Genomic DNA, 486,469 nt, shown 5'->3' with positions numbered 1-486,469 from the left:
CCATTCTAATTGATGTTTCAAACCCAGTTAATATTACTGATTTTTCAAATCAGGAGCAAGATGATTATCAGACAGTCAGCTATTTAAAATTGTTTTCTGAATGTAGGTCAAGTGTTACATTTTCCTGGCATGCATTTGTTATCACTGCTGTTGTCGAGTAGACAACAACACCTATGCAGAGATTTAACGGCTCTTGTCTGGTGCAATCTCCTTTAATTTCAGAGTGAGGGTGTTTCTAATTAACCTGTTTCCAACAGGTTTGCTTTGAAGTCCCTGAAATACCTTGGGACAGTCCAAGAACGCAGAAATGTCGGATGTGTTCTAAATCCTGCTTCCTCCTCCATCAGGCTTAGTGGTGTTTTTTGTTTTTGTTTTTTTTTTTGCTGTATGACATTATCAATTGCAACAATTGGGTTATGTATGGTATGATGGAAAGGGAACTCGTTCAGTTGAACCTTGCACTAGACTTGTACATGCTTTTGGGGTTTCATCAGTAATTAGGATAATGGACTTGGTCTTGATTTTCAGAAGAAAACAACCATAATGCCTTAATGTTTTCTATGGCAGCATTCTGGGCAACATATATTTTAGCTTTCACATCTAAATGATGTTTGTTTTGTGGTCTTGACCTGCCTGTATAGATTAGGTAGCATCCCATTTAAGAGGAGGTTGGGTGGGAGGGAGACAATTTATTATCAATACATTAAATAGCCTCCTCAGTTTATTAATAGCTGTATCCATTACAGAAATGTTTCTAAAGTCTTTCCTGCAATACTGGCATTACTGCTAGCTAAACTATGACAATTTTTCCTGCTATCATTAATCTAGTGAGCTCACCTTTAAAATGTCCATCTTTTTGGTTTTATTCTCCCCTTTGGCATTTTGCCAGTAACTTTTTGCTCTTTTAGCCTTTTTTTTTAAAGCTACCTAAGTGGATGAAGTAGGACATGCACAAGTCTTCAGATTCACGTTAAGTGGTTTTCAGAAAGCAAGGAGCAGGAGCAGAAATGTGAATTTCATAATGAAAAAAGGAAGGCTCCAGGCTCCAGAATGTATCTGTAATCATTTACGCCCCAGTGGTAGTATGTTTTGGATATGGAGCTAAAAATTGCTGGTCCACTGCAAAAAAATGATACTAATAATTCATTTGAAAGTGTTATATACAATAATACCCAGCCCAGGCATAATTTCTCACCAATTGTTCAAGGCTTTCATACAATTCTGTAGCAGCTAAAAGGTATGGCTGAATAGGACATATTTACGGAGTTCAGAAACTTACGTGTTCCTATTTCTCCCTGTTACTTACACTAACCTAAAGAATGGGGTTGATGGAGAACTAAAAACATGGCTGCCAGTTTCACTAGATCTTCTTGTAGCAAATGGTGCTGAAGTTGAAATTATTTCCCATATAAAAACTGTTTGAAGTAGATGTTGTTCTTTGATTTTTACTGATTTATTATTTAAAATAAATATTGCCTTTTTTTCACAGGAAGCTATCTTATATTGGGCCAGAACATTGGTCCATCTAGTTCTCTATTTTCTGCACTGACTGACAGCAGCTCTCTAGGCGGGAGTCTACCTGAAGACACCAGGGATTGAATCTGGAACCTTTGGCATGCAAATCAGGTTCTCTACTACTGAGCCATACCTCTTCCCTTTGCAAAGCTGATGTTTTCTCTTTAGAATAAGAAGGAGCTATGGTGCAGTCCAGATTATGCTTGGGCCAGGGAGGGACTATGTTATGATGGTGGGCGAAGCAAGGATGTCTTTAAGGGGAACAGTGGCAGAGGACGTCTCTCTGGCACTCAGTGTGGGGTGCTGAGGGGTGGGGCAAACCACCCAGCTGCGCACATGCAGCACCCATACGGATGGCGCTTGGACAGCACATGCGGCGCCCATACATGGCATCCATTCCAACGGTGCACAAGCGGCGCCCGTACCGACAGCACACATGCACCCTTGGCCGTCCTACAGCTGGGGGGGAGGCAGCGGGCAGACAGCGCAGGGCCTGCGGGCACCCGAGAAGCATGGCTTGGGCGCGCTGCAGGCCCTGCGGTGAGTGCCACGCACCATTGTGTCACTCCCCCCTCAGGGTGACATCTGGGGTGGCCTGCACCCCCATCCTCCTTTGTACGCCCCTGAAGGGCCCCTGAAGACCCTCAAGGGAACTCCTAGCGGATGGTGGGAGTAGACTTCACTAAGCACCACTGTTACACCATTTCTCCATTTCAGTAAGATTTGTATGGAATGCCCATTTCTTAAAAGCCTTTACCGTGTGCTTAGAGTTATATATGTTACAGCACTAGTTCATAGCAGGATTTCATCCCCTATATCATCATTAAAGCAATTATTTCAGAAACAGTAGTCTTCAGTATGCTTGTAGTAGCCAGGATCATATATTGCCAAGTTTTATTTCTGCCTTGTCTATATAAATATATAGGAGCATTAGAGAGCTGCTTTGGCTGCAGATGTAATAGATTTATTTAACTAGCCCATCAGTATGACAGGTTTTATTTATTTTCATTTTCCTATTGTAATGATAATATAAATCAGCAGCAAGCCTCAGCAACCAGGATTCAAACGGGTGAAGGAAGCAGAGGAGCGAGTGCTGAAGAGGCTACAGTGTCATGGACTGGTTGGACACAAAGGAATGGTGGGAGAAACCAGTTGGGGAACCCCCAAGGGAAGAAGGCTCAGAGCCCGCCTGGGAAAGTGGTGGGACAATGATGACTGGTCAGAGGGAGAAGACTGGGAGAAGGAGGCAGAGCCATTGCTACGGAGCGGGGGCCTAGCTGGGGTTTTTGTCCCGAGTGAAGCCTCCAGAGGGGTACCATTGAGGCTCCCAGTCTGTGCGTACACAAATGTGTGTGTGTGTGCGCGCATGTGCCAAACTGGGTCTTTGGGTAAAATAAAGCCTAGTTTCGGTGCTTAGGGCTTAGTGATCTAGGAGAGTCTGTGGCTAAGAGAAGTCCAGAATCTGAGAAAGAAGCTGAAGAAGGAAGGTGGGAGGAGGTGAGTGAGGCTGGTGCAGAGTCACAGATTTCTCCCCCTCCTGCTGCGACAAACTCCCCTACTTTCATCTCTCCCAGAACCAGAAGAGGCATGAAAAGGGCAAAGGAGAGATTGGTGACATGCAGACACAGTCTCTAATTGCTTGGGGGGGGGAACCTGGATAGGAGGACTTAGGCAGCTGTGGGGAGGCAGGGGACCTTCAGTCTCAGCAACTGCTTCTTGGGGGCAAGACCTACCGGAGATGAGTTGCTATGCTCATTAGCACTCCTATGCAGATTGTGGTCTTCTTAATAAAGAGGTAACTCCCAACTTGCAGTTTTATTTACTGCTGGCTCACTCCTGACACAGTCCTGGAGAACTGTACACTGACCCAAGTGGGTTGCAGCAGTCACACTGACCCAATGGCTAACAAGTGGCTTAATAGGACAGGCAAACAGGGAGATTTTCAGCCATCCAGGGCTGAAAGCCCCAGGTTGGGGTGGCCGATCTAGTGAGCAGAACGTAATAATTGCATTCAAAATGCAACTTGTATAACTGATCGGCTATAGACAGAGAAGAATGTGGCATTGTGTTAAAGAACTGATAACAAGGGCTCCAAATTGGGATCCTTCTTTCAGGTGTATTTATTATTTATTTCAAAAACTTATATCCCGCTTTACAACCTCAAGAGGTTCTCAAAGCAGCTGTACAAAAAAAAATGCATAATACAATCATATTCAAGACCAGTATTAGGGACATGGGTGTCCGTATGGTGCCAGGTTTATACAGGCAGCATGTCCTATCCTCATCATTAGTCTTCCCTGGTGTTACTCTTGGGCTAGGTCAGCCTTCACCAGCCTGTGTCTTCCAGATATTTTGGAGTACAACTCCCATCAGCCATAGCCAGCACAGCCGCAGCAAAGACTTTTAGTCCAAAACATGTTGAGGTCACCACCAAGTTGAACATCTGGCTAGGCAACAGGCCCTGCTGAGGACCTCTCAGGTAAATCAGTGAGGCAGATTTGCTCAGCTGAATTTGCTCAGCCCATGATGGAAGCAAATATTCATTTCCGAGCAGTGTGTCAGAAGTTGAGGCAATGAGTTATGCAGCTGAAAACCATTTCATCTTTGAGACTGCAATCCTACACTCTTACCTGGCAGTAAGTCCCATTGGAACTTACTTCTGAATAGACATGCCAATCACTACTGCTATTTTAGCATTAAGAAGGTGAAATAAATTAGCTTTAAGCCTGAGACAACTCACATTGGTTCACTGATTTGTTTACTGACATTGCCCTTCTTAAAACTTAGGGAGGGGGGATCAAAACAATACAATGACACATCATTAGTGTTAGATTTCACTGGTGAAATTACAATGATTCTGAAGTGAAAGGAATGACCATTTGGTCATTACTTTCAAAGTAATGGTTATCACTTTAAACTGTACTATGCAAATCACTAACACATAGATTTCACCTTGAGGGTCAGAGTTCATTTTAGGCCACCTATTTTGACATTAAGTTTGAACTGTATATCAGTTATTCATGACTGCAATTCCACCCCTACCCCCCCTCCGCAAATTGGACAAGTCATTTTCACATCTGCAATAACCACTAATGGTAATTATTAAATCAGCCTTTGGTATGCATATTGTGTCCTTTTCTTCTCCTGCTTGATACCTACACTTGTGTAGATTTGAACTTTCATATCCTTTCTGTATTATGCAATAGACGAGGGGTCACACATGTTTCTCTGCTTTGAATAATACATCTCTATGAAGTCTTGGTATATTAACTGTTGGAAAATTTGTTTCTGTCGTTTAAATATTTTATCATTTTTTGTCCTAAGTCGATGACCTTAACTGGTTGCAGTTCATTTCATTTCTTTTCTGCTTAAATATTTTAAAGGCTCTGAAGTACAAATATCAATCAAATTGGGTGTTAAGAAAAATGCCAAACTTGAGATTTGGGTTATTTAATTGCAATTGTCAAGCTGTATTTAAATTCTTTTCTTTTCCTTTTCCTTTTCCCCTGCACAGTTTTTGCTCTCTCTTCCCATGTAGTTTTCAGCCATACTACCTATTTTCACTGAAAAATACAGAAAGAGACAGGGAAGAAAAGGGACCAATCCAGCAGGTAAGTTCATTTATTTATTTAGCACCATCAGTGTGCACAGCAGTTGCAGGATATAAAAGGATTTGTCCCTGTTCTGAGGAGCTTACTAAGGACATGGTTCCATCTTAGATGGGCCACAGGGCCGTCTTACCCATAGGCGCTAGGGGTGCAGGGCACCCAGGCACCGGGCTCTCAGGGGCGCCAGGGAAGAGCGTGCTCGTCAGTCAGAGCACCACGGTGGGCTCTTCTGCGAGTTTGGGGGCGACTGAGCCAGCGAGACGCTGAGGCGGCTGGCTGGCTCCGCCCTCCTGCGTACCTGGGACTGGGCAACTAGGGGGGGCGCCGGGCGGATCTTTGCACCCAGGCGCCACATATGCTTAAGATAGCCCTGATGGGCCACCCCCCCTTCCTCCTGCCTTCTGCCACCTCTTCCCTCCTGTCACCGGCTCCTCCCCATCCTCCCTGGCCTGTTGCTCTCATACTGTGCTCTGAGAAAGTGTCCCCTCATCAGAGGGAAACATTGTGGATGAAGTGACTGCACAGATCGTCCGTGCCATTGCTGCTTTGCTGCAACATTCACAAAGCCTGCTTAAAATTTAACAGCCCACATCAATCAAAATGCCTCACTCTCAGGAAGGATCCTTTCCTCAGAGTGAGTTGTGGTGGGCCTGGAGAACTTGGTTGGAGTGCCAGTGACGGCTTTTGTCATGGTAGAGGTGCTGCATTCCTTGTGAGTGGGCAGGAGGCAGCTACTGCAGCAACAAATTTACCCACAAGTCTTAGCTGCAGGGGGTGGGGGTGGGGTGTGGTCGCAGTATGACAGCAGCAGGAAGCTCTATGGGTTGTTGGGGTGGGGCTGTTAAATTCACTACACATCCTAATCTTCTGCTTGTGAGCGAGTGCCTCATACAGGCTCACAGAGCTCAGAAGCTTACCGTGTAATATTTGACACAAGGGAAACAACAGAGAAAAGGCAGGGTAGTGGGTGCAGGGGAAACAGTGCTTGTTTCATTTGTACATTGCTTAGGCTTAGATACATGCTAAGAGTCCATCCTAACAGCAGATGCCCAGTATCAGGACGAAATGCAGGCTAAAGATTACATCCAACTAAGTTATACTTGGAATGAAGCCATTCAAGTTAATGGGCTTAAGTTCGTCAGGTCTATAAATTTCCATAGGTTTACTCTGGGTATAACATAGGCTGCATATACACCATACTTTTAAAGCACATGACTTCACACACCCCCCCAAAAAAAAATATTGTTAACAGTCATTTGTTAAGGCTGCAGGGAATTGTAGCTCTGTGAGTGGTTGAACTACAGTTTCCATCATTCTCTGGGGGAAATTATGGGCTTTAAATGTATAGTGCGTATTCAGCCTTAGTTGGATACAGCTCTTAAGAGTTGAATACCACCTTGTGGCATAAGCATTTTGGCTTCATTTATCCTTGGGACTCTCTGCAAGGAACACTGAAAGCTAGGCAGGGAGAAATGGCCAAACACTTGGAAATGCATGCCATGATGGTGTCACGGAAAGGCAGGAGACAAGAGTTCCTTCATCATGGCATTTCACACTGGAAAATCCCCCACCCCCCATAGAGACCCACAAGAAATAACTCTATGCAATGTCTGCTGGTGGGTGAAAATACCTTTGTATAGAAAAGCTTCCCAGCTGCTGATAATAGGTGGGAACTGGCGTTATTCAAAGCTGCTGCTGTTCTTGTTGCAGTGATGGTCTTCTGTAAGCTCACGGGAAGTAACCTGGTTAAGCGGGGAACACAATGAGAGAGATTCTTTGAAGCTCATTTAATTTATTACATCTTTGGAATGACAAATATGGAGATGATCCAGATTCATACAGCTTGTTTTCTGAGCTTCAATTTGTTAACTGTAATATTTTTAATGAAACAAACAATTGGAATAGCTTACAATTTGTTGCCTTTTTCACTCTTTTGCTTGATTTAATGCTGCGGAACAGCATAGCCTATTCTTTCCCTGTCAAAGACAACAGAAGAAGCACTATTTCTTAAACCAGTATTTTTATTCTGTCCTCCCTATTCACCCACTTTCAAATGTAAATAATTCCATAATCATATCAAACTCAGAATAAATATTTGTACTATCAATGTTTTTCAAATAAGGCTTAAACAATCCTTTTGGTGTTTGCACACTACTCAGAAATGGCTTTCAACATGCCTAGCAATATCTCCTGTGTTCTGGAAATAGAAATACAGACCACCTTGTACTGTGTGGCTCCCTTTATTTATTTATTTATTTATTATTATTTTGTAGCTTTCCTCCTCCTAAATGCATGGTGCATGCAACAATGTCAAAGTCATAAAACCTATTAGGATGATTAAAACTGCTTTCATTCCTCCATCCCTCCCAAATCCTTAGCTACTAAAAGTGGTTTCAAATAACCTCTTGAGCAGCCCTTCAGAAAGTGCTAGGTTCTGAATACAGTCGTACTTTGGTTGTCAAACACCTTGGTACTTGTACATTTTGGCTCCTGAATGATCAAAATCCGGAAGTGAGTGTTCTGGTTTTTGAATGTTTTTTTGGAAGCTGAATGACTGATGCAGCTTCCGCTATTGTTTCCGGCGTGCCTGCGCAATCGGAAGCCAATCGGAAGCTATGCCTTGTTTCTGAACGTTTCGGAAGTCGAATGGACTTCTGGAATGCATTCTGTTCAAAAACCAAGGTACAACTGTATCTATCCTACAGCTGAGTGGCAACCATATGAAAGAGCTAGATAAGGTGTAGAAAAGAGCATCAGAGGACCAGCTCAGCTTCCAGATGAGGAAAGTCTACAACAAGGGTGGGGAACCAGTGGCCCTCTAGGTGTTGCACAGTTCTCATTGACTATGCTGGCTAGTGTGGATAGGAGTTGAAATCTACCAACATCTGTAGGTTTTCTATCCCTGGTCTACCATTTTGGGGTGGGTGCGCAGTAGAACATGATGCAGACAATAAGGCTTTGTGCAGACCAATCTATAACTCAAATTGCCATGCTGGAGGAGGGTTGGACGAGGCAGAAGTGTCTCTTCACCCAGCTCTGCCAGTGGAGAACCTTCACTATCACTAAGATCTCCACCCAACCCTTCAGAATGGAAGCTAACACTAGATGTATCTTTACTGTGGGTAGTCAGCCTAAACCTATGAAATGGGGTTTTGAGGGGGAGCAAGCAAGGCCAAGCCAGCCTAGGATCCACTGGATCCTAAGCCAGTCCAGCTATGGGCAAGTTGTGCTGAGGCTTGTTTTCTGAGCCAGCCTGAAGCTGAAGCAGTAAACATAAAGACTTTTCCTGCCCCCCCCCCTATTCTGGTGTAAGACCAGTTCCAGGGGTGAAGCTGGGGCATCTAGACATGACTTTTAAATCAGCTTTCCAAGTGATGCCCTTGGGATGTTGAGGAAAGAGGTAAGGAGTCTCAGAAAGAGGTATACCCTAATCAGTATTAGGGAAAGCAGGATTAAAATTGTGCTTTAAAATTGTGCTGAGTATGAGTCTGGAGACCTCAGTTCACATCTCACCGTGTGACTTTAGTTTGGGCAAGTTTACAAACAATGACCAGGAATCAGTGTAGTCTACCCATTCAAGAAGTATTACTCAATTAATTATATGAGCTTTAATGTATAAGTTAATGACTGAAATTTGTATATTAATAAAACAATCATTGTGAAGAGGAAATGCATGTCCTCAGATGTCTGCCTTATGAGTCACAGCACACACTTTCTTAGAAGCAGCATAATTTCTTGCGTGCGATAAGAGGAACACTTCTTCTGAGATCAGGGGTTGTGTCCAATGATACATGCGTACAGTTCCATTCACAAAGCTGGGCTTTTCCTTCCTCTCCTTGTGTACCTCTGGAGCAGATATTGAGGTGGGGGGCTGCAGAGGAGAGGAAGGGAGAATTAAGCTGCAGAGTTCAGTAAAACCCAATACCTGTCCTCCTTAACTTTCTAACGTGTTACAAATACAGATAATCTGCTGCTTGATTAATTAGAGTTTTTGATCAATTAGAAGTTTTAAAATGGGATAATCTGACCAATTAATCCTCACATTGTTACAACCCTAGTGAGAACCAAACATAATGTGTGTAAAATGCATAAAGAATTAGAAATGTGCTCTACGCATGCTTGGTATTATGATCGGCAAAGGAGAATTGCAAGTTGATACTGAGGAGGTGTGAGTTACCCCCCTTTTCAGAGAACTCAGCCAATCAAAAAAACAGGTGTAAAGTACTTTTGCCTGGTCTGGTGTCTGTTATTTTTCAGATGTCTGCCCCACCCTTGACCTTAAATTGTTTCTGAGTTATCTTTCTGCAGCCTGGCACATGTAATCATGATTGCTGTGGACACCTGCTAGTCATTGATTAATGGGGCTGGGAAAGAATCTTATTCAGGCAGGCCTGAAATGACTTTTGGACTTCAGAGGTGAAAGAAGGTTGTCTTCTTAGAGAAGCCCATCTAGGGACCTTTGGATTTTTTCCAGTAGTGGGAAGAATGCTTTTAACGCTGCATGTTTCTGCATCTGTTGACATTCTGGAATTAGATCAGCCACATAACAGAGGATAGAAGAGGGCACTACAGTCCCTAGATTATTTTCTACAAGGGTGTTCACACCTTTGCACGTCCCATTCAATATGTACAATCTGTGTACACAATAGTTGAGCAGTACAAATCCACTCACACAAATGCTTGTACATAGGTAGAAGCAGCTTGTACCTGTGTTCAGTGCAGCGTGTGAGCAAGCCTTATAAAAGTTAGGATAGGGTTTTATCAACAAAGCTATAAGGCCTCTCTGCCTGCTAGGCGGTGATACAGGGAGAAATGAGTGTGATCTCTACAAGCCGTGGGACACCTTCCTATGAGCTACAGGCACAGCTATCAACACAGCTGCATGCATTGGGCACAGAAAAGTATATTTGCTTCTTAATTAAACATATCTAATGTCCACATATTGGAATTTTAAGAATTTTAAGAAATATTACAAGCAATTATGTTGTTTTAGACCATGCATTCAAACCACTATGATACCATATTAAATCGTCATGGCTTCACCCATGTAATTTTGGGAGCTGAAGTTTTTTAACAGTGCTGAGAGTGGCTAGGAGGCCCCTATTCCCCTCACAGAACTACAAGTCCCAGAGTGGTTTAACAGTCAATTCCTCTTCACTGAGAACTATGAACTATCATTTTGCCTGAGAGTGTGTTGCCTGCTGCACTGAGCACAGAAGAAGTCCCTTCCCAGAGAGAGGATGTCATCCAGCACAACATTTGTTGTTGGAAAAACAAAATACAAATATTATATCAAATCAAACGCTGGGAATTGTAGCTTGGGGAGGGGAATAGGGATCTTCCTACTGCTCTCAGCACCTTTATGAAACTACAGCTTGCAGAATTCTTTGAGAGAAGCCACAACTGTTTAAAGTGCTTTAAATGTATGGTCCGAATGTGGCCTTAGTCTCCTTTGGTGATCTCGGTGGACAAAGAGAGAGCCACTAGTTATGAAATGAAACCCCAGCATTCAGCTGAAGGTCTGAATGAAGGTCCAGCTGACTGGGAACAATGGCATCTGTATACACAGCCACGGATCATTACAGAAGGACGAGTCAATTAGCCTTTGGCGACACTACATCATGAGCCTGCGAAGTAATTTTTGAATACTTTAGGGGCTGTTGTCAAAAGGACAGTACAAGGAGGGCAATAACGGGGGGGGGGGACGGGGGGAACCAACCACCGTATAAACACTCCAGTGTTCGGAACTCTATCTGATGGCTTACTGTCAAGTAAAAAGGGTTTCGTTTGTTTTTTTAACGAAAAGTATAACAATTAACCTTTACTTACTACACACCATGAAAAAGCAATAGAAGGTGGTCCAAGGCTACATGTCTCATTTGGCCTGTCCGCTGATGCCTATAGCAGGACGCATTATGTACAGAGTGCAGAGGGCAACCCTCCAGGCCTGTGGGATGCAAACATCTTGCTGAAAAGGTCTTGATCTTCCCCAAGTGTGACAAATAAGTTGTTTCAACTTAGTATGTGGTGCATCACAATTAGTCAGATAATAAGGCACCGCCTTTTAATCCCATAGCAGCCTTATTTTTACTTACTTATTGTATTGTCAAAGCAACCGTGTGGGAGGATTGATTTGGATTGGAGCGGCAGTACTGGGGAGGAAGTGTTTAATATTTCCCCCCACTTACCATTATTCCCGTTTAGAGCAAACCCACCCACTCAAAGCTGCTATTAGCCCCACTTGAGAAAGAAATGTGCAAATACGAAAGGTACCTGTATTTCCTTCACAGAGAGGCTAATAGCAGTTTGGGGGTGATTGAGACTGGGAAAATGGCACAGAGGGAAAGGGTTACATTTTCCGTGTTCCAGAACTGCTGCTTCCCCAGAAAAACTTTCAAGTTAAAAAATAATAATTAAACCCAACAGTAGGAGATCTGATAACATATATCCTATAGCTTATCTGTTTTGAACCCTAGTAAAGGTAAAGGGACCCCTGACCATTAGGTCCAGTCGTGGCCGACTCTGGGGTTGTGGCGCTCATCTTATTGGCCAAGGGAGCCGGTGTACAGCTTCTGGGTCATGTGGCAAGCATGACTAAGCCGCTTCTGGCGAACCAGAGCAGCACACGGAAACGCGGTTTAACTTCCCGCCAGAGCGGTACCTATTTATCTACTTACACTTTGACGTGCTTTCGAACTGCTAGGTTGGCAGGAGCAGGGACCGAGCAATGGGAGCTCACCCCGTCGCGGGGATTGAAACCGCCAACCTTCTGATCGGCAAGTCCTAGGCTCTGTGGTTTAACCCAAAGCGCCACCTGCGTCCCCAGCGCCACCCGCGTCCCCGTTTTGAACCCTAGTTAACACCAAAATAACATGTAGAATCTCTGGTATACATATGTATTCCTAGTAGAGGGACTGACACACTGGGGGGTGAATTCTCTCACAATAAGAGACCCTCAGTCTAAAGCACCTACATCCCAGGTGAGCAGCTGTGTGACTACTAGGGATTGGCTCTCTCAGTTCCTCATTTTCTCCAATCTTAAATTCAGTTCTCCACATTTCTGCAGCAATTTGGGGGTTGTGGTTGTTGTTGCTTTAAAAAAAATCTTCATGAAACTTCATCAGTATGTTAGTGAGAATTTCTCCGAATTTTGGCATGCAGTTTTGGCTACGCACTTTTGCAAGACCTTCCTCCTAAATAGTACGTTTTTGTATTCTGTCCACCCTATTACTTTGTATATTGGCCAATCAGAAAAGGCTGTGTCATGAAGTATAGGACTGTGATGCACAGAAATAGAAAAAGAACATCACACTAAGCATGCTATGTTCTCAAGGTGCACGAAAATTTGGACGTGATTTGAAGAGTCTCTCCGCAAAGTTTCACAGTTTGCATTTCCCATGTGAGGAAAAGGAATCCTTGAACATTTACTATGTAGAAGTAATTGCAGAAAATAACTGGTAATGGATTGGGAAGTATTGGTTCTGGTTGCTAGAATGGAGTAAAGTACACTTTGGATATTCCAAGGACTAAACACATGCAGGAAATAAAAGTCCATTAAATTGGAGGGAGAAATGGCAACACTTTAGGATTCATATCTATTGGCTGGTGTCCAAACAACTCACTCATCAATTGTAGCCCTCACTTCATTCACTGGTTAAAACCTCATTGGTTAAAAAGGTGGGAGCAGACAGCCAGGCTGGCTCATCTCACAGGAATCACGTTTTGCTTCCCTTTCATAGCAGGTAGAAACTCGCATTATTATTTTTGAAATGAAAGCTGAGTGTCTGGGCATTAGTTGCGAAGTTTGGTGGACCCCTCAGTGTCCACCCCCCACCTACCCGCCAGGGCCTGCAGCCCCCTGCTATAGGACAACAATCTAACAAAGGAGGTACTGAATCAGAATCTTGGGATTAAGCTCCAATATCTCAACTTTAGTGATGGCTCTCAGATATTTGATATTGAATCACGGGGCAGTGGAGACAACACACACATACCCTTCTGAAGTCCTGCTCTGATTAAGTTTTAGAAGTTGTAGAGTTGTTGGTGACCTGTAAGTTAATCAAGCCACTATGACAGAGGACACTGGACACTTGCTTCACATATCATGCATTTTAAAATACTTCAAGTATACCATTGCTGCTGCTTTGCCCTCTACCAGAAACTTTGGTCAAGTATTTCAGTGAGAAACTTTAGCAGAAGGCAAACCAAAGACTGAAAGGAATATATGTTCTCAGGCATATAGACCCATATAAAGCTGTTAATAGAGAGGTGGAAATCAAGAGACCTTTCTGGGCTAGGCTGAGTCAGCTTTATTCAGCAACCAACAGGACTGTTTCAAGTTTATCCCCCTCTCCAGACGGAAAAACCAACTACCTCATTTAGAACATATAAATTCCAGGTTGGACTGGGTGGGGGGACAATGCTTGAAGCCTCCAAGATAGTCTCATACGACTGCCCTATTTATGTAATTTTTTTGCCACATAGTGTTTAGTTCCAACCGCATAGATACTCCTTGTCCTGAAATACTCTTTGTGTGGTGGCCAGGCGGACATTTCCCCCACCCAGAATTGTGTGATCTTGGTCTTTTTTAAAAAAATTAATAAATACCCCCCATTGAGCATGTATGGATGATGTTGATGGCATCTGTCTCTCTCGGGATACAATGGAAGAGTGCACCATTGGGGGTAAAATCAAACCTTTGGAGAATTACAGCACCTGCTGTGGCTGTAGAGACCGATATGGGAGGGTTGTTTTTTTGTAGGTGGGGCAGATGAAGGAGGCCAGTTTTGCTACGATGCACAATGGCATTTATTTTCTCTATGCACCTCCCAGTGGTCATTCCTCCTCTGGTCACTGCTGTGAATACGCAAGCTAACTGATTGTCTCCAGGCACTGCCATCATCTGCAAGGGATTCCCACATGGCTGGTTTGATGTTCCTAGCCTTCATGTCTTGTTTGCAGACATCCTTGTAATGCAGAGTTGGTTTGCCAATGGGCCTAGTGCCTGAAGCCAGCTCCCCGTATGGATGTACCAACACATTTTCCAATAGGTTTGTGCAGCGTGCAAAAAGCTGAAAGGGAGATGGAAGCCTGAGGCAACGTCTGGAAACATCTTAATTTCCAGGACCAAAGAATAACTGGATCGTAAGTGTCTGGAGTTTTAGCTTATGGATTATGCTCATTCATAATTGAACATAGTCCTACACATACAGCTACTCATACACATGTGAGCAATTAGCTATGGAAATACTTCAGTCATGCAGTTATATTAGGCTACAGCTCTCAGCTGTTGTTCCTTCTAAATTAAAAATAAATAAATTTAAGCCATGACCCGATTATGTGAACTTCAGAGTCCAAAACCAAACGGGAATTCAATTTAGAGCTGTGCCAAGCCATTATATCTTTGTACCAGGGAGCTTATGTGGCATCAGAATTCTTTTTAGGATATTTAACTAAATCTGCTCCTGGTCCTGCCTTCTTTTGGTTGGTGCCATATTTTGAGAAATACATCATCTTCCAAGTGCTCTGTTCCAGTAATGCAGAGGCAATACATCTGTTGTTGCAATAATATACTGGTGCAATCTATTATCAGACTGAGACATACCAGTGATATATTACTCGAGAGGTGGTACTATTCTGAAAGGAAAGTCACCATGAAAGTATTCAGCTATTGAGCAACAGCCAAGCATAGCATACTTGAAGCCACTTTATTCCGAAATCTCAATATTATAGTCTGCTTAGTACTGTAGCTCTAGACTTTAAAATCTTCAGTTCATATGTCTCTTTTAAACCTTTATAAACATACTAAGAGCAACTACCATTAACCTTAAGGTCACTGTAAAACTGACTGCATACCATTGCATTATTTCTACTTTATAGCAGGACAATTCTTACTTACTCATAACCATTTGGAACCAAGTAACATTGACCCCTAGATGGTCAGAAGAGCACACTGTATCTCATTATAATAATCTCAGCTCCATTCTTTACTCAACATTAATTATTTTCCATTCTAAAACATTTTGTGCTGCATGACAGCAAAACTTTAGCCTGTCGTTATCTGCGGGTCACTTTACCCTAACCTCCTTATTCCCCATTTCGAAGCATTTATTTCTTAAAGCTCAGAACAGAGTTGGTCTAGTTTACATTTCCCCCCTGTGAATGATGCAGATTAAATATTTCTAACACCTTCAAAGCATCTTCATAGCACAGGAAGATGCCATGAGCTTTTCTTCCATCCATTTCATGCAAACACTGCAGATTAAATAGGCTTTCGTTACCAGGGTTCAAGCTGATATCTCTCCTGTCCCAAGTAAATTTGGAACCAAATTTCACATAAAAACAAATTTTTAGGGTCTTGCTTCAACAGGAGACGTTTCAAGGGAAACAGGGTTAATTTGGATAAGCTACTGCAAGACAAGCGGGAAAAGCCATAGCTCGGTGGCAGACCACAGGACCCAGGAGAGAGGGTGCAGTGGGTACATTGTATCCCTGCCTGGGGTCAAAAGTGGGGGCACGGGGGCCAGAAATTTCCTGGGACCTCAGAAAACATATGCATATATTGCGTGAAGATTAGCATTTACACAAAATGCCATGGCACTTCTTCCTCTGCCCGCTTCCTCTTCTGCCAGTGTGCCCCCACCTACTTCTCCCATGCAATCCAGAGAGGCAGCAAAATTTAATGTAAGTGGGCAAGGCAAGAAAGCAAGCTCGCTTTGCCTCTCCTGCAGGTGATGTACTTCACCTTCTGAGGGGACTGCTGTCTGCCGGTGAAGCGTGTCAGTGCTGACAGTGGCCCACCTTCAAGCAGAGGAATCGGAACAACAACAAGCAACACGTTGGCAAATAATATACTGATAATATTTTTATAACACTATACTGTATCAAAATTCATAAATAGAAGACATGTAATATGTGCATGGAGTCACAAACTAATAAGAATCAGATAAACGTTCCATAACCAGGAATGGTAGGATTGGTAAGTCACTGTCAAGGATCCCTGAAACAGAGGCAGAATGCCTTTCCACAGTCAATATCCTATCCAAAATATAGTTGGAAGTAAGTTGGAGCACGGTGGTTCTACGGGCACAACACTACCAACGTGAGATGATGGGTGCTCCAAACGTTGCAATAGGGTGCTCCGAGCACAGCAGCAGACAGAACAGTTCTTCCAGGATAATGAACAAATTAATCGTCCCCAAAGGTACATCAAATGGCTGTGGATCAGCTATCACTCAAAAGTGTGGTAAGAGGAAGGCAAAGCAGAGGATGGCAAAGCAGCTCATTGCCACTGTTACCATCATGAACAGATGAAGAACTCACTACATCTGGAAAAATGATCTTTTCCAGACAACTGTCCTAAGAATCAGGAGATAGTTAGTAACATGAAAAAGGTCATAGTCACAGAGAACATTACCTAGCTTGGCGAACTAGAAATGTTCCTGCAGTCTGGGACAGGAGTTCACATCATCTTACAAGCATCCATCAAAACTGAAGTACAACCTGTTAAATTGCATCACCAATGTTGCACTCTTCTTGGGAGAAAATGGTTTAGCAATTACTAATTCATCCCATCAAATTGGTGATTCAAACAATGGAAACTTTTTAGGACTCATTGAACTGCTCTCCAGGTGGGATCCCCATCCTTCAGGAACATGTGCTAAGTGCAGAGGAGTCACAGAAAAGGCGTGAGCAGCCTCAAGTTCATTATTTGTCCCCTGCCTCACAAAATGAATATATTACAGAATGCTTGAATCTTGTGAAGCGACACTTTTTGCTTGAGAGGCAATCTGCAAATGCTTTGCAGAAATAGTAGACTCTACGCTAGATTCTTCCAATGTTGAACAAACAACATTTCTTTGGAGATGTACTTTTAAAAGAAATGCAGTATGAGATTCAAGAAAGATTTCTGAATTTTTTAGATTGTAGCAACAAAAGAGGGAAAGAAATGGCTCAGATGATAACGAATGCATTGGAAGTACATGCTATTCCTCTCAGCGAATGTACAGCACAAGCCTATGATAATGGGACAAATGTGGCATGAAAATACAATGGTGCACAAGCCAGGGGTGAACAAAGCATGAACGGTACCCGGGGCAGGGGGGCAGGGCAAACTGACCGTACAGTGCATGCACGGTGCTGCTACATATGGCGCATGCTCTGCTCATTCCCTCTGCCTCATGCACCCAGCCTTTTGCCCCACTCCATCAGAAGAAGAAGAGTTTGGATTTGATATCCCGCTTTATCACTACCCAAATGAGTCTCAAAGCGGCTTACATTCTCCTTTCCCTTCCTCCCCCACAACAAACACTCTGTGAGGTGAGTGGGGCTGAGAGACTTCAGAGAAGTGTGACTAGCCCAAGGTCACCCAGCAGCTGCATGCGGAGGAGCGGGGAAGCGAACCCGGTTCACCAGATTACGAGTCTACTGCTCTTAACCACTACACCACACTGGCTCTCCAGAGTCAGATGTCGGGTGTGCACACGAGAGAGAACCAGGCTGGTCACTCTCTCTTTCCCTCTCTCCGCCCACACGCGCCTCCCCCACCCACCCCATTCCGCCAGAGACAGCGGAGGTGACTCTGAGGTGGTGGCAGTTAGAGCAAGAGCAGACGCGACCGGGGATGGTGTGCCTCAGGGAGGCGGTGGCCTTTGCCGCTGCTGCTGCCACTGCTGCTGCGCCAGCTGCTGCTACTGCTCCTCCTGCCGCCCCTCTGTCCTTGCTGTGGGGGTGAAGTGGTGGCAGCGGAGGGTGTAGTTGCGAGCAGAGGATCCTTTGCACGTGGCTGCGGCAGCGCATTGGCACCCCGTGGGGTGCCCTCTTGTCACCCTGCCAGAGATGGTGCCGGGGGCGGTGTGCTCCCTCTGCCCCCCCTCTTTCATACGCCACTGGAACAAGCAAAAATACAAGAAAAATACTCAAAAGCAATTTTTTTCACCTTGTGGTTGTCACATACTCAACTTATGTGGAAATGCTGCTGCTGAATGCATACCTGGAGCAATAACCTTTTTTGGGGAACAATTAAAACTGTGTCCCACCTGTTCAGTTCCAGTCCTAAGTGGTAGGAAATACTACAAAAACTATATTGGTTGTTCTTTTCATAGTATGTCTGAAACAAGATGCTCAGATGCTGTTGAATGTTGAATTTTGCAGATCACTTGCCTGGTATTAAATTAGCACTGAAAGACCTCCTAGTACTAAATTTGATGGCCAAAACAAGAAATGAAGTCCATGGAGTTTTATTATATGTGACATCTTTTGCCTGTGTGTTATAGTGTCAGCCATGTGGTACAAAACATTAGCTGGCATAGATATTTGAAACAAGGTCTTTCAAGCTAGAGATGCCACACTGGATGTTGATGTAACAGAGCTGGCAAAACTCCAAAAGAAGCGGAAATGCCTATGGAATGAAGCCAGATTGGTTGCATCAAACCTAAATATAGAAATAAAACTCTGTCCCATGTATGTAATTAAGTTAGGTGCAAGAGGACAAGGTCACATGACAACAGCACACCTGATGCTAACTTGGAAGAAATGAATGACACAGATGATACTCCAGAAGAGCCCTACTTCAGAAAGTATGTGTTTTAGGTTTTGGTAGACAATGTTATATCAGGGTTAACTGTCCACTTCAATGCTGTTAAGCAATTTGCAAAAAAAATGCTTTCTTGTGGAAATATCTCACCATGTCTGAAAGTGAAGTGGAGAGAAAATCTTTATCTTTATCATAGCAATATCCTGCTGATTTTAATTGGTGATGATTTCGGAAAAGAAATGCAACATTTAGCCTCAGTACACGAAGCGGATTTTGTAAATGTACAGTTAAAGCCATTAGGTCTGTTGAACTTGTTAAGAAAGTACAGACTTGGTGACCTGTTTCCAAATGTGTGTGCTAGCTTAAGAGTACTATTAACAATTCCAGCAACAGTAGCTTCTGGAGAGAGGTCACTCAGCAAACTTCAGCTGATTAATAATTATTTAAGGTCTACAATGTCTCAGAAACGTCTTGAGCCAGGCTAAGTATTGAATCAAACATTGCCATAACAATTAATTTTCATGCTATGATTTGAAATTTTTCACAAAAGTCCAGAAAAGCTATTTTTTAAAAGCGTATAGTAAGTTTATCTTCCTTCCTTTACTAACACTAATGTCTTCTGGTGATCTGATCTGCATTGCAATATAAAGGGATGTTTCAATGTGAATTATTTTGCCTTATCTGTATTGTAGCATAATCAAAGATGTTCCAATCAAATGTGCTTTCTTATCTCTGATCCTCTTTTATTTTATTTATATTTATCTTGGAGGGAATATAAGAGCATAAGGCCTTACATGCAGAATAATAACAGAGTGCTCCACTCAGCCCATCTATTGTCTTCCATACCCTTTTTGACCTTACAGTATAACCAATGGAGAAGGTAAGGGGACCAAAAGAGACATTTCTTGATAAAATTCCTCTTGGAGGCCCTGGTAGAGCATGCAGAAGGTCCCAAGATCAATCCCTGACATCTCCAGGTAGGGCTGGGAAAGACTCCTGCCTGAAACCCTGGAAAACCACTACCAGTCAGTGTAGCCCAGCCAGGGAGAAACTGTGGCCTTCCAGAAGTTGTGGGACTCCAACTCCCAACAACTCCAGCCAGCATTAGCAATTGGCTAGGATGATGGGAGTTACCATCTAAGAGCATCTAAAGCACCACTGCTTGCAAGCAAAAGCCCCTCTTCACACCTTCCCTGCTCAACATGGGAAGAACAGAGACTGAGTGGGCAGAGCCAACATGCACAACAACTGTGCCTCCTACACATGCTTGAATAGGCCTAGAGAAGACAATGGTTCTTATAGAGGACAATAAGAATGGAAGAAGTGTCCTGCTGGATGTGGCCCATCTAGGCCAGCATCCTGTTCTCAAGGTGGCCAGCCAGAGGCCTATGGGAAGCCTGAAAGCACAAGCCTGAGCACAATAACATGCTCCCCACTTGTGAGTCCCAGCAACTGGTGCCTACAGTGGAGGCTTTCCTACTTCTAATGGGGAGTCATGATGGAGAAAGTGTTCCCTCAGAAACCTCTGGCCCAGATCACCAAATAAGCTGAGGCCTACCTAACTTAAATGAAGTCAATGCCTATGACAGTCAACTCTGATTAAGCAAGTAAAGTACTGGCTCAATTCCCTTGGCAACGTGCTATATTTTTACTCCAGAAGACCAAGGGGGCCCTATTTGTTTGATTTAGCCCTTTAGACGTTCTCTGTTTTTGAAGCAAAATGCTTCCTTTTGCATAGAATAAAATGGAGTACTCTTTGTTATGTATTTAGACTCAGTTAACAAATAAAAATTCCAGCCAGGAAACAGCAATTAATATCACCACATGCCAAAACTGTTTCGTTCTCCTAACCAAAGAAAACTTATTTTTATTCTATTCAGGGATTAATCTGAGCCAAGGCTCAGCAATGGAACCTCTTTTTAATGCCAGCACTTGGCCCTTGAACATCTGAAGCAAAAACAAACCACGGATGTGTAGAATGCTTTTCCTCATCACTGTGGGAGAGTAACCACAATAGCCTACATACCTAGAATTAGATATTTCCAGGCAGTCTCATCTCCCGGCATCTGTCCACTTCAAAAATTAAAACACTGACTGTCTGTTTCCATCCCCCGCCTGCCCTTTAATTAATAGCACTCTCTACACGGGAACTAGAAAAAGAGTCAAATCCTTTCTGGAGGGTGCCTGAGAAATTCAAGTTTTAGGAGAGAATTCTCCTCTTGAGAATTCTGTTGTGCACACAGTGCAGGAAAATGTATGAGCTGCTTCATCTTGGCTGTGTTGCCAAGGACCGATTTGGGAGCCATGCATTTTTCCACACAGTTGAGACTCAGACTCAGCAGTTTAGCAAGATGCCTCTCTGGACTAAAGACATAAACCGATGCAAGGAGGCACCCTCTGCCCCCTCGGAACCAACCACAGACCATTCTAAACTTAATACACTGACTTGAAGAAGCATGCCAAGGAGAGAAATGGTGACACAGACACACGGCTGGGATTGTCAGAGGAATGCTGCCAACACCCCCTCAGCTGACCACTCTTAAAGGGAAAACACATGAGTCTTCCGTATGCCTGCCAGCACTCTGCTAACAGTCATTTATGGGCTTTGGCTCCTCCTGATCAGAGCAAAGTTAAAGAAATCTTACCTAACCAACAAGCTAAAAGGCGTACAGTATTTACAAGAGAAGAAGATTTTCTTTTCTCTGCAAACAGCTTTCAGAACTGAATTTACAACCTTCAAACCACTCTGTGAATTCAAGTAAATTCAGTTTCTGGAAAGTCCTATTATAGCAGGGTGAGGCAAAATGCAGTAACTACCGTATATGTTTTTGTTCTAATAAAGATATCTCTAAATTTAGTGTAAGAAAAGATGGTGCCCTAAAACTAATAGTAGCGTGTTTCCCAAATTAATATTTGAGTTTTGGTGACATAAGAACAGTAGTGCCTTTTCTTTTAATGCCTTACAATGCTTACTCGGAATGCCTACTTACTTGGAAGTCAGTCTTACTGAATAAAGTGGGGCTTACCTCTGAGTAAATATGCACAGGAGACTTAGAACTGTGAGTTGCTCCTCACACACAAGCACCAGCCTGAAAATAGTAAAAAGTAATATGCTGGAGACATGTTAATCCTTTCAGTCTTTCTTCCATAGCCCTGCCCTCTCCGTCAGAAAGGATATATGGAGAAAGTGGCAGTACATTGGGCGGGGGGGAGGGTTAAGCTTCAGCCAGGCTGCTTAATTGGCTCCAGGTGTCCGATGAGCCAAACCAAACCAAACCAGGAGGTTTCAGCAGCAGCTGGGCAAGAATGTGCCACAAATAAAAACGGGCTGCGGTTGTGTAGTAAAAGAAAATGGATGTCTATGCCCAGTTTTTCCTAGGAGAAGAATAGGGTTGGAACAGCAATGCCACGAGTATTACTCTCTTGCCGACGAACAGAATGAGCTATAGCTCAGTAGGCACATAGTGACAGGGTTGTCAACTTTTTGACAGACCAGTGTAGCAGCTTGTTGTGCATACTTTAGCCGTTGGCAACCTTTAGGTTCACATGGTGAAATAAAGCTACAATTATACGGGAGGAGTAGGGAACAGACTTGTGTTGCTTTTTCTGATCAGTTGGCAATCATAAAAACTTATTTCTTTATTTAAATATTTGCAAACTGCACTTTTGTAAAACTACAGCAAGGCAATGCACAACATACAAAAGTTACAACAACAATAAAATATCAGAGCAGGGATGGACATCTATAAATATGGGTTGGTTAAAAAATAATTTGCATTTCAAAGTCTCATCTGAATAACCCTATTTTTAGGTGACATAAAGAAGGCAGGGATGATTCCTGCTGAACTTCTGCTGGCAAGGACTTCCACAGGGCAAGTGTTAAATATATAAGTTTAATACACATAAATTGTAATGTTTGTATGCACTGAGGTAAAAAAAAAAAAAAGGTTATGTAGAACTCAGGGTCCTAGTCAGTCCTTGGAGTCAACAGCAGTAGAAGCTCAGCTCAGCGATGATGAACAAGCAAGATGATTGCATAGGATTGCTCTTTGGGGCCAGGGAGAGCAAAGTTTCTTAAACTGTACAGTGGTACCTTGGGTTAAGTACTTAATTCATTCTGGAGGTCCGTTCTTAACCTGAAACTGTTCTTAACCTGAAGCACCACTTTAGCTAATGGGGCCTCCTGTTGCTGCCGTGCCGTGCTGTTCTCATCCTGAAGCGAAGTTCTTAACCCGAGGTACTATTTCAGGGTTAGCAGAGTCTGTAACCTGAAGCGTCTGTAACCTGAAGTTGTAGCACCCTGCTTGTGGTTAACGCTTAGCTGGAATGAAATATTCAACGCAGCAATAGAGAAATTAAAATAATAATTTATTTGTCAGACAAATAAATGAGAGGCACAGTGGTATATGGTTACCAAGCACTGGCCTGCCCTCCTGCCATTCTGGCCAGCACTTATATTTCCTTAATCCAGCCCCCCTGCTCCTCCTGTGGCTGCCTCTGTCCAATCAGCCTGGTTGAAATTCCTATTGGCTGTTTGCTAGAACCAATCACAAAAGATACACCCATTTCCTTTTGCCCTTTTATGGGAAACAAAAAGCTATATATTCTTCTATCTATAAATGACAAATAAGTAGTAATATATCTTACATGTGTCTCAACAAGGAACCTTAATTACCAGCTCACCTCGCCCTATTGCCCTCCAAAACAAATGGTTAATCTTAAATTTTTATCTTAAACAGATGTCAAGGATCTTGAGTTCACATCATCATTGAAAGATCTCCTTCTCTTGGAGGTCTTTAAACAAAGGCCTGACAACCATATGTGTGCTCTAATGATGTTTCCTGCTTGGCAGGGGGGCTGGGCTGATGGCTGATGGCCCCTGTGATCTCTTCCAACTATATGAAATAAGAATCTAGCATAAGGATTTAACATTTCTTTCTTTCTAAATCCTTTGCATAATTACATTTAAGCCAATATATTTAATACATAACATAGATAGCTTTTTAGAAGAATAAACCTTTTCAAAGTAAAAAAGGAAGGAACAGTTTCCAGCCTCAAAATAAGATAGGAAAAAACCTATCTTCTCCAGCCAATCCAGTTGCCTTTTTCACTGCTCTTGACCTTTCAACCTTAGGAAAATATGGCTCAAGTTTAATGGGAGGCACATGGTTTTATTTTACTATTTATCAACTCTTAATTATGTTTATCTCTTTTTTATCTTCTGTAATATGTAGGGTCAGTGTAACCTTGGCTGTCAGCCTGTAATTCCCTTTTTACGACTTTGAGAATTGTTTTCTGCTATAAATCAGGGGGGCCCCTTGTCCAGGAGAATAAACATCTTGCCAAGGTTCTTAGGCAGCTGGTCTTCTGCCTGGCATAAACATTTGAAAATCTTTAAGCTCATTTTAAAATACAGGCCTTAATCAAAAATATAAGCTTTGATAAAAATGCAGGCTTATGATTAGATGCCTCAAAGTGTCTATAACCTGAGGTACCACTGTATTAAGGACTAGAAAGACAAGCTATCTGTTACTTTGTATTTTTGCAATGTTTTATTTTGTAAGTAGTTTAAGGCAGTTTTGCAGTAGTAAAACCTTTTGGAATACATTCTTGTGGTGGAGCTCATTCATTTCTGCTCTGCATAAGGTCCAGCTCAGGCATTCCGCTTGCAGCAACTCAAACAGCAAGCCCTGCCACACTAAAGGCTCAGTCCCTAATAAAGGCTGACCAAACCTCAGGGGTGTGCGGAACCACAAAAGTGCCCCATCAGAGAATCTCAGTGAACAAGGTGAAGCATAAAGGATCAGGCAATTTTCAAGGTGCTTTGAGACCAAGTTGTTTAAGGATTTGTGAATTAATTCAAGAACTATGAGCTGAGTCCAGCAGCAAACTGGCAAAAATAGTTTTTAAAGTTGTTTAGCCTTTGAGTTTTTAAAGCTGGGATTGCCAGCTGATAAGAAGTTGAAAAAGCTTTTTAGTAGAGCTATGATATGCATAAACAAACAAGCAATGCTTTTTAAACTTCGGAAATAAATATTATCGTTGATTAGTTGCTTCAGTTCCTATTGCTGTTAATCAACTGTTCCCCTGTCTCCAGTTCTTCAGTGCACAGGGTTAAGAAGAGACTTGTCTTTTTAAAAAGAATTACAATAAACATGTGGCAAAACAATAACATATTTTGTGTTATCCAAATATCACTCAAAAATCATGTTACATAAAAATGAAATAAGAAAGCCTTGTCGATTTTACCTCTAATATTTTGAAAGTACAAATGAAATGGACAAAGGCCTTAACCACACAGAAGTTTAATGTAGATTTGAAACTGCATTTGATTTTTGGATGTTGCCCACATGATGTTTTCACTATTCAACTGGTATGCTTTAGTATTTCAACAATATACTTGGATTTTCCCTATCTGGAAAAAATCTGAACGGGAATTAAATCCCAAATAAAATCACCTGGTACCCAACTGCAGACATGCAGGAGTGCATTGTCTAGATGGGTTCTGGTGATTTTTGTTTTGTTTCTGTCAGCTAAAAAAACCTTGCTGCTTTTCCCTTTTTAAAAAAGCTTTGCAGCCTTCTAACCTGTTTCTGGCCCATTAGAGTGTTTTTTTTAAACTAGCCTCCTGTGAGGAACTTGTCGTAGGCTTTTTGAAAGGCCATATAAATTATGTTGTTCAGTTCCCCTTTTGTTGACCACTTTGGTCATATTTTCCATTTGTAACAGAAGAATGAATTTCCCTTTACAGAACCTTTCCCAGTTTTCTGCCATCTCTTCCTAGACATGCCCAAACCTTATTTTCCACCCTCCCTATAGCTATCTACTGTGTAACATAAAATGCCATACACAAAGCTGTCGTTTTTGACTAGGAATAACTAGTTCCTGCTCTAGGGCTTATGTGAAAAGTGGTCAGGGTGGCTGGGGGTGGAGTGAGGGGCAAGGATAAGCAAGCTGGATTTTTAGCATCTCTGGTACCAACTGGTTAAATTTAAAGTAGACTCGAATCTTTGTTAGGCTTTCTCCACTCAAGCAATTACAGTCATGGAGAGAGCAGGTTCACACTTGCCGCCACTGTTGCACCCTGATGCCCTCACACAGAAGCTCCCCATGCAATTTATAGTGTGGCATGAACAGGATTCTAAACTGTAGGCATGAGCCTATAGGCATGCAGCAGGCTTGCTGCTTTCGTCCTTCCAATGTATAGATGGTGGCAGGGAAGTGAGCAAGGATTGACAGAAGGGGCAGGGGCAGGAAATGCAGGTGGCCATGCTTCTTCCCCTCACACCAACATGTAACTCAGTATTTGGGGATTTTTCCTTTTTGTACAATCTTGTACAATGGGACTTTGGGACATTTTTCGTCATTGTACAGTCTTGTGTGATAAATAAGGATGGGGGAGGAATATCAGTTCACATTTAATGGGAAACCAGGTTAACATGCACTTTCTGAAACAATACACCTACCAAAACACAGCCATTCTTCTAAATTTACTCTTCTCTGAATTTTGCAGTGCAGTTCTCTCACCAAGTAAACCATGCAATGTGTTACAAAAATGCTTATACTAGGGCAAAGTGTGCAAATCACTGCATATTTTAGTGATCAGAAGTTAATGATGTATTTGGGGAAATATATTCAGGGAAACTGCTTTGCAAAAATGTGAATATCTGACAAATTGCATTTAAAAAGTAAGTGTGTGTGTGTGTGTGTGTGTGTGTGTGTGTGGAGAAATTCATGGATGAATTTTCATGAGGGCTTTTTTATTTTAAAAAAGTTGCAAACTGATGTGGAAATATGGAGAACTGACCTTGAAGATGAGAAAAATGAGAAATTGAGAGAAACCAAAATTGACAGATTTCCCCATCCCTAGTGATAAATTAGACAAAAAGCAATATAAGCTCGAGATGCTACAACTATATTATAACTACTGAGATAAGGTAGATGAGCACTCTGTTTCTAGAGGAAAATGCTTTTAATTTCCGTTCATTTATCCTCAGGTTTCTGCAAGAGACCATGTGTGTCATAGTTCCTGTAAGTTAGCCTTTGGGTAGTTGAACCCGTCATAGGGTTGTCAGTAAAATCACAGGCTGTGACAACTGCTTTGGCCTTCGTAACACAGTACCATCCACCCATATTAGACTCTGAACCAGTGAATGTATCTGTATAGTCAGAGGAGCCTGTGCGGTGTCGTGGTCTGAATGTCAGCATAGGGCCGAGGAGACCCAAGTTCAAATGCCCACTTAGCTGTTCAGTTCACTGAATGACCTTGTGCTAGTAACAGCCTGTGGTGGTCATTTATGCATTGCCAAGGAAAGATGAAGTGCATCGTTGAAAAAGAGAACAAAAGAGGGTGCAGATTTGCATAAAATTTACATGTGTTAATTTATGGTGTAGAGGTGCGAATTTAGACAGAATTGCTCTAATTTTAATAGAAATACATCTCACCATCATGGATAAGAAAGTGACCAGGTGATCCATGTGTGTGGTGTGTTGAGCAACTTCATGGATGCTGCTCTCTCGCCCTTCCTCTGGTTCTTTAGCTTTAAACTGGACGCGGACCAGACAGCCTTTTCTGAAAGAAGATTCATTTGAATAAAACGTTGTCTTCACAATTTCTTCAAAGAGAAATTGCAAAGGCAGCTTGTAGTTCCCCTTCATATCCCTAATATTATCTAAATACTACAGTTTATTTCTTTTCTAATATTTGCTAACAGACTTTGGTAACCCAGCTATAATAATATTTTACCTCATATTTACCTCATTTTACCTCTCAGCTTCTATAAGAATGAATGAACAATGAATGAATGAATGGTTAAAATCCAGGCCAGGAAACAGTCACCAGGTGGCATGGCTAAAATCTGGGTAAAACCTGGTCAACCTAGCAAAATGGCCACTCATCTGCTTATATTTGTCTTTTAAAGAAAATATGTGTAGCAGGCTTCATCTGAAACAGCATGAGACAAAATGGGGAATGTGGCATTTAAGGTTAGGGTGTGCAGGTAAAAAAAGAGAACAGTGTTCCTGCACCTTTGATAGTTGTGTATTAAGTGAATCTTAGCAGCTGTAGGTGCAGAAATTTCTTCTTCCTCATGTCTACTACAGATGCAGGAATCCTTTCTTCTTCTTCTTCCTCCTCCTCCTCTTCTTCTTCTTCTTCTTCTTCTTCTTCTTCTTCTTCTTCTTCTTCACCTGCTCACCATACTTAAGGTTTTCTTGTCACCTGCACATTTTATAATACTTATATTATTATTAATAATTATTATTATAGGCTGAATCCAACACTACATGCAAGGAGTTACTATTGTGCAGCAGGTCTTCTCCTTCTTCTCTTCTCTGCATGTGCCCTCAGATCTGCTCAGTAGGGTTATCTAACCCCTTGCAGCAGATTTTGAGGATGCATAGGGAGCTGCAGGAAAAAAGAGGGGACATTCCATTCCACAAGCCGAAGTCTGCCACACTAGCGGAACAGCAGTGTTGGATCTGACCCTTTGTAAAAATCTGCTGTCTTGTTGCCTCTTTAGTAAATTAAGAAAGCCTTTAATTTATTAATCTAACCAATTAATTGATTAAACATTGCAGTCTTGCATCCTACGTACAATATGAGCAAATTTTTAATACTGGCTTATTTTGCATTACAACTGTTTTGCAGGTTCAAGGGCCTTGAATTAATTCTCAAAGCCCTGAACAACTTAGGTCCAGGATACCTTAGGGACTGTCTAAATCCCAGTGCAATCACTGAGATCATCTGAAGGAATGTTGCTGGGCACCCCCTGAATTGGTGAGGCTCATTTGACATCAACATGAAACAGAGCCTTTAGTGTGACCTGTGAGTCCTGTGGAATGAAATGCTAATTCAGAGATTTTCAGAGCAATTCCACAGACTTTAAGCATGAAGCTTATGCAGACAATTAAGAAAATATATTTCCATAATTGTTAAATGATTGTCTTCAATTTAAACTTTGTATGTGTTTTATTAGATATAGATATCACTGTAAATTGCTTTGATATTTTTTATGATATAGCAGTATATAAACATTTTAATAAATAGATACTGTATCTGGCTTTTCTTTGGGCAGAATTTGCCAAGAGTTGCTTTGGTATAAAATTGTGTGTGAGAGAGAGATACACGCGTGTGTACACTAAAATAAATGAGTTCTGAGTCCATTGACCAACTGAGTCCATGAGTTATTGGGATAGTAACAAATAATGACAATACTACTACTACTACTACTACTACTACTACTACTTACAAAACAGTTAATAGAATGGTCCCTGTAGAAATCGGTTAATTTCTAGTTCCTTACCCTAGGACCTAAGGTCATGTTTTGGACAGAGCTTTCAAATTCTTACAGCCCAAAAATAGTTATGGAAACCTAGTTTTAAATACAGTCAGTGATTAATAATTACCTTTCATGGAAGTTCAGAAAGGTTGTACAAAATGGGGTTTTATACTTTATAGGCTTGTTTTAATTTTTTAAAAAACAAATCTCTATTTACTGTGGCAGAACACTTCACTCAGATATGCTGTGTACTGCACACCACTAATTCCCATCTTACTCTTCCATGGGTCTTCCTTTTTCAAGGAAGCTATGACATTGTCCTATGGTGTCTTTGACAGTTTCTACCACCAAAAGTCCTAAAGGAGGTTTCAAATGGTGGAAAGGAAACCAGTGTGCTGTAAACAAGTACCAACAGTGTCAGCATTAATTTATTACAGAAATCTGTGGGGAGTTGAAGGGAGAATAACGTTACAGAAAGCAGAAGTCCTCCTGGTAAAAAATTCTCCTGAACCACACAGGGTTGGGTCCCCCCCACCCCAGAGTCTTCCTCAGGATCTAGAAGTAATATACTGGTGACAACTTCATATCCCTGAATGAATCCAGTTACTCTTAAGTTGCCCTTGTTGGAGGGAAGGTGACAATATTTGCACCTAGTGGCAGAATGAACTCTGAAAACATGTAGTTCGGTTAAACAAATTCAGTATGAGGTTGCTAATAATACAATGTGCAGGGGTGGTTTCATGCTTGATGGGGAAAGCACTCTTGGGTGGGCTTCCTTGTACATCTGTGGGCCTCCCTAGTAGACTTATTAGGCAGCAGTGCTGTGCCACCATTTTAGTTTCCTAGAATGACCCCAATGTGGCATCACAGTGGATGATGAATGTGAACTTTGTGGGAGTCTCAGAGTCATGGGAGAAACTCATTTAAATTCCCACAACGCTCGAGAATGAGGCTACATTGGAGACACACACATGTAAATTTCTTCCTGTTTTTAATTTATTTTTGTTTCTAACTTTTTATCATTTTATTTATTATTTTATTGTTTGGAAATAAGAAAGAAAGAAAGAAAGAAAGAAAGAAAGAAAGAAAGAAAGAAAGAAAGAAAGAAAGAAGAAAGAAAGAAAGGAAGGAAGGAAGGAAGAAAGAAAGAAAATATATTCTTGCCCAGAGGATCCTATTAATTACTAAAAGTTAGGAATAGCTGGGTAAGATTTTCCCCCTCTTCAGTTGACTAGATTGCCTACACATGAGTAGTTTTCAAGTGCTGGCTGAACTAGCTATATATAACATTGGTATATTAATTCTCAATCCCCTTACTAGTACACTGCAAGTGTTAAATTTCTACATGTGATGGGGAAGGAATATGCAGTCATTATGTTGTATTGACTTCAGCAGGGTTACGTACAGAACTTAAGGTAGTTCATGGCTTGAGGTCAGTGGCAGTCCTTGGCGACTAATATTTCAGTGGTGCCCTTTGCATTGCTAAAATCCAGTGTGCGTCCCCCTGCCTCTCACCTTCCATTGGATGTCATAGTTGTGGCACCCCCTGCAGCACCCCAGAAGCTTCATGCACTCCCCTAGATCCACCTTTGCTTTAGGTAAGCAACTCCACATAAGCCTCAGTCCCATTCCCCAACCCCTTCTGCAATATAAATAATACTGGCTTACCTGGCAGGGTTGTCGTAAGGGCTACATCTAAAGAATGTTCACAAAGCACTCTGAACACTTGAAAGTACTATACATGATAATGATAATGAAGGCAAATATTCATCAGGCTTTTTTCGCTCCATATCTGTAACCAGCATGGGATGACACAAGAATATCAACTGGGTCACCGATGTTCTAATTGCAGTTCCCTTGCTGTGTTGCACTTACTGATCAGAAGCCTTGGTATCCCATTATTTATGTAGTGGGGTATCAAAGTGGCATCTCCCAATGTGTTTCCCACTTCAGAGTATACTTTCCTGTCTGGCTTAAACTTGATCCATCACCCCTTGTGATAGCTGTCTCTAATTAAAAGGACAATCAAGGAGATAGAAGCTTCCTTATTCAGAATGTCCAAAATATGACATAGCTCTATACGCAGAACTAGTTCGCACATGACTTTCACATCCAAAGATAATCTTGTGCAGGGAAGTATACTGTTACTCTGTTAAATGTCATGCAAATGTTACTTTTTGCTATGAATATACAGGTAAGAGCCTCTGAACCTGTGAAACTGAAGTGAAACAAATTGTTTTGTCCTTCACCTGTAGTGCTGCACAAGATCTTCTTTTCACAAAGATACTTTGCAAATATAATCTGAAAAATGGCTATTACAGGAAGGTAGCCTGCCTGCCTTGTATAGTGTGATGTGCATCATTATCACAATCTAGATTTGGATATTTCCAGGGCTCTGACAGTGCATGGTGTGTGAGTTACTAGAGATGGACTCAGTCACTCCTACCCCTTTTGCAAAGGAGCATCTTATGTGCAATGCCTGTTCCATGTTTTGGAAGCCTTTGTGCAAGATCCCCTCAGCAGCCAGCTCCCTGAGTGCACCCATTTTCCCCTCCTTACCACTCTTGCCGTTGTCCACTTGCTTGCCCTGCTCTCTCTGTGCCCAAGAAGCCATATTGGAACAACACATGTAAAACATAATGATAGTTCTTTAAATGGTTTCCCCCTCACAGAGCTACAATTCCGGAGTGGTTTAACAATCAATCCCTCTTCCCAGTGAACTCTGAAAATTGTCACTCTGTGAGGGGAACTCTCACAGCACCCCTAGCAAACTACAATTCCCAACATTTTCCCAGCATGACTGTTAAAGTGGTATAATGGTGCTTTAAATGTATGGTGCAGCTGAAAGGGTGGACAAGGTGTAGGGCAATTACAGATCATTATCACTTTTCTCTCACTGTTGTCATTACAAAGGACAGATGGACATCTTTCAACCGCCTCCAGTTTTTGCTATCCTCCTTTCTTCAACATGTTGATTGACAATGTCCTGTCTGTAAGGACTGATACTATTAAAACAAGAGCTCTTTGGTGTTTATAAACACACAACCAGCAGAACAAGGTAGCAAAGGCCTTCTGTTAGCATGGACTGTCCCATGGCACAGGTATCCTCTATGAATGAGGTGGGGAACTAGCTCTTCAGGGAGAGAGGTTTGCCATTCTTGGTCCTGATGTTTTACAAACAACATGAGGGAGCATTCAAAAATGAAGATTCCCCTGTTGTCTAGAATAACAGTCCACTGTTAACAAAAATTCATTGTGTAGTATATTATAATGCTATCTTTTTAAAACCAGACATGCAGAGCCAGATTAGAGAATGACTTCCAAATTCCTTTGCCTCAGGGAGGACTCTTTTAGTTCTAAGGGGAGACTGTGAAGAGGCAGCCATTTTGTATTGTATCCTAAATAAATTATCACAGCCAACAGCAGCCTTCCCATGTCAGATGCCCTGCAGATAATTTGAACTACGATGCTCTTCAGCCCTAGCTAAAGAAACTAGCAGTCAGAGAGGATGGGAGTTGTCATCCAAAACATCTGAATGGCAGAAAGACAGGGAAGGCTGGCCTAAAGTATCCTATCTCAGAGCCATCTTTGATGGTGTGCCCTCCATGCCACATGACACTCACTCTGCTGCATGTTTTAGGCCTTGCAAGTAAAGGCCTAAAAGCTAAAGGGCAGTTTCACACACTACAATTGAAAATACATTATTGAGACTGTCTCCTGCTCATTTAAAAATGATTTTATTATTTTCCTCCAAGGGAATCAAGATGGCATTCATGCATGGATTTCCTTCCCCAGTCTTATTTTCACAACAAGACCAACAACTGTCCTATGCAGAAAATAAGGCTGTAAAGAAACGACTAGCCCAAGACCACCCAAATAACTTTGGCTGAACTGAGAAACTGAGGGCCTAAAAAATATGAGGGCCAGCATAAGGGTTTATCCTTAATAGCTACCTGGGCCCTTGATCAACAATGCTGAATCTTACATTGGGCCTTCCTATGTGTGGATGTGCTTGACAGAAAATGGAAAGGACAGGGCAGTAGTAAGTTCCTACATGCTGTGGAATTCAGGAAAATCATGTTTTTAAAAATGTGCACACATTAAAAAATATAAAACTAAAGAGAGCCAAGGGCATGTCAGACCCTCCAAGTGTCCCTATTTTTCAGGGAAATCCTTGCTTTAGAAAAGCTGTCCTGGTTTTTGATTTGATCCCGGAATATCCTGCTTTTCCTTAGGATGTCCCTATTTTCATTGGATAAATGTTGGAGGGTATGGAGTTATCCAACCCACAAGCTGTCTGAAGCAATCCTGCATAGGGAAGGTTGTTTTTTTTTAATGTTTAATGTTCTATTATATTTTTATATGTGTTGGAAGCTGCCCAGAGTGGCTGGGGCAACCTAGTAAGATGTGTGGGGGTATAAATAGTGAAATAGAATCATAGAATCATAGAATAGAATCATAGAATCATAGAGTTGGAAGAGACCACAAGGGCCATTGAGTCCAACCCCCTGCCAAGCAGGAAACACCATCAGAGCACTCCTGACATATGGTTGTCAAGCCTCTGCTTAAAGACCTCCAAAGAAGGAGACTCCACCACACTCCTTGGCAGCAAATTCCACTGTCGAACAGCTCTTACTGTCAGGAAGTTCTTCCTAATGTTTAGGTGGAATCTTCTTTCTTGTAGTTTGCTCCATGTCCGCATCTCTGGAGTAGCAGAAAACAACCTTTCTCCCTCCTCTATGTGACATCCTTTTATATATTTGAACATGGCTATCATATCACCCCTTAACCTCCTCTTCTCCAGGCTAAACATGCCCAGCTCCCTTAGTCGTTCCTCATAAGGCATCGTTTCCAGGCCTTTGACCATTTTGTTTGCCCTCCTCTGGACACGTTCCAGTTTGTCAGTGTCCTTCTTGAACTGTGGTGCCCAGAACTGGACACAGTACTCCAGGTGAGGTCTGACCAGAGCAGAATACAGTGGCACTATTACTTCCCTTGATCTAGATGCTATACTCCTATTGATGCAGTCCAGAATTGCATTGGCTTTTTTAGCTGCCGCGTCACACTGTTGGCTCATGTCAAGTTTGTGGTCAACCAAGACTCCTAGTTCCTAGAAATGATCATTATGGAATGAGACGTCCCTATTTTCATCGGAGAAATGTTGGAGGGTATGGCATGTGCACTGCTCTTGTGCTACGTCTGAATATTGGCAATAGAGACTACTGTGCAGATAAAAGTGCTCATAGTTAGGCTGAAACAAGAAGCTTGCATAGGCTTACAGGGAAGGGGAAGTAAAAGGTTCCTCTGAGCCCAAGTTCTCAGATTAAAGGATGGGCGGGGGGTCTATGAAAAAAAATGCACCTCCTCAATTGCACGTCCTTTGAGACCAGTTCTTCTACTCTGGGAGATCTACAGCCTCCAACGATTGCTCCACGCCCAGATCCTCTCAGGTTGAGCAGAGGAGCAGCAGCAGCTGCCAAGAGACCAGTCACAGTCATCTTCTCAATCCACATATTTTTTTGAAAACTAAGCACCCCAATCCAGCTAAGGATATCCTCCCGAATAAGCAGACTTCTGTATGTGCATCACTTGCTGCTGGATCAGAAACCATTAATATGCATGAGATGCAACTGAGTACAGATGTTTTATCCACATTGTACTGACTTTTAACATACAAAGGCAACTAAACACAATTCACTGGGGATTGAGCGTGTGCATGCGGGTGTGCATCTGATTTCTACCTGTCGTTCCTGATCCAATTTTGGAATTGCATTGATTTACACCTGTGGTTCCTGATTTATACCTGTGGTTCTAGCAAGTGACACGTGCAGCAGGAAAGCTTGTTTCTGCATGCAGATCGTTGCATAGAGGTAAGGAAGCCTGGGCAAGATGAGTGATACAATAAAAGGAAGAAAAGTTTCCTGTTCTCTATCCTCCCCTGCCCTGAATGTTTGAGTGTATTGGACACTTTTCTATATTAAGAAATGTGCATGTTTATAGTTGTTGTTTTTTAAGACCGCCAAAAGTGAAATTCTACTAAACAGAAAGTTTTTAACGTGTCCACTTTTGTAAAAGGAATCAAAAGGAATCATTTATCATATATGCAGGAGCAGATGGCTGCCAAGAATGCACCAGTACAATCTCTTATTTCAGAAACAATTCCCATTGAACTATCAGCAAATCGTGTCCTCCCTTAAAGAGGGTACATGTTGCGGTGAGACCTGGAAACTGATCCCCTGTGTTGTGGGTGGGTAAGATTGGTCAGCCACAACACCCGAATGGTAGGTCCCTTGATGCTGGGTTTAATCTGGTCAATGGGGCGCAGTCCAAATGGATCGAGGGACCTATATATGCCCATGCAGGTGACCCAGAACTTCCTCTTTCGGCGTGTGCATTCAAAACACCTGCCCACCTCTCCCTACTTTTAGGGCTTTTGTGTTTGACCTTGCTATGCCGTCGTGTGTCGTCTCTCGTTGGGACAGGGGCACGGCAGGAATTTCCCCCACTTGGCTGATTGGCTCTTGCCATTTGGGTTTCGCCTGCCGCGTAGCAAATTGCCACAACTTGTAAGGTTGTGGATAGGCTCTGGTTCAGGTGATAAGGATGGGAGAACGCTCTCGCCATCCCTACGTGAAGGGTATTCCGTTAAAGGAATCCAGCGACTCAAATGGTTTGGTCAACCCCTGAGAGGGGGTTGTGCCCGTGCCAGAGTCCAAGGGGACATCTGGGTGGTGGACATAGTCTGTTCCCGACTTTTTGCTTATCCAGGTTTCACTCTTCGCTGACCTATGCTGGAACCCTGGGTTAGCGCTACCTGCATGGCAGGGAGCTAGTCGAACCAGAGCCTATGCAACCACTCACTTTCTGTAATCAATAAAATTGTGGCCTAAATTCTGCCAAAAACCAAAACTAAAATTTGAGCCAAGTGTTAATTTATTTAGGGGGAGGTTTCTGGATCTGAACACGCAACAAAAAGTATTTGCCCAGAAGCAAGTCCCACTGATTTTTTTTAAAAAAAATTCTTCTAAGCATGATGCAGGCATAGAAGTGCAATGTCCGTATAAAATAAAAACTGCACTTCTGCGCAACACTTCAGTTTATCTCTCTGCCTCATTCCATTCTATCCTCATTTGTACATCCAATACTTTCTGCTAGGTTTTAGTACAGATTGGCTTCTGCGTGAGGTTGTTGAACTGAGATGTACTCTGAGGGCTTCACTACACAAATAACTAGTACAATGCTTTTTTTTTCTAGAAGAAAAGTGGTATATAAACATTTAAATTACTCAAATGCTGTTGAAACCTATTTCTGAGGAATCCCTATAGGCCATGGGACTCAAAGTATATTTATTCACTGCTAGAAGTGGCTGAAGCAGAAGTGATAGTAAGCAGCCTAAGAGAATTCTGATGGCTATTTAGAGGGCTTAAGCATGTTGGGCTTGCTTGTGCTTAGGTACCAGTAGAGCTATGACACCACAAATCACACCACTATCTCCCCTACCAGTTATATGATAACCTTAGTAGAGACACCACATGGGGGAAAAGGGTGGTGAAACTTGTTTCCTCAAAGGCATCCAGAAAACCTGGATAAATTCTGTTATCTTTATCCTTTCAGATAACCTTCCTCCATTGCAATCCCACCATGCAATGGTTGTAAAAAACTAAATAAATTTTGGGAGAGGGAAGACTGCCCGCTGAGGAGCGGGAGGGCTGGCTAGGTCCCCAACATTTAGAGGCCCTAGGCTTCAGCCTCCTTAGCCTTTACATAAATCCAGCACTGTAATCGGGTGCCTGCAAATGTGGGGAAAAAATGTGTGCAGGATTGTCCATATAGTGTGACATGATGATAAATTACATGAAGTACTAGCTAAATGTCTATTTGTTATGATAGGTAGCATATGGATAAAGAAGGTGAATACTATAACAACTTGGGGGCAACAGACAGGGTCTTACAGAAGGTGCAGAGACCACCTTATACTGTCCTGTAGGATTCCAGGCAGCAAAAGCTAAGCCCCCACAAGGTCTGTTGTTGCTGTTGTTGTTGTTGTTTAGGGCTCTTAAACAAACGTGTACCATGTACAGTATTAACTTATATGAACCCATTCACTTATATGTGAGAGTGCAAAGGGGGAACGATTAGGTATACCATTAGGATGGCTAAGACTAATTGCTGCCTCTGGTGATACCAGCAATTGAGGACTGGACCATCTCCTATATTCATGCCCCCATCCTGTTTCTTTGTCACACTGGAGTTTCCATGGAATACTGAGCTTTTGCATCCTTGTGGGTGTATAAAAAGTCTTTGTGTACGTTATAAGTTTATTGTTTGAGAAATATTTGCTTCTGTTACACTTGAAGAGCATACAAACTTCCAAGTACCTGTTCATGCTTAATTTAACTAAACTTGGGTCTCCCCAAGATGGCATTTCCCACACAGATGGCATTTCTGCGTAGGAATAAAAAGCAGGTAATCTGCTTATGGAGGGTCATGTTTGATGATAGCACTCACACAGTAGAAACCAGTTTTGGCTTGGGCCTCCCAGTGAATGGATACACTATGTACATTTGGTGCTAGACATGTGAAATAATCAATTTTTGACCTGTCTGAAGCTGTCCTTAATATGGACTGCTGGTGTGTATCTGTCAATCTCTTTAATGCATACTCTCATTGTTCTCCCTTTAAAATAAAACAAGTGCTTCATGGCCAGCAATAATAAATATAAAGTACTAAAATGAGTACCGTAATATTGCCAATAGCAAGCAAACAAAAAAGAGGAACACATAGCGTAATAATACATTGAAAATAGTTATTTTTCTTCTGAGTCATAATTCATGTTACATCTTCTACTAAGTTCAAAGATTTTGTTCTTCTTCTCGCACAAAGCAAAAGCTCTGTGAAACAACTGTGCTTCAAATCATTTCACTCCAATTGTACTAACAGGTTTTAAGAGTTTAAATCGCGAGCCACCTCTGAGTGAACCTTTATCCAAATGACTGCAAGTCGCACACAAAAAGAGCACTTCTCTTTCACGGAGTACCTTTTGTGCTTTTGAGCCCCCGTCTCTTTTCTCTCTCTTTCCCCCCCCCCCCTTCATGTTTATCTTTGAAGAAAGATGTGTGCTTTTGTGCAGTAATGAAAGCAGGTATCAGTTAATGACAACCGCAACCCTGGCTTCATAATGTACCTTGGAAATGCTTATAGATAAAGCTTCCCATACCTGCATTTATGTAGGAATAAAGTACAAATTCATAAGTCAGGATGACTGTGAGCCCTGTAGGGGCATCATGTAGCAGTTAAAACCAACTATTAGGGGTGACCTAGTCTTGCTTCCCCCCTTCCCCTTCCCATTCTCCAGATCAAGGAGTTATGATTTTCATGCTGATCCTCTCCCTCGCCCCTCAAACCCGGTTTTAAGCTGTCCTAAAGCGTTCCACATTTGGATAGCACACTGTCCATAATTCAAGTCAGCTACTCACCACTTTATTATTATTATTTTTTAAAAAAATCATTTCACCCTCTAGTTTAATCAACGGGAGGGGCGCGGGGGGGGGGAGAAGAGTTCCTCTTTAAACTCCCAAATAATATGCATTATTATTTTTTAATGCCGTTACTAAGGTCATCTCAACCTACCCATAAAAAACCACTCTCAATCGCGCCAACTTGACCTTTAGTATTAATTTTAAGAATACCCTGTTTTATTTTAACAATCAACGCGGCTAATGTGGAGAACTCCAAACTTCCCCTGCCCACCCCCTCCGTCTTTGAGAGGAAAATGGGGCTGCATCCTGCTGGGGCTGCCCCCTTCGCTTGCCTTTGTCCCCCCTTGAACCTCGCTACGAGGAGCGCTCGCGATTCGGTGTGTGCGTAAAGTACAGCCTAGGAGCCTGGGGGCACCTTCCTCTTTGCTCTGCCTTGTGTGCATGTGTGTGTGCGTGTGTGTCTCGTCTCCTCTCTCTGCCTCTCTGCCTCTCTCTCCTTCTCCAGCCTGTGTGTGAGCTGTGAGCACTGCTGCCGCCGCCGCTGCCCTTTGATCCCTGCATTAGTGTTAGTTAGGGGCTTGGAGACACACAGGGAGCAGCCATAGACACCGCCGCACCAGCCCTCATTATTGACACCGCATATGAGCACACACTCTCCCTCGCCCATTAGATCCATTTCTATTGAAGAATATTGCGACCGGGGACAAGCCAGGTGCACGACCGGGGGAGGGGAGGGGAGGGGGGAGAGAAGAAGAGAGAGAGAGAAAAGGTGGGGGAGGAAGGGCAAGAAAAAGGGGAGAGAGGCGAGGCGGGGGGGGGGCTCTTCTCCTTGGCTCCAGGAAAAGCAGCTTCTCAACCCCCCCACCCCCATTGCCCAGGAGAAGAAAACCAGCCCTTGCTGGGCAGCCACCCTTTGCCCCTGCTTTGTGCCTGCCTCTGCCCCACTTTTGGGCTTTTTAAAAAATATATATATTTGATCCCCCATTAAACCAAGGAGGAGAATGTGAAAAGGGGGGAAAATGCCCAGGAGGAAGCAGGAGCAACCCAAGCGCCTCTCTTCACGTAAGTGCTCCTTTTTTTTCTCTCCCTCTCTCCCTCCCCCCCATTTCCCCCTTCTCTCCCTCGCCCCCTCTCTCTTTCTCTCTCCCCCCACCCCACCCCCCGGTCTCTGCCTGCCTCCTTCCCCTCCGCAGCCTCCTCCGTTGTTTTGTGCATTAGTTTAGGGTTACAGAGGTGAAACTGACAAAGACACAGCCTGGGTTATTCCTCTTTTAGGTCTGAGCTAAGGCAGCCATGTTGGTGATGAACAGCCTTGTGCCCTTTTAATTTTTTTCCTCTTTCCCCCTCCATGTGTGCGCGCGTGTGTATGTGTGTGTGCGAGGGAGAGAGCGAGCCGGAGAGAGCGAGTGTGTGTGTGTGTGTCCCCTCTCCCTCCCTCCCCTCTCTTTCTTCGCTCTATTCGTCCTCTCTTCCCTCCCCTTTCTTGTGATTGTGCATTTGTGTGTGAATGGATTTCTCTCTTTATGGCTGGGGTGTGTGTGTGTGTGTGTGTATGTGTTGGGGGGGGGGAGAAGGAAGAGTCTTCTTTTTATTATTATTACTGTTATTCTTACTGGGGTGGGGAGTTGCACAATTGGAAACGAAAGCGGTTCGCTGGCGCCTTGCGCGGAATCAATCGCGAGGTCCGTCTCCGGCTAAAGGTTGCGGCTGGGCTCGCCGGCCCCGGAGCCGGGGAGGAGGAGGCGAAGAGCGGCGGGGGAGGGCGAGGGAGGGAGGGAGCGGCGCGGGTGGCGGCGGCGGCGGCGTTGGGGGGGGGACACACACGAGAGAGACACACACGAGAGAATCCGGGGCTGCTGCTTCGCTGCCGCCGAAGAGAAGCGAGCATGATATTGGGGGGTGGGGGACGGGGACGGCACGGGAGGCAGATCGTGGCATGCGAGGTCCCTGCAGAGCGGCGGCGGCGGCGGCAAGCGAGCTCGGGGCTTCTCCTGGCGGCTGCAATAAAATGCAGGGTCAGATGGAGCCTGGGCGAGTCGGAGGCTTCAGCGCCGCCGCTGCCCCAGACCAGAGCAGCAGAGCGCAGGAAGGACTCGGAAAAGTGCCCTCCTCCTCCTCCTCCTCCTCCTCCTCCTCCTCCTCCTCCTCCCACAGCCTGCAGGCAATGCACACACCACACATTGACACAGCCGCTCACCCCGCGCTCTCCCTCCTTTCCCACCCCGCTTCTTCCTCTTCCACCTCCAACCCGCCGCTCCCCCCCCCGATTTCTCCTCCTCCTCAATTCTTTGCAAAGCAGTTAACTTTTTCTTCTGGTTCCCTGTGGTAGCAAGAAGCGATCGGGCGCTCTTGGAAGGAGGAGGAAATAAAAGTGTGTTTTGTGTGTGGGGGCACACACATACGAATAATATGTCTTGTCTTAAAAAAAAAAAAAGAGCCTTCGCGTTGGCTTGGTGTCTCTAAAGAAAGGAGGAAGGAAGGGGGCGGCGGAGGGGGCGGCGTGGGCGGATTTAGGGGTCATTTTCCTGCGCTCTGCCTCCGGCACTTCTGCTCGCCGCCTGCTCGCCCGGCCCCTCCCTGGCTCTGCCCCCGGGTTCAGTGTCGGCGGGGCTGAACTGCTTATGTGTCAAAGCCATGGTCGGTCACCTGAAGTTCACTAGGGAGGGAGAGGGAGAGAGGGCTAAGGTTGTCGCGGATGGCGTGTGTGCCCTGCGCGTGTTTTTGTGTGCGGGGGGGGGGCTGCCCGCCGCCTTTCCTCTCGCCTCAGACAAAAGAGCGCGATCGATTACTTCCCTCTCTCCACAGATACATAATTTTCCGATAGTTTATGAGGGGAAGGGTCTTGGAGAGAGGACTGACCTCCCCCTCCCACTTTTCTTCCCGCCCTCTCATTCTTTCTCTCTGCCTTCTTCCCTCCCCTCCCCTCCCAAGCACACACTAGCAGCCTGCCACGCATGAACCGTAGCAGAGGTGGGGACACCAATGGCACCGGAGGGATCGCGCGCACCAATGTTGCTCCTTTCTCTTGCCGCGCAAAGCCGAGGGAGAAGGGCGCCCTATTGGGCCCCTCCCGGCACTGTTCTAAGCACACCCCCCCCCGCATCACCGTCTAATCGCCCTCACGTTAGTGGATTCGGTTTTGGAATATTGAGGTTTCCCTATCCTAAAAAGCTAGTTCAGAGAGGTTGCGCAATTGAGTTTCCTGAATGTCTAAAGGGGCTACAATTGCGTCCACTGCTACTCCTTTTCTTTGGGTCACTTGCTTCAAAAAAAGGGGGGAGCGGTGGGGTGGGGGCAAGGTCAGTAACCTTTCAGTTTTAAATTATGTATTTTCATATGTATAAATCTCGGAGGGCTTCTGATTGAAAGTTCGCCCAGCCCTAAAATACAATAAAGTGCAATATAAGAGCAAATGGGCATTTTCAAAGCACGCAGAGAGTTTTGTGGAGGCTTCTTTTTTAAAAAAAAAACCAACGGAAGAGCCTGTTGTGTATGTGTGCATTGAAAGTCTGAACTAAGAGTTTTGGGAAGCGTGTTGTCTATGCGGTTGAAGACAGCTATGCAAGCAGCTGCAGACTGCCCCGCTAGTGACCTTGACCTAGACCTGGTGCTGCTGCCCTTTCTGTCTGTTTCTCTAGGGCAGAGATGAAATTCTGTCTCCATTTTAACTCGCTAGGGAAGAATCTCCCTTGCTGCTTGTGTGGCTATACTTGGGTTGGCTTGGTGTGTCTCTCTTCCCCTCTCCCCTCCAAATGATTGCAAGTTTTATTACCCATTCGCTGTAGCTGTTTGTGGGGGAAGTTAGTGTTTATTATATTACAAGGTGCTATGGCCTGTCAGGGAAGAGGGCTGTGAAAATCCCAGCTTTTAAAATGTGGTGCCCTATTTCTTAAGCGTTGGTGCTTAGTTTTAAAGTATTTTTAGGATTTTCTGATTGATGTGTAAGGCTTGGAGGGGAAGGGTGTGTGTGTACCACTACACCACTGTAAATGGATGGTGCTTTAGGCCTTGTGTGTACTTTTGATCAAAGAAAAGCAAACCTGCTATTAAAGACTATGAGACGTTTAAATAAAAATACATGTATTTGACACCAAGCATTTGTGATGCTGTTTGTGTCGGGTGGAGACTACAAGGGTACAAGGCATTGTATCACCTCTAAGAGAACGTAATCCTTCTGTAGTTCAGTATGAAAAGTGTAGGGCATTATAGTGTTAGGATGATAAGGTGTCAACATTAATTCTGTCCCTCCTCCCTTCCATGCAGCTATACAGGAAAGTCCTTACATGTTCTCTTATTAATTCTTAATAACATGTTAACGGAGTATACAGCAGCACACACCACATCTTGTAGCACTGTCATACTAGAATTGGTTCACTGTGTAAGCAAGATCTTTTTTCTGAAGAGAGCCTTGTATATTTTGGCATTCTTTCATAACAAGTAACAGCCTTGCTGTAAGAAAACGGGGTGCTAATGTAGTAGCTACACATGTCCTGAGCTTGTTATGAAGGCCACAATCCTAAACTTGCTTACCTAAAAGTAAGCCTCAGTAAACTTGGCAGGACTTGTTTCTGAGTAAATATGTCTGGGATTGGGCTGCACCTCCCAACTTTGCCCATGTGCTTCTATGTGATTACTTTTAAGTTCAACCCTGAGCATTTCACTGTGATAATTATATGACTTTACTCACAAGTAGTTTTATAACAGTCCCTTTTCCACTGTTCCACTGTTTGGGCTTTTGTTAACTTCTTAGTCACCTTATTCTTCTTGAGTGTTTTACCTCAGAAAAGTTGTAATACTTCAGAGCAATAAAAATAGTATTGTCTACCTTACTGATTGTGGTTGCCACCTGCAAATGACAAAAGTTAATTTCAGCAGGCCCATTTGCTTGTTGGGAACTTGGGGAAAAACAGGGATATAGAATCTGATTTTTAACTACATTCATTGAGAGAAAAGTTATATACAGGATAAACTTGACAGTTATGATAGTTAAAATAATCTAATTATAGGAAAAGAGGAGACTGTAGTATGTAAAAAGGGACTTAATAACAAGAATATAATTACTGTAGAAATAGCTTCAAGAATGTGGTAAAGGCCGCAGGACCCAAAGACCCAGTTAGGTTTGTGTAAGCACTTTCCTATGTACATCAGGGCTATCCTGAGAACAGGTGAGGTGCAGTGCTTGGAGTGTTGAACTATGATCATGGAGACCTGGGTTCAAATCCCCACACTGCCATGAGGTCCACTATCATACTGGTGCAAACAGTTGTGGCTTCCCCCAAAGAATCCTGGGAATTGTAGTTTGTTAAAGGTGCTGAGAGAAGACCCCTTTCCTCTCACAGCGCTACAATTCTCAGAGTGGTCTGACAGCCGACACCTCTACTGTGAGGGGAATAGGGGCCTCATAACAACTCTCAGCGCTCATAACAAACTACAGTACCCAGGATTCTTTGTGGGAAGCCACAACTGTTTAAAGTGGTGTGGTAGTGCTTTAAATGCAGAGTGCAAATGGGGCCTGGTGGCCTTGTCACTTCCTCCCACTTCCTCCCTCCCTCACAGAGTTATTGTGAAAGAAAAATGGGGCTGGTGGTAGAGAACAATGCTCCTTATGGGAAAGAAAAGATATCAAGGCCAGAGAGCATCTTGGCTGTGAGTCCTGGAAGACCTGCTCCCTGCCTTGCTGTCCTTTCCTAGGGGGCCTGGGAGGGTGGGGCCCTGACTGACTCCAGCTATAAAAGCTGATGCTGTGGAACAGATTCTGGCTTGTTTTCAGCCAGAACTCACCACAGCTCAGTTCTGGAAACTCTCAGGTGGGCACCATTGTTGTGGTAAGAGAACAAGGAAGGCGTTTGTGGTGAGTTCCGGCACCTCTTTTTCTAGAAAAATAGCACTGGGTTGAGGCATAGTTTTGAGGGTTTTGTTGCTGTTGTTGATGCTGTTTATTTTTTTGTACCTTTATTTTTAGATCTTTCAATTTATGTGGAAATTGTTTCATTTGGTTGTGTATGTTTTGTTCATTGTTTGTGACTACTATTGTTATGTTTGTAATTATGTTTTACATGTTGCAAGCTGCCTGGAAAGGCGTGGGCATGGCCAGGATTTATGTTAGGCAGGCAGGCTTTTGTTAGGGGAGGCCGAACCTCAGTTAGTGAAGTATTATTGTTTTTATTGATGGGGGGAGCTGCCCCCCCCCGCTACCTCCATGGCAGCATACAAATAAAATATGGCGCTATCTATCTATCTATCTATCTATCTATCTATCTATCTATAGTTATGGTGCTGACTGGCAGTAACTGAGGGGATGGGGAGCCACTTTCAGAAGCCTCAAAAGTTCCTCAGCCCATAATAGTCACCTGCACCTCCAACTTTGATCAATACACAGCAGTGGTACAGTTAAGATTGTACATGTTGCCATGCCTGTCATTTATTAGGGGAGTTCACCGTTCAGTTCTACAAAATCTCTACAGTATTTTAATTCTGTCTTCTACATTCTTTTAAAGAAATAGGACAATTGATAATGCTATTTTTTTTTGGGGGGGGGGATTTCACCAACATACCAGAACACTACGCCTATGTGTCATTAAAAAAAAAAAAAAGCTCTGTTCACATGCTCTTTTTTAACCACTGTTGGTTTCTAAATATAAATTTACATCTTAAAAGTGTCCAAAAATGGAAAAATGTTTTTAGAAAATAATAGTTGACATTTATAGTGTGCTTTGTATATAGCACAATAACCATTACAATAACCTTGTAAGGTAGGTCAGTATCATTATCCCTGTATTGAAGATGAGGCAGGTGCTGAGGTTCAGAGACAAACATTATCCAAAGATCAGATAGTGAATAACGGGTAAAATTTGAAACGGCCTTCCTGCTTTACAACTATGCTACACTTGTTTTGGAAAAATTCCTGAGTTGTTGCTTGGGATCATTGCTTTATCAGCTGATCCGCCTTAGAGAAGTTTTGTAGTATTTTGTCAGAAATCCTTATGAGAACGTTTGTATGCTTTTTTGTGTTTCTAGAAGATGCACCACAAGAGGTAGATAAGGAAGTGAAATAATAATAGAAAATCCTTTCTTATTCTTTTCTTGCCCTACTTTGTTGGAAAATCTGTTTGATATTATACCAGGATCTCAAGCTAGGAATGGGCCCCAATGGGCTCCCAAAATATGGGGAGCCAGTAGTAGAAGAGAATATAAATAATTTTGCATACTTTATCAGTAATAGGTCTATCAACTGCCAAGTCTCCATCCCCCCCCCAGTAGGTTGTTCCCATGGAATGGTTGAAAGGGAACAAAGGGGTCACAGGTGCCTGATTTCTATGGACCAATTTGCCCTAGTTGGAGATGAAGTGGTACAGGTGTACATAGGATCCATATAGGGACATATGACTTGTGTGAGTGATAGAAATAATATGTGGGGAGTATATACATAAATGCTAGGCAGGAAGATAATAAATAGTGAAGAGGATAAAGGAAGTAAATAAGCATGCTCAATTAAATTTTTAGGCTGAATACCTTGGAAGGTCTAATAAAATTAGGAGATGGCATTTTCAGAAAGTTTGAAAATCACATCCCCAAACATATAATGTATGCACGCTCCTGGATGAGCACTCTAAGCTCTAGATTGGAAGCCAGAAGTTCCATGTTTGTACTCTCATACCTGCCACAAATGATAGTGGAAATGCAAATAGGGAAACCCACAAATCACTTGAGTAGACAAGTAGGGTTCATTTCATGAAAGCAGAAAATCTTAAAAGGGATTTGATGATCACAGCCTGCATTGTTAGAGTGCCAACCGAGGCGCTTTTCAAGTATCTCTAGTTCAGACCACTCAAATCCTATTTTCTAAGTCAAAGGTAGCAATCTTACACCAACCTGTTAGTGAAGAAGACCTACTGTAGTCAGTGGAGTCTCAGAGAGATTTTGGAAACAATTTTGAAAAGACTTTTGTATACAGTTGGGCCATGCCACTATCGTAAGAACCCTGCAGGATCTGACCAAAGAGCCACGGAGCCCAACATTCTCTTACCACAGGGAGTAACCAGATGCGTATGGGAAGCCTATTGGCAGGACATGAGCTCAGTAGTCCTCTCCCTCTTTCTCTCAGACTCTTCTTATGTTCTATATTGATTGTGTATCTAGAGCAGGCATGGGAAACCTGTGGCTCTCCAGATGTATACTTGCTGTTATCCCTGACCATAAGAAATGCTGGTTGGGGCTGATGGAAGTTGAAACACAACAACTTATGGAGGACCACAGGTTCCTTACCCCTGCTTTAAAATATAACGCTAATTCTTATGTATACACTTGCCTATTATTCTATTTAGCTGTATTACCATTTCCTTATGTTGAACCCCAGCATGTGATATAAGAACACTGGGCAGCATGTTAAATGTGTGTTCCCAAGAGTATGTGGAAGATGTTTGGGGGAATGGAGATGGAGACTACAAAGTACATAGTTTTGATGGAATGGCAGCTAGGCAGAGAGTAAAAACCTACTCAGAAGAAGGAAGGAAAATTGTAAGGAGGTTTTTATTACGGTAATGACTTCAACAATAGGACACTCAGTTTAAGGATGCAATACTATGAATACTTAATTAGGAGTAAGTCTCATTGGTTTATGGGACTTAACGCTGAATAAACCTACATCATGCTGCAAAAACGATAGAATGGAAATTCTGAAATATTGTCATAATGAATCTAGTCAGTGTCCACACAGAGTGCATCATATACAGTGGTACCTCAGGTTACATACGCTTCAGGTTACAGACTCCGCTAACTCTGAAATATTACCTTGGGTTAAGAACTTTGCTTCAGGATGAGAACAGAAATCGTGCTGCGGCAGTGCGGCGGCAGCGGGAGGCCCCATTAGCTAAAGTGGTGCTTCAGGTTAAGAACGGACCTCTGGAATGAATTACGGTAAGTTTCAGGTTAAGAACGAATCTCTGGAACGAATTAAGTACTTAACCCGAGGTACCACTGTATTTGTAATTTACCACAGCAGAACATGGTTGCTACCAGGTCAAATTCACAAAATCCATTTATCTGACATTTCAGGGGATTTGGGGATGATGAATTGGTCTTGTGATTCATGTTGAGATTACAGTTACCATGTCCTTAGGAACACTAGAAAAATTGGGCCAAAGCAGCAAATGCTACATTATTCTCTCACCATGACTCAGAACATTCAGAAGGCTAGTTCATGAAACCAAAATCTTGCTCCACCCTCCCATCAGTTTTGGGACTTCATAATATAAAAAGATGATCTTAACCATGTGGCCTCAATCTTAGCCAAAGGAGGAGCCTGGCCACATGGGGGTTATGTACTGTGCATTTAATTGTTCAGTTGTTCAGCTGTGGACAAGGTCACCACAGGTGTAACAAGATGAAATAGAGTATAATGTGAAATTATTGCCTTAGGGACAAACCATTTGCAATTGAGTCCTAAGTCAAGAAGGCAACTCTTTGGTGTTTTATGTGTGGAAATTCCAAGGCTTAATCTCTAGTTGGGAAAGGAGCTCAGGTAGTAGTGCTGAAAAAGACCTTGATCTGAGACCATGGAGAGCTCAGAGTAGACAGTACTTAGTTTGATAGGCCATTTTTTCTGCCTCAGAATAGGAATCTTATGTTCCTCTTTGATATTCATCTCTCTGTGATAGTATCCATACTGAAGGTGTCAGTTTGTGTTCTGATGGCTCAGTAATTAAAAGAACAAGTTTTGAAATTGAAGATCTTACTTTGTTTCTCAGCCATTAACTCACAGGCTAACCTTCAACAAGCCATGATATTTCTGTGTTAGTCCCCATCAGTAAATTTGGAACTGTTTGTTTACTTAATAAATGTATAAACTTCTTTTCAGGTAAAAAACTCTTCACAATGCAGTGTACAGGTATAAAAATCACCACCACCAAATACTGCTTACATGTTAAAAACTTTTAAAACATCCAAAATTCAAAATACTTAAAATCTGTAAAAGCCTGCACAAAAACTGAAAGAGACCAGCATAGAATTCAACACACATCATAAAGCAGCCATATCATTTTTGCAGCCTAGCTGTGTGTTAAGAATATAGAGAAAATTATAATAATTGAATCTAATACAAAGGCAAATTGAGTAGCTGCGAGTTATAAACGGGCCTAAAATTGTTTGGGTCCCAGATTTCATTACGTGCATATGCTTATGGCACCAGGATTCAGTACTGTACTTTTCAATTCTTCAGTACTGTACTTTCAATTCTCTCTCTCTCTCTCTCTCTCTCTCTCTCTCTCTCTCTCTCTCTTTCTCTCTCTCTGAGTGGTTCAGAGGTAGGGAAAGCATATGAGTGCTGTATGAATGGTATCCTTTACTACTGCAAAGGGTTTATCACTCATGTATAATTATTTGTAACCATTATAATTACTGTAGGATATCAAGAACATGTACCGGTAAGTGAAATTAGGGCGCTCACAAAGCAAACCTGTAGCAAGACTACCCCCTGTAATCGACAATAGTCAAAGGAGGGAAACAAATATATCAATCCAAAGGAATGTGTGTAATTATTTTTAAAAGCATATAATTAGTATAAAGAGTCAGTGCGTGTCTCACTAATATATATAAAATTGTTATATAGAAGATTGAGCACAAGAAATAAACTGGGGTTCCAAAAAATAAAGGGCTTCTAATGTACTTGAAAGATTTTCCTGTTTTGATTAATGGTGCGTACAAAGCCCCAGCAGTGAGGCAACAATGCCGTACAAACACTATATCATCAATTAGAGATGAAATTTCAGAAATAATTAGATGATAGATTTATGGTGTTGCCCATGATGGAATTGCTGTGGAACTGAGGCCTTCTAGTTCTGTTGGGATCCTTGACACAAGTCCCAAACCTTCCTTGATGTCTTAGTCTGCATCACACACGCACACAGAAGCCTTGTGTACACGGCGTGATAATATCATTATACCATGTTGATGCAGGAGGCTGCTGGGCAAAAACATTACAACCTACAATGACAAAGCCTCTGGGGAACCCCTGGATTCTTGTACATCATCCCAGAAACCAGGAGGGAATTGAGCTTGCATTTTTGACACTTTTATTTTTGGATTAATACATACTGCATACTATTGAAATATAATACAAGTGGGGCCTGCAGCCCACCCCCTTTAGGGTACACCTTTATATTGGTGCAGGAAGAGGAGTTTTTGACGATTTTTAAATTTTTTTTATTGAGCTAGATCTTCAAGATAGCCTGCAAAAGAGAACCATAAAACAGATCGAAACAGTTCAAGTTTTTCACTTGCACTCCAGTATGACCCCTACAGGCTGTTAATGGGCTTGAGCAAACGAATCCCCTCCTCTCCCTAACCCCTTCTTAGGTAGTTTTGATTTCTTTTAAAAACGGGTTTCTTCCTTGTAATTTACAAACTTCTATACTTCTGTTTGCCTAGAGATTCCCACCCGAAGCACGTAGAAACCACTACCTCCTTTTTGGGAAGCCCCATCTTTCTTTCAAACAAATTTGCTTATTGGGAATTTCCTAAAGACTCCTTATGTCAGCTGAGTCTTCATCCACAACCACAAAGTTACTTTCATTTGCCCCAAGTTTAGCTTGTGCCAGTTCTTAATAGTTTTGAGAACCTTGCTGAGAGGTATGAAGGTGTACAAGGGGAATGTCTGTATGTTATTTTCACTGTTTAACTGTTGTAGTAAGTCATGATACAGTTAATTTCTGATAAGAAGATGCATGCAGAGAAAATTGTTAGTCTAAGTGTGATTGAGTTAATAATTCCATTACTATCGCAGTCACTGAATGAGTTTGGTGAATTTCTCTCCTCCCCCTTTTTAGTGCGAACAGTGGATGTTGTGCGTTAAATTACCTAAAGCTATTGACCCTTATTTTCTCAAACTTCAACTTCCTTTTGATTATTGTGGCTACATAAATAAAGTACTTTGAGGTAGCTCAAACCCATATCTTCCACTCTTCTCTTGTTAAAAATTATATGTCTGTCCAAAGCTATATAGTCATTTCTGATTAACAAGGGCTTGGTAATGTAAAATGCCCATTGATTTCAAATACACACCCATTTTCCTTTGAATGGCGTTTGGGATATGGTAGAGATGCAAATTGAGGTAAAGTTCAAGTGCTGACTCTATAAACAACCCCAATAAGAGGAACAACTGTGTCCAGGGAAACAGAACAGAATGTATTCTTTCAATGAATGACAAAATCATCACCAATTTGTAAATGTAGTTCCCTCCCTGGCATGTCAAAGGCAGGAGTGGGAGAAGGGATTAAGAACAGATATAAAACAGAAGGGTTAGGAAGAGCTGGTCAGTTCGGAATAAACTATTAGTAATTTTCTGTAATTGAATCAAAACAGATCCCAGAACTAGATAATGAGAGCATGACCTACAAATGAGGACTTTTTGGAAGGCAAAAGGGCTTGTAGCATAAGGCTTTGTAAAGCCATGTGATGTCAAACTCTTCACTTACTTTGTAAATAATGATGCTGGGTCTGGTTTCCAGTGTGACCATTTTCTCTTGCATGGTTTGTTGAGCAAGATACTGTAAATCAAGTGCTGTAGCTGTAATTTATTTTTTTTAAAGGAAAAAGATTGTACAGTATAGACAGTATATAAGAAAATAGTGCGCGCACACAGATTTCAAACATTACATGATGCGTGACAGTTGGGCATTTTCTCTCTCTGAAATATAGATTTGTATTTTCATCCTCGGATTGTGAATTAGATTTTAATGATGATGGGGAAACATCCATAGCTCAATACTAGAGTACATGCAACTGGGGTGCCAACTTGAATAAAATTTTGTGGGGAGGCAGGTAAGCCCTGCCCCGCATAATCAATGACAGGATGTAGTACACACACCATTTTAATGTTTTATTGGGGGTGGGCAAAGGAACCTCGGCTCCTAGGAGTTGGTTCCTATGCATGCATACACGTGTAAAAGGTCCAAACTACATGGCAGCTCCAGGTAGGGCTGGGAAAATTTTCCAGTCTCAAATCTTGGTGAGCTTCTGCCGGTTGGACCAAAGTTCTAACTTGGGCCACATTCACAGCCATACATTTAAAGCAGTATGATACCATTTTAAAAGGTCATGACTTGACCCAAAGAATTCGGGAAGTTGTAGTTTAAGGGTGTTGAAGGAGACCCCAGTCCCCTCCCTGAGCTACAATTGCATGTTCCTTGTGAAGAGATATTGATTGTTAAACCACTCTGAGAATTATAGCTCTGGAAAAGGAATTAGGGTCTCCTAACAATTCTCATCATCCATAATGAGCTACATCTCTTAGAATTCTTTGGAGGAAGCCATGACTGTTTATAAAGTGGTATCATAGTGCTTTGAATTTATTGTGTGAATATGGCCTTGGTATAAGACCAAGGTACCAAGGCCTTTTTATACCAAGGTATAAGACCTTGGTATAAGACCTCTGTGTTCTCTATTTCAAAGTACTGCAGACATTCAGAATCTAAATGGAATGGTTCTGTGCAGATGATACTGCTAGTCTGTAAAGATTTGAATTAGGTTTTGCTGCCTCATGACCATTTAAATATTGATATAAAACTTTTAGGCTTGGTTCTTTTAAAGAAAAGTTGTGTAGTATATGATGCTGTTTTCCCATTCTTCATGTTGTTTGCCACAGATGGAGATAAAGAGGACAACCATCTAATTTTGCTAGGATCCTGTTGTCCAGCACTCTGAAGCCAGATATGGGCTTAGATTTATTTATAGGTTTTATAGAAGCTGCCCAATAACATTAATCTTGGTGGCTTGCAAACATAAAATAGTAGATGCAGTATTAAATTAGAATATCATAAAACAACAATCACAGCATAAAAGCAGAAGTAGACAGTTGAAACCAGACCTAGTAATGCTTCAAGTAGACCCAAGAAATCAATGGGCCAAAAGTTATGTTTTATGGCTGTTCAATTTCAATAGGTTTACTCTAAGTCTGTCCAACTATGAATGAACCAGGTTTCACCATTTAAAATGAACATTTAAAAAATAATTATAATGAACACTCCCAGGAGCACTTTTTGTTCTGACGTCATATACATGGATTTATATTGGAGCCAGGGTGGAGCCACAAGCTGCCATATTCAATGCAAATTTGGGATCAGTGTCTTCCAACCAAGGCTCCTTGCTGTACATTGGTACATCAGTAGTGTGTAGGTATAATCAGGGCTGGAAGCAGGTGCTGAAGGCCCTTCAGTGTTAGTTTGTTTCTGTACCTGTCCTGGTGGGTGCTGGCACTCACAGTGACATGTAGTTATGAAATAACTTGATTTCATGGATAACAGGGAAATTTGCAGCTACCTCCAGGGGGTGGCATGCAATAATTTGGTTAAATGTGCAGCAGCCCAGGCTGCTGTGTAGCCATCTAACAGCAGACTTGCCTTTTTTCAAGGGCCTTTCATACCGAGTCACTTTATCTAGCAACAATTTCCTTCTAAGAATCTTCTCCACCTCATGAGTCCCCATTGGTGCTTCATCAGCCCTCTCAGACACACTCCTAGGCTGTTGTTCCTTTTCTGTTTCTGTCTGCCTCTTGCCGTCCCTTTTCCAGCAAGTCAACCCTTCTTAGGTCAGAGCTACAGGTGTTCCCAATGCTCCACAGTCCCATTACATTACATTACCCACCCTTTTGGGAGGTGGGGAGTCTAATTCTTACATCCAGCTAATCCAAACGATAGTCCTCAACTCAGCAGGGTGCTCTGTGCTCTTGCTCAATTGTCTAGTGTTATTTGTCTTGGGGCCCTAAAGAGTCCTGAACCAGTTGCTTATTCTCCTGCATTGATGGTGCTACTTCAGATGTAGCTGTATGCTCCCATCTATGGAACTCACTCCCTTGATTCATTGACTTTGCAAGGTATTGTGTCGTCTTCTGAATCTGTGCCATCTATAAAGTTTGTGCATGACAAACTTCTTAATTGATGTCTTAACTTCTTTGCATCTCTGAGAACTGGTTTTGTCAGTGAGAAAAAATTATTTGGCCGGTACATTGATTTTGTGGCAAGCTGTTGACCTGTTGTTCTGCAGGATCAGGGCCCTGGTATGGTTTGAGTCCATTTTAGTACAAGACAAAGCTATGCCCACCTAGAACTGGCAATGGTTGACACTCTGCTAAACCTTTGTGTATGAACCTCTGTATTTTTGCTGCAATGTAACAGTTAGACACTCCCTCACTTGCTATGCATGATTATAGTGCTCCTTTTGCCTCTGTGTGACTTTATGCTGATGGAGCTTCACTGCTGGGCTTACAGTGCTAAAAATATCAACTAATTCAGTAAATATGCGTAGGGTTTGTATATTTTACCGGTACATCTGCTCCATTCAACAATTCTATGGGGAAAGTAGTCTCATTTCCAAACATTACTATATATGGTATGTGGCACGTGGATGACTGCACAATAGATCTGTAGGCCATCATGACATAGGGGAGCATTCTGTCCCAGTTCTGCACAAAGGATAACAAATAGCTGTCAGTGAGAGATTCAAGTGTTCCGGTAGCCCATCTGAATGGTAGGGCATGGTGCAGGTTTTTCTTATCTCAAGTACATTGCAGTTCTTGTGGAATACTCATGATTAAAAATTTCACCCTTGATTAGTGAGACAGGAGTAAGGAGAAGATGAACCGCGTTCACCTAGATTCAGGTAGGTAGCTGTGTTGGTCTGACGCAGTCGAAATACATAAAAATAAAAAATTGTCCAGTAGCACCTTAGAGACCAACTAAGTTTGTTCTGGGTATAAGCTTTCGTGTTCATGCACACTTCTTCAGATACACTGAAACAGAAGTCACCAGACCCTTCTATATAGTGGGAGGGTAGGGTGGGGTCTTCTCAGATTTTTGGCGTCTGCGCATGCGCAGACGCGATTTCTGGTGCCACGGAAGCGTGTCCCCACTCCGCGCTGCACCTGTTTAGCACAGTGAGTGGGGGCTCGCCGAGTGGGTGGCTTGGTTCAGGGGCGGCTCGTGGGCTGTTTAAATGACCCTCATGGGCTACAGGTTGCCGACCCCTGCTCCAGAGGATTACCATAGTGGCAAACCAACAGTTCTACAAATACTTTAGAGAGTGTTTGAGCTTCTTGGTCAGGCAGAAAGTGTGTCTCTGCCCACTTAGACAATGATCTGCTAGCCCAGAATATTTATTGAGACTTGCTCTAGAGGACTACTTGCTTGTTTGATCACTGTGGGAGCTATGGCTATAACAGAAGTACAGTGGTACCTCAGGTTACAGACTCCGCTAACTCTGAAATATTACCTCGGGTTAAGAACTGTGCTTCAGGATGAGAACACAAATCATGTGGCGGCAGTGGGAGGCCCCATTAACTAAAGTGGTACCTCAGGTTAAGAACAGTTTCAGGTTAAGAACAGACCTCCAGAACGAATTAAGTTCTTAACTCAAGGTACCACTGTAGTTTCGTGATTACAAGGATTGCATGTATTTTATGATTTCACCCCATCCTTAACAGTTGTGGACCATCCAGGCTAGTAGAGTTTGTTTGTGGGAGTCCTGTCTTCCCATCCAGAGCAGCCATATCCTGGAAGAGGAAAACACCTACCTCAGCTCCCAGCCTCTGTTCCCCTTGTCTCAACTCCCACCATGTCATCCTTCTGTTCTCCTCCTTTGTCTGACTCAGCTTGCCACTGCATACCTGAGCCCAGCAGTGCTTAAGGAGTCAGTCATGACACTAGATACAAGACTTGGACTTCTTTGAAGGTGGTAGTTCTAGCAAGATTCCTGCTTCATTTTCAGCAGTGGTTCCTTCTAGTGTCAGAGTTATGATTAAATTATCAACATGTTATCTCTCAGCCTCAGAGTTCTTGTTGGGATTATCAATGCCTGACAGAGCATCAGAATTTGTGTGTTGTTTTCCTGGGTGATGTGCAATCTGGTACTGGAACTGGAACAGAGCCAGGTGCTCAAGCCAGCACAGCAACTGTCCCTGTGGCCCGTAGAAGTTATGAAGCCATCAAAGTGAATTGCGAACTGCCCTTAGCAGGCATTATTTTACCAAGAGGAAACGAAAATGCTTAGTAAATATCACTACAACTAGCGGGTCTTTCTTTGTAGTGAGGTAGTTCCTTTCCACTTTGATGGGCAGCTTCCTAGCATATGCAACCACTCCCTTCATATCAGCATCGTACTGTGCTAGTTGGACCACAGCAATACCTGACACTGGCGTCTGTATCCAGGATAAATGTTAGCTGGAGGTCTGGGTAAGCCAGAATTGGTGCAGACATGAGCCTTTGCTTTAACTCTAGGAACAATTCTTGGCTGGTTGTGGTCCCCTGGAACTTTTGCCCCTTGTCCGACAATTTGTGTAATGGCTGGGCAACAGTGCCAAAGTTAGCAATAAATCTTCTATAGTATGCAAGTAGATCAGCAAAACTCTGTTTCTCAGCAACTGAGTGTGATGTTGGCTGAGACTGGGTTGCTTCTAGTTGCTTTGTCAGAGTCCGTTCCTATTGCATCTTGGTCTAGGTGCTTCATCACAGAACAAATTATATTTTGCTGGTTTCACCTTTAAGTTAGCTTGACAAAGATTCTCTAGTATTGCTGTCATTTTCTGCAGATGTTCTTCAAAAGATATTCCAATGACAATTATGTCATCAAGGTAAACCAGACGATATGTGCCCTGTAGGTCTGCCAAGACAACTTCCATCAATCTTTGAAACATAACTGGAGCACTGCAGAGTCCAAAGGGCAAAGCATTAAATTGTGCTTCATGGGTCTTGGGTCGGTCATTAGGATGTACCTCTGTTTGCCAGTCGCCATTGGCCAAATCCAGGGTAGAGAAGAAACAGGCACTTCCAAGCAGGTCTAGAGTGTGATCCAATCCAATAAAACACATCACAGCGGGTCAGAGTGCCACCCACAAATGCATGGAATATAAGAATAACTTTGCTGGAGTCAGATCAAAATTCTGTCTGGTTCAGCACTTCACTGATTAGGTTGATAATGGTTTATTTGTGTGTTTTTAATTTATTACATTGGTCAGTTGCTTTATCTTGCCCAGGGCAACCCAAAGCGACTTACAACCAAATAAATGCCACATCTATACATTAAAACCAGGAGGAAAGAAATGCATTAAAAACATCCCATTCCAGACCTTCCACAGGGCAATCATTGGGAGAGGATAGGCCTCTTTCACAGTAATATCGCTTAGCTGTTGAAAATCCATACATATATTTGAATTCTCCCATCTTTGTTCCTTACCAAGACTTCTGCTGCAGCTCGGGGACTTAATGGATGTTTCTTGGTTCCATCATCATCTGCAGTTGCTGACTGAAATCTGCCTGATAATATACTTGTATCCTCTACTAGCCCAGTCTCACAGGTCTTGTATCTCCTGCCTTGATCAGGCATTTGTCAACCCAGTACATCCCAGGTCATCATCCCTTTTGGAAAAACTATCACTGTAATCTTTCAACAGCTCCTCTCACTGCTTGCTATTGTTTTTATGACACACTCTCTTATTTCAGCCTCAGCCCCTGCACAAAGTGTACTATGTGCTACCTGTTCTTTGTCTTCCTATGAGGGTTATCTTGGTGTTCCTGCCTTGGCGTGATAGCAGTGTCTGGCTGTACTGCCAATACCTCAAGGGCCTAATATGCATAAACCACCACGTCCATATGAAATGATCACAGATTCATGTCTTGATACACACTTGAGGCTCTTGTCACATTGGCCACTTGCACTGGGACTCAGACTAACTGATTCTTGGCTGTGGTTCACACAGTCAGAATCTCATGTTGGCCTAGCAATATGGGGTCTGGCATGTCTTCCCTTCCTTCTCTGAGGTTTTCTTTCATCCTAAGTATAAGCGGTTCACTTCATGGGGACAGTGTCACTGTCTTCTCCACAGAAACTTCATCATCTCTGCTTTACCCTCATTGTTGTAGTGACAGACATTCTATCCTTTATAATGTAGAGGCCTTGTCTAAAGCATCATATGTTTAAAGGAATTTGTCTCCACTAGGGCTTCCCGGATGGGTCTTCTGTGACTGAACTTCCACAAGGTAGACAACGTGTGCCCATGATGAGGGTAACTCTGATATTTCTATGATGCTGAGCTTGGTCTGGTTTAGAACTTGAAGGCTTCCATTTCTGCCACCATCCTTTAGTTGTCCTTTTCCAGAATTGTGAATGTACAAGGATAGCTTGTGCTCCAGAAGCAATCAAAATATTACATGGAAGTCCATCCATTTTTGTAACAACGTAGTATTTTGGCCTGCTCTCACTGGCCTGTAAGATACATTGTGGGGGTACTGATTTCTAGGTGGGAGTTTAGCCCATAGTTCCCACCCTGGAAAGTTTCCTGGCATCTTTCAATTATGTTGCTGTGGGCACTCATGTTTAAAATGACTTGTTCTGCCACAGTTCCAACATGGCTGCCACTGTAATTCTTTCCTGCTTGTAGTGGCACATGCTTTATCCTAGTGGCCTTGTCTCGCTCGTTCTGGTTCCCTTGCTGCTTTCAGTTCACTGATGTCACACAGCATTGCTGTCATGCCTTCAAAGAGTTCTTTGAGATTTGAGCCCTATGTCTTCCATGTACATGAACAACATCTGTTTTGGTCTCACACACTTCTCTTGTTGGAGCTGTGCTGTTGTCAGTTGCTTCTGTGGCTTGTTCTAACTTTGTATCTTCTTGTAACCCCTTTAGTTTCTTCTTAAGTAGAACTATTCTGAGTTCCTTCTCAGACCTATGAGCCACAATTTGATCTCAGGCCAGCAGGTTCCTCATGCTGCCATCTTAGCCAGGGCATATCCAAAACCTTGGACAGATTTCTTTTCCTCCTTTCCTCTTACCAAAAACTATTCAATTCCACTCAGGTTCTGTTGTTCTGTCCTGTGATTGATATAAAGCATTCCTGACAGAAGTGTAGGTTCCCAGACCCCTTATGTTAGTCCTTCAAATATCTCCTGGGCTTTGCCTTGTAGTAGAAGGCCAAGGAAATCAAATTTGGTGGCATCGTTCCAGTTATTTATGTGTGCAGCTCATTCAAAGTGATTGATCCAGTTGGCCCAGCTTGGGCTATTTCCAGTATATGCCTCTGGCATCAGAATAGGTTGTTGCAACAGCTTGTCTCCATTGCCCTGTTCAGTTTCACCAGCAGAACTTTGGGGTATGTTCAGTTAGTGGTCCATTTCCACATATAATACAGCCCTTGCCCGGCTATATGTCTGAAATTGCATCACTATCACAACTGTAAGAAATTTACAAATCATTGGCAATAGGTACGGCCAGCATTGAAGGTGATTGCTGAAGCTATTTCATTGTTAGTAATCTCTGTACTAACCCTGGTGGGTGCCAGGGATCACAGTTGATTAAGTGGGTCATGTGAACAGAGAAACTTGCAGCCACATAGGGACCATGAGAATCATAGAACTGGAAGGGACCACAAGTGTCATCTCGTCCAACTCCTTGCAACGTAGGAATCTTTTTGCTCAAACCCATGACTCTGAGATTAAGATTCTCATGCTCAACCAATTGGCAGATAAAAGAACTGTTACAAGTGCAACAGTCCAGACTTTTACATTTTATCAGTTCAGCAATAGGCCTGGAGCAGTGTCAGCACAATTTGATGCCTTCCTTCATTTCAAGGGCCTTTTTCACAGTCTATCAACTATCCAAGGGCTACTTTTCTTTCCAAACGGCCAGCATAAATCTCTGTCTTTGAGTCCATTGGTGCTTCACATGTCAGGCATGATGGGACTTGTTGTCCAACAATATCTGGAGGACCACATGTTTCCCATTCCTGCTTTAGAAGTTACATCCATAATGTTTTACTGTTATTTAGTTTAACTGCTCCATTTCTGTAGTATGTTAGATTTGCTTCATCTAAGAGGGAGCAATTGATTATAGGCCTAAACAATCAAGAAGCACCTAAATAAACCTGTTTTGCTGCATGCCGTGGATTGAAAAAACCGGGATTATCAAAGCAGGTCCTACATATAATATTGGTTGATGGGCTGGATTCATGGGACACAAATCATGCAGATCTGATACAACACAAAATGTATACTTTTTCTAGGTAGGAAGCCTGGTTGGAATCTCATGATTCTTCAAAGACTAACATTTATTATGGCTAAATATGTTCTATCTCTAGAAGGCCACAGAAACTAATGGATTCTTTCAGTTTTGCAATATACTGCAGAGAAATTGTATTGTGAAATAGGAGTTCCTCTATGTCAGTTTTTAGATACGCTCTCAAAATCTCAATTTTCTCATGCCTTTCATGGTTTCAAAAAAGTGGGGGGAGGTTCAGGAAGGCCTCTTATTCAACCTCCATACGTTGATTATATGACCTTTGACTCTGTCATGGGTCATAAGCTGGGGCAGTGCCTTGAAAGGACATGTCTAAGAGTGAGCAATGCCTATTCCACATGGAGTGTTCTGTTTTAGTGCATTAGCCTAGAAGTACTAGTAGCTTCCTAATCCTCTCTTGTTTGACTCTGCTTGTTAACCCCAAGCAATCCTCTCAGGGGCTGAGAAAGCAGCTGTCTTTGGTGAAGAAAACACAGCCCAGCAAAACAAAAATCTCAAACCTTCCCTTTTGACTTTGCATCATCATACCTTTTGGGGGAAGTATTGCTAATACAGTGAAATATAAGTTGTGATATGGCCATCAGAATTATTAAAAGGTAGATTTCTCTGACATTTATGGGAATAGGAGTATGCTTGCAAACTAAAGGCAGAAAGACAACTGGAAACCTTTTCCCTGAACCCCTGGGAACAGTGCCATATTTGAAGTACATCGAGTGAGCAGGAGAGAGAGATCTCACATATGCATTGTAAGTGGTCAATCAGGTGCGCAGTGCATACTAAATATAGCAGTGAACATTACAACTCACAAAACTAGGCACAAAGCAATTGAAAGCAACAATAAATCAGCTTTGTTAGATCTGCTGTGCCTGTGCTCTTATGTCACCTGTTAATGTTTGAGTACTGCCGACACATAAGTGAAATCATATATTTTTTTTCTGCCTGACCTCTGATGTAAGCACTGTAAACATCATTAAGAATTGTGAAACAGCTTGGACAAAAGTTTTGCCCTATCGTAAGTTTTTCTTCTCCTTATGACACCATGGTTGTCGTTCACAGCTCTTGGAATGGAGTGAGGTATAAATTGAATGAATGAACAGCTAAGCATAAACTTTAAAACTTTTTTTTGTTTTTAGATATGTTCAGTAGTTTCATATAACATACTTAATTTCTTACTTTTTTTACAATCAAAAGACCTGTCTATTTTGTCATTGATCAGGACTATCCATTTTAGGAAAGCAATTGAAAATAAAACTGCCGGGGTCATAATGCTATTATACCACTGCCTAGTCTCAACAAGAATATTGCTGATCTAGAAACAGGACAGAAAAGGGGGAGCAAGATTATCAGGGATCGCAGAAGGGAAAGATTACAATGTTTTGGAGCTTCTTAATTTGGGGGGGGAGGGAGGTGAATAAGGGGGCACCAATGTTTATATAATTATGTATACATGGTGTGGGGAAAGTGAATAGAGAAGTTTCTCCCTCTCTCATAAAACTAGAATCAGGAAGCATCCAGTGAAGGCAGAAGGAAAGACTTCTTCACAAAGTGCATAGTTATGGAATTTGCTAGATGTAGTAATAGCACCAACTTAGATTAAAAAAGGATGAGACAAGTTCATAGTGGATCAGGCTATCAGTGACTGCTAGTCATGATGGTATAAAGGTATAAAGTCTATTTCCAAGTTCAGCAGCAGAATGCCTCTGAATACAAATGGTTGAGAAATAACATAAGGAGAAAGCTGTTGTCTTCGCATCCTGCTTTTGGCTTCCCAGAGACAACTAAGTTGGCCACTTTGTGGAAGAAGGCAGTGCTAATGGTCAACAATGGTCAACACAATTTCACTGTTCTACATAGTTGTTTGATGATAAATCGTTTTCTCATTTTGTACTTTTCTGTTGTGAACTGCCTTGGGATCGTCGGATGAAGGGCGGTATACAGATTTAATAAATAATAAAAACTTGGAACCCAGTGAAGATGCAGTACCAACACAGGTTCTCTGAACACGAGTACATTCAGCAATGAATAGGTTGCTATATGCTCATTCCTATGACCAGTTACTCAACATGACCTCTTCACAGAACTAATGTCTTCTACATCTGCTGCCATTACCTTGATGGTACACAACCAAATCCTAACAGTTGTGAGCCACTGATTTGTAGTCCAGGATGGGTGAGTTAGTGGTCCGCAGGCTCATGCATACCAGATGTGTGCCTGCAACAGACATTTTTTCCTAGCTGCTTCCTGTTTGGCATATCCTTTGCCAAAACCCAAAATCCACTTTTAAATTTCCTTGAGTTTAAAAATTGCCTTGTGGTTTGCTGTTAGCTGCAGAAAAGGAAATGTCCAGAAAGCTTTTAGTGTGGGTGTACCTTACCTCATTGGAACATGGCCAGAGGGCCTAGAACTGTGACCTAAATATTACTAATAATCCAAATTCTGCAATAGGAAGACATTTTGCAAAAAAAATATGCATAAGCCTAATCAGTTATATTACAGTGGTACCTCGGGTTAAGTACTTAATTCGTTCCAGAGGTCCGTACTTAACCTGAAACTGTTCTTAACCTGAAGCACCACTTTAGCTAATGGGTCCTCCTGCTGCTGCCACGCCACCGGAGCACAATTTCTGAAGCAAAGCAAAGTTCTTAACCTGAAGCACTATTTCTCCACTATTTAGTGGAGTCTGTAACCTGAAGCGTATGTAACCCGAGGTACCACTGTATTGTACTGCAGAGTGTATGTGAACAGCATTGCAGAATTTGAAAAGTATTCTTTCCCTTTGTTTCTGGGATTGAAGAAGTAACATTGAAACTCACAGAACAGTTTGGAGCAATTGGTGGGCAAAACAAGAGAGTCCAGGGCAGGGGGGTGGCTGAGGGCAGAAAAAAATGCAGAAGCGATATCCTGACTCCTAAAACTCCCTTTATTACTTCTGCCTTTATCTGATGTCTAAGCCTTTAATAGAAGCTGCCAACACTCCACATGTTTGTGTTTTTGAAAGTGATAGCTAGGGTACTTTAAATTGCTTTTACTGATGCCTGCAAGGAAAGGAAACCATATTGGTTCCCCAGCTTCCAAAATGTGGACACTGTAGTATTCACAGGACTTGCAACAGAATGTTGCAGTTTAGAAGACTCTTGTTCAAGCCATGTCTTTTTCCAGAATTCCCCCATTCCTTTCCTTACCACCTACTGCAGTGTTCTCTTTCTTTGCCTTAAAAGTCAGTCTTGCATTATTTGGCCACTGAAGCCCTTTCTCATTTGGCAGTTTTGTTTTTTCTCTTTGATTTCCACTTCCCCCCCAAAAAGGTGTGTGTGTGCTCTTGCAAACCTTTGGATATCTCTGAGCCTACTGAGCCTCTTGTGCATGGAAAGGGCCATTTGGGTGACATAAGCATCTACACTCAGAGAATGAGCTCACTATTATTACATATGTAGGAATGTTAAAATCAATTCAGAGCCCCTTCCTGATTGCATTGACTTCTTTTGAGTGCTGGTTCTATCTTAGAAGCATGCTTTATAGTTTATCCTCATTTTAATAGAGCTTTCTATTCGATAGACCCATGAAAACAAGAGCTTCAGTATCCAAAGAAGCATGGTAAAGCATTTTTATTTGTGCTGGCAAAACAACAAAAAGTGTGGGCTCCAGGAAGAGCAGTATTTACCCAAAGACAGGCAACCCAGTTATCCTTGGATTGCAGACCACAGCCAGACATTACAGGCGGAATACAAGCTGCTGCAAGGTGTGGCCCCTTTGCATTGCAGGAATCTTTTTGCTCACCATGGGGCTTGATTCCACAACCCTGCGATTGAGAGTCTCATGCTCTGTCACCTGAGCTATGGGGAGCCATAAATCATTACTCAGTACCTTTTGCCTCTTCTTTTCAAAACCAGTTCTAGTTCTATGCATTTCATAGTAAGTTGCATGGATTTTAGAGGCAAAACAGTCTTAAGATAAAATAAGAATGATGTTGGCACAACATAATGGTGCCTAACTAGAGACCATAAACAACTGTTTAGTACATACTAGTGGTTTTTTATGTTGATTTTTATTTTATTTTCCCCAATGAAAAGTTTTGCCGGCTTCATGACAAAATGAAATTATTCTAAAACACATCAAAAAAATTTAAAAAGAGAGGTATACTTTTTTGGGTGGAAGATCAATATTCTTTTAGTTCAAGTGATCAGGTAATCAAACCTTGCAACACTGTGCTCCAGTTTCACTGCCCACCCATAAAACAGATATAAACTTGAAAGGATACATTCTTGGAGATAAAGCTAGAACATATGGATTCTAGACATTTTCCCAAGAGGGGGCAAATATTTATTTTTCTTTGAAGTTGAGACTCATGTGATTTTAGATATGCCAAAGAGAACTCAAGCTGTTTCGTGGTATTTTCTGTCTCCTTGAGGACATACTGTAGTGGTATGTCCATTCCTATAAGTTGCCTGTACATAATTAGTGCTGATGAAGGCAAGGCCACACACAACTCGGAGTATGATTCCATCCCTTAAGTTTTGTTGGCTGGGCATGGCACCAACTTGTGCTAATGGATCCCCTACATGCGTACAGCTAGCTCCCTCTTCCAACCTTCACCAAACATACTGAGTTAGGGACTGAGAGTGTAGGATGTACAATGTCACAAGCAGGGCTTTCCACTTCCCTTTATTCACACATTAACATTTCATGTGACCAACACGTGACTAGGGCTTTGCTCTGCAGTCAGCCATGACATACCACTAGAAGTATGTAACCCCATGAAGGGACAGCATGGGTCTTATCAGAGGGCTTTCCTCATTCTGCCCCCCACATCTAAAGAACTAGAAGCATGAAAGTGGGTGCTTTGGTGGTGTGGGCATGTGGGCTACTGTGAACAAAGGAACCTTTTTGTGCAATCAGTGACTACTCAGCAGTTGGGGAAAACAGAGACACATCACAAGATGATTTAAAGAAGAAAGTATTCAACAGGTGCCAAAGAGACAATAGAAGTAGTGCCTGACTGATATGCAACAGGAATGACTTCTAAAAAGTAGGTGCTCCTGCCACAGATTCTGGCACAGTGTAAAAGAGACCTCCTGATAAGATGGTACCTGGAGGATGATGCCCTTTCTTGCAGAGAGCAGTGATCAGTTGGTTATACAAGGGATGCGATTTAGCAAATAACTGGGTGCTGGTGTAGCAATCCTGTTATCCAGCAGGTTGTAGAGTTGCCACATGTTCTACTTTGCAGAGGACAGCCCTCTCTTTGAAGGAATCCTCTGTTTGAAGGGCTGCCTGGTCTGTGTCCAACTTAAAGATAATGAAACAGAAAAGGGGAGATCAGGAACCTTGAAGTTGCTCATCAACAGTTGGCAGCACTTTGCCACACATTCTTCCCTGCTATGGTGAAATGCACTGTTATTTCTATTTAGAGCACAGTCCTTTAAAATGTGAATTTCTGCATATTAATTGGCAGCTGCAAATTTTATGCACATCTGCTGCACCTTTTTTTGTCCTCTTCTTTGGCGATGCACATTGTCAAAAAATTAGAAATGCAGGTGCCCACACTCAAAGGTTGTAGAAGTATTCCCCATTGAGGGAAAGTCAGGAAAGTATTCACTGTGTAGAAAGGGAGCATAGTATAGGTGTGCAGTGATGTGATGGGTGGATGGCAGTGCATTGTCCAAGGACACAGCCAAAGTGTAACGAGTGTTAGTTTTCGTTTCTGCAACTACAGTTTCTGCAACTGCAGTTCTTATGATTACATTGGCAATGGCAACCTGGTGTACCAGGGCTATAGAATAATATCAACTACTTACAGACTCCCTACAAAACAACAGCATTCTTCTGGTAATGGAAAATAAATTTCTTATGAGTAAGCGTTCTAATATAAAGGTACAGATTTATTTTTATAATGCTTTTCCTAATAAGCCAATTGTAATTGCATTGAGCCTGTCCTGGTAATTTAAGACTGTCTTGATAATTTAAAACGATATCTTCTTGTAATAGGTATTGATAATGTACAGATAAAAAACAGAAGACAAATAAAATTCTGGGAAGCAGATAATTGGCTGATCTATCAGCCTTAGAAGTGTGTGTGTGTGTGTGTGTGAGAGAGAGAGAGAGAGAGAGAGAGAGAGACCGACCAATAATATGTTGGCTATGTGAAAGAGAGAGAGAGAGAGACCAATAATATGTTGGCTATGTGAAAGAGAGAGAGAGAGAAAGAGAAAGAGAGACCAATAATATGTTGGCTATGTGAAAGTTAGCTTGGATTGCTAAAGGAGATAGTGGTATATATCAAGTAGAAAGGCATCCTTTCGGATGAAGAAATGAACCAAGCTGTTGGCCTGTGTTTCTTTAGAGACTTCCTTGTTTATTTTTGCAAGTATTCTTGGAACTGATTTGCTAATAATGATTGCCCAGAAAGGAATGTGGCCCTTGGGCTGAATAGGGCTCCCCATCCTTGAGATAAAAGATCTTAGGACTAGGGCTGAGGAAGGCCTCTGCCTGAAGCCTTGGTGACCTACAGTCAGTAGACAATGCTGGGCAATACGGACCAATGATCTAGTGGTGCATAAGGCAGCTTCACATGCTGTGCTGTGCAGTCTAGGCCATTGTGCATATGCAGAGAACAGGCGCATACAAAAATGGCCACAGAACCAACTGCTCCAGTTTGCAAGCCAACCAGTCCTCTGACTTTCATCCCCCAGGTGCATTTTAAACAAGCAAAATAGGCTTCCCTCATCTTGTATTTAACTAGGTATGGGTTTGCCTCTCACGCAGATTGCGCAGTAACTCTTCAACTTTGCTGAATATTGCTGGTGCATGATGGAACACGCTTGCGCACTCTTCTTACAAGTCAGTGCTCTCTGCACCTTCTTTCTCCCCTGGAAGAGAGACTGCAATCTGGTTGCCTTGGCGACCTTGGCAGGTTTAAATGAGTAGCTGCACTAAAAAAAAAAATGTTGCTTGCATCCAAGTGCATTGATGTTTTAATCTGAGTGGCCTTTAAAAAAAATTATAAAGGGCATTGTATTCTTCATGGCTCAACATTATTATGAGGTTGAAGTACTCTTGTGTCCATTCTGAGGGCCCACAAAGGTTTTCAATACAGTTCTGAGGAGGAGGAGACTCTTCGTTGGGCTGGGGAGACGAGGTGGTGTTTTAAGAAGCTGATTAGAGGATGAGGTCAGGTCTGGTTCTAGCTTCAAAACTGATTACAGGCTGTTGAATGTACTTGTCAGGGAACTGCCATCGGAGAGTCAGGTGGTGGAAGGGCTCCAGGAGGCTAGGAGACCCTCGGATGCTGAGGAAGGAACCAGCAGGGGGAGAGAGAGAGTTCCTGCAGAAACTCAGTCGGAGGGAGGGCTCCAAGATACTTCCAGTGAGAACAGCGGAGAAGTCTCAGGACCTCCGTTGGGGACGCCTATTCCGCGCAGGAAACTGTCACGCAGAGAATCCAGAAGGAGAGTTTCCGTTAAGGAACTCTTATGTTGGCGTAAATTCCGGAAGCGCCCACTGACGGATTCTGCCAGCGATTGAGGTAGCCATGCACCCATGGCTCCGTGGTCTGGGAGAGTTTTAGAAACTGATTGCATGAGTTGAGAACTCAACCATTTACGCACAAGCAGCCCCTTAACCCATAACAGTACTGAACCAGGGAACAGCTAGTTTTTCTTTATTATTTATTGGAGTGAGTACAAAGTTAAAGAGAAGCTTTCATCTCGGGGTTCACCTGTCCTTGTTAAAGGCGGTGGTTTTGCCTTTAAAAAATTGTAACCTTCAAAAAACAATGTTTCCCAAACGAACAATTGCTCCTTACACTAGCCTGTGTGCTTATTCAAGGTGGGGTATGTGGATGGTTTTTATTTTATTTTATTACACTATACTGCACTTCCATTCATCATGGAACCCAAAGCATCATAGACATGGTTCCCATCTATGCAGTGACCCAACCCAGACCTTCAGTAAGGTGTTGGCCTCACATGGCAGTAGATCATATCTTGAGCCTCATATACCTCCAGGTTATATCTTGGACTGTCAGTTATGAGAAGAAGTAGGGTTTGTCCATAACTCCTATGAAGCTGCCTCATACCAGGTTGGGCTATGTATCTGCCTAATCTAGAACTGCAGAGGTCTTTCACATCACGTGCTACCTGATCCTTTTAATTGGCAATGCCAGTGTTTGAGCCTTGGACCTTCTGCATGCAGAGCACATCGTCTACTACAGGATGGTGATTCCTCTCTCCTCTTTGCCCTGTCCCCATCCATAACAGGCAGCGTCTTTCCTGTGGACCCACCCTTCTTGTCCATTGGTTCCAGAGGGCTTCCAGATCCAGTATTGTATCAAATGTTAATCCTAGGAAGAGTAGACCCAGTAAAACTAACAGGCATGACTAATATAGGTCTGCTAATTTCAGTGGGTCTACTCGTGAGTATAATTTAGTTGGATACAACCCACAGATTAGAACTTGGGACACTTCATACTACTTGAAACAAAATTTTTCCCTGCCACACTTTAGCAACAACTAACTGGATCTCTCATAGCATTTAAATTGCAATTCAGCAAACGTCTAAATGGGACATGTCTTGTTATTTTGCTGTTCTTCAGAGTTCTGCTTTTTATTAATTGATCCTGTTAATTGTCTGATACAGATTTATGTTTTGTATGTTTGGTGGAAGTATAAATGGGCTCAGTTAATAATTCTGTATCCAGGTATTCGGCCATTAATGTTACCAGAGTGATTTTTTAAACCACTTTTATTTACTGTATCATCACAGTATTCATGTCATTAGATTCTACCTTCCCCCAAATATTCTTGGTGACTCATGGTAGTATAGTATTTCCATGACTCTTTTTATTGTATGAGGTGTTCTCTTCTTAAAGCAATCCTGCTATTAAAGATATCTGGCAAGAAGAGATAGCATCCATTTAATTTTAATGTTACTATTGTTCTTTACTGCATTTTGATTGGCCAGCCTGGTGCACAAAAAAGTCCTTGGTCATATCTGTGTCTCTCTGAATGCCTATTGTGAGCAAGAGCAATCCAGGGTCACTGCCCTTTAAACACTGCCAGTCAGTTCTTGGGAGGGAGAAGATATGTTAGAACTGCCAGTGATGAGAAAATGTGGTTAAAGAAGCAAACAATTTTCAATTGAAAAATGACAGTTCTATTGGAAGTGCTCTTCATTTTAACTCCCCCCCCCCCCTTTAGACTACAATCTTATGAAACAGCTAGTTTCTTTCTCTTCCAAGGAAGAACTGACTTGCTTTTTTATTTTAAACTGGGGGCAGGGAGAGATGAATCCATGTTCTTGGAGCCTGATATAATGATTTAGAAATAAACATCACATAGTCATAAATCTTAATATTTAGCAGTTAAGTGGCATTATGCCGGATTGAGCTATGTACAATTTCTGGGTGGGGTCCAAAATATTTCATGTCATGTCTGAATATAAGTAAAGAAAGAGGTCCCTGGGAAGTGGGATTAATTATGAAATCTGAGAATTGTAGCTTTGTGAGTGGAATGGGGTTCCTAACAACTCTCAGCACCCTTAACAAACTACAGCTCCCAGAATGTTTTTTTGGGGGGGAGCTGCGACTGTTTAAAGTGGCATAATACTACTTCAAATGCATAGTGCTGATGGGGCTATAATGGCTAACTGTGATAGTCATATTGCAAATACATTTGCTTGTCCTTATTTCTCAAGTCAAGCATACAAATGGTTACATCAAAACCCTAAAGGATGAGTGTTCTCTGCTTTTTCCTAAATCACAAAAGTGTTCTCTGCTTTTTCCTAAATCACATACTGAAAATTTTCTCTTGTGCAATATCTAAAGCAGCATGTAAAAATAGTAAAACACATTACAGTAAGCCCCACAACTTACATGGGGGCTATGTTCCAAAGATTGTGCCTAAAGCCAAAGTCACATATAGCCGGAACATACTGGGTTCAATTGGAGGTGGGATTGCCAACGTCTTTCTTTCCTGGATGCTTACCCCCTTTCTGCCCCCTTTTTATTTTTTTATTTTTTTGCCAAGCATGTAAACCTGAATTTGCATGAGTTAATTGTGTAACTCATGAGGTTTCTGTATGAAACAATCTACAATTGAAGTACCAATATTTAGTGCAATACACTGTGGTTGGCGATATATGCCAAATCAGTATCAATGGTATTGGAATCTCTGGGTGAGGAAATAGGTTTTAAACATATGCTGAAAACGTAACATAGTTGGTGCTAAAGTTGTATCAAACTAATGTTTATTGAGAATCTTTTTGTTAACTTTATAGGACCTCATTGAGTCCTATAGATACACTTAAATTGGACAGAACTTGAAATGAAAGTGATTCCCTTTGATTCTCCACAGATGGTACCCGGCAGGAAGAAGCTGAAGGTGAGCTTAGTGAAGAAGATCACTGGTTTGGAAACTCTTCAGAAACCCCATCAGAAGCATCCTATGGAGAAGTCCAGGAGAACTTCAAATTATCCTTTGAGGATAGGATCCAAGAACAGTCCACATCTCCAGACACTTCCCTGGGGAGTGCAACTCCTAGCAGCAACACCCTGGAGCTAGCAGCTGTTGAGAACGAGGCTCTGAGGGACGTGTTACAGAATAAAGAACACCTTTCCCCCGGTGTGTCTTCTGCATGTGAAGATGACACTCCTGGCCCCAATAAGCCACTGAGTAGTAACCTGAGACGTCTGCTGGAGGCTGGTTCTCTCAAGCTAGACACTAGTGTTGCAGTTAACGGCAGGGTTGAGTCCCCTGTAAATCTTGGCTCAAACATCTCCTTTTCTCCACCTACGCATCATGCTCAGCAGCTAAGTGTCCTTGCTAGAAAGCTGGCTGAAAAACAGGAACATAATGACCAATATGGCGCCAACAACCGGTTTATATGGAATCAAGGCAAGTGGCTGCCCAACTCGGCACCATCTTGCGGTTTGTCTCCGGACTCAGCCATCCTAAAGTTGAAAGCAGCTGCCAATGCAGTCCTTCAGGACAAGTCGCTTTCTCGAACTGAAGATCCTATCAGGTTTGAAACCTTTTCTTCGCCATTTAGTTCCCAGTCTGCAAGCTCCACCTTAGCCGCGCTATCAAAGAAAGTCAGTGAGAGAAGCATGACTCCTGGTCAGGACCACCCACCGCCAGCTAGCTCTTTTCTTTCTCTCGCCTCAATGACTTCTTCAGCAGCCCTTCTCAAGGAGGTCGCTGCAAGAGCTGCAGGCAGTCTTTTGGCTGAGAAGAAAAAGTCACTGGTTGCAGAAGATCCCCTGCAGCTTTCGGATATGAAGCAAGAGAAAGTAACTCCACCGCAGTCTTTGGAATTATTGTTACTCCCAGCCCCTAAAGGAAGAAGTTCTAAAACCTCTAATCCAGGTATGAGCTGTCATTCTGCTGAGAGTTAAAGCATCGTACGCATTTTCAGTTCTGCATTGTTTCAGTGCATTAAGGAAACACAATGAAGCAGAAGGCAGTTAAAATAATGTATGTGACGGATCAGAGTCCTTAGCCTCCTGCATGTTTGAAAGGAAACTGGTGTTTAATACAGTTCTCTCTGAAATCTGGGCTCATTATCCAAACCAAAGTGAATGTATGCTTTTTTTTACTTAAAAGAGGCTAGGATGCATTTTAATAGCAGCCAAATGCCATACGACATCTCCCTCACCTTGTCAGCTTCTCATCCTGTTCAGTTGTTTGTGTATAGTAAATAGAAAAGCAAGGTTCCTCCAGCCATGGAAGGGACCGTGCTTGCATACACTTTAGGCCAAGGATGGGGGAACCTGTGACCCTCCAGATGTTGCTGAACCAACTCCCATCAGCCCCAACCAGCATGGTCAGTGTTTAGGGATAATGGGAGTTGTACGTCTCACAACATCTGGATGGCTTCAGGTTCTCCACCTTTCCTTTAGGCTCTTTTCACAGCTTCAGATGCATGTATGTTTGTCAGGCATAAGGTGCCATCTCCCTTCTTGATGAAACAAGGATTCCAAATGGCTGAACAGGGTTACAGCCTATTTGCAAAGCAAGGGGTTTAAAGCCCGTATAGGTTGTTCTCTTCTTCCTTTGAGGACGGAGTGCCTGCAGGTGCTACAAATGCTACAAAAATCACATTTAACTGTTACAAATGAGGTTAACCATATCACTAGGCAGAAGAAAATGAACAGGTTTTTCCTAATTATGCTCCATAGAATCTATCTATCCTTATTTTTATCACTTTACTGCTTTAGTCCGAAAGGGCAGAATTCAGTTGTTTGCCCGAAGATACTTCTGTTAGCAAAAAACAGATAAACATTTTAAATCATAGATGAAAGTTAATGAGATATATATGAATTCTAATTTATTCTTTAGTATACGCATCCCATATTTTTGTTTCCATGGAAATATTGTTGTAGTTCAAAGAAAGTTAACATTTAATCATTTAATATTGTTAGCATGCTTTTTAAAAAACAACAACAAAGAAAACTTATAAGTAACCATGACTTTTTGGAGTAGCAAGCAGCAATGCTCAATGAGAGCAGTGGAACTAGATTGCCACAGGCTTTCAGATCCTGGGTAAACTTTGCAGAGAACATTCATGACACTGTAGAGAACATGGTCTAGTGGCTTGTAGTAAAGTTTGATTCTCCACCAAGCCTAGACTAGTCGGTAGAGTAATAATAATGATAATGATTAATAAAACCATCCAAATGGAGTACCATCCATAGCATGCAATGAATGTTCATTACATAGGTTTTAGTATTTTTAAGCTGATCTGCATCTCCCCAAACAGAAAAGTGGGGTAAAAATAATAAAACCAAATCAAACTTTGTGGGGAACAAGTAAAAAAGGAGAAACAAACAAAATATAACTTGCTGGGTGGCAATGGGAGACTTCTAGTCCCACTAACATAACTTCAAGAGTCAAGATAGCTTTTGAGCCTCTCCAAGAGAACCCATTTTCCTTTGTATAAGTCCATGTTTTCCGGAATCTCAGGTCCAGTTGTTACATTCTTAAGGTCACACACAGCCTGTTGTGTATTAACAGGCCATTTATGAAGCTCTAGGTAAAAATCAAATAAGTTTACAATACATATTTTTGGTGTTGCTTTGGAAACATCTTACACAGACTTGACTGTTTGTTGGACACTTAATAGGAGCCTAACGGCCTGCTGGATCAGGCCAATGGCCCATCTACTCCAGCATCCTGTTCCTCCAGGGGCTAGCCGGGTGCAAGCAGGACCTGAGCACAAGCAGGACCTGAGCACAAGGGCATTCTCCCCTCCTGCCATTTCCAGCAACTGATCTTCAGAAGTATTACTTTGCTTCCTTGTTTGACTTGAAAATAGTTAACTAGATGATAATCAGACGAATAATAATCCTTTACCTTTTTCTTCTTTGTTTTTAAAGAGGAGTTGGGCTGTTTTTTAGGCACACGGTACTCTGCAGTGTTTGTCACTGCTGCAAAAATGGTACCGCTTGCAGAAAGAGGTCACCGTTAATACATGTTTTGGGAAGAAGAAAATTTTGAGCAATTGAGCTGAGTGTAGAAACAGAGTATAATCACAGTGGAAATAAACCTCATGCATTCCTTTGATTCTTTTCATAACCATAGTTTTATGGCATTCTGTATATTTATGGCATACACAGTATATTTCATTTTTTGAAGCTTTGTTATTTTTGCAGACCACCTGCTCATATAGCCATGAGTCCTGTCCAGTTGCCATTAAGATAAATGTGATTTCCCTCAAGGATTATATCGGCAGCATTTCTCATTTACTATATGGCCGGGTAAAGAATGTCTCAAACAGATTAAGAATTTGCTTCTTTTCATCACCATTGGCATTTGCAGTCTGATGGTTGTAGAATCCCGAAGAAGCAGCAAGAGAGGAAGCGTCACTCACACTTCCTCTCCCTCTGCTTCCATGTCTGTGGAATAGATACTGAGTCAGATACAGGAACGTGGTTCAGCACTATTGAACCATCAGCACAGCCAGATATGGTATTGTTCTAATAGGGTGTCATTATAATTATTTCATTTATGCATTGCTACACATAAAGTATCCCAAAGGGATTTACAATTCTATAAAACAATTTAAACAATTGCATATATAAAAACAATTTTATAAAATCACAAGTATTTATATAAAGCAGTTTAAAAGAACAACATAAATAAAATCAATTCAAATCCAATACAGAGGCTAACTGGAATGAAGATCTCCACTTAGAAGGCTCGTTGAAAGGAGAATGCCTTCAATAGGTGCCAAAAGGAAAATAGTGAAGGCACCTGCCTGAAATGTAACGGGAGGAAGTTCCAAAGGGCACACTAAAAACCCAATTCCAACATTGTGCAAGGTGGACCTCATGGTAGGATGACAACAACAGCAACAATTTGATTATTTATATTCTGCCCATCCGACTGGGCCATCCGCTGAAAGCTGCCTTCAAATGTCTTCTAAGATGTCTTCATATAGTTGCTTATCCGTTTGACATTTGATGAAAGGGCGTTCCACAGGGTGGGCACAGCTACTGAGAAGGCCTTCTGCCTAGTATCCATAGGATGCCCTGTGCTGAAGAATGCAGTGGTCGGTTGGGCATGTAGGGGGTGAGATGATCTTTTAGATATCCTTGTCTTAAGCTTTATCGTTAAGTAGACTGAGCTTGAATCCTGTCAAGGTGGAGGCACAATGGGCAAACGCTTCCTGTGTCTGAGAAAGTGATTAATTGCCTGCACCAATAGGGTTTTAAGGCCCCTGAAGGAGCAGGGATGCAGTCTGAGGTGCTTCTGGATCCAGCTTTGTCACTAGAGGTCCAGGTAGCCTCAAGGGCTAGTAGTACCTTTTACCATTTGTGATTAGTGTGACAGCTGCAACTATTCCTGGACTGGGAGAACTTGACCACAGTAGTCCAAGCAGGTTGGATTACTACAACACATTCTTAGCACCTACACTTTGCAGCTCCCTGCCTGTTGACATTAGGCAGGTGCCTCTGCTTGTACCCTTTCCAGCGCCTGCTTAAAATGTTTGTATCCAGATATGTAGATGTTAATGTGTTTTCATCTGCCTTTAATTGTCTGTTATGGATAATTTTAATGGGTTGTGAGGTTTTTGTAGACTGGTTTGAGGTTTTATTGCAATCAAATGGTATGTAAATATGGACTGGGAAGCAAGGGAATGGAGAAAGTGGAGTTCACCGAAACTTTTGTGTTGAAAGGGTAGCAGTCATTTGGAAAATTCATGTAAGTACGTATATCTGGCAGATCAGTAACTATACCATGTAAAGCTGCCTCACTGTAGTTGTTGTTTATTAGATTTCTTGCCCTTTACCAAAAAGTCCTGGGGAGATTTGCAACCATGTAAAAATGCAGTATTGAAATGGACAAAACAATCAGTAGACTGTTCAGTAGAATTCTGTTTTAAAATATTGAAAAGATTCCATCGTTTAAAATATGGAAGGAATGTAACGGATAAGGAATATGTCCTGCTATCCAAAGGCTTTGTGCTCTGTGAATCCTGTCTAGACTTTTTTTTTTTGAAAAATAGTGGTTTCTCTACAGCAGCCTTTGCCAACTTTGTGCCCTCCAGATTTTCTGGAGTACAGCTCCCATCAGCCACAGCCCCATGCTGTGGTCCAAAACATTTTGAGGGCACCAGCTTTGGCAAAAGCTATTCTACAATATCCACATCCTTTCTAAACTTTTAGTAGGATAAGTTTGGTTTTGAATCTTGTAATGCCATGTTCCCAGAATCATTGATCTGATTGATTCAGTGGGATCACTTCTGAACATATGTGAACATAAATATTCCATGCTCTTTCTCGTGAGCGAAGCAATGCCTTTGGATACTCCCAACGTTTTTATAGAGCTGAACTGAAATATTAGGGGAAATTTGTCTTGTAGGCCACTTGCAAGTAATGGGATGGAAACTTCTATTGGCAAGCATGCTGTGTTTCTTCAGCATTTACATTATTTGCTTATGAGGGAAGCAGCATTTTAATCACATTTAGAAAGCTGGAAATGGTTAAGAGAAAGTGGTGCCAGTTCCTATATGATCAGTTATGTTTCTGCCATCTGGAAATATCTGGTACAGGCTTCCTCAAACTCAGCCCTCCAGATGTTTTGAGACTACAGTTCCCATCATCCCTGACCACTGGTCCTGCTAGCTAGGGATCATGGGAGTTGTAGGCCAAAAACATCCGGAGGGCCGAGTTTGAGGAAGCTTTATCTGGTACATGTACTTTCTAAAGTGGATGGTTAGAATAAAATACACCTAAAAACATTAACTCTGCTGCTTACAGAGCAGGTTGTGGCTATTCAGCTGGATCCAATGCATGTTTACTCAGTAGTAATTCCCAATGAGTTCAGTGGGACCTTCTCTTAAGAAAGAGTTCCTAGGATTGCAAACACACTTATTAAGGGATAAGCTCCAATGGGAACACAATGGGACGTACTTCAAAGTGAACACGTATAGGATTTGAAGAGGCACACAATCCAACTCCAGTCTGAAGGTGAACTGGATTTACACTGGCGTAGGAAGGAAGAAGTGGGCTGAACAGGTGGGCTTTGCTTACCGGTATATTTTATCTCTTACTTTTTGGTAGCAATGGTTGCACTAGCTGGAGATGATAGGAGTTGTAGGCTAAAACATCTGCAGGGGATCAGGTTGGGGAACACTGATCAACATTGCCAGGCAGACTGTTTCAGGTGGAAAAAATAAGTAGAAAATTCACTGATATCACAACTACTATTACTGCTGCTGTTGCTGCTACCGTTGCGCATTGATTTTTAGAACCAGCAGTGTGGGTCTGGCATTGCCCAGTGTGTGGGTGTATATACACACGCCATCCCACATCAAATAGTTCACAGTCTATTGAACAAGGATTAAATGGTCATGAATTTGCATCTGAAAAGTTGGAATTGGTTGTGAATAGTCAGATAGCAGCTGTGGCAAAGTGAGGATCAGGTGATTCAGGAAAGGCATAAAATTTTGAGGAAAGACTTAAAAGTAGGAAAGAGCAGTGTCCTGATTAACAGAGTGAGTGGGATGGCAATTCCAGCATATCTGGAACAGTATGACAGGACGCAAGGAAAAGAAGTTTTACTTAACCTACCATTTTATGGAGAATTTGTTAGTGAGAAAGCAACAATTCTGGCATTGTTTTCAAAATTCTGGCAGTTTTGAAATTCTCAGTGCCATGATGGAAAAATTGTATCATACATGATGTGAAATGTGAGAGAACTTTGCATTTTTTGGAAAAGCTCGTGAACACAAAAGTGCATTTTTTTCTCACATGCTTGTTTTATTAAACTAATAAGATGGATTGCTTATATACTTAAATTGCACATACGCACAGTATATTCAGCACTGAACATAGAATTTAGCATCCTGAGAATCTCTGGAAGCTTTGATATTTTATAGACAAAACCAAAGTTTCTAGTCTTTTGGGATTTGAAGACGTGTAGGCAACATCTGGTGAAATCTTAGAAACTGGCGATTAAGCAGGCTTTCTGATGTTTGAAGGCAGGGTTTCAATGCTTTCTGTTGTAGCTTTTCTGTTTCTCATCTCCCCCACCTAACCCAAGTTGCAGAATAAATTAAATAAGGAAGCAGATTTGCATGTATTTCCTTAATTTGCATCACTTATGCAGGTTACTGATTTCACCTGTTTCAGCACAGGACACTTGAGTGCTGTATTTAATTATTTATTTGCTGAAACAGATTCAGAGTACACATGAACAATCCAGTAGGGCTCTAGCAAACTCAGCTGAATTATATCTTTACAAGAAAGTCTGCAGCAGGAAATGACAAGTTCATGCAGGTTTTATCACTGCATTCCAAGTCATAGAAAGTATTGACATTTGAGTTCTCAAAGATGAAAAACAGCTGATGAATGCATTAGGGAGTGAGCTGTAATATTCTGGACATAATTCCTAAATATCACAAGAAAAAAGCCACTAATTTTTGCAGTTTTGAAAATAATCAGATATCCTTTCGGCAGTCACAGAAATATCTCCTGTTTCCAAGGTAACACTGTAAACTTTCTCATAACAGGACTAGGAATTTGCAGTGTAATGTCAGATGGTTGATTATGTCAACTCAGTGGGCAGAATCCTCTCTTCCTCTTAGCATTTTTAACAAGTTGCAAAATCTTTACCTTGCCTTGATAGCACCCACTATCAGTAATGACTGATGGCCACATTTATAAAAGAAGCACTTAATTTTTGAGGTGCTGGGACATAAGCCTGTTTATAAATTATATCTTTTGACTCAGTGGCCTGATTCAGAAGTTATGACAAACAGTGGTTTCTTTTTATAAGAATGAACAAATGTGAGCCTTGGACTGACTCACTCCTCCTCCTTTAACTTGTGAGGGGAGGAAATTTAAAGCTTCCAGTCATGCTTGTAACAAACCACAGTTTCCCATTTACTCCGCTTGCATGTAAAGGAAGAGGAAAGGAAATGAGCAGTGTGTGAGTCCAAGTCTCGTACTTGCTCATTCTTCTAACAACAAGCCATCGTCCGTTGGGCTCATCTTTTAACATTATGCATAAGTAGTGGCTTTGTGGTTGATTGCTCTGTGTATATGTTCAAATGCGCTTTTCTCTCTAGCTTAACCAGCAGGTGTGAAGAGCAGCATTCAGATATAATATATGATACTTAAAAGAAAAAGAAAAAAGGATTCCAGGGATTAATATGGGGGAGTTGTAATGAAATGCTAAAGTGAATTCTTGATGCAAAAGTCAAGTCTTCTATGAAAAGTCTTGTGACTATTCAAGCATAGCCATGGTCCCTTAGGTGAGGACCAGCTTGAAGAATAAGTCAATTGTTTTATATCTAAGTAGAATATGTATGGTCCTTTACTTCCCCTGGAAGGAATCTTCTTTGGCTCCCAGTACGTTTCCGAGCACAATTCAAAGTGTTGGTGCTGACCTTTAAATCCCTAAACAGCCTCGGTCCTGTATACCTGAAGGAGCGTCTCCACCCCCATCGTTCAGCCTGGACACTGAGATCCAGCGCTGAGGGCCTTGTGGCGGTTCCCTCATTGCGAGAAGTGAGGTTACAGGGAATCAGACAGAGGGCCTTCTTAATGGTGGCGGCCACCTTGTGAAACGCCCTCCCTTCAGATGTGAAGGAAATAAGCAGCTATCTTCTTTTTAAAAGACATCTGAAGGCAGCCCTGTTTAGAGAAGTTTTTAATATTTAATGCTGTATTGTTTTTAACACTTGATTGGAAGCTGCCCAGAGTGGCTGGGGAAACTCAGCCAGATGGGCGGGGTATAAATAATAAAATATTATTATTATTATTATTATTATTATTATTATTATTATTATTATTATTATTCCGACTGAAAGATTCCTTCAACCAAATGCAGAAACACCTTTAGTTCCATCCCTCATATGTCCATGAGAAAGGAGCAGCAGTTTGGGAAGGGAATTAGCCATAGAAGTTGTACTGAAATCAACGGTTTGTAATTTTTTTATCTGGTTGCTCACAATGAAAGCAGATTCTAGGGCTCAAATTAAGTTCTAGACATAATGTGTAGGTAAAACTGAGTAATGAATTAAATAATGACCTCAGAGTTGCCTCTGAATCCTGAAGTGGCATCAGTGGTCTTCTTGAGCCAGAATGAAATTGCGCATCAGCAGGGGCTCTGAAATTTCGCAGCATCAGTATTGCAAATGCAGTATGTCATGCTCAGTATTGCTTTCATTCAGGAGGTGTGGATTACTGTGTAATTTAATCACTTCCCTTTTCTTTGAATACTTCAGTGAAAGAAAGTGAAAGAAAGAAAGAGCCGAGTACTTTCTCTGTATTACATAGGTCAAAAGCAAAAAAAAAATTAGCTGCAGGATTATATTCACGAGGCTAGGTAAAGCACAGTAGCATCCTCTGCTGGTTGACCAAAGTATGATTGGGACACTTGTCCTCTATTGCCAGCATCACTTTCATTGGAGCCATAGGATCCCCATTCCAGGGAAATGATTATTCAACGTTCTAAAAGTTCTGTACCCAGAGATGAATGAAACCATTAAGGAAAAGCATCCAAGAGGTATTTCCAAAAACTGTATTTAGACAGAGGCAGAGACGTTCACTACAATTTAATGATGTTTTCTTTCTTTTTTATTGCTCCTTATCCTAAGCCTCAGAAGAAGAAGGTGGGAAACCTTTCCAGTGTCCGATCTGTGGCCTAGTGATAAAAAGGAAGAGCTACTGGAAGCGACACATGGTTATACATACAGGCTTAAAAAGCCATCAATGCCCTTTGTGTCCATTTCGCTGTGCACGCAAGGACAATCTAAAATCGCACATGAAGGTAAGGTCAGTGGATACTAGTAATTGAAGAAATCCAGTCTATGAGGTCATTGCAGTTCTTTAAAAACCCACTCGCTATAAAATCCAGCATGGTGGTGGGGTTTTTTTGGTTTTTTTTCTAGTGCCATTTTAATGGATTCATTTTCTCGAGCATAGGGGTTGGGCAGGGAAAGCAGTAGCCTTCTTGCTATCTATAACAAATACTTGCCAACGTTTGGCCACCATCCAGGAAACCCATTTGCTTGCATGCAAGGGATTGTATACATGCAGCTAAGCTTTGCAATAATTTTTCAGAGAGGTCCCCTGTGAGATGTTTGTGCCTAAACGAACACAAAATATCAGTCTGTGCCAAGCTTTTCTTGATAAGAGCCTTGGTCTAGTACATACAGCTACACATCACTTATAACATTATAAGGGCAAAAATGTAATTATCCATGAGATGGGAAACCCATGGCCTTCCAAATGCTGTTGGATTCCAACCTCTATGAGCCCAGCCAGAATGGCCAATAGTCAGCCCATCAAAGAGTCAGATTTATTTGCTAAAAACCATTGATCATCACACTACAGTCAAGTTGAGAGATACATTTTTAACATAGATCAACTCCAGCATGTTGGACCCCGTTTTGTGTGACAAATTTTTGTCTGATCCATTGAGCCACTAGAATAAACATAGAAACTTTATGTAGAATCATGGAATTGTAGAGTTGGAAGGGACCACAAGGGTCATTCAGTCCAATGCAGGAATCTTTCACCCAACATGGTGCTCAAACATATTACCCTGAGATTTAAAAGCCTCATTCTCTATTGACTGAGCTCAGATTATCCCTATCAATCAGTAAATAACCAATCCCCCCTACTGTTTAAAAAAGGAAAGTGTCTGAAGAATCTCTTTCAAAAACCTGTCCTTAGGGAAATTATAGTGGAACAATAGAATACTTAGTGATATCTCACTGGCCACTAATACATAAACAACAATTTACAGATACAGTAGTACCTCGGGTTACATACACTTCAGGTTACATACGCTTCAGGTTACACACTCCACTAACCCAGAAATAGTACCTCGGGTTAAGAACTTTGCTTCAGGATGAGAACAGAAATCGCGCAGCAGCAGTGGCGCGGCTGCAGCGGGAGACCCCATTAGCTAAAGTGGTGCTCATGTTAAGATCAGTTTCAGGTTAAGAACGGACCTCTGGAATGAATTAAGTATGTAACCAGAGGTACCACTGTATTCTAACTTATCTCCCCTCTAAATATACTGTGGACATAGTTTGGAATCTTAGTGCAGTTAATGCTTTCTCAATTGTACCAACAGATAATTCAGAGAAGTAATCTGGAAGATGATGATCAGATTAAAAACAACAACAAAATGATGAAAATTGCGTAGCTTGAAGATAACATGTAGTTAATAAAAGGTCCCACTTTCTAAATTTGTTTTTAATAGTGTTTTGCAGCTATAGGAATAGAAACCTTAAGGATCTCAGGAATCCATCCATATTTGGATATAAATATGATGTTCAGGGATGATGGGAGTTGTAGTCCAACAACATCTGATGGGCCACAGGTTTCCCATCCCTGAATATAGTGCCAAGTACAGAGCAGGTATGATGAAGGTGCATCATTGCAAAGATGCCTGTAATACAAGGCATAGATTAACTAAACTGCTATCAGAAACCCAAATATGTAAGGCATGTTCTACATGTGAAGACCTAAGATTTCAGTATCTCCATGCATTCTCCCTTTGGGTATGTGAGTGTAGCTGTGTGTGTGTGTGTGTGTGTGTGTGTGTGTGTGTGTGTGTGATGTCCAATTGTGGTAGTGATTTATTAAACCATGAACAAGCAATCAGTTTGCAGTTATGAACTTTGCAAACCACTTCAAATGCAGTTAGCTACCTAGTGGCCAGAGCAGATGTTGCATTGGCATGGGTTGGCAAAGATGCCAGCCCTGCTGTGTTCCTCCTCCTCCTCCTCCATCAACATGATTTAGATGCTGGCTGCCATCAACTGGAAAGGCAGCAGCAATAGGACTCATGAACTGGGGATACAGATACACTAAAGTCAATGGAATTTATTCACAAGTAAATGTGACCAAGGATGGAGTTCTTAGAGTTTTATACACTGTAGGGAATAAAGGCTAGGTCATAAGGACTGATTCCTTGGAACTCTCTCTCTCTCTTTCCAGTGAATCAGTCCTTATGACCTAGTCTTTATTCCCTACAGTGTGTAAACACACACACAAACACACACTTATATACACACAGAGATAGATAGATAGATAGATATAGATATATTACAGGACATAATTGCTTTTGGAACTAATCTGAGAAGCAATGTGCTTTGCAGCTTGCTCTTGAATAATTCTGTGACTTTTAACCCGTGACCTCTGAACAAAGATGTGTACTGTGAAATATTCATCATTAAATTGTCACATATAGACAGGAGAGTCAATCTCAGCTCATCATGCTGACCTCCTTTGTTAAGGTCTTTTGAGATGTGCAAATAAAATATACTGAGCTCTATAAGCACTAAGGAGGCAGGAAGGCAGCCAGTAGGAGATATGCACAGTATTGGTCTGAAATAAGTTTCTGCTATTTGTCTGAGAGATGTTGTTGCTGTTGTTGTCACTGTTACTTAATCATCAACCGCTTAATCAGGTTCACCAACATCAAGACCGGGGAGAGACATTTCAGTGCCAGCTATGCCCATTTACCTCCTCTCGCCACTTCAGCCTCAAACTCCACATGCGCTGCCACCAGCACTTCCTGAGGACAGAAGCCAAAGTGAAGGAAGAGATCCCAGAAATGGATGTCAAGGGGTCGCCATTGCTAAGTGACAACTCCAGAATGGGGCAACAGATGGATGGGGCAACAGACCACGCAGGGACTGCGGCCACCTCTAAAACTCCTGAGGTGACTGGATCTACTGTCCCACCTCTGCTAATAAAAGAAGAGCCCAAAGATGACAGCAGCACCTCCACCCCAACCTTTGCTCTCAGTGTTGTTGACAGAATCACCAACAACACAAAGCTAAAAGACTCCATTGACTTTGTGACCAATACAGCGTCGGCACTTTTCAGCCAGGACATCTCTGTCAAGATGGCATCAGATTTTCTCATGAAGCTCTCGGGTAAGGATGACAAAACTCTCTGCTTCTGGTCTGCATCCCTTTTTTCATGTTTTTACTCACTATGCCACCCTGTTAAATTCTTACAAAGTATGTATTTAAACACAAGTTTTAAGACATATTTAACTCATATTTTTCTCTCAGAATAAGTTCTAAATGTTACCGGGAACTAGAGTCACAGAGACTCCAAGGTCAATAGAATTGAGTCCCAAGTAAATATGCCCATGATTGGAATTCTTATGCATTATTTGCATTATGTTGTAGCACACTCTGGGATTATATTTAACAGAGAGCAGGTTGGAAATATTCCGAATAAATTTATAATAAAAACTGAGAACTGTCTTGCAATATTCAGAGAAGTGAATATTTAAGTTTCAGTTAGCACATGAATCTAAGGTTACTTCATATAGTGAGTGGCAAAGATTGAATTCTTCAAGCATCTCTACTCTTAAGTATTTGAGATGTGGGCTGAAGTTCCTCAACTCATATAAGACACCTCAGTTTTATGTCCCTGTTTTATATTTTGAGGCGATGGATCTCAGGTGTCTCCCCACCTTGCATTTGCATTAATAGTGCAACAACAACAAGGAATCCTGGAGCACTTTCAAGGCTAACTAATTTATGTATTTATTTCAGGTGCTTTTATTTCAGCTGAAAAGGTTTTCAGAGCCTTACAAGGATCAGTAATAAAACAGTCCCTGCCTTTAGGCTTACAATCCAATGATGCAACACAAAAGGAAAAAGAATTGGGAGTCAGGAGAGAAAAAGCAAATTCAAGCATTTATAGGGGCAGAGCAATCCAAATTATAGGAAGCCAGTGTAATTCACAGGATAAAATATTCCAGTGAAATTTATCCCTATTCCAAACTTAGCTCTGGAGTGGGACTACTGCCAGCTAAGTTGGCCTGAGCCCAGCAGAGGGAAAACGCCTTTAAAATAGACAGCACCCTTTTTCCAGTGCAATTTCCAAGATCATGTGACTGACCTGAAAGGAATTGGGCTTAGTGGTAAGTCTCCCCTGCTTCATCACCCCTTGCCACACCCTTTTTAAGGACTTCCTCAGCTGAGCCCCTGCTAAGTGTATCTCCACCTGAACCAGGATTCCAATCTGCCTCATCCCATTGGATCTTGGTTGGGATTACTCCTTTGGTTACGAAGTTCTTATAATAACCAGCTGTAATGGAAAGAGTTTAAGGAGAAGAGGAGCCAAAAGTTGCTACTATCTCAGCTGAGCTGATGAAGTGGTCTCTTTTCCCTTCTCCCTGCCCCACTGCAACCTGACAGGAATGGCTGTTACAAGTTGATAGTTGGAATGGGAAAACGGGAAAGAGCAGATTTCTCAAGAGAGCTGATGGTGTGCCTCTCCTTCTCCTTTCTCCCTCACTGCAGCTTGATGGAACGGCTATTGCCAGATAACAGGAATGGATCAGACTTCTCAGCAGAGCTGATGAAGTGGCCCTACTTCTCTGTTGTCCCTCTCTGCTGAAATTTGGCTCTTAATCAATGAAAGCTCACGCCATGATTAATTTGCTAGTTTTTAAAGTGCTATATGGCTAACATGGTTGCTTTTGCTGCAGAACAGACTAATGCAGCACATCCCTCTGCAAATTAATAATGTGATTTCAGTTTTTGTATCTGAGCATTCAAAAGAACATAATCATTTTCCCTAAATTGTTATGCATTAGCTATGCAGCTGCACTGATGCCCAAATGTCTTGTGGGACCACGACAGCAGGCAGTTAAATCACTGGTGTGATCACATAACTAAAGTGTTGACCAGTTTGGCAGGGTGCCAGCACTGGGATATCACTAATCATGATGCTCTTGCTGAGTGATGTGCAGAATATTTTGCAACTCTGCTTCTTGCCATGTTGGGGGTCTGTCATTCTGACTGTCTTCACTTACAGGTTTGTGTTCAAAAAAGAGTGTAAAACTCTGAAACTTCCCTTCTGTTACAGTATGTGTTTGAACTGATGTGCATGTCCAGCACTCACATATTCATACACACACCATAACGAGAAATTTAGGATCTTTTCTGGAGTTATAACATTGCATCCGTTTATGAATATGTGATGGCCCTCAACCCCATGCCCATAAGAAGTTCTTACACAAAAAGAATAAAGAAAGCTTGGTTTATTATATGAAATGAAAATGACAGAATATATAAATGCTGCTTTAGACAGAAGAATTACAATATAAGCAGGCTGTAAACCCTACAACACCTACACACCTAAAGAGTGGGGAAATCGCTGAGTATTCTCAAAGCCTACAAAAGTGAGCGTGACAATTTGGGCCAGCAGGACTCACCCTAATAGTAAGTTAAGAAATGCGGGGGGGGGGGGAGTATTCCTGTCCTTAAGCGAAATGGATTTGTGCTGATTCCTTGGGAGCATTGTGTGAGTTGCTTTCAATGGAACTGGGAGAACCCAACTAAAACCTGAAAATCCAGGTGTTTTATAATATTTCTTGCTAATGCATCTTAGTGGGGGAGGGGGCCTTGAGATGAGCAATTCCTGCAGTTCTTATTGTCTTATTGTGTCTCCCTCCCATTTCTTACCTCACCCATGTTGCAAATTAGTTTGAAAGGATATTATCCTAGTGCATGATGTCTAAACTGGTCACCCTTTGTTTGCCCCTTGCCTTCAAATTATCTTGATGGCCCCCATTCAGGTGGTAAATAGGCTGTACTGGCAACTGAATTTACATGTGTTGACCTTTATGCCAGGTCTGAGGGATCTGAATTTCTTGAATGCCCTCCAGGAGATGAGGCTGCAATCAGACTTGTACCAAGGTCACCAGAGTTCATCATGGAGGGTCTCCTGTCCTTTTAGAGTTATGTCAGTTTTCTTACCTATGCCATGATTTACAGTAATAAACCACAGAATAGGTTCAGATTGACACATACACCTATTCATGCTTCTTTCCCAAATGTTTTGCGCCCCCCCCCCCCCCCCGCAAATCGTAACAATTTATATTGTTCCTAGTGGATCCATGAGGATCTGGGAAAAATAATTTTCATTTTCTTTTTTGTTGCTGATGCAATGGAATATGCAGATATGCCATTTATTATGACTATTGCTAGTACTTCAATCTTTTTCTGAAAAACCTCACTTGGTGAAGGGAAAGGGGAAAGCCTCTCTGGGGAGAGCATTCCATAACAGGTGTGTCAACACTGAAAAGTTCCTTCACCGAAGAGCCATCTGCTGCACTGAAGACAGGGAGGAATGTAGAGAAGGGTGGGCTTGCAGAAAGGGTAGCCAATATGGTGTCATCGAGGCTTCCATAATCCCTGCCCATTGGCCATGCTGACTTAGGCTGATGGTGGCCACAATGCCCACCCATGCTTCATTGTCTTGATTTGTCCTAAATGTTGGATTTCTGGGGTTACAAAAACTGCTATTGGCAAACGTAGGATGGGGAGAAGATTTGTAAAGACGAATTGACAATTAAAGATGCTTAACAAATGTAGTTTGATATGCTAAGAGCAAGCAACTTCTACTAGATTTCTAAGAGGTACACTTCCTAGGGAGTAAGTGCAGTATTGGGATTTACTTCCAAGTAAACATGCATTGAAGGGACACAGGTGGTGCTGTGGGTTAAACCCTGTGACGGGGTGAGCTCCCGTTGTTCGGTCCCTGCTTCTGCCAACCTAGTAGTTTGAAAGCACGTCAAAGTGCAAGTAGATAAATAGGTACCGCTCCGGCGGGAAAGTAAATGGCGTTTCCGTGCGCTGCTCTGGTTCGCCAGAAGTGTCTTAAGTCATGTTGGCCACATGACCCAGAAGCTGTACGCCGGCTCCCTCGGCCAATAAAGCGAGATCAGCGCCTTAACCCCAGAGTCAGCCACGACTGGACCTAATGGTCAGGGGTCCCTTTACCTTTACCTTTTAAACATGCATTGGATTATACTGACATAAAATTATGAGGAACTGATAGGTGTTTAGAATTAGGAACACACTGATATCCCTCCCCCCTTTTTCAAACCCAAATCCAAAGGTTTGTAACCAATTTGTGCTACTGCTCTGGCATTTTAGAATAACACTGCTTAAATATATGCCATGCGTTCAGTAACTTTCAACCTTACTCTACTGACTTGGTGATAGCAGAGCCTGTTTTGGCTGAAAGAAAGGCAACAAGAAACATTTTAGGGGGAGGAGAACAGAATACAGACAGAATACAGTCTCACTCTTCATGTTTTTTTATTTAGAAATTGATCTTTAGTGTTCAACAGACAGGAATAGTAAAGGCCCCCAATGTGCATTTTTCATGCAAAAAAAGGCCCATGAGCTCATTTTATAGTGTCTTAACGAAAGGTCCTGAAACCTGACTTGTGTGCACTGTTACCTAGCAACATGTTATAAAGTCACTGAAGGAATGGAATATATCTGAAAGATGAAAATGTAAACTTGGTAGATATGTCAATGCCACACAAGGGGAAAGATGTTATGCTAAAGGAAGAAATTAAACCCATTGATCAGAGCAATGTGTATCCAAAATAGTGTGTGGAATTGTACATTTGACCAGCACTGTGATACTTAACAGAGTTCCAGCTCATAAAACAGCAGGCGATGATGTTTTATTTAGTGGGCTTGCGAAATTTACTAGCAATGTTTTAGGAGAGTATTTCCATTTATTATAATATGAACAACGGCAAAAACTTAGATGGAGCCTGAGGATAGTTCCCTGTCAGCCTTTTCTGCAAAATTGAACTTTATCCCCAGCCACCCAGATTGCTTTGGCCCAGATCGATGCGTTGCAGGCTTCTCTGCAAATGAGCAAAATAGAAAGGGTGCAATTAAAGAAAGGAAAAAGTGCCAGGGCTAGACAGCTATATGTCTGATTGGAGCAAGCTGCATATCCTGCCACTGCAGGCATTATTTGAGGAATCCTATGGGCTTGGGGGCTGGGGAGCTCCCTCTGTTTTTCTGTGAGACACTTATCTCCATTGTCCCAAAACCTGACAAAGGTTTTTTTTTAATGATGTAGCGCTGCTTCATGGATGCAACAGAACTCCAATGGCAGCTTGAAGCATTACTGCCTAGTGAGGATCCTAACTTTTTGGAATTCCAATAGATTAACCAGTGGGATGAATTAGTGCTTCTTCCCCCAGACTGCATCAGAAAGTATATTCTAGGACTGGCATTCAGAAGGCATCAGCTGTCTGGTTGCCTTTTGTGTAGGATTTTGTGTAGCAATTTATCAGTACTTGTTGCCTCTTGAAGCCTGCCCAATTTGGTTTTCTGTGTGGATTTCCCTGCCCTGCACCATCATCCCAAACTGTTCCCCATGACTCTTGTGAACTTGCTGTCTTCTGATTATACATTTACGCACTTCACTGAACCCTTTCCTCCCCTTCTGTTAACAGCTGCAAATCAAAAAGAACCCTTGCCTCCTACATTTAAAGTGAAAGATGAACCGAAAGATGAGGAAAATGCAAGTTCCACTTTTCCTAAATCTACTTACGTTTTTAGTCCTGAGCCTGAAACATCTTCCGCAAGCCTTCCCGAGGAGAATCTCAAGCCACAAGAAGTGCCAGCGAATGCATTGCAGCAGGACATGTCTGTCAAAGCAGCATCCGAACTTCTTATGAAGCTATCAGGTACCAGATTGATTTTTAAAATATTCAGCTTTCTTTTTTTAGTTGTGAAGTTGCCTCGTTTTAGTTACAACAAAGAGGGCTTTAATAGCTAATTACTGTGATGTACTTTCTAACAACCACTATCAAATTATTGCAAAATATTTCTGGTTCCTCTTTGTGAGCTTTTTACAGTTCCATACTTGGAACGGCTACAGCTTTGGGATAACCTAGAGCATGGGTAGGCAAACTAAGGCCTGGGGGCCGGATCCGGCCCAATTGCCTTCTAAATCCGGTCCAGGAATCAGCGTGTTTTTACATGAGTAGAATGTGTCCTTTTATTTAAAATGCATCTCTGGGCTATTTGTGGGGCATTCCCCCCCAAAAAAAAATATAGTGCAGCCCCCCAAAGGGTCTGAGGGACAGTCGACCGGCCTCCTGCTGAAAAAGTTTGCTGACCCCTGCCCTAGAGGATGCTGCAATTCAGAATGTAGGGACATCATATAGGCTTCATGTATCAAGTGTTGTGCTCTAAGCCTGCATCTGCCCTCAGGTGAGTGGGCTTGCTACTAGCCTCCCATATGTAGAACTGGGTAAAGAACTGTTGCTCTCCAAGTGTGGATTGTATGGTACACAGCATCATCCATGCACAAGAATGTGGTATCAGCAGGCATGAGAAAGCCTCAAACATGGGATGGGGATTCCTAAAGCAGGAGTAGGGAAACCTCTGGGCTATGAGCTAATCTTGCCCCCCATCCCAGGATTTCCATTTTCCACCTGTCACAACAGCTGGTGTCACTTGTGATGAGGGGTGGCTGGGGTTCAATTCTGCCTTGGCTGCACAAACAAGTGCTTATAGCCAAAACAGGATTTAGCCATCCACTTCTCAGCTGATGAGGGTTTGCTAAATCCTTCTTATTTTGGCTGCACCAAACTCCCCATTACTCTTTTGGATTGAAAAAGCTAGCTTCTCCAATTTTATCATTTTCCTAGAGGCAAATTTCCCAATTCATTAGCATTCTTCCGATTCTGCATGTTTAAACTTTTAGCTGCTTTTAATAAGTAATAAATATGGCTGCAATCCTAACCATGTTTACTCTGAAGTAAGTCCCACAGATTTTAGTGGGGCTTACTCCCAAGTAAGTGGGGTTAAATTTGCAGACTAAGTTATTTTTCAGTCTCCAATCTAAAAACAAAATATTTATTTACAAAACATTATATACCATTTAAGCGGTTTATGAAGTAACTATCATGGAATCTTCACCTTCATTAATCTTACTTAGTGTTAATCTCCAAAATATCTGTATTACTGGTGCATTCTAAATACAGTGGTACCTCTGGTTATGAACTTAATTCATTCCAGAGGTCCGTTCTTAAACTGAAACCATTCTTAACCTGAGGTACCACTTTAGCTAATGGGGCCTCCTGCTGCCGCTGCCGGTGTGAGATTTCTTGTTCTCATCCTGTGGTAAAGTTCTTAACCCGAGGTACTACTTCCGGGTTAGTGGAGTCTGTAACCTGAAGTGTTTGTAACCCGAGGTACCACTGTATGTAGCATATCTGCTTTCGGGCATTTACATCTCCAACATGTTGTCTTTTCTTTTAATCTCTTTCTTTTAATTATTTCTGGATATTTTAAGGTGGGTCTATTCATTTTCTGGCTTTCTTTCTATTTCTGTCTATCCACTCCGGCTTCCCCCATTTATCCAGAACATGTTGTTTGGATGTACTGTGTATTCTAGGTAGACCTATTATACGAAAACATTTGTAAACAGCGTGCTTGTCTTGGTAAGCTACTGATGACTGGGCAAGTCTGGATGTCTCTCAGGCTATTCCGAAAAATGAGGTTGTACCCTGCATAAAATATTCAGTATGCAATTATACTTAATAGAGATTTTGAGAAAATTTCCAACAGCATACCTGGTGATATGAGGTTTATTTTTCATTCACAAAGCACAAGTATTTGTGGGTAATGTTTGAATACAAATATAGGAATAAGTTGTTGAGAAGAAGGAAAAAGCATGCCCACTTTCTGCTTTCATGAATAATAAGTGTGAGTTTCTGGAGAGGGAGATTTTATTATTAATAATTCAGTTATAAAGAAATAAAATGTCTTATTTAGCATCCTGATGATATGATTAATTTTTATCACCAGTGATTAGAAATTTAATTCTTGTGACTATTGGGGAAAGCCTCAGGTATACACCATTGGAGGATTTAAAACAACAACAACAAAACGCCTTTCAAAATGGTATGAGGCTACCCTTGTACACAGCATTAGAGGATGGGTTGCTACACTCATACATATACTGGTTGTTGTTCTTTCTTTGTAAAAATCGCCAAGCAAGGAACCTGTTGAGAGGGGAGCATGAAAGCTTCACCTTGTTGGCTTATAGACAAGTGGTTTGCTCCCAAGTCCTGCCAAGATTTGTGGGCTCTGCTACGAATGCAGAGCATAATTTGTTGCTAGTTTTATATTAATATGGGTTGTAATGATTTTCTTCGAAATATATGCTTGTGCATTATGATGGCCTATCGGTCCATTTGTAGTTTAAATGAAAATGTTCAGAAGACACATATTAAATCTCCATTCCTTTTTGAGTTTTGAACTCACTGTATTGAAATAATGTATGTTAGAAATACATTAGCAAACCATTTGTCTTGTGTGTGTGCTTTAAGTAATTCTGTAAAAAAAATGCTGATGGTAGTGGTGTTTGATATCCAACTCATCAATAAGCTGGAAAGGGAGCAATTAATAGGGGCTTTCTTACAGAAACCACAGCTGATCTTTCTTTGCAGGCTGACTGGTGGGCTTATATTAACCTTCAGATTGAAATATTAGATTGTTTATGACTATCTATTTTCAATATAAAAACTTTTTTGACTTGTTTGAAATGTTCTAGACCAGAAAAATGGTGAATCATACCTTCTGAGTGAGGCTTTCCTTAGTTATATTCCATATAATGTCTTTGTTCCCAGAGATTTTGAACTAGAGCTCATTTTTGGACAGCTATTTTAAATATTCACAGGTGTGCTGCTCATTTTTTTACAAAATCAGGACTTTGCTTACAGGTATATATTCAGAAGTAAACTATGCTGGTGTTGGATGTTTCCTGTGCAATTGCCTTAACAGAACAAATGCTCAGGCTTAAAAAGCCTTGTTGTTAATGATTTGCACTTCAAATTGCTGACAGGTCAGCCTGGTGGGGTGTTTTTTGTTTTTTTTTTTAAGTGCCCCAGTTTCTACGTTTCTCCTGACAATGTCTGCAAGTGCTTCTGCAATCTTAGCAGCAGCTGTCTCATAACTGTAGATGTCTTCTGTGGTTCAGAAAGTCCTTCCTTTCATCTTTATCCGATTGAGCTGAATCTATCAGGACAACAGGCCTCCAACGGATTTGCCATTTCTAAGGATGGCTGCTGAGCCAGCGGCATTCCATGGCCTGGTGATGTCACAAGGCCCAGCCTAGTGATGTCATATGGTTACCAACTCTTGCGGGTGGAGGAAATCTGATACCAGAGCAGAATCCCAGTGGTAAAAGAAGAAAAATGAAAAATGTCAGGGGATAAATGGAAATGTAGGGGGAAATTGAAAAGCCCTTTGTGCAAATTTTTTTATAACATTTAAAAATAATATTGTAACAGTTATCTTGCTGCAGAATTCTGAGAACCAAGTTTTGATGCTAGCAGTATCCCTGTGTAGTATAAATCAGGGTTGCCCACTTATGCGTTGCCGAAACAGAGGACGTGCATCATTCAAAAAAGAGGACAATAATTTGCATAAAAATCACATATGATATATTATACAAACAGTCACAAATTTAGAAACAAAATAACAAAATGATACATACACTTCACCATACTGCGGAAGACTTGTGTGCCTGTTGACTATACTGACCAGGTTCTGCTAACTGTTGATAGACAGTTTCAAGGACCCTGCTCTCCCTTTTTATGGTCCACTGTCTTTAAAGCAGATTTGGACTGGACATTCAAAACAGAGGACTTTCCTCTAATGTATGATATGTTGCCATCCTAGTATAAGCAGGCTTGTTGTGGAATGACATTGTAGCATCAGGCTCTTTCTCAACCTACACACATCTGTTTGAATGTCTGAAGATGGCCAACCCACACATACACTCTCTTCTGATGTTCAGATGAATGTGTGTAGTTGTCTACCAGTTGGGAAGACAGTGGCCTTGCTTGGTGGTGGTGGTGGTGGTTTGACAACTGGCAGAAAAACAGGAAAGGCTGCCCCTCCCTCCTCTGCTCCAAAAAAAGCTGGATTCCTTTGTACTGAGCACCATCTCTAGGTCACCAAAAATGACAAGGGTTTTGCCCCATGCTTGCTTACTTCAAGAGCTGGGAACTGTGGCCATTCCTCACTTGAATACCAAGACTAGAACCTTCATCAAGCCCAGCTGCCTTTTCAAAGTGATCTTATACCACAATATGTGTGTGTGTAAATATATTGTTTGTGTGTATGTATTCACATAGTAGGAAGTGAAAAAGGAGATGGGGAGACAGCTTTTGAATTTATGTTTGAGGGAGTAATATTCAAGTATACACCTTGATACATAAGTCACATTTACAGCAGTATTGTAACTGTCTGTAAGATTTGTCGAATATATATACTTGTGTGGTAAAGATTCAAACAGCAACATTATATAAGTTTGGAAGGTTATTTCACCTGTTTACCAGACCAGAAAAGAAATAAAAATATACAATGTGCATCAGTATTTATTCAACAGTGTTTGGATTTCATCATCTCTGTTTAGATGTATAACACAACCACGTGTTTCTGTTATTGTATTTATGCAAGCAGAGTAGCATGTGCTATTGAAACATTTTTTCCATCTTGAATAATTTGAACTAGCAAACTGTCCTTCCTACAATCCAGTCCAATAAAACAACAGAGGCAACACCTTCCCCCAAAACAGATGCTCCTCAGCTTGTTTACATCAAGGATGGGGAAACTCAGGCTCAGTGGCCAAAGGGGGCCTGCTAGGCTTGTCTATCTGGCCTTCAGAATTTCCCCTGGGCTGCACCCCTTAATGCCCCACCTTTGCACCCCAAGTGCTTTTGCTTGGTTGGAATTTGTCCTTGAAATTTGACAGCGCCTCTTGCTTGTCAGGATGGTGGATACAGTGTGTGTGTGTGTGTGTGTGTGTGTGTGTGTGTGTAAGTGTGTAAACAAGCCCACTGTACAATGTTAAAATATACATTCATTGCTCTACCCACTGTTGTCTCTGGCTTCTGACATGTGGTCCTCAGAAAGTTGCCCAGAAGGAAATGCAGCTCTTGGGCTGAAAAAAGCCTCCCACCTCTGGTCTACATGGATCATTCTTGCCTTGCATGTACTCAGCTGCATGAAGTACATCTAATCAAGCATTGGGGACGGGGACACATTCTCCTAAAAGAAAGTGCCTTGTTTATTTTTTTGGAGAGGAGGGTTGAAACAGGAGTGAAATAAGTATTGTTTATGAATCTAGTACATTTCATAATACCCAGAACATATTAAGAAACATTTTCCTGAATATCTTTATCGACCTTGCAGGCCAAATTTGACAGGGGGTTAGGATCCCCCATATAAACCCCTTCCTGGAGAATGCTGAGCTAGATTTAAACCCTGCTTATCCACTGGTGTTTTCAAGAGGTTTACAAATAACCTACGTTTTGTTTTAAAGGTCACTTTAGGCTCTCACTTAGATTCAGGGTCTCTTTACCTCTGGTTTTAATTCTTAAATAGCTAGAGTTACTGTTTCAAGTTTTTAAAGGTCAAATCCACATCCTGCAAAGTTTACACTTTAATATATGTTATTTTATATATGTGTGGGTCTTATAGCACAGCAGGTTCATTGAGTCATTTCCTCTTCAGATACTCTTTGATGACAATAACACTTTGACCTTTGCTTTAAATGCATTGCAGAATGCAAAGATAGAAAGCTTAAGGTTTTTTTTTTAAAGAGAATAACTGTTTTCCTACAATAAGAGCTTTTTCTTACAATATTGTTGAATTGAAACATTCACCTCAGTGTCTCTATTATCTTCTAAGGAGGGTTGGGGAAAAGAGCATGGGAGATCTTTCAATTTTTAGCCATAATAAAACTTCCTAAGTAAAGCACTGTTCAAAACTCCCCAAGGTAGTGAAGGATTGATTTGTACATAGTTTTGAAAGATGGTATAATCCTCACTTTATCATCTATGTTTCTCAGAGAGGCATTTATCTGAAGTTGGCCCTATGTGAAAATGGAGGAACAGTATACCAGGAAAACAAGCTTTCATTCTGATGTAGAAAGGACTGCCATGTCAAGAAGGTGTAGGATTGCCAGGTCTTCTGAACCCTAAGAGCGTTCTTGTGTTCTTTAGAGTTCTTCAGAGACTCTTCTGTCTGCAGAGATAATAAGAATGCTGAACACTTGTATGACACTTTCAAGTGTCTGAAGTGCTTCATGTCATTATCTAGTTGTAAACCTTACAACAACCCTGTAAGACAAAGTCAGTATTATTATCTCCCCGTGTTGTTGAAGATGGAACTCAAACCAATAAAGTGTGGTTTGCCCAAGGTCATCAAGTGAGTTCATGGCAAGAGTAAGATACAAATCAGCGATCTTCTGATTCATAGCTCCATCTCTCAGCCAGTACACTATACCAGGTCTCCAAGGCAAATGGAGCAACCCTGGTCTATGGTCCTGATGAGACCAGGTTCCTGGTGCAATCCCCAGCATTTCCAGGTTGGGCTGAGAATTTCTCCTATCTGAAACCCTGGGAAACCTCTGCCAATCAGTATTGACAATACTAAGGTTGCTGGACAATTAATCTGACTCAGTACAAGGTAGCTATTTATGCCCCTTTATGGTTGTGATTGCAGATAGATGATTGTCCCTCTATGGGACACTAAGGTGGTTTAGTCCCTGTGTGAGTATCTTTAAACAACAGGAATTGCCAGGGAATGTGTTAAAAGACAGAACATGTCAGTCAAATCAGCATCTGAGGTTCTTAGCTGGCAGATAGTTGATTCATTTACCACATCACAAACTTATGCATCCATCATTGCAAAGACCAAAGCCCTCTTGGTGTGTTCACTCCTGGCAAGTCCTGTCCCCTCTGGCACTTCACCTTGCCCATCTTTACAGCCAACGGCTTTCTTTGGAAGCAAGGAGGCTCTTCTAGTTATGGGGGACCACAGCAAGATTCAGATCAGGGTTCTTAATTGCTTGGGGAGCCTTAGTGAGGAGGTTCCCTGCTTCAGATGAATACCTTTCAGCTCAGAAGGGGCTGTGCTAGCAAATGTGTTGCATCCTACACTCAAAAAAGGCTGTGATCCCAAGAGTATCTGGCACTGTGAAACAGTGTAAAAGAAGGCATACCCACTCACATTGCATATACTGGAGAGACGCAGTTTGGCACATCACCTCCTGGTTTTGATCATTGATCACTGGCAGAGTGAGACGGCTGCCCCAGGCAGCAAGTACCAAGGGCATCGAGCAGGCAGAACTATGTGTATCACATGACCTGCCTGCAACACTCTAAGCTAGTCTAGTGCCCTCAGGTGCAGTGGAGATTGGTGTCCCACTGTCAATATTGAAGTAAGAGTCAGTCTAAGGCTGTGTATACACCATACCTTTAAATGATTCTGGAAACTGAACTACAGTTCTCAGCAGTGCTTTATCCCTAGAAAAATAGGTGCTGGTACTCACCATGAAGTTGTTACAGTAAGTGCCATACTTTTTGACAACAAAAAAGAGATGCCAGTACTGCGTACCTTTGAGTACCCCCCCGGGGGGGGGGAGCACTCATCGTCTTCTTTTTATTTATGTGCTGCCTTTCCACAGTTAAAACAATGCTCAAGGCGGCTTACAATATGAAAAGGTTTACATAATTACAAATCTAGCAAAGTAGTCATAAAATTATAAAAAACACATTAAAAACTACGTAACCAAACTGAACAATTTCCACATAAAAATAAAGATACAAAAAGGTAATATCCGGTAATATCAGTAACGACAGCAAAAACTCCCAACAAAACTTCCCCCCAAATACCCCAGTCCTTGCTGGGCAGCACTGGTTCTCAGCCCCCTTAAGAAACTACAATACCCATGATTCTTTAGGGGTGTGTGCTTTAAATGTATGGTGAATACACAGCCTAATTGGCTTCTATATGTGAAATGGAGGAAGGGGTTGCCATCATGTTATTTGCCTCAGGCAGCAAAATGCCTTGGGCCGGCTCTGTCTCAGTGAAAATATGGTGCAGTGGGTAAGAAACTGCAGATTCTGCTATTCCTTTTTTCCGTACATCATTGCTGTGTTACATTAATTTACATCTAATCTGTATGCTCGCAGATTCCCCCCCCCCCGAGGGGAGCCATGACGCTAACAATGTGTACCTTCCATTGTAAGGCACTTGAAATCTAATAATAAATTATGGTGAATTCAGTTTATTATGTAAATTCCATAGTGTGCTGACTAGAAGCAGTTTGAATCATTTTATGGTGGATATTTTCATAGGGAGTTGCTTATGACTGGATGAGATCATCCTTTGGAGAGAGATCACATGGATTCTAAAAATTAAAAAATAATGTTGGCTTTTCTACTCAGAGTGCAATTGCTAAAAACTAGCTCCCAATATTTTTGGCACACTAAATGACTGTGCTGAAATGTATTGCAAGGCAGTAGAAGAAATGTGCTGATTTGATAAATGAAGAATATTGCTTTGAGTGTTCCAAGAATATTACATTAGGCAACTCAGCTGATCTCAAATAAACGTTGTAGATGATGCACTGTTGTTACCATTTAATCCGTATACAGTAGTCAGTACTCAACTAACCCTATTTGGGCATGAGCTCCTCAAGTTAAGCAGATGCTGAACTTAATCTGAGTGCGTCCTAAAATACATGACTTTGGCTGGATTGTGTCCATTGTTTTCATGTTTAGGTTTCCTTAAAAAGGGGAGGAAACCTGAAGAGGAGCACAGAATATTGTGTAGTGCTCCTGAGGAAGATTCTGTTCTGAACACATTGGGCCAATAAGCAGTACCTTGTGCATCTAGATGCTTCCTCCCTTTTCCTTTCTAGATTGGGGCCTCTTTCCCTTTTCCTGTTAGCCCTTCCAACAGAACATTTCCACTGAACCACTTTCCCCTTCAATGCATTTGATGTACCTTTGGCAATTTTAATAATAAATTGGGGAGGCAATATGCATAGTAAATGTTTGCTTACTGATGTAATCTGCTTAACACAGTGCCTTGTTTTTGGAGGATTTTAAAACCAGAATGGACCATTTGCTTTAAGTAATAAATGAGGTGGGATGCCTCTTCCTACACTTGACTATTTATCTCTTTAAAAAAAACAAATTCTCTTGAGATTCTTGTTCCATTATGGCCCAAATGATTTTACAGTGTGGTCTTCATGACTAAACACTGTTTGCTACAGCATAAGCCTCTATGCATGTAGGCTGTCCTCTTTACCTGGAACTCTAAGCATGCTGGATTCAAGCTTACAGGGACCACCACTTCTGCATGTTTGGCAGCCTGTGCATCCCTTCAGAGACCACCTATGTGCCCTTTCAAACCTTCCCTCTACACATAGACAGCATCAGGAAGGGGCCAAGAAAACCACAGAACATCATGTTTAGTGCTAAGGGTGCAACACTCTTTCAACAAGATTTGCCCCTTCACATGAGTAACACAAAAAGGGAGCGTCAGGTGTGTTTGGATGAAAGGAACTTGTTAAAATACAAAGCTCTTTATTATTGTTTTATTGTCCCACCTTGTAAGGAAATCAGGCTGGGCACATATGGAGACCTGAGGCAGTTAGTGACCACAAATGCCAGCTGTTTATTAATAATACAGTCAAAAGGGGCCTGTGAGTTACACTGAAGACATTTGTCAAAAATGTGTTTGCTAACTTGCCTCAACTGACTGGTAGGCAGTAGCTGGTACTGCTTGCGCCACTGTGCTTCTTAGGGAGGATGTGAGCTGCGTCTGGAACTATTTGGCTTTTTAAATAACATGACTCCACTGGGGGAAAGTATATTAGTTCAGGGCACCTACAAATTTAGCATGTACTTATCCATATAGTATGCTTTGAGACTGCAATCCATGACTGTAACTGGATTAATTTCACTGTACGGCAGATGTCCTGACCCCTACCAGATAAATCTATGTCTTCAGGGCAGCTTGACTTCCTCATGTAGGGTTGATTCATCACATCACTTTTATTTCTTCTTAGTTCAGTAGTGTATTTCATGGTGCTCCTGAAATATACTAAATATTACTTCATAAATGCAATCAAGTTAATTAATAGAGTTTGATTATCTTGAAAATTACTTTGAAACTTGTTTTTCCAGTTTCCTGCCAAACTGATATATTTTGCAGCTTTCAGCTCAATTCAGTTCATGCTGCTTCAGGCTACCAGAATAAGTCCCAAAGTGTTTTCCAGGGAGAATAGTATACAAAACATAATATACAATAAAATATACATTAAAACAAAAATACATAGTACAGTGGTGCCCCGCAAGACGAACGCCTTGCAAGACGGAAAACCCGCTAGACGAAAGGGTTTTCCGTTTTGAAGGCGCTTGCAAAACGAATTTCCCTATGGGCTTGCTTCACAAGACGAAATGTCTTGCAAGTTCCTGCGGGTTTCCCCCCCTTCCCCCCCCTTTTCCTAAGCCGCTAAGCTGCTTATCAGCTGTTCCGCTGATAAGCCGCTTAACAGCTGATCGCTAAAAGCCCCTAAACCACTAATAGCGCTAATCTGCTAAGCTGTCAATGGGCTTGCTTCGCAAGACGAAAAAACCGCTATACGAAGAGCCTAACGGAACGGATTAATTTCGTCTTGCGAGGCACCACTGTAAAAGCCTTCATCCACATAACAGCCATCCAACAACATAAAAGGACCACTACACTGACATAAGAATGAACACAACAAAGAAATGACCCAAAGCAAGACCATTGGCACTGCCCAGATGCCCAGGAGAAACAAGAGCATCTTCTCCTGGCTTTGTCAGAAGGATGACAAAGTCAGTGCCAGGCAGGCTTCCCTGGGGAGAACACAGCTGTTGGTTCTTGCTCCTTAGGATTCTCAAAGCGAGTCCCAGTGAGAAGATGGGACAAGCAGCCAACCAGGGTGAACAGGCCACATACATGCATGTTTCAGGGACTCCAGAAAAACGAAACATTTATCAAAATACAATACTGCAGACTGGTCTGTGACACTAACCGAATAAGAGAGTCATAGAGGGCATACATGTATGGCTCATAAAGCTGTCCACATCATATTGAAGAGAATCAGGGTTGGAGGAGCCATTGACAAAGTGCTGTCTGATGGACCACCACCTTTCCCCCACCCCAGCACAGGGTTGTCTGGTATCTTCCTCCTTGATGAGTTCTCCAAAGGGAAAGGAGGAGGAAGCTGACAGGATGTGTTACCTATTATATGAAGTAAATTTTACTCTGACTTACTAATTGCCACCCATTCACCCATCCTTTATATCTTTGTACAGGTGTTGTTTTTTAAAAAAAGAAAATACAATGTGCTTAGAAATTCTGATCATTAAACAGTATATAAATACCTGAAATAAATAAAATAAGTATCCAAGCAGGAAGATATTCGCAAGCAGGAATTAACTGTTGAATGACATACACATTCATTGTTACACGGAGGCGGCTTTCTAATCTACCACCTGACCACCTTTGCATTTGTGCCAGATGCAACCTGTCTAGCATCTACAGAAGGCTTTTCCGTTTGCCATAAATTTTAACAACTTGGGGGCAATGGAAACATGATTAAGCAAAGAGTTGTCCAGAATTTCAGGCATGTTAAAGGAAAAACAAAATAGCATTTCAATTAACTGCTATTCTAATGCTGAAGAGGTGGCAAACTGGAAATTAACATTTGGCTGGCTCCAATTTGAAAAAAATTATTCAGAGTAGGGTGAGTCATTAAAGTAATCAATCCAAACTCCTTCCTTATCAACTAAATAATTCATTTGCAGGTGAACTGACCTGCCACTCCTAGGAAGGAAATGGATATTTGCATAAATGGTAAACTCTGAGATTTGCTAGTGACAGTTTGTGGTTAGGGAGCAGAGAGCTTAACCGTGATTCCCTAGTCTGGAAGACATGCTAAGCCAAACCTGTGTGGTTTTGTAAAGCTAAGGTTTGGCTTAGCATGTTGTGCTGATGGTGATGTGGCTGAGATGAAGCTCAGAGAGAGTTCCAAGAAACGTTAGGGGAAAGGTCAAAACTTTTCCAAAGTGCAATCGTCATCAAAGGATAGATGCAACCTTTATGTTAATGCAGTTTTCACACTGAAGATGGATACAAAAGTTATGCCATTATACTGGCACTGGCATAAGCATGTGACACTCCTATAAAGAATGACCTGCTTTTGACCTTTCCTTGTTAAGCTCCAGGAACCACTGAAGATTTTGCATGGGGGGGGGGAGAGATCCTATTAAAAATAGAAACATAACAATGCAGTAGAAGAATATAAAAATAAAATACAGGCTTCATTAGTTATCTTGTTATATCGCTGCTGACATCTGGTGACAATTAAGCAGTGTTGTAGACCATATCCTGTTTTCCCAGTTACTTACAGATATTTAATTAACCTGTTGGTGAGATACGTCTAATAAGGATTGTGCCAATTTTGGAGGGTTTTCGGTTTATTACTGGTGAAGGCATGCTACAGAAAGTTTATTTCAGGCAGTTCATTTAACAGCTTTTTCTATAACAGTCACAGAAACCCAAAATAACATGAGTACCAATATGAGCCAAAAGAGCAAAAAACCAGCATTGAACTTGGACCAGGGAAACCTTCATTCAAAGATTTGTTCAGCCATAAAACTTACTGGGTAATATTGTGTGAACTGCTGTGACAATAAAACGTGGAGAGGGACCTGTGTTTGTCTTCCCCGCGTTGGATGAAAGGTGGAATACATTTGCAAAAATTAAAAGTAGTAGTACTGATTGTGTAGATCAGCTAATGTAACTAATTTGGTTTAGAACCGTGAATCAACTATCTAAGTGCTGAGAATACCAACCATTTATTTATTTTGGATATTTGTATATCACTTTTAAATAGTAAGTTCTTAAGTGGTTTACATAGTAAATTCTTATTACATAGTTACAGATAAAAACAAGAACTACTAAAAACACAGAAAAAATAATAATAAAAAGCAATTAAACTTGATAGAATATATATATATTCTGTGGGGATTATGTCATGTTAACTATGCATGCCTATGAAATACACAAAGCACACAACTACTTAAACAATAACAATGATGGGGAAATTGGTTTTTAGGGTCACTGCTCGCTACTTAAAAGACTTGGAGCACAGACCTGTGGTACAAATTTACATGGGATATGTATATGCTAATTTATTTGAAAAAATGCAGATTTAGATCAACTTTCAGAGTGGGGCTAAAAACAGATTCTGACTCCTGCTGTTAGGACTTCATTGGCTCCTGGTCTTCTTAAGATAGTGAGTGGTTGGCTTTGACCAATACTGCATTCTGCAGAATGCCCAGATAAACTGTCAGCAGAGTCAAAATAAAGATATAACCAAGTGTTTTAAAAAGAGGCGAAGGGATAAGAGATCTTGGAACTAGCAGAAAGTATGTATGCCCCCCCCCACCTGGTCAGGCAATCTCTTACCAACATCCTTACTAGGTTTTCGTCTAGGATGGTTAGAGGTCTCTAAACCATCTAAAAGAGATTAGGATTAGCCAATGTTGATAGGCATGAAAGGAGCTGGTTTACAGGTATGGAGATGAGTTGTGTTGACATTAGTATCCAGTTCTTTAAATAATTACAAGTCACCCATCCCAACAAGGATACTGTGATATGTTTGTTAATTTGCTGATAAATGTGCGTTTTAGTTTTTGCCTTCTGTTTAGAGTGAATCAGAAGGGGAAACAAGCATTTTCAACCCAGCCCTGTAAAACTGTAGCTAGTTCTCTATTTGGCAAATGGACTCCCCCCCCCCCCCCCAAGCCTGAGTGTTTTTCCTCATTAAATATCCTGAAAGGCTGTTGTTAGTGGGAAATGTTCATATTCATACAGAGGTAGCATATTAATCACAATGCAATGTACTTTAAAGTTTATTAGATTCTGGTGGATAATCTGCCTTCAAATAGCATTGAGATTACATCAAATATTTCAAATGACCTTCTACCTCTTTTATGCATGTGTATCTAATGAAAAAACATGTTAATTTGAAAGATGAGATCATTTGAAATAATGTTAAAGGGCAATGGTTTAAAATGTACTCAGCAAACTTCCAATGAGAACTTTAAACTAAAAGCAGTGACCCAGTACACAGTGCTTTGTGTTACAGCTCTTTACTTATTCAGCCTGTAAAGGCCTTCAGAGCTCTGGAAATGTCTAGACCTGAGTCTTCCGGGTGTGAAACAGACTGTTTTACATCACACCACACACTTCCTGGAAAGGTATTTTTAGTTTGGGCGGTTAATATTGCCATGGTGTGCCGCCTTATGCCAGACTTGTTTGGGGCCATATGCAAAATGGTGGACACTGGATCCAGAACCTCTTAGGCTCCTCTTTTCACCCACCGTACTGAGCTCTGTGCGTTGTTGAAGTCCAAAGGGTACTCTTTCACATGGTGCTCTATAAAAGGACACTACCCTTTCCCCCTAGCTGCCTTGGATGCTTCAAACTACTTCCCAGAAACCTGAGTGACCTCTTCCCCCCACCCCTGCTGAGGCCCTTCTGCACCACCCCTGAAGCCCATTGTCTGTGGGGAGGCAGGGGGTGGCCTTTTTCATTATGGCATTTCTCTGGCAACTCACTCCATGGAGAAGCTCACCTGATGCAGTTTCTGTTACTTTTTGGCATCAATGGAAGACTTTTTTTAAAAAAGGATAGCCTGTTTTTAAACGCTTATCTGCTGAGATATTATTCTGTTGTATTGTATAAGTGTTTGCTGATATGGTATAATGGTTTATATATAATGTTGATATAATATAATGGTAAATTTAGAAAGGCAAGGTCACTTCATGATAGTCAGAACCATGCCCCCTCATAGGTAAAGGTAAAGGTACCCCTGCCCGTACGGGCCAGTCTTGCCAGACTCTGGGGTTGTGCGCCCATCTCACTTAAGAGGCCAGGGGCCAGCGCTGTCCGGAGACACTTCCGGGTCACGTGGCCAGCGTGACATCGCTGCTCTGGTGAGCCAGAGCCGCACATGGAAACGCCGTTTACCTTCCCGCTGGTAAGCGGTCCCTATTTATCTACTTGTACCCGGAGGTGCTTTCGAACTGCTAGGTTGGCAGGCGCTGGGACCGAGCAGCGGGAGCACACCCCGCCGCAGGGATTCGAACCGCCCCCTCATAGCCATGCCCTATTTAATATTGTACAGCCTTCTAAGATTATACAATAGTAAGTATACAACAACAATAATTAGGGATGTATTGAACAATTACTGCAGATTGCCATGTTTTATTTAAGTTGTTAAATGTTTGCATCTAGGTAGATTGAACAATTAGCATTTTAAATGCCCACTTCATTCTTCTGAGGGCTTTTGATGAGTCAATGCAGCATGTGCAGTTACTCAGTTCCATCTAGTTGATAGTCAAAAAGCAAAGTGGCAGTTTCAGTTTATTAAACAGCAAAGAAAAATCCCTCCACCTCCAAAAGTTGGGACCCCAATGGGTCCCAATGGGAAAAGACACAACTTAAGAACTATCGTCCCATCTCCCTTCTAAATGTGGATTACAAAATTTTCGCAGACATTTTAGCAAGCAGATTTTTAAAAGTCCTAAATGAAGTAATTCATAAGGACCAGGCAGGCTTTCTCCCAGGCAGACATTTGTTTGCTAATACAAGGAACATTATTGACATTTTGGAACTTCTGCAAACAAATATTAATACAAAAGCTGTGTTAATTTTTATAGATGCGGAGAAGGCCTTTGACAATATCTCTTGGAAATTCATGAAGAAAAATTTGGAAGGGATGGGAGTGGGACGGGGATTTGAAAATGGGATAGATGCAATCTATTCAGAACAAAAGGCTAAACTGATAGTTAACAATGTGGTGACAGAAGAGTTTAAAATTGAAAAAGGAACACGTCAAGGCTGCCCTATCTCCCCTTTGTTATTTATTTCTGTCCTGGAGGTGCTCTTGAACATGATTAGAGGAGACCGGTTGGTTGAAGGAATATGGGTCGGAGCGAAACAGTACAAACTTAAAGCTTTTGCAGATGACTTGGTTTTGACATTACAGGAGCCAGAATCTAGTACGAAAAGAGTGTTACAATTGATTCAAGAATTTGGCCGGGTGGCGGGATTTAAATTAAATAAGCAAAAAACTAAGGTATTGGAAAAAAACTTGACAGTTATAGAGTCAGAAAGGTTTCAGAAAGAGACAGAGTTAAATGTGGTTAAAAAAGTAAAATACCTAGGGGTAAATATAATAGCAAAAAATCTGAGTATATTTAAGGACAACTATGAGAAATGTTGGTCAGAAATTAAGAGAGACCTAGAAAGCTGGACAAGATTGAAACTTTCCTTGTTAGGCCGAATCGCCGCTATAAAGATGAATGTATTGCCAAAAATGCTGTTTTTGTTTCAAACTTTGCAAATTGTGGACAAAACAGAGTGCTTTCGGAAGTGCCAGAGAGATATTTCTAAATTTGTCTGGCAGGGCAAAAAGCCCAGAATTAAGTTTAAGATATTAACTGATGCGAAAGAAAGAGGGGGCTTTGCCCTGCCAGACTTAAGGTTGTACTATGAAGCCGCAGCTTTCTGCTGGCTAAAAGATTGGCTGCTTCTCGAAGACACTGATGTATTAGATTTGGAAGGTTTTAATAATGCTTTTGGTTGGCATGCATATTTATGGTATGACAAGGTTAAGATCAATAAGACTTTCAAGAACCATATTGTCAGAAAAGCAGTGTTTAATGTCTGGACAAAATACAAAGACTTATTGGAAAACAAAACTCCAAGGTGGCTTTCACCATTGGAAGCTGAGGCCCGGAAAAGACTCAATATGGAGGCCAAATGGCCGAAGTATTGGGAAATATTAGAAAAAGATGGAGATAATTGGAAATTGCAGAGTCAGGAGAAAATGAAAGACAAAGTGCGAGATTGGTTACACTACGCTCAGATTAAAGAAGTTTTCAAACTTGATAAAAAGTTAGGATTCCAGGTGGAAAAATCGAAGCTAGAAACGGAACTGTTAGAGCCTAAGACTAAGGTACTTTCAAAAATGTATAACTTGCTGTTGAAGTGGAATACACAAGATGAAACGGTTAAATCGGCCATGATAAAGTGGTCACAGGACATTGGATACAACATTATGTTTGAGGACTGGGAGAGGTTGTGGACTACTGGGCTGAATTTTACTGCATGTAATGCTTTGAAAGAAAATGTTATGAAAATGATATATAGATGGTACATGACCCCAGTCAAACTTGCAAAAATATACCACTTGTCTGATAACAAATGTTGGAAATGTAAAGAAAATGAAGGAACATTCTTTCACCTCTGGTGGACTTGCCCTAGAGTGAAGGCTTTCTGGGAAATGATATATAATGAGCTGGAAAAGGTATTTAAGTATACCTTCCCTAAGAAACCAGAGGCCTTCCTTTTGGGTATTGTCGGCCAGAACGTGCTAAAGAAGGACTGAACATTTTTTATGTACGCAACAACAGCAGCAGCAAGGATACTTGTCGCTAGGCATTGGAAAACCCAAGATCTACCCACACTGGAAGAATGGCAGATGCAACTGATGGACTATATGGAACTGGCTGAGATGACTGGCAGAATCCGAGACCTGGGAGAAGAGACGGTGGAAGAAGATTGGAAGAAATTCAAGAATTATCTACAAAAATATTGTAAATTGTATGAATGTTAAGAAGGATGCGAGAGTATAAACAACTTGGCACCATTAAGCTAGATGAAGTGAATTATGAAGATAAGCTAAATTTAAGAAAGGTTAAAAAATTTGGAAGTTGTAGGTTATATTTAAATTCTTTAAGATTTGAATAAAGGATAGTTAAAATCAGAGATATAACATTGGAAAACTAGATAATAAGAATAGAAATAAGGGGATAAATTTGCTGGAAAAAATTTCATAAACAGGAACGCAGGAGCGGGAGATGTGAGGGAGTCCAAAGAAGTGAAGAGATCTATGTCAAGAGATGTTATATTGTATTGTTTATTGGCATTGTAATTTAAACAAAATTGTTAATAAAAATTATTTAAAAAAATAAATAAATTTTTTTTGTTATAACTGAGAGATAGGATGGTATGAAACCTAAATGTCAACTGCTGGAAAAAAAATCAAAACAATTTGAACCTAATTTTGTTTCAGTTTGTTTTTACTTCAGTATTAGAAACTAGTGCAATGTTTATAAGATTAATAATAGAAGTTCAAAAGCATAGTGTAAATAAATATCCTTTACAAATAATTTGTAAATATTGTTTATGCTGTGACATAGGCGTGATCTTGAACTTGCTGCACTGATTTAAAAAATACCAACTTAAGTTGGTACAGGTTAGGCTAGTGTGAAAATTTAATGAGGTGAAAATTGGGCAGTATGGGGCTATAAATGTAAAATGTACTATTATTACACTGAAAGACTAGCTAATTTGGGTTTGCATACACACAGTGTAATGTCACACTACAGTCTAATTTTATTTTAAAGCTCAAAGATCCTGAACACTTTCTTTTCTACCCTTTCAAAACAACAGCATGGATGTTTCTTAGCAGATCCTTTTGTCTGCTTGCAGAGGAAATCCTTTCAGGAAGCCCAGGACAAGGCAGAAATGGAGCAAGCGGAAACCTGGGGGGAATGGGAAGGAAATAATAAGGTTTTATTTTTGCATGCAAGGACGTCAGAAGCAGAGCAGTGATTCAGGAGTCAAAACCAAGAGGATCTGGAGTAGGGGAAACTGCTATAATGTGAGCTCATTATAAAGCATTGTTTATCACACATAAATACCGTAATACTATTTTACCTTCTTTTGCCTATATGATTTCAGGATAGCATAGCCTCAGCAATCCATGCTCTTATATTCTCCAGGTTAGATGATTGTAATGTGCTCTACGCCACCAGTCTTTAGCTGGTGGATCAGGGCCCACTAGGTGGTCATGGCCTGATCTGAGGTGGGTCACAGCAGGAGCCGTGCCACCATGCAAATATATGATCAGAGATTAAGAAATGGGTCCCCAAAGGCTTGTTTGGGTTAAGAATGGGCCCTAGGTCTGAAAAGGTTGAAGAATAGTGTTCTACACTATTTTGAAATTGCATCTAGTTCAGAATACAGAAGGTAGACTATTAGATGTTACTAGTTGTTATGATCATTATACCAGTGCTACACCAGGAGTTGTGCTGATTTCATTCTTGGGCCCAAGCCAAAGTGCTAGTTTGGATCTTTTTGGTTTAGGATCAAGTGGCCTTCTATGCCTACCCATAACATTAAGATTTCTGTTGATGGTATTTGGCAGGTGCCCCTGGCATCTAAAAGGGGAGTGGGTGGCTTCTAGGGTCTTCTTAGTGATAGTGCCCAAATTATGCAATGCTCTCTGCAGAGAGTTTGATTAAGTTCACAGAGCAAATGTTCCCCATCCCTTACTTCCTACTGCAGTCAGTTACACACTGTCTGAAAAGCCTCTCTATAGCGGGGAGGGGCTCCTGAGTAATGTGGAATGCAGTATAGTTGCTGGGATCAGGGAAGGTGGAGGCAGCCCGGAAGCTGCATTTTAGAGCCCCTGCACCACCATCATATGGGGACTTCCATCAGCTCCTGAAGCCAGCCAGAGCCAAGTGCTCTGGGCTGCTGAGACTGCCGCTGCTGCGTTTCCCGGGGACATTCTGGGGATGGAATTTGTCCAGGGACTTATTGAAATGGGGACATCTGGTAGCCCTAGTATAGGAGGACTGCTGGGGCTGAGATGCAGGAAACTCCCCTTCCATGAACTTATTTATCTTGGAAGTCTTTCTTGATTTGGGGTAATTCTCCTCACATCTTCCTGCTTCCCATTGTTCTGGAAGACCCTCAGCTTAAGGCTTTTTGTGGGGTACAGTAGCTGCAGGGGACAGGAAGGGATAGGAATCTCTCCTTCTTTGAACTTTCCTAAGGATAATATCTTAGGATCCCAGACATCAGCTGTTCCTATGAATGGGGTTGTAAGAACAATGTACAGCTCATTATTATTGACCTTCTATCACAAAATTGGAACCTGACTTGAAGACCACAGGGGTAAGCGTGGCCTGGGGCATGTATATGCGAGGATGCCTATACATGGAATTGCTAGACTTTTGAAATCTATCCAGGCTATTGTAATTTACCAAATAAGTTAATATTTTCATAGTTGGATTTTGTAGGTAAAAATGGAACAACTGGGATGTCAGGCACTACGAAAATGGTTCCACTGGTGCTCACTAACTCTAGTTTGGTGATCTGTGCCCATAAAGTCTTAAGACCTGGGCCTCCACTCTGAGATGGCAGCAGCTCAGCCTTCTTGAAAGCTGTTGCCTCTGCCAAAGAAGGAAAATGACGACTGAGTCTGGGTCACTACAGTCAAGGCTCCCTCATTGCATGCCACCATTTGCCAAGTCATTCACTATTGCCTGCTTCACATCTCCCCACATGCTCCAAGGCACAGCCTGTCAAGAAAGCACCAGTATTCTTGCCAGATTAACTGTCTTAATGCCTTCTTGATGATGAAAAAGAATGGGCACTTAATTAGAATTTATTGTGAAATAGCGGACACTTCACTTTGAAGAGGCCCTCTTTTCTTCTTCTTTTCTTCTTTTCTTTCTTTCTTTCTTTCTTTCTTTCTTTCTTTCTTTCTTGTGAGGTAACTAAAGATTTGCACATGTTTACCTTTCTGACTAAAACTTGTACAGTACTTGACAAGTTGTTGAAATGGCAAAAAGAAATGAGGCCTGTTCTAAACAAAGCTGCCCTGGGGCATTTGCTGCCTGAGGCAAAACTACAAAAGACACCATTACCCTGGCGCCATCAAGTTATATAGTGCCCAAGACTGACCAAGTAATTTTGCCACCTGAGGCAGAAACTCTGGCAAGCATCCTTTCCTGAGGTAAAAAGTCAATAACAATGAATTCAATAACAATTTGTGTATTTTCATTACACTTAAAATCAGTTGCCTGAAGCAGGCACTCCACTCTGCCTAATAGTAGGGCTGACTCTGTGTGTTCACTATGATGGTGTGCCCTGAGGTGTCCAACTGGGCAGTATAATTTTAAAACTGCATCTCACTTGCAGTGTGGGTTTTACAGTCCACTTTTGTTACCTCAGGATTTTACCAGTTCGTTTCCATCTCATTCTGCTGCATGTGAAGATCAAGTTTTAAATGTATAGAAGCGTTTCCTGCAGGTGAAAATCTGGAACAGTCAATGAGTAAAGGAATATACGGTGTCATTACACGTTTTCCATACCTCGGTCATGCCCATGTGTGCTAGCCAGAAGTGTTTGCAGAGCAGAGGATTAAACTGTGCACGGAGCAGAAACAGAAATAGAAAGAATGTTTCGAAAGATAGGCCGAGCAACGAAGGTCATCTTGACTCTTGCACCTAAATTTGGAGTCCAGTGCCGGAACTCTAGAGGTCAGACATCTGAAGAACACATTTGTTCTCTCTGTTATCTGAGATTTTCATAGATAAAGATACCCAGTGCATACCTCTGAAGAGCCAAGTTCATTCTTAACGCACAGCGTTTGGGAGGTTTACCCTTCACCCTCAGTCCTGCTGAGAGACAATCATAGGGAAGGAAATAGCAATACAGTAGCTGGGGGGAAGGGGGACCTGCATTACTTTACTTACTTGAGAATTCAAAAGAAAAGCCTATTTAAGTTTGCAATAAATAAATGAGCTTCAAAATATTGGCGGTTTCATCAATATCCATGCAGTATTTTAAAGTCAACTACTGTCAAAACAAAGGACAGGCAGAACACCAGTTTGTGTGTTTTTGTTTTGTTTTTCTAGTATCTGCTGTTTTTGGTACTAAGTACAGTAAATGCGTTGTTTTGGTTGTTTTAAAAAAAATAGAATCTCAAAATACAGTAAATATCCTTCCCCATTCCCACATGAACACCAAAGCAAACTAGAAATTGATTTTTTTAAGGGGCTAGAACATAAGGCCAAATGCCCATCTAGTCCAGCATCTTGTTCTCACAGTGACCAACCATAAACAGGACTTGAGTGCATTTGTGATTCACAGTAACTGACAACTAAAAGGCTGCAATCCTGTACAAGTGAGTTCCATTGAACTCAGTGGGATTGTTGGCAGCTGTAGGATCAGACTGCACATCATTTGGAGTTGTTACTTTTATCATTAGGCTTAAGATAGTTCCTTTCTGAACTTGATTCCATTATGTAGGAAAATGCAGTATTCCCCCACCCCCCTGAAGCTAAATGCAAAGGCTGTGTAGTTAAGGGGATGCTGTGCCATTTATCTCAAGTCATGTTCCTAAACATCACATCTTTCATAACAAACTGTGTGCCTTAGTTTGACATTTAGCAGGTGGGTGAGAATAAAAATGGAAATGAATGAAAGTAGCAAATAACCATGTTACTGGCTTCATTGGGGCAGAGGTGGAGTGATGGTGAACCTCATCTCAGAGAAAACAGTAGGGTCCCAAAACTGTACAGTGCCTTATTATTTCAAATACAGGATTAAGAGCTATGCCACACATCACCATTTCCCTCACTGGTACCTCTGCTATATACAAAATCCATGTATACTGGGAGGGGTAACTAGATTTCATGGACTGGCTGGACACAGAGGAGCGGTGGGAGGCATCAGCTGGGGAACCCCCAAAGGAAAAAGGCTCAGAGCTAGGGAATTGGTGGTGGGACAACAATGCGTGGTCTGAGGGAGAAGAAAGAGCAGACTGGGAGGAGGTGGTGTTGGAAGCTGAAGAGGCAACAGGGTTTAGTGAGCAAGAAGAGGCTGTGACAGAGGGCAATCCAGGCTCAGAGACAGAAAAGGAGGGGGGGCAAGAGGCAGGCTGCCCTCCTTCTGTGACCAGCTCCCCTCCTCCCTGGTCTCCCAGAACACGCAAAGAAATGAAGAGGGTGGAGCAACAAGATACAAGGCCACAATTTAAGAAGGATGTTGACAAGCTGGAAACCAAGCCTTATGGAGGAGGGAGTTGGGTATGTTTAGTCTGGAAAAGAGAAGACTGGGAGCCTTCTTCAAGTATCTAAAGGGCTGTCACATGGAAAATGGAGCAAGCTTGTTTTTTCCTTCTCCTGAGGTAGGACCAAACCAATGGCTTCAAGTTATAAGAAAGGAGGTTCCAACTAAACATCAGGAACACCTTTCTAACAGTAAGAGCTGCTCAGCAGTGGCATGGACTCCCTAGGGAGGTTATGCACTCTCCTTCCTTGGAGGTTTTTAAGCAGAAGTTGGATGACCATCCTTCGTGGATGCTTTAGTTGAGATTCCTGCATTGCCGGGGGTTGGACTAGATAGCCCTTGAGATCCCTTCCAACTGTACAGTTTTATGATTCTAAGGGAATGTTGTGCTTGGGCTGAAGAAGGTTCCCCACACCTACCTACATGGAAGAAGCTTCTGTTTAGGAAATGGCCATGTGTGAAGCAACCCTAACTAGGCCTCATTTATAAGAGTGATCTCCCTTGCCCAGGAGGAAGAGCTTAGTGAACTTATAATACCTCAATTATCAATGAACGTTTACACTAATTCATATGCTGCTCCCCAAATTAAAACCTACACAGAATCCCTCTGCTTCATGCATCTGGTTGTGTGATGAATTCATGCAGTTGGAAACAAAAAATTAAGGCTTCAGCTGTGGAAGGCAAACTGAGAATTTCACTGACTGAAGTTTCATTCAGAGAATTTCCACATATCAATGCTGTTGGGTAACAGATACAAAGGAAAAGAAAAACCTTCCCTCTCTAGTTGTCAAAATCATGACTTAAAAGATGGCAAGTGTGTGTGTGCACCATCCAGTTAAATTCCTCAGTCTTGCCAGTAGCAGGGCAACCAATTCTCCTTCATTGTGCTTATAACATTGAGATTCCCAACAGCTAGTTGAGTCCTATTCTGCACCTTTCTATTGCAACAAATAATATGTGCAGCCTTCCCCCTTTCGTTTTCTGCATACTTCATCTTTCTCTAGGAGGAAGATAGGAGGAGGTGACGCAAACAGCAACTGTCTCTTCTGCTTGAAGCCTGTGAGATTAATTGGCTATCCTACAGCCTATCACCTGTTCTCAAGCAGGAGAAGGACAGCAAACTGATCTGTTAGCGTTTGACCCCTTCCAGTCAGCCTTGAAACCAGGTCACAACATTGTAAAGCATTGGTAACATGGATGGACAATTTCATGGCACACAGCAACAGTAAAACAAATGATGGTGCTATTTCATCTGTCAACTGCTTTTGACATAATGGAGTACGAGTGACTCCCCAAGCTGAAATAATGATTCTTTCCCCAGCATTTCTTAAAAAGAGTCATGACAGCCAGTTCCTCCTCCTCCTCCTCTAAACTGCTGGCATTTACATTTCTGCGGGCAAATCCTTCACCATTGTTTCTTCACAACTTTGTAGAACGATCAGGGAGCATCGTGACATAGCACAAGTTACCCTGCCTGCATACAATGGTTTGAGAGACTGAGCATAAGCAGGCTGGTTCCACAGCTATTTCACCGGGCACAAGAGATTGGCGACCAAAACTGTAATTCTAACACCTGCTCCATGCAGGTGGAACAGGTGTTTCGTGCACAGGTGTGGGGCTCCACATCCATGGAACCCCCAGCTGGGAGAGCCAAATAAACTGTGGTGTAGCCAGGATAAAACTTCAAAACAGGGTGTTACGAGGCAGAGCAGGGTTGCATCTACTGGATTCTAAGCTGACCTGTCCCCTATTAAGGGTCCCAGTTTTTGCCCCTCAGCTGGCACAACAAAAAACCTAAACACACATACACACACCCCTTACGCTGGTGCAAGTAGCAAGACTTTGGATGCAGTGGTGGATCTGCTACTTCCCAGCCAAGTTTGTATTGTTGTGCCCAAAGAATAAAGAACTGACAGATTTACTGATGGAAGCTCTTTGGCAAGGGTGAAGAACCTTAAGGCCAGGACCCAAATGTAGCCTTCCAATCATCTCTGACTAGCTCTCAGGACTCTCCCCTTGCCACACTCCTCTGCCTCACCCCTCACCAGCTTTGCTTCACATCCTCTTGAGTGTTTTTACCTAGCTAGAATGTGTCCTTGAACTCTGATAAGTCCTTTGGCTTGTCTGGATGGAGGATCAGAGGTGTCTTGCTGTACCCACTTTTTCCTCTGGTTCTGTATTCCAGTGGCTTGTGGTCACCCGGGAGGTTGCCCAGAAGAAAATATGACCACTAGGCTTGAAGAGCCTGATTCCCATTCCTGCAAGCGCCTTCCTCTTGTCCTTCCATACTTTCATCTTCCTTTTTACCTCTTCCACCCTCCTCGGTTTCTTTATAATTATTTTTAATTGACAGTGTCCACAGGAATCCTGAGCCAGATCCTTGCTGAGGGTTTCAAAAGCAGAGTTGCGTCTCAGAGCAGACCACCTGCCTTTCAAGGTGGCGCCTTTTGCTTTTCTTTTTTGTCTCCTGGTCAAGTTCTCTTGAAGTTCAACCTTTGACATCTCTTTGAAGTGAAGGACAGCGAATACTTCAAAAGGAAACGGTCACTTCACCTGCACTCAAAACCAAAGCATTTTTCAGCCACAGAGAGCAGTCCAAGAACTGCAGCAGGAGTGAAAAAGTGGTTCTTTCCTTGAATGAAGAAGAGGACTTCAAAACACTGAGGGGGAAACAGTTGAGGGGAGGGAATCAAATTCTGATGGGATCCAAGATGCATTATGCACGATAGCTATAATTTAAACAAATTTCATTCCTATCTATTGAATGAGTTGGTGGGGGTGACAAAAGAGATTTGCTCATGTTTCCTTTTATTATTTGTACAACACATCAATCTACCTTGTACTTTGCCAGTGGCAGACTTTGGGCTTTCACATTTCAGCATCACCCTGTGCAATGCTAAATTCCACCCCCACCCCTTGCTTCTCTCACTCTGTTCTACATTGTTGTGGTGCCCCATGTAGCATGGTGCCCAGTGTGGCCAAACCGGTCGCGCTACCCTAAAACCACCTTTGACTTTACAGGACATCCTTTACTGAACTTATTAATACAAGCGAGAGAGAGATTCTTGGCTATTATTAGTAACAAGAATGAAATCCAAATTGAGTACTGTGCCTGGAAATCAGCAAATAAGTTTGGTAAATAAATACATTTTAGTTGTGAGAGGCCTATGACACTGAATGAATGAACTGAGTTTTAAACAGAAGTTATGTATGGTTAGTGTAACTTTGTAAAACAATGAATCCTAATGGTTGCCAGTTTCTGTTATGAAAGCATTTCTTCTTTTAGAGTTTCCAAGTTCTCAAAGTTTTCATTTTTACCAAAAGATGCAGGATGTTTTTTAAAAACAAACAGTAAATATTTTTGTCACTGCATACTTACAGTACAAGCAAACAAATAGCTGCTGTAGTTCTTTGATTTACCTGAGTCATTCTTTTAACACTTGGTAATATGTGAAGTTAGTAGTGATGCATGGTACTGTTGTTCTTGCAAAATAATGTGTAAGACTTGTATAGCCTAACCTTACATTTTAAATGCTAAATAGATGAATAATAAGCAACCTTGTGGTGCTTTGTTTTGTTTTCTTCTATTTGCAGCGGAAAGTTGCAAGGAATCTCAAATAATAAAGATCAAAGAAGAGCCCATGGAAGTTGATATTCATGATTCCCAAGCCTCAGTTTCACCTAGCCAAAACATCAGTTATAGCACTTTACTCAGGCAAGAGATAACTGAACACATACAAAAGATACCAGAAGGCCGAGTGCTCCCTGAGAGAAACCTCTTCAGCCAAGATATATCAGTGAAGATGGCTTCAGAGCTACTTTTTCAGTTGTCAGGTAAATAAAGTAGTTGGATACCTACAGTCTACTTTCCTCGTTTTTGTTAAATTCTGAATTTGAATGTGTTGAACTGAGGCTGAAGTCCTTACTAGGACCTTAAGGCTACAATTCTGTACACCACGGGCAGCCAATATGGTGACCACCAGATATTGTTGGTCTTCTACTGCCTACTGCTGCAGCCGGCATGACCAATGGAAACATGGAGGGTGCCATATTGCCTACCTCAGTTATACGCAATTACCTAAGAACTTAGTCCCATTGAATTCATTGGACATAATTCTGAGTAGATGTGTGTAAGATGGTACTATAAGTCCTTTTAAATGCAGTGTGGCTTTTTTATGAGTAAATGTGCTTCTGATAAAGCTTTCCTATCTAGAAAAATAGCTTTGTAAGTACTGCAGTAGCAAAAAGTAAAAAATACTGTTGCAGATTAACTGGAGACTTACCGTGCAATCCTAAAAGCATCCTGGAAAGAAAGTCCTACAAGCAACTCCCCGTTTACTCAGGGGCTATGTTCCAAGGCACTGTTCACATCAGTGAAATTGCTTATATTTGAAACACTATTTAAAAGGTCTGCAAACACCCCGCCCGTCCCCCATTTTGTGACATTTTTATGATGATTTTGGTTCACTTCTCGATTCGGCACGATGTGCATATGTGCGGTCACACACATATTGAACGTGCGTAAATGGGGGTTGCCTTTATTGTATTTAGGCTGTAAATTTGTTTTGCTTTTTAATTTTAGTTTATTTATTATTACATTTATATCCCACCTTTCCTCCAAGAAGCTCAAGGTGGCATACATGATTCTCATGCTCCCCATTTTATCCTCACAATAACCCTATGAGGTAGTTTAGGCCAAGAGATGGTGACTGCCCAAGGTCACCCAGTGAGCTTCATGGCCCAGTGTGGATTTCAGCTCTCAGGTTCTAGGTCTAACACTCTAACCACTAAACCATATAGGCTCACTGCATTACAGATAAACACAATTTTACTGCCAGTATCTGTGTGGTGCCACTTCTTTTCATGCGCCATTGTTCCTGTTCTTAAAGGTTCAGCAGCATATCCTGTGGTCCTTTCTGCCCTGTTGAACCTGTGGCACTCAGTGGAAATCCATGGGCACAGAACTTCTTTCCTTTTGAACAATAAAGTTATGAGTCACAGCAAGATTGCAACATTTGAACTGGATGTGGAGAGTTTAAATTTGTGTTCTAGGAAGATTACGAAATAGTTTCTGCCATCAGTTGAATATGCTTAATGACAAACTAGAAGGGAGTTCCATTCCAAAAAAGCAGTTAATTACCTGGGCAAAAACCTATTCCTACATTGCCTAGAGGAAAAATTAAGCATGCATGACTTTTGATTTTTCTTTCCCCACCTCTGTATGTGTGACATGAGACATATATCTTACTTACAATGGGTGCCATAAGCCACAGATAACTTCTTCTTTCCAGGTCTCTAAATAATACAGGAATAGTTTCCTTGCAGTCATTTGTTCTTACATCAAGGCACCTTGTTTTCCTTTTGCCAATTTATTTGTTTCCCATAGTATTCAAGCAAATTTATAATATCAAAGGAAAGCACATAAATTGAATAGGGGAATTTTTCAGCAAGGGAACACTGATGCATGTTTTACAATGTAAATGAGAGGTTGGAGAGGAGATTTGGATAATAAGTTGATAAATCCATACAAATAAGATTTTCCTCAGCTGAAAATGGCCAGAACTAGAACTTTTAAAGGAAATACTTTTGTTCATTTTGACTAATTAAAAATAATAATTTATATCTTTGCAGAAAAAGTGAGCAAAGAGCACAATCACTCTAAGGATAACACCATCACAGCTACAACTAGGTAAGCAGCATAATTGTTGGAGCATGATAAGTTGATGTATAAGGGCTTTTATGCATGCAGAGAAAAAGGTCAAAGGGTTTAGTACCTGCACCTAGTTAAACATGAGAGTGTGTCAGCAAGCATGTGAGGGTGACTCAGCACAAGCATAAATACACTTGTGGTTGAAGCAAGTTTGCTCTTGGCCAAAGTCTATTCTGTTTGGGGCACTGCAAGGTGACTGTATGCTGCTGGAAGGACGGTACAGTGGTAGCTCTGGATACGAATGGGATCCGTTCCGGAGCCCCGTTCACACCCTGAAGTAAACGCAACCAGCATCTGCGCGGGTCGCGATTTGCCACTTCCGCGCATGCGCGTGACATCATTTTGACTGTCTGCACATGCGCAAGCAGCAAAACCCGGAAGTAATGCATTCTGTTACTTCCTGGTCGCCATGGAGCACAACCTGAAAGCGCTCAACCTGAAGCAACTTCAACCCAAGGTATGACTGTACAGTATATTACAATGGAATGTAACTTAAAAGCTGTGGAACTGCGTTATTCTGTCAGTAAAGGAACTGACCCTACCTAGAACTATCTGGTGTTTTTCTGTTCCATTGGCCTACTTCACTGGCGTGTTGAATGGGCACTCTGCAAAGGCCATACAGATAAAGCATCCTGTAACATGGCAGGTACTTGGCATTGGTGTAGTGGAAGTGTTATTTCAGATTTTGAAATGCTGCAGTGTATCAGATGGAGAATCGTACATGGTGTTATCAAACCAAAGTTATGCCCTTTTAAATCTCATTGATCTCATGAGCTCATACCTAAATATTTCCCACAAAAATCAGGGGAATTTTTTTTTTTTAATGCTTAAGTTTGGCATGATCATGCCCATGCTATCTATGCGATAAGCTGATATATTTCTGTTTGACATGTGATTAAAAATTAATTCAATCAATAAGCTCATAGTATTAGGGCAGCTAAGGCAATAAATCAGCAGCAGCAGCAGCGTTGATACATTTCTGATGTGCTTATAAATCATAGGATTGTTAACTACAGTAGGAAGGAAAAAAATATGTTCTCTGTACCTACTTCCTGTAATAGAGACTCACATTGGATATGAAACCTCACTCTCTCGGTCCCTCTTCACCTCTGGCCTCTGTCATGCTTGATTATTGCAGAGTTGTTCCAAAGTGCAGTGATTTCTCTCGTCTCTAGTCTTTCCTTGAGATCTCACTTCAGTTCATCGGTGCCTCTTCTAGATTCAGCAAAACATGGAAAAGGAAAAAGCAGCTGCCCATGCCATTGCCTCTGCTTATTCTTATTTAGCAGAACAAGGCAGGACTGTAGTTTCCCAGGTGTCCTGGCAAGTCTTGTTAATCAAGGCTGTGTCTCCTCTAGGTCATGTGGGTGGTTGTGTCTGTTGGGCCTTTGTGGGAATACACATGAGCACCTTAGATTTTTTGCCTCCAAAATATATCCCGATGTTTCCTATCTGCACTAGCAGGCGGAGCTTGATGAGACGTTTCTTGCTGTGTGTTATTTTCTCCACCCCTCAATTAGTGCTTCTGTACCCACCATAAATTCTGGAAACCTGGAGTCTGTTGTGAGCAGGTATTTGTTTACCTGTGTGTATCTGTGTGCAGATACACCAGATTTGCACAAAAAAGCAGTTTTTAAAAAGTGTGTGAGGGTGTCTGTCTGTCCAAGTCAAGTCAGGATTTGGATCCCTTTCATGAAAGGCTACCACTTGCTTTCCTCCTGCTTTCCACCTCATCTATCTGCAAGGGCAATTTTTATTTTTAATAGAGCTGTTTCGTGCAAGAGCAGTTCTGCACAAAAGGCAGGCTGCGTCCTTTCCTGTGGGCTGATAGAAACAAAGTGGAAATGGATGGCTGGCAGATGACAACACCCAGAGAAACCTCAGCATATGTGTAAACAAACAGGCAAACAGTGAGCCTCAGAGCACCCATGCTCAAGTAACATGCGATATTATATGGGACTTGATTGTCCTCAAAAGTAGCATGCAGGTAGACCCCCAATCATGAGCAGAAATCCATCTGTTGAACACCCCAAACACTTGGGTACAGTATACCAAAAAGAATTATCCATTCTTTCTCAACCATTTATCTAGTCTTTTATTTTTATTTAATTTTTTATTACATTTATATCTCACCTTTCCTCCAACGAGCATAAAGTTGTGTATGTGATCCTTTTCCTCCCTATCAAATCCTCACAATAACCCTGTGAGGTAGGTTAGGCTGAGAGAATGTGGTTGTCCCAAGGTAACCCAGTGAGCTGGATGCGGGGGGGGGGGGGGGGTTGATTCCTGGTTTCATAGGTCCTAGTCCAACACTCTAACCACTACACCACTGTCTCTTCCATTGTGAAATCCTGTCCATCATTTTAGTCCATCATTCCAGGTATAGCTCGGGTCAATTTATCCACACAAAAACTTTTGCATGCAGGAGCCAAGTTTTACTTGTTGGGTTGAACATGAACTGATTTTCCCTCTGTCAGTAAATAAGTTGTGTAAAAAGGCACACGGCTTCTCAGTTTGTAGTCCTAGAGCTCCGAGGTCTTCCTGTCACAACCTAAACCACTTCCTTGCATAGGAAACAGAATATATTGGCTCAGCCAGAGATGAGGGGAATAACTGTAAGGAGAATGCTTAGCTTCATTTAGGCTCCTCCAGTGATACAGACATTTTCCTGAGAAAATCAGTCTCCCACTAAGGGCCACTCAGGACAGGGAGAAGCACTGTCCTCCCTATAGAAGAATATTCAGACAGGATGTGTCAGTCTTCATACTGACATTTACTGTATCCACACCAGCTGGATTAACTTGGCTTGGACATGTTGCTGGAACTTATGTCTGAACTGTGAGCTCTTTGCAATGTGGCACTCCATAAAACCTGATATACTGTGCCATGTCCTGAAATTCCTTTGCACAAACATCACTGGGCTTCAGGAACATGCATGTCTCCTTAAAATGTCTCCGCTAATGCTGCTTTTCTAATGCGAACCATAGCCAGCGAAAGATGGTGGTTCTTCATTAAGGAATAGCTGGGAAAACATAGAGGCCATGCATCAAAATTACATTATTGGCATTGAGGGCTTTTGATTTTTAACTTCAGGGGAGGCCCATGTGGTGGTTGTGGGCCACCCACCTGCCCCTGGGGTCACTGCATCTTACCTGGATGGTGATGGGATGGCAGCAAGGTCGGGGTTGGGCAGATGCAGTGGTATGGTCAATCTAGCACTTCCACTGGTGCCCCCCCCCCAGCCTACATTGCCCTGCACCAACCAGTAAGCAGAAGTGATTCCAATATCAGGAGAGCAGCTCTGTCTCACCTCAAAAGCCACTACCATTTGTCTCTTTCTCCCAAGTATTTCTACAAAAAGCTCCGGTTTTTTCGGTTTTGATACATGGTATGCTGCGTAGATAACAATACAGAATTCAGTAGGGAGTGATGATCAAATCATTTTGTAAAACAACTGAATTTTTTTTCCAAAGGTTAGTCTTTATTTGAGTTTCAAAAGCAATTTTCATTGTGACATTGTAATCAGAACGTATTTAATTGTGCATTACTGTGATTTTTTTTCTCTGATTAGTATTATGTCAGCTTAAAAGAAAACAAATCGTTCTTTTCCTTAGCCCTTTTTTCCCTGAAGATACATTTAGACAATCGCCATTCACTTCCAACTCAAAAGATCTCCTGTCTAATGAGACTGCTGTTCATGGAAGGACAACAGTACCAGGTATGGGACATTATGTTTTTAGTAACAGTAAAGTTCAGATATTGTGATTGAAAAGTCCTAGTTGTGTTCAGATACATCAAGTGGAAGCATCACAAATCCTGAAACAAAATATATCAGAAGTCATCGGCTTTGAAAATATAAGACACCAGTCATAGGCCTTGAAAATATAATTGGCTAAATAAAATGTATTTAACTTAGCATGAATTAATGCTAATTAGAATTAACTGGGATTGGATTCTTCAGCTAGAAAAAAAACATTAATTATTATTTCCAAGAATTGAAGAACATTGCAGTGCACATTGACGTAGGCTGACATCCAATGGTGACTGCATGCAAGCAGAAGAGACTTCCACTCATGCAACGTTGGATTTTACCCATAGTCTTTTATGGTCCACGTCACAAAGCCTAGAAAACTGCTATGAAAAGGGATGTTGATTAGAAATTCCTCAGCACATAGAGTTCTGGAAACATTTACTTTATCCCAGACTCATTGGGTTGCTTTTCTACCTACACAAATTCAGCTGCAGTTGTGTCATGATAGGATAAATATTGCTTGCTACTATGACAAGTAAACTTTTAGGTATTAGGTCACTCTGGGGCTGTTGGGGCTTAGGCAGAGTGGAGTGAAGGAGAGGTTAGCATATATAATTGCCCTTACAATTACCAGAAACACAAGATCATGTACAAAACATTATGTATTTTCAGCTTTTCAATTGAAGTTCTGCCACATCCCAACAATATCTCAAAATATTTCCATAGTGGCTAACAAACTGAAAGGAACTGGAACTGGACTTTCTGCTTTTAATTTTCTGTCTGTATAAATAAGCACTTTGATATTTCTGTCAACCTGTACATTTGAAATCATTTCATCCCTTTAGAAACCCTCTCAAAAGGGCTTTGCTACTGAAATATTTATTTTATTTATTTCATTGTTGCATACCAGCCAGCTCTTTCTAACTTTTAAGGAGGCAGGATGTGAGCGCCATCTGTAATTTACCTAGCAAGAAAAGAGCATTGGCTGCCTGCCAGGATATCTTAATGTTGCTGTAACCTGACATTAACTTCAGCTGAAAATGTGGTAGGGCAAATTCCAGACTCCTGTGTATGTGGCACAATTGTCCAAAAATCTTGCATGGGATCCAGAGAAGAAACTTTGGGTTTTTGGAAGAGGACACACATGCAGCCGGTGGTTTTCTTGCTGTTTTTGACAAGAGACATATGTAAAACTAAATACTGACTTCAGCATGCTCTGAGCTGGTGGGGGAGCGGGGCAGGTAGCGAAAGCAAAGCTCTGGCAGAGAGCACAGTTATTTTCTGCCTGCTAATACAAATAAATAAAGGGGTGCTGGCATCAGCTGCAGTGGATGCTCTGGACATTCAGTGTTTGCCCAGCTCTGCCACATGCTGATGTAAAGCCTTGGCATACATGCAAAACTTGAGTTCCTGTCCCCTCTCTTCTGCTTTCCATGTGCATAAGTGGTATTATTAGCCAGCGGGTTAAATCCATGTTCCTTGCAAATGTGGAAGGTTAATATATGATATGTGAGCCCGTCAAAATGCATTAACCAAGTGTTACAGTATTACCAAAGGAAGATCAAATTAAGCTCACCGGGTGAGGTCATAGCTTGATATCAACCAAACTGCAAGAGCTCAAGCTTTTGTCTGGTTGTCAAATGTGTTTTTTGTTTTTTAGGATGCTATAGACATGAAAACTTTCACTATCTTTATTTGTAAAATTAGGAAAGAATCATTTGCATTGGGTAAAATAAATCCTATCACAGTTCCATAAATTTGCTGCAAGGATACTAAACCAGTTTTCATTAAGGCTGAGTGGTGTACTTGGCATACACCACACGTTTCATTATGTCTCAGGGGTTCTCAGAGAATAAGCTAGTAAATTCCTATGCCCTCAAAAAGGCTGCCATAAAGAGACATCACGGGTGGTGACGGGACCAGGGAAGGGAGACTAAGATACCTTTATTCTGTCTACTCTCCCTGCCTTCCCTCAGGTGTATTCATTATGTATGGGGGGGGAGTGTAGCTCAGTGCTACAACATATTCTTTGCATGCCAAAAGGTTCTAGGTTCAATCCTAAGCATCTCCAAGTGAGGCTGGAAAAGACTTCTGTCCTGTCTGAAATCCTGGAGAGCCACTGCTAGTCACCATTGACATCTACTGAGGTAGCTAGGTAAATGGTCTGATTTGGAATAAGACAGCTTCTTGATTCTATGAGTTTTCCTTGAATGAGAAGCACCAAAGGACCTACAAGGGCTCAGCTGAAAGGCGGGAAAAAGGTTCCAAAGTGAAGAGGACCCTCAGGAGAAGAATCTGTTCCTGGAATAAGTCTCGCAGGGGCAGCATCCCAGATCATTAACACTCCCAACAGTAGCCAACTAGACACTGTAGCCAAGTTCACAGGAAGGGCATGATACACAATCTGCATCATCTAGGAAACTTTGTTTATGAAAATTTTAGTTAGTAGCCATTGCTAGTGTTATGGTCTATATACTACCCCAGTCCTGTGACAATGAGTTTCATAGGTTGGTTATATGTTGGAATAAGAAATACTTCCTTTCGTTTGTCCTAAAGCTGCTGCTTATCAACAGCATTAGATGAGGGTTTGTTGCTCTTGCATATTAGTATTAGTAGTATTGTTCTTACGTTCTTAGACCACTTTTCAGACAAATATTGTCTCCCAAAGTGGCTCACATCAGTTTAAAAAACAAACCCTGAGGCTTCTGCCATCAGGCTTACAAAAGAAAAGTCAGGACACACGAACTGAGGGGAAAGGTAGAAGAAGTATGTCAGTTTGACAATGCCAGAACAAGGTGTTGAGTCACAACCAGGCATTTATATCCACTTAGAGTCAGGCGGATCTTCCTATGTGGGTGGCCTTGCCTGGATTAAGGTGCTGTGACTGGCCCAGCTGCTCTTGCTCCTCTGACTGATGGCAAAGGCCAGAGTGTTCTTCCCGTCACATCTGCAGGGCAACTGGCAGTTAGAGATTTCTTTCTGGCAGGAAACTCCCTGTAGCAGTGATAGATGAAACTGGTCTGGTCTTTCCCTTGCTATGATGTTCCTAGGAGACAGAAGGTTGAACCAGTGGATGGTAGAGACCAGAGTAAACTTCCCTTTGGCTCTCTGGCCCAAGGGTGACTGACAGTTGGAGTCAAGTGCTATTTCACACAGAGGGAAGAAGCAAGCTCCCTTCAGCTCCTCCTCCTTTGGCTGATAAATGGAGCCAGACTTGCCTTCTCTTATTCTTTCTGGGAGACATAGGGTGTAGCCTTCCAGGGGCCTGTGTTCCCCAGCAGACAACAGAGGCTAGAGTGTGCATCTCTTCTCGTCTGTGGACCCTCAGCATGGGATACAGAATATATTCTTGATTTTGAGACTGCCTGGGGGTGCTGGAATCTTGTGTGGCTACCCCATGTGGTAAACAAGTGAACCGTAGGAGGCAGTCTTCTTGGTGAAGAAGCTTCTGGATTGACTGCACCTACTCAGGTTGGATCCTGCTGTGCAGGAAGAAGTTTAAAGAGATTCCTTTTCTAGTGGAGCCTCATTTTAGCAGCAAGGGGTTCTCAAGCTCTCATGTATGTTATGTCTCTGGTCATGCATTGTGGTTTGACCTCTATTCCTGATTTCACAGCTCCTTTTTCCCGGTTCCTGGCTCACCTCATAATACTTCCCATAGTTCAGTTCCCAATGAATAATTCTTTTCCAATTCCCTCTTTCTAGCCATTCGCAATTTTTACAAACTCCTATTTTGTTGCTCACTCAGTGATCCTTTTTATTTGCTAAAAAGCATCTCTGTCTTTTAAACTCTGCCTCAGAAGTTATTTATTAATTTTTATCCAGTCTTACACTCAAGAAGAAAAATCACACATCACCTTAATTGTTTTGTCCCTTTCCAGCCTTCCTATCACTTTTTCTGAGTTGAGGCAATAAGAATTTCATACAGTATTCTCTCTGTGGATATTCTGTAGGCCTTTATTGGAAACATCATAACTTGCTGTTTAATCGTTTTAATTCCTAACAGTGAGGGCATTTTTACTGCCACAATACACCGAGTTGACATTTTCAGTGAACCATTTAGAAGAACTACCCTTTTAAAATAAAATGAATTCATAGTAGAAACTGAGACTAGTATCAAAAGTCCCAAGCATCTCAGGAGCCTTCCACACATGTGTGTATAGAGCATGTCTAGAAAACGTCTCTAGCAGTCAATGTGAAATATAGCTGATCTCAACCCAGTAATAGATCTACTACTGACAGCACCACAACAGCTGAGAAGAAGAGCAAGTAACTGCATGCAAACAGAGACTGAAGTACCCTTTCACTCTTATGAGACATCATCTTGAGGACAGCACTGAGGAAGCTGTCAGTGCCAATAGACATATAATGCCTAACATCCTGTGAGTGATAGCATACGTGCTTCTTTACTTTTAAAGACAGCTGCTGATCTGTGTAGCTGAGAGTCCTGCCAGCATTTCCTGCTTGGTTAGCTGGATGTGTAGATTGGCTAGAGTTCTCCAGCAGAACTAAGAATAGTAAGATGGGAAGGAGAAAGTTCACCTGAGCTAGGGTCTGACCAGCAAAAAATTGGCTAGGCTTGGACATGCTGGAATTCAGTGCTAGTCCAATGATGCGTTGCAAATTCCAGAAATACTGATGGAGGGATCGCCTATGTTAGGAAATGTTACCTTTCCAGCTTTTGTTTGAGAATCTTTCTAGTTTTCACTGTGGCAGAGAAAATCTTTAAATATCACTACATTGTTTGCCTCTGTCTCTCTCCATTACCTGTCTCTGAAGATTAGTACACCTGCTATATTCCTACTCCTCTGTGTTCTTTTGTTGCTCTCCCTCCTCTCTCTGGCTTCTCAGACATTTACCTGTTCCCCTGCATACGTATCTGCCTCATGTGCTTCTAAATTCTCTTCTAATAGTATCTCTGTTATTGAGCATCTGTTTCTCAGGCTCCGGGAAGGTCTTATTTGTCATTCACAAAATAAAGAAGTCCAACATCTGGGGTGCAGGAAAAATCTACAACCACATTAATAAAGGTGTTGAAAGAGTGGGTACACATGTCATAATCTTCAAACATTATTACATACATGGTGAGGAACCACAGCTTATCAGACCAGAGCAGAGAGACGTCATTTGCATGCAGCTTCAGTGCTTGGCATCTCGAGTTAAGGGGGTCAGGTAGCAGGTGATTGGGAAAATCTGTGCCTCAGATGCAGGAGAGCTGCTGCCAATCAGAGTTGACAATACTGGGTTGGCTGGACAAGTAGGCTGACTTGGTATAAAGCAGCTTTCTATGTTCCTAGCAATCATGTTGGCTTAGTTTTGTTTAAGCTTCTCTCATATCAGCGGTGATTCATAGAATTGCCATATCCTACTAGCTATGCTGAATAGCTAGGAAGTGCTTGCCAGCTGGAGGCATATTGCAATTTGCAATACAGTCTTAATATTATTTGTTAAATTTATATGCTGCCCTTCATCTGAAAATCTCAGGGTGGTTCACAAGATAAAAGTACAGGATAAAAGCTCAAATTGGTTATTTAGAACAAAAATAAAACAATACTCCCTCCCAACACATTTAAAAGGCCGTAGAATATTAATCAGCCCAAAGCCGGGTTGAAGAGGAATGTTTCACCTGGCACCTAAAGATGTATAATGAAGGAAAAGGAGCAGTGTTGGCTGCTTCTCTAAATTTACCTTATGGCCCAGTCTCCCTGTTAATTTTAAGACACAAAGTTCATGATGTATATAATGTCTTAATTCTTGTCTTATACGCTGTTCTATAGTTGGTGGAACAGTAAATCTCTTGCGATCGCAAGGAACTGGGAAAATCTCGGCATGGGCTGATTTACCCAAGAAACAGGTGCCACTGTGAAGCACAAGCAACCTTTAATGAAAGAACAATAAGAGAATTAAACACAGCAAAGAGTAAGAGTCAGGAGGTTTGAACAGAAATGGAATAAGGAAGAAAAAGTTAAAAGAATTGCTTTGAAAAACAAAGGTCAGCAGTAACACCACAACAGCCCAATATTGGCCAGGAAACCCATGAAATATGATTGAATTGTTAACGGCTTCCTGAAATGAATCCATGGATTTGAAAGTCAAAAGGATGACTCTCAGCTTCTAGCGTGGATACTGCAACCCAAGCATATTGTTAGTTTGTGCTGAGGTCTTATATATTAAGCTGAAGGAGAAAAGAATCATATATTTGTGTTAAACACACACAGTGCCACTACACAGATGCTCTACATTATCATCAACGCAAAAGTTTGATGTTAAGAGGCTGTTTCCATTCATGCTCTGTTACATTAGCCCTTTCCCCTCACATTGCTTTCTGGATTCTGTGGTTATAATATAACTATTGCTAAAAACAAATGATTACTTCAGTTGGCCTACAACTATTTTTTTTAAAAAAAGAGAAATAGGTTTATGCAAACTGAGCAAGCTTGGAGAAATTTTTACTACAGGCTCTTTATATCTACCTATGTCAAGAGGTAAAGCACAGTTATGGGTTTGCATTGTTCGTGGTCTAAATGTGTCAGTGGATTAAACATTTGCCTGTCAGTTGGCTTTCTTGGCTCTGTGCCAACCTTTAATCCTTTTTAAAAGTTCTCTACTACCTTTTCTGTCACATCTTGTAACTCAAAACTAAACTCTTGATACCTAGATAAGTGGATTCCTTTGTTTAACCTTTCCTTCCACTTCAGCAATGTGTCCAGATAAGTTTTCAACTACTGTCAGACTCAGACTCCCTTTATCTCTATAAATTCTGTTTCTTAGGGCAATAAAATATATATTATTTTCCTAATTTGTTCACTGCAGCTCAAGCATAACGAGTTGGCTTTTCCTCCCTTTGGAACTAATGTGTCCTATGTCCTCCTATTTCCCTTCCTACTTCAAGAAGCAGAGTTTTAAGGCAGTGCAACATTATTCTTGGCAATTCTGGCTACAAGAAATTAAGACTCTTAAGGCCAATAAATTGCCCTGCTTGAGGGTTTCCCACAGGCATCAGGGTGGCCACTGGGAGAACATGCTGGACTAGATGGGACAGTGGCCTGATCCAGCAAGCTCTTCTTACGTTCTTAAGACTGAACAATGGATGGACCATTTCTGCCCTGATTTATTATGACTTCTATTGGAGCAGCCAGCAATGGTGTCTTGTGTCCATTCAGAAACAGTTCTCAAACAATCTAGAATTTTTTCTAGGACAAACAGCCAGCGTGATTATTGTGACACACTAAGTGAGGCTTTTCAAGTGTATGGCAATTGTTTCTTCTTTTGGGGCTAATGTTTTGGACCTTAGGATGGCCTTGGGAGCAACACCTTCCCTCCCCACAAAAGTTTCAAATTCCAGTGTAACATTTAACATTCATTAAATAACTTTTTGAAGCAACAACCTTGTTTGTCATGAATGACTCTGAAGGTCATCTGAGTGACTTCAAGATGCACAGCATGGGTAAGGTAAAGGTAAAGGGACCCCTGACCATTAGGTCCAGTCGTGGCCGACTCTGGGGTTGCGGCGCTCATCTCGCTTTATTGGCCAAGAGAGCCGGCGTACAGCTTCCAGGTCATGTGGCCAGCATGACTAAACCACTTCTGGCGAACCAGAGCAGTGCACAGAAACACCGTTTACCTTCCCGCTGGAGCGGTACCTATTTATCTACTTGCACTTTGACGTGCTTTCGAACTGCTAGATTGGCAGGAGCAGGGACCGAGCAACGGGAGCCCGTCATGGGGATTTGAACTGCCAACCTTCTGATCAGCAAGTCCTAGGCTCTGTGGTTTAACCCACACTGCCACCCACGTCCCTTGCACAGCATGGGTACAGCCTTGTAAATCCCGATTTTGGGACATCTAACGGTATCTCAAAAGTTGTGATGGGCAGTAAGAGGATTCTGTTTGCCGTGCTGCAGTTAAACAGTCCTCTTGACTTGAGTTGACCCATGACAATAATTCTTCATATTTGCTTATACATCAGATTCCATTTTCTGCTGCTCTTCCAAATGCTGTTGACAATTGCCCAGTGGCAGTAGGGAGCACACTTAGAGGTTTTGAATGTAAAGCCGTATTTCCATTTAAGGAAGATTTGGCAGGCTTTGGAGATTTCTGAAACAAATTAGTATATTACTTCTGTGAAATGAAGAAGAGTAAATAGTCAGTAGTGTTGAGATTCAGATTGCTATTCTTCTGGCTCCAGAGCTATCATCCTACTGAGATAATGAGGATAATTAACACCATGCTTCCCCATTGTCTGCCCTACTCTGCCAAAAGGCTTCAAATCTAACTGCATTCCTTGCGATTTCCTTAGTGATTGCAGAAAGCTACTACTTTTCAAAACAGAATATTCCATTTCTAATCCACAGTATCCCAAGCAATGCATCGCTGCTGTGGTTTTTTCATTGTATTAGGTACCCCAGAAATGCAAAGGACTTTTTAAAACAAGAGTTTCAAAAACAATGAGTGTTTTATGCATTGCAATTGGACCTCTGACTAGATTGGACATTTGTAGTACTTTCACATCAAAATTGCCTTGAAATTGTCCTAACTAGAGGAGACACTTATGGTTAATTTGAGATACCTATGGGGAGTTGAGTTGGGATAGGATGGCGGGTAGATGGCCGGGTACATCAAAAATTATCTCAATCACTCACCCATCCACTAACAGCTCTGTTGTCTGGTATTTATTCTCTCCAAACTGAATAAGTGGGCAGTAAAATGACAAATGCAACTTCAGTAAGCTGGTGTAAAGTGATGCAGGTTAGGGCACAAAATATTAATTTTACATAGATGCTGATCCAGCAGCTGCATTTAGAGCAGAATGCTGTAGCACAATTGCTACCAGGATGAGGCCTTGTCAGCATAGAACACCTGTGCTCAGGAATCTGCACTGCTTGCCAATTTGCTACTGAACCAAGTTAAAGGTGATACTATTAGTATTTAAAGCCCTTAACAACTTGGGGCCTGTTTACGTACAATATTGCCTTTACCCACTTGACTGCTTCAATCAGTTGAATTGTCACTATTACAGGTGCCACGTAATACCCATTCCACATTTATAAGAACTTAATCATTTAGTGTGGCAATGCCTGCACTTTGGAACTCCCTGCCTATTGAGATCAAACAGGTGCCTTCACTGTACTCTTTTCAGTGCCTGCTGAAAAAAATCTTTTGTATGTTTTTAGGTCTTCTTGCTTCAAGACATTGAAACACACCTTTCCCGTTCCCCGTGGCAGCGCTGACTAATACTACCATTGAATGGCAGGCATATATAGATGGCTAGCTCTGCATTCACTTTCAGCCATTACTATTCTGTAGACCCATAAATCGAGGAATTTGCCTGCAACAGTCTAACATCAGTTTTAGTTATTTGGACTCTGTTTCTTATGGTTCTCTTGGAGGCTATTATCATGATTTCCATAAGCAGAGAACATTCTGGAGCATTGTGTCTCCTTTCTACGCTTTTACCCTTTAGAAAATAGAAAATTTGCCAGCTGGTCTTATTGCTCTTCAGGTTCTCATAACGGAAGAAATAAGACTCATTACGGATTGGAGAAAGCTGGTGCTGGAAAATCAGTTTGTTTGGCAAGTGATGGAGGCAAACATACTCACAATAGTACTTCTTTTGGAGACACTGATTAACAGTATTTTTTGTCGGGTTCATATTGCACTAAACAGTGCTGTATGTGCTGATTTAGCTCATGTGGATTACTGCTTTGTTTATTCCACTGCTTTGTATCTTGAAAATTCCACAATTATGTGCCTAGCTTACATGCAGCATAGGGCTTATGTTGTTCCATGTGTCTGAAGACCAATATAAAGTATCTTCAGTTGACAATATTCCTATTATCTTTGATAGGGCTGTAAGAAAAGCTAGATTGCAGCTTGTGGTTACAAATTATTACAGCATAAACATTTCCTCCCACTTTCCATGCAATTTTCTTCTGTCATGATACCAAACTAGCTGGCACTTAATGCAGATGGGTGGCTGAAACATAGGATCTTGGACACATTAAGCGTACCACATTTGCTCTATAAATTTGGCTGAAGAGTTAGATAAGAATTGAAAGCTGCTTTGCACAACAAATGTACTCTGTAATATCTATCAGGCTAATATCCATCTGTGTTGATGGCTGACCCTGCTCACCAACCCGGCCCCGCCCCCCAATACCCCTCCAATAACACTTTAGACCAGGGCTGGGGAAACATCTTGGCTCTCACTGCTTTTGTTCTCCTTGCCTCCACTGCTGAGGCTGAAAGTGTCGTCAGTGAGGTAGACAGCAGCAGCAGAGCAGGTTGGTTGCTGAAAAGCTGTCCTGGCCTGTTGGGACTACTACTGAATGGACTGCCCACCACAGCCACCTCCCTCCTCCACTGCTGCAGTGGTCCAGCAGCTCTCAGAAGGCTGGATAGTTGCAGGATAGTTTGCAGCACCATTGGTCAGTGGAAGGCACCACAAACTACAGCATGATGACAGCCTTAGGAAAATATTATAAAAGGATATTTTCTTTCTGGAGGAAATTGTAATTCATACAGTGAATGACATTTCTTTGCTTTCATTTCATAGGACTCCAGATACAGGAATTTGCAAAGATAGACCATTACTTTCACATACAGTGAAATTTATTTATTTATTTATTTATTTAATACTACTTCTGGTTTTGTGAACGTATAAATTTGAACCAGTTGAGTCAGCTGCTTACTTTGGCTGAAGGGTAAAATGAGAGCACAGCTGGTAAAAACAGCAAATCCTATCAACCTACATTTACCTTTTTCTGATGGTTTCTTTGTTGCATAACCTTTTTTGGATGACCTCAGTTTCGTAATTATTTTTTCTCCATGGTTGATGACCATTTTATTTATAGAGCTCACCCCACTTTTCTCTTTCCAGGATGTTTAAGCTGTTCTGTAACCATTTCGTACTTTTAAACAGCAAATAGAGATTAAAAAAAACCATATGAAATGCAAACAAATAAGAAGAGTGGAAATCAAACCTTCCTGGCAAATAATTCCTTAGGGATGCCTTCATTCTTGACTCAACAGTGCTGATATTGGCACAGTCCACCAGGAATAGGATACCTTTAAGGCACAAACCTCTGTTTAAAAGATTGTGCCTTTAATGTGTATGCAGAAAATCATTTGTATATTGAAGACATACTTTTCTTTAGCTTCAACCAATACAAAACTTATTTCACACTATTTCTCATTAAGTTAGTTTTGTAAAGGGATAATCACTAATTTTGGGATGCAAAAAATAAAACCCACCCTCTATCAGTGATAGCCAACTCTGTGTCCTCTAGTCTTTGTTGGACTATAACTCCCTTCAATAGCCAGTGGTCAGGGATGATGGGAGTTAGGAGACCAACAAAGACAAGAGGGCACAGAGTTGGCTATCCCTGTTCTATATGGTATGCCCATGGACTGGACATAACATGATTAAATAAAAGTTAGAGCCATTTGCTTTCTACGGAAATGTTTGGTTCAGGTGAGACTTGCATTTTGGGGGGTATCACTCACCACACAAGTTTTCTAGGAGGGAGAATTACAGAGCTACAATTCTCAGTGTGATTTAACCATCAATCCCTCTTTCCAAGGAACTCTTGTGGGGAGGATAGACATCTCCTAACAACTCACAGCACTCTTTAGCACACAGTTCCCAGGCTTTTTCGGGAGAAGCCATGGCTTTTTATAGTAGTAGGATACTGCTTTAAACATATAGCAAAAATGGACCCTTTGCCATAAGTGTTGTTGTTTAGTCGTTTAGTCGTGTCCGGCTCTTTGTGACCCCATGGACCAGAGCATGCCAGGCACTCCTGTCTTCCACTGCCTCCGGCAGTTTGGTCAAACTCATGTTAGTAGCTTCGAGGCCACTGTCCAACCATCTCATCCTCTGTCGTCCCCTTCTCCTTGTGCCCTCCATCTTTCCCAACATCAGGGTCTTTTCCAGGGAGTCTTCTCTTCTCCTGAGATGGCCAAAGTATTGGAGCCTCAGCTTCAGGATCTGTCCTTCCAGTGAGCACTCAGGGCTGATTTCCTTAAGAATGGATAGGTTTGATCTTCTTGCAGTCCATGGGACTCTCAAGAGTCTCCTCCAGCACCATAATTGTATTACACTATTTTTGGTGTTTTTATGGTATTTTTGGCCATAAGCGTATTACACTATTTTGGGGGGAAGTAGCTGGGAATATTCTAGAGCAGAAGTTGGGAACCTTTTTCGGCTCAAGTGCCACAGTCCCTTGTGGGCCATTTTCTGTGGGCAACATGCCACAGGTATGTGGGGCCAGAGGAAAATGTGGGAGAAGCAGCAGATAAGACTCCTACCTTTGTCCAGCAGGCTACGTTCCAAGCATGGAAAACATCACATCTACAGACACTTTCCTCTGTCTTCCATTTAGACACACAAGTGGCATTGGCACGGTTTAAAGACACTTTCTGGGCAGGCAGACGGGTGCAGAGCAGACAAAGGAAGGTGGAAGTGTTGAGAACTGTGGTGAGGAAGAGCTCCAGAGGAAACTTTCAGCCACTTCAGAATGGTCAGTTTCTGCTAGGAGTAAGGACACTCGACTACAAAGAAAGTGCATGGCTGAGGTGGGGGGGGGCCCACTGCCGAGCATCACTTATAGCAAAGTTGGCCAGGAAAACCTATTAGAAAATATTGGCAACCCAATTCCCAAAAGATTGCCTCTGAGTAGCAGACATTTAGAGGGAATTTTTAAAGCAAGAGAAACTTGTGTTCTAGATGGATGCAATGTAAGCTTTTACAAAAGTCTGGTTTCAGCACCTTTGGGGAAATTTGAAAATGGACACTTTTGCAGTTTCCTATGGGATTTCGGTGGCGATATTCTTTTCCACAGGAAATAGTTTCTGGTTTCAGCTACTTTATTATGGCAAGGAGAGAGCTAGTGACTAACGCTGAGAGGAATTGTTAAAGAGACGTATTGGCTTTTAATTGAGTCTGCTTGTTTGCTTTGTGTTCAAATTAATTCAGTTTTGTAGTGACCATGCTTTAGGAACTGGCATACACTTGACATTTTCTCATAATCATTACCATATTCCTCCCGTTGAAGCACTGTTTTGATTAAGCACTCAGAAAGCTCTGCTAAAATATCATTGCAGCCGAGTCAAATGACCGCTGTCTTGAACTCAAGACTAATCATAGGAAGAATGGCTCACAATTGATTTCAGGGAAGCATGATACATACTTCAGCTTGCTTCCCCTCCTCCTGCCTTTTAAACTTTACAGAAGGGCTAATTTGGAAGAAGCATGAGTAATCACACATTAAGGATAATTTATATTATTATAAGACAAATAGCAGATAATGGTAACACCCAGAGGGCACCCTTCAAGTGTCAAGCTTTTGTTGTTCCAGGTGCTGTATGAACTGTGGCTTTCTTGAGAGATGTGTCCTATAATAAATAGCCTGTTGTGATGGCTGCGTAGATCCTTGCGGCTCTGTTAAGCTGGCTTTGAGGTCTTGCGTGCATTAATTACAATAATTCACATGTATACTGTGAATTATACTGATGGTCAATCCAGATAGTTCTAGCTTTACATAAATGGAAAAAAGAGCAGTTCTGGATAGCAGCTGAACAGGAAGGTTGGGGGCACCTTGCAATTCACAAGTGCAGTACTAGTTGCTACCATAAGGTCCATTACTGCTGTGGCAGTTAGTTTATTATTTTTTATTGTTTATCGTACAATACATTAAAAATAACAGTACGGAAGCAAACTGGAGAACAGAATGTCCTTGCTTGCAGTCACTTTATATTACATGCAGAAATCATCTGTGAGACCGACCATATAGGCACAGAAGGATTTCTATGTGTTGGGTGGGAGGAGCTGTTTAACTGGGTAAGAGGAAGAGTGCTTATACATGAGGTGCTTTTTTTTTTTTTTTTTGCAGTGCCACATGAGCTCTGACCAATGGTTGCTTGCATAAAGGGGCTGTAGGGGGCTCACATCTTATAGCCCCATCCTAGTTGCCATGCAACTCCTTCCAGCTTTTATGTTCAGTTTTTTTTACCTACAGATGCGAGACAATAAAACGTAACATTATTATTAATATTTTCATTTATGAATCGCTTAACATGAAGCATCATTATGTGAATTACAATAGAATAAAAACATTAAACAGTGTCATATATAAAAACATAAGCCGCCCCCCACAAAATTTAAAACAACATACATAAGATCAATTCAAATCCAATACAGATTCTAACAGGAATAAAGATCTCTATTTAAAAGACTTGTTGAAAGAAGAATTCTTTAGCAGGAGCTGAAAAGACAGCAGATAAAATGACTTCCATGTATAAGGGGAGGGAATTCCAGAGAAGAGGGGCCACCACACTGAAGGCCCAGTTCTGGCACTGTGTGAAATGGATCTCCTGATAGGATGGTATCTGCAGGCAGGATACCCTCTCCAGACTCTTATTTATTAAATGTATATACTGCCCTTTGTTAGAAAACCACAGGGTGGTTTACAACATACCAGACAATAGATAACATCAAAGCTTTACAACATAAATATCAAAACAATTATATAAATACAGTCATAATAATGAGAGGTTCACAATCTATTAGAAGTATTCTCTTTATTTCTGAGTTAAGCAGAGGTTCCAGTAAAGGAAAATAAATTTAAAATTCTGGGTTATGGCCAAGGGTAGATGCAGACAACTAGTTTTAACCACTGCATGGTGACTTTTAGAGTTATTCTGCAGTGCCTTAGGTTGTCTAAAGGTTCTCACATAGAATGGATCTGGAGCCAGCCTGCTCAAACAAGTCCCCAAATATGAGCGAGTTGCATATTCAATCACACATTGGACCCCATCCCTTCAAACAACTCAAATCTTCCTAGCATGCTGTCGCCACAGAGTTAGCAAGAGGTGGGGGAAATGGTTGACTTAACAAGCTAACAACAATCTGTTTTAGCATCACTTTTTAAAATAACGTATTTGTGGGGAGCCTGAAGGAGAGAAGAGTGCTAGTTGTGGTGGTTTGCATCACTACAAGTCTTTAAATCAAGTTGAGATGTGCTGCATTTCAACCAGAACAGATGGGCTAGATGCAGGAATTGCTAGGTGGATTTTTACAACACCTTTGAAGCAGAATGTCAGGTTTAAGTACCATAATGGCTACCTTCTTGCCTTAAAAATCACCAAGTCTATAAACGATTACTTCAGAAGAGCAGTCACACAGCTCAGCAATTTAGCCTGTTCTGTTTTGCCTTCCTCTGTTATTTATGGCTTAAACTTCTCAGTGTTGGAACATTTGGAGCAATGAAGTGAATGAAAGATGCTACACAACTGTATAGGCATAACTCTTAACAGCTGGTATCATGAAACAGAATTCCTTTTGTAAGTGTTAAAAGCCACTATGAGAGCACGTGCGGTGAGGTGAATTCTGACCGCTGTAACTACAGTATTGGTATTCATGAAAACCACCTTGAAAAACAAATCTGCCACTGTAGGATTTGCATTTCATCAGTGGTGAGGCCAGTTCAATTTATGTTTGAATGTCCAGCAGTACCAAGTACACCCATGTTAACGAAATACCACAGATAATTGTGGCTTTGATTATTTGACCCTCTGAAGGATGCCCTGTTCCTGTAAGGAAAGATGGGATAACCACAAGAGTTTTGCAACCTTAAGATCATATTGGGGAGTAGATGTGCTATGCAAGGGACAACGGGAAAAGCTTGATTTCAGTGGAAGTATCTGCATTAAAAGTGAACTACTCAATAGTACTGTTTCCACAGGAGTAAAATTTTGATTAAAATTAAGAAATAAAAGGGTTGCAGACTAAGATGCTCCAGTTACTCTGAAATTGTCAGTAAAAGAGGCTATACTTGCCTACACGGACTGGCAACTGCTCTCCCTGGTTTCAGACAGGACCTTTTCAACCCTACCTGGAGATGCTGGGGATTGGACCTGGGAGCTTTTGTTTGCAAAGCAGATGCAAAGAAGAACCATAAAAGAGAGCACTTGCGTGGTGGCATCCTGCTTCCAGAGTCTTTCCTGAGAGTTTGAGGCTAATGAATGCTATGTGACTTCCCTACCACTTTACAGAGTTGCTTTCAGCAGGGGTGCTAAGTTGAATAAAATATTGCGGTGGGGGGCAGGTAAGCCCTGCCCCGCATAATTGATCACATGACACGGTGCATGCACACCATTTGAATCGCAATGCCCATCAACTTTGGGGGGACCTGACTCCCTCAAATATTTTATTGGAGGGGCCCCCGAAGCCCTTAGGAGTTAGCTCCTATGTTTTCAAGCCATGCTTTTAACATGATTGTAACATGGTCTCCAAGGAGGCTCCTGGCCTGCCTAATGTTAGTATGATTAGTGCAATAAAGGAATCCATTGTCTAAGGCTGCAGTCCTAACTGTCTACTGAGAAGTACTGTAAGTTCTACTGAATTCAGTGAGGCTTACGTACGGGTAAGTGGGGTTAGGATTACACCTTGATTGGTGCCACACAAGAATCGTACCCATGTACCACGGCTGACAGTATGGAACAGTAGCATTGTGTTGCTCATGACATATCCAGTGACACATAGTGTGGAATCAAGTTATGCCTTTGAGTCATTAATATTAGAACTGTATTTTCTCCTTTCTTGGGGAATAGAAGCAGAGAAGATAGGGCTGGAGGCTGGAAATGGGTTACCATCTTGGAAATTTAATGACCAGCTCTTTCCCTGTGATGTGTGTGGAAAAGTGTTTGGCCGACAGCAGACGTTGTCCCGACATCTCTCCCTGCACACAGGTAACACTTTTTAAAAATAGTGTTGGGCAGTTTCACTCCATTTTTTTCCGTGGCAACAATGAACATTTCTTTGCATGCAAATAACGGTGGATTGATCTATCCTCTGTACACTTTGCAACACTCATAGTCAATGGGTCTCTCTCCTTAAAATTCATAGTTTTTTATATTATTATTATTTTAAAAAATTATCCCAATGTTGGGGCATCTGGTTTTGGTGCTTGATCATGCTGATCATTATCAGTTTGGTAGGGCTTGTATAGTGCACTAGCATTGTGTGTTGGATGCAGGGTCCTTCCCTGCAGCAGCAATTTTTATTTCACTGATACAATCACAATAGAATTAAGGCATTTGCCTTTATTATTAAACTTCTGCTCAAGTCTTCTCACATAAACCTGTGAGATAGTCCCCAACCCCAGTTATGTTATGACATCTGCACTCCCACAATCAGTGCATGTGTTAAAAACACTTCAAAATATATAGGGATCAATCAAAGCCTACTTGCATTGCTGAAATAAAACGGCACCAAGTATAAAAATACCAAGATAGATAACCAGTAATGTGATTTTTTAGAAAAGGAAAGAACATAATAGATTTTCTCATAAGCTCAGCTAATTGAACTATTACCCTCTTCCTTGTACTAAAATGCTGTTTGTCTCAAAGCAACTATAACAAAACATTACACGTGGATAGATAACCACAGGTGATCCTGTTAACATTTTGTTCTGTACATCTATGCTCAAAATATTCTGAAGGATTTGTTCTAGAGCAATACTTCAGCTTCAGTGCTTAGGTAAAATTGATGTGATGTTTTAAGCTGCATAGTTACTAATTAGGGGGTAAATCTTTAGCACATCTATGTTGTATTAAGACATTTAGTAAAGGCTTTTTAAGCTAACCAGGCTATTTGAATTTGAACAGGTTATAGGCCACAATCCTGTACCCACTTACCTGTGAATAAGCCCCACTGAACTGAACATTCCTACTCAGAAGTGGCATGTATAAGTTTACACTGTTGGACCCAATTTTTAAGGACCTTACATCTGTCACAATAAATCCCCAGTTGAGGTTCAAACATGCTGTCTGAAATCCAAATTCTGGGAATTTACTGAGCAACAGATTGCAGCTTCTGAAAACAATGCCAGGCCATTCCTACAGATACCATCTGTTTGTGTGCCACAAGCTAATAGTTCAAATCATTTTTAAGCACTACAAGTCAGTAATAAGATAGAAATTGAAGTTTTAATATTATTAAGATAAAAGATATAACCTATAGAGAGAGCTGTGCAGCCTGTCTGAAAGCCCCCCTCACTATATTCATACATTCCACATTGTCTATCAAGATTATACCTCAATGCAGGCTTCAATGAAGGAAATCAAGGTGCAAAATGAACACTCAAGCCCTTCAAGATCCTATTAAGTGGGATTGCTTCCAAACGACTCTTAAGGACCATCTGCTTTTGGAGTTCCCTGATAACATCAAGGAACACTGTACCAAGCTAAAAAACATCCATTATTGAGGCCTGTGAACAAACTACTGGATACCAAACCAAGATACACCAGGACTGGTTTGATGAGAATGATAGTGTGATTAAAGGCATTATTGACAAGAAATGGAAGGCCTTTCAGATCTAGCAAAGAGCTAGGAAATGTGCTACTAAGAAAAAACTATGCCAAGGCAAAGGCTGAGGTTCAATGGAGAACCAGAGAACTAAAGAACACCTGGTGAATTAAAAGAAGCTCAAGAGATCCAGCACTTAGCCAACACTCATGATGCACAGAGTTTCTTTAAAGCCACAAAGACCATCTGTGGGCCAATAAATCATGGCATATGCCTCCTACACCCAACAGACAGTACCACACTTCTAAAAGATAAAGAAGCTATTGCATTGCGCTGGAAAGAACATTACCAGCATCTCCTTAACCACAACTCCTCCGTAGCTACAGAGGTCCTCTCACAAATTCCATAAAAACAAATTAAGAGATGAACTTGCAGTGCCTCCTAATCTTGGAGAGTTGTGTACAGCTATTAACCAAATGAAAAACAACAAAGCCAGTGGACCTGATGGGATACCTGCTGAAGTCTTCAAAGTGGGTGGAATTGAACTTACACAACAACTTCACACGCTCATCAAAAAAAATTGGGGGGGGGAGATCCTAGCAGACTTTAGGGATGCTAAAATTATCAACCTTTTTTTTAAAAAAAAAGGTGACAGAATGGATTGTGGAAACTTATCAAGGCATCTCTTTATTAGCTGCAGCCGGCAAAATTTTTGCAAGGATTTTAGCAAACCATCTCCTAACCATATCCGAGGCTATCCTTCCTGAATCCCAAAATGGTTTTTGACCTCCTAGGGTGATGGTGGACATGATTTTCACTGCTTCACAGCTTCAAGAAAAATGCAGAGAGCAAAACCAACCCTGTTTATTGACCTAAGGCCTTCGACAGTGTAAATTGTAATGCCCTGTGGACTGTCCTTCTAAAAATCAGCTGCCCAGATAAATTTGCGAACATCCTTCAACTCCTCCATGATAACATGACAGCAACAATTGCAGTTAACAATGGCTCTCAGAGTGAACCATTCACAGTGGGATCAGGTGTTAAAGAGGGTTGTGTTATTGCCCCAACTCTATTTATTATTTTCATTGCCATGATCCTACACATTGTCAAAGGGAAACTCCCCACTGGGGTAGAACTCACATATCGAACAGATGGAAATCTCTTTAATCTGAGTAGGCTGAAAGCAAAGAGTAAGGTCACCATAACTTCCATCATACAGCTTCAGTATGCTGATGACAACGTAGTGTGGGCACATTCAAAGGATGACCTCCAAACCATTCTAAATATCTTCGCAGAAGCTTACGAAAAGCTTGCACCAACAAGGAAAACAACAACAACTCTGCTGCACCACCAGTGTACTGGAAGAAGCAAAGATCACCAGTGCTGAAGCAATGATTCTTCAACATCAACTTCGTTGAACTGGTCATGTTGTTTGGATGCCTGATTATCAACTACTCGATTCCGAACTTAGAAATGGAAAGCTTAATGCTGATGGTCAACAAAAGAGGTTTAGAGACTCTTTCAAGGCAAATCGAACAAAAATGTAGGATAAAAACCGACAATTGGAAAACACTGGCTTGCGAGCGCTCCAATTGGAGAACAGCCTTTACCAAAGGTATCGTGGACTTTGAAGATGCTCAAACTTAGGACAAAGGGGAGAAATGTACTAAGAGGAAGGCATGTTTGGCAAACCCTCACCATGATCCGCTCCCACCCAGAAACCTATGTCCCCACTGTGGAAGGACATGTGGATCCAGAATTGGCCTCCACAGTCACTGTTAATGTTCATGGAAGACAATCTTACTTGGCTACGAGTGATCACCAAAGAAGATGATGCATTTCAAACCTACTGAACGTGGCTGAGCACAGGGAGCTGGCTGTGTGCAGCACTGATTAGCTGGTACTTCATGATGTCACCAAGAAACTTCTGCCCCTCAATTCCCAGAAAAGTTTTGCATTTCTCATATATGGTTATTAATAAGGGAGACAGCTCAGCTGAAGCAACAGGTGGGGGCAATCTGGTCAGTTGAACTAGCCTTCATTCAGCAGGTGTGAATGCCTATCATTTCTATTGCACAGCCAGGCTCACTGAGATGCTATGTGCACTGTCTATCCCCTCCCCACCCTCCATGTTTGTCTTCACCTTTAGAGTTGCTGCAGCCACATCTTCAGATTTCGTTGCAAAAGAATTACACTGAGCTTTCACCCAAATATTCCCTACTTGAGAATTTGCTGGCCATCACAAGTGAACTGGTGATCAAACGCAAAATGTATTTCAGGCACTCAAAACTGTATTGTACTTCCTGCGGGCTATTCTCAGAGATACCTGAACTACCATTGCAAATTATAGCTTCTTTTATATTGTCTTGCTGGGGTGTTTTTTTAAAAAACAGCAACGTGCTTGGAGAAACTTGTGATGGGTGAAATGGTACCTCTTGCTGGGCTAAATATTTAGTTTAATGTGTCACAGTTGCATGCTTTCATGCCCAGAGGGACATAATTGAACTACTTGATATGATAAAAGGTAGCTTTTCATCTCTTCTCATTTTTATACAATACTTAGTCTGAACATATCCCATGAATATAGTAACTGTTGATATAATGCCAAGAGCTTTCTGAACTTTTTACACTTTTAAACAAGGGACATGACCCACACTAAGTTAAGGGCCTTTTTAAAAAGTTAAGAGCTTTTAAACCCTACCTATTTCAGTGGGAGATATCTAAGCAAGTGCTTAACTCTCCCATTTAAACAGTGAGGCTCAAAAGTGTTTTAACTTTTGCTAGATCATGCCTAATGTTGGTTAGGATAATTCTGATGAATGAAGATGGTGTTTTTCTTAATTTAATGTGGGACATAAATTCTGTATTAGTCACTTTGCATGTTCACGAGGCTGATTTTCTCTGTGGCAATCCAGACCATGCAGAGAGTCACACACCCATACAGAGATAGACCATGTCCTTTGTTGTTGTTTTTATTGTTTTTGTTAGCAACATGCCTCTGATGCTGTTGAAGACAGAGGATGTTCCCCCCTTTTGCCAGGGTGCTTCTGTGTGGGTGGAAGCCACTCTGAGGAAATGCTGACGATTCCCATGCCGTTGCCTCAGCTCCATGGTGGGGATACAAATGTGAGATGTGTTTGCACACTTGCGAAGCTCCCCCTCAAAAGTCTTTTAATGTTTCTTTCCAGAAGAGAGAAAATACAAATGCCATTTGTGCCCATATGCTGCTAAGTGCCGTGCTAACCTGAACCAGCACCTGACTGTCCATTCCGTGAAGCTGGTGAGTACAGACACTGAGGACATTGTCAGCGCTGTCACTTCCGAAGGCAGTGATGGAAAGAAGCACCCTTATTACTACAGGTGAGGACCCGGGAGAAAGCCAAGCCCAGAGACTCCGGCCCCAGCTGCCTTTTCTGCCTCTCTCTGTCTAGGAAAACCAAAAGAACAAGCTCAGTCAGGTTTGCTTCTGAGGGAGAACCTGGCAGGTGCATTTGGCTTGCCTGCATTTAACCTCAGCAGTGGCCCAGAGTGAGGGCGAAGGGGATTTTGCAGGCAAATGTGGTAGTTATAAGCACCTCAAGGGCAGAAGTAATGTGTAACTCTTGAATTACTCTCAGCTCACAATCTGAATCCAGAGATTCTATGGCCAACTTCCAGCATTTCCCAGCCTGCTTCTGAATCCATTCTGTATACCCCACACATCCACTCCACCTTCCCACTAATATCCTGGAATGCTTAGCCAAGTAACCTATCACTTGTGGACTTTGGTCTAGCAGAGAATGTGCCCTCCTCCTGCCACCTGAATAGGTGGACTTAGTCAGGCATCCATATAATATCTACTTGTTGAGTCACAGCTTTCCATTTTCTGAAAGCCCTTTGAAATGTGGGATGAACCAGGATGCAACAAGTGACAATATTGCCATTTGTTGTAACCTGCCACAGTAGTCACATAAGCAGTTGCCACTGGGCTATTTGTCTGTCACTAATGAGGTGCTCCCTACTCTCAGGTTCACAACTTAAAGACATGAACTGGATAAGCACAGCGCAGTCTGTAGGCAGCATACTCTGGCTTCTGTCATCAGCCAGTGTACCAAGGGCCACTGGGAAGTTGCTCCCCCAGGAAGAACAGGAGGGAGGAAGCAAACACATCACTAGTTCTTAGTTCTTAGTTTTTTGCAAGTGTTCCTTCTGGCAGAGGGAGGAAGTAAGATCCCTGCAGCTACTCCTCCTTTGGCCAATGGATGGGTTCAGGTTGGTCTTCCCTTTGTTGTGATGTTCTTCCTGGGGGAGCAACTTCCCAGTGGCCCTTGGTACACTGGCTGATGACAGAAGCCAGAGTATGCTGCCTACAGAGTGCGCTGTGCTTATCCAGTTCAAGCAAGCAACTGCACAGTGACCACTTGGAATCCAAACAACACTGGACCCCATTCCTATGTATGGGGTCATTCCTATGTAACTGCTTGCCATACATATCTCCCATATAAATCACACCACTGTAAACTGCCCTGACAGCATGCCATGGTATGCTGGGAGTGGTGAGTCTGTGTAGCCCAAATGTTGGTCATGGAGTGTCATTGCTTTTGCAAATAGCTACCCCCAAGCTGATTGTGCAGACTGGGCATTAGGTGACTTGCCAGCCAAGGCTTAGAAATTAATGTTGACAAATCAGACTGGAGAGATGTAGTTTTCAGTGTTTTGACTTGTATAAAACTTGGGAGATCGTGTAAAGACCATCAGCTATAGTATGTATATATACAGAAGTGTATTATCCTGCCTTTCTAAGCAAAAGCCAATGCAAGACAGTTTAGAACAATTTGAAATAAATAATACAGTTTAAAAACAATCTAAAATGCAATAAACCAGAAAATAGCACTAGCAGTAAAAGAGATAAATTAAAAAGGTTTTTCCTTTTAAACAAAAAACACCCACCAGGGAATAAAACCGGTTTTGGTGTATTACTCAAATACGGCAGTGGTGCGCCTCTTTGGAGTGGCCATTCCATAATCTGAGCATCAGGACTGAAAAATCATTTTCGCTTGTCTTGTCCCAACAAGACTGGGTCAGAAAGCAAGGAGGGCCTCGTACTAAGCAATAGAATCTGGTCATGGGCCACTTAGGAGTTTGAAGGCCAAACCAAGCCCCTAAACCTTGTTTATTGGTTGCCAATACCCGCAGGGCTAGAAGCTGATTGCAAAATGCCTCTTGGTAGCGGCTTTGTGTCTGCAGAGCTGATGAGTGCTCCCTGAGCCCATTTTGACTTGCTTCTGTTGAGATTGCCTGGCATTTCTGCGCAGGATCCCAACCTCACATGGGACTGTTTCCAAAGCTTGGGAGCTGCTTGTGAAGTCTGCAGCAAGCTCTCCATTTGTCCACGTAGCAGCCTGACTAAACATCTTGGCAAGGCTGCAGCACATCTTATTGCCCAAAGGAAATAGCTAGGTGATGTGCAGCATCTGGAACCTGTAGTTTTTAATTAACTTTATGATTATTTAGCATCATTATAGCGTGTTTGGGATTGTTGCCTTGTGCCTGCCCTTAATCATCTTGGCATGGCTGTCAGTTCAGAAACAGTTCAGCAGACAAAAGAATATCCCAGTGCTATTTAAATAGCAAGAAGAAGACAAAGTTAGTAAAAACAGGAATTGGTCAGGTTGAATGAAGAAAAGTGATGTGTATCTGTCACAAAGCATTTCTGTAAATGTACACTCCTTAATCTTTCTAACTCTCTCCTGCCTCCAGTTGTCATGTGTGTGGATTTGAAACCGAGATGAATGTCCAGTTTGTCAGTCATATGTCGCTTCATGTGGATAAAGAACAGTGGATGTTTTCTATTTGCTGCACAGCCTGTGACTTTGTTACCATGGAGGAGTCAGATATGAAGGCTCATGTCGCCACCAAGCATGCAGGTGATCACCCCAGATCTGGGCTTGTCTCCTACGGCCATCTCTCTCCTTCCCAACTTCCCCACCGAAATGTTGGCTGAGGCCCTCTTGGTTGGATACAGTGGTCTGCAAAATTCCACTGACAGAAACTTCAAGTGCATGATTAAGACCAAACTGTTTTTAAGATTAATCTGTATCACGTGTTAAAACTGCATAGTTTATCATTCTGTTTAGAGTGAACCTTAAAAATCTGAGGCTGCTGTGTGAAGTGTTTGTGAGTATTAATTGCTTCCATTAGATAAGAGAAGGCAAGGACTCACTAACACTTCTTCACACTATCTACGTGTGACCTTCCTTTGCAAATGCTTTGTATAGTATAAAGTAGGCATCCTCCCTCTTACCTTTTGCAAGCATGAGGAAGTGACCTTATATCCGTGGGTAGAAATGACCTAAGTGATTTCACAGTTTCTCATCAATGGAAATAGGGATGAGTTGTAGGTGTTTGTTAACACTAGACCAGTGCTGGTTTCCATTCTCCACAACTATTTGAGCCAGTGTGGTGGAGTAGTTTGGGTGTTGGACTAAGATCTGGGAGACCAGGGTTTGAATTGCCACTCAGCTGTAAAGCTCACATGGTGACATTGGACCACTCATTATCCATCAACCGAAACCTGCCTCACAGAGTTATTAGAAAATGGGACGGGGAAAAAGTTTGTACTCCACCTCAAGCTCCTTGCAGGAAAGGTGGGAAATGAATGAAAATGAATGAATGAATGAATGAATGAATGAATGAATGAATGAATGAATGATATGCTGCTGTAGGAGGAAGTACAAGGGGGATCCCAGAAAGGCTGGAATCCAAGGAGAAGCTTCACTCTAGTCATAGAATTGTAGTGTTGGAAGGGACAAGGGTCATCTAGTCTGAAACTCTTTAATGCAGAAATCTTTTGTCCAGTATGGGGCTTGAATCCACGACCCTGAGTCCCCTGCTACATACTGAGCTATCTTTCAGTGTGTCTCTCTGTCTCTTCTAATCAATTGAAAAATGGGGAGATCATGCCTTTCTGAAGAGAGCTCCATTAAATCAGTAATTCAGTGCAAGTAGGACAAAGAAGGCTGTCATAGATAATTGCATTGCTTCCAAGACATGTCTACAGGAAGGTGACACTGGGTGGACTAGAACTACAAAGTTGGCAGCAACCACAGGTCATCTTGCCCCAGCTTCTGCCCATATTCAGCAGCATCTATCCACCAGCTACACGAGGATCAACCTAAGAGCAGAGCATTCTGTCAGCAAATTGCTGTAGCGTCCATAGTTCCAGCCCTTGGGAGCTCAACCTCCTATTAAGAATCCTGCATCTACAGCAACAGAGAACCTGGCTAAAAGTCTGAGGCTCTGCTCCAGCCATGGGCAGATAGTTGCACAAAACTTGGTTGCTCTAGATGAGGATGTTCATTCCCATGTGAAACAACTGATGCAACTGGCCAGATCAGGTGGGCAGGGTGAGCACCGCAGCATGTGGGTGGAGAAGTGCTTTCAGATATGCAAGAAAAGCTGCTGTAGCACATGGATCTCTGCCTGCATCTGGGGCAAAAAAATTATATAACCCTGATACTAATAAGCAAGCTAATGCTTTGGGTTCTGTTGGTTGGGTTTCTCCATAGGTGAAGAGAGGAAGACTCCAAGCGACTCAAACAGCCCTTCGTCTTCTTCCCTGTCAGCACTTAGCGATTCTGCCAACAGCAAAGAAGATGCAGAGACCAGCCCCAAGCCCAAGGCTTCAAACAACCTGCTAGTTATTTCCGTAGTGCCTGGTAGTCAGACCTTATTGAACACGGAAGAAAAATCAGAAAAAGGTAAGGAGTTGGTGAAATGGATGCAAAGTCAGTCCTTCCACTTGCACAAGGCTTTGGTGTGCGACTTAGGTAATAGTGTCTGTGATTTCCTCTTGCAGGTTTTGAATGTGTTTTCTGTAACTTTGTCTGCAAAACAAAAAACATGTTTGAGCGCCATTTGCAAATCCACCTGATTACACGGATGTTTGAATGTGATGTGTGCCACAAGTTCATGAAGACTCCTGAGCAGTTACTGGAGCACAAGAAATGCCACACTGTCCCCACCGGTGGGCTCAAGTAAGGAAAGCAAGTACACAAACTTTTACTGTGTTAAGTACCTCAAATATTGTGGTGATAGTAACGGGAGGAGGGAGGGCAACAAATCTGAACAGGATCCATTTCTGCCTGGAGAGCCAGAGCCAGGGAAGTTTACTCTAAAAATCACATTTCACATTCACTACTCAAAACAAAATCCAGCTATAAAGGACAGAATACAAGATTTCTCCTCTTATAACACTAGAACTCATTGACATCCAACAAAGCCAAAGATTCAGCATAGGCAAAAGAAAGTACTTTTTTTTACACAGCATATAGTTAAACTATGGAATTTGCTCCCACGAGAATTAGTGATGGCCAGCAACTTGGATGGCTTGAAAACAAGGTCAGACAATTTCCTGGAGGATAAGGCTCTCAAAAGCTACTAGCTACTCCATCAGTGTTCTACCTCCATTGTTGGGCTGCAAAAGTAAAGCAATAGACATTGACATCTAAGGGGAGGTGGCCTCCATCAGACCATTTAGTCCAGAGTTTGAAAATGAATCACTGAAAATAGATACAGCAAATATTAGGCACTTTGAAGTTTCATTATTTTCAGTGGCAGAGAATTAACCAAAACGAACGTACTAACATGTGTTTTTTGATGTAAATTTGTTTACTGCTGGTTGAATTTTGCCCATTGTTACGTGGAGCTGAAATTCAGGGGCGGGAGTAGAGATGGCCTGTCTCTCCTGCTGTAGCAACCTTCTTAGGTACTGTTTCCAGAGGTCTACAGAGGTTCCATGATTTGGCTGAAATTGGAGAGTGTCAGGGGGCCTTGTGGATTCTGTAGTCTGGTTCTCACATCACAGTAAGCCAGAGACAAACCCTGACTACAGATCATGCTTAAAGAGAGAATTTACCCCTGGTTTGTGGTTTGGATGACATGTTAAGCCAAACTTTGGCTTAACTACCATCCTGCACCGATATATGAATGGAGAGGAGAGGAGCAAAGTGCCTGTGATCTTCTCCTTGGGGGCCCTCAAAACAGTGCATATGAAGCACACCTGAGATTAGTGAGAATATTTTCACATCAGCTAGACAGTTGAAGCATTATTGTAGTTTAGTTTACCAGCTGAATAATTATGGTTTGGTTTGATACACATAAGCTAGCTATTGCTTCTCTGTAAGGGTGGAAATAAGTTCAAATAATGAAACCCTCCTTTGAGTGTGAAATCCTGAAGGCTGCTTCTCACATTGCATTGGTTTTGGTGTTTTTTTTAAAAAAACCATCAAGTCACATTTTATATTTGAATTTCCAATTTTAAACTGCTCATTGTGACATTATAGCAGAGGGTCACTCACAATCTGGGTACCTATTTCTTTAACCTGAAATATCCCCCCCCCCAAAAAAAAACCCCAAGCCCAAAATGTTTCACCTTAAAGACATCTGCATTTGCATGTCAGCTTACATTATAACAGTAGCTTGACATTTCATGTCTTAAACAGCCAAGGACTAGCCAGACCGCACAACGGGATGAAGTGGCCAGCGACAGCTTCCTGTTTTCTCTGCAGTTATAGTTTGGGGGGAAATTGAATGTCATGAATGTGTGGAATGGCAAATGTTTGGAAGAATGATTGCCCAGACCCTGTGTTTCAATATTTCTTTGGCGGTTGTTCTTGGTTTCCCCCTCCCACCCGGCAGGTGCCCATTCTGCATTTACTCCACCAACCGCCCCGCAGCGATGGAATGCCATTTGAAGACCCACTACAAAATGGAATACAAGTGCCGGATCTGCCAGGCAGTGAAAGCCAATCAGTTGGAGCTGGAAATGCACATCCGGGAGCATCGCCTTGGCAACCATTACAAGTGTGACCAGTGTGGCTACCTTTCCAAGACGGCCAACAAGCTGATAGAGCATGTGCGCGTACACACCGGGGAGCGCCCTTTCCACTGTGACCAGTGCAGCTACAGCTGCAAACGCAAAGACAATCTCAACCTGCACAAGAAGCTCAAGCACGCTCCCCGCCAGACTTTCAGCTGCGAAGAGTGCCTCTTCAAGACCACCCACCCTTTTGTCTTCAGCCGCCATGTGAAGAAGCACCAAAACGGGGACTGCTCCGAAGAGGAGAAGAAGGGCCAGGGGGCAACCTCCAAGGAAGCCGGCCCTCTCCTAGCTGCCAACAGCCCCCGGAGCCTCTTGTCGCCTCTCTCGGTGATGTCTGCCTCCCAGGCGCTGCAGACGGTGGCCATGTCGGCTGCTCACAGCGGCGGGGCAGAGCCAAACCTGGCACTTAAGGCCTTGGCCATCAACGGCACTTCCCTGTGCTTTGACAAGTACCGGAACTCTGAATTTGCCCACCTCATTCCCTTAACCATGTTTTTCCCCAAGAACCACTTTGAGATCACATTCCATGCGCCCAGGCCACAGACTGTACGGCTGGACGACACTTCGCCGAAGCACTCCTTCCTTGCCTACCTTGGACTAACAGAAAGGGCAGAAACTGTCTGAGGGCAGCCAAGTACTGTACCAAAAAAATAATACTCTCCGCCCACCCACCCCCACCCCCCAACAGACACCCAATAGGTATATGCATTGCTGCAAACCATACACCCAAGAGGTATGGCTGGCTGAACATTTGTACTATAGATCATTAGTAGTAAGGTATAGGGGGGGGAAATGGCTCTGTGTGTCTCCTTAAATGCATTGACATGAAGGCTGCTTTATTAAAACTCTTCAGAGAAGTGACCTCCTGCATACCTTCAGAGGCATGTTCCCAGTACTCTTATCTAAGAAACTATTTTGTCTTGTTTAAGCTGAACAAGAGCGTCCTTAAAGGCAATCAGCACTTGCTTAGGGTTACATATTGATGCATTTTCCTTTTGAGATGGTGAGTGTGAGCGTGTCTGAAGGGAGAGTCAGTGTGCCATGACATTGCTTTTGCACATCCTTTTGTACTGGCTTATTTAATATGAACACATGAAGCTGCCTTATATACTGAGTCGGATCAGTGCTCCACCTAGCCCAATAACGTCCACTCTGACAGGCAGCCGTTCTCCGGGGTCTCAGGCAGGGGTCCTCCCCAGCCCACCTGCTCTCTGGGATTATTTAACTGGAGATGCTGAAGATTGAACCTGGGACATTTATACATGCAACGCATGTGCTCTACCACTGAGCTGCAGCCCCCTCCTCTTGTGATGATTATTGCAGTTCTCCAGTCTCACCACCTTGCCTGCCTAGCTTTATTTTACAGTTACTGGAATGCGGATACAGCAATGCTAGGTTCGAGAAGAACTGGCATGCCAGTCAGCACTACTTGGGATTTGCTTAGTATACTATAGTGCTTGCTTTGGCCTCAGATCTGAGAATTCAAGGATGAACTAGAGGAGCAGGAATTGTTTCTAGCTCTGCAAGGTTAAGGCTGTTTTACATGGTACATTTCCCCCAGCTGGCAGTAATAATATCTGTGCAGGCAAATGCATGGGCACTGTAGTGTTGGACATGTAATATGGTTTTACTCGGTGTACATGGACTGGGTAGACACTGTGCATACAGACTGCCTCTTCCCTGCCCCCCCAAAGCACTCCTACCACCCTTGAAATGTTACAGTGAACATGCATATTCCACCACAGAGATGAGGTTTTTTTTCCTTCGTAGAGATAATGTATGAAGTGGCCCTGAACACACATGAGTGAACAGACACTTGGTGCAGATCAGGGTGGTGGAATCTGCAGCCCTCCATCTGTTGTTAGACTCATCTCCCATTGGCCTCCAGCAAACATGGCCAGGGATGATGGGAGTTGTAGTCCAGCAACCTCTGGAGAGCCCAAGATTCCCATTCCTGGTGCAGACAGACCTGTAAACAGCAAGTGCAATTCATACACGCACAAGGTCAGATTCTTCTGTAACTCAGGGCCACTTCTTACAATAAGTTTTGTATTTGAGTACAGCTATCCAAGTATCAGTTTTAAATGGGGCACATGTATTGCATTTAAATCACTGCTTTTCTTTGTGAAATAACTGGAGTCAGGAATCTGATCATTTCCCCATCATGTTTCTGTCTCGTTCGCTGGGAAGAGATGTGATTTAAACACACGTGCACCATTCAAAACTGATGTAAGGTCAATAAAAAAAGTATCTCATACCAAGAAGCCCTTTTGATCATAGATCAAACACACACATTCTCAGTATGTATTAATGCAGTGATTACTTTGGTTTGCAAAGACAAGAGTGTACATTCTACAGAGATTAAATCCAGGAATAGGGATTTTTAAAAGGAAGGGTTTGCTATATTCTGGGTATAAATGCTCAGACTAAATAAAGGCAGGTTTTGCACAGTGCTTGAGTCTTGCACTAGTATGTTTCTCACTTGCAAAAAAAAAGGTAAGAAAAGTAAAAGTGTAGAAGATTAAAAAAAACTTTTGTCGACTGAAGAATTATCAGATTGTATATTTGAAAAGTTAATGGCGGAGTCTTTTCAACATAAGAATGGTGCTTTTTAATCATATTATTCTGTTCTATATCCCCAACTGTTCAGCTATATTTTCAGATTTTGTGTCCCTATGAACATTACCCTTCATGTTATTTGTATTCCTTTGTATTATTTTGTTAATGCCTACTTAAGTATACTCTTCTAGGAAGCTAACTTTATATTTTCTTAAAGCTCTTACTTTGTGGTCATTAAAATGACATAAATATTGCACTTTATTGCAGTAAGAAGCAAATGTTGCATTCCTAATACACAATCGAAGTCAATTGTTAACTTTTCCCAAGATTTAACTTTTCTCTTGCCCATGCACTGACATTTATTATGTATCATTATCACATACAGTTTTCTCCACTGAACATGTACGTGAGAATATGTCCAGATCTGTGTACGTGTTCAAAGATCAGAAACTGTTTACATTGGATGACAAAGAGGAAAGGAACCTAAATATTAGCAACCTATAATACTAATGTAAAGTAACTACAATCAAAATAATGAGTCTGCACATGAGTTTAAACAGCATGTGGCCTCCCCTAATTCAGCTACTATGGTAAAGTAAGTCATTATATTAGTTGTTCCTAACACATGTTGAGCCCTGTTTATTGCACTTAACTCTGCTAACATTACTCTTTGGGATTCATCCTTTGTTTTGTTTTTTTGACAAACAAATGTTTTCAGATAAGGTCAGTACAGTGTCATGAATTGTGGCATTCCATCCTAAGATGCGGTGGTGACTTTTGCTAGTCACTGTCATGCTGTCACTTGGTAGGTGGTACAAGGTACAACAGCACCATGCAAATCTTAGAAATCAGGTTGGCAGAAACACAAAAACTGGTTTGATTTCCCATCATTCTGAGCAATTTTTTGTAGGTTTGGAGACTACCCACGTCTGATGTAACCATTTATTTAACTGCAGTCCTGCCACTGGATTGAATGGGCTCCATTATTTCCTCTGCTAGGAATTTTAAGAGAAGCTGTGATGCTGAAGTAGGACTTACTTGCTAGTCAATAATGTGTAATTAAGAATGGGATAAATGAATATATTTTTGGTGGAAATCAATGAACTTCTCCCCCTATAAGCAGTTGCTGCAGTTAACTAACTAAATATACCCAATACGGTTCTGGTCAGATTTGTCCAAACTGTCAAGTAGTGAGTCTTTTTTTAAAAGGCAGGGTAGTGGGAGAGAGACCAAGCAGTTTGTCAGCTGGAACACAAGCATAGAAATGTTAAAGGAATATTTTCTGTAAACCAAATGGTGCAATATAACATAGGAACTTCAAGGAATGAAAGTATTACAATGCTCTAAGCAACTGAATGCCTTGGGTTTAACCATTTCCTTTTTGTATTTGTCTGTCATAGTGATGCTTAATGTAATTGGGCAGCTTTATTTAGCACTTTGAAACACTGAATTATTTCTGGAAAGTTAGTTATACATGATTTCCAAATAAGAGAGAGAGAGATGCATCAGGAAGTGTTTTTATTTTTTTAAGGGAAAAAAATACAGTATTTATCAAAACCCTTGCATATACAATAATTGGTTTGCTGTTTGAAGCTAAATAAAGGAATGCTCCCTACAGATATCCTTTGCTTGTTAAAAGACTTCACATTTCTACCAACATGCTCACTTTGTATCTGCTTTTCTCACTATGCATTCTTTAAGATAGGCTGGTTTCTTGTTTTCCATCTAGTAATTTGCTTACATTCTCAGCACTTTTCTCGCTTCCCCTCTCCGACCTTTCTAACTTGCTGTATCATATTCAAATATCACAGTCAAGGTTTGTGTACATTAATGGAAATTTGTATTGTATAAAGCTTTTTGCATTATAAGGCTGTACAGGGTCATTTTGACAGTAACTGGTATATTTCTTTGCATCTTACGTTGCATTGCCAATTTCTAGTGTATCCAGTTTGGAAGTATATATACTCTAATTAAAAAACAAAGTTGGCTATACTCTGGCATCATGTGTGCTTCTCTTTCCCATTGTTTAATTATTGGGTATGTAGAGAATAAATAATTTAGAAGGGAGATCTAAAACAAAATGTTGCAGTATGGAGTGATTACTTTGCAGGACTCAGCTATTTTGTTCTCATCCCTGGGTTTCCATTTTCCCTCCTCCCAGCTGTCAAGACAGCATTCTGTGGCCCAGAGCATGCTGAGTCCTCATTGGGCAGTTTTTCTGTCCCACCCACACTTGCAAGCCAAAGTCGTCCCCCCAAAAAAAGATCAGTTGTACTTCTGAAAACCTTGGAGTTTGCCCAAACCAGGTGATGCTTCTCTTTTGGGAAGGGTGGTGCTGTTTTGGATCCACAAGCAATAGCACTTCAAGCCCAAATGTTGGAAACAGAACAGATGCTATTAAATGCTGGTGGGGAAAGTTGGTAATGCCTGTCTAGCAAGAAGAACTAGGGAAACTGAAATAAAAAGTTAGCATAATACTACTTTGGCAGTGCTGTTCTGATAAATTCCTATTTATGTTTCCAGGGTTACTTGGTGCTTCAGTTTAAATTGAGACACGGTGAATGTGTTGCTAGGAATAGATCATGCAACAGGCTCCAGGGACAGTGTTGTCTTTTTAAACCTTTTCTATGCATAATTCAGACTGCTGGTTTATCATGTATAAAGCCCTGTAGAATTTATGCCAATGCTTGAATTACAAGTTAAAATACATTCATATAGGCATATAACTAAGGCCACAAAAGTTCCTGGCCTGCAAAAAAATTGGTAGCTTGTGGGCTGACTCCCTCCTCCAACAACAGCCCATTTGGTTTCTATACTGGGTGTGGAGGAGTGATGGGGTCCTCCATTCAACCTCTTCATGTTCACCAAATGTGCAGTTCCTTGTCACAAATGGCTACTGGGTGGAGGATTAACTATAAGGCTGCACTACCATGGTTTACATTACAGTAAAGCAGTGAAATATGCTTCCTTTATGTTTCAGAAATAATTCCTGGAAACATCTTCTATTAATATTTAAAGGTAGTAGATACTACTACATCATTCTCCTTAAAAAGAAAAGCTACCAAAGATTATGTTTCTGCTCTAAATAATAGTAGCTTGGAGGAAGCTGAAGGTGTTCCTCCTAAACCCTTTTCCCCTCCTCAAGCTGCTTTTTTCAGCCCAGCTTCTGTTTCCTAATCCATAAATTTACACCGATGATTCATAAGAACATAACAAAAAGTGCCGCGCTAAAGGTTTTGAACAGGGTTGAGGAACCTGTGATTCTCGAGAGCATGCTGTGCTACCCATCAGCCCTAGCCAACATGGCCAATGGTCAGGAATAATTTGATTCATATCCAGCAGCACCTGCAGGGCCACATATTCCCCATCCCTGGTTTAGAACATCTGGTTCGGGAACCAAAAAAATACATATCTCTTGTAGAAATTGCTATGGGCAAGGGAAAACATTGCTCTATAACCAGGCCTTTGGCTGACTATGGCCTCTTAAATGTGTTTGTTGTTTATCCCCCAGAGAGTGGGTGAGGGTGTTTTCACTTGATGTGCATGACCTGATTTGTTTTCCCACACCAGCAACACTCCCTACCAACTCCTTTTCAGAAAGCTGTCATCAGTGCATGCACAAAAGGCTGTTCGAACTGTACACACATCCCCTTAACCTCAGCTTGCGTTTTCACATAGGATGGAGGCCGGGGGTTTTTTTGGGGGGGCGCATCAAAGGGGAGCATTTCTGAAGAAACTTCAGGACACAGATGGATTGTGGCTAACTAGCAGTGGAAGCACATTGGAAGCAGAGTAGATAGTAATGTGCAAATACCCTCAAAACACCGAAAGAGCTTCTTGTGCGGACAAGTATTTTATCAATAAGGTTAAACCAGAATGAATTCACAATTCCAGCCCTGTCCCCCAGTATCAATGCATTTTCTAGACATGCAGTAAAGCTTCTCCACATGCAAGGGCTACTCCAATTCACTTCATGTAATTGGTATGAGCATTTCTAAATGGATGTGAATGTGCTCCTCTCCTGCTAATGAAATTAACAAAACCCATGCACAGAAGAAATCAGTGTGTGCATCAGAGCACCCACAAATCTCCGGAGCAAATTTAAAAAAGGCAAATTCTTTACTGTCTCTTATCTGCTGGTACCACCAGTATCTGCTGGTACTATTATTGTAAGATTTCTTTTTCTTGGACTAAACACCCCTCCCCCTCTCCCAGGTACCATATATGCTCTTTTTGCATGAATACTGCAAAACATTTTATGGGGTTTCTTCCATGTTTGGACCTTGCTTTTCCAGGAGTTGGTAACTGATTCAAAGAAACATGCATCTGGCTCCAGTTTAGGCATGGCCATACCTGCACAGTCAGTTGAGGTCAGGAAGATCTTGAGTCACCTTTTCCATGATTTGCAACCCCTGAAAAAATGAGATGGAAAATGCCATTCAGTGTACAGGTTCACTTGTAAATAAATATCCATGGATGTTCAGCAGAACATCCATGGATAGGACAGGACAGAAAAGGCAAATTTACAGATATTTTTAATAGATCTGAAAGAATCTTCAAACTTGATTGATTTTTAATTGGGTGTCTTTTTCTCCTGCCACTAAGGCCCTGTTGTTCGGTCATAGAATCATAGAACTGTAGAGCTGAAAGGGACCACAAGGGTCATATAGTCCAAGTCCCTGCAATGCAGGAATATTTCACCCAACATGGGGCTCGAACCCACGACCCCGGGATTAAGAGTCTCATGCTCCACCCACTGAGCTATCCACAGGGTTTTTAGGATATGTTCTAGTCCATTAAGATTGCACGGAAGAAGAGAGAGTAGGCCATGACCCCTGATCCCAGCCCCTGCCAACTCCTTTCCCAAAACCTCTCACGCATTGGAGAGGTGTATTCAATGGGGAATGGTGCTGATTGTGCAAAGGCTGGAACTTATGCAGGCGCATGATCCCCTTATCAGCCCTTGTCAATGGCGGCTGGCTATAGCAGTGTGCACTGCTTCCGTGTCTGCTGCCACCTTTTATCTCCTTAGGAGATGGATTCAGGAACAAAACATATAATACATGGCATTCATAGAGCACTTTAATTCCATTACTGCCATCACATTAGGGTTTCTCTGGAATAATTTATTATTATTATTATTATGGGACGCGGGTGGCGCTGTGGGTTAAACCACAGAGCCTAGGGCTTGCCGATCAGAAGGTCGGCAGTTCGAATCCCCGCAACAGGGTGAGCTCCCGTTGCTCAGTCCCTACTCCTGCCAACCTAGCAGCTCAAAAGCACAAAATGCAAGTAGATAAATAGGTACCGCTCCGGCGCAAAGGTAAACAGCGTTTCTGTGCGCTGCTCTGGCTCGCCAGAAGCGGCTTAGTCATGCTGGCCACATGACCCGGAAGCTGTACGCCGGCTCCCTTGGCCAATAAAGTGAGATGAGCGCCGCAACCCCAGAGTCGTCCGCGAATAGACCTAACGGTCTGGGGTCCCTTTACCTTTTATTATTATCATTTATTAACTACACTCTGAAGCTGCACTTGGTATACTTAAGTAAAGCTTCGACTGGCTTTGATGGTGATTAGGGTCCAGCAAAGCAGGGATGGCGAACCTTAGCCAGCCTCCATCTATCTGCCAGTAAGTGGCTGTCAGCTTCCTCCTCAGTCTCAGTGTTGCCCCTTGTAGGACTCAGCAGGGAGGAGGATGGGAACAAAACTAGATTTGAATTGACTTTGCCTGTATAACTCCCTCTCGGCCTTGCTGATGTGGTCCAAAGGAAAGCCAAGCGATACATTTGGCACCAGCTTGGCTGCAGGAGTTGCCTGAAGGAGGCATGCAAGGCGACATCCAACTGTCTTAGGGACTCCACTGGATACAATCCATAGCTTGCAAAGACCTGTACTTACCATTGAATCGGAACTCCCAGTAACAGGCCACCCGGTCAGAATATCCTGACTTGCAGTTGATGGCGTCCCCATTTTTATTCCAGTTTGGTTCCCTATAATGAACGGGGGGAAATTAAAAAGTAAAAGCAAAAGCTGGAAATTTTGCCACGGGAAAATGAATAAAATAAAATAAAATAAAATCCCACCAATTAAAGGAATCTGGAGTGCTCACCGTTTCCCCTGGGGTATTTCATCGCCTGCTGAATTTCATACAGTGGTACTGCTGGTGATGGAATGATGACTGCATTATGATTCACCTGTATATATTTTTTCAAAGGAATTGAACATAAGGTGATGAGATCGTAAAGTTGCATCAATTATAAATAACATGCCTACCTATACAGCTGGGCTCTCTCTTTGCCACTACTGTTTTGTTTGCCATGAATTGTATCCTGGACATCGGTGAGCTAGCAACATTTGGAGCCACTGGATAAATTCCAGGTGTTAAATTTCTAGAACGAGAGGCACCAGCACTTGAGCTTGGCTGGAAGTCACCATTTCTGACCTCTCAGCTCTCCCAGTGGATGCTTGAGGTGGAGTGACAGGATGCACTTACGGGAAGCATACTCTGTGCATGCTGAAGGCCACTCTCCTGGGTTACGTTCTGCATCCTGGAACTGAGCTCTGCCTCAACAGAAGCCCCGCAAACCTCACTTTCTACAATGAACCACAGTCCCATTAGCTGAAGTTGAAATGTTACGAGTACTGAACACAAACACGTCCCATTGTTTCCATGCTCTGCTTCCTCCTCTCACATGGAAAAAACAGTAATTATTCTCCTGGCAGAAACACCCTCTCTGCTGTCAGAGCTTAATTTGAGAGATGGCTCACTAGAACTTGGTCCCAGTATCAGCATGTTATGCCAGGATGCACATATACCTTCAGGGTATTTGTGATATAATTGCCATCCATGTGGAAGGTGGTTTTCAGGGACACCAAAGGGCAGGTCACTGCTCCCAGGGAGCTTGCAATCATACTGAACAGAGGTGAGGAACCTTTGCCCTGTTGGTTATTGTTGAACTGCAACTCCCATCACCCATCGAGGATTGCCAATAGCCAGGGATGATGGGAGTTGTAGGAAGCAACATTTGAGAGGCGGGTAGGCTCCCCACACCTGCTCTAGAACATGTAAAGAGTGATACTCTTGCATTTGCAGTGATGTGCCCAGCTTAAGGCACCTTTTCAAACCTCTTATTTCTGGGCACTGCTTCTTAATAGTGCATGCAAATACAAGCCTTTCTTTTTTTAAAATAATAATAAAAAAATTATCAGGATAGTGGGTCTTCTTCTTTGCTCAAGTGGGTTAAACCACAGAGCCTACGACTTGCCGATCAGAAGGTCGGCGGTTCGAATCCCCACGACGGGGTGAGCTCCCGTTGCTCGGTCCCTGCTCCTGCCAACCTAGCAGTTCAAAAGCACGTCAAAGTGCTAGTAGATAAATAGGTACCGCTCCGGCGGGAAGGTAAACTGCGTTTCCGTGTGCTGCTCTGGTTTTCCAGAAGTGGCTTAGTCATGCTGGCCACATGACTCGGAAGCTGTACGCTGGCTCCCTCGACCAATAAAGCAATATGAGCATCGCAACCGCAGAGTTGGTCACGACTGGACCTAATGGTCAGGGGTCCCTTTACCTTTACCTTAGTGCTAGACCCAATCCTGCAGCAACAGAGTCTTCCCTGTAGGATGCAACAGAAGCATTGCAGCAAGAGAGAAAGCCTGCTTGCTTCTGTGAAGTGTTTGTGAGAGAGCGTGTGCATGCAAAGGAGAGATGTGTGCAGCCTAAGTGCTGGAAATGGGGTGGGCCCATTTGACCAAAGGATTTTTATTTTTTTAAAATATATGTTAATAAACAAGAAAGCAATCCTCGAAATGGCAGGGCATCACTGTAGGGGTTAATAAAATGAACTATAACTACCCAAAAATGAAAGGGTTGCAAAAAACGTTTATAGATTAAAATGAGTAAGTAGCGCGGTGACCTTTATCAAACAAGTGAAGTGGGAGGGGAAGGAACTGTGTGTTGTTATTAATGATGTCACAAGCACAATCCAGTTAATCACGGGTGGGGAAACTGTAGCCTCACCCCACCAGCTACTGGACTCCAACTCCCACCAGCCACAGCCAGCATGGCCAATGGGCAGGAATGTTGGGAGTTGTAGTCCGGCAACATTTGGATGCCACAGGTTCCCTACCTCTTAAGTAGCCACTCAAACACTTCTACACCTACGTTTAACTACTGCTGGTGGGAGGAGGGTTAAAAGCTGGTTTGTCACTAAGAGAAAAGCAAGGAGAGAATAACATTTTCCACATTTCAAAAAATACATCATGTGTACAAACAATTTGGACCATCCTGCAGGTGCCTGCAGATTTACACCAGCCTTTGCCAACTCCAGCTGGTTTTGGACTACAACTCCCATCAGCCCCAAGCAGAATGTGCCAGCTGAGGCTGATGGGAGTTGTAGTCCAAAAAGCTGGAGGGCCTCATTTTGACAACAGCTGCTTTCCTTGTCATGTCAGTGTTCAACCACCTAAGCCACACATTGCTAGGTCACTTTCACAACTACAGCAGAAGGAGCAGCATCTGTGAGCACATCCTCTTATAAAGCTGGTACCTAAAGATCCAAGACTTGGCCATGAAATAAGTCAAAATCTCACATAAACTGGAACACACACTGTCTTCATCACTCAATATGCCTATTCTCACACCACTTTACTTTGTGGCCACTAGAGAATAAAAAGCCAACCACATCTCAAGGGAATCCTGCTGGAGCCAATAGGATTATTCTGCGATACATGGCTGGAAGACTGCAGGCTCATTATTCTGCATTTTTGCTCGTCTCATCTATGCAATTTTCACTAGCTTCCCTGCTTCAGAATGCTCAGGTGTAGACAATGAGAGGCAAAGGGGGAAGAAAGAATTGCTATATTGGCCTTGCATGTCATGCCTTCCAACATGACAAGTCTTCACTGGGCAGTGGATGCACTTCTAAGGTTCAGGATGAAATTGCACAACATAGGTGTGAATGTGTGCAATGAAACAGCTTCCTCTTCTACCCCAGGGGTGGGGTGGGGGAGCGCCATGGAAATGTCTATTTGGGGAGAGAAACTGTGGCAGGAGGAGGTACTCAATCTGTCTAAAACCCAGTGCTTTTTTTCTAGAAAGGCAGGTGCCGGTACTCACCATGAAGTTGTTACAGTAAGTGCCACACTTTTTAACAACAACAACGAGAGAGAGAGAGAGAGAGAGAGAGAGAGAGAGAGAGAGAGAGAGAGATGCCGGTACTGCATATTCTTGAGTACCCCCCAGGAAAAAAAGCACTGCTACCCCCAGAGAATTCCAGCCTATTGTTGAAAGAAAAAAACCCAACCACCCATATCTGGAACTCCTAATATCTGCTTTTCTCAAGAAGTGGCTTCATGCTCTTTTTCACATCCATTTGCACATAATGAGTAGTTGGTCTTCAAGCGACACATTCACAAACACACAAATATCTAGTGCTCTACTCACTTGTTGGGAATGGTGTTGAAATTTCTTCCTATTACTTGAAGACTTTAAGAAACTTGGATGGCAGCCTAGAGGGGACAAACAGGAAAAAGATTTTTCCCTCCACACGGAATTTACCTGAGTCCAATTTTTTTTACAAATGACAAGGCATGACACAACTGCTTTTCATTCATAAGCGAAACATGCATAGAGTTAGATCAGATGCAAGCCTAACCTGGATGGAAAAGTAATCTCACGTTATTGAGCATTCTCAATTCTCTTCTCTAGATACCTGCTTTTGTCTACCTTGTGTAGGGTGGCCACTTATGCATTGCAAAAAAAGAAAAGAAAAGAAAATGTAGCAGCAAGGGAAAAGAAAGAAGTGGATAGGTATTTGCATATGTTAATATATATGCAAATGTATGAATAATTGCTATAATTTAAACAGAAATAGACCAAAATACAGAATATATAGTGACATGCATTACTATCAGGTGAGCATGATAAAATGCACATCTGATTTTTCATAAGTCCTCTTTGTGGCAGATATTAGGGGCAGGCAAGTCAGGCAAGCACCTGGAATGTCAAGATTGATGATGCACTGAGCATAGAGGACAGTAGGCTCAGGGAGTGCCTGTCTTGGGCTGTCTATTCTGATATCCCCTCAACAAGCTGTAGCAAAAGTTAGTACAGTTTTGTTTTCCCTTGTGAAGCTGGCAATTAACTTGTGCAGCCACTGCTGCATTAAAGTTCTTCTCTTTCTCTCACATGCAGGAATATTTACAACATCAGTCAGTGCGCATTCAAGAAACACCATCAGTGGGAATGATTACAATCAAATCTGTGCATATTATGTTCGTTGTCTTATGCGACAGAGATAAATGTGTGGAAACTCCGCATCAAAATCATGTAACTGATAGAAGTTGAACAAATGGGGGAAAGTTTATCATCTGACCTCCAAAATCACCAAATAATCTATCCCTCCTAATTCGGCACTTGCCTTATTATCACTAGATTTGACCCCAAACTCCACCCTTAACTCTAAAGAACTAATTTCCTTCCTGCTCACAACAGCTAGACTAGTTATTGCCCAAGAATGGAAGAGAACCTCTAATATACCAACAGAGGCTTGGGTTAATAACATCTGGAGTATTGCTCTATCAGAACGCCTCACAGACCATTGGCAACAAATCAAAGGCATCTCTGAAAAAGATACCTTTGATATAATCTGGTCTCCCTTTTTCTCTTTTATTGAAGAAAAACAGGATGTTTTAATCCCATCATCAGGTGTGTGTGGAGGGGATATATTCACTGAAAATGTTGTGCTTGAACTTTTGAATAAATGTGTGTTTTTTAATTTAAAAAAAGACATCAAAGAATTGGAGGTCACCAAAGACCTCCCTTTGTCTAGGGCTGGCCTCGCCACTCTCTTCTACTTACAATCCCATATGAATAACAAGTAAGAGTGTCACCTCTAAATGCATCCTTGCAGTCAATAAATAGCTGGGTGTGCATCTGAGAGCTTCCAATCTCTGTTTAGCATGAATTTCAATGGGCAGCCTTGGATAAGAAACATTTCCTCAGTCTAATGTCCCTCACAAGGCTGTTGTGACGTGAGAGTGAAAACCTTCCATGTGCCGCACATTAATGCGACGGGGACAGATAGCTCTGTGAACAGAGCTTTCCAAGTTACTCAGCTGAATTAGATTCTGGCTGGTTTTGGAACGAGCATTGCTCTATGGCACCATCTAGAGGTTGCCTGCCAGCACAGCATACCACAGCTGCTGCCAGCTGTATACACTGCTATCCAACATATTTATACAGTGGTACCTCGGGTTAAGTACTTAATTTGTTCCGGAGGTCCGTTCTTAACCTGAAACTGTTCTTAACCTGAAGCACCACTTTAGCCTATGGGGGCCTCCTGCTGCCGCCGCGCCGCCAGAACCCGATTTCTGTTCTTAACCTGAAGCAAAGTTCTTAGCTCAAGGTACTATTTCTGGATTAGCGGAGTGTGTAACCTGAAGCGTGTGTAACCTGAAGCATATGTAACCCAAGGTACCACTGTATCTCCCTTCATATTTCTCTTATGTGTCCAGCTGTTTACAAAGACTTCCCTCGCCCAGAAAGTTTCTTCTTGGTTTTCCCGGCTGCAGCGTGACTTGATGTTTTAAAGCGCGATTACAAAACCCCCTCATTTGCTACAAAATCATAGGAGTCACGCCTCTTTCTTTTTACCCTTGTCAGTTGTCGCACCATGTTTAGGATTGCCGTAGTTTCCAGAAAGATAATGAAGCCGGTTTATCAAAAACACTCTGGAAAAAACACAAAAGGAGATATGAACTCATGTAGAAATTACTGGAAGGAAAAGTAAGAAGTGAACTCTACATAAGGGTTAGGCATTTGAGTACGATGTTTTTTATTAATTTTATCCAATTTATATTGTGTCCTTCCCCCTGAAGAAGCCGAGGGAGCCAATAATGAAACCATTCTAAAAAACGTTCTCTCAAGCGGAGATCTCAGGGTTGCCATGACCAGTGTCCTTCAAACCTTAAATGAATGGATAAACCAAAATATTTTTAAAATCCTCCTGAAAGTCAGTGATGAGGGAGACAGACATACTTCACCAGGGATGGCAGTCCACAAACAGCCACCAAAAAGGCCTTGTCACAGGTCAACCAGACAGCACGCCATGGACATACAGCCAAGAAGGCCTCACCTGCTGATCGTAGGGTCCGAGATAGCTGGTTTGGGGGGAAGGCATACTTTTAGGTACTTGGGTCCCAACAAGCTATTAAAGGCTTTATATACTAGTACTAGCACCATAAATTAGGCCCAGAAGCTCAATGACAGGGCCAAGGCAAGACATTTTGCTTCCTGAGGTAAAGTTGGAAATGACCCCAACAAATCAAGGTGTCTATAGTACCCAACACCAGCCAGGTTATTTTGGTACCTGAGGCAGAAAATCTCACCATGCAACTCTCCATACCCTGGAAGTAATTATATAATAATAGTAAATTATGTAGATACCTTTACATTTAGCTGCCCTTTCATGACACCCACGATCAGCTGCCTCACTTTGCCTAGTCATATGGCAATTATAGCTACCTTACAGTTCACATCTGAAGGAGAACCTAAGCAAGTCACACTTTCTGAAACCCTACACACTCTGAAACACAGCCAGCCCTCAAAATTCAGACTTCTGTTAATTTTGCAATGCCGTTCTGCATGCAAACAATGTGTACACATATGATCATACACAATGTGCACACAAATGCCTTTATTACCAGAAATAACATACTGAAATACATTATATGAAGCAAAACTGTGTATATGAAATAAAACTGCATACAAAATTGTGATATTGGGAAGTATTGGCACTGATAGGCCTACAAATTGTCATGGGGATTTTTAAAAATTTGCAAACTGATGAGAAAATGTAGAGAACTGAGTTTAAGACTGGAAGAACAAGAAACCAAAATTGTCAGATTCACCCACTTACAGGCTGAAGGACAGATATAGGACACCACAGGATAACAGAGGCATTCACATCCTACTTTCTCTGCAAGAGTATTTCTTAACTTGTGAACAGGCAAGAGAACAGAACACTCCAGAACAGAGCAACAGCCCTGTTTGAATGACAGAAGAACCACATTGGAGGCTAAGCTGGAAGGAGGAAAATCCAGACTGACATCTGAAGGGCTTGAAAATACATAAAATCACTAACCCTGAAGACATGATGGATTGGATAATGTGCAGTCTGGATGCTTGCCAGATCAATATTTAAAATGCAAGAAACGCTGTGAAGAGCTACAGCAACACAAAAGGCATTACCATCAATTCAGAAGTAGTTTCACTCCCTCGCCTTTCCCACAAATTATGCCCAGCCAAGGAACATAATTTGCTGTTTGGAGTTCCTCCTGACCTGTGGAATGGTAGTATAATATCTGTTTGTCTGGCTATGAGTAATATTAATGGAGGGCTTCTAGAGGGTGGGCAAGGAGGGCAAGGTATATATGGATACTTGAGATACTTTTAACTAGTGCAGTAGGCTACAAGGGGCAGGGCGTCACTGCTGCTCCATTGCAGCAGTAACATCCATTCCTATTTATCTTAAAAGCTTATAAAGGCAGTTTATAGAGGAGCGGTGAATTCTGCGCGCGCACACACACACACACACACACACACACTCCCTCTGGTCACACCCTTCCAATACAGGGGTTTTTCTTAGGTTTGGAAGGATCGGTATGGCTACAGTGCTGTGCCATCTCCCTGGAGAGGTCTGTGAAACTATAGTGTTCCAAAATTAAGGAAACTTAACTATGTACAACAGGAGTGTTTATAGTGGCAGACCCTCTCAGAGGTCCAGAGGCCAGGACCACTTCTGAAACCCCTGCAGCCGTAATAAAGGTAAAAAAATGATAAGCACAGAGAAACAAAATAATGCACCCCAAAACAAGAGTGATTTGTTTCTATTTTCAGGTTGGATTATATTGTGCTTGGAGTCCCTTTCTCTACAATTCTATTATTAAACTGTCTCGCCGGAGTGGTGCATGCTTCATTTAACACCGGTCCTGAAAGATCTTCATTGGCTCCCAGTACGTTTCCAAGCACAGTTCATAGTGTTGGTGCTGACCTTTAAAGCCTTAAACGGCCTCAGCCCAGTATACCTGAAGGAGCATCTCCACCTCCATCATTCAGCCCAGACACTGAGGTCCAGCACCAAAGGACTTCTGGTGGTTCCCTCACTGTGACATGTGAGGTTTCAGGGAACCAGGCACAGGGCCTTCTCGGTAGCGGCGTCCACCCTCTGGAACGCCCTCCCATCAGATGTCAAGGAAATAAACAACTATCTGGCTTTTAGAAGGCATCTGAAGGCAGCCCTGTATCGGGAAATTTTTAATGCCTAATGTTCTACATCTTTTTATGTGCTGCAAGCCGCCCAGAGTAGCTGGGGAAACCCAGCCAGATGGGTGGGGTATAAATATTTATTATTATTATTATTATTATTATTATTATTATTATTATTATTATTATTTTATTGTTTTATTTTATATTATTTCTATGATCTGACTGGAGGTTCTACATCCCTGCCTTCAAAACATACATCACCTGGTTTCCTGACGTGTCAGATTGAAAGCTATTTAAAAAATTATCCCAAGCTATGGTGGTCTGTTGTTTGATCTTTCAGTTTGTAATTATTTGCCTTGCTTTGATCATTGTCATCTTTCTTTTACAATCAGGAGAGCCATTCTGAGAATTTCTAATGAAGAGAAGGATATCTAAATAAAACTAATGACTCTACACTGAAACAGTGGAATTGTACAGAAAGGGCAAATACCAAGTAACCAGCCCTCAGGCAGGTGCAGGGCTGTTATGGAGAACGTTCCTCACAGGAGCTGCCTCTCCTACATGACTCTCTTATACAAGCATTTCCAGAGAAGCATTGGATCCAGGCAGCTGCAATGCCACACTCATAACATACGAATCAGGCCTGTTTTCTCCCTTGTGCCATTTCAGGATTTGCTAATGTTCTGTATGGGACAGAAGTTTAGCTTACAGGAACTATGATGCTATAGGCTGCCACAACTGAGACCCCAAGCTCATCTATGTGTCTGTTTAAACCGTATTTTCGCTGATGGGCACAACTCCTATTTTCTGATCTGTCATATAGCAAATATGAGCAGCTGTTTTTCATTATAAGATGAAATTTGGCATAAACAATGAGATCATTTTCTCCTTACTGACAGCATGTACATAAAATTTAAAAAACAACAACAACAACACACACAGAATTAACTCTATTCTTACTAACAAGAAAGGATATCAAAGCACGACTCTTAAGCTGACCACCCAGGATCTTCCAAGATTTGAGGATTGCTTCACTGCTTGCTTGTTTAAATATATTCCACAACTGCTAGATTTGTTATTATAAGCATAAGATGCACTGCAAGTTTTTCTACCATCTATCATTAACTATAAATGATGCACACAATTTTCTCAAGGCCTTCTCATTATACAGTTGGTGCCATTCCATTAACCATCTCTTCCCGCATTACTACTTGCACACAATTACTTTAGACACAGGACCATAAGCAGCAAGTGAGAACCCTTTCAAATACTTACATATTTTTGCAATGCACATAATTCAAATCTGCAGAATAAGCTCTTGCTGTTGGATGACATTTTTTTACCGCCCTTGATTGGTGCTTTCTGCAGAGCGTCAAACTGGTTAGGCTTGATGGTCAGGCTTGGATGGTAGAATGAAGGACCACTAGCTAGTATGGGCACACTCAGGATGTGCATGCATGCTCTCTTGGTACTTAGTCAACAGAAGAGAATCAACAAATTAGAAGATGGGGACAACCACAAAAGGAAACGCCTACTGGGATGAATGGGAGAGATTAAAGTTGCTTCTCAGATACAGATTCAAATGTTTGTGGGTCTATTCAAATGGGGAAAAGGTTGATTAACAGCCAAATAATGCTCAAATGGGCATTGTTTTTTACCAAACCTGCTAATGTTCAGGATCTGGGATGAAAGCTTTCACATAATTCTTCAGTGCAAGATGAAAGTTGGACAAAACAAAAATAGGATTTAAAAATAAAACTGCCACAGATCTCAGTGCTATCCCAGTGAATCTGAGAGCCTCGAATACAATCACTAGGTTGAAGAAAAACTATATTCTAGTGATATATGACAAACACAAACATTTTCAACAAATTAACAAGATCATGTGGCCAAGACAAGTAAAATGCTGCCTTAAGCATCCATTTGAACACCAGCAAAAATTGACTCACTGACACCTAACAATATAACACTGACTCATAAACTTTCACCCGGTATTCTTAAGCCTCGAATGACAAATAAGACCTTGTTAGCTGTATGATGTTAATCCATATTTATCTCACTGACGTTAAATCGTTTTTGTGAGGTAATGTGCTTTGTATCTCAGCAACCAACCAGCTGTTTTTCAGGACTTGTATCTAAGAGTTCCATGTTTGCTTTCAGACAGCACTAATTGGATCCAGAGCTGTATAGCAAGGAGCACAAATTCAGGACAAACAAACAACCAAACATGTCAAAGGGAGGGATATCAAAGCCCAAGGTTAGTTGCTCATCCTTTCCACACCCTTCTAGATTTAGCTACCTGCCTGATGGGAGCATTTTTGCTTTCTTTACACACACACACACACACACACACACACACACACAAACCGGTTAGGCCCAACTATTAGGGTGTCAAAGGCCAGTTTCATGACAGCCAGTTATCTGCAGTTTTGTGCAAGAAATCTTTGGCTTGAAGTTTTACGGGCGATCACTTTTACCAGTGCCAGTCCAAGACTTTTTGCGGCCCGAGTACCACCCCTTTAAAAGGGAACAAGTCCCATTCAACTTAGCAGGATTTACTTGTGAGTAGACAGGCAGAAGATGGCACTGTCAAGACGACGATTCTTGCTTTCATCATCTTCCCCCTGCCCTTTCTTCATGGGCCAGCTTTGACCTCCCTGTAAGAAAATGCTTACTCTGGAGGATGAGGCTTGTGGATCCTGGTAGGAGAGGAGGGGGTGACATGGCAATATGCGGAGCCATCCAGCTTTTTATTTCCATAAGCCCCAGAATAGGTGGTGGAGCAGCTGGCGTCTTCTTGGGTGTGCTGTTCCCAGGCTCGGCCTGCATGGCGTTTGATCTCTTCGAAAGCTTCAGAAGAAAGAGGGCTGAAGGGCAGCGTCAGCCCGGGAGCCAAGAACACATACTTGGCCATGGGGAGGCCTCCTTCAGAGCCAAACTGCAATATTACATAACTTTTAAGCAATTCTTTCTCCCTGCTGGTGTCAGTAACTTCACTTGCTTGTGTGGCCCGGCCTACTTAGAGGAAGTGGGGGTGGGCGGGGAGAAAGGCCTTGCTCTTGTTCATAAAGGTTGCTAAGCAACAGGTCCTGGAATCAGAAGCATTGTGTACATCAGATAATAAAAAAGGCAGAGGGGCAAAAGAGTTTCAAAGAATAACCGATATTCAGCACAGGCTTCAGAGAGCGTGTTGACCTGCTCACAAGGAAATGTGAATAGGATCGTGCTCTAAAGCCCACCACGTTCAATGGCGCTGTGGGTTTCTTTGTTGCTGACTCCCCGTTTTACCACCTCCTCAGATATAGTGTCTTCTACTCCCAGCAGGCAGTTAATTTGGAGTTGCCACTGCTCCTAGCTCCCTACTCACTATCACCAGTTTGGATTGGGCTCCCCACTTTAGCCCCTAAGGCAGGAGTGGAGGAACGTCTGGCTTATGGGTTGGTTTGGGCCCACATCCTGCCATCCTGTCCATTCTCACACAGCAACTAAGCACAGGGGAAACATTTCCCATTGGATAGCTGGCATAACTCAGTTGATGGGAGCATGAGACTCTTAAGCTCAGGGTTGTGGGTTCGAGTTCCACGCTGTGCAAAAGATTCCAGGGGGCTGGACTAGATGACCCTTGGGGAACCTTCCAGCTCTATGATAACAGTAAAAGGTAAAGGGACCCCTGACCATTAGGTCCAGTCATGACCGACTCTGGGGTTGCGGAACTCATCTCGCTTTATTGGCCGAGGGAGCCGGCGAACAGCTTCCGGGTCATGTGGCCAGCATGACTAAGCCACTTCTGGCAAACCAGAGCAATGCACGGAAACGCCGTTTACCTTCCCGCTGGAGTGGTACCTATTTATCTACTTGCACTTTGACGTGCTTTTGAACTGCTAGCTGGGCAGGAGCAGAGACCGAGCAATGGGAGCTCACCCCGTCGCAGGGATCGAACTGCCGACCTTCTGATCGGCAAGTCCTAGGCTCTGTGGTTTAACAGTAGGAGCTTCCAATTTGCTGGAGGTTTATTTTCCCAGCAGCTGCGGAAAAATACAATGAATGAATACTCCCTTTTGCTGTGTGGGATGTTGGGGGGTTAGAGGAAGTATGTGTGAGAGAAAGTGGGGGGTGGGGAGGGAGTATGTGTGAAAGATAAAAAGTGTTGGTGGTGATGATTTTGACACCATCACCATCTCTAGTCTTCCTTTCCTCCAGCAAATAGCGGCTTCTCAGGCACTGGATTAAAGACAGCACACAACTTTGGTTTTACTAAACCATCCTTTTCCATCCAGTCCCAAAAGGAAAGGAAAAAATGGGTTGCTTTTCAACAGATATTATCTGGTTACATTCTCACAAAGGTGTTCTACTGTACCACTACTGTAAAAAAATAAAAATAAACTAACCAAACATTTAATAATATGGTTGTGCTTTTTGGGGGGTTTTGAGAATGGCCTTGTTTACTTTAGTACAGCATGGAAAACAAGAGTACAAAATGAAAATAAACACGCAAAGCAAGATGGGAGGTGAAAGAACACGAGCAAAGGATTAGAAAGGAAGAGAGTGTATGTGGCAGCACTACAGAAATAAGGAAGCAATACGCAGGAGGGCTAGACGTATTAAAGGCTACCCCAGCTTGTGTTACAGGAAGTAATGGATTTAGAAAGGTCCAGTGTAGATTAGATATAGCCGGGAGTGGAGGGAGAGGAACTTCCTTATAAGAGCAACACTGACAATATAACAGCCAAACAATGGATCGTTCAAGCTCCTGAACTTGAAGGAGAAAAATGAGTTTTTATGTATGCAGTGCAGTAGCTAGCAGTTAACTATCAGGAAAATCATGTGCTTTAGAGCTTGTTATTTTATCCCAGTTGAAGATCATCACTAGCTTGCATTGTTTGAGGTTCTTCTCCATGGTCTTTGTACTAAGTCTCCTTTTTTATAACTAATCTGAGGAACTGAAGCCTTGGTCCTTGGCACTAAAATACATCAGCAGGAACAAGAGTAATACTAGACTGAAGAATCAGGGTCAGCATGCATGCAGCATAAGTAGACTGATCTTATGCCTGCTTACTCTGCAGGAGCAACCTTTGCTATCAGTGAGGCACGTTCTCAAATATACAGGTATAGGATTGCAACCTAAGCATGAATGAAGACCCACATGTTCACCCTCATGACACAAATGGACCCTGTGCATGCCATCTGGGGCAGAAGGAATTGAGGTTCATGGGTTTGCAACACACTGGTGCAACAGTAGTTATGCATCATCATGCTGCTGTTAACAGATCTTAGGGTGAAACTCAAGGACTAACATGGTTGTACAATAAGTTGGCTTGCAAAAAGCATTATGTCCCTGTTATGCACACAAAGATTCGCCATCCTCTTTTAATCCATATTATCTCTGAGTTGCTGTATAAACAGAATTAAGGACTTCTAAATTAAACTTATTAAAAATAAACCAATGTCTAATTCACTCTTACCCTTTTAATGGTACATTGTAATTAATAAAGTTCAAGCAGTTGGAAGTTTCGACCAATGAAGATGATTGGGCAAGTGCTGATAACTGAGGCAAATATTAAGACATGACTGTGCTCACTGCTGATATTCTCCCTAGCATCCCCTGCAGATTAGAAAGAAATCTGAACTGACAGTAAAGCACTTGTGTACCATTACAACTGCATACCTTTAAACATGCTGTAAATAAAAAGGATCGAGTTCCATTTACAGAACATTTTTGTTACCAGGTAAAAGTGTGCAGATTCACTGAAGTAGAACAATTTATGCCTTAGGAAACTGTTTGTAATGTACAGGTAATTGGTGAAAATCAGGTCATGCACAAAGGTGAATGTTAAGATCTTTCTTTAAAAGCTTTGAGCAATAGATCCGCAGCCAGCCCTGGAGAGAGAATTCCACTGACAACCTTTTCTTCCAGAAGTGGAATCTGATCTCTCACTGCCAAGTGACTCCGGAAATGATCCAGCATACTTTCTTGGATTACATTCCACATCCATACTTTTTGCTGTCTCCTTCGTTTGGTCATCAACTCGCTGCTTGTAAGCATGAGGTCTCGGAATTCTGTCATCTTATCCCATATGTCAGAGATGCCTTCTCCAGTTTTGGCAGAGATTCGTATTACCTATCGGATTGAGAAGGTTTTTTTCAAGATGCAGGACAAATTAAGGCTATTAGTATTGACCTAAACATTAGTCCTTAGTAACTTATATTCTATAAAACCAGATTCAAACCGCAACAGGCAAGAGCTGCCTTTAAAGAAAGAACCTGAAAATCCAGAACTGAATGCTGTACATCTAAGCAAGTTTTTATGCTAAGGAACTAATCTTGGGCAGGCCAATGTAGACAAGCTAGTTAACCGATAGAGTAGCTTTGTATGGTCCAACACCAAGAAAGTTATGAGCTACTTTTGGATCCAAAACAGGGCTTTAAAGGTCAGCACCAACACTTTGAATTGTGCTTGGAAACATACTAAGAGCCAATTGAGATCTTTTAGGACCGGTGTTATATGGTCCCGGTGACCGCTCCCAGTCACCAGTCTAGCTGCCATATTCTGAATTAGTTGTAGTTTCTGAGTAACCTTCAAAGACATTATCCCTTTGCCTTTTGAAGTAACCTTTCAAAAAGCACATCTCCCAAAACTGAACCTTGGAGGGCTCAACTTTCTACATCCCTTCATTGTGAGAATTGTCCTCTGTTCCTGCTCTCTGCTTCTCCTTACTTAGCCAGTTCCTGATGAACAGAAGAACCTCTTACTGCATGACTGCTAAGCTTACACAGGTGCCTTTGTTGCAGTACCAAATGTGGAAGAAAACTTTGGTACTTGAAGAACCAGGCAGTTTAAGCTAGTACTGTGCCTAGTGTAGTAATTTCTATAACATTATCTTTCCTCACCTGTGTCTCGTATTTTTTTCTGGCTGAAAAGAAGAGGAAAGGATTATTTTGGATGTACCAACCTTTGGGCTCCAAACCTTTGAGCGCTTACGGAGTAATTTCAGAGCACTGACGTATTCTGCTTGAATTCTCCGTGCCGGTACAACTAGATCTCCGTCAGCTTTGGTTACAGCAACAAGATCAGCCATCTCAATTATACCTCGCTTGATACCCTGAACAGAACAAGGAAAGAAAATAACAGAAATCTCAGAGACACTGTCTATAACCAATTAATATCTCCCTCAAATACCCAAAGATCATTTTTAAAACAGAACAACTAGATTTTTAATTGCCATTCCCAGTAACACCCTGAGGACTAGATAAATGAAGAGGGGCAGAAAGAGCCTTCACAAGCTTTTAAAAGGGTTCCCTGATTGTTTAGACCACTAAGTTCACATGTCTAATATGAAACATTCACACATTCAGGTATATATAAACATCTGATGGTAAAGGAATTAATTCTAATGCATGCTAGCAAAGGTTTCCAAAAGCAAAAGTAGAGTTATCATTTTAAAGCCATTATAGGATTTCAACCATGCCAGACAGAAATAGCTGTTAGCCCGAGTTGCACTCCTATAAAATGAGATCAAGAGTTTCATGTCTTTGCAGGTTTGTTCAGAGGACAAGCAAAATAAAATTGGAAAACACTCTGTCTCCTAAGCATACACAAAAGCATTACAGTGGAACCTCGGGTTAAGAACTTAATTTGTTCTAGAGGTCAGTTCTTAACCTGAAACTGTTCTTAACCTGAGGTACCACTTTAGCTAATGAGGCCCTCCTACTGCTGCCGCGCCGCCACCGCGCAATTTCTGTTCTCATCCTGAAGCAAAGTTCTTAACCCGAGGTACTATTTCTGGGTTAACAGAGTCTGTAACCTGAAGCGTCTGTAACCCGAGGTACCACTGTAATAAAAATAATGAACTATTGCCCATCTGTATTATAACAGCTTTTTAGGAGGCTTAAGGATTGCTAGCAAAAACCGGCTATGTCAAAATTTAAAAATGTTTTGCTGGTCAGTTCTGGTAGCTCAGGATGACTCAGGAAGACCTCCTACAGTTATGATCTATATGAAGTTCAGACTTCTGCCAAATGTAGCATTATTACCTGCAGCTCGTCACCTCCTGCTGGTGGCAGTAGCAATACAAACATATCAACCATATCAGCAACAGCAAACTCCGACTGACCCACACCTGAGGATCAAGAGCAGAAATTGACCAGTCACTTTGGAGATACAATGACTAATAATAATAATAATACCAGGGTACGAGACTACCAGAGGAGGGAAGAAGGGAATCTGAGAGACTTCAACAACTGAGGCTTATGAGAGTAGCAGTAAAACAAATGTTTGCATGCACATCCTAAAAGTTCAAGCAAATTAAGGAATGGGAATAAGTCAATCCACATTATGGAGCTGGGCTGTATTAAATCCCTTCTTGCCTAGGCCGAGTAATTATAGTCCCCTGGGGGATATTCTTCCTGAAGAGTTGTACAAACAGGCTTAGTTGCACTGGACTGTATTGATGGAGCAGCATGGTTGCAATTTTTCTAGCAATATTTTATCAAAGGGGTGAGGAACCTCTGACCCACATGCCTAATTAGGCCTGCCAGGCCTCCCCATTTGCCCTCCAAGGCAGTTTCAGCCAAGCCACACTGACCTGCCCTACACCTGACAAAATATACTATGTCAGGTGTGAGGCAGGTAAAAGTGGGGTTGGATAAAAGGGGGTTTGCAGGGACTGCTAAGCAGTGGTATCTGAAAAACCCTATGCTCAGCTTTTCTCAAGTGCCAACTATCAGCTGATTATCAGCTGGTGCTTGAAATGATCACCTGATGACATTGCGATACCACCCAGTTGTCAAAATTGGCCTGCCAAAGTGTGAAGATGAGGATATGACCCACTGACCAGATTCAGTTCCTCACCCATTTTATCACAAAGTAGCACTGATTCTGCTGCACCTACGACTTGGGTTGTCTCTCTCTTCTTGGCTCAGCAGGCCACAGTGCAAAGCAGAACTACAAAGCTGTGTCACCATGGAAGAAGCCATGCTGCAGACTGCATAGAATGGAATGACATTTCACTGACCTACTGTTTCTACAAGAACTATGTCATAGCCTCCTCCTTCACACAGCAGAATGGCTTCATTCGTGGTCCGCGTTACACCTCCTAGCGTTCCTCTGGTTGGAGAGGGCCTGATGTAAGCATTCATATCTCTCGACAACTCGGTCATTCTCGTCTTATCACCCAAGAGTGAGCCTGAAGCATTGAACAAAAGAAAGAAAAGGGGGGAAGAGTTTCATAACAGTCTAGCCATTCAAAACATTTACCCATGTCTCCATTAAATGCAGACTTATTATTTGATGAGAACTAGGCTGCAGAGAACAGTCCTTCAAAGAGAACTATTGTGTGCTAAGTTCCTCCACCCAGTTTTGGGTGATTCCCCCCCCTCCCAGGGGCCCTTGTACCACATTGCAGACTGTCCACAAAGCGTCCCCCCCTCCAGCCCTACTTTTTCAGGAGAGCAGAAAGCTGCAGGGGGGAGGGATTGGAAAGTTTTCTTCTGTTAACTTCCTTCCGTTCATGGTCTTTAGAATAAAAGCCAGCATCCATAATACTGTCAATTAATCTTATGTCTGCTTTCCAACTTCGTTACGACTGTTGCTGAGCTTTCAAGATGAGGCAAGTCACATAATTAAAGAACAGCCATTAACTGACAGAGTGAAACCAACCCACTCAGATGTAAAGCCCCACCATTTTCCATAGTGCTTTCTCCCAGGTAAGCCTACACAGGCTTGCTGCCCAATCTATGTCCCTACAACTGGCAAGGAAAGAAGCATGAGTGATAAGTAATGCATTCACACATACTCACCACCACTGGTGCTAGAGGATGGGTCCACTGCCAAGACAGACACTTTGTGTCCTCTTTCAGTGAGCATTTTCCCAAAGCATTCAATAAATGTTGATTTCCCAGCACCAGGAGGTCCAGACAATCCTAAGTAGGAATATAAAGATCCTTTGTTCTAATGTGCAATCACAACTCTGAGTGCAAGTCTGTCTCCTTACTATGAACATGGCCTAATAATAATAATAATAATAATAATAATAATAATAATAATAATAATAATAATTTATTATTTATACCCTGCCCATCTGGCTAGGTTTCCCCAGCCACTCTGGGCAGCTCCCAACAGATTAAAAACAAGAATAAAACATCAAACATTAAAAACTTCCCTAAACAGGCCTGCCTTCAGATGTCTTCTAAAAGTGAGATAGTTGTTTATTTCCTTGACATCTGATGGGAGGGCATTTCACAGGGCGGGCAGCACCACCAAGAAGGCCCTCTGCCTGGTTCCCCGTAACCTCACTTCTCACAGTGAGGGAACTGCCAGAAGGCCCTCGGAGCTGGACCTTGGTGTCCAGGCAGAACGTTGGGGGTGGAGACACACCTTCAGGTATACTGGGCCAAGGCCGTTTAGGGCTTTAAAGGTCAGCACCAACACTTTGAATTGTGCTTGGAAACGTACTGAGAGCCAATGTAGGTATTTCAGGACGGGTGTTATATGATCTCGGCGGCTGCTCCCAGTCACCAGTCTAGCTGCCGCATTCTGGATTAGTTGTAGTTTCCGGGTCACAATGCTTTTTTGGTGAGGACCTCCTGGAGGGACCACCAGGGCTTACAGAGCTTCAGAAGGCAATGAGCAAGGGAGGAGTCTTCACTGTGGTGGCACCTCCTTCCCTCAAACTTAGGCAGGCACCATTATTGTTGAGAGACTGGCAACTCCTGAGGCCTCTATGGACATCTTATTCCAATATGGGATTTAATTAATTCATTTCCAATTTCAGTTGCATGTAGCTTGTATTGTATTGCATTATGCTTTTATTATTGTACTTGGCTTTTAAAAAATTTGTACGCCACGTTGAGACTGATGTGAAAGGTAGTATAAGAATGTCCCAACACATAAAATAAAAATCATGAAAATAAACCTTCCTAAACCCAGATAATGTACCAGATAGATACCAATAATCTCTGCTTCACTCTTAATTCTTGACCACAACTCTTCCCTCCAAAGTTATAAATTTTCCCATAATTTTGTTATTGGACAACATACATGTCATGGTTCGCTTTTTAAAGAAAATTCACATTCCACATGGTAACTTCCATCTCTAGAAGGAATCACTTAACTCTTCCCATAGCAGCCCACCTTCTGATTTGTTGACTATTTTCCCTAACCTACAAGAAAGGAATGTCATATACAAGCATGTTTCATACTGGTTAAGTAAATTATTTTGCTCCAATTAAAAACAACAGCTGATGCACTGTGCTGGCAGAATATTCATAAGAAAATGAGACAGTTCATAGGGAGCAATTTTAGTGGCACGTTAAAAGTAATGGGACTTTGGGGATGACATTCACTGAACTAAACATATTCCATAGGGGACAAGCTTTATAACAGAGGCATTCAGCAATGCATAGTTAGTGTGACATATCACAACCAATCATAAGCTAATAGCTTAGAATTCCTTTTAATTTTAGAATTAATTAATCTGTATTTCTTTAACAACTGACAAGTGAAGACACATTAAATCATCAAAACAGCAATAACTGCACAAACAAAAGAGAACTGACCCACTCTAAAGGCTAGTGGCTTTCCTTTATTTAACTGTTCTTGTTCTCTGTGGTAGGATAGTACCTTCTGAAGGAGCACCTGTGCAATCTCCTTCTTCCTGCTGTGTGTGGATTCTACGAGAGTAATGGCTTCCGCCAGGCAGGCCCTGTGTCCTTGAATTAATCCATTGTACAATTTGTCTAGAAGTCTCTGTTCCTGGTCAGAGAGCTCTCGTGTCTGATGTTCCAACACTGCTGGATAACAGAGGCCAGTGTTCAAGCCCTTTGAAGATATCATCCTCCTTGAAAAACACTGTTGCAATGAATTCAGCTGTTGGACACATGAAAAAGCAGATCCAGGACTGGACCTCCAGCAGAAACCGTCAAGACTATTAGGAAACCTTCTCTGAAGAAAACAGAGTGGAAATCGCAGCAGCAGTGATGATCCATTCATTTTGTCTTGATTCAGAGAAATCCGTTTTTTGGAAACCTAATAGGAGAAGAAAAATGCTTGGTAATTCCACATTTTTAAAGTGTATTCATGAAGTGTATTTGAAGCAGTGAAGAGGTACGTAGGGAAAGGGTTCAACACCCCCTTGGCTTCTAACTCCACATAATATACTTAGACCCTTAAAGAAGATAAATATCAGGAAAACCTTAGTGCCAGAGATTTCAATTTTATAACAGTCTTGCCTGGCAGCTGTAGGTGAGAAAGAATTTCATGCAGAGGAGTGTGCAGAATTGCATGCAGGCAAGTGGGTGGGCTGGCAGAAGAAGTACTCTGTCCCTTCTCTGTGCCCAGCAAACACAGTAGGCTGCTAGAGGAGAGAATGAGTTCGCCTTCCTCTTATGCCCAGCCCCCAGTAGGCTAGCAATTTTTGAGTTTATTTACTAGGGTGTTTTATAATGGTTAAGTTTTTACTTACAATTTCTACGAACCTAATACACACACTGTGAACTTCACCTCCCCACATCCAGCACTTACTCTCAACCTGCAGATTTTCCAAATCATACAGACTATTTCTCCCTCAGTTACTGAACTACTAGCAACTGAGGACAAAACTAAATGAAACCTGGTTCTCTAAACTGAACATAAGCAAACAAAACAAAAACAAATTGCAGAACGATAGGAAATGACAAATTAAGTTCTCCACAACATTCCCTGGTAAAGGAACCACAGGTTATTGCCCCTGTTGAGGTGAACTTTAAACTGAAAGTTAATGTACTCTCCATTTGAACAACCCTAACACTCTGGTTGGCCACTCTGAGAAACAGGATACTCAATTAGAGAGGCCTTTAGTCTAATTCAGCAGGGCACTTTATGTTCTCAGAATGACCAACCTGCACACCCATGTTAACTGAACCCAATGGATGCTTCCTATTACATTGTGATATTTGAATTTCTACAATAAAACAGTACTCTTGTGTACAAAGAGGGCTCTCTTCCATATTCAGGTATTGTGGGTGTATGTATTAGTCCCACCTTCCTACTCCTATTGATTCTCATATTCCAATGTAGTACTGTAATAGTACAGTAATTCTTTTTATTTACCACTCAGAAAATGTTTTAGGTCAAAATGCTTACTTGGAAGTAAGCTCTACTGAAATCAAGGGAACATTACTGAATGAAATCAAGGGAACATTGCTGAATCAACACTTATCAGAATTCTAAAACAGACTAAACATTCTAACATACGCAGACACTTATCTTATATTACAAGGCAATCTGACGCACAACACTGACGGTGGTAATTGTTTTTTTGAAAGAAAAGTACAGATTAGTAAGGGCTTTATCAGTTAACCACACTTCTATCCGACAATATAGACAAAAACTTTCTTCTATAACCTACTGTGAGAGATAAAACCAACAGTAGACTAAAATCCGCATTTAAGCATTCCAGTTAAATGATATGCTGCCTTCTGAAGTGAAGGAGCTGAGTGACCTTTTAAAAAAACAAAACCAAACCTAGGCCCCAAGTAACATTGTTACAGTCCAGCAATATTATAGTTTAATTCTCCGGGGGGGGGGGGAGAGAAGGGGAGGAGACCCTCTCCCATATATGTTCTCCCAAATTATGTCACGCTGAACACTTAAATACAGATAACTGGTAATTTATAGCTGCATACACTTCCAAGAGCACAACCCTTGTCATGTTTATTTGGGCTCCCGTGGGGCTTAACCCCCAGGTAAGTGTGCACAGGGTGGCTTCTCAAACCACTGCAAAACCTGTACCCCCCACCATCCTGCACTGGTTTTATTGCTACCTAAGATGGTTTGCGTTTAAGCACCGTGAAAGGACAGAGACCTGTTTCTAAATAGGCAACGCAAAGACAGCGCCGCCGGGGTCCACCAAACTGGCGGTCCACGAAACCCAGGCGGACGCGGGTCGACTAGCAAACACGCTCCCGCCCGCACCACAACAAGGAAATGACCCCGCTGCTCCGAACCTTTTCACATCCGGGATACGCCAGAGGACGCAAAGCAGCACGCAACTTGAACCGCAACCTCCTCTAGCCTTGACCCCGCCCTGCCCAGCTGCTCCGTGACTAGGTCTGCCAACTGCGCCTGCGTAGAAACCGGGCAGCTGCGGGGGCGGGGCGGGGGCGTTGCAAAGGGAAAGTGGAGCTGCTTCCACGCAGGCGCAGTCGAAGGCAGCCATGTCTGTTGGAGTTTGAAAAAAGTTTCAGACGGTGGTCGTTGTGTCTGCGGAGAGACCCGAACCTGTCTCTTTCTTACAGCGGGGGCAAACGCAGTCCTTTCACCTCCGCGCACAAAGGGTGAAAACAAAGATCCTTTAGTTTGGTGTGTGTGTTTTTTAATTGCCTTGCAAGTATTTGCTTGTTTCATAACGCTTATATATTCCTTGGTTGATGAATAAATACATAAAATGCTGTCAAAGCGGTTCTTCGGGAGGGAGGGACAGAAGCGTCCTGCAGCCTCCTAAGAATACCGATCCCTTGTTGCAGATGGAAGGTGAAATTCGATATATTTATGCCCATATTTCATGAGAAGGACATAGAGTGGCTCACAACAATACTGCAGTTACAGATAGGTAGCCATGTTGGTCTGCCATAGTCAAAGCAAAATAAAAAAATTCCTTCCAGTAGCACCTTAAAGACCAACTAAGTTTCGTGCATGCACACGAAAGCTCATACCAAGAACTAACTTAGTTGGTCTTTAAGGTGCTACTGGAAGGAATTTTTTTAACAATACTGCAGAGTAGTCCAGGGTTGCTATCCACCCCCATCACCCAGCCCGGACACTGATGTCCAGCTCCGAGGGCCTTTTGGTGGTTCCCTCGCTGCCAGAAGTGAGGTTACAGGGAACCAGGCAGAGGGCCTTCTCAGTAGTGGCACCCGCCCTGGGGAACGCTCTCCCATCAGATGTCAAGGAAATAAACAAGTATTTTACTTTTAAAAGACACCTGAAGGCACCCCTATTTAGGAAAGTTTTTAATGTTTGACGCTGTATTGTTTTTGATAGTTGGTTGGAAGCTGCCCAGAGTGGCTGGGGAGACCCAGTCAGATGGGTGGGGTATAAATAATAAATTATTACTATTATTGCATTGCATCTATTAAAAAAATCTCTGCTCAGAAGAAAGCTCAGAAGGGCTATAGCAGTGGTTTTTAGCCAGTGTGCCATGGCACCCTGGGGTTCCTTGAATGAGGGGTGCCTCAGGCAACAACGGCCTCTGTCCCTCTTTGTTTCCCTCCCTTCCTCTGATGCCCTCTTGCATCTCAGCCTCCCAAAGGCTTGCGTAGCTGTTTGTTGCAGCAGCCCTGGCTTCAAGCTCCGCAGGCAAATGGTGCCTCTGGGGCTGGCCAGGGGGTGCTGGTTGCCAGAAGCAGAGGCTGCCTCAGAGTAAGCAAGTGGGTGAGTGAGGGAGCCCAGCCAGCCAGTTCACCAGCCCTTGCTCTTGGGAATGGACAATCAAGTGGGAGACCAGGAAGGCAGGCAGGCACCACGCTGGCCTTTCTTGTGCTTGCCGTGTGCAGTGCCTGCCCTGAGTGGCCCCCATGCAGGTCCAGAAGCGCCTAAGGTAAGGTGCTGTCCTCACATTTGGCCATTGGGCCACTAAGGCTGGGGGCATCCTCTTCCCAGGCACCTGTGGGGCAGTGTGAGGAGGCACCCCTCTCTTTAGAGGTAGCTCAGAGACCAGGGGCAGCAGCAACAGCTGCTGCCCAGAGGGCTCCCAAGTAGAGGGGAGAGGCCAGGAGGTTGAGGAAACACTTAAGAGAGTGTTCAAAAAAGGGTGAGAGGCTGCCAACTCTGCAGGCAAGGGGTGACATAACTGGGTTCATGAGCCCAACAGGAGTGCTGCAAAAAGAATGTAGTTTGTCAAGGGAGCTGTGGACTCAAAAAGGTGGAAAACCTCTGGGCTATAGTGTTTTATCTAGGCAGCTAGGGCTCTTCTGCATGACAATATCTTTTTGCACCAGGTCAGTGAGGACCGCTTGTTTTTTAAAATTCTCCTATATACAGAACTCCATAGGTGCCTCTTGGATGTATCTGTAGGTTTCCCCCTCTGTGTCTATTAACTTAGGTCAAATAAGTGTTGTTTATTTTGAATAATACATGGAAGATGGATCTTCCTTGGGAGGTTCTGGACTCTCCTACCTTGGAGGTTTCTAAGCAGAGGTTGGATGGTAATCTGTCATGGATGCTTTAGCTGAGTTTCCTACATTGCAGGGGGTTGCACTAGAATGGTGACTCCTGAGGTACTTTCCAGCTCCATGAATCTATGTTCTTCTGCTTCACCAATATTTCATTATGTTCCAATCATTTTATGTAATTGTATTTTGTATAAATTATAAGATTATAAATAAAACATGTTCTATTTACAAACACAACATTTAAATAGCTGCCTTTCTACTGGTATAATGGGGGGCATGAGTGTAGCCAGGATTTTTGTTAGGGGACAGGCTTTTGTTGGGGGGCAGAACCTCAGATCTGTATTGATTTTTAACACCTATGGGGGCACAGGAAGGAAACAAGGTTGGAAGGGGGCCACAGTCAGAAAAAGTTTGGGAAAGACTGATCTAGTCCAACTCCCTGCAATGCAATGAATCTTTTGCCCAACATGGGGCTTGAACCCACAACCCTGAGACTGAGTCTCATCCATTACCAACTGAGCTATTCCAGGTTCTGCAATAGCCCCCTATTGTAGCTGCAATGGGGGCAGAAAATATCAGTCCCTGTTAATATCTACATATTGTGAATTAGGAGGGGGAGGTTATAAACTAGCTCCTGTTATTATCTCTGTGTCTGGTGCCAACCCCTAAATGAGGTTGAGGTTCAAAAACCAGGGATGGGCAGCTGGTGTCTCCCTATTATTACAGAGCTCTGCAACCCAAGTCTTAGAACATGGAAGGTAAACAGTGGCATGAAGAAGAGGATTAACAATTATGGGAAGGCAACTAAGGTTTCTTCCACATCACTTGTGTATTAAGTGTTCAGTCTGATTTGCTTGCAAGGAGGTTATATGATGCCAGCAGTTTATTGAGCATTCTGATCTGCCAGGAAGTTCTATGATTTCACATCAACCAATTTAGCCCACATTTTCCTTAACCCTGAAAAGTCTATTTTATTTTAACTGGAAGCAGTTTTGTTGTGCAAGAGCTCCAGATCCACTCTAATGGCACAGTTGAATCCCACTTACAATATAAAATGGAACTGTCCTAAATTCTAGATCTCATCACCATAGTTTAGAATAATGAGTAAATTTGCACTGATTTCAATCCTGGTGAAAGTAACCACAAATTCCCTAAAGGCATAAGAAAATAGAGAGAGCCCTGCTGGATCAGAATAAGGGCCTGTGTGTCTACTTGAGGGGTGGGCAACCTGCAGTCTTTTACAGCTCCTTTAAATCTTATATTAATCACATTGGCATCCTCTTTGGGTTACATGTCACTTTCCTAATCATTAGTATTCATTTACTTTCAGGTTCTATTATTGTGGTTTTAAATGAACTCCAGGCATCCTAAAGAGATTTTAATTGACTTTCAAGTTTCACTTCCTTTTAACTGATCCCCTAATCTTTCCAAGGAGTCGGGGAGAGCAACAGGAAGGGTGATGAGAGAAAGGAAAATGAGCAACAGGCTTCACTTGCCTTGCCCTCTCCTTCTAAGCAGTAATGGGCCCAGAGGGAGAGGGCAACTGGCAGTGGGGACAGTGGTAAGGAAGCAGGTCCCTAGAAGGAACACACCGTGGGCATCATGCATGAGACCCCCACAAGACCTGGAGCCAGCACTGGCTGTGTCAACCAGCACATTTAGAAAAACAGTGCATTGGCCAACTGATCCCCATTGTCACACACGTGTCACTACACTATACACGCTTCCCTGATTTTCGCTGCACTAGCCATGGACTGGCTAGGGACAGGGAGAGGTGATCAAAGTACTAAGAAGTATGAAGGAGGCAGTTTACTGCTGCTCCACCTTATTCTAAATCTTATCAAACTGTTTGGGGTTGTGGTTAGTCTCCAGACAGATCACTTTGAGGCTAACCACAGCTCTAAACAGATCAGTGTTTGGCCAATACTTTACAGCCCAGTCCTATGCAGCCTAAGTCCTAATTACTTAGAAGTAAGTTGCCCTGAATTCACAGGGGCTCAACTCTCCACTAGGAGTACACAGCCTTTACTTATATAACATCACTTGCCCGTCCTATATGATGTTATATTCAATGCAGTTTTTCTTTAGAAGTTATCCTTTTTTGTATCGCATGAGGGTGGTATAGTTACTACCCATCCATTTTAAAGCCATAAGATAATACAAATCTAACAAACCAAATTGACTCAGGCACCCATACATAGTTCTAGCTGCCCAATTCTATGCATTCAGGAGTAAGTTTTGTTTAGGATTATTCTCATAGGCAGCAATCTTATACACACTCAAGTCCTACTGAACTCAGTGAGCTCTATAGTTAACCTGCATGGGATTGGGCTGCAGATACAGAATCACACACACCAGGTCAGGCCGTTGGGCTACCTAGCTCAGAATTGTCAAGCTTGACTGGCCATGGCTCTGGATGATTGGGTTTTAGATGCAGACATTTCCAGCCCTGCCTGGAGATGCTGGGGAATCGACATGGTGTGAATTCATAGGGATTCCTATGTCCATTTTATCACAATAATATTTTTGTCTCCAGAGCTCTTGAGCTCTTTTAAGGCTTTGCATGCGTTACAGCTGCCAGGAGAATCCTGAAGAACGCTATATTCACAACTGTAGGTCCCAATCTCTACACTTCAAATGTAAAAGATTAAGTTTCCAAGTAAACAAAAAGCCTGGTTTGCAGCCATCTTCTTTTCCAGATGCTGTCAGAATGGTGTTTGTATTCTCTGTACCAGCAGGGAGTCAACAATTTTTGAGACATGTTCTTGTCAACTGGTGGGTTTCACTTAGTGACACTAGGCCACTAAACATGGCACACCTCAAATTCATGTGCATGTCTGAAACACTTCCACTCTTGCTTCTTTTGCTGAGCCTCTATGAAGCAGAATCAGAGAAGTGCCTGCATAGCATACATCTTATTAGCACATGCTGTCCTAAGTTGTCAATGATATAAAAACTTCCTGAGCCAAGGAGACACCCTTTAATAGGAGTTACATGCCAAGCAGTCTTGGGAGGAGCAGGCACATTACTATGTGCAATGTGGATCCCAGCCAAATTAGCTTTAAAGTAATTTAAAAACACATTGGAGCTATTTATATTTGTCTTCTGGCTAGTGAGCAGAAATATTTTATTTTCAACCAAAGAAGACTTGCAATTACTATTATTTAAAGCTAAAGGGTAAACTGAGATTTTAAGTGTTTTAAAAGCCAAGCCAAATTGCTTTGCAGACTGCACGTTCCAGTAAGTGTGGGAAACCTCATCTTATGACTCATGTATACTGAAGTGAAATGCAGTGTGACACTTTAACAAGCAATTATATTTGTGATAAGAGTGCTTTCTCTGAAGGCTGTCCTGAAGAGGGCAGATAACTGATCATGTTCAAAAAGTGTGATCAGTTACCATGCAGCATAAATTCAATACTTACCAGTTTCTTTGTTTGTTCCAGAGAAGTTAAAAGAAACTACAGCTTTTACCGCCAATAATACATATTCAGCTGTATATGGTTAAAAAGCTATCACCCTTTTAAAACCACATTCAGGTCCACTTACTTTGATGCAGTTCAAATTCTGTAGCAGCTGACAAGCTGAGCTGTTGAGTTGCTGCTCTTGATCCTGAAATATCCTATTTCAGCATGTCAGCACAAAGCAGAAATGCCTGTTTATTTGATTAAAAATAATCTATTCACAATGCTAACTTGTTTTTTTCTGCTCTTACTGTGGGTTGTGTAACACTCATGCTATCAGATATGAAAAACAGTTCTTAAATTCTAGTTCATGTCTTCCTCCAATTTGGCAATTTCTCAGGTGGCGTTTTGGCCACTTTACCTACACCAAATAACAACATCCCAGAAATTCTCATCAAAGGAGAGGTTGCTTCCTGTCATCTTCTTAGACTGCAGGGTCTAATGACTCACATTGGACAATGGACCTTCCCGTATGCCTTGATGAGGTAGTTGCTTGATGAAAACAACAATGTGGTGAGCAGTGATGGTAAACAAAGAGGCAACAGGGACTAGCAGTTTATTATGTGCTTTTTGGAGCTATTTCCGCTCTTCCAATGAACATGATGGCTGATGGTGCTATTCGGCCAATTTGAGTTAAGGATGATTCTTCTATCCTTAAGAAACTAATCATGTGAAGATGGATATTGTGCACACTTCCCTTCATTATTAGCATGCACTCATCTTGCTGCTAGGTATATTTATTTTTAAAGCAGTGAGCATAGAACCATGGTACATCCCTCACACCAAGACCGCTAAGCTTGTGTTTTTCAAGCAGCTAAAAGGAAGGCAAACACATGCATTGTGGTAAAATAAGGCAGTTAAAAGCACCAGCAAAGTTTTAAAGAATTTTACCAATAAATTTGGCAATAAGATTAGACAATGAAGCTACCTTTTTTTAAAGAAGACATAAAAGGGAGCTTTAGGTATTGCTTGTGCTTCCATGCTGATAGCTTGCATTATCAGTTCCATTGCATATCTCCTTTTCCAAGAAACTGTTCTCAGCAACTGATATTCATTTATATCACAGCTACTTCATGTTTTGTAGTTTGATAAGGGGGAAGAATGCACAAGAGCGTGTTTTAATCAAAGTAAGCAATACGTTTATTTGAACTTCAGTAGAGATGAACCACTAAGTTTTGGAATAAAAAAATACTGGAAAAGTACTACAGCTTGAATGAATATAAAAACATTAGCAGAAAGAAAACAATTTAAATGGTAAAAAATTAACCTTTAAGTCTGAGACACTTGAATAGGTTGTTTAAGTCCTCCCAACATGTGCTAACATCTGCTAAGTTGGCAAAACACAAACCTCTTTCTTACAAAACGAAAACAGCTACTTCTGTTATGTGAACTGCATAAAACTGTCCAATCTTAAAAAAGGCTGTATAGTTTGTCTTGAAATATACAGACCTTGCAGTACATGACAAAAGCATTTATTGACCCAGCCTTGCTCCATGAAGCTGTGCTTGGGCAGAAATATATCAGTTAGTAAGATGAAGCCTCTATAAAAATGAAATGCACAAAGCAAGACTTGGACTTACTTAACAAGCTATGTTTACAGTATAATTCTACCTGTCCATGTCAGCTTCCCTTCCCACCCGCCTCCCACAACTATATTTCTTTAGGCTAGTCCATCTCTAACTTCCAGATACACTGTACATACATTTTGCAAAGAGCATACCTAAAAATTCTTGCAGCGGTATGGTCAGTACACAGTTTCAGAAGATTACACAGAAGCCTTAATTTTTCTGAGGATAGCAACTATTACCAAGAACCATTAGCTTTCAAATATTGTGAGAAGCTTGTTAAAAAGGAGAGTAGCCTTCTTCTTTTTTGGTACTCGTCCCAGAACGCAAAACACAATGGAAATTCAGCACAAGGGGATCTTAGTGTTCTAGATAAGATTGCTTGAGAACAGCGTCCCGATTACGTGGACTTGGGTCATCCCTAGCTATTACACGCTGCCCTGTATAAAGATTACTACTATGTAAACTAAAAAGTCTTTGATACCAACAACTTAGTAGCAGCTTTTCCTGATCTAACAGTTGGTCACAGAGGTCAAGTATAATAAAGGCTGCTGCCAGTTTTGTACATGTGTCTGACTCATACATCCTTCAAGTACATGCAAGGCTCAATAGTTTCTTAAGTGTAGCTGCTCCGAATCCTTTTAAGACACAGAAGAGATGGGGTTATGAGGAGAGCCCATCTGCGTAAGAACTTTATCCAGCCACTGAAGGGGACCATGTAAGTGAATCTCAATCCAGCACGGTGTGCTTGTGACATCTTGCCGATGATACTCTGCTCCCCAGCCCTAGAAACACAGAGTGATTGTTACAACAATTCTTGCTACAGATTTAATTGCATTCTGAGAATCCAAAGACAGTAACATGGCGTCATATTGAGTAAAGGAGACATTATTTTTATTTTTTGCATTAAAGGAGCGCAACCATTTTCTGATCTCTGAATTTTAATCTGAAGTAGATTTAAAACCTTGCCAGATGGGCCCGATTGAAAGCCCTGAAGACATGAATCTTCCAAGTAAGTGATCACGCTCAATGGGGTGGGGCAGCTTGTGCTGTAATGTCTTCTACTTTCAAGGGGAAACACCTGTTGATGTTTAGTCAGGCAGTGCTGCTCTCTCAATTCTTTGTACTATTTTTTCCCCATACACACTACCATCTATTTTGTATCCAGTGTCTGTGCACCTTATCTCTAGAAATTCAGAGATTTTTTTTTGGATGGATGTTAAGGTACCGCTGAACAAGTCAGCCAAACAACATTTCTTTATTTCTCAGTGGCTGCACCCAGATTATAGAACTCTCTGCACAGGGAACACCTACCAAGCTTCTTACTGGCCTTCCACTTAATAGGAAAGACGTTTCTGATAGGCATTAGACCCATTGGGGTGATTTCTCTCCTGTCACAAGGTATAGTTTTATTGCTTTATGACTGCTAATATTGGGGTTTTTTAACTGGCAGACATTTACTGCTGAACACGATTTTTTGTGAAAATAAAGTGGATATAATTTTCTTCCTTTTTTAAAAAAGAATGTATGTTTCTAGTGCTGCCATTGGTTCTGGAGCTAGAGCTACAATTCACAAAATCCAGGTTAATATCTTTCACTTTTAAGTTTGATTAACATGAAAGACACAGTGCAATTTTAAAAAATCAAGTATTTCTTAGCTTCAGCTCTAGAGTACTTTTTGGAGGATTTGTTGAGCAGGCTCAGCAGCAGCCCCCAAAAGATTTAAGTTTTGGGCAGCATTTGCATGCACATGCCTTTGTCTGTCTAGGTTGCTATTCCCAGGCCAAGGCCTCGCGAAGACACACTCACCTCAAAGCCTTGCTTACCTTTACAAAGCTCATGCGGATAGTGCACATCTTGGTGAGTTCATACACAGTTTCAAAGCCATGGTTCACTGACTGAGCCAGAAGTTGAGCAAACTCTTGGTTGTTGAAAATTTTCAAACTGCAGCCACTTGGAATTTTGCAGACTGTAGTTGGGTGGAAGCCATGATGGTAATTGCAATTTCGACTTTGCACAAATATACTACTGTCACTAAGGCACTCTGCATAGACTTCACCACCGACATAATACAGGTGAACTCCTATAAGAGAGACATGATTCTGTTAGTTTTATTCTGAAGTTAAAGCACTTCAGACTGCTGCAGGTATTCAAAGCAGCAGTGAATGGGTATGAGTATTTTCTGGTGCTGTTGTCCAAATGAGGATCATACACCTTCTCCACAGTGATGCATGGATTTTATATACCTGGCCCAACCGCATAACTGCAGTTGTCCAAATTTATTATTCACACGCTGTATAGGCAACATTTTTTGGACACCTGCTTTTGTGGACAACTGCACATATCCTTAGATTTGAAGGGTTTTTCTAGTTAAAAACTAGGGGGTGCAGGTGAATTTGTATCTAATGAAACCAATGGGATAGAACAACATCTGCCAACAACATTAGCCAAGCAAACCAAGTACTTCTTCATTTTATCTGGTCTGAGTTTTAGCTTCTATTTAAATTGGGGTTTTACTGTAGTTTTAGCAGATCATCTTAAATATGCATATTTCTTTGAAAATAAAAAGGTAATAAATCTAGTAGTGTGTGTGTGTGTGATAATTTTCAATAGCAAAATTTAAGACTAAGACATCTTACTGAACCCTTTAATAAAAGGAAATAGGAACTCCTATGTGCTGCATATCTATAGGTCCCAGGCACTAATACTGATTCAACTAGAGAAATTAGGCATACGCTTCCTTATTGGTGGCTATCTGCCATCTAGTGATCTTTGACCCAAAGTGAAATTTAGAGGCTACAGCTATTTTCTCAAATTGGGCCACCAGTGTGGCATAATGGTCAGAATGTCAGACTAGTACTGGGGATATCTACTACAGGGTTCAACAGCTCCCTCAAACACTGAAGCTCAACTGGGTTAATACTATCTCTCAGCCTAACTTATTTCACAGATTGTTGACAGGATAAATGAGATGCCATGTACATCACCTTGAACTTCTTGGAGGAAGGGAAAGATATAAATGTAATGAAATAATTTGTCCATAACTAGATCCCTAGTAAGGAATGGGGCTGTTACGGGCAAAAAAGATTAAAACCCTGCTGCTATTCAAACTTTTAAAAGTCCTTCAGTGCACCACCAAAAGGCATGTTATGAATAGTTTTAAAGGCACCAGTAGTGGATAGTCCCCAACTGTGTCTTACACATACCTGGAAGAGATAGCCATCTTTTATATAGCCAAAATACCAGTCATACCCGGGGGGGGGGGGGGGAGTATCCCTTGTTCATATCTGGCTTTGTAAAACCAAGTCATATGCCAGCAAAACCAAGTAGGGAATTATTAATACAAATAATTGACTAAACTATTTTTATTCCAAGACAATTTAAAGTATAGAAGCTATAGTCTTCACTCAAGACCATCTTTTTTTTTGTTTAAAAAAAGAGAGAGAGAAAAAGCAAATGCTTCTAGAAAAAGAAAACCAGAACATTACTAAATTACTTCAGTTCTTAAAATAAAGGAGACAGCACATTGTTTTTTATATAGTTTTATATATTGGGGGTATTATGGGTTAAAACAGGTGGCATATACTGTAATACAAACGCTTCTATAAAAGATAGAGATAAATTTTAAACAATTCCTCTTTTTCTCCTATGGATCTCAGTACTATTTTACCTTGGAAACAATTTCAGATTCTGAACTGAGAAAGCAAAAGATGCCAACTTCTCTGCCCTTTGCAAAAAAGCCTTCTCCAGTATTTTGCAAGCTATGTTAATACTCCTGGAGCTGCATCAGGGAGCCCAATAGTGATTTTAACCCCTATATAAGAACCTTGTGTAGTAATAGATCCACCAGCTTAGTTGCAGCTCAAGAGGTTTTTCTTCCAACAAAACAATTTGGGAGAAAACTGTCTAGTTGGAATTTGGATCGTGTGCAACCCTGTTTCTATGTGTTGTCGAAATTTCCTTGTTTGCAAGGAGATTACATTGTGTAACGCTGAATATGTTGCTTCTCAATGAAGCCTTGAGGCAAACAAATGTTGCTTGCATCCCAGCTCCTCTCTCTTTCCACTTTCAAATATGAACAAAACCCCACAGTACCTTTGCCAATATGCCGCCTGGTGTTCTCAATGGTGGAATTCCGGTTAACATTGGAGAGCAGCCCTAGGCAAAATCTGTTCTTGTTGTTTGACGGATCAGTGAAGCCATCGACCAGCACACTTGTTGAAGAGGCATGAAATGCCTCTCCAACACGATTGTTAAGCTCATAGTAGACAATAGAGCACCAGTGTTTTGGCTCTTCATAAGCAACTGCCTGAACATCTGGAAAGGAGGAAAATCAGAAATCAGTGACACTAGAATTAATGAGTTCCTGGGCTTTAAAGTTTTATTTATTTTCAGTGTGTAGGTTTTGGCTTAAGATCAGTGAAGAACCAAAAGGGGGAAAAAATAATCTGGCTACACAGCTGCTAATTAGAAGTCATTCTCTCACAATGCCCTATTATGCAATACATATGAGCCACACTAGCAATTCAATCAAAGCCTCCACATAGCGAAAAGAGAAGAAGCTCCAACTGGTCCTTTAACAAGCAGTGAGCAGATTCTTTTTACCACCCTGCTTTACAAGTAGACTCACAAAAACTGGGGCTGATAATCTACTAATTGGTTAGGTTGAGAGTCCCTGCAGTAGAATGATTAGACTGGCTTCCCCCCAAAATGATTGTAACCAGTAAGCTTTACTTATCTCTATGTTTGGGCAGGTGGGCTGTGTTTGTGTGGCAAATGAGCTAGAAAGAAAACTACCAGGTCTCACTCAATTTACCAATCGATGTTGACTGGTCACCTAGCGGCAATCCTTTTCATCACAGCCCACTTCAACGCTTTAGTAAACCCAGATGTGCTACCGTAAACCATGCCTATTTACAATGAAGCCATTGGACAGTATGCAATTCAAAATGTATCCTTTGCACCGGGAACTATTGCTCAAAAGACTTGAGCAATATGTCCATATCATGGTGGAGTTGCACTTGCAAGTCAGGGTCTCACCCTTTAGGGTCCATTCTGTCTCCTATGGTAACTCAACTGCCATGTTAAATCACTGGTTGCTGGGGATTTGGAGCATGGTGTTGCAAGTACCAAGCACTTATCTGTCCATGTCAATTGGATCAGAAGCTGAGAAAATGCTGTTGGCCCTGAAGCAGTGATGGGCTTGTTGGAAACCAACCAACTGAGAGTGAATCCTTCTAACACAGAGGTGTTGTGGGTAGGTGGTTCCTGTGTTCAGGAATCAGGTGGATGACCCAATCTAGAATGGGTTGCACTGTCCCTGAAGGAAGAGGTTCCTAGTACTCCAGGATTTCAGCCTGCCACAGAAGTCCCAATTGCCCTCTACAGCTAGGAGTGCTTGTACTACAGCTGTTGCTGGGCTGGCATACCCTGGCCTCAGTTGTCCATCATAATGACCTCCTGGGGCACTCTATGACCATCTCAGCTGTGACTCCTGGAAGATCTGCTCCCTGCCTTGCAGGCCTTTTTCCACCTGGCCCAAAGTGGGCTTCATGGCCAGATTGGGATCTGAATTTGAGAACTCTCAGCCTTCATCTGACACAAACCACTACACCACAGTGACTTGTGGTAGCTAAGAAGGGACAGTCACAAATGTAGTTTTGGCTGTAGGAAACCAATTTTGTGGAATTGAAGATGGCAGACTATATTCCCCGAGTTGGCGAGCCTCATATGACAACAATGAGAATTTGAGCCTTTAGTGCCATTGGCCAGTCCTGTGGAGCACCTTGCCAACAGAGATTCAGCAGCCACCTTCTGTGCCAACTTTGAAACACCTGCTGAAAACTTTTCTATTCCATCAGGCTTATGCAGGCAATTAAAGAGTACATCCCTCATCGTGGTCTATTGTTGGTTTTTTCATTTCTTTTTGCTTTTAACTAGTTTTTAAACTTATAATATACCATATCCTACCACAATATAAACTCTTTTTATGTTGTTGTAAACTCCTGGTATATTTTTATGATACAGCGGTGTATACTTTTTTGTAAATAAGGTTTTTCTCCATCCTGTTCACTGATTACCAAAGCTATGCAAAGAAGTGCTGATTCAAACAAGCCATGATATTTTTAATCCTTTCAAGTCATTGTATGGCAGCCTTTAATTATTAGTAAGTAGGTGCACTCTTCACAGTAAGATGCCAGCAACCATTAAGGCTGCACACAGCTTTGCCCTAGTTCTCAAACTCGGGAAGAAATCCTGCCAGCTGGCCATTCCTGCAGAATGAAATCATATCTCTCTCACACAGATTTCATACTAACTTCCTCACATTTGCCTTAAGTCATGCAGAGCAGGTGTGCTTTGTCTCTCCATTCCCAGCATGAGCCAACAATAGGAGTTACCCAACTTCACTGACAGGATGCAGCTTGTTAAGTCAAATCTCTTAAGACTAACAAATCTTCACAAAGAACAAGCCTCTCTAAATGTCTGCAGCGAGAGTGCTTGAGCCTACGTTTACTGCCGGTGCCCTTCCTATATGCGAACTTCAGCAGACCTTTTCTGAAGGGCTATAAAACAAAGGATGTGACCGTACGTACCAGGTAGAGGTACAGGAGTAGAGAAATGAGCTCACAGAATTAAGGGAAACAGGTGTGCGTAAACAATGTAAGTGTAAAGGAAATAAGCAAGTGTAGTTTCACCCTCTAAAAAGAAAAAAAAAATGGGAAGGGAGGGATATTAAGATCAGGGGAGGAAAAAGTTACCAGATTTAGAGGGAGCATCTGCCACTAGTTGCTACTAGTCATTGGGCCTGCAGCATTACTACTTCTGTGCTTGTGATTGCAACATCCTTCAGCTGTCCAGTACATACTGTTCCCTGCCTCCTGCTAAAATATCTGGCCCCAAAGCCACAGTGGGAAGGGCGTGCAGGAAACTGCCATTGTGAACACAGAAGTGGGTAACGCTGCAAGTGCTGTGATTTCTGGTAACAACACAGCTTGTAAAAATAATCTGGTTCCAGATCCAGCCATCTTGACAGTGCTCTTGGATGAAACTGCTATGGTCATGGTCTAGCCAACACACAACACTACATGTGGCAGTGCCGGTGGCAGAAATTTTATGATCCTGCCACATGAACTGGAGCCAACCTAATGAGAAGCACACTATTTATATGCATCTCTTACGACCCAGTACACAGCAGTTTGTTGTGACCAGAATATCCAAACAAACACTTAAAGACTGGTTAGACACACAGCCCTCTGCTTACTGGGGCTATTCCTAAGGAATGCAAGAATGACAGGACAAAGATACAGGACAATCAGAAAACTAATGTGTGCAGAAGGTGTACAGAGTCAGGCAAAAACAAGGATAAATTTGCTTCTTGCTTTTGTCAGCAACAAGGTCTACATGAAATGAACAGATCAGCAAAACTACCCAAAGATTTGCTTTATCAGTTGTGAGCCAGCTTTAAAACAAAATGTTAAATAACCAAGAGGTTGTCTACTCTTATTTTTCCAAGATGGCTACAAAACTAATCTTGCTGGCACAGAATGCACACTTTGGTTATCTGAGCATCTTGCCTGCAGCTATGAGGAGGAAGAAGCAGTGCATGATTTGGTGCAAGTTTGGCTGAAACACCATTTTTCATACCTTGTTACTTGGGGAGAAGACATCCACTGACATTTACTTGCTATTATGCCAGACTCTTAGTCCAGAGCATGAGTGCACCATTATAAATCATAAGAACCTAAGGCCACCTCTGTTGGATCAGAAAATCTAGTCCTGCACCCTGTTCTCACAGTGGCCAACCAGAAACCTATTGGAAGTCCATAATTCAGATATGATCATTCACAGCTTCCTATTCATAAAATGTATGCTACAACCATGTTTATACTCCACATGCCACATATATATGTTAGACCACATTTCTTATTAAAAGGGGGAGAAAAAAACCTAAGTGTTTCACCTCCTCTGCTTATTTCTGGAGGAATTGAAGGTGCCATCATATTGGTGTCCATTGGCTGTGAACCATCCTGTGTCATCTGATCTTCTGGAGGCAGATAAGCAGGAGGGGGAGTATCAGCTAAATGGGAAACATACAGGACAGATAATTTAATTTCTTTTTGTACATTAGTAGAAAGCGCTAAGACAGGTCAAGCAACCATTTCCACCTATTTATGATAACCCAATAAAACCCTTCATTCCTGTGTCTCCAGTGAGACTTGCTAGATAAAACTAAACTCTTATAAACAAGGCTAACAACGGAAGCCATTATTTTCTGATCAAGGAATAATAGTTTAGAGTTTCTTTTTTAGGGAACTAGGCTTTGAAGCAGATAAAGGTAAAGTTATTCTACATGAGATAAGCGATCTTGAGGAGGTTTTTTTTTTAATGTATGTTTATCATAGATAGTGATTTTAGGTGCTTAATAAATATCAGTCCTGCTGGAAAAAGATTACAGCCAGCACTATTGTACTTCTGTTTTTCCTACCTTCCCAGTTCCAACAGCAATAATTCCCTATTATGGTGCTGCAACAGAACTAACAGCAGCTAAAGCAGCCTTACAAAGAAGCCAGTTAAAGTTGCCAACCTACTAAGAGGAACCCATATTCTCATGCTGGAAGGGAAGCCCCCCTCTTTTAAAGATGTGCAGAAATGCAGGCTAGTTTTTTAAAAAATGCATTTGATCGAGTGGAATGACAGAGGAGGGACAGAACTGAGGATCAGGCTTTCCTTACTCCACATTAGCACAGAAACCAAATGGCAGAGGAGAATGGAGTGATCTGTCCTTCCTCCACCAGCCCACTCACCTGCATGGAATTACTGGTGGCCTGTGGCTTTCAGGTGAGCTGTTAATGCATGATCACATCAAAATAAAGCATTTCAATTAGGAGATGAACCAAGTAACTAGCAAACAGGGGCTGCAATCCAGTACATAGCAAGATTTACACTCATGTGCTGTTGACATCAGTGCTGCTAAGCCCAGTTTATTGCCGGGTAGCCAGCCAGAATCCTTAGGTTTAAGCTGTCACCAGCTATACAGTTGTTGATTGCTACACCAGGAATAGTTTGAATACTTCTTCTCTTCATCCATGTTTGTGTGTTCCTACATTGGTTTAATTTTTTAGAAGTTTAAACACAACTAAGCCGTTCTTTAGTATCTTTTTACAACCCAAAACACACAAGAGAGATTTGGAAGAACTAATGAACAGTGAGAAAAAGCTATTTCTGTGCAACATTTAAAAGTGCAAACTTCAACAACAAAGCTTGACAACCATATGTCAGGAGTGGTCTGATGGTGTTTCCTGCTTAGCAGGGGGTTGGACTCGATGGCCCTTGTGGTCTCTTCCAACTCTATGATTCTATGATTCATGCTACTCTTTGTCTACTTGCCCTTTTGAGACACTGTAAACTCATGTCATAAGATACTTCTACTAATAAAGTTGAACCTCCTTCTTGAACCAATGTGAAGTGTGGGTTTTGTTTTATTTTCAATGGACAATTGCCTTCCCCTGGTCATTTGGATTTGATCTTCTAGCACCAATCTGGAATCCTAGTTGAACAAAGCACCTCACTGCTTTGACTTCTAATCTAGAGGGCAGGTGCAGCTCCCCTCATTTTTTTACCAGATTCGTAACTAACTTCAAGGTTATGCTACATCATTTTCTACAAATGAAGTTCTAGCTAGTGAATAACTCTATGGGTCCAATTTCCAGTGACCAATTCTCTAGCAGCGCATAATGCTCTCACGATCAGCTAAGATAAATCTTTTAATGCTATCTTTATGTGGTAATTCATTAAAATCCTTGGATGCTCCGTAGTTTCAAAAACTTTTCTTTGCAGACTAGGTAAAGCCAGAGAGACATTACGCAACACCTATTCACAGTTTCCGAGAACTGACAGGTGAAAGTTTAACACATCCAAAGGTTCAGTGGGCAAAAATTGCAGCTATTGTCCCAATTGCACTGATCATAAAATTATGGTCTTTGACAAAAAGTATGTACAGTCATACCTCGGTTCTTGAACGGCTTAGTTGTTGAACAAATCGGCTCCCGAACACGGCAAACCCGGAAGTTAAGTGTTCTAGTTTTTGTACGTTTTTCGGAAGCCAAACATCCGCTGCGGGTTCCACTTGAGCTCCTGCAGCCAATCGGAAGCTGCACCTTGGTTTTCCAATGGCTTCGGGAGTCAAATGGACTTCCAGAACAGATTAAGTTCAAGAACCAAGGTTCCACTGTAGTTTTAATTGCCATAAAGAAACCTTTAAAAGCATGCAAATGTTTTGCATTTTCATTGGTTGCCATGAGATATTGACCCAAGCAGAACAAGCGTCCCAACCATGCTCCTGACACTGAGAACTTACTACCAAGGCCTCTTGGAGCAAGCTTACCTGGCATCTGGAAAGGACTTCCTGGGTCCGAGCTGGCAGGTGAGTGAGGATAGGTGCCACTGCTGCTTCCCGGGGAGTTTGGGTAGCTGCTGTTAGGCGAGTGAGGAAACGGATGGCTATTGGGTTGTTGGAAAGAGTCTGGGAAAGTAGCATTGTGTGGCATGTGTGGCTCGTTTTGTGGCACACGGAATTGAGCCAGGAGACTGTGCTGTGGGTTGTATTCACTGTGTCTCGGAACAAGCACTGGAGGAAGAACTGGAAAGGGGGGGGGGAGAGAAAAACCGAAAACTTAGTTCAAGACCACACTTACAGAACAAAGGCAAACTCTTCCATGGATGCAACCATTGCATGTGGGGTATTCACATTCACATAACTTAAATTCATACAGTGGCACACTGACTGCCATGGTCCCAGAGTCGTAAACTCGGTTTTCACAGTAGCTGGAAACAAGATAATCAAAGGATTTTGCTGCGTTTTTATTTACAAAACACGGAGCAGTGTTTTGTATATTTAATGCCAACGTTTGAAACTTTTAGTGCATTTTGCTGGCTTGCTAACCACTTAATGGTTTGTAAGCCAAAACCTTGTTAACTAGGAAATTCTTCTGAAGACAATGATAGCACTACATAGGCTATGGACAGAGAACTTAAAGAGACAACAGCTGAAAGTTTATTTTTAGTATAAGCAATGCGCTAAAAGGTTAATACTGAAATGCTACAGTTTCCTACAGTTGCCAACTAGATATCTATGGGAAACTCACGGGCAGAACATGATGACAAAAAACCCTCTCCCATTGTTGCTCCCTAGCAACTAGTATTAAGCAGCAGGCTGCAGAGGATCCTGAAAGTCATATTATACAGTGGTACCTCGGGTTAAGAACTTAATTCATTCTGGAGGTCTGTTCTTAACCTGAGGTTCCACTTTAGCTAATGGGGCCTTCCGCTGCTGCCATGCGATTTCTGTTCTCATCCTGAAGCAAAGTTCTCAACCCGAAGTACTATTTATGGGTTAGCGGAGTCTATAACCTGAAGTGTCTGTAACCTGAAGCGTCTGTAACCCAAAGTACTACTGTATATAGTAGGAGTGTGCATCTGCTTCAGAGAGAATCCAAATCCAGAATCAAATAGGCAACTTTGCAAGGATTTGGGCCTTGTTTGATACAAAATGGACCTTCTCCAAAGTAGTCTGAATTGGGCTGCTCCCAAAGCTTTAGACCCAACTTAGGAATAAGTCAGACACCAGACAGTTGAACATGGACTGTACACAGTATAATAAGCATGATCACACTAAAAATGGTATTGGAAGAATTGTTTTTTTGTTTTTTCCCTAATGATCCTGAGGTAATTCACCCTTGTCACATCTGCCGCAAACTGAGTCAATATTTTCAGTGAGCTATCCACCATGACCCTAAGATCCCTTTTCTGGTCAATCTCCATGAGCTCAGATGCCCTCAGTATATACACAAAGTTAGGATTCACCCAGCGCCCCCACCATATGACTATATTTACATTAAGCTGCCTTTTCTCTTTTATTTGTTAAACTTTTACCCAGTCTGTCCAGTGCATTTGCATTAAACAGACTCTTCCAGTGCATTTGTACTTGGCATTTTACAACAATTAAAAAAAGTAAAAGCACATTCCCATAAAAGAGAACAGCACAAAACTCAGAAACGGACTAGGAGTGTCAGAACATTCTCAGATGAGGCTTCAGCATATGAAATTCACCTGCCCAGCTAGATAGACAGTTGCCAGAAGAGGGAAGATTTAACAAGTGAGCAACGAAATGTGTAAGAGGGGGTAAAATAGATCTTGCTGGGCGAGGTATTCCACAATCTGGATGCAGCCACTGAGATGGCTCTCCATATATCTTCCTCAACTATGAATGGGACTCAGATGGGTCTCTCTAATCCATCTTAGGTATAGATCCAGGTATCATGGCACAAAGCCATTTATTGTTTTAACTGTCATCACCAGCACTTAAAATTATGTGAAGGAAATAATTTTGCAACAAACGCAGCTATTACAGAATCTGTGTGGTATGGTATCTTTGGTGAGCATCCATTGACATCCTTGCAATTAGATTCCGGACCAGCTGAAGGTTTCTGAAGTCTCAAGGCAATTTCATGCAGAGGACATTACAGTAACCCAACCTGGATGCTAGCAAGGCATGCGTTACTGTGGCTGGGTCTGATCTTTTCTGGAACAGATGCAGATAGTGCACCAACCTAAGCTGGGCAAAGGCAACCTTGTCCACTACCCCATGAGACACAATCTCTAGACATACAATCTGCCTTCTCTGAATCTTCTGTCACCTGGCTTCCTGTGAACTCCCTGCATCTTCAGCAACAGCACTATTTGGACATTTAGATGCAGAGCCTGATGTAGGAGTGCCCCCAAACGATGAACCTGATTTTTCAAGTCTTGTCCATAACAAGCCAAATCCCTATTCCAAGAGTCCATCTCTCTAACCAGGATCACCTCTTTCTTTTCTGAATTTTGCTTCAAGTTATTTCCCTTCGTTCAGCTGATTACTGCCTATGAGCACCAGGTCAGGACATTAACAGTTCCCCTGGTATCTGTTGAAAATGTTGCATCTTCTCCTTGGTTCCTGTAAGGAGACTGAGCCTAGAATGATTACCAGAACAAGCCACATCGTTCCTCTCCTCTCTCACACATTTAAACAAAGGCATATGAAACACTAAGTTTTTTTTCGGGGGGGGGGGGCTTGTTTTGCATTTCGAGAATAGTTGGAAAGAGAATCTTCAAAGTGCTTTTAGCAATCTAAAAGTGGATACACTAGTCATTTTCTCCAAGGTTCCAAAGACACTGGATTTTCCATGCAAACGACAGACAAAGGGCAGAGGGGAAAAGAAAGTGTCGCTTTTGGTATGGCGTTTCCTTAACAGCTCATGGAAACCATGTCGCTAATTTAAAACTCTCCCACATTGCGAAAGTATGTGAAAGCTGCCTATCGTGAGATTTCCCTTAATAAAAACACAGTTTGCAAAACACAAGCACCGTGATGTGTGCTCTCAGAAGCAGAGATGTGGGACCAAGCACTAATTTAGCTCCCAGAAATGGCAAGAGGCTTCAGTCTGAACCTGCTCCAACAGAAGACAAACATGCATACTTCAACCTATGCGCATCACTTTTAGGGCAGCTTGTAGCGAGTTAGTGAGACCCCCTGGTGGGATACAAATGCTAGCTATTGGGATGGGAAGAGTTGCCTGTCCCAGACTCTGAGAAGGAGTCTATACCTTTTCAGACACCTTTAAAAAAGCAGCAGGTCGACTTGAGTGTGGCTTCTCCCATTTCTGCGCTAGGAAATCTTCCCACCAGTGCCATCAGTAAAAGCACAGGAGCTTCCCAGTGACCCGGGTCCCCCAAATTAACATCCTTGAGCAAGAGGGCAAAACCCCAAGAGGGTCAGATGAAAAACCTGCCTGTAGTTGGATTGGGATAAGCACGCTTAGCTTGATCAAGTTGGACACCTCCACTGTACAAAATAAATTGCTAAAATTCGACACAGCAGGAAAGGAAGCTGATCTCAGAAGTAGCTGCCAGCCCAGAGGAAGAGGCATAATTGAAGAGACAGCTTGAGACTTTGGCTATGTTGAGCCAAGCACACCTGTTGCTGCAAAGTAACCAAGAGGCACTGATCTGTTATTTGGAGAGGTTGCAAGATACTGGAGGATACAGCTGTAGAGCGTTATCACTTTCCTTTCTTGAAATGAAAAAGGAACTGATTTACAAGGAGAGCAGTTGCGTTCTGGTACTCTCTCTAGAGCAACTCTGTCGTCAGTAATGTCCGCTTTGTTCACCTAGTGATGGTTACTAACTAAAAGTTTGTTTTGCTGCACAGCAGCATTGCCAAGCACAATAGATGTAGCCCGCCTTGTCCCTACTCACAGAACGTTAGCTTAATGGTTGCCATCAATTTGATTTGATTTTAATTAATTTTTATAATGAAATGTTTCTAGAATGTTGCACTATTTTATTGTTGTTAGCCGCCCTGAGCCCAGCTTCAGCTGGGGAGGGCGGGATATAAATATTTATTATTATTATTATTATTATTACTCTTCTTTCCCTCTTCTGCACTTCTGAAAGGCCTTCTTGAAAGGTGAATGTCATAGTACAGGTGATAACCACAGCGTGCATCCAATCACAATAGGCCATGGGTTGGCAAACCAAGGCCCGCGGGCCGAATCTGGATCCGGCTCACAGACAGTCCAGGAATCGCCACGTGGATCGCCCGTGCACGTGTTCTTTCCCTCTCCCTCACATGGCAGCAGCGCCTCCTCCCTCCCTCCTCCTGGCTTCTCCCTGCCCTGCCTAGAGGAGGAAGGGGGCTGGGCTTTGTTGGTGCCAGCAGCAGTAGCGCTTGAGCGGCCGCCATTTTAAGCAGCCCCTCTCCAGAGCACTTTCGCACACCACTCATCATCCCCCGCCACCGACAGCCCTTGCTGCTCGCAAGACACAGGCAAGCAGCTACCGGGGCTCATGGAGCTCTTGCATCATTAATTTTTTTCAAAATATAGTCGGGCCCCCCACAAGATCTGAGGGACAGTGGACCGGCCCCTTGCTGAAAAAAATTGCTGACCCTTGCATTAGGCCATAACTGTTCACATCTACACTAAAAGCATGGATTATTATGTCCGCATGTTACGTAACAGGCAAAGGAGACAAGCCTACCAATGAGAAACTAGCCTGTTGCATAGTTGAGATCAAATTTGTTGCAGCCTACGTTACAGTTTCAAGACAACACTATACAGTATTGACATTAGGTCTTCCAAAACTATATAGCTTGGAGTAGTTGTAGTTCAGGATGCTATTTGCACCATCAGAATGAATTTCAGCAACCAAAATGCTTTTTCTGTGCAGCCTGAGCAGGAGCAGTGAACAACGTTATAAGTTAATGGTTGTAGTTTGTCTTCACTTACCCCACCCCGCTGCCCTGCTCACAGCTGTGAAGAATACTCTTACGTTATGAATGGTCAGTGTAACCATTAAGAGAAAGAGGTAGGAATAGGCCAATATATATGTGGACTGTCCCTGGATAAAGTGACTTTTCTTCATTAAGTTCTCATAGTTCTTCATCTAGCTAAAGGCTGTCATCTGAACTAGCCAGATGTTTAACTGATAATCAGTCAGTCCATCATTTGAAAAAAATAAAGACATAGGAGCCACCTTGCCCAAAAAATGGCAACTAGACATTCCATTTTGGCGACTGTAATGTTGGTTTAAGGAGTTTCTAGCACTGTGTATCATTCCATCAACTGATGTAAAGAAACAAACCAAAAAAACCACCCCTAAATGAATCCCACTAAAATGGCTGGGACTGGTCATCAGGGGAATGTGACTGGGGAAAGAGGGGAGCCAGGCTAGCAAGCATGTCCCTCCTTTTCGCCCCCACATGATAATAAATCACATGAGGACTGAATGCCTGGGTATGTTCTTAGTCATGGAAACCATGGAGCCACTGCTGACTCATGAATTCCACTGGCATCCACTTAAAGACACCAAGTTCAGTATCGAAGCTCATCGCTATTGCAAAAGATGATTTCAAGCATTTTAGAGGGATTCATCCAGGGCATCACATCACAAAATGTAAATATACTTTTGGTTTACATTGTACACTTCAAGACCTAACTTTTAATGTCAATACTCCACATTATATTTGCTTGTGTGCTGGCTAAAACTTGCATACATTACAGGAAATTGGTTCAGGAAATATTTTAACAGGTTATCCAAGCACCTAAGAGCTTTACGAAGGGCTCGTTGAGACAGTTGCTGCTAACCAAGTGTGTGTATTTAAATTAAATGTGTATGCATGTGTGCCTTAAAAAAAACCACACCGAACCACTCATTTCACTATCTATGAAGGGAGATACTAGCATGGATACTTAAGGTTGGCCTACTTGTGGCTCTCTAGATGTCACTGAACTGCAACTCCCTTCATCCATGACCACTGGCTATGTTGGCTGGAGTGATGGGAGTTGGAGCCCAACAACAACTGGAGGAAAGTTTAGGGAAGGCCGTTTTAGTAATATAATAAAACTACAAATCAGACAGTGTCTCTTAAGGGGAGCCTTAATATCCTCCCCTCTTACTATAGAGTGGGCAAAGTCCCAAGAACAACAAAAACTGAGGTCAAGACAAATTATTCATCCCAGAGGCTCTTTACAAGGAAAGTTTACGAGGAAACCAGAAGCCAGTTCTGTCTTCAATGTTTTAAAGCATATACCAGCCAAGTGTTCCAAAATGTCCAAGTTTATAGAATACATCGGATTTCAAACACACACACACACACACACACACACACACACACACATCATCACTACTAGCTATTTACCCAGGAAATTGGACTCTCTTGGGAGCAAAGGTGGGATATAAATGTAATATTTTTTAAAAGCAAAACCACTCTTTGTTCAGGTGTGACAAGGCATCCTCCAATTTAGGAAGGAAGAATTAGCATGGCAGATACATTTACCAAGAAGATTGCCAGTTTTTCTTTGTTCTGCTTGAAACTTAGTGCCTCCCACCACCTGCCTAAACTACATACAGAGGGGTTCCAAGCTTACATCTCAATGTTTAAGAACTTAACCTACAGATATATCCATGTGTTAGAATTATTGAAAAAAAACTCTGCTGCCAGTGGGAGAGGGAGGAAAAGATTCACAACCCTACTTCCAGGACAGATAACAAGGTAAGAGAACTACAGCTCTTAATCTGTGGTTATATCCAATTAAAATGAATTTCAGCACATTAACAAATTAGCTAAATTGCTTGTTCTTTCTTCCTTTTGCAATTTAATCCTAAGGTCAAAAGAGTGCACTTGATTCTTCCGAATATGACTAGAGCACACCTACGTTAGTCATTTAAATTGTTAACTTGAAAATGCAGATACAAGAGAAGCCCAGCCTGGGAGGAGTAGACTGTGTTAAGTGTAATTACTTGGAAGTTCGTTGTACTCAGACATACAATATTTAGGATCTGTAAAAGGAACGAATTAGTTTGAAGGCAAAAGGTAGTCACTGAAGGACTGCTACCTTTGCATTACAAAACAAAAGACTTCACAAAACACAAAGTTTCCAAGACCAGAATTCACATCCTTACAGCTCCAGGAGGAGACAAACATGACCCCTTATTACATTAGATTCAGAGGCATGTTTAAATATTTACCAAAAATCAGCCAGTTAGACTTAGCACAGTCTTTTAAACTACAACACTTTTGTGTACACAGCCCATGGCTTTGTATAGTCCGTTACAGCTAGCTGTTACAGACATGCCTGCGCAAGGCACTTCTTTCCGACAATTGTGCTGGAGTGTTTGCCAGATGACGACAAGCTTCCCCTATCACTTCTTCCTCCTCCCGTCTCTACATATATGCAGCAATCTTACCAGGAAGCATGCTGACAAAGCTTGGATTCTCCAAGCTTTGAATTGCCAGTTTTAAGTTACTCCTGCCCTTCAGCTGCTGTTAGCAGTCTCAGCTTTCCAAATGGCATATCACTTTTCACAGTGTTCACACCCCCCCATACACACACACACACACACAAAATATCTATAGTACAGTTTTCTGGAGCTCAAGTATGCAAATTGGGATACTTGGAATAATTGGGATACTCCCTGCAACTTTTATCCATACCAATCTCTCCCCCTCCTCCAGTTTAAAGCGGAGAGAGAACCAGTTCTGGTCTATCAAAGTAATTTGCTGAACAAAAATTGCACTAGCTTTCCAAATCTGCTTATGGAAAATAGATTTACTGTGCAACCATTTACCTATCTGCTACACAGCCTCAAAACAGTGCACAACTATGGAATCAGTTTTGCCCCTCTCATTCAATGTTTATAATCTCTTATAAAAACACCAGGTGTACTAAAATCTAGTATGGAACTGGGAAAGATTTATTCAGTTCTAGCAAGAGCAACAGATCTACTATTCTCATGAGCTTTTGAGCAGTTTTCCCCAACGTGGGACAGACAACTCGAGGCTGGCTTCCAACAAGATCTCTGCCTAAGAAACTGCTGCACCCAAGTCTAATATAGGAAGTCAACAGTCCCAGACACATAGTCATCAAAGCAGCTCGTTTATTTCACTGCTTAGCAGAACGCATCGCTGAAGGTCATATGCCACTGCAAGTTTTACTTTCGCTTCCTCTACCACAGGGAGCCATTACTAACCTACTGAATTTTTTAAGAGTCGCATAGTATTTGTAACACAGAGATTACAGCTATAATGTACAAGGGAGAGTGAAGTATATCAGTTTATTATGCCCTACAAGTACCTGAGTAAGCATAGATGTGGTGAGCTACTGTCTTAAGATGGTTCAGTAGTATAGCTAAGATAACTGAGATAGCTCCATTGGATAGAGTGTGGTGCTGATAATGGCAAGGCTGCAGGTTCGATCCCCGTAAGGAACAGCTGTATAATCCTGCATAGCAGGGGGCTGGACTAGATGATGCTCAGGGTCCCTTCCAACTCTTATGATTCTAGGATCTACTCCCAACAAGCTGCGCATTCTATTTCTCTAGTTTAGCAGTCCTATAATCTTAAATCTGATTGCAGTTGAGCTGTTGGGAAAAGGCATTGTGTAAGCTAATAAAATCAAAGTATGCACAAAGATACCTACCAGGACTTTCCACTCGCTTATAGTGATAGGGATTGATGCAAACTTCCTTCTGCTTTGAACCAAAGGGAAACTCACAGCATTCCAGTGGTTTAAGTTCATGATGGCTCTGCAGATCAGGCCAGCGCCACACACGGCAATAAATTACATGGGGCAGCCCTTTCCGATGGGACACCTGGAGCCTCCCATCCAGCGAACGGGGAATTGTGACACAGTTGCTGGGCTGACCTGGGCAGCTCAATGCCTTCTCCAACTCTTCCATTGCTCCTTTTTTCTTCTTCAGTTTTTTTACTAGGGCATCAACAGCTTTCTCAGCCCATTTTTCCTCTTCGTCCCCTTGCTTCCATCCTAGCAGTCTTTTAACAGCTGGGCTTGTGAAGGAGAACAAGCTCGTCACGTTCATGGTGAGTGATCAAATGCTTGAGAACAGCAAATCCTTCAAGGACTGCCCTACAACAGTCTTGGGCGAATTTATATGATTCCTTTAATCTTCCTAACCCAGAGATCTTGAAAAGTTAAAACTAACATTCCAGCTTGTCAGATGTTCTTTCTTTAGTCTTTGGGATTCCAAATGCAAGTCAGGCACCTACGAAAGGGTAAAAGTCAGAAAAGGCAAAGATCAGATCTCTTTCATACAAACAATCTGAAGAAGCACAGATACTCTACCAGAATCTAAAAGACCACTGTTGGGTTATTGCAGAACTTTATGCCCGGGCAGAATTCAAACTATGGGGACGTTCTCAGGAGTTAGCATAGCAAGAGCCACTGCTACAGCTGACTCATGAAGAAGACCAATTCCTCTTGAGAGATGAAAACTGCTTTCTGCCATCCCCTTCACGAAACCACAATTAGTCAAGGTGGCACATTTAGCCAAGTATAGAGAGAGTAGGATGCATTTCGCATCAGATTTCAAAGTCATTAAGGAGTTGGAATTAATTAAGAGATCTTCACACAGCTGGTCAGCTGACTACAACAATACAGTACTTGGATGTGTTCTGTACTCAAGTTAGAACACCAAAAGTAACTAGTCAGCATTTTCTGAGTCACCAGAAAATTTACTACATGGAAACTTTAAAATAAAAAGTTGATCAAGTTAACCACCTGCTTACAAAACCAGCAGAGACAGGATAAATTCATTTCAAATGCCTCAGAACCGTTGTGTTCTTAAGACACCTTCCAACAAAATCAAGAATTATTTCTCAAAAGGGATTTTAGCAGATATGGTTGCCGTGGCATTTGTAAATATGGCGAGACTAGAACGTTCCAAAACGGGTTTGCACACTTAGAGGAATAACCTGAAAGGGTGTTTGATTCAGCGATGACCCTCAAAGCTTTGAGCATTTTAACCTGCCTTGCCCCACCATCACATAAAGCCTGCTGCCCTGAGGACAGTGCTGGGAGGAACGTGTTGATGGAGGGTGGGGAATATCAGAACTGAGTGTATGTGGGACTTCCCCTATCTTTCACCAGGAATCTGTGTGAACCTCTGTGTACCAGTCAGTGGGATGGCACAGGCAGGGCAGTGTTGTTCACTTGCATTCTAGACACACAGTGTTGCAGCTGGTTCCCAACAGGATGGAGAGAGGTATACAGAGCTCAGCATGGTGGCACAGCCAATCCAATGCTTCTGGCCCAGCTCACATCACATGAAGCATCCCTCCCTGCAGCATCCTTTAATGGTCGGAAGACAGGTGGGCCAACCTCACTGAGTTTTACTGCCTCTGCTGAAAGCATCTTTTAAAATGGTGATCCCCCCACCCCTCTCTATAGCTTGTTTATTTGTTGACTTTCATTATACACACACACTTACTTGCTTTCTAGCTTCTGTTACTTTTGAGATCCAAATATAAAAAAGATGCTACATAGGTGTTTTGAAATAAAAACTCAAGCACATGTCTGCCAAGTTTCTAGTTTCCAAGAATCACAAAGAGCCTCCTTGCTTCTGAGATTTTGCCAATACATTCCATTTTCCTTTCTGCCACTTTTAGTTTCTGCAGTGCATCATTTCCTGTATTACTCTGAGCACAAAGTGGCCTTATCAGCCAGAAGTACAAACAACAGTTAACATGAGTTTGCATATGACACCTACTCTGTACTTTCCCAAATAAATGTACCCTTCTGAGAAATAGGCTTTTGTGCTTCCAGCAACCCAGAAACTTTCCAGCCCATGAATATAAGTGTCTGTGCAAAAGGCAGGGCACTCAACATAAACCATTAGAGTTCCTTCACCCCAAAAATACCTTGACCCAATTTTTGTCTTCACCTGGTTTTGATCCCAATTAGCATTCACTGTTTTATACCTAGTGTGATAAAGCAGCTACTTTGAATATTAGGGAAATAAAGAGTGTTCCATTCCTCTTTGGAATCTGAATTTCAATCCTTTGTTTATCATCCAACAACAACCAAGTAACTCAGTGTAAGAAGTCTTAGCACATAAGTTATAATGACCAATTTCTCTACTTCTGTCTGGACACCAGATGCTTAAAACTCAAGCCTACGCCCACATCAAGCACCAAGATAATATTTGGAAGCCCTTCTCCAAGCCTCCCGCCCCAATGTTCTGAGGTGAGGTGGTGGTGTGTGGGACTGGCTGGGGAAGACCTGTTTGGTTGTGGCACCCTGCTAACAGAACTCTCCCTCCAGACAGAATCATCAGCCACCTACCAACATAGAAAGAAATGGGAATCGTCCAAGATTACTGCATCATCATTTATCGCTCAGACCCTGGGTAAAATCCTGTGTTGGACAAACAGACCTTCCCCTTCTGATCCTCCTCAAAATCTGCAGGGACCCTCTAGAGCAGATGAAGGGAGGGGAGCATGAGGTATTGAAGGGGTAGGCAACCTAAGGCCCATGGGCTGGATGTGGCCCAATCATCTTCTCAATCCAGCCCACGGATGGTCCAGGAAACAGCGTGTTTTTACATGAGTAGAATGTGTGCTTTTATTTAAAATGCATCTCTGGGTTATTTGTGGGGCATAGGAATTTGTTCATATATTTTTTTTTCAAAATATAGTCCGACCCACCACATGGTCTGAGGGACCAGCCCACAGCTGAAAAAGGTTGCTGACCCCTGAGGTATTGCAAGGGAAAGTCAGTTCAACTCATGCACCCACACAACTGGCTATCATCCCCCCCCCCACAACCCCACGTTAGAAACTCAGATATACAAGCTAATCGCCAAATGGTGCCTTAAACCCAGGTTGCAGTCACCAGTACAGACTGTCTGGTCGCTATTCCTCACCCTCGTGGAAATAATAATAATAAATTAGAAATAAATAAATAAATTCATTTGTCTACAGTTTTGTAGTTTAAAGGGGGAAAAATCTCAAAGCAATTTACATTTTTTTAAAAATCTAATAAAACAATCCAGAATAAAACAGGGATAAGTCTCAGATCAGCCTGCTGACTTCTTTTCTACCAGCCTATAATGAGGCTAGTAGCCAGCATGTGGGTGGCGCTGTGGTCTAAACCACAGAGCCTCTTGGGCTTGTCGATCAGAAGGTCGGCGGTTCGAATCCCCGCAATGGGGTGGGCTCCCATTGCTTGGTCTCTGCTCCTGCCAACCTAGCAGTTCGAAAGCATGTCAAAGTGCCAGTAGATAAATAGGTACCAGTCCGGAGGGAAGGTAAACGGCGTTTCTGTGCACAGCTCTGGTTCGCCAGAAGCGGCTTAGTCATGCTGGCCACATGATCTGGAAGCTGTACGCTGGCTCCCTCGGCCAGTAAAGCGAGATGAGCGCCACAACCCCAGAGTCATCCGCGACTGGACCTAACGGTCAGGGGTCCCTTTGCCTTTACCTAGCCAGCATTTCTATGCCAGATGAAGAATAGGGGAAACCGATCTGTAATAGTTTTGCCAGCTGTGGCATGAAGACTACATTCTCTCACCCAAACACCTGCAGAGGGTTGCACAAAGAGCCACGGGTACATGCACACCTTGCATCCGTGAGAAATACCTATGAATTTCAGCACACTGGTGGAAAGGGAGCACAAACAATTACTTTTTCAAGAACAGAGTGCTGTAAGCTTCCATAGTGCTTTTGCCTTTCCACAAAGATCCATCACCACTCCCAACTGCGACTGTTACAAACACCTGTTTTTTTAACGGCAGTTTTACACACACTGTGTGGGTGTGTTAAGATACACAAAAGCAGGATACCAGACGTTTCTGCCTATATTTAGATCTGCCTGGTCAGCTGTAATTGCATAATTTCATCAGGACCTTCTGCAACGGAAATACATCCATATTCATCACACAGGCATCAAAGGAAACATCTTTACAAGCCATATCCTTTTACAAACCAACACATGGTCTCATGCCACTCTCCCCAATTGTTGAATTCCTCCTTTAGGAAGGGCAGGGGATTTTATTCCTTTATCAATAGCAAACTCATTTCCCCTTATGGTTAGAAGGACAAAGAAGGTGGGGCTTTTCTCACAGGTGAACGAAGCGGGGGTGGGGTGAGGGGGGAGTGGAGACAACCGAGAGAAGGGGGAACTGCTTTGCCACTAATGAAGTTCTGACAAGAAAGAGAGCTCTTTGGGATCAACTTCACAAATGTGGTAGAAAGCGCTTTGGGAACTCAAACGCATTTGGGGATGTTTTGCATTTATATTATAGAAGCAGGTACAGTAAAGGTTTTGCTTCGTTCCTACATGTGGTCAAAAGTCATCGACTTTCCTCACGGAAAGGCAAGATCTCTTTGGTATGCACCGCATGGAGGCTCCTTATTTGGCACACAGCTGCCGCTTTGGTGTGGCTCAGGCATGCCCCATGAGGAGGCCAGCTGGAGTTAGTCAGCCATTCCTGGCAGAAGCATATCTGTCAAGGTGTTTGTCTTTCCTTACAGCACAAATCTGCTGGCAAAAACAGGGAAAAAATTTACCTGAGCATTCCTGCCCAAGCAGTGTCTCTCAAAAGGGGTGTCCTTCATTCCTTTCCCCTCCCACAGCAGCTATGCACTACGGATTTTTTCCTCCTCAAGGAGTACGTGACCAGTCTGACAGGAGAGATCTCACTACCTTAGGAAATAGTCACTTACAGAGGATTTCATAGTTGAATGGGCTGAAGAGCCTAGATCTGCTGCAGATTTATTAATACCTGAATCCCTTAAGCACTGTTCCAAATTAGAAATCCACTTGCCTTTTAAAAGCTCTGCATTGTACTTAAAATGAAGGCACAGAATCCACTTTTTAATCAAAACAATGTGTTCAGCTGGTGTCTGTTGTCTTGACACGTGAAAATACTCCAATATCTACTCAGTACCAAAAAAAGGAAAGAGTGGTATTCAATTAAGTTTTAGTCATAGGCTCATGGAAATTAATAAACAAGGTGTAGGTCCATTTATTTCAGTGGGTCTACTCTGATTAAGGTGGGACGCAAGCGGCGCTGTGGGTTAAACCACAGAGCCTAGGACTTGCCGATCAGAAGATTGGCGGTTCGAATCCCCACGACAGGGTGAGCTCCCGTTGCTCGGTCCCTGCTCCTGCCAACCTAGCAGTTTGAAAGCACATCAAAGTGAAAGTAGAAAAATACCGTATTTTTCGCCCTATAGGACGCACTTTTTCCCCTCCAAAAATGAAGGGGAAATGCGTGTGCGTCCTATGGGGCGAATGCAGGCTTTCGCTGAAGCCTGGTGAGCGAGAGGGGTCGGTGCGCACCGACCCCTCTCGCTCTCCAGGCTTCAGGAGAGCTGCAGCGCCAGTCCCACAAGGTCGGGGGACAGCGGGGAGGCGGAACGCCGCCATCCCGCTGTCTCCCGATGTGGTTTGGAGGCTGATGGCGGGGAGACGCGTGCTTCTCCCGGCCGCCAGCCCCGCAAGTTCCGGGGACAGCTGGGAGGCGCAGCGCGTCCTCCAGCTGTCCCCGGACCTTATCTGCAGGCGGCGGCGGGGAGAAGAGCGCTTCTCCCCGCTGCCTGCCCCGCAGGCTCCGGGGACAGCTGGGAGGCGCAGCGCGTCCTCCAGCTGTCCCCGGACCTGGTCTGCAGGCGGGCTGCGCTGCCGGCCCCACAAGCGCCTGGGGGGGAAATATATTTTTTTTCTTTATTTCCCCCCAAAAAACCTTGGTGCGTCCTATGGGCCGGTGCGTCCTATGGGGCGAAAAATACGGTAGGTAGGAAGGTAAACAGCGTTTCTGTGCACTTGCTCTGGTTCGCCAGAAGCGGCTTAGTCATGCTGGCCACATGACCCAGAAGCTGTACACCGGCTCCCTCGGACAATAAAGTGAGATGAGCGCCCCAACCCCAGAGTCGGTCACGACTGGATCTAATGGTCAGGGGTCCCTTTACCTTTACCTTCACTCTAATAAGACTTGATCAAATACCACCTTTCCTCTGTCATGTTATGTTTCTTACTTTAAGTAAAGCTAAGCCAAATTCCAAAAGGTAACCATACAGAGAGATGCAAAAACCCTGGATACAATAGGTGACACTTGGTCAACTAAATGCACCAAGAACTGAAGCTACAACTGCTGCCTTTAGAAACCCAGAATAGGGACTTGGCAATACTGATGAATACTGTATATGGGGCTGCTTCATACATCACAGGAAGTGAACCTGCATTCATGGTTTGTTTTCCCAAACAAACCACCAGCAGCTTGTGATTTCTTCACAAGAAAGAAAGCACAAGCACTGGTTCTCACATAACACTGAGCCAAGGCTCCTGGTTTCATCTACTGGACAGGGTGGAGCCAAAATTGTAAGCCATAAACCAAGGGTAGGAAACTTCCACACTGCAGACCAATTGTGGGCCACTAGGGGGTCCAATTTGACCCAAGACCAAATTTCCCCAAACCATGCTCACCATGGACTAGTGATGTCAGCTAATGGGTTAGGAGGACAGGTTTAAGTTTAATTCTACACTGGCTGTGTTTTGAACCCCTCAAAATGCATTGTTCAGCTACATATGTTTTGGAGATATTCAAGTTCAGCTCTCACTACATGTTCCTTTGGCAACCTCCAAAAATAAGCTTTTTACAAACTCTGAAGTTGTGTTTGATAGCAGGAACACCAAAGCCCGTAAAAGCATATTAGCCAAACAATGGTACCATGCTCAATTTTGCCCTGATATAGGGACTACATATGCCTATATATCAGAAGAAGCTGCATCTTTAGAATATACACGCAAGTCCCGCTATCACTCGCTATCTGAAAATTCACTTATCTACACAAAAAAATATATGCTGAAACCTTGATATTCAGATATTCTTTTACCTGAAGAGCCAGATTCCTTGTTTCTTTGTGGTTTTGCTCCTTGGCAGCAGACATTTTGGGGCAAAAACCATGGAGAGAGGGATGGAGGGAGAGAGACTGGACAAATCAGTTTCCTCCTTTGGCTACAGCCATTTCAGGAAGAAACCATGGAGAGAGTGAGGAAAGAGCAGACAAATCCCACATCAGAAATATTTCCATAGGAAATAATGGAGATAATGGACTCGTTATGCACATGCTCGTCTAACAAAAGATTTCCAGAGAATGCGTTATGTTCGTAAGGTGGGACATGTCTGTATAATTGGTCAGAAATGTGTAGAAATTTTATATAGTTAATTCCATAACAGAATGCCATTTTACTTTGCAGTTTCTTCAAGAGGGGATGGAAAACATGCAGTTATTTGACTTGGGGAGTCTCTAGATCAGAATTCTTTCCATACAGAGTTTGTGAGATGCCCACTGGCATGTACAACCCAGATTTCTCTACCCTAAACTGTGTTCACTTAAACTAAGGAATAGAGCTGCATTTTGGAAGCCTAAGAGTTTTCTTTTGCTGAACACAGAAAATGAAACAAGCTGTAACTTGCAGATTCTCCTCATTAATCAAATTTGCAATACAAGTCATCCAACTTAGATTTGGAACTCTTGCAGATCTAGGAATATACCAAGTTTCCTCATAGACTGCTAGTGTGAGAAACATATAAACAGAAGTGAAAACACTTGTCTAAGATATTTGATAGAAACTGCCTCTTCCCCAATTTTCTTTCATGAACATGCAGCTGCCTTTTGCTTTAAGTAGTGTACTACAGTATATCTGATTTATAAAGGCTATGTTTGGGCATGTACACTTATGCTGAATTTATTACTAGTTCATGCAAATCGACTACCTAACTGGAGTTTCTCCCTGACCCCCAGGGAACTGCATTAAATACAAGTTTTGCAACAGGGTGAAAGTTAAGCATGTGAACGTATGCAGCACAACTCAATCTGTTTAAATACCAGAGGGAAGATGTGAAATAACATAGGGGAGGAGTCATATTTTTCTTTTAAAAATCTAACATTGTAGTAACGTAATTGTACACAAATCTATTTATTCTGGAATACTGTGTAACATTTGATCATAGAAAAAAATTCAACTCAGATAACGTTCATCCCAATTACACATTTAAGACAACCTCTAGTTTTACTAAGCTACCCTAGTATGCCTCAATCGTAAAAGTTGTCATGACAGCTGACAGTTCAAGTTACACATTCTGAGAAAGCCATTTTAAATATTTGGCCTTTTGTGAAATTTTTACGCACCAAAGAAAGCTTATACTGTACTCCTGAAGCTTTCAGCTGGTTTAACCACAAAAGGTGCTCAAAGTTATAAATAAGTTATAAATGAGATCTTCAAAGTCTACCACCTTAGAAGTATTATCAACTTTTAAAACAGGGGCTTTTAATTTCTATCTCGAAGGATTAGGACGGGCTACAGTTGTATTACACAAGATACAATAAAGCCCAGATCCTTAAATGTGTAACAATGAGCACCAAGGCCAGGCCTGCCTTAAAGGTCTTGAAAACATCTCCAGGTAGAAAAAGTTCACAGCTGTGCAACAGCCATCAAGACCGCCATACTATTCACTCTTCCGTCTAAACCTGTCATATGGTTGCAAGATTCAGTTTCCTCTGCTCTGAGAAATCACAAGGGAATATCGGGGAGGATGAAATATAACATATGTCGTGCTCAAGTAATTTAATGTTTTAAAATAGGGCTGCATTGTTTGATTTTTTGTTTTTCTTCATGTTGTGAATGATTTTGCTACCCCACCCTATTTTATCCTCACAAGAATCCTGAAAGGTAGGTTCAGCCAAGTGGTGGTGGCTGGCCCAAGGTCATGGCCAAATTGGGATTCAAACTTCGGCTTCCTCGTCCTTGTCTAAACAACTCTACGACATTGACAACATTTGATTAAAGACTGATCACCACACCAATCACTCAAATCTACTAAGGAGGTGCGTCAGATTACTCAGGCACATTTTTACAATACAACAACAACAACAACTGCCATCTGAAGAGTTCCATCATTTCATACACACTGCATCTAATAACAACAGAATAGGATCCAGAACTATAGTTCTCATTCATATTCGTGTTTAAAGCTCAACCACCCAACAAATACTTCTTTGTCTGGGTGACAGCCCTGGTTTATAAATATTCAAACAAAATGAAAGGTGCAGGCTTTGAAACCACTGCAGACACTGGTGGTATCTGCAAACCACAAACAGAAGCTGGTGGTATCTGCTTGGTACCAATTCAAGACGCTGAGTCTTTAACAGGCATTCTAGGAAGAAGACACATTTCTAGTTTAGTCTCAGTTTGTGCCAGTTACTGGGACAGAGTTTGGGGGAACAAAATGGCTGCAGCCTTCACAACGTCTGTACTGAAAAGGACTCCTCCCTGGGCTTTCAAAACAGAAGCCTCAATGGATCTAAATTTTACACTCCAAAATTTTACAGTGTTCAAGGAAAATGAACATTATACCACCATTACCAGTGATGTATGGCATTAAATTTTCTACAAAGTCTTTTTTTATTTCATAAAATTGGTAACACAATGAATGAACACAACAGGGCAGCTGGAATGGAAACAATACCAGTCAAGACTAAAATCAGAGTTGTAATATCACCTTTGAGGTGAAACAGGGAAACAGGTTACTAGCAAAATCAGTATGTCAACCATTGTCCTTACCTTAAAATGTAAATAATGTAAAGAACTGTATGCAATTGAGTAGTCATATCTTAATATTCCAATAAAACTAATATTCAAATATCCCAATTTAAATGTTTAAGCCAGGCAGACAGAGCAATCCTAACACAGGTGAATCATACTGGCCAGGACAAAAGGTAGTGGGGGAGAAATGTTTTTGCTGAACCAGTTCCAGGCTTGTAGAACTGAAAGTCCCAGATTGGGCCCGACTCAAACAGATGAAACAGCTTTGGATCCAGCAAATCAATGGCTGCCTCTGCTCTATCCCCACCCTGCCCTCATAATACCCCTTTTGGGGTGGGGACTACGTTTGTTACTGGCAGCTGAAAGACTGCCAGTGATAGATACTCAACTGCCTACACTTCTTACTGCTTACAGGCACAGATTCTGTATGGATGAATAGAATAACATTTGGAATGAGTTTATACAAAATGTAGTAGGCTATTAAAATTTGCATAAGCACTAGGACAATAAATCTATACCAATTTATACAAGAATGTATGGGAATATCACATATTGCTCTCTCTTTTTTTGCATATTTTTGCTTTTGTCTTCTTTGTTTTTCTCCCTCTCACTTTTACTTCTTTTTTTCTGTCTCACTTTATTTCTTTTAAATGAAATCACCTTAATAATATATATATTAAAAAGCCTGCACTTCTCGCACCTACACCAGGAGGCAAATATCAGGAGCTTAGGACAGTTTTGCTTATTGATCCCCCACACACCCATATCAAATGTTTTTGTTCAGCTGCTTTTTTGGAGGGGGAGGGAATGAGATAATTTATACAACATGTGAAATTTAACATGGTACATATTTAGTAAACAGACGTAAAACAAAACAAGTACCGGTATGTTAAAACAAAATTTTAATTGATTTAGGGCAGCCGGAAATTTTCCATGAAGTTTCCAAATTCAAGATTTCCCAGAAAACCCACAACACTTCCCCTCTCTCCCGCTACTCAGTTCACAGGACTTGCCAACCATCACTTCCTCCCTTCTTAACTGGATTTCATTTTATATCCCTGGTTTTGGATGAAGTTGCATCTAACTCATACTGTACCAGGTGGTACAAAAAACCCCCACAACCAATAACTTATTTGAAGCACTAACACACTGTATCCCCAAGTAAAACTACCTGGCTATTTTCTGAATGCATAAGAATGTCATCTGTAGAGTCTTTTTGTCCAGCAGAATGCAACTCTTGAGGAAATAACATTTTCCAGTTTGTAGCAGAATTCAGCAGCAGCAATTGGCTGAGGCTGGTGATGAGACCAAGAAGCCTCCCCCTGGATTAGATTTTCAACCAATTTTAACTTTCTCCTTAAATATAAAGGTGCCAACTGTATTTATGTATTAAAAATTCTATTTCCCCCCACCCCTGAAAGCCAGATAAAACATGTGAACTGGGAATGTGGATGGGAAGAACAGGGAAACAAGGACCAGGTCAGGTTTGGGACTAGAACAAAATCTGTTCTTTTCAGTTGAAAGCCAGGCTCACACCACAGTGTCTTACTTGAGATATGTCTGTATGGAACCCAATTTGCCACTTTCATACATGAAAATCAAAGCTGTTAAGTGCCCAAGCCTTGAGCAAGTCACCAAGGAGATGTTAGGAAGCTTGAATTGAACAGGTTTACACCATGTTCAAGTCACAAAGTTACTGTGCAGCCATGGTGCAATTAGTAGTTTTGAGATTCAATGGTCTCTTACATGATTTGTTACCCATCTCCATAAACATTATCCGTATACAGGAATATAACCAGGATTTGCAGAAAGCTGCATTAAGATTTGTATCTCACTTCTTTCCTAAACACATTGAATGCTTACTTTTAGACAAACAATACTAAAATGTTGTCTTCTATTTTTCAGCTGAATTTTTTTTCATGGAAATTTGGAGGTACTATTATTCCTTTATTTGCCAAAATTCCATATGCTAACATTTATCCAAATCTTCATCTTCACCCCTACAGCCCCAAGACATTTTGCTCTGGAAAACAGTCATTGTTTTGTTGCACAGTATGGCTTGGATACCATAGCTAGATGGATGGTAGTGTATTTTGGAAAGACTGTTGTTCCAAGAGCATTTTCATTCCTTCCAATCTCATAACTGTTTGATCTGGAAGCATGATTGGGCATGTACCTACCAGAAATAGGGCTACTGGAAGAAGGTATTTTCACACACTATTCAGCAAAATCATTTCCTGCATCAGTCCAAGCTGAAAGGCACATTGTCCCTCGCCCCAATTCAAGTGTATTTATGGGCCCTGAACATTCCAAAAACTTTCTACCAATCAGACCTTCTATTTTCCAGCTCCAATAATAAGTGGATTTGTAGTGGCCAACACTGTTGTAGTGACCCAAGTCTTGTTTGTTCAACACAAAAGCAAGCCCAGTTGGTCTGTTGGATCCAAGATCCTAACAGTGCCAAGGACTGCAGCTTGCATAAAAAGTACAGCACATGCAATTTACTTTTTTCTTATTGTTATTTGATACTCAAAAGCAGGATCTGTAGCTTCTGCAGCACCATGGCTGCCAGGGAGCTTGCTGCATTCACAATCTGGATTAACTGCAAAGTGTTTGCTTGCAGACAAAGCAGCTTTCATTAGCCTCCTCACATCTGTATCCCACCCATGCCCCCAAGCAGAATTTCTGCTATACAACTCTTGAGAGTTAAACTGGGGTGAATGGTGATTTTTAGCTAGACTCTCAGTACAAAGACATAATGCCAAATGGCAATGATAATTTGGTGGCCTGCTGCAAAGCGGTGTATCAGGATAAGCCAGCTTTCAATTTAATTTAATTTAATTTAGAATATTTGTAGTTTAATTTTTACTTTACATTGTTTAGTTAGCATGTGGGGGCGGGGTTCCCCGGTGGTAGTCTGTTCTTCAATAAGCTCCCTTACCAATTTAAGTTTTATGAGAACAGACTTGCAAAGACAAACAGGGCTCTCAATTATTTACTTCTAAATATTCACCCCTGTATTACTCACAGAAGAAGAATATGGGTGTTGGAGTTCCAACACTTGCTTTCATAATATATTTAATTATGATGACTGAACTAACAAGCTCACAGGCTGCCCCCCCTCATTTCACCCTGATGTATCATTTTGCATTTCACTGCTGTAAGTCAATTTGAGATCTACAGCAGGTTGGAAAGGCTAGTAATGATGCTCTCTGCAGTCTCTAGGGAGTCCACATTATACACAGCTTACATTATTTATAAAGCCTAGATGATGCGTCCATTAGCCTTGCAGGATTACACACCAAGAGATACCACTTACACTTGACAGTACTGACTGCTGCATTGCCAGCACAGCTTAATTCAAGTTTACCTACTCCCTAAGCTGATCTTTCCTTCTGTTTACATACATTAAGGTGGATTGCTGTGAGAAATTTGTTTGGAAATAATCACTGCCACTTTAGGTTCATGCTTTCATTCTCAGAACAAACCAGACTTTACACATAAAAGCTCTTTTGAGCTTCTCTCTGTCTGCTATGCAGCAGCATGCAAGTGTGAAAGGAAGAAATGTGTTTTTAAAAGCACATTTAATATCTATTAATTTTTGCAGCAACATAGATTTACAATCACAATTTCAATTTGTTGTCACCTGTGAACATATACGTTCTTCCTCCACCTATCACTATCTTTTAAAGTTGAATACATTTTAGCGAATAGCTTTTCCCATGTTTAATCTCTCCTTCCCATACAGAAACAAGGGGGAAGCCACATTGTCAGTTCCACAACACTGGGGGGGGGGGGGATGAATTAACAGCCACCTTCTTTCTCTGCTATCCTTGCTACTAATGTCCTAAAACAAGGGAGGGAGAATGGGTTTGTGTATGTGTTTATCTTCAGGAGGGGTATGTATAAGCATAAGAGGGTGGTGAAAAGACACGGCTTTCCTCCTGTCCCTGTCAGTTTTACAAGAATACAGAGGGAGGAAATGATGGTGCAGTGATATGGGACAAATGATGCTTGTGGGATTGCATCCGTCTATTCACAGGGCAGTATAGGATAGCATCTGGTATAAGCAGGTGGGGATATGTTTTCTCCCACTCCAGCGCCAAGGGCTGCAGTGACATTTCAAACAGGAAAGCCATAATTTGTGAATAGTGGCAGATGTGCATTAACTGAAGGGATGGGGAAAGGCCGAACGATAAACAAAGGTGTCTTAATATTTTCCCTATCTTTCTCCTGCGGAACTTTAAAACGTGCGATTGCAGCCGTAAGAGTTTTTCGCCATCAGCGCTATTATCTAGAATCTATATTGCCTTCGCCTCTCTCAACACTGCTCAGAAGTGTTTTTGAGTCATCAGATCGTCAAGGATATACACTAAAAACCACAACTAGAGAGAGGGACAATGCAGAACAGAACCGTATTTGATTACATTTTGGGGAGCGAAGGGGTCATAATTAAAGCAAGGACAAATCACTATCCTTGTAACCTGATCTGGCCTTGAACTGAAGTGATCTTATCTGGGGAGGTGACTAGGAAGCACTGCAAGGCTCTGAGCTTTTGGAGACCCTGTTTGTGCCTTGAAAACAGAAGGTCCAAGTATTACAGTTAGCAAGTAGGATAAGCATTTCCAGAAGCCTTTTTTAAACAGACAGCAGAACGGAGTTGGCTCTCAGTCCTCAGCAGTGATCTCCAATCTGTTTCTGGGTGTAATGAGAGTTAATCTTGTCTTGTGGCAAACCAATTTATTATGGCCTATGTTTTTATGGACTCAAAGCCCACCTGACAAAGTGGGCCTGAGTTCACAAAAGCTTATGAGTCCACAGAAGCCTAATAAATTTGTTTGCCTCCAAGGTGTCACAAGACTGATCATTTCTGCTGCAAGAGACAAACACTACTACCACTCCAGAATTTTTTTTCAATGAAAAATAAGCACCTAATAAGTATAATGTAGCAACAGTCTGGAAGAATATAATCTGTTTGTTACTCCCCAGCAGCCAAACAGCAAATGTTTTGGAAAGAGAATCTTTGTAGTTGTAGTAAAGTTCCAGTTTCAAAATAGTTATACAAACAAGAAGTCACATGCACAAACTGCAAAGCAAGACCATTAAGTGAGACACAACTTTTCCAAGTGTTTTTGCTATAATTCAAGTGCAAACTATAGTTATACAGTACAGTCAACTTAATTAAGGATGTATCTTGTCCATCCTAGACGTGTGAAGGCACCCTGGGACCCATTTGGGGACATGAATTTTCACCAGTAAACACTTTTCCTAAGCACTGTTTAGGAGCCTTTTAGTCATAAGTGGTTGGTACTGGAATATATACAAGGGGGGGAAGTGTATTAATTTTGGTCTCCACAGAGTAACTCACACATTATGTGTATACATGCGCTACAGTGAAGATCAGTTGTTTCCTGAAGCATGAAGCCACTCCTCAAATTAAAGCAGCCATTCATATTCATACCGTGTATGAAGAACTGCTAAGCCAGCCCACACACAGCTTCATCAACTATTAACAAAGGGCCAGAAATTGCTGCCCCCGGTTTTGGCATAACTTCTCTTCCCACCAATTCCCTGAAAGGTTGCTAGAATATAATGAGCCAACTATTTTCGGGCTGGGGGCGGGGGAGGAAGTCACCCCCAGATTTCACCGAGCCATCCCTGCCACCCCGGTTCGATAGAGGCTGGAAAAATAACATTTCAGAAGGGGAAGCTCTAGGGCACAGATGCCTCTTATGAAGTCTGAGAAAGATGGCTCAGTAACATCACCCTCACACGGGGGGGGGGGAGCATTAGAAAGCCACAGAGAGAAGAGTAAATCTATTGTGTTGGTTTCCCTGAACCGCACAAGTCCGGCCTCATCCTGCCGCCCGGGAGAGAAGTCGCGTCTCAGGCGCGCAGGCGAAGAAGCCGTGGCAAGTTTCCCCCGACTTGGCTCCGAGCACAAAAGGGGCCCGGACGCCGGGGGAAATCTCCGCGCAGCCGGGGAACAAGGGCTCTTGTCTTCTGCTGCATTTCTTCTCCCTCCCTGGCTCGGGACGGACGGGAAGCGGGAGCCGCTCCTGGCGTGTCTCCTTCGCGCCCCCAGAGCCACCCCGACCGTCTCCATGCAGACTCTCAGGAAACAAGGGAAGATCGGGAGGAGGGGGAAGGGAGGGAGGTTGGCCCGACGGGACACTTTGTAAGACAACCAAGTTTTAAGAGAGGGGGGGGGACCCCACCGCGGCGTCGGCCCCACGGCTAACTACAGCCGCCATCATGATGGGAACGAAGCCTCTCTCTCTCTCCCTTTCCATTCCCCTCCCAGGCAGCCAGACGCGCGCGCCTCCAGTCCTTCCCTCTCGCCTCCTCGCCGCCCTCTCGGCTGCACAGAGGAGGAGAGCGGCGAGGAAGGAGAAGGCGAAGCAGCCGAGGGAGGCAGGGACGCTCCGCTGTCCTTTGAGAACCAGAAAGATCCCCGAACCAGGAGGAGGCCGCCGCTCGGGGTGGAGGGGAGTTGCTGGATGCAGGCAGGACTTCGGGCAGGAAGAAGGGAGAGGGCGAGGGAGTTTTTCTTACCGGCTCTCGGTGGGGCGAGGAAAAGAGCGTGCAAACGAGCCACCCGCCGCCGCCGCTGGGCCGATGAGCGAAGTCCCGCGCTGCTTTTGGGTTTTTTTTTGCCTTTGCCGCCCCCCCCGCTTCTCTCCTCCTTTGCCGCTCCCGCTTCCAGCGTCGCCGCCGCCGCCGAGCAGCCGTGCGCTCGCTCTGCTGCTGCGCCTGGATTGATCTGGTCTCACTGGCGTCAGAGAGTCGGAGCCACCCAGCCTCCACTTACCCCGCTGCCAATATGCAACATACATATATACACACACACACACACACACACACACACACACACACACACTCGCTCACACACACGCGTGCGCGCGCTCTCTCTAGGCCAAGTTAGGGATCCTCTCCAAATGCCCGCCCCCGCTCCGACGAGGAAGGCACCGCTGGCTTGGCTGCAGAAAGCAAGCCTCTCTCGCTTCTTTCCTCTTGTCTTTTTTTCTGCCCACCCCCCTCGCTCCTTCCCTCTTTCTCTCCTTCTCCTCCCCCAAGGAGGATTCTCAGCCGCGGCTGGGACGGGCGGCCTGCGGCGGGCTTGGAGCTCCGTCAGCGACCATCGGCGGAGGGTGGCGAGCCCAGCAGGGCAAGGCTTTCATGTTGTCGCTTCCAGCTCCCTGCCGCTTCCGCGCGGGTTCGGCGGCCATCCGCAGAGCTGCAGCCTCGTCCTTCCGAGAGCAACAGGTCCCGAGGCTCGGGAAACAAGCGGCTGTTGTGCCAGTGGATCCCAGAAGCCCCGGTTCTGAACACAGTTATCTGCAAAATGTTTGAGAGGCTTCATGAAAGCATATTTTGAGAGAAAAGACGCCCAAGGATACATCTTTAAATGCATATACAATTTGTGTGTGGACTTTGATCCCTTTGTCCATCACTAGGCATTCAAGCCCTAGCATGTTTTCTGTTCCAGAAAATTCTCAAGACAGCATGTTATTTTGTATAGCCCTACACGTTACAATTGTTGAAAATCCTAGTGTTTCTCCAAGAACGCGTGCAAGACATGGCCATCTTAAAAACAAGGTGTAGATGTAAACACATATTTAACAACCAGTGTACACATGGCTGGGCAGCTTCCCAAATGTGTACACTTCTCTTCACACCAACCTGAAAACCTCCACTCCCCTAAGTCTGATTTTAGTAGTGGACCATATTGAATTTTCTACTCTTTTAAGTGAGAACACAATACAGTGGTACCTCGGGTTAAGTACTTAATTCGTTCTGGAGGTCCGTACTTAACCTGAAACTGTTCTTAACCTGAAGCACCACTTTAGCTAATCGGGCCTCCTGCTGCTACTGCGCCGCTGGAGCCCAATTTCTGTTCTCATCCTGAAGCAAAGTTCTTAACCTGAAGCACTATTTCTGGGTTAGCGGAGTATGTAACCTGAAGCGTATGTAACCTGAAGCGTATGTAACCCGAGGTACCACTGTACTATCCAAACAAGCTAGCCATTTTTCTTCAAGATCTATATGCCAGGGTACCCCCACCAAGAATGAGTCAAGTTATGAGTTGGAATTACTTGGAATTTGGGCGCTGAAAAAGCTCAGCTTACTAGATAACTCTCAGATAGCTTTTTACAAATTTGTTCCAGCGAGAGATTTGTTTGTGCTATAGCTAGGGTTGAAAACTGCTTTGAAAGTCTTCTCATTTATTATTGTCACAGCAATGAGGCCAAGTTATACTGAGGCGCTCAGAGAGCTTAATTGGCCAAGGAAGAAGTTGAAATTGCATAGCATGCTATCTACTACCACTTGCAAACGTGCCATTCAACAACCCCTACTAAGAAAAAAAATTAAATCAAGGAGAGTCGAAGATGACGATAGAAACAAAACCATGCACATCCCTAAAGAAAGCCTCGTGGTTAGAAATAGCCCAAAACATGTGGATTCAAGATGTGCTTCTGATATGCAAAGGCTGGAAAGGAAAAAGAAGAAGGGACATACATTAAGTGGGGCACTGAATAAAAGAGTACCAAAGACTTTATTATCCACCTCATTGCCTTTTTCAGTGTGTGGACCCGTGAAGGAAGCTTTTGAATCTAGCCTTCCTGGACCTAACACATTTTGATCTGAAAACGTTTTCCTTTAGTGATATGGGGTTTGGGGATTGCTTGAAATCATATAGTCATGAAGGAAAGGCACTATGCACATGCTCAAAGACACCCCTATGTTCCAGGGCTAAAGCTGCAGTCCTAATTCCACTTACCTGGGTGAAAGCCTCACTGAGTTCAGTAGGACTTAACATCTGAGTAGACACAGTAAGTCCTGATATTAAAAACAGGTCCTAAACTAGGCTGAAATCTGTATGAGGGCCAAAGTACAGTGGTACCTCAGATAATTCGTTCTGGAGGTCTGTTCTTAACCTGAAACTGTTCTTAACCTGAGGCACCACTTTAGCCAATGGGGCCTCCCGCTGCTGCTGCGCCGCCGGAGCACGATTTCTATTCTCATCCTGAAGCAAAGTTCTTAACCTCAAGCACTATTTCTGGGTTAGCGGGGTCTAACCTGAAGCGTCTGTAACCCGAGGTACCACTGTACATTAAATGTGCTGTCACATATGTGCACACCTATTATAACACCTATTATCTGATAATAACACCTATTCTCTGATACAGATTAGAACTGCCATGCCATTTTCCCAACCAGGGGAGTTGTGTCCCCAATAGTGTGGGAGGGGGCGCTGCCTCCGCCTCTCTGATGCTTCTGTCCCCTTGTCAGACTTGACCCAGGGGTCAAGCTGTCACTGGCTGGTGGCTGAGTTCTCCCTCTCCCTCTCGGCTGGCCCAGCAGCGGCCCTAAAGAGAAGGAGCCGCTGCTGCTGCGATATGGGAAATGTAGTGGGGCACCTGGTTGCGTCCTCAAAAAAATGTGCCCAGAGCAATGATCCTCCCAGCCCTGCCATGCTACGCCACTGGTCCCAACAGTCCCCATTCTCCATTGAACACAGTGGGAAATATATCTAGGTAAGTGTGCTTGGGTCTAGGGTTCCAGATGGAACTGTAACATAGGAGACGTTTGTTATATGTGGTATGCAAGGATTTCACCTCCCTGGTAAAGGCCCTTGCCTCTTTTAACATATGCAGAAAGGCAGATAGCACTTTGAAAGAAAAGATAAGATAGCTGGTGATAGTACTTGCCAGTATTAGGCATCCATGAGTGGTTGAACTCATAAAATCTAGCACTCAAGAGACCAGCAAGGAGAGTAGATTAAGGAGCATGGATGTGATTGGTCCATGTGCTCTTAGTAGGAGAAGGAAGCTATTTGATACAGTCAGACCTACCTGGAGACAAGGAGGATTGAACATGGAACTTTTATGCATTCAAGGCAGATGTTCTACCACTGAGCTCCAGCCCTTCCCCAAGGGAATGTATCTTGCTAGTGAGATGCTGCAGATTCTGCTGGGCTCATGAAAATTTAGAAAATAAACTGATAACAAACACATCTGTATTCTTGCCAACTGAGCTTTAGCTGCTGAAACCTACCTGCTTTCTAGCAGTAAAAGGCATAGCCACTTCTGAGTAAAATAAAATTGGCAGCTCGGCCTTATAGGATTGGTTAAATATGACATCTCATGTAAAATGACAGAGAACCTAAGCAAATGTTCTTTGGTAAATCCTGCAATCTACTGTAAAGAATATAAGGGTCTTTTTAATAACTTTCAGTGGCTATCCTAAAGCAAACAGAAGCAGTCCTTTATTTCATCCTTCAACACAGTATTTTTCTACGGAATTAAGCACAGGTTATGAAGCACGCAGAATCACCAACCAAATGAAAACATTCTAATATTATTAAATGCACTTCACTCTTCTAATTTAGATAATACTTCTGCAGAAATAGATCTAGATGCCAAAAAAAGTATTTGCTTGACTTCAATTCATTTATCTTTCCTGTTTATGCTCTGATGGGACTCGGACCAAAATTCATTACTTAGGTAAGATTAATGTATCCCTCCATAGCAGCCAAGATCCTGATTAAAGGTTTTAAATTAAAAGTTTGGGGAGTGAGACAAGGAGACTTGCCCATTGTCTCCTTCACTGCCTGTCATCACCACTTACATTGGATAAAGAGAGTTCATTCCAGCAACTGTGTTTACTAGTTTAGAAGTTAGAAATCTGGAATATCAAGTTATATGTATTTGATGTCGGTAGGAGTGGTCTCCTTGCAAGTCGTATCTATTCTGTATACTGGAGCTATCCCTTCTCAATGCTGAAGTGGAAGATAGGGTTGCTAGCAGGCCTACTCATGCCTCTTAAGTATTCCCCACACCCCTCCTTGGGCCTCAGTAAGATAGCCTGAGGATTCCGCACGGAGTCGTTGAAAATAAATTATTTCCTTCTAACTATTCCACTTGGAAGGGACGCAGGTGGCGCTGTGGGTTAAAGCCTCAGCGCCTAGGGCTTGCCGATCGAAAGGTCGGCGGTTCGAATCCCTGCGGCGGGGTGCGCTCCCGCTGCTCGGTCCCAGCGCCTGCCAACCTAGCAGTTCGAAAGCACCTCCGGGTGCAAGTAGATAAATAGGGACCGCTTACCAGCGGGAAGGTAAACGGCGTTTCCGTGTGCGGCTCTGGCTCTGGCTCTGGCCAGAGCAGCGATGTCACGCTGGCCACGTGACCCGGAAGTGTCTCCGGACAGCGCTGGCCCCTGGCCTCTTAAGTGAGATGGGCGCACAACCCCAGAGTCTGTCAAGACTGGCCCGTACGGGCAGGGGTACCTTTACCTTTACCTTTATTCCACTTGGAGACATTTACATAACTGGATTAACGTGGTCTTCTGTTTGTATCTTGGAAGACACCTTACCATGAGTCTGCTCTGGCATATTAATTACGCTTTCCCATTTCTTATGAGCTCTGCCCCAGTTACATCTCGTTAAAAACTGCAAAGTGGTTTATTAAAATGTGTTTCGACACACAGCAGGCTCAGAATTAAATCTCTCCATTTACTAGTTGTTGGGCACCGTCAAACGTCATGGTTCAGCGGCAAAGTCAAAGGACCCGTCCACACATGCATCTATATGTCTGCTTCCCCTCATTCCACTCAATCCCTTCCAACTGTCACTGGGTATATAACAGCATGGAGAAACATCAGCGTGAACCAAACTAGACACAGATACAGCCAGCAACTGTCAGCAACTTTTCCAGTGATTGCAGCAGCTGGAAATGGTGCTGCTACAATTGCTGCTGGCAATATCCACATGCAGCACAGTTCAAACTGATTTTTCTGTACACCTTGGGACAGCTGAAATGATGTTCATCATGCAGTGGGAGCCAGCACTTGTAAGCAGAATGCTGTGAGCTGTTCCTTAGACCCATAAACTGTCTGGTGTAGAAAGGCCTGAAAACAGCTCTGGTGATCTAGGGAAGCCTTAAAAATCCAAGTTAGCTGTCTTAGCTATATTTATTTTGTCCTCCTTTAGTATACCGTATTTTTTGCTCTATAAGACTCACTTTTCCCCTCCTTAAAAGTAAGGGGAGATGTGTGTGCATCTTATGGAGCGAATGCAGGCTGCGCAGCTATTCCAAAAGCCAGAACAGCAAGAGGGATTGCTGCTTTCACTGCGCAGCGATCCCTCTTGCTGTTCTGGCTTCTGAGATTCAGAATATATTTTTTTTCTTGTTTTCCTCCTCCAAAAACTAAGTGCGTCTTGTGGTCTGGTGCGTCTTATAGAGCGAAAAATACGGTATACAGCATTGAAATATCTGATCCAGTCCTCAAAGTGTCCTGTGTGGAAAAGTTGCAGCAAAAATCACTGCATTGGGAACCAAGGTTGCAGTAATATGCACACATACAATGGCAGATATCTGATTGAACTTATTTCTGAATAAAATGGCTAGTGTTTATTCACCAGAGAGAGAGAGAGTTTACAAATTGTGCATCTTAAAAAACACACACCATGAACAGACTTTTGGATAGCATATTATAAACGATAAGATTGGTAAGCAGATTGTTGTTGTAATTGACTTTTAGGAAATGTTGCAATTACCTTCTAAAATGTTGCAATTGCCTTCTAGGAAAGATTGTGAAGGCCGGATTATATCATGGCCACAATCCAAAACTCCACAAAAAACCACAAAAAAACCCTGGCACACACATGAAGCTCAGTGTGTACAGGGGATATTCTGTTCTCTTCAGTGTCAGGAAATGCTTGTGCCCACTGCATATACACAGAACATTCCCAAACCAGTATCAGTCCCTGTGGGAGTAGAGCATAAAATAACTGCATAATAGCATATATGGAGATAGATTTATGATACTGTCAGGGAACTGACATCAGAGCGAGAAGCGGAGGCAGGGCTCCAGAGCGATGCCAGAGAGGGAACCAGCAGGGGGGAAGGAATTCAGCGTGACACCAATAGAGAGGAGAGGGAGAGGGAGGAAGCGGTGTCAGAGCTCCAAGACCCTTCAACCGAAACTAGCGGAGAGAGCGCTGGCACGCCCCTGCCTTCCCCTTACTTGCACAGACGCGTTCCGCGCAGGGAACATAGGAGGAGACTTGGGGTCAAACAGCTTTTATGCTGGAAGAGATTCAAGAAACGCCCACTGACGGATTCTGCAAGTGACTAACAGGTCACAGAGGGCGAGCTCTAACCCTAAACATGGTTGAGCAAACAATCTAACTAAACTGAAGGCAATTTACGCACAAGTAACCCCCTCACAACCATTACAGATACCATGCATTGTCCCATGGCACAACCATAAAACAGCACACAGAGCAGTGCTATACATATATACACATTGAACATTTAGATCCTTTCTTGTAATCCAGTCGATTTACAAAATGTTTTAGAACCAAGTAACAATTAAAAAAACTTTTCAAAATCATAACCAACCACACCAAAATTCACATGACCAAAGTAGCAACAAACCAATAAAATCAATCTAGGCAGCAGTGTAAAACAGCAAATGAAAATAAATGAAAAGAGCAGCAACATGTTGTTGTTGTTTAGTCGTTTAGTCGTGTCCGACTCTTAGCATTGCATTATTCTTTCAGTCTGTATGAATAAAACCACTTTGGCCTGGTGCCAAAAACTCCAGTGAGCAGCAGGCAAACCTTTCTGGATAGGGAATTATATAAACTGGGTGCCACCACAAAAAAGGCCTTATCCCTGGTTGCCGCACCAACCAACTTCTGATTCTTTTAGGGGGGAGGCACCTGAAATAGGGTCTAGAATGTCAGTCTGCTAGGAGACAAAGAAAGAAGGTTGCAATCTGATGTAAAGGGCAAAAACTGCTACTAGACCCAGGGACTTGGACTTGGAGGACAAACCTTGCCCTATCTATGCCCATGAAATTTGAAGAATGTTGCTAATAGTTATATTGTCCATAGGACAAATAGAGAATTCTAACGATAGGCGACTTCCATTATCAGTGATCTTAAGAGTTCCATTGGAATCAGCCACATAAACACACAAATGAAGCTATTTAGAATAAGAGTGCCCTCATAAGTAGTGGGAGGCAAATTTACCATTTGTAGTACAGGCTAAAGTGAGATTCATTCAAGTACAGAAAAAGGCTAAGGATGCAATACTATGCATACCTAAATTTCTGATGCGTTACATAGGATTTACTTTTGAGTAGATGTGTGCAGGATTGCAGTGCAAGGTTTACTCATCTGATTTTTCTCTCTAGTGTCCCAAGAAACTAAAAAGATATTGCTGCCTTTTTCATATTTGTTGTGTAGCTGTGCAGGTTCTGTATAGGATTTTGACTTGGCATCTGAAACAGAGATTTTTCAAAGATATTGTTATAGATCTGAGGGGGAGGATTCCCCTAAACCTTAGGAATGAAGAAATATTAGGATTTTGATTAATTGGGATATGGATTAAAGTGCAGAACTGTGCCAGGCAGGGAATTCAGGAAACTCCTGGCCTGGTTTTTGCAAACCAGCCTGGCCAGGCTAAGGCCATTAAGGGAACAATAATGGGCCATTGAGGAGTGGAATCCTTTAGCCTGTGGGGTGAGATGCTACCAAGGTAATGGGGTGTATGTTTGAGGGGACAAGAAAGGGGAGTTTGGAAGCAAGGGGGTTTCTGGGAAGGAGGAGGAAGCTGAGCGGGAAGGCTGCCTGCAATGCTGTGGGCCATGCTGCAAGATCTGGATGTAAATAGGCGAATAAACCATATTTTTTAAAGCACAACAGTCTCCGCCGTGTCTTCTATTCTCCAAAGGGACACAGACCCTGTGTGTGCCTTTGACACCATGGGCTCTTGTCACCGCTTGGCAGAGAGACGGGCAGGCACCATGCTTTTGTAACAATATAATTGTACCCGGCAGGTCTACAGCAGCCAACCTTCTGCTGGCATCAGCTGTATGCCCACCCATACTCATGCACCTTCCTCTTTGACAAGCTGGATATACTTTAGAGGGCTCCCTGGCTCTACATCAAGCCTGGATGCAACTAAACCTTAAATAGGAGATAGAATGTGGGCTGTCTAGCTCTCTGTCCTGGGGCAGCAGGTTCTTGGCAGGTACTTTATGACAGATGGTCTTGAGACAAATTTCTCTCTCTTTCCATTTGCACCTCCTGGAGCAAGATGTGCTGCAGATTCTAAGCATCCTGACAGTGGCACGTTTACACAAGCTCTTGGAAATCTAACCTTGATGTGAACAAAATCGGTAGCAAATGTCAGTTCAGTGCAAAACAGCAGTGCCTCTTCTGAAATTAAGCAGCATTGTTTTATTTTTTTTCAGCAGTTAAATGTCCCACCTATTATAAAGCATTTAACCTCACCCCTTAGACCTGATCCTAAACCACCAGTAATCCTTTGGGTTGGGTGGTAGTGGTGAAGATATGGAGAAAGGGTCCATGAGTGGAAGAAAACAGAGATGTTGTATGTTTGGTGCAGGGTAGGCTGTATGCCTGAGCCCCTTCCAGTTCTTGGATCCAACAGAAACTCAATTGTTGGAATGGCCAGACACGTTTATTGGTGATATCCCTCTAAGTATGGGTGTTTAAGGTAACAAAGGAAGTGGCTCTGTGCCAGAGGCCAAATGGGTGGGGCCATCTCCTTCAACTGTCTGGTAGTTAGGAAGACAAAAGCCAGAGTTATGTGTGTGCAGGCAAGAAGATGGAAGCAAGGAAGAGCCATGCCTGATTTCAGCTGGAATCCAAGACTGTGGCTATGGGAGAAGGAGACCTTTTTGGGTGTTAATGCTGTGAGCCCCTCCATCGTAGGATTAGTTGCATATATGTGTAAATAAACCATATATCATAAAGACACCACAGTCTCCACTGTGCCTCATTTCCAAAAGGAAAAACAGAACCTGGGTCTGGAACACTGCCCTAATCAGAGATTGAGATGGCATGCAACCAGAGGGATGACTGGGGAGTAAGGAAAGGTAGCCGGGGGGGGGGAATGTGCACAATTAATGGTTATGCAAAAGAGGACATTTCAGCAGGCATAACTTGCATGGCAAGGAAACACAAGCTTTGTGTCTCTGTTTAGAGAGACAGCCATGATCAAAAGACTATAATGAGAGGGTGTGAGTAACCCCCTAAAAAAGGACACTCCTTTTTTGCCTTCCTCCTCCTTACAATGTGTAAGGAAGGATCACCTTCGAGTGACCAGGTGTCCTCATTTATAGAGGATGCCCCACCATTTGGAGGACGACCTTCTGTTTGAACTTGAAGGCGTCTTCTGTTTGAAGTACTGTCCTGTGAGTCCAAGTCTAGTTTAAAGATAGAAAACCAGAAGAAGGGAGAGTGAGCAGAGACCCTGAAGTTGCAAATAAACACTGGGCAACAGGCTGAGTAGGAACACAGGTCTCAGTCTTCCCCCTAGGATGAGATGTGTTTCTATTTAAATTATAGCAATCATTTCTGTTCTAATTGTTATGTTGTCTTAATGGGATTGTTAATTGTATGTTTTAATTGTGGGTGTTACCGGTAATTTTAATGTTTTGGTGAAATTGCTTTATTGTGTACTTTAATTGTATGTGGTCATATTTTTTGATCATTAGTTTTATACGGGTAAACCACTTAGAAACCATTTTGGCAAGTGCTATGTAAACTACTAAATATTAATGATGATGACAATTGGCACCTATCATATAAATTGATATATGCAAATGTTATGCACATCTGTGGCCTCCTTTTTTGGCAGCATTGAAGTGACTACCTTACATCCTTTGCATTTGGGCTCTGTTCTGTTTCTCCAAGCCCTTTCCAAGTGCCCCACAAGCTGAATGCTCTTCAGAAGTCCACCTTCAGACAGACAAACAAACAAATGATAAGTATATCTGTTGCTTGTAATCATGATGGCTGTAGGTACCCTCCAGGCAGTGTACTACGGAATACTATCTGCCAAGAAGCAACAGGAGAAGACAACATTCTCTATGTCCTGTTTTGGTCCTCTCAGAGGCAACTGGTTGAGCATTGTGGGGGAAACCCTGTGTTACTCCTTAAAGGAATTCAATATAATAACAAAAGGTATAGAGATCAAAGCATTTTCTATTAATTACTAAGCCAAATATAGGGCCAATTATGTTAAATGAAATCACACTTTGGGGTTATGTTATCAGTAAAGGAAGAGAAGCAATACTCAACAATGATTACATATTCAACTAAATTTTACTGGCTATTGAAATAAATTGGTCTAGCTTAGTCATATTCACTAATTTTAGTAGTTCTACTCTGACTGGAACTTAGTAAACCAGCTAAAATTACTGAACATAACTAAGTTAGGTCCGTTCATTTCAGTAGTCACTAAACTTAGCTGAATACCACCCATACAAAATAATATTTCTTGCAGACACTGCTCAAGAAGGATGAAAGGGAGATAGAGAATCAAAGAGAATTGTGGGTTAGAGCAATTTGTAGGTGCCGTATACATTTACTTGGAATGTGAATGCCACTTGTAGCGTCTCTGATATCAAATGAATAATAATAATAATAATACAGGGATCATGTAGCAATCTGCCTGGAGTCACTCACATCATGCAGTGATAAAGGATGCAAACGAAGTGTGTCTCAGCCCTCATTAACTACAAGCATAATATACATTAGTCAGAGTAACCAACAGGAGGGACATAACTCAGATTTATGGCTTGCATTTCTACAGCCAAATTACAGTCATATTTCAAGCCACACAGGGCAGGTCCGATTGGCAGTTGGATGGGAGACATGGAAGGAAAGTCACGAGTATTTCAGGAAACGATGGCAGGGGATGATTCAACTGCTGATACACTCCATGCTGCGTCACTTTTGGACACATTTCCAGATCTAGGGCCAACACAGCGATTCCACAAACAGATGGTTAGGGGCATTTATTGAAACCAGGGGAATGAAAAACAAACCTTCACCTTTATAGTATCAGATCACGATGGTGCTGTTTTTGCCAGATGGGCAGTTCTCCGGGTGTCACAGACAGTTCTAGGAAGAGAAGGTCATTTACCTGTCTAACCCCCTGCAATCTAAAAACACACACATGTGAAATAGATGTCAAAGAGTTATTTCCTCAGCACATGAGCATAGACTGACCTGGAGTTGTAAAGAGAAGTCAAATGTGATGAAACAGGCAATCCAGGTAACACAACCCAGTGTGTGGTTTTAGTCTTAACAGCGTACCTGTTATTTGTGGAAATACTCAGTGGAGGCCGGACCTTTAGGGCTAAGGGGAGCTGCCCTACCAACTTCAGTCTGCCATTAGCCAGTCCCTCACCTACAGCCAGCCTGGGGTGGGCAAACATTCCACATATCTGGGCAGGCTTGTCTAAACAAAAGCAACTGCTGAAAAGAGTACAGTGAAGGCGCCTGCCTCCTGTCAATAGGTAGGGAGTTCCAAAATGTGGATGCCGACATACTAAAAGATTGATTCCTTATCATTTATTTTATGGCCAGAATGGGCGAAAAGCAGCCCTCCAGGCAAGTCTTATCTGGCCTTCCGGACTCTTCCAAGGCTAAGCTAATCAGCAGCTGTGCTCCACATTCTCTTCAAGGGCTTTTGCCTGGTTGGGGTGTTTCCTTGAACTACGATTGTGCTACTTCCTTGAACTACGATTGTGCTACTTGCATAACTGGATGGGGAGAGGAAAGTGGGGGTGCAGAAGTTTCTGGAATGCAGCACACTGTACCAAGAGTCACATTTGTCGTTCAGCTCCCTTTTGCCTCTGCCCCTCCCCACCCCTACTGGCCCTGGAATGTTGAACACAAAAGGAGTGCAGCCAATGGGTTGAAAAATGCCCTTGAGCTTGTTTGGAGGTTCTAGCAGGGGAGCGCAGCTATCGTATACCCTTGACCGAAGAACGGTACACTCCTTCTATCTGGGATGGTCGTCCTCTTCCACCGAGCGAGCAGCTTCGGGAGGGACGCACATGGAGCGGTGAGGGAGGAAGGGGACACCCGCCTAGCCAGCCAGATCAGCCGAATCAACCCTGGCGATCAATGGGGTGACAGATGTCGCAGCCAGTTTGCCCTCACATATATAAAGGTGGGCCAAGGGGAAAACCAAGGCAAAAGCTTTTTTCCTTCCCAAAGAGAATGCAGTGGGAAGTAGTGGCATTCAGCACTGGATGATCTCCTTCCACATGGAGGCAAATACGAAACCTGCAGTGAGCCGCTGTGAAGCAATGAGAAGGCAAGTTCATGGGCAGAGTGGAATCACAGCTTGAAAGCGGCTGATATCCATGGTCGGAGACAGCCTTGGTGAAAGCTTGCAGATGTTGGTAGGTGAAAGCTGGTGGACACCATTTTGAGCTCCTTGGAAGAAAAAAATGATACATAAATGTAATAAATAAACAAACAGTGAGGGCAGGCTTTACAGCAGCTTTAACAGCAAATATTATTGGACTGCAACTGAGATTCATCTCAGATCACTGTTCATGTCCTCTGGGACTGAAGGGAATTGGAGTTCAACATCTGGAAGGTCATAAATCCCCCCGGGTTTTTTTTAACATGGCAGTTTCTTCTCAAGCAGAGAGGACTGAGGCAACAGTGCTTTTTTCCTAAAAGAATGTTTAGGGGTGCTCTCATTTTCCTACTCATATTGAAATACTGCCCCACAATGAGGCCAAACTTAGATTCACAAAACGTTTAGGGGTATGCGTACCCCCAGAAAAAAAGCACTGGATGCACACAAGTGTTTTTCGTAGTGGTCTGCTTATTTCCATATGCACAGGTACAACATTACAGGGGCACAAGAAGAAGAAGAAGAAGAAGAAGAAGAAGAAGAAGAAGAAGAAGAAGAAGAAGAAGAGTAGTAGTAGTAGTTTGGATTTGATATCCCGCTTTATCACTACCCGAAGGAGTCTCAAAGTGGCTAACATTCTCCTTTCCCTTCCTCCCCCACAACAAACACTCTGTGAGGTGAATGAGGCTGAGAGACTTCAGAGAAGTGTGACTGGCCCAAGGTCACCCAACAGCTGCATGTGGAGGAGCGGGGAAGTGAACCCAGTTCACCAGATTACGAGTCTATCGCTCTTAACCACTACAACACACTGCCTTTACAGGCCGCTACCACAGTTATTGTGTTTGTGTGTACATGATATGTGTTGTGCCCAATTTCTCTCCATCTCCTCTCTCTTTTTCACCTAGCAGAGAAATGACTGGTTTGAAGCTACAATCAAATTAAAGATAAGTCAATTGGTCTCTCAGCTACACCGCATTGCCATTTGCAACACAAAATTATCTCTGGCTAGTGTAACTCTTAGAACTTGTCTGTGGCCATAAATGCCTGTTATCAAAATAAAAACTACTCAAGTTTCTCTGTAATGTTTGTTTGAACTTCTGGTACTAACTGCTATCCTTACTGCTCTGCCTCTGTATTGTTATCCTATCAGTATTGTATTTGAGCAAGCTCAGTGCAATTTTTCTGATGCCGTCCAAATGTGGGGAGGGCTGCATCCTCTTTTATAGCTGTGGAACCTGTTAGAGAAGAAGCAGGAGGGCTATGCCGTTTGGGATGTGGAACCCCAAATGGACACAGTAATTGTGTTTGATATGATGTAGCATTTGTCCTCAGAAAGGTTTTCATTTATGGTAAGAGGCAGTCAGAAATGCTTATCTTTGCTTTTAGTCAGTAATGTCTATCCATCTAGAGAAAGAGACTGTGAACCATATGCCCACAAGCACTTATACAAGTGTTCAAAATTAAATTAAATGACACACCGGTTTTCTTACTAGCAAGGGTCTTGAAAGCCTTTAAAGGGACCAGGCAGACATGCTGCAAATGACAGCTTGTCTTTCTAAGCCACAATGGGCTAATGCAGGAAAAAAATGTACATTTTGTTTCTATACACCCTGCTTTTTATCAGTCTTGATATTCAAGGTGGTTAATAACAAATACAAATCGGAAAATGGAAGAGCACAAAATGAAGTTAAAATTAAATTAAGCAGACTTCAGATGAATAGCATCAGCCAAAAGCATCTCAATAACATTGCCGGCCGTAACTCAGATCACTGCATCAAAAGCCTTCTTAAGAATATTGTGGGTCATGCACTGCAAAGCAGAGACTGAGCCAGGTAGACTTCCTGTGGAAAGGCTTCCCTGTCTTCTGTGCTCATCTGCTGAACTTCAGGTGGTGGAAGAGAATGAAGCAGAGTATCTGAACTGAGTTAAGTATGTGGATAAGTATATGTAGAATAAGGTTATCTTTATCTGTCTGTACATAATGATAACTAGTTGTCAGAAACCATAGCCCCTGGAACCACAGCTTTCTACTTCCACAAGACCACCAATGGTTTCTCATTATCTAAAGGTAAAGGTAAAGGAACCCTGACAGTTAAGTCCAGTCGCGAACGACTCTGGGGTTGTGGCGCTCATCTCGCTTTACTGGTCGAGAGAGCCGATGTTTGTCTGCAGACAGTTTTCCCTGGTCATGTGGCCAGCATGACTTCTGGCGAAACCAGAGCAGCGCACGGAAACGCTGTTTACAGGCTATAAAAGCTTCCAGGTCAGGCTTGGACCTGTCTGGGTCACAGTCAGTCTTGACCTAGTCTGCCCAGATACTGTTCTGGTTTTTGTAAGCAGGATTACCACCAGATGGACTTGTGCCTCCTGGTCCCTGCCATAACCATAGAGAATATTTACTGAAGGTGCCCGCCTTCCCACCACTCATTAAGACTCCTCCTCTGGTTCCTTCCCCAGTAGCCTAAGGCTCCATCGTCTTGTCTCTCATCGCTCTGCCCTCTTCATTTCTCTACGTGTTCTGGGAGACCAGGGAGAGGAGTTGCGGCAGGGGAGGGAGACTTCCTGGATTCTTCAGCAGCCTGCCACTCCTCTGTATTCTGGCCCCTCTCCTCTCCTGCTTCTGATTCTGGATTGCCCTCTGCCATAACCTCTCCCTCCTCACTAAACCCTGTTGCCTCTTTAGCTTCCAACACCTCCTCCTTCCAGTCTGCTCCCTCTTCTTCCTCTGACCATTCATCGCCATCCCACCACCAATCCCCTGGCTCTGAGCCTTCTTCTCTTGGGGATGCTGGCTGAGGCTGATGGGAGTTGGAGTCCAACAATAACTAGAGGACACCAGCTTGGGGCCCACAGTTTTGGGCTGACCATAGTCCAGCTTCACAATGCCAGTGCTCTGGAACTATTTCTATTGCTTCCTTTTAACTATCAGAACCAAACAAGTTCAGTCCACTTATTTCATCATACCTGCGTCAGTCTTCCCCAAACTGGTGCCCTTCAGATGTTGGACTACCCTCCAGATAATTTGGACTAGAACTCCCATCACCCCTGACCATTGCTCCTGCTGGCTGATGGGAACTGTAAGTTCAAAACATCTAGAGGACACCAGCTCAGGGAAGGCTAGCTTATGTATTCAGCAATCTTTAACAAATTGTGCAAATAGTGCATGGAAAATTATTGCATTTGTCAGTGAAGAGAGACATGACCATACAATGCTTTGACAAGACTGATATACGGTAACTTGTAAGTTCACTGCCACATTAGTTTGCTTTAGTTGTACCTTTAGTATTAAAATTGTCCAAAAATGTATGATCTCAGCCAGTGCTTTTTTCTGGGGGGACGCAGCAGTACGCATACCCCTAAACATTTTGTGAATCTCAGTTTGACCTCATTAAGAGACAGTTTTTCAATATGAGTAGGAAAATTAGAGTATCCCTAAACATTTTTTAAAGAAAAAAAGCACTGGTCTCAGGAACAAATATCTCTTAGGTGGGATAACACAAATTGAATATAAAATATTGAGAATATGTTCAAAGGCAATGTGTAAATTGCTTTCGACAGTCCAAAATGCAAAGTCTGTGTTGTGCAGAGATTATTATGTAAATAATAATAACAATATGTATCATTAGAGCAAAGCGTGTACCAAAATGAATGTTTTTTTTTAAGAATGTGGGGTGATAGACCTGGATAGCTCAGTTGGTTAGAGTGTGGTGCTGATGATGCCAAGGTTGCAGGTTCGTTCCCCATATGGGGCAGCTGCATATTCCTGCGTTGCAGGGGGTTGGACTAGATGACCCTCAGGGTCCCCTCCAACTCTACAGCTCTATGATTCTATGGTTTCATGTGTCAGACTGGGACTTGGGGTGGGCAGATCCATTTTCAAATCCCCATGAAGCTCACTGGTGACCTTGAACCAGTTACTATCTTGCAGCATTGGCCTGAAGATAAAATAGGGGATGGGGTGCTATGCAAACTGTCCTGGTATCCTTGGAGGAAGGGCAGGAAATAAACGAATGAATAAAAAACCCAACAGTTTTTACGTAGCATTTTGAAGGACTAAATAATTTCACAAGCATTATCTCAGTTTTATTTATAAGGACCTCACAAGGTCGGTGTTATTATCTCCATGAGGTTGAGTATGAGATACTGTATATTGTCGAGCTTAAAGCAACCTTGTGGATTTCATAGCAGAGATAAGACCTGTATGTCGGTAGGGACTTTCCAACTCTCATGTAGTCTTTCCGCACTGTCAGCTCCTTTTTTCCTTTATTCTTTAATTCCTACATTTACACAAATGTGGAATAGAAGTATTGTGAAAGAAAGTGATTTAAAGGTGATTTAATCTTATGCATGTCTGCTTAGAAGCAAGTTCAATTTCATTTAATTATTCCCACATAAGTAGGTCTAAAAAGAGCAGCTAATTCATTTTGAATAGCTAATTCATGATGCTGTTACCTCTCCTGAATCTTTACAAAGGATAGAAATCTATGGAGCTCAATACACAAGTTAAGCTGCCACACAAATGGCACACACACACACACACACACCAACAGTTGACTAAACACTCCCTTCTCAATTTCTAAAACAATTTGCCATGTGGAATTTTGGGGTGCTGTTGGCGAAGAACAAATCTGGAGCCCTTTTGAGTCTGTGAAAATAGTTTGTGCTTTGGAGTGTGTGGGTGTGTGTCCCATATAGAAAGTGTTTCTTTTGGGGACCTGTGTACAGTGTAGTCAAAGGACAAGATTCCCAACAGACCAGGGATAGGACCCAGCATGGGTAAAAATTTCCAGAGAGATACCCGTGCTAGTCTCTTACAGCAAAACAAACAAAGAGTCTTGTAGCACTTTAAAGACTAATCAGTTTATTATGGCATAAGCTTTTGTGAAGCCCACTTCATCAGATGCATGAAGTGAAATCTTAGTTGGCAGGTACATAAAGGTGGAAATTGTACAGTGAAAGTTGAATGGCAATGAGATGCAAAAAAGTACAATCAGTACATTCATTCTTCGGACATCTCTGAAAATTGAGTTGAAGTGCCAGAAGCAAGAGTTAATTGAATTAATTGAAAAGCACAACATTGTCTCACAACTTCCCAGAAACACAAGCTGACAACTGAATTTAAGATAAAACTGACTCACACTCCTGCGCTGGCTTCCCCCACCTAAAGTTTGAGTGTTATCACTGGTATTATCTGAAAAAAGGGGCCAGCCCTACCATTAGGCACAGAGATTTTGAGTGTCACAAAAGGGCAGCAAATTGTTAGTTATTTAATTTATTATTGTTGTTGTATCTAACTACCAAGGAAGAAGAGAGGTATTTCACAGATTTTGTGCCTCAGGTTCAAATTGCACCTTGAATTGTGAGGTAGGCATTGTTTGCTGCTTTACCTCGGGCAGCAAAATATCTTGGGCAGATTCTGAGGAATGCTCCAAAGGCTACCACTTTTCTGCAAACTTGCTTGGATCAACTGCATATTTTCTGTAATGGCTGAACAGCATTCGTGCATCTCAAAAATGCGGCAAACATAATGGGCTATGTGCCTCTTTCAGCCATGTTTATGATGTATTTTCAAGCTCTAAAATGCCATTCAAATGTTACCAAAAAATTGCAAGTGGCTCATGGTGGAAATGTGTGCACCATAAGAACAAGCACAAAGAACAGGGCCTTTTCTGTGGGAGCACCAACGCAGTGGAAGTTAGTTATTCAGTCTCTATCATTGCTCACCTTTTGCCAAACAGCTATGGTATATTTTCTAGGATAATTTTTTAGATATGATATTTTACTACAGATATCTTACAGGTGGCTTTTAGTATTTATTTTTTAATTGATAATTTGAAATATTGTTGGGATTTTAAAAGAAACACGTATTTGCCTTAACAGGGCTTGCACCAGTTCATGGCAATCTTGGGCACCTCCTGGGTGCCCAGAGCCTCACTAGAGGCCACTGCTACCCTGATGCATTCTGGACCCTCTGTGCTGTAGGGCTTGGAGCCACCATGTTAGTTTCCCATAATGCCCCAGGGTGATTGTGCATGGGGGGGAAGGGCACTGCAGGAAATCAAAATAGTGGCTTCAATGAAGTTGGCTGCTTCCAGCACTGGTAGAGTTCCCCCACCCCCACTTCTCATAAAAACCAGTAGCATCTCATGCAAATAAGTCTCAAGGTGCAATTCAAAACCAAGATCCATCAGGGTGAGAGAGTTTAGATATGGGCTTTTTCAGCCAGGCCTGCGACAGCTTACATCCCTCACCCTGGCCTGGGTCAGGTGCAGCTAGTGGTACTCAAGCCAATGGAACTTATACTGCTCTGAGTCCCCCACCCACCCACCCAAATGGTGTTCCTGGGGCATAACAGGTCAATAAGAGACTCATATGTACACAGTATTACAAACCCTGCTGAGCTCGGTCCTGTGATGTAGGGCCCAGTGCTCAGGACAAGGCCCACATTTACTGGTACCTGCCAGCTCAGCTAGCAGCAGCTCTTCCCATAGGCTTCTGAACGGAGTTCAGAATAGGCAAATGATGCCAACCTAAGTTACGCTGGCTTCTTATAGTTTAGATCATTCTGTTAGTAGTAGTAGTAATTGTAGTAATAGTGGATGACAACATTAATATCAACACATTATTACTATTAACACACTGAGAAGTTCTCCTGCATGCGCCACATTGAAATTAATGGAAGTTGAGCAAGAGCACTACCTTGCAATCATTTTAATGGCACTTGCTGTTGAACTGTGTCATTTTTTTAGACAAGGAAGGAAGCATCTGAACATTATGTTTATGCTGACTGCAGCCATTTAATTTCAGTATCTGCGGCTGTGAAGTTACCAGGGAATTCTCCGCCATGTGTTTTCCCCACATCTGTCTGCCAAATCAGAGATACAAATGATAAAAATTGAGTACCTTGAGGCATTTCGTGGATTTGAGACACTCCCTGAAACATTGGACCAAACAGATGCAAAAGAAAACAATTAGCATAGCCTCATCTTTGACAGTTATAAAATTGTTTGGGTGGGTTTGGTTTTGGAAAAGAAGAAGAAGAAGAAGAAGAAGAAGAAGAAGAGGAGGAGGAGGAGGAGGAAGAGGAGGAGGAGGAGGAGGAGGAGGAGGAAAGTTTTTGCCTATTAGCATGCAGGGTAGAAAACAATATTGTATCCAAATAGGGCTACAGCATATGAGACTTTGGCATATGGTTTTGAAACATTATACACCAGGGATAAGCAAAACTGAGTAAATGCTTGTTTTTAATTGCATTACAGTACCATGTTCAAGCAAAGCCCGAGTGGAATGGAAACTGAGGTTAAAGTAGATAGGCAGGACATTTTCACAGAAGTTCCTCAAACTCATGGTTTGAGACTGCCTTCACTATTTCCTCCTAAGTAATTTCAGCAACAAATAATCTCTAAGCATGCAACTTCCTAGTAACAACGAATCACATAAACCGAGAGTTTAGTCCTATTGAACTCAGTGGACCTTACTCCTTCCCTTCCACCCAAATACAGTAGTTTTATTGATTTTGCAATAATATGCATTAACTGAAGACAATAACATCCATACAATCTAAGTGTCCCCCCTTCCACCAGACGGCTGGTATTATAATTCATATTCTATTTATGACTTATCATTTCTTTATGTATTAAATTTGTAAGCTGCCCTATACTCATAGATCTCAGGGTAGTTCACATCATGAAATTACAATATTAAAAAAACCCACAATCTTCACTCATGTTTGTTTCTTATCTATTTTTGTCATTCCTTCAACAGAGATTTTATGTAACATATCATCATAGTCTCCGTCACCCAAAGGAGATCGGACACATGAACATTATTTTAACAAAGGGTAAGCAATCAGTACAGAAAGTCTGTGCTGATGAAGCTGACACTCCCAGATTATTAACATATGTAATAAATGGGCACAAACTGGCATAGAAAATATCTGGATTCTTTTTTCCCCTTCAATGCTGCTACATCATGGGTTATTTTCTCCCCAAATTCCTATTCTCCATACATTCTCAAACCATAAATTTAGTCCCATACCTTGTAAGTTTCACCAGTTTTGAACTATGGAGATTCTTGCTACAACTAGTAACCTCTTTGCCCCTGTTGTCCAGTTCTGTTAGTTCAATAAAAGTTCTTGCTGTTTTCACTGTGTCCTGCTTTGGGAAACCACCTACACTGGTCTAAAGAATCAGAGTTGTGGACTGGGGCACACTATCTGCTGTGAGCTATTTCCTTCATCTCCAGAAGCAACTCATAGTCAACTTTTGTATGACATGTGAAATAACTCTCCTTCTCAAGAGCGATTTTGTCTTCGGCAGGGGTGCCTGAAATTATCTTTCTGTATGTTGACATTACCTCCTTGATCACCACTGCACAAAGTGATGGTACTAACTGCTGCTGTTCTATTACTGGTTAATCCTAGACTTGGTGTCATGGTCCGGTTCACGGGCGATCGAAATCCTGGCAGGGGACGTCAGGACCGGGGGCAAGATGGCGGGGTGGGAGCAGGAACAGGGGTCCAGAAGCCAGGAGTCAGGAGCCAAGAGTCCAAGGGTCAGGAAGCAAGGTGTCACGAAGTCAGGGGTTTGAGGATCAAAAAGCAAGGAGTCAAGAAGCTGAGGTTCAAGGATCAGGAAGCAAGAAGCCAAACACAGCAAGGCAGGAAGCGTGTTGCTGTGGCAAAGAGCCGAAGGGAAATGCTGACCTTATATCCTTTCCCAACTTTTGCCACCAGGTACTGTGAGTTACCAATCGGCCTCACCTGTGAGGCGGCGCCTTGCCTCTTCAGAACAAACTTAGGAAGGCTCCAGTCCTGCAAAGTCCTATTGGTCACAGGGCCTGGCTCCTGCACACACACCTGACACTTGGGTCCTTAGTGTGGTGCCTGTGAAGAACAACTGCACCAGGAGCAAACTTTGGTTTATTCAGATTTCAGTGGTGCCATGTGTGAGGCCAAATTTTGATAACCCCTTCCTTCCATTCTGCTTAATTCACTACGTCATAGTTGTGATGCCCTGCAGCACTCCCTAGGCTCAGTGCCCAGTGTAGTGAAACTGGTAAGACTGTCCTAAACCTGCCTCTGAACTACACTCACAGACACTCCCCTTTGGGGTCACCCAAAACCTTCTGTTCCTCTCAATTTTACTGAATTTGAAAGTTTGGGAGAGTTGCATGTTTTACTTGTTTCTTCGTTTTTGGAGGTACAGGTATTTTGGCTGTTTTTTTAACTGGGGGTTGAGCATTGCCATTTTTTATTTTGTGAAATGGGCATTTTGTGGTTCTCACAATAATTTATTAGATTTTAAAATGTGTCCCTGGGCTCAATAAAAGTTGGGGACTCCTAACCTAGGCCAAAACCACAAAGTAAATAGCATTGTACCTCAAAATTTGGAAGACCAGCACTACACCAACACTTACCAGTTCACTGTGGAATTGGATCCTCAGGCATGGCTGAGCCATTCAAAAGGAATCAATGGAACAAAACAAATATTTGAACAGGTGCAAAGTAGTTTTGCATGCCATAGATACTTTGCAGCTCAAACCTCACAGCACAAGTTAAAAATAAGGTATATTGTGAATTGGTAGTGGTTGTTCTGCAGAGTTTTATGATAATTTTCTAGAAACACCTTGGTGATATTCTAGAACACATCCTTATTTGCCATTTCCTTGTTTCCATCACACTCTGGAATGACCCAGAAAGAACATTAATTTCCCGTATTTCTTTAAATAGTTCAGGCATTTTCCAGGCATCTTCTCTCTCTTTTTCCAGCTCATCTCAAAACAAGGCACAATGTATTATTCCAATCTATCTTGACTGGAGGGGCTCATGGAACTGACCTTAAACAACTAGGGTTGTTGTTAGGGAAAACATTAAGAACCCCATGTACTCTCTGAAAGGTAGTCACTTACGCCTTCAAATAAAGGACTTTCTTCTCTAAAGTAGGGACCATGGCAACTCAAATGCTTTGATATAGGCAGCTACACAATATCATGTCAGACCATTGGTTCTTCTAGCTCAGTAAAAGCTCAGGTTCTTCTGTAGCCCTTCCTCAGGATGCCAGGGATTGAACCTGTGACCTTTTGCAAGCAAAGCATGTGTTCAGCTATTGACTAAAGGCTCTTGGAGAAAGGGCAGAATATTATTTACCCTGTACTTCCACATGAAATCAGTAGGTGAGATCAACCCAATATTTAGGTGTCATCAATATGTGAATACCCACCTCTCCTTTTGGCATTCCACAGAGGCAATGGTACCAAATCAGTGTCTGAGATCAGTAAAGAGCAAAATGTGGGTGGACACAGTTAAGCTTAATCCAGACAAGATGGAATTGCTGGTGGCTGGCAGAAGAGTTGTTATAGATTTAGGTGTTTAATTTGGTTCGGATGAGGCTGTACTCCCCATAAAGAATTAGAGTCACAGTTTGGGGGTGCCCCTAGATTTTCTAGATGTTCAGGCAGTGACACTGACCAGTTTCCTTTTCAAGGTTAGTCTGCCAGCTGCACCTGTTCTTGGAGATATCTAATCAAACATGCCTTGGTAATGTCCAGATTAGACAACTGTAAACATAATCTACGTAGGGCTGTATTTGAAGAGTATTCAGAAACTTCTACTGGTTTGAAATGAAGCAGTGAGGGTCGCAACTTGCCTCCAGGACCTATTTAAATGAAGTTCTAGAGATGACCTTTAAAATGCTGAACGGCCCAGGCTCGGAGTATTTGAAGGATTACTTCATTCAATAAGAGCCAACCTGAGCACTTGTATTGATTGGTTTTTGAGAGTGCCATCTCTCAAAATTCCTTTCCCCAGGAGTCATACTTTCCTTTTTATATTTTGGTCATCTAACACAGGGAATGTGCAAGCTGGATTTAGAAGAGGCAGAGGAACCAGGGACCAAATTGAAACATGCGCTGGATTATGGAGAAAGCTAGAGAGTTCCAGAAAGACATCTACTTCTGCTTCATTGACTATGCAAAAGCCTTTGATTGTGTCGACCACAGCAAACTATGGCAAGTTCTTAAAGAAATGGGAGTGCCTGATCACCTCATCTGTCTCCTGAGAAATCTCTATGTGGGACAAGAAGCTACAGTTAGAACTGGATATGGAACAACTGATTGGTTCAAAATTGGGAAAGGAGTACGGCAAGGCTGTATACTGTCTCCCTGCTTATTTAACTTATATGCAGAATTCATCATGCGATCGCCGGAAGAAATATCAACAACCTCAGATATGCAGATGACACAACCTTGATGGCCAAAAGTGAGGAGGAATTAAAGAACCTTTTATTGAGGGTGAAAGAGGAGAGCGCAAAATATGGTCTGAAGCTCAGCATCAAAAAAATGAAGATCATGGCCACTGGCCCATCACCTCCTGGCAAATAGAAGGGGAAGAAATGGAGGCAGTGAGAGATTTTACTTTCTTGGGCTCCATGATCACTGCAGATGGTGACAGCAGTCACGAAATTAAAAGACGCCTGTTCCTTGGGAGAAAGGCAATGGCAAACCTAGACAGCATCTTAAAAAGCAGAGACATCACCTTACCATATAGTTAAAGCCATGGTCTTCCCAGTAGTGATGTATGGAAGCGAGAGCTGCACCATAAAGAAGGCTGATCGCCGAAGAATTGATGCTTTTGAGTTATGGTGCTGGAGGAGACTCTTGAGAGTCCCATGGACTGCAAGAAGATCAAACGTATCCATTCTTAAGGAAATCAGCCCTGAGTGCTCACTGGAAGGACAAATTGTGAAGCTGAGGCTCCAATACTTTGGCCACCTCATGAGAAGAGAAGACTCCCTGGAAAAGACCCTGATGTTGGGAAAGATGGAGGGCACAAGGAGAAGGGGACGACAGAGGATGAGATGGTTGGACAGTGTTCCCGAAGCTACAAACATGAGTCTGACCAAACTGCGGGAGGCAGTGGAAGACAGGAGTGCCTGGCGTGCACTGGTCAATGGGGTCATGAAGAGTCGGACACGACTAAACGACTAAACAACAACAAACACAGGGAATATGTGGCCCTTGAAATGTTGTTGGACTCCAGCTCCCATGAGCCTCAGCTAGCATGACCAATGGCAAATGATGATGGGAGTAATAGTTCAGCAACATCTGGAGAGCTGTACATTCCCCACCTCCTAAGAAACCTTCATATTTTGGTGGGTACTTGGAAATATGAGTCTTCTATCTGTTGCTTCTCTTGCATATTTAGTTTGGTTGCTGCAATTCACCGTTTTATGTTATTTCTCTGCTTTTTGTTTTAATTATATTCATTCATTTTTAATTCTTTAATTTTCTCATTTTACGGCTCATGAGATGATAGTATTTTTTTTAAAAAAAAAGAAACCCAAAAGAAAATCGGTGTTATGGGGGAACTGCCTATGTGAAGAAAGGCAGAATTAAAATGTGTTGAATAAATAAATAGCATGCAGGTGTGGTAATTAAATACTCAACATGTAAATTGGGGCTGGTGTGTGTTTGTGTGTGGCAGGAACTTCCATTATGGCCCCTTAGAACACAACATTCTCCTCTGCGGTCTGGCAGTATTATGTCTTCTGTGAGTGGAAATAAGTAATCGGTTATCAGCCATCGCCTCAGCCTAAATACTGTCTGAATATTCCTTATCTATGGTCTCACAACAGTTACTGGAACACCAGGGGTAGGCAAGCAGCCAAGAAGGCAAAGATAGGGAGGCAGCAATTGGGAATCAGGTGGACTCAAGAGGACCAAAGGCCCAGACAGTCAGCCAACAAGCATTTAGCAGCTGCAGCTGTATCTCAGCTGCTCCCAGCTGAGGATTGCTCTATCAGCCAACGGGGAATTATCAGAGAGACATGCCTGGCAGGCAGGCAGCAACTGTGGAGTTCTTGTGGACAGACATCTGTGTGAAGAAACAGGGCTCCAAGTCCCAGCAGAAATACTTAAACCTGCTGAGAGTTATGTGCTGCTTTCTGACATTTTTAACATGGGATAGAAAAATGCCAAAGGGTTTCTGGGAGACAAAAACCGTAAGGTGGCATTTATTTTAGGCTCGCATCTGTGGGGTTAGGGTGCGCAGCATCAGACAACATTTATTCAAGTGGTCTGTAAAATAGTGCCGGCTGAGCTGTGAAACAGGACCACATTCAGACTTGAAGAGGCCCTAAATTACGTCAAGTTTAAGAGGCCCCATGGCATTCCCCCAAAATGTGTATTAGATAATTATGTAAAACTTGAACATTTGTTTCTCGGTGTGTTTTTTTCTTTTCCTATTTAGAGACACCTCATAAGCTGAGGCCCTAAACTGTAATTTACTAAGCTGCTATGAAAGTAAGTTATTACAGTAGAAAGCATTTTCTAGCTCTGTAAAAAGCACCATCATTTTATTTGTTCATATTACATTTATATCTCACTTTTCCTCTAAAGAGCTCAAGGTGGCGTATATGGCTCTCCCCTTTTCTATTTCAGTCTCAAAACAATCCTCTGGAGTAGGTTAGGCTTAGAGATGGTCTGCTATTCACATTTTCCTCAGAGTAGATCCACTGAAATTAACGAACATGACAATGTTCGGTCCATTATTTCATTAGGTCAGTTCTTAGTAAATTGATTACCACACATAGTGACTTGACCCAAGGTCAGTCAGGGAACTTCATGGTTGAGCCGGAATTAGTCTCCTAGGTCCTAGTTGAACACTCTAACCACTACAACACACTTTTTTGCATGCTAAAAAGATATCTAAATTGCAGAGTGTACATTTCCACATATTCAGCTTAACATTTGAACTGATGAGATTAAGTCTCTTGGCTTCCTAAATAGCTTACAGCACAGATCTGTGTATGTCTGCTTGTTCCCAGGTGGGATGGGTATAGGATTTCAGCCTTTATTTATGGTTTTTGTTATGCCACCACTTATGATCACACCCCCCCCCCTACTGCCATACCATAGAACAGTCTTGTCAGCCTGGTGCCCTTGTTCTGTCTGAACCTGGCCATTGTTGACAGGAACAGCCGCAACATGACATCTCCTAGACTAGCTTTGCATATTACCTAGAAGTACACGCAGAATGTGTATGAGCAACTGGCACATTCTCTGCACATGCTTCTGAGTCCCATATAGAGGGGGGAAATTCTGTGTCTACCTGCAGGTAGATTTTACCTCCTCATCAGGAGTCCTCTTAGGCCTCATTTCCCCATCCCATTAGTTCTCTCTTTGCATGAGCTAAAGAAATGTATATACAGTGGTACCTCGGGTTATAGACGCTTCAGGTTACAGACGCTTCAGGTTACAGACTCCGGTAACCCAGAAATAGAACCTCAGGTTAAGAACTTTGCTTCAGGATGAGAACAGAAATTATGTGGCCGCGGCAGCAGCGGGAGGCCCCATTAGCTAAAGTGGTACCTCAGGTTAAGAACAGTTTCAGGTTAAGAACGAACCTCCAGAACAAATTAAGTTCTTAACCCGAGGTACCGCTGCACTGTAATGGGAAGAGTCGTTTCAGCTTCCTATTTTGCAGCCTTTGGGTAACTTGCAAAAAAGCTTCAAGTGAAGGCTGGCCTTGAAACCAGGAAGGGACTGACTGAGGGAAAAGCATTATCGGAAGGACACAGAAAGTGGGAGAGCAAAGAACAGAGTATGCTGCAAGGTTACACAACAGAGGACTTCAAGTCACCAAGTAGTCAGACTTGGCAGATATGACTGTTGAAGGCATATGGCAAGTCTGCTTTTGGTTGAGAAACTAAACAGGTATTAGAGTGAAGCTATTCCTAACTTGTCCTTCTCTCTGTGTCCATTCATAATGGACAAGAGTTACAGTTTACAGGCTGCTTCTGCCTTGGCTGACATTATAATGTTCCCTCTTTCCACTGGCATATTACACTTCAGAATTTGGCCTAAGAAGCCGAGTAATTCCCTCTCTGACTACTTGCGTTCAGTGGTGCAGTTTATCTCACTGTATTCACCTCTGCCCTGGCAAATCAGTTTTCTACGCAGAATTTCCAAGATCAATATGTGATTATTCTGTTTGTCCTGGCATCTCTGATGCTGAATGACGAGAGTGGCAACCCAGCTGGGATATCTGGAACTCTGCAACACTGGATTGTGGAGGCAAGGTCACTTGAGGTTCCAGACTGTTTTGCATTTCATCACAAAGCATTTGGGGGCCAGTGTTTACTGTAGGCCTTCCATCAGCTGTAATTTTAGTAGTGTCATCATTGAGTTTGTACTGCATGCTGAATCTATCACTTCCTGTGGAATTTTTTTCTCCTGCCTGGGTAGCCTGCATAAGTACCTCTCATTATGACATAAAATGCATGCTTTATATGCTGAGGATCACCAAATATGAAAATGTGTCAAGCTTGGAAATAAAGCAGAAAGAAATCCATACAGCTTGCTCACAGGAGTTTTTGTTTAAATAGTATCCTGTCTCAAGTTTGTAGAAGGAGCTCTTTGTCTCAATTCAGATATAAGACTATATACAGCATCAGGTAAAGTCTGCTATATAGATAATGGTCACATTATTCAATCCATCTTGACTGATGTCTTCAAAAAGCTTCTTAAGTAAGGTGCATTTATGATAATTCCTTGTGGAATTACAGTGGTGCCTCGCAAGATGAACGCCTCGCAAGACGGAAAACCCGCTAGACGAAAGGGTTTTCCATTTTGGAGGCGCTTCGCAAAACGAATTTCCCTATGGGCTTGCTTCGCAAGACGAAAATGTCTTGCGAGTTCCTGCGGGTTTTCCACCCTTTCCCCCCCCCCCTTTCCTAAGGCGCTAAGCCGCTTAACAGCTGATCGCTAAAAGCCACTAAACCGCTAATAGCGCTAATCCGCTAAGCTGTCAATGGGCTTGCTTCGCAAGACGAATAAACCGCTATACGAAGAGCCTCACGGAACGGATTAATTTCGTCTTGCGAGGCACCACTGTATGTGTTTACTTCAACCCCCCCAACTTTAGATACATGGGTTCAGTGTCTGTATCCCTGTGGGGCCTCAAATAAGCAAACAACAAATGGGATCTTAATTAAATTTATTTATGTGCCACTTCATATTCCAGCAGAAATCTCTAAGCGGTTTACACATCTCAACAAAAAGAGGAATAAACATAATTAGAAATACCATACAAAATGCCTTCAATATTTAGCAAAATACAGTGCATTTCATGCTTCACTGTTCTAAGGTGGGCATGGCAATCCTACCCTAAAATTTTGCCAGGGGTGGAGATTCACAGTCATTATGTTGTTGGGATGGGTGCTCTCCTCCTTTGTGAAACTAAGTCCCCTTTCTTCTTTTACCAAAAAACCCCAATCAAGCTAATGGCATCATTTTAACTTTGAACTACTGTTTGGTTAAATGCTTAAGCACAAATCACGCTCTTTTCCTTATAGAACCAAACATTAGTTGGGGGGAAAAGCAGCTCGTTCAAAGGCTACAGATTCAAAAGAAAGACAATCACAGTGATTCTGTAAAGAGAAGCAGAACTGAACTCCAGAGGCAAACAACAAACAGGTGGAATCAGTTTCAAGTTCTATTTGTGTGGCCTAGCAAAGTGTTAGTTGGGTTTCTGAAGGTGATTGCCTAAAGTAGGGAAGACCAACTAACCTGATCAACTCTTGTGCAAATTATTTACAAATCTAGGGAATGGGGACAGTATATGTTAATGATTGATATGTTGTTAAAGATGGTAAGGACAGATGAAACAGAGAGCTGATTACACCTATTTATTTAACAAAATGTATGTACCGCTTGATTATAAGAGAATCTCTGAGCGGCTTACAAAAGTGTAGGCTTTGGCCAAGAGAATGGCCACATAGTTCTACCACAGAAGCTCAGTCGGACTCTTTTTGTAAACGCTCATGATTGGGAAACGCTTAGGAAGAACAGAAAAGGAAATTGAGCTTCTTGAGGAAAGAGCAAGGCTTACCTGCAACAAAGAAACCTGTTTCATACCCAACAGCAGAAGGCTATGGAGTTGCAACAAGGCATAAATTCATAATGGTTTTTTTCTGGGGGGACACAGGGGTACGCATAACCCTAAACATATTGTGAATCAAAGTTTGGCCTCATTGAGGGGCAGTATTTCAATATGAGTAAGAAAATGAGAGTACCCCTAAACTTTTTTTTTAATAGAAAAAAAAGCATTGCATATGCCTATACAAAACCTGCTGTTAGGTTTATTTTCATTAAAGTAAAAATTTCATACATAAACAAAGTTGATATCACTCACTCACCCCTCACCCATTAAATAGATTATAGCAGACTCCCATACCCTCCGACATTTCTCCAGTGAAAATAGGGACGTCCCATTCCATAACGATAATTTTACTATTTATACCCCACACCTCTTACTGGGTTGCCCCAACCACTCTGGACAGCTTCCAACATATATAAAAACATAATAAAACATTAAACATTTTTTTAAAAAACTGTCCTATACAGGATTGCCTTCAGACAGCTTAGGAGTCGAATAACTCCATACCCTCCTGTTAGGGACGCAGCGGGAGCGCAGGGAGGGGAGGAGATGGAGAGCGAAGGGGAGCAATCCGAGGGCAGCGTAGGAGAAGATGACAGTAGCCTGAGAGATTCCATGAGCCTCTCCAGCGAATCGGAAGATTCACAGAAGGGGGCGCCGGTGGCCAGGGCAAGGGGGGCCACAAGGGGGACACCCCAGAAGCAAGGGGCCAGCGGGGACTCCCAGAGCAGCAGTTGGAAATCAGGACCAGCTTCCCCACCAGAGCGCAGTGGGGGGGAGGAGTCCCAGGTATCGGGACCAGCGTATTCACCACCAGCGAGAGGAGATGAGTCAGGATTGACCACGCCTCCATCGGAGAGTGGGGGAATGGCCAAGAGGAAGGTTGCCGGCTGGGCGCGCGCGCCAAGTTCAAATGTACAGGCGAGCGGCACAGCAGGTAGCCCGGATAGGGAACCAGGTCCTAAAGCCCGCCGGAATGAGGGGGAAGAATCAGGGGGGGTCAGCGTCAGAAGAGTCCAGAAAGGAGGAAACCCCAGCGGGCAGGAGGGCCCAGAGGAGGAAGGAGCTAAGGAAGAGGTGGAGCACGGCTAAAGTCTTAAACTGGTGTGGAAGGGGAGGAGACTCAGATGGAGCTTCGCCGGTCTAGGGTTTAAGACGTAGAGTTGCACGCTGAGGCTTTGAAATGGAAACCGAACTTCAATAAAGACTTTTGTACATAACGACAGCCTGGCGTTGGTCTGTGAGCTGGGACCTAGGGGTAGCTCTGACACCTCCAATGTTTCTCCAGTGAAAATAGGAACGTCCTAAGGAAAAGCGGGACATTCCTGGATCAAATCAGAAACTGGGACTGGTTCTCTAAATCAGGGACGTCCCTGGACACTGGAAAATAGGGACACTTGGGTGGAATCTACACACATATAAAAAGTGTTCTGAAAATGCTTTTTTAAAAAGAAGCATTTTTAAAAATACATTGAATTTTCCATAAGGCTTACCATCACCATCTAGTGTCACATTGTATATTACACTTAAGACACACTTAAAACGTTTTATTTGCAGCTGAATAGCTGAGTCCTTGGAGGGTCTGGACTCCAGAATGGCTGGATTTTTTTTATTGCATATTTGAGCTCATCCACTGCCTCTGATTTCTAGCCGTAGGTCTGAGAGGATTTTATTTTGTCCCGTTGCTTTCCCAAGGAAAACCCGCTGTTTACTGCTGAATTGGAACAAATGTCAATCTGCAAACAAACAAACAAACACTGATTTACATTTGTTCCAGTTCAGCAGTAAACAGCAGGTTTTCCTAGGAAAGCGACGGGTCAGAAGAAAAACATATTGGACCCATGACTAGAAATTACAGAACAAACAGAAATGTGGGCGAGCCCTTAGTTTGGCTTACCTTTAGGCCTGGGTGTTCAAGGCTAAATGATGGCCTACAATGACTCACACTCTGATGCAATGTGTTGGGTGCCTCATATCTGTGGGAGGCCTACCTTCTTCAAGCATTAGAATTTCACCCCTCGTTTGACGCATATATAAGGAACATGTACAGCCAACCACATATAAGCTGTGATGAGCAGAACCACATAAAATGGTTGTAGTATGAAGGGGTTTTCACTAAATCCACTTGGGTTTTTTAATTTTTTCAATGGTATCAAAATGTACAGACACTGTGCCTTATTGTGAACTATAGCAGGACTGCTCTAGCTAACTTGTGTCAGCAGGGAGGACTTTTCAACCTTATAGGACACTCTAACTGCTGCTGATCTTAAAGTTACCATTTTGGGGGGAAAGGCATTTCAAAAGGAAACTCCAGCATGAAACCTCTGCATTACAATATTTCAGCAAATTCAATTCTGTCACCTGTGGCTTGAATTAAGATTGCAGTTTTTATCCCATTACATGCACTGATCGGTTTATTGGTATCAAGATGTTTGCCTTATCAAGAAACTGCCTTGTTCATGGCCACTTGTTCTGTTTTGACGTAATTGCCTCTGTGTTCTTTAATCACTACATTTCCCTCTGACCTTGGTCTTCTCCATTCTATTCCTCCTCCTGCTATGCTTATATATGTCTGCTAGTTTAGGATTATACTTCATGCCTGGGATGAAGTGGGCAGTCCTTCATAAAACCTTTACGCCATAATAAATGTGTTAGTCTTTTGAACATGGCTGCTTATCTGAAACTGACTTCCAAGTGAAGATACTTATACTGCAGGCTATAATCAAGCATTACTTTGTAATCTTACCCTGTATCTTACCCTTTCCAGCCTCCCTACTCCCTCTATTACGTATATAATAGTGATTAAATGTGGTGGAGAAAGGGTGCTATGTTACAAGAAAATGCAATAATTTTTTCATATGTTTTTCATTATGTTTTTATATGTTCACGATAGAAGGGTTAGAGTTCACTGGTCTAGCATTAAATTTGCATGCAGAAGGCCGTAGGTTCAATCCGCAGCTTGAATGTTTTTGTTTGGTTGGAATGTGTCTTTGAGCTGTGATAATGTCTCCTGGTTGCCTGGATAGTGAATGGAAAGATCTGGGCACAGATACCTTTGACTTTGGCATGGCTAGAATGTAGTCTGCTGTAAAAGAACAAACAAAAAATGGGTAAAGGACCCCTCAACTGTTAAGTCCAGTCAAAGGCAACTATGGGTTTAAGGCACTCATCTCACTTTCAGGCCGAGGGAGCCGGTGTTTGTCCACAGGCAGCTTTCCGGGTCATGGCTATCATGACTAAACTGCTCCTGGCACAACGGAACACCACGATGGAAACTAGAGCACACGGAAATGCCGTTTACCTTCCTGCCGCAGTGGTACCTATTTATCTACTTGCACTGGTGTGCTTTCAAACTGCTAGGTTGGCAGGAGCTGGGATAGAGCAACGGGAGCTTACCCTGCTGCGGGGATTTGAACCGCTGACCTTCTGATTGGCAAGCCCAAGAGGCTCAGTGGTTTAGACCATAGTGCCACCCGTAGTGTCTCCCCGACTCTGCCCATCCCTGGCATATGTCCCTCAGAAGTCACCCATGAGGAAACCCTTGCTTCACATTGACTGGAAGTGGCTTTCCAGGCTTTCAGATAGGGGTCTTTCCCAGACCTAACTGGGGGAGTGACAAGAGTTGAATATGAGACCTTCTGTATGCAACACGATTGCCCTGCCACTGAACTATTCCTTTATAACTGAGCGCCTCTTTATGGTTATATGCCAGCCACACAACTGCAACACTCACATCTGAACCAATCTCAGAAACCCTACTTCCGAATCTCAAGTCTTCATCCACACCATAGATTTAAAGTACATGATTTCCGCCCAAAAAGCCTGGGAGACATAATTTACCTTTCCCAGAGCTGCGCTTCCCAGCACCTTTAACAACCTACAGTTCCCAAGATTCTTAGGGGAAGTAATCCACTTCAAAGGTGCTTTAAATGTATGGTACAGATGAAGACATGAGATCTCCAGAAGTAGTATTTTTGAGATTGTTGGCCTCAAGAACTGACTCCCAAATTGAGTGTGATTTGTCAGCTCTATGCCCAAAATGACCCCTTAATGAAAAAATTGTTCAAGTAAAGAGAGACAAGCATGGAATAAGAGAAGGAAAACAACACAAGAGACCCCAAACCTCTCACTCCCCCAAACCATCCTTGTTTTTCAGCTCCATTCGTGCTGGACAGGATCCGTCAGCAAATGTCATCATGGGGTACACACTGGCTACATTAATCTGGCTTTGCTTGTGCAAGAGTTTACTTTTATAGCCCTTTCTGCGGCTGAGAGAAACCATCCGAGTTCAACGTTTCACAGATTTCTTGGAAGCTAGTAAGAAGTGTGGCGACGGGCCTTGCCAAGGAGGAGGCAAATGCCTTCAGAGAAGCATTTCAAGTCGCTTCAGAATCCTTTGCTGAATCTGATTAGTTTCAACGCCTGTGTGACTGACTCCACATCAAAACCAGAAAATATGTTTCTGCTCATCTTCAAGATTGCTGCTGCTAATTTGCAACATCTGCCTCAAAAGCAAAACAAACTGAAGAGTGGAGACATTGAGCCATGTGTCTGAAAAGCTAACACAGCCATTCAAATTAACAGAGGTAAACACCAGGGCTGCAGATGTGGCATCTGCTTGAACAGCAAGATGTTTCTCATAAATGGAGTGCAAAATGGTGGCCGTGCTGTCAACAGCACAAAAATGTTAGGGTTAATGCCTTTTTTTTTTTTTAAAGTGTTTTTCAATGAGCATTGTTAAATATAGAATTACAAAGGGAAGGGCTGTAGCTCAGTGGTAGAACATCTGCTTTACATGCAGAAGGTTCAAGATTCAACCCCCCAGTTCTCCATGAAGGGCTGGGAGAGACTTCTGCCTGAAACTGTAGAGAGCTGTGCCCATAAGTGTAGACCGGGGTAGACAACATGGTGCCCTGCAGATGTTGTTGGACTACTGCTTACATCATCCTTGACAACTGGCCATGCTGGCTGGGACTGAGTTGTAGTCCAATGACATCTGGAGGGCAGCAGAGCTATTCTTGGTGTAGCTGATACTGAACTAGATGGACCACTGGACTGATCTGGCAGATACTTCCTATGTTTCTTTAGGAAAGACTAATGGAACACATATGACCATGCATGTATTGTCCCAATTAAAGCAGCAATTCCCAAGTGGATGCAGAGGTGGACCTCTTACCATGGGTTTACTATAACTTTACCACATTGCTGGGATTTCCAAACTGCTATGGAGGTATCAGAGAGTCCAAGGTCTGGACCACACACCTCTGAATCTGAGGCTATGACTTAGCTCTCAAGACTCTTGCTATCCTTAAAAACACACACACACACACACACACACACACACACACACACACACACACACGATAATAGGGGTCTGGAACCTCAGCCCCCATGCTTAACAGGCAATATGAAGCCTTTGTATTTACCAGATTTAGTATTAATACTAGGAGGCGACTCCCCCCTTTTCTTCCCAATGTCTCAACAAATGAAACTGATTTGTAAAAAATGTTACTTGAAGAAAAAGAGAGAGAGAGAGAGATGGCACATGCTTCTGTAAACCAAGAAAATCTTTAATAAAAATACATTTAAAAAATAATAATACTAGGAGGCGACTTACTCCTCCTGTGACTTCAGACCATTGTCTGAGATCAAAGTCATGTTGATTGCTCTCTTTCCCATAATTCTGAGAAATCAGCTCCTTCCAAATTGTTAGCAATGTTGAATAGGGGACTCCCAGCAACTAAATTCTGAATTAGTATTTGATACCCTTGCTTGACAAGCTTACTACAAACACTCCTCCTGTCTTTTAAGAGACCACCACTGCAGGGAAATGGTAACTTCCAGTTTTTTCCCCTTTAAACACAATAGAGTTGGGAAACCATTTGCTTTACAAATTAATTATTCCCCCTATTTTGTTAAAGATCAATATGGTTGGTTACATTTTCAGATGGAGAAGTAATATAATATTCCAAACCTCTCTCTCTCTCTCTCTCTCTCTCTCTCTCTCTCTCTCTCTCTTTTGTGGTTAACGCTTAGCTGGAATGAAATATTCAACGCAGCAATAGAGAAATTAAAATAATAATTTATTTGTCAGACAAATAAATGAGAGGCACAGTGGTATATGGTTACCAAGCTCTGGCCTGCCCTCCTGCCATTCTGGCCAGCACTTATATTTCCTTAACCCAGCCCCCTTGCTCCTCCTGTGGCTGCCTCTGTCCAATCAGCCTGGTTGAAATTCCTATTGGCTGTTTGCTAGAACCAATCACAAAAGATACACCCATTTCCTTTTGCCCTTTTATGGGAAACAAAAAGCTATATATTCTTCTATCTATAAATGACAAATAAATAGTAATATATCTTACATGTGTCTCAACAAGGAACCTTAATTACCAGCTCACCTCTTGCCCTCCTTGCCCTATTGCCCTCCAAAACAAATGGTTAATCTTAAATTTTTATCTTAAACAGATGTCAAGGATCTTGAGTTCACATCATCATTGAAAGATCTCCTTCTCTTGGAGGTCTTTAAACAAAGGCCTGACAACCATATGTGTGCTCTAATGATGTTTCCTGCTTGGCAGGGGGGCTGGGCTGGTGGTTGATGGCCCCTGTGATCTCTTCCAACTATATGAAATAAGAATCTAGCATAAGGATTTAACATTTCTTAGTTTCTAAATCCTTTGCATAATTACATTTAAGCCAATATATTTAATACATAACATAAATAACCTTTTAAAAGGAAAAGAAATCTTAAAAGGATCTCAGTTTAAGAAAGAAACAACTTTAGAAAAAGACTTCCCAAAATACTCTCTTCCTTTCTGCCAGCCAGATGCTCTTGGCCTTTTAACCTTAGGAAAATATGGCTCAAGTTTAATGGGAGGCACATGGTTTTATTTTACTATTTACCCACTCTTAATTATGTTTATCTCTTTTTTTATCTTCTGCATTTTTTATCTTCTGTAATATGTAGGGTCAGTGTAACCTTGGCTCTCAGCCTGTAATTCCCTTTTTACGACTTTGAGAATTGTTTTCTGCTATAAATCAGGGGGCCCCCTTGTCCAGGAGAATAAACATTTTGCCAAGGTTCTTAGGCAGCTGGTCTTCTGCCTGGCATAAACATTTGAAAATCTTTAAGCTCTTTTTAAGATACAGGCCTTAATCAAAAATATAAGCTTTGATAAAAATGCAGGCTTATGATTAGATGCCTCACTCTCTCTCTCTCTCTCTCTCACACACACACACACACACACAAACACACACGGGGTGTAGCATAAGGCAGGAACCAGAGCCTATTCCCATATAAAAGACTTTAAATAACCTTCAAAGCCACCCACACAGCTGCCACGGAACCATCAAACTGGTGCAGGACCAATTTTGCTGCTGAAACTATAGCAAGGAAGATTTACGGAAGAGCAGAGTAGTCTCTGCATTTAATTTCACTCTGACCTCACTTTTTACAATCCCACCCAACCATGTCTATACATACCTACAACTCAGGATAGCACTTCATGTATCTGAGACTGTAGTCTACAGAAACTTATGCCATAATAAAATCGTTTAAATCTTTAAAGTGCCACAAGATGCTGGCCTTTATGACTGGCACAACAGAAGCAGTACAATAGCCATAGGATATATTGCATTCTTCTTCTTTGGCGGTCACTCGTAGCTGAGTAAGATTGTCTTCCATAAACACGGTTTCAACAATGAGTACATGTGTGAACTCACTCACCTTAATATTTTGCTTATTTATCACATCACCCTCCAGCCCTTCCGCCAAAGGGAGCAGGATATATGGGGTTATTTGGTGTCAACCTTGGAACAACCCTCTGAGGTAGATGAGGCTGAGAAAACATAGTCACTTGCCTAAGGCCACCTAGTGAGCTTCATAATGTCGGCCCAACAATAAACTCACACTAAGCTACTGGAATTATTATTATTTTAGTCTTTCCATGGCAACCACAGAAAATTAGCCTGTATTTTCTGGGAGCATGGAAATTCCATCCCTCAAGCATCCATTTCCTATTTGCCTTAGAACAGGGGCTCTCAAATGTTCTATAGCCCCAGGGCCCTGCTGAGGCAGCTGTAAATTACAGAGGCCCACCAGTCACAAAATGGTGTTTCAGGGACTGAGTCATTAACATGATGGTGGCAGATGAAGGTAGAGTTTGGTATAATCAGCTGGCTATTACTGACTGATATTTAATCCATGTTTGGAAATTGCTAAATTCTTTGCCACAACATTTTCCCCAAGTTAAGTAAAGGCATTTCTTCTGGAGACATTGTGACAGCCTCCCCACTTTTGGAAGAATTTGCTGGTCCAGAGGCTCTAAAGTGGAGAAGGCTTTTTCTTTTATATTTTTCCTTTCTCAATATTTTTTTTTTACCTAGCTCCTTCTGTTTCAGGTTTGCTCCTGTATGCACCCTGCTGTGGCTCAGATCCAGCTTCTGTTTACTACATATCAAAATATTGGGTGAGGGCATCCACATACCTTACAAGACCTTTACAACACATCTGAAACAGGCAATAGGACACTTGGTGGATCTCATAAGTACAGTGGTACCTCAGGTTAAGTACTTAATTTGTTCCGGAGGTCCGTACTTAACCTGAAACTGTTCTTAACCTGAAGCACCACTTTAGCCAATGGGGCCTCCTACTACTGCCGTGCCCCCGGAGCCCGATTTCTGTTCTCATCCTGAAGCAAAGTTCTTAACCTGAAGCACTATTTCTGGGTTAGTGGAGTCTGTAACCTGAAGTGTATGTAACCTGAAGCATATGTAACCTGAGGTACCACTGTACTCACTACCTTTGTCCCATAGTCACTATTCTTCTGTGTTTTAGAGCCAGGCCCCGGGGGCTGTAGATATCAATTTGGTAAGGGATTATGAGACAATTGCATTGGCCACTCTGCATGCTGAACATCAGTAGAGGAGGCTTATCAAAGTAGGTTCATGTGTGATGGATGTATTGAATTCACAAGTGGTACATTCCTAATTGAGATTATCTATATCTTTGCTTGCGAAAATACGCCTAACATCAGTCATGGGCTTATCAGTCCATTGGCTATTTAAATTCTGACAATTTTGAAATTTTCATACACCCACCCACACCACACAATTGGTGTCCATTTTTTTGTGATGCACATCTTCTTTTTGGGCATTGGCCAGCCTAGTCCAACAGGTAGCTGGAATATGTGAACTCAACCAGGGCCGTCTTAAGCATATTTGGTGCTGTGGTGCAAAGATCCCTCTGCCCCCCCCCCCCGTTTCCCAGAGTTGTCAACCTTTTCCCTATCCATCCTTTGAGGACTTCCAGATGGAAATTTTTAAGAAATGCTAAAAGATTATTGTAAAGGGACACGGGTGGTGCTGTGGTCTAAACCACAGAGCCTAGGACTTGCCGATCAGAAGGTCAGCGGCTCGAATCCCCGCGACAGGGTGAGCTCCCGTTGCTCAGTCCCTGCTCCTGATCACCTAGCAGTTCGAAAGCACGTCAAAGTGCAAGTAGATAAATAGTACCGCTCTGGCGGGAAGGTAAACAGCGTTTCTGTGTGCTGCTCTGGTTAGCCAGAAGTGGCTTAGTCATGCTGGCCACATGACCCGGAAGCTGTACGCCGGCTCCCTCAGCCAATAAAGCGAGATGAGCGCCGCAATCCCAGAGTCAGTCACAACTGGACCTAATGGTCAGAGGTTCCTTTACCTTTACTTTAAAAGATTATTGCAGCAGAAATGTCTGCATGAATGGATTCTCTGTGCTATCTCCTAATGGTACAGTATACAAAATTTAGCTGTTCACATATGGCAAGAATATTATCACAGAGAAATGGGGAAGGGAAAAAAAATAGATGACCAGGAAAATGGGAAAGCGACTGGCATTTTTAGCATTTACTGGTAGCTTCCTAATGATGCAGATAGCATGATCAAATCATGCTTTGGGATTAGGAAGGAAGGTTGTTCTGAGATAGAAGGATGTTTTTACTAGCCTCATGACTCCTACAAGTTTCACCCAGAAGGGTAAGATTTTCTACTCTGCCCTCAGATACTTACCATAAGATAAAACAGGTGAAGGAAGCATTTGCACAAATTTTACAGATGCCCCAAACAGAAAACACAGCCAAAGGGAGATGTGAGTAGACTTCCATATTAACCAGCAACTAGACTTCTTTACTATTTATATTTTGGATTTAATCACCCAGAATATTATGACTAAACCAAATAAATATTTGTTGTTCATTTTAACAGAACTGTAAAATTAACAGGAAAGTGTTTATTATCACTTTGACATTGCGCTTCAAAAGTGGATACATTTTGGCATATTGCTAATGTTTCCCACTGAGAGTTCTGCTTCTGTATTTGTTGCTCTTTTTATACTCCATGAGGCAGGAAGGGGATTTCTACTTGTACGTATTGCTATGAAAATCAGACAGGTGCAGGCCTATTTTACCAAACCAGCAGAGAACACTACCTTCCCTGGACTTTTGGCAAGCTCATCCCATGTAGCGTTCAGCTGATGACGCACAGACATCTTGCTCTGCAGCAGTGAAGAGGAGCCACAAGGTGAACAGTAATGAGTCACTGAACATTTCCTTTCTTCCCTTCCTCTGCGTATGCTCCAGATTTTGAGGAGCTCCTGGGAAAGGACCCCCTGACCCCTTTTCTTCAGTAAGTCTTACCTACACCATAAACACCAGCTGCTTCTTTTCTTCCTCGCCATTGCTACCAGTGTTGCCTGCTGACCATTGGTTTTGGTAGGATCAGGTGGAAAGCAGAGATACTAACAGTGGGTAGAGTCAGGCGGATCATTCACATCATACATTTAAAGCACTGTGGTACCACTTTAAAACACAGAGGCCACTTTAAACAGTCATGGCTTCTCCTCCCCCCTCCCCCCAAAAATATGGGAGCTGTAGTTTGTTAAAGTTGCTGAGAGTTGTCAGAAGACACTTCTTCTCCTCATAGTCAAATCAAATCAAAGAGTTACAATTCCCAGAGGGGTTTTACAGTCAACCTCTCTTCACAGGGAACTCTAGGATTTGGCCATGCCTGCTGGGGTTGATGAGAGCCCAGAGACGTATGGAAGGCCTACAGGTTCCCCATCCCTGATGTTGATGTCAATGGGGGCTGGACACCTGGGATCAGGGCAGCAGGCTGCAGGACAATTCCTGCAGGCCATGTTCATCTGTTAGGAGGATTCTCAATCATATCTGTGTGCAACTACTGGATCACAGCTATTCCACCTTAATCTTTCTGAACAGACACTATACATGAGTGTGATTTACTATATGTACAGTCTTACTAAAGTTTTCAATTCTGGTACAGTAGAGAACATATTTATTTTCAGACCTTCACATCTTTAGCAGGATCAGAGGGCAGGTGTAGATAAGGTGCTGTACACCACTTCAAAAATATCTCTCAGACAAGGAATAAACATACCTCAGGGCATAAGATGGAGGCTTGTATCTGAAAAAGAAGCCTTTGATGATCTGACAAAACCTCTTTACAAAATAGAGACTTTTATATAGGCTAACTGATAGAAAGCGGGGAAAGCAACATTATTTCTGATCTTAATATTCATGCGGTCTGACTTGGGCTCACTGATATTCAAGAGGCAAATTAACTGTGTTAAGCTATGATATTTATGCAAAACTAGAAACAGTATGAAAATGCACTTGTGCAATGTACGTTGAAAAAGTTAATGCATTAACTTTTTCTCCATTATCTCAGTATATGTGCAAGAACGTTGATTTTCCTTTTCTTAAATCAAAAAACCCAAATGATGTCAATATGGTAAGATGTGATGCATCTTTAAGGAAGCTAAATAGTAAACTGGGCAATTCAGTGAGTAACGGTGATGAGAGACATAATGGCTTGTTCCCACACAAGAATCACATCAGTAGGCTGAATTCATCATTGTGGGTTATGTTCCTGGAATGTGCAGAGAATTAATCAGCACACAAAACAGGGAAGAGAAACAATTTTGGCAGCTCTCAAAGAAAGAGGTGCCAGGCAGGGCTTGAAGAAAAGCAGTCAGCTGAAAAGAAGAAGAAAAAATGAAACAAGAAAAGCCCATTCAACGTGTTGAGACAAGTGCTCAAATGCCTCCTTTAGCAACTAGCAAGAATGTCGCCTAATTTGTAGGTCCCAGCAATTACTTGATTAAATTGTATTCAGGTGACAATGTGAAGACATTGCTCGCTTAAGGTGAAGCAGGAAGAAGAATGTTTCAGTGCATTTAATGAGAACGGGTCAGTTAAACTTCAAAGACTGGCGCCATTAGAAAAAGAGTTGAAGGGGGCAGAGAAGGTCTATGTGAGCAACAATGCTGTGTTAACGATGAACCTATGCATCATGGGACAGTCCTGTGATTATGTAGTGCACAGGAAGGCTGTATTTGCAAAAGCAGTTTTGCCAAAATCTTGTGCCTGAAACCATCCTGGACACTGGGAGCTGGATACTGGAAGCAAAAAGCAAAGAAGGATGCCATGCAAGGAGTTCAGCAGTCGGAAGCCAACTTCGTAGCTTAGCAACTACAGCTGAAAGGGAGCTGGGAGCTTCTCAAAAAAGTGGGTGAGAGGGGCAGAAGGGGCATGCAAGATGAGAAAACAAGTTTAGATGAAAAGGGGGAAGTCGGGAGCAAAAGTATTAGAAAAGGGTGTAAGGTGAAAATACTACTAAGCCGTGCGCCAAGGTCAGGTCCCAATTTAGGTTTGATGAGACCCTAAGCTACTGAAGGTAATGGGTCGCTTTATATGTCCAGCTGTCCTTTGTCAACAACAAATTGTTGCTGTTTTTTTGTGTTGAATCTATGCTATATGGTAATTTATGGACCTAATAGGTATCTAAGGCCATTTGCGCATAACAAAATATGTATTTTATAAACGTAATTGTTGAACTGAAATACAATTAAGAAGAAGTATATTAATAGTGAAATAATTAAGCTCTAACTGTATGTAGGTTTTATTTTATTTGTTTTTTATCTTATATTTTGGAAATGTACATCCAGGTTTTTTCCTTAAATTTTTTTTGGGGCCCCCCAAGAGAGTGGGACCCTAAGCTTTAGCTTATACAGTGGTACCTCGGGTTACATACGCTTCAGGTTGCATATGCTTCAGGTTACAGACTCTGCTAACCCAGAAATATTACCTCAGGTTAAGAACTTTGCTTCAGGATGAGAACAGATATCGTGCTCCGCCGGCGTGGCAGCAGCAGGAGGCCCCATTAGCTAAAGTGGTTCTTCAGTTTCAGGTTAAGAATGGATCTCCGGAACGAATTAAGTTCTTAACCCGAGGTACCACTGTATGTAAATCCGGCACTGGCCAAGGTCCAAAGCAGGAAGTGATTTAGTTGTCCTGTGGCATCTAAACTGAATACTTTTGCCAGCATAAAGCAGCAGTGGGCAACTATGGCATTGTAGACCATCTTATGGAGGGCCACAGGGCCCCCACCCTAATTGTAGAATCACACATATGGCCTTAGCTTTATAATAAATAACTTGCATTTCAAAATATCCAATACCCTGGTATTGTACAGCATTCTGAGCAGATTGGAGAATGGCATCTCTCAGAGTTCTGATCATTGGAGCCAACTGGCTTTGCTCCACAACTACAATGCATGCACACACGCACGTTGAACCTCTGACCCTTTCTGAAATGCACAAAAGTCTGCAGCACCTGGAACAGGCCAGTAATTTATGATGCATAAGAGTGCTGGAAGCTCATGTTTTAGTGTCATCAGCAAGACGGTGCTCCTATCCCAGGCAAGCTTTTAAAAATTACATATATAATAATATTATATCTTTTACTTTAATGAAAGCTTCAGTCTTGAGGCCATTCCATAAGAGCACATGTTTAGCCAATGAACTTGGAAATGTTACTGCATCACTCATATATAAAATCTGGTTTATTCATGGATAGCTTTAAAGAAGGTGTGACTAGGCATTTCCAGAATGTACATGAGGTAAATGCTTTGCTGTTTTTTTATGGAGTGTCCATCTGGAAGCTGAGAAAAACAACAACAACAAAAATATAATTTTCTCTCTGTCCTGAGTCTGAAATTGAAACACAGCCTCTTGTGTCTGTCATGTGAGCTCTAGCTGAAGTGGGGGCAAAGGCATTCATTGCATTTTAGATATTCAGACTAATAATAGTTCCAAGGCTGAGTTCCGGGCAAAGAATCCGTTCTGCCTAGAAAGTGTGGCTTTCTTACAGTGAAACGGACAAACAAAAAGCTGTGATCCCTCTGGTCTCTGTATCAAGAAATATATGCCTTGTTACCTTGGGTATACGCACAATAATTTGGCCATTATAAAAGCAGTTGTTAGCTTCAGGCTGATCACACCCCATTAAATCCTTCCAATGTTCAGCAGTGTCCTGTGGCATACAGATGTGATTCCAATAATAGTAAGTGAGCTCATCCTTGGTGTAGAAGATTATTCATTAGGGAGAGAATGGTGTAACTGATATCATCATTACATCACCTTTTCCTGTGCCTTATTCTCACTGCAGCTGATAGGGAAAGCACACCTCAGTCCTAAGTTATGTCTTTTTATGCTTTTGCAGAATATGCTAAACAGAATATGGTTTGAAAGGACATTCTTCCTCCGTTAAACCTCAGAACTGATCATCAGTGAGAAAAACACATGCAACACTGGAAATGCTTTGCTTGTGTCCCTTTTCCTCCTTAAACATAGTTTGTGTTCGTCAGCAACTGCTTAGTAATGATTTTCAGCCACTGAAATACTCTTGTGATCCAATCACATGACCAAGACTGGAAACACTCTTGCAAACCAGTATACTGTAATCCCATGACCAAAAATGGTTTACTGAAGCCTATTTGAACAAAGAGATTTAGGTTTCTGGAAATCTTTCAGCATATACAACCCAGTCAAGGGAATGATGAAATCGACCATATCAGATTGCAAGCATCTTTTGCTCTCATTAATTCCACTTCTAAAACAAAACAAGAATGGTCTGAAATAGTTGGGTAAAGTTGACTTGTGCCTTTTATTTTATTTCAAGGACTACAAGAACACTATTCACATCTCATCTTTTTACATATTAAAAGTACCTTTAAAAAAACCCCTCTGGGCATTGCAGAGCACGTTTACTCATCATGTGCAGATCATGTGCACAGTCTAATATCCATGACAAATGCACCAAAACATAAAGACATCTCTTGTAGAAATGTATGCTGTTCATGTTTCTGGAGGTTCGTTTGACTTTTTCCATTGTACATCTTGAAGTGCTACTAACCTTAGGCAGCAGCTTGGACTCCAACTCAGAAGGGGATGAGGTCAGCCAGTTTGTGATCAGTGTTGTGGTGTAAGTTGCAGAAGTGTCAAACTTGGATCCTGATGATGACACTGAGTCAAACAGCCAGAACTCGCAGCCCCCTCAAGCCAGGTCTCTTGGAGAAAGTACCCTCTGAGCCAAATTCCCCCAAGAAACCCAACCCTTCCATAGAAGGGCCTTGTGCTCTCTTATGCCTGCTCACACCAACACAGGCAACACATCAGACAGGCCTGAATAGAGTGGCTAGATAACTACAAAAAAGTCATTGTCTCTCATTAGGCTCATTCATGCACACTGTTCCATCTTGCTTTGCCAATTTCGTTACCAGTGGGAGTGGGTCATACCAACTCTGATTGGATCTTTTCACCTTTTCAACAGACTTTGTTTGCTTTACATAGGCTCTACAGGGTGATAGCTCTTGCATCTGTTGGGCCTTTTGGCTTGGCTTTGCAATAACATCACCCCCCATACTGCTGCCTGTTTCAGCTGAGGATGCATTAAGCTGATGTGATGAAGAGCACTCTGCCCATGAAAGCTTATCCTGCAATAAACATGTTTGTCTTTAAGATGCCACAGAACTCTTTTCCTGCAACAAATTAACACTGGAATTTAGATCCCTTGCTATTCATTTCACACATACCCCATGTTCTTTTTTTTTTTTTTTTAAGACTCTTCTTAAGAGTCTGCCATGGAACTGTCTCTAATTTCCTTTCAATTTTACAGTTTCCTTTTCTACATAAACTGACTGGGCGTTGACCACATATTACAAATGCGAGCAAACACTGCAATAAAGCATTTCCCATTCCCCCCCCCTTTTGTGTATCCTAACATCCTGTTTGCTAGTATCTGCAAGGAGAATTAACATCTTTATTGAATTCACAAAACCCTTAGCATATACTATAGAATCTTGAAAGGATTTTGGGTATGATTTCTGGAGAACCAGTAAATTTTTGTAGGATCCTTTCTAAAGTTGTTAACACATTCCTGTCCTTGTGCTTATGAACTCCATCATAGAAAAAAGGAAGGAAGGAAGGAAGGAAGGAAGGAAGGAAGGGGCAACAAGAGAGATATTTGCATGCCCACTTCTGGTTGTATTTTCCTTACCAGCTCCTATAGTCCTAATATGTGAATCTCTATGGCTTTATATCATGGCACTACATCCAAGGAGTCTGAATAACCTATAGGGATCAAAAAGGAACAGAGAATAATTTGGGAGTCTGATGCAAAGCCAGCTTTTATGCAAGAGTCAGAAATGTGTCAACCTATGAAACATGAAACATTTGGATGCCAACATGGTTCTTCCTCTTGAATAGGCCACCAGCGGGTGACTGTGGCCTGTCAGTTGCTTCTCTTAAGCTTCTGTACGAAATGGTTTTAAGACACTCATTTACAAAGGCTGTTATTATGGTCTATGAAGTCACAGAGTCCAGTCTATAAATGTGAGCTGGCATCATAAGCTAAAGTATTTGTGTTAGAACAGAAATAGAGATTGAGAGGAAGTTTAGCTATAAAGGCTTTGTCCTGAAAAGGAATTGATAGAAAGCTACTTCCTGGCCCTTTTACAGTGCCAGCCCTGGTGTGAATGGGGAAAATATGACATTACACTATGCATGGGCATAGGAAGCTGCTTTATCAATGGGCTGAGTCAGGTCATTGGTCTCTATAGTACTGCCTACTCTGACTGGCAGCAGCTCTCCAGGGATTCAGACAGGGGCCTCCCACAGCCCTACTGGAGATGCCAGGAACTCCGCCATGGAAAGTGGATGCTCTGCCACTGATTAGGCTATTTATCCTACAGTTAACTATTGATATTGCCTGAGCTCTGTCTGCTGTAATGCAAAGTATCCTGAAGCTTTGGTGTGACTTGGTTTTGAATGGGCAATCAAGGCCCATCAATCTTACAAAAGGCCTTTCCTGGAAATGGAAGCAGCTCGAACTAGTTTGTCAACTCTTGAGCAGATAGAAAGAAGGGGAACTCCCTAACTAAAGTGCTGGAAGAAGATATGGGATTAGATAGAATCTTGAGGTGTTGGTCTCATGTTGCATGGAGGCCAATAAATCATCTTAAACTGGCTGCCTACACCTACAGGCTCAGCCATTACAAAAAGAACTACAATACCCCCCAATAATGTCTCCTTCAAAAGGAGAAATTATATATTATTTCAGTACGATTATATATATATGTTGATTCAGAAGCAATCCCCATTGAATTCAATAAGACTTACTCCCAGGTAAGAGTGTTTGCAGCCTAAACCTCATAGAGCTGTCCCTGGAAATGCAGCAATGTTGTTACTCTTTCTGCCATTTTCAATATTAGCATTCGGTAGCGTCTTGAAAAGAATTTTCTCCTTGGCCCTATGGCAACCTCTATAAGAGGGATGGGGTACCTGTGGCCCAACGCTCCTCATCTCTGACCATTAGCCATACTGACTGAGACCAGTGGGAGTTGGAAGCCAACAGGATCTGCAGGGCCATAAGTTCCTCTGCAACTTTTTGCTAGGGCCTTGAGAGCGTCAAATTAGAGAAATGCATCCACCAACTGCCCTCAAATGCTGGACCATTTTATTCAAACACACGACTGGTCGTAACAAAGAGCTCATATAGCAGAAGAAGAGTTTGGATTTGATATCCCGCCTTTCACTCCCTTTAAGGAGTCTCAAAGCGGCTAACATTCTCCTTTCCCTTCCACCCCCACAACAAACACTCTGTGAGGTGAGTGGGGCTGAGAGACTCCAGAGAAGTGTGACTGGCCCAAGGTCACCCAGCAGCTACATGTGGAGGAGCAGAGACGCGAACCCGGTTCCCCAGATTAGGAGACTACCGCTCTTAACCACTACACCACCCTGGCTCTCCTAGCAGATCACCTTACCGTCTGTAGGTTCTTCCACCATGAGGTTGCTTGGTGGGACGTGGGTGGTGCTGTGGGTTAAACCACAGAGCCTAGGTCTTGCCGATCAGAAGGTCGGCAGTTTGAATCCCTGCGATGGGGTGAGCTCCCATTGCTCAGTCCCAGCTCAAAAAATAGTGGAGACGGGTGTATCACAGAAGCTCACACACTCTAAAGCAACTTGTTCTCCTGGGCAAACTGCTTTGCAGTTCCTCATCCTCAGGCAATCCTGAGGCTGTCTGTGTTGGCAAGCAGTGGCTCTTTTAGGTAAGGATCTTTCCCAGTCCTACTGGGAGATATAGGGGATTGAACCTGGGACCTTCAGTACTAGTCCTACACAGAGTAGACCCATTAATGTTAAGGAGCATGACTAATTATATCCATCAGTTCCAATGACTCTTTGAGTAGGGCTTAGTTGAAGACCACTCTAAGTTTCTGGTCATTAAGTTATGATATGTGGGACAGTGGCTGGAATATTGGACTAGGACTTAGGAGCCCAGGGTTCAAACCCTTACTGGGTGATCTTGGGCCAGTCACTGTATCTCATCATAACCTACTTCACAGGGTTGTTGTGAGGATAAAATGGGGAGAGGGGAAGTGCCATGTATCCCACTTTGAGCTCCTTGGAAGAGAGGTGGTCTGCAAACTTAATAAGTAAATACCTGGATGGCAGCAGCAGGCTCCTTTGTTCCCCCTTTGTTTTTGTATTTCCCTGTAGAATGCAGACAAGTTTCCCTTGCATAAGCAACCTGGATGTCTTGCCCTGTAAAAATAAGGTTTAAGACATTATAGTACACTATAATCTGGACCAAATGGCCTGATACAATGATGCATTGTGGATGGATCCTACATCTGTAGCAGAGATAAACTTCAGGTCCCTTTGGTATCTATGAGCCCATGATTCCAATTAGAGAGCTGTTTGGATTAGAATGTCACACTTCCCTTTTCCCTGCTGAAGATCCACACACTGTTCTTCCACTCTTTCACCTGATTAACAGTAATTAGCCACCTGCAACTGCATTGTCTTTTCCACAAACAGTTTAAACTCAGGGGAGAAAATACCCCAAATGCTTGTTTTGAAAATGCCAGTCTGACTCCCGCAATTTTTGGCACTAACATAAAATTCTCCTTTCTCGGTTGTAAGTGTGACTACAAAGCTACATGGATGAAAGAGGAAAGAAGGTAGTACAGTAACGATCCTGCTTTGTTTTTCTTTGACAGTCTGCTTAATTTCTCTCCTTTTCTGCAGTTTGCTTGCATCTCTAGGCTGCATTTAGCAACTGTTACTATTCCTTAATGGGAACTGCAATTAATCCTAGTTCCCAGACATTTTGGTAGGTAAAACACTTTGTGACATAACTATTCTTTTTTATAGATGGAAGACGCTGAACTATGAAGATAGTAGGTTGCTGAAAGCTATCCTCTTTGATGGCTTTTTGAAGATTTGAACCATTTATCTGCTATGTTCAAGATGAGGACAGTGCTGTGTTGCCACTAGGCCACATGTGATCTGATGCGGCTGGAGCTGTTCAATATTAGTCACTATATCAAACTAGTGTCCCTTCCCCCAATGGAATTATCTGTGATCTGCATTAAAAAAGAAAGAAAGAAAGCAAAAACCTCCATCTAGTTTAGTGGTGCCTAAATTAACATCACTATGCAGATAAAAGTCATGGAGGCCTGCTTCCATATGCAGATCTCCCTGGCTGTTCAATAAAAAATAAGTAATGAAGCAAACATTTATTGATGACATGACTTTCTTTCTTCAATAAAGTCCTGTGAATCCTACCCTGGATGTAGGAAATAATGTTGTTTCTAGCAGAAATATTGCACTTAAGTCCACAAAAACAGCATAAGACTTTTTGTTGTTATTAAACATTCCAAGTCTTTAAAGCTCAGTTTTCTTAACTACTCATCCCCTCCTCCAAATAATAATCTTCAAATAATTCAGAAACCATTCTAACTTTTTATTTGGTAATTTATTTGGCAGAGCTTCCAAAACTTTTCATGTTGGTGACACACTTTTTAGACATGCATCATTTCATGACACAGTAATTCAGCTTTACTAGCAAATCGGAGGTTAAACTAACCCCTTTCCAGCTCTGGGAGGAGCGCGGGGAATGTTCGCGTGACACACGACACACTGCAGCTGACACACTGACGTGTCGCGACACACAGTTTTGAAAGCTCTGGGATAAGGGCTCCCCTAACCTAAATGAATTGCAGGAATTAAATCTCAGTTTAATTTCCATAGTATAGGCACAATCCAGAGAAAGGTTTGCACATAAACCAATATTAACTGTCTATGCCCTGACCCTAGTAAGTTTAGGGTATGGTGGACAGAGAAATAGCCGTCTTACAGTGAGTGTTTTGCTCTGGGCTGCTCTGATATTTCAGGCAACTAACCATTATTTCAGCAGGGGTGGGGAAGCTGTGGCCCTCCAGATGCACTACTACTCGTAGCATCCCTGACTATTGCCCTTTCTGGCCAAGACTGATAGGAATCGGAGTCCAATAATAACTGGAGGGCCACAGATTCCCCAAACACTGTATTTCAAAGTCCATGGGCTCCTGATGTTCAAAAATATTTAGACCAAAGTTGCAGAGAAAGACACCCTCTCTGTTAGTAGACAATTTGCAGTAGACTATATGATGTCAGAACAATGAAAATAGTCTGTGGGAAGGCAAATTTAGCATAACTTAGAGATTTTTTTTCCAGGCACCCTTTGTATGAGCTTTAATTATATATCCAAAAGCTAGGAATATTAACTGGCCAGATGAACAGTTGATGAAAGGCAGTGCAGTAGCAGAGCCAACAGGGATGTGGCAAAAACCTGACAGCGCAAGCCCATGCATGTTTGCTCAGAAGTAAGCCCAACAGAGTTCAGTGGGGTTTGCTAGGAGGTAAGTGTAGCATAGGATGGATTACAAATTGCAATCCTGTACACCAGGAATCTGGAACCTGTAACCTTTCACCTGTTGTTGGACTCCAACTCCCATTAGCTTCAGGCAACATGGCCAATAGACAGGGATGATGGGAGTTGTAGTCCAGCCAAAGGTTCCCTGTCCCTGCCATACACACTTATCTGGAAGAAAGCCCCACTAAACTCAGTTGGGTTTACCTCTGGCAAAACATACACAGGCTTGTCTGTTAATTGTTATTCATGCTGATTTTTTTAATTAAAGATTTTCTTGTTTTATAGAAGTAAGTGTAATGCCTCATATTTTTTCCTTGTAACATTTTTACAAATCCATTTCATTTGTTGAGACATTAGGGGGAGAAGAAAGAAAAGAGAGAAAAGGGGGGTGGAGGGAGGGAAGATGGGTGGGGGTGGGGTCGGGTGGCGATGTTTCTATTATGCTTAATGTATGTAGGGTTTGGTGTCAGCGTTGCTTGTGCTGTTCACTTGTGTTCCTTTAGTGGTGATAGAGGTTGGGGTTGGCCTAGGGTGTCGTTGTTTGTTTGTGATTGGCTGTGGTGATCTTTGTTTTCGTGTGTGAGTGGGGTGGGTGGATGTTTTGGATCAGGTTAGCTATATTGATTTGTATGCTGTTGGTGGATTATTGTCATTGTCTTGTTGGGCTGTGTATGTGATAAAGGGGAGCCATACCGAGGTAAAGGTGTCTTCTTCTGTTTGTCCCCGTGTCAGTTTCAGTTTATTGGTTAATTTTTCTAGTAAGGCTGTTTCCCATACTATTTGGTATGATTGGTCCATGCTTACTCCTGACAGGTCTCTCCAGTGTCTGGTTATGGTGTTTTTGGCTGCTGAAATTAGGCAGACTTGTCTGTTAAGAGCAGCAATACACTGGCCATCTCATTCAGACACCATTCTGTTCTCCAGTTCGTAAACTGGCATTAGGAACTAGGAGGCAAGGGACTTCTACAATGTTTTAGGGCAGTGGTTCCTAAAACAGACCACTTGCAGGAGTCATTGCCAACTGAATCATCTCTATTTGCTTACAAATATCCTTAGAAAGAAGCAGAGTTGACTGAATGGAACAAATGTCAAAACAGTTGTTTTAAAAACTTGTCATATGTAGAAAAGCAGAATAGCTCTCATGTGCCATTTGGGGGATGGAAGCAAAATGCCAGACAAGTAAGCAAATGCCACACTTATGCCTTCTTACTAAGTTTAGATTTGACTGCCGAAATAAAAGCCTAACAAGAGATCAGCACCTGCCTAAGTGGTCAGCTTGATTGCTTGGTAAATAATAAGAGTATATAGTTTTTAAGTTCAAAGAAACTAGCACTGTCAACATTTCACATTGTTCCAAAACCTTGCAATTTGATCATTAGAATTTTTGACATAATTTTTCATAGGGCCCTATTTCTGGAATCTCATGAACCTTTTGAAGAAATATTTTGTGAGGTTGAAGGGAAGTCTTGTAATCTGTACAGTCTTGAAACAATCCAAAATCGCAAACTGACCTTACCAAGGTCTTAGCCAAGCAAGAAGCTCATGATTACACTGAGCTACTGATAAAACAAGAATGAGCCACGAGATTAGCAATTAACCTGTTCATTCTCACGCTACTTAGCATACTGCCATCTAATGCTTATTTAAGTGTGCAGCTCCTTTGCTTCTCAGACACCATTCTGCAAGCTATATACATTACCCCCAACTCCCCTCGCCCCCGCCAGCTCCTCAGACCTGTCAGGACCCAATGTGGTAGAAGCCAAACAGCTTAGCTAAGTTTGGGTCAAGTCCATGGGGATAACTATGGGTCCAAGGGGCCCAAACAGATGTGGGCCAAGGCAGGCAGGTAGATTTTGGAATGGGTAGACAAAACATCAGAGGCAGGCAGTGAACTTCCAAGAGTTGTACTACTGCTCCCAGCAACAACCTGCTCAGAATAAGATTCAGATGCATTATATAATCTCGTTGGTTATCCAAGCCATTTGATTCAGCTGGGCTGCAGTCCCCTTTCCTGCCATGATGAAAGGGGCGCTGTAGAGCTGAGCCAGCCACTTCTTTTAACCCCCAAGCTGACCTGGTGGAGGAGAGAATAAGGTGCTTAAGCCCTGCTGTCAGATAGGCTGTTTTGAGTGCTCTAATGCCTTATGGTTTCTTGAATATAAATACATGTGCCATACTGGCTATCTGACAAATTATGAAAAGCCCCACAACTTATATCCTAAAGTTTCTAATTAACATACTTTCCACCACTGAGAAAGTAAAATTAGATCTAAGTACAAGATCTCACTAAATTAGAAAAATTCAACTTTACCTTCTGGCACATGATCTCCACCCTCATGCTGCTAATAGATGATGAGCCTCACCTGTGAAACTGATCCTGTTATCTGTGCTGTGCAATTCGGTTTCCAAAGGATTTTATGTATGGGCTCTAATTATTTTAAATTTGTTACTGCCCATGTAATAAATTGTGTGTTGTATCCATCTAAACCATACTCAGAGTAGACCCCTTGAAATTAATGGAGCTAAGTTAGCCACGTCCATTAATTTCAATACTCCTAGGACAAGCAATGGGCCCATCTTTTTAAAAAGATCTTTGTGAAAAAATGTTTAAAATTATTTACGAATAAACGGGGAAAATGGAAAGCACACTCTCATCGGAACATAACTGTTGTTACATATTTATACAGTTATATCAGTGTACCTGGTGTTTTACAGAAAAATATAAACAAAACAGAGAACTCTAGAACATGAGATTCTTTATCTTAGGGCCCTGCGTTCGAAACCACGGGCAAAAAAAGATCCTTGCATTGCATGACTCTCATGGTCCCTTCCAACTCTAAGATTCTCTGATTCTGTCCTGAGGAGCCTACAGTCTAAATTGTGATATTTTGGGGCTGTTGTATTGTGTAGGGTGCCTACAGCATTTCAGCCCTGGATGTTTTTCTAACATGTCTAAGGATTTAGTGCCATCTGGAGGCTATCTCATGCTATAGAAACTATTTCCAGAGAGGTGGTTGTGTTAAGCTTCTTGCAGCGATAGCAACAGAGTCCAAGCTCTCATGGACTACAGTCCACTCCATCAGGGGAATAAAGTGTTGTTACCTGGTTGCTAGGAGGCGTGGATTGTATACAGTGGGCTGCCTGAATGTTGTGATGCTGACCATCCTAACACTGCTGGATACTGTGTCAGACTATTGATCCACCTAACAGAGTATTTTCTCCAGTGACTGTCAAGGGCCCTCCAGGGTTTTAGCTTAGTTTTGCTTGCAGAAAATCTCAGGTTTAATCTCTGGCACCTCTGGGTAGATCTGAGAGAGAACCTTCATCTGAAACCCTGAAGCTACTGCCATTCAATGTAGACAATACAGTGGTATCTCGGGTTACATACGCTTCAGGTTAAAGGTAAAGGTACCCCTGCCCGTACGGGCCAGTCTTGACAGACTCTGGGGTTGTGCGCCCATCTCACTTAAGAGGCCAGGGGCCAGCGCTGTCTGGAGACACTTCCGGGTCACGTGGCCAGCGTGACATCGCTGCTCTGGCGAGCCAGAGCCGCACACGGAAACGCCGTTTACCTTCCCGCTGGTAAGCGGTCCCTATTTATCTACTTGCACCCGGAGGTGCTTTCGAACTGCTAGGTTGGCAGGCGCTGGGACCGAGCAGCGGGAGCGCACCCCGTCGCAGGGATTCGAACCACCGACCTTTTGATCGGCAAGTCCTAGGCGCTGAGGCTTTAACCCACAGCGCCACCTGCGTCCCTATGCTTCAGGTTACAGACTCCGCTAACCCAGAAATAGTACCTCGGGTTAAGAACCTTGCTTCAGGATAAGAACAGAAATCATGCTCCGGCGGCACAGCGGCAGCAGGAGGCCCCATTAGCTAAAGTGGTGCTTCAGGTTAAGAACAGTTTCAGGTTAAGAACAGACCTTTGGAACGAATTAAGTACTTAACCTGAGGTACCACTGTACTGAGCTAGATGGGCCATTGGATTCACTCGATATAAGGCAGCTCCCTATGTCTCTCCCAGTCTTGGCAATGCTGAGCATTGGCCTTGAGCTTACTGCTTTCAAAGCAGGTGCTCTACCTGTGAGCTTATGGACCTTCCCTTTATCCTGGTCCTTATACTAGGCAAATGAACATAACACACCTTCTGTTCAACAAGTGGAAACAAAATAAAAAAATTCCTTCCAGTAGCACCTTAGAGACCAACTAAGTTTGTTATTGGTATGAGCTTTCATACCAACGGCAGACCTACCTGTAACTGTTCAACAAGTCTTAGTCATGTGTTCTTCAACTGCTGAAGGGGAACAAAAGGAACCTTAATCTTCTCTTCCTAGTTGCCTAGTAGGGGAACATGTTTCCCTCAGGAAGAATGGCTGCAGTTCCTCCTGACTGGAGACCAGACGCTGAAAAGGAAAGAGAACATCCTCATACAAGATTTGTTTAAAAAGCATTTCGCTTAATTGCAATGCAAGTATTGTGAATATTATCTTTTTCCCCCGTTTGCTGCAGATTTTTCATTATTCACTGAAAAGAGTAAGAATCCAAGAACACTGGGCAAGGCCTAGCTGCTCCTTATCAAATTACAATAGCCTGTACTGTTACTTCTTGTCCCTTGATTGCAGTTTTCATCAGATAAAGCAACAGTCTGGGTGTGTAACATGATTCCCCCCACCTCCCCATAGTTCAGTATCTTGTTTTCAGTATCTTGGAAGAGTTTTTGGTCCCAGTAAAAGGCTTCATCACACCCAAAGACAGCACATTATTATCTAGCTCATTTTTTGCTAACCTGGGTGGAATCTAGACACTTAAAAAAGTTGTGAAAATGCTTTTTGAAAAAATGTTTTGAAAAATATATTGAATTCGCCATAGCTTGCCATCGCCATCTAGTATCATATTTTTATAATGCACTTTACAATGCACTTAAAACGTTTTATTTCCAGCTGTATAGCTGAGTCCCTGGTGCCTTCTGGTTGTTTTGGACTATAATTCCCATCAGCCCCCAGCCAGCATGTGGAAGAAGAAAAACACCACCACCTTGGAAAGCATACAAACTTACTGTGCTATAAGCTTCTGTGGATCAAAACCTGTTTTATTAGATACACAAAGTACTGTAACTTGGCAAATTACAAACACACACACAACAGACAGAATAATCATGTGTATTAACTGTTACTAAGTGAGGGCAGAAGACACATCAATGCAAAAGTCATCACTATGCAAAATTTAATGCAAACAAGGTCTACAAAAGGGAGTAAAATATACAATCAAGTGTCGGTGTGATCTACTGCCAGCCATGTAATGAATGAATGGGCAAAACAAGATGAATAGTGTTTATGCACACCTAATTACTTTCTGCAGTCAGGCAGAGCTGCTCCCAATCTCCAGTCCAAGTCTAATGGTTCAGCAGCTTCCGTTTAGCTGCATTGATTAAGTGGACCATAATCCATGAATGATAATAAATTATTATTCATGATAAAAACAATAATTTGTTAACTTTTAAAGGACCCACAAAAGCCTGTGTTGTTTTTGATACCAGCTGGTAAGATCTCACAAGCTCCTGCAAAATTAGGGACTCTCTAAACCACAGAGCCTAGGACTTGCTGATCGGAAGGTTGGCGGTTCAAATCCCCACGATGGGGTGAGCTCCCGTTGTTCGGTCCCTGCTCCTGCCAACCTAGCAGTTCGAAAGCACGTCAAAGTGCAAGCAGATAAATAGGTACTGCTCCGGCGGGAAGGTAAACGGCATTTCCGTGCACTGCTCTGGTTTGCCAGAAGCAGCTTAGTCACGCTGGCCACATGACCCAGAAGCTGTACGCCAGCTCCCTCGGCTAATAAAGTGAGATGAGCGCCGCAACCCCAGAGTCGGTCATGACTGGACCTAATGGTCAGGGGTCCCTTTACCTTTACCTTTACCTTTACCTTTACAGTGCCACCAGCAGCTCTTTGTTGGGCTTGCTCTATTCTCTCAGGATGTTCCAAATAACCAATATGGGGCAAACAAGCAATGTGTGTTCACTTTTGAAAAGAGAACAATATCCTCCTTTAATATTGTATCCTTGTGATATGTAAATTGGTAGCATATTGTGGATTTTTGAGTTTATGTTGGTTGTGGTTGTTATTGCATTTGGATTTTAATTGAATGGATGTCTATGGCTGAAAAAGGAGCATATTAAGCCTGGCTGCTTCTGGACAAGGTATCTCCTAGTGCTACCCAATCATCGTTCTTCCATTGCAAGTGACAAGCAGAATGCAATTGACTTTCCACACTGTTGGGAGTGTTGTACCTTTTCTGTGTACATCCCACTACATTCTGTCTACACCACCTGGGCATGATACACCCATTTTATCGTCACAACAACTCTGAGAGGGAATTGAGGCTGAGAGATACTGTGCTTGGCCTAAGATCACCCAGGGCGCTTGGTGCTATGGGAGGGGTGTCATTTGCAACTCAGCAAACATTCCATACAGATAACCGGCGTGGGGAGTGCCATTTTAAGACCCAGCTTATTGGAGCATACTGTACTGGCTTGCTTGTGAGGCAGAGAAGTAAAGAAAAATGCAGTCATCATATCCACAAACATTACTCTTCAGTCACAGATTAGAGAGAAGACACTCTGCACATGCTTAAACTCCCTCTTCTCTGTCACTTCACATCCAAAGCTCATTTGCAGAAAAGAAGGATGGTTACAACTCCCAGCAACTCTTAACTACGGTGCCCAGTTATCTGATGGAACGAATGTGCTTTTAAGGCATGACGTGTGTGCACAGCCCACTGAATGTTTGCAATCTCCACCCTCGAACTGGGTCTAAAAATGCAGCTCTCATGGCTTAAACACCCAGCCTAACTTTTGGACTTTTTTTGGGGGGGGTACTTTGTAACATTTAGCTTCAGGAAGACTTCTGGAGAGCTTGAAAGCTTGCTTTGCGGAGTTTTGTTTGGTCTTGATGAAGGTGGTGTTGCCCAGCTGTGGGTTCTGAAGTTTGCAGAACCTGCGTCGCCCCCTAAGCCAGAACCAAATAACCACTGAGGCTTGGCCACCAATATCACAGCTATCGCGCTGTGGCCACGGATTCCTCCGCGGGAAAGAGCAGCTGCTTTGCTCCTCCGCCCTCCTATAAGAGGAGTCCGCGCTTCCCTGCGAGCCCCTTTGCCTCCCGGCTCCCTCCCTCCCTCCCTCCCCGCCGCGGCCGCTTCCTGCAGCGGCCGAACCACAACTCCCAGAAGCCCTTTGGGTGTCGGTCTGGCTCTGAAAGTGAAAACAAACTTCAGGGCTGCCCGTTTCAGGGAGGGAAAGCGCCACATGTTTCGTTTCTCTTTTGTTTCCGCTCCGGGAGCCCAGTGATGCGTAAAGGGAGCGGGCGAGAGCCGCCTTCCCAAGCGGGGCAGCAGGAGGAGCGCGCAAGTTCTCCGCGCCGGGCTTGAAGCCAAGGAAACTCCGGCGGGAAGGCCGAGCAAGAAGCGGCAGACGCTGCCGCCGCCCGGTGCGTGCGGTGCGCCTCGCCGGAGACCTGCGAACGGGAGTCCGGTTCCCGCTGCGCCGCCAGCCGCCCTTGGAGCGAGGGGCTTGAGGTGCATCTCTCCCGCTTTCTCCTGCAGCATGTGGGGCTGAAGCCGCGATTTCCCTGCAACCCCCGGAGCAATAAATAAACATGGAGGCGACGGCTGCTACTGCTGCTGCAGAAGAGAAGCCAGGGGGCGAGGAGCAGAGCCCCCCGGGCTCGGAGGCCCCGGCGGATTCCTCCATGGACGCCTGCCTGCGATCTCAGGGGTTGTGCCGCAAGCGAGTGGCGAAGGACGGGTCATGCCTCTTCCGAGCCGTGGCGGAGCAGGTGAGTGCGCAAGGTCTCCCTTTGCAAGCGGCGACCTGGCCGGGGTGGGCAAGCGGCGTGAGCGAGGGTCGTGAGAGGCGGCTTTGTTAGGGGAGAGGGTCTCTCTCCCTCCTCTCTGAGGTGCCGCTAGAATCCCCGGGGAAGGAGGACTTTGACCTGCCGGCGCGCGTCGGCTGTCTCTGGCTTCAGGCGGCGGAGAAAGCCGGGGGAAACGAGTTGGTGGAAGTTTTTTTGCGGATCGGGGCTGCGCGCTCTCCAGGGCCAAAGGCGAGCGGTTAGGGGCGCAGCCGCCCAAGGAAAGAAACCCGTCCGGGAAGAAGAGTCTGTGTGTGGAAAGCGGAGTTGAGCGCCCTCCGCGAACTTGTTGCACTGTTGAGAGAGATTTGCTAGTTGCCTTTTTCTAGTTTCGAGGGAAACGATTCTCTTTCCTCCCCAGCTCTTGGGTCACCTTCCGACAAGTTGTTTCGGTTGCACCTCCCATGTTTATTATGTCCCCAACTCCAATTCTGTAGACTATTTAAAATCTGCCGGTAAATCGGAGACACGATATTTATCCTTCCTTTTGTATATATTTGATGGGATGCTTGTATATTATTTGTATACGATGGTGAAAGGGGGCGGGGGAAGTTGAACTTCGGCCTCCTTAAGTGCATAGCCTGAAAACGCAAAACGCCTTGCCTCTGGTCTGCTTTATTTCTGTTGTCAGCCGACTCGTGGATCATTTATGTCCAGACTGGAATATGGCATTCGGCCTGGGGGAAATGGGTGCAACGCTGTCTGGCTTGCAGAGTGCAAAACACCCCCAGGGCTGCTTTGAAATTAGGTCAGCTTCCTGTCGTTATAATGACTCTGCACCTTCTCAAAGCTGAATGTAGGGGACTTAGCTTGTGCTTAGTAATACTTCTACTTCTAGGGGCAGTTGTGGGGCGATGGGGGGGGGCACAGGGTTGGGCTGTATTGTCAGATTGATTCCTGATACTTATAACTGAATCACTTCTGACAACACGTTTTTTTTTTTAAAAAAACACATAATTTCCGAGTTAGATTGTTGCAACAAAAAGTCTCGTGGTACCTTGAAAAGGCTGGCAATGTGATTTATAGCCTAAGCTTTTGTGAAGTCCATTTCAGCAGATGTTTTATGCCGTAACAATTTCATTAGTCCTTTTAAGGTGCCGCAAGCCTGCTGGGTTGGCTTATCAGGGTTGTCAGGGAGCAGCTGAGTGAATTAGGAACTCCTGATCAGCCTTTCTCCACCTGTGGGTCCCCAGATGTTGTGAATTAATTAGGAATCAGGTGAGTGTCTGTCTCTTTCTTCCCCTCCCCAGTATGGGAAGAAGGACAGAACTGAACTACTTCGCAGGATTGTTGTAAGGACAGCATAATATGTGTGCAGTGATTTGAAGCCTCTGAAGCACTAAATAGCCTTGTAAAATAAGCCCACGAAGAAGGCTGGCAGAGGGAAGGGAGTTGTATTTCTGTATTGGGCAGCAAGGAGGGTTTGCTGCCCAAGGCAGGCTGCTTTGTTTCTGTGCTGGACCATCCCTCCTGCCTATTGACTCACTTTTTTTTGGGGGGGGGAGTTGTTGAGCTTTTTTGGAGTAAAACTCCCCCCCCCTCAAAAAAGGAACATTATAGGTAGGGGGCATGCTTCTGCTGGGGGAAGCAGAACCTCAGTTAATTGAGCATTTTTAATGCTTTTCACTGGACGTGGGTGGCGCTGTGGTGTAAACCACTGAGCCTTGGGCTTGCCGGTTGGAAGGTTGGCGGTTCAAATCCGTGCGACGAGGTGAGCTCCCTTTGTTTGGTCCCAGCTCCTGCCACCTAGCAGTTTGAAAGCACGTCAAAGTACAAGTAGATAAATACCAGTAGGTACTGCTCCAGTGGGAAGGTAAATGGCGTTTCTGTGCGCTGCTCTGGTTTCACCAGAAGCGGCTTAGTCATGCTGGCCACATGGCCCAGAAAAACTAACTGTGGACAAACGGAGGCTCCCTCGGCCAGGAAAGCGAGATGAGAGCCACAACCCCAGAGTCGTTCAGGACTGGACTTAATGGTCAGGGGTCCTTTACGTTTACTAATGCTTTTCAATGTTTTTTGAGGATGGGGGCGGTCGGTCAGCTATTTACCACAATACAAAACCATGTAAAAAGATTGAATTGAGCAACAACGTCACGCAACATAACATTCTTAGAATATTTTTTCTGAACTCTTCTCCCCATCTTAAAGCTGTGATGTGGGAGAAGCTATTGCTCATTGGACTTGACTGAGGGTGGTGAGGCTTTTTGTGCCCTTCTTTGCCCGTTCCAACTGAGGGAACTGGTAGGACACTGAGGCAGTCATTAGTTGTCAAAGTGAGATGAAGCAGCAAGTTATTATAGCACATCTTATTTCTTTCAGACTGCAGGGGTATGTTCATGTGGGAAATACAGTGGTGCCCCGCAAGACGAACGCCTCGCAAGACGGAAAACTCGCTAGACGAAAGGGTTTTCCGTTTTGGAGGTGCTTCGCAAAACGAATTTCCTATGGGCTTGTTTTGCAAGACGAAAATGTCTTGCGAGTTCCTGCGGGTTTTTTCCCCTTTCCCCCCCCTTTTTCTAAGCCGCTTATCCACTAAGCCGCTAAAAGCCGCTAAGCCGCTAATAGCGCTAATCTGCTAAGCCGTCAATGGGCTTGCTTCGCAAGACGAAAAAACCGCTAGACAAAGAGAATCGCGGAACGGATTCTTTTCGTCTTGCGAGGCACCACTGTACCATTTTCAATGTCTCCCTAAACTTCAGAAATAAAACCCACATAACTAAGCAAAAGCATGGACACACTTTTCACAGAGTGCCTCCCCCCCCCCTTTTAAATTTGGGTAGTCTACTCTTCCACTTCAGACTCCATATGTGCAGACCAGGCCTCAGTTTTTGCTGTATATTTGTCTTTTATTTTGCCTTTACTACTACAGCAGCAGCTATTTGACTCCTTATATTTGAGTGCATGAGCATATGCAAGTTTGAAACTCAGTAATGTGTCTGTTCATTGGTACCAGTTCATCAAACACCTTGTTGTTGTTGTTTTTATCTGACTCCTCTAGGTTTTCCATTCCCAGGCTCAACATCTGGACATTAGGATGGCCTGTATACACTTCCTGCGGAACAACAGAGAGCATTTTGAAGCGGTAAGCAAGCGATGTTTTCATTGTGCAGGGTGTCTTATCAGGGGCAGTGCTGTTTCTCACGGCTCTTGCTTTGTGGGTGTACGCCAGCTTGGCAAAAAATAAAATGCTGGCTTGGGCTGATGAGGGTTGTAGTCCGAAATGGAGGGTACCAGGTTAGGGAAGGTTGGTGTAAACAACCGTTTCCTTTCCCACTCTCCCTGGGTCTACGCTCCTTCCAACACACTCTGGCTAAGGGCAACTTTGTTTTGCTTTGATCAGATGGTTTATAGTTGCAGGACATGGGCTGAAGACACATGATTCAGTCATCTCTCAATGCAAGCTAAGCGGGTCTGAATCTGTTCAGTGCCTGGAGGAGACGCAGCCAGGGAAACCCCCTTGTACTTTGCCTTGAGTTCCACAATGGGAAGAGATAAATGAACATAGTAAATTAATAAGTGCTCAAAATAAATGCAGTGTGGTCTAGTGGTCAGAGTATTAGACTAGGACCTTGGAGATCAGGGTTCAAATCACCGCTCAGTCATGAAGCTCACCGGATGATTTTTGGGCCAGTCACTTCTTCCCAGCCTAATTTACCTTACAGGGCTGTTGTGGTACCTCGGTTTATGAACTTAATCCATTCTGGAAGTCGGTTCTTAAACTGAAACCGTTCTTAAACTGAGGCACGCTTTCCCTAATGAGGCCTCCCACTGCCGGTGCCCTTCCACCGTTCGGATTCCGTTCTTAGACCGAGGTAAAGTTTGCAAACCAGGACACTACTTCCGGTTTTGTGGAGTTCATAAACCGAATCGTTTGTAAACAGGGCTGTTCTTAAACTGAGGTACCACTGTATAGGTGTGGCTTTTGTAGATACTTCATCTGAGTCAGCTTTTCTTTTAGGGCCATGGAACTTGTTCTGAGGGGGTGTCCAAATACCGTGAAACCAGCATTCCTGTCCGTACAGCTGCTGCTTGCATTAGATTGCTTGCATGCATTCTTAACAGTGTTGCTGCATTTTCTGCAGTTATTGTCAATTACTTTGTTATGAACAAAAGCAATACACATGTATGTACACACATAGACATACATATTGAAGCTGTATGATGTGTATCTTCCTAATGTGGCACGATTTGTATGGTTAACCTGCTTACTTTGGCACACCTTCCAGAAGCTTGTCATCTGAATGCATCTCTTAGATACTTGTCAGTCCCTAGCTCAAAGCTTGGGAGCTTCCACAAAGAGGGCCCATGGTTCCTGCATCCAGTGTGGCCTGAGCTGCCTTGGGGATTTTCACATCTGTATTCCTGTGGACGCAGGTGGCGCTGTGGGTTAAAGCCTCAGCGCCTAGGGCTTGCCGATCGAAAGGTCGGCGGTTCGAATCCCTGCGGCGGGGTGCGCTCCCGCTGCTCGGTCCCAGCGCCTGCCAACCTAGCAGTTCGAAAGCACCTCCGGGTGCAAGTAGATAAATAGGGACCGCTTACCAGCGGGAAGGTAAACGGCGTTTCCCTGTGCGGCTCTGGCTCTGGCCAGAGCAGCGATGTCACGCTGGCCACGTGACCCGGAAGTGTCTCCGGACAGCGCTGGCCCCTGGCCTCTTAAGTGAGATGGGCGCACAACCCCAGAGTCTGTCAAGACTGGCCCGTACGGGCAGGGGTACCTTTACCTTTACCTTTATTCCTGTGGAGGAGGCGGCAATGTGTGGCCTGGTGTTTCCTCAGATGCTGCCAGGAAGAGTTTGCGGTGATTCCCATGGCCTTGGCAATACTTTCTCAAGTTGCTTCGATAGTGGAGATGGCCACTCTGGGATGCCTCAGATCACTTTTAACATCTGTTGTGTCTTCCATGCAGATTGTGTGGCTAGGGTTGTTTTGCCTATGTGAACTGTTCTAGGCTTATTATTTTTTACATTTGGAATTTAATAGCAGACTGTTTTTGTCTGTGGCTGATTAAGTGTTATGTTGGAGAAGAAGAATCAACATAACTTTTTGTACAAAATTGCATTGTTGTATCCTTTATTTATGAGTAATTTGCTGAGGGTAGGCTATTTGCCAGGCAGGACTGCATTGCAGTAGGGATAGCAACAGTGGTTAGAGTGCTGTTAGACTAGGGCCTGGGAGACCAGGGTTCAAATATTCACTCAGCCATGAAACTCACTGAGTAATCTTGGACCAGTCACTCGCTCTCAGCCTAACTACCTCACAGGGTTCTTGTGAGGATAAAATAAGGCAGTGGTGTCCAAACTTTTTTCAAAGAGGGCCAGATTTGATGAAGTGAAGGGCCATGAGGGCCGACCCAAGGAGCCAACCAAAATGTTGACCTTTTTTGGGATTTTACCCCAGGAAATAAACTGCCACAGGGGCCGGATTAAACTGACCAGCGGGCCGGATTAGGCCCCCGAAACAGACTTTGGACATGCCTGAAATAGGGAAAAGAATAACTATGTATGCCACCTTGAGCTCCTGGGAGGAAAGGTGGGAGAGACATGCAGTAAATGATAAATAAAAGCAGTGAAAAAGTTATTGAAGGATTTGTTTTGATACGCGGCGTTGAATTTGTACCAGGTTTAATCCCAGCATTTAACCCTGGAACATATGAAGTTCCTCTGAGCAGGTGCAGAGTGCATTTTCCTTCCCCCTTAAATCTGAGACTAAAGCAGCAGGTGGGGAACCTATTTTTAACTTGAAGGCATTAACTTTTTAGCAGCTGCGTGCCAATGGTTGGCAGAAAGTGTGTGGGACAATGACTGTGACTTTTACTTTTGTATGGCAGGCTACATTCTAGCCATGCAGAAGGCAGAGGTTTCTATACACATAGGACTTGTGAACACACCTGTCTAGGGCAGCAAGAGGCATTATCACAGTTAAAGGACACGTTTTAGCCAGATAAAAGCACCCAAGGATGTTACAGACCAGGGAATTGTGAAGGCTGAATCAGCAAACCTTGAGGGTGGCATTCAGTCATAGAATCATATAATTGGAAGGGACCAAAGGGTCATCTAGTCCAACCCCCTGCAATACCAATGTGGGGCTCAAACCGCTGACCCTGAGATTGAGTCCCTGGGCCTCTGAGGGTCCCCTGCTCTGGAAGGGCTTTCAGATCACACAGTGGGTTTCCAGACAGAGCTGACCTTTTTCTGGAATTCTGTCAAAGCTGTTTCACCAGAATGCTGCTAACAAATTATTTTCATTGTTAATATTTTACAGTTTATAGAGGGACCATTTGAAGAATACCTGAAGAGTCTTGAAAACCCTCAGGTATGTGTTGTTGGATTAAGTATGCAGTGTGTGATGTAAAGCACACTACTTGACTGCAGCTGGCTCATCTGTTTTCCCTAAATATTAATCCTGAAGTGTGCACAAGCTTTTCTTGTGTCTTGGTGTTACATGTGATGTCCTCTTCACAAGCCCTGCTAAAAATATGATTTGAGTCCATATGCGTGTTTGTGGAATTTGCAAAAGGGATAATAACAGTACCCATTACCCCATATTGATGGTGGAGGAACACATGTTTTGAATTGCACAGACTTTGCTGGTCCCTGCAAGTAGGAATTCAGAAACCGTTTTGCTCTGTCCTTATCTAGCTTTAGCAAGCTGCCAAAGATTTAAAGGAGAGGAAAGCCTCTAATAGTATCTAAATGTAGGCATTTACTGTTGAGATTGCCATATTCATTTGGGTAAACCAGGGGTCAGCAACCTTTTTCAGCCATGGGCCGGTCCACCATCGCTCAGACCATGTGGTGGGCCGGACTATATTTTGAAGAAAAAAAAATGAACAAATTCCTATGCCCCACAAATAACACAGAGATGCATTTTAAATAAAAGGACACCTTCTACTCATGTAAAAACACACTGATTCCCTGTCCGTCCGTAGGCCGGATTGAGAAGGCAGTTGGGCCGCATCTGGCCCCGAGGCCTTAGGTTGCCTACCCCTGGGGTAAACAATGAAAGCATCAGCAATTAAAAAATAACAAGCTACAGACCAGGCTTTTCACAAAAGGAAGTCCTTCAATAGGCAGTGGAAGGATAACAGAGGTGTGCCACCTGCCAGATGTAGCTTGGGTGGGTCTGAGTTGCCAACTTGTCTGAGTCCTATAGACCGCCTAATCAAATAGGCCAGTTCCTTAAGTCACTGTCCTGTGTGCACTGCTGGACACATGGAAAACAGTTTGGGGAAGACGGGTGCCAAGCATTGGTATTGGGGGCTAATCCCCCCCCCCAGTATTTTGCACAATATACTTCACGGAGGATGAGGTTATTTGGAAGCTGGAAATATTCATTCAACTGGATTGAAATGACTTTTAAATTTTCATTTAATATCCCTAAATATAATTCTGATGAGCTGCAGCAAATGCACATTAGCAAAGGTACGATGAAACTTTGAAAATGTTAGTCTGTTGCTGGTAACCTGATGTGTGTTCTTGAGCAATTGGTGACTTTCCACTGGGCTTGTGGAGAAGAAGCTCTTGGTGGGCTGTGTTCTAACTTGATGTAAAAAGTATTTTTCCTCAGTGGTGGTTTTTCATTGCAATTCCCCCCCCCCCACTTTGATATAGGAATGGGTCGGACAAGTGGAAATAAGTGCCCTTTCTCTTATGTACAGGTAAGAAATACTTCTACGTTTTCCTTCAATATGAATCAAAGCAAACATTTGGCTACTGTGAAGAATTATTGTTCAAGACTTTGGCAACAATTGACGTTTCCATTTTCTTAGTGGATATATATGGTTCTGGGACAGTTTGGATGTGGATGATTGTACTGTTAATGACATTGTACTGTTAATTTCATTTTAAAGTCTGTTTTTAATACATTTTTCTCCTTTGCATATTCTTTTAGAAAAGACTTCATAATATACCAGGAACCAAATTCTGCTCCTTCGCATGTAACTGAAAATGGCTTTCCTGATAAGGTAAGAGAAGTGCTAATATTGGCAAACTTGCAGTGGAATAGTTAGGGCAGAGCTGGTGTGGCATGTTTTGTCATGTGGGGATAATGGCATGCTACCTCTGAGCCCAAAGCAAGAGCACAGCATTATAACAATAAATGCTTGGCTTGGGTTAAGCTTGCTTAGCTTAGGGTCTTGAAGCCAGACTAAACATGAGAGTTGTGTTGTTAGTTTCCCTGCATCTTGAAAATAAATATCAACAGTTTCTATGTTGGATTTGAATCAGGGCTGGAGAGGAAACTCTTTCCCCCTGTCACTTTTCCTAGTCTTAATGCTATTTCCCATACTGGGGAGGCAACTTACAAGTATTGTGCAGTAGCAGTGAGCATTTTTTTTGTTCTGTTTCTTTTTTGTGTTCTCTAAACTTAATAACAATTGCATCTTTTAAAAAAGCAGCCCTGTGCCTATGGCTGAAATCTTGGCTTTGGGGATGTGATGTTTGAGGCAGGGGAGGAGTGTTAACCCCCCTCCTCTGATATCAGAGTCCCAATCTGAATTCTCCACCCCACCCAACAAACCTGCTATCAATATTCTAAAAATTCTTATCCTGGATTGTCTACATATCTGATCCTAATAAAATTCAAGTCAACACACTTCTGTTGGGTTTCTTCTACTGCTTGAGTATATCCAGGAAACATAGACAGTATTCAACTAGTTAAGTATAGAGTCTTGGAACAGTTATATTTGCTAAATGTTTCTTTAAAATTGCTTTGTGGAGGTATTTGTTGATTTGGTTTTTTGGCCAGTGTGTTGGTTTCTGATCATACTGTTTCAATATTATTCTTCTGCTTCCTCTTAGGTACTGCTATGTTTCACCAGTGGAAGCCACTACGATATTGTCTATCCGGTAGAATACACAGTCAATGCTGCTCTTTGCCAGTGTAAGTACTGATATTTTAATGGTGAGCCTTGGCAGACCCAGCTGAAGCTTCACGTTCCCACGTTTCTTGGAGGCAACCATTTCCAGTGCTTACTTGCCTTCAAACTGCAGCATGGTTTGAAGGCACAACTTTCTGTGTCTTGTTTTGGTTTGAAGGTGACCACCTTGTGGAAAATAAGTAAGTTTGGGTCTGGACAGTGTCTGGATGGGAGACCACATGGGAATCCATGTATGTCGCCTTGAGTTCCATGTTGGAAGCAAGGAGGAATATAAATATAATAAATAAGAGGCAGTGGAATGGACTGCCTCTTAAACCGAGAGGACTTTTGAGCATTTGATGAAAAACAGTGTTTTCTGCCGATGAAAGGGACTCTCCAGATCAGAGCAGTTATTCTTGCATCTGGAATACAATCTGGCATTTTCGTTACGAATCTTTTTGTTGAAACCAAGAATGGCCTTTTCCTTCTTAGGAACTGGAAGCTGTATAGATATGCTGAAGTTTTACCCAGAGAGTGAATTGTAGTATTTCTCCAAAAGTACACACAAACCGAAGAATAATTGTTGCCTGCTCATGCCAAATGTGGTTATCCAAACACAGCCCTTGACTCGTTAATCAGCTGAGTTTTGGCTACTTTCCCAGATTGCTTAACTCCCTTGTGCAGGACACATTGGCAGCATCAATACCTCTCAGATAGTATCCTTGATGCCTAATTTCAACATGTAATTAAAACTATGTAAAATGATGTCGCATGTAGAACTGTTTAAAGTATGATTGCTTAACCCTGACAAATGCTGTTTCGTTGCCCTGATTAGCTATTCTGTATGAAATGCTGTACGAAAAAGTGTTCGGCGTCGATGTGAGTAAAATCTTAAAAGAACTCAGCCCTCCCGAAGTGACTAAGGATGCCGACGGAAACAGTGAAGCGTCTGATTCAGAGGACGGAGACATGGAGTAAGTTTACAAATTCAACGTTAAAAAGCACAGGGAGTATCATGTTGGCTGACATGTTTGATGCCTGATACGGGGATTTTAAATTTTTTAAAAATACGGTGTATCTAAAAAACAAAGCAAAAAATTAGTAGCAACACCTGGTTCTTCTACTATGTCTGCTCAGAAGACATAAAAAATTCAAACTTTTTTACAGAATCTGTATTCCTTTAAAGACAACAACTGGATGCTTGCTGAACGGTTGCTTGCAAGTCTGATTTCAGCAGCCGGGTCAAACCAGAATACTTAATTTAAAATAAATTAGTCCTACTAATGCCAGCGAGTCTGGAATGGATTGTCTTGCCACATTCAATTGATGTTTGCTGCTTTCATAAGGGCAAAATATTTAACACCTTGCCTGGCAGCCATAGGTGGCCAGGAGTTCCATCCCAGAGAGTAAGTGGCTTGGCTTTCTCTATGCTAGACTGGGACATGAAGTGGGCTTCCTTTGTCCCCAGTGCACTTGATAGAAGGCGGATTTATTTAGTAGCCTGTGTTCCTTGATTTTAGCCTCTTAGCAGGCTAGCAAAAAAATCTATACGTTAGTAATGTTTGTGAACTTATTTACAAAGCTGGGTGATAGTTTCAAAACAAAAATAGGGAGTTCGTTGTTGTTGCACAAAAACCTTTTCTATACCTTTGCTCCTCACAGAAGTGAAACGGCTGCAGCCAATCATACCAATGGATTGAAGCCACCTGAAGGCAAACAGGTATATTGATTTAATTTTTGTTCTTTAATTTATCTCAGTTACCTATAAAGTTCTGGGTCTCTGTGTCAATGTAGCTGAGGATATTACCATTGGTGTTTAGGAGCTTGACTTAATTTCATCCAGGGAATGCTAGCTGGCATAAGGTGTACGCCAGAGAAATTTCAGTGCACTGATGCTAACGAGTGCAACGCCATAGTTCACGTTGCTAAGGCTGTACTCCTACATACACTTAACTATTTAGTGTAGGGGGTTGCCAACACAATTATTGTGGGCACACATGTGCCCACAGAGATCTTTCATGGTGCCATGTAGTTTTCCTTCCCCATGAAAGTAGGCTTGAAAGAAGCCTTATTTTGTTCTGCAGCCAGTAGAATAGGTTTCATTGCGTGAGTTGTGACCACAACAGTTTGTTCCAGTTTGCAAATGTGTCCTCAGACACCCTCCCCAAAGGTGAGTGACCTCTGTATTAGGAAGCAAGCCTCATTGAACACCTCACTACTTGCGTCTGAGTAAACACAGGCTTGTGCTGCACACTGCATTTATTTTTGGTGGAATGCAGTTTCTCTGATAGTACCTTTTGTTTGCCTTTGAGGAAAAATATAGGTCGCTCCTTTAGTCTGACTCTTAAACATCTGGTCAGAAAAAATGGGGGGGATGTATTCTGGTTGCTAAACAGTGTTTTATGTATTAAGGCCTTGGTAAGCTTTGCTCTCTATGCTCTGTGAATCAGAGCTATATCAGGCTACTTAGTTTGCCTTATTACAATGGATTTTCTGCTGTCTAGGAATTTTTATAAAGCTATACTTGGAGATCCTCTTTTCTTTTTTATATATCATGTAAGAATCTAAAAGTCAATAAACAGTAAGCCTATACCTATATGTATTTAACTTGTGCACATTCTGCTTTACACACTTGGCTAAATGAATGAACGAGGAGCAGAAAGGGGCTGACTGGCCAGGAAAAAAGGCTTTAGAAATCCTACCCACCATTGCACCCAATGTGTTTTGGCTATATGTGATTTTGGCTTTAGTGACCCCGGAATGCAAGTTGTGGTCTTACTGTGTTGCAAACAATACTTGCATTTGTGCCCAAGCTTGTTCATATCTGTGCAAAAAAATAGAGATTTTTGAAATATTAAGTGGTATGAATGCTTTTATATAAAAAAAGACGTAAAGACAAATATTCTGTTGTTGCAATGGATATTCTTTTCTTCTTTAATTTTTTAAATGTATTTTTAATTAAATTTTTCCTTATTTATATTACACAGCAGCTTCACAAACGTGGAAGATCCAACTCCCTTACATTGCCTAGAGGCGTTCTTAGGTCACTGAATCCATCAGTCTACCAAAATATTGAATATGAAGCCTGGCAGCAGTCAAAACGAGGTGAGCTCCGTAGTTTAAAATCAGTTTCTTGGTGTAAAAAGAGCATCAAGCATCATTCTGTGCTCACCTGCTAGTGTATAATGACGTGTTTTCTTTTTGTGCTTGCAGATCAGCAAAAGCAAGATTTCTCTATTGCTGCTGGCATGCAGTATTCAGTTGGCGATAAATGCAAAGTAGGTGACCTTGAATGTGAGCCAATTCCACTTAACTACCGTTTCTTCCCTCAGTCTTGTGTGCCACTGTGGGGTTGCCACTTCTTTTCTTGATAGAGGTTTTGTGCCTTTAAAAGCAGAAATGCAAGGCTGAAATCAAACTGGGCTCCTCCCCCTGCATGGAAATTCAGTGCTGAGGGAAGCTGCTGAAATGAAAGTCCCAGAGCCTCTGTGGAACAAAAAGGTGGCAATCCTCCTTATAGTTCATCCTCATCCTTCTCTTCCCACTCTCTGCTTCTACATGCTGGTCCTTTTTGAAAGTGCCAGCGATCACAGCACCAAGCATTGCACTTGATGACAATCAGCACAGTGCTTTTGCCTGCTGCAGGCAAAGGAAATTGTGTCACCTGATGTCATTTTGATGCCAAGTAAGCAGCCTTCCCCTCTCCCCCCAAGTCAAGGTTAGTCTTCATGGGTTGATGCGAGATAAGAATCCGTCCTGTCAGATCCAGTTCCCCACTCCTGGGATTATGGTAACAAGGGTTCTGTTCTCCTAAACAGAATTACTACCTCCATAATTCTCCTTTTTGCATCTCGCAGAACTTCCAGGTATTAGTAGGAAACAGTGTTTTGTCTTGGATGTGGTTTTGAATATTAAAATGCCAGGCAAAGAAGTCCATAAGGTGGAGAATGTGTAGTACCTGTGCTGGTTGTGGTCCTATCTGCACTATAAATCTATAAAAAGTATCATGCCACTTTAAACAGTCATGGCTTCTCAAAAAGAAAATCATGGGAAGCGTAGTTTAAGGGTCCTGAGAGTTGTTAGGTGATCCCTATTCCCTTCACAGAGCTACAATTTCCAGAGTTCCCTGGGTGGAGGGATTATCTGTTAAACCACACTGTATTTCTGTGAGGGGGATAGTAGTCTCCTAATGACTCTCGGGACCCATAACAACCTTTACTTCCCAGAATTCTTTGGGGGAAGCCATTACTGTTTAATGTGGTATGATGCTGCTCTAAATGTATAGTCTAGGTGGGGATTGTGGCTCATCTGTGAGTTTTGCTTCCAGGCCAGTTAAGTCTTTGCCCCTGGCTGTAGTAGGATTGGATTATGAGGGATGCAGATAGGCGAGTTGATAGCAGGAATTTGTGTGGGGCTGCTGATGTGACTTAACACAAGGGAAAGCAGTGTTATTCCTTATGTGGCTGCAAGGGGAGATCTATGGATTTGCTTTGTGAAAGGTTCCAGGATCTCTCAAACTGTATTAAGTTACTTCTCTCTTCTTGGCATCTATCAGTACTGCTTCTACTTGATACTGGCAAAGTGGTTCAGGAGGAGAGATGTTATTTTACAGAAACATTTCATTTCCTCTTCATTACTCCGTAGGTGCATTTAGACCAAAGTGGAAGATTCTATAATGCTCACATCCAAGAAGTCCAGTCTCCAAATGGGCCAGTTGTTGTTTTTGTGGAAGAGCTTGGTGCCAAGTAAGTGAAACAATGTCATTTTCTGCCTAGTCACACTAGGGGCAAAAAAATGACAGTAGGTGCACTAGTCAATACTAGATTCTTTTGAATCAGTCTCCAAAATCTGCAGGTATTTTTGCAGGCTTTGTGTCTCCCTGACTTCCATCAAAAGGAGCAAAGGCAATACTGCAAACTAGCTCCGAACTGTGTTTCTATTTTATTTCCTCTGAGGGGGTGGGGAAGCTGTGGCCCTTCAGACGGTGCTGGACTCCAACTCCCATCATTCCCAGCCAGCATGGCCAGTAGATGGGGATAATGGGAGTTGTAATCCAGCCACAACTGGTTCCCCATCCTTGTTCTCAGATGCTTTTGGAAGTGAGCCCAAGCGCTATGGCAATGGTGTCTGTAAATACAACTGCAAAAAATGGTAAGTAGGACGCGGGTGGTGCTGTGGGTTAAACCACAGAGCCTAGGACTTGCTGATCAGAAGGTCGGCAGTTCGAATCCCCGCGACGGCGTGAGCTCCTGTTGCTCAGTCCCTGCTCCTGCCAACCTAGCAGTTCGAAAGTACGTCAAAGTGCAAGTAGATAAATAGGTACCATTCCAGCGGGAAGGTAAATGGCGTTTCCGTGTGCTGCTCTTGTTCATCAGAAGCGGCTTAGTCATGCTGGCCACATGACCTGGAAGCTGTACGCTGGCTCCCTCGGCCAGTAAAGCGAGATGAGCGCCACAACCCCACAGTCATCCATGACTGGACCTAATGGCCAGGGGTCCCTTTACCTTTTACCTTTAAGGTGGTAACATTAGCAGTGGCACTTACAATGTTTGGAAAAATATGCTGTTTTAGTTCCATTTTTATAATGCATGTCAGCATTTTCTGGGAAATTCTCATAATTGAGTTGTGGGACTTTCATCCATTCCCCACCCCCTACTGCAGACCCCCACGCCACATCCTGTTCTCTTCCAAAAGCTCCTCCAACCGTGGGCGGAGGAGGTGGCGGCGGCTGTAAGGCATAAATGGCTAAGGGGGAATTGGTGAAAATTGAGTTGCCCATGTCATGTGAGATGAAGTGCTTTCATCTAAGGCAAATGCTTCATTGGATGCACGGCTATGTTTCTTCCATACAGAAAGTGATAGAAATAGACGGTGGTGTTTTTTTGGGAAAACATTTTCTGTTTGAGTAACTGTTTGGGGAAGTGAAACATGGTCTTGGAAGGAGGGAGTGGGAATTAGTTACGTAGACTGTTTCTTGCTTGCTTCAGAGAAACGTGATTGCTCAAAATGCTTCAGAGCTTGGCCGGAGCCAGCACTTGCTGATGCTGGGATGACGGGCTCCTGTTGGAGGCCGACCTAAATAACTGGTATTGAACACAATCTTCAGCTTCTACATCCTTTAAAGGCGGGGGGGGGGGGGACCGGGGACCGTGAGCCTCAAGGTGTTTCTGGACTCCAACTCCCATCCGCCAACATGGCCAGTGGCCACGGATGTAGGGATTTGTAGTCCAGCAACAGACGCAACAGGTTCTCCCTGCCCCTGTTTGAAAAGAAAATCTTAGTTTTATAAGGAGTTAGTAGACCATGGCCTAGTAGACCACTAGGCTTTCCAGTGTCTGGCTGGAATGAGCTGATAGTGGCTTTAGAAGTTTAATGCTGGAAAACGATTGCCTTTCAATCTTGCCTGTTCGTATTTTATTGTATGTCTTGTTCTTCAGTGTTTCTTCCTGTGTGAAATATAAACCTAAGGGTTGTCGACACACAGTCTCCATTGGAGGATTTGTGTGAAGTTAGGGAGGGAGGGAGGGAGGGAGGGAGGGGATCAAAAATGAAGGCAGTTTTTAAAATGGCAATTTTCAACAACGGCAAAGGTTTGAATTGAGCAGGAACAGAGGAACACGGGAGCGATGAGGGAATGGGGAGTTGGAATGAGGTGTAAAGGGAGGTGGTAGTTGGGGCTGGTGAGGAACGTGAGTCAGGGCTGGAGCTCTTGGCATAATATATTTATTGTAAACCATTCTGAGCTATGCTGTTGGGGTTTTGTTTTTTTTTTTGAGTTGCAGCACAGTGCCATAGCATTGGTGATTATTGCCTTATCTTCTCCCCTGCAGGCATTCTGTACTCCTGAAGAACCTTAAGCCAATCCCACAAGCAGCTCCTCTGGAAAGCTGGAACACTGTGCCAGGGAAGAAGATAAAAAAGCCAATTTCACCCCATGGGCAGTTTAGTCATTTTGGTAGGTTTCCTTCCGCTTTTGCATATTGTATGGACTTGTTTTATTTATTTTTTTGCCAAGCAGTCTGCCTGTGATAAATCCGGCAAACTCTTGTTGTTTCAGATGGAGACTTCAGAGGGTCAAAGAATCCAAACAAGGCAATGAAAAACGCATCAGGGCTACCTCCTCGACTGCATGGCACGAGGCAGCATCACATGTCCTGCCCTGGGATTTATTTCCAGCAAACTTCTCCTGAACACAGCACTCCAGGCAGAAATCCCTCTCAGGCATTAAGGTGAACTCAGCCTGTCACTAAAACTTCTTAATTTGGAGGGCTTGGTCTTTTATTCTTATTGCTTTTAATAATTTAGGCATCACAGCTCCCGAACTTTCATGAATATTCTAATACAGGGCTGCTTCCTGCTCAGAAGCTTCCTCTCATTGTCAGATTTCTGATCTTGAGAGGAGTGCCTTTATAGCAAGAACTGTTGTGATGACCTGTGAGTTCCCCCCCCCCAAGAGATAGGTGTGCCCCTCAGTTCTAGTAGAGGTGTGAACATTGGTCCTGAGGCAGTTAACAGTCTGTCAATCTTTGAATGTGGGTGAGTTTGTTCCAGTGGGGTGAGGCTTTAGATTGGTGTTGTGGGAAAGTTTAGTGTGGATGAACCCATAACCTGGCAGTCACTTCCCTCCCTCTTTTTTTTAAAAAAGTCATTTAGCCATTGCGTCTCATGAGATGTACAGTACCTTAATTGTATTTTCTAAATCGAACTCAACTGAGCGTTTGAATTATTATGGGAGCGGGTATCATACCTGATGTCCTTTTGGAAAAGGAGCTATTTAAACCGTTTAAGTGGCTGTAAACCATTTCTTCCCCTCTTCAGAAGGGCAGGTCGTGAGAGAACAGAAGACTTGGAGTATACGAACAGCAGAGATTGTAACTACTTTGGCCTTTCTCCAGAGGAGCGCCGGGAGAGAGAGGCCATAGAGGAAACACATTCACTTTATGAGATTCAGTTCTGGGATGAAGTAGCCTTTCCTGCGCTTTCGGTACGTGTACAGGACACAGAATGTTTCTTGGAGTGCACTGTTTTCTTGCTCAGTGAATGATGAAAATGAGTTGCAAAATGAGTGCTGCTTATCTTCTCACCGCTGCAGCGTTAACCTGGTATATCTTTTTATGACAGTTTTTAAGTATGGTGTAAAATACAGTGGTATCATAACAAAAGAGACACAATGCAATAATCGCTCCCCCACTGAAAATACCCAACCAGAAGAACCAACGCTGTTGAACGTTTTGCTTCTAGAATAAGGGAGGTTCTGGGTAACAGTGGTGCCAAGTAGATTTATGTTCCTGCCTAGCACACATGGGTGGACTAGAGCTGAAGTATTAAAGTTGCCGCCCCCAAGACAAACGCCTCAGAGGCGAGGAAGCATCATTTAACATGGATGGATTTATTTGTATTCTATATAATTTTTCTGCTGCAAAACTAGCCACACACAAGTCATAAAACATGATAAAACATGCCCCTCCCTCCTCACGTAATCTCCACAACAACTCTGTGAGGTAGGTTAGGCTGAGAGGCAGGCCCAAGGTCACCCAGTGAGGTTCGTGGCCAAGTGGGGGATGGAACCCGGGTCTCCTGACACTGTACTCACACACTGGTGAGTATACGCACACCACTTTGGCTGGACACTCACGGTAGTAACCTGCCCATCAACTGCTGGTGGGTAGGCACCCACAGAGTGGGTGCTCATACTATCACTGGAGACCCCACCAAGGGCAGTTTGCTTAGGAAATCTGGAACTGGGCCTGTCTGCTACTGTTTCTTTAACTGTTTAGCCAAGGGGGGGGGGGTGATTCATGGAATAGGTAAAGGTAAAGGGACCCCTGACCTTTAGGTCCAGTCGTGGCTGACTGGGGTTGCGGCGCTCATCTTGCTTTATTGGCTGAGGGAACCGGCGTACAGCTTCTGGGTCATGTGGCCAGCATGACTAAACCGCTTCTGGAGAACCAGAGCAGCGCACAGAACCGCCGTTTACTTTCCCGCCAGAGCGGTACCTATTTCTCTACTTGCACTTTGACGTGCTTTCAAACTGCTAGGTTGGCAGGAGCAGGGACCGAACAACGGGAGCTCACCCATTGCGCGGATTGGAACCGCTGACCTTCTGATCGGCAAGTTCCAGGCTCTGTGATTTAACCCACAGTGTCACCCGCGTCCCTTTGATTCATGGAATAGTGTGGGGTAATAAGTACTACTGAAGGTTAGGGGACAGTATTTGGTCTTGTAACTATCGTAAGCCAGCAAGATATTAGCCATCATTCCTCTGGCATTCCATTCTGCTGAAACTGTTTTTCTTCTCCATCATCCCCCCAATGAGAAGGACAGAAGAGTGTCATAAAATATAACTGAAAAGCTGGATTGTCGTTATAATCTGTGGAAGCTACCAGATGTTGTCCTCATACTGGACAGAATCCAATAAATCATGGAATGTATATTTTAAACACTTCCATTTCATACATGGTGCTCCCACAGTGGTCAAAAGCCATTTGTGATGCAGTGAGAGCAACTGCTTTACAATGGTGGGGGAAGGTTTTTCATTTTTTGTTTTTAAAAAGCAACCTTACTGGCTGCACCTAAAATGACTTTGTGGATCTTGGCCTCTTTGATTTGTCTCCTAGTTGCCCAGCTACAGAGAACCTGTTATACATTCATAATGGTATAAATCACTTAGTTGGCTTACAGGACCAGGATGTGGTGGTTTTTGGAATTTTCTGGTGATAGAAAGGCAACTGTGAGCAAAAGAGGTCCTTTGTGTGGGGGTTTCCCCCTTTTGAGACTGTTACTCTTCCCACCCACCCCATTCTTAATGGAATTTAACCTACATTTTAAAGCATCAGATTTGTAATTTTAAGGCTGTTGTCTTCAGCACAGTTCGTTTTCATTGGTGGCATTGGTGGGCAGCCTGTAGCTTTCCGTATGTTGTTGGAACTACAGCTGCTGTCGTCCCTGATCATTGGCTGAGCTGTTTGGGACTGGTTGTTGGGAGTCGAAGTCCATCAACATTGGGAGGGTCACTGATTAGGCATCACTGTTTTGTAGGAACTTGCCTCCCCCTCCCCTTTTAATGTATTGAGGCTTCACACAAATAATGTACTGGGGCTAGGACAATGGGCATTCTCATCTTACACCAATGAGGAACTCAGTTAAGTAGAGCTTAAACAGTGGTACCTCAGGTTACAGACGCTTCAGGTTACAGACTCTGCTAACCCAGAAATAGTACCTTGAGTTAAGAACTTTGCTTCAGGATGAGAACAGAAATCGTGCGGCGGCAGCGGGAGGCCCCATTAGCTGAAGTGGTACCTCAGGTTAAGAACAGTTTCTCGTTAAGAACGGACCTCTAGAACGAATTAAGTTCTTAACCCGAGGTACCACTGTACTAGTTAGGAGAGCAGTGATCAAGGTCTTTTCAGGTGGTAGGACTCTGCTATGACTGTTATGACCAGGCCCTGTTGATAAAAAATGTGGCACGTATTAGTTCTTAGTTTTTAAAAAAACGTCAATTCTTTCAGAATCCAGCAGTGTCTCAGGTAGCTACTCAAACTACTGATAACACTGGATGGAGAAAACACCGAGCATCTAATGGAGGAGGAGGAAGAAGAAGAAGTAGTTTGAAAGAAGAGAAGGGGAAAAGCAAAAATGTGGAAGCAAAAGAGGAAAAAGGTAAAAAAAAAAATGAAAAATGGACACATCCTTAATCGAAGCTCTTCTGTAGCTTTTGTGAAATAAGGAAGTTACGCAATATGAGGGCATTTGGGGCAGGGTGGAGATTACTTTCCAGGGGTCAGCAAACCTTTCCAGCAGGGGGCCGGTCCATGGTCCCTCAGACCATGTGGTGGGCTGGACTATATTTTGGGGGGGGGGGGAATGAACGAATTCTTATGCCCCACAAAAAACCCAGAGATGCATTTTAAATAAAAGGACACATTCTACTCATGTAAAAACACACCGATTCCCAGACCATCCACAGGCCAGATTTAGAAGGCAATTGGGCCGGATCCAGCCCCCGAGCCTTAATTTGCCTACCCATGCTTTAAACACTTGTCGAGTTTTGAGGAAAGCAGCTGAACGGTATTTTAAATGGCAATACAGTGTAGCAACCTTCTGTATGCATTATCCACAGCTAGCTTGACCACTGGGCAGGGATGTTAGGAGCTGTACTCCAATAACATCTGGGGAACCTAAAGCTGAAGTCTGCATCATAATATATTGACTTCATTAACGGTACTTTTTATTTTCCTGTTGCAGAATCTAACCCTGGGCAGATCCTCATAGATCAGAATTTTGAGCCAAAAATATCTGAGGTAATAACTCAAAATTTGATGAGCTGTGATGTGTACCGCAAAAACCATAGCCTTTCACAAAACGAAAGCTTATAAAGCAACTGTGATATGTCCATTTTGACTTCCAGAACCATGGAGAAGCTTCACGAATATCGCCTCCCTCAGGTCATGGGGATTCGCAATCCCCATTTTTGGAACAAGTAAGGGATTTTGTGCTTAAATTCTACTACTCTTCTTGGTGGCAAACTTAGTTTCCTCTTTCCTTCCTATCGTGGGTTCAGATTACAGTGGAATGCCTCGTATTCCCGGATGCTGGTTGGTTGGAACTTTGGGCACAATCGCCAGAAATAGCGTTTGGGAAGAACTGATTTAACCGGATGAGGATTTGTTTGGGGTGCACACTATTAATCAGAGAGGAATGCCTTAATTAAAGCAGACGCTGATCTGGTTTAGTAATGGATGCCGAGCCCCTCCACATAATAGATATCTTAGACCAGATCTAGTGCCACTTGATTCCTGTCACTTGGTAACTGTAAAACTGCTCCCTGGCTCACTGAATCCACCAGAAGTCGCATATGCTGTGTAGCTGACCTGGTCAGCTCAGAGCGCTATGATGGCTAATTGGAACCAATGGGCCCAGAAGCAGTGTACCTGTGAACACCAGATACTAGGGATGAACAGGGAAATATGGTGACTTTCATGCCCTACTAGTGCCTGTTCTTGGAAGCATCTGGGTAGGGTCCGGTAGGGTCTTCTATTGCCTATTTGCCTTAGACCTATCTTTCCTGCTTTTGGTCAAGAGGGTTCAGTCCTCTTGCATAACTGGTTGTGTAAGAAAGTTGTCATAGAAAGCTGTTCAGGGAAGTTTTTAGTGTGTGATGTTGTATTGTGTTTTTACTATTTTTTGTTGGGAGCCCCCCAGAGTGGCTGGGGCAACCCAGTCAGATGGGCAACATAATAATAACAATAAAAATAAATTAGTAATAGTTGGTTTATATTTTGTATGAGTTTGTACTTTGGGGCTGCAGCCCTGTGCTTGCTTAACAGGGAAGTAAGACTGGTTTAACTTGGTGAGACTTCTGAATAAATGTCCTTCGAGTTGACTTCGAAGTTATTATAATACCTTCTCATTCCTGGGAAGGAGGTATGTTGAGTTTTGCCACTGAGTTAAATTTTTCTTTTGGTTGAGCATTTGATTTGGAAACATTTCTAAGTTTTCTCTGTGACCTCTTCGTATTGCAGAGCTTCCAGGAACACATACCAGGCGTGACTCCTCCTCCCTCTTTGGCCTTTCACGAGATGCATTTGCCTCCTCCAGTGCCTTCCGTGCCAGCCGTTGTGCCAGCTTGGCCAAATGAGCCAACAACCTATGGACCAACAGGTTTGGAGAAATAAATAGCTTGCTCATCCAAAAAGAACGAGGTCCTTTAATGTCATAAAGGGACCCCTGACCATTAGGTCCAGTCGTGAGCGACTCTGGGGTTGCGGCGCTCATCTCGCTTTATTGGCCGAGGGAGCCGGCGTACACCTTTGGGTCATGTGGTCAGCATGACTAAGCCACTTCTGGCAAACCAGAGCAGCACATGGAAACGCCGTTTACCTTCCCGCCAGAGCGGTACCTATTTATCTACTTGCACTTTAACGTGCTTTCAAACTGCTAGGTTGGCAGGAGCTGGGACCGAGCAACGGGAGCTCACCCCGTCGCGGGGATTCGAACCGCCGACTTTCTGATCGGCAAGTCCTAGGCTCTGTGCTTTAACCCACAGCGCCACCCACGTCCCCTTTAATGTCATAACTTGCTATAAAATGGTTCTTAAAAATCTGTCATGGAAAATGCTAATACAGACTAGATATTTTTTAAAGAGACATTATCAACATTAAATACTTTGCCTATCGGATCTCAGGGTGTCTGGTTGTTACGGTAATCCCACAATCCCTGTATTTTACACTTGATCAATTCACATCTCGTTCCACAAACTGACTTTTTAATTTGTTCTTGGTGTTACTCTTACTTAGATCTAGACAATTTTCTGTGTTCTTTTTGTTTTGTTTTTCCACCCTTTGTGTCTTAGGTCTTCCACCTCAGATACCCGTGTCCTCAGTGATGCCGACGCCGGTGACTGGGCTAGATCCCTCTCTGTCCCCAGTCCATGTGACATCCAGTCCAGTTACTGGAATTCCAGTATCTCTCCAAGCAGTGAACCAGCCTCTAATGCCTGTGCCTCAAACCATGAACCTTTACCAGGACCCACTTTACCCTGGATTCCCTCTAAACGAAAAGGGGGAGCGAGTCGTTACACCACCTTACTCCTTGTGCAGCACAGGGGAGGATCTTCCCAATGGTAAGGGGAAGGAACTTTATCACCATAGCTCAAGGGGAATATTGTTGTTAAGTTTGGTCAAAATCTAGGTTAGGGGTGGGTGGGTGTAGCTTTATAAAAAATGTGAGGAGCAAGCATAGACTGTCTTAAAGCAGCCACAAATAGAATTATATAGGAAACTTTCTAGCCTTGCTTCAGTTAGGTTCCACTGAGAGTAGGCCAGGGGCAGCATGCCCCATTTTGCCACTTGAGGTGAATCAAGCAAGTTCTGTGTCACCTGCCGCTGCTGCACCGCAGCTGCCACAGAAGCAGTGCTGATTTCCAGCAAGATCTCGTAATCTCGCTTCTCCACCAGTGGCAGAGGTGGTGGGGTTTGTGGTGTGCTCAAGGGGGTGCTACCTGAGGCTTCTGCTGCCTGAGGCGGCTGCTTCACCCTGCCTCATGTATGGGCCAGCCCTGGAGTAGACTGTTGAAATTAATGGGCCAAAGTTAGTCATTTCATAAATTTAAGTGGGTGGCATTCACCTGTTTTTACTCAATTAGACCCATTAAGGACCGCAACCATTAATTTCAATAGGTCTACTCTGAGTAAAGAATAGTTGAAGATCCCCCCCCCAGTGGATTTACTCAAGAGTTTGGCCAACAGAGATAACGCTGCATCCTTATTTCTGGCTTCTATATGACTTATAGGGTGCAGTTCTAGTTGTGCTTACTCCCACTGTGTCCAACAAGGCTTACTCCCAATTTAATATGCTTGGGATTGGAATTTGACTCATCTGTTGATAAGCTTTCCATTTAAGAAACATACGGGCTTGTAGGAAATTGTGTGTGGGAGCAACAATGAGGATTGAAAGGTCTATAGGGAATCTGTGGCTGTTTAACACCATATTGCTTAGCAAGGTTAGGTGTACACTAGATTATCAACGGAATGAAAAATGTGTCAATACAGTGGTGCCTCGCAAGACGAAAAGAATCCGTTCCGTGATTCTCTTCGTCTAGCGGTTTTTTTGTCTTGCGAAGCAAGCCCATTGACGGCTTAGCGGATTAGCGCTATTAGCGGCTTTTATCGGCTTAGCGGATAAGCGGCTTAGCGGCTTAGAAAAGGGGGGGGAGGAAAAAAACCCCGCAGGAACTCGCAAGACATTTTCGTCTTGCGAAGCAAGCCCATAGGAAATTTGTTTTGTGAAGCACCTCCAAAACGGGAAACGCTTTCGTCTAGCGGGTTTTCCGTCTTGCGAGGCATTCGTCTTGCGGGGCACCACTGTAGTTCATAGAGGTTTCTGCCCTCTGGAGCAGTGTTCTTGTCTTCCATCTCATTGCCTAATTTGGTCAAGTTTTGTAACCCTCCCTAAAAATATGTGTAAGTACTGCAAGTCTTCTGTATGTCATAGATTCAAGTCCTTTATTTAAGTGTGGCATTAAACCTTGAGTTGATTCCCAGGCCATATTACAAGACAGTAATCTCTTTTGCATGCAATACTAAGCCAGTGTCTGGTTCATGGTTTATCTCCCACAGACAAACAGGTGGAATGCTGTAGAACATACCTTGGCTACAGGTGGTGGTACACCTGAAATTGAAAAAACCTTAAGACCAGTTTCAGATGCAATACTAATCAAAACCGTGAGTTAGCAGCAGCAGCAGCATGAGCAGAGGAGGAGCAAAGTGGTCACTGTCTTCTCTCTCAGAACTCAGTTGTTTGTGCTATGAATCAGTAGAAATGAAAAGCTTTAGATGAGGTGACACAGTTCTAATAGTGAGACACACACACACACACACACACACGAATTGGGGGGGAAGCCCTTTGAATTTGTTTTGCTTTTTCCTTTTCTCAGATAAAAATACCCTCCGATTTTTCTTCAACCTTGGTGTAAAGGTAAGTTATCTGTATTTTCCACTTCAGTATTGCAGAAACAAAATATGCATGAGCCCAGTTGTTGTTTTTTAAAAAGAGGTAGCAGTTTTAGAGAAATTGAATGCCTCAGAATAGTGGTTGTTTTGAAGTTGGAACAGCTCACCTCCGAAACAACTAAAAAATCATCGTCCTTTCATCTATTATCTTTCTGAAGGGTATTTTGCTTTCTTGATTGCTTGCCTTTTGGCCGTAATGACTCCCAAGGCAGTTCACAGTAAAAACGTAAGTGCTTTACTGTTAAAACAAGTCAAAAGTAGGTTGGTGACAAGTAGGTAGGTTGTAACCACTTAAATTTACGGAAGGTGTCGGGTTACACATACAGTCCATACGCACTGGGGGCTTGGCTTCCTTGTGGTTCCTCCACCTGCTCATGGAGCAGATAGTGGAGTAAGGTGAATAGCTCTTCTTACTATATTTGGCTTATGCTCAAATGCATTTGGGCATGTTAAGCTTATATTAACATGGAAAAGTCTCATTGAAATGTAAAACAATGGAAAGACTATCTGTTTAGAAATAACTTGGCACATCTAGCATGCCTACTGTTAGGGGCAGGTTATGGCTGTGTTGAGAGTATGGTCTTATTTGAGCCGATCACATCTCAGCTTAATAAATAAAGATATGAACATACCATTTGGCTGTACATGCATTCCAGCCCCTTGAATCCTCAACCCTCCCTTCATAGCTTAACCAATCAAATGACAATTTGCTTTTAACAACTCGAACTTTTTGTATTGTCCGAATTACAGAATTATGGTTAACAGCTTTGGAGCAAGGCAGGAGATGAAAGCCATAATTTGAAGTTGGCTTTCATATCCTAGCTTCTCCTAGTATAGTTGGCCAGAGTTTCCTGGTCCAGATGAAAATGAAAACTTGTGTTGATGGAAAACTTCCTAGTTTGCAAAGAGAGGCTTTAACATCTTACCAACCTGCAGTCTTTCAGGACAGATGTGTTGCATAAAATCTATCTCCAGATAGGATAAAATCCAAATGCACCCTGTTGCACCACCTGCTGGTTGCAAATGGTAAAGTACCATATTTTTCGCCCTATAGGACGCACTTTTTTCCCCTCCAAAAATGAAGGGGAAATGTGTGTGCGTCCTATGGGGCGAATGCAGGCTTTCGCTGAAGCCTAGAGAGCAAGAGGGGTTGGTGTGCACCGACCCCTCTCCCTCTCCAGGCTTCAGGAAGCTCTGCGCAAGCCGTGCGAGCCTGCGGGAGTTCCCCCCGGGCTCCCACGGCTTGCGCAGAGCTGCCTGTTCTGGGGGCTGGGGGAAGCTCGGGCTTCCCCCGCCCCAGCCTCGCGCCTTGGGGGGGGGGAAATAATTTTTTTTCTTTATTTCCCCCCCAAAAAACTAGGTGTGCCTTATGGGGCAAAAAATACGGTAGTCCCAAGAAGCAAGTCTTTATTCTGCTCAGCTTTGCCACCACAATCTCCCTGTATGAGGGGGATTGTAATAGTGTGGCCGTCACTTTATCAAATAGTTAAAATTATTGCTGTTCTATTAAGAGTGCTTCTGGGAGACCCAGAAGAAAAACCTTAACCCCGTTTAGGAAGGTTTGCCAGTATGTGGGAGCTACTTTATAAGGGGACACCTTTAGCTTAGCAAGACGAGTTAATGTAATGATATGCTGTTGAGGTGTCATGCATTAGGGAAAATAACCTATGCACATTAGAACTGTAACTGGATGGTGTTTACCAACATACTGCATTAGGCATGAAAAACAAGAACTTGAAAAACTAGATCGAGGATTTTTTGTGTGAAGGCTCATCCAAGTTTTCCTTGTTTGCGTTTCTGCAGGCGTACAGTTGCCCCATGTGGGCCCCTCACTCGTATCTGTACCCTCTTCATCAGGCTTGCCTAACAGCCTGCCGAATGTACCCGAAGGTGTCCCTGGCAGTGTATTCCCACAACCCTTGGATGCAAGAGGTTTCTTTATCTCCAAATGGAAATGAAACTCCCCGAATAGACGGACACTTGCCTGGGCAGAATGAAGTTGGAATGAATGGCCAAAGTCCGCAGACGGACACCCGGCCTCCATCTGTGCCTCTCTTCATACCGGCTGCTCAAATGCCTGAAAGCCAAGGACTTGTCTGTGTAGAGTCTGAGAATCTAGGGCAAGGCCTTCCAGCTGAATACGAGTCCTTCGGGGGCCAAAGCGTGTTCCCACAACCTCCGTTTGGGCAGAATCAATTTCTAGGACCTGTTCCTGTTGCACCAGTGTACTCTCAACTTTGGTATGGGTATCCTGTTCAGGGCTATGTTGACAATTCTGGGGTGAGACAAGCGGTTGTGCCTCCTGTGGACAAGAGAGCTGATGCCGGCTTGCCTAAGGAGGGCCTTGCTGCAGCGACGGGATACTCCGAGTCGTTTCAGAAGGCAAGGAGTGAAAACAGCACCCAAGGGTCACCTCTCTCTGCAGCCACTGCAAAGAATGACTGTAATGTTCCAAATAAAACCTCAACCAGAGTGCCTAGGGAGAAGCAGGCTTGTCCTGCTGCACCATCTGCTACACAAGCAGAGTCTGTACTCCAAAACCCATCCACAGAGATGCAGGACAGCAGAAGACAGGTGGTGTCAACGCCAAAAAGAGAATCGAAAAACTCTTCTTTTAGCCATAAAGAGAAGAACGACCAAGCCAGTGCAGGCCTGGAGGATTGTCAGGTACAAAGGCCAAGGGAAGAGAGTTCTGAAGATGAGCATGAAGTGTGTGATATGCTGAGGAGTGGCCGGTCAAAACAGTTTTATAACCAAACTTATGGAAGTGGCAGAAGGCCTAGAGGCGAATGGGGCTACCCTCCTGGACGGGGGGGATACCATTACTCAAGAAATGAAGAAACCTGGCGGGGGCCACACAGCAGAAGCAGAGATGATGGCTTTCAGTATCACCGCAATTATAGAGGAAGGCCGTATCGGAATGACAGAAGAAGAGCAAACATGGGAGATGGTTATCGTGGGCAGCAGTTGCCTTAAGAGCACTTCTTCCAGAAGGTTTCAACATGCACGTGAATGTTGACAGCTGAAATGTGCCCAAAGGTTTCCCCTCTTTGTTTTCTTTAAAGAGCAGAATTCCCTTTTCTATTTTTGAAGAGTGACGTGAGGCCCAAGCGGAATAACCTCATGAGTGTTAAATAACTTTTGGAAATTAAAAATAAATAAATGCTAGTTGGTTTATTTAAATTCCGAAAACTATATAAACTATTCTGTTTAAAATATTGAAAGGTAGGTTTGGTGTTTGGACTTTTTCTTTGGAATTTATAATAGAAAAAAGTGGCTACAATGGAAACCTACTGCAGTTGAGTATTTTGACAAATGACAGTGAAGAATGTTGAACCAAATAGAATGTATGTCCTTGCATACTGCCTCTTGGGTCTAAACACTTGTAGCTTCCTGGACAGTTGACTTTGATGTGCTTCCAATCCAAAGGCCTTTCATCTCAAAAATCTGTGAAACTTGAACATGTGAGGTTGCGTTTTGCTTCAGTTAAGATGCCACATATGGTAGTCAACTATCCTTGTGTGTCCTAGGTGGTTGATAGTGTCTTACTCATAGGGGTATATATTTTTTAATTTTATAAAGCATTTCTTGAACTTGTAAAAAGCAATCAAGAATACTAGTGTATAAACTGGTAGGAAGTTGTTGTGAATTCTTCCAGGCAGTCTTAACCACTGGTATGATTGTAATGGTGCCTATGCCAACTATGTACCCTCGACAAAAGTACATTTCCAAAATAGTTTTGCAACTGTTACAACAGAACTTTTAAGATACTTTTGCACTGACAAATCCTTAAAACACTTGCTGTGTGAGAAATGCATGGGCTAGATCTAAGCTTCCCTTTTCTGTTTAAGCAAGGCTTAGGCACTGAGTTGCTGTTAAGCCTCCTTTGCCTGCCCCTTTACACTGTGGAAATGTTTGTATTGTTTGTTCTTTCCTTTTTTAAAAGCCTCCTTCCTGCCTATATATAAAAATATATATAAAGCCTGGTTACCCATCTTTGAGTGGGAGATTTCTAATTTACATTACACTATCAATCTGGTTGCTTTCTTTTGCCTTACAAAGCACTGAAATATGTGCTCCATTTTTTTCTCTCTGTAAAGTTGAACTGTGTATATTTGTGTGTGTATATCAGTGGAGAAGGTGATGGCTACTACTATTTTGTGTCCAAGAGATTGTATAACTTCCATCAGGAGACTTGAATGATACTGTTTATGAGTACCCTTCTGATGCATGCTATAATTAAAAAAGTTTTGTTTTTTTCTGAATTTCTTTATATGGTGTGAGTGGTTTTTAAACATCTACTTGATAACTAGATGTAACTGAAACTCCAAGTGTAGACTAGGAAGCTGAGTAAAGTTTAGCTTACAACAACTTTGCAACTAAAGCTTAATACCTAGTTTAAAAAAATACCCAGGAATAGTTGGGATTGGCAGAGCATATTTTCTCCCATCCTCCCCCCAAACAAAGATGTACTCTGCCAAGCCCATATTCCCAACATGTTTGCACTTCTGTCTCGGTGACGTTTACGTTGGCTTGGACAGAATGGAAGATGGCAGGATTCCCAAGGACGTGCTCTTTGGGGAGCTGGCAAGAGGGCTGTAGCCAGACAAACTGTGTTATAGCCTGCAAATGTGACATGAAGGCTGACGACATTAACCCCCGCTATGTGGGAATCCCTTGCAGATAACCTCAGTGCTTGGAGACCAGAGGAGAAATTACTGCTGGGAGGAGCACAGAGAGAAGAAACGTAATGGTGCACATGTAACAGTGGAAAGGGTGCCTTCAAGTGCCCTCAGCTTCAATAAAACATTTCTCTCCTGCATTGGTCTCCAGCCACAGCAAGTGCTGCAACACTCCAATTGTTTGACTCCCCCCCCCCCCCATTGGTGCACTAGCTGTGTCAATACAATATGCGTTAAGACACAATTACAGGGGCCTTTCAGAACCCTATAGGGTTCTCTGCTGTGAACTTTTCCAGATTGCATTTTCTGCTTTCATAGGGTCTATGTATTCAAAGAACTTTTAAACATGAAAGCAAGTACATGTGCACCAGCTACGTAATCCAAAGGTAGAGGGATCAAATGGGACTAGGCAGACTTAATGTTCAGGATGGTGTTTTCTCATTACAATGACTTATATACTGGAATTAGTTTAATGCATTACTCACAGAACCTCAAGGGAGAAACTAGACTAACAACTCATTGAGTGATCTTGCTTGTGAAGGACTATGGATGTTTACAATCTGATCACTGACATTCAAACAATTGTAGATTTAGGTGACATTTATTTATGAAACCCTCATTTACAGAGAGTCAATCTTTTAAAATAAGCAATTTCTATATCTTGACTTTTTGTAAACCATCTTGTACAGAAAACAGCTCAAAGACTTAAAATTGGAAACATGTCAGTGTTTGGTACATTAATAAGTTAGGTTTGAACCAAAATATCCCCATTGTGGAAAAAAGTACATAGTATCTTGGTATGGTCACTTCAGCTGTCTCTGCTTTGAAGTATTACATCAAAAGATGGCCTTGGCAGGCACAAAAAGAGGTGCTCTGACGCTGCTACTGGGCAGGAGATGTTACATGACAGTAACATTCTATTTTAACCTCTGGAATGAGAAATATTTTAAAACCTGATTGCATTTCATATAACAAAGTTTTCATTTTTATAAACTGATGATCAATTTTTCATTTAATCATCCAAGAAAAAGTAGTTCCCACTTTTCTTCTGTTCCACATCCTGTTAGAAGAAAAGAAACAAAAACCCATTAGAAACCTTACCCCTGCTTGGTCATCCAGCATACACTTTTTCTTGTATGACAGATTTGAAGAAAGCTTTGAATTCTTACCTTGATTGAATTGAGTTTGTTTATTCTTGGTCTGTAATTGTTTGGATCTCTTCTGAAAGTGATCTCAAGCTGAGACAAGAACTTATTCATGCCAGCCAAAAGAGTTTGAGGACTGTGAAGAAAGCAGGTGTATATTACTTTCTCAAAGGTGCTTTTAGTGGTCTTGTAAACCTGCATAGTCTGGAGAGGCAAGAGTGCAACCTCTTTTTCCTGGACTTGCGTTAAAGGGTCCTCTTTTTATTTACTTTTGCTAGGAACACAATGCACTAGGAAATCATCTTGGCCTCTTAAATCACATCCCTTATTAGCATTACTCCCTTTCCACCTATGCAGTATTGGTTCCCTAGTGGTGCAGCAATAAAACTGCTAGTATATTTGCAAAGCTAACAAGGGTCCATTATAGTTTCAAATTAGATGGGGGACCACGTGTTGAGATTCTTGAATTGTAGGGGGCTGGACCAGATGACTGTCCCAACCCTAAATTTTATCATTCCCACATAAACTGGGATAAATGGCATAAACTGATATGCTCGTTCAAACACAACATTTCTAATCTAAGTTCTGTATTTGCACTAGTATCAGGCTAAAATGCCACTGCTTTTGTTATACTATTCACAAGTTGTGAAGATGGGAGAGACACGAATGAGGTGAAGTATGTGGAGACCTTACCATGGGTGTTGATTGTCCTTCCTGCTGCTGGGAGTTGCCAGTTTTTAAAAAACCTACAAGACTCCAGTGCCAGGAAGTACTGCCCTTACTCTGATTGCTTCACAACAATTCCATGCAATAATATCACATCAACATGAAGCCAACACGAATACCACAGGGCTTGAGCAAATGGTATGGTACCTTGTGTTACAGACGCTTCAGGTTACAGACTCTGCTAACCCAGAAATAGTACCTTGAGTTAAGAACTTTGCTTCAGGATGAGAACAGAAATTGTGCGGTGGCAGCGGGAGGGCCCATTAGCTAAAGTGGTGTCTCAGGTTAAGAACAGTTTCAGGTGAAGAACAGACCTCCGGAATGAATTAAGTTCTTAACCTGAGGTACCACTGTAGAATCCAAAGGCAGAAGCGGATCCTGTCACCATAGGTACATAAGCATCAAAACTGCACTACAATATTCCCCCCCCCCGGCGCTGTGCATTACCTGTTTGCCACTGTGCACCTGGATGGAATGCCATCAAAGACAATGACACGATCTGCAAGGTAGGTAGCCATGATGAAGTCGTGCTCTACCACAAAGGCAGTTTTTTTAGCATGGAGAATGAAACTGAAATGGAAGGGAAAATCAATGAGGCTTTTGCAATTTTTAAAATGTTTTTTTTTTAATAGCTAAACTACCTTCAAATATAAAATGAAACCTTTGCAAACATGCATCCCTCTTTCCCTATCCACTACCCTGCTTACCGTTTGACAACTCTAGCCGCCATCAGACGTTGTTCTGAGTCTAGGTATGCAGAAGGTTCATCAATCAAGTAGACATCAGCTGGCTTGCCAAGACAGAGGGCAAGAGCAACCCGCTGCAACTCACCACCAGACAATGTTTGCACCTGGTTGAAGCAATATTTAAAAATTCACTTGGTGTAAGAGGGAAGGGACCCATTAACTACAAAACGTGGTATCACATGGGTGATAAATACCTCTTGATCAATGATATTTTCAATCTGTAGAGGTTTCATTACATCAGTCACAAACTGGGGGTGTGTATAGGCATCTCGAATCTTTTCATGAAGTAGCTGACGTACACTTCCCTATTAAAATAAGTTCACACTTTGCTTAGTCCAGTTCCCCTCATTCTTACTCTGTCATTCCCATTACTATTGCTTAGAAAGTTAAAATGTGAAACAAACACTTACAGTAGACTTAGGACTAATCTTCTGTGGCTTATAACTAACATTTAAAACTGGTACTTCACCTGTAAGAGAGACATCATATGCAGTCACAGTAATTAAAAACAGAATTAAAATTTTAAATGGTATGCTAAATAAATACACAAAACATTACTTTTATCATCAGGTGTCAGTCTCCCAGCAAGCATGCGAATGAACGTCGTTTTTCCAGTTCCTGTAAGATTAAAAAAATATATATATAATCAAAATTAGCAAAGCATAGTTTATGGCTAGTCTTTAAAACATAAATCTGCATATAATAAAATTGGCAAAGCTTTGGGGAACAGTACTCTTTATAGAGATCTAATGGCACCATATAGGTCCAGTTTGCTTGTTTCAGTAAACTATAGTTCATGTTTTATCATGAACGTACCAACTGTAACCAGTTCCCTCAAGTACAGGGGAGAAAACCACAATCTGTGTTACATCCAAACTGGAGTTTATGGTTTGTTCTTGTTCCATAAACCAGAATCTATGCTGAGGTTTGTCTGGAACAAAACAAACCATGATCTCTAGATTTGGGTGTATCACTAAGCTGGATATGATGGTTTGTACTCCACCTCTGGCACTAACGGATGCAACCGGGGTAAAATATTAACTATAGTGAACCATGATATACAATCCATCACTGCTGCACTAAATTTTTTTACTAAGAGCAGAATGCTAATAAATCCCTTTTTAAAAAACCCGGGTTCAGTGTTGTTTTTACTTGCATGTTTATTATGAACTGATGTAGCATTCCTAATCTACTGTTATGTGTTCTACATGGGGCTAATATGCAGGATGGTAAGAAGGCTCAGTTGGTGTGGAATGCAGTTGATTTGACTGTCATTTAACAGCAGCTGGTCACAAGGTGCACAAGCTCTCAGTTCTCTTCCAGGCCCAGTTCTAATGCGATGAATTTTTTACTTTAAAAGTCATAAATCGGTTTCTGGGCCCATGCAAGACTTATAGAGACCACCTGTTCCCTTGTGTTCAATCAAAACTTTAAGTACTGAGTCCATGCTTGGTTGAATAAAGGTATTCATACATGTATAGTGCGACTATCTTCCTGCAGCTAAGTATCAAAATTCACAAAGTAGTGAAACTAGCAGAAAATAAGAGAAGCTGCTTACATCTTGATCCAAGTTGGGGTGGGGTGGGGGGACACTAGCCACTTGCCGTTCATTTTTAAATGATGGTTTTCAGTCTATTCATTTCTTTTGCTAGCATCCATTGAGACATTTGAAACTTTTTAAAAATGATTTTAAAATATTGCAATTAATTTGGATGAGGCCAGGAAACAACCACTGTTCCTGGAGAGTTTTGCTATGTCCTCTATTTGCATCAATTTGGATTCAGAACGGTAAATACAAAATGACATTGGATGTGCCCCAACTTTACCAACTGGGATCAGCAAGTAATATCCTTTCACTCTGACATAGCCTTTGGACCTAACCCCTGAAAAACAGATCACAATGAATTCTCCGGTTGAAATACACTCACCATTTTCTCCCAGCATCACCATTATTTCAGAGTCAGTGAATTCTCCAGCAACGATTGACAGCTCAAATTCCCCCATTTTTTTTCTCATTCCGGGATATTTATACATACACATCTTCTTGACCTCTTCTTCGTTAGCTGTCTCTGCCACCTTAAAAACAAGAGAGGCATCTCGGAACCTTAGGTTTTCTGTTGGAACATAGCCATCCAAGAAAATGTTTATCCCTGTAAGAAGATAAATCATCATTAGGAAAGAGCACCTAAACCAGGCATAGAATTATCAAAAGATAAATCACCAACATGACAGAAAAACAGACAACCCAAAAATAGGACTCAGCTCTATTTAGGGGTACTCAGGGTCTGCTCTTCACTTGGAAATGCATGTCATTTTACTTTCATGGTACTGAGATGAAACAGAAGAGGAATGAAGTGAAAAGAACTATATAGATGGAAATAACTATATCTTGGTAAGGGCAAGAGCTAACCCAGCTCAGTTATTTGTCTAATGTGACCTACTTTTTAAGTATGAGAAGCCTGAGAGCATTTAGGAAGTATTTGTAAAAAAAAACAACCCCACACTAAAGATGTCAAATTGTTTACATCACACATAACTATTTTGTAGGAAGAACACATAATTGAGGAAGACGAGAAAGTTGATTTAAAATACAGTTACCTTCTCTTACACTAAAAGGCATAGTGACAACACCATAAGCACTTGGCACACCATATAAGCAGCAGATGAAGTCAGACAAATAATCGAGCACACTCAGGTCATGTTCCACAACAATAATATACCTGAAAAAACAAAAACAAAAGATAGTTGAATCAAGTTTTCTTCTGTTTTTAATTCAAGCATGAATTTTTTCTGCTAGTACATGGCATCATACGTACATGGTACCATTTCATAGTGCATTTAAAGCAAAATTGTAAATTTTAAATACTGGAAATCTGGTTGCTGTTATTTTACTAAGATATGAAAGTCAAAGAATGTCAGTTTCAGCTTATTCTCCACTTTACCCAATAAATTACAAAAGTAGATACAGAAAAAGACATTTAAATCAGAAAATAATAGATGTAAGTGGGATATTCTCCAGGAGCAAGCAATGTCCACCCCTATTGTTTCTACATTAAAACTAGAAACAAACACTAGCATCCTGAGACTCTGCATCTCTAAATTAGTGCTTAAGATAAGGCATACTGGCATCGATTTTGGTTGAAATCACAAAACCTGAAATGAATTCAGGCACTAGTGGGCAGGATAATACTATGAACAATTAGTATTATTACTAATTTAATTATGCATCACCTTCTAACTGCAGATCTGAAGGAAACTTACATAGTAAACCAATATTAAGCACATGCAATAAGAACTATAAGTAAGGATACTAAACATCCTGCCTCCAAGTACATATCTCTCATAAGAAAATTATCACATGTAATCAGCATTATGAGGCTTGAGTAATAGTACCTCCATTTATAATTACATTACTTACCGGTCAGGATTTATTAGAGATCGAATAGTAATGGCAGCCTTCAGACGCTGCTTAACATCCAGGTAGCTGGAGGGCTCATCAAACATGAAGCTATCCCAAGAAAAAAAAGGGGGGGGGGGAAGGTTTTATGTTCATCAAATTTAACAGACCATCCATCCTTCCTTAAATTTCATTTCTCTCTACTAATAATGAACTAAGAACCAGTAAGAATGGAGCAAAAAAAAGGGATTGTTGAGAAACAAGAGGGATATGCCAGCACCACCAGGTGCACCTAAAGGTATGCAGAAGTACAGAAAATATTTTTTAAAACCCCAAGGGAACAAAAAGCTCAAAACAAGTGAATGGGAAATGAGCCTTGAGGGATGAAATGTCATGTTAGTAAAGAGAAAAATGAAAATGTGTGTTATGTAGAGAAATGAATTGGCCCATTTGAACCCTTTACCCAGCTTCCAATACCCTCGAGAGCATGGAAGGCTGGAATCCTGAATACTAGTACTCCTGTTAAGGGGTGAGGATACAACATTCTGTTGCCATGTCCCATTTCACAAAGGCTTAATAGCCCCACCACCTCCTCCTCCACCATGCTCTGGCATTTGGTGCCTTGTTGTTCTGCCACAGTATAACACAAAGCAGTGATAACCCACTGGGTGAGCACAGAGGATCCAGTTATCTGTCTGGTTTCACTCAAATAATTCCCCCAGTAAGTTGTGAAAAATGTCTTTTCAATGTTACACATGGACAACTCCATGTGAGCTTCCTTGCTAGAAAGTGAACCCTCATGTTAAGTCACAGCAAGTATTTCAGTCCCTGTGTTGTCTGCAGAATAGATTGGGACCCAGGAACAGCATCCCTGGTTATAAATACAAGGTTAAAGCATGCTGAATGCTAAAATTTGAATACTCTCTTGTCAAAACGCTGCATAAAATAATTTGTAATAGAAATGGTCATGTGACTATTATGGACTCTTGCCAACTTAGAAAGTCTTCAGTCTTAACATCACAAGGTTGTATCCAATGGTGTGGACATGAGGAGAATAGACTGCTACTCATATATCTGAAGGCAACCCTGTATTAGAGAGGTTTTTAATATTCAATGTCTCATTGTGTTTTCATTTGTTGGAAGCTGCCCAGAGTGGCATATAAATAATAAATGATGATGATTATTATATTGTTATACAACAGGACTTCTCTCCTCTCCTGTAAACCCTCAAGATCTGCTCTGGCAGATCAAGTGATTCTTCAGAGCAAGTTTGGTGGTTGTGATGGGCTGCAGGGAGGAAAGACAGCTCCACTTACACAACACTAGATTTCACACAGTTTATAAACCCTAGTCAGTAAAAGACGTGAAATTAATTAGGTAAGTGAAAAAATTAAGGTCTAATTTTGAACTTTTGAAATGCCTGGCCCGTATGACAAAGTGAGTGAAAATTATGCATACAACTCAGGTCACAAACAATATTCTAAAATTAGGAAAGTTACTGAAGTCACTATTAAAAGCCAAATTACTACATACATGTCAGCTTTTTGAATGCAAACCACAGCACAGGCAAATCTCTGAAGTTCTCCTCCTGATAGATCTTCAACGTTTCTTTCCCTCAGATGAGACAAATCTGCAAATATATTTTTCTCACAACCAAGTACATACAAAATATGCTAACATGTCAACTGGTTACAATTAAATATATTAGTTTCTACACAAGAACTTCACCATTCATCTCAATAAGTAACTCCAGACTTTAAGCTGGGTTGCACCAACAGTGTCCAGTGCACAACATGTACAAGTCCCAAAATGAACTGATGCCCTCTGCAAATGAAGTTAAGTGTTGGCGGATGCAACTATAGCTTCAGCTATAGCATCCTTCTGGATGACCTGTTTGGAATGAACCTTGAGACATAATATTTTATAAATGTTTTTGTTCATTTCTAGAAAGTAGGCTCTGGAAAGGCAGTGGTGAGGGACTACTGCTCTTCCCTGTGCCCTTTAGCCCATAGGGTTCCCCCATATTCCCATATTGTTCATAAAAAGGTGAAAACGTGCCTTTTTCAATGTTTGTGTTTTTAATTTGGGCCTCCATTTGGTAATTCTGTGGCATTTATTTTATGGTTACTGTATTATTAATTGGTTTTATTGTGATTGAGATGGATCCAGTACCAGTGGAAAATGTGAAGTTGTTCACAACTAAGTCCAGCTGATTTCAATGTGTCTACAGCATGACTAACTTAGTCTGGATCCAATCAATTTATAGCTTAAGTCCTATTACTGGGACACATGATTATACTTTTACAAAGGAAGCCTAAAATTTCATAAGTAACTAATATTAATCACCATTCTGCACTAAGCAATCTATAAACATTCTTAAATGTTAAAAAATATAATGCTGAATGTGAATTTAAAAGTTTAAGGTTTATGAAAGAAGTTTCAAGTTTAAAAACAAAACAGAAATCTTTTAGGACTAATTACGCAGATTATTTTAAAACTTTGTATAAAAACATTACTTACCAAGCTGCTGACATACAATAGTCTGTGTGCCAGTTTCATCTTTCCTGTCCAATATAGTGCCCACTGTTCCCTGTCACAATAAGACGACAATCAGGAATTTACTTAAGCCACGATATGAGATACTGTACTAAAACTGTAATCTGCTCTTGACTAAAACTCTGCCTTATATCTTTCATACAGAACGGGGTGAGCTCCCACTGCTCTGTCCCAGCTTCTGCCAACCTAGCGTTTGAAAGCACACCAGTGCAAGTAGGTGAATAAGTACCACTATGGCAGGAAGGTGAATGGCGTTTCCATGCGCTCTGGCACTCATCATGGTCCTCTGTGTGCCAAAAGCATTTAGTTATGCTGGCCACATGATCTGGAAAGCTGTCTGTGGCCAAACACCGGCTTCCTCGGTCTGAAGCAAGGTGAGCACCGCACCCCATAGTCGCCTTTGACTGGACTTTAACCATCCAGGGGTCCTTTACCTTTACTCCATGCAGAAAACCGGCCTGTTTCTTTCCCCCATCCCACCTTACAGCACAATCCTAGCCATGTCTACTCAGAACTAAGTCCTACTGAATTCAATGAGGTTTACTCCAAGATAAGGGAACTTAGGACTGCAGCCTTAGCCAACAAGCTTACTCACCTTAGCAGCTTTAGGGATCTGGTCCACATACTGGGGCTTAATGATGGCCTTGAGGTCATCTTCCAAGATCTTGGTGAAATAGTTCTGCAACTCAGATCCTCGAAAGTAAGTCAGGATTTCTTGCCAATCAGGAGGATCCTATACAAAAGCATTTCCAATAAACACTTGAGAGGTATGGAAACACGTCTAAGGACAAGAATACTTCGAATGGCATTTTGAGAAAATGTTTCAAGTGCTCATGAGGGAGCAGTGGCCTCCTAGAGCACTGGCTGTGATCACACCCCAGGAGTCCCACTTTACATTGAATATGCAAGTGGCTCCCTGTTTTCTAGTCCCCTAGCATAAGGAACAAAGCACAACTCCTCTAATTCTAGATACAGGAATTTTTAAATTTTGTTTCAACCCCTCTAATGTAAGGAATAAAGCATAATATGTGACCTAAGTGTTAGGTCCGAACCAGATATCATGGTTTATTGCACTCCAAACAAGCCATGATGCGATGCCAAGATTTATTCTTGAACATGGGTTGTTTAGAAGTAAAGAAATCACAATTCCCGTTCAGTTTTAACTGGAAGCTAGGGATTATGGTTTTCACTCCCACTCATGCTAGGAGAGAAGAAAAGCAGGTGTAATCTTCGCATTCATGCTAAACTATTAGCTATCGTGTAATGTGACTCACAAATGTGTCTATCATGTGTTTCATAAAGCAGTAGCAGTAGCAGCTTGCAGCTCTGTTCTTTTTTACATCAAAGAAATTGTCAGGTGGTATTTTTGAGAAACTAGTTTGAAACAAATCATTAGCAGGACTAAATTAGCAGGACTAAATTTAACCCATCCAACTTGCATAGAATACAGTTGGCAAGTCATGACATCTACTTGTAGGCAACCAATTCTTTGTACAGAAACTTAACTTTAACATCAATCAGGTCAAGTAGTCAGAACAGAGATGTCTGAACCTACTGCTTACTTATGCATTCCGTCACAGAAATCTAGGATTTTAAACTTTTAATGGAGGTATAAAAATGATACTCCTAATTACGCAAGGATTCCTGCCCCCCAAAAAAGTGTGGTATATCAATTCAAGCTTTGGGGTTTAACGTTTCCACAAAATACTACTACACAAGGCAAAAACCACAAAGTGTTTATGTGGGATGTGAATGCAAGTGAATTCACAGCTGGAAAGGGGGAATGGAATAGGAACTGTATTTTGGTAGCAGAGCATATACATTGCATGCAAAAGGTCCCAAGTTCAATCCCCTGCATTTCCAGCTAAGCTAGGGCTGGGAAAAGACTTCTGCCTGAAACCCTTGTCTGCTGTTGCCAGTTAGTGTAAACAATATTGAGTTAGACGGTCTGACTTGGTATAAAGCAGCACCCTATGTTTCTGTGTTCGTAACACAGAATGGCGTAACAATGCATAAAATAAAAAAGACCAATAGCAATAGAGTGGAAAGATGCTTATGGCAAAACCTGTCATCACTGCTGCTTTACAATGTTCGTCCTTTTCCCTCCCATTAACTTCTTGGTCCAACAGGAAAATGATGGTTAACATCCTCACGTGAAAGACGTTTGTACATCTCTTAGCTTACATATTTGTGAACTTCCTAATGGTTAAATGGCTATATAGATTTTACTTATTGGGGCAAAGTAATGCTGCCAGTCTAGCAAGCGCTACTCGTTTTCATTTCCACAAGAACTGCAAAATGCAGTTTCAAAGGATATTAGGAAATCACATTTGGCATATATTTAAAATACATACATCGTATTTTCCAAGGTTTGGCTTCTGTTTTCCTGCTAAGATTTTCAAGGCAGTTGACTTTCCAATACCGTTGGTTCCAACCAACCCCAGCACCTCTCCTGGACGTGGAATAGGCAACCTTCATAAAGTAATCCAACATTTTACACAACAATAAACCGACACAGCCTTATCTAAAGCAAGACAGAACTTAGGTGTTAATTCAATATGCTTTCCTCTCTCAACCCCATTATGTGCATCATTTTCATCAGAAATAAGGAAATATAATTAATGATATCTAAAGTGATCTCTATTTGCTCTGGAATTTAAAATTATATACACTATCCTTTAATTGCTTTACAAAGGCAAACAAGACACATTTACCAAGGAGAGTACTTCAGAAGGAAAGACTTTTCGCCATAAGTCATATATAAAAAACTTCAAGGTTTTGGTATTAACATGTAAGGCCCTATGCAGCTCTGGACCATATCACGTGAGAAACTACCTTATATTCCCAGGTCACTGCATTCTGAAGAACACTTTCTCCTCAAAGTCCCCAAATATCAGAAGCCCGCTCCAGTGATTTTGACTACAGCTTTCAGTGTGACTGCCCCATTCTGTGGAACAGCATTCCTGTCAAAATATGACAGGCACCCACTATCTGCACTTTCTAGAAACAACTGAATACATTTTGCGTGTGTGTGACAAGCTTTACCACCTGGATGAATAAATCTCTGCCATGGGTGTCCATTCTGTATTGTTTAAAATTCAAATCTTGGTTTCCCCCTGTTAACTTTTTAACAGCTGTTATTATTTTATTTTGTACATTGCCTTGAAGGAAAGTGGAAGGTGATTAACAAATAATGACAATAATTTATATTAACAACTTTTCAGGGATTGCAGCAGAGTGTACCTGTGAAGTTTGAAGGCATTGGCACAGTATCTGTGTGTTGTTTCTTTCTCCAGGTTGCTAGGCAAGTTAACAATAGACAAGGCTCCAAAAGGACATTTCTGTAACACAAATAAAATAAGCTTTACATTACAACAAATAAACAAAACAGAAGCCAAGTATAGTATTGGAATAAGACCGTTTTTCACTTGTATTTGCTGCCCCTATCCTACTGTGTTGTCAGGAAACAAGCCATGGTCTGATTTGCCATCTGAACCTAGACTTACATACAAACCATGAGAAGCAAACCAAAAACAAACCTTGGTTTCCCTCTTGAACTTTGTCAGGAGACCCCCCCAAAAAAGGGGGGGAGGGGAGACAAGCGAGACCACAACGTATTTTCCAGCAGCAGTGGGTGGGTGAGAGCAGCAAAGCATGTTATCTCAGCAACATTTACCAGCACACCGCTTGTTCTCATTAAACCAGTTTATTTTAAACTATGGTTTAATGTACTGTGTGAACCAGGCCACAGTGGGATTTTCAGAGTTTACAACGGTACATGCAAAGTAGGCCATGAGCATGTCACTGGCCATGTTTATTTGAGTGTCTGGGAGGTAGGGGACGTGCGGTGATGAAGCACACAGGCCCAAAATTCTCAATGCATGGAGGTGGGATGGGGAAAAGATGAGATCACCCATGTCCAAACATCTCTAATGTGACTTATGTTTTAAACAGATTTCAATTATTATTACTAGACATAATCTTTACCTTTATGCAAATACCACAACCAATGCACAATGTTTCAGAAATCCATGCTATTTTGCACTGTGATGTCACTTCTATGCACAGCTTCCCTGGTGAAAAGGAATATTAAAAAGGTTAGACACGCAAGTCTTATTGAAAGCATTAGTATGGAATGTGATCTAGAAACCACGCAGTAGCATCTGTAGGGATATCGTGGAGTGGGGTCCGGAGGGAGCACACTTCCCCACCAGCAGGCAGCCACAATCTGTCTGCACGCATGACCTTGGGGTGCAGGGCAACCCCCCCCCCCAGACAAGCCACAGCTGTCTATACATCGTTCCACCTCTGCCTGACCTTTCGCGATCTCAGCAGTTTGCGGTGTCCTGTCTGTAACCCTTTTCCATGAGACTTTTGTCTCCATTCGTCATACACAGTGCAAGGGGAAAATGACGCTGTGGAACAGGTGCCAAAATAACTTTGTGCCACCCCACGATTTCGGGACGGAAGATGTGTAAAGGTCACAGCCCAAAAATGCATTTGCCTGGCTTGCATATTTGTCTCAATAAAAAGAGGCTCTACAGGAATGGTGCTAGCTCGCTCGCTATAGCCCACCTGTGCGCAGCTCACATAATGATCAACACCTGTCTTGGGCCTTCACTTCAAGCATCAATTTGTGACTTAGACCTCAAATAGTCATGAATTTGAATTCCACATGATGCAGTTTTCATGGTTTTGATTGCCCCAAATTCTCCATATTCTTGATATGATACTGTACTTTCCTACATTCCAAAAAACCCCCAAAAAACTACTGAAGATGGCAGATACGCTGGATACTTAAAAATCTGACTCTGTAGTCTAGAAACCAGTAAGTGAAACATTCAGCCTGTTTTAATTTTAACACAGAGTTTTGTATTAAGAGTTTTGAGTTCCTTACCCATTCGAACCACAGGACAGCTCTTTTTGCACTCTTGGCGGCATTTCTTTGGCTTACACTTGTCATGGCTCACAATAGCAATTCTTGTTAGCTTATCAGCCATTGTGATGAACTTAGAATTACGTAGATAACACAGACTTGAGATTCCAAAACAATGGAATTGGATAATTCAAGTTCTAGGTGGAAACAAACAGAATGATTAATAAAAAGTGAGAAAGCACAGGATTGGAGTATGCTATATAATGATATAAGAAGTGCAGTCCAAGATCAAGCATGTTCATTAAACTCAGGCATGGGTTGTCATTTTGACAGGCAATCATTGTGGGCAAAGTCTAGAAACTGGGAATGTGTTGCCCTCCAACTCACACCTTGCCCCAGCCAGCATGAGCAATAATCAGCGATAATGAGAGTTAAGACTCCCAACAGCATTTGGAGGGTCACAGATTCCCAACCTGCTCAGGTTCCCAATATTTATTCAGCTGGTTGTGACAGACAAGGAAGAAATACCAGTTTTTATATGGAAAACTACAGAGACTGAGAAATGCAAAGAAAGAGAAAAATCTGGTTACCTTCCTTATGCGTATTTCAAAGATAGGACCTATCCTGCCATATTGAGACTCCTGAAGGGAGTGAAAGGCGGGATATCAAATCCAAACTCTTCATTTCAATACTTCAACTTACATTCAACAAAGTGTCAAGAAAATATATCAAAACCAACCTGCAGAGCTGATGAAATGTGTGTATATACATACACACGATAAAATGTACATACCACTTGACTGTAAAAACCCCTCAAAGCAATTAAAATATAGATATATACACATATATATACACATACTTCTAATTACTTCTTCTTGCAAAGTGACAAATTATTTCTGGAAAGTATTTTTATCCAAGGAAACATTAAGAGGTCTCTTACTTTTTTAATTCATGCATGCTTATATACACCACAGTTATTTTATTCTCCACTTTAAAAATTCATTGTAGTAATTGGTGGGTCATTTTGATGCTGTGAAAGACTAGTGGCACATACTGAATGACAAAGGCATTATCTCCTAGCAATGGAAGCAAGTCTCTGGCTCCACCCATCAATATTACAAGCTTCTTTACTACCATGGATTGATAAATTCAGTTTCATTTACGCTAACACTTGAACTGGTAAGGACTTAACAGCAAGATGACTGGGAATATGCTGCCTTCAAGAACATTGTGCTTTTGCCTCCTGCAAAACTGCCTCATTATCTCTGACAACTATGCTTCCTACCTCTGAGTTGGACGCTACAAAATTATAAGGTAAATCAAATACTAGCATGCTTCTAGTGCCATGATCTTTAGCTGCAAGTGTACCATCCTGAAAATCAGGTATTACAATAACTAGGTGAGCAGAATAGACAATTTTCTAGGGGAATCTTTTATTTAAAAAATGCTTTAGAAATTGGGCCCAACCAGAGATTGAAATGGTAATACCATGAAAGTACACTCTGCAGAACAGTAACTGTCGAGATAAGGGGGTACGTCTTTAAGTATGTTCAGCATAACAATACAATATGAATACTTATAAAGATCTTTTTGAGTAAGCTTTTTACAGAAGTAGTTACATAATCAAAAACATAACAGAACAGATATGAGAATAGGACATACCACGAATATAACACATGATTAAGTAATACAACAATAAAATAGGATGGAGGATTAGAAAGACAGAGAGAAAGGAAATTAAGGAATAGAATCCCAATGGGACAATGAGTATTTAATGAAAAAAATAAGAAATACCACTGAAGAGCACACTTCTGAGCCAGAGAGGAATAAGGAGTTTTGGGGGTCTGCCTAAACTTTCAGATAAATGTTTTCAGATAAACAAATATATTCTATCTTATTCTCCTTCTCTCACATCCTTAATGTAAATACATTAAAGTGTTCTTTGTACAGAATGCTACACCCCAGTGCATGTTCTCTATTACTGGAAAATTCTTATTGCTAGGTAGGCTCTATAATAAAGCTGTTTGCACAGCAGAATACCTTGGACCACAGTCTGGAAAACAGAATGGTTACCGTAAAAACAAAGTTGGCCATCCTCATCATATTACATATATAATAGACTCGCCTTTAAAACAGACAACCCAACCTTCTATCTACATAGCAAATGCCTCAGTGTGGCAGAAAAACACTATTACTTCAATTATGTTACTGTAATTCTTTTTTTAAAAAATGCTTTAAGGTAAAACATATTTTATTTGCAACAAATTGAAAAAGTGCATTGAAAATTATGCATATTTACATGATCAAATCTTCATTTTAACTTCTGATTAGCTTCAATGTGAAGACATAGTTTCCACTGAGACAAAGCTATCAAAAGAAGTGTTCTTTATCCATAGTCCCAATATTATGCAGGCAATGCCATCCCAACACAAACAAAATAGGAAGTCAGCAACTCACTCTTGAGATCCTTCAGTTGCTGTTTAGCACCTAAACTGTTTTTGGCCAGTTAGTAACTGTAAGCAGATGCTGTCACTGTGAAAGCTGTGATGCACCATAAGGTCTGAAGATACTGTCCACATAATTGAAAACAGGAGCTGCTAAAGAAACTGCCATTAAGATGAGCTGTACTACTGTGTTCGTCTCACTGATAAATGTTGGCTTTAACTGAGCCGTGGCATAACATGGATTAAAGTATCTAAGTGTTCTTAGTGGAGGACTAGTTCTGTATTGCACATAAAAACCAGCAGCAATTAATGCAATGTCCTTTAAAATGATCAAAGATGTAAGAGGAACTGGAATAAGATTTGCACAAGTCAGGCTGATGAACAGGACGCTGATAACAACTTTATTAGCCAGAGGGTCCAGGGCACTTCCTAAAGCAGATTTTTGGCTGGCCCAATTTTGTGCAATAAATCCATCCAACAAATCTGTTATTCCAGCCAGAGTAAATACACCCAACGGAATACTGAAATTTTCTTTAACAATCAAGTAGCCCAAAACTGGTGCCGGACCAATCCTTGCCATTGATAGATAATTAGGAATTAGGAGTTGTAATACAGTTCGGTGTATCCATGGGAAGGCCTCACTTTCCCGGCACCATGCTCTTGAGTTTTCTGGGGGCTACCCACGGGGCCACCTCTGACCCTGTAGCTGGCCCGCTCACATCGTGGCTGCCCAGGCCCTCGGGTGGAGCACCCAGGCCAGGCCAAGGTGAGCAGCTGCCAGGAGGGTAGGCGGCAGCCACGAGTGGCACCCGGGAGAGGAATCTGGCGCCGGAGGCTTTGCTGGGGCCCACACCCCTCAGGAGCCCCCAGCTGCAGGCATCAAATTATGTTAATTCTGAACAGGGGTCATGTTTGCTGATATTCTACTTGATGTTACACTTGGCCAGTAGTTAGACCAAAAAGCTCCACCCTGTAGGAATGCAAAGAAAGGCCACTTTCTGCCTCTGTAATCTCCTAGAGTTCACCCCCTCTTTTCATTTAAAGATGTCGGTTTTTCCTCATGAGGGCCAGGAAAGAGAGAAGCGACTAGCATATGCTGAGAGAGAGCGAAATATGCTGTGAGAGCTTTGATATAGCAGTAATAATAAGCTATTTAAGAAGCTGGTCTTTCTGGCAAAGAGAACTGCTGACACAGGAAAAGGAAGCAAAGCTCCAGCTATAAGCCAAGTTCTCCCCAGTGCAGAGATCCTGTTTTTGTACCTCAGTTGGGATTTCTATTTCTGCACAGCATTTTTTGTAGGAGACCACTTTCCCATAATTGTTGTCATAAGAAATGTTATAATTCTCAATGTGTTCTGACTTCTAGGTCCTTCAGAACTGCCTGATGTGGTTGAATAAAGTTATGAGTGAGAATATTTTAAAGCAGCTGTTAGCAATAAAAATGGTTAACCTTTAAGGTACCTTATCTCTCTCGCTTTGGCTCCAACAGACGAACACACCTATTTTAACTTTTAAAAGGCAACTCCTACATCCTTATACGTACACAGAGTTCAACTAATCATCCTAAAATCTACAATGGAAAACCACAGAGCAAGCATGTCCAGCCCAGTGGTCAGTTTAATCTGGTCCCTGTGGCAGTTTATTTCCTCGGGTAAAATCCTAAAAAAACCCTCAACAAATTCAAACCTAAAAAAACCTCAACAACTTTGGTCACCCCTCACTTCATCAAATCTGGCCCTCTTTGAAAAAAGTTTGGACACCACTGCTATAGAGGGACCATCCTTAACTAAGCCATTACTTAATGCAGGGGGTATAAAGAAAGTGCACATTTTTATGGTACCTTCCAACCCTACAATTCTATGTAATAAATAGCCTTCTAGCAACTTTAGACAGCAACAAAACTCCAACATGTCAAATTTACTAGTAGAAGACCAATTTATCCATCTCAACTAATTTTGTTAAAAAAAGAGACACTAGTCTACTCATGTCAATACTACTGCCACACCATACATTTAAAGTACTGTACAATAAAACTTCAGTAGTCATGGCTTCCCTTAAAGAATCATGGGAACCGTAGTTTGCTATGGATACTGACAACTGTTACAAAATGCCTGTTCCCTCACAGAGCTACATTTTCCAGAGTCGTTTAACAAGCGACTCCTCTTTCCTAGGAGTTCTGTCAAGAGGAATATGGGGTCTCCTAAGGACTCTCCACCGCCTGCCAACCTAGCAGTTCGAAAGCACCTCCGGGTGCAAGTAGATAAATAGGGACTGCTTACCAGCGGGAAGGTAAACGGCGTTTCTGTGTGCGGCTCTGGCTCGCCAGAGCAGCGATGTCACGCTGGCCACGTGACCCGGAAGTGTCTCCGGACAGCGCTGGCCCCTGGCCTCTTAAGTGAGATGGGCGCACAACCCCAGAGTCTGTCAAGACTGGCCCGTACGGGCAGGGGTACCTTTACCTTTAAGGACTCTCCACACCCTGAAAAAAACTACAGCTCCCAAGATTCTTTGTGGGAAGCCATGGCTGCTAAAATGCCACAGCAGTGCTTTAAATGCCGGGCACAGACGTGGCCTTACATCTCAAAAGATTAAAAACCAAGGGACTGGAATTCTCCCTCTCTCTTTACGTATATATGTATGGAGGGCCACCGACACTGAAATTAACATGAGATGGAGGATACAGCCAACAATGCGGGGTCTTGACTTATGACAAGCTTACCTGAGCGGCTCATGCAAGAGGGGGGAAAAAGAGAGTAATTTTAACACCTTTTGACAGTCGACCACTGTTTCAACCTTTCGCACCAGGAGGGTCTGTTTAGCTGGAGCCAACCCGCCCCCCCCCCAACCATTTCCCCTTTCCAAAGCGTGGAAACCCCCCAGCCCCCAAACAAAGGCCTCTACGTGGAAAAAAAGATCCGAAATCATTATGGAGGGTCGGGGAGCACCAAGGGGCTCGACAACCCGTGGAGATGGGGAAGAACTAAAGGGGGAGGAAGGAACCCCGAGAGGCTGGAGGCTGCCCTGCCTACTCGGCAGCTGGAAGGGCCGGCGGGGCCCCGCGTGTTCCTCACACAGCCGACGCCGGCCGGGAACCCGCGCGGCCCAGCCAGCCTTATCTCCAGCCGCCCCACCTGCCCAGAGGAGGAGCGGGTGGCCGCCAAGTTATCGCCCTCCGGCAGCTTTTACTTACCAAGAAGCGAAGGGGGGGGGGGAGAAGGGGAGGCCTCCCGTCCGGGACGGAGGGAAACGGGGAAGCTGCGAAGGGCCCCCTCCGGGGCTCGCAGCTGGGCTCGGAGACAACGTGCTCCGGCTGCCACCCGGCCAAAATGGCCGCCACCCTAAAAGGAGGAGCTGGCGCCGCTCACCATAGAGATGCGGCCTGTGGGCGAGCTACGCGCCGCCGCCGTAGACAAGGGTCAGAGCGCCGGAAGCGCAGCGCGAGGCGGCCACTCTGCGCGTGACGCCATCGCTTAGCGACGGGGTGTCTGTGAAGCCGACGGGAGGGAAGGGGGTTGGCGGAGAAGGGGGCGTGGCCACGGAGCCGCTGGCGGCGGCGCCGGACGCGGGAAGCGTAAGTAGCGCTGCTGTTGCTGGGTCTGTTGAGGCAAAGCCGCGTCCCTCAACAGCATCCTCGCTCTCCTTCGCCTGTAATATATGTGCCCTTTATCCCCACAAGAGGAGTTTCGGTCCCTAACGCTATCAGTTAGGATATTTATCGCGCGGCGTTAAAATTCAGGAGCAGGTAAGGTAGCAATGGAGATACCCGTCCTCGCCCACCTGCCGCTCTGCCTTCGCCAATGGAGGGAAACGGGTTCTCCCCCCCCCCCCCAATAAAACACAGATCCAGCAGCGAGATGTAATGGGAGCAAGAAAGGAGAGAAAAATATCTGTATATCTGAAGGAGCGTCTCCTCCCCCATCGGTCTGCCCGGACACTGAGGTCCAGCTCCGAGGGCCTTCTGGCGGTTCCCTCACTGCGAGAGGCCAAGTTGCAGGGAATCAGGCAGAGGGCCTTCTCGGTGGTGGCGCCCGCCCTGTGGAATGCCCTCCCATCGGATGTCAAGGCGATGGACAACTACCTGACATTCAGAAAACATCTGAAGGCAGCCCTGTTCAGGGAAGTTTTTAATATGTGACATTTTAGTGTATTTTTCATCTCTGTTGGAAGCCGCCCAGAGTGGCTGGGGAAACCCAGCCAGATGGGCGGGGTACAAATAATAAATTATTATTATTATTATTATAAAAAAATGAGTGGAGAAAAAGAGAAAGAAAGGACATGGGATACAGAGATGAAGTGTAGGTGAAGGTAAAGGTAAAGAATCCCTGGACGGTTAAGTCCAGTTAAAGGCGACTATGGGGTTGCGGTGCTCATCTTGCTTTCAGGCCAAGGGAGCTGGCGTTTGTCCACAGACAGCTTTGTGGGTCATGTGGCCAGCATGACTAAACTGCTAGCGCAGCAGGACACCGTGATGGAAGCCAGAGCTTCCTGCCACAGCAGTACCTATTTATCTACTTGCGCTGATATCCTTTCAAACTGCTAGGTTGGCAGAAGCTGGGACAGAGCAGCGGGAGCTCATTCCATTGTGTGGATTCGAACTGCCAACCTTCCGATCAGCAGGTGTAGGGGAACGCTTCGAGTCAGGGTGTAGAAAGAGAAGAGGTACCTTCTTAAAACAGAAGGATTTGACTAAGAGAGAAAGTGTCCCTGCTTATGAGCAGACAACCTTTCCTTCACGACCCCTTTCCTGTCTGGGTGTACCCAAGAAGCTAATGTCATGTGCCTTTACCTCAGAGTCTTGATGTTGCTCTGTTAGTTCACTGAACTGAAGGAAGATGGTAGGCAGAGACTTGACTTGGGTTAGTGAGGCACAGGAGCTGATCTGGGTTATCTGACTTTTCTGGTAAGTTTATTATCGCGCATATGTGCGCTGAAAACAATACACCCTGCAAAGGGCACAGCATCTCCTTATGTCTTTTGTTAGAAGGATGGCTTTCTATGTGGCAGCACCTGATTCAGGGCTGGAATGGGTGAGAGGCAGGGCTGTGGGCAAAGTACTTGCTCATGGAGGCATTCCACAGGCATCCATGTCACAATTAAATTCATTGGCCATTGGTGCCACTGACATGCTAATACTTTAAGGAAACTGGCCAGTGCAGATGCCAGGTGGATTTAAAAATCGCAGGTTGCATGCGGAACACTTGCACATGTGTTCACTTTACTGTCATGTTTCGGAACTTCTCATTCATAGCACATGCATACACATGACACATACAGCCACCATCACATATGAGGGCTGCTCATGTGACAACAGCAAAAACAGCTTGGTAGGCCTGTAAAAGTCTGTTAAAGTAGCAGTGTTACTTGTTTAGAAGAAGATGGAAGGCTGTGCTTTGCAGCACCCTAGCACATGTTCCCTGTTACTCTGAGAGGGATGTGAGATAACATCCTATCAAAATATGCCCAGCCTCCTAGTTGTCCACTGTGATGGAGTCTCAGGCAGCCTGAGTTGAATGTGATACAGTTGTTTTGCAGACCTCTTCATTGCCTAGCTAGCCACTCAGCCTTCTCTAGCAGCCACTGTTAATGAGATCCAGCTAGGATAATAATAACTAAAGGAAGAGGAGGAGGAAGTGGTGGCAGCAGCACCTAGGACTTGCCTTGGCAGCAACTCATCTCCCTCAACTGAAGACTGTTGGGGGAGTAAAGGAGGCAGTAGTCAGATCCTGCAACAGTAGCATACCTGGGAGGAGAACACCTGCTTCTTGCCTTCAGCAATTTAGATGTCAATGACCAGGCTTGGTTTTTTAGCCAATACTGGTATAAATTTTATAGTCCATTAGGATTCATCTATTTGACAACTTATTTTAGTAACCATTATGTCTGATTACTGTGTCATTTTGGCTTCTTTGCAGCATATCGGCACTCAAAATTTAAAATAGGTTCTGGCATATGTAACTATAAAAGTTTCAAGCAAATTAACAATATGAAATGCTGCCAGGCAACAGTTTAGGAAGGGCCAAAAGTGGCTGGTCTCTCAGAAGAACTGATGGAGTGGCCATGCTTCCCTTCTCTCCAAAGCACATAGGCAGCAAGGCATTGCATTCAGGCAAATGAAAAGGCTGGCAGTAGAGGGATGGAGTGACTTGTCCCATCTAGCATAGAACCAGGTGGACTGCCAGAGAAGGGATGCCCTTTTCTCCCAGCTTAGCTTAAAAATGCAGTGGGTTGCTACAGGAGGGATGGAAATTTTTGTACTTCCTTTGCAGGCCCTCTGTTGGTGGGCTTGTTTACAAGAATGGGTTAGATTATCTAGAGGAAAGATCAGAAATTGCAAAAACTGGTATTTTATTAATTGCAAAAACAGTCTTAACTACCATGTCCTATATTGTTTGTCTCGCAGAAAAAAGTGTGCCATGATGTCTGACTTCCTGAATATTTGCTCTGTAATTGTGTCTAGGGAAACATTCTTCATTTGTGTTGCATGAAAATTCTGTTTTCCAACCATGAAGGCAGCATGTTATTACAATGGAAAATTGCTTCCTAAGACGCAATTGGTGCATGGTTGCAAACCACAGATTCTTGACATTTTGAAGAATTTGAAAACTGTTTGGAAACCAGATCTGACACACTGGAAATTGTTATTGCTATTAATAAATTTGAAACTATTCCAGTAGCTGTAACTAATACAACTTAAAGGTCTCTTTGAATTTTCCTGTTGTGTAATTATTTTATAATTCATTCCTGATAATGGCTCTTTATGTTTCTATTGTGACTAGATCCACAAAAAACAATTTACTTCTTTTACTGCTTGTGCTAAACAGATGAAGGACCACAACAAAAAAAGATAGTAGTTTGTGGATATTGTGTTCAGAAAAGACTGCCTTCTGGTGTCTGATCTGGGAATTGCTCTTTTAATTACAGTTTAAATATGCATTATTTTTATTATCTTAATTTGATATATTTCAGCTAAATCCGTGATTAATTAAACATGCAAAATAAACAGAAGGGAAAATAAAAAAGAAGAGTCAAAAAATGCTGATTCTTTTGATTTGTATTCCAAGGAGTTCAGAATTAGGGCATCTATGATGCTTTCTCACTTTATCCCCACAAGCTTGTGGGATGGAGAGATACTCATGGCCCAAGTTCACACAGCTGAGTTTCATCCTGAGTGGGGATTTGAACCTAGCTGTCCCTGGTCCAAGTCCTAACTGTCCCTTATTCCACATAGGCTTCTGAAAAGGAAAAATGCAATTATACAATTCTTTCAAAGTTGGTTTTCTGAATATATTTTGCACAGATTTTGTTCCCACTAGTCCAGATAGCTTAATATGTCTTGTTTCATTTTCTGTACAGTGTTCAGACTAGATATTCTTGCAGCTCATCCCATTGCATGTTTCTATTGAAGTTAAGTTCAACTTACTCTTCTGTAGGTGTCTGTAGGTTTGCAGCCCTACTGTATAACTGGACCAAGGGTGGCTAACCTGGGGCCTTCCAGAGCTGCTGGTCTGTTAACTGCTATTAGTCCCAGCCAATGTGACTGGTGGTCAGGGGTGATGGGAGTACAGCAACATATGAAGGGCCAAAGGTTAGCCTCAACTAGACCATGCATAGTCTGAAATATATCCTTATTAATATGATATATCATTATTATTGCCTTTATATACTGCCCTTCATCAAGAGACCACAGGATGGTTTGCAACATAAAATGCAACTTATCCCTAGACTTTCCCCATACAAAATGTTAAAGGTGAGGATTGTGGTCCTAAATGCTGTAGCGCCTTCTTCAATATGTTAGGTTTCTCTTTTCGTCTCCCAGCAGCCACTCAGTAGCCTGTATGCAATTCCTTGTTGTTTGTGGCTACCAGGTGAGTGATTGTGTGTGTGTGTGTGTGTGTGTGTGTGTGTTTATAATCTCCAAGTAAAGTAAAGAGGTTCCATCTGTTGTGCTAGCATCAAGTGCAGGCATATTTAATTAGTTGACTACATATATGCTATTTGCATGTGCCAAAGAGGCTGTCTACACTGCCACCAAAAGTTGCTGTGTTTGTGGCAGACTCTCAAAATATTGTTCTTCCTTCTCCTTTGCCTTGAATCTAGATTATTTTTTTAAACACATTTGTAACTCCTCCTTTTCCTACTGAAAAATGACCACTGCTAACAAGACACCACCCGGTGCAGATCCAAAGCAACTGGAAAGGACTGGAACTGTTCGAGAAATTGGATCACAAGCTGTTTGGTCACTTTCCTCTTGTAAACCAGGTAAGTGTAAAGTGTGCACATACAAACTATTCATATCTGCTGAATTTCTCAAGTTTTCTGTGTCAATTTAAATTATCTAATGTGTATCTGCCTTTCTACGTTATATGGCCTTTTGCTCTAAGAAAAAAAAAATAGAGGAATTTGGAACTGTACCAATTGTCCAATATTGCTAGTGGAGTTTTCTGGATAACTATGGTGACAGTACTCTATTAGTAGTTTGTTCCCAGTTTGTTCAGAACCATAACAGGGCCTCCCAGATCCTAGGATATATGAAATTAGAGTGGAACCTCGGTTTTTGAACGTTTCAGAAGTTGAATGTGCCACGTGGCTTCCATATTGAGTTTTCCTGTAAATAAATGCTCCCGGAAGTACCTGCCTTGGTTTTTGGACATTTCGGAAGTTGAACAGTCTTCCAGAACAGATGACGTTAAAAAAACCGAGATTCCACTGTACTATGATGTTTCTGACATCTCCATCATAGGAGTGCAGTGGTGAAACCCATATGTACTTTTTCACACTAGGATTCGGTGTAGATCAGTTACGAGATGATAATCTAGAAACATACTGGCAGTCTGATGGATCACAGCCTCATTTGGTGAACATTCAATTCAGGTAATGAATATTATATATATTGGATTTTATGCAGTCATTATTACTTTCATTGGAAGAAGGCAAAAGATAGAGGCTGCAGAAGGAGTGTGTTATTTTGTTTTATTTATCAGAGCTAATCCCCAAACATGACTTGTAGTAAAATGGTCCGAAGTTATAACTTTTGAAACTAGGCCTACTATAGCTTGGCTTCATAATATTATAGTTAGTGGATATTTGGCTTGTTTAAAACTGCTGTTGCCTAAAGGTCAAACATAATGATTGAGGAAATCTGAACTTGTTTCAGGGCCAGTAGTTCTGAATTAGTTTCTATAAGCTCAGAATCCAATGGATTCCCTTTCTCAGTGGCTTTAGTTGTTCTCATATTCCTGCAAGTTTGTCTTGACTTTGAACTCCACCCACCCTTCCATGTGTTGAGACAAGACACACTTTATTGTTCATATGCTTACCTGGAAAGAAAAATAGTTGAGAGGTGCAAGTTACCCATAATGGCCCTCCTTTCCCCCATCCTCAGATTATATGCATATAATTAGGCATTTGGCTATTTTTACTGTAATTATTTGTATGGTTTTAAAATTTCTGTCAATGTTTACTAGGATTTTTAATTATTGTTTTTTTCTATGTTTTTAGTTGTTGGTTTTTTTGAATCTATAAGCTGACTTGAGTCCCTGTCAGGGGAAAAAACATGGGGTTTAAATAAAAATAAATATAAAAAATTATACAAGGAGAGTTAAGCTTTCTAAGGGGCTGAACATCAGAATAACCAAGGAAGCCAATGATCTCTTAACTGCAGAGCTGTATGCATACTTCCATGTCTGCTGTGTGCCTAACCCAAAGTGTTCTGAATGACCTTGAAGGTCTTGGAGCACATTGGCCTAAACATGCCATTCCATACACTGGTGCTGATAACCTTACAGCGCAATTGTGACCGTGTCTACACAGAAGAAAGTCCTTTTAAATTCAGTGGGGCTTACTCTTCCAGTGCGGAAGACCCTTTTGGTGCCTTCCTCCTGTCAGCACAGCCATATTGAAGGCATACGAGAGCTGGCCCTTGAATGAGTCTCTTTAGAAGTATATTATAAAATAACGGACATTGTTCTTGGTATGAAACAATTCATTTCTGTCAGCTGTCTTTTGTGTTAGGGATTTTCACCCACCATTCAAGCATGTTCCCAAAGTGGCTTGTAATGTTTCAGAATAAAATAATTAAGATAGACAATGATAAGTTAAGTGTTGAACTTTCCATACTAAGTAAATATATACTGTATAGGACTGTCTGAGTGCTTAAGTCCCACATTGATCAGTGAGATCCTCTGAAGGAGTGTTATTAGTTTCCCCCCTTTTTGCAGAGGCTGAAATGGCCTCTACTTTAGTGTTGCCAGACTGATGCTATAGAACACCCTTCCACCAGAGATTTGGTAGGCAGCTCTTGAAGACCTTTTTATGCCAGTGAGCCTTTGCAGCTGTTTAATTAGCCAGTCACTAACAATGATCTGTATTTTTTAACAGTGTTTTATGTCTTGTTGTTCAACACTGTCCTGGTTGCTTATGAAACAGCAGTATAAAAATGCGTTTATAAATAAATAAATAAATAAATAAATAAATAGCACATACACATATATTGGATAATTCTTAACAGGGCTTCAGTTTTGCCATTTTTAATTATTATTTTTACTTACAGGAGGAAAACAACAGTGAAAACGCTGTGTATTTATGCAGATTATAAATCAGATGAAAGCTACACTCCAAGTAAGATCTCTGTCAGGGTAGGAAACAACTTCCACAATCTACAGGAAATCCGGGTAGGTGTGCTTTATTCCTTAAAACATTTTGTCAGACCAGTTATTTTCAGTCAGAGAATACATTGTCTATGGTGCTTGATTTTTTTTTTAACATGACATTCAGTAAAAGCTTTCCAGAAACAAGGTAAAAAGGCTACATATCAAATAAAACTAAGCAGTGTACGAAACAGAGTTAAAAAGTTAAAGAATTAGAATCTAGGAAAGAAAGATACATTATTTAGAGGTATTTAAAAGCCACTGCTGTCTCCATCTCACGAATTAGCTGAGGGAGGTTCTATCATTGAGAAGACCCACTTGAGGAGACAGTGGGGCAAACTCTCATTTTGTATTCAGTTTAAAGTTAACACAAATTTCCAGAGTAGAAAGAAATAGCATTAACTAGGGTTTAGAGCAGGCTTCACCAACCTGGTGCCTTCTAGCAGTTTTGGACTACAAATCCCATCAGCCCCAGCCAGCACAGATGGTACCAGCTTTACCAAGTTTGGTTTAGGACACACAAATGTGTGGGAATGTGCCTGCCTTTCCATCTTATGCAAATTCATCCCTCCACTCCACCTGCATTACAGCATTATGTATAATTATCCCCGAAGTCGAATAATGTAAGGTAGGTCAGCTTTCCCCAACTTTGTGCCCTCCAGCTACAACTTCCATAAGTGCTGAGTTCCAAATTGCACTGAGTTGGTCACAACTGTCTCATCTAAAGAAGCATCACACTTGCATCCTGGGAATTTTACCATATTTTTCGCTCTATAGGGCGCACCGGACCATAGGGCGCACCTAGTTTTTTTGGGGTGAAATAAAGGGGGGGAAATTATTTCCCCCCCCAGCCCCAAAGAGCAAAGAAGCCAAGACAGCCAGCAGCTGCACAACCTCTCCAGCCGGGAGAACTCCCGCCGGGCTCCGAAGGCTTGCGGATAATTGTCCAAAGCCTGGGGTGCGCAGCGCTGCGCTCCCTGGAATTCGGGCTGCTGCCTGCTATCCGCAAGCCTTTGGAGCCCAGTGGGCACTCCCATCACGCTCCGAAGGCTTGCGCAGAGCTTCCTGAAGCCTGGAGAGTGAGAGGGGTCGGTGCGCACCGACCCCTCTCGCTCTCCAGGCTTCAGCGAAAGCCTGCATTCGCTCCATAGCACACACACACATTTCCCCTTCATTTTTGGAGGGGAAAAGTGCGTCCTATAGAGCGAAAAATACGGTAATTTAATCTCTGGGTCAAGAAAGGAAACAAAACAACCTTTTCTTTAAAAAGTAGAACTTGCTGCTTTAAATGAACATTCAGAAAGTTCACCCGTTGGTGATTTGTGTGTGTGTGTGTGTGTGATTGCTTCTGCTGTCTGCAAAAAGATTACATATTCGGGAGGCATTACTATCCTTCTGAATGTATTTGCCCTCAGTGACAAAGACACTGGTTGGTTCTGTAGTGTTAGGCCATCCTGATTTAAGAAGTGATTCCTAGCTGGCTGGGAGCAGCCGCTTGCCTGACTCAGAAAGAATTGCCCTCACTCTGAATAGCTTTGCTTGCATTTAATGATACAGTCATGTAGTGAAATCTGTTGGGCTATGTGGGATTGTGATGTCATCCTGTTCACTGTGTGATCCCATATTGGCTAGGAGAGCTCCTGTTACAAATATAAGGAGAAAAAACCAGTGATTGGAATCATGGGGGTGGGGTGGTACAGCTGTGGGTGGCATATAAGGGAAATAGCAGAGAACAGGATTGGGCAGAGGAGACTCACAATTACTGTGGTGTTTTCTTTCTCCGGGGAGGCAAAGGTTTCTGTTGCACCTCCAAAAGCGTTACTTCCAACATGAAAGCGTTACTTCCAACATGAAATTAAAAATCCTCCTTCTTATCTGTACTTCCTTTTTTACATTTAGTGTCCACTAGATGTCATTGTTGGCTTTAAATACTAGCTATTGGAGTCATGCTCCACCACCCTCTCTACTCCTAGTAAACGATTATACTTCTATAATGATATGTAGTTCTTCGTGCATCCTTGGTAATTTTCAGGGGCTCGGCGAGAAACTTGAAAGCTTCTGCTCTTCAGGCCACCCTTGATGTGTGTGCGAGAGAGTTTTGAAAATATGCTTTCAGTGGACAATTTTAGGTTTTCATAGACACAAATTATAAACCAGGATGCCTTTCTCAACTTTGCCAAGCTATTCTGGAGTACTATTCTCCCCACCCCCCACAACCTTCAATGGTTTGTTTCCTTTTTGTAGTTGTTGTTTTAATTCATGGGGCAACAGTGATCTATACAAAAAGTGGTTTTGTCTTATTACATTATTCAACACCCCCAAGCAGAAAACATGTCACAAGTCATTTTACTTTCCTTATTGCACCTTACGGCCTGTGATTTAACAAGAAATTAATAAGAATATGTGTCTTTAGTCTGTTAAGCACTAACACGTCTGAAATCCTGATGATTCTGTAAATTGTTACTGTCGGTGCTTTGTTGCGTGGTTCCCAAGTTTCTTGTTGGCATCTGTCTGTTGTGGGAGACAGTGGAGCAGTGCCTCTTTGGGGTGAAGTCAGTCTGTTGGGAGAGTTACAGCACCTGCTGTGGCTGTAGAGACTGATACAGGAGAGACATGTTTTATTGCAGCTGGAGCAGATGAAGGCATCCGGTTGTGCTGCTACAGATGCACCGTGGCTTTCCTTCTCTCTGTGCTCCTTCCAGCAGTCATACCACCTCTGGTCAGGGCTGTGGATACACAACCTGACTGACTGTGTCCAGACACTGCTGTTGTCTGCAAGGAATTCCCACACTTTGGAGTGATGTTGCTACATATTGGTTTCTACATGTTTATAGAAAGTTTGGAGAAATAGAATTCATTAAAATTCTACAACCCAATTCTGTACATATTTATTGAGAAGCTCAATTTGGCTTTCTCTCAGATAAATGTGCATAGGAGAACTTTAGTTCTCTGTGTGCATGTTTAAAATGTCAATACATCTCTTTGATTCCCCCCCCTCCCTAAGGCAGGTAATTAAAGAAGGCTATCGGTGTTTTTGGACATAACACTACCCCATGATTTATATGAGCAAACGTCAGCAGGCCTTTGGCTCGCATACTCTTCTCTCTCCTTTGTTCATCTAGTGTAGCCATGATGAAGAGAGATGAGGCTTTTAGTATTGTCTGAATGCAGGCAAACGCTAGTTGATCTGAACAAAATTAAGTTGTAAGAAGCCAGCTTCATAGATTATGGCTTGAAGTTAACTGGTTTCAACTACCCATGGTTAAAATTAACCACAATTTTTCTGAATTCAGATGACTTAACAAGCCGTGGTCAACCTATAAGTGGATGCTAAAGTTTCTGAACTTGCACCCATGGGGGGGGGGGTGCGGCAGAGTTTGTGAGCCCAAGATTTGTTGCTTCATGTTCTCAGTACAGTATGCAAAACCTGAATCAACCCAATGTAATTTTAAGTTATTTTAAGCAACGTCAGTTCTTTGTACAGTTATTCTCTTGTTTTGAGGCTGATTAACTGGGTGGAAAATCCAACTAAATAATTTTTAATATTTTTCCATGGATGCTTGCCCAGCTCATGGTGTATAATGAAAATCCCATGATGTTGTCCTGTATTTCCTCTCTGTTTTCGACTGTTATAAAACAATGCCTTCTTAGTGTTAGCTGAGATTTTGTACTTGATATGAAGTGTGTGTTTACCTTTCCTGGAGTAGCTACTCTAATCTGGAAAACATTTAAACTTGGGAACCAAAATATGTATATTACTGTCCTTTGAATGGTTTCAGTCTCTGGAAACTGCATTTGAACTATATTTTTTCAACTTTTTGAGATTGTATCCGTGAATCTGTCAGCATTTGGGAAGAAACAGTAATTTGGCATATGGGTCAGCTTCACTATAAATTATTTTTTCAACCTGCCATTCTGTGGTAGCATTAGCACTGGAGACCTTTATCAGTGTTCTTAGAGGGTTTGTTAATCCTGGGTCTAGCAACATGTTTATTTTTGTCAGGTTTTTCTCTGTAAAAATATTGTGATCTGTAAAATGCACCTAAATGAATGCATGAGAACTGTTCATAGTGGGACCTTGTGGTGAAGAGCAGGTAAAAATCTAAGAAATAACAACTCTAGTATTAGCTAGGGTTCTGCTAAATAACTAGATAAGAGATCCCCCATGCAATATCACCAGCTGCTTTTTAAAACTCCCCATGAGGTTCAAAAACAGTTGGTTGTACGGGAAAGCTGCAAGAAACCCAATAAAAAAGCCTCATTAGTATATGAAACTACGTAGTTATCTGGCTGATGGGATCTTGGCCATGCAATTTCGTAAAAACAAACATTGCCAAGGCTAGGTCCAAAAATGGTTAAAAAAGCAAATAAGGAAGAAGAAGAAGAAAAAAAAACACCTCCCTATCCTTCCTATTATATATAATTAGCAAAACATTTTACCATTGTGACAAATGGCATTTAGAAGATTCTGAACACAACAAATATCTCCAGTAAAGGCAAGTGGCTTATCAGCATAGACTTTGTACATATCCAAATGTACTACCCTCCCTCTTTCTAGGGAAACAACCTACAGTGTGGCAGCGTTAATGTGTGAACATGAAGTCACGATTTAGCGCTAGTTGGACAAGCCTCCACAAACATGAGCAAAGCCTTGGGCTTTTCCTGTGTGGCCAGGAGGAGGACTTGAGCCGAGTTTCATTTTCCCTTTTAAGCAGTAGTGGTCAGTGGGGGTGGGGTGCGCCACTCACTTGGTTTCCAGTTGGTCATGTTACAGGCAGGTAAAGGGTGGGTAGAGAAACTGGCACAATGGAAACACACTGGCAGTAGAACTGGATTAGCTCTGCTGTTGCGTTTACCCCTTGCTACCCCTCTGCCTCCTAGTAAGCAGCAGCAGCTCAACCAGGCAGAGGTCAGGGGAGCAGCAGTGCCACACCATGCCATATTTTATAAAGAAATCTTGGCATAGTGTTATGTCTGAAACAAAAATCTAGGTTTAAAGCAAAGTGTGGTCAGTTTTCAAACAAGTCAATTTCAAGCCACCAGTTATGAAGCTGGTTGCTTTATTGACCATTGTTTTAAACCAAGATCCCTGGTTCATCCTGGTTCATATGTAACACTAATCTGAGATTTGTTGAAAGCAAAACTAAATTCTGCTGAAGTTCTCATCCTGCTGCATAGCAAGAGCAGAGGATGGAGCATATAAGCCCAGTGCTTTACTTAGGTTTGTGGAGGCCTTGCCCAAGTAGCCCTGAACCATAGTTTGGTGTTGCCTGTGAACTGGGCCTGTGTGTAAACTGTGGATAGACCCAACAATTCAGGCTGAAAGACCTATCATAAATACATTGTATGGACTGGGTTAAAGCAAACAACCATACGCAGGCTGGGCTACAGCCCATTTATTCTGCCTCTGTCTCCATATATCTTCTTACCATGTCATTGGTGCATAGAAGTTGGATTCTTTATAAGGCATGCCAATTTAATTTTAAAGTCATGAAATGTTGGGATTCAGTGGGGCTTCTTCCAGTTTTATTTATTTATATAGGTTTATAGCCCAGACCATAATAAAGGCTCACATAGCTAACATTAGTTTAGCAGTCTGTATACGTGTATATATGAAGCCATATACCTAAAAGAGCCCGCAAAAGCAAATTGATCACTTAATTGGGCGGGGTGGGTTACTCTGCCCCTCCTGAGTGATATGCTCTCTTGTGAGGATCCAAAACACATAGATATTTCTCATATTTTGCAGCATTCTGCATCTTGCTATTTCCTTAGTTAAGTACTGATGTTTCATCAGCAACTGGGAGGCAACTCCAAATTTTCTTCTTCTGATCCCCTGGTCTACTCAGTCATGGCCCTTGCCCTCTACCAGTATATTATTCCAAATAACTAAGCTATGCCTTTAAAACTGGACCAGCTAGTATATGGTAGTGTTAAAGGACAAGGAGAACTTAAGAGGAGCTTGCTGGAGCCGCCATAGCCCCTCTGTTCTCGCAGTGGTCAATCAGCATGGGAAGTCCAAAAGCAGGACCTGTTTGCTCAAGCAGGTGGCTGGATATTTATTTATTTGAGGTATTTATAACCTTCTGTTGACCTGAAGATATCTAGGCAGGTTACAATAATTCAATAGACTCACAATAAAACATCACTGAAGCTCAGAAAACAGATCTCAGTTTACCATCAGTAACATCAAAAAATAGAAATAGCACCATGGCATGCTTTCCCCAGCCTTGGAAGATGTGATAGCCAGAAGGACATGTTGCTACCCTATTTATCACCCTGGAATATTTGCTGCTTCATAAGCAGATGAGCAGCTTCTCTAAACTGGATGGTGGCTGTTAGTCAATGATCACACCATGAGGACTTTTCCATGTGTATAGACTATTGTTTTATTGCATTAGAATTTGTGAATAATTTTAATGCTGCCTGTTTGTTGAGTGACAAGTGTCTATTTGGACACTTGATTCTTCCGCTGCCAGCAACCCAAGCCAGCATGGCCATTTGTCAGGGATGATGGAGGTTGTAGTCCATAACATCTTCAGGGCAGCAGGTTGGGGAAGGCTGCTTTCAATCATGGCTACATTCCCAGGGGTGGGGGGAGCACTGTGGAATACATAATTCCTGTAAAAATGAAAGTGTACATACATGATGCATAGGGATGGTTCCAAAGAACAGCAACTAATTAAATGTGCCCAGGTGGCTTTTGACATCTACTTTTATAATAACAACATTGCTACTCCCTTCTCCATGTTAAATAACAAGCTGTTTTGGAAAGTTGTTACTATTATTCATTTATTTATTTAAGTTATATACCTCCCTTTAGCCAAAGATCACAGGGTGGCTTACAGCATAAAAGTACAAAATGAAAACACATAATGTCTATCATAACAGCAGAAGCAGCAGCAACAACAATAACCATAACAACAACAAAAACCAATAATCCTCTCCTTGCAACACACACATTTAAAAGGGTCCAGGTCAGTTCATATGGGGAGAGGCAGTCCTTGAGGTACTGTGGTCCTGAGCCATTTAAGCTTTATAGGTCAAATCCAGCATCCAAATTCTGCACCAGCTGAAGTTTCCAAATTGTCTTCAGAGGCAGCACCTCAAATAACGTTTCACAGCCCCATGTATAACTCACTGCAGTAATCTAATCTAGAGGTTACCAGAGCATTGACAAAAGAAGTTAAGCTATCCCTGTCTAGATGCAACAGCAATGGATCCAGGAGTACACCCAAGCTACGTACCTGCTCCTTCAGAGTGTGTGTGACCCCATCAGGAGCAGGTGACCTTCCATCCATCCTGTCTAGGGAACCTCCCACTAAGCGTGCCTCAGTTTGCCTCTCCCCATTTGAAACAACCCGGATCCTGTGATCATCATCTGATGCTCTTCTTCATGTGCCTCCTCCATGAGCAGTCTGGAGGGGGGCAACATGAGAGTTGGCGTTTTCTGCAGTGGCTCCCTGTTTATAGAATACTCTCCCCAGGCAGCCTCACAAGACACCTTCACTACATACATAGCTTTAGGCTTCAGGAGAAAGCATTTCTCTATAACCAAGCCTTTGGCTGATTGAAATGTGTTTGTGGGAGGGGTGTTATTGTTTTGTTTGTTTTTTATTATGTATTTTGTGTTCTCATTTTGTATTTTTATGTTGTGAACCGCCCTGTGATCTTTGGATGAAGGGCAGTATACAAATTTAATAAATAATAATAATAATAACGAATAATCAGTCTTCTCTGGATTGTTGGCTCTCATCCAGTTCACTACCGAGGCAAGACAGCAGTCCAGCACATCCACTGCCACACCTGCAGATGTAAAGAAGTAGTAGAGCTGTGTGTCATCAGCATTATTGAAAACATACTCCAAAGCTCCAGATAACCCCACTGAGCAGTTTTATGTAGATGTTAAACAGCATTGGGGATAAAACGGAACCCTGAGGAACCCCATATTGAAGGCTCCACAGGGCCAAAAGAGCACTCCCCAAGCATCACCCTCTGGAAATGACCATCCAAGCAGGACTGGAACCACTGTAAAGCAGTGCCACCCACCACTAACTCAGACAGCTGCTCCAGAAGGATGCCATGGACAATGCTATTGATAGCCACTGACAGGTTGAGAAGAATTAACAGGAACACATTTCCTCTGTCTCTCTCCTGACAGAGGTCATCATACAGGGCAACCAAAGTATTTTCTGTGCCAATATAGCCCCAAATCACATCGTTGCAATCCTGATGGTTTACAATGTAAAATTCCCAAGCTTAATAATGGATTGGACTTTTTTAGGTGTACATGAGAGGTCCTTTATGGTTCATGCTCATAGTCTACAATACAAAAGAAATACAGGCAACTCTCCAGTTACATGGGGATTATGTTCCGAGGCACCACATGCTTATGTTAAATCGCATATAATTGGAACACCCTTTTGGAAAAGCCTGCAAACACCTTGTTCTGCCCCACCGTGTTCCATTCCCTTTTGTGACTTTGCGGTCACTTCCAGGTTCAGCATGGTGCGAGCTCATTGCTAGTTCTTGTGGTCAGAATTATTAGCAATATCTCTGGACAGCCTCCAATCTATAAGGGGAGCTGCATTTTGTTGTGGGTTCTGGATGTGGTCCACCAAACAATCCGCTAAGCTATTGGGCAGAATGGCCAATAGGTTGCTGGACTAACTGACCCTGTCACTATATAATAGAAACACTTGCAAACAAAATTTCCCCTGCCAACAAAATTCTAAGTGAAGAAATTCCATAAGAAATTGGAATATCCTCTAAGAACCTTGGAATGCTATGATTCAGTCATTGGAGAGGGTTGGAAAATCATGTACTGAATGTGAGCATGCTAAATATTTCAATGAGTTTTGCTGTTTTGATAGGCATGTGTGTGTTAAAAAAAAATCTAAAAAACTTGGTTTTTTCACTTAGAGCTAGATTTCCAAGCAGTTGTTAAATTAGCTAGTATACATACTTCTCCATGTCTCCATTTGTCTATTTTCCTTGCTTTTGTTGTAAACTCCTACTTTCCTGATGAAAAGGCAAGAATGTTTGGCTTGCAACCACACTGTGTTGTAATGAGGGTGGAGTATGTTTGTCATTCTGTAGTGATGTCTGATTTTTGCATTAGTGAGCCAATATACAGAACAGTACATCTGGATATTCAAGAGCATGTTCCTGTGAATCTATCAGCATTGTGTCCTGGTAGAAAGCAACTGCAGCAAATGGACTGCTCCTGTTTTTAAAACATAAAATGTCATTGTGGTCCATCTTTTAAATCTGTTACAGCAGTGATGAGAAGATTTTATTTAAACTATAAAAAAATGGGGGATGGGGAAAAGCATAATGCATTATTTCCTCTGAGAAAGAAGTACTCAAAAATACAGTCTCCAGTACATAATTTTGTCTTCTTAAATGATGTGAAATGTCACATGGAAAGAAACTGCTTTGGTTTGGAAAAGAACAGCAGGAGACAACTATTTTTAAATAAAATATAGCTGTAAAAATAAGTTCCGAGAAGCTCAAAAGATGACATGCTTGGATTCATTATAAGCCACAAAAAGATGATTGTCTTCTTTTAAAAAGCAATGATCAAAATTGCACCTGATATCTAAAATGATAGTTTAGTTGACTGGAAAGCTAGCTTACAGATGGTGGCTTAAAAAAAAAAAAAAGTCCCTTAGATTTGTAATGAGGGGGAAATGATGGTATGTTTCACCTAAAGTAAGAGAGACAATATGTAATAAGGGATTTTGTGGTTTTACAGCTCAGTGCATGTGTTTGAAAGCTGTTCTCTCAGCATCGTGGGTGGCAGGTTATGCTACCATATAATGTATTGTAGTTGGCTCTCCACACTTGTCAGGGTTAGCGTTCAACCATTCGGAAAATTTTCCCATTGTTCTAGCATGTGAACCAAGACTAGCGTTGAATTCCCAATAACTTGACGGGGAAGGGGGGGTGGAAGTAGTTTAATTAGAAAGCTTGAAATGTGATTACTTTTCTTACTGTCTTCATGTATTTTATATAATTCAAATCCTCAATCTGTGAACACAATCTGTTTACAGTTACACTTGCTCAGCTTTGCAACAGCACAGAACAACCTCATCTAAAACCTTACAGAAATTTTGTATACTCTATTCTGCCTTTCTTCAGTGCTGGCTCTCCGTTTCCATCTTAAACATGTTTGCTTTAGATGGACCATAGCTTTTGGCAGCTTTTGCATTTTTAGCAAATAATACTGTTTCTAGCAAGAGTCGCAAGCAAAAGAAAACCAACAAAAAAACTTTGTGTGAGGTCCTTGCAAACTGAACCTTGGGAAAGTTATGTTTCTGTATTTTCTCCTTTGTGCTTCTTCCCTATTCGTGTCATGGTTATAAATTATATAGTTTGAAATGAAGAATTAAGAACGTTCTATTTTGTGACTCTCTCTTAAAAAAAATAGATGGGGCGCAGCTTTCTCTCTTTTATGTGCCTGGCTTTATTTTCTCTTTACCTGTTTTCAAGGCTGGCACACAGTGAAATAAGCAGTTATGGCATTGAAACTCCATTGTGCCAGGGCTTAATCCAATAAAAACAGAAATACCGCCTGCTGAGTTGTATGCAGTGTGCTTGTGTGAACATCAATGTCTGCTGTTCACACACATTTTCCCCCCTTCAAAGTTCTCTTTGGAATATTGGAGAGTGTACTGAGAGGTTTTTTTTGGCCCTTGTGTTTTAAAGGTTGTAGCGAATATTGTTCAGTTTGCTTTGGTAGGCTCACTAGATGTATTTCGCAGATGATCATTACTACATCAAAAAAGAAAAGAAACCAACGGTGGTGAGGGAGCTGGATAAAGTAAATAAGTGTTGCGTCAAACACACACACACACACACACACAAAACCAGATGCTCTTCTATCCTGTATTAGTTTTTTTCTGCCTTGAAAGAAAAAAATATTGAAGGAGTGTTTGCATGTATATGTGTGTGGTAGCAGGGGAAATGATAGCTTTAAATATTGACATATAACCATTGAAGATCTTAAACTTGGATTTCATTTTAGATGAAGTATACCTTGGCTGGATGATACCTTAACAACAAAATGATTGCGCAGATACTTGTAGTGTTAGAATGTTTAGATCAGCTGTATTCCATATTTGGTCAGCTGCAATGTGCACATCGTTTCCAAGATAAAAAGCTCCCATTGATGCTTGCTTTTTTCTGTTTTGCTTTTTAATTAATTCCCACCCCCAACACACAGAGTTTTCAGCATCTTTATCATAATTTTGATAGCTGATTTGCAGAGTTCAAGCGATGCATTGGCAGTTTGTAACTTACCTCTCAGGTAAACCATAAATGAAAGGGGGGGGGATGTAGATAGTCACAAATGCAAAAGCTGCAAGCACTGGAAAAGGTTTTTTTGGGGGGAGAGGGTACTGCTTGGAATATATAATGTATCTTCATTTTTTGAAATATGGCTTGCTTGCCTTTGTTTGTACGTGATGGCCAGTTGTACTGCACTGCAAAAACATTTATCTGCCATTATTTAAATCATGCAACCCCCGAAGTCAGCAAGAACTAGTGAGGGTGATTGTTGCATGAAGCTGTAGCATAGTTAATATGCTTGTTGCACCATCTTTAAAATGCAGTTGAAATAAACAAATTCATTTGAATGTATTGCTGTAATAAGAGTTCTGCTGCCACCCCCCGCAAATGATTGCTGCACAACTGGTACCACAAAACTTTATATATATCACAGCATTACTCAAATACTGATATTAGCTCTTGAAACCTGTGTTTTTATTCCCTGAAAAGTGACCCCCCCCCCCACTGGCAGAGTTGACCATCAAATTTGCCACATGGTTTTTTATTGCAGTCCACTTCCTCATTCTCTTTTTAAAAAAAATAATATTTATTACTTTTAAACCTTACAAAAAAGAAAAAGAAAAAAAAAGAAGAAGCAAAAGAAAGAAAAAAACAATACAATACCATATATAAACAATACACAACGCAACATTAACACATTAGACTAAACGAAACAAAGCAAAAACAATTTAAAAACATACATCATACCATTTCAATGCCTTATCTTTCATTCCCTTGTTTCATCGATCTCCTCTAACCTCCCTTTTTGTGTTCCACTTCTATTAATTGTTTCAGCAATTCCTTTCCATCTTTCTCTATTTTCTGTCATATAATTATCTTAACTTATTTTAACCTTATTTTCCATTAATACTATAATACTTATTTATGCTTAACTCCTTATAACATTTCTACTAAAGCCATATCATTTCATTCCAACATTTTTCTGACACTCATTAATTTTACAGTATTTCTATAAATAGACTTTAAACTTTTTCCAATCTTCTTCCACCGTCTCTTTTCCCTGGTCTTGGATTCTGCCACTCATTTCCGTCAATTCCATGTAGTCCATCAACCTGGTGATCTTCTGTCTGAGGCTCTTAACTCTTTTCCAAGTCCCTTCTGCAGGTCTTCTTCATATTTATACATGCAGTTTACTTTGTCTTCTGCTGATCTTGTTCTTAATTTCCTGCCTTTGATACTGAAGAGTAGATCTCGGGGAAGCTCCGACCTAGCAATGTTTTTATTCCTTCTCGACAGGTCAGCCAAATCTCCGTAGTTAAAACTAAAATCCAAAAGATATTTCAGGACGTGTTTCAAAATCCCTCCAAATCTGAAGGTCCCCACAACTCCAATCTCCTCCTGACCCAGGTCCCAAAGGTCAGTAAGTCCCTGCATGAGGTGATCTGTCCAACTTTCCTTCTCCAGTCCAAGCAGGGCTCCAATCCTCAAAATCTGACTTTCTCTAAATTCAATCGTAGAAGGCAACAACTTATAGTCATCAAATTGCCTCTGCAAGGCTGGGGCTCTCTCCCTCTCCACTTGTATTATTTTAGGTTCAACGACAACAACTTTCTCCCTCGCCTTCTCCACAGTTTGCCATGTCAAAGTAGGTTCCTGTATCGATTCCTGAATAATTTCTGTATAGATGTTCACTTTTTGTCCCAAGTTATCAATTTTAATAGTCATCACATCCGTCTTCTTGTGGAGCTGTTCCAATGAATCACTTATCTTACATAGTGCAATCACTAAGGCTTCTTCTGTCGACATTCTTAACCGATCCAAGGTCAATCCCTGGTTCTCACGTTTTTTATCTTGCAGCTGGAGAATCCCCTAGCTCAACTTTTGTAACAGTTTCAAAGGCTCCCTCTAGAGGGAAACAATTTCTATTTGTATCAATCCTTTTAAGCACAGTTCAAGCAATAAAATTAGTTTCAATTTTCAGTTACTTTTACTCCTTTTTAAACGCAGAAGGAGACAATGGAAGCAATGTATTTCTCTTATTTAACTAGCTGTCAACAAACGTTTTATTCACAGTCAATGAACTTTCCCAAAACGTCAGTCTTACTAGCAGCCCGTTTCCAGGTTCAGAGTGGTGGTAATTTAACTTTCTTCACTCACTCCTGCACTGGACTTCCTGTTTGAAACCTCCCCGTTTCGGTGCCAAATTAAGACGTTTAAAAATCCAATTTTCCGTTCTACTCACGGGTAGTTGTTTAAAATCAAATTGTCCACAGGAAAAAGTCTGCGCTCTCCGACAACAGCAATGCGGCTTCACTCCGTGAAAGAAGCAGTCAATTCGAAGCACCACGCCACTCACCCCACATTGCTCCAGATCCCTGAAACTGGGTTTCCCTGCGAGTAGGGGAGGCGCAAAAGGTGCCAGCCGAATCCCACGTTTACAGGCTTCTCCCGCCTGTGATTTTTAGTGGGTCTCCGCCTTCGCCGTGGCGGCCAGACCCTGATTTCCACGGGGCTAATTCCTCCCAATCAGAGGAATTCCGCCATTGCCGGAGGCGCCAGCCCGGGAGTCTCCCACTTCCTCATTCTCTACTAGTAAAGCTGAATACTTTTTCCTTGGTTCACTTGTCTGGGAAAAGATCTGGAATAGGAAAACTATAATGGAGCATCCTGCCTCCCCAACCCTTAAAATCTGTGGTCCAGGATCTGATGTGGAGGCGAGAATAACCCAAGGGTTTGTCTGATTACATTTCCTCTTGAGGCACACAAGTGAACTGAGTGAAAGTCAAATTCTGGCAGCACCTCTGCTGAGCATTTAGTGTGCAGCTTGCTTGATATGTTTTTCTTACCTTCGTTTGAATACCAGAGATGTCTGAGTGAGCAGCGCACCTCAGTAGTGTATCCTGTTGTTGTTCTTCTAACTAACACTAACATCAAATTGGAAGCTTGTATGATGCAAACCGTACAAAGGATGTAAGATACTGGTCCAGTGTGGCATTCTTGGTCTTCTTATATTCTGTAGCCCTTTAGCATATTTCTGTTCAGTTGTGCAGATGCAAAATTACTTTAATTCCATTGCTTTGCTTATTTTTTTTATATATAGATTACTCATTTTATTCATGCTCAGGAAATCTGTCTAGACATAACAAACAATTTTCAAAGTAAATTATGAACTTTCTTTTTGCACGTTCATAGTCTCTTTCCATTATATACGATAAAAACAGGACAAATTGAATTAGCAGAGAGTTGAAGTGAAGCAAAATTATTTTCCAACAGTCATGTGTCTGTATGGGGATATGGTGCAAAAAACAAAACAAAACCCAAAACCACTGCTAGGAAATAACTAATTATTTTTCCCCTCAACATTTTGGCATGCACTTTTTTTCTTTTTTTATTAAAAAACTTCTCACTATGGCAAAACAAAACACTGTGAATTGTATCCAATGCAGCATTTGTGGAAGAGCACTTGCCCAAGGGCATTTCTCTGCTCCTTCCTTCTCATTGCAGCCTTTTGCATGCCACAAAAAGCCTGTCCTGAGGGTTGGGAGACGCTTGGGGAAGGCCTGGAATGTGAGGTGGGGGCCACACTGAGAGGGGGAATGGGGGGAAACCAAGTGGAGGCTGCTTGCAGTCTAAGCAGTGTTATCATAAAAGCATCCCAGTTCTGTAGATAGACGCATCTGTGTTAGTGTGCCAAGTGGCTTGCATTGATGTAACCACAGTGACATCAGTTGCAGTTTGTTAATGTGTAACCTGTGTAAAGCAAATAGAGAAAAACTGTCCTGGTTTGCTACTTGTCAATTTCAAAAAGTAGTAAAGAGAAGATGAGCAATACGTACTGTGAGCATGCTTCTGGGATTTACCTATAACCTCAACCCACGATGCTGGGAACCACTTTTGATTTTTTGAGCTGACTGCAGAAGAGGAAATTTTGGACCCTGTGATCAAAATATCACACCTACCAGAATGCCCTCTTTTGCCCAAGAAGCAGTTCTCTGTCCCTTTGCACCTAGTCTATCCCTTTCTGCCCGCCCCCCGCTTTTATGTCAAAAAAGGAATGATGCTACTGCTGCAACCCACTTTAGTTAAGAGTGAGACCCATAAACTGAAGCCTAATGTACTAGGTTAGGAAATCTGTAAGCTATCAAAAATGCTTGTTTAGATAATTCTTTTGTCCTTAGGGAAAGAGCTTGTCTGCAAACCTTGGCTAAAAGAGCATATAACCAGTAGACTGGACGTGTTGTCATTCTTAAACCAATCCAATGTGGCAATCATGTACAGAGTTGTATCATTTGCAGTGTAAATAAGTTAAGTCACTGTATGAGGTATTGTCTAATGCTTAGCCAATTGCTTTTTGTGCTTTCACCTCCTGGGCATATGTTGATCCCATCCTAAGCCAGTGCATTCAGTACTATGTGGTCATTTTTCACACTCCAAAGAAGATGTGTATTGAGCTGCCTGATCGTGATGCTGAGATTTCAAGAAAACTATTTCATAACTGCTTTGTGAGGGCCCTGAAGTGCGCCCTGCAAGATGTACTATTTTAAATAGCCTATAGTTGAATTATACTGCATAAGTAGCTCCAGTTTAAGCTTGCTTATGTATGTCACAGAGACTGGGGACCTTAGCAAAGCACCTTCTCCATTTATACTCAGGCAAGTGTATTGTTCTTTTTAAACCAGAGCAGACAGGGAATAAGCTTTTCAGCAGCAATCCTCACTTGAGGCTTGGGTGCTGGTTTAAGTTTGCTCTGAGTTATATCAGATATGACCAATGCCACATAGCTCAGTCTGTGCATCTGAGCAAGACATCTACAAGACATCTGAAGTACCACAAACAGACAGCAGGTATGCTGTAGATGTCCAAATTCTGTTTCTTGTACATTGCCATGACAATTATCTTTAAGAATATTCCACAAGCAGATAAATCTTTACCGTTTTATGTGCAAAGTGTGTCATGAATTAGCTAGCATTGGTCTGTGTTGCTGTTTTTCTATAGTCAAGGAATGTTTATTGCAGTGCTAGTCCTAGTAAATGACAAACCCAAAGTAAGGGTTGTGCAAGTCATGATGCATTTGATTGAACCTTCTTTTATTTGTGGCCATGTATGAATGTCTGAAACTTGCAGTTCTTTTCCTACTGTGGATAACCTCCAAGTGACGTCTTTTTTGCTTTCTTATAAATCTAATGAGGTCAACTTTCAGTTAGAACTCTTCAGGGCTCTAAAATTTTAAGAGGGCCCAAGGACCTTTAAAATTCCCCCCTTTGCACATACAAAAGTTACTGATGACAGAAGACAAGTCAGTAGGAGATTCCAGACTTTTATAGTGTCCCACACAGTTTCTCAGTAGTCCAGTTGACTTTTCTGCATGCAAAGCTCTAGCAAGAAGTATCCTCTTTCTTTTTATTTAAAACATTTATATCCCACCTTTCCTTTAAAGAAAAGTCCCAAGCTCTGTTTCAGTGAGATTACTATGGCCATGCGCCATTATTTCCTTACCCTGCTTCAGTTCCAAGCCATTGATCCATTTTCAAAGTGATGCAAGTAGTGAATTAAGATTTGTTAGTGGAAACAGATTAAATGTTTCCCCATTTTGTCAGCGACAATGGATAAATGAAGCAGACAGAAACAAGGAACGGGTAGCATTTGTCACAGTGATAGCATTTGACAGTGTGGTAGACCTGTCATAAATTTACAATACACTCTAAGTAGAATTCAGATGTGTGTGATGGAAGGAGAGGTACTACATGACTGTATAGTCATGTTTCTATTGTGTTCATTCAGTGCAGCAGCTTCCACTGCTGAAGAGACAAGCCTCTCCTTCATTCATTCACATCAGCTTACCTATTACAGTGGTACCTCGGGTTACATACGCTTCAGATTACAGACTCTGCTAACCCAGAAATATTACCTCGGGTTAAGAACTTTGCTTAAGGCAGTGCGGCAGCAGCAGGAGGCCCCATTAGCTAAAGTAGCGCTTCAGGTTAAGAACAGTTTCAGGTTAAGAACGGTCCTCCGGAACGAATTAAGTACTTAACCCAAGGTACCACTGTACTTTGGTTCAAGTAACTTTTCATACTTCTGTTACCTAGTACCTATTATGTATTGAAACACACACAAATAAAATATTATGTTTGTGGGTGGCTAGGTGGGTTGTAGTTTTGTTGTGTTTACTGATCACTGTCAAATAAGATTTATTTTTTAAAATAGGAAAAAGACACATTCACCTATTGTTTCCTTCAATACGTCTCTGAAGGCCATATCGCGCATGTCACTTTTGCTAAATGGACAGCGCACAGTTGCTTCCAACTATGTGAGCGCATGGCAAAATACAAAATTGTGATCTTTTCTACACCTGTTGGTGTCCACAATTTTGTTTAATCCTGCAGGAAAGAGGTTGTGTGTGGTGCAGAGACTGTTCCTCTGAGCCTTCATTGGACTGGGTTCAAGGATTCCCTGCCATGGCATTTCGTCATTTCCACCATCTTGATGGTCTTTCCTTTTCTATATGTTTCCTTCTACAAAAATTGTTGTTGAAATATTTTTTTTCCTTCATATTTGGCATTTATTTGGAACCGGACTGTCTTCCTGTAGACTCTCCAGGAATGTCTGTTTTAGCTTCTTGAGTGAATAGAAAGCTCTTCTGACCTAATGGACTGAAGTAAGCCACGTCTTGACCATTTACAGGAGGTAACGGATGGTGGCCACACCGTCACCTCCCTAGGTGGTCGTTGCTTCACGAGGGCAAGCGAGTCGGCCTCTCCACAGTGAGCTCTTTGACTGGAGTTCCTTCTGCATTTCTTGTAAAGCTTCTCTTGTGGTGTCCCTCCTTTTGACTCACTTGGAATTTCTGAAGTTTCTCTTGGATACGCTTCACTTTCTAGCTGGAACCGGTGCATCATTGCTATTAACTTGTTCTCTTCTGTCTTAAGCGAAGAGATGGCAGGCGCCCAAAATCTGCTACTTCATGTGTTGACAGTTCCAGTTTTGGAATTGCACAGCAGCCTGCTTGTCAGGGGTTCAGGGAGAGAGGCGCAGAGGAGGGAGGAGACCGAGAGTGAGGGAGAAGGATTCCAGCCTGACGAGGAAGAGGACGACAATGACCCGAGATGGTCCATGAGTCCGTCCAGTGAATCGGAGGATTCCCAAAAGGGAGCCCCCCTGGTCAAGCCAAGGGGAGCCCAAGGGGGAAGCAGTCAGGAGCAGGGGAACGTAGGGGGAACCGCCAGTGGGAGTTGGAGATCGAGACCTGCTTCTCCACCGGAACGGAGTGAAGAGGGTGGAGTTACCAGTGTGTCGGGAGGAACAGAACAAGGAGCAGAGGGGGGAAGGAGATCGGGGCAAGACGTCCTGCCGGAAGGGGCGGAAAGCAGTACCGGGAGCAGTGTGGCTGTTGAAAGGAAGGTCAGGAGCAACGTACGCGCGCCAAGTTCAAATGTGGAGGCGCGCGGAAGTGGGGAGAGCTCTGGGGAGGAGCCTGGTGCTAAAGCACGAAGGAGGGGGCAGCAGGCAGGAGAAGACTCAGCCTCTGGGGAGTCCCGGAAAGAGGGAACACAGGGGGGCAGGAAGACCCTGCGGAAAAGGAAGGAGAGGAAAAGGTGGAGCAGCACAAGCCTCTTAAATTGGTGCAGGGGAGGGACGGACTCAGAGGGGACTTCTAACATCTAAGGGTAACAGATGTGGAGCCACGGAGTTTGGATGTAATGACGACAATGATCTTCAATAAAACCTTTTGTATATAACTTGGACTGGACTTTGGTCTCTTGTGAGCTGGGACCCAGGGTGGCTCTGACAGTAAGTCCCCTCCAAAGAACGCAAAATTTTTTTTTGCAAAGCTCACGAACGGTGACAGCCATGAGTGCGGAGGAGCAGTTGACAGCTCTGCGAACTACAGTTTCCGAACTCACTGCTGCAGTCCTTGCGTCTCAGAAGAAGCATGACGAAGTGGAGAAGCGCTGCCAGGACCTGCAAACCAGGTGGGAACGTGCAAGCAGGGAAGGGTTCCCAGGGTCCAGATCAGAAGGGATTGGACTTGGACGGAGGGGGGGCAGACTAGTCACCCACTTCGATGGGAACCTGAAGCACTACCCCAGTTTCAGAGCAGACGTTTTGTATGCATTGCACTTGCTTCGTCATGACTTTAAAGATGAGGAGGAGAAAGTGGGGTTTATTGTTTCTCACTTGCATGGGCCGGCCAGAGACTGGTTGCGCAATTTGTGGCGTGAAGATGGCCCTGCCCGCCGCGATGCAGATGAATTCATTAAAGCAATGGATGCCTGCTTCCAGTCAACTGTAGATGTGGATCTTGCACGCAGGGAAATTTTTGGATTGCGGCAAGGCAAAGCCACTGTGCGTCAGTACCATTCCAGATTTTTTGCTTTACTGACTGCGCTAAGCTGGGAGAAGGATTGTGCACCTGTGAGGGATTTGTTCTGGGAGGGGCTCAGCGGTCCCATTAAGGATGAACTTGCCAGGGGAGACAGACCCCAGACCCTGGAGGAGCTTGTGCAGAGGGCTTTGGCGATTGGGATAAGGCACGAGGGACGTCCTTGGCACACTGAGGAAGAACGTCAGGTGCGTCTACCAGCGAGGACGTCTTCTTTCATCCCCAGGGAGTTCAGTCAGTCACATCCTTCGCCACTGGGAAGGCAGGGGGAGGAGCCCATGGAACTTGGTGGTGCTAAGGCTCAAGCAACAGCCAGAGCCCCAGCTTCCGGTGCAGTAAAGGCACAGCCTCCTAGAGGGACCAGGAAGTGTTACATTTGCGACAGTGCACAGCACATGGCGAAAGGGTGTCCCCAGAGGCTGCAGAAACACACTGCAGTTTTAGCAACTGTTGCAGCAGAAATGATGCAAGCAGAGCAACCTCAGGGAAACGACAGTGCCTGGCTGGAAGCAGAGCTGCTGGGGCTCAGCCAGGCGAATCTGTAGAGCAGTCCCCAGCGCTTTTGCAACGCACAGACCCGTTACCACCCAAGCCAGCGGTGCAGCTCACTGCAACACTTCAGTTGCCGAATGGAACCACCCTGGAAGTCCCCATCACGATTGATTCTGGGAGCAACGCAGATTTTGTGGGGACGCACTTTGTCAAGCAGCATCGCATAGCGCTTCTGCCAGCGACAACACCTCTGAACGTAGTCACGGTGGATGGCAGGAAATTGCTAGGAGGACAAGTTGTGCAACAGACGCCTCCCATGGTGATGAGGATTGGAAATCATCGAGAAGTCATCAGCTTCAATGTCACCCGCCTTTCAGACACGCCTATAGTATTAGGCATGAGTTGGCTGGAGAGACACAGTCCTGCTGTAGCGTGGTACCAACGGCAGATCACCTTTTGCTCATCGTACTGTGCTCAACATTGCATCCAGTCCAGCCAGGAGGAGGGAGCTGAGCAGCAGTTGCAACTTGGCATGGTGCAGGCAGTACCCCGCAAGTACGAGGGGTTCCTGGAGGTTTTCTGCGAGAAGGAAGCTGACCAGTTGCCGCCCCACAGGCCTTATGATTGTGCCATCGACCTGGTGCCAGGGGCGCAGTTGCCGACTGCAAAGCTGTATTCCATGTCTGAGGACGAGATGCAAGAACTCAGGGAGTTCATAGAGCACAATTTGAAGCGCGGATTCATCCGAGAATCGAAAGCGGTGGGGGGCAGTCCTGTTTTCTTTGTAAAGAAAAAGGACACGCCCCAAAAAAGACTCATTGTGGACTATCGATTCATAAACAGTAAGACCAAACCCAAGGCCTTCCCCATGCCCAAGATAGATGATCTCCTGGCAACCGTAAGGAAGGGGAAGATCTTCACCAAATTGGATCTGCGTGGAGCGTATAACCTCATACGCATCCGGGAGGGCGATGAGTGGAAGACGGCCATGTTCACGCCTCTGGGCACGTACGAATACAGAGTGATGCCATTTGGTCTCCAAAATGGATCTCACGTCTTTCAAGCATTTATGCATCACGTGCTAGCGGGACTTCTATACAAGAAATGCGTGTGTTTCCTCGACGACATCCTGATCTTTTCGGAAACGGAGGAGGCCCATGAGAAGGACGTAAAGGAAGTCCTGCAGAGACTACGGGAGAACAAGCTCTACGCCAAGTTAGAGAAGTGCCAGTTTGATGTGACGGACGTGGATTTCCTAGGCTACAAGCTGTCCGACAAGGGGCTGGCCATGGACAGCGCCAAGGTCCGCGCGGTGTTGGACTGGAAGAGCCCTCGCAATCGGAAGGAAGTCCAAAGATTCATCGGCTTCGCCAACTTCTACCGCAAATTCATCAGAGGTTTTGCAAAGGAGACGGCAGCGATCACGGACACTCTCAGTTCCAAGAAAAAGAGGTTCGTGTGGACGGAACAGGCGGAGCGCTCTTTTCAGAAGCTTAAAAGCCTTTTCGCCTCCGAGGAGCAGCTGCTGCACGTGAATCCAGGCAAGCCCATACGAGTTGAGACCGACGCGTCAGACAGAGCGGTTGGAGCCGTACTCCTGCAAGAAGATCCACATGGAAACTGGAGACCCGGTGCCTTTTACTCCAGAAAGCTCAGCAAAGCGGAGCAAAACTACACCATATGGGACAGGGAGCTGTTAGCCATTCACGCAGCGTTCAAAGCGTGGCGACATTTCCTCATTGGAGCCAAGCACACAGTGCAGGTCCGCACGGATCACAAGAATTTAGAGTATTGGCGCACGGCGAAACTCCAGAGCCAAAGACACATGCGCTGGGCAGAGTTCTTCGCGGATTTCGACTTCAGGATAGAGTACGTCCCAGGGGACTCCAACGTTATAGCCGATGCGCTCTCCAGGAAACCGCAATATCTTGAGGAAGCGGCGCCAATAGCAGCCAGGCACATTTTTGCACCGCAGGCGTGGGCGTGCGCTGCCATCGCTGTCGACCTGGACGCAGTGCGACGCGCGTTGCAGGTAGATCAGTTTGCACAATCCAAAATAGAGGAGCTGCGTAGGGGTTCGCTGAGAGACGATGAGTTCCAGTTACGCGACGGACTGTTAACTCACAAGGGTGCCCTCTACGTGCCGAGCGACGAGCTCCGAGCAAAGGTTCTGCAGCAGTTGCACGACGCTCCCAGTGCGGGCCATTTCGGCAGGGAGAAGACAATAGAACTGGTGGCCAGGGACTTTTGGTGGCCCCAGATGCGAGGAGAAGTAGCGGAGTACGTCGCCAGATGTGACACTTGTCAGAGGTCCAAGCCAGTACACCAGAAGCCGGCGGGCTTGCTGGAACCACTGGAAACACCACAGCAACCGTGGGAGAGGGTGGCGCTGGACTTCGTCACTGACCTGCCCAGTTCCAGAGGCAAGACGGCGGTACTGGTGGTGGTGGACTTGTTCACCAAGATGGCGCACTTCATTCCCTGCGCGAAGGTGGCGACGGCGGAACAGACCGCCAAGCTCTTCATCGACCACGTGTTCCGGGCGCATGGGCTGCCGCGGGCCATCCTGTCCGACAGGGGGCGCCAGTTTATTTCCAATTTTTGGCAGAAGCTCCTAGGTATCCTGCGCGTCAAGATCAACCTAGCGTCGGCAAGACATCCACAAACCAACGGCCAGGCCGAGAGGGTCAACGCGATCATGCAGCAGTACCTGAGATGTTATGCAAATCAGCGACCCACAGCTTGGGTGGACTACCTACCGATGGCGGAGTTTGCCTACAACAACACGAAGCATGCGTCGACGGGGGTGACGCCGTTCTTCGCGAACAATGGACGTCATCCCAGGACCTTCCCGGGGTTCGTAGCACCAAGAGAGGGGGAGCCGCAAGAGGCCGACCAGTTCGCTGCAGAACTACAAGAGGTGCACGAGGAGCTGCGGAGACATTTGGAGCTAGCTAAACAAGCATATAAGGTGCAGGCAGACAAAGGCAGAAGAGTGGGAGAGGACATCCAGGTGGGGGACTGGGTGTGGTTAGCGGCCCAGGCGATGCCAACCAAGTCGTTGGCCAAGAAGAAGCTAGGGCACAGGCAGCTAGGACCATACCAGGTGGAGGCTAAGATCAACCCCGTGGCTTTTCGACTGGCCCTCCCCGAAGGTTCCAGAGTCCACCCGGTTTTTCATAGGTCGGTGCTCACTCCCTACAAGGCCCCGCACAGGTTTCAGGAGTCTGAAACAGTACCGCAGCCACGCACAGAGTCACCTAGGAGGGAGGGATCGCCTAGGGTCGAACCACTCAACGAGGTCACAGAGATCCTGGACTCGAGATGGGGGGAAGAGGGAATAGAATACTTTCTAGTCAGAGAGGGTGCACCAGTCAGTGCCAGTGGGTGGGTGCCGGACTACGCTTTAGACGAACCTCTTTTAAAGGACGAGTTCCATGCCCTTTTCCCACATAGACCCATGCCAGCCGAGTACTTCGATGACTGGCTCTTTACCCCCACATGTTCAGGCAGCACTTTCCACGGCTTTTCTTCAGCCGAGGAAAGAACACCGAACTCAAACTCGCCCAGGGGATCGTGTTCGGGGGTGGACACAGAGCCCTCTTATTGGTGGGATGAGCAACCAGAGGAAGCCTGGCGCAAGAAATGGCTGAAGGGGCCTTGGACGGCAGCACCAGACGAAGTAGCAATGGAAGAGGGAACTGCGAACATTTTGGGTGAAGAACCCGAATTCGAACACACGTACACCGAGCTGCCAGCAGAGGTCATGGACGTAGCCGAACTGTATCCTGCATCTACCTCCGAGGAGCTGCAGTTCCCACAACCCGCACCCGATGGGGGGGAGGGGGGAAGGGGGGGCTTCGAGGGGGGGATGGATGTCAGGGGTTCAGGGAGAGAGGCGCAGAGGAGGGAGGAGACCGAGAGTGAGGGAGAAGGATTCCAGCCTGACGAGGAAGAGGACGACAATGACCCGAGATGGTCCATGAGTCCGTCCAGTGAATCGGAGGATTCCCAAAAGGGAGCCCCCCTGGTCAAGCCAAGGGGAGCCCAAGGGGGAAGCAGTCAGGAGCAGGGGAACGTAGGGGGAACCGCCAGTGGGAGTTGGAGATCGAGACCTGCTTCTCCACCGGAACGGAGTGAAGAGGGTGGAGTTACCAGTGTGTCGGGAGGAACAGAACAAGGAGCAGAGGGGGGAAGGAGATCGGGGCAAGACGTCCTGCCGGAAGGGGCGGAAAGCAGTACCGGGAGCAGTGTGGCTGTTGAAAGGAAGGTCAGGAGCAACGTACGCGCGCCAAGTTCAAATGTGGAGGCGCGCGGAAGTGGGGAGAGCTCTGGGGAGGAGCCTGGTGCTAAAGCACGAAGGAGGGGGCAGCAGGCAGGAGAAGACTCAGCCTCTGGGGAGTCCCGGAAAGAGGGAACACAGGGGGGCAGGAAGACCCTGCGGAAAAGGAAGGAGAGGAAAAGGTGGAGCAGCACAAGCCTCTTAAATTGGTGCAGGGGAGGGACGGACTCAGAGGGGACTTCTAACATCTAAGGGTAACAGATGTGGAGCCACGGAGTTTGGATGTAATGACGACAATGATCTTCAATAAAACCTTTTGTATATAACTTGGACTGGACTTTGGTCTCTTGTGAGCTGGGACCCAGGGTGGCTCTGACACTGCTGAAACCTATTCCTTGTAGTTATGTTGTGGTACATGGGAGCCATGGGGCAGAGACTGCAAAATTCAGGATAAGTTATTCTTTCTTTAAAACTATTACGAGGAGGCACGTGCACTTCAGGGAAGTGCAGCAAACTCACCAGGGGGGGCAGGCGGGGGTATTTTTTGTTTGAGTGCCAAGATATGGTGCATCAATAAATTACTAGAAATCATTGCCTACTGAGAGGGCTTTTCAGCCCAGCGTTTAGAAGTGACATACTTGAAGTGTGTGTGTGTGTGTGTGTGTATTCATTCTGTTAAGAATTTATTTTTGCAAGTTTTATTTGTGAACCACCCAGAGAACTTTTTGTTCATATCATTTGGTAAACTATATCACGATAAACACTTAAAAAAATGGATTAGCTGGATGTTTACTTTATTTTATTATTGTGGTTATAGCCGTTCTTTCCTCCCAAGGAGCATAAAGTAAAATACATAGTCCCCCCTTGCTTACTAATTTTAACAAAACCCCTCACAATAACCCTTTGTTGTAGTAGGCTGAGGGATGAATAGCCCAAAGTTACTCAGTGTCTGAGTAGGGATTTGAACCCGGCTCTCAGTTTTAAACAAAAGCACACAGAAATTATAAACAACCATGTTGCTCACAACTTTTTGGCATTTTGTTTGACCTAATAATGTTGTTATAATACTGTAACATTTGGGTTTTAAAAGGGCAATTAATATGATTTTAAAAAAGAAATCCAATTTAAATGCTAAAAATCTAATTACTTTTTTAAAATCATTTATTTCTATCCTCGCTTATTAAATATCTGATCTCATTTTGTAAATCCAAAAATAAAGGAATAGCTGTTTCATATCTGAAACCAGTAATCTAAGTTTTGATTCTGCCCTTTGTTCTGTACGCCACACCACATTCTGACAGTGCTCTTCTAATACAGTTAAACTGTGTACATTGTCATATCCATGTTGCAGTATGTCAGGAATGGATGGTTGGAATAAGATAACAGGAGTCTAAATTTTGCAGGTCGTGAAATTAAACTTGTTGTGAGATATTAATCTTCATGGTTTTGTACATGGCAGTGAACCTGTCTGCACATAACAACTAAACCATGGTTTATTGCTAAATGTATCAGTTGGACTGAGTCTGAGAAAAGCTCTGGCTCTGGCACTCCTTCCTCTCCTCCTCTCATAATGGCCAGGAGAAGGATTCTGCAGTGTTTAGTTTTACTTTCTATGAATCCTTGCTTTCTCATCATGTATGAACCATAGACGGTGGTTTAAAACAACCTCAGGTTAGTTAAACAAGCCAGTTTTAATTACCCATGGTTTGAAGCTGGCTCATTTTGAAACTGACCGGAATTTGTTCATGGAAAGTGAAACTAAATGCAGCAGAAGCCCTCCTGGCTGAGAGAGAGGGAGAAGGTGCAAGTACACAAGCTCAGGGCTTCGCTTAGGTCCATTCCCACTCATGCACATAGCACTAAATTCTGATTTATATGCTAACTGCACCAGCGACATGAAATTTCACAAACCGTCAAAATAGAAAAACTTAAGATGTGCAGCATGGCGGGGGGGGGGAGGGGACAACCTTTGCTAAGAAGATAGAAAAATGCTTCACAAAAGTCTAGCATACATATTTCCTTACATGCCAGTAACTTTGCAGCGTTGGTAGCTCCTGCCCCATGAACATTTTTACCTTTGGCAGAACTACAGTGGTACCTCCGGTTACGAACTTAATTCGTTCCGGATGTCTGTTCTTAACCCGAAACTGTTCTTAACCTGAGGCGCGCTTTCGCTAATGGGGCCTCCCGCTGCCACTGCACGACTTCCACTTGCATCCCGGGGCAAAGTTCACTACCAGGAGACCTACTTCCGGGTTAGCGGAGCTTGTTACCCGAAGTGTTTGTAAAGGAGGGCGATACGTAACCCGAAGTTCCACTGTATGTATCTTCCTTGTTAAGATGTAGAAGTGGCATTTTGCAGATGCCTAAAGAAAGCATTACAGCCCTTCCTTTTCCTTCTCAAGGTCCGTGCTGGACTGTGTATGTAGCAAATGTGAGACGACTGTGGGATCATGTATGCTCAACTCTCATTTTCCACTTCAATCCGCTTCCTTTTGTACTGAATAATTGATTGCTTATGCTAAGTGATAATTTAATCTGATTCCATTTCTACCTTTTTATTCTTCTTTTCTTCTCCAGCAACTTGAATTAGTGGAACCCAGTGGTTGGATTCACGTAGCCTTAACAGATACTCATAAGAAACCTATCCGCACTTTTATGATTCAGATTGCTGTGTTAGCCAATCACCAAAATGGAAGAGACACTCATATGCGGCAAATCAAGGTGTATACGCCAGTGGAAGAAAGTTCTATTGGTAAATTTCCTAGGTGTACAACAATTGATTTCATGATGTATCGTTCAGTCAGGTAAACAAAGCTCAATTTTGTACTAAAGCATTGTATTTTTGTTTAATTTTCAAATAAAGACATAAAATCTTGTTGCACTGTCTAGTTCCTGGATGTGTGTGTGTGTGCACTGCAGACATCCTCATGGATGTAACTTCACTATTGTTTATTTTATTCCAAGAAATGTATTGCTTTTCCTTTCTAGAAACAGAAGGGGGGAAATTTCAGAAGCTTCATTTGATCATTATCTGTTAGTGTATTTTATTGTATAATTTCATTATTACGTTGGGCTCCTCCACAAGTGTGTAAATGGCCTTTTAAAGTGTGATTATGTAATTTTGTTCAATGTACAGGGAAGCTGATGAATAAATTCATGAACTTTGCCTTACTGCCTCCTGTAGGACCAGCCTTTCTTAAGTGCTGGTTACCCATAGCATATACAGAGCTACTTCTAAGAATATTTTATAGAGATTTGAAGGAAGGCAATCTGAGGATATAATTTTATTTGATTTTGTAGAGGTAAAGGATAAGATTCTTATTTCTGAAACGTAAGAGCCTTGCTGGATTAGACCTAAGGTCTGTCTGATACAGCCAGATGTTTTCAGGAAGCCATGACCAGGGCATGAAAGCATTAGGCCTCCCACACCATTGCCTCTCTAGTAACTGAGATTTGGTTGCATACTGCGTTTTAATCTGAAGGTTCTGTTTATCTATCACATCCAGAAATTCTAATTATTTAATTTGTCTAATCCCACTTTAAGACATCAGTGACCATCACTACACCTTAGCATTTGCTTGCAGTAGTGCCTTTAAGGGAGGCCTTTGTAGTAGAAGTCAAGAGTCCCACACAGAAGAATCAGCAGGAGAGCCTCTAAATGAATCAGGACAGACTTATCACATTTTGAATTAATATACATCACCTGTGTGCACGCGCTATACAACCAGAGTCTGAAATGACCTAACTGCACTACTTCCCCAGCCTAGTGTTTCACGTTGTTTCCAGGTTGAGGGTTCATAAGAATGCCTTGTGTTAGAGGGGCCCAAATCCTGGAGCCGCCACTTATACACATCTCTCTAAGGCGGGGCTGGGGAACTTTGGGCCCTCCAGATGTTCTTGGATTCTAACACCATTCTGCTCCTGCTAGTGTGACTAAAAAGGTGAAGAATTTTGGAAGTTTGGGTCCAACACCATCTGTAGGGCCAAAAGTTTCCCATCCCTTCAGTAAGGTAATTATGACAAGGGTGTGTGTGTCGCTTAAATTTTGCTAGAGTAATTTGGATCTACATAAAACTTTAAATTACAAAGCAGTGTTGTGTTCCTTGTACAGTTGTGTTACTGGAAGTTGTGAAGCAAGCTTCAGTCTCCTGAACATTTAAAACTATAGTTACTGCCATCTTTGCTTTCTGCCACAGGAGTCCAACCCATAAAATAAAGCATATTCAGACAAATGTTGCATTGTTGGAAGAGCTCAAATGGCCATGAAACTCCACTTTACCACAAAGCAGCAACAATTGTGCAACCCTGCCTAGATATTTTGTGCAGTTGATATTAGGCACTATTTTTCCTGGCTGAGGTTAAAGACACCAAGTACAGCTCCAGAGGACTATGAAGTCCTAATTCTAGGAATAATCAATGTGTGCTAAGCGAGTATAACTTATTTTTGGATACTACATTGAGTTACTACGGTATATTCTTTGACCTATATATTATTATCCCCGAATTTGTTAGAAAATAATTAATTTTAGTACGTGTTTGGTATATGCTCTGTATATATTCCACCAATTGGGGTAGGATTGTGTCTCTTTTTAGCACCATTTTATTAAGTATCCTTAATAAAGCACCAATTTAAATATTTAGATGTCTGGATTTCCAGACACATACAGTTAATACTACAGGAGTATCTGGATCTGATTCCCTCATTCAGTTCAGATTTAGGCAGGTGCCAAACCCAGATTCTATTGAGATGCATGTGCTTTGTCATTTGATTGAGGGTCTCCTTTGTCTTCTACTCAGTATTCCTTTCTAGTATGGAATACTAGAGAGGTGATCGTTTTATTTTGTTCTTCACTCTGGGGTCAAGACTTTTGGTTGAGGACAGACTTCCCTAAAGTATTGATGAGGATTCTTGCTTCCACATTTTGCCATGTTCCTCGTCTCCTTTCCATAGTTACTTAAGAACACGGGTGACCAACCATGTTCTGTTGAGGTCTATCCTCTGTTTTGGTCCACATGCTGGTGGTGGGGAGGCAGAATGTGATTGGTAGGGCCGCCTCCTCCTCCCTCTTTCTCCTTCCCCAGCAAGCTGGCTGCCACAGGAAGAACAGATTGCTCTTGCTCTGAACTGATTGTTTGTAGAGGGCTTCTCATAGTAGGTTGAAGGCCACTCTGAGACCACCCCTACTTTGGAACATGTATGTGAAAGCTAGGTCCTATTATGTATCCTAATCAGTGGACGTCTCATCTCAAGTTTCCACCTTAGAAAATCACATGCCGTTTGAACTGATTAAAACATCATTTTGACTCTGGCTCAGTGTAACAAAAATGTTTGTCAAGACCTCAAAGCTTTCTGATTGTGTGGATTCTTTAGTAGGATGAAATAAAGAGTCAGCATATTTGTTTTCCCCATTAAAATATTTATCCATTTCCAGAGGACCAGTCTTAAAAACTCCATAGAGCAGGGGTGTTCAAACAAACCAGGATCTCAGAAAATCCAGAGTGCCAGAGATTTAAGATTAGGCTTTAATCTGCATTAGGAACCTGTGCTGGTAAATCCTGGACTTAAGTGCTTTGCTTATTGAAGATGAGATTGTGAACTTGGAGCCAAGGCCGCCCAAATGTATATGAAATGACTTATTCATTTATATATTGGTAGCTATGATGCTGGGGTTATTCCTTAATCAGGGTGCTGTAAAGCAAACATTGAAATAAGTATGTAGAACTAATGTATCAAATAAACTGAATCTCAAGTATTTGTATTATGCATCTAGAACATAGTCCCTAACATTTGAATTAGTTGGCAACATCAGTGACAATAATAGTCAAGGCAGCTATTTCAAATGGTAACAGGTCCAGATGGAATAATAATGCATGAAATGCTGAATATTAGGCATATTTCGGCAGCTACAGTCCCATGACTCCAGAACATAGCATACTGTGCTTATTTTAAAAAACCATACCTCTTAATATACCAATTAAAAATCCTTTGACTTGCACATCAGTTTGTTTTCAGTTTTTACAATATTGTGCAATATGATGCATCATCACTTGTATTTCCTTTTTTAAAAAGGAAATACTTGAGAGAGCTATAGGGGAGCGAATGCCATCATGCGCTTCGTGGTGAACATGTATAATAGATTTAACAGAAATGCACTTGATCTCTTCACCTCTTCAGAGTAGATTAGGTGTCTTAGTAAATATGGTGTTAGGATCCTCCATTTTTACAAAGTTGCTAATACACTAGGTTATTGAGGAAGCCAAATACCTTCTACCACCCAAGTAGCATATTCATGGGCAAATAAAACAACCATATGCTGTCACAGTATATGGCCCTATTATTGCTAGCTTCGATTTGGAAATCCTTTCTTAATTCAGGGTGTTCCCCCCTTCACACCAAATGTGACAAAGCCAGAAGACAATAGAAGTTGATGCAGGTCTCTCTAACGTTATTTACATAGTTTAGTTCTTTCTTTACTCTTCCTCTTTTAAAAAATCAGATTTTTATCCACCCTGATTACAATTCAAAAAAAGGGGAAGTCAGAGTTTAAACAGAACATCTGCAGAACTACAATTACAAAATAACTACAAAATTTAAAATAAGCTTGCATTCTATATCAAAAGGAATTAGCCAAAGGGAAAAAAGGAAAAAAGACAAGAATCCGTACCTTTTTGACTACAGATTCAAATATAATAATATAACCATTATTATACCCAACTCGCCATACCCAAGTTCAAGACTCTGTAAAACCACAATATGTTTTGATTAACCCCAAATCCATGCTGTAATCAATAATTGGCTGTGAATTTCTTGCAAGTTTGTTGTGTCTGTCTTTCTTTACATCTGATACAATGAGTTTACTTGGCCATTGAAGAAAGCTCTCACATTTCCATTAATGAATTGGAATCATTGCTGATCTACACTTACTTAGAAGTAGTTTAATAATAAAGCCAGGGGCTTATATCCTTTTAAAAATGCTCTTGTACCTCAGTTTTCCAATTAATTTGCCATGGTAGGGTTAGCCAAAGGGATTCTACCAGGCCAGGGGAACTGGAGTCCGACAAAGCTGGTTCCCCTGGCCTAAAGTCATTAGCACTTTATAATGGGAGACTCCAGGAACACTGGCATTTGGCTGAGGATGTTTTAACTTCACTCCATTTCCTCTTCCCTTTCAAAGCTATTCATTAATTTCAGTTGCATTTTGGATGAAACGGAGTAAGTTCAACCATAAGCAAACAGAACCTCAAATAATATGCTCTATCTAGGAAGATCTTTCACCTTTAATGCGAATTGTGTCGGCAGAGCTTTTTTTTTGAAGCTCATAAACTTAAGACCAGGCACTTCCCTTAAGATTCCATAATATCTTCCATTTTCATTCTTAAGTGTGCTTCTCAAATTACCCTCCCTTCGCACGCCATTTTTATGTTTTTGAATGGTTACGTGAAATAATTATATCACCTTTTGTTCTAATGACCTCCAAGGCTGTGCTTACAATGCATTCAGATGATTAAACAAACTAGTACCCAGGTCCCTTGTTCTTCAGGCCAGTGGTAGAGACCAGAGTGTCCATCTCTTCCCTTCTGTCATCCCAGGGCAGTTAACAGCTGGAACTTTCTAGCCAGAAGGGAGGGGAAGAAGACTCTGCAGCTGCTCATTCTCTGGCCAGTCTTTACACCTTGGTGGGATGATGGAGCAAAATGGCTTTGCAATGGCTTGGATTTATCAACAAAATTAAGCCAGCAGCGTCGCTGTGTTTTGTTATTTAAAATATTTTTTTGTTCCTTGTGGGCAAGTCCAGGCACTTACATTTTAATTGACCGCAATCTAATTTGGCAAGGTTTTTTCTGCCCCCCACCCCTTTACCCCTTCAGCCTTAGCAAAATTTAGTCAAACAATCTCTTGACTGTAGTCCTGCATGAAAGCAATCACATTTCTGTACTTTTCCTATGACAAATTTATTTTTCCTATAAGCTTTCATTGGCTGGTGCAGCTGGCATGGGTTTGCTGACAATGAGCCAGGAGATCTTAGCTTAAAGGAAAACTCACAGCTCTCTCAGATACTGGCACAGAGCAGGGTAAACCCATCCCTGGGCATTAGCACTAACATGTGTTGGTATTACTGGCACGGCACCTATTGGTACATACACACCCTTGGGAGTAAGAAAAGGGACGTGGATTGTGTAGGGCAGGTTGTTGGTTGGTTGCTGGAGCATATGAGCAGGTACTGTTTGTTTTTAGGAGATGAAATAATTTGCTTTGTAGATTGAAAGGTATGATTCAACAGAGGGAGGGAGGCACATGTGGATAAGTTATAGCCTGCATTTTATTAGGTGTTTATATCTGTGTAAAAATGTATGACTGTTGAACATCTGCAACTTCTGATGCTACTGTCAATAGGACCCCTCCTTCTGAATCATACGTTGGTCCAATAAAATAAAGTCAGTTAAGCAAGGCTTTAATAACCATCTGCCTTTCACAGTTGTGATATGATGTCTGGAGTAAATTTTAACTTTGACAGTAAGGGTTGGGACAATTTTAGGTGCAACACTTCTTTCTCTTTTTCTTAGTGTTTGTGGTAAAATTAACACAATTGCTTAATTTGGTTGAATCAGTGTCCATTGAGTATTCATTTGTTGAGTGCATGAAGGCTCAGATGCAGAGGTACAATGAACTGGAAATGGCATGACATAGTATGAAAGTTTCATTTTTAATAAGTAGGAAATGACAAGTTTTTGTGGTTAAGGTTTATTTTAAGGAAGGTGAAATGGGTGGGACCATTTTGTGTGGTCCTGCTCATATTTCTATTGGATAGATACAGGGCACATTCCACCAGAGGAAGACTTTGATTGACTTCCAAGTCTGACAAAATGGGAGTTTAATACATGTATGCAGTACATGTTTATTATTGAAGCTGAAAAACAAGCATAGTATTTAGACTAAGAACTATGAACTAGCCAAACTTGACAGAGCACAAGCTTACAATATAGATTAGTCTGAACATTTGCTCTTTGCACGTTTTTGTGGGGTGGGTGGGGGGAGAGATATTAACTTTAAGATTTGGGGGGGGGGCACTAGCTAACTGACAGTGAAATATCAAAATCATGAGGGATCTTCCGCCACAAAATTATGAGCATTTGTAATTTGGAAAGCTGAAATTGGGCTCATGTATAAGTTGAAGGCACTGAAATTTATGAAAATGGGATATATTGAATTGTCTCCTGCATGACAGCCAACGATTCACTAGAGAACCATAGAGGACAAATGCAATGATTTTGTAACATAATGTTGCACTGGATATATTTTGGCGCTATCCTTGTGGTATTCACTTGTTAAGGAAGTAACAGAGGAGCATTGAAATACAGACAAACTCACTATGTGCTGCACCTACAAATATCCACTGAAATAAGAAATTTGATTTTTTTAAAGCAAAATGTATGAGGGGAAAACCTGGAGTAGCTAGTTTTTCAGGTTAGGGAGGTAAATATGGTGCTGTGAAGCTAAATAAATTGAATAAATATGTGCCTGTTTGAACAAAACACAGACAGGAAGTTTTCTCAATCAGCAAATGGGGAAGAACCAGTAAAAAACTTCTTTACAAATTATTGTTAAGGTTGGCCTGGAACTGCTGTTACAGTGCTTGAAGAAAATACCAACGTACAGTTAACAGCAAACTGAGCATGTGATCAAAATCTGACTAAATCCTAAATTTGCAAGGGAGGTAAGCTCCTGGGAAAAAAGAGAGCTATAAAAGGTGTTCCTATTTCAAGTTTTTCTCAAGCAAGAAAGTCTTCTTGAGCTCTGGTGAGTTCCTGGAATCTTTGGCTGTCCTTTGGTCCTGTCTCCTGGTTTGTCTTCCAGTCCTAATTCAGTTTGAGGCCCAATTTGGTAACCCCAATTAGGCCCCAATCTAGGCCAGACCAGTCGAGACCCAACTGGGGGCCTTTCACAGCCCTACCATTTAATTCCAGTTTTAAACCCTAATTAAGCAGGTAGGTGAGGAGAGGTGTGGTAAAGGAGGAGTATCTCACCTCTATAATCTCTTTTCCCCTGTCCCACATATTTATTCTGGGTTTTAAACCCTATATATTGACTTTTTTGAGGCAATAATAATTACTTTCATCATTAACTATACTGAGTGATAACCAATGTTAGTCATATTCAGGACATATCCTTTCAAACAGTAATTGAGTGGATATATCCTGAGTATGACTTGGTTGAATATCACCCACTGTAAGGATAGAAGATTGATGTAGTTAAATGTAGGGCCAAATGTCTATTAGTGAACTCACAAACCCTATTATCTACTTTTCTTAAGTCAATATAAACTAGTCCCATTGATTTCTCAGGGACAGACCCCTATCAGACTTTTTAAAAAGTGGATATTTTAAGTGGAGTTTATACACACACACACACACACACACACACACACACACAGTGGTACCTCGGGTTAAGAACTTAATTCATTCTGGAGGTCTGTTCTTAACCTGAAACTGTTCTTAACCTGAGGTATCACTTTAGCTAATGAGGCTTCCCGCTGCTGCCACACTGCCGGAACACAATTTCTGTTCTCATCCTGAATCAAAGTTCGTAACCCGAGGTACTATTTCTAGGTTAGTGGAGTCTGTACCCTGAAGCGGCTGTAACCTCAAGCGTCTGTAACCCAAGGTACCACTGTATATAATATCTCAGTCTGTATGTGCACTGTATTTGAATTGTGTATAGATGAAATTGTTTAAAATGTCATTTATTGTTGATATTGTTTATCACTTCAGGGTGTTTTATAGGAAGTGATTCATAAGTGGAAATATATAAATAAGTACTGTGGAGTTTGAGTATCAAAGGCTCCAGGTCCTGAGATAATGCATTACTCTTGCTGCCTGAAAATTCATTTGATGCTATGACAGAGCTGCAAAAATCAAGCTCGTTCAGAACTGTTTGATTGGGAAACCATCATGGAAGCCTCCATTTCCATTTCATTTGAATCCTACCAATTAACAACCAGAAAAGTCAGAATATGTATGAGTTAAAGCAGTTATCTGAATACGTATCAAATCGCTGAATAAGTTGTAGAGTTTGTGGGAGTACACTTTGGCCCTCCAGATATTGCTGAACGACGACTTGCCTCATCCTTGGTCATTTGCCATTCTTGCTAGGGCTGATGGGAGTTGTAGCTGCAGGGCCAGATCATCACAGTCATATTTCTTCAGACTTTAACACATTAGACCTGGCTAATCTTTCCTCTTACAGGTTTATACTGGTGTGCTCCCATTTATTTCAGAGTGTTTTTTTAAAATAAACTATAATTAAATACAGCATATTCATACCTATCCATTGTGAGCAGTCACATGTTGTATTTTCAAAGCAGCTCAATATTGGTAGTGACTAAATATGGGTGGCTGGGTTCCCCCCCTCCAATTGTGTTATGTGGTTTCACCAGTGAGTACATTATTGAAATTAAGATAGCTTTGGTGAATACTTCAGTCCTTTTAAGAGTGTGTTGAAGGCACAAGTTTTTGGTTTGTTTGTTTTTTCAAAATTAAGAATGCCTAGTGAAATTATTATTTTTACTAACCCCTATTTTTATAACAGGCTCATAAAACTCAGTTTGCATCGCTTAAAAAAAAATTGAAATTACCTTTTCACAAAGTTAAAAGACAAAAGTTCATACATTAGTAAAGAAGACATATTTTATTTAAATATCCATGGATTTGTTATTTTAATATTTGATGTCCAGTTGCCCCATTGAGTTTTCTCTGATTGGACACAAAGTGTTCCATGACTGACTTTGCCGTAACATTAGTGAATTTTAAGATTAACAAGTCAGTATACTCTGTTTATGTATTTTGAACACACACATTGTCCCATTGCACAGTTTTAGGAACATGGAAGGTTGAGGCTAAGCTTTTCCGTTCTGGTGTTGCATCTCACTAATGCTACTCTTTCACAGGAAAAAAATGTGTAATTTTGTTGATAAATATTTGTTAAATGTGTTCATAGCCACAAGATTTTGCCTGTGAGATTATTTGCACCTTTTTCATTGCAAAGAAACAGTTCACAGATGAAGAAATTGTACTTTATGATGGCATACAGCAATTTTCTCTAAAGGGGAGCCATATTCTCTTCCTGTCCTCTCTACATGGATTATTAGGAAAGCAAGTGCCTGGAAATAATCTAGCACATGTGCATTATTCTTGGATGTTGTTGGATTACAATTCCCATCATCCCTCACCACTGGTCCTGCTACCTAGGGATGATGGGAGTTGTAGTCCAACAACATCTGGGGACCAAAAGTTGAGAAAGGCTGGTCTAAATGTTAAGGCATATGGTGGTACCTTGGGTTAAGAACTTAATTCATTCTGGAGGTCCATTCTTAACCTGAAACTGTTCTTAACCTGAGGTACCACTTCAGCTAATGGGGCCTCCTACTGCACCGTGCCGCCGGAGCACAATTTCTGTTCTCATCCTGAAGCAAAGTTCTTAACCCGAGGTACTATTTCTGGGTTAGCAGAGCCTGTAACCTGAAGCGTCTGTAATCCGAGGTACCACTGTAGTACACATGAGTAGCTTAACATACTATAAATGACACTACCATACTATATAAAAATATATAAAGGTAAAGGTAAAGGTACCCCTGCCCATACGGGCCAGTCTTGACAGACTCTGGGGTTGTGCGCCCATCTCACTTAAGAGGCCAGGGGCCAGCGCTTTCCGGAGACACTTCCGGGTCACGTGGCCAGCGTGACATCGCTGCTCTGGCCAGAGCCAGAGCCAGAGCCGCACACGGAAACGCCGTTTACCTTCCCGCTGGTAAGCGGTCCCTATTTATCTATTTGCACCCGGAGGTGCTTTCGAACTGCTAGGTTGGCAGGCGCTGGGACCGAGCAGCGGGAGCGCACCCCGCCGCAGGGATTCGAACCGCCGACCTTTCGATCGGCAAGCCCTAGGCGCTGAGGCTTTAACCCACAGCGCCACCTGCGTCCCATAAAAAAAATATATATCCAGCATTAAAAGACATTATCCAGAATTACTCATCTTCCATATGTACCAGTGAACACTACATAACAACATAAATCCATTCCAATATAGATTTTTCTCTCTGTGTGTAAGTTTATGTGGTTATTACTTTATAATGTTTACCTCTGTCACTTCTTGTTTATGTCAGAGGAGGCATCAAATGCGCCATATACCCCTAACCCTCTGGAGAGGCACAGAGGGCTGCAAGGGGAAGGAGGAGACTTTTCTTCTGTGAACTTTCTCAAGTGAATTCAACTTAAGATCCAAATAATTGTAATGCAATATTTGAGGTGAAACTACTCAAACATTGCTAATCACTAATTGGATATTTGAGGAATGACTCCCAAATGTGATCCTATGAAATTTTCAGATCCTTAAATATGAGAGCCAGCCAAAATGGTGTTTAATTTCCCTCGCAGAAGTTGGACTACTTGTGAATGTTCTGTTTAGAGTTATACTTTTGTAGCAGCTGTGAACATTCTTTGACGTTTCAGTTAAAGGCCACCTCTATATTTTAACACAGAATATTACAATATCAGTTTACTACAATTGTAGTCCATATTTTTTCTAGTAAATTTAGATATGCTGTAGCTAGTGCTGCGTATAGCCCCCTCCCTATCCAATTCATTCCAACCCAAAATAGCTTTGACCAGGGATAATCCGAACTCAGCTCAAACCCTAGATCCAGTTTACAATCTGGGGGGGGGGACCCTTTGGAGATTCCATTTACTTGCATGAGGAAATCAAAATTTCCATAAATTTCTTTTTTCCCATATAGGTGCATCAGATTTGAGTTAGTTACTTAGTCACTCATTAAAACCCTTTAGCCAGATTTCCATTTTATTATTTCCATCCTAGTTATGCTTGGTTGAAGCACAGGTTTGTCTTCTGGCAGTGCCCTGGAAATCTTCACTTCTGGTACTCCTAGCTGTCACCAGAGACCCACATCCCAAGCTCCTTCTTACTTTCCTCAGCACTGCAGACAGGTTCTCTTGTCTCTTCACTGATTCAGCTATCCCCAGCATGCCATTCCAGCTGCTTCTGAGGTCTTCCTCCTCCTTGCCTTCTGGATGATTCCATGAACACCAAGCACCAACAACTCCACCCCAACTCTTCTCTGCTGGACCAGCACCAAGCCACATAGAGGCTTCTTCTATAGGCCCCTTCTTCTTCTGTAGGCCCCTCTAATCCAACCCCAGCCAATCACACTGTCTAACAGAAAGTTCTAAACCTGCACCCACCAATTGAAATGTACATAGCTTCTACTCTTCTTTATATCACCACCGCTTCCTCACAGTTCTTAGTCAAGGTCCCTACGACAGTTAAACTAACTTTCACTGGTCCAGACAGAAATCTTTCCACATGAAATGCATTACCATGTACAATACAAATGTCAGAACACATTACACAATACTCATTAAAACTTAATTCAAATAAACAGGATTTCTTCACATATGGTGCTATAATTAATAATTGCAAAATGTAGGAGACAGCTTGTCTGGCTTTTTCAGAGACCATTCTGAGCGTTGGTTCGGCACAAATTGCTGTAAATGTATTCTGGTCCACCTGACTGCAGCAATTTGTAGCTGCCTTGACCCAGTGCAGATTCAGCCAAATTGATACAAATGGACCCAATTCGGTTTGGGATTCAGACAAATAAAACTGCATAGCTTTAGTTTTAGTCTCGTAATGTCCCTCTGAAGGATAGGCTGGCAGATACTGATTTTCCTACAATCACTCAGCGAACTTCATAGCTGAGTGGTGATTCCAACCTAGGTTTCTTTCCTTTGTTGAAACCCAACAACAGCATCACAATGCTTCTTTCTAGGGATGCTGCTGTGTGAATTATGGAGGAACCATCCTTCCTAATGACTGATTCAATAAAGAAAAGGCTTGATGATGTGCCAGAGAACTGGGAGTGAACAATTTCAGAGTGCCTGGCCAGGTCACCCTGTTCTAAATGAAAAATTGTGAGTGATTGAAGCCAAGAAAACATCTAAAAAGATTTTTTTACACACACATGGACACACGCACAGAGAGGAGAGAGAGAGAGATGGGATCATGGACTGGAAGCTCAGATCTAAACCTTATGTGTGACCTGAAGGAAAAAGCAAAGCACAGTACTTGCCAACCAGCTGTATGGAGACATTTAATTATTACGGTTTTACAGTAGTTCAAAGAAGATGTAAATACAGTACATCACTATGGGCCATATCTGACACCTTCTGGAATGGGCACAATCTGCATATTACCCTCAGCTGTTCAAAAGTATTAAGGTACTGCAACATTCAGATTGAAGTCCATATTAAGAAGCACACCCAAACTAAAATAATAATAATAATGTTGGACTTGATGGTACCCCTAACCTAGTCACTAATTTCTGGCAGCAATTCTTTATGGATAAACATAATAAAGAGATCTAATATACGTGTCACATTTCTTTCCATTGAGCATAAATACTGTGAAAGCCATTGTTAAAGTGCATGCCAGATACTACACAACAGAGGTGAGATACGGGCTTTCTGCTGAACTTTGTGAGAAGTGAAAATCTGAGCTGGATTCCAGTTTCCACTATTCGGAGTGACACTAGATCCATCTCAGAATGCTCATTTCTCCTTGACAAAATTTTCCACCGAAGCAAAGAGAGAAGAAGAGTTTGGACTACCTGAAGGAGTCTCAAAGCGGCTAACATTCTCCTTTCCCTTCCTCCCCCACAACAAACACTCTGTGAGGTGAGTGGGGCTGAGAGACTTCAGAGAAGTGTGACTAGCCCAAGGTCACCCAGCAGCTGCATGTGGAGGAGTGGGGAGGCGAACCCGGTTCACCAGATTACGAGTCTACCGCTCTTAACCACTACACCACACTGGCTCCAAAAGTTTGAACACCTACATAGCCCAGCAAGAATCCACTGACAGCATACAAATCAATCTGGCTAACCTGGTCAAAAAATCCACTTCCTCTCTCTCTAACACATGTAAAAAAATATCACTACAGCCAACCAAAGACAACCAACCACACCCTAGGTGACCCCAACCCCTCTCAATACCAAGGAAATATAACACGTGAATAGTAAGACAACCCATACAAGTGACGCTGACACAAAACCCCACACATACACTAAATAGAAGAAGAGAAGCATTGCCACCCTGCCCTACCCCACTCACGATTCCCCCTCTTCCTCTTTCCCCTTCATTTCTTCCCAACCTAATACTGTATGCAACACTATTGTCTCACAAGAAATGAAACTGATCTGTAGAAAACACAACCTGAAAAAAGAGACAATGCATGTATTTTTGTAAACTAAGAAATATTTAATAATAATAATAATAATAATAATAATAATAATAATAATAATAATAATGTGCTGCAGAACTCCCAACCATCAGCAGATGTTGGTGTTAGTTTAAATATTTTACAAAGGTTTTCTTACGCTATTATACTAATTCAAGCTTTGGCAACTGCCAGCATGGTCACATTTTTTTTTTTTTAAAAAAAAACAGTTATTGAATGAAGGGCTTCTAACAAGATATGCTACTGCTGCCCTCCATTGTCTTGTATCTTAAAGCAGTTTCAGATAGTACAATCAGCAGCAAGGAAAGAAAACACAATTAACTAGCACTTTTACTCCTCATGTTTTTTCCAAAGGTGAACCCAACTTTCAGGGCCAAACGTGATGTGATGTTTCTTTAAAACAGCAGCTCTCTAGGGAGCTAATCTGATTTGGGACTGTGGCATAGAGGGGATGGGGGCTTTAACCATTTGCAGTGCTGTGGTCCTGATCCACATTGCACCCCCTGCCCAGCAGAGCTGGCCCAGTACATTTTGGCACTTGTGGCGAACTCACAAAATGGCGCTCTCCTGCCAGGGAAGAAAGGGTCTGTGAAGATCTGTGGCTGTAATTAATAATAATATTGAGATGTAGGTGCATCAATTAATAAAACCTTTTACATGTTTAAATATTTTGATCCACTTGGGGGAGAAATTTTCTGGTTGCTCATGTCTCTATTGTACTTCAACATTTATTTATATTTTTATATGTTTATTTATATATTTCAAAGACTTTGGAAATCTGTCTTTAGAAAGGTGTATTATTAGCTGTAGTATTCCACTCTCTGCCCTTAGAATGCAAAGAGAGCTCTTCAACATTTACTATAATTTCTCAAGTTATTTTTGTATCAGTTTCTCTAGCAGCTAACCAGGTTTGCTCAGTAGCCTAACCAAATCCATCCTAAATTAATTCTGCTTCCCTAGAACTATTCTTTAACTGGGGCTTTGCTGCTGCAGGCCAGGTGAGAACACATTTTATGCAATATTCAGAGGTTAAATAATAAGTAAAGGAGTCCAGGGCTGACTAAGAGTGATATAAGCAGTGGCTCATGACAATCGTATATAAATCATTATTATGCATTGTTCTTTATTTTTATTTTTTTAATAATATTTATTAAAAATTTTCCAGAATAAAAAGGAAAGATAGCAAGAAAGAAAGAAAAAACAGATATGATTTACACTTGGTTTCAGTGGCATCTTTCCCGGACTTCCCCCCCTCCCCCTCTTGTATTCCATTTCCCTTAAATTGATTCCACAGATTCTTACCCCAAATTTTAAAACCTTATTTGTAATTTTAAATAACCCATTTATTCCAAATTAATTTATCTTATTTATCTTAATGAACCATTTCTCCTTATATTTTATATAATTCCCTAAGATCGACCCCATTTCCCTTCCACGAATTCCCCTATTTTCAAACAACAGACATGAAAAAAGAAAAGAAAGAAAGAATATATAATTTTACAGCCTTTGGATTCCAAATCTCCCCCCCCCCCCATTCCCCGGTTCCAATCCCCAAAGTTCATCCATTGTCTACTGCCAGCCTGGTGTATCCACGTCTATATCTCAACTCCACTTTGCCGTCTTTTGATAGCTTTTAATTTCAGAAAGTCCAATCTCGAAAAAACTCTCAGAAAAAGTCATTGTTCTTCCATCCAGACCTCTATGTTTGAGAGTCTAACTTAAATTCAATTTCTTGGTCCTTTTAAAGTCTGGATGTTCCAAATACTCCAGCTTCAAATTTGGTCCAGCTCTTATTCCTCAGGTTGCTTTTTCCTGTTCTGCTCCAGAAACCTTCTAATTCAGAAACTTCTTGTTCTCCACAGAGGCTTTTGTTATTCAGGAACATAACTTGCGTCAAGTCCCTTCCTTTCTTCAATAGATAAATCCATTGTCTCCTTTAGTATAGAAACCTCTGTAGACAAAATAATGCTTCGTTTTTGCAGCTTTCCCAAGAGATAACAGATCCTGCTCAAATTCATAGTATTTTTCCACTTGCTGCTACTGTTGCAATGTCCCAGCCTCCCTCTAGAGGGAATATGGTAACTTAATTTCTTTCAAAATCAGACCCAAAAGTCAAATAACTTGTTGCCTTTATTTCCAATAATTTATGTCCAAATTGTAACAAATCTAACCAGCAAAGCCATTGTAACAAAGTTCTCTTTTATTTTCCTGCTTTGACAGCTACTTTGACAGCTGTCAAAGTTTCTGTGTCTCTTTACCAGTCTCTCATAGCGGATCGTTCCGGGTTCCCGGGGGGGTTGCACTTTAGTTCCCACAAATCAGTCTTCTCCTCCAGCACAATTATTGTAATTTCCCTTCGTGAAGTTAAATTTTTTTTTCAGGTAAACAAGTTCATCTCTCGATCTTAGTTGTCAAATCCTTGCGTTGAGCCATCTACAACGGGGGCGGACGGGGCGGACTTCCTTTTTGCACTCCCCCCGCTCGCTCCAAATTCAAAGATCAAATTTCCCTTTTAAGTCCAATCAATTTACTCACGGGTTGTTCCTTTTAGTCCAAATCCGAAATTTTCAAAGAAGAAGTCGTTGCTCTCCGCCGAATGGCATGCGGCTTCGCTGGGCAGGGGAAGCATTGGACTCACAGCACCACACCCCCCCCGTCACCCGCTCCGCAGCCTTTAAAAAGGCTCCTTCGCGGGTCGGGGGGGCGCAAACGGTGCCCGCCGAGTCACCAAGTCCATGGGCATCTCCGCCCATGGTTTTTGAGGGTCCCCGCGTCGCCGGCACGGCAGGACCCGACCCCTACCCAGCCGACTCCCTCCGGAGCTCGGAGGGAGTCCGCCATTTGGCGATGGTGCCGACCCGGAAGTCTATCGCTTCTCGGCCTTTTGGCTAAGATCAAGTGTAGTATGCATTGTTCTTTAAATGGGAGAAAAACTTTTAAGATTATTTTAGATTCAAAAAGATTGAGAAGGTAAGACTGCCCGCTTTTATCTCTCTGCATTGCTTTGCAAAGCGTAAGCACTCAGAAATAATAAATGACGTTGAGATTTCTATTTCAAATCTGTTTCATCTGCCTCTGGTTGTATTGATGTTTTTCTTCAGCACTCTCCCCCACCCCACCGCTGCAAACACCTGAAGGATGTTCAAACCCCACACGCCCATTTGTTAAAAGCATCAGCCTTAATTTTTTTGACAGAAGCTTTGTGAAATACAGCATTTCTCCAAAACAGTTGGAAGAAGGCTTTCTCCGTCCCTTGTTTTGTACTTGGTGATAGCAACTGAGCTCGGCAGCCCTGAGCAGCGAGTCCCTCGGGCCCCAGCTCTCACTTGGAGGGAAGCTGACCGCTTTGACCCAATCCAGATCTGATTCTCAGTTCTGGGGGTGTGGATTGGTATTAGCTTACAGCTCTGGCATGCCATTGTGTGAGTCAGCCTGCACCTTGCCCTCCCGCTAGTGCTATGAATAATAAACTGCGGGGAGAAGTTGCAAGCCAGTTAATGTGATGCTAGTGCAGGATGCTGCCTTCTCATGGCCACCTCCTCCTCCTCCTGCTCCTTCAGGATATCCAGAATCTGGTGTGGCTGGAAGCTAGGTACATCTGGAATGGGCTGGAGCAGCAAAGAAGCAGAGCGGTAAATGAACAAAGAGGACCTAACCCTACCCCACCCTGGAGTAAAGAGGCTTAGGTCACTAGAGGGGAGGGCATATCACTGCGGTGGGAAAGTGAGGCAGGGGAAACAGAATCAAACGTTTGTTTAAGGATTGAGAAGATCGGCCCAGCCCTTCTGCCTTGCCAGCATTTATGTGCAGTACAGTAGAACTTAACCGTAACCTCTCATTATCCTTCCATTATATATCGCATTAGGCTTTGGCAGTGAAGACAACCTAAGCCAGTGGCCTTCCTGATTTGTGGTTTCTACTTGGCTTACCTTACTCAGTTGAAATTTATTTTGTTTTGTTAATGGCCAATGACAGAGCAGGCCTCCAAAGCAGAGCTGCTCTGGCTGAGAGTCAATATATAAACATGCTGTATTACTGTGGGTTCTGGAAAAGACAGTTGAGCAAATCATTTAAAGCACATATTAGGTCTTGACAAAGGTGATAAGGGACGTTTTCCTCTTTTTTATATAGCCATTATTGCCTAACAGGGCTTCGGTGTCTAGGGCCTCCATGCTTCATGGTGCTGGAGGACTGTTTCTGTGAGGTGGGGGATTAGTCCCCCCAACCCCTCAATATCCCTCCTGCTTTGGGGGTTGTTGATAGCCATATAGGATGATGAGGAAGAAGAGTGACACGCCCAGCATATTGGTGCGGATGACAAACTGCATATCTGCCACCCTCCTGAAGAAAGACAGAGGGGGATCAGCCCATCACTTCTGCTTTGCATGTAGATGGGCCCTTGCAGACTGTAGAAAACCAGAGTCAGCCTGGGCTGCAGAAACCCAACAGCCTGTCCAGGACAAAGCGCCACACCCACTGCTGTACCTGCACCCAGGAAGGACCTCCTCCACTCCCACCAGCTGGCAGCAAGGACCGTTATTGATGCTCACAATTTATGTAAGGTATTTCATAGAATCATCTATTAGCTTTATACCCTCCAAGGGGCTCAGTGCACATGGTCCCCTTCCATTATATCTTGTAAAGTAAGTTAGGCTTGGAGATAGTGTCTGGCCCAAGGTCACCACATGAGCGTCATAGCTGAGTGAGAATTTGAACCTGCGTCTCCCCAGGTCTAGTCAAAACAATTTAACCACTATACCACATTGCTCTCTAAGCCATTGCCTTGTATTGTTCCCAGTGTTTATGGTCTGGATCAAAGCTTGGTTCGTGTCCTCCTTGCTTATTTATCTCACTTGCATCATCCTCCCTCTTTAGGCCTTTTCAAAATCAAGTACTGTTGGTGACATCCTTCCAACCTGATCCTAACTATTCCCACTTGTAGGAAAGGCTCATTGGGTTGCATCCAATAAAAGTTATACTCTAGAGTTGGACCCATTGAAATTAATGGACCCAAGTTAGTTATGTAGGAATAAAAATGGGTACAACCCATTGACAATTATGCCCCATTTCCCCATTAAAGTTAGTATTCCGATTAGCAGCTGAATTTTATGCACAAACTGTTTACATTTATGTTTTGCTATAGACTTTCTGTTTCCCTCAAAAGGTTTCATAAGATGCTTGGCCACTATGTTTCCATGACATTTCAAAGTCGCCTGAAGGTATATAATGCAGCCACCTTGCTGAAGCTAAGGAGGTCTGGGACTGGGAAGTGGCTGGAGACCCAGATAGATAGATAGATAGATATAAAAAAATTGTCCAGTAGCACCTTAGAGACCAACTAAGTTTGTTCTTGGTATAAGCTTTCATGTGCATGCACACTTCTTCAGATACATGCATACACACAAAAGCTTATACAGTACCAAAAAAAACCTTAGTTGGTCTCTAAGGTGCTACTGGACATTTTTTAAATTAAAAAAAATATTTTGACTGCATCAGACCAACACAGCTACTTACCTGAAGATGATAGATAGATGATAGATAGATAGATAGATAGATAGATAGATAGATAGATAGATAGCCTTGTGCTCCTGGGAAGAAGGGTGGATTTTAAGTGTAATAAACTAATGAATAAACCCTGAGCTAATCTTGAAAATGGGCATTTGGAAGAGTCGAGACTTCTCACAAAAGGTGTAAGCCACTTCGGAAGTTTCTGCTGATGAATAAGTTTCTGCTGATGTATAGCACAGAAGTGGGGAAATGTAGCCGTCCAGATCTTGCACGACTACAGCTCCCATCATCTGTGACCATGGACTATGTTGGCTGGGGTTGATGGCAGTTGGAATCCAACATCTGGAAGGTCACAGGTTCCCATCATGGGCAGTCTTCAGGAACGTGTGATACGTTATACCTGAAAACTGGTGTGTGTGTGTGTGTGTAAGGAAATAATGCAGAGGTTCAGTAAAGGATACAGGGAAGGGGTAACCAACAACATCTGGAATCTGACTGGAAAGAAGGAATAACTGAAAGTGCAACTCGTAAGGGAAAACAGAATGCAGATTGCAACCAATTAGCAAAGATCAAAAGTTCCCGTGGAAAGATGCTGTGGTTGAAAGCAGCATAAAGTATTACAAAAGACAAACGTAGTTGTTTCTTCTTACTTGGAAAGCTTTATTGGAGCTTCCTCTCACACTGAAGATCTCTGCATATTTAGCTCAGCTTGATATTTGGGCTGCAGCAAATCTACTGAAGTCAGAGGCATGGTTTCCAAGTGGCAGGGCAAAATAAATAGCAACTTGCGTGGCTCTGCATTCAGAGCTTGTATTAATATTTCACAGACTTCTTTCCCAACCCACACAGCAAAAGGCTCATGATTTCATTATTATCTTAGGAAAGGCAGCCACACAACTATCTTGTGTAATTTGCCACAACGTATCATTGGCTATATATGTTACACTGCATTGGCGCTCATAAATCATGTTATCATCACCTTTTCCGGTCACATGGAGCCAATCATAACTGCCACTCTCCATTTCATGCAGAAGGCAAACTTCAAAGCAACCCTGGGACACCTCCAGCACCACTTTTTCTGTCTCAATGCACGGACTACAGCCCAACGCCTCCTCTTTTGGAGAAGCCTTGTGCCACCACTGAAAGCCCATCTGACGAGGAAGCATTGTGAAATATCTGAAATCTCTAGAAAGGCTTTGTGTCTGCCCTGTAATAGGTTGCAGGGATGGGAAAGAGTCACTCCGGCTTGGAAATGTAGGACTTTCCTGACCATTGTACCAGATTCTTTTCTCTCCCCTTTATTCTTCTCCCTAAGTCTTCCATTGGTCTTGTGGGCCACAATTGTGCAGTGGAAAAACCCTATAGGCCTACAGAGAAACTTAAATGCAAACTACAGCTGCTCATTGAGTCAAGGTTATTAGTTGATTACCTAATCAATTTTCAGACAAATTATTAATCCATAAAACTTAAATAAATGTGTATATTACCAACACCTCAAAACTGGTACCTCTTGGGAAGATTGAAGGAAGTTCAAGGTGACTTACAATTTAATAATCACAATTTTAATAAAAACAAAACACCATCTGGATATTTTCTGTCAGAGCTGCCTCTAGGTCCCAGCTCACAGAGGACCAACGCTAGGCTGTCGTAATGTACAAAAGTCTTTATTGAAGTTCAATTTCCATTTCAAAGCCGCAGCGCGCAGCCCTACGTCTTAAACCCTAGACCGGCGAAGTCCCGTCTGAATCTCCTCCCCTCTGACACCAGTTTAAGATCCTAGCCCTGCTCCACCTTTTCCGCTGCTCTCTTCTCCTCTGGGTCCTCCTGCCCGCTGGGGCATTCCCCTTTCTGGACTCCTCTGACGCTGAGTCGCTTAGCTCCTCCCCCTGCCTCCGGCGGGCTTTAGGACCCGGTTCCCAATCCTCATTCTCTGCTGTCCCACGCTCCTGTACATTTGAACTTGCCTCTCGCGCCAACCCAGTGACCTTCCTCCTGACCGTTACACTACTTCTGTCACTGCTTCCCTCTTCCGGGATACTGGCCGGATCTGACCTCCCCTCCGTTGTCTGACTCTCCGATGGAGGCGTGGTCAGCCCTGACTCCTCTCCTCTCCCTGCTGGGGGAGACGCTACTCCCGATACCTGTGACTCTCCCCCCCCCCACTATGCTCTGGTGGGGAAGCTGGTCCTGATTTCCAACTGCTGCTCTGGGAGTCCCCGCTGGCCCCTTGCTTCTGGGGTGTCCCCCTTGGGACCCCCCTTGCCCTGGCCACCGGCGCCCCCTTCTGTGAATCTTCCGATTCGCTGGAGAGGCTCATGGAATCTCTCGGGCCGCTGTCATCTTCTCCTACGCTGCCCTCAGATTCTTCCCCTTCGCTCTCCATCTCCCCTCTTCCCTGTGCTTCTGCTCCTGAACCCCTGACATTTTCCTTTGCATTTCCTGCCTTAGTAATGGTCCAAACATAGTTTTAAAGATATAAAATATGCCCTCCAACAATTAAAACCTTCCCCTACCAACCTCTCACTGTTCACTCACATTCTCTAGCGCTACAATGAAGATCTTGTACAATTTAACAATGCCATTCATTCTTCAAGGCTAACCTTGTCCACTTTTGGAAAATGGAGAAATAGAGTATCTCCCTGCAGTTGGGTAGCCAAAACTTGTGGTTTTGCCACAGGAGGAGCCATCAATCTAGAAACACCCTTAAAATCTCTAAATCATATGACAGCTGCTTGGATTACAAATGTGGGGATTGCTTTATTTGCTTGGTGTGTGTGTGTGTGTGTGTGTGTGTGAGAGAGAGAGAGAGAGAGAGAGAGAGAGAGAGAGATTCCACTCATGCAACAGAACTTCCCCTTGCTTTCCAATCCATGCACCCCCACAAACATCTGCTCTGGAGAGTCCCCCAGTCCTCTGCAACAGATTTTGAAGGTGTGTGGGGAAATACAGGGGAAAGCAGAAGAGGGGAAATTCCATTGCGCAAGTAGGTTGCATGAGTGGAACAGCTGCACTAGAATACAACACATTTTGGAAGTATTTTCAACCCTGACAAAGTGCAACAACATCCGTGTTACTTTGTAATAATCACTACCCTCTGGAAACTTACAGCATTGTATGACCATGAACCACTGGTGAGCCAATTATTATTATTATTATTATTATTATTATTGTTGTTGTTGTTGTTGTTGTTGTTGTTGTTGTTGTTATTGTTATTGTTATTGTTATTGTTATTCCACACATCTGACGGGGTTGACCCAGCCACTCTTGGTGGCTTCTAACAAATTATTAAAGCACAGTAAAACATCAAACATGAAAAACTTCCCTATACAGGGAATACTGATGTTCTGTTTGTTCTGCTATATGGTTAATACGACAGAATCAAAGAATGGCCATGTTGGATGAAACTCATTTTCTATAATTCTGTTTGCACCATGCACATAACAGGCATGTATCAAGTTCTCAAAAATAAAATAAAATGATGCCGAGCTGTTTTACTCATCAGTAATACATAAAAATGATCAAGTTACTTTTGTTGCATCACTGACAAAGCAGCTGTCTGCAAGGAGCGGATCTTTGAAGGGAACATCCTGACATTCTTCCTCGCTTCTGTTCTGCCCATTTGAAAAACTTGCTGTGGTTCACCCTTCTTGCTCCTCTTCATGCTCCAAGCGCATGCAGCGCAGCTGTTTCTACAGCTTCATCGCTTCTTAGGTGTTGTTGTTTAGCCGTTTCTCTTGCCTTCCTCAATGCCTCTTTCATTGAGACACAGAGAGATTGTCAGGAAGAGCAATATTGGAAAGCCATTATATGCGGTTTCTGCCAACAACTAGACCAAAAAAAAAATGCTATAGTTCATTTAACTTATTCAGATGTTATCTGTATCCCATCCACAAATGCTACTTAGCAATGTAGAGAGAGAATAATTACAGAGAGCTGAATTTTAGCTTTTAAAAAATTAAATTTGATTCTGTGAAGATAAGCCTTGATTCTAGATGGTACATTCTTGACATTTGACATTATTATTATTATTATTATTATTATTATTATTATTATTATTATTATTATTTTGTGTGTGTGTGTGGTTTTTACGGACAGCATTTGTTTTTTAAACAACTTGGACAACTTGTTTGGCTTATTTGTGTATTGCAGTTTATCTGTGGGGCACATCAGCATAAATGTGCAATCACCACATGGACAAAATATCGGATGAGTTTAAAGTAGAGTTAAAAAAGGATGTTGACAAGACTAGTTAAATTAAGCCGGGTGGAGGAGGGAGCTCTGCATGTTCAAATTTCACTTTGACCAAGTCATCAGAAGGTGATTTTACATCAGTCTTATGAATGTAACCTCACATAAGTTCATTTGCAGTACGGGAAAAGGGAATCACTGCAGGAGGAGCAGGTGCACAAGGGCCTGACACTACTACTACCTCTGTGACATCCATTCTGCCTTCAGCCTCCCTTGCTGAGCAGGGAGGCCTGAAGGGAGTCCATTTGGTTGACTGCACAACTGGGAACCCTGCATTATCAGGTCCCAGGTGGGAAGAAGAATGGAATCAGAGAATTGTAGAGTTGGAAAGGACCCTGAGGATCATCTAGTCCAACCTGCTGCAGTGCAGGAATTTGCAGCTGTCCCATACAAGAATCAAACCTGCAACCTTGGTATTATCATGGGGGGAGCATTAGAATAGGCTGGTGCTCATCTCCATGTCTCCTACGCATGTTGTGACCCCTGTCATAGCTCACTGGTAGAGCACATTGTGACTCAAGAGGGCTAGAGTGACATCAGGCATTACTACGTTAGGACAGGAGAAATGCTAGCCAGGATCCGTGAAATGGTGAATGCCAATCTTCATCAAGATCAGACGATTTTCCCTTGTCAAAAGTAACATGCAGAGTGGCCCTCCTTTGTTGTAACTTGGATTTTACTGAATTAGTGCTTTTCAGTCCAACCCTAACCATGTAAATAAGTCAGAAGAAAGTCCTGTTGAATTAAAGGGGGGCAGGGTTACTCTCAGGTAAGTGGAGGTAGAGGGACGCAGGTGGCGCTGTGGGTTAAAGCCTCAGCGCCTAGGGTTTGCCGATCGAAAGGTCGGTGGTTCGAATCCCTGCGGCGGGGTGCGCTCCCGCTGCTCGGTCCCAGCGCCTGCCAACCTAGCAGTTCGAAAGCACCTCCGGGTGCAAGTAGATAAATAGGGACCGCTTACCAGCGGGAAGGTAAACGGCGTTTCCGTGTGCGGCTCTGGCTCGCCAGAGCAGCGATGTCACGCTGGCCACGTGACCCGGAAGTGTCTCCGGACAGCGCTGGCCCCTGGCCTCTTAAGTGAGATGGGCGCACAACCCCAGAGTCTGTCAAGACTGGCCCGTACGGGCAGGGGTACCTTTACCTTTACCTTAAGTGGAGGTAGGATTGCAGCCTCATCATCCCAATCTATTTTCACTCAAATAATAAAAACAGATGAATTGTTTACTGAGCACCCGTCTTGATTTGCTTGCAGAAAGGTTGGAGCGTGCTCTTATTTGTTTATGTGGAAGGTATACAGCAAGGACTATTCATTCTGATTTCATTGCAATTTGGATGATGGTTGTACATTTGTCCATGAATCAGTTGTTTATCCCACATCTACTTGTGCACTTTCCCATCACTTTCCTAACCACAATTTTTTAAAAAGTTAAGTTGTTGTTCCAGAGCAGTTTAATCCTCTTTAATTGTGCAAACCTGGATTTCCATCATGTGATTGAATCCCTCCTGGAAAATGCTGACATTCTGAAGGTGACCAACAACAACAAACAGCCAAACAGCAAGAGAGAGGTTAGGCCGAGATAGTGATCTGCCAAAAAGGCACCCAGGGAGCTTTTGTGGCTGTGGAGAACAAAGCCCGGGCCCCCTGCATTCAAATTTTAGCTCATTGAAATAATATTTAGAAGCACAGAGATGTCTGTGCATAAACCAACTTCCTAAAGAGATTTTAAGCATTAAGTATAATGCTGTTGGGTTCAATTCAAAGCCAGATAATGGCTTTGAAATGCAGAATATTCAGCAGTCAGATGCAAAAAGAGCCAACAGATGGAAAAATGAAATGTGCTCTCAATCTACTTGGGAAGTTTGACTTGTCTGTAGATGTAGATGTTGATGAGAGATCTCAGGATTAAGTTACCTTAAAGAAGTGAATGGGTGGTCTTAACAAAAATTAATATTTGAGATAAAAATCAAAGTGGAAGGGTACAGAGAGAGGGATAAATTGTTAACCTTTCTGTTTAGACAGGGATTCAGTTTCAGTAGAAACTCATTTTTTAAAAACATGACAGCTTTGGCTTTCTTAGCAGGGAAATAGTTTGTGGGCAGAGGTATGACAAACTTCCACAGCTGCTCAGAGAACGTTTTTTGGTTCACCTGAGGTTTTGCATTTAACTTGATGTGAAATGGTAAAGGACAGCTGTATGTATGCATGCAAGGGGTAAATAGCTTTTCTTTAAAAAAAAGTTTTTTGTTTTTTTTTAAACCAGAAGAGTAATAACGCAATTTAGTTGTGTTCTGAGAAACCCATTAAAAGGTTTTCCAGAGGGATAGTCATGTTGGTCTGTTGCAGCGAAAAGTGCCAAGACCTTAAAGTCCTAAGAAACCTATTATGGCATATGTTTTACGGACCACTGGAATCTCTACTTCATCAGATGTATGAAGTGCAATCTTCAACTGGAAATCATATACATTGTAAAAATGGGGAGGTTGGCATTAAATGCCAATGAAATGCAAAAAAATACAGTCAGTGGTGATTCAATTGGATCTTGAATGCATGCAATAGAAGCATAGTGGGAGTAATAGATGCTTAACAGAAATAGGACCTGAGTGCAAAAGCAATTCCAAGCAGCTGGAGGTAAAGCATAGTTGATTATAAACTGATTGTAATTTTTGTTTCTATGGTGCAGTTGTGCATTAAATGTGTGGAAACTTGCAGTCAAACCTAACAATGCTAGTTAGTATATGAAGGGGTTAAGGACCACAGAGTTCTAAATTGCTAGAGGGTCACATCCCCCCTCTTCTCCAGATTGTGACCTTGGATTAAGTAAGTAAAGCATTTTTTAATTTACTTCAGTGTGGCCTGTTTCATTGCATGTGAGTACAAGGGGGCCAGCTGCCTCAAGCAGCTGGAATGGAATTAAAAGAAGGTTTAATAGTCTATTTCTATGCTTCTTTAATCTGCCTAACAATAGGATTTAAACTGCTACCAGGACTCTTTATGTGATAGCTCTGTGTTTTTAGAAACAGGCACCAGCCATTTCCCCTTTGTTAGTTAACCCACACACGTGGGTCTGTAGAGAATTAAATATAATTAATATATCTTCTTATCAATACCCATCATAATGCATTAGCCCTCCTTTTTAGAATGATAATGAAAGGCAAAGTCCCACAGTTATGATGGGACTGCGTCACATCAGAATTCAGGTAGGAAACTGTATTCTAGAGCTCATACAGTCACATGAGAGGGTTATATATTATACCTGCCTTGTATGCTTACATTAGTTCTAAGGATGGATTAACATGTTTATTTTACCAATGGTAACATTTGTACTCAACAAAATTCCATTGTTCTGTTTTGGGGTTTTTTTTGCACTGGTTACATTTCATACTAATGCCCCCCGTCATGCTTCACCCATAGTCTGACGTGGCATAGTCCTACATTAACAGCCATGAGCCTTATATCACCTTAAAGACTAAAAATTTATTATTTGCATTGACTTTTAAATTCCACGTGTCTTCCAAGAAGCTCAAGGCAGTGCCCAGTTTTATTTTGGCACAAGTTTTTATGGACTGGAATCCACTCTAGCACTCCTACAATATGATCATCAGTTTATATAGATCAGGCCTAAAACTTGTACACCAATCACTGTTATTTCCATTTTTAAGGCTGAGGAGATGGAGGAATTTGTCAAGGCAAAACAAAGCAGGCCTAAAGCCAAGATCCTGCCAACTGGACCATACTAGCCTAATTGGAACAAAACATTGAAAGGGTTGCAAGACCCTTGGCAAAAGGAGGCATGACATTTCCCTTCTCCTTCCATCCAACTGAATTTTTCTGGAGTGATGTCCAGTTCCCAGTCCCCACCCAGGCAGCATTGCATGAGGTAAGGGAGCCCTCCATGTAGCCCCACCACTGGGTGCTGCGTTACGCTTTCCCTGCTTGGAAGTCTCTCATAACTACCTCACACCTGGCTATATTTCAAAGATTAATGAGCAGCATCTTGTCAGGTTTAATATATCACCCTGCTTAAGTTTACTTTGACGATGTAATCATAAATTCCCTGACTTGTGGACTACTCCTTCAGGATTTGCATGCAAATTATAAGGAGAAAGGAGGGAAAATACAGAAAGGATCATATAATAGAATAAGTGCCAGTTTGGAGAAAAGGAACTGTTATTTTTATTAATTTTTTTAATGTTGGGCTTTCTCTCTCAAGGATTACATGCAGACTAAACAGAGTTGAAGCCATAAAAATTTAAAGACACCAGAAAACATAATAAAAATAAAATCCTTTTTAGGTATGAGGAAAATTTATACCCAATTATACCACCCAAGCAGAGCTGTTAATTAACCTAATGAGAAAATATGTTCCATTTCCATGCTCCAAAAGCATCTGATACTTCTCAAAGCAACATCTATTCATTATGCTGAAGACACATCCCAAAAATGGTACCTAGAAGCAAGTTCTCAGGCAAAACAGAGAGGACAGAAGAAAATTCCCTGTTAATGGTATGTGTAAAACACTAACAGGTAAAGCTAATCTCTTTGTAGCTATGGAAGCCTCCATTAAACTCATAGCATAGAACATAGGACTGCTGAAGAAGCCTTTTCTGTTTGTTTCTGTGAAAAGTGATGGTGTAAGGCCAACGTGACTCCTCTGCATTGGGCTTTATGCCGTGTATGTTGTTGGAGCTCCCAAAGCAAATAGTTTATCTCACCAATACAATATTATTATTGATGCTAGCTTTCAGATATATCTTCCTTGTAAAAAAACAGGGTGCAACATTTGAAATGAATGTGTGGAATATCCATGTATGGCGATGTGATGAACCTATTAATCAAGAGGAAGAACCCATGGCTAGTGCTCTTGTAAAATTCACCATCGGACATACTGGTTAAGATAAACCCATGGAACAATGCTTACATTGTGAGTCCTTAAGTTATCACAACGTGACAAGCTTCACATCATTCAAACAATGCCTTAGTCAATGCCTGGGATTGGCACTATGTGACCCTAGGTACTCGGATGCTACAGCAGACAGAAGGAATCTTCACCTTGGATCACTTTGGGAAATGGTAGAATATTGGCCTTGCATAAAGAAGGTCCTGGGTGCAATCCCCAGTATCTCTATGTAGGGCTGGGAATACACCCAATCCAAAAGCCTGCTGCCAAACCCTGTGTTGATACTGAGTTAGATAGACCAATGGTCCAACTCAGTATAAGGCAACCTTTTCATAAAGCAAAGGAAATATGGAAGGAGGCAGGTGAGAGCCATACAAGGGAGAACTTACATTCATCACATTACATTTTTCTAGAGGGGTAGCTGTGTCTACAGCAGGATTAACATCAAAGGGTCTTGATCTTCATGGACCACAGTCCACTTCCTTAGCTGTCACAGAGAAGATGCAGCTGCTGCACTGCTGCTGCTGCTTCTTTTGTCCTCACTGCTAACATGGCAGTGATGCTGCCAATCGTTTCCCGGAGATGGTGCTCCACTTTTCGCTGGTAGGCTATGCTTTCAAGCAGGTTCCTCCTAACTTTTGGGTACTTGCTCTCCTACCTCGTCTGCTTTAGGTGGCAGTTAAAGGAGAAGGGACAAGAGGACTGGTGGTGAAACAGAGTGGGAAGGCTGTGCAATGCCCGCAGCTTGTTTTCTGGGATGGTTGCAATTTTGGGAAAGCCCAGGTAGAGCACCTCTTGGTGTATGCCCTCCTTCTGGTAGTGTTTGTGGCCAGCAGTTGAGTAACACCAAGAGGCTAAGTCTACCCACTATTTAAAATTTTCCCCAGAGTGGGGCAGAGCTGCAGAGCCACCCATCTCTACTGGCATCCCTACAACATACCTGGATGGTAATGGGTCAAAGTAGGTTGGCAAGGTTGGGGCTGTGCAGGTGAACTAGTGGAGCCAAACCAGTGAAGCCTCCTTCTGGCTCATCCATGCAGCTCTAACCTGAGCACCATTCTGTCCCATCCCTGTGCCATCCAGGTACATTACAGCAATGCTAGTATGAGAAGGGTGGTTCTTCAGCTCCGTCCTACCAGAGGGGACACTACGGAGGTTGACGCAGATCCTACATGTTAGGTGCCCTGGAGTATTTAAAACTTGCAGGCACCAATTTTTTTTTTATTTTTTTTTTTGGGGGGGGAGCTTTGACAGCTGAAAGCCTTTGCCATGTAAGCTCACAAATATCATTCATACAATATACATGGTTCATCAAAGTAAGTAAGCAATGCTTTACAGACTTTAATTAGCAAATATATAAATATCAGTTTGAACAGTAAAGTGGAGACATTTAAAGCCAAAGAAACAGAAGAAATGAGAGCAGCATGTTGATTCCTGAATCTTTAAGTTAGATACCCACCTCCAATTAGATCCCCTAAGTCAGTAGCTGTCATAACAGTGCAATTGATGGAGCTAATGTTAGTGTTAGCTTGAGCTGGTGGCATATGCCCAGATATGGTTACAGTCCTCCTAGCCTTCCTTTTTTGCAGTCCTAAATGTATTTGAGCTGCTGGATCCCTGTAAACGTCAATGAAACTTCACTGGCACAAGTGCATTTGTGATCACAGCCAGGATAAGCAATTGGTGTTTTTGAATTGCAAGATGACACAGTTCATAAATAACTCTCAGGGTGGGTCTGACCTCACAGCAATCCACCAGCATTCAAGGGATGCATGAAGTCCCAATGTGCTGAACTACATTTTCTCTCACTTTTGTAAATTTCAGACTTTATTGAATATAAATGTAACATGTTATACTTCTTTATTTTTTAAAATCCCTTTCCTTTGCTCTTGATCTTCTCCTGAGTAATGGAGCCATCAAAGCCTTCTGTGACCATTACAAACTGCAGCTGCAGCAATAATATTACGTTTCCTAGCAGGTGTACTCTCCACCCATTAGTTTGTAATATTGTGAGGAGGTGGGGTCCCAAATGCAAATCCTTTGATTCCAAGCTGATCAGGTGACTCCACCCTTCCTGGCAATTGGCGATGAGCGTCCAAACAGCCTAACACCTGAAAAACTCCCATGAGACAGATTGGTTTTTTTTACAAAAAAATCCTAAATACAATTCTACTGAAAAAGAAAAATATAACCCAGATGTTGTTTTGAGGTGTTGATGGAATGAAAGACTCATTATTCCAAATGGACACCATCCTGAAATCACATCCTGGCACGTCTCTCATTTCAATGAGATTACTTAAATGCAGTGGCTTGCAGGATGGAGGCCAGCTGAGCATTCCCAGGACTTGAGGTAAAACCCATATGCAAAGTTCTTCAAAACAAAAATGAAAGGTCAGGTGCATATTAATTACAAGACGTATAAATATGTCAGCAGGTTTTTGTAACTTCTTAATAAATCACCAAAGCAAGCAAAGCCAGCTCATGATGGCAGGACCATATGCTGAGTAATTAGGGGCTGAGCCTTATGGTGTTCGTTTCTGTGCAAAGAGCCTATCAAATGTAACACATATTTTTTTTGGTCCTGCCTCTGATATTATAATAACCAGGCGCAACTGGATGGAAGCAGAGGTGCACCTCTATCCATCACCATGGTGGAAAAGCTGCAGCTGTCATGCAGCTGCTATGGGCACAGCCAGGAAAAATAAAACACTGCAACAGAAGGGAAAGGGGTACCTGCTTTGTACCAGCTCAAGCTCTTGCCTGCTTAGCTTAGCTTGGCCTTATTTGACGTGGGTAGCAGCAATTCAGGGTCACACGTAGAATCTTTCATGTTGCCTGCTACCTGATCCTTTTAGCTGGAGGAGCCAGGGATTAAAGCTGGGACCTTCTGTCTGCAGATCATGTGGTCCACCACTGAGCTACAGCTGAATATAGCAAAAGTTGGTTGCAATGTGCTTTCATTGAGTCAGCAGCATGTGGGTTAATTACATTAAGGCTGCAATCCTGTGACAAATAACCTAAGCGTCAATACCACTGAATTCAATGGGAATTACCTCTGAGTAGACGTGCCTAGGCTGCTGCTGCTAAATCCAATTTCACTGCTTTTTATTTTCTTGCATTTATATCCCGCTTTTCTTCCAACATGGAACCCAAGGTGGCATACATGTTCCCAGGTAGTCTTCCATTTGAGCACTGACCAGGCCCAGCTCTGCTTAGTTTGAAACATGGGACTAATAACTGGGCTTCAGTTGCAACCCTAGGCACATTTACTTAATTTCATCCTTCTCCTTCAAGAGTCACCCCCCCAACCAAAAAAATTCTAAATGTATTTTGTGGAGTGGGGAGGGATATAGCAAACATACTTGGAGAGATTAAAAAGTAGATGTTTTATTGTTATATAAGCAAGCAGACAATGTTTGAAAAGTTGAAGGAGAAATACAAATATGTAATATACTAAACTTCATTAACAATATGTAGGCTTTGTTGTGTAGCATTGAAAACCAAGACTTCAGCTATGGCTCCTTGCTTCCTTGTTCAAACACATGTCTCCCATGTTTTAGCTGATAACATTATGATGTCTATATACACTAGTGTGATAAAGATATGCTACATATAGAATGAGGATATCTATAATCATGTGTGATCTGAAATCAGTGTTAGAGCTGCACTTATTTTAAAATAATTGAAAACTTTTAAATTGTAAAAATGCCATAAAAAGCCATCCCTTACTCCTTGTAAATGCAACCCTGCAAATTATCACGTTACAGGGAAGTTGTGCTGAGCAAGATCTGCAGGCTTGGTACAGGAATGGACCAATGAACATCACTGCTTGTTACTCCAGAGGCATGGGAACAGATATAGGATTACCTTCTTCATTTGTTCAGACCTCCTCCTATCTGGACTAGCCACATATCTCTGCATGCATCCTGTTGTACTGGTGCTTTGTTTTTAAAACAGTAAGAGTTACTCTTTGTTCTGCTTGACAGATTAATCATAAAGAGCTGAAACCAAGAAAAGCAGAGCCCTGTTTTAGTGTGAGGAAGAACATAAGAGGAGTCTGCTGGATCAGACCAATGGCCCATCTAGTTCAGCATGCTGTTTCTGCAGCGGCCAACCAGTTGCTTGTGGGAAATTACTAAGCAGGATTTGAGCACAATAACACTCTCTTCTCCTGTGGTTTCCAGCAACTGGTATTCAGAAGCATTACTGCCTTTGAACATAAGGGAACCTCAGCCTTGCTGTTTCCTTAACATTCCACACAGATGACACTGTCTTGTGATAAGGAATGATGAGGAAACCCAAAATACTGCATTGTCTAGCTTATCACAAAGGGCAGAACCACTGCTCTCTGTATGCCATTATAGGTGCCAGTTGAGAGTGGGGCAGGAATGGGTTTGGTTTTGCACTTGTCTACATGATTTCCTCACTATGCAGTCAGGTACTGAAGGGCAGAAGCACCAGAGAGGCATGGAGTGAGACCCAGATAATTTATCCACCTAGCACAGGACCAGCATATTCAGACTTCAAGCGTGACCAAGCACCCTGCTATTATGAAGTGTCCCAACATCATCCCATTCAGCATCAGCGCAGGAAGCTGAGCCCTGAAAATCCAGCATGTTTGGAACATAAGAGTTCAGCAGCCCTCTGCAGTTCTGGACACAGTTAGTTATTTTGAGCAGTCATAGATATAGGAAATAAATGGAAATAGAGTTGCCCATGTTTTACTTACCAGTCCTTAATTCTATGATAATTCCATTGATAGCCTGGGCCTCTCTACACCCATAGATTTCTCTTACCTTTGACTGTACCAACTGATCACTGCACCTTCAGTGGTACAACTTCAGCCCTTAAGGCTGCAACCCTGTCCCCAATTATCTAGGAATATGGAACATGGTGGGATATAAATCCCAGACAACATACATAGACATGCCCTAAATTTCATGCAGTTCCTTTAACATGGACTTGGTTGAGTGCCAGTCTGTAGCTTTTGGCCTAATTGTATGCCCTGGACTTGCAACATAATAGTCAGCTGACGGAAGAAAATATATAGGCCTGCTATAACTAATTAGAGAATAGCTTAATGGTGGCACCTTAATATCACAAGAACTGTGACATTTCTGCCAAATATCCAGGCTCTCAAGAGTCATGTAATGACAGACCAGTGGGTCTACACACACTTGTCACTATTAATGGTTGCTATAGTTATTTATACATTATTAGTTAAATATTTTTCATAAGAGCGTTCTTGTTTGCATTGTTCTTTAAAGGTGAGAGATAAAATTACGGAAATTCATTCAACTTCATAAGTAGATATACGCATATGCACTGGTGTATGCAGAGTTTTTTTGCTCATGAGAGCACTTTCTACCCAAAATATAATTGCTGTGGAAACAAAGACAATATTTCAAAATAACCTCATTAGAATTGCAGGACCAGGAGAGGCTAATGAAAGAAAAGCTTGAGCACAAGTACAAAAGTCATACGCTCTTTTTTGAGCCTATTAACTGACTGCCCCACCGACCTTAATTTTTACTGGGGGCAAAAGTTTCATTGTAAACTTCATTTTTAGGGTCACATTGTGAGTTGCCATGGTGTGAGCTTAATTAGCAATGAAATTGTCACAGAAATAATTTACATATTTTTGCATGCTATTACTCAAGGTAATTACTATATTCTGTTAAGCCTCTTATTAAGGCTTAAAGGGCAGTTTTTAGAAATAAGGCTTAAAGTCATCCACTGACTTCTTCAATAATTGTGGTGCTTTTCATAAATATGAAGCTTAGTTTTTCAGTGAATTTACTGAAAACAATTTATTTCGATCAGGGAGTTCTCATGCTATATTATACACTTGTAGGAGACATTCACAGACACACATTCCTTTCCATATTATTCCAATTCAATATTTTAATTGTGTAGTTTGGGCTGTTTCAATTGCTACTCCAGTTCAGTATTATAAAACAGACGTTGTGTCATTGCCACTTGCACTGCAATTAGTTATTGCAAATTGGCAAGAGTTTTGGGGTATTTTTGTATAACCACTAACAAAATAATGCCATGATTTCAGTTATTATATATCCCTGTGTTTTTTTTTATGAACCAATGTGTGTGGTTGACATATTTACTCCAAGATTTTAACCTTCTATAAGAATGCAGCCTTGGGCTCTTGTTACCAGAGTTTACCTTCTATTGTTTAAATTGCTTGAAAAACATAGGAACCGAACATATTTGCTTGTCATAGATGAAGTTTTGCTAGCTATGAAAAAAAACCCTCTCTTTCTCCCTCACCCAGGTCTGCATGGAAATACCAGCTATTTGAATCATCTAAATGTGAGTTGCTTGTAAACGCTGCAATAACTTCATTCTTACTCTGGCAGAGCTATGTGAACAGTGTAATGTGTAATAAAACAGCACGATTTGATAGATTTAGACAGCTGCCTCATTCTCTAGAAGTTCACATTTTGTTAATGCCACCCCCACGTTGAATAAGAGAAGATTAGAAGGTAAGGTCAATGTACGAAAATGGTTGCCAGGACATTTTTTTTTAATTGTAAAACTTTTTGTGATGTGATTCAGTAAAAAGACTATAGGGAGAAAGCAATGGAGACAAAGGGCTGCTATTAACCTACAGATGCAGGCTATTGCAGGGTTCATTGCGAGATTTGTCACACTGCTTAGCCAATGAGGTGCTAGCATGACTGGAAGAGACCACCCTTTTCTGGGGTAAGAGGGTAATTTGGTCTCCATGCTCATTTAATCCTGAACCTTCTCTGAATAGAGTGTCAGTTGGGTCTACATTGTGCAAAATTATGCATGCACTTTTTAATGCTGCCCCATTGTTCACTAAGCACTCGACCAAGATTTCTCAACCAATTTCCATTTGTCAGGAGGTCACTTGAAACCCAAGAGGAATCATAGGTGGATGGCAAGTGCAGGCGCTGCTTCCTTCTGCTCTCTCTAAAACAGATGTTTGGACACGAACAGCTTACCTATTGCGTTTTGCTTACAAATTGCAGCAGTACTAAAATTTATGAAGAAATGGCTTGATTTCATTTAGTGACTGAAGAACTCACTCTTATAAATGCGTTCCCTCTCCTACAGATACCATTGTCAAGGAGGCTGGGGATGTTTGGTCAAAGTGTCAGGCTACATTGCTTAAAACATTGCACACTGTTGGTGTAGGAGGAACAGGTGTTTGATGAACTGTGGGACGAAGGGCACCCTTGCTCTTCCCTTCTCTCTGTGTGGGAAGACTTCTCTGCAAAAACAATAGCACAAAGAGAAATTGATATACACCGCAAGTATGAACACACAGACTACAGCACAAGTATTGCAGGAATAAGCATTTTGAATTCTGAGGGTGATCCTATAGTTCCAATATTAATCAATACTTTAACAATTCTGAATACAGCATGTACATCAAATTTATTGATACATTTACAAAAAGGAAACAGCATTATGTTAACTCTCCAAGAAACATTTACATTTTGAACCATATTTGGCAATAATCATAATTTTAATGATTTGTACAAGTGTCCTCTTAACACAGGCAAGACTTTAGCTAAAGTGAGCTCCCATCCAGTGAAATTCCATTCAATGTGAATTCTGCAATAAATTCATATACCATATAAAAATGGGCCAGTCCTGATATAGTGGAAAGAACTCTATCAACATTTGCAGCGACTGGTTGATTGGCTGCAGCTGTTTCTCCGTCGATTACGAACAAAGGCTGACACAAGGATACATTTCTACATTATGTCCACAACACATTAAAGGGTGTGTTTGCTCTTTCGCTCCCCGTCATTCCAATTAATTTGGAGAAAAATGTAACTTTAGTATTTGACAGGACATGGCAAAGCTGTTCATCTAGATGATGTCTATATTATAAAAAATTAAAATAAAATAATATAAATATGTAACACAAACCCAGTGCCCATTGTTAAATAAGATATTCAGTAAAAAACAAAACAAAACAAAAACAAAAAACAAAAAAACAGACCTTCTACAATGACTGGTTTTAAAATATGCAGATATAATTTAATTATGAAGAACTTGAAACAGTGTGGAAATTAAGCTGCGATAGCCAGATTTTTGCATCTATGCCAGATAAAGTAGTTAAGTGCATAACATTCTGTTACATTGATAGAAGTGTAGATTACAATCTTACAATGAATTGCCTATATAAGAATGCATTCAGGAGTTCCGAAACATTGTCTTAAAACGGTGGGGTAGATTCACATGGTCATGTTTTTGATACGGTAACTGCGATTTTAACGTCATAATTTGTTCATCTGAAGATTCCAGTGGATAGTAGCTCTTACTACAATACCCTTTTCCCGTCCTGTTCAGAGAACAGCTTTTAATGAAAGGGGAAAAAATTACCAATGTGTTTATTGTTATATGAATTTGATGGCAATTGGTCATTTGAATCCACCTGCCAAATATCTTAACCATGGTTAAAATCAAAATTTAATAATGGCCAACAGTTTCAAAACTCCTTTTCTGATTGCTATACTCAGATAGTTATACACAAAAAATGGTGGGATACCAAATAATTCATAGTGACACCATTGGAAATTATTTGTGGTAACAGTGGCATTTCTGTGTAAACTACTTCACATGAGGAAATATAATTTTGGAATTCCACTAGTTATGCAACCAGATGTTTGTGCGTGAATTGTACGTTTTTGCTTCTCTGAAAAGGTAAAAAGGCAGATCTACAAACCCAGTGGAATCACTGGAGTTTCAAAGCAGGATAAGAGTCTTTTGGTGGGGGGGAAGAGAGAGAAGAGAAGAGAAGAGAAGAGAAGATTTGAAAAACAAATGCCCATTGAAAATGTGGTATCCAAATAAGTCCCAGACACTATACAATGTAGCTGGTTAGATCCAGCAAATAGGATGTCATGTCTATGATCTGATCAAGAATACCTGCCCTTGTCACTCTTCGGATGTTTCTATCCACTTGCTCACACTGAAGACCAAGATATCCTTTTTTACACATGCATTTATTTGGTCGTATGCAGACACCCCCGTGTCGACAGGCTGGTTCACATTTTGCTGTAAAAAACACACAAAAAACTCTTATGTAGAGGCTTTCCCAAGAATCAGGGGAAAATCCATATGTACAAAATGGGAACTATTTCTCTATCATAATGGCAGCAGTATGGGTTTATTTAGTTATTTCCAAAAAATGAACCACTTGCTTTTGTCTGTTTCTCAGAATATAAAATAGGCCACGATACATTATGGGATGGGAAAAGAAACTTGGATAAAAATATAACAGAAATATGTTACCTTGCTCATGAAAGTATCTCTCTGATTTAGGGAGTCTACCACATTCTTATCAACTGTTATTCTGCATATGGTCTGCAATTGTCTTTTTCTTTGGTAAAGAAATTCCTGGAGCTGCAAGGAATTCTAACCATCAAGAGCTCCATTTTAAAATTAAGTTTTTTTTAAAGAAATATGGCTGTGAAATGTACAAATTAATCTAAAAATGATGTGTTTTATTTTGCTCCAACTCATTCAGAGTGAGCATTGGGAGGGTCAACAGAGACTCTTGGACAGGCTACGTATTACATCCATAGACACTGTTCTAACTCATTAGGATCCCTTTCTGGAGTGCATTGCCCTTAGCTGGCCAGGTGGCGGTGGTCAGAATGTCTCCTTTGAACAGAAGTTCCTTTTGGTCTTTGAACAGTATGGTGAGACAGATGTCCCTCAAGGACTGTATGGCTGCATGCTTCAGAGGTTTCCTTGCCTCGCTCATTCTCTCCATTTAACCTGTATCCCACTTCCATCTTCTCATCCTCAGGTCTATTTCCACAGCTTAGCTCCTCTTGTATGCACAGAGAAACTGACTGAAAGCGTGGAGAAGCATTTGAAGGATGGCAAATGAATGTTTATGTTTGGTGACAGTGTTAGTCCCCAGATGTTTGTCATTTCACTCCCATGGTCCCAAACACACTACATATGAGCAACATCCAGGATAGCTTTGGCACAGTTTATCAAATGCATACATGTCATTTGATGAAAGCAAATTTCCGAGTCTCTTGCTCTTTGTGATTTCCCTTCCCCTCCCACCCATTCATTGCTTGCTGATAGAAGCTTGAGTAAATGAGGAATTTAAAATATATGGATTAAAAAAAAAAAAAACTTTTGTCAGAAGTTGATGGAAGCTTGCTATTTCCATGAATTATTGTGAACGGAATACTAACCAATTCTGCAGAACTCGCCTTCCCAGCCTTGATTACAGCAGCATTTTCCCGTGGGAGTGCAGTGCCCATTTCGACAATGCCTTGAGCATTCAGATGTCAATATCTGGGCAGGAAGAGCTGTTCTTTTGCATTCTTCTGGGACTAAAGGCCTGTAGAAAAATATACAGGCAACATACATATTTAAAAGTCAGGGTCAAAGAGAAATTGTTTACACATAGACTGGATTCATTTTTTTCCTCCAAAAGAAAGCTGTTTAAAATGGTCCATGCAGCAGAGTTTATGAAGTTGTGGAAAATTATATCTTGCATACATTTTAATAGTTTTTATGATGATGAAATCCACTGTTTTAAAACAGTATGCTATTCAGCAATCATTATAGCCAGCAACAATATTTTCAAAGAAGCCTGGTTACACTGCTTTATAGTTTAATAGTTCTTCCTAAGTCCTCTTGGACATTCTGCTATCTTGGTAAAAAGAGAACTTTTAAAAATTAGTTTAAGTGCTAATAAGAATGAAGTTGCCATCCTTTTTTAAAATCTCATTTCAAACACACCAGTATCAGCAGTTAATGATAATGGTGCTACTGATTTTTTGAAGTTCTTACTAATATTTTTACCGGAGATATATATGTAGGACTAAAATGGCATGCACATATTCTACCTACCTACCTACCTACCTACCTACCTACCTGTGAACAGAACTACACATATCATAAGAAGAATCATTAACTCATAGAGTTGGAAGGGGCCATGAGAATAATCTAGTCCAAACCCCTGTGATACAGGATTTTTTTGCGCAACGCAGGGGCTCGAACCCATGACCCACTATAGTTAGAGGGAGAAAGAACAAAGTATGTGTAGGTGGAAGGGGGAGAGACCTGGCACTGAGGAACTAGAGTAATGAAGCAAGCACAGAACAGGAGAAACAGGAGGGACAATTGGACCTGGGGTCAGAACTGAACTTGAGGCAACTGGAGGTCACATGTGTTTGCAGACTAATAGACAATTTCACATAAGAACCAATAGTTTTGTACATGTTGCTTTCTCTTTTCCCCTACAGTGTTTGCTGTAGCTTAATTAATCTCACTGCATTGTCACTGCGTTGGATGAGCTGAGATCCCTTCCAGCTCTGTAATTCTATGCTTCTATTACTATATGTATCCATGAGCTCCAGAACTGCATTACTGGATACTTTGGGTCATGTTAGAAGAAGAAGAGGAGGAGTTTGGATTTGATATCCCTCCTTTCACTCCCTTTAAGGAGTCTCAAAGCGGCTAACATTCTCCTTTCCCTTCCTCCCCCACAACAAACACTCTGTGAGGTGAGTGGGGCTGAGAGACTTCAAAGAAGTGTGACTGGCCCAAGGTCACCCAGCAGCTGTATGTGGAGGAGCGGAGACGCGAACCCGGTTCCCCAGATTACGAGACTACCGCTCTTAACCACTACACTACACCACACTGGCTATGTTACACTTGTTTCATTTTTTAAATTGAAAGCATTTTGCCCTGCATTTTGATTAAAAAGAGTTTCTGAGCAGCACAGCACAAGACAGTTCCTGCCCTCAGGCTTATTATCTAGAAGAAACAACATAAAAGGGAAAAGGGCAGGAGGAGGAAGGGGCTAAAAAAACTTAGACACCAGCTCTTGAAGCTACAGTTCTTACAATGACAAGTTGGGATAGAAACAGTTCAGGTAGACTGATGGAATGTGCATTACTAGGTGACAGATGAGAGGAGAAAAGAAGGGCCACAGGCAGCTTGTCTTTCAACACAGCCGATGGAATAGCCCTGCTTCCATTCTCTCCCTCTGCTGGAGCCTGATGGAATGGCTGCTGTGAGGTGACACTTGAAGGAAAGCCAAAGGCAGCTGGCCTCTCAGCAGAGCCAACAGAATGATAAGTGAAGTCAGAGTCATGGACAAGTCGGATGAGCAAACCGCTTCATGAGTTCCAGAGGCTTAAGCTGATCTTCATACTTAGGAGTCTCTATCGATGTGATTTGGCAGCCCTGTGTTCAACATAACCAGTCACTGTATATTACATACAACGGCGCATGTGTATGCCTGCATGCAATTTCATGCTGACATGTACTTTACTTCCTGAAAGCCCTGTCCATGGGATCTCTTTTTTGGGTCTCTATTCCAAGCCCAGAAGCAGTAAGCCGCAACATATGCTGATGACACACAGTTCTACTTCTCCTTTACATCTGCAGGTGTGGCAGCGGATGTGCTGGACCCTTGTCTTGCCTTGGTGATGGACTGGATGGGGGCCAACAAACTGAAGCTCAAACCAGAGTAGACTGAGGCACTGGTAGTAGGCAGTTCTCTAGACTGCATAGATGAGAGGCTGCCTGCTCTTGATGGGATTACACCCCCTCTGAAGGAGTGGGTACATAGCTTGGGGGCAATTCCTGGATTCTTTGCTGTCACTTGAGGGTCAGTTTGTCTTAATGGTGCAGAGTGTCTTCCATCAACTTCAGCTGGTGGCCCAGCTGTGCCCCTATCTGGACATGGATAGTCTAACGCCTGTTGCCTATGCTCTAGTAACCTCTAGGTTAGATTACTGCAATGCATTATACATAAGGCTGCCTTTGATGATGCTTTGGAAACTTCAGCTGGTGCAGAATTTTGGGGCCACTAGGGTAAGATGGTTTGAGCATATTACATTGATCCTGGCCCAACTGCTCTCCCAGTGTAAACCAACCCAGACCCTGCAATCATCATCTGAGTCATTTCTTTGTGTGCTACCCCTACAAGCAGTCTGGAGGGTGGCAACATGAGAACAGGCCTTTTATGCAGTGGCTCCCCATTTGTGGAATTCCCTCCCCAGGGAGGCTCACCTGATGTCCGCATTATATATCTTTAGGCGCCAGGTGAAAACATTTCTCTATAAGCAGGTCTTTGGCTGATAACAGTCTATATACCCTTTTAAATGTGTTTGTGGGAGAAGGGTTTATTTCTTCTTGTTGTTCTTACTTTTATTATGTATTTTGGGTTTTCATTTTGTATTTTTATGTTGTGAACCTCTCTGTGATCTTCAGATGAAGGGTGGTATACAAATAAACAACAACAGGTTTACACAAACATGGATTCAAATGCACACCCACCAGCAATGTCAAAGGCTATCTTTACAACAACAATTATAGATTTGAGGGGACATTATGAAATTAACCCCATTCCCCTGTCAGTGGCAGAAATCCCACCTAAAATTGTCTTTATCCAGGTGTGATGGAAGAGGAAGTGGGACCAAAGGAAAGAATCAAAACTTTTCTTCAGAGTACAGCGATACAAACATTTTCTAATTAATTTCTCCTTAGGCCTAATCACCAACAGAGGCTTCATCACTCTTGGTTTTAAATAAAACCCTGAATATGTTTTTTCCCCTAGTCTGTATTTGGTTAATCAGCGGCATAAAAATAATGTTTAGCAACTAATGCTTTTGTTTTGAATATAATGAATTTTAATTTAATGGTATGTTTGCTATTACTGTATTTTCTTTTATTTTATTTAAATACAAACTGTCTTGTGAGGGCAGTGTACCCTAAAAGGCAGGTTAAAAATTCTTTAAATAAAACAAATAAGTAACTACTTCTCTAGCATAAACACAGCACCCCTTCAGGTATGATTTTTCAGTACATTTGCTTTCAGTGCTGGGAGGCATGCCAAGAGCTCATTACTTGATTTACTACAAGGGAATGATGTGGGGAGGAAGAAAAAGAGCCTTCCCTGCTTTCAGATTTTTAAACCCAGCAGCATATCAAATTTATTCTTATATGGTATACTTGTTCATGACCTCTAGTCTTTAAGAAATTCTGTCATATTTGAAAACTAGTCCCCAGCGGAGCCTGTATCAGTGTTAATAGCTGTGAGGTCAATGCAACTGCTAAACAGTTTGTATTACTGTCAGGGTGGTCATGAAAACAACACCTGCTGCATGAGGCCTTGGCAGCTGGGTCAACAGGCACTGTGGGAATTTATCAATTTAGGGGGCCACTTGCATAGCACTTTGACGGATGAATCGGGAAAGAAACTGGCTTACGGGGCTAAAGCTGCTCAATTATGTATTACATTCTTTACGGCAGCAGAGAAAGCAGCTCCGTGCATGCATCCGAAAACAGGCAAAATATAAACCGATGAGGTATTTTTTTGCCTTATAAAATGAAGTACACAAAGAGGTCCTTAATAGCCAATGTTAGAAAGGAAGGGAGGGGGAATGGAAGTGCTCTGTGCATGGATTAAGATGTGACTTGAAAAATAATAACACCCCCCCAATAACTGATGTTACAAAGTTTAATGTCTTTGGGTTTACAAATTCAAAGAACATGTTTCACCCACAAGGAAGGCAGCTGCACGTAGATAGGAAAATGAGCTAATTATGTTATTCTAAATATACATATGTATTTTGAAGCACTCGTTCTGGGCTTCTACAACTGTGAATGACTTTAAGCATTAGGTACATTTTGAATTCAAGGGAATCTCATGGTCCACTTGGGTGGATTCCCCGGTCAACTGCTGTTTGCTGACAGCTTTATATTACATAGTTCCACAGTATTATTTAAAGGCAATCGGGCATAAGAAGATAATTGTGGAGAAGAGGCTTCCATTTTGCGTGCTTTATGGAATCATAGGATTGTAAAAGGGTCTGAAATCATCCTGAGGAACCACTACCTTAAAGTAGGGTCCCCCCCCCACAAAGTTATATAGATTGCAGTTTTATGCTCTTTATTCTTAATTCAAGTCTTCTAAGGTAAAGTGCTCCTTACAAATGAAACAGAACTGAATGATGTTATTTGTGCCAGAAGTGTTTGTACAGTGCATAGGAAAAGTACAAAAAAAGAGCTAAATGTCATTGGCGCTCATTTATACAGGGCAGGGTAAATAAAGTATTCTGCAGCAGTTCTTATCTCATTCCTCAAACATGTTCATCAGATTTGGCTGAAAGATCATTATTTGTCTAAGGCTGTGGTGTCCAAACTTTTTTCAAAGAGGGCCAGATTTGATGAAGTGGAGGGCCACGAGGGCCAAGCAAAGTTGTTGACCCTTTTTTTAGAATTGAAGTTGTTGAGGTTTCTTTTAGGATTTTAGCCAGGAAATAAACTACCACCGGGGCCAAATTAGGCCCCCAAAATGGACTTTGGACATGCCTGGTCTAAGGCTAACCAGGTGAGACATATCTGAACCACCACCAGCACAGTTTCATGTTTCTTTCCATTGCCCCATGTTAGTTTGCTCATTTTCCATATACGTACACGCTTCTGGCTCTCAGATTTGTTTCTTTGTGGGTTTCTTTTGCTCATGACTATTTGCAGCTTCATGTGTACTAATGCAACATTCAAAAATGCAACATTCACTAATGCAACATTCAAAAAATAAATCCCTCCAAAAGGGAGGGAGTGAAGCTAGATATGTCTGCAAGGCATTTGTAGTGCTTTCCCTGCAAAGAAATTCGGAGAAGAAATGGAGCAAGAAGCATGACAGGTAAATAAGGAAATGTTGCTTTTAAAGCTTTATAAAATGTGGGGAATGCCCTCACTGTGGAAGAAGGTGGGAATGAATGTACAAACAGGAGCAAATTAAGTTTCATTTAAAAGAAGACAAAATAATGGAACAGGGTTATTGTTTCATGGCATCCCTATTTAAATGCTGAAAAACCTGCCTGTGCCCTTGAGCAGCACTAATATTAAGGGAGTTCAAAAGACCAACAATATGTTGAAAAGATGGCTGAGGGGGACTGTAGGAACATGTGGGCTGCACTCCTTCCCCACAATCTGTGCATTTGGTTGGTGTCGAAAGGGATTTTATACAAGAACTGTAGAGTTTCCTCACATAGTGATCGAACGTGCAGATGTGTGTGGCCACAGTGTGTGTCAGCAATGGTGGTCAGACTGCTCTTTGCAGCTCTGCAACCCCCATCTGACTTCTTCCAAAGCATGTGGAGGGCACCTGAAACCCCCTTATGATGATGAAAGTTGTTCCTTGAAGTGTTGTTGCCTTACTTCAGGCAGCTTGGCAATGAAGACTTTCCTCATCTCTATGAAGGCTGAGCACAGATATGACTAATGACGTGTGGAAAACTTCTGCTGTACAGGAGAAGCCAATAGCAATTTATTTTACGATATCTCAGTGCTGCTTTTCAGGCAAACCTTACAAAGTGGTTTACATTAAAAAAATAAATAGATCAAGAAACCATGAATGCGTCTCTAGAATGAAACAGTAGCAGCAAATTAGAGGGTGAGGAAACTTCTGGAAAGCCGTATTTGTCCTCCTTTCAAGGCAAGATGGTTCATGAGTAGCCCTGTAGTAGCAGTTGGGGGCAAGAGGGAGGAGTCACCTCTCCTGGAACACTAGGAGGTGCAATGCAGTTGTAAAGGTGACAGAAGCAGTGTTCAGGGCTTGCCCTGTTGATTCTTTGAAGTGACGGATTGTGTTTCATGTATATGAATTTCAGAAAATCATTTTATTGACTTTCATCACTGGCCACTCTATCAAATGTTAGGCAGTTCATGGAGCGGACAGTTCCAACTCAGCGGCTTCCAAAAGCACATTGGGCCACTGACAGCCTCATACCATGACCTATTATCACCTGAAAGGCTTGACTTTCACTTGACTTGTATTTTGATTGTACAGTGGTACCTTGGGTTAAGTACTTAATTCGTTCCGGAGGTCCATACTTAAACTGTTCTTAACCTGAAGCACCACTTCAGCTAATGGGGCCTCCTGCTGCTGCCGCGCCACCGGAGCCCAATTTCTGTTCTCATCCTGAAGCACTATTTCTGGGTTAGCGGAGTCTGTAACCTGAAGCGTATGTAACCTGAAGCGTATGTAACCCGAGGTACCACTGTATTGTATTGTTAATTCCCCTGGGTCTGAGAGCTTTACTTATTGTGAAAATGCCATCTTACCCACTTGAAGCTCAGTTAAGCAAAATTTCTTCAGTTTTTCTGTGCATCTGATAAGATCCAGTTTTTAAGATAAATGTCAGTTCTTATTGACTAGACATCTAGCAGGTCTGTTCTATTTATTCTAGGAAGAAATGCTTGGTGTATTTAAAGGGTATTAGGAAATGTTTTAATCCAGTAATCCTCTTCCACATGTACTTGGTATGTTGCGTGTACAGAAGAGCAGTTTTTCATGTTCTATCCCTGTGGGATCCTGCTGCTTGCATCAAACAAGAGCAGAGCTACTGCTCTGCCTTCCATTTACAGAAACTGGTGTGGAATCCTACTGCAGAGAAGTAACAAGGGAATTCTTTGCAGACTGGCAGGGAAAGCCCACTGGTATATTTCTATCTGTACTAAGCACTGCACATACATGAGAGAACAGTACTATGGCGATGCTGTGCAAAGAGCCATGTGGCCTTAGTTGTACAGAGTGCTTTTCTATGTGTGCTTTAGATCTAGCCATTTCATTCAAAAGCTGTACTGAATGTGAAATAATGATTTCAATGCAATTTTGCCCACATGCCAAAACACCCGTAAAAGAAATCTTGTGAAATCCTTTAGTGCTGCTATCTTAACAAAATATTTCCTGGCTTTCCATTTTAAAAATCAGTTTCATTTCGAATGTATGCCAGAGTACATAGTGTCAATAGCACAGTGTATTTCCCCCTCTTGTCTTATTCTAGCCAGATGCATTACCCTCTGCCACACATTAAATAGCTAACCAGGAACTCTGCATTGGGAGGTCTGGCCTTTCAGGTATGTCATTTTGAGACCACCCTAATCGCCGAGGCAACAGGAGCACAAAGCCAAGGTCAAACAAAGCAACCCCCTTGTAATTAGATACTAATAGTGGATTAAAGGTGTAAAATTCGCCTAAATCCACACACCAACAGACTAAACAATCCAAATGAAGCCAGCAAGATTTGTTTTGCAAAAGTACTTTTCCACCTAGAATTCATAAATAAAACAAATATAGTATGCTTGATTGACTGCAGTAACATCTGCTTCTTAATTAATAACATTTCAGTGGCAGATACATGACAAAGTAATGGAACTTTCCTATATGTTATTAATTTACTGTTAGGTTGTTCAAGATTCTGAATCACTTATACACCCTCTGTCAAAGCAGAGCCCTCTTATTTCAGCTTCCCTGCCACTTTGCCATTTCCTGCACATCTCAATAGTCTACACATCCAAGTATTGATGGACTACCCTGCCTCCACAGTACCTTCTCCACTTCCAATAAAAAAGCTGTTGTTTGTATTTTACTCATGATTTTGAAAGCTTATTCATTTGAATGACAAATCCGATTGAGCTTTAAAGAGTGGGTTTTCATGGGGAAGGCTCTGGAGAGAGAGAAAATCGGGTGGGCGGGCGTTTGGATACAGAGATTTAAAGTGCGGACTGTGCCTGGAAATAACAGAGGAAAGGTAAGTGTGGATAAGCCCTTTTTCTCTCTGCTTAGCTGTGTGACTCTTGGCAGTGCTGTTTTTCTAAAAAAAAAGAGGTACCAGAACTCACCACGATTACCTCCCTTGTTCTCTTATAATGCCAATGGTGCCCACCTGAGTGGTGCCGGAACTGAGCTCTGGTGAGTTCCAGCTGAAAAAAAGGCCTCCTTGTGGCAGATGAGCCGCTGCTGCTTACTGGGAGGAAGAGAGGAGGGGGAGGGTAGTGTGGTGCAAAGGAGCCAGTGTGGTGTAGTGGTTAAGAGTGGTAGTCTTGTAATCTGGGGAACCGGGTTCGATTCCCCGCTCCTCCACATGCAGCTGCTGGGTGACCTTAGGCTAGTCACACTTCTCTGAAGTCTCTCAGCCCCACTCACCTCACAGAGTGTTTGTTGTGGGGGAGGAAGGGAAAGGAGAATGTTAGTCACTTTGAGACTCCTTTGGGTAGTGAGAAACGCTGCTTCTGCTTCTGCTTCTTCAAATGCACAGGAAGGAGTGCTGGATTGGTTCCACCTATGTGCTTACACAATGTCAACCTCACCACTGCCTCTCCTCTAGGTAAACGGCACCAGCTCACTCACTCACTAAAGCATCTCTTACCTTTTGGGGTCAACAATTTTGTAGAGCTTCCCATTGTGAGAGTGTGTCATGCTTTTACTGCTTGCTAAGATGTAGACCTCACCTGTTAAGAAAACGCATACCATAAATGATTAGTGGTATCCACTAAAAAACTGAAAAGTTAATGCACAATTTGTGGCTCTTTCTTTTTGTGTGGCAAGGATATTGCAATAATTATTTAATTCTGCTTTACATTAGGTATTTCTGGTTTCTTTGTTTTTGTTTTTTAAAAAGCAAACAGAACTGAGAAAGAACAACCTGGCTGATAAAGCCCCAAAGATTCACAGCAGGGCATGGAAACTGAACCCAAAATCCCCTGGTCAAAGTCTAAAGATCCAAAGATACATTCTGTGCTTGAGTCTCAGTATCTGACCTCAGTCTCAGTCCTTGTTGTGCATTTATGTGAATATATTTCTCCTAAAGCCCCTGGCACAAAAGAGGCATATAAACTTTGCTGGCAATTTCTCTTTGCTTCTCTTTCTGTCACAGTGTGAAAAAGGACTAAAGGAGCAATCCTATCTAACCTCCTACAGTCTGCTGGGGCTTTATGGGTGGTGGGGCCAAAGTTATATCCAAAGCTTTGTGGCTGGGACAGATCTGACTCAGCCTCACCATAAGAAAACTGGGGTCTTTCTGCTGGCTTCTGCTGCCAGGGTCCCTACTGGGAGCACTTCTGCCTGCCCACATATTTGCAGGTGGAAGAGGGAGTTTCACACCAGTAGTCAATGGGAGACTCAAAGCATCAATGTGGTTTCAATTGCTCTTGTAGCACGAGCAGGGCAATTTGGGAAAACATTTCGCAGAGTTTTGTTAGTTTAGAAAAATGAAGAATCAATCATTCTGCAGATATGATGCAATTGATATACCCAGTACACTGCGCATTAACGGAGATAGCTTGTCCATGTTCTGGAAACCTCCTGTTTAGATATATTCTGGAGCTGTTATTGAGAATATATCTTGCCTGTGCTTATGTAGCTCCATTGGCTTTTGTTCTAGTACTATTCCAAGTGCCACTGCTTACTTTTAAGGCTCTGCACAGATTAGGATGTGGATATCAGAAGGAAAGTCCGCTTCCATCTTTGGAGCCCCTTCTTGAGCATCCACAGTACCTCAAGTTTTTATTTATTTAAACACATTTATAAATTGCTTAATATATAAAAAATCTCTAATTGAGGCAAGAAGTGATAGGGCCTTCTTGGTATTGGCCCGTTTATGGTATTCTCTCTCTAGGAAGGCTCTCCTGGTGCCTACACTAAGTTATTTTGGGTCCCAGGGGAAGATTTTTTAAATTTCCCCAGGCTTTTAATATCTGATGAGCTTTTAATATTTGAGTATCCTATTGCTACTTTTAAATCCTAGTGTTTTATTGTTTGTTTTCATTTTATTACATTTTAAAATATTAACTTGTTTCTTTTTTCTTGTGAACCACCCTGATAATAATGTATTGAATTGCAATATAGAACTTTTATAAATGCACACATAGATAGATAGATAGATAGATAGATAGATAGATAGATAACACAAGACACATCTTGGCCAAGTTTTTCTTATAAATATAATAATATCCTAAAGAAGCTGTTATTGTCTTACCTACTTCATCTTCACCAAATCCCAAGATATGTCCTGAAAAGAAACCTCTACATGAACCACTGTTACCCAGACAAAGTGGTTTCTCTTGCCACTGTTTGGTCACGGGGCTCTGTTGCAGCGTTAAAAAATTTCTGTAAACACAAATAAAAAAGGGACAAAATGTTACACAGTGTGCTTTGCACCAATAAAATCTAGAACTATAATGGACAGATGTAAAATGGAGTCCTTTAAAATCTGAGCCATAAAGCCTACAATACGGATTATACTTTGTGCCTCTGAGCACTGATAAATTCTCATGAAATATAACACAGTGTTTTGATGAATCCAGACCTATTATGCTTTGGTCACTGAGAGCTACTTGAGGTGCTCTAAAAGGCCTTCCATGTGATTGGTGGCAGTGGCGGATCAAGCTGATCGGGTGCCTGGGGCAGTGCACGTGATCTGCGCCCAGGGGCTGGGCCAGCCGCATGCGGGAGTGGGGCCAGCCAGGGCAGGATGCTCTGCGGGGTCTCCAAGGAGTCTGCCTGCCTCCTTCAACTCAGCCGCCCTATAGCTGGGGAGGAGGAGGCGGGCGGACCAGGAGAGACGCTTGGCTCAGGCGCGCTGCATGCCTCATGGTGAGTGCCGCCTGCCATTTTGTCACCCCCGTCAGTGGTCACACCCGGGGCGGACCACCCCCACCGTACCCCCTTCCTCTGCCCCTGATTGGTGGGGCTTTTGATTCCACCCTCTCTTGGGAACAACAACGGATCTACCACTCACCAAAAGATGTGGAGCCCTCAAATATCCCACAGTACCTACACAAAATGCATTTCACTCCCGGTACCATGTGTTTTCTTCAACACGAAGTCCCAGATTCAATGTAGTAATTTCGACCAGATATTTTCTAACAAGCAAACACCCATACATGTGCAACATCCATTAACTGAACATAACCTTCCCTAATTGAACAAACTAACTGACAGGCTTGCTCTTTAGATGTTCATCTTAAACATACAGTAGCATATATCAGCATGGGATGTGTGCACAAAGGGGACTGCAGACTAGGATAGAGAAGAAGGCATGGGTGTGATCTATGCGCAAAATGGGTGTGATCTATGCGCAAGGGACAGTTGAGATAAAGTAAGGGGGCAGGGAGAAAAAGGGGTGGTTGCAGAAAAGGTGGGAGGAGGAGGAATGTGAATGTAGGTGTAGATGAAAGCAGAGGCATGAAACAGTCTACAGCATCAGAGGAAATGGTGACTTCATAAATGGGTGAAAAGGGTGCTTAGTAGTTGCCATGTGTGGGAGGAAGAAGATGCAGGAGCTTACTATGAGGGGGGCTAAATCTGTATTGCTTTTGTGCAAGTTTTAAAGAAACTTACCCATTACGGTCTGCAAATATATAACTTCCGTAAAGTCTTTCAGACTGGCAGCCTCTGTATACAAATCCACCAACCAATGGCCCACTACTGAATGGCTTGAATTCCAAAAGTGAAGGCTCGCTTTCTAAAAAGGAACTACCATAGTGTTAGATTAAATGCAATTTCATTTGTTAAAGACATGTTTTAATTGAAAGAGGAGAGTAAAAAATCAGGATATTTGTATTTCAACAACCCCAGTGCTACAAACCAGAAAATGCAAGGTAGAATTTAGGCTAAAATAACATTACAGTTTCTTTAGTCAACAACATTTGTCCAGCATTAGATCTTATGCAGCACAATCCTATGCATGCTTTAATTGAATTTCCACAGTCTACTTTTTGCATTTCATTACCATTTGACTGCATCTTGCACAACTGTTTTCTCTCTCCACTTCACGCCTCAGATGAAGTGGATTCTAGTCTACAAAATCTTACATTTTCATTACTCGTTAAGATGCCACTAGATTCTTCCTTGTTTTCCCAAAATATATAATTTTAAATGATTGGCACAGACATGATTTTTGTTTGCTAGACTCTAGCAAGCTGGAGACTACTGCACTTACTTTTTCCTTAATTTTTGGAAAATGAATTTGCATGTTAAGCTTTTAGGGTAAGTAAGACAATATTATGCAATCTGATAAATTATTCTTTTAAGCAAGGGACCACAGTAAAAAGGTAAAGGTACCCCTGCCCGTACGGGCCAGTCTTGACAGACTCTGGGGTTGTGCGCCCATCTCACTTAAGAGGCCAGGGGCCAGCGCTGTCCGGAGACACTTCCGGGTCACGTGGCCAGCGTGACATCGCTGCTCTGGCCAGAGCCAGAGCCAGAGCCGCACACGGAAACGCCGTTTACCTTCCCGCTGGTAAGCGGTCCCTATTTATCTACTTGCACCCGGAGGTGCTTTCGAACTGCTAGGTTGGCAGGTGCTGGGACCGAGCAGCGGGAGCGCACCCCGCCGCAGGGATTCGAACCGCCGACCTTTCGATCGGCAAGCCCTAGGTGCTGAGGCTTTAACCCACAGCGCCACCTGCGTCCCCTAAGGGACCACAGTACTTTACTCTAATTGCATTCTTCCCTGGGTGGTCATAATTTTGCATCACAAAATTGCTTTGTTTCATCTTCATTAGAATCACCCAGAATTCCACTGGAACTGTGGCTTAATAAATCCCTTTTCAAACCACATCACTCTTTAGTATGGCATTTATAAAATGTACCCACAAATATGTGCAATAGCTAAAGCTGAAATGTAGAAGAGGGCTAGTCATGCTCTCAAGTTCCACTGATTTCAATGGGTCCTAAGTGCTCATAACTCTGTTCTGGGTTGTAGATAATGTTGCAACATTTTAAAATCATGTATCTGTAACTATGAGATTAGAAATACTTTAATTTGAAAGGAGTGTAATGGTAAAAATATTTTTTAAATCTTCCTTTTGCTCCCTTTCCCATATAACATATTAGATATGCCTGTAGGGTTGTACTCACTATCCTACACATTCTTGGAAGGCTATCTAAATATACTGTACGTATTATAGGACTTACCATAATCTTTTCCCTTTATTATCTGAAGGATTCTTGCTGAGGACCTGTTCTTCCCATTGGAGTCTGAACAAAGTATTGTTAAATTAATATTTACATCAGTTGGGTGACGATCCACGGCACACCTGTTCAACAGCATGTTAAAAGAAAGATGAAACAGCAAACCTTCTGTCATTTACCACTTTGCTTCTATACCAGAATACAAAACAATGCTTTCCATGCTGAAATGCTGATCCCCAAGTGCATGTAAATGACCATTCTTATAAGGTTTGTTTACTATGCAAGTTGGAAACCTTAGCCTGGGAGCTGAATACGGCCCTCTGGACCTCTCTGTATGGTCCTCCAGACAATCCTTTAGCCACCCCACCCCAGACCACAACTCATTCTGGCTTCACCCCTAACACTCCTTTAATGCTTTTGCCTGGCTGGAATGTGTCTTTGAACTGTCATAATGTCTTTTGCTGGAAAGATGGAGCGGTGTGTGGGTGTAGTTGCAGAAATCTTTTGACTTTGTGGCTGGGCTATAACCTACTGTTGTCATGTTGTTGGATTTGCTATTGATGATGCATGCAGTAGCCACTGTTGTGGCACATGAATGAGTTAATTGCTGACGCAGGCGGGGAAATTGCTGCAGCATTACGATGTACTACTTATTTATAATTTTATATAAATTATTCAGCTGGTTTGAGTTACTGAGTGGAAATCTATAATACTTTATACTGGGATTGTGGTGAAACTAAGGGGTAAACATGCATTTGGAATCTGGGGTATGTGTTAGTGTTGAGTGGAGAAGGGATTTGGAGTGGAGAAACTGGAACAGGAAACACAGGCTCTCCTTCTGCAGCTTCTCTCACCGTCGGATTCACCCCTTCTGAATATGTTTCTCTTTTGCTGTGGGTTAAACCACAGAGCCTAGGACTTGCTGATCAGAAGGTCGGTGGTTCGAATCCCTGCGACGGGGTGAGCTCCCGTTGCTCGGTCCCTGCTCCTGCCAACCTAGCAGTTTGAAAGCACGTCAAAGTGCAAGTAGATAAATAGGTACCGCTCCAGTGGGAAGGTAAACGGCATTTTCGTGCGCTGCTCTGGTTCACCAGAAGTGGCTTAGTCATGCTGACCACATGACCTGGAAGCTGTACGCCAGCTCCCTCGGCCAATAAAGCAAGATGAGCACCGCAACCCGTCGGCCATGACTGGACCTACCGGTAATGGTCAGGGGTCCCTTTACCTTTACCTTACTGTTACATGTATACTGTAATATGTAGCTAACCACTTAGTTTCACTAAAGTCAGGGTATCAAACATTTGCAATTCATAAGTTACATTGAGGCAGTGATGGCCACCAGTCTAGATGGCTTTATAAGAGAATTAGACAGATCCACAGAGAGGGCTACTCATGACAGCTAGTCATGATGGCTATGCTATGCCTTCAAGGTTGGAGGCAGTAAAAATTCTGAATACCAGTTGCTCAGAACTGCAGGAGGGGAGGGTGCTCTTATGGTCAGATCCTGCTTGCAGGTTTCCCAGGGGCATCTTGGTTGGCCATTGTGAGAGCAGGATGCTGGACTAGTTAAGCCATTGGTTGGATCCAGCAGGCTCTTCTTGTGTTCTTTAAGGACTAACCGAATATTTTATACTAAATTAGAAAAACAAGCCCTTTGACAGAAACAAAAACCCATTTTGAAAATTCCTGGACCAGAGTGCTTGTTTCTGATTTGTGCAAAAAGCAAAAGAAATTCATCCAACTTCATGCTCGGCATCCGCCTGTCTTGGGAAACAATGGAAGAGTGTGCCTTTGGGGGTGAAGTCAAACCATTGGAGAGTTACAGCACCTGATGGCTGTAGAGATCAATAAGGAAGAGAATGTTTTGTTGTAGCTGGGGCAGATGAAGGCATCCAGTTGCGCTGCTGCAGACACACCATGGTGTTTCTTCTTTCTGTGCTCTTCCCAGTGGTCATTCCTGCTCTGGTCACTGCTGTGAATACACAACCTCACTGGTTGTCTTCAGGCACTAGGTTTGCAAGGGATTTCCACACAGCAGGGTTGATGTTGCCAGCCTTCATGTCTCGTTTGTAGACATCTTTCTAGTGAAGAGTTGGTCTTCTAACAGGCCTAGTGCCTGAAGCCAGCTCCCCATAGAGCATGTTCTTGTTGTGCTTAGATGTATGGCTGGCAAAGTGATTTAAACTCTAATCTCCCTATGGCAACACCAGTTCACCACAGGGTATTTGTTTAGTAGACTGGAATGTAATGTACATACTAATACAGTATTTCCGAACGAACACATGGATCTTCTTTCACAGTTGTAAGACCTTGTTCCAAATATACATCCCCATGAAGTAAACACACACACACCCTTTCGGTTAAATTATTTTCTTGTCTTTTTCCTCCCTTTCCCTATGGGCATAGATGAAGGATTGTCTCTGAATATTCAATTTGTAAAAGTGTGTTTATCTCCTTGTTAGTTTAGGGTCATGTTGAAAAAGAAATATAACCTACTTACCTGCCTGGATTGTGGAGTCCATGGGCAAAAATTTCAGGAGGCTGATTGGTGCTGTTAAAGTGTGGGTTGCTCCGTGGTATGGAATAAGGCACATGGCAGAAATCAGTATCTACATCCAGGCGTAACACAGAACCTGTAAAATCACTGAGAAAGTTGGAGGATAACATAATTGATTTTTAAAAGGATTTTTACTTGGCAGCATTCATTTAAATAGTAGTGAAATAAACAGGAAATTACCCAATGAAAGGGTAATCTCTGTGGGTTTAATGCAGCATACTAACTCTGTGAGATAACGTAGCTCCAAATTGCCTCCACTTGTTAAGTCTCAGTTTGGCCTCTTTAGAAGACAGAAATGACATGCTGCATGCACCTATGATTTTCACTGGACACATTTGCTCAAATGAGTTCCTCCATTTTGGAGGACTGGTACTTGTGTTTAGCTGTATTGAGTGGGGAGCAGTATAAACAGAGCAGTATGGATAAAATATATTTTCCTCCATTAAGCATTAATGCTTCTGTGGTGGTCTGCATCTTGCTATTCCAATTCATTCACTGAAGTGATCAGCACATGAATTGTATAAATATAGTGAGTGGGGGGATTGGCACATGTTTTCAATGATGAAGATTATATTACTGATCTGTATTGGACATCTAAATGGTAGAATTATTTTAGAGGGTGTGGTGCTGAAAAAGAAACAATAAATAAGAAAGATTTTATCCACTGCTAATTATTATACCTCAAACCATCCATTTCCTCCATATCATCTATAGTGATCATCCCATCACCAAGGAATGTGTATAAAAACCCATCAGGGCCAAACAGCAGCTGTCCTCCAAGGTGTTTTCTGTGTAGCTCTGCAACTTCAAGAAAACCTCTTGCTGTTCTCGTATCAACCTGATGTGGATTTTTCCTGTAGCACAGAAAAAGGATTGTGGAATTAATCTCAATAATATATTTCCATTAAATTTATGTTTAAAATGTTTCTTCTCTGCCCCAGAACCATCCTTGCATTAGTTCAGAATGGCAGGGACATATGGTTTTTGAAATAAAGCTTTGTCTTAGGTCCTTTTAAACATGGGTGAGGCATGATAGCTTCCACTCAATTGGCCTGGGGGCCAATGATTCCTTAGTGGACTGTGACTGGCCATCAAACAGTGTGTGGTGGTTTTTTTTGGGGTATTGTTTTGTTCCTTTGCTTGCCATGTGGCAAAGGTTTTGCATCCTGAATGTATCTCAGGTTTTTGTTGCTGATATTAAGAGGCAACCAGTGTGGTATAATAGAGAAGGGTTAGGGAACCTGTGGCACCCCAGATATTGGATGTTATTGCTGAACGCTAGTAACGCTGCCTGTGCCTGATGTGAGTTGGAGTCCAACAACATATGAACAGCTACGGGTTCCTCCTCCCTGAGTTAGTCTTAGACTAGGGCTGGGGTGACTCAGTCATAAAATGACCATGGACCAGACACTATTCTCTTAATAGGGTTGCTGTGAGGATAAATTTGGGGAAAATGTGTATGCCACCACAAGGTCCTTGGAAAAAGGGTGGGACATACGGAAATAAATAAACAAATGTTATTCAGCACAGTTGTAGGTGGTGAGGACATAGATTGATAGTGGATTTTAAGGGATCGTTAGAGAGAGGTACAGCTGAACCACTCTCCAAAGGGATCTCATTAAAGAGCATTCTGAGGCATACCAGTATCTAGTCAGTCACATGTAGTATGGCTGCCAACTCGGTTTGAGGCTAACATTCCTCATTCCTTCATGTCCAGGAAAAAAAGGAAGTGGGTATGGTCAGTTTAAGCCATATTAAGACTTGAGAAACCACCATCAAGATGAATTTTGTCGCTCAAATGCCACTAATAAGCTAGATCAGAAGAGTAGTAGGTTAGCATAGCATTGTCCTGCATGGAGTCAGACTTTGTTGCAGATTCCTCAGTCAATAGTCAACCTTCTTAATTCCAAAAATAGTGATGTGTCAGATCTTTCCAAAAGACTAGAATTTTGTATCAAAGACAAAAAATGTGCATTACTAACTGTTTATTTTTTTTTGAAATTATTTGGGATATACATTTGAATAAAGATTGGTTCGGCTGATTATATTTCTATGCCGCTTTTCATTCAGGTAAATATCCCATGGTGGCTTACAAACAATTAATAACAATAACATGATAGAACATAATACAACATTAATCATTATAGAATAAAGAGGATTTATTGAAGAGAGCAAGGCACTGCACTTTGCTGCTTGCCTGAGCAGCGTTTGATTGAAATCTGCCACGGATGTTTACTGACAGTATCTAGATGGATCCTATGTAAATGAGGGGCAACCTGTTTAAAAGCAAGGCATGCAAAAGCAGAAAAACTGGGCTTGGGGACTGACAGATTCCCAGCATATGACACAACTAAGCTGAAGTACACTGTATATGGGGACTTGCTGCTGAAGCTGTTTACAAAATTCGTACCTGGACACGGTGTATTCTACAACCCTAAGAATATGGTCATGTGGCCCAATGGCCCATCGTTCTTGGTTGGTGGTATAGGACACATACAGCTTTCCATTTTTTTTGTAATTGGGATGGAATGCAAGGCTTAAGAGTCCTCTTTCATCTCCACCCTGCAGTCAAATGGGGGAAAAAGCAAAACAAAGAATTGTGAAGTTAATTATGTTCTTTATTGTGTTGAAGAGGGACCCCCCCTTAAAAAAAGTTTCTTTCTTTCTTGTGAGTAATCTTTGCCTGTCTCCTTTCTTCTTTTCTTTCTTCCTTTTCTAACTATGGCACAAAAAAGGATTATAAAACATTTCATCCGGTTTGGGGAATTGGGGGGGGGGGCGGCAGCGGTTGTTGCTCCTTGAGAGTCGGAAGAGAACAATTGTTTTGTGTAGCTATTGGTATACAAGCCTCTTCACTCCTTTTCTATGGAGAGATCTTTGGGAAGCCATGAAGACAAGTTTAAGTGCTGCAGAGAATTCTTTCCTGGATTACAAGGTTGCTTGTTATAAGCAGAAGGCAAATTAGGAAAAAGGTCTATAATCAGCAGTCACTTCAAATCCAAGTATCCAAGCCCTGAAACACAGTGCCAACTCCCACTGTCTTGGCAATATGTTTAGAAAACAGTTAAATTGCTTGTGTAATATGTAAACCTTTGTTTTACCCTGGAGGCAACTACATCACTTGTCACAACGATGGTGGTCTGTTCATCATTGCTAGCATACTGTAGGTAATAAGCAGCCTCCATTCTCACTGCATGAAAGCATCATTCTGTATGGGGGTCCATAGCACAAAGGATTTTATTATTTCAAAAAACAAAAATAGAAAATGCCCAAACATCTTTCTTTCATTATTTATGTATGCCACACAGATTAGTACTGTTATATGTTTAGCATCAGTTTCATGTACTGTGACAATACAAATGCCAGCAACAAAATGCAGCAAAACACACACACACACACACACACAAAAACCCCAACCCCAAAAAGAGAGGGGTGGGAGGGAAAGGGAGGGGGATCTTTCAGAGCTCTGAAGTGCAGAATGCAAAAGAGCACCCTCCAAGCATACTAGCATAAATGTATTTTTCTACAGAAAATATCTAATTAATAAGTATTGATACAAACAGAGATTCAAAAATACACAGAATGGGGTATGATCAGAAAAGAATTTCCTGAACATAATGAATATTTCACACATAAGTTAAATATGCTATTGTTTATGAGGTGCTTCTTAGGCTGTCTCACTCTAGTTATTCCTGCAGCATGATATACTTAAGGCTGCAATCCTATACTCTCTTACCAAGGAGTAAGTTCCATTGAAGTCAATGGGGTTTACCTCTGAGTAGGCATGTATAGGCGTGCACCATAATGATTGTTATCGGTGAGCTTATTCTTTCCTTTAGTGATCTTGATATATTCATTTTCTTCTTCTTCTTTGCTACTTGTACTTAAAGAATAATTTTGAAATGCAGTTCCTTAATATGACAAATCATCCATGATAAAATATGATACAATGTACTTCTGTATGTGGAGACTGTGCTTGTATATCATTTATATTATCATTTATAATAGGACATGAAGACTTTGTATATGAATATTTTTACACTATTCTGTTTCAGGGTGCTTTTTCTTGTTTGTACAATGGGCTAGAATGCAAGCTTTCATTTTGGCAAACAAAATTGTACAATCTGCATAACTTGAAATTCGTTTTATGCCCTTTAAAATAAATACAGGTTAACTTATAGATTGCAGGTTGTGTTTCAAGGACCCAACCCCCGCAATGTGGAATGAATACACAAGGACACGTGATATAAGGTTAATGGGCAAGAAAAGGCCACAACTTTATTAATTACAGCAGTGAAAAGGTATTGGCTTAGGCATTGGATGTCTAAAACAAGGAGGGTTTATTCACCAGTAGGTGGAGCCTATTGATGATAATCCAACTATAGGCTCTCCCCTGATGTCACCGAGGGTCGGACGACGGAGAGTGAGGCCGAGGAGGGGCTGGCGCCGCAGCATTTAGGCTGCTGTAAACGCCCACTCGGAGGCACCTGGTTGGGTGCTTGCCGATGGGCGTGGGCGCCAGCCAGGTCAGTGGGGGAGGCAGGGGGCTAATGCCCCCTGCTAGGGGCGGAGCTCGGGCTCCCACCCACAACCACTCCCCTCTCTTCCAGGGAGGAGAGTCTTTGTGAAATTCTATAATGATTTCAAGAAGAAAAGCTACAGCATGAAAACATAATTTTCATTAATGGCACAATTACATCAGTTCTTTACTCTTGAATTGGAGCTAGACTCTTGCCTCAACTGGACCCATTTAAATCAATGGGCTGAAACATGCCTTATCCTGTGTCTGATTGTGACCTCTGAGGTGAAATTCTGTTATTATTGCTGACTTAGCAATATCAGTACATTTCAGAGTTTCTGCAACTTTGGGTTGGATCCAGACTTGGCTATGCATAGAATATCCCCACTGAAATCAATGGGGCTAAAGCTTATAAAGACATAACTTAAATCCCACTGATATCAATGGGTCTACTTTAGGCATAACCAACTCCAATCTGTTATATGCAACTGGGTGCAAAAATGGACTTAAATGGAAAGTTAATGCAAAGTTAAGCTCCTTCAACTCCCATTGAAATCAAAGACATGGGTCAAGATCAAGAAAACCCATTAGGAACATGCAGGACCTCCTTGCAAGTACCAGTGGGCCATGGAACCCCTTGTTTCCCCCATGATTTCCCCCTCTTTATGTTAAATTAGAGGCCACCATCAGAGACCATTGTTGGACTTCCACTGGGTTTTGGTTGCTGGTTTGTTTGTTTTTTTAGTAACGTGGAGAGCTGCTTTCAGAAAGTCCCCACTGCATTCCCAGTATGGTTCTTTGGATCCCAGCAACAGTTAATTGAATGAGCACTTTCAATGGCCTCATAAGTGCTCATTCAATTAGCAGCATCTAGGATGAAAGGTTTGGTAAACCATCCATCCTCTTTCTAAGTTCATAAACAAAAACAATCCACAGCTGCTGCCAAGTTGCCATGATATGTTGATTTCAGTATCCTTACGCAAAGTATAATGGAACACCAGTTATATGAACTGTGATTATCCTGAACCTAATATCTGAGGTCACTGCCGTGTATTCCATTTGAACTCATATTTGCACATTATGTTTATACAATACATGCATTTCATTCATTCCTTGTGATCTCCAGCCCTGCCAATTTCCCCGAATGGCGTCATGAAGAGCTGCTAGAGTCTGAAGATCTAATTTGCATTAAAGTGCATTGATGCCCAGTTTTAGCAACACTGGTTTAATGATGTTATAGCAACATGGGATAATGATGGCTATTTAATAAGCTAGCCACTACTGACCATTTAAGAACCTTTTGACTTTAGCTTTTCATAACACTACTGTTTGAAAAAATAGAAAAAAATACTGCCAATTCCCAGGTGAATGTTTATATCTTAAACTTTTCTATAGTGAAAATAGCCACCTGTTATGAATGCAGTCTGCGTGTTCTCGACAGCCAATGCATAATTCAAATAGCTATGTTGAGAATATTTAAGCTGCAATTGCTTCATCATGTTCCCAACTCAAAATTCAACCTATATTTGCTATGCAACGGATAAGCATCTGTTCTATGGATGTGACCTTTTGGGCCAACATCAGGCATGCTTCTTCACAACAAATTCAAGAGGAATTGGTTGTTGACACTCTGTAGCAAAGTTGCTTTTCAAGTGGCTGTGATCAAGTGGAAGAAGCTCGGTGTGCTGAGATTCACCCAGGGAGCCACTGTTTACATAACCAAGTGAGATCATCCGGAGGAGCACTGTTAGTTATCCCCCATGTTAAAGATGCCAAATGAACTTAACCAAAAATCAAGCACTTAGTGTCGCCAGTCCCATGCTGTGAGACACACTTCCAGCAGAGATTCAGCAGGCAACATCGCTTTAGGCATTCAAGTGAACCTTGAAGATAGGCTTATGTAGCTGTTTGAAATTTTCTTGAGTAGCTAGTCGTTTTAAGAATTGTTTTGTACTGCTTTTAATTTTTATTTAATGCTTTTAAATTGATGTACACTGCCCTGATATGAGATGATATATTTTATGAGATGGCAGTATATAAACACTCTTATATAAAATGAATGCATGAATGAAGCTGGAAGTCACTATGGCCCATAAAAAGTTGAAGCTGAAATGTCTTTTGGCACACATTGCTGCAGCATGAAAAATGCAGGTTGAGTTGCAAGTCTGGGATAAGAGCAACCTGGATGGGTGCACAATGTACTTTTGTGGATAATGCCTTGTGGGATGCTACTCCAGAGGGTTCATTGTCCTAATTTGGGGAGAGCGTTTTAGGGGCAAAGGGAGCTGCTGTTAGAAATGGGCGGGGAGAGAACTGAAAAATCTCTGACGCATGTTTGGAAATAGCATGCAGAACTTTGCATCATGGCCATTGTAAAGCCATCATATGGTCATTTTTACCACTTATATGGATCCACTCGGCCCATATTTTCAATAAACCTATTTGTGGCAACCTCAACCCTGCCGTGTGGGGTCATCACCCTTGCAGATGAGACAGACAGACAGGAGACAGCCTGGAGACAGACAGACAGGTTGTATATCCACAGTAGTGAGCAGAAGAGAAACAACCACAGAGAGAAGAAACACCCTGGTGCATCTGCAGCAGCACAACCAAATACCTTCATCTGCCTTCATCTACTCCACACTACATCTGCCTGCAACATCTGTAAAATTTCCTGCAGCAGAAGTGTCATATCATGTTTTGTACAACCCAAAGTGTTTTTTCTGGGTACCACCGGTCCTAGCGTCAGGCTGTTCTATATATTTCTATGATCCAAGAGCAGGAAAACATGCCACAATGATTGCTCTCTTTTTGTTACACACCCTCATATTTTGATGCAGGCAGGCAGGCAGGCAGGCAGGCAGGCAGGCAGGCAGGCAGGAGATACTGAAATGGTTGGGGGATTTTACCAACCAAATATTACTAATGATGAGAATGCTTGGCTGGAGTAAGAAATACGTGGTTTCTGACTCCTTGTTTCCATAAAGATTATTTTATGGTCTGTAGCTAATATAGTGGTCATGCAGCTAAAGGCATTATCTTCGCATCATTAGAATGAAACATAACACTGGAAATCCCTGACTTCATTGCTTGAGGTTTCATTGGTATCTGAGATTTTATATTTCCCATTGTAAATCTAAATAAGAACTTGTGCTGACCTTTATTAGAGCAAACATTAAACATTAAACAATTTAGTAAGATTACTACTATGAAAGGGAACTTTTTAAAATGTGTTTTGGACCACCAAGAAACAATCATAAATTTAAGGAAATATGAGGTTACGACCATGTGACTTCCCTTGCCGAGTTATGTAACAGATTGTTGTGACTTAAAGGTCATACTTTTTTTTTAAAGACACATTTTAAAGAGATTTATAAAATTTCTATTTATACAATGTTCATATCAACAATTTAAAAGGTATAAGTTACTAGAATAACATATAAAGTTCAATTCCTATGACCCCCTTTACAAAATACAGAATACTGGGCCAATAGTAAATTATATAATCTAGAGCTCTATCTTTTAATGGACAGGCAAATGGTTCATAATGATCAAATTTTAGTTAATGCTGAGGAAATGCCAGTCTGCTTATATGCTAATTTTAAAAACTGAGAATTGATATCTTTACTTCATTTACAGCCTACCCTAAATGTAAAGTTGAGAGTGGGGAAAAATAGAATAATAACTGAAATTAGTTGCACCAGTCCAGCAAAAGCAATATTCATGGTTTGCCCTTCTGTATATCTACTTCTTACACATGCAGCTATGAAGAAAGGACTGGGAAGTACAACTAGGGCAGAACCACATAGGCTGGATCCATGGGGGGTGGGCAGGGGCTTGGGCAAGCTGTCAGAACTCCAACTTGCTGCCTCCCAAGTTGTAAGTCAGTAAGAAAACAACAACCCACCAATCCTCACCCCCTAAATGTCAAGAGACTTCATTCATCTCCAACAGCACATCTTGTTTGTCCCTTGGCTTAGATCACATCCTGCTTTCCATGACAAATCATTTAACTGTATATCAAAATTGAGTTACATGAAAGCTAATGGCAAGAATAACAGAGCTAGTGATATCAACTGTATGTTTTGTATAAACAATCTTCACAACAAAGATAAGAGGGACAGAATTTCTAAGGCTGCTTCTTCCCTTTATAACAATTTACAATCTAGGAATGAATGAGAGCAAGGGAGAGCGAGCATTAATAAAAGTCAGCCATCATTATGATGTCACTCTCCTAATTTCCTCTGAAATAAACTAGCAGGTACAAATAATATTTACAATAAGTGACATCATCAATGTATCTTTCCATTGCTTAGACCTTGTGTTATATATAGCAGTGTTTCCTGTTTGTTGTAAAGAACACCTTCTGGGTGGAATGGATTCCATTAACAAAAATCTGTCTTATGTTAAGCCATCTTTGTTAAAACATACGTACACACACCAGACCAGGAATGATACAGATACAATGTAGCAATTTATAAAAACTTAATCATGTGTTACAAATTAAGGTCTCCATCCTGTGTTAAAGTAATCCATAGCTACATAAAGAAAACAGAGTCCAGATAATATGAATAAAGCTCATTTCCTAGGAAATTCATCATCTCTAAACAAAAAAATTCCCATACACAATGCTTGATCACAATTATGGGCCTAACTACAAAATACTGATGTAACCAAGCTTATCGGAGGTATGCTGTGGTGTACAATTTTTTAAATTATTTTTTAGAATCTGATAGAGAAGAAGTCATGATTGTTTTTTGAGAAAAGTCAAAGAGCCTGATTTTTGCAGAACTGTTGAATCTGTACTGAAAAATCAGTATGCAACATTTATGATGTCCATTCATAAACATCTGTTTCCAGAAAATCTTGGTCATTTCAAGTTACATTTTAGGATGATGCCCAGTTCCCCAGGGGATGTCCATTCATGTGATTTCATTCAGAGTTTAATGCCAGTGTGAGGTGAATGCTGGAAAACAGCAATTCAATGTGAACAAAACTAATATAATCTGTGGGAATCCATGATGTATGCCCAGAAGCAAATGAGTGTCTGGAAAGGCTCTCAAAAGTTTCATTAGTAGGATTAAAATATACATGTGAATGAGGAATTTCCTTGTGGTTCAGGTTTTTTTTTTAATTGGAGACAGAATGCAACCCCAGTTTATATCAGCACCAACATTTGCCTGGGTACTTCTGAATGTGATGACTAGGAAGCCTTCTTCAATTTCAGCTACAAAGAAGATCCATAGACAGCAAATTCTCTTTACTAATAATGCCAGTGTTTTTTTTTTTCTTTTAAACAAATGTTTAGAGCACATTTTGACTCAAGAAAACCACCATTTTATATTTCAAATCGGGGGAAATAAATACAGTAAATGGACAAAAGTACAAAGATTCCCAAAATGTTTAGGGGTATGCATACCCCTGCGCACCCCCAGAAAAAAGCACTGAATAATGCCAAGGAGAAAAGGTGCATTGCCTTCCCATGCACTACCCAAGAGACAAGAGTGACAAGAGCCAGTGTGTATCCAGGCTATCTATCTGGGAGAAGATATGGCACTTGGAGACAGTCACCACATCACCCTAAATAAATGTTGACTTAGTATGATCTGCTCTCCCCAACTGAACAGAACATTTGTCAGACCTGGTGAGGGTTAGACCACAGAGGAGGTCAGAGGAGGTGGCTGTGGCAGTAGTTTGGAGTGGACAGTGAGAGCAGAAGACCAATAAGCTGGGACAAACATCAAAGGTATGGTGGCCAGAGATGGGTCCTTAAGGACACTGGACAGATCCATTCTTCAAGTCAAAGATGGCCAGTTCCCATTCAGATATTTTGGCTACTACAGAGGGCTCGTGTGGTCAAGTAATTATACTGCCTGACTTAGCTTGGGAAGACCCTGGTTCAACTCCCTGCTTGTTCCCAGTGCTTACAATGCTTGAGGCCAGTTAGCACGACTTAGCTTAACCTAGGCTTGATGTGAGGATGAATTTGGGAGGCAGGAATCATGTCCTATACTGGAAGCCCCCTTGGAAAGGGGCAGGATTAACAAGAACAGCAATTTTGCTTGACCACAAGGCAAACATGTTACAAAGTACTAAACTTGAAAAATAACTTAATTTTAATAAAGGGGAAAGGAAGGGGAATAACAGTTTCTATAAATACAAACAACAATAGCTACTTTTTAAAATAGTAGGTAATATATATATATAAACAACTAACTTAATTGTAACCAGGGGACCATGTCTGAAACTGCCTAAGCATTCGATAAAAAGCAATATAATAACTTCCTCTGTTTATAACTGCAGAAATACTCCTTCACATTTCTTATGTTCTTAAAACTGATAAACCAAGGTGGGAGGGGGGGTGGGGACTGAACTGGCTCCAAAGAATGATGAGTGGAAAGAAAATTAGTGCAGTTCCACAAATATATGACAAAAGGTTTACACAGTGCTCTAATTGGCAGGTTCTATAATAGTACTCACATTTCCACTGGTGCAAGAGATTACACAAGCAAAAGAATATCCTTTGAGATTCATTTAATTTGTTTCACACAGTGGGAAGCACTGCATCTATGAGTGGAACATACTTTCCACATGCAGAAGGGCACCTTTAGATATAACAGCACATGCAGATTATAGAAAATTGAATGTATGCCATAATGATTGAAGCAAACGATTTATTTACGTTATTTATTAAATTTCCACACTGCCATTCATTCGAGGGTCACAGGGCAGTCTACAATATAAAAACACAAAAATTCATAACACAGTAACAAACAAAAGCAATAACGTCTCCCATATATTGTTTAATGTTTTTATTTATTATATTAAACCATTCCATTGGCCAGAAAAACCAAAGGTTTTCTTCAGTCCCTTGTGATTTATCTACATGCTGCCCTGATCTTCACTAAGTCATATGTATATGGGCATAATGAATGGCTATATGGCTGAAATCTTATAACAGTTGGGAAGTCTTCACTAGGGATGAGGGAGAAATCCACTCCAGTAAACTCAAGCATGGATTCCTTGCCTTGTGAGGATTGGTCTCCTTCAAACAAGCACCGGTGTTTTTCACTGTTGTTTTTTTCTTAAAGAGGTCAGTGAACTTTATAACACCATTAATTAAATAAGGTCAGTTGTAACATTTGTTTCATTTCATGTTAACTTCTCTGGGCGTCTGTCGCATTGGCACTTTGGCAAATCCAATAAATGAAATAATAAAAGAACAGCGTTGTTTAGAAGTCTGATGCCTGAAGCAAACTGTATGACCGCTCAAAACTATTACATACTCAGAATAAGATAAAATTAGACATAAAAATTAACCAAATGTTCATCTGTGTTGATGGACTGCATCTAGCCATAGTGAAGATTTCTTGAGGTTTTCAGTATTACTGCTACTACTGCTATTATTACTATTGATACTGCTATTATTTGGCTTAGCCCTATGGTTGATTAGAACCTGAGTTTCCCACAGTCAAAGTTAGCACTGTAGCTAAGCATACCACACTAGTTCTTACTTTGTTGTTGTTTAGTCGTTTAGTCGTGTCCGACTCTTCGTGTCCCCATGGACCAGAGCATGCCAGGCACTCCTGTCTTCTACTGCCTCCTGCAGTTTGGTCAAACTCATGTTGGTAGCTTAACCTTACAACCTTAATGTTATCAGGACAGATAAAATGCTTCTTCATGCAGTTCATAGTCAAACTGTGGAACTTGCTGCCCCAGGAGGCAGTGATGGCCATCAACTTGGATTGCTTTAAAAAAAAGGATTAGACAAATTCATGGAGGAAGGGGCTATCAATCACTAGACATGATGGTTTTGCTCTACCTCCACAGCTACAGGCAATAATGCTTCTGAATACCAGTTGCTCATGTTCTGTTTGCTGGTTTCCCATTGGCATCTGGTTGGTCACCGTGAGAACAGGTTGCTGGGATAGATGGGCCATTGGCCTGATCCAGTAGGCTATTCTTATGCTCTTAACCCTAACTACATCCCACTGGTTGTGAATATGTACCTCAGCTTGCTGTGTTCTAGCATGTACAGTGGTACCTCGGGTTAAGAACTTAATTCGTTCTGGAGGTCCGTTCTTAACCTGAAACTGTTCTTAACCCAAGGTACCACTTTAGCTAATGGGGCCTTGTGCTGCCGCCGCACGATTTCTGTTCTCATCCTGAAGCAAAGTTCTTAACCCGAGGTACTATTTCTGGGTTAGCGGAGTCTGTAACCTGAAGTGTCTGTAACCTGAAGCATCTGTAATCCGAGGTACCACTGTATAATGTATAATGATTGTGCTCTAGTCATTATACCAGTTGTTAGTTATTTGACCCTTTCCCTTTTTTAAAATCCTCAAGTATTTAACTTTACTTTCAACACTGCAAGCTAGTTCAATGACAGTACGATATTGCTGTTACATTTTACAGTAAGTTTACAGCCTAATTATGAATTAAAATGGTTTCCCAGATACAATGTGTTCGGTCTTAATAATTTCATCCACCTTGCTGTAACACCTTTTTATTTTATTCACATTCCAGAAATTTTCATACTTGAGTGGATATCTTTAAACAGCCTCTGTTCTGATCATATAGATTTTAATTTCCAAACTTTCCCCTTTAGGCTATTTCTGGTTTCCGTGTTATTAAAAAAATGAAGTTTCCTGTGAAATTATTGGTTTATGTTATGATCCCCATGGGAGGATGCCAAGTTTAATTACATTATGGTCATTGCTACCAAGTGGCTGAACCACATATTTCCTGAATCGGACATGATTTTTGTCAAGAGCAATTTCTTTCCTTGAGTCTTCCAAGGAGCAATATGTTTTTTTTGCTGCACATATCCTCAGAAGGAAAACAATTTAGTGGATAAGACTAGTGGAAGAACACCGCCTCCCCCATATTAACAAGCAGCTTGGGGTTGATTTATATAAGTATTAGCCCATGACACACAGCAAATTTACAGCTGACCATGTATTGAAATAGTTAATGCCCCAAACTTGAATCTTTGCATCTAGGAATTGTCCTTTTTATATATTTTTTGCACCAAAAAGCTTTACTCTTAAGCTTGATTGTTGCTTTTACATTGTAGGTACCCTGCCCTGGAACCAATTGGTGAAGTGGGAGTTATAAATAGAATTAATAAATAATAGGCCAAAGTCCAATAACAGACATGGCCTCAGTTGGCTGAAAAGCACTCAAGAAGAGAGGCTGAAGAGGTAAGTGGCAGGTGTGGGGCAGCAAATACTTATTCAACGAACTTAGTAAAGTTCAGATACTGGGAAACATGAGCTATCCAGCTTTGTTACACTCTTCAAGGAGTATTACTATTTAACAGAGACTTCACCAGTTTTAAACTGCTTCTCAGGCTGCTTACTGGAAATGTAAATTATTTGAAGAAAGCAGTATGGAACCTGTTTTCAAAGTTGGTTGTGGAATTCAAAAACTATTTATCTGATGGGAACCAGAGCTTTGCTATATGCACAATAGATCCCAGTTGCTAATCAAATAATTCTTTCTCTTTTCTGTGAATAGCCATCCTTTTTTGTTTTTGTTTTTACAAAGAGAAGACTAAATGAATACATCCATCAGAAGGAGGTTTATAGGTTTCTTCATAGTTAATGAATAAATGAGAAATGCAATACATGGATAAATAAAATTTGAATTGTTGCAATATATGAAGTAGAATTTAGTTTAGATAACTGTAAATGTTACTCCATTCAGGTGATATTACTGAATGTTTAGGCTCTGCATTGCAAATTCATTTAGCTGTATTCCTGCGCATATTTCCAAATTATTCACACATGAAGGACGTTTTATTTAAAAGAACTGATATTTACAAATGGTTGTGCATGGTTTAGTAGCTGAAAGGGGTATACAGTGAATCTGAAATACCAGGAGTCTTTTCTGTCATATGTACAGTATGGCCAAACTATAAAACTAACAAAATGTGGAAGAAAATACAGTTTGAACAAGTGTTATGGCCACAGTCTAGTGCCCATTCATTGAATGGGGCCACTCTAGTTGTGGAAAATGGAACACTTGGTGCTTTTATTGCTCCCTTAGCTGTTTGTGAAGAATAAATGCACTGACCAACATTTTGACCAAATATGGGTGAATGAGCAAATGTGTGGGTTCCTAGAATGAAAATTGCAGCTGAAGCACTCATCCCCCAGTACTGCTGTAGCTCCAGACAAACCAAAAGCTGTAATAAAGGTTTGCCCTTGGAGGAGAAAAACCATGAGCCCAGGTTCAGATATAATGCTAAGCCCAACAGTGGCGTAGCTCCAGGTTGTGAGGCAATAACAGGACTGGGGACGGACTGCAAACCATGATCTTCACTCCATGAACCCACACATTTGCTTGCTTGTGCTAAGTCACAGTTTGGCTTAGTGTTATGCTGAATCTCTTTGCTACCATTTCTTTCTTCTTTTCTTGTTCTGACTCACTTAATGCCTTGGGATGATGAGCTGCTCTGATGTCAGAGTGGGCTTCTGATACTCTTGCAGGTAAGTCAGCAAGGCCTTCAAGGTTCTCTGTGACATCAAAGAGCCTTTTGCAGATCCCAGCTGTCATAGCCTTTGATTGCCACTGCTTTAGTTTTTCTGAAGTCACAGAGGACTCTGCAAGTCTTGGGCCAGACTGAAGCCATAGAAAAACCACCAATTATGAATTTGGACAACTTTGAGCTAAATTATTTGGGGAATTCATGAATATACTTATGGTATGGGCTTTCAAATGATGCCATAGAAGTCCAGTAGTTCTAGTCTATCCTTTAACTCGACTCAGAGAGAAAACTCTGACTTGGTGCTAATAAGTTAGGATGTAATAGTTATCTATTTGCTCCGGGTCTATTTCATGCTTCTGCTTAAATGCAGGAATTATAATTTTTTGTGGGGCCTGTTGAACACTGGGACCAAATCCTGCACTCTATCCAAATGGAAAATATGGATTACCTTTGCTACACAAACCATGGAAAATCTTAAGTATTCACTATATATATATATATATAGAGAGAGAGAGAGAGAGAGAGAGAGAGGACTTATTCACCATGAAAAGAAGTTGCATGAGTGGACTGCTTTGTACCAAAATGTTAATGCTGCAAGCAGAAATCTGTCTATCCTATTTTTCCAGACATTTGACCTGGTCCTTGAATATGTTTGTCTACTGGTCATAATTTTGTGCTGTTCCATAGTAAGTTTGTTAACAATCTTTTATTATTTTGTGTAATCTCTTGGGTGGCTTGTATTTGAAGTTTAAGGCTTGTTTACACACACTTTAAAGAGCTTAAGTTTATGAGAAAACAGATGCTAAAGAATGATTGTAGCAATACTAACCGTCTCTCCAAATGCATATTGCAGATTAAGTTTAGGGGCAAAAAATGAACCATAGAAGCTAATCAAATTAGATTTCTCTGAATTTGAACGAATCTAGAAGATTTTTTCCTTACCAGTCCTTTAAAAGTGTCCAAGGTTTAGTCTGTGTGCCTACCAGTAAACACTATCTGAAATTGGACAGGGAAGTTCAGAAGATTACCATACTCCACCTAAACATTAGGAAGAACTTCCTGACAGTAAGAGCTGTTCGACAGTGGAATTTGCTGCCAAGGAGTGTGGTGGAGTCTCCTTCTTTGGAGGTCTTTAAGCAGAGGCTTGACAACCATATGTCAGGAGTGCTCTGATGGTGTTTCCTGCTTGGCAGGGGGTTGGACTCGATGGCCCTTGTGGTCTCTTCCAACTCTATGATTCTATGATTCTATGTCTGTATCCTGAAAAATGCTTCACATGCACACACTGTTAAAAATCGTATCTCATATTTCACATCCTAATTGCTAAAGGGAAACCATGTCTATGCCACTATTATTATTATTTTTCTAATATTTGCCAAAGAAGGAAGGAATACAGGAAGCCACCTCATACAGAGTGAGACTATTGGTGCATTTAACCTATGCTGTCTGGGAACAGCTCTCTGGGGTTTCAGAGAGGACTCAGCCCATTGTGGAGATGCCACAGGCTGAATGGATCTGGGAACTTTTACATGCATGGCATGTGCTCAACCAATGAGCAGGGGAGTAAGAAGAAAAAGCATTTCAGAGAATTAAGTGCTGTCCTTTAACAACAAGGTCACTGATTTTCCTTGTAGCAAGGAGTCCTTAATAAAATCGAATAGCACCTGTCACTGTACACATCACAGGCCTAGAAGTACAATCTTCATCCTTAGGAAGAAATAATCTGGTCTTATAGGCTGGCTTGAGTTGCAGTGATGTAAGCTGCAGTGCTCCAGCTGAAGCTCAAATATTATACTTGGGAAGCAGGATGGAAGTGGCTAGCTCCATCACACTTCTTAAAAAAGTATTTGGCTAATGTAACTGCTTTGCTTTGCTTTCCATTCCTCCAATGCAGCAAAAGGCCAAAGGATGCCACACAAGCTGAAGGAAGAGATCCTCCATTCTCTCTTCCACTGTTGAATGGAAAGTGTATGGCACTGTGTGCCATGAAGAGAACATAATAAGAGCCTTGTTGGATCAGGCCATCTAGTTCTCACGGTGGCCAACCAGATGTCTATGGGAAGTCCACAAAAAGGACCTGAGGTTTAGCAGTGGTACATGGAAAACCAATGGTATAAAGCACCAAAGGTAGCTCATGTGCCAATTTTTTATTTTTATATATTTAACGCACTTGCATCCAGCTTTCTTCCACCATGGAAATCAAGACTGCAGACAGTTGGTGCTCAGATGGTCTTCCATCCAGACATTACCCACACCCAGAAATATGTTGCTTTGACAAGACAGCTGCATCATGTGCCTCCAGACAATGCTTTGGGACAGATTCTAAAACTCACCACATCCTATGAACGACTACCTCAGGGCAGTGGTTCATAGCTTTTTCTGACTTAACTAAGGCTAGTCAAAATGATAAAATGAGTGAGGGAATGCCTTAAAACGGACTGGAAATGGGCTCCTCTGTTGGTGAACCATTCACCACTGCTCATCACTCAGAACCTCTCATTTTAATCACACCAGCCACCTAAATGTGACTTGTGGTATGGTAAAAGTCCTAGGTTCTGAAAGGGGAGTGCCCACACATGATCAGCATTCCACATGGGACAACATTTGTTAAGTCAGATTTCATAAATAGGAGGAATTCCTTCTATCTTTTTTTTTTTTTTAAAAAAATAATTTTTATTAACCAGCCAATCAAATCAAATTAAATCACATCACATAAATTCCGAATTACAAAGCCGAATTTTAAATTTTGTTGGGGGGACCCATATTTCAAGATCCGAAGGGGGATTCTGATCATCTTCTTGCTACTGCGTTAATGTCCAAATCAATCCAAATCAGTCCAAACAGAGTTCATAATTCTATCCAGTCTTATCTTGCTGTTTCCACGTCACATCTTGTTCATATATTTTCTCTTTTTTCTTTATGATCTCTTCTGATAGTCTCCTTAAGCCGATAAACACCAATAATAATCCTGTGTGAATTTTCCGTTCTTCCAATCCTCAAATCGAGATATCATCACCTTCATAGATAGCAGCGCTCTTTCCATCATTAATTACAGAACTGTCATTCTTAAGTCCCACTGAGGAGTTTCACCCACAATATAAAAACATCTCTATTTCTCTATTTCTCCTCTCAGACTTAAGTTCACCGACAGAACTTCCCAATATGGCGACGGCATTTTTAACTGCGTCATTCCAAAGCTCTTATACATTCCACGCTCTTCTTAAAACATGCTTTGGTTCGAAAGTTTATCTCCACACAGCCTTAAATCCACAGCTTAAGTCCTTAAAATGACAATTCTGACTCGTGAATTCCTTCTATCTGGCAATATGGTAGTACAAAGTATTTTGTTGACTGCACCTTCTAGTACTGACATCCAAAAAGCACATCATAGCTCTTTTCAGATATTCCCTCTTGTGTAATTATAATTCCATGGGGGTGGGGCAGCACTCTGCCCCTGCATCCCTTTCCAGGTCCAGATCTTGTCTTCTTTCGAGGGGTGACATCTGGAAAAGGTTGGGAATACTGCATGATGAGCATTCTCAGCCAGGAGGAGACCATATCCTTTCTAGATGATCTCTTTAATGAATGGTTTGGGAAGGGGGAGGAAAGGGGTGTGAAAGGCACAATGGTGGAACAACCTCATTCTGCCCTTCCAAGTGATTACAACTACATGGAACAAATGCCTGACATACCGTAATTCCTGCGTGACACACACTGGAGTATGATAGGCCATCTGGATCACCTTTAGTATGACCATGCTTAGGTTTTCATCCCTTTCCTAGGTTCTCCTCCACCTTTTTCCAGATTTGCCATGAAAACTGCACATATTTTGATATTATTGTTGACTTCAGTGCCCCTTGTATATCTTGCACAGTATATACGTCAATGGAAGTATACTAGCTGTATCCTCGTTTTGTCAGGACTTGGGAATTGCTTAGAGCAATTGCTATTTGCTTCAGATGGTTGAAGCATAAAGCATACCATCACCATTGTGACTTTTGTGGGGCATAGCTGAAAACATGCCAGCTGAAAGCCCACCAAAGTGCACAACATGTACATCAAGAAGAAACATTTCCCTATGATTATATCAAGTACAAAGGCCCATACAAGGAAAAGCAAACAAAGGCCCATACAAGGAAAAGCAAACATTTATAATGTGCTAGCACTATGATGGCTAGCACATTATAAATACCTAAGAAAGTAAATTCAGGGACCTGATCTTCCTAGATTAGATAAACCTCTGTGTTGTCATAACAGACCTCCCTGATGCTAAAACTATGAAATGTCTGAAGTAATTCGATCACTGAATGTTGGTGCTTAACTTGAAGAGGAAAAACACCCACAAAAGTATAGTGCTCTTTTTCTTAATTTATCTACTTTATATATTATTTTATAACCTTGTCACACCATGTAGGCCAGCTCCTCATAAACATAACAAAAAATTTGACAAGCAGCTCTGGATTAAGCCAAAGGCATATCAAGTCCAGCATTCTGCCTCCTGCAGTGGCTCCCAGATACCTCTTGAGAAGCTAACATGCCCTTGCCTTTCTTCCTTTTATGCCCTTTGCTTTCAGAACTGCTGCTTTTATCTCAGGAAGAGCCCTGGTTCTTGCTTCCTGTTGAGAACATCAGTACAATAAAGCAGACTTATTCAACCCTGGGATACCTAAGCTTGGGATACTTCCATACTATGGTAACATAATCAAACCATGTGTCTCTCTTCAGTTCACATCATTGGCTGATGCTAGGGTTGTGGGTGGGATGCCGGAGAAATGTTTCTCACAATATGATCCTTGTCAAAAGAAGGGAAGCCTGACTTGCCTTTTTGGGCAGGGATCCCACATTCATTGTTATGCCTAGTTCAGACCACAGGTTATGGAAATGAAGATTATGATCTTGAACGGAATTCAAGCAGAAGTTCAGTAGAAATTTCTATCATAAGGAAGAAGAAGAAGAAGAAGAGTTTGGATTTGATATCCCGCTTTATCACTACCCGAAGGAGTCTCAAAGCGGCTAACATTCTTCTTTCCCTTCCTCCCCCACAACAAACACTCTGTGAGGTGAGTGGGGCTGAGAGGCTTCAAAGAAGTGTGACTAGCTCAAGGCCACCCAGTAGCTACATGTGGAGGAGCAGAGATGCGAACCTGGTTCACCAGATTACGAGTCTACCGCTCTTAACCACTACACCACACTGGCTCTCAAGGATTCAACTGACAACATGTTTATACCTTGTAAGAGGTCTGTGGCACAGATATACTTAGTTTTCTGACTGTCATTTGTGCATTGTGCGCTGCATAATACAGAGAGGCTTGGCACACTTAATCACATATCAAAATATGGTTTGAATAACGTGAATAACACATACATAGAATGGAAGATGACAAGATCCTCAAGGATGTGCTCTACAAGGAGCTGGCTTCAGGCACTAGGCCTGTGGCAGATCAATTCTACGTTACAAAGTTGTCTGCAAATGTGACATGAAGGCTGGCAATATTAACCCCACCATATGGGAATCCCTTGCAAACAAGTGCAGTGCCTGGAGACAGACAGTCAGGTCGTATATCCACAGCAGTGACCAGAGGAGCAATGACCACTGGGAGGAGCACACAGAGAAGAAACTCCATGGTGCACCTATAGTTGCGAAACCAGATGCCTTCATCTACCCCAGCTGCAATAAAACATGTCTCACCCGTATTGGTCTCTACAGCCACAGCAGGCACTGTGACTCTCCAACAGTGTGACTTTATCCCCAAAGGTGCACTCTTCCACTGTCCAGCATTTGTGCAGCTTTCAGGATGGGGCAGAGTGATTGTGAAAATAGGACTGCATGGCTGCACTTGTGAAGTCAACACAGCGATTCTGATAATACTTCAGTATACCCAACCACTCTGTCCCCATCAAAGTAAGCTGCAACCTCCTAGTGTCAGGAAGGCACCTCTACCCCACCACAACATCTGCTATTGGAAAGGAGGCAATGCTATGTTCACTTGCCAGGTAAGTATGTTCCACTTCCAAGGTTACAGAACTGTGGCCTGCAATGTAACTACATAGTGGTCCCTTCTTGTTTGATATTTCCACTCTGGCATTATCAGCAGTAGCACCACCCCACCCCTGTGACATAAAATGAATCCAAGACATCAGACATACAGCAACACAGACAGAAAGCACAACTGGATTCCTTCACCAACTCCTGATTGGCTGGCTTGGTGGGAGTAATTTGGCAACTATCCCCTGCTGGCTCTTTTTCCAGAACTTACTGCTGATTTAAATTATTTTAAAGGTGGATTGTGTTCCTTCTATTCTTACTGAGGCCTTTTGGTTAGTATCATTAAAAAAAACCCTGCATTTCAGTTTCTGAATTTTATTTAAGTCTGAACAACTTCTATTTTAAATCAAAAACAAATGGGCAACCAGATCCCACAGATCATATAGCCACTTTTCCAAATTAAATATAATAGCCAATATTGGTTTAATGGCAATTTATTTATTTTCAAGTAGGAAAAATGTGAGTTTTAGCTGGCAAATTACACATGTGGTGTTGACGAAACAGCTTCAGCTTCTCCTTGGTGTTATTTATTTATTTATTTATTTCAACCATAGGAGAAGAACACGATCTTCACTTTAAAAGATTCTATGGAAACTAAGACCAGATTCATATGATATAAGGTAGAAATGATGAGCAGAAAGGTAAACCATCTGTCAGCAGGTTTAGCCTTTAAAAATCATGTTATATCCTGCTAGAGCTCTGCCTGTGAATTAGGAGGAAAAGATTGGAGCTGGAAATGTAATAACTTACCTGGGACGCAGGTGGCGCTGTGGGTTAAAGCCTCAGCGCCTAGGACTTGCCGATCGAAAGGTCGGCGGTTCGAATCCCTGCGGCGGGGTGCGCTCCCGCTGCTCGGTCCCAGCGCCTGCCAACCTAGCAGTTCGAAAGCACCTCAAAGTGCAAGTAGATAAATAGGGACCGCTTACCAGCGGGAAGGTAAACGGCGTTTCCGTGTGCGGCTCTGGCTCTGGCCAGAGCAGCGATGTCACGCTAGCCACGTGACCCGGAAGTGTCTCCGGACAGCGCTGGCCCCTGGCCTCTTAAGTGAGATGGGCGCACAACCCCAGAGTCTGTCAAGACTGGCCCGTATGGGCAGGGGTACCTTTACCTTTACCTTATCACACTGTGTATAACTTAATCACACTAAGTAAGCTAGGTGTCTGACCCTTTCACATGTAACCTCAGAGATAAGGGAGTTAGTTGATCATCATCCTTTGGTGGTATGTTTGGTGGGTATTAGTGAAGGGTGCAGCTGAGTAGTAAACCTTGCAGAATGTCCACGATTCAAACCCTGGCACCTTCAGGTAAGGCTTGGAATGTCCCCTTTCAAAACCCTGGAGAGCCACTGCCAGTCAACATGGTCAATACTGAGTTAGATGGACCAATGGACCGACTTGTTATAAGGCAGTTTCCAATGTTCCAGTGATATAGTTCCACAAAATCTGGAGAGCTACAATTCCCCGCACTTGCACCTTAGATAAAGTTCATTTGTCCTGATATCTGAGGACATCAGCTGGGGTGGAAAAGGGTGTATTCTTTTAAGAGGCTTCAAAGAAACACACTGGGGAAATGGTATAGTGAGATCTTTATGCCTCATGACCCTGATGTTTTGTTTTGATTTATTCAATTATAAGCCTGTTCTTCATTGATAGCCCCAAGGCATATTACATATAATAATATTTATTTATTCAATTTATAACCTGCCCTTCCTACCAGAGGAGCCCAGGGCAGCAAACACATCAATAGCAATACCATTAAAAACATTCCCCAAACAGTTATATTCTAAAAACCTTCACATTCCCTGTGTTAATAATTTTAGGGTTGCTAGCAACAGTTTACCCATTAAATTCCTGGGTAAACAGGGTTGTTTTTAAATTCCTCCTGAAAGTCAACAATGAAGGAGACAGATGAGGGGGAGGCATTCCCACAAAAGGGGAACCATCACTAAGAAGGCCTTGCCATGTGTCAATGTCAACCAGGCAGCTTCCAGTAACCTAAGCATGAATTAAAACACCAAAAATGATATAAAACTGGATCCTAACCAATGTTATATCAAAGCTTTCATCAAAACTAGAATGGAAACAGTAAAATCTAATACACAGCTAGCATATCCTTAACAAAAAATAAATAAATGAACTTCTTAAAAATGCTTACACAGAGAGGCACGTCTTCAGTTGCCTATGGAATGGCATCAGCACTGATGCCAAATGTACCTCTGGTAGTAAGTCATTCCAGAGATGGGGTGCTGCCACAAAGAAAGCCCTTTTCTTTGCATTCACTCCCTGTACCTCAAATGTGGGTGGGACCATCAAGAAAGCCCCTCATAGAGATTTTAAGGCCAGAGCAGGTTGATATCAGAGGAGGTGCTCCTTCACATCATTTAGGCCCAAGTCATCTAGGGCTTTATAAGTTAACATCAACACCCTAAATTTGACTCAGAAGCTGATCAAGAATCAGTGTAGTTCCTGGAAAACTAGCATTATAGGGGTCCACCTCCTGATACCAGTTAGCATCCTGACCGCTGCATTCTGCACAAGTTGTAGCTTCCAAATTATCTTCAAGAGTCACTCCACACAGAGCCTGTTACAGCAATCCAGTTGGGAGGTTACCAGAGCATAGGTAACTGCGGCTATTCTTTCCTGTCTTTGTGCCTCCATTGCTTGTACTGACTTTTGACAAAGGACCTCAGGATGTGGCTATTCTCTCTCTCTCTCTCTCTCTCTCTCTCTCTCTCTCTCTCACACACACACACACACACACACACACACAGTCAACCTCCTTTCTTTAATTACATTTTCTAAATAACATCTCATTTAGTTGGTTTTGAAAATTTCTAAATAGAATATTCCTTTGCTTACAACAAATGACATGCCAGAAGACTTTTTAAACACTTTTTAAAATTGTTGAATGCTCTAAAATGAGTTGTACACATAGCAAAATTGAAACACAAATTATCTAGCACTGTGTGTGGGATGCAGCTCTAATTCATACACTGCATGGAAAAGAAGCTGGCAGTCTTCACCCTACTGCACACATCTCCATAATAGCAGGGTATAAGGCATACAATTTCAAGGAACACCCACAATGAAAACTATATTTTCCAAATAGAGCCTTGTTTTGGAACAAGTTCAGTTAATTGACACCATGGGATTCCTCTTGAGGAAACACAGAGCATTAAACCTATACATGTTCATGGAAAATGATAAAGTATCATCCTCATCTAGGTTCTTCTAACATAGGCCACTGGGCCCAAAATCAACAAAGGCCATAATGTATTTAGTGTAAAACAGACTGCCTAAATAGTACTGCAGTGTTCCACAACTGCAAGCAAAAGCTAATAGTTATCTTGTTCAGAGCTACAGGTCTCTATAGCACTTGGGTGCATTCCATATTTTTCATCTTATTCCAACAAAAATGGAAAAGGAAGTGAAGGATGCTGGAGTTCACATGTTCATCTGTTGTCAGGGATGGAAATCAGTGAAGCAAAAATGATCAGTATTCATTCACATCATCTCTTTGTATATATATAAAAAAGTCTGCAAATGGTGTGTAATTCATGGCTTTTAAAAACATTGTTTTGACATTTCCTTTACACTGAGATGAATGTAAGTTATGTAAATGGTTACGTAGTTTATGTAAGTTGCATAACTTACATTAAATAGAAGGGAGGAGAATGGCATAGTATTTGGCAGAAACTAAACTACAGTGGAATGGAAACGGCGTTGATTGTGAAGAACACAGGTTGGGAAATCGCTGCCTTCCTACATCCCTGTTCAGAAAACACCAAGCTGTATTTAATCCTTACAAAATGTCAACAACACTTCCTTCTTTACCAAACTATCAGCACGATCCATTTCCTTCTCTTTTAAGATCTAGTAACAGCGGTGCCACACCAGTGGGAGATATAGTTCATATGAAAGAAAAGAGAACATTCAAAACACTTTGTTCTGCTCCTCATCACAGTTCTGAAAGGGAGAGGATAAAAAAATGTTGGATAGAAGACTCTCATCCTACCTCTGCCCTGCAGTGGGGGCCAAAAGGATTGGAGTCCGCTCTGCGGTAACTCTGCCTGTTTGCTTGAATATTTGAATGTAAGGGGAACATGCTTTTTCTATTCAGGGCCACATTCTCTCAGGAGTAATTAGTCAGAGACTGCATGCAAGTGGTGAGCAGGGGCCAAAGTCAATGTGGGCAGGGGCACTGCAGTTTTGTTTTCTTTCAGTCGCCCTCTTTTCACTTTCTCTCTCTGCTACTCCCTTCCCCCCTGATTTTCCCTCCTAGCATCCTGCATGGAATCCAGGTTCCCTGACTCACCTATTCGGGTCCCCAAATAAATGCATTTATGATCAGAATTTAGGGCAAGTATATTTTCGATTTATAGGGCTGTCATTCAACCCGCTTGTGTTGCTTTCAGTGGTTTAAGCTTGCATAACTTCGTGGCATAAAATTGTGGCTACAAGGCTGTTCAGGCAAGGGTTCTCTTGCCAAGACACTCTTGTGATGTAAATCATAATATGGAAAGTGCTGGTGTCTAGATCTTGTGAGGCAGAGAGAAGTACAGTAAAAATGTAGGAACAGCTCGGTTCACCTGTGTCTGACCTGAGCACATATCCCTTCAGATTCTACAAAGGTAAAAGGTTCTTAGCTCTCTCTGCATTTGGTGTACTAGAAATAAACAGCAGAAGCAGCAGCAAGAGCAAGTTAAGGAAAGCCAGATCTTGCAGAACAGGAATGGAGAACCTGTGGCCCTCAGGCTGATGAACTTTAACTCTCATCAGCCCCAGTAAGGACAGCCAATGACCAGGGGTTATCATCATCATCATCATCATCATCATCATCATTTTTAAATTTATTACCCACCCTTCACCAGCAGGTCCCAGGGTGGGTTACAACAGTTTAAAATTCATAATTAAAAATAGAACAGAGTGCAGTCGTGGTAATAGTGGGGGGCCCTGACACATCCCAGGTGTCAAAGGCTAGGTTGTTGTTGCTTTACAATCAAGAGGCACATATATTTTGTGAAATAAATAAAATAAAAATAAAAATGAGGATGTGTATCTTCAGCATTTAATGAAAGCTGTATAGTGAAGAAGCCAGACATACAACTTAGGGCCTCCCATGGAGAATAATCTCTCCTGGGCCGCCCCAATGAACCTCTGAGGGAGGTGGAAATGCCAAGAGGGCCCCCTCTGCTGATCACAACAGCTGGAGGGTCTGTAGGGAAGGAGATGGTATTTCAGATATTTGGGGTCTAAATCATTTAGGACTTTAAGCACTAGCATGATTGCTTTGAATTGGACCTGAAAACAAACTGGCAGCCAATGCAGCTGTTGTATGAGAGTTGTAGTTCAGCAACATCTGGAGGGCTTGTCACCCTGTGTAGAAAGAGGGGTTTCTGAACCCCTTCACATAGAAATCATCTGTATAGTGACAATTTTGGTATATTAAATAGTGGCGTCATTGCACACACAAAAAATCAGCTTGAGATGCTGCCCCACTTCACAGCCAGTGCACAAGTTTGTCTATAGAAAAATATGTTGATGCTCTCACAAATGTTGTACAGTGGTACCTCGGGTTAAGTACTTAATTCGTTCTGGAGGTTCTTAACCTGAAACTGTTCTTAACCTGAAGCACCACTTTAGCTAATGGGGCCTCCTGCTGCTGCCGCGCCGCCGGAGCACGATTTCTGTTCTTATCCTGAAGCAAAGTTCTTAACCCAAGGTACTATTTCTGGGTTAGCGGAGTCTGTAACCTGAAGCGTATGTAACCTGAAGCTTATGTAACCCGAGGTACCACTGTAATGTTCAATGCCAGAGATAGAGGGGAAACTGCTGCATAAAGTGTGAAATGCACCTTATTTATATCTTTATTTTCTTTGTAGAAACTCCATAGAATCTATGAAAGCCTCAATAATGAACAGAAACTGTTTGAAGTTTGTTGGTTTGGAAAGGAGCGCATGCGCAAATGCCAGCGCTTGTGAAAAAAATTGGTTGGCAGGCAATCGACTTAAGAACTCAATATGCATAGCTGAAATACCTTTACGTTTATCTGTAATACACTGTGATTGTGGCAAACTGTGAACTTTCGAAATTATTCCTAAAGGAATTATATAAGAATATTTTACTCCCTCCACCCCGCAACAAAAAATATATATGGAACCACTGAAGTATGTATAGTTGGCCTCGCTGAGGAATTTGGCTGTGGAAAGAAACAAAGAAGCAGATGTGGTTCGAGATTTAGGGAAACTTTCTATTAAAATTTAAGCCATTGTGACAAGCAAAAACAGTTCGTAGCCTGGAGGGGAGCAGAAGGTGGCTGAGGTCAAGGAGTCTAGCTCATATATTCTTAAGAGCCTATCTTCAGTATCATTTCCCTGACATATGTTTTCTCTTTCACGGGGGTTCTTTCATTCTCTTCAGAGGCTTTGTGCTTTTATCATGTTGTTTTCATTAGATTTATTATTAAAACACTACTATCATTACTTAAACGGTTGATCTCAATACAATAGAACTTTGATACAATAGCTTTGTAAGTTTCAAAGGGACACGTTTTGTTCCATAGTCTGCTGCTCAAGCTGTCTAAAAGAAAAACAGGGGAAGTTTGTCTTATAGCAGCCTTTGCCAACCTGGTGCCCTCCAGATGTTTTGGATTGCATCTCCCATAGCCGTGCTGGCTGGGGTTGATGATAATTGTAGACAAGAACAGCTGGAAGGCACCAGGTGGGCGAATACTGTCTTATAAGATCTGCAAAAGGACTATGTTATGACTCTATACCCTCATATAATTAAGTTACCAAAACAGTATATTGTTATTACTGTATTATTATAATTAATTAAATTTGCATACTGCCCCTCTTCCAAAGATCACAGGGCAGTTCACAACATAAAAATACAAAATGAGAACACAAAATACAGTATGTAATAAAACACAAGGAAACCAATAACGCCCCTCCCACAAACACATTTAAAAGACCATAGAATGTTAATCTCTTAGAAATCATTTAGACATTTCCTGAAAACTGTTATTCAGACAATGTGTCATGCTTTAAAAATATATTATTGCTATACCAAGTCTCACCACAAAACTTAAATGCCATTTTGTGTATAAAGCAGTAATGAAATAAGGGAAAGTTGCATCTCAAATGAGCAAAACACATTTCATGGTTCATTGAACACATGGTGTTCAATGATGCAATACTTTTTATTTTAACTTGCTGCATTTAGGAGCAAAACACATTTCAGGAGGTTGAAAAGCTTGCAAGTTACTTAAAATCCAATCAATTCAAGAAGAAGAACAGAGCATAGTTGCATCTTATCATGCACCGAAAAGGGCAAGGAAGAGCCATCCTCTCAAGCAGCAGATGCAGTGAGAGCTCCCCCTTCTGTATTCAACAACGAGAATGGCTAGCCACATTAGGTGTCAAGAAACAAATAGCTAAAGGATCAAAACTGTTTCCACAGAAATCAGCTATAGAGAACCACATTCTTGAGTGGAATAATTTGTGACCTGGATTCAAATTATTTCACTGTACTGATAATATTATGCACACAATTATGTGATAAAGAACAAATATTTAAATAGAAAGGTTTAAGTTATAGGTGTCAATGGAGCCGAGCATTTTACTATATGAAGCCTTATACTAAATCATGCCTTTTCCTGTGGCTGGTGGGAGCCTTCTAAGCATTCAGGGACAGGGATTTCTCCAACCCTGCCACATGATCTCCTTTGCTAACAGGCAGTGCTGAAGACTGAACTCAGAACCGTAGACATACAAAGCATATGCCCTACCACTGTAACTATATTGCTGTTGAGCCTATTGAATTAGCTGGCCAATCTAAGTCTAAATAAATGAATCTTAAGCATAATGAATGTTCACTGGGTTGGAACTATGAAGAGAAAGAGGAGAGATGTTTTATTAAGAGATCAATTAGCTGGCACTCTCCTTTTAAAATATTTGCTTACTATTTTATCATTTAAAACCAAAGGTGGCAAAAGTTGAAGCTGTAGAAAAAGTAATGTAGTGAGTATATCAAAAAGCAAATAGGCAGGCAATGGTAAATAAAAAGAATTCTAACCTTTATTCCACTTTGAACAAGCTTGTGTATGTCCAGAAATGGCTCCTTGATTAAATCACCTTCAGGTGTGAAAATCTTTACATATCCCTCTTTCTCCAGAATGAACAGGCGCTGTGATCCATCTCCACAATGTGTTGCTCCAACAGGCTGCCTCAGGCCACTTGCAACCTCATGGATGCAAAAGCAGTTGTGTTTATGCTTCCTTAAAAAAGTAATAAAACACCATTTTTGTTATACCTATAGATTACTGCCTCCCTATTTAAAATTTCCTGCAAGAAAAGCAATTTGCAAGAAATCAGAACATGTGCTACAATAGGCAATGTCTTGTTCCTACTATTCACATGGTCAGCTGTATTCAGCAGGGCAAGCAAAGGCAATGTTGGGTATCACATATTTCAATCTGAAGGTGAGGTAGCTTTCAATCTGACAGAAAGTGACTGAGGGAGATGCGACAACATGCCTCAGCTGCTGGCTGCCCAGCCCCTTGTAAGCCAAATTGCTCACCAATAGTCCAGGGCTGCTATGGGAGCTAACAATAGGACTAAGGTCTCCTGATATTTGAGAATCTCTCTCAACTATTTGGACATAGATATAGGTGACATCACTCCAGGTAAAGGAAGGAGGTAGAGGACAGCTACAAGTGGGGGGGGGGTTGAATAGAGAGGCAAGGAGGGAGCATTTAGAGGTTTTGGTTGGAGATTTTGGCTGAAATTAACTAGAATTGGGGAGGGGAACTGACACCTGCTGAATGTGTGGCTTATTTGTATTTGTTGTGCTCTGCTTCTGTGTTCGCACACATGGGATTGTGGTGCACACAATGGTAAGTGAAAAGTAATGGACAGATGCATAACTGACCCATAATCTTACTTAAATGCAACATGTGATTAATTTCTAAATGCCAACATATTCAAAATTAAATTAAAAACAGCACACTATTTGAAAAAGGACTCGGACTAACTTTTGGAATTGTTACAATTAACGGTAATTATAAACAGAATAAAGCCCAATAGCTTGTAGAGATCATATATATAACAGAATGTATAATACATAACATATTATTATCAAATTTTATGCATTATATAATACACTATATATTGCAGGATAATATAATACACACCTACATAAATACTATTTACAGATTTTTTTTCTAGAATTGGAGGAATTAGGGGCAAATATACTTTTATCTGAATGTTAACCTTTTTTTTTAAAAAAAAAAGGCCGAAGTATTAACCCAAGGGGTCAATTGACCATCATGAGGTAGTATAGATGTTAGAATTAAAACTGAACTTGGAAAAAAGAAGAGAGAGACTGAAGCAAATTTATGAAAAATGAGACTGTCCTTTCAACTCCAAACTCCTCCTGACCCTAATCTCTCTGTGTTCAAAACACAGGTTAAATTTCCCATTACCCTGGGATGAGTACTAAATACTGAACACATAAGAACCCTTCAGCCTGCGGGGGAGGTGTAATATTTGCTGCACTAAACTTAAATGATGGAAATCCATTTTTGGTCATAAGTGGATAATGTAGAAGAGGGGCAAAACAACAACCAGGAGTGGTTAACTGATAAGAAATCAGAGGGGAAAATCAAATTACCAACAATTAAATTTAGATAACATTTCAGATAACACATCTGCAATGTATTTGATCCAGAATGAAGTCAATGAATCATTAGTAAAGTACGTATTACACAAGAATTCAATACATTATAAAGAATAGATTGCTAACAACAGCAAGAGAAGGCAACATCTGGATGACACAGCTGGGAAGCATAAGCAAAGACTGACTCAACTCAATGTCAACTACAAAGATTTGTCAGATTTTTTAGATTAAGCAGTATTTATCTTTATGAACCTGTTGATATCTTCTACTCTGCCATATTCGTCCATCTGGTCCAAATAGTTAGAAGCTGGTCCTCGAACTTGTTTTCTTGGAAAATCTGGAAAGCACAAGCCACCATCTTTTCTTGTATAATAGAAGCAAAAATCATCCGCTGTAGTTTGGAGGAAACCTTTAAAAGTGAAGGAAAAATGTTTAGCTTATTAATGAATATGGATATTTTGTTCTTAAATATACAAATAGCCTTTGTATAGACTAAAAAGGATAATTTTAAAAACATGCCTCTGGTCTTGCAAAAGACTCTCTTTAATATGGACAAATAAAAACAAACAAATCTTCTTGTGGCTTATTATCAGACAGTTCATTTTGAATGATCTCAAATACTTGAGAAATTAACAGATAAATTAATGAACTGTATTTAAAGCTAGTCCTACTCAGAGTAGACCTACTGAAATTAATGGGTCCAAGTTAGTCATGTCTATTAATTACAATGGGTCAACTCTGAGTATCAATAATCCAATGTTTCCATTTTAGGAATTAGACCGATCAAAGAATCTACAAACAGAAACTTTAAAATATTATTGCATGCAAACATCTTATATACCGTTATTGTGGGTTTTTTAAAATGATTTTCATTTGTATTTTCATTCTGCTACCTATTTTACAAATGATTGTTGAAAAAGGCCCATCAGTGTAAAAACCAAGGGTAACAGCAAGAGAATTTATGATACATTAAAATGTCATGGCATATGAATGCCTTAGCAATTCTTAAAACCACTTAGATAACACCAATGAAGACAATAGAGCCATTCACAGCAGTCACTAAAATCCATAACTATTGCTCTATGAAATAACATTCTCTTGTGAACACTTGCCATTTCTCCACTAGCTCCACCTTTAAATTCCAAGACACTCCACCAGTAGGAAACAGAGAAGTAGAGCAGCTGGGCAGCCACAAAAATTACCAACTCTAGTCTAGTCACTATCTCATAGCCTCACAGTGCAATCCTAACCATGCCTGTAAGAAGTAAATCCTACTGAATTCAGTGGGGCTTACTCCCAAGTAGCTTTGGTTAGGCTTGCAGCCTAATCTACCTCACTTTATTTTGAGGATAAAAGAGAGGGCAAGTACGCCACCCTAAAAACTTTGGTGGTAAAGTGGGTAAAATGTTTTTTTAAAAAAATAAAATAAAATAACCTGCTAAACATTTAGCTGAAAGCATTTAATATGCATGGGTTTGTGTCAAACATTTCTTACAAGTTTATTTTTCTTGATTGGTGACTGCATATTTGCAGTGAAACACCATCTCATGAATAAATAGATCAAGAAAGAATCTGATCAGAAGACATGCCAAAAACTCAGAATTAGAGTCAACAATGAATAAACCACACCACAGTGCTAATGTATTTACAAACATAATTTACAGAAACAATTAATGGCAGGATATCCAATATCAAAACAACAATAAGGCACAGTCGGTGTGGTCTCATAATACAACTGACTGCCTGAGATGGAGTTATACTTCTATCCAGTTTGCTGGGTGAGAACTTTATATGGATGCATTATGTTTCAGTTTTTCGGCCCATCTATGGTTTCTCATTTGCCATTCCTAGGAATCTAAGCCAGATGAATTTTCATTTTACCCAATAATACCAAGCTCAATCCCCCTGCAGAACTCATATTTCCATCTACCTATGTGGAAATTGTTTGCCCCTTAATGTTCTCCTCTCTTGATCTCCCTTTCATTATGAACATGTACTTCTGAACTGTATCTATATGGTCAATGAATTCTGTGTTTGAGGTAATCCCTCTTCAGCAGCAGGTCACACCCTCCCCATACACCTAAAATACATGGCTTTCCCTCATGAATCCTTGCAAATGTACTTTGTTAATGGTGCTGGGAATTGTAGTTCTTAAACTACAGTTCCCAGGATTCTTTGTGGGAAGCCATGTGCTTTGCATATATGGTGTGGATGTGACCTCACAGACAGAAATTGAGGTAGATTGTCCACCTCCTGCTTTCCCACCTGTTTCTATAGATTCCCCTTGTCAAACTCAGGGTCCATCCAGTGTCACAGGAAGTCACAAAGCCCCTTAGCCAGTATGGCACAGTGATAGACTAGGACCTGTATGGCACAGTGTTAGACTAGGACCTGGGCAAAACCAGGGTTCAAATCCCCTGGGGTGACTTTGGGCCAGTCAATATTTCATAGCCTAACTTCCCTCATAGGGTTGTTGTGAGATAAAAATGGAGCTGGGAACTATGTATGCCACCTTGAGCTTCTGGAGGAAAGTTGGCATAAAAATACAATAATAAAGAAGCAAAGCCTAATGCCTTTTCAAGATTTTGACTCCCTCATTCTTAGATTTCTGTTTTTACTACTTCTTCTGCTCACAATCCCTCTAGCGTCATAAAACAGATGAGCCAAGCACAGATAAAGGCTCTTCCTAGTACCCTGTTCCACTGTTACATCAAGGGAGTTCATCCAGTAATTGCTAGAGACTTCACCAAGACACCACTTCCAGCACTAAAGTCCCCTAGTGCTTGATAGATAAAGATGCTTAGGCTTCACTCACTGATATGGATATCCAAATATGTGAGGTACTTCATCACAGATAGAACCATGAAAATCTGATGCACACAAAGTCCAGGGCACCCTGTCTGGAAGGTGGCCATGTTTATGCCTCTTATCCCAGAGGCACAATACAACATCTACTCTTCTTCATAAGAAAAACAAACATGATAATAGACAGCAAACCAAGCCACAGCTTTGAGGAAACATGAGGATTTATATACACTAAAACCAGTCTTGAAATGAAATTGACAGAGGGTGGCATCCAGTGAAGTGTGTCCTCTAGTGTAAGGACTTTGGACAATGCAGATGAACTTCTGCTCCTTCTCCTCTCCCATTATGCTCCCTAAATCTGCTATGGGTTTACCCATAACCCTCTAGAGCAGATCTGGGGAGGGCACAGGGGCACATGGGGAAAGGAGTGGAAAGGAAGTTCATTGTGCAAACAGAAATACTAGAAAAAAGTACTTAGTTATGCACCACTCAGAGTTTCCAAAGGCATTCAGGAATGTATCTCCACTTGCAGAATGCAACTGGTACTCTGCAGTACTAAGGTAAGCTTATAATTGAATGGTGATGAACTCCATCTCCTCTCACTGGATTCTTAACTTTTTCTACTGCCACTGGACAGTGATGCATTCCCATAAATGCTTGTCAACAATTTTTATTTTTATCCATATTTTCTAGCTCAACTAGAAAAGAAGGGTTTAAATGTGTACTGCTTATGTATTTGGAACATGTAGGGAAGAGGGGGGCACCTGCGAGTATAGGGGATAAAAGAACAAACTATATTCCCTTGATTCACTCAGTTTTTTTAAAAAAATGCCTACATATAAAAATGGGAATGTTAATATAACTTTATAGGTAACAAAAACAAATATACAAAATTAAAACGGCATTCCAACCCCTCTTCCAAGTAATTTTCCACTGAAAATTGAATCTGAACCTGAGTTCAAAGGCCTTTTTTTTTTTTTTTACCTTTTCTGGTGATAATGCATTTTTATGACAAATATTGGTTTGTGACTGGTAGAATCAGTTGTGGGGTGCTTTGATCCTTTGCACTCTAATTCAGAGTCCTTTATAAGCCTATTTATTCCTGGTTAATGTTTCTAAGTTATTCTCAAAGCCTGCCATGATTTTGTGACATTTTGGTTGGCCCCTGTAATGGTTCTAGGGATTGCTCGTGCGTAAATCGGCGCCACGCTTGGCTGAGTTACCTGGGTGAACCCTTTCTGTCCGGACAGCCACTCACCCGTGGCTGTCTCAATCACTGGCAGAATCCATCAGTGGGCGTTTCTTGAACTTCTTCCAGCAAAGAAGCTCTTTGATGCCTAGTCTCCGCCTACTCTCCCTGCGCGGAAGCCTTCTGCGCAGGGAGGGTGTGGGCAGCGGAGGACCCGTGCTCTCCCCGCTGGTCTCCGGTGAGGAGTCATGGAGCCACCTCGCCGATTCCCCCATCTGCCCCCCTTCTCCACTAGTGTTACACTAATTTCCTTCCCCAGAAGATGGGCTGCTTCTCTCCCTCCCGGTACGCTCTCCGGAATCCCTCTGGAGCCCTCCCTCTCCCTCTGGCTCCGATGGCAGTTCCCTGACATCCACCTCCTCCCCAGGACCCCTTCCACCCCCGGCACGATTTTCTGATTCAACCTCGTCTCTTCCCTCGCCCGACGATGCGGGGAATCCCCTGAAGGAGCTGTCACCATCCTCTGAGGTTTCAAAACCGTCTTCCCACCCGCTCAGATCTCTTCCCGCAGGGGGGACCTCCCAGTCTGATTCTTCTCCCTGACACCTCCCCTCCCTCCTCTTCAGAGGCAGGAAAACCCACAAAATCCCCTTCGTCGTCTGTGATTCCAAATTCTTCCTCCCAGAATCTCGCTAGTGGTTTTGGCTTATCCAGGAACAAACTGTGGAATTCCTCCACCAGATAGCTGTCATTGATTGATTCAGCGGGGACCCACGTGTTTTCTCACCCAGGTTCTCCCTCCCAAGCTACCAAGTACTCCACCTGGCGACCTCGCCACCTTGAATCGAGTATTTCCGTGGCTTGGTTGCAGTGTTCCCTCTCCTCTACCAGCGGGTGGGTGGTGACTCCTCCCTCCCGCCCCAGAAATTCCTGCCCCTCCCTGTACGGTGAAAGTATGGACCTATGGAACACCGGATGTATCTTCATGCTGTCAGGCAACTTGAGTTTGAATGCCACTGGGTTCACCTGCTGTGTTACCTCAAAAGGCCCCAGCCGCCTCGGCTGCAACTTCTTGCACCCTCCCTTTAGGGGTAACCCTTGGGTTGACAACCACACCCGGTCTCCCACCTGTATGGCCTCCCCCTCCCAACGGTGCTTGTCCGCCTGCCTCTTGTAAGCTTCCTTGGCCCGTTCCAAGTTCATCTTGAGTTGCTGGTGCAAGGCCTCCATTTCTTCTGCAAACTGCTCAGCCGCGGGTACACTCCATCCTTCCTCCCTCCTCCCCGGGAAGGCCCTGGGGTGACACCCATAATTGGCCATGAATGGGCTCATTCCTGTGGACACATGTTCAGCGTTATCGTACGCAAATTCAGCCAACGCTCTACCCAATCGTTCTGTCTCTCGCTGACGTAGCAGCGTAGGTATTGCTGGAGTATACAGTTCGCTCGTTCTGCTTGTCCATTGGTTTCTGGGTGCCTCGCCATCAAGAAGACCACCTCGACCTGCAGCAAGCTCATGGGCTTCCTCCAGAACCTAGAAGTAAATTGTTTCCTGCAATCTGAGATTACCCTCGAGGGAGCCCCATGCAGCCTGAAAATGTGATCCACAAACTGTTACTATAAAGAAGCAATGCAGAAGAAAGAAGCAGCAGCTAAGCTAGCTGCTGGAGGCTGGAAAGCCAGACAGGATGTTTGTGACTGTTACCATGGCAATAAAGGGGCAGTCCATTCTCCGTATTGAGCACAGGATGTGAGCTCAGTGTGTGACATATGACCTGTACAGGATGTACAAGGGTGGAGTCATGTTTCTCTCTGTTGTTTGTGAAAGGTGCAGACATCTTTATCTGTATGGCTGCTAAAGACAGGAATAAAAGCATGTAAATACGTTTCTGTCTGAGTCTGATTCCCCTCCCTGGGGAGCAGGGAGGAGGGAGAAGCAGTGGTGTGTTTTTTTCACAGTCTGAGAAGAATCGCCGATACAGACCTCACATGTTTACCTGCCGGGAGTCGCAGGGGGAGGTCAAAAGGAATTCAGCCGGTGCCTGAGAGAGGTAGGCACATTCCTCTGACCGAGGCAGAATTCCAACACAAACAACCTGGCTGTCTCCTCTGCCGTCACCGCATGTGAGCAAGCTATGAAATGGCACATTTTTGTCAGTAGATCGACTACTACCATGACTGCTGTCTTCCCCCTTGACTCGGGCAAATCTGTCATAAAATCAATAGATACCACCTCCCAGGGCCTTTCTGGTGTAGGTAAGGGTTCCAGTAACCCTGCGGGGGCAGCCCTCTCCCCCTTTGCCCTCTGGCATCAGTCGCACCCCCGTACATATTCCCGTACGTCTTCCCTCACCTTTGGCCACCAGAACTGCCTGGTGATGAGCAGCATGGTCTTGTGCTGTCCAAAGTGCCCAGCTGTTGGGTTGTCATGGAGTTGTTTAAGTACCTTCCCCCTCAAGGTCTCCCCCGGTACATACAGTGCCCCCTTATAGTACAGTAGCCCTTCCTTTTCCTCAAACCCTCCATGGTCTTCCCTTCTATTCCGGAGTTCCCTGATTTTCGCTTGAGTGAACGTGTCGCCTCTAGTAAGCCCTGCCAGTTCCCGTTTCCCAACCAACGCTCTCCCACACACCCATCGGTCCTCGGGAAACACGTGTCGGACCTCCGGTGGTCCCTCTCCTTCCATGTACTCCGGTTTCCAGGAGAGAGCATCTGCTCTTACGTTTTCCTCTCCCGGTACGTATCTGATCTCGAAGGAAAACTTGGAGAACTCCTGGGCCCATCAAATCTGTCTCTGGTTGAGCACTCGCGCGGTTCGCCAGTATTCCAAGTTCTTGTGGTCAGTACAAACCTGGATCTTGTGCTGCACCCCTATCAACAGATGTCTCCATTGCCAAAAAGCCGCATAGATCGCAAGCAGTTCTCGGTCGTACACTGTATAGTTTTGCTCTGACTTGCTCAGCTTCCTTGAGAAAAAGGCACACGGCCTCCAGTCCTGCTTGGCCCCGGGCTGCAAAAGGACCGCTCCAACGGCTCGGTCGGACACGTCCGTCTCCAGTCTCATGGGTTTCTCCAGATCAACGTGCAGGAGCTGCTCTTCCAAAGTGAACGCCTTCTTCAGTCTTTCAAAGGATTGCTGGGCACTTTCTGTCCACACGAACTTCTTTTTGCTACTGAGACAATCTGTGATGGGTGCTGTCAAGTGAGCGAAGTTCTTTATGAACTTCCTGTAGAAGTTGCTGAACCCTAAGAACCTCTGGACATCCTTCCGGGTTTTGGGGGCTTTCCATTCCAGCACTGCCTTCACCTTGCCTGGGTCCATAGCTAGGCCCTTGTCTGACAACTTGTACCCCAGGAATTCTACCTCTCTGGCGTGAAATTGGCATTTTTCCAGCTTGGCCCACAACTGATGCTTCTGCAGTCTCTGTAGCACTTCCCTGACGTCTCTGACGTGTTGCTTCTCATTGTCCGAATAGATTAAGACGTCATCCAAAAAGGCTACGCAATTCTTGTACAGCAGGGGCCCCAACACGTGGTGCATGAATCCTTGAAAGCAGGCGGACCCCGATTGTAATCCAAATGGCATGACTAAGTACTCAAAAGCCTCCAGGGGGGTGAACATGGTAGTTTTCCATTCGTCCCCTTCCCTTATCCTAATCAAATTGTATGCTCCCCTGAGGTCCAGTTTGGTAAAAATTTTCCCCTGCCTCGCTCGTGTTAAAATGTCGTCAATCCTGGGCATTGGGAAGGTCACGGGTTCTGACACCAGGTTCAAGGCCCGGTAATCCACTACAAGTCTGGGCTGATTAGTGTTTTTTTTTTGTCCACAAAGAACACCGGACTGCCCTCCACCGCCTTTGATTCCCTTATGAACCCCCTCTTCAGGTTCTTGTCAATAAACTGCTGCAATTCCTGCATCTCCCGGTCGGACATGGCATACAGCTTACCCACCGGCAACTGAGCCCCTGGGAGTAAGTTGATTTGGCAGTCAAAGGGCCTGTGGGGGGGTAGTCTATCTGCCTCCTTCTCGCTGAAGACCTCCTTCAGGTCAGCATATTGTGGTGGCACCTCCCCCCTTTGTTCCACAGCCAGCCCAGCCACCCTGGCCACCGTCATTCTTGGGTTCTCCCCTCCCAGACAGTGTCCTATGCAGTAAGCTGACCCAAAGGTGACTGACCGCTGATGCCATGACACTACCGGATCATGCAGTGCCAGCCAGCTCATCCCCAGTATTATTGGGGGTCCTGCCAGTGTGGCCACGTGAAAGGCAATGGTCTCCGTGTGCCTGGAAACCCTCATTCGCATTGGTGGGGTCTGGTGTGTCACTCCCCCCCAGAAGTTCCCTGCCATCAATGGTGGTCACTTGCAAGGAAAAATCTAGAGGCAACAGGTGGAGTTGGTGCTCCAGAGCGAAGTCTCTGCTGAAGAAATTACACGAGCTGCCCGAATCCAGCAGTCCCTTAACCTTGACAGAGTGCCCATTCGGGAGTTCTAGCACCACTTCTATGGCTATAGCTGCCTTGGGGGGGGGGGTCAGGCTGGGGCACTTCTATTGGTTGCTGGCCTGGCTGCTGCCCCTGCTGGTTGGCAGCCAGGCGTTGTCGTTTCCCTGCGCCTGCCCTTCCTCCTCCTTCTCGTCGCAGCCAGCAGCCCCCACCATCCCTTGCCAGGCTTTTCTTTGAGGGCAGACCTTAGCAAAATGTCCTGGTCGTTGACAGAGGAAACACTTTTTGGTAGTTTTCCACTCCTTTCCCTCCCTTTTATGACCTTCACTGGAGTTTGAAGCCTCCATCAATTTCCATTGGCTCCGCCGCCTGGGAAGGCTGCCTCGGTATCTCAGGAATGCGGTAGTCATGGAAACATTCCCCTCTTGTTTCCCGCTTCTCCTGAGCCCGCGCTTCCTGGCGTACGCCTATTGCCAGCACAGCCTTTGTGAGCTCATCCAGCGACCGTGGTCGGGGTATGCAGGACAACTCGTCCTTCACTGCGGGGGACAGACCCTCCTCAAACAACATTTGTATCGGTTCAGAGTCCAGATCCCACCCTAGCCGGTGGACTAACATCGCAAAACGCAACCAGTAGTCTCTGACGGACTGGCTCCCCTGCTTGCACCCCATCAGTTCCCGCCGAGTCACAATTTGCTCTACCTCGCTGGAGTACATCGCATCCATCGCCTGGAAGAATTTCTTAAGGTCCTTCAAGGCATCATTTTGCGTCGCCATTAGGGGCCTGATCCATTCGCATGCCCCATCCTGCAGATGCCCCACAATGTAAGCCACCCTCTCCCCGTCATCAGCAAAGTCATCTTTCTGCAGTTCCAAAGCGTACTGTACTTCCGTTCGGAAAGCATTGTAGTCTTGGGGCTTCCCACCAAACTTGTGTACCAGCCCCGGTACTTTCCTTGCGATTGGGGTGGGTCTGACCTGTGCATCCTGAGCCCGTCTTTCGTCCAGCCGCGCCGTCAGGATAGCTACATGCTGCTCCAAGTCTCGGTTCCTCTCGACCAGACTCTGCACCGCAGCTGGTTGCTCCGTCTCTCCGGCTGTCCCTGTTTGGCTCATTGTGCTGCCTCTCCGGGGCTGCGCACAAGCAATGTCAGCGACTGACGGATTGCTGTAATGGTTCTAGGGGTTGCTCGTGCGTAAATAGGCGCCACGCTTGGCTGAGTTACCTGGGTGAACCCTTTCTATCTGGACATCCACTCACCCGTGGCTGGCAGGATCCGTCAGTGGGTGTTTCTTGAACTTCTTCCAGCAAAGAAGCTCTTTGACGCCTAGTCTCCGCCTACTCTCCCTGCGCGGAAGCCTTCTGCGCAGGGAGGGTGTGGGCAGCGGAGGACCCGTGCTCTCCTCGCTGGTCTCCGGCGAGGAGTCATGGAGCCACCTCACCGATTCCCCCATCTGCCCCACTTCTCCACTGGTGCTACGCTGATTTCCTTCCCCAGAAGATGGGCTGCTTCTCTCCCTCCTGGTACGCTCTCTGGAATCCCTCTGGAGCCCTCCCTCTCCCTCTGGCTCCGATGGCAGTTCCCTGACAGCCCTGTTGCCCAATTATGAAGTTTGGATTTTCTTCTTCTCATGGGCCAACACAGCTACTTTTCCATTTTGAGATATAACAGGCTGTTGTAAAATTTCCTTTTGTTTCCCATTCACAAGAAAGCAATAAATGTCAGCTGAATAAAGCCAGGTACTAAAAAAATTCTTTATACATATTTCTTATGGATTCTGCTGTTAGGAAGCAACACCAAAGAGTCCTATGACAGCTTAAAGGTGAACAGGCCTAAGCTTTTGCTCACTAGAGATTTTAGGTTGCGGTCCTAACCTTACATGGTAAAAAGGCCCAGGAATTCAATAGGACTTACTTGTGAGTAGACAAGGTTTGCTGCCTTAAGGCAATGGAAGTTTATGCCATAATCAATTTGTTACTCTTGTTTTTGCTGAAGAAGACTACTCCTCTGGCAATTGTTACAGATTTTAGAAAGAGATGCAAAGATCAAATAAACTGAAATCTATATGTGTTTTCTGTTAAAAATTGCTCCCCTCCCCGGTTTTAATATCACAGAACTATAGAACTGAGCCATCAGTTATTTGTCCCAGAAACAGAAACCAAACCTCAGCACACCACTTTCAGGAACCACTGAATGATCACTCTGCCAAACAAATCAGTTAACTTGGTTGGACATGGGTGGGTGTATTTATTTATTTATTTATTTATTTATTTATTTATTTATTTATTTATTTTCCTTGTGGCCCACTTTCAGAACAAGTCTTTATAATGATTATTAGCATCTGATTGATGTAGGAAAAATCCTACTCTAGCTGATGCTACAGCATGTAAGCCATTTCCTCCAAAGCCCAGTGCTTAAAAGTTATGTTTTCATCTGGTTATCTTTCAAGGCAACCTGGGTGGTCACAAAAAGCACTTGACATCTTGATGCACTTCAGCAGTTTTACATATACACAAGCTCTGTAGGAAAATAAATTTGTCATTCGTCACCACATATGTTGATCTAGGGAGTGAGGCTCTTTCGACTCCAGCTCCTGTGCAGCTCAGATCGCCCTCTCTCCACTTCCTTTAGCATTTAGCATCTTATTCTTTTCATAGCGTGAAAGAAAATTTTCCTCAAAAACAATGACTTTTGTACACACACACACACACAGACACAATGTTAAAGTTTAGCAGGATGTGCTTATCATATGTGATAATTATTATTTTTATTTAAATAGTATTAAAAATAAATAAAAATAAAAAGAAATTCTTCTTAGTGGCCTCCAGCATGAGCCAAACATTTAATCTAATCTGTTATCGCTGCTCAGCAGGCAGTCTTGGCAACTCTGATCTATTCTGCTTTGCTTTGGGGAATGCAATAAAGAGCAAAGAACAGCTGGTTTAGGAAAGTCTTAGAAACGTCTCTGTAGTTTACAAAGACAATAATAATATTTTCATATTTGAATGAGTTTAGATACATGTTAAACCACACCAAAGGGGAAAATCAAGCCTTTTCAAAATGTTTTCTCAAGTCAAAGAACACTACAAAAATGTTCTGCATCCCTGAGAGTTAAAAGAAATCAAGAACACTGTACACAAATATTCTTTTGAAAAGCCATTTTCCAAAAGTGCTTCACATTTGCCTATGCCTTGTTTTAACTCTTATTATTTATGCAACTTTTTAAAAAAGCTGCACAAATTTCATAAATAATTATTATACAACTCAAGGTGTGATAGAGTTGCACCCGCTAATTTCTTCTACTCTTCACATGACAGTGATTGCATTCAGATGAAATACCAAACCATAGTTTGGCTATAGATAGATGGGCAGAGCTAAGGAGAGTCAAGAATTAAGCTTGAGCTATCCTCCCTCATGTGCTAAGGATTTTAAAGTTGATTTCCTGTTTGTCAACAAACCATAGTTTCCCATTATGTCCAAGTGCAGTGTACTATGGTTTGCTCCAATGACAGCTTGCTCTTTAAACCAAGATCCCAAACCACAGTTTGATCCTAATTTAAGAGCAAACTATTATTTGAGCAAAATATATTCATTGCTTTTGGATCTAAGAGGAAGTCACTTAAGAATCCTCAGAGGAAGGATAGAGAACACAAGGCTGAGACTCAGTTTTACACAGTTCTGTTTGTGCACACTAGTGCCAAAACCACTAGTGCCAAAACCATGGCATTAAGAGTCCTATTAAGAGTCTTATTGCCTCCGCTTTCTTATACAACAACATAATTTACACTTTTAAGGTAAACATGGAAAGAGATAATGCAAGGAAAAACAGCTTTGCAATTATATAGTCACAACTTTGTATTTCAAAAGTTGGTACAATATCAGAGAGCAGGACACAGTTCATTTTGTGGATAGAGATAGAAAGAAACATTTTAAAAAGCAACAAGTAGTGTTTGTGGCCCAGGCAAATTAATTCTCATAAATTTAAATGGAAGGCATTTAAGCACAGTGGGAATTAAAAGTGTCTGTCTTTGCCTGCACTGTGCTAATAATCCTTTGCTAGGGAACAGTAGCATATATGCAAAGTAAAAAAAAAAAAGCAGAATAATTTATGATAATTAGGTTTAAGTTGGAGCAGCTGCAGGATAAGACACCCCCTGCAAAACATTTTGATAGTACAGAGAAAGGTGATAGTAGACTACAGGGACAATCCAGAGAAAGTTGAGTGTTCCTAAAACCCATTGGTGTCAAAGGACTTAAGAACAATGTAAATTTATCTGGATTGTGTCCCAAGTATGGTCACCATAGATCTCATGGCCTAGATTCTCTTCTCTATTACATAATACATTAAGAATAACATTTACTATGCTGTGGTCTCGTGTGTTTATCAAACGCCACTATTTTGCCCAATGTGTTTAGCAACACCATGGAACTGGTCCAAACCCTACAAATACGTTGAAGGTTTGCTTTAGTCCTCTAGATATGTTCAACTTATATTACTACAAAATCAGCTTTCTTAAAAGGACAACAAACTTTTTAAAAAATGAAGTAGACATCTCATGTAGTCTTCTGAGTCCATATTTGTATGTCAAAATTTCAAGTGAACATTTCTTGTGAACATTTCTGAGGCATCAGGCATTTTGGGGCTCCTCGCTGATGATTTAACACCCACTATTCCACCTGAGGCTGCCTGTGACCTCTGATATGGCCCTTTTAGCACAGTGCTTCAAAGAGGACAGGACATCAACTTCCTTTATTGCTACCTGGCACTCTCCTGTTTCTTTGCTTGCCTTTCCTTTGATCCTCTATTTGGACTGAGGGGTTTTCCCTGGTCTTCCATTTCTCCCTATGGCTGGGATTACTTTCCTCTGTGACTTCGTTTGAAACATTCCTAAAAACCCAGCCTTTTTTCTTGGTCTTCCTCCCTTACTGTTTTTCTGGGTGTGTTTTTTGTTGTTTATTTTTTACAATTTTTTAAAGTGTGATAATAATATTAAACTTACATCAACAGTTTCTCCCATATACCATTTCCATATTTTTCATATTTTTTCTATGTCCCCTTCCCCAATGGCTTGTCAATATTTAGGCTGAATGTCTTTGGGCAGCTTTCAATTGCAACTAAATGCTTAGTTTATTTTAAGTGCTATACAAAATAATAAATATTGTAATGATGATGATGATGATAACTCCACTTTGAATCCAAATTATAGGGTTGAATTGAAAGAACCATGAGTAAAAAATAAAAACCCACTAATGCTATTTTGTAAACAGTGCTGTAGTTGGTTAGGTTCAATAGCAGTTCCCATTCTTCTGCTTGTGCACAAGAATATAGGAAGATGTCTTATAATGACTCAGATCTCTGGCCCATTCAGCTCAGTACGGTCTGCACTAAGTAGTGACAGCTCCTCAGGGTTTCAGTCAGGAGTCTTTCCCAGCCCTACCAGAAGATGCCAGAGATTGAACCTGGAACCTTTTGCATGCAAAACATTAAGCAGTGACCCTTTTATAGTATTTGCAGAAGCAGGAGAACAGTTTCAGATTTAGTTCCATTTTTCTGACACACAACACTCCAGCGAAAGGTATAAAACAGGCCTCTTCTCCATGAGAGATCCTCAGAAGAGAAATAATAATGCACATTCTGAGGCTGTTCATTTGCACACAGGTGTGATGCTTCAAGCCAGAAGCAAGTTGTCAGTTAGGTGGTGATCTGCCGTTTCTGGGAACACCCACAGGGAGCTCTCCCAGGTCCTGCAGAGCCTGTGCTCAATCCTGATTTACCAGAGTTTGCACTCTGGACCTGTTGCCTTGAGACTAAGCAACTGGATAAAGGGCAGTGCCCAGGAGTTATGACTTAGTGTCCCATGGGGAGAACAGGACAAACTGTACACTATGCCAAGTTAACATAATGAATTTTAAGAAAAGAAACACTTAACTGTAGATGATCTGCTTATCTAGATCAAATTGTAAGACCCCTGAACAGTATTTTCTGAATAAAACACATTAGGATACACATAGGATGCTTTGCACAATGTGTTAGCAATAAAAGGTATACACAATTATAATACGTTAGTATTTACAATGTTGATTTACCTGGTATGTGACCTCTGCAAGTGTAATAGAATTCTTTACAATAATCCTTGCACAGGAAAGGAAGAACTAGTTCTCTTCCCAATGCCTCCTTCTCAGTTGAGTGGAACAGATTCTGAGCATTCGGCGAACAGTGTGCACATTTGATTTCCTGCAGCATCTTCACACATTCTGTGTTGTTGGTAACTGAAAAGATCTGCAAGCCACAAACCAGAGACATATAAGCTTTTCCGCCTTCTCCAAAAAGGCCTGTGAACTAATGCAAATATCTGATGCCAGTTTAAGCAGGGCAGTTATACAGGAATACATGTAAAAGCAGCAATGTCACAGGCAAACACACATAAGTCTAAGCAACTGAGCACCCATAATTCACCAGTATTTTTAGCATGAGTCTGTGCAGTTTTTCTGCAGCCCTGAAAGCCAATCAGTTTAGTCAAAAGCCAACTCATTGCCAGCTCTAGAATGGGATTGCTTGATTATCACTGGCCCCATATCATCTTATGAAGTTGATCTACAGCACAGTAGAAACCGCATTCATCAACAAAAATATGAGTATTTTTGCTTTTAACATTTGGAACACTATCTGAATGAATGCACAATGTATAATGAACAGTCACTGAAACTTGTCATAATTAAATTCATAGTTGAATAGCAATAGAGAACCTCAGGCTTAATGACTAAACTTTCCCTTTTGCTAGCAACACATCCATAGAACTGGCCACATCCTGCTTTGGTTCTCATTCCAATCTGATCAACGTGGGGGTACTAAACAGAGAAGCTCATGAAGGTGGTAGTGGTAGCTGGCTACTGCGTTTCTGGTAGGTACAACTGCTGTTGGTTTATATGGTTTAGATTGTTTGGCATAGTGATTTCACCAAATCTCATATTTCCTGTCCTGTCAGTATGAAACTTGGGGGCTCATAATGTTTCAAATAATGATTCATAATTTTTCTCCAGTTTAGTTGTCAATACAAACTGGTGAACAATTTAGTTTATTTTCACCTTTCCATGGTCATCTAAATCCTCTCTCCCTTCATTCCCTCTCCCATGCATGACAGTCCTCTGTGATATACTTACATGACAAATTCCATACCAGGGATGGTCAACAGGAAGCCCTCAGTCTATGTTAAGATATATTAATCTAGACAATAGAATTTTCTAAAAGTGGATTGTAAAATATTGCCAGCAGTTGCATTTGAAAGGAAAATTGTTATCAAAAGGTCTTTCTTTGTGTGTGTGTGTGTGTGTGTGTGTGTGAGAGAGAGAGAGAGAGAGAGAGAGAGAGAGAGTGCATGAATGTGATTCCAGACTTTAATGTTCTAACATTCTTTGGATTTTGTATGTGCCATAACAGGGAAATCCTTCCTCCTAGATGACACCAACTTTATTAAATGACCCCATCCCTCATAAGAGAGATTTTCTGCCTGTAGGCCACTATCTGGAAAATATTATGGCTCCCCCAAGAATATAGAAATTGGCCAGTAAACCATTTTGCATTGAAAAGCCCTACAGTCAAAAAGCAACTGCATTTATATATAAAAAAGACATGACAATATTTCACTCCTTGCATGTTCCCATTTATTTGTAACTTATTACCTGAAAGTCAAATGTAATATTTATTTCAGCATGCATATGGATGTCTTTTTATATATATTTTTCAGATTTTTAAAAATATAATATGGATAATGTCCCAGCCACATTCTGCATTCTGGGAGATTTTACAACCTAGAATCAATTTGATATTCAACACTTAACAATGTTATTCAGACCATGGAGTATGTGGGATATGTGGTGTTTCAGTCTCTGTAACGTCATACTGAGCAGTTCTTTTGGAAAGAGTACAGTAATTTTTCGCTACATTGCTCCATTCATTCTGCTTGAATTAAACATTTTCTATGCCAAATCCAGCTCTATTACTTAATTCAATTTGGAGTCAGCCCATAATTAGTGTATATTGTATCATGGCTCTTCTGAGACACCACAGTACTGTAAAAAAGTTTGGAGTCATCACATTTATTGGCTTGGTGGCAATCACATAAAACTTGGAGTCAAATTAGATCAGAGAGAGTGTTTCATCATGATAAGTGATCTGTCAGTGGTTTCATTACACTTGTGCCAGTGAAATGCACTCAATTCACTGGAACTGTCTTAGCAAAAAAAACCACCTAAATTTAACCATATGACATGTTAAACCACTTGCAAGCATATTTTTCAAGTTAGCCTGCACTTGTGAAGCACAGACAATTCAGAAAATGGTACAGCACTCTCCTTTAGCTCTATTATACACTGTTAATTGTTTAAATCCCCAGTGTGGCAACTGTCTCAGCACTAGGTTTTGGCATCTCAAAGCAAAGATGGCCCTTCATCCTTAAGGTCATAAAGGGTATGTCCAAATGGAAGCTTTCTGCACTTCCAATTCACAACTTCTTTTCCTGGGACAAATGACTGCTACATCTTCCATGGAGGTGGAGGTGGCACCACTGCCGATGGATGAACTGGAAGTGATGGAAGCACCATAGATAAGGGATAAAGAGCATGATGAGGAGAAGGTAGCACTGAGTTGTTGGTAACTGCTGAATGCATCACCTGATATCACCAAGCCTGAAAAGAAGCCGCAGCTTGGAAAAAGGAAGCTGAGCCATAACCAGGAGAAAGACACATAGGATGCTGAGATGAAGGGGTACAGATTTTTTAATGTTAGTTTGACCACAGAGAAAAGAAAAATGCATCAGACTAGGCCAGGCAAAAGAAGTCCACAAATAAAACTCAAAAGATGGACAACTTATTACTCATTAATTGAGAGATTGCCTTATCCCTTATATACCCAGTAGATCATTGCAATCTGTAGGAGAGATTCTCTTTCAAGTTCCAACCATCTTAGAAGCCTTTTCCACAGTAAGTCAGAAAAGGGTTTTTTGTGGCTCCCCTATTCTGCGGAACTGTGTTCCTCTCAAGAGGAGGCACTCATTATCTGCATTTGCAGACAACTGAATTTGATTATCTGATAAACTTTCCCAGCTTGGATGAAAATGCCTCTGCCATGGGTCTCTACTTATGTAGCTATAAACTTTTAGATTTATATCCAGTTATTTACTGTGTTGTTTTTGGCTGTGTTTTCTTGCGTTTTGTACATCATGTTAGGATGTGTATGTATGTGTAGAATATGATTAATAAATTATAAAATTAACATTACACATAGTTTCCTGATGGGCTGTGCATAGCTCAAGTTTTACCAAGAGGTAACTGCTGTGTTTTCTTCTAGGCAGCTGCAAGCTTTAAGCAGCTGTTGGAGGTAATTCACTAGAATATTCAAGCTCTGAGCTAATTCTCATGGAACTCCCCTCCTAGGGTAATTCTAACAGCCTCCCTTCTGATTTCTGCAGACAAGTAAAAACACTGTTGTTTTAAAAACCACAAAGAGCATTGTGGTACCTTAGAGGCTAACAAATTTATTATGGCATAAACTTTTGTGGATTACAGTCCACTTTATCAGTTGCATGAATTTACAGGTATATACATACATAGGGAGGGGATACTGTAAACAGGGAAATGAAATGCAGAAAAAGAATACAGACAGTGATAATTACATAATGAAGAGTGGTAATTCACAAAGCAGTTGTTAATAACACAGACATCCTAACTTTGGTAAGACAATTGCCACATACAATGCACTAAAATATTTTGCTTCAAAGGAAATCTGATCAATCTGATAAAGTGGACTGTAGCCCGTGGAATATTGTGCTGTAACAGATCTGTTAATCATTAAGGTGCCACAATAAATAGCATTGGCAATTAAATTAACTACTGCAGTACCCCTCATAGGAAGGACCATGGGGTTAAACAACATCCCCAAGCACCACTGTCTGAAGATGACCATCCACGTAGGACTGAAACCACTGTAAAGTGGTACCACCCATTTCAGACAAATGCTCCAGAAGGATACTATGGTCAACAGTATCAAAAGTCTCTGGGATATCAAGGAGAATCAATAGCATTATACTCTGCCTGTCTCTCAACATACAGGGCAAGCAAGGCAGTTTCTATGCTAAAGCCAGGCCTAAACTCCAATTGAAATGGATCCAGACAATCAGTCTCATCCAATAGAGCCTGGATCTAGTTAGTAGCAACTTACTCAATGTTGCTCAAGAAGGGGACATTAGCAGTCAGTCAATAGTTGTTTAAATTCTCTGATTCCTGGGAGCATTTCTTAAGTCTAATGTCTTCCTTTAAGCAGTTAGGGATAACTTCCTCCTACACAGAGATGTTAATCACCTCCCTGGTTGAGCTAGCCACCCACTCTCTACTTAGTTTTCATTACCCATAAAGGGCAAGGGTCAAGAGCAAATGTGGTCACCTATGCAGATCCAACAATTTTGTCCATATTCTCAAGCCATATCAACTTAACAAAACAGGACACAATGGTGTTCTGGATATCTGTTGAGAGTCACCTGCTGCAGTGAAAGGCATGGTGGATACAAGGGACAGGGACATGGGTGGCACTGTGGTCTGAACCATGAAGCCTCTTGGGCTTGCCGATCATAAGGTTGGCAGTTTGAATCCACATGATGGAGTGAGCTCCTGCTTTGTCCCAGCTCCTGCCAACCTAGCAGTTTGAAAGCATACCAGAGCTAGTAGATAAAGAGGTACTGCTGTGGCAGGAAGGTAAACAGTGTTTCTGTGTGCTCTGGCATTTGTCACTGTGTTCTGTGACCCGGAAACCTGTGTGTGGACAAACACTGGCTCCCTTGGCCTGAAAGTGGAGAAGAGCGCCGCACCCCATGTTGAATTTGACTGGATTTAACCATGCAGGGATACTTTACCTTACCTTTACCTTACTTGGATACAAGGATTTTATCCCCAAAATGCTTTACAAAAGTCACAATGGGTCACATTGGTTCATCCACCTCCTTTGGGCAGAGTATAAAAGGCTCCATACTACCCAAAAAGTTCTGTTGTGTGGCATAGTGAGGATGCAATGGAGGCAGCAAAGTGCTTCTTCATTATATTCACTGCTATTGAGGAGACTCAATAATGAACACTCAGTTGCATTCATCTGGATTTTTCTTCTATGTGTACTCAAGCTGTTTCATTGCTCTAAGCTCTGGTGATACCAAGAAGTCAATTTGGCTCTACCAGACAGGACGGGGTGCTCAAGGGCAACCATAGTCCACATCAACCACCTAGTCCACAGGTTAACCAGGATTTTGACAGCAGTATCTCCCAGAGTAGCCTGGAAACCAATTGGATCCATCAGCCTCCAAAAGGCAGATGATTCTAATAGGTCTCCAGCTGCTGAAGAGGGAGAAAGCAGCTGAATACCTAAATCTGAACAGGAAATTATAAGAATATGACAAGCAACTGGGGTTAAAACTCCCCACTTTCAGATCACCCTCTTCCCAGCTGGTGGATCAGATCCAGAGTGTGGTCTGCCATTTGCATTAGGCTGATAGCACCCCATGGTTATTATTGTGACCATAGAAGTTCTGAGGCATCCAAGATTTAGTGGCCTCAACAGGAATGTTGAAGTCCCCTAGGATCAACAGCCCGGGGTGGGGGGTGGGGGGTGGGGGTGGGACAACACTACCTCCAAGACCACTTCTGTTAGCTCAGGCAGAAAGACTGCTGGGCAGCAAGCTGGATGGTAAATTAGCAGAATCCCTAATCTGTTCCAATTGCCTGATAAAAGGCAAAGACACACTAGATTCCCACTCAATAAAACAGGAAGCCTGGAGAGAGAGAGAGAGAGAGAGAGAGAGAGAGAGAGAGAGAGAGAGAGAGATTGGGAGATCCAATTTCTACTGTCACAGCAACCCCTCTTCCCTGACCCCCCCAAGTTTGCCCTGACACTGCACCAAGTACTCAGGTAGGGAAAGGTGGGTAAGATAAGTTAAACTCAGCCAAGTACTGGTAACACAAGCCAGGTCAGATTCACCATTCACAAATTGTGAATGAGGGAGATTTTATTTAAAACTGACCTGGTACTTAATAACAGCATCTGAGGGCTGGCTGATAACCACAACCACAATTACTCTGGCAAGAGAAGAAGCTGGCATAGCCACCAACTCTCTGTGTCAAGTCCCCCTTACTTGGCATGACCCTTCTCTCACACCATACTTTGTCACTGCAACTGGGGCCTGCTGAGCTCTCCCCAGCTGATCCTACTGCAGACACATATCAAAAATCATCAACCCAAGACTCAAAAGAAAAATAAGACCCCAGACTGTGCTTTTAAATTTTAACTGGGCAAAACAGCCAATCTCACAGAATAAAAGGCCCATATAAAGCCCCTCATTCAGTAGATTAACATCCACTGGTGGTGGCCCTTGCCCTTGAGTCCTCCCCAAAGTGGTGCCACCCACATCTGCCCAGCTCTTGCACCCCCAGCTCCCAGAACTCAAGCCTAGGCAGGGCTGCCACCCAAAGCAGCAAGGGGTGGACTTCCTCACAGCTGACAGTGGAAGGCCAGCATTGTTGGGCATGAGAGAGAGGAGAAGCAGAGCAGGGGTTGGGCAAGGAATGCCCACAAACAACGTGGTAGTTGCAGTTGTTGCGTCCTGCAAAAATTCAGACTACTGTATTGCACATGAAATGAACAAAAGCTGACTAGGCTGTAATTTTTGTGTCCTCTTTTTAGATATCTCTCACTACATTACTTTCTTCCCATTTACTACAGTGTTTAAGGCTCTTGGGACACTGGGGTTCCTCTCTCACAGGCCTTGAGCTGCTAAGCTGCTCCTGTTTGCCTCCTCCAAAAGCACAGGAAGCAGCTCTGTAGTGAGCACCCCTGGAATTTGACCCTCCAGATTTACCTAGTTTGCCTTTATGGTTGGATTGGCCCTATGAAATACGCGTTAAGGACTCACTCACATAGGGACTTCCCTCACCTATGGTGGCACACACACACACAGCATCAACGGTGTGCCCAGAGAAACAGGCCTAATGGGGTGTGAGGAAGTCTCTATGTGAACATGCGCTACTTGATCTTGTCTCTGTGTGGTATGTTAGTTCATACTGCTCTCGTATTGCAGACTTAGCTTCTTTGCAATATATGAGTTCTGGTACACAGGAAATAGGCTTATACCAGCTCAGCTTTATGCCAGCCCAATACTGCCTACTCTTGAGTGGCAAGCTGCTCTTAGCTTGAGGCCATTCACATAATCTGTTACCTTATTCTTTTGACTAGGACCTTCTGCATGCCAAGCAGGTGTTCTACCACTGAGCTATGATTCCTTTTCAGATTACAGATCAGTTACCTGAGATCCTGTTAACTGATGATGTCAGGGACTGGGACTTTCTGCATGCATCAGTTCCTACAGACTCTGTTTCACTCACTGGCAAATCTGTCATGGGCATGGCAAATGTGGATTAATCTGAATAAATGCACCCCTCCCCCCAAATGTAAAATGTATCTTTAAGAATGAGCATACATTTTTTTAAAAAAATCAGATTTGTTATACTCAAAAGCCATATGTAAGGTAAAGGTAAAGGTACCCCTGCCCGTACGGGCCAGTCTTGACAGACTCTGGGGTTGTGCGCCCATCTCACTTAAGAGGCCAGGGGCCAGCGCTGTCCGGAGACACTTCCGGGTCACGTGGCCAGCGTGACATCGCTGCTCTGGCGAGCCAGAGCCGCACACAGAAACGCTGTTTACCTTCCCGCTGGTAAGCGGTCCCTAGTTATCTACTTGCACCCGGAGGTGCTTTCGAACTGCTAGGTTGGCAGGCGCTGGGACCGAGCAGCGGGAGCGCACCCATGAAATTATAGTGGTTTAAGCTTACAGTGTGCTTACTAATTATTATGCCTACTGACTGATTCATAACATATGTTAACTCATCCTTTAATCTCTACCCAGGAAGCTGAAGCCAAGAGAAGACAGGTGAGATAAATATGCAGGGACTTGTAGTTTACAAAGTTGGGTTGGCACTATTAAGCTAAAGGTGAAAGGGAACATGCATATAGGAGCATAATTTCTTCTGATTTTACAAGAGAATCTGGCCAACACAACTTGTACCATTTCACAGGGGTGCAAGGAGGCAAGTCAGCAGAAAAATCATAGCATTCAGTTCTGATGTTAATATGAAGCAGTATTTGGTATACAAATAATTATTCCTGCAAACAGAATGCTTTCAAGATGGTTCAGCTGCTAGTTTCAGCATATGCTTCATTTGGTACTATAGTACTAGATTATGTCATTAAGGAGTTCAGTTTCAATTTTAGGACAATATGTAAATAGATCATTGTACCAAGGCAGCTGTTACAGGGACCCCGAGATGAGTTATTTGTTTAGTTGGATGTGTTCAACAATAGCTTTTGTTGAAGAAAGAGCCAGAGCAAACAAATGATTGTAAAAGGGCACACTTGAAAACAATTACTTTTCACCCATTCCCTGACAGCCTTGGCTGTGAAACCAACTAAGGTAGGGAAGATCACCGTGTTTGACAGCCTGTAAGAAAACTTTAAAAGAAATAATGCACAAAACTTTAATATGTCATTATTTGCTTATGAATTTAGAGAATCAAATGGCAAATGGAGAATAATCCAGAGCACCAGAAGGTAGGGATAAAATGTCAATGACATCATGCAAATAAAACAAAACAAAATAAAGATGATAAAGGGAGACTGTAATTTCATGTGTCTGTGCATTTTCTGTTGCAGCTTTGCACTACTTAAGAGGCTGGCAGCATTTCATTAGAAATACAGATCAATAATTTGATCATTAAATTGCCAGAGGGTTGACAAATGTAGTCTTAAACCAAGAGGCTTTTTGTGATTAGAAATGACTGCTGAGTGTGCTTCATTACTTTTAAAAACTGCTGAAACACTTATTTCTTATCACCCTTACCCTTGTCTGTGGGTGGGTATATCATAAGTGCAGTGTCACAGCACAGCCATAGGGATATACTTCCTGGAGCATTTCCAGAGCACCCTGTTCAGAGTCTGCTATCACTAAATCTACTAGACGCATTTTGCATGGAAAGTCATCCATTATGTGTCACGTGAATCAGAAGTGGCAAACTTTCCAACGCACACTTACCTGAGAGTAAATCCCATAGAAATCAATGGGACTTGATTCTGAGTAAGCATGAATAGGATTGCACTGCACATGAAAATGGAAAAAAATGCATATTTTTGTCCATCTGGTACACAGACGTGCAAAAATGTTTATTGCCAAGTTTTGTTTAAATGAATGATATGATATATATATGGATATGACATAGCATGAAATGATGGGTTGAGATGTACATTAAATCATGTCCTTCCAGTTAAAAGTGTTTTTAGATGTCACCAGCCACAAAAGAAAGAGTGCTAAGAAATCAAGTTCTGTAGCTGGGTAGAAATGCAACTATTGTGTAAAGTCTGTCTCACCTTTAATCCACCACAGAGAGCTTATTTATTACAGGGAGATTTCAGAGAGTCCATCCAGCAGATGCTGCTGCTCATTTCTAGATGTTACTAACAGGATAAACTAAGGACACCCCCCTCCCCGCTTGACTCTGGCATTTGTGGGTTTCAGTTAGAGACTTTAGGAGGTTATCTGAATGTAGTTAGTGTGTAGTTTAATGTGATTACCACACAGGAGCTTTGCTGACACTACCTCTGGCCAAACATGCGGAGAAAATATTCAGCCAAACTCCTGCTGCATCTGGTAAGAATAGAGTTTCCTTTGCTGAAATCCCTGCAGCAAAGACAGCTCTCGCTCATCTGGGAACAGAGGCGATAGGACAAATGCTCTCTCAAAAGGCATGAGCATTTGGACAGAGCTGGGGACTGAAGGAGAATGATGTTCTCCAGTTTCACCCATTAGCGAACCAACCAACAAATACAATGGTGTTGTTGTTATTCTTTTGCCATAAGCAACAGGACTCTGTGTGTGGGCAGCAGTTTAGTGGGGAGGAGGATAAGTCGACCCCTTTTTGTCCTATTGATTTTTTCCCTATTTGCATGACTTGAGCAAATTAAATGATGCAATATGGCTTTTTGTTACAAAACAAAGTGAGAGATACCACCCAGACACATATGTTGATTCGTAGAAGCTGTTTACATGAGAATGGAGTGAAATCTACCGTGAACTGAGCATAAAAATTCGATTCAGGCTGGGTATTTTTTTTTTATTATGCTTGGGCCAGAAAGACTGAAACACAAGTTTTCCAAGACGCTCTCAGACCTTGACAACTGCAGTGTTGTAACGGAGGAATTCTTAATTAAACCTAAAAGCTGGAAGGGGGAGCAGGGGGAAAGAGGGGGCAGTGAGAAAGACACCTGATTGTTTATTTCACGTGCAGTGATTCTCAATGACATTTATTCATCACGTTTCCCTCCCTAGATCCAGCATTACACATTGCCCTTCTGATCGAAACAATAGCCTGAAAAACTTAGAGAACACCAACACGCTGGAACGCAGAAGAACAGCAGACCCCTGAACAGGCGCCCTTCTTATTCCAGGATGCCTAGGATTTTTCATTTATCCTCAGAATGCCATCAAGTGTAATGACGTTAAAACTGTCATGCTGCAAAAAAGCAAATTCTCTCTCTTTCTCTGTCTCCACATACACAATCCAGTAGATACCCTCCTTTTATCCCGTTTGACAAAGATCCATTTGCAACCGCTCCAGTTTGTCGAGGAACAACTTCAGGGAATCCTCTCCCCCCCTCCCCTTTTCTCTCTCAAGAGCAAGGGACCGACCTAATCGGTGGAAGAGCTCGTAAAAAGTTTGCAGAGTCCTGGCATCATCTGCTCTCCCAATCACCATCTGCTACCCGAAGTTTCCTGACCAAACATGTGGAGAGAATCGTACACACTTTTCTACCCTCAGAAAAAATAAACGGGGAAACCACCGCCACCTTAATTTACAGTCCCACGGCTGCCAGGGAGCGTTGACTGACTCCAAGAAAACCCTCCAGACTTTATTGGCAGGATCTCTGCCCCCCCATCCCGTCCCATGTCTCATCCAGACCGGGACGAAAGTCTACCTGTTTTCTAACTCAGCTTCTTTCTGCTGTCTTCTAGATGGGACCACCTGACAATTGGGGCTTCCAGGGGCTGCAGCATCCCTTCACTATACAGTAGTACACAAAATTTCCCAAATTTACCCCCCCCCAATAAATTGTTATCCTAGATTGTTAACCTGCGGTCAAGGTTTGGGGTTTTTTTGTACAAACTATCTGCCCCGCGTCCAGATTTTGACATCGCCACTCTCTGAAGACCCAGCATCAGTGACCATCCGAAACCTTGTAACAAGTTTTCCAAGGACTGTTGTGCTTGAGGTACAACAGAAACCTGCAGGAACCAACACACACACACACACACACACACACACACACACACACTGCTCCTGAAATTAGCACCCCATCCTAGAAGAGACGGAAAGGAAACAAGGGCACAACAGTATCAAAGGTGCCAGTATCCATGAGGAAGAGCAGCGCTATCTTTCTTACACGTTTATGCTCAAAACTAAGTCAAACTATACTTAATGGGGCTTACAGTGAGAGCCAGTTGAAGTTCACTTGCAAGAAAGTTCAGCGGAGTTTATTCCCGGGCAAAAGTCCGGTTGGGATTGCAGCCCTCTCTCCTTTGCTAAGCCTGAGTTTGGGATAACATGTGGGTTGATGAAGAAAATCTGAGCCACTCCAGAGCTTCATGGGCTCCTTGGCCAACAGAAATCCATCCAGGTTAAGACGTCTACCTACCCCCCACCCTCACCTTTCTCCTCTACTGCTTGAAGCACCCAAGCTCAGGCCACCTTTGACTGCTGGCCTTCTCGCCACCTTTGCAAGCCTGCTGAAGAGGAGAGAGGCAGACAGATACAGGTCCACCTCTCCTTGGTTCTCCCCAAGGAGTCTCCTTTCACCCTCCCAGATCACGAGGAGCACCAAATCCTCCTCCTCCTGCTGCTGCTGCTCAGGGGAGCCCCGGAGTGTGCAGCCCTCCCACCCGCCGCCGCCGCCGCCGCCGCGCGCCTTACCTTGTTCTCCACGTGCAGCGAGCCCTGGCTGTCCGCCCTGGGGCAGCAGGAGACGCGAGGGTAGAAACCCCGGCACATGAGTTCCCCTCCGAGGGGCGGCTCCAGCAGCATCAGCCTCCTGTCTCGCTTCTTGAGGCGCCTGGGGGGGCTGCCGTTCAGGCACCTTCTCCTCTTGGCCCCCCCGCTCTCCCCAAAGCGGGCCTCCCCCTCGAAGAAGCAGAGGACCACGGCCACCAAGAGCAGCTTGAGCGGGAGCATCTTCAGAGCGACCATGCCTCCGCGAGCTTCGCTGGCAAATCCCAAGGCAAATCCAAGCTTTCCGTGTTGTGTGTGTGTGTGTGGGGGGGAAACCCCTTAGATCCGGGGGTGGAGGGGGGAGAGAGAAAGACACAGAGAGAATAGGGGGGAGGCCTCCAAGGAGGGAGGGAGTGATGTCTGAGGGACCAAAAAAAAAAAAAGAGGGGGGGGGAGAGCGCACGTCGCGTGTGGTGTAAGGGGGGGCGGCGAGGGAAAGGTGCCGCGCAGTTTGCGCGGGGAAGTTTGCGCGAGGGCCGGTTTAGTTGGCGCGGCTGAGGCGTCGAAATTGCCGGCGCGAAGGGCTCCCGCGTTGGCGCGCGAAAGAGAAGACGAGGAGGAGGTGGTGGTGGTCGTGGCGGTGGCGGCAGCAGCAGCAGCAGCAGCAAGTCCCTTCTGGTCGTTCCATAGAAAGGCGGCCGCAATTCAGCGAGGACAGCCTGGCTGGGGTGATGCCTCCTCTGCTGCTGCCGGCGGGAGCTGGAGCTCACTAGGGCTCTCATGTTTCGCTCCCTCTTTTCTTCTTATTTTTAAGCAGCGCGCGGGGAGGTGCTGCCACCGCGCGCCCCTTCACGTCACCGAAAAGAGGGACTAGCGGGGAGAAGAGCGAGAGAGCGTGTGCGTGCGTGTGTGGCCGTGCGCGCGCGCGCTGGGGAGAGAGGGGAAGCGGACGGTCACGGGGCGCGAGCGCGCGGGGAAGGCGCGCGCGCACGGACGAGGCGACTGGCGGGCCGGCTGTCTGAGTGGTCGGCGCGCTCGCGCGCGCTGGGCCGAAATGCCTGAGGGAACAGAGAGAGAGTGGCGGGGTTGGGGGGGGGGGCACATAAGCAGCAGCCACCGTTGGCTGAGAGGAAGGTCCGGCAGCGACAATAGCAGCAGCCGCTGTGAGGAGGGACAGGAAAGAGGCGAGTGAGGAAACTTGAGGGACTAGCCAGCCCGTGGCCCCAGGGACCCTTCTTGAGCAGGACTGAAGAATAGAAGGACCCCCCCACACACACACCTCCTCAAAAGATTTGTGCATTGCAAGGGGTTGGATTAGATGTTCCTCTTGGACTGGTCTAACTCTGCAATGCCTGCAGACCTCCTGTGCTTTCAATTAATTCAGTATAGTGTGAGGTAGCCCACTTGGCCGCTCTGCAGAACTGGCACGGTTACAGGTGCCGCATAATACTCCTTCTGCATTTGCAAGATCTTTTCATGTGGCAGCAGCTACACTTTGCAACTCCCTGCTGGTTGGCATCAGGCAGGCGCCTTCTCCATACTCTCTCTCTTTTTTTTTTTGGCACCTGCTAAGAACATTTTTGCTGAGGCTGGCCTATCGGATCTCCACGTGTAGTTGTTGAGTTGTTAATTTTAATATTAACAGTAATACAATGGTACCTCGGGTTACGGTACATACGCTTGAGGTTACATACGCTTCAGGTTACAGACTCCGCTAACCCAGAAATAGTGCTTCAGGTTAAGAACTTTGCTTCAGGATGAGAACAGACATTGGGCTCCGACGGTGCGGCGGCAGCAGGAGGCCCCATTAGCTAAAGTGGTGCTTCAGGTTAAGAACAGTTTCAGGTTAAGAACGGACCTCTGGAATGAATTAAGTACTTAACCCCAGGTACCACTGGAATGTGATTTTAATATTTCCTGTAAACCTGCTTAGAGGTTTTATTACAATCAAGTAGTGTATAAATTTTGTTAAACAAATTAATAAATTAAATGTCCTCTCCTGGAAGCCCTCACCTGCAGAGATTTGGTGGACGGCTACTAGAGAGAGGAAAAACTCTGGGGTTGTTTCTGTCTTTCTGTGCTTAATAATAATAATAATAATAATAATAATAATAATGGATCTCCTTCCCAAAGGAGACCCACCTACTGCCTCTCCAGCTATTCTTTAGGCACCAGGCCAAGTCTATCCTATTTATTTGATTTGCTCCGTATGGTTTTGCATCCCCAATGGATGTTGTTTTTAACACTATTAGGGTGTTTTTTCTTTTTTCTTTGTTCATTGTAATTGTTCATTGCCTTGGATATCAACAATAGGAGATCCATAATTTTCAAATAAGTAAATAATGTTTTTGTACATATTTTATAGCCTTTCTTTATCCCTGTGAGATGGAAGGGGCCTATCATGGACTGTAGCACCCAGAAACTGGCTCCACAGAAGCAGTGCATGGGTTACTTCAATTAGCTAGCAGCTTAATTGCAGTTTTTAATGGTTCAGCCAACCATCGATGAAAACCTGTTCCTTGATCTTAGGAACCATCACCCTCAAAATTTGGTTAAGATATTTTAAGAGATGTCCACATCCACTGCAAACAGAAAAACAACTTTCCAAAATACACTCTGTTTTGTATATGTTATTAACATGTCCTAAAGTCATCTTAGGGAATATGGGTGGCGCTGTGGGTTAAACCACAGAGCCTAGGACTTGCCTATCAGAAGATCGGCGGTTCAAATCCCTGTGACGGGGTGAGCTCCTGTTGCTCGGTCCCTGCTCCTGCCAACCTAGCAGTTCGAAAGCACGTCAAAGTGCAAGTAGATAAATAGGTTGGGATACCTGGTGGGAAGATAAATAGGTTGGGATACCTGGTGGGAAGGTAAACAGTGTTTCCGTGCGGAAGCGGCTTAGTCATGTTGACCACATGACCCGGAAGCTGTATGCCGGCTTCCTTGGCCAATAAAGCGAGATGAGCGCTGCAACCCCAGAGTTGGCCATGACTGAACCTAATGGTCAGGGGTCCCTTTACCCTTTACCTTTTAAAGTCATCTTGAAGGTTGCATTCTGTGATCTTCTTGATGGCAGTGGCTCCTTGGAAGTTGTGACAGGGTCAGTAGAACAAGTATGTGCAGAATGTATACATACCTGTGCATGCATGTATATTCATGGTCTTAATTCTTTATATCTTTTTCTGTGCTTTCACCTGTGCACTGGGGAAAAGGCACCACTGGTTTTACAGGTGAGAAGGAGCAGAGGGATATCTTTTTTCTTTGGTTTAATGTAAAATAGGCTGCAAAACTGATTATTCTTTCTCATTTCATGAGTTTTTCTGATGTTAACTGGATGCTTCTATGATATACACGTGTACTACTAGATGAGTGGAAGGATCAGAGCTCACTAGGTGGGTTCCATAAATCTTCCCTTTGCAACATGTGCTATCAGTTTAAGGCTGGTGCTGTGGAAACTGTGAGGCTGACACAAACACAGCTTTTCAAATTTGCAAATCAAATGCATTCGTTTCCTTTTGGCAACAGCTAGAAATTGCACCATGTGGATCTGTGAAATTTGTTGAGCTCAAGGCTCGCTCTGAATGTTATTGCCAGCAACATCTTGTGCTTTGCAACATCTTGAGATGTTAAGAAAGAAAAAGGTAATGCAGGAGTACATAAAAACCTTATCAGCCGCACACATCCCAGTTTAACTAAGTGAGAAGGAAGCAGTAAAATATAAGCCACATTGAAATTGAAATGTGGTCTATATAACTTATGCAGGGCTAGCCCAGTAGCTGGATGACTAATGAACAGATAAAAATTATTTCCTTTCCCCTTTAGTGCCATGCTAAATTAAGTATTTATCAGGGTTTATGAGCAGCTGTGCCTGCAACCTCTCATGGCATCCAGTTTATAAACATAATTCTTACATTAGATGTACATGAGGATAAAACATGGTTTGTTTATTCTCAACTGAAAAGGAAGTATCAATCATATTGTAAAGTCTTCCTATTTGTGTTCTGTGGCCTAGTTGAACAAAAAGTTCCCTTTTTAATAAAAAATGTTCTGTCTCCATAGTTCTTGCCACCAAATTAATCAATTGTGTGTTCTAAGGGTTCACAATATTTGTACCCTGTCTTCTAAGTTATGGTCTCCTTGTCAATAATTTATTTACTAGTGTTGGCATGTTATGACAGGGTGCCAAATTAGTCTGGATTCTCTACTTCATTGTGGCAAAGTGGGTAAATTGGAAGATGGTGGTTTTTGCTCTCTATTGAGTTCAGTCAGTGGAGTTTGACTTACTCCATAACTTGCCAGTGTTGGAGGTAGGTTCTGAGGAAGCCCAGGACCTGACAACTTCCTATCATGCTCCCATTTCCACGTAGCTTGGGTCATCCCTTCACTGGTGAAGTTGTATCAGCAATACAAATATGCCAACCTGGACTTGTGCTGATGTATCTGCAAAATTATGCTTATAGATCTTTACTGGTGGACTGCACATCTTGAAGTGGGACTGCTGTATAATAATATCCCCATCCCATCCTGCAGCCGGCATATCTCAAGAATGGGGTTGCATCCAGAGTCTGACAGGTGCTAAGTCACCAAAGTTTATCCGCTGACATTAAACCTCTTAAATATATTCTGAGAAGAAATGCTCGCCTTCCTGGATTATTCTACATGTGCTACAAATACTCCAGATGTTAGTGTCATGGCTGTTTCTAGGTAAATATGTGAATTAAGATTTTAGATTGTTATTTTTTAAAATATTTGTTCTAAGAGAAAATGTAAGCAGGTTGATGCAGTCACTTAGATCAAATTCAGATGCCAATTTGTTCAGGAATTTTGGATATGAGAATAAAACTACTTTATCCCTAAAGAATTCTACCAAAGGCACATCAAGCCGTTATGAACTCTGACTGAACTTATGGCAGAACCAACCATATTTCAAAATAATAATAGTAAATAAATACATAGCCCAAGATGTGAGAAGGGTTTACAGATGTTGAAACCATTTGCTCTGGGCTCTTTCTGATTAAAATATATATACCTATGTACTTTACTACACAGGTGTTGCTTCCCTTGTACAAAAGTAGGTTGAAAATGGGATCCCATATATACTAGTCAATCCAGATATATTCAGAGCCCCAGTACTAATGGAAAAGAAACAAATTGAACTGAGGTTTGTCTCTTTAAGAAAAACACCTCAACTTAGGCCTTTTAAGCATCTGCCTGTTTTGCTTTTGCTTTAAAGATTATCATTTTTTAAAGTTAATTTATGAATTGTTTCATACGAGGCATCCCAAAGAAATTTACATTATAAAACAGATAGAAGATTTATAACCCAGGTAACAAATCTTCCCAGTGCAACCAGTTTGCACTATTAAACTTTCCATTAACTTATGTTATTAATTAATACACTTGGTATTACTGAGAATATTCAGCGCATTGCATCCCTGTTTCTTGTGCCTATGGCTCCCAAATCTACTGTGGCTCATAAGGTTTTCCAATTAATAGTGTATGATGGCTGACTTATATTAATATCTTTGAAACTGATGTCATTGGAGATTTAATAACATCCTCCATCCTCTCATCTAGCCTGTTTATGAAAATCACTAGGCAGTTTGTTGGCCCAAGACTAATTGTAGTACCATATCTACTGTACAATGGACCACACATTGCAAGTTTTAGCAGTTGCAGCAACATAACTGATCACATTGTCTTCACTCCTTTTCAGCTAGGATGGTAACTTCGCCTACTTTTGTAACCCACACCCACTTTCACCCACTGTTGTAACAAGTAGTTAAAATTGGTTTTGATTACTTGTTTAGCGCTGGTGTCAGTCTTATGAGAAATCACATGTGGGGGAGATGTTGATCAGGTTTGAAGAATAATTCCTGGTATTATTTTTCAGCAAGAAATTCCCGTGCACCTTCTTTAACATACATATTGCGGCACAGGAATAAATCTAGTGCAAATCATGGAAACAGTCCACCCTTTCCCCCTTCTATATATTGTTTATTTCACCATGTATTAATGAACTGTAACCCAGGCTGTGTTCCAGCCTGCTTAGTGCCTTTCCCATAGCCAATATTTCTCTCTCTCAAGCTCTGTTAAGTATTGTGCTTTAAACTCATACTACATTAGCATAATTTATGTCATGACAGATCCATAAAACAACATTTTCCAGATTACTGAACACATAGCTTCATATAACCCTGTCTGTGCCAATTATGAGTTCATCTACTAGCAGTTTTGGACTTTTAAAAATTCAGACAGGGATGAACTGAACAACCGGCCTTCTTTTGTCTTATTCATGTCAAAGAGCACTTCCTGTTTTTGGCAACTTTGGCCACTTGCGAACACATTCATGTTGTGTCCATGCCAGCAATGTTAAGTAATGACTGTGCTAAATTTTGTTCTTTATCTGCATGTCCCTCACATTTTGGAGGGTAGGGGACACACCTTAAACTCAAGCATTCTTAGTCTTGACTTTTATAAACAAAGGGATTTGTCTTTTGGGCACTAGGTGGCAACAATATCAATATATCTTACTCAAGTTAGGCTGCAAACTTACCTCACTTTTTGCTGGGCTCTGTGTGTCTTGTCTGTGTGGATTGGGCGGCGGTATCCCTCCACTCAGAGCTGGTCCACCTATGAGGCAGGATGGGGCAGCTGCCTAAGGTGGCAGAACCCAAAGAGGTGGCGGTGAAGCAGCAGCAGCTTCTGGCAAGATCTCGCAAAAATCTTGTGAGATTTCACAAGAGCTCCATGAGATCTTACCAGAACCTGTTAACATTACTGCTTTTTGGGCACTGCCATTTGACCTAGGTAAAGAAAGCTTCAGCAGTGTGTGTGTAGAGCTTTTGCCGGGATGGGGTGGGGTAGGGAGGCACCTTCCTATCTTGCCTCAGGCAAGGATGGGCCACCCCTCTCTCTACCCATCCTTCCCAATCTCCACCTGTGGTGTTACACTGTGGCAAATATTGCCATTTTGGCATCCTTTTTGCACCCATTTTGACCGGTTCCAAGTATTTTAAATGTCCTCAAGAAAATTCTTCAGCATCTTAGCACAAATTTGTCCTGATTTATACGAGTTTGCATGCAATTTTGCCTAATACACAAAATTTTGCAAAGCAATTATCACTAATATAATTTCCTTTATATATATTTTTTCACTAATATATGCTTTTCTATGCACACATATTGTTGTATATGTATTTTGACGCACATTCCTTGACTGGAGACCGGTATTGCAAAATTTGGAGAAGTATAAATTTTGAAGGATGGCTGTGTTTCAGTTCTCAGGTTTCTCTCCCAGAAAGTGTGGTTTAGGGAGGTTCATCTTTAAATGTCAACTGAATCAGATTTCTCATTAATCCCTAATCATTCCCTGAATATCATCTGACTAAGGATAGCAATCAGTTTACAACTAGACAGTTGCCCAGTAGCTGTAACAACACATTTTATAAAGTTACTGCAGGCTCAAAACATGACGCAGCAACTCCTCCATGAAAGAAAAGAAAATATCTTTATTAAGACCAATAACTCACCAGCAGGCACAAGGACCAGAAGTCAAAATTCCAAGGAACATGAGCAGGGCAAGAGGTTTGTAACTGAATGGAAGGTACAAAGATGTCCCAACGGTTGACACAACCATCCTTCAACAGGATGAGATCACTTACAAAACTCTCCCCCTCTACAGTTCCTCTGCACATGCACATACCATCTTGGGCAGGGGAGTGTATCTAAAGGTGTTGCCTGGTTCTCAGCAAGAAGACTATATTTACCCCTCTGCCTTCAGCTTTGCCACCACTTCATCCTGTTCTGTCCTTCCCTCTGTTGGTTGAAGGATCTTCCCTTTCCTGCTTCCACAGGAGGGGTGTTGGGGAGAGCTAGCAGGTCTGCTTTCTCTCTGATGTCTAGAGTCCTTCAGCCCTTCCATTCCCCACATCTGCACCTGTTCCTTCCTCCTCAGTCTTTTGCATCTGGGGCTGCCGAACCATGCCAGATCCTGATGGAGCTGAGGGGTAAATGACAGTTACAGTGTTGTCTACTGAAACATTTAATTTTAATTGGGGTGGGGGTTTTTTTGGTGTGTTTTTGTTTTGTTTTAGGAATTCCTATCCCACTTTTGGCATTTTCCTCAGGGTGGTTAACAACATTGTTTTGTTCATTAAAAACAATATAAATATGCTTTGTTCATAGAATATAATAAAATGTGTAATTTGTGATTTATGCAAATACTCTCCCCGAGTTATATAACCGTACCGCCTAGTTCACAGACTGGTAACATTGTTGTTTACTTCATGGAATAAGCAAAGTCTTTCCTGAATTAGGCAGAACATTTCATCACTGACATAATGAATCGGTCAATTGCATAAATTATTACGCAGAAACTTCATTTCATTAATGAATCAACTGTCATCATTGGCTATTTTGAATTAGGCAGAAGCGTTTCCAATTTTCATTTAATTACACTGGGGATTTGTACAGGTGATGGATTAGATGTGGTTGCCCATTTTTCATATTTTGCTTATCTGAACAATGAGGCAAGAGTTAAGACACCCATGTAAATCCATTGTGCAATAATACACTACCTGTCATTAGCACAACTATCGCTGTGGATTGTGAACCTCTCTCCAAGTACACATCCCAAGCGTTTGACATGTCTGCCCACAATTTCTACCTCTCCATCAGTCTTGTAGACAAATGCAATTTCACCATCCATTTAGCATATTTGTGTGCAACCACACACATTCAGGTTTGGAGCAAACTCTGGCCTCACAAAAATGTTGGTATTTGTCAAATTAGTGTGCCTTTGCAAAAATCATCATTTTTTACTGTAACCCAAATGCTCCATGACTAGGAAAATCCATTCCACATGCTCCATGTTAAGTCCTAGCTTCAGCTGCAAGGAACCTTACTGTGAGGGATATGGGAAAGGTCAGTGCTGCATTCCTCTTTTAAACTGCTCAAAATGGTATCCTCATACCACACAGGAGAATGGGTGTAGCCAACATAAACCGTTTTCTAACCACAGTGCATAAGGATTTAATTATAATAAATTGCACCAATAATTTTTCTTGCTAATGAACAAAATACTTCCATAACCTCAAGAGAGACACACAAGCTCTATGTGCAAATTATTATCCACTTAATTCATGTAACGTAAAGAGAGAAATTTCACATTCATGTGCATTTGGGTCACAATTCAGGAAAAAAATAGGCAACTGAACATTCATGCCTAAACATGCGATCTCATACATGTTTACTCAGAAATGTACCATTGTGTTCAATGGAGTTTCTTCGCTATTAATTGAATTGAATAGAATTGCAGGCTAAGCCACATTGGTTTCAATGGGATGTTGCTATATTTATCTTCTGTTGGCTTTCACGTTTGTTCTTCTATAGTGTCATTAGACTTCCACTGGACCCTGCAAGTGAAGAGATGTAACATTTTTAGAAAAATAGGGCCAACTTGGAAGGTTCTTGCTCACAGTCCAAATGTACCTTTCCTCTGCAGGGGCTGAGCTCTGAAAAAAATGGTTCTGCAAATTTGCAAAAGTTGGCTGAGGATAATGCTGATAGCCTGCCATCACTGAGGCCATAAAGAAGACTTGCTCCACTTTTTATAGTACTTTTTTTTAAAAAAAGGTTTCATTTATTTTTAATATAAGGTACAAATACATGTGACACCCCACCCACCTGCCCACAAAAGGCTGCCAGCTGCCAGAAGCATGTAAAGAAGAGAAAATCTCATGGCTGATGGAGCATTCCATGTGCTGGCATGCACATGTGTCATTGGCAAAACCAGGAAGAAGTTAGGCTCAGGCTGTGACTCAGGAACTGACTTCAGGTACTTTTTTCATATTATATCTGTCTTCACTTCCAACAGAGTAGAGTGCTTGTAGACTGTAGTTCTGTATGCAACCTTATTGTATTGTTAATTGTCATAACAAACGAAAAAGAGTTTGAAAGATAACAGTCAATGTTCTAAAAGAAAGTGATGGCGATGGTATCCAGAACCAGAATAATGAGCCACCATTTTGGCCCTAGGAACTTAAGTTATTGATTCCTAAATTATGCTGTACAGTATAATGGTGTATATTATAGTAATGGGGACTGGGGAGCAGTCTATGAAAGGAACCAACAGGTGGTAAAGAATGTGAGTCATCTTAATTTGTATGTCCTCGACATATATTCTCCCTTTGTTCGGTCTTGAGAAAACTTTAAAGTATTAAACTTCACTTGATTTTTGTATTAAAAAGCTGCATAGAATTAAAACCAGATTTTATTGACTAGCAGCAGACTGTGAATCACTGACACATAGACTTAATGGCCCGCCTGAGACCAGAGAAAGTTTTTTAAATGTTGAAATTGGCTAAAATAATTTAAAATTTGTAAGGGTGGTGAAAAATCCTTGGCTAATGCTATGCTTTTTTTTGAGTACCCATTTAATATAAGTTTCTTGGTGTACTTGTTAACAGCATGTTCAGTCTTTTTAATTTCTGATCTAGTAGAACTGCTTGCATTCTTTAAAAAACATTGACCTTAAATGAAACCAATATAATAACTCAAAATATCTAGTAAGTGTTACTGCTTTTTAAAAAACACAGCAGTGAACTTCCACAAAACTCTGTTGAACCTAAATAAAATGGCTTTGTGGCTTGAGGTGCAAAAATAACACCAT

At 42.3% G+C, this 486,469-nt stretch overlaps 9 protein-coding genes and 3 long non-coding RNA genes across 26 annotated transcripts; 4 read left to right on the top strand and 8 right to left on the bottom strand.

Moving 5' to 3' along the window:
- Positions 1-4,600: 4,600 nt before the first annotated feature.
- LOC307224122 lies at positions 4,601-27,784 on the bottom strand. Its single transcript, XR_013842427.1, has 5 exons — positions 27,685-27,784; positions 27,103-27,229; positions 8,836-8,994; positions 6,754-6,865; positions 4,601-5,078 (listed from the first exon to the last, which is right to left on the bottom strand). It is a non-coding gene; the product is annotated as an uncharacterized lncRNA (long non-coding RNA).
- Positions 27,785-38,858: 11,074 nt separating this feature from the next.
- ZNF827 (zinc finger protein 827) lies at positions 38,859-153,753 on the top strand. 5 transcript variants are annotated; one of them, XM_079990590.1, is made up of 14 exons: positions 38,859-39,478; positions 69,821-70,831; positions 79,572-79,744; positions 82,400-82,871; positions 88,232-88,465; positions 115,167-115,406; positions 117,204-117,261; positions 120,897-121,000; positions 137,645-137,782; positions 142,529-142,700; positions 145,080-145,246; positions 146,888-147,079; positions 147,178-147,364; positions 149,019-149,150. In XM_079990590.1, exons 1-13 carry the CDS (start codon positions 39,436-39,438, stop codon positions 147,357-147,359), a joined length of 3,186 nt encoding a protein of 1,061 aa, XP_079846716.1. In that variant the 5' UTR covers positions 38,859-39,435; the 3' UTR covers positions 147,360-147,364; positions 149,019-149,150. The 5 variants fall into 5 exon arrangements, with proteins under 5 accessions (XP_079846716.1, XP_079846712.1, XP_079846715.1 ...); XM_079990586.1 differs by having other exon boundaries at positions 38,860-39,478; positions 147,178-147,355; positions 149,019-153,753; XM_079990588.1 differs by lacking the exon at positions 38,859-39,478 and adding an exon at positions 53,844-53,967 and having other exon boundaries at positions 147,178-147,355; positions 149,019-153,753.
- LOC307224129 lies at positions 64,463-88,428 on the bottom strand. The gene is made up of 3 exons (XR_013842433.1): positions 88,330-88,428; positions 86,951-86,984; positions 64,463-64,757 (listed from the first exon to the last, which is right to left on the bottom strand). It is a non-coding gene; the product is annotated as an uncharacterized lncRNA (long non-coding RNA).
- On the bottom strand, positions 153,263-169,052 carry LOC307224120 (uncharacterized protein C4orf51 homolog). Of its 2 annotated transcripts, XM_079990630.1 has the most exons (7): positions 168,699-169,052; positions 163,411-163,487; positions 161,200-161,264; positions 157,870-157,954; positions 157,659-157,750; positions 156,116-156,173; positions 153,263-155,152 (listed from the first exon to the last, which is right to left on the bottom strand). In XM_079990630.1, the coding sequence occupies exons 1-6, from the start codon at positions 168,935-168,937 to the stop codon at positions 156,123-156,125; spliced, it is 609 nt and encodes a 202-aa protein (XP_079846756.1). In that variant the 5' UTR covers positions 168,938-169,052; the 3' UTR covers positions 153,263-155,152; positions 156,116-156,122. The 2 variants fall into 2 exon arrangements, with proteins under 2 accessions (XP_079846756.1, XP_079846755.1); XM_079990629.1 differs by lacking the exon at positions 153,263-155,152 and having other exon boundaries at positions 155,992-156,173.
- A 2,712-nt stretch (positions 169,053-171,764) lies between these two features.
- MMAA (metabolism of cobalamin associated A) lies at positions 171,765-180,122 on the bottom strand. 3 transcript variants are annotated; one of them, XM_079990617.1, is made up of 7 exons: positions 180,004-180,122; positions 177,577-178,045; positions 175,819-175,941; positions 175,035-175,205; positions 174,055-174,140; positions 172,974-173,123; positions 171,765-172,141 (listed from the first exon to the last, which is right to left on the bottom strand). In XM_079990617.1, exons 2-7 carry the CDS (start codon positions 178,007-178,009, stop codon positions 171,854-171,856), a joined length of 1,251 nt encoding a protein of 416 aa, XP_079846743.1. In that variant the 5' UTR covers positions 178,010-178,045; positions 180,004-180,122; the 3' UTR covers positions 171,765-171,853. The 3 variants fall into 3 exon arrangements, with proteins under 3 accessions (XP_079846743.1, XP_079846744.1, XP_079846742.1); XM_079990618.1 differs by lacking the exon at positions 180,004-180,122 and adding an exon at positions 179,862-179,969; XM_079990616.1 differs by lacking the exon at positions 180,004-180,122 and adding an exon at positions 178,482-179,834.
- An 89-nt stretch (positions 180,123-180,211) lies between these two features.
- On the top strand, positions 180,212-186,985 carry LOC307224128. Its single transcript, XR_013842432.1, has 2 exons — positions 180,212-180,358; positions 185,973-186,985. It is a non-coding gene; the product is annotated as an uncharacterized lncRNA (long non-coding RNA).
- SMAD1 (SMAD family member 1) lies at positions 186,749-222,980 on the bottom strand. 2 transcript variants are annotated; one of them, XM_079990611.1, is made up of 7 exons: positions 222,695-222,980; positions 206,214-206,796; positions 197,582-197,836; positions 195,158-195,274; positions 191,293-191,514; positions 189,024-189,280; positions 186,749-187,982 (listed from the first exon to the last, which is right to left on the bottom strand). In XM_079990611.1, the coding sequence occupies exons 2-7, from the start codon at positions 206,611-206,613 to the stop codon at positions 187,839-187,841; spliced, it is 1,395 nt and encodes a 464-aa protein (XP_079846737.1). In that variant the 5' UTR covers positions 206,614-206,796; positions 222,695-222,980; the 3' UTR covers positions 186,749-187,838. The 2 variants fall into 2 exon arrangements, with proteins under 2 accessions (XP_079846737.1, XP_079846738.1); XM_079990612.1 differs by having other exon boundaries at positions 191,293-191,516; positions 195,163-195,274.
- Positions 222,981-235,228: 12,248 nt separating this feature from the next.
- On the top strand, positions 235,229-309,893 carry OTUD4 (OTU deubiquitinase 4). 3 transcript variants are annotated; one of them, XM_079989473.1, is made up of 21 exons: positions 235,229-235,287; positions 284,267-284,350; positions 287,530-287,580; positions 288,879-288,925; positions 289,159-289,231; positions 290,067-290,148; positions 290,961-291,099; positions 291,788-291,845; positions 293,113-293,230; positions 293,339-293,403; positions 294,770-294,870; positions 296,956-297,080; positions 297,183-297,354; positions 297,944-298,109; positions 300,634-300,784; positions 301,370-301,425; positions 301,533-301,604; positions 302,647-302,785; positions 303,477-303,746; positions 305,559-305,599; positions 307,438-309,893. In XM_079989473.1, the coding sequence occupies exons 2-21, from the start codon at positions 284,303-284,305 to the stop codon at positions 308,608-308,610; spliced, it is 3,147 nt and encodes a 1,048-aa protein (XP_079845599.1). In that variant the 5' UTR covers positions 235,229-235,287; positions 284,267-284,302; the 3' UTR covers positions 308,611-309,893. The 3 variants fall into 3 exon arrangements, with proteins under 3 accessions (XP_079845599.1, XP_079845598.1, XP_079845600.1); XM_079989472.1 differs by lacking the exon at positions 235,229-235,287 and adding an exon at positions 280,595-281,193; XM_079989474.1 differs by lacking the exon at positions 235,229-235,287 and adding an exon at positions 282,431-282,486.
- A 1,005-nt stretch (positions 309,894-310,898) lies between these two features.
- Positions 310,899-329,550, bottom strand: ABCE1 (ATP binding cassette subfamily E member 1). The gene is made up of 18 exons (XM_079989497.1): positions 329,397-329,550; positions 323,784-323,959; positions 322,874-322,959; positions 322,130-322,227; positions 321,241-321,358; positions 319,482-319,619; positions 318,851-318,920; positions 317,864-317,960; positions 316,352-316,441; positions 315,532-315,653; positions 314,862-315,083; positions 313,492-313,551; positions 313,344-313,402; positions 313,128-313,238; positions 312,895-313,037; positions 312,635-312,757; positions 311,486-311,597; positions 310,899-311,376 (listed from the first exon to the last, which is right to left on the bottom strand). Exons 2-18 carry the CDS (start codon positions 323,884-323,886, stop codon positions 311,329-311,331), a joined length of 1,800 nt encoding a protein of 599 aa, XP_079845623.1. The 5' UTR covers positions 323,887-323,959; positions 329,397-329,550; the 3' UTR covers positions 310,899-311,328.
- LOC307223511 (cardiolipin synthase (CMP-forming)-like) lies at positions 323,969-326,848 on the bottom strand. The gene is made up of 2 exons (XM_079989522.1): positions 324,455-326,848; positions 323,969-324,403 (listed from the first exon to the last, which is right to left on the bottom strand). Exon 1 carries the CDS (start codon positions 326,784-326,786, stop codon positions 326,292-326,294), a length of 495 nt encoding a protein of 164 aa, XP_079845648.1. The 5' UTR covers positions 326,787-326,848; the 3' UTR covers positions 323,969-324,403; positions 324,455-326,291.
- A 147-nt stretch (positions 329,551-329,697) lies between the features above and the next one.
- On the top strand, positions 329,698-464,539 carry ANAPC10 (anaphase promoting complex subunit 10). 3 transcript variants are annotated; one of them, XM_079989517.1, is made up of 6 exons: positions 329,698-329,777; positions 334,345-334,465; positions 334,987-335,077; positions 336,756-336,876; positions 398,548-398,585; positions 464,518-464,539. In XM_079989517.1, the coding sequence occupies exons 2-5, from the start codon at positions 334,351-334,353 to the stop codon at positions 398,572-398,574; spliced, it is 354 nt and encodes a 117-aa protein (XP_079845643.1). In that variant the 5' UTR covers positions 329,698-329,777; positions 334,345-334,350; the 3' UTR covers positions 398,575-398,585; positions 464,518-464,539. The 3 variants fall into 3 exon arrangements, with proteins under 3 accessions (XP_079845643.1, XP_079845642.1, XP_079845641.1); XM_079989516.1 differs by lacking the exon at positions 464,518-464,539 and having other exon boundaries at positions 398,548-398,668; XM_079989515.1 differs by lacking the exons at positions 398,548-398,585; positions 464,518-464,539 and adding an exon at positions 363,882-364,179.
- HHIP (hedgehog interacting protein) lies at positions 399,374-476,116 on the bottom strand. 3 transcript variants are annotated; one of them, XM_079989493.1, is made up of 14 exons: positions 475,783-476,116; positions 463,823-464,015; positions 449,548-449,704; positions 447,694-447,895; positions 420,972-421,123; positions 419,242-419,415; positions 418,505-418,648; positions 416,008-416,129; positions 414,430-414,553; positions 413,066-413,196; positions 411,458-411,539; positions 402,473-402,621; positions 401,188-401,312; positions 399,374-399,513 (listed from the first exon to the last, which is right to left on the bottom strand). In XM_079989493.1, the coding sequence occupies exons 1-14, from the start codon at positions 476,053-476,055 to the stop codon at positions 399,397-399,399; spliced, it is 2,145 nt and encodes a 714-aa protein (XP_079845619.1). In that variant the 5' UTR covers positions 476,056-476,116; the 3' UTR covers positions 399,374-399,396. The 3 variants fall into 3 exon arrangements, with proteins under 3 accessions (XP_079845619.1, XP_079845618.1, XP_079845620.1); XM_079989492.1 differs by having other exon boundaries at positions 399,376-399,513; positions 401,184-401,312; XM_079989494.1 differs by lacking the exon at positions 399,374-399,513 and having other exon boundaries at positions 399,586-401,312; positions 475,783-476,115.
- Between the last annotated feature and the right edge of the window lie 10,353 nt (positions 476,117-486,469).

Source organism: Podarcis cretensis (assembly GCF_951804945.1).
Source record: "Podarcis cretensis genome assembly, chromosome: 9".
Classification (NCBI taxonomy): domain Eukaryota; kingdom Metazoa; phylum Chordata; class Lepidosauria; order Squamata; family Lacertidae; genus Podarcis; species Podarcis cretensis.
Note: the sequence above shows the minus strand (reverse complement) of the source record. Positions and strands in the feature narration are given on the sequence as shown.

What these genes read in the sequence shown, in the direction of transcription:
- ZNF827 (XM_079990586.1), top strand. Translation starts at nt 39,436, where the DNA reads ATGCCCAGGAGGAAGCAGGAGCAACCCAAGCGCCTCTCTTCAC. An exon ending in TGGAAGGACAACAGTACCAG is followed by an intron (nt 121,001 to 137,644) that starts GTATGGGACATT and finishes CTTGGGGAATAG; the next exon opens with AAGCAGAGAAGATAGGGCTG. An exon ending in TGTCGCCACCAAGCATGCAG is followed by an intron (nt 145,247 to 146,887) that starts GTGATCACCCCA and finishes GTTTCTCCATAG; the next exon opens with GTGAAGAGAGGAAGACTCCA.
- LOC307224120 (XM_079990630.1), bottom strand. Translation starts at nt 168,937, where the DNA reads ATGGCCAAGTATGTGTTCTTGGCTCCCGGGCTGACGCTGCCCTTCAGC. An exon ending in TTCAACACCATTCCCAACAA is followed by an intron (nt 157,955 to 161,199) that starts GTGAGTAGAGCA and finishes AAATATATACAG; the next exon opens with GTGAATCATAATGCAGTCAT. An exon ending in GAAATACCCCAGGGGAAACG is followed by an intron (nt 157,751 to 157,869) that starts GTGAGCACTCCA and finishes CGTTCATTATAG; the next exon opens with GGAACCAAACTGGAATAAAA.
- MMAA (XM_079990616.1), bottom strand. Translation starts at nt 178,529, where the DNA reads ATGTGGGGAGGTGAAGTTCACAGTGTGTGTATTAGGTTCGTAGAAATT. An exon ending in AGTTCTTGTAGAAACAGTAG is followed by an intron (nt 174,141 to 175,034) that starts GTCAGTGAAATG and finishes CTTGATCCTCAG; the next exon opens with GTGTGGGTCAGTCGGAGTTT. An exon ending in CAAAGGTTTGGAGCCCAAAG is followed by an intron (nt 172,142 to 172,973) that starts GTTGGTACATCC and finishes TCAATCCGATAG; the next exon opens with GTAATACGAATCTCTGCCAA.
- SMAD1 (XM_079990611.1), bottom strand. Translation starts at nt 206,613, where the DNA reads ATGAACGTGACGAGCTTGTTCTCCTTCACAAGCCCAGCTGTTAAAAGA. An exon ending in AAGTCCTTTCCAGATGCCAG is followed by an intron (nt 195,275 to 197,581) that starts GTAAGCTTGCTC and finishes TTTCCCATTTAG; the next exon opens with CTGATACTCCCCCTCCTGCT. An exon ending in TCCGCATGAGCTTTGTAAAG is followed by an intron (nt 187,983 to 189,023) that starts GTAAGCAAGGCT and finishes CTGTGTTTCTAG; the next exon opens with GGCTGGGGAGCAGAGTATCA.
- OTUD4 (XM_079989472.1), top strand. Translation starts at nt 281,014, where the DNA reads ATGGAGGCGACGGCTGCTACTGCTGCTGCAGAAGAGAAGCCAGGGGGC. An exon ending in CAATGCTGCTCTTTGCCAGT is followed by an intron (nt 290,149 to 290,960) that starts GTAAGTACTGAT and finishes TGCCCTGATTAG; the next exon opens with CTATTCTGTATGAAATGCTG. An exon ending in CTGGCAGCAGTCAAAACGAG is followed by an intron (nt 293,231 to 293,338) that starts GTGAGCTCCGTA and finishes TTGTGCTTGCAG; the next exon opens with ATCAGCAAAAGCAAGATTTC.
- ABCE1 (XM_079989497.1), bottom strand. Translation starts at nt 323,886, where the DNA reads ATGGCTGATAAGCTAACAAGAATTGCTATTGTGAGCCATGACAAGTGT. An exon ending in CAAACCTTGGAAAATACGAT is followed by an intron (nt 319,620 to 321,240) that starts GTATGTATTTTA and finishes GCTTTTGTATAG; the next exon opens with GATCCTCCTGATTGGCAAGA. An exon ending in GCCTTTTAGTGTAAGAGAAG is followed by an intron (nt 315,084 to 315,531) that starts GTAACTGTATTT and finishes ATCTTCTTACAG; the next exon opens with GGATAAACATTTTCTTGGAT.
- LOC307223511 (XM_079989522.1), bottom strand. Translation starts at nt 326,786, where the DNA reads ATGGCAAGGATTGGTCCGGCACCAGTTTTGGGCTACTTGATTGTTAAA.
- ANAPC10 (XM_079989515.1), top strand. Translation starts at nt 334,351, where the DNA reads ATGACCACTGCTAACAAGACACCACCCGGTGCAGATCCAAAGCAACTG. An exon ending in ACTTTCCTCTTGTAAACCAG is followed by an intron (nt 334,466 to 334,986) that starts GTAAGTGTAAAG and finishes TTTTCACACTAG; the next exon opens with GATTCGGTGTAGATCAGTTA. An exon ending in TTGGTGAACATTCAATTCAG is followed by an intron (nt 335,078 to 336,755) that starts GTAATGAATATT and finishes TTTTACTTACAG; the next exon opens with GAGGAAAACAACAGTGAAAA.
- HHIP (XM_079989492.1), bottom strand. Translation starts at nt 476,055, where the DNA reads ATGGTCGCTCTGAAGATGCTCCCGCTCAAGCTGCTCTTGGTGGCCGTG. An exon ending in GAGGAAATGGATGGTTTGAG is followed by an intron (nt 418,649 to 419,241) that starts GTATAATAATTA and finishes CAACTTTCTCAG; the next exon opens with TGATTTTACAGGTTCTGTGT. An exon ending in AATAAAGGGAAAAGATTATG is followed by an intron (nt 414,554 to 416,007) that starts GTAAGTCCTATA and finishes GTTCCTTTTTAG; the next exon opens with AAAGCGAGCCTTCACTTTTG.